This window comes from Platichthys flesus, chromosome 11 (assembly GCF_949316205.1).
Source record: "Platichthys flesus chromosome 11, fPlaFle2.1, whole genome shotgun sequence".
In the NCBI taxonomy this organism is placed as follows: Eukaryota; Metazoa; Chordata; class Actinopteri; order Pleuronectiformes; family Pleuronectidae; genus Platichthys; species Platichthys flesus.
Window position 1 is genome coordinate 2,127,996 of NC_084955.1, and position 433,225 is coordinate 2,561,220.

Below are 433,225 nucleotides of genomic sequence, written 5' to 3' on the forward strand. Positions count from 1 at the left end.
AATAATAATAATAATAATAACAATAATAATAATTATTAGTCATATTATAATTATAATAATTATAATACTTACTTATTTTCATTACTGTTTTTCGACGTATAATTGTCGAAATTACCCTTGTAAAGTTGTGATAATACAGACTTGGTACACAGTGGTACACAATAATGGAAATAGTCATCGTAAAGTATGACAGCGGAAATTATCAGTAAGAGAAACATGATTGTGATTGAATAGTATCTGCGGTGAGAAACCAAAAGAAAACGTCACTTATTTACTTGTGATTTGAAGTTGCAGTTTTCAACAATACATACTGGGTAAGTCTGTCCCCTGTCGGCTCCCGTACCTAAACCAGGAAGTTGCTACCCTTCCATTCATTGTGTTCTACTTTATGCTGGTTTCATTACAGCACGTATTCATTACTTTACTTCAAAATGCGTCGGAAAACGGAAGCTCAAGCGTCAAGCAACGAACCCCCTCATGCAGATAAGAAGGTAAAGCAACGTTGATTTTAGTTAGCTGTTGATAGCTCCATGTAACAGCGCTGCTAGCCAACAATGTGCTAACCTGTTCAAATCAGACACTGTCATCAAAGCATGTGTGATACTGACGTTTCCATTCTCTCATCAGCTGATCTTATAGTAGTCTCACGTTGTGTGGAGCATGCAACTGTGTTACAACGCATCCCTCATGCTGTAAAGCGAGCAAAGGAGCTGAATTAAATTAAGCAACCTCTTGTGTATCAGGGTTTGATTATTTAAAGCCTATTCTGTTTTAATATTGTCAGACTCCATTATTCTCAAGAATCCATTGCATCAGTTCTGTAATTCGTCATTCATCCCGGACAATGCAGTAACAATACCTCACAGCAGTTTGCAAATTAGATGTGAAATGGTCATCTACTACTATGTACAGGGGTTAACCCGGGTGTCCTCAGTTGACTCTTTTGGGTTTTGATGATGCTTGATCATCATTGCAGGGCGCTGTACACCTAAAGTGTAAATGAATACATCTAGTACTGTGCAAATGTTTAAAGAACTTGTATTAAGGTCAATAGTAAGCACTTAGTCATTCACTGCAATGTGCAGTGAATACAAAACACCATACATTAAATAGAAGATTTTTGTGAATAACCTTTAAAACATCAACAACAATTCTCCTAAGTTAACTTCTGTATGACTGTGGCTCTATGTAATTGTCATAATTAATTTGGGAATGATCAGACTCCTTTACAATAGTATTGTTTGAGAATACATACTTTTTTTACATAGCGCGTGGGAAATGTGTGTGTTTGTATGTATGTATGTGTTTGTGTGTGTGTGTGTGTGAGAAGAGGTTAATGTGTGTTCACATCACATTTTCTTTTTTATGTAAACCAGGATCCAGGCCAAAGACCCCAGCGCAAGGCTGAAGCTAAAGGCAAAATGTCTTACCGTTCTGTGCTCATAAATATTGGAAAGTGTTTACTCCTAGTTATCATCATCCCTCCATTTCTCAACTATGCATCGCTGCAGAGAGAAGGACAGATGCTTTTGCCCAAAGGTTCGCTCATCTTAGTACAACACAGTCATTGTTCTTTTTTATTTAATTTGATTTACATTTTGTAGTATTAAGTGTCTCTATTGGGAGCTTGGAGCAAAATAACAAATCCTCTGTTTTATTAATGTATCTATTCTTCTTTTTCCCCTGTTCAGATGGCCAGATTGTTGATGTCAGTTTGGGTCAAAAGATGCATCTTTTGTGTAAAGGAAAAGGACACCCAGTTGGTAATAAACACTTTCTTTGACTCTGCCATTGATCATTTTCCTGTTGCTTGTTTGTATTTTTACTCAGCCTAAACATTTTGTTCTTCTTCAGTTATACTGGACGCACCAACTGGAATGTCTTCAGACATTTGGTTTCATGTCCAAGAAAACGTGGCCACACTAACAAAGGTAGGGAGATTACACAGCTTTTAGTGTTTTGAGACTTTGTATTTACTCTGTTAAACCAAATTAGCTCATTAGAGGTTACATAAATATCTCAGATGAATCACATTCATAACATACACTGGGGGTGAGCTCGCGTCCTGCCATTGGTTGGTCTTTCTGTGGATTCAGCTTCTATTTATGCGACCATGTTATTTGTTGTCATCGCCACGTAAGGCCAGTCCTTGCAATGGCTTTGCCACATTGTCTCTGCTCAACAAGGACTCAGCACAGCAGCAAGCCGGGGCTGACAACCTGTCACTTGTTGTTTGTCTGCAATGTGACCCAAATGAGGTCACAGGCTTGTTGGGGAAGATCTACATGAAGAGCTGCATCACAACATCAGTTACTAAAAAAAACACACCACCAATATGTACCTTATTACCTTTAATTTCAACTATCGTGCATGATATGGACCACTACAGGATGAGAATGGTTGGGGTGCGTAGAAAAAGTCTCATATGTGTATGTGTCATGATGAGGTTATACAAAAACTATTCTAAACCTGAGTTGTCCCTGTTTGTCACACACTCAGGTTTGCACCTATGACAGAATGGGACTGGGCTTCAGCAAGCGGCTGATGCAGAATGAAACCACAGGAACTGAGAAAGTTTGGGGGATTTCAACAACTGGACGGTGAGTGTGTTACTTTAATTGGCAGTTATCCTGATTCCCTCTAACACACAACATGTCCAGTCACTGTGCACAGAGTCTGCATGTATCAGTTATTTCATTATCATGAACTGCACCATGACAGGGTGAGTGGGATGTTTTACAAATGCAGGGCCGTCTGTCTTGTTTATCTGTTGTGGCTGAATTTTTGGAAAAATATGCAGGCCAGATGAAGAGTGCTGTGAGGGCATTCCTCACGTGGAACACGCCTGTGTTAACTGCACCTCTTCAGTTTATATGGTGACCTACTGTGTTAGTTTCGTGACACTGTACCTAAGTGCTGCAAGAGGAAAAATGTTGTAGGTGTGGGTCAGGGTCATGTGTGGGAGGAGAAACAGTCATATCCTGTACCTTCTCATCCACCAAAGAAGAAGAAGCTGCTGATGAAGGTCAAGTATGGTTGCACCTGTGCATGTTCATAATAAAAGGCAAATGGGCACTCACTTTTCTTACCAATGCTCTGTGTTTAGTTCACAAAGATCGAAAATACGGAAAAGCAGCAAATCCTTACTTTTGAGAATCTCTAACCACTGATCAATAATTATCAAGTATTATTTCCAACTGCTGTTCTATCTGAACAAAGATTTAAAATCCAAATGGATTTTAGATTCATAGTAAAATATAACACAGAGTAAATTCTAAAACAAAATCTGTCTGAGAAGCTGAAATCAAAAAATTATAATTTACTGATAATTAAAACAAATTATTGATTACCAACATAATCTGGAAATACGTTTCCTGTTGATTTGCAAATTGGTTAATTGAAAATCAACCTTATTACATATGAGGTCAACTCTCTAAAACTAGTCTGCTTCACAACAGTACAGCCATAACTGGAATAACGGAGTAAATATCCACAGGGATTCAACATTCCCTTGATAAAATGGCCATCAGGGACGTTCTATGAATGTTACATTCGGCAACGACTTGTGACTGCAGGGAAACCTTGTGCAATGCCCTTCTCCATCATGCCCATCCCTGCCTTGTGCTGCTAAGGGACTGGGCTGTAATCGTCCGGCCTCTGACATGGTTACGCGTTTGTTGAGTCTTAAATCTTCCCAGCGGATGACCAGACGTCGTTCAGCAAAAGTTCAGCAGTATAGTTTACCTTGGCATCTGGCTTGGAAAGTAGGAGGCTACCCATTTTGAGATGCAGGCAATTTCCCAGAGATCAATATCTCAAGGAGTTGATGACCACTTGGCCTTAAGTCTCATGAAAACTTTTCATTTCAATGTGCATCCTCGGTTTTGATTTATTCGCTCAGCAAACCCAAGACAACAGATGGCTCTCAGGGCCAAGTCAACAGATGGCTCTCAGGGAGTAGCTGCTCATCATGTATCTCTGATGATATGTTTGCTGTTGATTGTCCTGCAGTGTTTTGCAGCAGAGAGTACCCAGCAGTGCCCTCCTTTATGCTGTCACATGGGACTCAGCAGTCCTGTTTATTTTGCCACCATATGTCTAAAGTGGTTAAATACAGAATGAAAATACTGTAATTTCCACACATAATTTGTAACACTTCTTTGCCCTTCTTTCTTGTTTTCTAGCTCATTTTTAGATCTTACTAATAACCCTCCACTATGTTCGTAATAAACCTGCAAATGAGCAGATCAGAGATGCATGATCAGAGAAGCAGATTAACGATAGCATGTTGCATTCATGTCCTAGTAGCACCTCGCTGAATGAATAAACCTCCTGGCCCAGTTTGCAGACTGCCCTGGTTTTTGTGCAGTGAAAGATAAGTGTTGTTGTCTTCCAGGATGGTGGATGACTTGCACAGGCTCCTGCAGGCTGCTGGGATTGCCAAACCCTTCATCCTTGTTGGCTCCGAGCTCGGTGCTTTGAATGGCAGGTTCTACAGTCACATTCACGATGTGTAAGTATTGTACAACGATGGCAAATCTCCTACCGGGCTTAACTTGGAGTATACAGCCTTATTGTTAGACTGTTGCATTTCAGCTGGTGTCAGCACCATCGTATAGTATTCAACAAACAGCTTTTAAATATTCTGGGTAGTTGCCATTATAGTTTTTAAAAACATCACTGTTTCTACATTTACTCCTGTTGTTCGTAAAACACCAAACAGATAAGTTTGGAAATGCTGCTGGGGCCATTTTAGTTTGGAAACTCTCAGGCTGCGTTGTAGTCTGGATAGGCAGAAACTGTGATTTTACACAATCACCCGCTTTTCTTTCCTGATTGATTGTCTTGAGTTTAAGCTTTAACCAAGAAGGCTGATTGTATAAAACAACAAGGAATGATCAATGGAGTTCAAAAATAAGAGTGGCATATGTATATTTTTGATATCGTCAACAAGTTCATCCATGTGTTAGTCCAATTGTTCTGGATTTCTCTGTCAGTGACTCCTGGCACCATTCTCACTGCTTGTCACTTAAGATAAAAATCTTAATCTTAGTAAACAGTTCCTGATTAAATGTGTGTGTGTTAGTGAATGGAAGGTCTTCAGGGAATTTGTTGACAATCAAAAATATAACGATATCTCCTATAAAAGATCTGTGAAACATTTATAGATGACTTATTTTAAAATGTCTTTAAAGCATAGATAAGAATGATGTGCCTCGCGGTTAACTAAATATATTCCAGCGTCCCTTCAACCCCCATAACTCAGTCATCTCAGAGACAACATGGTGATAAGTGACAAGTAGGATGTACCGGGAACTAAAGATTTATTATTTAATCAGGCACGATGTTGCTGCTGTTAAGAGAGAAAATTAAGTAGTGGTGAGTGGATGACACCTTTCCAAGTGGAAATATCGCTCCTGGATGTGGTATATGTGTGGTCTGTGGGGACGCAGGACAGACAAATGTACAGGATGACACGTGAAGACACCATCCATCTCACACTCATTAAGGCCCAGGCCAGGAGGATAAAGTGGACGGTCAATGAGTCTTTCCTCATCTGAGTGTATTTGTGTGTGTCCTGTCATTGTGTTCAGGCAAGTGTCAGACCTGGTGCTGATCGATCCCATCCCAGAGGACATTTTTGAGGAGGACCAGTGGAAGCAGTACTGGTGAGGACGTGGGGGGATTCAGGGGGGTAGGTAGAGGTGGTCAAATAATTAAGGTAGGAATGAGCAATTCAGTCTCAATTAAATCGTATTTGTATAGAGCCAAATCACAACATTCATTTATCTCAAGGACCTTTAGTATAGCCAAGGATGAAAGGAAAGAGGAGAGAGGATGGCAAGATGTTGAAGGAGCATAAACTAGAAAGGGATGTGAAAAATGCAAACGGAAAAGAAGATTGAGAAAAGAGGAGCCGATAAAAAGCGAAAGTCAGGGAAGAGGAAAAGAAAAGAGGAAATGTATGAAGAAAAAGAGAGGATTAGAATGAGGAGAAGGGAGGCGGAGATGTCGGCATCTTTCACAATTCAAGCTCAAAACTTTTCCTTAATTGCCTTTTATGATGAGGGTAGTTGATTATCTGTGCTGGGTGGGGCTCATTAGCATGATTAATTATAGGCCAGAGAAACTCAGTTGCTGATTGCCTTTTTTTAGCATGAAACAGATGAGCGGAGAGCGAGGGTTGTGGCAGGTTTCAGGACTGACTGACATCAAGTGTTATAACACTGCTTTAATCCTCCAGAGGAGATGTATGTCAAGTGGCATTCATTGTCACAGCATATATCTGATAATGCATTCATTATCATGAGGGGTGGGTGGGCTCTTATTAATGATAAGCCAGAATGCAGAGGAGGAATGTTGTTAGACGTGTCAATTATGAAACACTAATTCTGGAAAATTGATAACTTAATCTAATCTAATATTTCAACTCAACAACAAAGGAAATACATCCCTTCTTTGGGTGTTTCTTCAGAGGCTTTGGCCCCACAATTCAGGGATGTGCGTTTATGGACCAGGTTTGTAGCTAAGCTCACAGGTAGGGTATCACAATTTCTACAGCATGGAAAATGAGATATCTTGTTGACAAGAATGGGACGGTTGAACATATGTACTGATGGACTGATGAAAGCTTTTGGATACTTTTAAGAATTCAGATTTGACCTTCTGCATAGTTTGTACTTTTACATTTATTATATCTGAATCTAAAAGCCTTTGAGTTAAGGTTTTAAACTTGGATTTGTATATCCTTCACTTACAAAGTATGTATCAAGTGAAGGGTTATTACAATGCATTACAATATATATAAAGTTTGATTGTGAAACAATATACAGTATCGAGATAAACTTACTTTGACATAGTCACATGTGGTTTTCGACATTTATTTATAATCACTTTTTTTCATTTCAGTCTTTTAGTTTGATAATGACCACCGATGACTAATATTTGCTCTGATAAGACAAAAAGCTGGATGGTAAAATCAGGTCACATTTTTAGGCCTGCCTCCATGACTTATTGCATCTGAGGTTTGGTGCACCAATGGTAGCTCACAGCTTACATAAGTATGAGTTGAGCCAGATAAGACATGGATCCATGAAAATGGCCTAATTTGTACGTGACTTAAAGTGGAGCAGCACCATTTATCAGGGGTATGTGTCCAATTATCCTCTGATTAATAGGCATTAATTTAACTGAGTACATGACAGTGTAGCCACAATCCAATTACTCTGTGGAGAAGCAACGGAGAAATGAAATGAATCAAGGACTTACATTTACTCCGTAAAAAAACAATTTTATCATCTGCGTTGAATATCCATAGGGGAGTAAAAATAGAAACAGGAATAGGATATGGAAGGATGAAGACGTAAGAGATGCAGCACACCAGGCATCCTGACATTCCAGCATGCCATTGCTATTTGCATCATGGGCTCCAGCATCCTTTTTCTTCCTTGTACCTATTTTTTTTTGTTCAGAAAGTCTACATATTGGTATAATTTCCCTCTCCTAGATACTGGTTTATTAGTGTTCAGGTTTTACAGTGTTGGTACACAAGATAAGTCGTGCAGGAGGGTGCAGGGCTGCACCTGAGCACGATTGTGAGGAAACTGTATCAGCTTTGCTCTGGGACTGGAGGATTTACACATCAAAGACCAGTCGTTTAGAAGCTCACTTCCAGAATTAGTTCAGTTACATCCTACAAAATGATTTGCCATCATCTCCTGAGAATGCTATTACCCCGTGCTTGTGTGTGACTGTGTGCACAGGCATTGACTTGTGCACTTTGCTATAAGGGGTCAAATTTCTTATTTGGGATTTTCCCCTGCAGACATGGTAGCCCGTGTCTCATTTCCTTGCAGGCACATATGATGCTTCCTGAGCATCAGAGATTAGGAGAGGCCCCAGTTTACGTCTGACAAAAATTGCATTCAGAGAGTAAGAGGCTGTTTGGTTTGAGAGTGGTTTGAGTAACTCCACGCAGTCACTCTATGTTTCACCAGCACAATCAAAGGAAGCTCTAGATCTCATCACTTCAGGACAGACCACAATTTTCTCTACATGATGGACCTGGCTTTATGGGCTGGGGCTGTTAAAAGGGAAATGAACTGCATCAAGTTTTAGCCGCATGTTTCCACTGTGTCTTCATGGCTTGAGTCCTGTATGGCTACCTTCTACTTCTTATAGGGATAGTTCACCCTAAAGCCTGAAACATGCTTCTGCGTTTTCACGGGCCCGTAAGCGCAAGAGCCCTTCCGGGTCCCTTACGTGCTTATGTATCCCTCCTTACGTGCTGACGGGTGTCAACCCCCTTTTCTAAAATTTACGGCAAAGCTCCGCAAGCTCACTCAGCCCGCAAGGCTGTGATTGGTCTGCTCTACATCCCTTCTGGGGCTGCATTTCCGGTTTCATGCGCCATAATACCGGCAGAAATCACGGAAGATTTAGAAGAACGAATATGGACCAAATAGAAGAGCACTTGGCAGAAGATATCCGACAGTATGATCACTTGTATAACCTGTCACTGACTGGCGGATTTGTCCGCCAGAAAAAGGCTATGAGGAGCCGCAGTGGCTATGTAAATAAACAATCGACGAAGAAGAAAGAAGGCGTCTCTAAGGTCGTCTCGACAAAAAGCATTACTCCGCCTAGTGTTCTGGTGCGGAATTGCTTTGTAAGACGCGCAACGGTTGGGGAAGCATGAATGAAAACGAGTCTTGCACCACAGCGGCGTGAAAAGACGCAGACGCAGTCGCAGAAGCATGTTTCAGGCTTTAGATAAAAATTCACTCATTATCTACTCACCACTCTGCCGATGGAGGAGTGGGTGAAGTATTTGAGTCCACAAAACACTTTAGTAGTTTCAAGGGTAAACAGTGTTGCAGCCAAATCCAATATAGTCGAAGTAAATGGTGACTCCTTCAATACTGCTCCTGTGGTGTCATCCAAAGATCCGTAAGCCCTGATATTCAAAAGCAATTCGAAAAGGTTTAATTTACAACTTGTTTTAGCCTAAATGTCCTCTGTTATCCTCCTGCCTGGATCCATGTTCCCGACAATATGCACCAACCACATCGAGATGCAAACAAGGGATGATGTCAAAGAAATATTGTAAAGATCATACACTCAAGGTTTCAATACCTGGGTGGCTGATCTTCCATTATTTACTTTCACAGCATCCCTGTAGCCATGGCTTATGGTTATCGGATCCAAACTGCAAGCACCAGATCTTCAGCTTGCCAGGGAGTGTGGTATTGTCAATGGTCTCCAGGCAGCAGGCAGCAACCTTCCTGTACCTCCTCCACAATGTCCTTAGGTTAGGCCCTACCCCAATGAACTAGGCTCTCATACACCTGGTCAAACTAAAGCTGAAATCAGAAACTTTTGTGTGCCTTTCGTTTAAAATTTCGTACGTACGTACGTGCTTGCGTGCGTGTGTGTTTTTCCTGTCTTTCTGCAGCAGGTGTGTGCTTGCAGTATTGAATTAATTTACCCCATGGGAAATGTATTTGCTTAGAGAGCAGAAACGTAGGGGAGTGCTCTCGTCATAGGGATGGTCCTTATAGTTTAATGAATGCTGATTGATTGGCAAACTCTCCGTTTTAATGTACCATTACTGTGTTTAGTGCAACTCAGTTCTCACAGGAACTCCACTTGAAAGTCTTCTCAACCCTTCCCTCTGCATCTCACTTATTTTAAGTGTTAGTCATTAGTAGTTATTTTTTACTTTGGTTATATTTTCATCACTGAGTTTAATGCTGAGACACAAAGCTTGTAGTTGGGTTTCTAGCGAGATTGTTTTACCTTCTATGTGTGTGTATGCATTACACTGTGGGTGCCCTCTCAAAGTGTGTGTAAATGTGAGATTTATCAAATGGATCTCTCGCTGTGGGCCGAACATCTGCAGCTCTACGCCTAGACCAGGGGTAGGCAACCTTTACTATCAAAAGAGCCATTTTGCCCCCTCTTCCCCCAAATTAAATCTGTCTGGAGCCGCAAAAAATATTTGATAAAAAACAGGTTATGAAGTTATATATATAGTTATACAATATATATAAAAACTATAGTTTAATGCATTTATTCAATTACAGAACAACAATAAAAAACTGTTGACATTTAACTGCTATTTTTCATGTTACAAAAAAGGAAAACACCAAACTCTTATGAAGAGGAGAACAAAATACATGTGTAGGCCTACTTGGAAATAAAAGAAACACAGAACTATGCTTTTCACGAACGACACATCACTAACACAAACACACACATTCACCCGCTTCCGGTATTTCATGACGGCCTGATACGATGATGCTGATTTAAAAAATGTACGTGAACGTGAAGTTCACTCATATTCATCATATGAAAACTGATTCGTTAAGTTCACCGTTCCCGAAAAATATGTGCAACATGCACTGTACAGAGAGCCACTGCAGAGGGGCTGAAGAGCCGCAGGTTGCCGACCCCTGGCCTCGACGGAGCCTGATTGAGTTATGAAGTTCAAAATGAAAAGAATGCTTTCTGTCCCATTCATCATCCTACCTGTCATTGATATGCTAATCAAGGCCTACGCAAACACACACACACACACACAGACCTAATACATAAACAATTATACAGGTGCATACTGTACTATGTACACATACATGCTGAAGTTACCTTCACAGCTTGCTGCTGTGTGTAGCAGATAGACATGTTTTGCAGTTCACCTGGAGTCTACTCTGTATGACAGGCAGCGTATGACTGTCACTTTGACTGACGAGCGTTCAGAGTCACACAACTGTTTCACACATTCGATTTGATTTATAAGCCGGACAGGGTTTAATATCGAGGCCCAAGAAGAGTGTTTCTACCCTCCCGACAGCACTTTCATAGAGGATAGATTTACAGACATAACAAAGTCCTCTCCTCCTAACATGCCTCTAAGACACTTAATCATTTCAGTTATATTCTATTAGTAATGAATGGCCTACTTTAAGTGGCATTTTGTAATCTCTGAGCATTTGCACCTTCTCTCTGTCTCCTCTGCCCTGGTAAACAGCAGCAGCCAGCCAGTGATGACATATCCAGTCTCCCCCTCAAAGCCCATTTGCTTTAACTGCGTTCAATAACCCACTGGAGCACAGCTCTGCTCTGAACTCCTGTAGGAATCCACGGCTTAGATTGGCAGCAATCACACGGCCATGGGCCGATGGAGGGAGGGAGATAGAAGAATGGAGAAAAAAAAAGAGAGCGAAACAGAGGAAAAAGTTAAGGCAGATGGAAATAGAACCAGGTTGTATAAAGGATGCAGCCTGTATGATAAATGGTCTATTGATGAACACTACTATCTAACAATGGGAAAGGAAATTGTTGAGGTTGATCTTCCCTTAGTTTTTACACACATGATTTGTATGTTATCTAGAATATTGTGCAATGAAAATCCAGCTTGAGCTAGCATAAAAAATCATGACAATATAAAACACAAACTCCACATTCACTATAATCTGTGTGTTTTGCTGTATCTGACCCTGCAGGCTCCAACACTGTGATTCATTAGACTTCATACTGTGATTCTGTAATGGCTCCCAGTGTGTCGGCCCCGTCCCTCAATCGTCTCCTGACTCAGCTGCCCCCGCCCCTCTCACTTATTCCCACCCCCCTCATCGAGAGACTCCCAGACCAATCGGGAATGCCAATTAATTGTAATTAGAGCCACGGTAAGCGTAACTATTGCTATTATGCTCTGCTAATGAAGAAGGGCTGGCGTGGCCCCTGTGTATTTACCCTAGTGTAATCTATAGTATTGATGCAGAGAGGAAGGCTCTGAGCAGGCAGGGGATGCTAGGCTCAGCCTGATGTTGCTGTGGTACAAGAATGACACCTTGTGGTCATACTGGGTACTGCGCTTAGAAATTGTAATCGGCCTACCTTAATTTTGCATTATCTGGGATTATACAGTTATATTTACACCTGTAATATAACTAGGCTTCCCTCATGAAGCCTGGTTCAAAATCAGTTCACATTATTCATATAATGTGCGCAGCGAAGGAGAATGGCACTTAAGTCTATTTATACAAGTAATAAAACAGATATAAACATGAAATATAATGTAATGTACTTGAAGCACGTTGACTACATGTTTCTCAAAAGCATAAAGGATGAAGCATTATATTGTAATGCGTATAATTTGTAAGATGCTCTAATGTTAGAGACTCTAACAAGGCTCTTATATGAGCAATGTGTGAATTGATTTGTTTCTGTGTCCCAAAGTATGCTAGTGTAAAGCTGCTAGTATGTGAACAGTACTCAACAATACAGAAGCATAATATTTCATGCACTAACTCTTCTATTTTGTATCATGCAGGCCTCAGGGTGCTGTTATTTGTTTGATTGATTCATAGAGGTCAGATTTAGTTAAATCTTTGTTGTAACATTATGCTTTGCTGTCACAGATAACACCTGTATAACAAAACCATTGTAGGCAAGATGATGGAAATGTCAAATCAGATCTCTTTGATCGAATTTGAGAAGTTTTCTTTCCAACTAAAAAATGGTAAAAAAATATATGTCTTTGTCACAGACTATTTTGGCCTCTTCTAATGTTTTTTCAGTATATAAATTCTATATACTAGATGTGAGGGGGCTTCTCTGTCAACAAATTTAAATTTAAAAGACAATCTGTATCTTTCATTATTGTCGGTTGTCTTCGCTGACCACCACATTTTTCAAACCAACCAACCATCCAACAAACAGATAGGCAGGGCTGAAAATATCTTACAGCAGTTCATACTGAGAAAAAGTCTTAAGTTTAGGATAGTGGGTTATATTAGGGCATATAAGAGTGAACATGATATCACACACAAATACAAAATGTCAAGGGGAACACAATAAAAATCAATATTTATTTCCGTTGTATTCCTTAATGTAGAAATTACAAAATACTGGTGAAAATGTATCATACTCTCCCCAAACAACACAGAAAACAGCCATAAAATCCCTCCTCCAGGCAGGTCACTACTCCGCCTGAGGGTGGTGTTAGTTTGTCAGTTGTGTGTTTCAGAAAGGTTAGATTAAAATATTGGTCCTCCATCCATTAGCTACACATCTTATCCCTTGAGGATTGCTGGTGGAGCTGGAGCCATCCCAGCAGACATTGGGTGAGAAGACTATGCTGACAGACTCCCTGTCAGCATGGTACTATTGATGTATTAGACCTTGCCGGCTTACATCTTTAAAGAGTACAACAATATTTGTTTTCATACTGATTATTGGTTTTACTGATGATAATGAAAGCCTGGAGCTGCAATTGTACTAAAGTTACTCATGACTTTATTTTTGATGAATTATAATTTCAACCATTTCGAACCTGGGTGCAATGATAGAAGATTTGATTAAACAGTAAGTTCGTAGGCGAGCCTCTTGTAATAGTCCATGTTTAAATGTTCTCTGTTCATTATAATAGCTGGCAGAAGCTTGTGTAATAGTTCGTGTTTCGTGTGTGAGCAGGCTCTCAGGTAACAGAGGCCCTGCATATGAAATGAGATGGTAATGAGGAGGAGGAGGGGAGCCTTATCACTTCAGGTCCAAATTCCGACAGTGAATTGCGCAGTTGTAACAAAAGTAACAGAGCGTCCATTCAGCCTGCACTAATCCAGATGGGAAAGTCAAACAGCAGAAAGTCCACGGCACAAACTCATTTCATCACTTTATTAATTTAGATATTGCCTCCTCGCTCCTGTGGGGAGGAAAAAAAAGAGCCCCTCTGAAATGACCAACATTGGTGAGGCGTTTTGCTCTACATGGTTCCCCCACCTCGTCTCCTTCCGTTATCTGTTTAATTCATCCCGCCAATCTTGGCTGTCTTTACCCACTAAATTTCCCTTTGACACGCATGCCTTGCTTCGCATAATCCTCACTCCGGGGCAGAATTAAAAATGGAAAAAAAAAGCGGAGGGAGTAGGACAGGTGGCTGGAGAATCCTTGAAATAATGTTCAATGCCAGACCCAGGAATGATTTGACCAGATTCAAACTTGGGGGGCTGATAGAGAGAGAGTTGTTTTCCCCTTTATTTTTGGAATCCAGGGATGAGAAAAAGGGTGACAGGTGGAAAATGTGCAGAGACTGAGAAGTCCCTAAAGAGGCAGGTCAGAGAGTCAATTCTAAATTGTGGTGCCAGAATGACTTCAGGGGGAAATTGTGGCAAGGAAGATGAAAATGTCAAAATGTCATTCTCTGGAGGTCTGATTTGAAATATTTTCTCTGTGCTGAAGACAGAATTAGAATGGTCGACATGTTTCTTTCCCCTCTCTGCCTATATATCCATTATTGACCTGTAGGGACTGTTTGTTGTACCGTGAATATGGCAGATATGTTATCGCGCACAGCGATTTGTTGCAGCTGAAGAACTATTCTCTGCTGTTTCTATCAGCTTTATCTGACCAATCATTGCTGACATGCTTTGGCGGAGCACAGCTTGATATTTCCAACCACATATCTTTGGTTAGTGACACTTCATATCGGCTACGGGTGAAATGGGTTATTTTACACTGGACGACATGGCCAAAAATGAGATCTATATAAAAAGGTTCATATCAGTAGATATTAAAAAATTATCACAAAAAATGTCTATTAGACTAACCTTTTTTAAATTTTTCAAGCACAGTAAAAATGTATTAAAAATTAAAATATTTTACAAAAATACCTTCAAAAGCTCTTGAGGCATTTCACAAAACCCACAAATGTTCCACTCATGGTGGCCCTCGAAGGAAAACCAGGGGATCCCGTTCAGTTTGTTTGATTTATCCTCTGAGGACCATGACAGCCGGAATGAAATTTTGTACCAATGCATTTTTAGTAGAAGTTGAGTTATTTCAGCCTGCACCAAAGTGGTGGTCGTATTAATGGATTGGCATTGATATCCATGGACCCAGACCACAAGCATGGTTAAATAATGTTGAACAAGCCTCTGAAGTGGGGATTTCCCTGATTGAAAATGGGTTCTTTGTCGATTTTGACAAGACAGGCAATTTGAAGACATCGCCTAGGGATCTGAAAATGTCCTATTGGCATTTGTCACACTGACTAATTCTATAATTTTACATACAAAACAATTGATCAGATATTCGGTTAAATCAACCAATTAATCAACAAAACTTTACCTGAATAGGGCTGTAGTTTACAAGCTGACGCAGTAAAGAGGTGATTCATAGTTATTGATGAGGTGCTGAAGTTTCCTGAAGGATTGAACATAGCAGAGAGGAGCTGCTAGGACACAGGAGCACAGTGCTTTTAGTATGGCCTAAACCAGTAGTCATACTAAAACAGAGAGGAGCGTCTCCTGGTCGTGGGGGCTGATCTACAGTGTGTCGGCTGAATGTAGGGGCAGGCTTCGCGGCACGGCGGCAGCAGGCACACGGTACTATTGATTGGGCTCCACAGGCTGAGACCAACCAATTCAGAGCACCAGTGAGCCGAGACCGATTGGGCCTCCTGAGTTACAAAATCCCACTACTCTTCGTCTTACATTTGCCAAAAAAAGGAAAAAAAGAACGATTTCTCATTCCCCAGACAAATGTTTTCAAAAGAGAAAGTTTGAGGTGTTGGGTTGAAAAAGCAAATATCACGTAGGTCTGAACTGGAATATCTATTGTTATCAACCTTGCTGTTTTGATCCAGAGCTTAAATATGTTGATAAGCTACAAAAGCAAAACCCATGATAGAGACTCACTTATATTAGAGGTTAATTAGATTTACCATTAACACGCTGGTACTTTTAGCCCCACAGAAAATTATAATATAACTCTGCTGCCTGCCCTAGGTCCTTGGTCCTTTTAAAAACTTTTACCACACTGTTTAGGATTTACGGTCCACAAACAGTAGCAGGTGAACGTAAAGCTCTGAAGAAGTGACGGTAAGTTGTTGTTCGGTAGACATACTGTGTCAAGAATATAGGGTATTTAGAAGTCAATTAAGATAAATGTTCTCCATTAATGGTTACTCTGTATAGTCTTGATTTTATATCAAAATGTATTTGTTGAATCCTAAGCTGGAACCCCTAACACCATAATGTCAGTGCTGTGATTTGAGCTTGTTCTACTGCCCACACATGATCAAAGTATCAAGGTGATCTTTTCAAACCAGAGTTTCAGATCCTTAAACTTCAGTCTGTCTCCTGCTTCAGTTCTGCGTGTGTATCTGTGTGTTTTTTCAGGTATGGTAAGCTGCTGCCGTCGTTCCAAACCAGACAGTTCTCAGCAGCTACAGGGCTGAGCCGCATCCTGCTTATCCTGGGGGCTATTGAACCGACTGTCGGAGGCAAAAATGTCTCAGAGGAGGTCATCCAGCGCCAGGTCAGGCAAATACACACACACACACACACACACACATAAATACACACAAACACACACACACACACACATACACAAACACACATTGGTTGTGATGTTGGTTTCTAAAAAAGTGTGATGCTGCAGGTTAAGCAGGTAAAGAGTAATTCAGAGGTGATTTATATATAATAAGATTTCAGTGTGGAAAGGTGCTATCATACTATAAATGTTGATATTTATATAATCAGAAGACAAGACTTTGGCTTTGTTCCTCCGCACAGGCCTTCTTTCAAATGATTAAAACTATGCAAGAAAAGTAATATTTTTTAAACAGGCATTTTAAATGCACACCCCTCATGTTCCCTCTACAGCCACAGGGTGGTGCTAGTGCAAGGATAATTGTGCCTCCTCCTCAGCAGAGATAGGAGTGGATTATGATTGCAGGAGCGTTTGTCTTCATATTGTCAGAGGCTATGAATTTGCCATGATATGACACCAGACATCATTTTTAAATAAATGAAAATTGAACCCATTCCCGGGGCTGACATGACGCCGCGAACATACTGTATCTGTGGATGCCTTCTATATTGTAAAACTCAGCCTTTTGACAGGTCATACAGTTTGTGAGGAAACGGCTGTTAATATAAGCTACAAGCTTTTCGCTGTGTATTGCAGATGAGCTTTTTTTTCCTACATGGGATTTGCACGTCTCAGATCTGCGAATCTATTTAAAAGGAACATTCAGTCGTGGCACTTCTGTCTATCTTTAAGGCCTGTAGTCATTTTTTACCTGCAATGGAAACGTTCCAGGCAGAGAAGGAGTAATGGATTCTGCTGATAAACAACAGCCAATATCTTGGGTAACACGGGAAAGTGCTCTCACCTTATTTTAGGGTTGAAGTGAACCCTCAAAACATTCATGTAGGGCCCATTAGGGACAGAGACAAAGAGAGATTATTGCCGGAAAGCTAATTCTGTAACCATTTGTTACATTTAAAGCATACAGTCCTACTTCTGTTTCTTTTATGTCTCCATTCAGAGAAACAACTTACACTTTAGTGGCCCTCTGTGAACGCTCAGCGACATTTCTAAAATCTGTTCAGCGTTAAATGTTTTTCAGCAGCTGTCCTCATGATGCAATGACGCCTGCGTCTGGATGAATATGAACAGTTCGTTAAGATGCCTTGTTCTCTGCTGCAAGCCACCCACGATTTGATGGCAGTAGTGATGAGGGACCTATTTCAGCTTTTCAAGTATTACAGTTGTTGCCAAGGAGATAAGAACATCATTGTGCCTGAATTCTCCAAGGACGGAGAAAGGTTTTGTAGACAGGCTAGTGAAGGTTATAATGTTCACACACGCACACACACACAGACATACAGTCACACACACACACACACACACACACAGACAGACCCACGCACACATACACAGACATACACACAGACAGACACGCACAAGCTCGGCGAACTCAATAGAGCATGCAGTCCATTTCTCAAGGGCATGTTTTGTAACCACTGCTTAATTGAACTGGAGCAGAATTGTTTGCTGCTATGTTAACAGCACCAAAGCTATTTGGTCTCATCACATGTGGGTGATGGATACAGGGAATTCTGCTCAGTTTTAGTATACACATCTATTCTGGCAGTGTGGTGACCTTTCCCCGCCCTGAGCCAAAGAATCAGATAGCTAAGATTTAGATTTCAGATGTGGTAACGGTGTTCTGGAGAATGAACTGGTCACCGACTTCACTGCATTCATATAGTATTGCTAAAGCAATCGCTAATGTTTATTTCCCCAAGAATGTTTTATTTGAGTTTAATTTAGGAGTTTGAAGAATTCTACCTTTTCTTTGCATTATAAGACGTGTTGCAGTTCTGTGTCCCTGCTGTAAGTCTTGTAAAGATTTTTATGAATCACTTACTCCCTTCTGTAAATCTAAATCTAGTGTCAGTGCAAAACAGACCTTTAAGTGCTATGCAGGGTGTTGGGGGTGTGTTAAAATGACCATAAAACTGTCAGTATGTGGTGATATGTACTGGGAGCTGTAAGAAGTTGGGAAAAAGGCTGACCTGCTATGACTGAGGAAAAGTTTAATTAACCTGCCAGTAGAGCTACTTAGCAAATCCTTTATTAGGATTGCGCAAATCAGTTGGCAAGGAGTTATTCTCTGAATTTGGGTTACAGTGTACATTGACAAATATAGTGTCAGTGGCTTTAAGTCTGCTATTTCAAATTCCTAAAATTACAAAAATAACCAGAAGAAATATTTAACCAACCATGGACATAAAATAAGGTTTTATTGGTAAAGTTTATGTTTGATATAATGTGTTATACAGACATATTAAAAACCATCTATTGGCTTGCTTTGTTTGTTATTTGTCTTACCTCTGAAACTAATATAAGTAGTATCTTTTATATATAATACACTTTATTTTGATTTCTATTTAGTGACTGATTTTCTGTTTCTCTGTCCCTTACAGAAATACCTGCTAAGCAACCCTGCCCATCAAAGCAGTGCTGTGGATGAGCATTACTTTATTAATGAAAGTGCAGCTCAAGTTAGGTGTGGAAAAGATTTACCTTCATTATTTTGAACTGTCCTGCTGTTTTCCTGTTGACTTTTCAAACCTATTTGTTGTTGTTTTTAAAGGGACATCACAAAGTTTAAGCCCCTCTCCAGCAGGGTGTCAGTGAGTGTGATCACTGGAGATTCATATGACGAGCAAATACCAGAACACCTCAACCAGGTGAGCGTGTTTACTCGAGCTGCACAGCTCCAGCCTTGCACAGTGACTGAACAATATGGTAATATCTGTTGTGTAAAGCCCATAGTAAATCATCTCTTCCCTGCACCAGATGGTAGCTAAGCTTCAAAAGAAGTTTTTGGAGGAATCCTACCCATCAGCCAATCAGATTCACATAAAAGGAGCAGACCGACGAATGATCTACAAGAAGCCATCTGCCATCAGCCAGCACCTGCGAAGGATCGTCAACCAGCGACAAGCCAAGCAGCAGAGCGAGTGACCCATGGCCAAAATGTGACCGTACCCCAGACCTGGACAGAATAATAGTTGAATATGTTTTAAATATTCAATAAAATATTCAAGTTATCTTTTTGCCTTTCCCTGAAGCAATCTGTAGAGATTGTCTACATGTCTGCTGAGGTTCATCAAGGAGACCATTTTAGAGCTCAGCTCTGCCTTATTGGAAGCCCTTTAATTGAAGATAACTGGAGGGTATTCAGTGAGATGGAGAATTTGCTGTCTGAAATTATTATCTTTTAAATTGTTATTTCAGTCTCTTTACCTGATTGGTCAGTGCCAAAAATTAATACATAACTCCATATCAATGTAAAGGCCACACAGTTCACTGCTCAACCTAATACTTTTTATCTCATCCGCTTCTGTCTCAATATTCTGCCATGTTGTAGCCGCAGGCAAAGGTACATTGAGTTCCTCTGCCTCTGTCGCATCAGCTTCGGTCATCTGTAATGTGCACATAATTGAGTTAAACCACTATCAGACTCTATTTATGGACTTGATTGGATTAATCCTATAAATTGCAACAGATGAATGTGGCTGGCAAACCCAATTTTTTATTTTTCTAAACAGATCTTAATGTACTTTTGTCTATTTTGAACTATAGCAAACATGAACTGTTGAAAGAAAGACCAGACAGTATTGGTTTATCCTGAGGATTTAAGTTTAATTATGACACCACATCAAAATAAAAATTTCCAACAGATCTGGAATTTAATTCCATCCATATACATGCATAGCAACAACGTTTTAAGAAACATTTTCTCCCATAATCAGGACATTGGAATGATCATTTTACATCAGTATCCCCACTGACCTCCCACCCATCTTGTTCTTCGGCAATAAACGTAATTCTTGTACAACTTCTTTTTTTCCCGATGGGGTTACAAATATTATATGCACAGTCCCCATTTCATAATACTGCTTTCAGTAATGTTCCCCCATTTACAAAGTATTGCATTGAGAGCAAATTGCAAAAAAAGGGAGACCAAAGTGTATCATCAAACAGAAATACGAGTACTATACAAGAATGCTGCCATCCTCATGAAAACATCCACATTGGAGTTGAAGAAAAGAGACAGGGACAAACAGCCACATATGTATGCAAAGCCATGTGTATATGCCAAAATGTGAGTTGCCGGGATGGGCCTGGTCATCACACCCAAATGGTGATAATTAACCCTAACAAGTCATTAGTAGCTATCTGCAAGGGACATTTTGGGCATATACAGAAACTGGTACAGCAAATAAGAATACACAAGTGCCTCAGTAGCTATTTTGTGTCTAAAATGCATCTCACTTTTGTATTGTCTATTGTTTCATTGAGCCTACATTACATTGTAAACAATATGTGTGCTACACAAGAATGACTATACAATAACATTACAAACAACTCTGATATAAATTTCATTTTGAATTTAAATTAAGATCACTACTCCTATTAATACTGATTGTAAAATAAATTAATGTGAAAGTGGCACCCATATTCTTCATGATTCATTTTTCTTTCATTTTCTTTTTTAACCAATGGTTTTGCATTTTTAAGTGTTAAAATGATGAAAGAAGAAGCTTCTCTTGATTGTCCACAAGCAGCATTTAGCACTGCGTGATGCACTATTCCAGACACAACAGCGTACCAAAACAAAGGAGAAAAAGAGTTCAAAGTTGGGGGGAAGGAGGAGAAGAACATGTCTTATTCTTCGTACTTATTTGACATGCTCCGCAGCATGTGATGAACAGTAAAACTTCTTATGGGTAATAAAGTTTGACAGGTTGTTGAACTGAATATCACAGAGGCGGCAGTACTTGCCACTTCCAGAGCCGTTCACGCCTTTAGTGGCTGTGGGGGCCGCCTCCTCATTTGGGGACTTGGAGGAAGGTGACATGTTCTCATTGGAGTCGGCCTGGTTCTCAGTGGCCCACGTGGGTGAGGGATTGGGGGGTTGGCCGTCTGACTGTGGCTGGTTCTCCTGCTGCGGGGGAGCTGTGCCTGAACGTTCCTCTGGCTTGTGCCCACCATTGACAATGACCATGCTCCGGTTTTTGGGCAGTAGTGGAAGGGGCTCCTTGCCGGGGTGGGAGCAGCCATTAGCAGCAGGCTGCTGGACCTGCTCTCTGGTTGTTCCTGTCTCACCTCCTCCGCCACCTGCATCTCCTCCCCCATTAATGCTCTGGTCTTGTTCGCTGGCCTCTCCCTGCATCACTGGTCCACCAGTCACATAATCGGTTGGCTTTATCCCAAAATACGGCGATATTTGCTCAGGACCTTTCATCTTCTTTATTGCTCCGGGATAAAGGCAGTGGGTCAGAAACATATTCTTGTTCTCATCTTTTGATGGGATGAGCTGGGGCTCAGCAAAAGGCTTGAGTGCCGGCAAAGGCCCCAGGTGAGGGGGGAACATTCCTCCATTCTGCACCATAACCTTCCCATTGCCATTCTTCTCACATTTGCCTGGGCTCTTATCGTAGACATCATCAGGGTTGTTACTGCCTTCACTTTTCACATCTGGGAACACGGCAGGCTCCAGGCTGCCAGTCTCATTGTGTTGTTGCTGCTGTTGTGGCTGTTGTTGTTGCTGAGCAGCAGCAGCAGCGGCAGTTGCAGGGCAAAAGTTCTGTTTGTGTGCCAGGTAGTTTTCCACTTTGTTAAAACTTATCTTGCACACTGCACATTCGTGATAATCCAACAGTCTTTTAGGAGAGCTACATGTCTTGTCAGAGACTGGCGAACACTTTTTGCTGAGATCAATGGGTGCGTCCAGCTCCTGCTGCTCCACAGCATTGCATTTGGGAGCCAGAACTGGTTTAGTGACGGTCAGAGAGGCCTCCAGGTGTTTGGGTACCATACCTGGGAAGATGTCACAGCGGGGGTGGAAGCGGTCCACTAGGCTCTCTACAGCCTCCTGCGACGTACAAGGGTTCATAGAAGGAACTCCAAGAAAACCTGGCTGACCCATAGGGGGCCTCTGGTGGTCCTGGTCAGGGAGACACATCTCGTACATCTTCCTGCGCTTGCGGGTCCTCATGGTTCTCTGCATGGATGGCACCTTGTTGGTGGACATGCGTTTCATGGGGGGGTCATGACGAGTGGCACAGTAGTACTGCTTGTGGACCATGAAGGTCTCGTGACGACTGAAGGTGATATTGCATGCTTCACAGGTGGTTTTGTTTGGATCATTGTCACTTTCCACCAAGCCTGTACTGGGGCTTTTACCCTCTATCTGCTTTCCATTCATCCTCTCCTCGGCCCCAGTTGGGGTAGAGACCTTCTTCACCTGTCCTGGTAGATCCTTATCAGGCCCTTTTGCCCCATTATTGATCATGTCCAACACATTGGAGTTCAGACAGGCAGACTGCATGAGGTGGCTGTCCGCCTCTGTGGGGTGGCAGCTGGCCAACATGCTAACAGAACTGTGACCACTGTTCGGGCTCACCGCCTCAGGGACCTTATCTGAGAGGGCAGAGAAGTCAGGAGACTTTGCCATGTGTTGCCAGCGACTGTTACAGTAGTGCTTTTTGTGGACCAAATAGTTGTCCAGGTTGCTGAAGGTGATATTGCATTCAAAACAGGTGGCCCCTTTGGGCATAAGAGGGCTGTAGATGACAGGCGGGTAGCTGTTCCCTCCATGGCGCAGCCTCCGGTGAACTAGCTCTGACATTTTAGCCAGAATCTCAGAAGCCTGGGGGACTACTGAAATGTCTTGGGAGAAAGCAAACTGAGACAAGAAGGGGCCCATGGGAAATGTAGGCATGTTATGCTGCACAGGGGAGGAGGCCAGTCGGGGGCTGGAGGGCTCAGACTTGATCCTAGTGTAAGAAAAACTGGCTTTACTGCCTGGGTGCGCCTCTCCCTTCTGAACAGACAGCATAGGCTTCTTCTCAGCCTTGTCAGCCTCTCCGTCTGTGCTGGTCTCCTTGTTGAGGGCCCCTTTGGGACTTCCCAGCAGAGCATCCTTCCTGTTGGCCAGCTCAGCGCGGGCCTGCTGCTGCTGCTGCTGGAGGCTTTCCTCAGGCCCCCTGGGGGAATGCTCACTGCCGTCGCCTTCCCTGTGATGTTTGCTGCCGTGCCCATGTAAGTCCTGATGCTGTAAGAGTTCCCTGTGGCTCTTGAAGCTGATATGGCAGTGATTGCATCTGAAGGCCGCCTGTGACAGGTGAGACATGATGTGATGCTGGAATGTAATAAGAGAATCTGCCGTGTAGTTACAGATTGTGCATTTCAAGCTGGTGCCAGGAGGGAGGCTCTCTTCCATTTTGACACCTGTGAAGGAGATAAAAGGGAGAAATGCTCAGAATCTCGCCTCCCACTTCTCCTTTAGAGTTAACTGTGGAAACCATCAAACGCTAATGCATTATGACAAGCTTATTCCCATCCACAAGGTTGTTTTTTTTGCTCAAGGATGCAAAAAAAACTATGATAGCTGACAGTAGGTTATGTATATTTGAAAAGAAATGACAATCATTCTTCCAAACCTATGTCATTTTTTCCCCAAAACTGTTTTTCTGTAAAACTGATTGAATGTGGCTGTCTAATAGAGCTATAATATTAAAACAATATTAAAATCTGTTGTCTTCGAAGTCTTAAATACATGATATTGTCACTCACCACTGTGTGAGGTGCTCAAGTGCATTTCCAGGGCCCTTGCTCCAGAGAAGCTCTTGGTGCACTGTGGGAAGGGGCAGATACTGGTTGTCTGATGGGGTCCGGTGTCGTTCTCCTCCACTACTGTCTCTGGCTCTCTCTGTCGCCCACTGCAATAGTACATGAGGTGAGCCTGCAGGTTCCGCTCGCTCCGAAACCAGATTCCACATGCCTTACAGGGGAAGATGTCCTCTGGAGAAAGATGGAAAGAAACATGTCAGGATACCAAAAGTCATTTCACATTCATACACAAGTATAAAAAGAGTTTGCCCACATTCATACACACATGCTCCTTTTCTCTACTTCTACAGCCCTGACTCTCAAAGCCTGTGTTAAAAGGCTTTTCCACCAAATCCTCAGCTGCTGCATATCGCTGTTGCTACCACTGGGTTGGTGCCCTTTCTCAAGGGCAAACAAGAACACTGGACCATCTGCTTACAGAAGCCTCCCTGTTGAGCTGAACCCAGATAGCCCTCGCTAAGTAAACAAACACATTATTTGCATGAGGCATCTATTTTGCAATTAACACGTTAGTTTGAGCCTCAGTGTGTTTATGTGAACCCAAAACTTGAAGGTCGATGGCTCTTATCTCCAGTGCGGAGACTCATCTGGGTTAATCTACGCCCGGCGGAGACGACGCTCCTTGTTAAGCAGGTGACTGAGTGCAGGCTGTGGACTAATGTGTGTGTGTGAGAGAGAGGGAGAAAGGACAAGAACATGTGTGTGCTCTTGTGCATGTGTGAACTAAGATATGTCTCCATCCAGCTCCTGTGTGTGTCTGTTTGTGTGTGTGTGGACACTTACTATTGACGATGGCAGTGGGCAGGATGGAGGCCATTGCAGCCTGCTGTGGCAGGAGCTGGATGCTGTCCAGCAGCCTGGCTGGATACATGCCCTCACTCAGAGACATGTGGTTCACTGCTTGCAGACGTGAGTCAAAGTCCACTGCAAACGCCACCAGCTCCTCGCCCTCCATCATGTTCTTGGTAGTGGTGCACCACAGTTGGCCGCCTAGATGAAACAGAGATAATAAAGATATTTAAAAGGTTGCTGAAGAGAGGAGAAAGCTGTTCTGCATGTACCCGTGAGTAGCTGTAGTCCTAATGTTGCAAGTTATTTGTATGCGACCCACACAAATGGTGTGTTGCATTACACTATGCAGTCCTAGGTTAGACATTAAGTTAAAAAAAATATTGTTCCAAAACTGAGCTGCTACATGCTACATACTGCATTGCCACACGGATTTAATAAATAAGACTTACTAGCATCTTTTTACATGTAAAATGGGTGTTATTTTTTCACTAAGTTTATTTCTCCACTCTGATACAATGAAGGTGAATGGAAATGTGTTTGCGCTTCTTTCCATGATCCGTGCCCACATTCCTCTAAATAGTCATTAGATTAATTTGGAAGATTTTTTATGTAGTTCCAAAGAAGGCTCCTCAGTGACATCTGTTGGTTGCACAATGTGTTTCTGTGTTATAGGTGAACCTTTAAAAGGTAATTTCTTTCTTTATGCTGCCAATAGAATGTCTTTTTGGGGCTACTGACGTTCATATCTAAAGGCAAAGCAAACCTCAGCCAGGGTAAACTGTAGCCTACAGTACTGTTGTCGGCACTGAGATAGGTCCTCCATATTATTAGATTGTTGTGTTTTGGGATTAAGCATTCCTGTGAAATCTTCTGAACATATTCATTAAGTCAGAGAAAGGGGGATGGGGAAGGAGGAGTGAAGGGGGGTAGAAGGAGAGAGTGACGGTTTTAGCTTAGATAATATTTATCTCAGCACATGACAGGCTTTCAGCTCATTGAAGAGATTAAAGTTTTTAATATGACTATTTACAGAAATCTGGCTGGGGAGATAACAACAAACTATGATACACTCCCGCTAAATGGCAGAATTAGGACATTGTTTCTGAGGAAAGCTGGACAATTAATTAAAGCACACTGTTAGCTTTCAAAGATGTGCAAACATACTGACGGAGCGTCAGGCTGAGAGGGGACATGTGATTTGAGCCCTGGCTGATGTGGAATAAAGAGAGTCCTCAGGAGAGGTGCGGGGACTCGGGGATGAGGCGAGAAAGTGCCCTGCACATGTGGAACACCGATTACTCATGTTTACACAATACCTATGAATCACCGGGATTAAAATGCGCCCTGCAGACGCAGTGGAGGTGCTCATGTGAAGCTCTGTAAGAAAACAATTCACTTTTCTCTGGATTCATTGGAAATGGAAAACTAAGGTGCAGTGGAAACAGTGTCACAATGCTTTTACGCCACCATGACATGTATTATGTATTAATCATTGTTACATTTCTAATAAGAGTTTACCATTATTTTAATTCAAAATAGAGTGTTTCAGATTTCACATCAAATGTTTGATTTAAACCTTTCTAGCTCTTCCTATCTGCTGGAGACGCACTAAAAATTAGACCGGTTTGAACGTGTCGAAGGAGTGAAATAGTATTAAAATATGCTATCTATCAACTGCACTTGCTTCCTCTCCTTGAATGTGTGTGTGTGTGTGTGTGTGTGTGTGTGTGTGTGCGGGCGCCTGCCTGAGAGTGTGCATGTCAGCGCCACTTTAAAGAGCAGTGCCTATCTGTCGGCCAATCTGCTGTGACGAGACACACACTTCAGGCCGCTCCACTTCATCGTTTTGATTCTGTCATACCACACACTGCCTGGAGAGGCCCTTTGAATTTTTATCTCCTAATTAAAATAACAAAACTCCCCTCCACTGTCTGCCCAAGTTACCATCAAGGTAGATACAAACTGCCACTGACAATGGCAGGGAATATATCGCAGTCATAGCCACAAAAGTTTCTCTCCTCTGTATGGATCTCTTAGTTCAGACACGCTCAGCTTACAAAGAGAATGAGCAAGTGGGCTCTGACGCTGAGATACAAATCAGTGTTTTTTGGATCAATCCAAATCAAAGATACTGTATGCGCTCCGCATCTGAAATGAAGCAGATTATGTGGAGCCTGATGAAAATGTTTTACTGCATTTTGACAGCAGAATATGCACTCAGATTGCAGCCCTTCAGCCAAGAATGCTACAGATCCATCTGTTGTGTGTGAGAATGCTGGAATTGAGTTTTAGGACTGCTTGTCCCAGTTTTACTGAGCCATACAAAACACTGAGGCAGCACTCTATTTGTTGCAGTCACTCGACCAAGACAGGGTAGCATGTGCTCTGGCTGCAGGAACCTGGTTTAAACTACACTTAATTATTGTCGTCGGAATTAAAACTCGCTGCTGTTTCTGATTTGTGACATTTTTTCTTTCACCAGTTCGAAATAGTATATTTATTTCATTTAAAACTCTCCTAAAAAACAATCAATTTGATCACATTTCACATGTCGATCATCTAAAACTGAAATTTAAAAAAAGAAGTGATTTTTGATTCATCACATTTGCACACAGATTAATCGCAACATCTAGACACCTATATTACCCCAACCCTCAGTACATCTGTGTCCGGAGACATGTGTTTAAAATGACGAGCATAAACGTCATTTTCATTCATATGGAACTGCAAGGCAGAGAGAAGTGAGCGCACCGGGGCATCAGGTGGGCAACAGACAAAAACAATAATCCATGAAGGAGCTCCCTGGAAAGATTTGTCATGGCTGTTTTCCCCTGACAGTCTTTTTTTCATGACAGGTGATTTAAGTCACAGAGACACAGATGATCTACCTCTGACAGAGGCATGACCTTCATAAATAAGGAATGGTGTTGCTGGGGGGGGGGGGGGGGGGGGGGGGGGGGGGGGGGTCACGAGTAACAGCTAAAAACCAAAACTGTAAGTCGAGAAAACTGAGGAAAAGGCCGGGGAAAAAGTGGAGCTTGTGATTTGCACTTGTTTGCCTGCTAACTGTCTGCAGTGAGCCGCCTTTGTGCAGTGGCCAATGCAGTTGGAATGAAGGCCATTGTCTAAATCCTCCTGCAGAGCACCTGATAAAAGAATAAAGAACTATGACATATTCTAAAAACAATGGAGGAATTAAGGGGAGACAATAGGCCAGCTGCCTCATTAAAACAATCAAAAACGGCATCCTGTACGTAGTCCAGATAATTAAAAACCACTGCTTCCTCCAGTCTCTCAAAACCATATCCACCCGCTCATTGAGACCCGGAGACTGTGGCTCTGCTGGCGGAATGCCCTCTTCCCTCTCTTCCTTTTGATTAATGCTTTATTTGAACATGCAGTTGAAGATGAACATATGAAGGAATTCATGAAACAAAATTACAATGCAAACATCCCCCCCCCCCTCCTCTGCATAAGTACTTATAAACTAATCAAACCTCTCAGGATGAATCGCTGGGACTCGGGGCGTGTGTCCTCTCCCCTTTTTCCTAAAGCCCCGAGAGATTTCAAAGGCCAGGCATCACAGGGCATTTTTTTTTAATTTTCTCACTTTAAATGACTTTATAAGAAAATGGGTGTGTACAGTATCTGTGTATTTATGGGGGAGGCTGGGAGAATAGAGTATGAGATACTTGAGCAGGAATATGTTTTTTTTGCTCCCTGCAAACCACCACCAGCACCATATCTTAATGAAGCCGCAAACAAATCTCTCATGCCTCGTGCAAAAGCTGAGAGACAACAAAGCAGCAGAAATAACAGAAGGGCCCGGATAATTAAACTGGCCCGAAGACAGGTATTCAAATGTTGGTGTGTAAACAGCACAACTCTTTAATAGTTACGCTGTAAAATGCGTAGTTAAGCACATCAGCACTTGCCTCTCCCATCTGTACAAACACATAACCGTTGCAGAGGCCGTTACAGCATTGAAGTACAGTCCCACTGCACCATAGCCACATATTCTGGGAGGGGTTGAATAGGGGTTGGTGTGGAAACTCACACAGGCCCATTGGCAATATCTCAATGCATCGTGGGGCCGTGTATTATAAAGCATCGTGGTGCACTTTGAGAAATAAGAGGCTGATGCGGAAAATTCCTTTCTTCCTTTGCCATTTAAAGTTGCCGTCCCCGTTGATTGGCTCGGCTCCAACCGCTGGGCTTAATTGTGAAGTGAGGCCAGTGGTGCCTGGAGCCACAGGAGAGGCTTGTTATTAAATAGCTCTCCTCGTCTTGTCTTCAAATCAGCTCCGACTCCTCGTGGTCAAACAGGAGCGAGCTACTCACACCCAGGAATATCATGCAGCTGCATCTTGTTAACCACCGCATATTTATTTCTTTATTTACTTTTAACAAAGCTGTATCACAGGAGGAGTAGCTGACAACAAGGCACACAAAACAACTTCCCGGTCAACCTCCCCTGGATCTTGTGAAAATATTAATCACAAATCGCGGATGAATAATATCCGTATCTGCACCTGACAGCAGACGGTGGCGGCGACAAACACTAAACAAATCCTCCTCATGAATACTGGTAAATATTTGGAAGGTTTCTGGATCATCAGAGTTGAACACATTATTATGACTCATGGCTGTCAAGCCCGCAGTCACAATACCGAGCTGGAGCAAGCGAGCAGCAGAAAGGAAAACGCTGAGTAAGACACAAGTGGGATCATCACTCACAGGGTCAAACAAGCTTACTCTTATTGACGGTACACTAAACTAGAATTAGCTGACTCTACTATTATTTCACCAAGGCTGTGACAAGATTGACTCTCTCCTTCTCTATCCCCTCTCGACTCTCCTCTTTGCACAGCCTCCTCCTTCTCTCCCAGCCACTAGGAGGCACTCTTCTCATGCTCAAGCTGCAGCCAGTGGATGTGTTTTTGCTGTGATGATGCAGAGACGTCTCAGACATGGCCGAGGAGCATAGACGCCAGTCTGCACATACGTCCTCGCAGGTATGTGTTCGAGATCTTACTCTCATGAGAAATGTGTTTGGATCAAAAGGCCCTCGTCTAACGTCCGTTTCCCTCCATCTTTACCTGGAAATCATGTTGTGTACGCCTCAATGTTCGGGACTGAATTTTAAATTTGAATGATTAACAATCTTTTGTCTGCTGATGCTGCTTTCCTGTAATGACAGTAATCAGGAAAGCTGGAATGCTTTTGTAAGTAGTTAACACGTTTCTTTTATTCTATGTCTGATTTTTGTCTGAATTGTTGCAGGGAAAACTGATTAACAGGATATTAAATCTTTTGCTGTAAATATGTGTTTACACAGCCCTGACTCGCCTGACACCCCCAAAGCCCCCCCCCGGTTTCTCTCCTTTAGCACTAGTGTCCAGACTAATTTTACTGCAAGTGTTTTTTCAGATATAGCCAGTTCCGAGAGCTCATGGATGGCCTTGAGCAAATGGCAGGCGGGTCAGAATCCACAAATTAAAAAGTCCTCCCAGGGGAGCCTCACACACACGCCGCTCGCTCTACGATATACATTCACAGGCAACAATGACATTAAAGCAGCACAGCACACGGAACAATGTCATTCACACACACATTTATGAAACGTTTGAAGAAAAAAACAAAAAAAACATGACAATGATGTGATTCAGCAAATGTTATACTGGGTAAAAATTAAACGTGTCACTTTGAAATTAAAAGATGTTTCCGCGCTCAGTCTCTGGAGATTTGTTTTTCAATACAGTGAGAATGACACTGGCAGGGGGATGTTTGCCTGGTAATAGTGTTGTAATGATTTTCAGGGAGGTGAAAAAAAAATTGAAATGTGAATTACCAGCTGTTTCTGCTCTGTTGAAGTGCAGCAATAGAACTTGACTATTTCGATTTCACCTTCAAATGCAATCTATATTCTTATGAAATGTATTCAATTAAAGGTGGTGTAATAAATACTCCAAATATTTTATTTAGAATTTCAAGAAACACAGACATTTGTCTTTTTGACAGTTTCCCTCTGCCCAAACAAATCCAATGTTCTCCCACAAACAGTAACTGACTCTTATTCTCTCATTATGCACTTTCTATATTGCAGGTAACACACAAGTTCTGTGCTGTCAGTCTGAGACAATACCAACTACAAATTCCGACAGTTCTCCCTCATTAGCTGCCACACATAGTCCGCTCCTCCCTGTGCACAGTAAAGTGGAGTAGATTAAAGGAAAGCTTTGACTGGCTCCTCTCCGCTCTGCTCTGCTTTATTCTTTATTTGGACAGGTTTGTCCCATTGAGCTCTCTATTAGCTCTCCTTCTCTGCGGGTTGTGCTGCCTGTGTCCTGGTTGTGGTCAGTCGACATGTGTTTACTGCGGCCCCCGCTGCGGCGGCAGGCTGGTTTGGGGCCCATTCTGACCAAGCCCTGCTAATGGGGCCAGGAAACCCCTCGTGACAGGACACCGCTGTGTTGAGCACCGCAGCAGACCCTACCCCTCCCTCCCCTCCAGCTGCGGCCCCATGGCCCATGTCCCCCTACCCATCATGCCTCGGTGGGAGCAGGTGAACGGCGGAGGGCCAACGGCAGCAAGCTTGGTTTTCCTTGGAGAGCAGTGCGCCATCGCCGCGCGCCTCAGTGGTTCCTCCAACATGGCTCCAGCCCTGCACCACATGGGCTGGCTGGCCAGTCTGCGTGTGTGTTTAAGTGTGTGTGTGCGTGTATGTGGGGGTGTATAGTGGATGCCAGCCCTAATGCAAATGCTTGCCGTTTAAAAAATGGGAGCCTCTCTCCTCCTCTGTCTCTCCTCTTTGGAAAGGTTCATTCTGGCCTTCTGGTGCTGGCAGTTATATTTCTTTCTTTTCCACAAGGACAGAGAGCCAATGAGACGCACCTGTCATCCATTTTGGAATTCAACATTATTGATCTCGTCAGGAGGAATGGAAATTATTAAGTTATGTGTTTCTCTCTATGAATACTTGATTTGTGCCTTAAAAACATTAATTTTTTTAATTAGCAAAGTGTTTCTAAGCCTTATTTATGGTCATGCACGTTTGGTATTCACAGCACAGCAATACAGGGAAATAAAATATACATACACATACTCTCTGACACACACACACACAGACACACATACACACACACACACACAAACACACACATTAACTCACCAGTCACCTGTGCAACATCACAGCATGCCCTCTGTCTCTGCACCCCTGTAATTCTACATATTGCTTTAAGTATGGGCTAATTAAATTTTCTGTCGGTTTGCACGAGAAATAAATAATCTGCAGCTAAAAGGCCTAATTGCGTTTGTCACATTGTGTCTCGGTGGCTGGTGCATCGGGAGCACAGCCGCTGCCCTTGCTCATTGCCATTCTGTCGTCCTGGCAAGCCCCTAGCGCTGCCCCAGGTATCACCACGCGGCCATCTGGAGCCGACATCTGTCTCTCTATTGATCACAAGGGTTTAGCACTTGATCAAACAGACTGCGACAGGAAATTGCTCTTTTCCCCACAGAAAAGGCCAGTCGCCTGCGTGAGGGTAATAGAGTGGAACTGTGCTGCAGCAGCATCGCGGTGGACAGGCGGGCACGGGAACAGCCAGGCAGGCAGGCAGTGGCACTACAGTGTCGGCCGCTGTGGAGGTGGCGGGGATGGCACTTTCCTCGCTGCACTGACTCTAAGATCACTCTTCTAACCTTTGTGATAACACAGCATTCATGCTTTTGCAGTAAAAAAAATATGAATTTGTTGTGTTTTTCCATCCTGAGCACATCTGAAAGAAACCATGTGTTTGTGTGTGTGTGTGTGTGTGTGTGCAGAAGGTGCAAGCATAAACTCTGATTAAAAAAAAATTGTCATTGAAAGAGCAGAATTTATCTTTCAAGTCATTCAAATAACTGTCTAAGCCAACAGCTGTCAGAAAGTGTTAGAAAAGCTGGATGCAAGTGGAACATGCGACATGATAAGTACACCAGATGGTGGAAATTAATGTATTTCTTTAAAAAAAAGAAACTTATGCATTAACACCATGGCTGCATTCTGCCAATTCAGAAGTAGTTTCTGTCAGTTTTCCTTATATTCAAAATATGTGACAGAGGGAGGAGTCAAGAAGTCAGTGTATGTATTTTTTTCACTATGTGTTTTTTAAAACTATAGCTTAGCAGCTGGGTGTGAGGTTCCAAAAATGGAAAATCCCAGACGAGACAGCACTGGTCTGGAGCTCACTTGTAACCCCTGTGGAGTTCATGCATTATTAGATCCTGAGGTTAGCAGCTCCTGAAAGATGTGTGTTACAGTACGTTAGCTGAGGCTGAGGTCCACATCTAAAATACTGGTTTGCTCGGGCGTGCTTTCAAGGCACTCGCTGTAACATCATGTTTAGCAAGTATGGACAATTTGATACTGAAGGTGACATTTATTCTGCATTGTAGAAAAATATTTGATTGTTCCTGCAGAGAGCGAGATATGTGTTCCCCTTGCCTACAGTGCTGGGATTGTCCTTTGGAATACGATGCAAATTTGGGATGAAGCAACTCATTTCATCCTTGCACCCTTGCGCACCCCGTCTGCCCCCTCCCTCAATCCTCCGCCAGCCTTCACCTCCCCAGACACGAGGATTCTGATTAATCGTGTGACCGCCCCTCGTTTTTGCATTTTTACACAATCTCACGGCGCCACGGTGAGATGTGTGAGGTGTTGTGCCACTTTTGGCAAGCTGAAAAGATGTAGCCCAAGGAAGAACAAGTCGAAAGTATGAGGGGAAAAAAATATGACCAGGGGACGTGATAAAAAATGTTCAGCCAGTGTGTTTTCCTGTTTGGTTTTAATCTACATTTAATTAAATTCTTATCTGCTGTGTGCTTATGGCTGCATTTGAATGGCGAGGCTGCATTCATTATGAATGGTAAAATTGAACTCAGTACATTGTGTGTGGCCCAATAAAGAAACAAGACTCTTATTGCTGCGCATGCACAAGCTCCGACAGACATGCGGAAAAAATAAGTCAATTAAGATCGGTCTTTAAATTACTGCTGTATCAAAACAAGGGGCGGGAGCATGCTCCATAATAGAATCCTGACAGGGGAGAGAGCACAGTTGATTGTTGTTAATATACATCCCGTTTGATACAGCCAATTGTATTGGCCTGTTTATGGAATGCACACAGATGATGCAAAGTAGATTTACTGTTCTGTCATGATAGTTCTTAATCAACAGAGCTCGGGAAAAAAAGTTGACTTCTATGAATATAGAGGTCAAATGAAAAATGGCTGCAGCAGTATAATAGGAGTTCCTCATAAAGATTGAATGTTAGAGGTCAACAGCAAAGGTCAACGACAGAAAATACATACAATATGTGGGCTGGAGCAGATACCGAAGAGTTAAATCCAACGGAGCACAGAATGGGAAGAAAAGGAGATTCCGCTCATAAATTGTAATACTATTGACAAAAGACACACAGCTTATAAAGGGGCAGGCGGTACTTCATAAGCTAAGAACAATATCCCATAGGCAGCACCCCGGAAAACGTCGAAAAAGACCCTGAGCCGATACTACAAAGTTGGGCCCCGGCAAAATCCCTAAATCTTACCGTTTGCTTATTCCGAGGAGCATGGAGGGGGAGAGGGAAGCTCCCTGCTGCCTGCTCATGTTTACAGAGCTGTTCTCATCTCTAGGCCTTGCTCATCCACGGCACTGACACACGGTGTCGACATGATTAGGGGTCTGTCTTTGCATAGGGCTGTGTGTGCGCGCGGGGGGCGGAGGATCGGCAGATGAATGACTTTGGCGCATCGGAGAGGGATCACAGCAGATAATCGCTCCCGACTGCTGCGCCGGAGCTCTCAGATCTGGTCTTTAAAATAATGTTCGGAGTCAAGTCTCTCCAAAGCTTTTTTTTTTTCCTCACAGGTTATCTCCTGCATTTTATGTTTGCTGTTTAAATCTTAACAGGACACAAGCAGCAAGGGAGAGCAAATATGTCTGGAGTCGGAGGAAGTGGAGTGGAAATGTTATTGCGAGGGGTTAAGATTAGCTGTGGCAGGGGCTGACGAGATGAAACTCCCCTCTATTCCAATGGCTTTCATTCCTCGACAAGAACTTGGAATGATGAATTTAACCTTGGGAGGCCGGATTCCTGTGAGAAGTATGGTGGGGATAAATTAATCTGACCTCTCGCTAATGCTGACAGTATTCAAAGGCTCAAACACAAGACAAACAGCACATCGACTTAAGGACATTTAAATACAGACCACAAGCAGCACACAGACAGTGTGAATACAGTACAACATAAATTCCACTATCATAAATACTGCTATCACACAAACAGAGGAGCCATAAAGTACGGCTGCTTGTGTCTGGGACTATAAACCTCTGGTGTTACTCATAGGGAATAAACACACGTGCACAATTTACTGCAGTAGATCCCCCCTTTGTTTATCTTTTAAATAAGCACACTTTATCACTCTCCTGCATAAGCAAATTGCATGCAATGTGTGTTGTTTTAACATTTGATATGCTGTCCAGAAGATTCATTTCTCCCTACGAATTCAATTGTCTTTGCAATATCCTGCTGCCATAGGCATCAGGCCCCATCACCTGTTCGTTATCACTGGCCGTCCTGTTTGGGAGCTCTTGAAATGGTGCCATGGCATTGACTCTGCGTTAACAGCAGGTCTCTGAACTTCTCACGGTTGATGGCGGCGGCTTGAAAATTACGCTAACAACTAATTAGCATCATAAAGAGCGCTTAAATGGACTGACGACACCTGCAACCTTCATTTGCACACGCTAACGCGGAATTACCTGTGTTTTTATTTTTGCAGATAACGCATGCTTTTTTTAATACCTTTTAGAATATTCATTTCCACGACTGGCTTTAGAATTGGCACCATTCTCCTTTTTACTGTGCACTGTAAAAAAAATAAAGGAAAGACAAAAAGCAACCGAGCCAAAATAATAATAGTCAAAACAGAGCGCTGGCAGAATTCCTGAAGCTGTTATTTTTGAGTTTGTGTTCACCTTTAAAAAAGTGCAATGCCATATTCTGTGCCTGAAATAACACATTCCATTTCTAATTTCTATTTGAATGTAAAATATTTCGAGGCGACAGACATGGACCTCCAGTTACTGGTCCGAATAACAAAGTGCCGCCTGTCAGTCTGAGACACTTTGCTGGCTGGCTGAACTAAGCTGGTTTAGACTGACAAGTCTTCAACAGTGGCAGCCTCAGCTTCCTCTGGTAGCCCTCTGGACTCCTCTCTCTCTCTCAAATTTTTCACTGGAGATGACCACTATACAGTCAAGTGTCCCTCGCTCTCCCTCTCTCGCTCACTCTGTGTGTGTCTTTCCTTTAAAGGTCTGAAACAGCGGCTAACTTCCAGAGGACGGTAATGCACTCACACCTCATTACAGAGCCACATTATGGACTACAGCAGTAATACGGCTTTAATCTTCTCCAAATCGTTATAAATGTCAAGCTGGGGCCAGGGACTTCCCAGCCTACTGCACCAATGGCTTAGCCTGCTATCCCCTCTTTTCCGTATTAGCTATAGCCAGAGAATTACACTCACTGCCAGATCCCCTGGAACTTTCAACCCCTTTGTTCCAACATTCAATGCACCATTTACATAGCCTTTGAAATTGCCTCTCCCCCCTTTCCCAAAAAAGCCCCAAACAGCTAAATATGAAAACAGTTGATACCCATACCATGCCACATACACTGCCTGTACCTCCCCCTTCTTTTCCTCAGCGTCTCTTAATGAGACGCAACATCCCTGTCTCTCCACTGAAGGATCCAGACTTTCTGTGTGATAGAGAGACTGCGGCTGTTTATTAATAATGAATTTGGATGTTTGCGTGTGGAATGTTATCAGCGCGCACACAATCCCACCAATAGTTTGCCCTGATGGGGTAGCTGGGTTCCTCATTAGCAGAACATATTTAATCCAGAAGTTTCTTATCAAATGTCACACCTGCATCTCTAAATGGCATTTTCACATTCATTCCCCTGTATTTGGGAGATGAGGCTCCAAGGTGCTTTGCAGAGATTAAGAAGGAGAGAGAGTGCAAGCTTATTTTATCATTTAGCGGGTCTGGAAGGAATCCAAGGAGTTTTTGTCTTGTTGTTGTAATTAGAAAGCCTTTTAAGTGATAACGCCTGCATAGGAATATGAATATGTAGCGATCAGACCAGCCCCCCCACCTCTCCCTCTCTCTCTCCATCTCTCTCTTCCCTTCTCTCCCTCTTTCCCTCAGCTTTTTTAAATTGTTGAATGCTGAGTTTTTGTTCGCGTACAGCAAGGATTAACTCCAAAGCCTCAAAAGTTTAATGAAAGACTTGAAAGTGCACACTTTTTCTTGTTTCTGACTGTGACTATTATTTTTTTTCCTGCATGAGAGCAGACATGAGTGCATTTTTATTTTTATACAGAAAGCCTGAAGGATGGACTTTGCTTTTCCTGAGGACACATTCAAACAGTTGCAAAACCCAATGTACAAATGCTATATAAAATGTAAAGATTGTTAAATAAAAAAATACAACTGACCAATTAGTCTGTACTTTTTTCTTACAGCGTTACAATCAGTTGTCATTTCATGGAGGCTACAGTTTTCACTTTTTGTTGAATTTTTGTCCAACAGTTGATTTAACTGTATGATCATTTTGGATGATGTAGTTTGAGATGATGTAGTGTGCTGCCTGGTGCACCTTTTACTCAATCAATGAGGTCAGGCAAAACAACAGACACCTCTTTGTACAATGCACTACAACTGAATAAGCTTCATGAAGGGAGGATTTATTGCAGGGCTGCTGTATTACACTGCATTAGTTCTGGCCGAGTGTTCTTAATAAACAAAAGACACTTAAATGTACAGCGCTGTTCTATTTTTCTATTGATTCATGAGGGAAATAGCACTAAAGAGCTTTCCAGCCCACACTGAGCACAGGAACCTATTAAAAATCAGACAAGAATTGAGCCATTCCTCTTAAAAATATTGAACATTTCCTGTTACAATGCTGCTCTTTTGTAGAAAATGGAGCAGGTATGCAGTCTCCCTCTTAGTAGTGGCATTTAGACTCTGTGTATATCCAGAGAAGCTGCTGCTAACCATCGGGCCAGAGATAAGTGCAAAACTGAGAAGTATTGATCCAGTAATAGTGGTTTGCGCTTTGACTCTGACACCTTAACCCTGCAGACATAATGTCATAGCCTCTTATCCTTTCCTCTTAACACAACCTGCCTATCTGCCACAAGCTGTCACCGCTAGTAATACGCTTCTCAAAACCTCCCGCTAAATCACTGAAATCATTGCACTTTCAGACACTATTTATTTTCCCGCCTCTTAAAATGTGAAGCGTGATTTACAGTTCGGTAAAAGGTTGCCCCACCATCCCACCACATCCCTCCCTCAGCACCTCCATTTCGCAGCAGACGTACTAGCGCATCCTGTCAAGGTAATTCCATTTATACCATTGTAAGAGCTGCTACGTAGCAATTACTATGTTAGGCCTATGTAATTGTGTTGGCTTACAGCGCATGACAAATACAGTCGAGCTAGACCCTGCATAGTGATCCCAGATGTATGCTGGTTTAGACATTTTCATTAATTGAAAGCGTCACTGTGTAACAGTGCAGTACTACACGCTGGCAGGTATGAATGAAGTTTAATACAGCTTAATTAATCTGCAGCTAAATATGCATTGTGGGGAACCCTTATGTGGGGCTTTTTATCTGTAACAAATCAAAAGTATAAACCACTGGAGGGTGGGAGTGATAATTAGTCCGGATTTAAGCATCCAGAATTCTAATGGAAAAAATGCTTGAATGAATGCAAACCTCTCTCTCACATACAAACGACTGTGAATGATCAACCATTTTTGATCGATGTGTTTCAAAAGGCTGCCATGAGAGCGGTTAGGCCATCGCTGAAGGATGCCAGACGTTGACATTATATGCAAATTCTGTTTGTTATCTTGCAGGCAGCACAGATCCTGCCTTGGTTGAGGCTGGTAGCAGCCCACAGCAACTTCTAAGCAAGGTTTATGCACAAGGGTTTCTAATTAGCTCTCTGAGGGCCGCAGTTAGTGCAGCTTTTTTCACAACAGCCGTTGGGAAGTTGAACACTAACTTGGAGCGCTCCATATGTTGCCCAGGAGGCCTGAGAGACAGACTGATCCTGGGTGTTTCACATTAGGAGACACTGTGTTCACTCCTGAGAGCCGCTTTCATTCTTCTGTGGATGGAGAGAGAATCAACTTTGTCCCTGGTTGCAAGCTTTAACAATTTGAACATTTATCTGCACTTGTTCATGCATAGTTCAACAGGTCAAGAGGGAGAGTTAAGGGAGAGATTGAAGATTCTCTTAAATGTTTACAAAGTAAAACCTCTTGTTCTTTAAGAAGTAATGTATACAGATTATTTCCACGAGACATTGCAGGTAGATTTGCAACATTTATTGATTGAAGGCCACTGAATAAAAAGCAATGCTGTTCAAGCACAGGCATCGGAAAATCTCAAACCTTACCTCAGTATTTCTGGCTTTTATGCCACTGGCTCAGTCCGAACAGTAACACTGATTCACTACTGCCTATTTGAATGTGCAGCAACCTGAGCTGAGACATCAGCAATATCCATGTGGAGTCAGTGTCTCCCTCACAGCCCTCAGCTCACCCCCATCTCCAGGTACTCACTAAGCTTCCATTACAAAGTTCTGATGATCTTTACTGAAGGAAGCTTGACTCCACCCTCCCTCTCTGCTCTTTCTTTTCTGAATCGCTATCAGTTTTTCTCCCTTCACGAGCAATCAGTGTGCGTTCTGCTTTTGACCTCAGCAGCGCACAAAAATATATAAATAAATAAATAAAACAATGTGCCTCATTAAATGAGGCATCACACTGGGTTTCTCAACTTATTGTCTCTCACACCTTATCCAGTCCTTCATCTTAAGACTTGGAATAAATTAGAACGATAACGATCCTGTGTGTGCCATTAGTCACAAATGAAGTGGTTAACGCAAAAAGAGGGGGAAGATAAGGCCAAGATCTGATGCCGATTCATAAAAGGGAAAGCAGATTGTTTTAAAATGGCAGATAGACCATGCAAATTGGGTGTCGACATCATGGGGCAATGTTATTATCAAATTAGCTTGCGCTTTATTCCCACCCATCCTGATCACAACCCCGGGAGGAATGGCAGAGAAAGGACACGATTGTGTGGCACTCACTGACAAGTACTTCGAATTACACAGGAGGCTCTGACACTGCGTTTACCTCTAAGATGTATTTGCTTTTAATTCATACATTCGATTGAAACATTTTAAACAATTATTCTATTGAGACTAAAGGAATTATGGGCCAAATGGCAGTCATGACTAAATAGAAAATGGGAGGGGATAGGGCCTAGATAAGAGAATAAAGTGTTTGTCCAAGTTAAATCTGCTGCTACTGTTGGCTAAGGAATGTCTTTTGTTCTCAGGTAAAGCTTGGTCTCTATCTAATATTTAGTCATGGCCTTACGGCTTAATACTGCTAATATTTGGGATATGATTTGTGCAAAAAGAGATTTTCAGAGAAGAATCTTATAGCTTAACTTGGAAAGAAGAATGATGCCAACAGCCCAATGCAGTGCAGAGGACAATTATCATCTAAAAAAGCAAAGCAAGTGACACATCACAGGCCGAGGTAGTATCACTTCTTTCTGAAGAAGACAAACTGGTAGATTGAAGGTCTCTTGAATCCGGGCTGTCGCTGGGGGTAGGGGAGCTCTTGTAATTTGCAGAACTGAATCCATGGAGCGGGCATAAGGGAATAAGTTGGAAAGGGAAGAAGACAGAGAACAAACCTGGCAGGCACATTGAGGCCATGCCAGTCCTGCCTGCGCCACGCGGTGTGGCAGGGGGGCAGTGCCAGGAAATGTGGCAAGAGGAGGAAAGATCAAACAACAAGGGCTGCAGATCTCCACCAATCTGCTCTGTATTAATGTCAGAGCCAAGGAGCAGCTGAACCAGACGTGATCCACAATGTGTGACAGCGATGTGTGTGTGTGTGTCTATATGACCATTCAAACTGGACCAAATTCATAATGGCCTGGTGGTGTGAGAGACAACTCAAATCTGTCAAACAGTGGGAAACACTTTTCCAACTTGACTTCAGAAACTTGCGACATGAGAGTTTAGCTTTACTGTGACACTTTTAAAGTAAACGGCATCCGAGGCGTCGCTCTGAGATATTTCGCGTGTGTCTCCGGATGTCAGAGACACCGTAGCCCATGATGGAGTGGTGGGAACCTGGTTCCTGTATCGACACGCCTCTCAGCTCCAGTGGGCTGCACACCCAGGCCTGCATCCTGCTCCAAAAACTTGTTCTGTATAGCTGCAATAAAGCAAGCAGACGGCAAATGAGCTCCACGCTGCCATCACTCCCTCCCGGACAGATGGCAAAATTAGACAATATGCTTTCCAAAATTACACTGAAATCACATGGCTGGGTGTCTGTCTGCCTGCCTGCCTGTCTGTCCATACTTTCGCCCTGCCTGTCCTGCGTGGTATTCTAGCCATCTTTGCTGGGTGTGGTGCCTGGGCAGGGTGCAGCGCTGCGTTGTTTGGGATGATGAGGACGACAGAGCCAGCCTTGTTGCTGTTGATTGATATCGGTGCGCTGCGATGGGATGTAAGGCCAGCAGGAACATCAGTGGATGCGGGGATGAGAATGGGGGTGTCGGTGGTGGTAGGCTGGAGTAGTAGCCTCTATGACAATGCGTGATGAACAGCCTGCTATTTGGAGTGCATCTGCGGGACCCAGTTTGTAGCGCTGGGTCCTTGGAGAGATGTAGGAGAAGAGCAAATGTTTGAGGAGCAGGACTCAATCTCCCAGAGCTCCATGTTGGGAGCTACACAGAGCGTCTAATAAGACAATAATGACAATATTAGCCTCTATCCCTCCCTGCTTTTTTGAATAGAATCTTTAACTGGGGAATGATAATGGTATCTTCAACTGATAGCGGAGTCTCTGCTGCGAACTGGGAAGGGTGTGCTATTTTCACAGAATCTCTGTTGAAAATCTTGTCTGAGGGAAATTACGTTATTCCTCTGCTGTACGCAGCGCGAGATAGAATTGCAGAAGTTGGCAGCTTGACTATCTTGACATGTAAATGATTCACAAGAGTGGGCTTCCTCCTGTCCTCAAAAACCCAAATAAAAAAATAAAACCCTTTATCATAACTGTATAAACAGATCATTTACAGTATATCCTTGACACCAATGAATCAATCTAACCCCAAAATATGAAATATAATGATTTAAATGAATATCAAAGCTTTAAATACATTTAAAAGCTTTGATATAAGCCCCGTTGAGATGATTAAAGTATCGATTTGAAAGATTTCGAGAAATAAAATCCTCTAATTATCTGAATAAACATAAAAACAGCCATTGCGGATGAAAGCGGAGCTGCCGATGGCAGGACAGTCTGATTCTGGATTGACTCATCAGTATAGTAGCCAGCCAAAGTGAGTTAACGTTAGGAAGTTACACAGAGTTGGGACTTTCTGAAGACTAATGGTATATATTCAGTGGAATGATCACAACCACAGACTGCTCATTGCCGGCTTTGATTGGATTCTCGGTCTGTCGCTTGGGAGAAACCTCAGTCCCTTCGGAGACGGCTCTGTCTCCGTCTTTGTGCCCCGTTCAAGCAATTACGCCCAGCTACATGTTTTCATATGGGAGTGGATGAGGAAGGGGGAGGGTGGCGGTGGAGAGGGAGGGGGGTGTCATGTGAAAAAGTCATTTTGGCGCTGCTCTCTTCAGTTCCGGTCATGCTCTATACCGATGCAAATTAAAACCTCCCCCAGTAGCCTATGTTAATATGCTGCCTACTGCGCTGCGCTTTAATGAGCCATGATATGAAAGACACCTAAAACCAATGGAAAATCACCGGCCACTTAAAGTTGTGGTGCGTCTGACAGGTGACAGGTAGAGCTGGGTTTAAGACAGGGTTGGGCGGTGGGTGTGGGGCTTCTGATGATGATGGGGGCAGACCAGCCCTGGCATTCAGGAATAATCTGGAACTGTGAGCTGCAAGCCAGGGGAGAGTAACCAGCTTTCTAGCCCCAGGCATTTCAAAGAATTCTGGGTGGTGGAGAGGGAGAGGGGGGAGCAAGTGGGGATGGTGCGTGTGTGTGAGTGTGTGTGTGTGTTGTGTGTACCTGGTGTCTGCTCATTCTTAAGGGGGTGGGATGTTGTTCGGTAAAAAGTGAAAGGAGACAGTTACCATGTCTCCCGCCTTGAGACACAGCTCATTGTCACCAACTTAAAAAATGTACATAATTTCCCTCTGCGTGCACGCACACACACACAAACACACACGCACACACACACACACACACACACACACACACACACACACACACACAAACACACACGCACACATACACACATCCCTCAATCCTCTAATAACCTGTCTTCTAAAAACCTTACAAGGATTACCTATCTGTAAATCTGCTTTGTATGCAGAATGTGATGGCGGAATGGAAATGAGCAACTGTTCAAGATGGCGCCTATACCTAAAAAGGGGACCACATCTGCACAAACCGATTAATCCGAAACATTCAGAGGAATCTCAAGTCATTTACAATATCACAGAATCCATAATCAAGATTCACTGCCAGAGACTGGGTCTGCAGGCACAGAGTCAATGCCCAGTTCAATGAGGGCTGATGGGATGTATAATTTCATGACAGATGCACACATTCACAGGGGAGCACTGGGTAATTTCAACATTCACATGCAAAAAAATACAACAACTTACCCTAGAAAAGGAAACGCACACCCAATTATTGACGTTCGAAAGGAGGGAACAGCAAATGAAATATGCAAAATGTTTGTTCACTGATAGCAGAGTATTCATAAAATGCAAATTCATCATTACATACAAATATGTGTGTTGCCCTTAATAGAACATGTCTATGTACTGTGGCTATTTAGGAACACAGCATCCTATGGATATAAGTATGCGTCTCTAATTGGACAAATCCCTGTGTATGCATAACATTAATTAGGACGATCATGTTTATTGTAAAGATTATGGGCTTATTTGTTCTCACAGGTGTCTCACTGTGAAGACACATTAGAAACAAACCACTGCAGTCTTAAACTCATCGTGGGATGAGATCAATTCGGTGCGTGGCAACTTCAACGCAATGCATTTCAAATGGAAAATGGGGCAAACACATATGTAGATTTTGTGGATTATTTTTTTTTATCTGTGGCATGGTTTGCTGGAATGAACCTTGCCAAGCCATGCTAAATCCAGTCTTTAAAGCCATGCAGCAAGCTTTAAAGGTAGAAGCTGGCTGATAGGCTGGTGAGATCCATTGTTGTTTGGCAATCTGACAGCCTAACTTGTGAGGAAGCAGGGAAACAGAGGAGCAAGGCAGTGGGGTGCCTTATGAATTTAGACTAAGTTGAGATTCAACATTTTGCCAAAACACACACTCTCCTGTGAACTGTCAATGAATGCAAACCCAACCACCAGTGTCTCTTTATATTCTTGCCTGTGGTTTTACAGCGGGACCACTTTGGCAACACCTGCCGGAAAGGATTCTCTGGGGTGAATGAAAATAACAATGTGCAAAAAATGTTTAATAATAAAATCGGTTTATCGTTTGTTCATTCATATTCATCCCAAAAGTTATAAACACAAAAAGACATTCTTAAAGCTGCTCTAATTTAGACATTCTTAATCCCAATGGAACACATGAATCAGTGTAATCTGAGGCCGCTCGTTGCGATGAGACCCCAGAGAACAACCATCCCCTTCTGAATCATTCATATGGACATGAAATTGGCCCCTTTGTGAAAAGCGTGGCCCTTGATTTTGTAAAATCCCAGATCCATCACTGTACGAATCATTAATATGAGACACTGAAGCCAAAAGTTTAGAGTAGCTGCGGCTGTATGTGAACATGCTGAATCTATCTGACCAGTTTGCGTTTCTCTCCACCACCCTGATTGCAGAAAGGCTTTACAAGGAGCCATCTCACGCCCGGCAACTTTGTGTGACCTTGTGTGGCAGAATAAGACTGTAAAATTGATTCAGCTCCTGTAATAAAAGAGCACACACATTATCAGCATTCTAATTATAATTAATACAGGCAGCAGAGGCAGACCCATTATTTACGATGGGGGCCCATGGTAAGCAAACACAATAATAATCTGCTCCATATTTTTATTGATATGTTGATGAATGGCTCTCTTTCACAAAAAACACCAATGGAATGTCTCAGTGGCCGATCATACGAGTACTGATTATTTCCATGCCACTTTCCTTCACCCCATCCGCCTCCCGTCTCGCCTTTTCTTCAGCCGCTCCTCGGTCTATCATTAGCCCTTTGTTTGTATCAACTCAAGTTCCTGACTCCAAACCTCATTACTGAGAGCTGGGTCAGGTGATATAGTCAACTAACCTCCACAAGGTGAATTAACTGTCCAATGGCAACATCGCACAAATGTCCACCTATCCCTTCTGAGAGATAGCTAGCACATTGTCCATGCAGAGGCTGAGGTCTGGAAGGAAGCAACCAGAGTCTTTTCAATAAGATGTCCAATGTTACATTCTGCATCTTTTATAGTTTGATCCTAAATTCTGAAATGTAAAAGCCAAACCACAGTCAATTTATGGCTCATTTAAATCGAACAAAGAAATAATCTTAAAAAGGATCCTTTGGCAAGACCCACTGCGTTGTTGTACTTTCTGATTCCAGAAAGAGATTATAAATAATTATATTTATACATTTGATTTCATTGTTTGTTTTTGTTGAGTTTATCTAAGACCCCTGCAATCATCTGGTCCTTACACTGATACAGTAAAAAAAAAAGCTTTCATGCAAGTTAAAATCCCCCCTTTTCTCAATGGATTGTGAACTCATCACAGATATCTGCGAGTAAAAACAGAATACTACTATATTGGACAGTATGTGAATATTCTATCCAATGAATATCTGGTCTAAAGACCCCAGTGCTTCACAGTCAAAGTGTGTAAAATAAAAGACAGCAACCTTCATATCTACGTTATCCTTTATAATTAGGTGTCTATGTAGCTTATGCCATTTCCCCTGTTTGATAATTGTCGCCCATCCCTCCTAATTTTGCAGAGAGTCAGAAAAAAATGCTTATTTGTGCCTATCTTTCTTATTAATTCTCCTCACAAATCCTTGATTATTTTCCAATCCTTTTCTCTGATATCTCTGGCTGTTTGTCTATTTCACTCACTCCTCCACTGAGCAGTCTGCCTTCCTTCTCAATCGCCTGTTTTGTTTCCCGTTTTAATGAACAGTTGGATTCTTTTATTTCTCTACAAGTGCTGGATTTGCCTTATCACCCCCCGTCCCTTTGAGGGTTGTCAATTGGTTTTATCCATGGATGTATCATTTCTTAGGCTTCCTCTTTTTTTCTCCACAAAGAGAAAGAACCACTCCGTCAACAAGCCTCTCCGGAGCCAGAGATTAAAAACCTCAACATCACCTACCTTCCAGCGCTACTCCCAACTGGTTTGTGTAAAACTCAATTAAACTTGTCCCCACTGAATTTCACATTACAGTACATTAAAAGGAAATTCTTCAAGCGTGATGACAAAGCTCAAACCTAGCTTCAGAGCTGCTATTTAGGAGCTTTCCTAAACGTTGTAGACTTCGGGGTTTTAGCCTCATGTTGATGCAAAAGGCACCGAACACAAAGACAAAGAAAAGGTTTTCTTTGACTCTGCGAGGAAAACAAACTTTACGATTTATTTATTTACAGACAAGCTGAAAGTCACAGCATCTGCTCGATACGCCGCATACAAATGACAAGGTCTGAGTCTATCAATTAGCTCACAACAAAAGGTAAATCGCAGCCTTTTGATGATTAAAGGTAAATGCTTTCAAAACTAAGCAGGACATAATGATGGGTGTCAACTGTGTGACATTAGCCGTCTTTGTAAAATACAGATGTTAATCTTTGGGGAGTTTGTCGATTTTTTATCTCAATTTCAGAGCCCCGGTGAGTCAATAACAAATTATTCCACCGCCTTCATACAATCTGTCTGGGTGAAAAGGGAGTGATCAGTCAAGCATAGCACTGAGGCAAAGAAACATTGCAGGTCGATGTGCGTGTTAACTTCATTCACATGTGATAATGCGCTTTCAACTACATGAGAGTGAACCTGCGATTCAAGCCGGGGGGGGGGCCTTAACATGTCGCCCATTAATAAGAAGCGTCTAGTCTTTTGTAGTTTGTGTTTCCCTACTGAGTGGGAGTGAACGAGCACGGAAGATGTGGAGGGTTTTCTACAAAGCAGAACAGGGGGGAGAAAGGGGAGGCTTGGCTTGGCTTCAGCCAGGTCGGCTTTACAAGAAGAGAATCTGGAGATGCACTCCTCTTCCCCTCCCCTTCACTCTCTCTCTTGTTCTTCCCCCTGTGCAGCCATCCCTCTCCACAGCCCAAGAATTTAAGGGCATCTTTGAACCCCCTCAGTGTTGTTTGTTCGACACTGTCAGCGTGCGCACACTCATCTCTGCTGTCAGCCACCCAAAGGTGTTTTCGTGCTGAGATTAGTGGACGAGTTGCAGTCCATGTTTTGGGCCAAACATGCCCATCCTTTGACATGAGGGCGGACTCTGACTCTGACTGGGCTTCTGACCAAGATCACTCCCTCTTGTCTCCTTTGCTCCCCTCGTCCTCAATCCTCACATGACATGTGTCAGTGCCACAGATCTGCACTGGAAGATACGAGCAGTTCAAGGTCAGGGTGAATCCCCGAAGCAAATGGGAGAGCGAAAGAAGCCTCTTGGACTCTCCCACTGACAGACTATTTAAAAAGTAAATTTTAGTTAAAAACTTAGCATATTTCATGGTGCTATAATGTGAGAGCTATAATGTGAAATCTCCAGTAGCCAAAGATGGGTGCTGCAGTGGGTGTCAAGTTTCTTGTTCTGTGAAAAAATGTAATTTTTTTGTAGGGATTTAAAAATCCATGTAGTATTCATATTTTCTATTTCACAGCACAATAGCGAGAGAGGAACTAAAGTGATTATACATAGCCAGAGTCAAATTCCAGGGCTGCTATCTAAATAGTTTAATAGATCAACAGAGGGAGCCAAATATGTTTGATGAGATGAAAATATGGGATAAGAAATATTTAAACTGAGGATTTAAAATGGAATGTGCATATACACAGATTAAATAGGACGTCTGTGGATCTTGTATTTTCACGTGTCTATTTTTTAGGCAGGTCCTGAGCAACAACACTTCAATTAACTTTTAAGTTTCACCAATGACAAAATATGATTCAGGCCAAATCATCTCTGAGACCAGGGGAACTCAGACAGGGGAGAAAAGGGGCCACCGTGTAATTATTTGGCACTTACAATGTCCTACACTTCAGATTTGTGAGGATGGTGAGCAGAAAATCTGTTTACCATGGAGCCGAGTTCCTCACGCTCCTCTGTGCGGATGAAGCCTCTGAATAATTCATAGTGAGAGCCATAGGCATATGCAATGGAAACGTGTTGGAGACTATCACAGCAAAGATGGCATTCTCCATTATGTGCACTGTGCCCGGTGTGCCCACAAACCTCACATAATGTAATTGGATAAAAGTCAGATGCTGAATATTGAGAAGCTACATAAGGCAAAGACATGCCACAGACTCTCTGAAATGTGCTAATTGACTCAAAGGCAGCTACAGGAAACAAATTGCATGGCTTATTGTCTTCATATATTTATCTCCAACACCTCATTACTTTTTTGTGCAGTTACGAAATAAGAGGAATACATTTACTTACTACAACTTGTGTTCAAAAAGCATAACCTTGCCCAAATAAAGCAAGTGGGTGGCAAGTCTTCAATTAGAATGTCATTATTCTGATTTAGTCCAGCAAAGTTGTTTTTGTTGTCACTTTACTTCCGTTGACAACATGTCTCATCAGGATGTTGCTGACTCAAACAATGTGACATGTGTTTTACATATCAAAACTGCCAGGCCTTTCATTTCACGGCTCTTCATCTCGGCTGACAACATTTTTATTGACGGTAAAGCCTCGGAGATTAGACACACTGTCTAATTAGTCTCTTCCTCCACTGTGGTATTTACACACCTGAAGCCCCGCGACAGGAAGGTGATCCAGACAAAGACAACCGCCGGTGACAGAAGTATTCAGATCCTCTGCTCAAGTACACGTAGCACTAGTGTAAAACTACTCATTTGCAAAAAAAAATACTGCACTAATGGCATGAAAGTAGAAGTGCTTAAGTATAATCTCAAAGCTAAAATCATACTCGTTGCAGCCTCTTTACTTAAAAAATGCTTATCTGATGAATTATTTATCAAGAAAGTCCATTGTTAAGCAATTCTTAGCAATCGGTTTAAAAAAATATTCAGTTTAAAAATGCATCAAATTTTAAAAGTTGTTTATATTTAAGCAATTATTAATGTATTTATTATATATTTAAGTAATATTTAAATTTGTAAAGTACATGCTGTCAGATTGATTTGAAGGAAAAAGGATGTAACAATGCAGTTGTAGTAGAAGTACAACTTGTAAATGTACCTCTTGTTACATTCCACCACTGAAGGCAACAAGCTGAAGAGGGGACGATGATGGATGTGGTAGCCGTCTTACTGTGGAAAGCAGGTAGGGGGTAGTCTTGCTAAATTCATGACATGAAATATTACATGCGGCTCTCGACAGAGCAGACCTGCGTGGATGGCGGGAGAGATAGCATCCATCCTTTCAGCATGAGAAACAAACAAACAAACAAAAGCTCCAAGACCCCTGACCCAACAAAAGGAACTACAACTGATAAGTTCCAATTTCCTTCTCCTCTCCTGCTTCTCTCTCTTTTCTTTGAATAGCATTTCTCTGCCTTTGGCCCCAGTTTCACCTTGCTATGCCGGTGCCCTTCTATTAAAGGTGGTAATGGCTGTCAACTTCCCTCAGGCCTTCTTTTTAATATTTGTCACTTATGAAAGAAAGGGGGGAAGGGTGGTAGGAAGATGACAAATCGTACTTTTGCCAGCTAAGGGCTTCTATCTCCCAAACAGAATAAAATCCAGTCCAAAACACTGCTGTGCGCATTAGGAAGCTGTGGGTTTAAGCCTTGTCCACCATGATCAAACCAGGATTTATGAAGCATCATAACTCCCGACAACATCCAGAGGCTTATTAATTTTATATATTTCTGTCCATTCCCTGATATTCCCAGCCTTGACAGTCACTCAACATAAGCCAAAAGCGTTCTGACAGGATGGAGTGTGTATATATTTTTCACTGTTCTGCCGCTCCCCTCCAGTTGAATAGGTTTAGCAGAAACCTTGAGACTGCCATGGTGTGATTTGTCTCTGGCTTTTGTCTTCACTCGCAACTTTCCCATTTGTAAGGGCCCTTAAATCAGCCGTGCTCTCTGCTGAGCCATGAGAACAGGCCAGTAAGAGACTGGGCGGCAGGAAGAGGAGGAATTTCCTGTGAATGTGTGTGTTTGTGTGGTGTGTAAATATGTGTGTGCATGTTATAATGTATGTTTAAGTACAGAGAGACACAGACCGAAGGAGGTGATTGGGTCTACTGGAGTATCACACGTGATTGAATTTTAATCAAAACACTGACTAATCACCATTTACAGGCCATCTATATAAAGGTCTGTTCTATGATATGACAGGGCAACATGCTGATAGGGTTTAATTTAACTAGAGTCTGGGTCGGAGGCTCGATTTAATGTGGCCCACAGGAAAAGTGAGCCATATGAGAAAGGGAGCGTCAGAGGGAGAGAGCGAGAGGGAGAGATGGTGGTACTTTATGCAATAATCACATACGTTCACATCAATAAAGCCCTAACCCATTAACAGAAACACTTTAAAGGATACTTTAATATTTATTCAATAAAACTAAATTCTCTTAAGCAAAACTGACCATAATTTAGTTTGTAATAGTAGGTATTTTGATGTTTTTAAATAAAGTACATAATTTAAATTTTCCCACAAATCAGCTTAACTTCAATATAACATTAACAACAAATGTCAAATCTGAAATTTTGAGAAACTTTTTTGCCCAGAAACCGAGCTATGTGATGTCACTGTCACCCTTTGGCCATACATTTATCTTTCTTGAAGTTTAAGATGAGAATGGTGAAAAACAGTGATCAGGTCTATAATACTCTGATTATATTATTATAAAAAAATTACATTTAAGGACGCATGTAATATCATCTATATATACACCTTTAATGTTTGTCAATGGGAGATGTTTCTTTTTTTCAAGTCCCAATGACTTGTAAAGGTTTTTTTTATATCAGTGAAATGCACTGATGTCCATGAGTTTTAGAGAAAAAGAGTAGCTAACAACAATAGCTAAAAACAATAAGTAAAAATAAATATCACACCAAAATATTATTTTTGCAGTGATCGCTTATTTCTATGGTTTACATTCCAATACAGCATCAGGGTTATCAGGAATCTGCAGCTCAAATAACATCCCCAAATTCTTCATTCTCCCGTCTCTCTGCCTAACACACTGATGCTGCCATGCCATTTAGGAGAGGTGTTGGGCTGTTGCAGTCAGAACGATGGGCTTCTGAAGATTAGCTGCTACATTCAAATAGTAAATGGTAAATGGTTTTGTATTTATATATCGCTTTTCGAGTCTTGATGACCACTCAAAGCTCTTTACAGTACAGTTCTACATTCACCCATTCACACACACATTCATACAGTGCATCTATTCCCAGCACTTGTTATTCTATGGGGGGCCATTCGGGGTTCAGCATCTTGCCCATGGACACTTCGGCGTGCAGATGGGTCAGGCTGGGGATCGAACCGCCGACCTTCAGGTTGGAGGATGACAAATCTACCCCTCAGCCACAGCCACCCAAATAGTCATTCTATTAATTTCCCAATCATTAATTACTCAACTGTCTGATGTTTCTTTTCACTAAAATCAACCCAACTCTCCTGAAGTCTCCGATGCGTCTCCTGAGGCTCTAAGGCTCAGATAGATCCTCTGATTTTCTACACTCCACATCTTCTTCCACCTTCACATCTCTTCCAACCGCCTGCACTCTGGCTACGGCCACGACAGAGCTACGCTAGCCACAGTGGCTATCACACCCAGCAGTGTCTGACTAAGACCCTGGCATGCACTGGCCGGCTCCAGCCCCAGTGACTGAAGCATGCAGCAGTGAGGAGGCAGGCAGGATGTAATCTCCACGAGCTGTTGATACAGGGAAACACACAGGGTTTGGGTCAAAGGGATTAAAATGGTGGAGGTGCTGGTTGTAAGAAGGAGAGGGGCTGTGAAATAGTGGTGGGAGCAGCGGGCGAGCCACCCCACAACAGAGAGGAGTGGGGAGATTACAGGGAAAATGGCGCAAGGGGGATTCCTGTGGAAGAGGGGAAGACGTGACTCTAAATGGCATTGGAACATAGCATTAGCAGACTCTATTCAACAGTATGCAGGCTTAGTGAGCTCAGGGCATCAGGAGAGGTGGTCATGTTTTCTGGGCTGGTCAGGTGATGCTCGGTTTCCATAGGTGACAGGTGTAAGATAGATGGAGAGGAGGGGGAAGAAGGATGGGATCTGAACAGCTCCACTTGAAGACTTCTCTGCTACACCCTCACCTCTTTGTGACTGTCTCAATATTGTCAATGCCAGAAAGAAAAAAACAAATCTAATCTTAGACAAAAGGAGGCCAACTCTGTAGGGTAACATCAAGCTAGGAGGTTCTAACAGAGACCTTCATGCTTATGCAAACCTCACATGGTTGGGATAGAGTTCCATCAACAAAACATGTCACCTCCCTGTGAAAAAAAGGGGCCCAGATACGAGACTGAAACCTATCTCACACGGACCAAAATACTGTACTCACAGCTTCCATTTCACAGTCTGTGGGAGAGCGGGGTTCAAAAATCTTACATCAAATTTTTTTTTTTTCAATCCAGATATCCAAGGCGCTCAGATTCCAGTTACATTTCACATTGAATAGACTTGTGTTTCCAGCAGTCTAGCCCCTCTTCTAGTATGCTGGCTAGTGGAGCGATGACAGATTGGTTTCCACTCACTGCACGGGGGAGCACAATGGAGTGGCTTTGACAGAGTTAAGAGAAACAGTGCATCAGTGCACCCCCCCACCCCACACCCCCCAATCTCTCCTTTTCCTCACACAAACACACACGCACACACTTCTCTCTTTCTCTCTCTCCTTCTTCCCTGGGGCTTAGAGAATGGATGGCCCTGTCTGACCCACGACACTGATGTCTAGTCCTCTACACTACTGTACCTACAGCACGCCTGTCTGCTCGTACAACGCTCTGTTCACTTTCTTTCTCTCTTTCTCTCTCTCTCTCTCTCTCTCTCTCTCTCTCCCCCTCACACACATGCATACACACCATGTGCACACACACAAGAAGAGGGGCACCCATCTCTGTCACTCAGCGCCGACAGGCAGAGGTCAGCAGAGCTCAAGCACTAAAGCAACCTATCGAGCTCACAAGCAGCCAATATCGCTGTCATGAGGACAGACACAAGGCTTAACAACCTTAGCAATGTAAAACTAGTGTGTTGACGTGGTAAAGTATCATTTACTCTATCACTGTCCTAAAGTATCAAATTTCATTCATCAGTAATTTATATAAACAGATTTATTTTAGGGTACTTTCCTGTTTTACTTCACTACATATACCAACAAATATCTGTACTTTCTACTTCTCTACATTTTTAAAATGCATTCAGTGACATGTTCACATTGTTTTTTTTAAACATTTCTAAAAGTAATCTGTAATGACAGGGGAGTTGATTCACTGGTCCAATCAGAGTGGGCAGGAAATATGAAACCCCGCCTCCTGAAGCAGTACCATCCCTGGTGAAGAAGAAACAACCTTAAATGTTGTCCATTGCCAATTTGAGGTGACCCGTTCAGGAAGTAGTTTGTCCTACATGTAGTGAAAACGATGGCGTTGTCTCTACATCAATTCCATTATCTCAGGTCAGGGTAACTGACAGAACAGATTTAGTACCGCACTCTCTTTTTCTTAAGTTTAAAACCTGTACACTTCACTGCCCAGTACAAAATTTTGTGTAAGATAACATGAGGCCGAGACACCTCTGCCTTTACTGAATTAATGAAAGTGAAAGAAGAAACACTGTTTGTAATAATGATATTGACACAACATTTAACTTGGATCAGTTGTGAGCAACAATGTAAGCGACACATCCTTCATACGTACATACTGTAAATGTAGTGCTTCTTAGTAAAGTTAGAGGAAGAATCAATGTCATGGAATCAAACTGATGAGTCTGCACCCAATCTTCCACATCTGCCAATTCCCTCGCAGTTAGTTTCATTCACAAGCTCGTGCTGCGACAGTCTCAATCCATGCTTTTGACTTCTCTCACATCAAAATGGGTCGTACTGAACCTAACTGGACTATCATAACCTTGATTTCAGCTATTCAAGATTATCTCCACATGATTTCAACGCAAGATTATGATACAGGATTATTCAGCTCAGCCCACATCACATTTTCAAATTGCTACAACTTCACCTTTTAAGCTCATTGCTGAACCCACCTTGTTCATCCCCGTGTCCTTACCCATGGCATTGGACTTTAAGAGGGGTAGAATGGCTAAGATCCCTTGACCAGATTGCATGATAAAACAACCAACAGATAAGACACTGGTGCTAGAGGTGGATGTTCCTCCTATGCGTTCCAATGAGAAAAGAGAAAGTGTGATATCACACTGATACGGCGCTCTAAAGACTATAGGGCTGTGGTTTTTTCTTTCCATCCTGGTGGATGTACAATCAATAAAATGGATTAGCTGCAAACGTATGTATAAAGGTTATCGCCGAGCTCTCCTGCATGAACACAGTGGCGACCCCACAAAACAATTTTTTAATGTGTCGAGCTATTTCTTCAGAGAAAATCTGATTATGTTTTCCCCAATCTAAAAATTGATTTGCAGGGGTAAACATTATCAAAGGAAAAAATTGAACCTGCGCCACCAGACCCTATACGACATGAATTGTTCTAACACTATTCTCTAAGCTGGTGGTATCATCGTAACAGTGTTGTGTGGTTTCTCTTACAGGTGCATCAGTGTTTCTCTCCTTCTGTCATGTTCTTTTTCCCCCTCTTCTCTGTGAGCTTTTTTCCCCCAGTCAGTATGATCATTTCCTTTCTCCCTCAGTGCATCACAGTTTCACCTGGACTCACTTTCACTTGTTTAGTTCCACCTTCTGCAGAGTCCTGTGTCAATCCTCAGAGAGACTTTAACCGTGTGGTTTTCCATCACGCTGAGTGACGATCTAAACACCCCTCCACCCCAGTGATTCCTCTATCTCTATCTCTCCATCTCTTTTCACTCACTCTCTCCCTCACACACACACACACACACACACACACACACACACACACACACTGTGCCCCCCCAAGCCTGATAAAAAGACACACCCCTTCCAAAAAAATAACTGTGTGCGGATGTGTAGAAAGGCCCCTCTCTCCAGCTCTCAGCTTTTGTCTCCGATTACCCCCCCCACACACACACTCACACACATACACATACACACCCCCACCCACGCACAACCTCTTATATCCTCTCCGTCCACACACTCATGCACTCACACACATTTCTCCTCAACCTGCTCCTGAATCTTGTGTGTGCTTGCGTGTGTGTATGTGTGTATGAGTGTGTGGCGGGGGTGTTGTAGGGGGGTTCGACTCTGACCAATGGCATCCAACAGCAGAGCTTTATCCCAAAGCACACTGACAATGCTTTTCACACCTACTTACCACAGCAGAGATGGGGGCGGTGGGCTGGATCATACCCAGGCCTAAAAGCAGGCTAAGGGTTTTTAGAAGACACACACAGAATGGACTCTTTAATTACTGACTCAAGATCCTGCAGAAGATTAAAAAACCTCGCGGAGGCTTATTTTCATATCCGCAGAATTTTTCAATGAATATAAAAACGGTCATTGATTATGCCGTTATGGGAGGGAAGCTAAAAAGGGAAATATAAAGTACATATAATCACATTAACTTGCAGTGATTAATGTAATAAAGTGTGATCTTTTTCCCCCATCTGTATTGAACTCATTCAATACTGAGGGGACATGCTCCAAATATTAAGAAGCCACTCCTAAAAATCCACTTAACCGGTACTGTGTGAAAAGATATCTGAGAGAGCGGTGCAGACAACTCATATAACATGCTTATACAGTGTAGATAGAGCGGGTGCATGTGCATGGATGGAAAAGTGAGAAAAATAATCAAAAATAACGACTCAGATGTGCCTCTGCAGCCTGTGCACGTGCAGCATTTCAAGTCCAAGCAACTGTATGGTCCTCGCCTATCGGACACACTTCAAGCTGTCCTGTATGATCAATACCGAAGCATTTCTCATTATTGATTTTACCATTATAGAGAAGTTAAATCTGCAACAGGCTCTCATGTAGAATCCTGTGGAGATGGAGATGGAGAGAAGAAGCTTCCTCTTCACTCGCTGTTTTTTTTCCCCTTTTCTTTTAAAAAAAAAAATGTGGTGCTTAAAGCAAGCTCAGTGCAGTCCAGGTACTTCACTCAGATGATTATAATGCCACGAGGGTGCAATACATCACTCTTATTAGGCACACTGGAGCACAATGGTATCATAATTAATGGTCGCAGCAGGATTGAACGCTGCCCTGACATGGAAAAGTGGGCCTACTTAAGCTCTACAAGGCATTTAAATATGCAGAGTGAATGGCACAACCCAAACCCTCCTGCTCTAAGGACAGCCCACGCTCATTAGCCTGACACCCTCCGTGGCAATGATACAAGGACGACGGGCTATACTTTCACACACACAGACACACATACACACATATAACACAAATCACAAGCTAATACGCAAAAAAAAAAAAATGCATCCAGACCACAGCTTAAAGATGTGACATGAAAAGAAAGGTCTTGTCCCTCATCAGTGCCCATCACTTCTTTTACATTTTCTCTCTGTATTGTTGTTTTTGTCTCAAGGCTTAGTCTACACACAATGCAGATGGACATATGTGTGTCAGCAGCCATTATGCGAATTTTCGGTAATGGCGTGTTGGTCTCTGTGTGTGTGTGTGTGTGTGTGTGTGCTGGCAGTTAATATGGGTGCTGTGGCAAAGTGTGGTATCTGGTGCCTGTGCTATACTGTCTAGCACGGGGAAACTGCTGTGGCTGTGCGTCGGGAGAACAATGCACATAAAAGGCTGTCATAGGAAGCGTCTGGAGCTGATGTCTTTTACGTGGCTCTGAATGGAGCAGCGGCAAAGTGTGTGTGTGTGTGTGTGTTGTGTATGTATGCATGTCGTTTATATATATATAAATATGTCGTGAGACTGAACGGAAAAAAGATAAAACCCCCCCTTGAATATGTTTGTTGAGAGAAACAGAAGAAAATAATGTGTGTGCTCGACTTAGTCATGTGTGCCGAAATGCGTGCGCTTGCATGTGCATGAATGCCGCCTAAACAAACGCGTGGGATTGTTAAGTCCTCTCAGATCGCCGTATGATTTGGATTTTGCTGTCCTTAACCCACCACACACCCCTCCCCCTCCCCCTACTCTCAATAAAGCCAGCTTTACAACTTCTTCTCAATTGCTAATGGGGAAGCTTCAGCTAAAAGACATGCTTTCTCAACAGCTGCCAAATGCCTAAACCAGCCTCTCCTCTCCACCCTGACCATGCTGAGTTATCGCGTGGCCCAGTGCAATCAATTATTGTTGCAGTGGAATCATTAATAATTTCCTAATGAAAATGATTCTGTTGATCTCTGTTGTCTTTTAATTAAACATAATTAGTCGGCTGCTCAGAGCTGTGGCGGGGACTCCTTTAGGGTACAATTTTGTTTTAATACACTGATAATGAAATTTTTACATTGTGTCAGTTGTTTAGTTATTATTCAGTCACACTATTTCGCTATGTTCCCAGATAACAGATAATAACCCTCGCACCTCCTATTCGCCGCAGTCAGTTTAAAAAAACGGAGGGTTGAAATGCATTTTTGAACTGTAAGAGTCCTTTCCTCTCGTCGGTTCATGCTGCCACTGAGCACTGAAGGAAAGACGGCAGTTTTAAGCTTCATTTATGATGAGAAAACAAAACAAAAAACAACCTCATAATGTCTCAGTACAATGAGTCTGTGCAAGTCTGGTTTTATAAAAATAAAAAAGGTCAAATATATACTACATCTGTCTAGACACTAGTTCATCCTATGCCTCAGAGGTCTACAGCTATGGAGCAGTGGAAAGAGCAGATGATGGCAGAAAAAAGGATCTGATTGTGAGGATTTAGAGAATATGAAATAATACAAAGACACAGTGAGTTAGCTAATTCTGCACTGTCTGGGCTTATGTAAAACGGCCTAGTTACATTGGTCAATTTCTCCATTAACAATGGGCTAAGTTGCTCTGGTGACTTATTGGACATGCTGTATCTGAATGTGGTCTGGCCTAAGAGGCTTACAGTTGAAAGTTTAGGTGACCTCTGAATAATGCCACATAATGTGGTCACACTGAGTGTCTATAGTTTCACTGGGCTTCGATATCAGGTAACAATGAAGGACTAACAATGGGGCTCAAATTGAGAATGAATTGAGTCGTATATTTTGCTATAGGTCTAAAAAAATGAATTGAACTACTACATTTTAAAACCAAATTATTGCAACGGGTGACATATTCCTTCATGGCACTGAACATGGGAACTGTACTTTATTTTCTTAGGACCAGGTGCAGCGTTTTACAATGGATTCTTCCACAAAAGGAAAAATATAGACTAACATCTGCCTTAACACAGTTTGACTACATGGTACCTAAACAACCCAAGTATTAGTCCTCACCCTCAGATACACACACAAAGAAACATCTCCTGAAATAGGGAGTCATCATCATCATGGTTACAATAATAGAAATGAGGTCAAAATTAGTGGTAGTGTGTAGCAATGTTTAGGAAAAGATTTGTGTTAACAGAAGTACTAAATTAAGGTTTAAGGGACCTTTGTTGACATGGTTACAGTAATGAATGTGATACGTTTTGGGCTAAAAGAAATAACATTGGCAGTCTCTAACACAAAACAGACGGCAGACATCTTGTGTGGAACTTTTCTTTTTTGTCAAATCCATCCACCCACCATCGTCCTAACAAGTCCTCGCCACACTACGTCACCTGACTTCCTCCTTTGCTCCCATCATAATTGCTACAACCGTTTGACGAGACGTTACAAATAAACCTAACTCTGGATCGTTATAAGCTGCTGGCACAGGCGACCCATCGTTTTTTTTTTTACAAGACCACTGTCTCCGCTACAACAGTTGCTACAATCCTTCCAATCAGGCAAGTTTTCTGTGTCTGAACTTGGTCTCGGCTGGGAACATATTCAACCAGGAGATGTGATATGAAAGAATCAAAATGGGGCTGAGTTTCTCTCGGTGTTGAATCTCTCCTACTCTCCAGCTGTATTGTTTATCAATCTGTTGTTTATCTGTGGAGAAAATTCTCCACTGGTTTCTGTCTCTCTATGTCCCTGTCTGTCATTCTCTCTCTGCCCCTCTCCCCCCCCCCGCTCCCCTGCATTACTGTAACATATAATTACACTGCAGACTTGCTGCCTGTTTCTATAACTTCAGCGCTTCAAAGAAGCTGTCGAAGTGTGGAGGAGAGCATTGTGGGAGTTCCAGGTGGATTTCTCGATAATGAGTTAGCGCAGTGGTAGAGTTGAGAGTTTTAGTAATGGCTGGCTGCTAAGACTCTTCCTGGGAGTTTAATGTAAAACAAACAGGGCCATGCTGACAGCCTGGGAAAAACAGATATTGCACATTTCCTGCTTCCACTTTAGGGCTCTTGCTGCCACTCATTTTAAGAAAAGAAATTCAAAGAAGAATTTGTATTCATGAAATGACTCTGAAATGTGAATCATAATTTGAGACATTTAAGTGCCTCGAACATTACTCGTGCTCTTTGACTTCTAATTTTTGTAACGTTCCTGTCTTTCTGCTCATCGGGATGAAATGATAAAGACAAGAAAATAGAATACAAGTTGTCACGGAAACATTTTTGCTGGCATTATTATTATTAGAATTAAAGGATCCAAACATGAGGCAAAAAAAAGTCTATACTTGACATTACAGTTAGCCTGTCTAGGTGCTGATGTCCAAGGGCACCCCGCGGGGGACCGGACTACACCATCCTGCTGCTTGTTACACATTGCCTCTGCATGTATTATACATAACACACTGCAGGAATACAACTCTCCGGGGAATTATCTTGCTGAATCCTGTCCTCTCTCCCACAGCACACATTTCCCCGACTTCCTGAATGACAAGTTTCGGGGAGAGAGGATGAGCACTTGAGTGAAAAATATGAGGCAGAAATCATAGTACATAACGCCCAACAGCTACGGCCACTCAAACCAATCACCAGTCTTTACTTAAAGATATACTCCCCCATAGATTCACACTGGCAAGCATCCAGAGTAAACTGCTACTATCTTTTCAGGCAGCCATAAAGAAAGCCGAGACCACTGAAACGTGAGCCAAAGCATACTCTGCAAGCATACTGTGCATTGAGATATTCACTGTTTTCCATAAGTAACGCATCTCAGGGAGCAAGGAAGCAGCCAACAGAGGCGAAACAGTACAGTAGTGAAGATATAAACAATCTGGGCCTCAGCTTTCAAGGTGGGAAGAAAGTTCCCTGTTGGAACGAGGAGCCTTTTCCCCGTTAGTCCACGCTGGTGTCGACACGATAAACACACTCTCAGAGCTGCTTCAGAAACCGCAGCGGAAAAAGACCAAACTCAATATTGAATTTGACAAAGATTTGATATTTCCAGCACGCGGACATTCAATTTCAATGTCACCTCCAGAGGGTGCATACACACACACACGCAGATTGGAATATTTAACGGAGGGCGATGAAGAAGAATGTGCTGCCTAAATCGAGTCGAAACGGCTGAATGGCATCAAACACTTCGCCACTTTCAGAACTAAGTCCAAGTCCACCTTAAAAAAAGAAAAAAACGACGATAGGAGCAAAATGTTAAATTATTTTGGTTGGAGAGCTTGGAAAAATGAACACCCAACCAGTTTATCCAAAGCTCTGTATCAAAGTTGCCAAAAAGCTGTTTGAGTCAAGTATGGGCTTACACAGCATGAATATTTCTCTACCTCTTGGAGTCATAGTAGTGTTGAGTTTTCAATATTGTGACATTATTAAAAGAAATCAATAATTCCCAAACTAAACATGGTAAAGCTTTTAGAATAATTAAATGCTGGCTGTCTATTTGATACTGTTGTTTTCAGCTCAGTGATCATATCACAGCTACTATTAGTGACAAGATAATTTACGTCTACTCTAAGATTTAAATTAATTCTTTGTATTCAACGTCCCCCTCTGTTATCATGTTTCATCAGTTGGCAAGTGTGTGCTGCTGCTTGTGGAGGATTTAGAGAAAAGAATTGATGCAGTACAGCACAGAGCAACTCTCACAAGGGAACAGCTAGAGATGTTATTGTGTTTAATTTAATAAGGTCAAAGTAGAAGTGACAAACAAAGCAAATGTCAGTGGTACACAGCTGAGGTGATGCTGCTGCATGTGATGTTACCTCCACACACGCATGAGTGAAATTCTCCAGACGTTACAAAAAAAAAAGAGAAATCCTGTTATTGCCCTTTTTTTTGTCTCATACAGTCAGTTGCCGAGCAAAAAGATTAGAAGATTTTAAAGAAGTGCATAATCTTCTTTAACAGCTTATCAAAACTTTAATGATTTGGTGATAAAGAGCACAAAGTTAAGTAGCCGGTTAAGAGGATAACTCCCCAGTGCAGCCTAGTGATTAGTAGATGAGAATTGGGAAACCGAAAATCCGGGTTGCAAATCCCACTCCTGCCACTTATACACTTTGAGGGAGAGGAAGCTCCATTTCAGCTTTGGGGGTATTGTCACGGGGTAATCATTTTTGAAAAGTGATAAATGGAGCTCCCTTTCCCTCACTCTTTGGAATCCAAAACACATCTTTATTTACGTATTTATTTTTGCTCTGTCTCCCTGGTTAACACCCGTCAAGACCCAATTATAGGCTGTAGAAGTCTGATGCTTTCATCAGAAGTGAAGCTATACTGGCTGCAGTGTCAGGGCTGTACACAGTTTAAGCACCCCCCCCCCCCCGTGCAACAAAGTGAGCTCTACACATCCATGTTGGGCTGCTTTAATGAGGGTCTCCTCTGGACATAATGCAGCAGATTGAGGAATTTATCGAAATGTCTGTGGGTTATTTGTGTTTTTGGTAGTTTTAGGGTCAATTCTGAATAAACAACATGGATTCCGTGACACATATCGCCCCTATATATTTACATAAATCCATTTCTAGTGGGGCTTGTATGAATGTCTGATTTATTAAAGATATACAGCTAAAGCTTTGCCGAATTAGTGAGAGAACAAATGAAGCAAAATGGCAAACCCATCTCCACTCGTGCTTTGCCTGCTATCTACTCAGAGATAGGGATTCACTTAATATAAAAGAGGGAAAAAAATGGGGGCATTAATTACCTGTGAAATCTAAAGACCATTAACTCTGTGTGTCAAGTGATGTTTCTCAGTTCCTAATCAGAGTTATAGCGATATAAATTACTCTTTGGATGAAGAAAAACAGATATGGTGTGAGAGCTGTGTGCACGTATGTCTTTTTGTGCGTCCTTGCAGCTGTGCACTCACAATTATTTTGTGTGTTTGTGACTTTGAGAAGCAAGGAGAGCGGGAAAGAGAAGAGAAAAAGTAGGAGAGAAGGAGAGAGAAAGGGAGGGAGGAGAGAGAGAAAAAGAGAGAGAGAGAGAGAGAGAGACAGGCGCGAGAGGAGGGGATGGAGAATTGTCAGTGTCTTTGCAGCGGTGCCGTGGTGTGTTGCGCTGCGGAGAGATAACAGGATGCCGGCGCTGCTTGCTTACCTTTGCTGTACACCACACAGTTGTTTTTGTTGTCTTCCGCTCCCTGCCAAGTCACATCCAGCAGCCACCTGGGGCCGGCGCTCAGCACCACCGGGACCGTGCTCTTCGTCTTCTGGACAGGAACAGATAACAAATACTAATCATTTGCTTATTTTGCTGATTAAAGAAACATTAATAACCACTGAGCTGTGCTCCACCGCTGCTCTGAATGGCCATAAACAGACAATTTCACAAACTATGAAGCACGTAACTTAAGTCCAGCCAATCCCCCTTTTTTGCATTGCTGAGAAGATTTGGGGCAGGCTGTGTGCGTGTGTGTGTGTGTGTATGTGTGATCTGCAGCCGTAGTTGGAGTGTTGACAAATCGGTGCGAGAGCCTGCGTTGTATACAAAAAGAAGGAATTCTCATGCAGGATTGAACCCAATGATTCAGCCTCAGATCTTTTGGTTTAACACGAACATCTCAGGTGTCCGGGAATTATTTACAAAAAAAAGGAAAAAGGCTGGTGACTCTCCGAGAGGAGGAAGCAAGTGTTCTGCAGTGAACTTTGGGCACATTGTGCTTCGCTATCACCCTGATCTCACTATTTCCTGAAACATGCAGGGAAGAATTTAAAGAATCAGTATCCATTTCAAAGGGCGATTGAAGTTAGAGTTTTTATAATATGCTGGAGAATTATTCTGAATGGGTAAGGTCATTTTTCTTCCTGGTCAGAGGTCAAAAGTGGATTTCTATTTCTCAGAAAGGAAAAAATAAAACAGAGTACACCATCCACCATAATAGATTCACATGCGGCACTGTCACCGGATTCACTAGCTCTATTTATACTCGTATGATTTGTTCTGTTTTATTTCATTTTGTTGCTCTTTTTCTTTTTATGTCTTTCAGAATGTTGTGTTGATGGTGTTGTGTGCGTTTTCTTTATATGACTGGGGGTGGGGGGGTGGGGGGGTGGTATTGGTAGCAACATCTCAGGCAGCTGGGTACAGTAGGCTTTTACTCAAAGGCAAAATGTCAGTATTTCAAGGCCATTACTTCTGAACCCCGGGGCCCTCCTTCATTAGGATGTTACAGAAATAGTTTAGCAAAGAGAAAATGGGTTGGGGTGCAATCTCGACACTTCATTTCTTTTTCCATCTGAGGCAGGCGCAGACAGGACACTGTCCATCTGCCTAACGCAACAGAAAAACACTAGTCCTCTCCCGTGCTTTTCACTTATTTCTCCCCCGCAAAAGGCAACAACCTTCAAGGATAAATGCAAATGTCACTTGAGCATGTTAAAGGTCTGAATTGGCACAGATATGCACAAGAGATGAGCACTGTGCTCCGGCAGTGCGCCTGCATGCCCCCTCCTCCTCCTCCACCTCCACCACTCGCCCATTTCTCTTTCCATGAACTCTATCTAGTCGGAAGCTGGAGGACATACAGCTTTTTAGAGAGAGAATTATTCACCAGCACCAAATACATCTCAAAGAGACGATAAGAATCTGTTTGGATTTTGTCTGCAAAATTAGGAAGACAAATGCACACGCTAAAAAAAGGCAGATTTTTTTTAAATAGTGCTCATATGTATAGCTCTGCACATTGGCAAACTACAGTGCCAAACTGATCAAACACAGACAGTAAATTGTGTCTATTGATATTCTTATTCCTTCTTCTGGCATCTTCTTATCCCGTCCTGGCAGCAGATGAGAGAGGACCTCTGTAATTTAAGCCATCCGCGATTTCACATTTCAAATTAGCCTCACAATAAAGTCTTCTATCTGGCTAACCTGAAAATCTCACACCCCTGTCAAAGGAGCAGAGCAGACCGGCCGATTGTTGCTACGGCGACTATCTGAAATGGGAATCAGATTAACCCTTTCTTAGATCTCCAGACTGGAGCCATCTCTTATTCAGCAGCGAAAGGCCCTCTGAGACTCTGGGAATTCATGATATTCCAGCTGCTCTTAATGTAGCCAACAGGGACAAAATTCCACATTAACCAGACACCTTCCCACTGTTACAAATCTGAAGAAATAATCTCACTAATCACACATCCGAAATTCGGATGATGGCTATTGTCGCCTGACACTATATAGTCTATTATTTTCATTTGACTGTCAATTGTTTCTTTCTGTTTTCTTTTCTTTCCTATTCTTTTTCCGCTGGAAACTGAGCAGCAACAACCCGTGGCAGCCTGGGAGCAAATTTACATAACGCATCTATAGTGACAATGGTGGCCAATGTTATCTGCGAGCATGCTGCATGTAGCAGCCGTCACAAAGACAAAGACATGCAGGGGAGCGACTGCACACACAACATATTAAGGATTAAGACGGAGTGGCATCACTGCGTGGAGGAGGTCTGCAAATGCAAATGAAAACATTTGTACAACCGGCTCAGCTGGTCTGAGTGTCCGAGTCCAGAAGAAATGCAGATTGACAGCCAGAAAATAACAATTTCCCTGCAGTGCGGGAGTATATGATGAAATGCTTTTATGGAAACAAACTCACTTTTCTCCTCAATACCTAACAGCTCTTCCCTGTCCAAAGCTGCAATCTGAGTGGAGTCTGTAAAATATGCTGACCCCCAATGGATACATTAATGTCAGTTACATAAAATCTAAAAATAAACAAAACAAAAATGATGCATTTTTCTGTTTACAAATTTTTAATGAAATATCTATGATGTCAAAAATGCAAAAAAAACCTGTATATAATGTCATTTTTCAGAGTTATATTTATTGTTTAATCATTTTATATATTTGTAATAGATATTAGATAATAGTACACAAGTAAATTGTATACATATATATGTGACATTTTTTTTCATAGAGATACAGTGTTTAATATCAGTTTACAGTCTATTATCACTGTCAGAGCCTGTAAAATCCCCTCTGGCCTGCGTCTCTGTGTAGTGTGTTATGGTTTATCCACCCACTGCCTTCACTCCAGTGGTTTCAATACTCTCTCCGTAATTTTTTTTTCCTGAGCTCTGTTACCGTTCCTCGTGTAAGAGATACAGCGACCAAAACAGTGTAGTCAGCGAGGAAGTGATTACAAACTGATGCTCCAAATTCGCTATAAAATGAAAATCAATATTTCCACAAGTTGCTGCAACATAAAAGATAACCTTCATTGATTTTTCTAGACTTAGGCCTCTGTGATAAAATCTAATATAAATTTTCAGCCACACGGATTTGGATCAGAGCGGAGCAGGGGCTGAACGATAAGTTCGGTGCACATCTCTCAGACTCAAATATTTTCCCCTTCCCCTTCTCCCTCTTCCAAGGCAGGGCTGTACTATTTCTGATTGGCCCTGTGTGAGCAAAAGCTTCTATCAGGAATCTGTTCTAATTTTTATTACTGAGAAGCTAAAGCCTGTTCCAGATAATTTGGAAATTTCAGGGGAATTGTGATAGAGCTGATGGCACAGCCGGACTGGCTCCAGAAAGGAGCTAACCTGTAATAGCCTCTGTGGCTGCACTGATTAAATGTTGCCATAGATGAAAGACCTGCCATCACCGCAATAAATTAACCAATCACACAAATCCCAAGTCGCTGCTAATCCCTCCTTGATACCATGATCCTCTGATCAGCTGAAGGAGGTGAAGAAGAAAGTGGCTTGTGACACTCAGCCTTCTTCTTACTCCCTGCTTCCCTGTGTAAACAACAAGCTAATGATATCACCGCTGACCATTTCACATCCACTGGCCACTCTTAACCCGCTTCATGGTCAGGGCAGGTGAAATCGATACAAACCTTGGTGAGAATGATTATTTTCCTCATCGCAAGACTTTTTTTTCTTCCCCCCCTCCCTCCGCCAAGGTCACTGACTGGCACTGTATCTTGTCTTGATCCCACAGCTGCGGGATTTAGACAACTGAGAGATCAGAACCACTCTGTTTGAATATCTCAAGACATTCACTGGCTTTATTTCCTGCTTTCAACACCCACTCGCTATGGAGTAGTGCCATTTTGAAACAAAAACACCAGTTGAAATATTTCAGTGGATAAACGTATACACACATATTTTGAATATTGTCTTTTTTTCTTCAATAAACAACTACTTTTTTCTCTTGACTTGCATTTTGCCTTTTTTTTTAACCCTACATAACATTTAACCTTGCGTTAACATGCTGCAGCGACATAATCATTTTAAAGTGTCGCATCCTGTTCAGACAACACCAGCAGGAGTATAAATATAACAAAAAAAACAAGCTTATGGTTATGGGTTATGTCAAGTTTATATGTTCTCTGTTTCTAACATGGGAGTGAGGATAAAGGATTTGTACCTGTTTTACCAGTCAGTTTACAGCAGACAGCACACTCACACCTTGATAACGTCCATTGCAATTAGTTGTTCACTGCGATGAAACAAATTGCATGTGGTCAACTGGAAATTTCATTAAGGGAGATTTTCCTCCAGCTCTCGTTATCGCTCTGCGTATTAATATTTTCTTAGCCTCAAGGATGGCTGAGTTGCAAGGGTCTTTTTTTGTTGAATAAAATGGCCAAAGCCAAGCTCACCGTCTGTGTTCTCCCTCTACTATATCCACGCTGAGGGAAACTGTGTATGTGCTTAGTTAGGAGCTGCATATTTTTCATTGTGCCCTGAAATAACACTCTGTGTCAACATCCTACATAAAGTAGGAAATATCTCCATTTCTCAAGTCTGCTTTTGTGTCATTTTCTCCTCTTCTAAATGGCCACGGTTACATCTGCTGAAATGAAAAGATACCTACATACTGCTTTCATTCCTTCTTCACCCCCCCCTATCTCCTTCTCTCTGAGGCTATAGCATCTGCTATTGGGAGACTAAATAACAGAAATATGCAGGAATGGCACACTAATTCCCTTTAGAGATAGATCTTGGCTGGTGCTCTGTCATAAATCAGAGAATTTCGATATGAAATGAGGCAAGCTGCTCTAATCATTTCTGCATTTCAAATTGGATCACTGGCTCAATCGCTTGGCTTTTAAACTGCTTGCCTAAGAGCAAATGTGAGGTGGGAGATAATTCAGCTGAAATCTCTGCCTGCTCTGTGCGGCGGTTAGTTTACTGCTTGAGTGCAAGAGAATGCTTTTTTTTCTTCTTCCCTTAGCCCATCTTTCTCTTTTCAACTTTGTTAAATTGACTTTTCATTTTAAAATCGATTAAAATGAGAGAGAGAGTCACTGCTGTTCCCGGAATCTTTAAAGGGACACCCATCACTGTGCGCATGTCCCTTTATTTGGCTGCTGCTATCATGGCGGCACTATGGGGAATAAATATTTTCTCATTTAAATCACCTTTTATCCTGCTGACTGGACTGTACGCATCAAAGTTCATGTGCTGCATTAGCTATTGCTTATTTCCCTCCATTTAAAAGCTTGCAGTGGCTGTATTCATGTTGACTATGGGTGGTATTGCATGATTACTGTATGTTCAGTGACTTTTCTAAGACATAAAAGATTGGTAATAGGGCAGATTAATCATTGCCTGCTCTGGGTTTTGTAGAATTATCAGTAGAATATTTTGTAATATTTTTAAGCATAATGAAAAACGATAGCATATGCTTCTTTTTTTAAATCAGGGAGAAGAGGAGTGTAGAATATAGATGTATAGGAAGAGGAGACTCAATCCAACCTTCAAGACCTTCAGGCACACTGAGGTGCTCCAACTCTAAAGCCAAACAGTTTAGTGTAAGCTGTTACCTGCCCTGAAGACAAGCAACCCCCTTTCTCCACCCCTGCCTTCCTTCCTTTCCTTTCTTCTTCTTCCTTCCCTTTTATTTTTTCCATTTCCAATTCTGTCCCTTTCCTTTTCTATCCCTTCCTCTCCTGTCCTTTACATCATTTTTTTTTTCCTTTTATTTCCTTTCCTTTTTCATTTCCTAGCCTTATCTCACCACTTCTGTCCTTCCTTTTTCGTTTCCTTTGTTTTACTTCCCCTTTCTCATCTTCTCTCTGCCATCTCTCCTTTCCTTTTATATTTATACATCACCTGCACCATCCTCTACTCATCCAGGAGGAACTTTTATTTGAATCGTCTTTATTTCCAGCCATCTCTAGCCCTTCAGCATCAAATTACAATGTCGCCAACTGTCTTTGTAGTGGAGGGTGTTAAATTCAGTGCCATAACTCTGGAATGTGTACGTCCTGAGATTCATTTAAAATAGTAAACAAGAGAAGGTTGACTTTGTAATGTGTGTGCTCCAGGACTTAATCACGTCTTGGCGGTAGAGTCGTGTACTTCTTGTGTTTGGCTTTGGTCAGAGGACAGAACAGTTCTGTCGCTTCACTGCTCACCATTTGAATTATTCGAAATTTCCCATTTGAATTCAATTGGGGAAGGACTTGTTTGATCTTTTGCATGTAAGTTGGGGCTGACTCCCGGAGCAGCGAGAAGCTCTGCAAGGGAACATAATAGGGAACCAGGAGCCGGTAATGTTCACCTGTATGGATATTACCATGGCCCCTGGGGGTAACGGCGGCAGGTGGCGTATTCTCTGGACAGAACTACTCTTTCTCTGTTGGGAATAAACAATCGGATGGGGGGATTTTTTTCATAGAGGAAGAAAAAGGAAGTCAGGAGTCAATCAGTCAATGGGGTCGGAACAAATTCCTGCTCTCATAGCCACACATGGAAGACTTGGATCAGTCACAGGCAGCGAATAAAGACAACAATAAAATAGAAGGCATGATGCTTGAATAAAGCCCCTGACTTTAGATAAACCTCAGTGCTCCTTAGGTATTGGATTTTAATATTCTTTTGAACTCTCCCCTCTTCTCTGGCGTAGTTATAAATTGTGTGCTATATAATGTATTTGATTTTGAATTTCAGGGGACCCTCTCAGTTAGTGCAGCCAATCGTGGCTCGTAATAATTAAAAGAAAACCCAAGCTCTTTCCAAATCAGTGTTATTATAAACATGATGGAAAGTATAATTAATTAAAAGAAACACTCGAGGCAAAGAACAGGCAGAAATACATGAAACGCATCTCAGACGTAACTTTGTGCTAATGATGAACAAACTGAACAAAGGTATGTGTGTTTTGCATACCACCTGATCGACTACATTATTCTGCAGTGCTCCGTAGTTTGATCTCTGAGTGCACTTCTGAGAAATGGGGTCTCACTAAATCCACCGTCAAATACCAACAATATTTACACCAAGTTAAGTAAATGAGATAAAGATGGTGAACTTGCCCCTCGCTAAATGCATTAGACGTGAACTCTCTTATCTCAGTCACAGCACATGCACTGTTAAAAGATGGGTTTCCCGAGCTGGAAGTGGTCTTTGTTACCCAATTAGTTTGCTGACGACCCCGTGGTATAATATTCCTGCTTCGACAGCTTCATACACATCCATCTAATGAGGCGCTGCTGGACCACCACGGAGTGAATGGACACTGTCCAGACCTTCATCTCCTCCAGCACCTATCAGCTTTCTTATCTTCAATGCTAACCCTTTTTTGGGGGTTTCAGAAGGCTTCTATTTTTCTGCTTGGTTTGTTCATTCTTCCAGAGTCATATAAACAGGGGTTTTGTCTTTTGGAGGCCGAGAGCCAACTAGGCTGAGGGCTAAGGCCAGGGCAGGGGACAGTGAGGACTTATCAAGGTTTACCGGCAGGGGTCTGCCTCCCTGCATTTGTCCTTCTCTCTCTGAGAGAGGTAATTCACTGCCTCTGTGCCTCTCCACTTCCTTCACCAAGATGATTATCATAACACACAGCATGATTTGAATATAGATTTTAAGAAAATTTGGATGATATTAAATAACCTGGAATATAGTTTGATATTAGAAGAATTTGGGATATATTTTGGGTGTTTAATCCTTTCTAGATGAGACGGTATTGATAGGACGAATTGGGAGAGACAGTGAGGATATGCAGGACGCACGCTACCCCACCTAGTATCATTGGCGCCCTGCATAAGGAGGCTTGAGCCCTCTACCATAACCACCATTTTTGTTTGGAATGTGCCAGATTGAGGCTATATGGTCCAAATTTTTTTAAAATGTAAAAATAAACACAAAAAACAATAGTTTTCTGACTAACTGCAGTGTGCACTCTTCACATCAAGCAAGAGTTTGTGGCATTGAAAATAAATCTTATGATTATAATTAAAATCTTAAAACATCAAGAACATCTGATGTAGACACCTGCTTGCTATTTCTACAGTCACAGCAGGGGCACTGGTCAATCTTCTGTTCAACTTCCACCAAACCCTGCTCTGTACTCACTTTGTCCTAGAATACAAAGACAACGAGGGGATTGCAAATGGAAACAATGGAGGATTATCTGCACCACTTTTCAAGAAAGTTGTTTCAACATATCATAAGTTACAGCCATGACAATGACAGATGGCAAAGCAGCTGGCATCACTCAACTTTGTTTCACTTTTCTTTCGTTTTGCATCTTTTTCTTCTTCTGCCTCATGCGCCTCGCCTGCAATAGAGGTCTGCTGTGTATTGAAGTGTTGGATAATCATTCATTTGGGAAGACATATTGCAAACTGTAATACAGGGCAATATGTGTGAAGCCAGAGACTTGTGAGCTTGACTATTGTTGCCTGTCAGACTAACGTTGTGTAAAAACTGAAACCTAGCTTTGCTGAGGTATATCAAAGCTACGGCATCATCTCCACAAATCTGTTTCATGTATAAAACTCTGAGATAAGCGTGTAAGTGATAGCGTGTGACTTGTTAAAGTGTTAAGCTATCCCAAATGGAACAGTTGTTCATGTTAATGCCCATACTAAGCTGTTTGTGTGCTTACAACGTACAGAAACCATAAGCACACAGATACTACATCTCTCCAGTGTGACAGTTTGTTAGTGGGACTGTGTGATGGGCCACTGGTTGACAGTTAACACCCAGAGAGTTGTTAAGGGGTCAGGCACATCCAGCTCACCACTCAGCCCTGTGGACTTCAGAACTTCACTGCTGCTGCTATGATGTTGCTGAATGCTTGTATACATATTACAGTTACAGCAGAGCTTATAGTTATGGGCGGCTGTAGCTGAGGGGTAGAGTGGTCGTCCTCCAACCTGAAGGTCGGCGGTTCGATCCCCAGTCTGAACAATCTGCATGCAGAAGTGCCCTTGGGCAAGATGCTGAACCCTGAATGGCCCCCATAGAATAACAAAGTGCTGGGATAGCACTGTATGAATGTGTGTGTGATTGGGTGAATGTGAAACTGTACTGTAAAGAGCTTTGAGCCATTTACCATTTACCACTTAGTAGCATGGCCACATCTGCAGCATATGTGCGGACTGAACCATGTTTAAGTGTGAACTCTGTAGGATAATCTTAATCTCTTTTAGGTTTACGTAGAAGGACATGACTAGGGGAAGAAGCATTGTTGTGCTTTTAATTGTAGAGGCTGGAAATTAAATTCTAAACGTGGATGTTTTCGAACTTTGTTGCGTTCGGACAGAAATCTGTTGCATATCTGTGCAGCACAAGATAATACTTTGTTGTATTTAAAAATACTAGTGTTAAAAATCCTACTTATTTCAAGTATTAGCTAAATGTAGCCCACATAACGTATCAAAGTAGAGGTACATGTTTTGCTGGCCCTACTTGTCAAATATAATTACATATTATATCATCTTCAGTGATGGAAATTATTAATAACCACTTCAATTACTTATTGTAGGATTGTAATACGGATGTATAGTGATTGATGTAGCATTTACTTTATTTTTGCAGGTGGAGATATTTTAACTACTTCATATAGTATAGTTTAGAGTTAAGGTTGATAACTATATACATATTTTATTTTAAAATGCTATTATTTCAGGGGTTAGAAACTATAATTGTAATAAATGTGGTTGAGTAAGAAGTGTATCATTATAACGGTGTCAGTGTGACCAGAGCTGAAATGATACAAAAGACTGACAGTGGTTGATTTGTTTGATAAAGACAAGATCGTAGATCCATGTGATACAACAACAGGATTTACAAGAAGTTTGGTCTTAATTTCAAGAAAATACTGTTCCTGTCATCAACTGTGGTTTATGTTTCAGAATTATTAACTGTAACAATGGTGTATTCATGAATACAAATGCTATGCAATGTATGTAAATAAAGTTAATATTTGAAATTAAAATAGTCTGATTGTATGCTACAACTACAATGAATTACACTGCAAATGATCTCTGTGTTTGTTTTGATCTCGTCACTTTAACCTGGGCATTTCTGAGGAAACCATGCAGCCATTACAGTGAGCACAAAGCAAATCAGTGAGTCCTGCTCTGCTTATCAGGGGACCTGCCATATCAGTTTGGGTAGTTGTGTTGTGATGTAAGGACAGCAAAATGTCAGGTTCACTTGTAGATCAAGTCAACCATGCATTATCTCTCAAACAGCGGCGCTTGGCTGTGGCTGTAATAGCTCTGACTAGCTGACTGACTGGGTGCGTCACATCTAATACGTGGAGCTGTGGGCAGCAATGAGTTCCAGCCATGCACACAGAAACTTAGAAAGTGCAGGCTAAGGAAAATAGAAATAGCACTAAAACGATGGTTGTGTCTTTGTTTTGCCACAGCGTTACACTCTTTCCCCATCAAAGTCACAAACAAACAACAGTGTCTTGTTGATCTGTGCTAAAAAATATTTAAACATTTAAAGTGCTATATTTAATAAATGAGATTGGCTGCTCCTCCCTTTTAATATATTTTCAATATAAGAACATGAAAGTAATCGATAAAACCATTGATAAATATATATGGATGACATTGAACGAGGGAGAGCAGGCCAGATAATTACCATTTTACCCATCTGAAGAGACCCTGGCCCCGATATTGGTTGAAACCCAAGAAATAATTGATGCATGCAATCACAAATTGGTTCTCCGCCTAAAATTTGGGCCCATTATTTCATTAGATGAAGCCACATTCTTTGTGCCAAAATTATTTGTGTGTCCAACACAGAAATTCAAATCCTGTTAGTCCTGATAATGTGCAGTGTTTTCAAACCATATCCAAGACAGAGTAACTTTCAGATGGAAGGCACAGGCCACCTTTATATGCAAACATAAAACAGAATACTTGTTGATCTAATTGTTTATATTTTTGGTTTAATGGTTCATTTGTTTATGTGCATGTGAATGCATATTTGATTGTCTGCGTGTGTGTGTGTGTGTGTGTGTGTGTGTGTCATTTAGCAACTATGCTACAGAGAGGTCCTATCCTGGGGTGCCTTCTTGCATATGTAATTGGATGTTACTGTAAATAATTGCCTGGGCATGTGCCAGTGTGATGATGGTGTTGATTTGTGTGTTTGTGTTTGTGTGTAAGTCGGCTAATGTGTGACTGTATGTGTGCAGAACATGTGTGCATCATTCTGCATGTGTGTCTGTGTGCGTGTGTGTGTGTGTGTGTGTGTGTGTGCGAGTGCATCTGCCCCATCCGTACTCCACTCTCAAGTCCCACTGATTCTCCTTTCCAGCCATGTTGAATCCTCTTTTCCTTATCAGGCGAGCCCAGGCCTGCATCAGGCTCTCCTTGCTATGACAGAGGCTACAACAATAGGCCTGCGATACCGCTGCTTAGCGCTGCGTTTCGGAGGGGAAACCTGCCACGGGCGCAGATTAACTACAACACACACACACACAAAATAGATTGCAGCCTCCAAAACAAAACATTTTTCAGAATGCCTCCTCTTGATTAATGAAGCAATGACAAGAAGAAAAATATAATTTCTGAAACAGAAAAATCCGCCACCACTTGTTAAAGTTCAGGACTAGCATATTTGAGCGAGAGGGTGGGCAAAAGCAGTTAGATAAATGGCTTGAGTGATGGGCTGAATAATTTCTGGAGCATCTTTTGGTCGCACAGGCCCATATTACTACCCTTGTACTAAATTACACAATAATCACACTCCATCGGTTGACAGCCTCTGTTCTCTCTCTGTCCCAGGTTAAAATTAGGACCGTATCTTGATATTTTCGCTCTTCTGTAGTCTACAAACCAAAGCTCTCTGTTCACAGCCAAAATCGGCACACAGTCTGAACATGCACCCATGGTGCGCTTATGCCCTCCCACACACGTGCACAGACAGACACTATGGTATAACCCAAACCTTACGTGCACGTACACTCAAATTTGGGGAAACACCCAGTTTAGGTACAAATACATTTAGCAGCTTGTTCTCAAGGACAAATCAGCAAAATAAAATGTCCACTTAACATGTTTACAATGACAGAGCTAAAAACAAAAACATTTGTCATATTGATCACAAAATCTTGAAGAGAAGATGCTTTGATATTGTAAAAATATATATGAATATTTATTATATAATAATTATTATGTATTATGTAATGTTTTCAATACTGTGTTAAGAATAAATTGGTTATTATACTTAATTGGCCTATAGCACTTACTGACTTTTATTTTGTCCTTGTAACCTGTTTCCTAGCCTTTGTATCAGGGCCCCTGTGTGGAAAACAGATTACTGCTTTTATCAAAGACCGATGCTCACAGCAAATATACAACAAGTGTATTAAGATGGCAGAAAAGATAAAGAAACTGAAAGACTTATGTATTTCAATTACTATGTAATTTGCACCAAAAGGCCCTCAAAACATATAAAGACCAGAATTCTATTGAATCCAGACTCATTACAGTGCACCTTGACTAAGCCCTAGTAATTAGCATTGGTAAGGCATTGTACAAGAGGCGGCAACACTCTCATCAACACACATACAACAGAGCTCTAAATCTGCTCCTCATTAATAGCTTGCCTCCCAATCAATTATTAACACCTACAATAGGAGCCAGGCTCACGAGGGCCAGGCCTCTTACTCCAGGCAAACCGTGGGCCACCTTCTCCTCCCAGTTCTTTCCAGCATAGGTAATTACCGCTTTTAAAGACACCTGCTACTCAAAAGCTTCGACCCACACTGTTAATTTAGCTCCCCGATTGCAGACATTTATGTCTGAGTGTCACTATTAATTTGTGTTAATTTGGAGAGCGTGAGGAAGCCGGGCAGAGGCGTTGTCGGCAGCCGGCTGAATGTGCTCGTCGCTCACCTGCGCCGGGGCTGCGGCTGTAATTGGAGTCTAATGGTCTGATTGATCAGTGAGAGAAGTGAGGGATGAGACGGCGCTCTGGCAGCTCCATCAGTCAGACAGGGAGAAGAGAGGAGAGGAGGAGGAAGAGGAGCAGAGCAGGGAAAGCGGCTGACAGCAACAGCAAAAGGTTGGGTCCTGGGTGTTTTATTCACCTGTGATTTTCTTTTCTCTCTTGCTTTTTGTCTCTCTGTCTGTTACTTGATTTGAGAGCTCCCTCTTCTGCTTTCCTTAGTCTCTACAAAGGACTCTAATCCGGGCCAATTACTACGTTTTCAGTTTAGACTGTTCCTCTCTTTCAATATGCATAAGAGCATTTTCTTTCCCTAATTGAACTGGTTTTTCTTTACCTAAACAACACCCTGTTATTGTCTTAGCATCTTAAAAAATATTACACGTGAAAACTGCTTCTGTATTGGGATAAACATGTTTAATCTTTTCGATAAAGAGCACAAAAAGAAGGCAGAGTAAGACGAGACATATAAGCTGTCCAATACAGTGCAGTGTGATTGTGCTAACAGGTCTTCCAACAGCAATAACTATAACTCCAGTGCCTCATGCCAAGCTGAGCCCCTGGGGTCTACAGACCTGCCACGGCCGACCCATCAGCTGTGAAATCTGCTATACTCTTTGATAAACGGTCGAGATGTGACCCTATCTCTGTCCTGCAGATGTCCAGATTTCCTGTCATGCTTTTTTCCACTCTGTTTTTCTCCCCCGCTTCCTCTCTCTCCAACACTCTCGCTTTTCATTCTTTCTTTTTCAAGCTTTATACAGTGCCTCTCTTTCCAGGGCTGCCCGGACAACTGCACGAAACGCTCCACTCACCGCTCTTTCTCAGCGTCATCCATCACTCCGCTACCAAGGCCTGTCGTCCACAGGCAGCCGGAGCCACATCGGCTCCCAGGCCACAGCACATGTAGCTAGGCCAGCTCCTATTTGCTGCCTCTGGGGACTGGTAACTACCCTCCCCTTGCCTCCTGTCCTCCCATCTTTCCCTCAACGGAACTACTCTCCAGACGGAAGTCGGACCTAGAATACTTTCATCCTAAATGGCTCTGCATGTGATTAAGTCCTGCTCCTGTCCAGTTAAATGCAAAAGTCTGCACAAATTGACTGTATTTATTGTAAATCATTTTAAAGAGTCATGACACTTAAGTCCCTCTGCGGGCATGATGCCAAGAATTGAGAAACAGACCTATGAACCATACGAAGCTGCTTGCCAAAAATAGCTTGACCTCAAAAAAGCCCTATCTTAAATGACATGTCTATATGTAGGGATGAAACATTTCTTGATTTTAGAGAGGTCGAATCAATATCTCACTAGCGGGCTCTGTGTTTTCAAGTAAGAGAGAGATGTCACTCTTGCAATATACCTGGGTGTCTTGGGGTAATTCATTCACCTATTCACATCTAAGGGTTGAACTAAATCTGAGAGGGTAAAAGGAGATTGAATAGTCTGTGGAGGTCGCACATCATAAGAATAACTGGGAGAGCCTCCTAGCAGAGCTACAGACCCATGAAGAAATGAGCTTTTATTTCTATCTCAAACCCTTTGTGCTGCCTTTTGAACCCAGCACTGCTGCACTGGCCACGCTGACATGCATCAAAACTATCTACGTTTTTTCCCCCCTCCACCCTCCTGTCTTTTTCCTCCCTTTCCACAACTCACATTTGTTATTTCAACTCCCCCCCCCCCCCTTCCATTTCCAGGTGAGGCATTAAAGTTTGTTCCTGTCTTGATGCATCTGTGTTTGAAGATCGGCACAACTCCCTCGCCTCCCACTGAAATAACTGAGATATTAGGGATGTTGTCAACGGCTGCATGTTTAACAAGGCAACAGCTCAATGTCTCGGAAAGAAAAAAAAATAAAGAAGTAAACCTGTTCAACTATAAATGAGATGATTCCCTATGGGTTTGCAAAAAAACAAAAATGTACTGATTCTGGCACACCCAGTATCCAAGAAACAACTAACACTGTGTAAAAACTTGCACTGAACCAAGAAAGGAGGCTCAGTAACAACACATGCCAGTTGGGTTGACCTGGCCCTTAATGAGCGATAGTGAGAAGCTGCTAACAGGCAGTGCCCCATTTGAGAGATGAAACTTGGGAGAGGAGGAGGGCAAGAAGCAAAGCATTGAAAGTGCCCCCATGAGAATAGACACACATGAGATCTTTAAGCAATATGCCAGAGCTTCTCCCTCTGCTTTTAATTGCGAAGGAGGTTCGGCATATTCTATAACCCCTCCACAGCCTATTACAGGTGATGACCAGCACCTGCTCGCTTCAAGAAAAAAGAAAACCTGAGGAAAGTAGCAACGAATTCCTCAGAGGGCACTTAGTTAAGAACTTATCACTCTTGCCAAGAGCAACACCGGTTTATGCATGTTGCTCAATGGGGAGTGGGAACAATTTGTAAAGTTAGAATCTACTGAAAAATAAAAGAACACCAAAGCAACAAGCAATTCAAAAAGATGTTTAAATGGCATCACTTGGTAAGTGTGAGGGTCACTTGAGGGACAGCTGAAGGTTAGTCCTGGATGCCTTTCAGGGAAAATCATGCCAAGATTGCTGGGGAAATACAGTGAATGTGTTACTTTGAAAGGCAACTTGAGGTGTTGCTCTGTCAAATCACTTTTCCGCCCAAGGATAACTGGCTTTACCCTGAGAGAAGCCACATTTCATGGCTATAATGCAGCCTGAGTTATTTAAAGCCACTGATGACTTCAAAACCACGAGGGGAGCTTAGAAAACAGTCAAAAGCGCTCTGAAATGATTTAATAAAGTTTTGTGTTTAAGGAATCTGGGAAAATGGGGGTGAGGGCATCTGAGACCAAAGTCCTCATTGACTTGTCCTTATGTTTCTTAACAGGATGAATGGGTCTCGTCACAAATTTAATAGGAATTTCTTAATTAATCCAAATGCAGAATGGAGTATCAAAACCTTGGAGGAGTTGTCACTCCAACAGAGCAGTAGGTCAACACGAGCCTCTGCTGGGTCCCTTGAAACAAGAGATAGGAAGCGGCTGCGTGCAGATCAAAAATAATGGAGCATGAAGAAAGAACAAGCATTCAGTTGAAGCCTGCGCTGAGCTCAAAATCCACCAATTAAAGTGTTTTGTCATAGAATATGCAGATAAAATGGTTAAAATAGATGCACTTCAAAGGGTTTTATTGGAGGCTAGTGAGATCCCAGAAGAGTCACCTCAAAAGCTTTGAATGTCACAGGAATTACCATTAATACAGGCTTCACACGTAGGACTAGTAATCACGTTGCCATGGCTGCTAAGACAAAGTTTGACCAAAGAAATTCATTTCACTTCAGGTTTTAATGATCCTGACAGTTCGGGAACAGTTTTTAGTACGAAGCAACAAACAATTTTAATGAGGCATACTGCATATAATGGTAAGAAGCTGTAACTTATAATGATGGTTGATAAATAATTTCTTAATTCATTACTACCAGATCATTGATTGGTGTTTAAGAATATGAAATATATAGCATAAAAAAGGTGGATTTAACATTTTATCCCATTTTAAATTTCCAACTCAAGCTCAGTTTTGCTTTTGGACGCAATATTTGACAAATGCTCAGTTTTAAAAACACTGCGACAGTCATTCACATCTTCTTTGGATCAAGTTTTGATTATTACAATGTTCTTTTTACCTGCTGTGACCATCTGACCATCTATGTGTTGGCCACCAGACTTTTAACTGATGGAATCACATGTTGGAACGTCTTCATATTAAAGTATATTATCCTACTGTGTATCACTGCATAGTTGGCCAAAACCGGGACATACCATTGCAGGGCTGTCAGTGTTCATCTCGATCTTTCCCTCGAAGGGTCCCCATGTGGTCCCCACTGGGAGCTGCTGCCGGGTGTGGATCCGACGCTCGCCATCTTTATGGAAGCCATCCAACTCTCCTAGAAACACAAGGGAACCCAAAGCAGTCAGCCATAGTGTTTTGTGTAGCAAGCAAGCTCCACATCAAATCTCAGTGACGTTCACTCATTGTCCTGTCCTCTCAAACCTCCATGTGCGATGACATTACTAACACAAACCCCTGCAATAAACAGTGAAGGTTAAAGCTGAGCAGTTTCAGAGTGGATAAGCGAATCAAGTGAGCATCCATCTGATGTGGTTGCTCAGACACACGGCGCGCTAACCTTACTTGAAAGGTGTCTTGTGTTGAGATAATCTCTGTGAGACAGTGCAGGCCCGCTGCTACTAAGAGGAGAAGCGTATTCCTGCTGTTCCAGGAAGGTGGGGCCCTTGTTAGTGCTGTGCAGAGCTCCATCTAATTAACAGTGAGACCGGATGGTGCAGTTAGTTCTTCTGCTGCTCACCTCCCTGACAACCCCTACTATCATATTGCAGAGATTCACTGCACTTGTTCAGGATGGTGATTAATCAAATAGTTATGATAAACCCCATGGCAGGCTATGACATAGTTTATGGAGAAGGCTGTTTTCTTGTTTATGAGTTTGAGTGTGTGTGTGTGTGTGTGTGTGTGTGAGTGAGTATGTGTGTGTGTCTGTTTATGTTACAGAAGGTAAGTGAGGAAAGGAAGCAGCTCTCACCTATATATTTCCAAGTGGTTGCCTTGATGACACTAAGAGGTCTTGCTGTTGATGATTCAGACATCACTAAGTACAAGGTCTATTTAGAAAAACTTCTGGATGCACAAGGTTCAACCAACTCAGACAAAGAGCATTTTCATAAGATCTGAACAATGTCTAAGACTTTTTTATTAAATGTGACTGTCTCAATCATTCAGTTGAATCATTGAGGTCAGAGATCAGGGTCTGCTACAAAACACGCTCATTGATTTGACACACAACAGCCGGCAATATTTTACAGCACATACCCAGGCTTATAGTTATAATGTATTCTGATTCAAACAAACTCTACAAGAGTTGTTAACATTGCATCTTTTTAACCTATTTGTTGACCGGTGGCTAATAGGTACTCAGGGCATTCGGTTCAAGCTGAAAGGGATGAAGTGATCACTGAACTTTCTGACGCCTATGTGGTATAATGACCTATTCAGCCCCGCTCTACTCTGTAAATATCAGCCGTGTATCTTCAGCATGCTGTTCTGTCCGTCTGTTGTGCTCGTATGGAAATGTGCGCTTATGTGATCCTTCCCATGCATAAACATCGACCCTGTGTTATTTCCTGCGACAAATTATGCCTTGCTGATCATATACTCATCAGTGGTGGTCACTGCGAGAACAATAAAAAGCTAAATGTCACCCATAATAAAATTCACTAGATTGCCTTTTGCTTCAGTTCGATACAAAATCGTAGAAAAAAAACAATGAGACAGATTTTTTGTAATACTGCTGAGAAAATGCATGATTATTTTTGGAATAGACCCACAAACAGGAGAGTTGGGGCGGCTTCTCTTTTCCCCTGCTCTGAGTCCTCTCTCCATGTTCCTGCTGTTGCATGCTGTCTTCCCCGGTGCTGCAGTGGAAGGTGGTTAAGCTCATTACAGAGAAATAATTAAACATTGGTGCACAGCTGGTCGTCATCACTGAGAGCAACAGCCACCACTTGACGCATTCTGTTTGTCCTCAGATAAGACCCACGGCCTTTAACCGCTTGGATGCAAGTTCCTGTTTAGCCCCGCTTGACACACACAGCTACAGTCGTCCCCAGCCAACAATTTTGATTCCTCTCCCCGTTTCTTTCTCTTTTTTGGGGGTGGGATGCTTGGAGTAAAAATGGGGTAACGGCTAGTGTAGGTGCGAGAAATAGGGGGGGAGGGGGTATGATTCAATTTGTGCAGTTTGTGGTCCACCATGTTTAGGTGCCAGTTGTGTGCATCTCACACCAAATGTTGCCTGAGGACCTTGGCTCACAGATGGCTTGTCACATCTGTTGCTGATCGTGGTGGAAGATCTCCACAAAAACACCCGTGGATGAATAATGAGTTCCCCTCGTGGACTGTCTGTATCCTCTCTGTATAAACACTTACAAGTTCGACTAAACATACAGATGCGTTCTGTTTTCAACTGGACTAGCGACCATTATCATGAAGTCATTGTGAAGTCAAATCTTTACAAAGTCCAAAATCCAAATTCATATTATCTGCACTCATCACATGAACGTAGAGTAAAGACAGATTTCATGGAGTTTAACCCCGTCAGACTGCAGACAACAAACACAACTGGGTGGAAAGCTCCTGGTGGGCAATAAGGAGATTTAACAAAGCCAGCACCAGCGTTCTTCTCCTCATCCAGTTCTCAAATGCCACACACTTGGCAAAACATGAGCGCATGATGTGGCGTGAGAGCTCTACCCCCTCCTCTGAATCCCAACTCTCCACCACCTCCACCCTTTACACCCCCCTCCCAATCACCACCCCCACACCCCTCCCTCGATAAGATCATCACCTGTCGCTAGACTCTGGGGTCTGTTCCTGCACTCCACAGATACTTGGCAGACCAAAGAATGTCCCTTTGTGTGGAGAGATCCTCCTCAGATAGCACCCAAGATGCTCCAGGCTGGCATCTGTTTGTTTTTTTCCCTTCTCTTTTTAATGTGCATATGGGTCTCCTGTCTCTCTTTTCTGTTATGGTGCGGAGGATCCTCATCTCTCCATTCAGTGGCATACGACTGAATGGTAATGAGTTTCTTCATGGCACAGTGCCAGCCTGAAATAACTTCAAGAATAGGTTGATCTATGGACTATTGTTCGACAGGGACCCTGAGAGAGGGGACCACTTTCTACTTAAAAAAACGTATATATTGTAAAGTGAAACACTTTTCATCAATCTCCTTAGCAGGCGATTTTGTGTAATATTTCCTATTACGATTTGAAAAAATTATCATATGCCACATTGTCTGACATCACACCAACATATTCTATATAAGCTTCAAGCTTTTCATTTAAACTATTTATACTAGTTGTATCTGGCACATTTCACAACAATTTACAAGTTACAAAATTAAATGATAAAATAAACATACATTACAGAGATATAATGATGTTCACTAAATAGCACTTGATAAAAGTATTTATTTTTTATATAAATACGTTTTTATAATTTAATATAATAATAATATAATATAATATAATAATTGAAACAGACTTTGGTTGTTTTAGGGCTGTCCCACTTGTATTTCTTTCCCTTGATTCTTCAGATTCTTTAATCTTTCACTGAGAATGTTTCTATTAATGCACATGATGAAAATGAAAGGCTTAATGCTCTTAATATAACTTCTTGTCCAGAATAAGATCTCCGCTAATGGTAAGAGATGACAAATTACATCATCAACTCACTGCTGCAGATTAACAATTGTTAAAGCAATGGCTGTGCTCCAGCTATTTTCACCATGAATTAGACAACTTCCAGTAAAATAAATTGCCTGCTACACCAAAACACACGCTGATTATTGGCCCGGCTTATGGTTTACTTCACCTTTTATCACAAGTATATTAACAGTTACGACACGTGATAAAGGAAACAAAGAATGCTGGAATAGAGACAAGTGGGAAAATATGCTGGAGCTTCACACAGCAGACAATCCCTGATGATATCAAGCAGTACCTTTGAATCAAAGCAAATAAATGAGTGTTGTTCAAAGTTCAATAACCTGTGTGTGGCAGTTCACTGATGTCCTCCTGAAACCCAGTCATCTCCACAGATAGGCTGTGTTATAGAGCCAGCAAATGGGCTATAAATTAATATACTATGAGCGAGGCATATGGGGTGAAATGGAATGCACTGTATCAGTTCAACAAAAGGTGCCACATCTTTAAAGCAGATATGTGATATGGAATTTTCCAGCTGAAGGAGAAATATCACAGAGCTTTGATAAGAGAGCAATGAACTTCTCCCCCTCCTCAAACTGCTATTATCAGGTCCCAGTGAGCAAAATGCATCATTTATAACCCACACCCCACAATATCATCTCAGAGAAAGGTGCTTGTTTTAAGACAGCTAAGAACCCGCTGCCACGAGGAACGCCACCTCTCCTCCTCCCCCTCCCCCCCTCCTCACCCACCTCTTGCGCCTCGACCCATCGTGGCACGGCTCGACTGGGTGCTCATCGTCAAAGACAGTGCGGAGAAAGTTGATTGTCCAAGTCTCCAGGCAACCACATGAGTTTGGCCACATGAGGTGGGGGCAGTGTGGGGAGATGGAGGGAGGGGTGATTCGGTGGCAGGATTCACCCCCTTCAGATCAGGCTTGTTTTCAGGCGATGGACAGCTTGGGGGGAAAGAGTTAAACAAGTCTAGGGGATTAGGGCATTTCAGCTGTGACACTCCACACAGGCTGTGCAGGGGGTCGTAGGGTGGTGTGGGGGTTGTTGGGGGGGGGGGGGGCCCTCTGAGGGAAGATTCCAACCTCCTTGTGGTATAGAAACCCAGTAATGCATATAAGTATTACTTTCAAAGATGCATCTAGAAATGCACAGGTTTCAACCCCAGGCGAGATAGTTGATATTAGATGCCTCTAACAAAACAAACTATATGTGAAATATTTAGCTTTAGAGGTGCTGGTGGATGGATTTTGAGGCTAGCTGTTTCCATCTGTTTCCAGTCTTAAACCTAAGCTACCTGGCTGCTGGCTGTAGCCTACTGGGCAGATATGAAAATGGTGATCATCGTTTCATCTATCCCATCTATAATAATAAAATAAAAATGGAAAATCTTAATTCCAGCCCTGTAACAGGACTGTGACCACCTCCACATCCTTGCTTTCTGTCTGCAATGACATTGGAAAAAGGACTGAGGGGCCAAACATAACCCATGATCATGCTCTGACCATAATAAAGAAATGGGAAAGTTTAGAATACAACATTACCCGCACACACTCACACACAACTTGGTGCTGCAGTACATTATCAACAAGCAGACTGTTGTTTGGTGTCACTGAATGAATTGAAATATACCAGCTGTCAAGCACTCCATTCCATCAAGAGCCCGGCAAAGTTAGCAGCACGTCCGCTGACAACTATCTCTGAGACATCCATCTTTAGGGAGGCACTGCTATTTCTATTGATAGCATGTAAAGAGAGACAGCAAAACTTAAAGAATGACTGTCCTCAAGCCGAGATACCGCCGTATCGCAGACAACATCTAGAGGACACACACCACTCCTGCTGGAATCTGATTACTTTAAATGCCTTTCTGTAAAATTTCACAACCATCAAAAGGACATTACTGCACCTGAGTGTGTCAGGATGAATGAGTAGTTGATGGCTTGTTCAGAGGGAATGCATGTATCTGAGACAAAGTGCTCCAAGCTGCAGAAGAAGGGTGCAGTTCTGTCTGTTCAGCTCACCACTAAAACACAGCAATGCCGTGATATATTTATATCAATAAGAAAATCAGGACTTCACTATAAAATATCAACACAAACAAGATTTTTGAAAGAAACACAAGTTAACATTGCTACCTTTGAGTCTTCATATTTTGTTGTTAATTCAGGAGGAGACTATTTTTAAAGTACTCCTGAATCTCCTCCCAAGTCAATTACCAGACTGAAACTTCCCCTGGGTAACGGGGAATTCAGTTTTTTCCTGGGTGACCTAGTTGTCTTTTGTGAGTAGGTTTTAGCCGGAGCAGTTTGACAGTCAACAGATAAGATGGATTAAGCTTTTTTTTTCATCCAGTTTTGATGTGAACAGCGTAAAAGCGGGTTAAATCATTGAGTTTCAGGAGTATTTTTAAATGCCTGGAGATACTGCGATAAAGGAGCTAAACCTAAGACTTGGACTGGGAAGGTCAAGGTCGTGGCTTAGGAGAGCAGCTACCCAGTGACGGGGGCCAGCTCTCTCCTCTCTGGGAGCGAGCAGAGAGCCGCAGCCGAGCCCACCTCTCATCACTCCCAGAAAAGATACACGGAAGGAGTGAAACAAAATCCAGCGAGCTTGACGGGTGGCATCAAAGAGCAGCGCACCCTTGCTATGTGTGGGTGCCTCTGTGTGTGTGAGTGTATGTGTGTGAGTAAGTCAGCATGTGTGTGAGTGTGGAGGGGTGTTGTTTGGTTCCTGCTTGCATTTGCATGCATGCATGAATGAGATGAGTGTGTATGTGCCTGCCTGTTTGTACACACACTGTAAATTCTGGTTCCTCCATGAGCAACCAGCTCCATAATTATGTTTTGATTATTTACGAGAACTAAAATAAAACAGCAATTAATCTGTTGATGTAAGACAGAAAATAGAAGTGCGACGTACATATTAAACAAGCATGTTTACAGAGTGATGCAACATTAAAACAAAATCACATTTTGAGGGTATAATTTGTACAACTCCCCAGCACCGCCTCCCCCTGCCGCCCCCCTGAAACATGATCTGACGCATGCTTTACACACACACAGGAGTTGACAGCCGTACAATCACATGATGCAGCTCAGCCAATCCTCGATTCATTAGAATTCTTAAGCTTCGTGGTGACGATGCCACTTGAGCATATGAAAAGGTGAAGAGGCGACTGAAATAACATACAAGTCAGTGCAATGCGCCGGGGTCAAACGCTGCGTGTAACATGTTTGTTTATCACATGTCGCATCTGGTCAACACACGAGAGGTTTTTGGTTCGAAACATTTCTGAGGGGACATATTTAGACACATTTTCTGCGGACATCTATTCCCCCACTGCTCCTCATGTCGGTGACAGGGGAGAGTAATCCTGTACACAGGCTGCTATTGTGAAATGAGAAACTAGCCTCCTTCACTGCCAGAGACCAGATGCACCTCTCTCCCTCTCCCTCTCTCTCTCTCTCTCTGTCCTAATCTGTAAACGACTTAAAGGAGCCTTATCTCCGGGCTCTTCTGCTTCATTTCATGCTTGATTTACTTTAATTTGTCTGATAGGGCACAAGGATTTGGAAATGGCCCATCTTTCGGTGGAAAATGTTCTGATTTTTCTCTGGCATTGTTATGTGGAGGTTTTTGACTTTTCTCTCCCCCTCTCTCCCTCTGTCACTCCTCCTCCTCCCTTTTCTCCATCTCCATCTCTCACACTCTCCTCTACCTCTCTCGCTGTTCCTCCCTCTCTCTTTCTTTCTCCATCATCTCTCTTTTTTTCTTTAGAGGGGGGGTGGGGGGTTCTTCCTCCAGTGCAACAGTCTGTTTGAGTGCATTTATATTCAAGCTAACACAGCAGAAACAAGTTTTCCATGAGGTGTGATTTTGTGATGGGCGACAGCAACACTGGAGTCGTGTTTGCCTTTCAGATCCACATTGGGCACAGAGCAGCCGAGTGCTTCAAACCACAAAGATCTTATGTTTAAGTTAAGAGGCGACTGGCCCTACAGTTTTGCAAGTGGGTGAGCGGTTTGTGCTGATAAAGTTGCTCCACAATGAAGGACAGGGACGAGCGACATGTCTACGGATGCCTCGAGTTATTTTTCTGCCGGCAGAACTCAAGTGCTTGCATGACTGTCTGGCTGCCCCCATCCCAAAGACATTTCCCCCACTTCTATTTAGTGACTGAATGACAGCCGAGGCAGTGAGCTATGATTAGAGAGAAGCTCATATCTTACCAGATCCTGAATAATCTCCATCCCCTCCCACCAATGAGGAAGGCACGGAGGCGGCACGAAGTAGAATGGGCAGAGGTGTCCTGATGTAAAGAGATGTCATATACTGAGGCTGAGGAGGTTCTATTTTGTCTGATTCATCTGAACACTGGTCTGAATCAATGAGAAGTTTACATTCAAATCTGTGCAAGGAAAAGATGATAAAAAACTGAAAACCTGCCACGTGATTAAGAGATCTACTTATGTTCAACAGTTTAAGTAATTGTCAGCTGCTGGTTACATGATGGCATTTAGAAAAAAATTAAGATTTCAATTTCCCATACCCAGTGACATCAAACGTCAGCGACCCCACCTCCAAACACAATGTGCATAAATAAATGGTTAACTACACACACATACAAGAGCACAGAGGAAGAAACAGGGAGGCGATTGAAATTCATCTCACAGCCTGAATTTACTTAACGGCGGGTCTGTGCACGGTGATAAACGGAGTGATGATCCGGCAACACGTCTTTATCCATGCTTTGCTTTAATTAACAGCGGCTTGTTTGTTGAAAAGATGATTAATATGGCAATGAAAATTGCATAATTGAATACCACAACACTCGCACAATCAGGGAGGTACATGCCATTTTTTATTAACTTTTTATTATCATTATTATAACTATTATTTTGGTATATTTAATTCACTTGACAAGAGGGCCCCACCCTCCCCCCACCACATCTAAACAGGAAAAAAAAATAAGCAGAAGGAGGTAGAATTGGCGTGACCAGCGGGCCAAGCTGGGCCCAGCTGTTCATCTCCAATGGGAGGCCTTCACATGCAGGGGCACTGTTCGGATATCAATACCTATCAGTGTGAAGGCTACACATGAATTGTGTGTGAGAGTGTGTGTGTGTGTGTGTGTGTGTGTGTGACTGTGTGTGTGTGTGTGTGTATGAGAGAGAGAGAGAGAGAGAGAGAGAGAGAGAGAGAGAGAGAGAGAGAGAGAGAGAGAGAGAGAGCGAGAGTGAGAGAGAGAGACAGAAAGGGCTAAGAGAGAGTAGGGTTCGGGTTTTGAGAGAGATGTGGTTTGGATGGGATGGGACTTATGGCTGAATAAGTCAGTAAAGAAAATTGAACGAATGTCATGCATACGAAACTAAGCACTATCTGAAGCTCATGCATCCAGATTTTACACAAAGCTTGGCAAATTCATGCATGAAAAAAAACTACAAACTAAAGTCACTCAATCACAATCTGTAGTGTTTTATAAAAAAAAAGCCAAAAAGAAAAATTTCACATGCAAGTAAGTTTCAGTTGAACAATCCAGAGTTTACCCAGTATTATATCCCCTATAGCACAGCCTGCACGAGCGTCTCCATGTTAATGTTAAATACACACATCAAAAATTCAACCAATTACAATGATACCTCTTAGAAAAACGTGTGCAGCTAGAGCCCCTGGGAGGCGGGATGCAGAACAAACATATTCAGAGAGCTAAAGAAAGACGCAATGGGTGTCAAGTCCCCGGGGGCAGAAGCACCACCAGCAGCCGCGCTTTATATCAGCCTCAGATTTAGCAGCAGCTCTCATTTTCCTCAGAATTCTTTGGACTTCCTTGTGTTAAAATAGTAATCGCAGTAAAAAGATAGTATTCTAAATGGACACAAATTGGGCTGAAATGCAGACAAAGTGGCTGGGAGTGAATTATCTTATTAAGGGAATTCTCAGTGTGCTGTACATCCCATGTATCCACACAAAACAAGTCCTGAATATAGTGACATCTTCCTCGGATGATAAGAACAGTGATTGCATTTTACCCTATTTTAGATTATATAACTAACAACCATGAAGCTCCTTCATAAAGCCTCTTAGTATAGCGGATCAGTGACTAAATTTGCATCAAGGCGATGCAGCAAAGGAGTACAGTGATTTGTCTAATCTCTTGTTGCGTATTTCATCATTATAATCACACATTTGTGAGTTTGTGAGTGTGGCATGTGTGTGATGTTGAGGCATGGGGTTTTCTCTGCACACAGGTGATCCATACAGTAAAAAAAAAGCCGTCATCAACCTATCCTAGGAAATAAAAGTATTTGGAAAAAGACAGACAATGTTTGCACATGGCACTTGGATTGCAATTTAATTTCACATCACTCAAGGCCCAGAACTCACAGAGAGGCTGATGGTGGACTTTCATCATCAGTATCAGCAATCTGAGTGTCATTCATGTTTTGTGAGACTTGTCAGAAAACTTTGAATAAACCACTGGAGCAGTGAGATAAAAACCTTCCTTTTCTGAAAGAAGAATTGCCATGATCCACGTCCAAATTTCTTGATTACAAGACGGAGGGGGAGAAAAAAAAAACATAAAACCTCGAATGAAAGCCTGCGCTGAAGGTTTTCAGTTTGCTGATATAACAGTCAAGTGTGTCTATAAGTCTACTTAAAACGCTTAGGTATCAGTGGAGACAGCTGTGACACCCTCGTCTTATGATTCTGTCGAGACAGTACACTATCAAACCTTTCATACCGTTCCCAAGCTACATTTCCGGTGACAAAAGCTTTGCGAAAGCATCCTGAAGGATTCATCTATATCCTAATATTTCCAATCCAATTTAACTGGAGCAGCCGGAGTGGTCTGAGCACCAGTTTACGAATCTTTGCTTTCCAAGACTCTGTGTGCTGAAGGCTTGAGGGGTTCAATCAATGGTGCTTTGATCTCGGCTGGAACCATAATTATTTAACATTGTTACAAGGATTTCTCTAATCCATCCTACCATTAAATCCCTTTACACCCTCATCTTCTGCAGCCTAATCTGCATCTTGGTGCTCCGTTTGTCTCTCTCCCTCATTTCAGCTCGCCCCTCCTTTCTTGACGACACCCTGACTTTATAATGGACTTGGGCACCGAGTTAGAAAATGCCTTATTTACTGAGAGCAACCTGACTGAACTGTCCTCAAATGGAATGTCGTTGCTCAAGAATTTAAAAGTTTTCCTCTGTGCTTGAGTTTTGGTCAATTCACTCTCAGTTCATTTGGGGCCAAATGTTGAAACTTAGCTGCTGATTGCAATTGGAGGAGCTGTATTAATCAGACCCTGTAACCGTCTTGTACGACCTTCATTTTTAGTATTTTCCCGTTTTCCACTAAATTTAGTTGGATGAACTGAGGGAATTTCAAAGTTCAGGTGACTGATGCCCAAAAGGTTTAATCCCATCTGTTTATTTCGCTGATCACTTTGACTTCCAACAAAAACGTCCCACTGTCCTTTTGCAAATATTTGCGTGTGTCTGTGTTTCACCACGATATAAATAGCAGCATGGGCAACCGCAAACATTTGTTGAGGCACCTGCCACACTATCCTGGCCATCTGGTCCTCCAGTTCTCCTACAATGACATATGTGCATTAAATCCGAGACGGTTCCTTTCTTTTTTTTTTGGGAGACTGGAAGAAGATGGATTGGTCACAGACCCTTTTGGGTTGGCTGGAGTCAAAAATGAAATTCAAGAGTTTTTACATCTGAGTGAAGCTGCGTTTTCAGCTTGTGCCTGTTTGATGTCTTGAAAGGGGAAGGAAGGGGGTTGATAGAAGTTTTTCAGGGTGGTGTGTGTGTTTAGGAGGGGCGGGTTCTTTTTTCTTGTGCTCCGTCTGTGTCTGACCGTCAGGTAGATTCTCAGATGGCCGCTCCTTCAGCTGACCCCTGCCTTGCCCTGGCTGCTGCCCAGCTGGCACCGGGAGCTGAGCAAGCCGGGCCAGGCCAGCCATCAGGGAAAGCCAAGAGAGGAGATTTGTGGACAAGGTGATCATATCGCTTCACTTACCGCTCTGTCACACTCATCTCCTCCTACTGCATCTTCTCCTTAACTGTGTGCAGTATTTTCAGCAAGCTTGCTGCAATATCTCAGATCCTAATGTCATCGTGTACGATGCCAAGGCAGCAATGCACAATTATTTATTATGTGAAGTTACAAAATAGATTTTACCCATCAAGGATGGGGGATTTAGAGTTTTAACACCTCAGCAACCAACGGGCAGATATGGTCACATAAGCCCCTCTGCAAAGAAATGTTTTCTGTTGTGCTTTTACTCTTACAGATAGTATTGGTGGAAAGCAGCCCATGCTTTCTGTGAATGATATTTGTTGACAAAGATAGAGATCGCTTGAATTGAATAACAAATTCAATAATAATAATAGAAATGTTGTCTCTAATGTGCTATGCATTAGCATGTCAGTATAAGTTATTAGAATGCTCGAGCTGATTTCACTGAGTAATACACTGTGTGACAAATAAACTAAAACATTAGGTGGGAAATCAGTGGAAGGCCCTTTTAATAATTTAATAACTGGAATTTCCACTACGTTGGATAATAAAGTTGTATTGCATTGTACTGCTGATAAGACAGAAACTCTGGCTAATGCTGCTACAAATAAATATTACTTGCACAATATATTCATCTGTGCATGCTGAAGATAAATAGGTTGACTGCCCCTTTAATAACGCTTTAATTTTGCAAAGATAATTTCCCGCTGGGGCTGACAGTAAAGTTCTATTGTGTTGTCCTGTGGTGAGAGATAGTTGTAAAGTCTTGATGAGCCTGAAGCCCTGAATAAAACCGCTGTTGATAAATACCTCCCATGCAGATTTGTCGTCATTTGTACATGTCGCATTACAATGAATTCTTTCTGAACTGTGCAGCGTCCATCAGGTATATCTTAAATCTGATCAGTGATGGTAAAATACTTCATGGACAATATCAGCTTGTTATATTGTTTCATTGTCAACTAGCTGAGATGGTAGATAGACTAATGCATGAATAAATACCGCACCAAACTAAATTCTGTTTAACAGAATAGAAGAAATGGCAATGATCGTAATAACAGGGCTCCTAACAAACCCTGGCTTTCCATGACTTTCATGAGGGGGTGTGGTTTACATGAGCAAGCATTGAGATAAGGCTGAGAACAAGTTCATTAGCAGAGTTAGCTAGCTAACGCACGCCATTCCCAATTAGCCTAGAGGAGAGCGAATGTGAGAGAATGAGAGACTCAGATTGGTATCATCGTTGCTCCATGAAAATGAATAGAATAACACAACGCACTATCTCCCAAATCAGCGGCTGATTGCGGAACATCCGTGACGAGAAATGAGCACGAGACAGAAGATCAGTGTGCAGATTTGCTTAAGGACATAGTCGCAGAGACGAGCGGAGAGAAAGGGAAACTCACTGGGTGTTCCACATCAGAGACCCGGCGCTCTGAACAACAGAGAAGAGCCAGCTATCAGATTAATAGTGAGTCATTCAGTGCGGTTCTCTGCTGTTCCACAGAGAAAGACAATCACAGAACAGGGGGCAATCGCGGACAGCACTTGACATGAGCTACTAAAGTGGAGATGAAATGCAGGGACAAAAAAAAGTTCAATTACAGGATGTAGATTGTAAAGGCTTTTGTTGTTACTCAGCAAAAGGGAAACGGTATGGAGGTGCTTCAATAGATTCTCCAAAGCAGGTGGGCATGTTCCGAGTTAACCCACCTCATTAAAAGGCTTCACTCTCTTTTTATGTTAACGGCCATTACACATCCTATTCAGATGCACACACGCGCAGTGATTAAAAATTATCTGTTGGTGATCATAATCACACCTGCTTAAACTTAAGCCAAAGAATAACAAAGAACTTTTGAATGCCGAACTATCAGAACATTTACAAAGAGATTAAAGGGTAGACAGTCTCTAACTAAATAAATTTGCTTTTAATCGCTATGAACAGGAAGTCATGTCATTTCCAGCGTCCCTATCTGATTGTCTGATTCCCCTCTTTATTCAAATTATAACATGCCCATCTGACTTTTGCAGCACAATGGGAAAAATTAAAAAGGGAAATGACCTTTCGTGGCAGCCATGATGGGAGAGTGAAAGGCATTATTATGCACCAAGATTAATTTCTGCCCACTCTATGCTGCCCATTGAGAAAACAGAAGAGAGGCGCGAATGCCTCAGTGTAAGTCACTCACTAATTGGTTGGTATATCATAGCGATGTCGAGAAACGTACATAAGAGGTAACAAGTTGATTAGGAACATGTTCTCCTATGGAAATCCTGACTGCAGAGATCAAGCCTGTGCACATCCACCACACAGTGTATCAAAGCACGTCTCTTAAAGTTAGATGCAGCCATGTGTGTGAGTGCCATTTCTCTGTTTCTGATGCAACAGACTTGAGGACACAGTGCTGAAGTCCTCCGATTGGCTGTCACTTGATAACTTGGAAGGCTGTGGTTTAGTAAAAACATGAAAATGGACATCATGTCTCACACCGCCTCCTCTGCAGTTCAGCCATCCTCACCGTGTGCAAGATACACTTCACTCCCAGGAAATCCAAGTCTCCCTCCTCTCTCTGCCTCCGCTGCCTGTTCAGCAGCGAGTTCCTGAGCCTCTAATTCTCATTCTGATGGCTAAGTAGAAGAGGGACGTATAATTACAGTCAGTAATACATCTACTCATGCTACATCCATCCCTTCTTTTCAAAGGAGTATTTTTAAGCTCAGCATTTTCTTGCCCAAAAGGGGCCTTTTCCCGCATGTGATGCCTTCTTTTTGTCACGGCCCCCATAGTTCTGAGCTGACCCCCTCAGCCCTGTCTCCTGACTGATCACAGTGATGGTTTATTACTGTCGTCCCAGCGCTCTTATCTTTAGCCAGCAATGCTCATTTCCTTCCCCAGATTTAAATGCAAATGTGAAATTTAATGATAAATGCATTATCTGATAGGTGCGATAACACTGATTCACTGTCAGTATAAAATACACACCCCGGGGGGCTTCAAGCTAGCGAGCATAACTTGCCCAAATCCACTTTTTTCTCCTTTTCTCTCTCTCTCTCTCTCTCTCTTCCCTTTTCACATCTCTTCTTTCTCTCCTTTTTTTTCTTTTACAAATGCATATACCTGCAACAAATTCTTGAGGTCATTTTCTGCATTAAAAATGACTCATATTTTGTGTGGTCAGCAGTGCGGGTGCTTGCTGTTGCTGAGCAGTAATTGCTGAGCAACACTTTTGTTCAATGTATTATCCATCACGTTGATGAAGTTGCGTTTAGTAAGAGACCAAAACAAGATAAAAAAAAAAACCTGTTGTAAACTGCAGTGAAAAACACCAGCAGTGTCTGTATTATATTATCGGATTCCTTAAAAAAGGAACCTGCTTCTTTGATCCAGCAGGTATTTGCAATATGGTGCTGTTAATGGAAAAGTGGATATGTATAAATTTAAGTAGCATTCTATATTGAATGTAGACATCTACCTCATTTCTCCCCAAGACTTAGAAATCTCCTGTTGCTCATTTTGTATATGCAAAGCCAAAATCAATATCTTATCTACCCCTATGAAACATGCATTACAGTTAAGTTACATTAACTCTGCCTGGTGGCCCCTGGAGGATGTCTAGGAAAGTGACAAGATTTGTCCTTACTTGGACCATCCCATTCGTCCGGGCCCACTGCAGCATGTCGGGTCTTCTCCCCCTGTGTGTCCATCTCCGACTCGCCTGCTTGTCGGTTGTCATCTTCCTCTCCTGCAAGACAGAAAATAAAATAAAGGTCCGTCAAGCTCAGATGACACAAAGTGAGCCGCACTCAAGCCAAATTAAATGTTTGAGACACCTAATTTAATTAACCACAGCAATGTGCTCTCTGATGGACTTTGGATATTATCCCAGCAAAAATCATATAGTTTTACAGCTCTTTCCTGTAATATTAGAGTGTGCCTTTATCAAATGTTGTGTGGCTATTGTGAATGTGCTATGGTGCTTTGTGTGTATATGTAATTCTATTTGTGTACGTTTGCTGTGAGCTCACCAGGCCTAGCTGCACACTTTAATGTGAGACAAGCTCCTGTGAGTACTTGCAGGAACAGGAGGAAGCCCCATGGAACAGGAAGGAAAGCAATGTGTGGGAGAGAGGTGGCTATTTATTACCTTTTGATCTATTGTGGAGCGAGCTAGAGTGTGTGTTATAGGATGTAGGGCTGATTTACAGTCTCGGGCTCACACAGACCAGGCTAAGGGATATTTGGGTATCTTTCTCCTGGATGTAAGTGTGTAAAGACCTTACTTAACACACTCTCTTAGTGTGCAGCCGTATCACTGACAGCAGAGCCTGTTGAGCATTCGTAGATGCACTTAATGGAAAGAAATTATAATTAAAAATGTTTTAGCAAGTCTACAGTAAGCACAGTATGTACTCAAAGTTTACAAGCACATAAATCAGTGCTTCATAGGTGTCCCTAGCGGGGTGCTCTAAATAAATCTGTTGTGGCCGACACAGTGGTTCAGCGGAGTGTGTCTCCGAGCTGGGACAAACCTGCTTGGGGGGGTGTGGTGGTAGTTTGTGGAGGAAGATTTCTTTCACTTTTGTCACCATATCATTTTCAGCCCTTTGATGTTTTAAACCCAATCATGAACTTTCAAGGACAGGCCTGGATTACCACAACAGATTACTACACTTCATACACTACAAAAGTGCTGGGAATGTGTAGTTATTATATGAAGAGATTTAGGGAAGACAGTATCATTTTAAGATGTGGTTTAGATGGGACTTATTTAAAAAGACATCAGACCTAAGAGACACATACATGCTGTTGCCACACGGCTGTTTACTACATCTGAGAGTGATAGCATTTCAGAATAGTAGGTCATCACATTTCCAGTGACAACTGTCAATAGTACATTCCTGCTTCCTATGTCCTCAGGTTAATCTTTAGATCAAGCAAACACACACACTTGTTTAGCTTTTTTTATTTTTTATTTTTTTGACAGGGCTCACTTCAAAGAAAGCAGAAAAATGTTGCCAACAGGATGTCAGCTTTCTGCCTCGCTCTAAAAGAAGAGGTGTGTACGAAGAAAAAAAGTGATACTGCAATAGAAGTCTGCAGAAATGTCCTACTTACAGTACATGAGGTCATTATGACCCAGTTTTGCTTATGCAAGTGTCTGCTTGGGCTGGCGATTTCTCCCCCAACTCCTCCTCTCTCCCAGTATATTATCAGGGAGCCCACTCAACTAAATTCCTCCACTATTTATTGCTGGGCCTGGAGAACCTCTTTAGCATACTAGGCTCGTATTATGACGAGGATAACAAAGGCGTTTATCAACAGTTCCTTCCAATGGAGCGGAGTTTAAAAAAAGCTGGCGAGATAACATTAAAGGCACTACCTTGATCTCAGGCGAACATGTTAAGCCCTCTAACGAAACGTATTGGAAGTGTTTAATTACAGCCCGGGAAATGAAGCTACAAGATGATTCCTTAATTAAGCAGTGATTAAGGATTTTCTGCCGTAACACAGTTTGCAATGCATTTTAAACACAATCGCCCCAGCAACCTCACAAGGGAACAATGTCACAGGGCTTTGATGAAGTTTCCTGCTCAAATGTCACATGGAAAAACAGAGCAGAGGAAGAAGCGCTGGAGCAGCACTTGTTTGCTTATAGAACAGTTTGATAAAACCCAGAATACAAAGAATATGGAGACCTATTATTACGTTTTCATATGATTTTTCACCTTTCTGATTTAAAAATAAATTGATCTAAGTGCTACATTTCACACACACAGGTCTACTATAGGAAATAGAGACTTTTTTATCATTTGAATTGAAACCCTCTGCAGTCTTATCAAGGGAGACAGATTGTCAGTGATCATCCTCAACATTATCGCCTAGATCATAATTTACATCTGGCTGAGATTCCTTTTCCTCCGCAATCAAACGGAGATACTTAAGGTTGAGCGAAGGAAGGCTGAGGAGAACAGAATGGACGGGGAGGGCTGGGGAGGCGAGATGGCCTGCTGGGTGCAAGGTTGGCGGGCATGCAAGAGGAGCCAGTGAGCTGTTAAAATCAGCCCTATCGCTGCTCTATCAAAGGACAGCTCTCTAGCCAAATCGCAGTCGCACGCAGCGTGCCACACATTCAGGTCAATAAGCTTATAGGCGATTTACACAAACAGTTCCTCGAGCAAGGTAGCAACAATGTCATATTGGCTTTTTCTCTCCCTTTTAGCATTGTATCTGCCAAAGAAGTCCTTGGAAATGTCAATCTCCGGCATGTGACTTTAAGGAGCCCTGAGAGCTCTAATCCTGACCACTGAGTCTAGAGACAGGTCGCACTTTCTGCAAAATAGAGTAGAAGTGGTTTTAAACCTTCGTATGGGATTGCACAGTTCTATGTGTTACTGCGTTCTACACTCAGTGACTTGAACCCACTGCCACTTTTTTACATTACATTTCATTTCATTACTTTTCTGAAACCCATAACAATCTTGCTACTGTTGGAGCTCAGAATGTAATTTGATGTGTGTGTGTGTGTGTGTTTGTGTGTATGTGTGTGTGTGTGTGTGTGTGTGGGGGGGGGGGGGGTCCACCCAGCAGTGGTAGTGTTGATATTGCATATTTGGTTGTTGATGCAGATTATGCTGCAACAGATAAAGTAAATTCCAGGAAGCAACCTTTTTCACCAAAGTCAAGCATAGCTGTGAGACTTCTCTGCTATCTGAAAAATAGGTTTGAATTGCTTGCAATTTGTGGCAGGCAGAGCACTCCAATGGAGGGAGGCTATTAGTGAAATGCTTTGCCACTGTCTCTTTAAATGCCAATAAATTCCCATCATTACAAATCTGGCAGTTTTCCTCCCTGTCTGCAGCCTGGGTCTTTATCTCGCTCTGCCTCAGTCTCTGAGCATGTAGATCTGGCCCAGTTAGATTGTCATACTTAACAAACATTAATGATTAATTTCCTCCACTGAGTCAAATGGGGCTAAAGGGATGACTCGATTCATCTTATCGCACCACAAATTAGCATTTCCCCATATTCTCCAGCATCAACTGTGCATTAAAATTCCACATTTACCATTCTGGGCACTGGCAGCAGTGGCAAAAGAGCCAAGGAGATCTTCCTCCTCTGTTGCTGGAGATTCTGATTACTTCCGTGTTACACAAAGAGTGGCATAATTAATTCCGCACTTCTGTTTGTTACTGTAAGGCTCTGACTGCTGTGGTTCAAATTACCCACTGAGAGGTTATTTGAAGGGTCAAGGTGCGTTTGTTCATGACAATGTTGACTGCGGAGTCCTGAGCTCTCACTTGTCCCTTCTGCTGTGATAAAATGTTTGTCACTACACTGTAGCTCTGTAATTTAACATGAGCGTTGCAGAAGAGTGCACATTTTTATATTTAGCTGCCCTTGATGTATCACCCAATAGACACTCACTATAGCAACAAAATCGAGCAGTTTGAGCTTAAAATGTTCATGTTATCTATCTCAACAAAAAGATGTTTTACATCTAGGATATGACACACATTAAATGACATGCAAATTTACTGTCAGCGCTAACTAAGGAAGTCATTTGTTATCAGACAACACTTGGAACGCAAAGAGGGAACAGCTTGTGGCAACACCCTGTGCTGAACTTCACAGATAGCCAACAATAAAAGAGGGGGTAAAACTGCAAGGTGAAATTTCACAATTTCAGTAAAAAAAAAAAAAGGCCACACATAGTATATAAACCCAGTGTATATTTCCAACAATTATGGAGTCAGGTGTGTATAAATCTTTGCTGTGGAATGTGGGCTCTTCACAAGCAGAGCCCCATAAATGCAAGGGTGACTGAGTAGAAGTTTTTTTAGTTGTTGTTTGAGGTTAGACTCTGTTTTAATCACAAAGGAAAGTCAAGGTTATTTCTTATGATAAGAGTCTTTTTTTCCTCACAATGCTCTTGCTATGTTCGGCAGACCCCCTCTGAGTGTAGGTGTGTTAAATCTGTGTTCCTTCTCTGTTCAACCAAGCTGCTTCATTTCACCTCCATATGGTGTTTCAGATGCATTATGTTGCGTGTCCCTGACAAAGGACTCCTCATACATTGAATGGTAGATTAGTGCCACAATTCTAATTGTAATAGTTTAGGTGTGCACTATTTAGTGGTGGCTATTATGGATAATATTGACCAGTGGTTCTCACACTTCAGAAGCCCTTTAAAGCAAAATCACAAAATAAATCTCAAGGTTGATGTTGGAAGAAATTCAAAAGTAGTAAAACCGGAGCAGGAAAATATTACGATATCATCAAATCGCCAGATGAGTCTTGCTTAGCAATAGTAAAAGCACTAATTGTGCAGAATGGACTGTTTCAGAGTTCCACTGTATTCTTCTACTGATTATATTATTATTATGTGAGATTCTGTGAGTATGCCTAGAGCATCGTTTGCTAATTTTAAGCTACCAGGCTCCTGTATGTGATAGCACTTGACAAACCACATCCATGTAAGAAAACCAAAAACCCACTAGAGCCGTGACACCATTAACTGAACAGGTTATAGAGCCAACCATCACCCAGTATAAAGGTTCCCAAGCCCGAGACCAAGATGGGACATCAAGGTGCTCCATGTACTTATCTGGGGAGTCCCTTTTCTGCAAGGGTAAGGCAAATGACTGAGTCTTTGGTGGCATTCAACTTCTTGACCTTTGCGCCTTTAAGCGGCTTTACTACTTCACCGCACTCTGATCAAAGTTAATAAGTGCTTCATATGTTAATGAAAATTGGTACTCCTCTTTGTGTTTCTACAGCTTTTTAATACCTATTATAGACTGAAACTTTTAATGGAGGTTTTAGGTCCCCCTGACAAGCCCATTTCATAGAGTGACTACACAGATACAAGGCTAAGCTAAGACCAGAGAGTCACTGCTCAGTGGAGGAACCTTACACGGGAGACCGTATTCTCCGGGAAGCAGCCGAAGATAAAGGCCATGGGATGAGTGGCTGCTTTAAAATCCACGTTCAAGTCCGCACAGGGCTAATTACAGCACGCCATCACATTTGAGAGGGTTTAGTTAATCAAGGGGCTCTCTTTTTCCTCCTATAGTCGAGGAATAACACACTTAAACCATTTAATGCCGCCAGGATTGCGTCCTGTTTAATTCATGGCACTTTCACAGAAGTGGGGTAAATTTAAGCCACTCCGACATTAGTTTTAAATAGATCTAATTGAGCAAGGGATCATGGGGAAAATGACTACACCTGATGATTGCGCACAACGTGGCATGAGAAAAAGGGACATTAGGATAGTACATCATTCGGGTCTTAGGAGGCAATAGGAGACTTAGCTACTGTAAGCTTAGATAGCAGAGTCATAATAAAAATCTGACTTGGCTGGTGTATGAAAAAGAACAGATTACTAGTGTCCCATAAAAGTAGTATTTCACATTTGGGATTACAATTTAGTGTTGACTTGATTCATAAACACGGGGAACAGACAGGAGATTTGCAGCCCAGTTCCTCATATGGTTTCATCCAAGACAATGGGAGTTTTTCAAACGTCTCTGACAAGGCTCTTTGAAAATTTCCAGAAGTTGTACTTTTTATTCTCCTTGCTGTAACCACCAATATGTACTGTGCCCCCTATTTCATAGCTTCTGGGTTATTACAAGACCATACATTGTACTTTGAAGTTTGAGTAAGGACACATTATGAAGGAGACAAAGGGTAGAGCAAACGAGGCGTCGCTGGTAATTGCAATTTCCGAACAATTGTGCCGTTCAACTTTCTCCAGAGAACAAAAGGAAAACATTATTGATACGATTACTGGGGCATAGCCCACCTGAAACATGAAAGATTTTTTTTTCCCCTCAATAATGTAATCCCACGAGGCACATCAGTTTAGAAGTGTGAAGAAATAATTCTAAACAAATTTTCCTTTGAAAGGAGAAAGAGGAGGCAGACATTCAAAGCATAGGTTCTTCATTAAAAAGTCAAATTTATGGTATCCGCGAGCCTGTAAGAGTGGGGACACCTTGGGTAGCGAAAGCCACGCAACCGGGGGGTAGGAGGAGAGGGGGACTTAGGGGAAGGGGAGGAGGGACAAGTCTGTCATCTTCACACTGTAACCTGGAGCAGACCACAAATTAGCTCCTGTGATGGCAAGGTGTGACCGAAATGAAACAAACATACAAAGAGGCAATTTAATTGAATTGGAGTTCAAAGAGGACTCAGGCGCATTTGGCTGTGCTTTATAGTGCTGGACCTCCGAGCAAAGTGTCCACAGAACTTCAGCGCTGGCTCAAAGGGAAGTGCTACGCTCTCCAGTGCATTGGTGTACCGTAGCACACCTTCACAGCACTATCACAGAGGGAGAGCCGGTGTTGCCGATGCCATCTCCCACTTTCAGATCAAACCACTGCTCTTGAGTGGATTGCTGGGATCAAATATCAAAATGGATAGTTTCAACTCAAGGCGGTGATGCGGGAGGAATTCGCATTCGGACACAAATTCTGCCAGGTCTGATTTGAGCATGTTGACGGATTTTATTAGACACCATTGGCAGGAGTAAAACTTATTCTTGATGCTTGGCACCAGGGCTGCTCAACATATTGTGTCTTATTAGACATTAAAAAGAAAACCACACACAGTTTGCGTAGAACGGTTTCCGGAATTATGGAGCGTAGATGTACGGGATCGTCACCTTTGTTGCAGAAGTACTCCATATCCTCGCAGCTCATGTTCTCAGTCTCAAACTCGCCGGTGAAGTTCTCCTCCGCCGAGAACTCGTCTTTGGCCAAGAGCTCATTCTCTTCAGAGACGCACTCCTCCTCCTCCTCCTCCAGGCCATCCTCTAGAGGACCTGAGGGAACACACGCACACAAACACACATACATACACAGACACACACACATGCATACACACATAAGGGAGATGTTCAGCAGTTGCATCACATCCTTTAGGCTTTCATTAAAAAAATAACTTCTGCCTCTCTTTGTTTCTTTTGTTGCGATACTGCATAGTTAGTCAAAGTGCAACGCTGCACTGTATTCTATGTTCACACATCCAGTATAGACAAATATAAAGCCATGTCAATAAAGAATATTATTTTACCTTAATATTTCATTCCAATTTTATTTTCATTCCATTACAGCATATTGAAAAAGCCCTTTGAGACTGTGTGCTCTCTGAAAAACAAGCTGACATGCAGCCAAGGTGAGCTGTGATGTTAATCCTGCTTCCTGCAAAACAAAACCTCACACAGATGGAGGGAAGGAGGAAAAAAAAGAAAGTTCCTTTCCAGACTTTCATACAGGCATCAGCATGGGAGGAGGAAAGAAAAATACTTTTATTAATTTGTTAGCCTTATCACAGGGTACAATGTTGATTTTCCATTTACATTCCATGCCTCCGGGTTATACACCAGTGCAATCTTAAAGGAGACACTTTTCCGTGTGATTAATTTTCCCCCTCTCTGTGCAATATTATTTCTTTAAATCTAAATGATTTCGGAGTTTTGCTTGTAGCTGTACATCTCTTTGGGTATTTGCATATTACCATTTTGCTTCAATCAAGGGCGCTGATGGAATTACTGTACTGCTACCTGAATTGTATTAGCTGTGAAAAACATCTCACCCGGCATTTGAATGTTATTAAGATAATGTGCATCTTGCACACCTCTCCTTCCCACAACACATGTCTACAATGTCAGCACATGAATTACCATAGCAAAGAAGCAACGGAACACTTCAAGTTTAAGGTTAGTTTATATTTGAAATAACTCACTCCGAGCAAAAACAAAAAAAAGTGTCGATACAAGTCACAAAGCTTGTCCTCTAAGTTTTATGAGCCGTGTTTAACTGAATAATCATATCAAAAGTGCTGCCACTGCTGCCTGCTAGATGTGGATGCTGTCTCCGTCTCTGCCCGTCACACATGAGCTATATTGCAGCCTCCTGTGCATCATCCTGGAGCTCAAACAGAGTGCACTGATATCCTCTTGACACCTTTCAGCATGTTTGTTCTATTGTAGAGGGAGTGAGCCCCTCAGCTTTAATAAAGCAATAATTTCAGTTCACAAAATGGGGCTAGTGTGCCTCTCCTGTTTCTCTTTCTTCCCACACCGAGCCTCATAAAAGACCCCCCTGATGTCCACAAACTGCCTGCTCTTTTCATTAGTCTTATAAATTACTCCTTTGTAGAAGCCTACATCTGCAGGAGCCCAGGACATGAAAAGAATTAGCACACAGATCTCTAATAGACACTGTGGAGCCAGAGTGCTGCTTTTAAATTAGGATACAGTTTTATGATCTTATCTGATGCCTACTGCTGATTCGCTGAGGAGTGAAGTGAAGCGTGAAGTGACTCGATGAGTCTACCATCGCTTAAGATGATACCGGGAGATAAATATCGCAGTATCAAGGGGAGATTGTATGACTGCCGTTAAAAGCTCCTGCCAAGCCAATTGAAGACAGTGTGAAAGAAAGCGGGGAAATACATTTCTATACGCACGCTCTGTACACATTCCATTACACAGCTGAATAAGAACTGTGTGTACAACTAAACGATTCTTCCTCTGTTGCCGGCAAATACAGCAGCGCCATTGCACCATAGAAAATAGACCTACAGTGTTGTGTGATAATAAGGGTAAAGGGAGATTAAAGATAAACTTCATGGTCAATGAGACACAAAGATTAGGGAGATAAGATGAGATAGAGCTGAGGTTTAATAGACTCAGAATAAGGGCATCTCACTTCCCCACTCCAACAGATAGTAACTAAATGGAGCATTTTCAAACTGATAGAGATCCTGGAGGCCATGCTGAATATGGAAAAATGAAATGCTTCACCCAGTTGGAGACTTTAAAGGGGGTCCGATGGCTACTTCTTGGGGAACCGCATAGATTACCAAAGTTTGTTCGCATTCTCACGTGTTTAGCTTATTATACAGTATTCATTGCATGGAGAGACCTGAAATTATTTCAGAGACAGCAATGATAAGAATAATGACTTTCTAAACGACCAGCACCACACTCCTAACTCATTTTCTGATAGTGGCGTTCCTGCTATATTTAGTTGTGTACTGTTTAAAATCCTGTCACATTCACTATGTGACCCGCGCTTGTTGGTGCATTTCTATAGGGTCTGCTGACGAATTGGGCCAGAGGAATGTCTGCCGCTTCACCCTCTTATCAGGCCTCCTCCGGAGTTTAGATGGCCAATGGCACCGCGGGGAGCGCGTCCGCATTGCACTTCACCACCGAGCAGCCCACTTTTAATAGGCGTGCTCGTCACAACAGACGCACAAATTTGTAAAACCAAAGAATTTTGAATGGGATGTGACAGCACAGCATAAACATTTTGGAAAGCCACAAATCCCCTGGGAATCTGTGTTTTTTTTTTTTTTCTCGTTTTCAACCGACTGCATCTGTTTTGTTCTGTCAGTGTTATCAGAGAAGACTGCTCTGCTCCGAGTGGGCGTCTCAAACTTCCACAGTGTTTACAGAAGAAAAAAAGACGCCACCATCTCCTAATGATTTTTCTGTTTTTTAAATGTTGTTATATTATGATTTGTTTATAACCCCTGTTTAGAACAAAATATTTTGTCTTGTATCGAGGTGAAAATTATGGGCCATGATTTTAATTGACTGATTTCATTTATCAAGCAAACAATGCAGTCAATTGCTCCAGTCTCTCACATATCTTTTATAATTTAAAACTGAACTCCTTTGGGTTTTGAACAGACAAAACATGCAGAGGACCCAGTTATCCTCATGTGTGAATGGACTGTTCACACCCTGGAGGCAGGGTTACAAGATAATTACGGGTGCTCCAATAAAATGAGATATAAACAAAATAATGATAATAAATACATCAAAACAAATAACACACATAATGTTTTGTCTTTGATTTTTGCCGTGTTTCTGGTGAAATCCTGGATACTTTTACATATTCCAGCCTCTAAAAGACCTTGAGCTGAAACTATCCCTCTTCGATTTAATAGCTCATTTTCTTCATTAAAGCATTAACCTGTGATGAGGGTTCAGAAGGACACTTCACTTCACTTCTCTGAGGTCACAAGCTAAAATGGTCTGAACTTGACTAAATAATGAATCAGTTAACCGTGAAAAATAATCATTAGATTATAAGAGAATAGTTGCACCTATAATAACTATCTGTAACCTTGAGCCAAGCAGCTGTTCTGTTCAGTCGTGTGCTAATCCACAAGGTTTACTTTATAGAGGCGCTAGAATCATCCCAGCACAATGACACTATCCACTGAACTTCATAAGGTCGTTTTGTGAAACTGCAACCTGTCTGAACTTCTTCTCAATCTGGGTCAGTGTCCAGATATCCCTACACCCCTGGAGCCCTGTCACCTGCTCCCTCCACTCGGAACTGTCTCATCCACAATCATCACACTCTTCCTCTGCTGAGCAGCGCGAGACATCTCAGCCCTGTTCAAACAGTCATGCACCAGGAGCAGCCGGCAGGAGCAGCCAATGCTAATAGAGACATTGGTAGCTGAATACAGGCTTGATCACAGTGGCTCTTTTGTTCATGGCATGGCCTCTGTCTGATAGGGATCGGCCATGTGGAGTGGATCTCCAGAGAGGGATATGGTAATGCCCCAACTGAGTCTATAAAATGGGGTGATACTCTGAGACCATACGATGGACAGAGGATTAATGAGTCACAGAGGAAGGGGAGCAGGGAAGAGAGGAGTATACGGACAGAGGTGGTGGAGTGAGCATCTTTCAGGAAAACACACAAGTAGTAGTAGTAGACTGTGCCTGAGTCTACAAAAACAGAATGTGGGGGGAAAAAACACAAAGATGTGCCAACCTTGTCTCGGAAACTAAACCAGAGCTATAAACAAACGTGCGTATGAGCAAAACTGTATAACTAATTTCATGGCGTGCCTTGTCAGCCGTCCGCAATGTGGTGAGCTTGTGGTCGGACTGTGATAGCGATACCTCGCATTATCAGCAGGCTCCACAGTGTGATGTGTGGATCACAAACCCAGCCTCCTCTATAGCTCCCTAATTAGAGGTGAGGTAATTGAATCTGACAGAACAAAGCGGCAGATCTCTATAAGCATGGAAATCATTTTTGCTCCCACCTATACAGTTTTTCATCCAAAAGGCTCATTGAAAATGTGTCCAAGCTGGCCTGGGGATAAAACGTTGCACCTGAGACTAAACATGAATGCATAATGCAGCCCTAAACTCCAACAGGGCCACGACGTTCAATCCCTGCCAGCTCTGCTCCGTGTGACTGGCCCTTTGTGCCAACACTGATACGGGGCCTTCCTCACTTCCAGGTGAGCACACACGCCTACTTTGCAGGACTCTTAAAACTTCTGCGTGGGAGGAATTATAGAAATATAGACTTTGAGTCAAGTTGCAAGTGGCTCTACGCTGTGAGCTAGGTAGGCTTATGTTTACCCCACAGCTGGAGAAAAAAATGGATAAACATTTGCTCTCTGACAAAAAATATGAAACAAAAAACCTGTCTCCTTGCAGGATGGGTTGGGAAGTGTGAGACAGAAGAGAAAGCAAGGGAGGAGAAAGTGGAGGGAGGCGAGGAGAGATTGGGGGCCATACTCTCTCCTCAGCTCTAATGACCTTTGGGAAGCAGAGGGCTCCCTCAGCCATAGAGGAGACAGAGTGTATATGTTACAGGGCTCAAGCCTCTAATTTAATCCTTGATCACTGGAATGAAATAGATACCATTTACGCAACTCTTAATAGCTTAATATGCTACAGGAACCCTCAAAGGAATTTCTCATTTCAATCATCTTTTTTTCATACTGCGTCAATGTATCAGAAACAGGGGCCTTTTTCCTCGACCTACACTGTGATCAAACTAAATGTGGAGCTAATGCTGTAACACAAGTCAAAAGTAAATTACCATTTGTATATTTCTTTCTGTGAAGGGCTGTTTGTGTGTAAATGTTTGCGTGTGTGTTTGTGTGATTCTGTGTGTGCTGGGAGGAGCGTGGAGCAGCTTCAGTGGAGACTGATATGTTCTCAGAGCCACAGTCTGTGACCAAGTATAAGCAATGGTATTGTTTAACTTGATTTTCCGGTTGCTAAGCAATGTAATTCTCGTGATTAGAAATGGCTGCCTTCCTAAATTTGGGCACTTACAATCAACAGTCAACAAACTGCTTGAAAACTCAGCACCAATGCTCGTCTGGAAATTGTGGTGGAAAAAAAAAAAGGGGGGAAGGAGGGCGGGTTCATCAGGGGTGGATGGATAAATGTATTCACATCCTTGTAGAACGCACACGCACATGGGAAGCAGACACTCTCCTCTGTGAGGCTGCAGCACGAGAGATGACATCTGATGACATCATGCATTTAGATGACCCACTAACTGTACGTTTCTGCTTGGTGCAGTTAGTAGACACGCCTGACGACTGGGAAACGGTATCACTAGCACTGTCTGCAGAGCTGCTGAAAATGCTACCCAGATGCAGAATAATGTTCTGATTTACTTCTGTTCACATTTTCAAATGCTTTACCATAATTCGGTGGAGTATCTTACTCCAATCAGACACAACGTTGGATCCCAACATGTTTGCAGACTTGCTAAGTTCTGTGTTGTTGCGCCCAGTGTTTCTGTCTGGACTGTTGAAGGGGAATAACACACGCTTACTTCTTTATCCAATGAATTTGAATTGGAATGGCATGAAAACATGCTGGCATTTGACTATGCCATTAAAATGCTGGAGGCACCTCTGAGCGTGCCCGAGGGCTTCAGCAGATGCCAGCCAGTTTCTCTGTGGAGTTAGCTGGGTCCTGCTTCACTCTACTGCCTCTACTTGTCTCACTGGAGATTACAGACACACACACACACACACACACACACACGTGCATCCAAGTGGACACACTTTGGTCCATAAAAGTCACAAAGCTTGTCCTCCAAGTAATATGGGCTTAGTTAATGCCTCTCTTGCAAGGTAACATTTGCTTTGCAGGGGCATCGAACATATTAAAATGCTGTTGAAATTCTTAGTATGCTGCCTTTCCTGTTACAGACTTGCTTCTCCTCTTTTGAGTGATTTATTAGTGTCATTCTGTTACTTCTAAGGAAATAAAATTTAACCATGTGCCTGTACACCGGACGTGACAGCTGAAACAAAGCGGGTAAAATATATGTGGTCTTAATTACTGGTTTATAAGTGAGCTTTTCACTAGAACGTTCACTTTTAATGAAGCCATTGAGTGAGGCTCCTCCAGGGAGCTATCATGGTTAAGTGGGGGCATCCATCTTCAGCCATTGGCTTGTCTGCAGACGAGTGGAGGCTCTGTCTACAGCACGCTCACCTCATATTGGCTCACTTTATCTCCACTAAGTAAAAAGTCTGCTGGAAGGTGCTAACAGTGGCGAGAAAAGACTTTTCTCCAGCAGCTCTGATGAGGCTGAGGGAGTTTTCATCCTGCAGAGGCAGTGAGCATTTCACTGTGTCTAAGTCAGAGCTTAATAAGACGCTGCTGTTTAACCTGAAAAGCGTTGCATTCATCACATTCAGCGGCCTCACTGTGGTGGTTGGAAGAGCAGCGCCGGAAATGCTAGAACTGCTTCTGCAACCAATCGCTTTTAGTCGAGCGTCAGTTCAAAGAATTTAATGGGGAGCCTTCAGTAAAAGAAAAATGATAACTGTATCAAATAATGTAGATAAAACAATATTTTCCCATCAAGGAATTTCTATGAAATGGATATATCTAAGATGTCATTTTCATTCCAGTATTGTGAGGGATGGAGGGTTCCTTTTGCAATAAATTCTTCATTAATTCAATTCTAATTTGCCGCTGGTTCATATTTCTACTATTGATAGTTCCACTTCTTAATACCTCGGATAAGGGGGAGAAAATCATTGCAGTAACTCAGTGGAGACTGTGAGCAGCAGATATGATCTAAATATTACCAATGCCAAAAGAAGTGTGAAGTCTGATGAACATTTCAAAAGAACAATTCTTTATGGATCAGCTAAATCTTTTCCACTTTTTAATTAAAAGTAAAGAAAATAGAAGTTAATTATCCTGTAAAGATTAGCTGGTGGGCATCTTTCTGTAAATTAGTTCTAATTAAAAGGAAATTGTCAAATGACATTCAAAGCACTGTCCTTTAAAACACAGACTGAGATGGGCTTTTTTTCCCTCCCCCCGTGCTCCTCCTTCCCCCTCAGCCTCGCTCCTAATTCTTGATCTGGCCAAGTGAAGCTTCTTGCTGGAAGATTAGGATTCTGCCAGTGCTTCAGACACACGCACGCACACACACTGACACACACACACACACACTCCGTGCTCCCTGGATAGCGGGCCTCTAGCACACAGTGAAATACTGCTGCATCAATGGGGAGCTCGTGGCTGCCGGAGATAAATACTCCTCATTGATAAATGATTGCACTGATTAGTTGCAGTAGTTGGGCTTTAACTTTTGTATCAGACTGATATTGGCTTTTTAATGAAATATCAGATCTTGGTCATTTGCTCCATTTCTGTCTAAAAACTTGGAAAAGCTATTACGGACATCTTGTGTTAAATTACAGGTGTGGTGCTGCTGGAATGCACAGGAATGATGCTCCATTTTTGTCTACAAGTGAGGAAAGACAATAATTGCAGTAAACATAATCCTGTTTAAATTCATGTAAGTGTGTATGTTTTTTAAACACTGGAAGATCCAAGTGTCTGTAATGCAAAAAAGGGCAAATAAATGGAACAAATGGAATGGTCAAATTTGTCAAATTATTTTTAAAAGCATCTGCTGGTAACCTTTGGAGCTGCAAAATGAATGACATGACTTTTCCTGCCGAGCTAACATTAACTAGTGAAGCTGAAAAGAATATCTGTTCTTCCATCACTCACTCTGATGGCATTACAAACTCTGCTTCTTAAGTTTGTGTTGCCTCCACAGCATCTGCTGGAAATGAACGTTAACTTGGCTACGTTTTCATAGCCTCCACTATAAGATGAGCTTGACCTCATGCTGCACTGCTACTTTTCATCGGAATGATGTTTCCACTGCTACCACTTCATTTCTACGACACAGATAAGTAAACAAAATCATTTTCATCTGAAACCACTCGTGTTCATTCACCTGTGTTGTTTAATGCCACATTTTCACAACATCCACAGCATGTGATATTATCTAGTACTGCTCAGCTAGATGTTCTGCTGACTATGGTGTAATATTGTTGTGATATCAACATGATAAAACTATTCACAAAGTCAGTAAAACATTTGATTGTGTCCTCAGTTATAGTCTACAGTATATATTATAATTAATGTATTCAAACTTAACAATTTTATTATCTTCATAGACTATATATATACATAAAAAATGCGAGGGAACATTAAAAACTGGATACACTGGTTTATATTTAATGATATTACACACAAAGTTTTAATTATAATAATAATATCGTATATATTAGGCTGCAGCTAATGATTGGGCACATTTTCAATTGAGTAATGTGCATATTATTTTCAATATATCATCAGAAAATAGTGAAATAGGTAGATCACAATTTTCCAGAGCTCATGACAACACATCTTCTCATTCTCCCTGGCCAACTGACAATTGACTGTGAAGTAAAACATTTGATATTTTTTGCTTGAAAATTAGCTAAAACCATAAATTGACTATTACGATGCCACACTTTGCCTTTAAAGACAATAATAGTGACAACCGTTTGCCTACTGCCTCTTTCCCACTGAAACAAAAGAGCACAAACATACAGTGTGAACACGCACAACTCTTAACCAACATCCACTATCACCACTTCACTAATAAATGATGAATCAGACTGTCTGTATGTGTGTGTGTCTCTGTGTGTGTGCATGTGTGTGTGTGTGTGTGTGTGTGTGTGTTCTGCAGCTTTCATCTGATTACATGTGGATTTCATCACTCATTGTCTGGTCTTGGGCTGTTGCTCCCATCCACCCGCGTTGTATCAAACTAGATTCCAGCAGTATAGTCTGACAGAAGAGAGAGGAAAACATTGCTGAAGCCCCTCCATCTGCTCCGGCTAATGATGATGCTCTCCCTGGCCTGGAGCAGAACTGTGTGAGGGAGATTTACACCCATAATACCCCTGGGGCTCTGGAGCTGCACCGCGCTCCAAAAACACCGTTGCTCCATCACTTTCTATATGATAGCTGGCAGAGCAGGTAACAATGGACCAGCAACAATGTCTTTTTGTACTACTGACAAGTGCCTTATTTGGTTGACACAACCTGCCTCGGTGTCTGAGGAGTGGCACTGAGCACACAGGAAAATGGATGACAGCTACACCATTGAGACATTGTGCTGTTGCAACAATCATACCGGAGTGTGTTTTTGAAAAATACCCAGCAGTGTGTGATATGAGGTAAAGGAGGACAGCAGTGACTGAGGGAAATGTGCCGGGTCTTATTGATACACTAATTAGAATCATGGGGGGGTGGAATCAGGCATCACAGTGAATTAAACTGAACGGAGCTGCTTCTCTCCGTTCAACCTCTTATAAAGGTTTATAAATTGTAATTGTACTTCAATTTGGAGGCTTTAGACCCATTCTAAGGCTGTGTGTGTGGGACGCGCCTTGACATATATCTCCTAAAACAAGTAAGTTAAATGGTGAGAGGCAGAAAGCAAGACTGTTTACGTATGTGTGTGTGTGTGTGAGAGAGAGAGAGAGAGAGAGAGAGAGAGAGAGAGAGAGAGAGAGAGAGAGCGAGAGAGAGAGAGACAGAGCGAGGGGTGGAGGCATATGGGGGGGGGGGGTGTAGAGAAATCCACTCCTCAGGGATTGAGTGTTCAAACACAGTAAATGGAAGTGGCACAGCTCTGACCTTTGAGCTGCAGCATACGAGTAAAGTGAAGGCGCTGTCAAAATATTGCTTCAGAAATGACAATCCACCTCGCCAGTCCCAAGTCTTGACATGGCAGGCAAGTGGAGAGCCGTAACCTGCTGATCCCGACATTACAAATGAGGGGATTATCATGACAACAAACCGCAGCTTGACACGCTGCATACCCTAAAGATATTCTGGCATTGCCCCTTATTATCAGCAAAGTCCCACACAGATAGCCAGCGATGACACTCGGAGCAGGCGCCCAAAGTCGAGAAGGAATGGGGAGTGGCCATGTGTCAGAATCCCAAATGAAATTTTCAAATCAGGTTTGTAAATTTCCTTCTTCCAATCAGCATTAACTTTGGCAGATGAGCAGCTTCCTCGAGTCTTCATTTGCGTACACCCACGTAATGCTCAGGTCCACAGAGAATAACTCAATCGTAAAGAATACCAAAATATCACAGGCAAATTACTAGTGCTCTGAGAGGAAGCTTGGGAGGAACAAAGACAGGCAGCCATAATTATATCTTGGCGTGTATAGCATGTCAATCGGCCACCTACGTTCTGGAGGGCATTCCCCTGGGCCCCTCCGGCATCAAAATGATGTCCAAATTATTTTGTGCTCTATTGCAGCATGAAGCGATTATCATATTTACTAGTGGTGCATTATGACAAACATTGATGTTTACACCTGTCTCTGGGAGAAGGCAAGGTTTACACTCTGTAATTTAGCAAATGTACAGTATGCATATGAGCTTGTTGGCAGGGATTTAAATTAGGTCAGAAATGGAATATATCAATAGCAACCCATATGTGCATCTTTCTTTTCCTTTTCCCCCTTCCCCTCCCCAGCCCTCTTTGCTCAGAAGCTTGGCGATGAAGCAGCTTGAAGACTGCAAAAGTGTGATATGTGCAAATCACATTTGCAGATGAGCTTGAAACTCCTTTTAATATTCAGATATCAGACATCCCGCACTGAGAAGCCCGCTAAGACGCGATTCGGGGGAGAAAAGCAAGATCGGCGTCATTAGGGGAATCGTTAGAGGCTCGGTTTACATTTTACATATTCCACAAAAATGTACAACCAAGTAAAAACATCACCAGTTATCTGTGATAACAATGCAAATTTTTGTCAGAGAGCGCATGAAGATTCTGTCAAAATCCAAAGTCGCTCAGGTCTTTCTTTTCCCTTTTTTTCCCTCCCTGGCTTAACACCCTCAGCTTATTGGAGCTTTGATTTCTTTCATATTTTTTCCCTGAGAAGACACACAGGCTTGTGGAGTCAAAGGCTGTGAAAGGTATGTTTGCCACGAGGCACAGGAACACGTGTCCCCATAGCCTGCCAATAGCTCATCAAACACACAGGCCCGTGGATGGATGCAAGCCCGGCTGGCGTTTAGGACGTCTGCACAGCATCCCCTCTGCCACCATCCCTGACTCCTGTTTACTTGCTTCAGTCAGAGCCACAAAGAACAGCCCCATTTCCCGACCGTTTTCTGCACGTAAATGCAGCACGGCGACAACAACGTCCCCAAAAGGCAGCATTTTTCCCCCTCTTATACCTGCTCCTTTGTGGCATACAGTCGTGCTCTGACAATAATTCTGCTGCTTTACAGTCTCAACTTTTTCATTGGATGACAGAACATAGCCCCTGCAATTTCCCCCTACCTCCTTCATTTCCCCGTGTCTTAGCCCTGCACCAAATTTGTCTCTGTGCCATTTTAATTACAGCCAAGGCAATCTTTATGGTGGTATTCTGCGAGAACACCAATCTGCAAAAAAGGTGATAAGTAGAGCCGCCACCCAGCTTTGGTATCAGTAATAAACAGACACTTAATTGAATAATTTGACCTGAGAGCCTGATCCTGGGAAATAGCATGCTGGAAAAATGTATTTTGAATATTGAAGACAGTTCAGTGTTTTGCATGACGCCTGCAGTAGGAGAACACACAGTGGATTTGGCTGGTTGCCCGCAAACTCGCCAATGTGGGCCATGGTGAGTCTTTACAGAACAGATAAGTGAGCCTTTGGTATCCTGGAAGCACTCAGTAGTGTGTGTGTGTGTGTGTCTGTGTGTCTGTGTGTCTGTGTGACTGTGTGTGTCTGTGAGTGTGTGTGTCCGAGAAGGAGGTAGACATATGTATGCATGAGTCTGTGTGCAGGCGTGTGCATGCATGTGTCCGATATGTAGGAGGGGGGAGGAGTGTGAAGTGTGCCCACTCGAGGTCCATCTCCAGCTAGCAGCCACATGGGCACATCCCCCTACGTCGCTGTACCCCAAGCATACACACGCACACAGAGAAGCTTTCCACAGAGCCTCAGAGACAATGACTCGCGGCCCCTTCCTGTTTAAGGATAGCTGTCAGAGGACGATGGCTCCGATTCAACACTGCAGCAGGTTTGCACAGAGCTTCCTGATAAAACTGAAAAAAGCAAAAGCCTCCACTCGCCCCTCTTTCTCTCACTCGCTCCATCACTCTCGCTCTCCCTCCACAGTTCAACACTGATTTGACTGCTAGCATAATTTTGCAGAGGAGACTATTTGCAGATGCAGCAGAGTTATCAATCCGAACAGACACACAATCCGGGTCCAATGTCACTTCTCCTCATTATGTTAATGGTTAATACATGCAAATGAAAACATTCCGTCAATTTGATTTCTTTGAAGATAGTTTGCATATTGTCTTAGCCATAATGATGGTACACTTTCTCCCCAGCTTCGATTTATGCAAGGCTAGTTAGTTCATTTTTATCAGCTCTGGGTTCATTTCTAGGGCTACTGGAATGTGTTTTCCCCTTCCCCTCACTATTTAACTAATTAGGATTCAGGTACCATAAGCAGATTTTTCACGCTATTGGTGTTTTTCTTAATTAAGAAACAAATGAATTCTCCCCAGCAAAATAGATGGAACAACGGGATAGGGTGCCAGGGGCCAGATGCGGCGCTTCTTAATTAGAAGTCACTCCATTGTCTGAGGTTTTTTAATGAAGCTCCAATCTAAATGGATATCAAAAAAGCTTCTAGTGAAGAAAACACACACACACACACACACACACACACACACCGGCCATTTAAAATAATAAGGAAATAAAGATAATGAAAGAGAAAAGATATGTACTGGCAGCCCCGGCTCACACCTCCAGTTCAGCGCATGCAGTGCTCGCGTCACCTCTGGATGAGCCCTATTTAAGCAGCTCGATCCCTCGCCTGCCCCTGCCTGCCTGCAGCCATGTCTAATGTTCTGCCAAGCCAACAGTGAACCACTCTCTTTTCAACTTCTCATCAAAGGTGGAAGTTTCATTACCCCATGGATGGTTATCAACTAACTATTTCTGAAAGCTGCTGCAGCTGTCAACTTTCTGTTTTGGTTTTGAACAGTGAAGGCTATAGCAGAGGCCATGCTCAACATATCAATGTCATTTGTGATAGGGCGACGTTTTGGTGCAGGGGAAATTTGCAATTAGCTGGAGCAAATTGTTACCTGAACACAATATGGAAGATAGAAATGTTGGTGTGCAATTAGATTTAAACACCTGGTGTGTATATATGTGCTGTAAAAAGAACTGTGCAGGGGGAACAAAGGAAAGTTTTTTTGTTTTGAAGTTAATTTTGTTTTTGTTTTTTTGCTGTGAAGCCCAATCATCTCGGTCAGCCTTGGTGATGCTGCTGTGCTGGTGACTGAAGGCGATAACATCGGGGGTGTTTTTGACTGAAATAAAACCCGTGGCATGCCCATATGTGCTGCCAACCCCATCAGTTCTTCTTCAGACGGCATGGCTTAGGAGCTCCCAGAGGATGGGCCATTGCCCACTGATATGGGCCCAGCAACCGTCTTGTCCAGGCCAAGTATCCCTGTGCCCAGGGGCTGTGCCATCAATGCCATGACTTGAGCCAGACTGGATCCCACCCAGCAATTCATTTCAAAGGCTTTTTTTATGGATCAGGTATGCAGTGTGATTTTCCTTTCCCTTTGTAATGTGCCATGTCAAAGGGGAGCTAGGCTGACTTTAAAGTCATATACTAGTTTTTTCAGCCTTTCATTTGCGAAGAAGACATAATTGATTTCTGACTTTCCAAATGTCAAGTTGGAAGAGATTAGAAAAAAAGACTATTGTACTAAAAATCAATCAGCAATATAGGCATGCTGATTTGGATGTTATTGGGCTAACTTATTAATACAAATTGAGCAAATACTAATATATATATAGTTTGAAGGTTCATCAACTAAAAAAATCTGCTAAATGCTAATATTTGTTGTCTGAAAATGCAAAAAAAGGGAAAACAAAACAAAAAACATTAAAAGATCCTCACTTCATCCGGTTGGATATTTGAGAAAGTACTGATTCATCTCTAAAGGTTCATGAAGTCAAAAAACGATTTTTAAAGAAGTAACTTTCTTAATAAAAAGTCACATTTTTGAATACTCCATTTATCCACAAATTACCATAATCCCCTGGATGTTCACTCATGTGCTCTCTCACTCTCATTTAGAGCATTACTTGTTTATTTATATCTGTGAATGAGATTAGAGGGGAAGATTACTTAGCGCAGACACATGAATAGCGATCAAAGACTGGAGGATAATGTAAGTCTTTCAGTGATTGCTCAGCTCTTTTCAAATCTACCGGTGGTGTATTAGAACAATGCGAGTGGCTGTGCTCCATATAGTGTGACAACATGATACAAAATCCTCAGGGATTGAACCGCATGTAAACACTCTAGATCAACACACAGTGCACTGGCACAAAGTGTCCCTTAATGCAGCAAAAATTGTTGCTGTGATCCTGATGACGTCAATCGGTTCAGTGGAATGACATCAGTTGTGCAAAGGCGTCGAGTGTAGCTTGAGAAAAGTTTGATTCTCTATCTGCACAATGCAAAATGTTTTACAGCCCACACTGGTCACCCGCGGAACACCAGGCACAGGTAAACAAGCAACATTATGTCCTTGTGATTATTCTAAACAAAGAGGGTGACACAAATATGACACTTTCTCATCCAGATGATTTATGAAGAATGTTATGATCGCTGAATTCTCTCTGCGTGTGCCACTCATATTTGGGGGAAGCACTGCTCCGGCCAATTATTGGTGGCAGGACAGAGAAACTACTCGTTTAAACATAATAAATAAAGAGGAGACAGGACAGTAAAACACCACTAAATGAATCCAAAAACCACACACACGTATGGAATCAAAACAACAACAAAAAAGAGCCAACAGCGTCAGCTTGCAGATTTGACAAACAAACTTTCCGAGCAGAATGTATTTGTAGCTGCAAATGAAGGGACGGATCTGAGGACCAGTTGGCTAATTATTTATCCTGCTGGCTTATATGGCTCTCATTAATTTCCCCCTTCTCTCTCTTTACCTTCCTTTGAATGTCTGAAGTCAACCTGCATCTGGTGCTGATAACGGCGGGGTCTCAGCAGCCTCCCAGCCTCCCCTCTAACCCGCCCACACGCACCTCCATGAGAGAAAAGGAGCAGCTTTAATAATAATGCCATGAGAATTAGCATTCCATGTTCCAAATCCACAAAGATGTGCTCACTCTAGAAGGAAAACACACAGTACAGGGTTTTGGAGAAGGGTTAAGTTGCATCTCTTAATTCAGTGGGTTAATGGCAACAATCGAGTACGTCGCAAGAGAGGGAAGGTGCGACAGAGAAGGAGTACGAGATGTGGGGATTGGAAAGGGCAACTGGAATATTTGAAATTAGCTTCCAATTTTGTCAAAAGTTGTCACTAAATTTCTGGTCCAATTCTCGCACCCTGTCTATACTGCGGATATTTTCCCCTCTGTTTAAAAAATTATTTCTCTCCAAAAGAGAAGACAAAAAACAACTGCAAATACTCAAACTAGCACACCATGCCAGTAGGGGGCGATAAAAAAAATCAACAATCTGTCAAATACGAGAGAAGATAATTTGTTCCAAGTAGTACTTGGTGAAGCAGATGCGGGGAATGGTGTGCAGTGATGATACATTTAGCTGCAAACCTGTAATTAGACCTAATACTAACCAGAGAGGTTGGTACATAGTCGCTATTGTTTAATTGTTGACAAAAATACACGAAAACCAGCCTTTTGGAAAATGGACAGGATATTTGTATTGCCTACTTTTCCCTATGTCAGATTTTCAACTTTTAATCAATTATACAATTCTAAAAAGGCTAACTTCTTTAAATCTTGCATTTACAAGTTTTGACTTATTTTGGTAAACAATTATTTTCATAATTAATATACTACTCAAAGTGTATCTGTACAGCATAGAACACTAATCTGACCCTTTAAGAAAAATGTATGATATTAAGAGGTATATACTGAGGGGAGTTGGTGAATTGTCTTGCCAGAAAGTGTCTGGCACTGATTACACCTTCCCCCCGCTTCTTTCTCTCCCCCTCTTCTTTCTGATGGTCTCCCTCTCCTTCACCCTCTGTCACTCTTTTAGACTTGGGCGGGGGTTCACTGAGATGGCCCAGTCTTGATGCTTTGGTGAGATCACACCCGGGCAGGTCTGAGCTCAGGCTATCTGCCTCTCCCTAATGGTCCAATCTGGCTTGGTGCACCCTTCCATCCCTCTCCGTCCAACTTCCCCCTAATCCTTGCCCACTTCCTGCTCCTCCTGCTTTTCCTCCTCCTTGAACTGTCAGTCACGTTCACCACCACGGTGGCGATGAACGGCCGCCCCTCGCATGCAAGGACTTCATTGTTAATCCGCATACAAACCAAACGCCCAATTTGAGCCATTCCATTCCAGGAGTGAACTGATAGAGATTGTACACTGGTCCCTCTTTCAAACGCCACGGCACAGTGGGCAAATTCGCTGGAAAGCTAATATTGCAGACTTCTGCTGACTTAAAAAATCAGTCAGGTGGCAGAGACTACCTAGGCAGCTATAGAAGCTGCATTACACACAACACAAGAGAAAGGGCCTAAAGAACCCTTGGTGATTCCTTTCATGTTTGTCTTTTCAGGGAACCCAGGGCATTTCCCTTCTTGTATGCAAAGGAAAGTAAACATGGCAACCCTCTGCAGGCTCACGAAATTGAACAGTAATGGCCAGTCTTTTCTTTCTTGTGTTTTATAGTTAGATGTGCTAGCTCTACAGCGGCTTTAGGAAATTCTATATTCTTAAAAAAAGTGCCTCAAAGATGAATTTGCATTTAATTCATGTTACGTATTTCACTATTCATGTGCCAGTCCGGTAAACCCTGTTTGAAGTTTCCAGACTGAACTTTTGCTCAAAGAGTTGAGCGGACACATGTGCGGGTCAGTGAATCAATGAACACACACACACATGTGCAAACTGAAGCGCACAAACTTAATGGGAGAGAAAACTTAACCCAGTTAAGTTCGGTTTCAGTCTCCGCAGTGACCCGGTGATGCTCTCTCGCAGGCTTATTGGACTATCAGTGCTCGGGGTCATGGGCCTGGCCAGTCAAGATAAAAGAAACCCTGATGAAATGAACCATCTGGGAGCAGAGAGGGCTGCTCTCTACATTGGAGGAAACCCATTCACTCTGAGAGGTGAGACTGTAACAGTGTCGTATTGACCTGAGTGACCTGGTTGACTGACTCAACTCCACAACACTCTCTTTAGAGAGCAGAGGGCCGACAGTAGGGTTTCTACTGGTGTGTTTAGCAGCCACAACTATCAATCATTTGTGACTGTAGATGTAGTGGATTTCTTCTTTAGATCAATTCTATGAACGCTAAAACAATTACTTTTTGCAAAATAGAAACTATTTAAATCTAATCTAAATGAATATATATATTGATAAAAAAAAGTTAGCCCCTATGGATGTATAAGTAAGCTACATTTACCTCAATGGAGCATTTAGTTACTTTACCTGCTGTTATTCTTATTTATCATTATTATTATTATTATTATTAATAATAATAATAATACAAATTAATAATAAAAAATATTATTATGAATTATAATTATTATTATTATTTCATGAATATTTCCATTCTTTTCTATTTTATACACATGGGAAATATTATGAATTCAAGTAATGTTTCATATGTACATATATATAAGTTATAATATTGTGAAGGAGAAGTTAGCATGCTATTTATATTCAATCCCATGATATCATGTAAGGAAATCTTGAAAGCAAGACGTAATTGAGTAATTGTGTAATTCATATTATTATGTTGCTATTTTAAATCATGATTTGCCAATATTCGTTCTACTCTTAATGAAGACATAAACATGAAATTTGCTGCCAAAGATAAGAGAGTTACACCCACAGTGTGAGTTTGAAAGCTGCTCAGAAGTTTGTATTATAGGTGATCTGACTGAATGATTGATGATCTTACTGACTGGCAAATTCATCCAGCCCTTCATGTATTTAGCATTCAACAGCCACTTCACTCACTCACTTCCCCGTCTCTGCCAGTGACATTTTAAATATTCAGACTGTGACAAAGTTGGAGACTGACAACAATAAAGACATTTTTCAATGTTCCTCGCCATTTGATTGAGCCGATGACACAAATCATTATTTACCACTTTCAGATCGGAGACATGCATGGTATCGCTACATTGAGCTGGTCAATATACATCACTTCGCCCCAAAGGATTACACCTCTTATCTGAAATGATATTCAATAAAGTATGACCGCAGAAATACAGAGTGGAGTGTTCTTGCTTGGATCTGGCTTATGCTGTGAAAAAAAAACACTCTATTGGAATTAAGATCCAAGTCAAGATTACCTGAGGAAACAGCAGTTAGATTTCTGTTCCAGTGCCATGTCCTGCACTTTATTCTCTGCTGTTTGGGGACTAGACCACTGTGTACTGTTCCCCATAAGCAATGGGAGTGTAATAGGATGCCTTTGTGAAATATATAAAGACGCCCCAGCACCTTCCACAGATCATAGCATGGGCTAGGTTTGGTGAGCCTAACTGGAATTTCCGTGTGTTTATGTATGTGTGTGTGTGTGTGTGTGTGTGTGTGTGTGTGTGTGCGTGTGTGTGTCTGTATGTGTGTGTGTGTGTGTGTGTGTGTGTGTGTGTGTGTGTGTGTGTGTGTGTGTGTGTGTGTGATGAAGAGACCGGGAAACTGCTGTTTGTGCCTGACTAATGTGTTCTTGCTGAAATGCCCTCGCAATCCAAAAAGTCAGGGAGGCAACAGCAAAACTTTCCCCTGTTCCCTCTCTGATGCTCCACAACCGTGATATCATCAAGGTGCATGGGATGATATTACCCACCGCTGCTCCATCCATTCGGGGCTTCTACCAACGCAACCCTCATTAACTATAGTTGGGTGAGAGTGAACTCCACTGCTGCTGCCACTGTGTGGTACATCAGATTTCCCCTGTATGCGTTGTTTATGAAGTGGGTTTCAAGGTCAAATTTTAACCCAAAGACAGAAATAACTCCTGTCGTTATATATTCTCTATTCATTTATTTGTTTAATTTTTCCCTGACATCAAATCCCCCCCCCCCACACACACACACATACACACACACACAAACACACACACACACACACGACCCCCACCCATTCACCCTAGCCCCAAGCACTGCACTGTATAGCTTTTCTTTCCTTGTCGGGAATTTGATAAAGCCTTTAGTGAATGTGGTTAGAGCACTTGGGCTGAGGATCTGATGAGAAGTGTGGGGTCTCTCACACACAAATACACACGCTGTAAGTACATTCTAATTAGTTGATGTATGCAGGACCTCATCCATGTTGGAGGGGTATCAAAAAGTAATCAACGCCCCATCCCTGATGAGCTCAGAGAGACACAGAGATTCACATTGTCTACGGAAAGATGATGCGTGGCTGGACCTCGACTCTGCTTTCCAAACCACCATAATGCCATGCAATCACAAGACATTATGCACAGATCTGAACCCAGAAAGACACACGATAGAAAGAGGAAAAAAAAACAGCTCAGGGAATATTGAGTTCATAATTCAAAAGCCTGATTATGATGGTCGCTCTCTTGAAAAGCTGCTGTGGAGAGCCAGAAGTGGGAGAATTGGCCTGCGAGTGCCACAAAATCAGGTTCTAAATGCGGAGGAGAAACATGTTTAAAAAACTGTCATGATCAAGAGCAATGCAGTGCAGATAGGGAAATCAGCAAGAGTTAAGATGACAACTCGTTGCCATGGAAAAGTGAAAAAAATGTCAGCAGCTAGTGTATGAGGAGAATTCATGAAAGTGATTCTTCTCAGTGGAGGGAAATCAAATAGACATACAATATCAACCACGGCAGAACTCTGCGTTATCAGCATGAAATGGTAAAAAAAAAAAAATGGAACGTCCTAAACATATGATCTCGGATTTTGTCAGCCATTCATAATCTAATTTGACCTGTGGCCATACAGCCGATTGGTTTCAGTGAAGACCATAGGTGTTTTCGCTGCAGGCTCCAACAGAGAGAGAGGCATGTGTGTCACACAAAGACCATCGGTTAGCGACGTACCAAAAGGGACTCTGTATCACCATCTTATCTTCAAAGGACTGGGCAGGGGCTCAGGGGAGCTGTGCCACCGCCTCGCCTCCACACAGACACACACAGAGGGGGGATTTGGACCTGCAAGCAGGAACCGGAGATCTCTCGGCCGGCACCCAGGCCCGGACCCTCCTCCAACTCGCCCGCGGAGAACAGGCAGGGTTCCTGCACACGCGGCACGACATCAGTGAGCTGATCCCCCCATCACCAACACCACCGCCGCCACCACCACCACCCTCCTCCTCCTCCTCGCTCTCTCCTCCCCTTCTAAACCCTCTCCGCCGACTGCCTGCCCATTCGCTTCCTGGCCCCAGCTTGACGGAGGGGATGGGATCTGAACTTAACTTAGACACAGAGTTTCCACATTTCACAGATGGCTGGGAGAGGCTTTGCATGGAGGTGAGGAATCAGAGAGAGAGAGAGAAAAGAGAGAGAGAGAGAGAGAGGGAGAGAGACTCATCGCCACCGCCGAAGCGGGGCCGATTTCACACAGCGGCAGAGTGCGCTAAAGCAGGCCGCCGTTAATCCACTCACTGAGGGGAAGGCCTGGAGCTATTCCGCCGCCCGACCACCATCTCCCTCCACAAAGCCATAAATGGTGCATTATACAACTGGGCTTCAGAGACACTGCTGATATGCTGATAGGTGGCAGACAAAGACCAAAGCAACCACAGGAGCGGAGCCACATACAGGACTGAGGGCCTTAGCGCAGCAGCAGCACACATGTATTCAAGCATGATCTCTCAAACGCTGAACCTGCTGAGGTGTGGACTGTTAGAGTGCTATATCTCCACTCTCCATCTGAGTTAGTTCAACCTCTGGATTCGGCCCCGAGACACAGATGGACATGCACTAACACTCCCTCTTCTCCTGCTCTACAGCAAAATAGCTTCCCCCCACCTCTTCTCCCAACTGTGAATTCATATCTATAAAGTTACCAAAAGTCTTGGAGATGAGTCTTTGAACTCGTGAAAGGCAATCATTTTGAATGAAAGGAGACAGGAAATATATAAACATGGGGGAATTTAAATAAATTGCCACAAAGAAAATCACGGGAAGGGCAGTGAATTATATATTGATAAGCCAGCCACCAGCCTAAGCCACAAAATGGGATGTTTTACATGAAACGAACAGCGGTCTAGATTAGAGAGCCATCCTGTTTAGACATGAAGCCAATTGAGTTGATATCACATGTGGAGAAAATTTGAAAGATAAGTGGGGACTATGAGAATTGTTATAATCCAACAGTAACAAAAAGCTGGAGTATATTGGCTTTTCCCCTAAGAGGCACAGCATGATAAACATCTTTGATGAAAGAAGTTCATTACTTGTGCTCTGCGTAATGTAACATGCTGTATTATGAGGCTATGCCAACCTACAGTGAGGAAGACTCTAAATGAAGCCTCGGGCATTTAATGGACATCATTAGGTGAAAACATATAAGAGATAATTATGGTAATTACAAATCCCTTTTATTCGCCCTGAGTCTTTGACAAGAAGGTTGTCATATCAACCACTTCAAACAAACAAAGAGTTGTTGTCTCTTCCCCTAAATGATGTCCGGTTTCATTTGGATGGGAATTGTCTTCGGATTATCCATTTTTTTATTGTTTGGTTCGTGGCTCTGAAAGGAGGCTACATTTCTTTCAATGAAAACTTGATTATAACAAGTGATTCGCAATAGTAGAATTTGACTTGCATTTGCATAGCCACTTCATTACAAGTGAGACCTTGATCTTGAAAGCAGCCCCACACAAAGCTAATGGACATGTCTGTTATGTCTATTAGAGATGGACTCTGAGAGGAGCCAGGGCCTTTTATATCATCACTATGGGCACCCAAGGCCGATCTTATTAAATTGCAGCTACACGACAATAACCAAAGGAACAAAATGGCAAACTCTGGCAATATTACAGCCGGTTCTGACAGTAAAACATCTTTAAAGAGCCTGTTTTGGTTAACCCTCTTCCAAGTGTTGCTGTTTTTTGCCACACAGGGTCAAACCCAGAACAACCCTTGTCACTTAATCTCGGTGATGCACGATCTAAGCAGCAGGGAGGAGATAAAATGTTGCATGGCATATCTTTATGGAGAGACTGAGAGCAAGAGGCAACTCGCGAAAGACTTGGGTGTTTATTTACAATATGCAACCAATCATCCTTTGTCACAGTTCCATGTTCGTCTTTTTCCGAAACCACAGAGAGACACTCGCTGGAGATTCCATTTTTGGCCTCTTTGCTACACAAACTCATAATATGGTGCCGTCTTATCAGATCCTGCTTACAATAACAGATTCACTGCGAGTCAAAGCTGTTGTTTAACTTATTCAATCCCATAGGAAAATTCAGTTCAAACAAGTCAGGAGACATCTGCCAGTCCACAGCAGTTGATGATGTCAACGGTTCCCTGCTCGTACCAGATTCCTCCAGCACTTTCAATCATTCCTTGTGAGATTACTGCAATAGGATATTACTGAACAAACTATGACCATGTGTCCTGCTGCCACAAAGCTTAGCAACATATTACAGTTTGTCAAAGCAAGCTATTGCGAGGGAGAGATAGATACAGAGAGGAGGAGAGAAGCCATTGACCTTTGTGTCCTTCATATTTGCCTAGCTTCCCCTCGACCCCAATCTTAAGAGTGAAATCATCTGATCCCAAACTAACTGTCAACTGGCTTCTGATGGTGGCAAAGCCAGCAGACATCAATCAATCAGATTTTTCTCCTCGTCTATCAGAGGAGGCTTTTTTTCCCTGTTTAGCTTGAGCTTATCATCTGACCCAGTTGTTATCCTGTTTCTGAAGCTTAGAAAACTTGATTATGGTCAAATGTATTTCTCAGGGATTCACAGACACTTCCTGGAGTCAACCAGGAGGAAAGAAAAAAGAAAAAAAAAAAAGTATATATATACGATCAGTATTTCACCATAGAAATGAATGCAGGATGGAATGATTGTAGTTTTGCCAAATGAGCCTCTTAATTCCACACTCACGCTGGAAATAAGGGGTTTGAGGCAGTTATCTTTGGCTTTCAGGAATGCATGATTGCGTGAACCTTAGATAAAAATCCAATCTGATATCATAAGACAAAAAGGCATTTTAGTTGGCTACAGCACTTGCTCAATGTCAACAGTTTTTAGTAATTACTAGATAAGCATTCTCTGAAATACACACAGAGAGAAAATTGGCTGATTCTGAAATAATAGCGGCTGCATTTCTCTTTGGATGTTTATGCTGTCACTTCACAAAGCCTGCTTTCTGATAATAAGAAGCAGGAGTCGCGTTCTTCGCAACACATCAGCCCCTGACGTCACGGCCCGATATTGCAAACACTCCGTCTAATCTGATTTGCATAATTTCCTTAAACATAATCGATCATCGTCAACCTTTTTTCCAATTGGAATATGGCTCCATCACGGCTATTTCTGTAGCCGTGCTCCCTGCTAATCACATGCAGGCAGATATGGCCTCTGATCACATGGTGTGTAAGCTGTGCTGTCAACAGCTTTACCAGCTTTGCAATGGTGCAAATCAAAACACAGCCTCTTTAAAGTATTAACATGTTTTGAAGTTTGTTTTATATTTTCAGCATATTTGACATAAATTGTGTATCTATTTACAAAGCTTTGTCATTAGTGATTTTCCACTGAACCCGTAAGATGCTATGTGTTCTGTGCCTTTCGTCTGGCGGAAAATGCTGATGTACAAATTGAACTGAAAGGCTTGTTACTTAATCCCCTGATGCCACCTATCCTTTAACTATAGAGTCTGGTGCATTTCATCCCAATGAAGAGTTCTGCATCACACTGTAACCCCCCCCCCACCCCCCCCCCCCCCCCCCCACCCCCAGACACAGCCTTAGTAATTCCTGCCAAGCCACAGATTTAGTCTAAACAGCTATTAGGACATCACTTTCTGGTTTGCCAGCTTCTTCCGTCTCTGGAAATGGTGTGCACCACTTTGTTTAATTTTATTAGCATCTTTATGTATTTATTTATTTTAATTACCCTTTCAAATTTTCAGGGGAATTACTGACACAATTGTTGCTCAATATGGTTGAAGTCAAACTTAAGGCTTGGCCAGAAATGTTCCTGTATTTTTAAGACGATGCCTGCTGCAAAATGTGAGTCATATTTCCAAGGAGTCCCTTTCCTTCCTGTCATCCAAGATTCAGTCAAAAGCCTAATAACAATTGTGACATATTCCATGAAAATGTTTTGATTAACTGTGGCTAATTAAATTGAAATAAACAAAAATAATATTAATACACACATAAAAGTTATTTATGTCCCTGCAACGGAAGACTGGCAGATTTCCACCCCTGGACTTCCTTTCTTCAATATGTCAAGCTCCTGTTGCAGGCAACTGTTTCTCTTCTGCGCTATGGAAATGTCAAATCATCATACAAATGTGATGACCCCAATATCCATATCCATGATACATCAAAACCTCGGTGTGGCACAAAAATAACTGCAATACCTCAGGAGCAACCTCAGAAATCTCCTTAATGAGCAATATCTTCATTCCTGATCCATGTGCATCAGCAAGGTGAAAAGGGACTGTGCAAGTTAAATGAAAGAAGAATTCATGATGTGTGGCGGCCTCTCTTACTCACCCTGGCTATTTCCCCTCTTGGCAGGGGCCAAATAGAGAATGTTAAATGAGGCAATTGTGTCCCGGAGGCAAAAAGAGGAAGAAAAAAAAACGCAGGCAGTGCCCCTGCTCTCTGCTCCAACCCTGAGGAGCATTCTGCTGCATGATGAGGTACATCCAAGCAACTAGGCATGCCGCTGCCCAAATATCTCACACCAGACCCAACTTCCCACGAGAGCAGGCTGTATGTGCACAATGCAAATACAGAATGAGTGCTCATGAGTCAAACTCATGAGCACTCGATGGCAGCTGGTGTTTCTTTGCAAACTGCAGAAAAGCAAAGAATTCCAGGTAAAAGAGAATGTGGATAACTAGGAAAAAATATGAATTTCAGGAGCCTCAGAAAAAAAACAGCCCAACCGTGATTCATTTTGTTATTTGCAGTAGAGGAAAATACAACTAACTGCCTGCATTTTCTCAAAAACTGTATTTACCATAGCCTATGGAGAATTTTGATATGTTTTATTTTAGTATTCAAATGTAATGCTACGTAATTTTGGTGAATTGATATTGAACAACTTCAGGGGTAAACAAACTAAATTAAATAAAAATAAAAGCTATTTACTTTACTAGTACAATTTTGAACTCAGGAATTTTACTTAAAATTGAATAATTTATCATTATGGCTCCACTGATTTTTAAGATCTGAATAGTTTGAGTAGGATCTATAATAAGTTTCCTCTACATTTGCCTGGATTTGTCGAAACAAGAGTACAGAACCAAATTATATCCAGTTAAATATCAGAGAGGAAGCTCGAACCATGCATGGAATTTCCAGTAAAAAAGAAAAAAGAAGCGTTAATCGTTTATAACTGAGTTTCCAGCACTGCAGGCCTTTGTAAAATCCCGACATGAAGAACTCCATAAACAGCAAGTTTGAGTGTAGGCTGAGGCTTGTAGAACGACCAGGATGTGAGCTCTGTTAATATTCTATGACGCTGGCTGCAGGAAACTGATCTCCCCTGCAGTCCCACACTGTCAGCTATACAGACATACTCCACGGTGACACCTCTGATAATCAAAGCTTTGTCTGGGTCTTAAAAGGACGTACTTGAACAAAAGCGAGACCAGAGGCCCTCTTTGCTGTAATGGCCTTTGGACATCAATATTTAAATCTTACATCTCTGTTGTGATTAGAATGCTGTCTTTCTCTGTTTTTTCTTCACCCCCTCTCTCCTGAAACAACAAGGTGGGGGTGAAAAAAGGCTTAAATCGATGATCTTTGAGTCTAAACTAGATTCCTAAGCAGTTTGCCACTCTCAGCAGCAAGATAAGATAAACTCTCTTTGACCTAAGAGATGAAGTTGCCATGACGATCAGGGAGTCCACTTTCTCTATTGATATTTTGCTGATGTAACAACAAATGGAACCAGATCCTGCTCTTGATAATGGTGATTAATTAATACCAATATTGATCACTACAAGCAAGAGACAAGGCTATTAACTTAAAGCAGACTGAAAGTCAATTGTTACCCGGGGCTCAGTGGGCATCATTGATAAAAAATCTAAATAAACAGAGAGCCATACGGCCACAGACAGAGATGTAAAATTACAGAGGTAAATGCATGTAAACACAGTTAGTAACTTTCTAAAAATGTGTATTTGATCCGCACATATTTCTAAAATTAACATTTCATTCAGAGTGGTGACAGTTACAGTGCCTGGGTAAAAAAAAAACACAATGGTGACAGCTAGAGCCAGCGGCTGTTGGAATAATAGCAGTGGAATTTAGGAAAGAGGAAGATAAAGAGGAAACTGCATGAGGAAGTGACCTCCACCTTTGCAGCCACCCTGCCCACATTTCACACTGCTGTCCAGGCCCTGTGAGCTTCAGTGACAGAGAGGGCAGGATTAGGCTCCGTCAGTCCATCGGCTGCCAACCCCTGCTCATCCAACACATCACACAGCGCAATTTTCAACAAAGGAAACAGCAGCTGCTATACATTCCTCTCCCTATAGCTGTTGAGCTTGTGACATAAGCAGTAATAGCAGCGCTTTGAGTACAAAGCTTTATACAAAGAACATTTTTACTTGAGACACAACAGAAAAAAACATTACAAGGAGATGACATTCATCTGCATTGTTGTTTTGTGTCAAAAGTGAGGAGGCAATTGGGGATCCTTCAGCTAAGACGAGGCAACGGCGCAAGCTGTTATTGGCCGGGAACAGATGTTTGAGGGAAAGTTGGCATTCAACAACCATTCTTCTTCTGACAGAAATCAACAAGAGACACACTAGAGACACGGCGTGATTGTCACCCAATGAAAAGAGAGACCCTTAAATATACAGAGAAGCTGGCATGCAACATTTTTTGATTTTACACCCCCAAAACATCTGACTGCTGAAGTTGCCAGCGTGTGCGGGCCAAGGGTGAAATCCAGTGAATACGACTCCACCAGCATCAGAACGCCTTCCGTGAAGAAAAGCAGAGCTGAGCTGAGTTGTAGGAAGTATGGGTGAAGAGTCGGTTCACAGAGCAAGAAAGAAATGCATAGAATACAAGCTAACAGCTCTGATCCTCCTGCTGAAAACACATAACCACATGCTCATCGCACGTACTGTAGACCCACCAACGTACACGCAAACAAACATACACACAAATTCAGATAGAGGATTTTGGCAGTCAATTCAGTAAACACTCCCCTTATCCCTTACGACTGTAATCTGCCTCTGATAAATGCCCCTCAAAGATAGAAATGTCACCTGATATGATAAACAGTGTTCTGACGTTACATAAAGTGGCCTTATGCTAAGGAGCTGGAAAGATTAACTGCAGAGCGGAGATGGAAAAAATGGTGGCTTGGATAAAAGGCAGACATTCAGCTCCACCTAAGAATCGTGTTTGGCTGCAGTTCAGTTACAAACTGACGAGTTCAGAAGAGCAGGCACCTTATTATAATAATCCAAGGGTTGTATGCAAAATACATTTGATTTGAGTTACCTTAAAGGTCGGCGCATTCTGTAGCAGTAAACAATTACAACCAGACAGTTGCATAAAGAATGTTTTTCCCCAGGATCATGTTCCGCAAAGGCCAGAATACGACGTGTATCAGTAACACAATGCATCTAAGAAAATGAGATATGAGATGAGAAACGGCAACGTTTACCACGTCACTTGCCCCACAAGGTATCCCGGGTAGACATAAAAGATAGCCAAATAAGAAAAAAAGGCATTACTGTACAATGCATTGGAGCAGCTTTACAGATGTGAGATCACTATCACATGAGTAGATTAGGCATTTTGACAGTGTGACATAGTGGTAAGCTCTGGGGAGTTGTGCACTTGCCGCTTGTGTGCTGCACAAACTTACAGTAAAAGAGCAGCATAATCACAACAGCATGGTGCTTGATTCCGGTTGGACGGTGTCGAGGACAAGAGTCAAAGGAAGCACCATGAATTCTCACACGGTCCATATGGTGAAGACAACAGTAACGGGAAGAGCACTAAGTCAGTTTAATAAGCACATTTGACATTAGATGTCCACGCATGGCCTCAGAGGGCCGCCTCGGTATGTTCCCATAAACACTGGCAGAGGCACGCTCCCTACATCATCCAGATTCCTCTCTACGCCGTGAAACTTTGGGGGGCAATTTTACAGAAAAATTACTCTGAGGGGGCTGGTTTCAATTCAGCCTGTTCATATCTTTCCTTCCTATTAAGCATCAAAATGTTCTCCTCTCAGCACGAACAGAGGTATGGACACCACCAGCAGCCGGGATGAGGCGAAGGGGAGGTTGGGGGGGTTGCAGAGGAGACATGGGAGGGAGGGAGGGAGGGAGGGAGGGAGGGAGGGAGGGAGGGAGGGAGAGGAGAGGATAGAGGGAGCGCTTGGTGGAATTCACACATCATATTACAGCAGCTAATCGCAATCCGCAGAGCATCAGCGATATTTTCATCATTCCTGTCAAATTCTACTGACCCGCCTCTGAACAGCTAACAATCTAGGCAATTTATTGGCATATTGGCACAAGGTGATAAGGCTAAAAACAACAGCAGCTAGCAGCTGGCCCTGGGAGATGAGCTGATAACATTGATATGTGCTCCCACACAAAACACCTCCACTGCTATCTCCTCTATCTATCAAACTCTTATTACAATAAAAGTGTATAGGGGTTTTTCGCTTTCTTAGAAAAGCAAACCGGGGAGGGGGATAGAGGTAGCGGGGCACGGAATATATATTTATATATAAAAAAAAATCAGATGTAACGTTTCAGAGAAAAAAAACAAGGGGGAAAATACATAATTTATCACTGTATTATCGGGATATCCAGGCAGCCTAATCAAGGAGCACTGAGTGACTATTTTTTGCCTTATCATCCAAAGTGGTGGAAACGGAGAAGGAATTATCAGCCAGCTGCAGATTGCTGGGCTGGAATTTTAATGGTAATAATCGGGTTTCTGATGGTATATCTTCCCTGCTTATCTTTCCCATTATCTGGTCTTATCTCCCCAGTCATCGGAGCAAATTAATGGTGCTCTTTCAGCATTGCCTTTTTATCACCACTCAGAGAGCACCCAAGGGGAAAGAATAAGCAAAATATTAAAATACTGCATAAATCACAATTTTAGATAACGGTCCAATGTATGCAGGGGAGTGGGTGGGGGCAGAGGAGGGAGGCTGCGCCCAACAACCTTTTTGTCCTTTAGAATGACTGTCTGTGCTGACTTTCTGTGCACTGCCTCCTCGGCCTTTTTTCCCAGAGTAAGAGAGTAGGAGAGAGGATCTCGGCTCCCTGTGACCTTTCTGTTTCCAACTAGAGCTTGATTATACAGTGCGGCTTCAAACCGGCTCCATATTAACAAGATCTTACACATGACATACTAATTCTCACAAGGCCGGGTTACGGTGACGAAAGCGTAACACAAACGTGCGACTTCCTTTGCTCAACAACAAAATGTGGATGCTACAATGGGATTGGTTCAAAAAGATGAGTGGGCCTGTCACGTCACGCGGTGCCATGTCTCTTTGTGGTTGCGAGTTTTTCGGTGGTTGCCAGCAAACACCCAAATATAAACTCAAAGATAGTTGAAATAATAAGATCACTATACTGTGCCGAGTTCCACTAAACTGTAATAAATGAGTAGAAAAAACATAATTATTCATTTCAAACAACTCAAACTCAGATGTTCTAAATGTAATATTTGAAACTGGGTGGTTTTCAAAATAATTATCACAAATTATTTTCATGAATTTTCACAGAAATAAAATACTAACAAATCACAATTTAATATATATTTTTTAAATAAGCTAAATCCTGATCACAAATGAGATCAACTTAAAAACGTATGAAAAATTACGATCCATGAATCATCTGAAGGTGAACAGGTACATTGTGTAAAATTAAACAAGATGACACAAAGTTGCTCAATCTGTGTAACACAAGCTCCTGTTTACCAACACATCAATCAATCAATCAATCAAATGTTATTTGTATAGCCCATAATCACAAATCCAAATTTGTCTCACAGGGCTTTAACAAGGTGCGACATCCTCTGTGCTTTACCCTCAACGCATGAATAACAATTCATGCGTGTGAGTTCACACACACATGCGCGCGCATACACACACGCACACACACGATGTTGCCCTGGTTCTCATTTGTCAATAAACATTATGACACTGACATCCTATACACAGCTGCACGTAGTGTGATTTTTGATATTTCGACCCAAACTAACCACAGCCTGCTTTCAGCCTCCCCTCAGCAGCAGCACTATAGACAAACTGAACACACGCACTGTACATGGAATTTGAAATGTGGACATGTGTGGGTGTGGGTGTTTATGTGCAAATCCTCACATATTTATTGATGTGCTAAAGGCTCTTTAAAATCATTTGCATACTTAAAAGTTGTGCAAAACATTTGATTTAAAAAATCTATTCATCAATGTGGATATGACACACTTTTGAATGAATGCAGGCCATGAGGTTACACTTCTTTAAAAAAATAATTCTGCATTAAAAACAAATAATGCATTATATATTTCTGGGGAGAGACATCTAAATTTCCATCTATATTTTGAGAAGCAGCTGTGTTGCTGAGAGGAAAGATGAACTCCCCCCACAGAGCAGTTCAATAAGATTTTACATCAAAATTAATATTAAAACACATCTGCTCTTTATTTCCTGCAGTAGCATGAGGCACAAATATAAATCAAAATGTATCATCTGCTTTGTATAGGCTATATGGTAAAGTTTGGAGAAAGTGTGTATGTACACACACCTGCCATCCAGTGTGTGAGTTGGTGTGTGTGGGGGGGGGAACAGGAGTTGCAGGAGTTGGTGTGTGTGTGTGTGTGTGTGTGTGTGAGAGAGAGAGCGAGGGAGAGAGAGAGAACACGTGTGTCTGAATCCCACAAATATTTTTTTTTGTATGTAAATCATAGAATTCAGAAACACACCGGCCTGCTAGTGCAGCTTCGCTCTTTATTACACTGGCCTGTAATTTAGAATCGCGAGTCTTTACACTAAGTGACGCACTGACGCACCGTTTTGCGTTTAAAAACAATAGAGTGCCACCAAATAAACAAATAACGTTGTCATATTTTGAGTTACAACTTGGCAGCAGAGGCGAAACTTCTCAGCCAGCAGCCCCGTGGGATTTGGACTGCATACATCACCTCGTCAACACACACACACACACACACTCTCTCTCTCTCACACACACACAGAGCACAGAAGTGATCTGCGGAGGGAGACTGGAGCGTACGGACCGTGACAGGCAGCACATGAGTGGCGATAGTTGAGCGCGGCTCAATCGGCTCCACCACTGAGGTCCCTATCGTTACAATATTGCGCAAACTCCAATGAGTCTTGAAACGCTGCGTGTTGCAGGGAGACACCACTAAAAGAAAAAGTAACTTACGTTTGATCTGCCTGGGGTTGCTCTGCTTCCTTCGGGACATGCCTGCTGTTCGGCTGCTCACTGAATCCAGGTGTAGCACTGACAGATCGATAGGTTTTGGTTCATCCAAGCAGCCGGTTTTGGGCTTTGTTTTTGTCTCTGATGGAAATTGAGTAAGGAAAGGGAAGAACAGGAGGAAGAAGAAGAAGAGGAAGAAGGGCAAGAAGAGGAAGAAGAAGGGGGCACCAGTACTTTTTACGCACAAGTCTATCGTTCCGCCTGTCTTTCCTTTATCTTTCTCGTCTCTCTGGCTCCGTCTCTCTCTCTCTCTCTCTCTCTTTCTCTCCCTCTCTCTCCCTCTCTCTCTGTCTCTCTATCTCTCTCTACCTCTCACAAATTCACAAATACACACCCTCTCTCTCTCTCTCTCTCTGCCCCCTCTCTCTCTCGCTCTCTCTCGCTCTCTCTCGCTCTCTCTCTCTCTCTCTCTCTCTCTCTCTCTCTCTCTCTCTCTCTCTCTCTCTCTCTCTCTCTCTCGCTCTTTCTCTCTCGGTGCACCGTGTCCCCGCGTGATGAGGCTGCACTTCGACGCACGGATCCGCACGGACTGACTGGGGAGGTGAAAGCGTTTCGCGCTTTTGTTTGAAGATAAGGTTTGTTCCTCCCCGGGTACCGTAGCCGCGGCTTGGTGAACTTCACTTGATCCACAATTACTTTGTCGTCCACTTATTATTAATTAGCGTCGCCCTTAATTAGCACCCACATGTTTGCTTTGTTGTTTTTTGGGTTAATAAGGAAAGAGCTGGACACACTGATCACCAGGATAAAACCAGATGAAAATCATCTATTACCATTTGTCCCTTTTATTTGACAGAAACTGTATTTTTTATAAAATTTTCTGAATGACCCTGCTGCCACTAGAAGCTGCTTTAAAATGATCACGTGGTATTTTCATGATTAATGCAATAAAGAAGAGAGCCCTGGGTAATTTAATATTTCATATGATCATACATGTCACCAAAAGAATTGTTATAAAAAAATTATAATCATCCCATATTGGTCAAATATAGTACACCAGCTGCTTGTTGGCTGCTCATTCTCCCATGATGCACCCTGAGATGTGATATGAATCGAGATGCCATAACTGAAAATCACTTGACCTCCTGTCTAAAAAGCAGAAATAATTATAATGTTTTATTTTAAACATACAATCTATTCAAAGCTATTACACAGTGTATAAGAGCCTGGTGTAAATTCTCTGAGCCTACTTGAAAGTGTGGTCATCCCTTTATTGTAAAATATATTCAAATTGGCAACCACTGTATCTCCAGTAAGAGAAACTGCTCTTTTTTTCCGCTCTGTTTATTTATCAATATTTAATAAACTGTCAATCAGACTGTCAGTGGCTTCTCTTGGCTACAATTAGTTTGCCTATGGACAAGAAAAAATATTCAGAATATTCAAAAGAGAGGTGGGGGAGAGAGCGAGAGCGAGAGAGAGAGAGAGAGAGAGAGAGAGAGAGAGCCTTCAAATCATTCAGATTTTGACTGCCATGTTCTGAATAGTTGCCCAAACTGGAAATCACTGCTCTCAATTAGCCAGTTGGACTGCCAAGGAAGACAAGCAAGTGGCCTGTGAAATTATCTTGTAACCCAATTCCACAACTTTGGAATGGAGTCTGAAACTACAGAATAATTGATGTGACAGACGGGTCAGCGGTGGTTCACCTTGAGGGGAGCATCTGTCTTGCAAGCCTCCTCACTTTTTCTCTTCCCGCGCTTCCTCCCATCCTCTGGTGGCTAAAGTTAGTTTTTTTCTTTCTATTATTATTTTCCTGTCTTCCTCGCACTCAGCTTTGGTCATGATCCAAACATGGTGATGTCATGAGATAGCGATAGTCGTAAACAGTGAATCATTTCATTATCTCAGCCCTGACACACTGAGCACACACACCCTTTTAAGAAATGAGAGCATGATGACCTATTCATAACAAAGAAAAACTCTTACACATATCAGAATGAAATAAATGTTGCATATTTACGCGTGTGTGTGTGTCTGTGCTTTTGTGTGTGTTTGTGTGTCTGTGTGTCTGTGTGTGTCTGTTTCTGTTATACAAGTTCTAAACAAAGCACAAGTAAAATAACATTGAAGCCTTTTAGATGTTTAATAATGAAGCAATCCCACACTTTCTAAAATTACAGAGTTAAACATACATAAATATAAGTTACTGGTCATATTGGGAACCCAGAACCAAAATTAAGAGCAACAACATAATGGGAGAGGAGAGCCAAATTGCCAGCTGAAGATTAATTTAACGCCACTCCTAAATCCTCTGAGACTGGAGCAGGGTTCTTCTCTGCCGTTCCTGAGCCCCAGTGGCTTGTTTGAAGCCAGCTTTGATTGACAGGTACAAATCTGCGCGAGGAAGAGAGAGGTTTTTTTTACAGCTCGGACCAGATGGTTGTGATAATTAACATGATACTGTTCCCATCGCAAGGGAAATCACTGACACAAGGTTGGTCATATTAATAGGTTAAGGTATACTGTATGCTGTGGCGATGCTGCGCAGTGCACAACCATAATCTGATTAAAGGGGGAAAGGTTGATTTAATGTGCTAAATCATTTGATTAGAACTGCCAAGTCACATTTGGGGAGTGCCATTCAGTGTCAGGGCAGTGGAGGTGGGCTGTCCAGTGGCTCCATCAGCTCCTGTCCTCAGGAAAATATGTTTGAGATGAAGAAGTTTCTCTGCAGCTCGTTGGTATGCCCAGTAGTCCTCTTCCTGATGCCATGTCAGCAGGTGGACGACCTGTCTATCTCAGTCAAAATAGGCAGTGATAGTGTCATTAAATGAAATGAAATAACCGTCACAAGCAATGACAGATTTTTTTTATAGTCAAGAGAACGGTGATGTGCTTGATAACCTTTTCTTTACTTTTGAGTTTTATCGTTGTTCATTATTAGTGTCAGACGGAATGTTGTTTTACCCTGAGCTTGGTGGCATGGTGGCATTTTTGCTAACTTTCATAATAACCCTTTTTGAAAACATTATGCATTATTTGTAAAAGGACTGTATAAAATATTTTTGGAAGAAAAGGGGTCTGAACCTCATGGGTCACCTTTAAAAACCTTTGTTTGGACCCGTTCCCAAAACATGTAACAGCCGATGTAAGACATCTCCTTTCAGTGCCAGAAATTCATGCAAATGAATCGGAAATACTTGTCATTGATAATTAAAAAAAGTAATTAAGATGTATCGTAAATTAAACCTTAAATTGTGGATTGTTAAATCTCATAACCAATTTGCAGTTACAAAAATGTATGAAAAATGTAACAAAATATTATTTTGTATTATACATTTTTGCCACTTAATACTGTGTCGCACATTCAACTTTATTAAATCACTGCTTTCTGATGCAGGATAAAGTGAAGGTCAATGAAATCCAACACATTATCTGCACATAAAGTTCAGAAATCGTTCAACCCAGAGCTGCTTAAGGAGCTGCCTATAAATGTGTGTGCGTGTGTGTGTGTGTGTGTGTGTTTGTGTGCGTGTGTATTAGCTACTGGTGGATTTCTATGCAGGGGGAAAAACAGGTGTCCAAATAAGACAAAACACATTTTATGACCGCCTGAGTGTGTAAAATGAATCTCTCTGATGGACATTTTTAATGGTTTAATGAACTATAAAATTCAAATGAATCTCATCAAGGAGGTACAAAATAAAATATAACTTTGGGATAGAAAAAAGATGAGATATCCCTCCCGTAAAATGTTTTACTCTCTCCCTTTCATCCAAAACAAAAAACAAAAACATTATTCTCCAACTTTTCTGACCTCTAATACTCCTACAGTCCCTAAACGCGCATGATTGCATCGTAACAAAGTTACAACACAACAATTATCCATTGCTGATAATCTACTTGTGCAATAGTCTGACCAGGTGTTCATAGTTCTGAAAAATAAAACAGTATTGCGTCCCATTGTTGTGTTAAATTTGCGAATATCCCAACTTGAATTATTGCCACAAAACCAGCTGCAGCCGTCCTCTCGCACTGTGTAAGTGAGCTGCTCTGCTGACTGAGTAATATCACAGGGTGTCTGGCATGACAAATTACTGGGTTGATTTCTTTAAGGGATCACACATGTCCAGTGGCGCTGGGAGAGACAGCCATCGTTTGGACTGGAACGCCATCCGTAAAGAGCAGCCTCAGCAGCTCAACTTGGACATCAGTGTTATGAGTTTTCCTGCTGTGGTGTCACCCTCTGGCTGTTGGGGATTGGTTGTCTCCAGAGGATGTGAAGTGTGTGTGTGTGTGTGTGTGTGTGTGTGTGTGTGTGTGTGTGTTTGTGTGTGTGAGTGTGTGTGGGTGTGTGTGTGTGTGTGTGTGTGTGTGTGTGTGTGTGTGGCTGTGTGTGTGTGTGTGTGTGGGTGAATGTTGCAGGGGTGGCATATACAGTCAAGTCCTTAATATATGGATATATTGTATAAGAAAGAGACAGAAAGACCTCAAGGAGCCAAAATAAAAAGTTGTTCAGTAACAAATATTTTATATTTGTCCTTGGCCATTTTTATTCAAGTGTGTGCCCTTGAATGCCCCACAGCACTGCCGCCCAACAGCTGACATCCATAACCTGAAAAATTTAGCTTTACCCCACAATTGAAATTACCCCTTTAAATGACTTAATTCCATATTAATATGATTCACGTCTTTTAATAGCTATGATGTAGGGTTGTTGTTGTCTGTCCTGGGTAAGATGCAGGTTGTGGCTGAACGCTCCAGCTCTCCAGCACCCCCGTCCCCATCCCCGTCTCTCCTTCCAGCCAGTAGCTCCAGCAGCAGTGAGCAAACAGATGTCTGAGAGAGTGCCCACTCCGCTGGCCGAGCTGCCAAAACCACCCGCGGCCCTGGAGGCCTCAGCGCCAGCTCTTTCCAAGGGAGGCTTCGCGCTCTGCGCCACCATGCAGTACCCCCCCTCCTCATCATCTCCCATCTCCTTCCACCACACGTCCCTTCCGTTTACCGGGGAGATACACAATTTGCAGTGAAATAAAGTAGGAAAAAATGCACATCAACAGAAAAATGATCAGACCTTGAAAAAAGAAAAAAAGTAAATGCCAAACAACCCCAGGACATTACACCAGATTACACCGAAATGTTATAGTCTAGGGGAAGTGATGCGAATAGTAAAAGAGGGCGGTAAAAACAACTATGCTCCTCCCATTGGGAGTGTTTAAAAAAGGCTTTTTGTGAAAGAGGAGGAGGAGAGAACCACGGGGCAGTATATTCTTAGACTTCTAATCTTACTGTCTTTTTATGTGGTCAAAAACTGAGACTAAGGCACCTCAAGAGAATAACCATCAAGTCTTTCAAGGATTAACTGAATAAATATCTTGAAGCATGGGTTCGTTTCTTAAAATAATGGTGTTGCATTAGAAAGGGGTGGGGTGGGATTTATCTGACAGTGGGAGGTGAAGATGCACAGTCTGCAAAATGAACGGATGAATGAATGAGTGTATGCATAAAGGATATTTCTCAAAAATGACCCAGTAATGACCTTTGAATGAATTAAAACAGAAATAGAGCTGTCACTTTCCCTGGTTTTTATATTCGACGCTGTGGAGGTTAACTGATTTGGTCTGGTTGCAGAGTTTACATTTTTTCAGATATAATACTTTAAATCAATTATTGTTCAATTAATCAACCAATCAAATTCTATTTGTGTATCCACTGTTCACAAATAACAATTCGCCTCAAAGAAACAATCTGCACAAAGTCCGACATCTCTGTCCTTAACCTCTGATCAGGGTGAGGAAAACTAAATATTTGTAAATATGTAATTGTACATGTAATTATCCCTATATAATATAATGAATTATTTTAATTTTTAAATGTATCATGCATATATATATATATATATATATATATATATATATATATATAACATTTTATTGTTTTAAAAAATATTTCCCCAAAAAATTAAAAAGAGGGCATCATCATCCACGAAACAATTAACAAACCCCTGATAAATAGTACTTACTATTCTTTACTACATAGTAAATATATGCAAGTAAGGAATATTCCAACTAACATCAAGTTACCAACCCTAAAACAAACATTGAAATCAATCAACTATTTAAAATGGTTGATATCTTAACCTGATACATTTCGGATTTATCAAATAAACGCTGAAATTATTTAAGTCTATTACTTAGTTCACGTTTTTCTCCTTTTTGAATCAAACAGCTTCAGCAGCCAGGAGGAAGAATACTTAGGCTTCTCTTTGGCTTCTAAATTTTCAGCCGGGTATAAACTATATTGCAAAAAAATCATATTGATATTTTTGAGTTATGATATCTTTTCCATCGGTATTGAGAATTTTTGGTGTCTGACTTTAAAGCTCACAGAGTAGTTGACTGTATTGTAAGTGACAGTGTAGCTCACTGTAGTGGTCTTATCCATTATATCACTGTTTGTATGTAAGTCAGAGGTTTGTATGCCAAGTGTCCAAATAACATATTCTCTGCTACATACATGAGCACCTTATGTGTTTTGACATCTTGTGATTTAATATTATTCGTTTTTATGAGGTCAAGTGAATTATATTTGATATGTGTGGCTGATTTTTTCCTCCCCTTTCCTATACGTGCATGAGTAACTGAGGACCTACATCTGAACGCAGCATTATAATGCGGTCTCTTGATGTATTTTATAAGTGTGTCTGCTGGTGTATTACATATGCAGAGGCATCAGTGCACAGCAAAATGGAAAACTGCATCAATATATTCACAGAAAGGCAGGCCGTAGACAGCTCGGAAAATAAATCTACATCTGCCAGGCTCCATGCAAACAGCAGAGCCATTCTTAATGGTGAAACCATCGATGAAAACAGATAAAATATTAAATATTCAGACATTCCTTTCACCCAGTATCAAAAGCGTCCAGATGTGGGAAGCTGAAGTTGTTATCGTGAAGCCAACGACAGGCATTCAAAGAAATTCCTCTGAATTTTCAACCATATAAAAGTATTTTATGGCATGCAAATAAATGGTAATTTCTGACTATGGAGAAAAAAACATGGCAATAAACCCTATCATTTGGGACTAAAAACTCCACAAACAGGAGACACTTTCAATTTGCTCTGGCTGTCTTCCTGCGTTAGATGCTTGCGATTGCCGCGAAATTAATCCATTTAACAATCTGTGGCTTAAATTTGAGGATTTCCATTTTTTTTTTTTTTTTTTAGAATATCAATAAGTTCCAATTGAAGAGAGGATTCTTTTGCAATTCAGGCATGTGCGGGCGATAACGGCAGAGTTGGCATGAAGAGAGGCAAAGATGGATTAATTATGCAGAGAACATGGAAATTCTGCTTATCATCGCTTAGCAAAGGAGCCCGGCTCACATAATCAGAAAACGAGGATGAAAAAAAAATAACAATGCAATGGCACCTTCCAGCCCATCATCTTACAAGTTAGATTTTCCCTGTAATTAAAAAGTAACATACAATTATATTCGTATCTCATATGCAGACTATGAGTGGGTGTATATTAAATAATTGCATTGGGATATAAGGGTTGACTTAAAAAAAAAAAGAAATAAAACAATGGAAAAGAAGTCTTAAAAAAATCTTGTTTCACAGGGGTACAGCTCCCCTGGGTTGGATTGAGCTACTTAGAAACAAAAAACTTAAATTATCTTTGGAAAAGCAACAAAGACAAAGGCTAAAGAGAGAAGACAGGAACTCCTGTATATTTACTTACTTATGTTTTTTTGAAATGTGCTCATGGTGCATTTTGCAAACAAGAATAATAACGTCTAACGGCAGTGCTGCTAAATCCCCTCTGAGGATGTATGATATGGAAAGATATATGCTGCATTTTGTTTCTCATTTCATGTTGTCGTCAGATTTCACCATCACAGCTCTGCATTCCAGGATGTCGAGGAGCTGTGTTCCGGCTGCCAGTTTCTGTGAGCTGCAACTAATATGTGCTGGGCTTATGCTTGCATTTCTCTTATTCCTCAAAGAGGGGCAGATTAAACTGTTATAATGTTGTAGTTGATTACAAACAGGCGAGAGGTTTAAAACTCTCTTTTCCGGGACACCTCTGGTAAGGAAAAGAAAAGGGTCAAAGGTTAATGCCATAGCTGCCACAGCTGCGGACGAATCCATGACACGATATGAGTTGGATTAACAGATTTATCTCCCTAGCGTAAGTCATAAAAATGTAGCATGGAGAGTAGCATGGCGACATGTCCTTACATGCTATTTTTCTAGCATCTGGCTATAGAGTTATGAGCCTTTTGTGTGTGTCTGTTGAATTCATCTTCTCAGTAGACAGTAACTAAAACATGTTACGCCATGGACGTCATAAGAGAATCATACCTAACACATCCAGCAGTGATGTTTCCAATTAGGGAACAGAATGGAAAACTTCTAGGTTTCGCTCTTTCACTTTAATTTCAAGCCGAGCAAAGTAGTATCGCACAGTATGAATCATTCCACGTCCTGCTCTGCTGCTGTTCTATCACACACTTTATGGATCATGGACCTTCTTCAGTATTTTACCCCTTCATGACTTTTTCATCTGACCCCAAGAATCAAATCCCTTGAAACTTCTTGAATCGGTCTTCTCCTTTTATTTTCTTTTTTTTTTTATCCGAGACAGCTTTCCAGTTCACTTGCAGATTGCAGCCGCCTTTCAGATGGCGCACCTGTTGCTTGAGCCTTGATTTCGCTTTTTGATCAGAGGGCGCTCTGACAAAAGACGCAGAGAAGAGGCTGAAGAAGAGGGAGAGGCAAGAGAAAAGATCCTTATCGAATGCTCTCCGCCGGACAATGAATTTTCCCCACCATTCAAATGTATCTGCAGAATGCTTGAGTGATTCATTACAGCAGATTCTGAAGTGTGACAATGGACCACAGAAATGAGTGATGGTATCTTTTTGCTGATTTCATTTCCCTGATCCTCCTTATCCCCCTGGCCTGTGTACCTCTATTAATTAGAAAGTAGGGATTTCCACTCATCAACTGATGGGTTTCATGCTCTGCTCTGTCACAAATCTCCTGTCCACGCTATCTCCTGCTCCTCTCAACCCATGGCTGCCTCGGAATGCGCCGACGCCGCTCCGGCTTCAATCTCCGCTGTGTGTCAGGGTGGCTTTGGCTATTCATAAATATTTATAAACCGATTATAAAACATAATAAAGTTATAAGACAGTGGTTGGTTACCCTTGAACAGTGCTGTGGATGACTTCCAGTGGAGAGTGACCAAATGTGCCAAAATCCAATGCTGCAGGTTTATTTTTTACTTTATTAGACATGCTCTTCCTCACTGTTTTGAACATACGAACAATTAGTTGATTATTTTATCCGTCTCGTGAGCAACCACATAAAACAATTAGTAATGTGAAATCTATACTGACTGGCTGTCACATGGTCAGAAGACTCATGAATTTGCAGCCAAAGAGCTGCAGGGTTGTACAGTAGCAGCAAAATGATGCAAAGCAGAACATTGTAGCTGCTTTGTGTTGTTGACGTGGACCTTACTGTTACCACAAACTTCACTGTATCCGTAAAATACCAATATATTTTCTACCAAATTTCTTTATTTACTTATCAAACCAAATGCAAGCCTATTTGACAGCTTACTCTCGGACTATGTATTCTCAGGTAATGTGCCTTTTCTTGTCTTGTCTGCAGGAGACTGAAACTTGCTGTCAGTTATAAAACAATAATATTTCTTTACAAGCAAGCAATGGATTGATAAGACAAAAAACAAGTGTTTTTTAGGCTGTTAAAGAGCCTGTAGTTTCCGGGAGCCAGAACGTGAGGTATCATTTATCATACACATTATTTTTTATAGAGGCTAATGCCATACTGTTTTTAAGTTAATTTATATGACTGCATGTTGAGTCTCCTGTAACTGATATTAATTGATATGAAGGAAATGACCAGCATTTCATTTGAACCTATATTTTTTAATAGTTAATTGGGATTTTGAGAATGTGACAAATCTCAGGACAGCAGTTGTCTCCTGCCACAGAGCATCTCATAAAATAAATACAGTGTTCATAAGAGAGGAAAAAGTTCTCTGCTGCAAACTGAAAAGGTTATTTTTGCTATCAGAGCGAATGACACATAGCGAAGCTCCCAAAGTACCTCTTGCTTAGGTTTTTAGGGACAGTCTGACTCTTGAAAGTGCCATTAATTATTAATGACACCCAGCTCAGCTGAAATGGCCAATTTCCCTGTTGTCTCTATGACTAGAAGGGGGCTTGAGGGCGAAGACCTGCAATTAGCTGTTATATGTGGGTGGCCATTCTAGACAGCATCAACTCTTGTTAGTAGCATGACTGCAGAGGAAAGGAGACTGAACCCCAAGACTAATTATCCTTTCCGTTTCCCTTAAATATGAAGACATTAAAGTTGATTAGTCTTTCTAATTAGGATATGCTTTTTGATACCACTTATGTTCTTTGCTTCTGGCTTTTATGTATGATAATCTCTTTTTTGCATACTTGGCTTCAAAGTTATTCCATTGTAGTCCTGCACACTGGGAGCACATTTAGGAAAAGTCTGTATTTATACATGCACATATTTCACAAATATCTTGTACGTAGCTGTGCTTATTCACAGAATATTTGGTAGTTTTGCTTCAGCACATGGGGACTTGTGCATTACTTCAAGTTTACGGAGAAAAGAAACCACAAGGGCCACTTAACTCGAGATGTTGCTTTCAAATAACAGCTGAATCTGATATGCCAACCCCTCTCCTCCCTCTGCAGCGGCCCAGAAGGACATGACTGGGCAGAAAAAGGAGAGTCCTCATCTGTAAGATTAGCTTTGGCAACTGCGCTCCTCTGGATGTCAGATCAGCAGAGTAAATTATATTGAGATCCTCTCAGAGATGACAGATGAAATCTGTCTCTTTGGGCTTGACGTGAAGCTGCAGGTGATACATGTTATGTGATAAGGCCGTGATGTCACAGCCGCAGGTGGCTCGCCGCACCCCCCACACCCACCCTCCCCTTGCCCCACTCCTCCTCCGCTTGTGTGGAAAATGGCAGCACTGTGAGCGCCTCACAGAGAACTTTTATCTCTCCCCATCTGTGTGGTCTCAGGCGCGATGATCTTGGACTCAAGCCATCTCAACCTTCATGCCATTTAAGAAAAAAGAAGAGGGGGGAGGGGGCGGCAGGGCGGAGAGAAAGGAGAAGGAGGGAGAAGGAGGGGCTGAAGAAAGCTGTCTGATACGACTTTTAAGTTTTACGGCGAGCGAGCAGCTGTTTGACATGTTATTGTTTGACATATAATTACATACAGTATCTTATTCTAAACCATTTGAAATGTTTTTCACTCATCTTTTTTGCTTGGTGTATTTTTATGTGTACATATTTGTATAACTGTTTACATGCAGTACAGAATGAAAAGGGAATTGTAGCCGAGCATATTTATCTGTTCTGCATTTTAATATTATGATTTTTATTGATGATACAAGCTGTGAAAAAGACAGTAAAGATTTTTTCATAATTCAGATTAAAAACTGGTTCATGGTGCATGATATCAGACACAATGTGTCCCTCTAAAGCCCCATTAGACGACCACCAGGCTTCTTTCAAATATGTGCTTTTGTGAATGAATTACAAACCGGACTCGATTAAATACCATATTATCGTAACTGAGTTTATACAGTTGTACATGTTATTGCTTGGTCATGTTCACATTCGTAGTCCACCATTAGGTGAAAAGTCTGGACATTTTAAAACATTTATGCATAATACCAAGCAAAATATGTTTTAGCTCACTACTTTAGAAAATTATTTGAAGTGCTTTTTCTTTTATCACTTTAGCATAAATACTTAAAACGTGTGTCCATTGCTTTTTATCTGTTCTATTTCAACAGTTCAATATGATTAAGCTCCTAACCCTCAAACCCTTTGTTCACAGCAATTCACTTACCACAGCAATTTATATCTGACTGTTCAGTTTTCATTGTCCTTGGCCTTAGCTATGTGTCAAAGTATGTGTTAATACACCTTGATTCCAATTTCTTGTATGTGTGCACTTTTCCAATAAAGCCTTTTCCGATTCTTTTCTTCCTTACATGCACAAAGTTGTGGAAATATCTTTTCAAATCCAATCTAAAAGCAAATGACTGTTTAAAATTTACAGTTGATAACTTGCATTTGGCCAGACTAGGAATCAGTGTTTTACAGCATCAAACCCAGGAGAAAAATATCTACCTTGAAATCACAGGCCTCAAACATGTGCTGTGTAATGCGATGAAGCACAAAAGGAGCAGTCAGAAATATGAAGTGTAAAATACAGAAAAGAAATATGAAGTTAAGTTGGTTAATGGCTTTGCCCGGCGCTGCTAGAAGAGAAGGGAGGGTATTTTCTTGCCAAGCCTTCCTGAACAAACAGGTATGCCTGTAGTTCTTGATAGGGACATCTTCACACTGCAGACACTGAGTGGAGCTTGAAGGACTTATCATTTTGAAACGAGGAAAAGTAAATATATGTTGCTTGTCAATAATTAGGAATGCCTTGCCTTTTGTTTCAATGCCGCAACTATGTATGTTGTTGTCAATGTGCCATTTCGGACTCAGCTGCGCTTCAGAGATATAGAGGCTGGGCATGTTGTCATCCCTGTACTGCGATATTACAGCTTGGCACAGCTCTTTCATGTTAATGGATAAACACTGGTTAACAGTATATCAACTATCAGGTTGTGTGTGTTTATACGTGGAATGGCTTTTAATATGGGCTATAACATCAAAGATTTTTTAAGGTTATTCCATACAGTAATTCTACAATTCAATTAATTTCTGCGATTGTATAAGCAAATGAAACAGGAGGGCAGTGCTAAGGCACAACATTCAGCTAAATAGCTTTGAACTACAGATAGTTTCCATTAATTAAACTGGATTGGAAGTTGTTTAATCAATTTCAGAGCCCCAAACAGTGACAATCAACCGCCTGCAGTCGGTGTGTGTGTGTGTGTATGTGTGTGTTGCATGTGTGAGAATGTGGTCAAAAAAAAAAGAGACAAAAAACGAAAGCATTTTGTCTGTTTGCAATGCTACCAGTGGTGCTGGCGTACAGGGTCTCGCTAATTAACCTCCACGTTGATAATGTGCTTAATTACTTTATATTGTGATTTAGTTTCTTCCTAGAGGTTATTCTCTCTTTCAGATTGCAGAAATAATCTCACATGCCTCAAAGGTGTTCAGCGGAGAATGCGATGCCCCAGTGAAACGTGGGTACAAGAACAGGCATCTGTGGATAGACTTTGTGATTACCACCGCATTGACATCAATGGGAACCATTTGACACCTGGCCCAGAGGGTGGGGCAGCATCAGGCTGCAGGAACTTTGATTAAATGAAAAAAAAAAAGAAAAAAGACAAGCATAGACGAGGGAGAAAAACTTGATGTAATTTTGTGTGATCACCATACTGGCCCTGTGTCCTATCAGACACAGGACCTCTCATCACCTTTACATTTCTCTGGGCTCATGAAAAGACCAGACACAGGTTTGATAAAAAATGAAAGGGAAAAAAAAATCTATTGCAACCCAAAATTAGTTGGAATGAGACTGAGATCCTTTGCCTTTTGATATCTGTCACTACACAACAATTTGCTTGTGGTACGATTTAAAGTCCTTTGAATTTCAGGAGGTGAGAGAAGGAAGATATTAAGCCATAAATGCAAAAACCTAAAACACTATATCAGTGAGATGTCATGCAGATTTTTTAACATTGTTTTCCATCTAAATTGTGGCTTAAATGTGCAAAACAGAGAGGAATTTCTGAATGACATTATTATGACACTGTATGGCTTCTCGCATTGAATGTAAAGGATCTATTAGCTCATTTCAGTATGTTTATAAAACAATAGATTATAAATTGCCACAGAACTGAAGCTGAGGAAATTCAGCTAAATACACCTTCACTTGGTAATGACATGGGATTGTTCCTAGATAACAATACACACCTGCATCTCCACCTCCCTGCATAGACACACACACACACACACACACACACACACACACACACACACAAACACACACACACACATACAGTACACACTCACCGCCCCCTCTCTCTGTTTGTTTTGTTTTGGGGAGTGAGGATAACACCTGCCTATCCCAGTTAATAGTCTTTCTAATTCATGGCCTAAACCCATTTAAACGCAAACCCTTTCACAATTTGCTTAATTTCTGATGTCATTTCCACCCTATAATTACTGTCTGCTCCCTCATATTTATCAGTCAGTGTACCTGAAATGAAAATATAAGACCTTGACACCACTTTTGCAGAATCAAAATAGTATTTAATTTGATGTCATTGGCCGTCAAACAACATTGTTCGAGGGACGTAATTAGGACAAATGTATCAGTTTTTTTAATTTTGGGGATATTGCCAAGACATGTGGGACCTTTATGATAAGAAGGGGGAAGAAAACGTTTGAACGCGGCTGCCCAGTATCTCATAGTTATTGTGAACGTCTTTCAGGAAAATTAATGGCATGGGGGGGAGACTGCAGCGTGGCTGTGGTAAAACAGGATGCAGATGTGGTCACAGTGCATCCAGGTAAGGAAACAGTTGTTTCCTACAACACAGCACGGACACACACACACACACACACACACACACACACACACACACACTCATTTTTTTTATATGAGGGGCACAATAGGAATTTGGATCATCGTCATTGGGTGTTCCTGTTCTCTCTTTGGTCATCTTTGCCCTTCGACCCACTTCAGTTTTCCTTCAACATGTATTTTTTTTGTGTATTTAAGAACTGGTTTGCATGGTTTCCTTGCATTTTTAACATTAGACAAATTAATTAGAAAATGCCCCTGAACTGGTTTTAAATTATTGTGAATACAGAAAATAATGTTTATCTGAATAAAATGTTTTATTTGTAACAATAGTCAATGACACTCAAAGCATCATTCAGTGAAAATGTATCATACATTTCCTTACTGCCACCACTTTATTAGACTACACTGATCTATATGCACATTAGAAGGAATATGTGCTCGACTACTGCTCCCAGCAGAGTGAAAAATTGCTCTTGGAAGACAAACAGATTTTGGTGAGGTTTCTCTGCTCCTGTGTACCGCCAGATTTTCTGTACACAACCTGCTATATGTTATGTTGTCAAGACTCATTTTTTTTTCTGTGGCAAAGGAAAATTAATTGCGAAGAGGACGGAGAATTTGTTTTCATATTGGCTTGATGGAGCTGAGTGCCAGGATGGAGGAGGACAGCTGTGGGGGAAGGCTGGCCGACCCGCTGCCTTCTGCCTCTCCCATGCCTAGCTGCACAGAGTCTGTGACAAAACAAGCCTCCAGGAATCCTGGGCAAACACTGAGAGCCTCTCACTGGGATCCGCACTACTTCCTGAGCCCACCACAGCCAAGAAGATTCACACTTCCAGTACTGTCTCCACTTCTTTCTCTAAATTGAATTGTTGCGTCTGCATCCCACTGCTAGCAAAGATATGACATAGTCATGATCAGAAAATGCCTGTTCAGTCAGTGGCTTGCAAATATGAGCACAGCATCGCTCGCCTAGGTGCTGAAATAGCAAACAAACACGTTATTTTAACACGCTCTAACAACGCGGAACAAGAAATAAGGTCAAGCATGTTGTAAGTGATTCCACCTCTTCTCAATCTGCGTGTGCTCTCACTGTACGAGGCTGCTGAGGCTCAGCCAGGAGATGAGCAAGATAGTGGGGGCTGAGGTAGGAACCATTTTCACACTGCCACAATTACAGGAACCGTCATTACATTGCTCACTCTTACTCAAATACAGATAGAAGCCCCCAAAAATTATGCGCAGGCTAGGAGGAGAAAGTGGCTCACTTCTGTTTGCTAAATTAATCGCTTCCTAAATGGCTCCAGGCCAGGCAAAGTTAACATTTGCAGTTTCAAAGGTTTTCAGCGCTTGCAATGAGCCATGAAATTACTGCATGCCGTCGAAAATGGCAGCTGATGAAAAGCCCAAGGAGCAGGTCCCACAGGCAGAGAGAGCTTGGAAGTGAAATCTTAAACACAAAGTCTCATTTCTGATTCGGATCGTGGTGAAATTCAGAACCAAAACTCGAGAATGTGGGAGTCCATGTCCGAAAGCAAGACAGGTTGTGACAAGACAGATGATGAGCAGCTGTTTGCTGCCTGTCCGGCTAACCAGGACACCGTGCAGGCGGCGTGGGCACAGAGGTGGGGCTGAAGGAGCATAATGATGATGTTGAGGTGCTCAGCTGCTTCCAGAATGGACTGACCCATATTAGGTTTGATTAAATCACAGGGGTGACGCTGCACTTCTGCAGACATCATTAACATCAAAATGATTATAGCACAGCAATTTGGCTGAGCTGAGCCCAACCAATCCACATCAACAGTCTGGAACACCCCATTTGCATATTGACAATGTTAAGTTGGGAGCATGTGCATATGCATTACTGGCATAAAGCAATTCACTTCACAATCCAGGGCTGCTCTGCTTTATCTTGGTTAGAGTTTGAGGGTTTGTAAACAAAACACTGTCCATTCTCCAAAAAAAAAAGCATTTACACAGCATCATTATCATACAACCGAAAGAACACATTCAATATTAAAGATGTTATTTCCTCAGGACACACCAGTTTTTAATATCAAATTCTGTGTCAAATTATTTGTTACCACAAATTTTAGACCAATTTTACTAAATTCTTTACTACTGATTCCACATTCCTCTGTGGCTGAGGAATAATATACATTAGAAATGAACGTTTACCAAAATAAAATCCAACTGTGCTTGGGATCTCCCAATCCTGCCTTGGCAGGAATGAAACCTCCCCCACATATCAATCTGCAATCATAGAGCCTAGCGGACACTTTGGATTGCAGAAACCTTGACCTATTTCTCAATGCTGGAGTGACCAACCAATCTGAGAGCCAATTTTTTTTTTTTTATTAAGCTTGTGTGACATGAAATTAGATCCTCAGTTAGCTGATATCTGGACGTGTTGATAGATAACCATTTGATGTTGTCTATGTATCTATACTCTACTCTCAAGACAAAAATTACCCATAATATTTCTTATTTCAGAATTAGTGTTTATCTTGCTGCTCATGTATTAATGGTATTTAAATATGTTATGCCTCCATCATAAAGCATTAGATACTCTATTGTTAGGTCAGATTTGGAGTGAGAGAGAAGTGCTGAATGTTTATAAATGAAAGCTTAATTAATTAAAGAATGCATTACATTTTAATAGTGAATCGTTATCTCTCGTTGTAGCCTCATTAATATGTGCCCCATGGGCATTTATCTGCCGTCATTTCACCAGCAACCTGCTGGCTGCAGGTCCTGTGGCTGTTTTATGTAGCCGGGGATTGATAGTTGGCAAAATGAATGAACACATGGAGGACTCACCGTCACCTTAACGTGTGTAGTTTTCACATCATGAGATAATGCAGTGTTTTCCACAAAATTCTAAATAATGATTTATGATTGTAGAAAAAAAAAGAATATATATATATCGCTATTTTACAGGGTCAGTTATCCACATTACCAGTTCTACATGTCATTTTTGAGTCTTGCAGAATGTTTTTAGTAACTTTATATATTCAGGTTTTTATGTGTTTTTTTTCCCAGTAAGGTCATCTGTGGTGCTCATAGCATTAAAATATAAGATTTAGATAACTAACTCATATTTATGTCAAAGAAATGGTTCATATAAAAAATGGTTTATAGATTGTTTGGGCTCATTGAAAAGAAAATCTGAAAGTATAATAATTTGTTTCTTGCTTAGAAAATTTAAAGTGATTCTGTTTGGCATTATAAAATGGTCACTGAATATGAACTCCACAATGGTCTGTCTATAGGCATGAGTGGAGGACATGTTAAAATGGGGACTCTAATGATAAAGTATTAGTTAAGTTACAAGGTCAGTTCACCTGTAATGGCATTGATCAATTTATCTTATTTCAGCATAAAAATCATAATGAATAACTGCAACAACTATAGCAGTGGTCATGATAACTGTTTTACATTTGTGTTATTCTTTCATTTTGTAACATGGGTGAACTTTCCATTTGCACTGTTAAGTCACTATTAAGTCACAAAATGGAAGAATGGTTTCCGTAGCACAAACAGTTTTGTATTATAGCACTGATACTGTGGGGGAAACCTCACAGCATGTGGAAACATGTTAACATAAACAAAACAATGCCATGTTCACTGGCCAAAGGGCATCCAAGTGCCTGTGCCACTTGAATAGTGTTGTTTAAAGCTTCTCCCTGAACCCAGTTGCTCTGAAGCAGCCATTTTCTCTCCTTTCACTCCTAATTACCATAGGCTCTCCAGCAAGTCCGCCGTTGCTCCATCTGTCCCCTCAGCCACTGACAGAGATGCTCTAATCACCTTGCATAGCAGGGCTCACATGGGAAAAGACAACACGGCCACCATACTGTCTCAGATACAGAGCCACTACTGGATGCCAACACTTCACAGGGGGTAAGCTATAAACACTGGCCGCAGCCTTGTATGGGATATGTTCAGTGATGTGCGTTGAAATGGAGCCATTTCATGTTACTGATCTCCAACACAGCCTGACAACGCTAATGCCAAATGGGGCTTTGTATGAAGTATATGTGACATATGCCGAGTGCACCGGCAGTCCATCAGTAGCTCACATCAAAATGACACTCAAGGGATGGAGCTCTGTTTTGGAAGGATATGGCAGGTTTACATTAGGCCACATTAAGGAACACACATGTATGTTCTCATGGAATATCACAGCGGGAAGCCTTGGAAGGAAAAGTAGATTTTAATGTTCAAGAATATCAGAAAAAGATATCTAATTGAGAGAGGGGGGAGAGAAGAGGAGCCTGTAATTAAAAATAACCTTTATTTAAAAAAGCCTGTATCTGTTCTAAAGCTCTACCACCACAAATCCATGCATTATTTAATCTGACTCTGTCTGCCCTGCAGCTTGATATCTCACCCAGCTCGTATTTGATTCCGTTATTCTCACCAAGGTTGACACCTCCTGACTTCTCATTTCTGCTTTACCACTTCTATGTGACTTTAATGTGTTCCTTTGCGGGGCACTGCAAGTTTCCTCCAAAACTTTTCCTGAAGCAGAAGAGAGAAACTTTCCGGTTCTGCCAGAAAGCCTTCTCATCTTGGCGGAGGAGCAGCCGAAGAAACTCTCAAATGATGACAGCCATCGTGAAAGGGCAGATAAGCCCGTGTGGCTTTGCCTCTGATTGTATGTTCATCTCATTCTGATCCGGCCGCGATTCTAAGCCCCTGTCTCGCAGTCCTCACTCTCCCAACAGTTGATCTTCTGCATGTCATTGAAATCGTCTTATAGCTGATCCAAGAGACAGGGGGAAAGTGACTGTTTGTCACCCAACTTCGAAAAGAAAAACCACAGCATAACTCGTTTTCTTTGCGTTTACAATGCGACACAGTGACCAGTTATTTTCTATGGATTGTTCTTTGGTGCACTGGATGATTAAAACACATTGTAAATCATATTTCATGTTGAGAAAAAAAAACGATCCAACAGTAAATACTTTTAAATAATAAAGGACAACTGTGACTTGCAATTATGAACTCATGCTGTTGTTAGATGTGTTTTTTAATTGAACAAACAGAACACATATATGAATATACTGTAGGTTCCTCCATTTGTGTTCACTATAAGCATAATGAAATTAATGCTAGAAAAGGCACAGATACCACTACACCATTATTCCGATGAAATCTGAGCTATTACTTTTTAAAAGTACTCTCTTCAGCAGCCTCTTTTCAAAGTAAAACAATCTAATTACCATTAACACGGAGAGACAGCAGCTACCGACAATCTGATCACCAAGAATCATCATGAACAAATTTCACAAATTCAACAGCAGAACATGTCAACATATAACTGATGTAAAGCGACAGTCATATCAGGAGGGAGGAATGTTAAATGGTCTGCAGCTCTTCTCTAGTCCTGATGACCACTCGCTTTAAGTGCAGTTTTGCCATTCACCCATTAACACACATATTCACGCAGGGCATCTTTGTGCAGCACTTTCTCTATCAGACCTCAAACACTCACTGCTGGCACAGGGGCAATTTGCGGTCCCGGCACAGCGTGCTCTGTCTTATCCGACATACATTTTCTATAAACCTCACTAATGCATTAACAGCTCGTCATTCAAATGTGAACCCTGCTTATATAAACCTTCAAACTCCATACATGGAGCGATGGACTGCACAATCAAATAAATCTTCAGCGACACCAAGAAAGAATAAAACACTGCTGCTCTTTCATACCTTTGTAAGTGTCTTTGTTAACAGCCAGTAGTGAGGTAACAGTGATTATTACCTCCTAATATCTAATATATGACCCGGTGTCATTTATTTTCTTTAATTTAAATGTAATTTCTAACATATTACTTTTTCCATACACCCCGTCGCCATTGTTCTTATAGGTCTTACGAAAGACTACTTATCACTTCATTATTGTTCTGTGCTTCTTCATAATCACCACAGTTAATGCTTTCATAAATAACAAGATACACGCTGCTGGCATTACAATTACCAATAAGGAAACAAATTTGCAAAAATGAGCACAATGCACTTCATATGTATGTATGAATGAAGATTGTAACACAAGAGGTTTCAAAGAAATTTACGGACGTGCTCACTCCCCCAACAATGTGACAGAAAGTGGCTAACACATAAAAATGGCACCAAATTCCTGGTTACTCAGGAAGTGTAAACACTGAGCTTAGGTTGATGAAATCATATGTTGACAAGAGTGTCCAGTGGTTGGACTTATCTTTAAGGCAAGTGGAGCAAACCAGAGTGTGGAAGCAACTAGAGGCTCCTGACTTGGTGTAAAGCACTATAGAGGAAGCTGAAAGGTTCTTTCCACTTCATAAGGCACCGCTCCTCCACCATGGTTATCAAAGCTTAATATTTGATTTTAGTTGACCATTTTCCATTAAAAACATGATATGATAGCCACTGTAAGAGTGATGGACCCCCCCCCATGGGAGGTACGTACCCTGCTTACTAGAGTGTGCAGGCCCAACAGTTCCTTTCACTTAACTTGACATTTCCAGCTGCACTGTCTGCAGCGGGTCCTGTGTGGTGTCACATCTATAGCCCCTGCAGTATGCACTGCTGAATGCTGCGGGTCCTAAATGAGGTCCCAACGGGAAGGCAGAGCTGAGGACAGAGGTGTGTGTGTGTATAAGTGTGTCTATGTGTGTGTGTGAGGGAGGGGGGGGCATTATCTGAGCCACTAATGAACAGTTGTATAATTTCTATCAAAAGCAGTCATGAGGCCTGCTCAGTCTTACGGTATCTCCTCTAAATAGTGTCGTGATAAAGGGACTGTTAAAAGAGGAGAGCTGGTGGAGGAGGTGGGGAGGAGCAGCTTGGAGCTGTCAAGAGGGGCCACTTTGGTCAGAAGGAGCGCTAGAAAGGAAAGTCTCTCCGCCTTTATCTGCCATTTCCTGCTCCCTTCCTGGCTACATTAATAATCTGTAAGAGCAGACAATCACGCACGGCCGTTAGAGATAAAACACGGATGACAAAATATCAACTTCCTGCTACAAAACTCAAAGCCGTTATTAGAATATCAGGCACAGACGGTAATTAATTTCAACTTTAATTACTTCCACTGTTCCTGTAGATTAGATCACAGGTTTGAGATGGGTTATTAAAACAACTGGGGGAAATCTCCAATAAAAAAAAAGAAGGGAAAAAAATGTTAATTTCTTCCAACCCCGTCTCTTAACCTGCTTGTTGAGCGATGCAGTTACATCTGTGGTGCAGAGAAGGGGTTCATACGATGTAGATGTAAAAGACACCCTATCACTTTGGCTGGAAGCTTTCCACGTGAAACACTTATTGATAAGCAACGGCATATCATCCGAGGTTAAGATGACCTTGTGTTTTCCGTCTTTATCAGTGACAGACAATACAAGTGGTGCAATCTGCAAAATCTGAAGTGGGTGTGAAGCAGTGGCAGCGGGATAGCAGCAGTGTTTCGGTAATGCAGCAATGTGTTCATTTGAACTGTATAGAAGGAATTGATCATGGTGTCCTGTTGGTTCTTTCACTGGCCAACAATCGCCCTCTTCACACAACTGTTCATATGCACCATATACTTGCACATTTAGTTATTTGTCCTGTATGTCCGAGAAGCTTCTCTCCCCACAGGTCCTTCGAGTCTGTATAGCTATTCCTCATACTTCCTTCTGTAGTTAAATAATATTTCATCAACTCGTCCTTTGTCTATAGGGGCTCTGTGTTTCTCTACTGTTGCCCCTATTCTGTGTGACCAGAATTCATAGGTTGTTGCTCACGGTGGATGATGATTGTATGAAGAGAAGGACTCTGATAATAGACATTGGTTTAGCCCCTTGGTTGAGGTAAGCGAAATACTGTGGTTGCATTTAACATTTAAATGTTAACAAAATAAAACATACCATATCTTGTAAAGTCCCTTTTGTCCCTCATATCTAATTCAACATGTTTGAACATGACCACTATGGAGGACCATACATGACATAAGTAAAAATAAATACATAAATAAATGTATAAATAAATACATAAATAAATAAATAAATGAATAAATAAAAATGGAAATAAATACAGAAATAAATAAATAAATATGTTAATACCAAAAGAAATGTCAAAAGAAATGTCTTAAATATATTTTAACATTTATTTTTTCCCTGTTACATTTCCTTTGCATTTGCAGTGTCCTTATGCTAATGAGAAAGGCGGGCCTAACCGCAGTCTCATGCAGGATTGGTCACAGGAGTGTAATGATCCAGCCCTACTACTTCTGCCTTTCAATGCTGGTGTCCAGTAGCTGTTTGCAGCGTTGAGCCAGTTCACACTTAAAATGAACTAGTTCAAGTTCAGAGGGTTAGTTAAGGTTATTTTTTATTGGGATGATTTAGCTGTCAGTAGTCCTGACTGTGAGCGTCACGTCTCCTGTTGTACTGAGCACAATGAGCGAGCCGAGAGGAGGAAGGAGAAACTCCAGCTCGGTACAAACCACCTGCCGCCTCTGCTCTGATCATGAAGACGCTGATCTCTGAGCAGATGTGACCAGAGAAACTCTGTGTTTCCACTGTTCCACAGAGTCACTAACTGGCTGCTTCACGGTGAAGTGCTCAGGTCTCAGTCACTGCCCGTGTCTCTGAGCGAGTGTGTGACGGAGCGCAGGGGCTGTGTGTGTGTGTGTAGCTCAGTTGACCAATCCTGCTCGAGACTGAGGTTAGGCCCGCCTTTCTCATTAGCATAAGGACACTGAAATGTGGAAATAAATAAATGTGGAAATAAATAAAAGTTGCAATAAAAGTGGAAATAAATAAATAAATGTGGAAATAAGTTTAAGACATTGATTTATTTAATTCTGCATTTATTTCCATATTTATTTATTTATTTCCACATTTATTCCAACTTTTATTTTTCGATTTCAGTGTCCTTATGCTAATGAGAAAGGCGGGCCTAACCTCAGTCTCGAGCAGGATTGGTCAACTGAGCTACACACACACAGCCCCTGCGCTCCGCCACACAATCGCTCAGAGACACGGGCAGTGACTGAGACTTGATCTCTTCACCGTGAAACAGCCAGTTAGTGACTCTGTGGAACAGTGGAAACAGTGAAAACACAGAGCTTCTCTGGTCACATCTGCTCAGAGATCAGCGGCTTCATGATCAGAGCAGAGGCGGCAGGTGGTTTGTACCGAGCTGGAGTTTCTGTTTCCTCCTCCTCCTCTCGGCTCGCTCATTGTGCTCAGTACAACACGAGACGTGACGCTCACAGTCAGGACTACTGACAGCTACATCATCCCAATAAAAAAGAACCTTAACTAACCCTCTGAACTTGAACTAGTTCATTTTAAGTGTGAACTGGCTCAACGCTGAAAACAGCTACTGGACACCAGCATTGAAAGGCAGAAGTAGTAGGGCTGGATCATTACACTCCTGTGACCAATCCTGCATGAGACTGCGGTTAGGCCCGCCTTTCTCATTAGCATAAGGACACTGCAAATGCAAAGGAAATGTATCAGGGAAAAATAAATGTTAAAATATATTTAAGACATTTCTTTTGACATTTCTTTTGGTATTAACATATTTATTTATGTATTTATTTATTTATTTCCATTTTTATTTATTCATTTATTTCTGTATTTATTTATACATTTATTTATTTTTACTTATGTCATGTATGGTCCTCCATAGACCACGTCCTTCCCAAACTTTAAGTAAGTACTGAGGGTTGGATCATAACCATATAAAGTTGGATAATGCTGTGGTTGATCAGATGTTGCAAGTGCTGAAGAAAACTAATGGGAATGCTGAGAGTGAACATTTTCCTTTCTGATCATTTTCTTATTACATTGACATAAATGTAATTAATAAGTAACGAAAATATCCAGGGGAGAAGTTGAATATATTTAATTTCCAACTCATCCCTAAGTTTGTGGGTGTATTTCTGTTTTGGCCCTTGCAAGTGTCATAGAGGGACAGCACACAAAGAGCAAACAGCTCACAAAGACCAGTGGTTGCCTCACTATCATTAAACCAAAGTGAAAGTAAAATCTGAGATTAACAAATTCCACTTGTTTTTCTGCTTGTATTCAAATTTGAATTGAGTGATAGTTTTATATGTCCCTGTAATAGAGAATTCGGGGTGTTATAAAGGGGCCATTCAGGAGCAATCCTGATATATCAACACATATGACCTATGTGTACAGCAGCAGATATGAGACTGATGAGGTCTTGATTTCTTTACAGTAAATAGGGAGCTGCATTCAGCTGTGCGCCTTAAATCCCAACCAGGCAGCCTGGCCTTATTTTAATATGACGACCTTGTATCAGTTTTTTCAATGCACATTTCTCTTCTTCAATCAAAATAACATCAGACAACCTTTCATAATTTGCAACCTCCTGTATTTGTAAATAATCTGCTGCGACTGGTAATATCATATGGAACACACAACATATTAACTGTGGATTATAGAAAGAAGAAAATGCACTGCATTTCAAATCAAATACACACCCTTTTCCTGATATCTTTCCTTAGATGGCCTAATTAATTTACTTCACTATAAATACATATTTTGTTCCTTTCTCGCGCAGCACACAGACCAGAACTGGTTTGGTGCATCGAGTCTTCATTACACATGAGTGTTAAGGGCTATGTGGGAACAGCTAATCTCAAAATCCCTGCCACACAATAAACAGAGTGACAGAAAGGAAGGATGTATGAGATAAGTCGCCAGTGATGAAACTGGATGCCAAAAGGAGAAGACAGTATGTAATGAAGAGAGAGCAGAGGGGAATGTTTAAAATAAGTTCAAGAACAAAGATAAAGCCCAAGGATGATGTTATCAGCGGGATTGAAGAAAGCATTTCAGCAACATAATGGTCACAATCACTTAATCAGCCCGACTCCACCCAGCACCGTCCCTGTCTTCCATCATATGCTATTTCCCCAGCTCCAAACAGTCAATTTTCAGTGTGTGTGTGTGTGTGTGGGTGTGTGCGTGTGTGTGTGTGTGTGTGGGTGTGTTAGTGTGTGTGTGTGTGTGTGTGGCTGTGGGTATGCCTGAGAGGGGAACATCCGAGCAAAAGGGTTACAGAGAGCATTGGTGGCTCTGTCAGAGTTGGGTGGCCTTGCATTTCCAAAGCTAAAGCACTTCAGACTTGAAATCAGGAACATGAAACAAGGTTCAGTAAATTGAGATTGAAGGTTTTGTAAATGTTTAAATGCATTTACGACGAAACAAAAGTGAGCTAATGAGGTTCTGATCGAAAACCAATCCTAATTCAAGATGAATAATTATTCAGTTATTCTTACAATGAATATTATTCAAGTGCTGCACTGTTGCACCAAATATATTTACCTTTATTGCACTTTACTCAAATATTTCCAGTTAATGTTTCTTTATTTTTCCAGACAATGCTTAACTTTTTTCCGCCATCATATTTCTTCTGCATATATCATCTGTGAGTTACGAGAGTTGCAAAATACAATAAATGGTCCATCAGCAACAGAAAGTGCTGCTCTCTAATTTTTTTTCCACCACAAACATTCATTTCTGATCACGCAAATCTGTCTGATGTGACCTGTTATCTTCTGTTATAGGAAACAGGTTTAGTTTAGGTGAACAGGTTTTGCATGCTGTTCTGTTTTCTTCATAGAGTGTCTGGAAAAACAGGATGAAGGAAAAATGTAGAACTCCTTAAGGGTCATAATACTTTCCAGTAAAAAGCAAAAAAATGCTGAATAGGATTTCCAGAGTTGCCAAAAAGATAACTTGCATGTAAACAATTTCCTTAGAATAAATACATCTGATACCTTTAATATTTTACAGAATACTATTACTGCTGTACTTTTACTCCAATTAAGGATCTGGACAATTACTCCTCCACTGAGAGGTGAAAAGAGAAAACACAAACTAAGCCTTTTGTCAGAATGACCCAGACAACAGACTAAAATCAAAACAAATAAGGTGCAGACCTTATCAAGGTGTCATAACCACAGACGGATGCTGATAAAACTGCTGCAGAGACTCTGGATTCTGAGACTGTCTCTCGCTCTAAACTTTCCATCCATTTACTGTGATCCACCGCTGTAGTGTAGAGGCATCTCCCCAACAAGCTTATTTCTAAAAGCTGCTGCCGAAGCTCGGTTCAAATCCTCCAGATCCCAGTCCCTGCCGGGGCTGGACCGCTGGCCAAACTGAGATCCTCAGACAAAGGCTGGCCCCGAAACTTCTCTTGATTTGGACGGGCACACGTCTGCCGCGCTCTGCAAACACCATAACACCATCTCTGTGCTCATTTGCGAAGCCTTTAGCTCTTCATGAGTTTGCGATTAGCAGCACTTTGGTTTGATGGCAGCTCACCAGTTGTAAAAGTCGGCGCGGACAGTGGCCCCCCCTCCGAGAGCAGCTGGTAACTTGGCGTCTAATTCGCCGACCCCACATGTACCAGGCAGGGCCCAACCATGGCTTCAGGACCACGCAGCAGTAATGCTCCACAACAGGCATTTTGAAAGATAATGACACCAGAGGCTGCACAAATGTTGAAAACCCATGTAAAAACAGTGCCAGCATGGATTGTAAGATGACATCTGCAGTCACCCATCCCTGCTGTCTGCAGCGTTTCATAAAATCAGGATAAATCACTTTCAAATGTCTGTTTTTAAGTCTGTTGTCATGAATGTGACCCTGCAGGGTATGGTTTTGAATTTTATATAGCACTTTTCTAGTCTTGATGACCACTCAAAGCTCTTTACAGTACAGTTCTACATTCATCAATTCACACACACACATTTATACAGTGCATCTATTGGCAGCACTTTGTTATTCTATGGGGGTCCATTCGGGGTTCAGCATCTTGCCCAAGGACACTTCGGCATGCAGATGGGTCAGACTGGGGATCGAACTGCCGACCTTCAGGTTGGAGAACGACCACTCTACCCCTCAGCCACAGCCGCCCAAATCAAGTTTAATTTGTACAGCCCATGTTCACAGATCACAGTTTGCCTCATAGGGCATAACAATCTGGACAAGGTGTGGCATCCTCTGTCCTTAACCCTCAACAAAAAAGGGAGGAAAAACATCTGGGTTACAGGTGCTGGATCCCTCTTGCAGGACGGAAGACAGAAATGCAATAGATGTGGTGCAAAACTTAGCACATCAACAAAATGACAAAGTTTACAACGTTCAAAAGAAAAGACTTGTATCAATATTTAAAGCATTCATTGAAAAACTAAATGTCTGATAGATATGCAGGGGGAGGCGGGCATGGAGGGCAGTGCAGTGCAGCGATGGCAATGGCAATGATAGAGGTGTTGTACTTGTAATACATGTTGGCAGGCACATTGTTACGACCGGCTCGCAGGCCGCAACAAAGGAGGGAGATGCACACAGAATTATATTATATACAAACTGAAATGTATAAAAGAAAATGTCAAGAATTAACAAGGGATGTGGTTATAGTGAGTGTGGGTGTATGGTGTGGTGCATGTTGTAAGTGTGAACAAAAAAGAATCAAACACAAAAGAGAAGCAGCACACAGGCTGGTTGCAGCAACACTGGCCAGGTGCTCCCAGTTAACTTAATGGCAAGTCTGCTTCAACCAATCAAGGATCTGCGAGAGTGCCTAAGCACACACACACATTATTTATATATATATATATGATATAATAAGGACAAAGGCTCGCTTCAATCTAAATCACATACCTGTATCCTGCCACAAAAAGAAAGAATAAAACAACAGCAAATGTGAACATAGATGTAGCACAGGCTTATTACAGGTCAATAATCAATACAACTGTTGTTGCATGTATAATGTCAGAACATGTGAGTACATAAGCAATTTATCAAATGTAAATATTTGTTCAACCGGCTCTCGGACAGGATAATTGACCCAGAATATAAAAGGATATTCATATAAAAATGGGAAATGGCTCATTATGCTTGTACTATAAAACTTTATGTGGTGATGCACACAAACGCTTTAGGGTCATTATAACACTGAGCTCAAATGATTCAACATGCATGTCTGAAGAATAAGGATGCATGGACTACTTACTCTACATTAGAAGTCTTTCCAAAGAGCTTGGACATTTAAAGACTTGCTTTCAAGTTATCTTTTATTGTTTGCTTTTGTAACGAACAGAAATTATAATGTCTGCATACAACATAACATGTTTGTATTGAATTTTAAGCCAGCACTTATACTGCATGTCATTTTAATTTACACAGGTTTATGCATACCTAAATACTTCACATACTTTTCTATACCCTGCACACACATAACTCCGCACATTCACATTTATAGCAACAACACAAACAAAGACGCACAAAGACAAGAGAACACACAAAGACAAACTTCGATCAAAGGAATCATCAAAGAATTTGTCCATCTTATCTAAAGCCAGTCAGCATGTTGCGTGAAACTGACATGCGCTGCCTGATATGTAACACTAGGATGCATCGAATTTAATAGTCAGTAAAGATTGGATATATTTCCATTGAGGTAAATCTTCTGGATGTAAGAGCAGAGAGGTTGCTAATGTTCCAGTGGGATAACTGCAGATGTCTGTTCCTGTTCTTTTAACTCACACTTAAAAAAACAAATGGTTATTGGTATAAATTAGTCCAGATACTAGAACATGTGCTGTTAACACACAATGTTTTCACATTGATCTGGGATCAATATTTTTTATTTGATCTCAACAATTCAAAGCATTCTTCGAGTCATTAGACATTTAAGGCTGCTTTAATCAAAGACAGAGGCTCAGCTTATCAGTTTAGAAATATACCTTAAAGAGGTGTTGGGGAAAAAAACAAGGAGGTAAAATATAACAGAGGCGCAACAGAGACACGATTTCATAGACTGGCTGGACCAACAGTTGATGGCTATGTGTGGTGTGGGCCACAGCCGAGCATCAGACAGTAGATCATGGTGTCGCAGCCTTGTACTGTGTCTTACAGGCCACCATCATACTTCAAGCTGTCTGCCCGAGGCAGTAATGCCACTGTTAGCAATAAAGAGGCTTCATGTAGCCTTTCAGTTTTTTGTTCTTTAACACCTCATATTGTGTCTTTTTCATTAATTTAATGGCAGCACAGTCCTTAATTAAACATATGAAAAAACGAACAAAGAAATTGATTTGCAGGAGAACATTTGCTGACACCTTCACTACGGTAATATTGTACATAGCATGCTATTAGGGACCCAGACTTCTTGTTTTTCTGCTGCTTCGAAAAAAGAGGCTGCTGATTATATGAATGCTGCGTGATAGATCTCCAGAGCTGGGCTTAGTGGAATGTCTCCCCTCCTCTGTTTAAACAAAGCCCAAGATAAGATTTAAGGAGAATCCTTAAGGTGATCCAGCTGCCCTCCTCCAAGCTGCAGCAGGCAGAGAGCCATAATGAAGACTGAGCAAAAAGGCTCAGGGACCCACCTCCAGAAGGCAGGGCCACAGATGAATACATTCCCTCTCGCATTTCCTTACAGCTTATCCTCTCTCCAGAAAAAGAGACAGCAAAAGAGAGATGAGAGGAAGAGGGATGACTCTGTTTTAGTTTTGTCACACTCTTTACTATCGGATTCCTGGTTTGTTTCAGAGTAGCCACTGCTGTTGTCCACCGTTAATCACAGGTCCCTGTCACTTTGCTCGTATTTTCGGTTTGGGATTTACATGAGAATTACTTGGAGAGCAAATCATTTATGTGTCACATCCATTCCTTCAGCACATTTTAATGATTACCCTGTGTTTGAATTTTCTCAATTATACCATGTGTCCCCCCCCCCCCCCCACACACACACACACACACACACTCACCGTGGGCAGGCAAATGCACTTTGCTTTTTAATTATATGCTAAACTAAAACTGAGGAAAAAAAACATGTCAACTGCCCAGTTGCATAAAAAAGCAGAGCATGCATATAAATGCAATTTTGCGTGATTACATTACATCAAAAGAATGTTTAACATTTTGTCACATCAAGCTGTAATTAATGCAAAACAAATTTGAAGGAACAACACGTTTAAATATATATACAGTATATAAATATACATTAGTATATATATATAAAATCATCATTCAGCCTAATGCTCCATGTTGCCCAGGATAAGCCAGAGAGAGAGAGAGAGAGAGAGAGAGAGAGAGAGGGAAGAAATAATTAGCAGAGAGAAGCGATTGCACTAATGAGAGGCGAATTTGACTAGGATACTTTACTTGACCCCCAGTGTTCCTTGGCTGTCCAAGAAAAAAAGGCTGATTTATAATTATACTCTGCAATGCACCATGAAATTGTTATTGTGGAATACCTTTTTGAAAATGTTATCAAACAATTACTTTAATTTTTCCCCCTGGAAACTGTTGCACGTCTTCTAAAATGAGATGGTGGAACTGAGTTTCCTGCCTGTCATCCACTGCTGTTCATGCAGATGAGCTCGCTTTTTTTTATTCTTCTGTTCTTTTCCCTTCCCTTCCCCAGAGTCTCTGTTCCGAGGGATGCTGTGGCAAATAAAATAATACTCAGATAAAACTGAAATATTTTATGACAGAATGATAATCATTGCAAGCATACGTGCCACTGATATGGGGCTGTTGCGGATGGGGGAGGAGAGGAAATAATCCTTTTTGTGGGCTTTAAAAAAATGAATCTCAGTTGAATCACATCAGAGAGAAAAAAACTCAAAGACAGTTCCAAGATGAGCCAACTCCAGGAGAAAATGACCTCCTCATTTTGGTGATAAAGTTCTAGCCAAAATATGATATCAGCCTGCGACGTGACTCATTAGAAATGTGTGTATGGTGTGGAGGCAGCTCTCCCTATCTGCCAGTGCCTGGCTTGCCGACTGATAAGAGGCAAATGCAAATGTCCTGATAAGAACTGAATGCAAATATTTATGATATGATATTCCCTGGGAATTATGTGTGGATAAAACAAAGTGTATTATTTCCCTGTAATTCTTTCAGGTTTGCCAAAATGTCCCCCTTTTTTTTTTGCTTTCGGAATTTGCATTTCTTCAAAATTGATTGGGTCTGCGTATTATGTTAAGCTATTTGTTTGCTGAGGATGGTAATTAGTTACTGTAATTACAGCGATGACAGTTGCTAAATTGTTTTTAAAGCATTACAGTGTGTCTGTGCCAGAAGATTGCAGTACTTATTTTAGGATTTAAGCATTTGCTGGAAACACTCCCACTCTAAGGCCAAAGTGGGAATTTTTTGAACTACAAAGCAGCCATTTTCTAAGTAAAGACATTTTTGAAAATGTCTGTTAATTTGCACTAATTGCTGGTTTGACTGTGTTGTGCAGTTTCTTCTCCGATCAGGGACTTGTTACTGATAGGATGTCTTGGGGGATCAAAATGGGCTTGAAATAGTTTAAATACATGTTTGTTAGCTTTGTACGCTCATTTAAGTCAGACTTTTAATGTTCTCTGTCAACCAAGAAACAAATTGTTGTTGAAGGCACATTTGTAATTACGGTTCCCAGTGTAGCCTATACAGGCTTTCAAGTTTAGTAAACATTAATTAGCGTGGACACAGACAGTCGGGTGTTTTAGAGGGCATTTCATGTGCAGCAGAAACAGCAAATGTCTGAATCACATGTATCAGGACTGCGAGAGCTGCTTCGGTATATTTCTATTGCAGGAACATACAAAACAATCCCAACATACTGTTGGCCAAACTGATATGATATGGACTATAACTGGAGATCGGTTAAGGTAAATCAGAGTCAATAGAAATACAGACGCAACCTGGACTATATTGGAAGCATTTCTGAGTGCCATATCAAACTCTATATTTTCATTATCAACTAAAGTTCTATTCCCAGTTAATAGATTAAAAAAATTTGTGTACAAAATATAAAAAAGAAATGAAAATATGTCCATCATATTTCTCCAGTCCAAGGTTATGTCTTCAAAATGCATGTTTTCATGAGTGAGTTCAAAAGCCAAATATATTAAGTTTGATCAAATAGATTCCATTTCCATTGAAAGGGAGAGAAGATGGAAACTGCATTTTTGAAAACAACCCTCTGACACAAATTCAGTGTCTGTTGATCATCTTATTTGAATGGTCATCGACCTTTAACAGATCATCATTAAAGACATATTCAAATTTTCAACCTATTAGATAATCTTTTCATTGACGCTGATGCAGACTGAGGTAATTGCTGTGTATTCAACGTCTCCTGAACCAAAAAGCAAACAACAACAAAAAAGATTCCACCATTTTCTAAATGAAACACAACTGGTCCCAAGACTGCAGAACCCCATGGGCAATAAGACGTCTCCTTCCCAAGCACTATGCTATAAGTGCATAATTGGATTTACTATTAACATAATCGGACAGCGTGCATGTTGACTTGAATATTCCCCTATGAGCTACATTGCTCCTCTAAACCTTAATACAAGGAGATGGTGAACGTGCATCCAGGTCCCATGTGCTGCTCTTTGTCTTTTTAAATTCGGCCCGACCACTCCTCACGCAGGCTTAAAGAAAAGCAGAAGACATTTTCTACGCAAAGACAACTTTCTCTAACAGGGTCAGAGACATGGTTTTGGTTGTGATCCCTTCTAGAATCAGGGATCCCTGAGTATCCCTGAGACAAACACCCTTCTCTAACCATCTTTAGGATGGATGGATGATTAGCCAAATCATTAAAAAAGCAGAACAGTTAGATGGTTAACCAATGAAATATTAATCGACACAGTATCTGTGTAGGAGAATTGCTTTATAATTATGTGGTATGACATCTTGAAAGAAAATTATCATCACTTTATTGCAAGTATAGGAAACAGACAAAAAATAAATCAACAATGAACCAGAGGGTTCAGGCCGACTGTTTCCTATTTCATAATTATTTCTTATTCACAGCAATAGACGGACAATGCAGACAGAAACACACAAATCAAGCAGCAACATGAGCGAGCAAAGCTCTATCTCGACTGGCACAGAAATATGGGGCCATGCTGTGTGAGGTGAATTCCCATGTTGTGTTTCTGTTGCGTAAATACTCAGTACCCCATAAACCCAGCCTGAATCCACGCCTGCCCTGACACACACACACACGCACACAAACACACACACAAAAACACACACACACACACACACACACACACACACACACACACACACACACACTCACACACACACACACACACACACAACATCCATATTAGATGCACCCGCTAGTTACTTCTTAATTAACACCTACTGCAGCCTTAATAATAGAATCACTTTCCCCCTTTCTGAAATCCCTTTGAAATTACACAGGATTAAGGAAAGTTGGTTGCTAAATTGGTGTGTGCATCTGTAATTTAATTGCATCTAAGGCCATTAATTAATAAGGTGCCTCCTTTAATAGTTAATGTATAATTGCTATTAATTAACAGCCAGTCTTGATAAAGTGTCTGCAAAATCAAACAAAAACAATTAGCTTTTTGAGGTAAGTGTCTTTTAAAAGCCTCATTATTAGTACTGGAGGTAATATACAGTAGTTAGAATGATAAAGAAGCCAGTGAAGATTTAATTTGGATGGGGAGAGAGGGAAAAAACACAGTTGACATCTATAAGGGAATTACCATGCGGTAATTATGGGATAAGCTCATTGTAACATGATAAATAATGCTGTGAATCTGTCCCCTCCAGTTAGGTTGTCGTCTCTTTTTATTAGGGTGGACTTTAATTCGACATCTTGTGTCGCATCAGACAAATTTAGTTGCATTTAGCTTCTAATCAGCCTGCTAAAGATTGAATACAACAATTTAGTGGGTAACGCTGTGGCTTCTAAGGCACATGTGTATCTATTAAGTATTTAGAGATATGTGTCAGCTTCAAATCTCTGCTTCTTTCCCTTCTGGTGAAGAGTAACATCCCTTGATGAAATTCTCGTGTGAAGTCCTTGTTTGGTCTGTCCTGATGGAGATGTCACATGGAGTCAACAAAACAAGCAATCATTTAGACTACAGGTATGAGTATGAGCAGTGTTTTACATCCGGGGTGTGACTGCACTTGTGTCTGAACTAATGTAACCTCAGGCATATTTAAGGAGAAATAACATCAAAGTATTGTGTAAGGTTGATTCTTCTTATCTGGAATAAATCAGTAGGTTGTGCTTTCAGCCGAGATTTACAAGCAGAGTGGTCGTTGGTGCAGAATAATTTGGGTGCCAGGTTGAGAAGCATAAACATACATCTGGAGCATGGAACTTTAAACAAACCCCACTATTATTTGCCGTGCCATATTACCATGAATACAAATGACAGCATGACCTCAATTTTCTGCACTGTGTGAGAGGCTGGAGGAAACCAATGGTTTAAGTGCTATTGCATCCCAAAGTGCTTGTTTGGTCTCAGTTTCACTCCTATCACAGAGTCAACAATCACGCTGTTTCGTATTGAATTGGTAGAAATAATATTCAGGGTGCCTATCCACAGGCAACTATTATAACAAGCCATTTCCCCCTGCTGTATGGTTTGCTGATAGAAATACATCCCCAACATACACACAGCAACTGGAGCCTGTTTCAGCCTCTATTTAATGAGCCATCAGCGACAGAAAGGAACCTGCAGTGTAACAAACAATTAGCCTAAGAAGTCATTTTCACCTTGGTTCACTGTGAGAGAAGCTCCAATCCACTTGCTAAACAATTACAGCATATTAGCTACTTGTCAGTCAGACCTTTTGGAGACGGTACATCTCCATTTATTTCCTCTCCACATTTTCTCCCTGCGCACGCTCGCTCGCTCGGCTCCTCTGCCTCTCCCCAGACAAGTAGGGATGTGCAGGGAGTCCACAGGGAGCTGTGGGATATTTCACTCTGCCAGTGAGGCACCCGGTGGGAATACGGGTGGAAACTGTGCGAGTATGTATCTCATTAGTTCAGTTATGTAATTTGGAGCACTGATAATCCTCCAGGACTGCCAAGTTGCACACCTCAGAAACAAGAGTCTGCGTAGTCAACATGCAGCCAAGTACAGACTAAGCTACTAATTGCTGGGTGTGGTAATTTGACTGCTAATGTCAGCTATAGTCCTCTATGGTATTAACGGTAAGCACCTGGTACTGATGGTGAATGAAATGTTTTCAGATCTGCGTAATTTACAGGTAACAGCTTTGAATGGGACAGCAATGCAATACTAATTATTATGATTACTATAATTTTTGTGAATGATTGTAACCAAATCACTGCACATAATCTATACTTTGGATTCATATTTATTTATTTTATATGTGTATTATAAGTTTTGCAAAGAATACAAAAACCTATGAGAGATAAAATGTGTAATCATATTATAATATATATTATATTATAATGATCAGCTTTCCAGTGTCTTTCAGCTGATTTGTTTGGTTTCATTGGCAGTGACATCATTGTTTTGGGTTTGTTGCACAGTTCTCATCAACATCGTGGCCATCAACAGCAGACAGCTTTTTTTCAGTGAAAAACCTCAGATAAACCCAAATGTTAAATACTTGACCAGCACAAACAGATAGACACACTTGGCACCTAGTTTGGTAACATAGTGGAGGATTTAGTAATAAACTAGTTAGAAGTCAGGAGTTGGTTGAGACCAAAGCAGCGCAAAAAAAATTAGTCATTACAGAACATGAATTCAAAAGGTCTCCTAATCCAATGTTGCTCCCTTTCCGCTGTATGTGTAAAATACTATGGGGAACTGTTTGCTAATGCACAGAATATTGACTCCATAAAATGATAATTTGTGTGTGTGTTTACAGATTGTTGTGCTTCTATAGTCTAAAACAGGAACTAATTCTGCTTTAACCATTGAACAAGAACTACAACATGTTTGTGTTTGTCATGTCTTTACCGTTCATATCAGAGTATGACAGTGTTGTAAATAAGTGCTGTAGATAGTTGTTTCATTTATATATATGGTAGGGACATCTTCAAAAGAAATTTAAGCACACCAAAGCTATCAGGACATATATATAGACCTATATTATTAATTGTAATTGGTGGAAAAAATATAACCCTACAGTTAACCCCCACTTTTTTTTAGCGTACTAGTCCTCCCACTGTAGCTGTATGGGTGGAGACTGGGTTTGAAAACCAGAAGGAGAGAAACGTCCGCACACCAGTTGATCTGGCCACAAACTTTCTACACTAGCTGCTGGGTAGGTAAACATTTCATGTAAAGACCCTTCTTCTCGGTTAGGCACTTTACCTTCATACACACATAGACCTGCACCAAGAGGTCATCTGACAGATCAGGTCCTATCCTATCAGTATTCCCTCTGAACGGACAGTGCTTGACTCACATCAGTCTCCTCGTTTAGCTCAGTTCTACCTCAGGTCGGCCCGAGTTGAACTTTGATATATTTTCTCGGAGCATGAATTTTGGTGACCTCATCAGAGCATGGCACCACCACCTCCACCATCAGCAGCGCTCTAATCAGCCAGAATGAAAAACACCTGTGTGGTTTTGCGGACCCTTTTGACAAATAGTTTAGTCCGTCAACTTAAACCCCGTCCTACTTGATCCTGGTCTGTTGCACCCGGAGCTGCTGGTTCTCGCCTGCTAATCAGTGAGCCATGCACGGCTCAGGCACCAGGCGAATGCAATTAACTAGGTGCTGCGATGCATGTGGAATCAGAGGAAGTCGGCGCACACCAAGGTCCCAGCATTTTACCCAAGCCTTGACCTTAACATCATCACAAGTTTAATTTGGTTCAAATTTGGTTTGTGTTGCTTTTAGTCAATGTGCGAAATACCCAGTACCCAGTGAAATAAAAACTCTGATTGTAGCCACAGTATCCAGGTGGTCAACAAGTGACTCCACTGCTCTTTCTGAATCACTCTGATCTTTATAAAAAAAAACACTGAATTCATTTTTATGTGCCTGGATCAACGCTTCTACTGCAACTATGAAGTTCTAACACTGCGTTTGCGACAGGAAGTCTCTCCTGTCTGCAGGATTGAGTGTGTGTCGTCCGATCTCTGTCGCTCTCCCAACGAACTGACCATCATATTAATTCAGTTATTAATCGATCATGAATCCAGATCCTTCCAGTCACTTTAACCCTGATGTCCTGGCTGTAAACAAAATGTTGGACTTTTTTTCCCAATGTGTTTAAATAAGTGTAATATTCAGTACTGTTCAGGTCTTAAATCATTTCTGATCAGTGTTGGTGTTAATTGTTAACGTGTAAAGTGAGTGCAGGTCAGTGGGGGAGTGAGGAGGGAGGACATGCGGCACAGCACAAGGATACTAATGTGTGTCTGCCCTGATCCTGAACGAAGGACAGGGAGCTGCAAAATAAATGTAGCGGAAACCCTGCCTACCAAATACTGGACATAGTACACTTCTCAAGACATTTGAACGTAAACTAGAACTGACTGTAAATATTTGTCTAGAGACCCACCAGAATTTTGTTGTTGAGTTTTTTTAAGGTGCCTGAAGTGTCAAAGTGTATTTTGCACCCAGCTTTAAGTGTTAAGGGTTTTCATGGCTGTTTTTTTAAACTACCATTGGAGGCATTGGAACAGAAATGTCAAACTGGCCACATATAGTGATTATTGCAAATAAATTCTGTTAATTGGGCTAATTATAACCGTTATCCAGTCCTCAGAGCACTGGAGCTTTAAATACTGTCTACAAATGGGATCATGTTTACAGATTTCCCAAGAAGAGTCCATGAACAGCTCACTTATCAGGAACTTGGGAGTGATCTTCGATCCTGATTTATCCTTTAATAGTCACTTAAAACAAATTTCTAGGACCGCTTTTTTCACTTGCGTAATATTTCAAAAATTAGACATGTCCTTTCACAAAAAGATGCAGAAAAACTAGTCCACGCCTTTGTTACATCGAAACTGGACTATTGTAATTCATTATTATCAGGCTCCAGCAGTAAGTCGTTAAAGACTGTACAGCTTGTCTAAAATCAGCAGCACGTGTCCTGACGAGTACAAAGAGAAGAGAGCACATTTCTCCAATATTAGCATCGCTACACTGGCTTCCAGTTAAATCTAGAATAGAATTTACAATTCTCCTCCTCACCTTCAAGGCCCTTAATAATATAGCGCCTTTTTACCTTAAAGAGCTGTTAATACCTTATAAACCCACTAGAGCACTCCGCTCCTAGAATTCAAGCCTACTTGTCGTCCCTAAATTCTCTAAAAGTAGAGTAGGAGCCAGAGCTTTTAGCCATCAAGCCCCTCGGCTGTGGAATAATCTACCACTTCCAGTTCGGGAGGCAGTCGCCATCTTTTCGTTTAAAAGTAGGCTCATAGTATAAAGCTTATAGTTAGAGCTAATTAGTGCGCCAGAATGTTACTTGTTCTATTTTATGACACATGACACACGGAGCTTCTCTTTCCAGCTTCTCCTTCCTCTTCTCCATCCCTATCCCCCTTCTCCGGAATCCCTTTGCTTTATCACCCGCAGATCCAGGGCCTCTGTGGCCGCACCATGGATTGCGGTTTGTGGATCGCGCACCGGGGGTCACGGTGTTGGATCCAGTGTGGCGGATTCTGAGTCATGTGGGCTGATCGTGGTGCTGGTGGCGGACCCTGTGTCGCGTTGGCATTGGGCACGGGCGGTGGACCAGGACCGCGGTGGTGGCTTGTGATGGGTCCTCCTGGTGGGCGGCGGTGGACGGTGACTGAGGACTGAAGTGGCGTCTGGTCTGGATGGTGGATCGTGGTCTAGATGGTTGCTGAGCATGGACTGTGCTTGCAGCGGGACTGCTTGGCATGTCATGTTGGGGTTGTCCTTCGGGATGTCTACCCTCATCAATGCTGCTAGAGACTTTGATTATTGATGATGTTGTCCTGCATGTGGCATCTATTGCACTTCTGTCCGTCCTGGGAGAGGGATCCCTCACATGTGGCTCTCTCTGAGGTTTCTACATATTTTTACCCTGTAAAAGGGTTTTTAGTAGTTTTTCCTTACTCTTGCTGAGGGTTAAGGACAGAGGATGTCACACCCTGTTAAAGCCCTATGAGATGAATTGTAATTTGTGAATATGGGCTATACAAATAAAATTTGATTGATGATTGATTGATTGACTTATGTGATTTTCAAGATCTTGGAACATGGAGTTTTCAGAAGGCTCAAAGTTCAGGGGTTGTTGTGTGTTTACTGACGACAGATCACAGAAGCTCACTGAAACCCATTAAATGGTAAGTAAGTTCATATATTGTTATTTTAGTTTTTTCAATATTACCACTCATAACACCATTCACATGCAATTTGTGTAACAATACTGGTTTGATCTTTTTCACGTAATATCATGTGCAACCTGTGCATCATGTCATTATATTTTAATATAATGTATAATATTCTTTACTCCTGTATCATAGCCTACCACCACTGTAGTTTCTCTCTATACACCTTTGTTTAAATTGTATTTACAATACACTCATATTTGTATCTTCATTTGTATTTTAGATTGAATTCTTTATTATTTTTTTTTCTACTTTATATTGTTTGCTAGTGTAAACTGGATTAATAAAGTCTTATCATATATATATCATAGTTAATCTTACTGTCAATTCTAAGCCTGAGGAAAAGTAGTTTTTTCCTAGGACGTCATCTTTTAATCACATAACCTGCCTGCTATCTTGCTAAGTTATTAGTATCTGTGGCTTCTAGACTACAACAGTAATGATGATTACAGTGTCCGTTGTCTTATCTTATTATCTTATTGACTAGCTGCTGTATTCCCATGACTTCATTCCTCTAAAATCAAACACTCATTTGTTCATGACTCTCCATGTCATAGTTCTCAATCTCTACAAGTGATTGTATGATATCTTACGGAAAGTCATGTGCACATATTTGTGTATAATCAAGGGCCAGAAATAATTTTGACAGTGAGACATTTCTGTGTAAATCAATGTGTGTCATTGTGAGACAGTTAGAGATCATTTAGAAGCTCATTCAACTGCAGCCGGCACAAACCTGTGTGGTCAGCTGGGACTCCACCACAACACTTGACCCGCTTCTTGAGATCATCCACCTCAACCCAACCTGCAGCAGAGGGAAGAGGAAGGGCAGAAGGTAAGGTGTCAGTATCATGTAGTGTGACATGCCATGTCCAATAACAACGAACAACATAGCATCATTTAACCTTTACAACACATGTATTGATCCACCTGGTTATCGTGGTGCGATCACAGCTCAGGGCCCGGCTCAGCTCAGCTTCAGGGGCTGTTTGAATCCACCCAGCGATATTACTGGGAGACAAAGAGATCGAGGCCTTTTGTTTTTTTAAGCCTTGTCCTTGGATCATCCTTTTCCCTAGACCACTTTGTCTATGAAACAGTGGGAAGATGTGTCACTGGCTGTTTCAGTGCACGGACTAAATATACAAAAGGAGGTATGAGATATGATCTTTCCACAGTGGAGTAGAATGATTAAGAAAAAAAACCCACCCTATCCCCTTGATGATTTTCCAGTGATACAATGAGAGACTCCATACTCATTCAGAATATGTAAAGATGTGTTTTTTATTTCCTGGAAGATAAGAATCAAAATAACTTAATCAAACGCTTCTGTCTCTATTAACATACAGTATTCCCATAATAGGTGCAGCTTCAAAGTGCAAAATAATGAACATTCTCATTGATATTTACATTCTTTACTTCTTTTTTTTTTTGTCAAAATACAGCAACAAACACAGATAACTTTGAAGAACTATATCATCATAATATAAGCCACTGTTGAAAGAAGTTGACTCCCTCCCTCAGGAGACATGCACCCAGATGGATACACACTCACCAAGATGGCCTGAGTAGTCAGTCTGTTCTATTTTAAGCTGTTGCTCAACCGTTCACCTTATTGCAAATATCTTTCACATGCATAATCGGAGGTCCGCAAACATAGATAAACATTTTGTTGCTATTCGTGTACAAAAGCTAATTTTGAATTGTAAGGAAATTGCTAATGGAGAACTCTGACTCTAACTGTAGTGGGACAGACACGGTTTAGGAACCGCACTTATAGGCATCAAAGGTTTGTCAAGCTTTGGATTTCTTTACGTCCTGAGGAAGAGGAAGACATGGAGCTAAAATATAAAACATCCTCCGCTTTCAAGGGTGGTTTGCTGTAAAATGACAAACATTTTAAAGCAGAGTTTTAATAAATATAAGTTAAGTTAAAATCTGTTGAAACTAGAACGGCACTCAGTAGCCTTATCCCCTCAAGAAACCACGTTTAAAGTCAATAGTTTCAGATTTTAATTTGGATCTGCACCAAATTACACACTCTCATTAATATCAGTTCCCTTTAAAAATATCATCGCGATCAACGACTTATTCCCTGAAAACTGTAAACTATAATAATCCTGATCTGCATGGATCCGAATCAAAATTTAATAGGTTCTTCCTGATCCAATCCACATCTTTCCACCTAAGTTTTGTCTTAATCTGTCCAGTAGATTTTGCACAAACTTGTTTACAATCACACAAACTGAAAAATAAGTTTAAGTAATAATGAGTTGGAATGAATTGAAATGTCCTGCACATGTGCTAAATACGATAATAACCATCCTTAAAGGTACAGGGTGTAAGATTTAGGTGAAAGGGATCTATTAGGAGAAAGTGACTATAAAAAAATCCTAGTGATGTTTTCAGTAGTGTTTTTTCCTGACCGTAGAATGGACCCTTTATACTTAAATACTTTATATTTACATCAAGAGTGGGTCCGCATTACGGAGGCGGCCATGTTTTTTAACAGTAGCCCAGACTGGACAAACTAATCATCTTTTGAGTTTTTTTTACTACTGGTTCTCTTTTATATTTGGAAGTGGAAGGTGAAGTGAGGGGTATTCAGATGCAACATGCATTTCACCACTATATGTCACTAAATTCGACACTCTGAACCTTTAATTTAACAGAGCTTGTAACTAAAATACTACTAACTTAATTATTTATTGATTAAAAATAGCCATGTTAATAAAAAGTAAAGAGGACGCGTTTTTAGTTTTTAACCGAATACATTGGTGAGTCCAAATCCTGAAAGCCTTAAATGTAATAAAGGGATCATCATACATCTAGTTGCATACTGGCAAAGTGCCAGTGTGCAACTAGATGTGAGGATCCATTTTCTTCTACCGATGTTTGAAATCAAGGAATCGTTGCTTTAAAACTTACAAGGAATATTGCACAGTACATCTGTCCCTGTTGTTGTAACATAGGGCCAAATGAAAGGTGTGTTATTGTTAAGTAGTTGTGGTCAGAGGGATTCTGGTTGCAGCTGTGACTCAGTTAAATGATGACTTTATTAAGAGGAACAAACACTACAGAAAAGTGTTCACAAGCAAGAAAAATATGTCCAAGCAGCATCTTGTGGACTATAGTCAAACCTCTTTCCAATTAATAAGAGAATGAGACCAATGAGCACAGAAGGAGCACAATGACACAGCCAGAGCCACAGTTATCAAATTTGCCATGAACGCTGATAATAGATATGTATGCTTAGGAAAATGGTGCTTTAATAGAGTTTTTAACTGTAGATCTAGAATAGAAAATTGGACATACATTCTAATTGAATACCTGAATGAAAATGCACCCAGCACACCGTTATAAATCATCTGGAATCAGTTTTCTCGAACTCCTCTCTCCCTCTCACCCACTTTACAAACACAGAGCAAGGCTTTTTCAGCCTCTGATAAGTGTTAATAAATTACCTGAATTTGAAAATTAATGGCTAGCCGCCTGCTTCAGGGAGATATCATTGTGTTTCATGAATATTTTGATTTTGTGATTAGATCAAAATGCAGTGAATTCCTAAACAGCCCCCATGCCCAGGCTCCACTGATCATAAACTCTCCCCTTCAAAAAAATTCATTCCATGCAAATGTGCTGATACGGAATAATTAGAATGAGTTTTGCCAGTATTTTTCTGTTGTAGCATTTGCATGACTTTAGATCTCACCTGACTGATCTGCTCCAAGCAGAGGGAAAATGTATGTTTTTGTGCAGCTCCCACCAAAATTTACCTTGCCAGGCAAGATAATGGCTTATATTGTGATGTTAAAGAGGCTTGTATTTACAGAAAGAAACAAAGGCGAGACGGTTGCCAGTCCTGGAGGACATTGATTAGGCCCTTGCTGTCATTTCCTATTCATGCTCTGTATCAGTGGCATTCCAGCTCATCCTCTTTTGTGTGTGATAGGGATCAAATAGATTTCCTCGCATTGTCACAACACTTGCAGGTGCGGGAATGTGAGGAAGGAAGAGCCTGAATAGCCGTGCTAACTTTGACTTAAAAAACGTTTTCTTGCCGTCTCCTTTCCTACATGTGACATCTCTGACTCTGATTCCCACTCTCATACTTACATCATAAAAGCTCAGGAATATATCAAAACAACTGCCCGCAATTGTATAGCAAGACTAAAGATTAAATAATTTAATGTAATTTAATTATTCAAATTAACGTCTCAGCAAAAACAAAATTAAAAATTCAACAGTTATGAAATGCTTCTTCCACAAGCAAAGCATAAGGTGTATCATGTGCGATTTGTTTGGATACTTTTTTTGTTAAAACATTTATTTTACACTGGTGTTGGCACTTTTACTCTAGTTGGCACACAGGAATGTGTGTGGTGCGAAAAACAACAAAAAACATAGTCTATGTGAAGTTGTGCAACTTCAGATCTTAGTTAGCTGAAGTGTGATTTCAAACACAGAAGGATGCTGGTAGCTGTGTGTGTGTGTGTGTGTGTGTGTGTGTGTGTGTGTGTGTGTGTGTGTGTGTGTGTGTGTGTGTGTGTGTATGTTTGTGTGTTTGTGTGTGTGTGTGTGTGTGTGTGTGCGCGCCGGCAGCTGCACAGGGCCCCAGGGACAGGCCTGTGTAGATTGGGTCTCCTCAACCCACAGCTCATTAGTGGAGAGTGAAAGGAATCCACACAGATGGCTGTCAACGTTCAAAAAAGTCGGCTGCATGAGACATGTCAATTGAGGTTTAAGTTCCTTCTGCTCATTTCTGTGACACTGCAGTATTCAAGCAATATTTGTTTATTTTACCCAAAAAGTACAAAAACACAGAAGCCTGGTGACATCTGAAAATGTGTTTTCTAATGAGCGCTCAGACTACTGAACAGGAGCCTGCACTTGTCATTCATCACCACAAATTACTCGTCCTAACTTGACATGTTTTCAGTGCTGCAGATGACGGGCTTGTCTGTTCTGCAAACACTGAGAATGGCCGACGTTTAAACTGGAAATGTGGCATTGAACAGTCCGGCAAGACGCCATGGAAAATCAATTAGATTGTTTACCTGTCAAAGTTGGAATGGAGGCCACGCCACTGTAACGGTCGCTCATCATTTTCACTCCTACACTGTCACCCGCTCTCCTCCTGTTATTCAATTAATGCAATTGAATACACAGTTGTGATATAGGGTCTTTATTCAGCAGGGGTGTATTTGACCGAGCTCACTCTCATAATATGGAACACTGCACCCATATGGAAACCTGCCCTTGAAACTCATGAAAGTGAAAAGGTTTGAACTGGAAAGATAAAGGCTTGAAAATGTGCGATTCTTTTCTGGGTCAGGAATAAACTGGAAATACGCACACCCTTAAAGGGAACCCTGCATACTTTAATTAAAATATAATAATATATATTATAAAAATACAAATTGTCCCTGTACATGACTGTAATACTGTAGTTCTAACATAACTAGTAATGAAAAACAAAAAGCTTGGACAGACTGTTACCCCTGATGCATGTTGTGCATTAGCATCACCAGTATTGCAGAGATACTGGGGGTTACACAGAGAGAAATATGCAGTGACTGTTGAAAACAATAAGATCAGTAATATAAAACCTGTCTCCTACAGGAAGAGCCGCAGTTACTGTACACATTTATAGCAGCTATTTTTTTACATAAAACTCAAGACAGGCTGGCAAACAAAAACAACTTATAGAACAAACTATTTAGGGAAGATTTTTGCTTTCTGAAAAAAGTTGGTGAGGGAGAAGTCGACTGGCTCATTCACTGGAGGGTGGATTAAAAGTTGCTCTGGACTGGAGATGCTACTTTTCTGTAATTGTACATAACAGCAATCTGAACAGCACTTGAGCTGACCTACTTATAGGGCTCAGGAACTTTTTATCCTGCAGCCAAGTCTAAAAATAACCCTGTGGCCAGTTTTAGATTCATCTCAATGGTAACCCTGACAGTTTTCACAGAGTGCCAGTGACAGAGTCCTGTTAAGCGGCAGCAGGTCAAACGCTGTTCACTGCATCACTGGACCCTGCTCTTTAAAGCTCTCCCCTTTATTTGAAAATTAGGAGCACCATTAAATTGTACTGAACACACATTTTTCACCATTAGGGTCATTTGATTCAATAGTAAATTCAATGAATTGTGACACTACAATGCAACTCAGCCTTGTTTAGCGACAGTTGCTTATTGAGCTTTGTGTGAGAGACCAATGTGAAGGAGCTCCCCTTTAATCATTTACAGTGACTGGCAGTAAAATGATTCTGTGAACAAATTGGTTTCATGTCCAGACGAGAATCACATGGAGTTTTTCTTTTTTTTGTTGTTCTCTTTTCTTTCCCCCCTTTTCTTTTTTTTGTGTGTCATTGTGAAGACATTCTCTCTTGCTGTATGCAGCGCTCCTTTAAGATGATTTGGAATTAGAGGCTTTTCATACAGCACATATTATGTTGCTTGGTGGGACTCCATTAGCCGGAATCAAAGAGGACAGCAGCCTGCGTGGAGCCACAATAATGTGGCAGCCTGTGTTTCAGCAAATAAATAACAAATCCGCCGCTTACTGTACCAGCCAATGCAAACTAACTAATTAAAAGATGAAAGGGGGACGTCTTTCTCGCAGTTTGCTGATGATTCTTTCACAGAGTGGTAACGCCTGAGTCTCCAATACTTGGCCAAAGCGAGTGTGACTCCAATAAGGATCTGCCGAGAGTCCTGTTTTGGATGTAAAAGGGAGTGGCCGTCCTTAATCTGCTGCAGTTGGAGAGAGCAATTAGGGGCAAAATGTTGTCCCTGAACTGACACTGGCCTGTGGGAAGACAAAACTGTCTCTTTTTTTTTTTTTCACTGAATCTGTGGTCCTGTTCCCTCCCCCTCACCACCTCCTCTCCTCCAGTATTCCTTCCCTCGTCTCCGAGCATCTTGGGAGCGTTGAGCTCAGACAGCGGGATTAGTCAAGGATCCATCTTGAGACGCAGATAATGTTTTTGTGCGCAGACTCCCCTGCTCTCCGCTGGCTTCTGCTTCACTGATTAGAACTCGAAACTCCACCAGAAATGGCTATTTGTTCTTAAGCTGTTTTTCCCTCCCTTTGTTGAGCTGTTTTTGTCAGCCATCCCTCTAATTCAGCACGAGAACGAGTCACAAGTAGGTCAAGACAATGCTGCAGCCGGCAGAGTCCCAGACTGACAGCGACATGGAAGAGCCACAGGGCTGTTTAAATATGCCCTCTGGTCTTTCCCTCTCACACTGTCTAAATGGCTGAAAGTGGGTGGTGCTGCTATAAGTTTTTCCAGCCTTTACCTAATATGAACAACTTTCTTTCTTTTCCCCAACACTCCGAGAAGCAGAAGTTCAGTGCTCAGTTCCCTTCTGGCGTTTGAGTAACACACACCTTAACAGTTTTAGTTGAAGTGAGGGAGTGTGTGCGCTCTCGGTGTCTCAACTGCCTGTCAATGTGAGTGACAGGCAAAGTGTGTATATTTGTGTGCGTGTGTGTGTGTGTGTGGGGGGGGTTCAGCAGCTGGCATCACACCTGCAAAACCGCACACGCACTTCCATTAGGGACCAGCGCGCTTCCCTTCTTCTTTGTTAGCATGCAGCAACACTTTACAAATAATTTATCTGTTCGTTCTCCTGTTGCCGTGTCCTTCTGGCAATTTGTTGTTGAAATAATTTACATTCCGAAAAACGGCACAGATAGAAATTTAGTGAAAAAGACAAGTATCATATGGCAAGTGACTCGTCTCTGCACCTCATTATGTGAATGCAGCAAAGAGAGAGCCTACTACATACATTTAAACAGGCAGGCATTTGGCCGACACTGACTTCCCTGTTTTGTCTCCACTTAAACCTTCACAATTATTGAAATCAAGCAAGTTGACATTTAAATATTAATAGTTTCCACTTGTGCACATGAAACAATTACACATTTTGTGTGATTGTCAAGAGGGGTGAAAAAGAGCCTCAGTTCCTACTGTTACACACACACACACACACACACACACACACACACACACACACACACACACAAACATACACAGTGCTGAGGCAGGGCCCGAGCAAATTTAATTTAGAGACATTCTCTCCTTCCCTCCACATCCTGGGCTTTTAAGACACTGAAGTGACTGTTCTTCGCCCGTGTAAGAGAACCCCATTATCAAAGCATTAAGATATGATTAAACTGACATTTTCTTAAGAAAACGAAAAGAGTTGGGAATAAAAGGAAGGAGAGAACTACATACTCCAGATCTTATCAGGAGGGAGGTGGGAGGGGGGGTGTACATACTGATCTTTGAAGGAGCTTATTACAGAGCAAGCCAAGAAGACAAGCACTGTGGTGTACTGATCAGAGGTATGCAAGCCAAATGCACCTGCTAGATTTCCCTATCATTCACAGAGTGTCAGTCAGTGTTGAGGCCCCTGACTGACGCTGGTGCAACCTGAACGCCTCCCAGGGCACACTGCAAAAAATATCCAGATTAGCCCAGCAGTAGGTCTACTAATAATAAAAGATTATGACAGTCTACAATTGGGATGAATTATTTGAACCGTGATAAATGTAGTTTAACTTGTTTTTACAATCTTTCAACTACGTGATCAATTTCTGAAATATTGTATTTATGTGTGTAGCCATTGTAAACCACCATGTGTTTTTAAAAGTTTTTAAATCCTAAGAACCAAACAATACATACTACGCATATCCAAGTTGAAAACTCACAGTTTAAATAACTCAATGGATGTCTCTCTTCTTCAACTTTATTTATCAACTACAACCAAACTTGTACTGGTCAAAATGAATATACAGTGTGAATGATATGATTTGATCAGAGTTGTTTTTGACAGCTGTGCTCTGTTTTTTTAGAAAACAATTGGCAATTAACATTAGCAACACTACATTGTCCAGATGTTTGACTGGTTCCATATGCTTTATCTTTCTTTTTGCATAAAATGGTGAAAGTAAGTGTTGCAAAGCTACAGTTACTCCACTAAGCTTCCTCTACGAGAACCAGGACTGACTTTACACCGACAGATCCTGACTAACAGTCAACATATTTGTAAAATAAAACTGACTCACTTGTTCAATGATTCGTTGTTGCACACACTGTGGTTCTTTAACCTAAAAAAACACAACTATTACCTTGGAGTGAGAGAATGAGGTCTGTGTCATTACTGCTGAATTACACAAAGTAGAAACCTGGACAAACACAAAGTGTGTGAACAACAAAGAGCATCAGATTCAATCCTGAGGGGTTTTCTTTTTTTTAAATCAACACTAAATGAAGAGGATATTTTTTGCAGCACTGACCAGGGAGTGGAAGCAGTGACCCCCCTCCCCTTTTTGTCTTTCATCGTCCCCACAGTCAAAATACAGCCCACAGTAGATGCGGGGGCTCAGGGTTGGTGTGCATGAATGTCAGGATTTTCTTCTGAGGCTCCCAACTGCAGCCGAGGTATGCTCAGCATGTGATGTGAAATCTGTGTAATTTTTTGAAAGGCATCACATAATCAGGAGGAGTCAAAAGCTTTCTGGCAGTAATTGCCTTCTGGCCACAGACAGAATGTACAACACTTTGCAATCTTACCCTGCAGAGATTTCTAACAAACAAAACCCAAGAATAAACTGTTTGGTGCTGCTGTAAATTTGCATCTGTCTCTCTGTGTTCGAGTATTAACTGAATCGGTGGGTTGTGGATTTCAAGTCATAATGTATCTACCCTGCATCGTCCTCCTAAAACCTGTTTTACACTCCAGAATGAATGAAGCCATCTGCAACAACAAGAGCCTTTGTAAAGTTTTTTGTTTTTTTGGGGGTGGGCAAAGTCATTTTGATGCACTAGATAACATTGGTGTTTTTAGATTTCCCAATCTAAGAGGAGATTGAAAATGTTATTTGTATTTACTGTACATCAATCCTCTTGATGTGGAGCCAGCTGTCATGTTGAACGAGGAACAAGCTATATACTGTCCAAAGATCTGAACCGAGATATGACAGAAACATTTTGATTTATAGTCTGATCGTGTGAGATGCAAGATACCGCCTCTCTCACTCGTCTTTAATTATCACATCTTTTGCCTCTTTTTTCAGAGCATACTTTCATTTTTTAAAAACTTTTTCAGACAACCTTATTTTCTCTAGCTTTCTCCCGCCTTTCATGTTCACCACAGCGCCTCCCTGACCCATTGGACTAGATTTGATGCGTTGAGTGGCACAATGTGAAGCGTTGCTGATTTCCACAGCTTCACTCGACACACTCCTGCTGAGTTAATAAATCCGACCTCTGCTTAATTAAAATAACAGACCATCCTCCACTGAGAGAGAAGAAAAAAAGAGGCAGTTTGAGAATTATTCGAACTAATCGCTAATTAAGATTTAGTGAAAACAAAAAGAAACCTGTCAGGGAAGCTGTGTCTGTTTTCACACTATATTATGAGGACGGAGCTGCTGCATGTGGACACTCGTAAGCAAAGAGAAGTTATTAATCCTCTTGAGGGAGCAATGTTAATGTTGCTCTTGTAAACTACCAGAAATCTAGTCAAACTCGTGCACAAATGTTAACATATACACTATACCTCAATTAACATATCTGAAGTGCAGAAGCAAATCCACTAAAATGAATAACCCAACATGAAAATAATCACATTTACAAGGGCTTATTTAGAATCTGAGGGTAAAGCACCCGTTTCTGAGGAAGGAGTCAGCGTTGCCCCATTAATTGCTAATTTTGCAGTGCTGCTCTTTTGACCAAGTGAGGTGAACGGGGCCAGAAAAACAGTCACAACGTAATGATTGTGCTGTAATAACTGCATCTTCTCTCTGGTCTTGAATCTTGGCCCCTGCAGCCGCGAGGGCTGTAATTCTCCAGCAAGGAGTGTTAAGAGGATATCATTATCATGTGTTTTCCGGGTAAGCTGCAGATTTGGTTAAATATAGTAGAATTTTTTTTTTGTTTCCTCTCCTTTTCAGTTTTGCATTAAAGCTGGGTCAAGCCGACCCCTCCCATGGCAATTCTTTTCAAACGCTGCTGCCAAAGCGCCTCCTCTGCCACAAATGTAGCCAATATCGATGCCATGCTCAAAAACTGATTGAAAAGAGACTTACATGTTTCAAAGCATGCTGGGAGCTGGGGGCCCGGCAAAATCCCAATGTATTAAAGCTGAGATACTCACCAGAATATGCTATAAAAAGACAACATATGCCCACAGGTCAAGCAGTGCACCGATCACTGCATGTAGGCTGTGATTCTGAAGATTTTTATTTAAATTATTTTTTACTAATTTTCTTTTGGTAGCTTTGTTTTATTTTGGAGAAAAAAAACATATTTCATTTTTGAGTAGGAAAAAAAAGAGCAACACATTTTTAGATGAATAATTTAGGGTCAGTTGCAATGAAATTTACAATGAACCCTTCCCATTAAAATAATAATCTAATTTAAGAGTCATTACCTCTTAGGTAATGCTATACCAGCACTGATAACATTTGTTTTGCAATCACACCATCTTTACATCAAATAAAACTAATTTTGAAGGACACAGTCGCATGGCTGAAGACTAAAAGACATGACACTGCTGACTAAGTTAATTGATGAAAGTGTGATTTATGAATCCCATTTTATTCTGACATTTTCAAAGATCTCTTCAGAAAGTATCAACAGCAGATTTGTGAAAAGACATTTTTAATTAGTCTAAGCAAATGAGTAAGTGTCTCGATTCTTTCTGCTGATATCCAGAGTTTATCGGAAGATGATAAAGAAGAAAACCCCCATTCATCCGAATCCCCGAAGAGTGCCATTGTTATCTCAATATACTGTTCGTCTCTAAATCTGAGAGCATAATAGAAATTCTATGGTGAAGTGTGGCACTGCGCACAACGTTTGCATATTTATTCAGCTGTCATATCTATCTGAGCAGATCATCAGAGGAGATAAACTAAAGAGATGTGGGAATAATGGCTCTTACTGAGAGGCTGCTGAATGATACAGGCATATTCCTGAAAAACTGGGTAAACAAAAACGTACTCTACAAAGCCCTGCAATTCAAAATGAGCTGTGGTTAATGATACTGAGAACAATGATAATGAAGAAGCCATGAATACAATTTGAGTGATGGGAAGTTTTTAAGAGGTAACAATACAAACAAAGCAGTGTTGCTAACTTTTCATCTGTAACTGGAATAGATGCTTCAATAAAAACACACTTTGACATTTGTTTTTTGCAGAATTCCTGAGCAAGCCGTTAAGAGTAATCATTATTTACCTAATTATTATAGCACAGCAGTAATCCTGATAATCCTGGCCTATCTGCATGAAGAAAGCATTGTCAAGCATTTATCCTCACACAGATTCAATGAGACTGAGGGAATGACGCTCTTAACAGTGGGAAAAAGCTTTGTGGAAAATGTTCCTGAAAAGAACACGGCCCCTGACATTTAGAGAAAGAAGCCTCTAAGGTCATGCTGTTGATGCCTCTTGTGAAAAAGCAAATTAAACATTATCAGGGGAGCGAGGAGACACACAGACTAAACGCTGCCTTGGATTCGCACTAGATACATGGAGATATCACATTTTAAACAGAATGTACTATATGTGTTGCACTTGTTGGAAACACTGACCTTTCATTTCACAGATGCAACGCTAAATGGATGTTCATCTGCAAGTGAGGGTATCACAGGGACCCCTGTGTCATCTACCCCTCAATGCATATGCACATTCACTCAATGAAGACAGTTTATTGAACAATATCCAGGAAGTGACAAGAGGGCGAGGAGGAGAAGCCCTGCTCAATGGTGCCATCTAGTGCCTCCTCGGGTGAAGCCGGGACGAGCTCGGCTCTCCCGTGTCGCTGCCGAGGAAGTTTGAATAACAATTATATGTTGTATTTGCATTAATGTGATTGCTTTGTCTGCAGACTCATCTGACTGCAATTATAAAGAGTAGCATTAAAACACTAATTAATTAACTCAATTGTGGGTAGATTGATTAATTCTAAACAAACATGAGATCGCAGCAAGCAAATGAGCTCTGGAGTGCCGATGCATCTGGGAGTGCTGCAGCAGAAGACATTTTGATTATCTGCAGACACATGTAGTTGCAAATCTTTTAATTAACACAAAAATATAGTGGGAGTGAGTCGGTTGTGCAACTATCCTGCTTGTTACTTGTAATCATAATTTGGTCAGTTTTTAAAAGAATGTGGACTGCGGGTTTGAGACAGTGATCGAGAGGCAGCTCAATTATTCCAAATCTCTGTAGTGCGCGAGTGTGGGTGTGTACATGTACAGTGTGTGTGTGTGTGTGTGTGTGTGTGTGTGTGTGTGTGTGTGTGTGTGTGTGTGTGTGTGTGTGTGTGTGTGTGTGTGTGTGTGTGTGTGTGTGCATGTGTGTGTGTGTGTGTGTCTAACAAAATGGGTCTTGACATCAAAAGTCGTCACAGAAAAAGAGATAATCTCTTTCTGCAAACTCTTTCTGTTATTGTTACATTCCAATACACAATATCACTGTGTGGACACATTTAGCGGCACTTCAATTTAGACTAAATAAATTACAAAACTAAAGCTGAGTGCTAAGAAAACAGCATTAAAGAAGTGGTTATGGAGTGAAAATGTTACCTTTCAGAAGCAACAAAACAGGTTCTCTCTTTAATTTGTTTTACTCATGTGAGTGTTTGTGTGTTTTAGTCCAACACAAATTTCCTTCCTCAAACATTTCTCCTGGATTGAAGATTTTGATGAAAACAACATTTCACAAATGGGTGTGTGCACCTTCCGTATCCACAGAAAATCCTGAACTCCTGAACTAGATTTAAAAGGGAGCAGTCAGACAGAGCGCCTTTTCTCAGTGTGCTGTCAGCATCTGTACATGCTCAAAAGCCTAATCAGAGAGATACCAGTAAAGTACATGTAATACTTTAGAGATTTAATGCAGTTTTTAATTGGATAGAGGCCCATTATTTTTCAATACAGAAGGGGCACTGAGGCACATAAAGCTCTTGAATATTTTTGCAAATCGTGTTCAACAGCATAATGATTAACCATGGCACTAAATTTGCCTCACAAAATGAAAAGCAAACTTCATGCAAGGCGTAATTTAATTGTTTCCCTTCACATTTTCTGCCTCCCATTGTTGGAAGCTTAACATTTTTAGAGTCTGCTTAACAGCTGCCTTCTGATGCTTGAGCTGCAACAATGTGACTGACAAATGTTTTGAAGACTTCCCAGTGTCTTTATGGGCAAAGTGTCAGGGAATCACTTAATGTCACAGTTGAAGCCTTATTACATGGTTATATTTATATGTCTATTATTTAGATTGAAGGTTGCATATTCCAGCAAATCATTCAGTTGGTTCCAAGCAACGTGTTTAATAATGCATCACATGTTTGTGGTTGACATAACTCTGAATCTCTTCCAGTTGCTCTATGAAACAATTTATAACATTACATAAGAATCCGATGTTGTAAAATGACAAATATATTCCAAAAGGCCCTAACCCTGAATTTGAATGTTGTGCCAGATATAAACCACATCAGATCATAAAAAAGTATTTCTTTACAAAGATTTTATTTATCGTACACATCACATCATTGTGTTAGCATTTTCATGTGTGTACTATAATCCATTTCAGCAGTCACAACTCCAAATCCCTTTTCCTTTCCAACCTGAGGAGAACAGTGCCATCTGGCTGTGATTCATGGTAATGCAAACCTGAACCATTTGTTCATATTCACAATCAGAATCTGGAACAGAATAATGTTATTGGTAATGTCTGCTCACACATAATACATATGCAATGGTACAACACACACACACACACACACACACACACACACACACACACACACACACACAAATGGATTAATTTTTAGAAACTATTAAATAGATAAAGAAATAGGTAATTGTTTAAAAAATAGGCACAAAGGAATACAATACAAAACCTTACTAACCAATCAATCAAATTGTATTTGTATAGCCTACAAACAACTTTTCTGTGCACAAAAATAAAATGCGGAGGTGGGTGTATGTACGAGGCAAAGCACAATGAAAGGGTATTTTATGTGACAGTTATAATGTGTATGAGTATATACATGTCTGTCACTGTCAGAAAGACACATTTGCAAAATTATTCTATAGAGATTATGGTGACACATCTACACAAACGAGTGAATTTCTCATCAGTGCACTGTACTGTGGAATAACTGCTCTTATGAGTGCTGGTGCACAGCGCTCTGTAGGTGCCAGACAAACGGGAGAGAAGATCAAATAAGATTTGGTGTGAATGTGCACATTTTTCTGGATCTATGCAGAAAAATTCACAGATATTTGTTTAAAGAGCATGTTTTGGAGACTGATATTCATGCATGTTTGTAATATGGTGCAAAACAAAAATCCAGATCTAGTGAATTTAAATGTGGTTTCATAGGGGGACCTTTGGGCCTTGATGTCATGTTCTGAGCCAGATTCTAAGATGCACAGACCAGGTGATGGCAAACCAGGGTTTAGATTTGTCATCATATTAGACGAGTATAATGATCAATTTGCCAAGTGTTCGATATAAGAAGAGGAGCAGTGGAAAACACTGAAGGTTTTCCCTCCTGCTGATGATCATTTTACGGATGGAGGCAAGGAGGACTAGCTGGGCAGAGCTTAGCATGGATCTTTGAGTTGTGAGTGGTTGTGTAGTGCGTGGGAGCAGATGAAAAGTGTCCATATTGGCTAATAAATCCTACAGTGATGCAGTCATGCAGGTAATTCATTTTTCCAAGTACCTCCACTTAGGCACTTTGATTTCCTTTAAACAGCTTGCTTGTGAAGCTATGTTGTGTTTTGTAAGAGAGGCTAAGTTTATAAATGTTTAATGTTTAGTCCAGCAAGGTAAAAGGAAAATACGGAGTAAAAATAGATTGCATTTCAGTTTTACATAAATGTAGGAAATGTGACAGGAGTAGAAAATAAATGAATTAGAATGACATAAAAGAGGGCAGGAAATTGCAAATATGGGGCACCACTTCTCAGAAGAAACTCTTTTGGTTCTACAGGAAAATAATTAAAATAGTCACAGAGATGACAAAGTGGCAAATGCATGATATTTTTTTTTTTTTTTTTACATCTGTAGTGCAGTAGGTGCAGGAGGATGTGTGAAGTCTGAGCTCAAACACACTAAACAGGAATCTTCCTGCATGACCAGAGTGAGCACTGATAATATGTCTGAACCCGATCTTACGTCACTTTTCCTGCCTGCTCTGCTCCTCTAATGCCGGAGGTTTACCATGTCAACTCACTGAGTTCCGGTTGGGTTGAAAAGAAAGTGACATCAGTATTGGTTTGTAGCGCTGAGGAAATAAAGTGATAACAGCCTTCCTCTAAATCCAGCGGAATTGCAACTTTTCCTCATTCAGCAACACAGAGACTTTTGAGGAGATGCCATTGCTGCCTCATTGGTTTTTTCCCTCCCTCTGATTACTCCTCTCATCTTATGTAAATCCTCTTAAGTCACATGTTATTGTTTATTGCAACTGTGAAGGTTAGGTGTTCCTAAGCCCTGTGCGTGTGCTTATCTCACCAGCGCATGCATCTTTGTCTCTCCAATGTGTCATGTTTTCGTAATACACTAATGGATGAGAAAAGTTGTCTGAACTGATGCGGTGCAGACAACCAATCCACTGCAGTAAAAATGCTAATCTCTCCCAGTGGCTAACAACTCTTCATGAAAGAATGGCAGTGGCATGCTCCAGGGATATCACAGCATTATCAGTGGCCTGCTGCATTTGAGAGGATTTTTATAATAATAGATATAAACAATTCTAGTCCACTTTTTTGACCACTCAGTTTCAGTTAGGTGGAGTAAATTCATGTAGTAAGGTTGTCATTGGACTAGCAGTGGTGGTCATGAGTTATCTGAGTCATGATCATTTCTCCGGTGACGGAGCATTAGAGCAGACAATATGTGAAAATGTTTCCAGTGGACTCTTCGACTTGTCAGTATGACATTACTAATGTGGTTATGACACATGCTTTTCTTGTTATCCATCTAACCATTATCTATGCCACTTTTCTTTTTTGAGAGGCATTGGGGGAACTGGAACCAATCCCTGTTGTTGTGCAATAGTAGTAGTAGAATTGACGTTGGCTAATTAGTAATAATCATGAAATATGATTATTAAAATAACAATTATTTATTAAAGATAATCAAAAATGATAACGCTATTAATTAAGAACAGTAACACATTTAATTAGAAATGATACGGTTATCCATTAATAATAGTTAAAATAATTAATGAAAACAATAAAATTGTCAATTAAGAATAATACAAATCTTTAATCATTGCTTATTGTCGCGGGGCACTACCCTGGTTACAGGGACCAACGAGTCAATCTATAAAATATCAGTCTCAATGATTTAAGTTATATTAATAATCTCAACATTTAGTATTAATGATTATATAATAAACAAGGAAGGGTTTTAAGTTCGAGCACAGGCAATCATAATCCAGCTGCAATCACATACATATGCACAAATAATCACAGACTACAGATACTTTAATTACAAAAGCATTTATTAAAAAGGAGAAATAAAGTTATGTTATTCAATGATTCATCATTTTAACAAGCTCCGATATTTCAAAGATAAACACAGCAGCAGCACTTATCACAATTCAGAAAATACATGTAAAACCGGTGGTCTACCTATGTATGTCTGTCTCGGTATGTGTGTGTGTCTGTGTCAAAGTGTCTCTCTGTGTGTGTGTGTCTATGTGTGTGCATGTGAAATACAGTTAGTGTTATTTAATGATTCATCATTTTAACAAACTCCTATATTTCAAAGATAACAACAGCAGCCGCTTATCACAATTTAGAAAACACATGTATTCATCTATGTGTATCTGTGTGTGTGTGTATCTGTTTGTCTATCAATGTGTCTCTATGTCTGTGTGGGTGGTGTGTGAGTGTGTGTGAGTGTGTGTAAGAGAGAGAGAGAGAAAAGAAGGGGGGGCGTGGCGATGACGCAGTCACGTCACAACCAAGATGGCGGCCGATCATGATTCGTGGAATCAAGGCATAAAAACTCTCAAAATGGCGGATTGACTACAAAACAAGATGGCGGAGCCGTTATGAATTTAGAGCCAGAATGGGAGGAGAGTGAGAGAGGAGGCGTGTCAATAATAGACTCAAAATGGTGGTTTAACTTGCGTTATTCAAAATGGAGTCTATGTTAATGACACCATGTGGCCGGAGCTCACACTGGTGGTCGTCACATGAATTACACCAAGGGATTTTCAGACAAAGAATTCTTTGTCTCTGCTTTGGCGTTCGGCCGCATGGCTTCCAGATGTGTCCAGCCTCTCAGAATATAGATTTAATTATGTTACATGAACTGTATTCTAAATACAGATCGGATGTGTGTATAGGTCGGTTTAGAAGGAGAGAGAGAGAGAATACAAGGAGAGAGCAAAACTCTCTAAAAAGCACCGTCAGAGACAAGTTATATTTACTTTACCACTCAGCACCCAAGTGGCGTTGTGTGCTGAGGTTTGACCGGTAAAGTATCTTTAACGTTGTTCAAACGGTCACAATGATCTGGAGACGCTGCTCACGGCGCTTAAAAACTATGGCACAAGGCCGTAACCGGAAACCGGAAGTGGCGAATCGCCGCTAAAACACTGGAGACTCGGCGGTCTCATACAAAACAAATACATTCAAGTATTAAAACAATACGCTACGTATTAGATTAACATCTGCCCAGACAATAAAGCCTCTTACTGTACCACCCTCGCGGTGTGCGTGCGCGTCGGGCCAGTGAATCACGTGGTCTCTCAAGCGGTGAGCCGCCGCTGGACCGGACAAGCAGCGGATTTTCTCGTGCTGCCTCGACGGGATGAACATCGTCCTTCTTCTTCAGGGATGTGGAGGTCGTGCTCCTCAGCGGAATGAATCTCGCGCTTCTGCAGGGGACGGCTGTGGAAGCCGTTTGTAGATCGTTGGGAAAAGGAAGTAATGTCAGGAACTTGGGAAACAGTCAGGAACTTGGGAGTGATCTTCGATCCTGATTTATCCTTTAATAGTCACTTAAAACAAATTTCTAGGACCGCTTTTTTCCACTTGCGTAATATTTCAAAAATTAGACATGTCCTTTCACAAAAAGATGCAGAAAAACTAGTCCACGCCTTTGTTACATCGAGACTGGACTATTGTAATTCATTATTATCAGGCTCCAGCAGGAAGTCGTTAAAGACTCTACAGCTTGTCCAAAATGCTGCAGCACGTGTCCTGACGAGAACAAAGAGAAGAGAGCACATTTCTCCAATATTAGCATCGCTACACTGGCTTCCAGTTAAATCTAGAATAGAATTTAAAATTCTCCTCCTCACCTTCAAGGCCCTTAATAATATAGCGCCTTTATACCTTAAAGAGCTGTTAATACCTTATAAACCCACTAGAGCACTCCGCTCCCAGAATTCAAGCCTACTTGTCGTCCCTAAATTCTCTAAAAGTAGAGTAGGAGCCAGAGCTTTTAGCCATCAAGCCCCTCGGCTGTGGAATAATCTACCACTTTCAGTTCGGGAGGCAGTCACCATCTGTTCGTTTAAAAGTAGGCTCAAAACCTTTCTTTTTGATAAAGCTTATAGTTAGAGCTAATTAGTGCGCCAGAACGTTACTTGTTCTATTTTGTGACACATGACACACGGAGCTTCTCTTTCCAGCTTCTCCTTCCTCTTCTCCATCCCTATCCCCCTTCCCCGGAATCCCTTTGCTTTATCACCCGCAGATCCAGGGCCTCTGTGGCCGCACCATGGATTACGGTTTGTGGATCGCGCACCGGGGGTCGCGGTGTTGGATCCAGTGTGGCGGATTCTGAGTCATGTGGGCTGATCGTGGTGCTGGTGGCGGACCCTGTGTCGCGTTGGCATTGGGCACGGGCGGTGGACCAGGACCGCAGTGGTGGCTTGTGATGGGTCCTCCTGGTGGGCGGCGGTGGACGGTGACTGAGGACTGAAGTGGCGTCTGGTCTGGATGGTGGATCGTGGTCTAGATGGTTGCTGAGCATGGACTGTGCTTCATCAATGCTGCTAGAGACTTTGATTATTGATGATGTTCTCCTGCACGTGGCATCTATTGCACTTCTGTCCGTCCTGGGAGAGGGATCCCTCACATGTGGCTCTCTCTGAGGTTTCTACATATTTTTACCCTGTTAAAAGGGTTTTTTGTAGTTTTTCCTTACTCTTGCTGAGGGTTAAGGACAGAGGATGTCACACCCTGTTAAAGCCCTATGAGATGAATTGTAATTTGTGAATATGGGCTATACAAATAAAATTTGATTGATTGATTGATTGATAATGTCCGTGGGGAAAGTGAAACAGTCTGAGATTGTTCCGCGTGCAATTTCCTGTTTGGTCTTTTCAAGTTAAAACAGCAAAAGTCCTTTTGGAAATAAAAACGTCGACTGAGACAAGGGACAATGAAAGGAATGAAAGAAAATAACTAAGGTTTCCCCCTTTAGCAACTAAATCAGCTGGGAGGCCCCGAAGGGGCCTGGTGATGTCTTTAGAGCAGGGTAAAATGGCAGCGATTATTGATGTCTCAGTGGTTTTATTCTACCTGAGAGGTTCTTGCTTCCTCCGGAAGTGGTCACAGGGTTCAGTTGGCTTTCAGCCAATGAGAATGTCAGGATTCCGACCTTAGTGGGTGGGGCTTGGAACTCAGCGGGGGTCCTGAAGGCTCTTCAGGACATTTTCCAACCACCAGGGGGAGATTCTCAGGTCTGCTGGAGAATGTTTTCCCTCCAAAAGTTTTACAATCCTTTGTCCTCACCGTCGGCTCCAGGCTGTTTGAGGAAGCTGTGAATTAAGACTGAAAACTGGCCAAACTGGTTTAAGCTTGGCCTAGCAGGGCCCAAGTATTTACAACCCACTGGGGAGTCTACCCCAACACTGTTGACATTGGGCGAGGGGCGTCGAACACTGTGGACTGGTTGCCAGCCAACATACAGACATACAACCATTCACTATCACATTCACGCGTTCATTCAATTTACTGTCTCCAATAAAATGTTGCCCCAATCTGCATGTTTTTGGACTGTGGGAGGAAGCTGGAGCATAGTGTAACCCTTTGTTTTTGGCAATTGACAGTTCAGCAGTGATTCAGTCGTGGAGATACATGTGGTTTTCAAATCAAGTAACTGAAGCCAATTGAAGTTCCGTAGTGATACAGTATTGTTATGTTAGGGTGAGATTCTGATTTAGAGGCAATTAGTTGTGATCTCACAGATGGTAGCTGTGCACCATTGGCTCCTCAGTGAAAACCTGAGGTTCCTCTTGCACAGCAGGATTTCTTTTGCAGCAACAAATCAGCGGGTAAAAGTAAACATGACAGTGTAAATGCAGGTCACTTTCTGGCTGTGGCTGACGGGGTAGAGTGGTCGTTCTCTTACCAGAAGGTCGGTGGTCCAATCCCAGCCTTCCCCATCTGCATGGCAAAGTTTCTTGTGCAATTAAACTCCTGAATTGCCCCTCATACGACCCCTTGTGCCTTTGTATGTGAACAAGTACCTGCCCTGGTCACAACGTAGTTTTAGCACACTGAAAACAGTCTACTAGTCAACAGTCATGCCGGTAGCAGGGGTTGCCTGTCCCTTCTAGCAGTGAGAGAGTGCAGAGCAAGTACTAAGTTCTTGACCCCGGGAGGTGGGGATGTCCGGGCAGGTGTGTGTGTTGGAGGTAGGGTTGGGCACTGTAAAGCTTGTGGTAGGAATTGAAAGCCACCTTTACCCTGAGCCTTTTCAAGCTGACCTAGGGCTGGTTGAAACCAGGTTGAAATACACATACTACTAGAACAATTATTCCACATTAAGAGAGCTGCTCTAAGTTGGCTAATCACAGAGACAGACAGGTTTCTGTCCTTTACACAACTTTATTTATCTTAGACATGCTTTCATAAGGAAATCTTACAAGAGTAAAGTTCTATTACTTGGCCCTGCATGTGGCTATGGCTCAGGGGTTAGAGTGGTCATCCTCTAACCAGAAGGTTGACAGTTGCCAATAATGGTTGTATATCTAAGTAGGTGTATTGTATATCTATATAGTAGTTGTAATCATGATAGTGGATAAATTTATGCTTGGCATTAAAAAAAGAAGTAGTTTATTTTTGTTTAATTTGCTTAAGTTGCTCTCAGCTTTACTGTATTTGCCTCTGTTTGCTCATTAGAGCCAGAGTTTATGCTGTCTTCTTCTCCTTTAGGCGATAGGAGCCACAAACCTGCTGAAGTTTGTAGAAATAAAGAGGGAGGCTGAACAGCAGCGGCTTCAGACTCTCTTAGGCATCTGGAGAGGTAAACTGGTCAACTCCATAACACAACTATAACAGAGCTGGTCTGTGCTAGATAGGTCATGTTTTTCTGTCCATTCAAGTCAAGGGATTGGTCCTAAAACCCATTATTAAACAGGCTAGGTGATAAATTATTATAGGACATATTATTGATAAGCTCTAACATTATCAGTTATGCTCTCGGTACTGGAGAAAATATAAAAAATACATTTTGTATAAAAGTTTTCCTCCACATTTTATCCCCCAAAGTTTGTTGTATAGTTACAGATAGATACAGATGTAGAAGTCATGTCAGCAACCTGGAACCCACATACTGAGTTAACTACAGAGAGAGGTCCGTGGTATCTCAGTGAACTTTGGAGCTGACACACACACTAACACACTTACAAGCACACACACACACACAAACACACACACACTAACACATACCGGAGTAGCATACATTGGCCGAAAAAGGAGAGCTGCACGAAAAGCTCTCCGAGGAGCCGCGGAGAGGCACGGAGAGGGCGTTCCACGTTGGAGAAGGCGGTCCTATCTGTCCGTGTCCGTCAAAACGGAGAAGCATACATTGGCCTCACAGACACAGACCACATCTCTCCACACTGTCAGACCTAAGACTGTCATTATTAAGTTTCAGCGGCGCACGGCAGCAATGGAGCCCAGCGGGATCCTGATCAGAGGGGGCAACGTGGTGAACGAGGAGGCCTCCGCCATCTGCGACGTCTACATAGAAAACGGGAAAATAGTAGAAGTTGGACTGAACCTCCAGATCCCAGCGGGGGTGCGAGTCATCGATGCCACCGATAAACTGGTGATCCCGGGCGGCATCGACACGCACACGCACATGGAGCTGGCGTTCATGGGCACTAAGGCAGTGGATGACTTCTATATTGGGACCAAGGTTTGTTTTAAGCTGGTTTGTGTAATATATCTGCTCCCTGGTGCGTTCAAGATAATCAAGTTAGACAGATATAAATAGAAAAACAGCTGGTGGAACCTCAATACCTTCACTAACTTCAAGACTTCTGGAGCCCCTCTGCTGTCCAAACCCGTTACCCCAGTGTGAAAACAAAGCAACAGATCGCAATTGTCACTGATAATTAAATCCCTGTAAACACTTGCAAACAATATTAGACAATAACACATCCACCACACATTTCTTTGATCTTAATCTATAAAGGATTCCATTCTATACGTAAACCTGCAGCTATGTTTTTTTATCATGTTTGTGTATAATTGACAGAAGGTGAATGAGGATGGATTGTGTCAATTTAACTGCAGCAGTTAGTCTTTAACTTCTCGGCTAATATTTGTGTTCCACCAGGCTGCTCTTGCAGGAGGGACCACAATGATCGTGGACTTTGTCATCCCCCACAAGGGCAGGTCTCTGCTGGAGGCCTATGACTGCTGGCGGCAGACAGCTGACCTCAAAGTGTGCTGCGACTATTCACTGCATGTCGCTGTCACATGGTGGAGTGAAAAGGTGCAAATAGTTGTTGACAAAAACAAATTTCTATTGGCAATGCATTATGTCTGAAATCTGTATCATAAACGGCACCATGCAGACGTGATCCTTTTTCTCAAAGGGAGAAATGAGAATCACGTTTAATCAGAGAAATTCTGCCTTGTATTTCTCCGAACTTGTCTCACCCTCAGGTCAAGAAAGAAATGGAGACTCTGGCCAAAGAGAAAGGAGTGAACTCCTTCAAGATGTTTATGGCCTATAAAGACGTTTTCATGCTGGATGACTCCGAGCTTTATGCGGCCTTCTCTCAGTGTAAGGAGATTGGAGCTATAGCTCAGGTTCATGCTGAGAATGGAGATCTGATCGCAGAGGTCAGTATGAGCACATGTGATGTTGTGTTTAGGAAGTGTGAAAGAATAACATTGTTAACAGCACATTTTAAAAACGACATCAGGGATTATTAGTTTAATGAGAAATATGATAGAAACAGTGTTTATTTTTCTCATCGTGGACAGTTACACCAAACTGCTTAAAATGTAATCTTAGAACCCCCCCACACCAAATTGAATACATTACACACACACACACATGCACACACACACACACACACACACAGTCGTCTCTTCATAGCATGATATTGACTTACATTTTCTGGAGAATTACTCTTACCTGAACAATAGTTACTACTTCCCTGAACCTAACCTTAAAAAGTGCCTCAAAATGTAATGATTTTAAAATATGGGGACAAGTACCCATAATGTGACTGTATGAACAGATTTAGGTCCCAATAAAATCATTGCGAATCCTGACAGTTCGCAATGAATTGGACGAATTTTTTTAACACAGATTTTTTCTCCTCTATCATTTGCAAAAGCACATGGAAATTGTGTACCTCTGATTAAGTGCCCCATCCTAAATTGTGGGCCTTTCTTGCAACAGTATGAGAGTCAAAATGTCTGCCCTGAAAAAGCCTTGTATCGCTTATTGTGTTTTTGTTTTTTTATTTAAATGTCATGGCAACAAATCACCACTAGGGAGTAGCAAATGCCAGGAAAGCAACTTGTGGTTCTTATAGTGGGGAACACATGATACTCCCTGGGAAGTGTGTTTAACCCTAGAACGCTAACGTACAATTAGTTACAGCAGCAATTTCCCCCGATACAACATCTCATAAAACCAAAAAATTGTATCATGGGGGAACCCTATGAAAGGCTCTAAAATTAGGGTGTCGTTAATTCCTGAAAAAAAATAACAATAGAGCTGGAAACTTGTTATATAAACTTATATTATAATCAACAATTTTTTTACCCTTTAACACTTCGGCGGGTAAAATCCCCCAAACAAACAGGGATGGGAACAGGGAAACAGGGTTAAGGTTTATTAAGTATGTGTGTGGGCTGTTAATCTTTGTAGAAACTTTTTAAATAGGCTTTTCACCATAAACACAGTATATCTGTGGATATAATGTTTTTTAACCACAGCCATTACAAACTCTGTACCTGTCTGTTTCCCCTCTGCTTGGACACAACCTGTTATGTGCTTTGCTTTCATAACATTTAACCTTTATCCTCCCTTGTCGTCTCCTCTGGGGCCCGACAGGGGGCTAAGAAGATGCTGGCCCTGGGCATTACGGGGCCCGAGGGCCATGAGCTGTGTCGGCCAGAGGAGGTGGAGGCTGAGGCCACCCAGAGAGCCATCACCATAGCTCACGCTGTCAACTGCCCGCTCTATGTGGTCCATGTCATGAGCAAATCTGCTGCCAAGGTGGTGTCTAATGCACGCAGAGATGGTGAGTGGGAGTTTGCTTCCACCTGCTGTTTCACTAAGGGACAACTAGTGTAAGAGACGATAGGATGGTCACATGTATTTCACAGTTGTTCCTGATTATCTCCGCCAAGGCAGTTAGGTTGACGTCTGCGTTTGTTTATTTGTTTGTCTGTTAGTTAACTGGATAACGCAGAAGCTATAAAACAGATTACCATGACACTTGGTGGAAAGAACCCTTTACAGTTCGGTGTGGATTTGGATTAAGAGGCAGACACAGGAATTTGTTTTAAATCAGTTTCTATAATATTGTGAGACTGTTCAACATTATGTTTGATTTCTCAGAGAATTATTCATGGATCTTGATGAAAGAATCATGCATGTTTATATATTTATGAGTGTGTGCAATTTTGTGCAGATCCAAATAAGACATATGCAGTAAGTTTAAATGTTGTTTCATATTTCATATGTTGGACCCGCAGTGTGCCAATAAAATTTTTAATGTAATTGCTTTTTTATGGTTACAATGTAGATGTTGTTCCCTCCCACTTTGAATCCTTGTCTATAGTGGAACAACTTTAAAACACTACTAGAAAAATTACAACTTGCCCCGGTGTTGTTTTTTATATTTTTATTTTTCTATATCTCTCTTGAGGTCGTGTGGTGTTCGGGGAGCCCATTGCAGCAGGGCTGGGTACAGATGGCACCAACTACTGGCACAAGGAGTGGTCCCATGCTGCTGGCTTCGTCATGGGTCCTCCACTTAGACCTGACCCCAGCACTCCTGGGTACCTCATGGACCTGCTGGCCAAGTAAGTGCAACTGAAAGAGCAGCAGGACGCACATTTGTAGAAAACCATATCAGCAATTTTTACGTAAGAGAGTTACATTATGAAATACTGAAAATGTGAAAATCAAACTCGAATTAGTACAGTTTTTATGTGTATTTTGTATATTTGTATATATAATCTGAGATTCAAGAATAACTCTGTTATGCAATTGCCATTTGTTTTTCACACGTTTATATCTCATCATTCTAGTGATGATCTCAGTGTGACGGGAACAGACAACTGCACCTTCTCTGTGTGCCAAAAGGCCCTGGGAAAAGACGACTTCACCAAGATCCCTAACGGCGTAAACGGCGTGGAGGACAGGATGTCCGTCATCTGGGAGAAAGGAGTGGTACGTCCCAATCATAATCTCTATCTGGTCTTTATCAGACACTGCTCTTTACTGGGATATAAGTCTGAGTAAAATACATCTTAGCTGTAGTTGCCGTTTTGTAGAGCCATTATGAAGCTTCCTGTATTACAGAGTTTGCAATAATATAATAATAATTATGTTTTACAATTTGTTTTACAAAGCCCTGTTTTTATGTCTTACATTAGCTTGATAATTCACACTGTGACTCACATAAATGGCTGCTTACTCATCATGTATGGGACAACAGTGAGCAGAGGCCATTTTACATTTCTGTGTCATGAATATAAAAATCACAGAGTGTCTGACTGAGAATGTATTTACCCTTTTAAAAAACGTTTTTTTGTCAGCTGAAATAAATTAAAAGTTTTTCTACAATACAAAAAGAAAAAGCCGGAAAACTCTTGCAGGCTGCAGCTGTCGATATAGCGTTTTCTTACCATTGTTGTGAGGACAGTGTTTTAGCCCGGCCACCCCAAGGCCATGGGAAAAGATTTACCACTTGCAACAGAGCTTGCAAATCACACATTTTGGGCAGAAATGAGTTGCTCGCTGCTCTGTTAAGCGTTTACCCCTCGTCTGCTAATTCTTCACTGTGCTCCCCCCCCCCACCCCCCACCCCATACTCAAACTGGGTGCTTTGTGTATTTCTTTTCCTCAGCACAGTGGCAAAATGGACGAGAATCGATTTGTTGCCGTCACCAGCACCAACGCAGCAAAAATCTTCAACTTCTACCCGCAGAAAGGCCGAATCGCCAAGAACTCAGATGCTGATGTGGTTATATGGGACCCTAAGCTGACAAGGTGAGGACCCTGACTCCAGCCATTCAGCCTACTGGGAGTAAGCCTTTAAAATACAGCTGGGGAAAAAAAAGCCACTAGACTGTGTGTGTGTGTGTGTGTGTGTGTGTGTGTGTGTGTGTGTGTGTGTGTGTGTGTGTGTGTGTGTGTGTGTGTGTGTGTGTGTGTGTGTGTGTGTGTGTGTGTGTGTGTGTGTGTGTGTGTGTGTGTGTGTGTGTGTGTGTGTGTGTACACTTTAATATGTATATGACTGCGATGCACATCGTGAATGCTAATCCATTCACATTAAGTCTGATGTGTCTACCAGTGCTGTAGATGCAGATACTGCTGCTGCTCTACTGGGGATACTTTAAAGCATGTCAAGAATTCATTTAAATAAGAAGAGGCTTTTGAGCTCAGCAGTAAATCATGCAGTCTATACTGGCAGCTAGAAAGAGAAGAAATGCATCTTTCACTTTGCACCACTTCATTACACATACAAACACACACACACACCCATCTGCGTGTAAGGTGACGTCTGTGATGTGTCATCTAAAGCTGCAAATTAAAGTCTGATACAGTTTACACGTTCATACGTCAGCTAAATAAAGACCGGTTATTGTCCATGTTTGATTACGTTGTTTTGAGGGGGAAGGATTTTAAATACACTTACATAAGCTAGGTGCACACAGCATCAGTGGGACAATGTCCAATGCTCATGGTGAGGATCTTAAAGATGACGAATATTTCACTAATTTTCATACTACTGAACACAGAGTATTAAAGCTATTTCAGTAACAGTTCCAGGATATCATATCTGCTCACGTCATTGTTTCTTTGCATTTTCTTATTTTCTTCCTAAAGTCCCAGAGTGGTGGACAGTATGCTGCACTGTGGAGCACATGGGCAGATGCAGGTACAGGGGACAGTTTGTATTCCAGTAGCTTGCATACTGTAGCACACTCAGACTTATATAACGCAGAATGCTCTGCTCTGAGTGCTGGAGAATCTGGGCTGAGCCCCTCAGGAAGTCGATAACCGCCGATGTGAATTAGAGAAGAACACAGTACATCATGGTGTAATTTGCTGTAAATGAATTCACTGGTATCACAGGAGAAGCTTGTGTGAGGCCTGAGACTTTGACAGTTCAGGATGTAGATGAGTTTACAGCTTAAAGCTCCTCAAGCTCCTCCCTGGACATCACCTCTGTGTGCGATTGTTTATGTTTGTTCCGCTATTACCACGTGTGCGTGGGTGCAGATGTTACAATGCCGTTCAAGCATGAGAGCGTCTCGTGTTTGATTACTGCAGCCGTGAATTCATCTGTGAAACTGTGCAATTAATTGCCCTCAGTGCAAGTGTCGCCTCATAACATCCGGGACCAGGGGCCACAAACAGTTGCATAACCAGAAATGCAGAGGAAGCTCAGTCAGTTGCCTTGTGTCTCTGTCTTGTGTTATTGAGTATACTTGAATAATGAGGACAGATCTCAGTGCACAGTGTCTGGCTTCACAAATCAACAGCAGGAAATGTGTGTACTTGAATGGAGGAGAAGAAGGCAAAAAAAAGCTATTCAGGGTTTCATCTGGTTGAGTCAAATTTATTTCTCTGTTCCCCACTCAAGAATGATTTCTATTTGACATTTCATCAAGTACTGTGTAAAGCTTTCGATCCTTTTACGATCAAACATTGTGATAGAATTTTTCTTATATATAGATTCCTATATTTCCCACAAGTTGTGGTCAAACTGCTTTAACAGTGGTTCGCAGTTGTACATGCTTTTATTTGAGACATAAGCACTGAGGCAATGGCAGAGAGGGCATTCTCATTATTACCCACCACCCCTCCTCCACACCAAGCAGACATGTTGCTGATCTAGCTGCTTGTTAGCTACCACAGGCTAACCACAACAAACAACATTGAAGAAACACTGCAGCGAGGAGGGATGTAGACGTTATTCCGTTCTTTAACTCCAGTAGTGGTCCTACATTGGCCGACTGTCCTTCTAAAATTGAACAAACATGAGGACGGCGTTACTTACCATTCAGAAACAGCCTTTTGTAACCGACTGTGAATATATGACTGGTCTTCTATGGCTGCTAACATAACAATAGGACATTCAACTATGTTTACCACAGAGTGTCAATGCGCCAGGAAAACCAGTGATAGTCCTGGTCACGTGTCACTCTAAATGCAGTCAGCCAATCAGAGGAGGGGCTCATAAATAATTAATGAGGCAGGCGAAAACAGCCTGTTCTGTCTGGAACACCAGAGAGAGGCAGAAGAGAGGACTTGGAAATACACATTCCAGCTGTTTTTTGACTTTAAACCACTGATATATCATCTAAGTGTTCCCAATACCTCAAACTAAATCCCAGAAAGGTGTAAAATATGGGCCCTTTAAGGCTATTAGTTTAAAGTGATGTTCTCACCTTGCTCTTTCAACCTAGAAATATGCTTGTCCTCGAAGGCAGCAAATGACTTGACAATATTTACAACTATATTTATATTGTAGCTGGTTGTCTGGAAGCAGATCTGATCCACCTCTTGCCCATCCATGGTTTCACACATTGCCCTCAACTGTGCCTCTCTGCTCTTCAGCCAGGCAGTCGATGTGAGCTTTGGTGTGTCAGTTTTCTGATGAACTCTTCTCGTTTGAGCTCCTCCTTGAGCTGACTCTGCTGTTTCAAGCAGGTTGACTTTCTCCTTTAAAGCTCCATGGCATAGCTTTCTTGTGCGTGTGTTGTCCATTGCCCCCTTGACCGATCAGTTCCAAAAGATAATCATCTGGAGATACCCTCCTAAGTAATGTTCTCACCAAGTTTGGTAAAAATCGGTCCATGCCCTGTTGAGTCTGGGCAAGTATCATCGTGAGGAGACTACATTCAATCATTGTGGACAGCCAAACTAAACCCTCATCCCTAACCTTAACCAAACTAGAATTCCCGTCTGTCTACCCAACTTAACCAGGAGCTCAGTAATGACGTTCACTGCATTAAGGAAGAGTTTGTGTCAGTAAGTGTCGCAGAAAATTTTGGGCGAGTTTTTTGGTTAACGGCTGTTCACAGAAATCTGCAGGCAGCACAGAAAACTGACAGGAATTGATGCAGGGTTTCAGTTTCTGGCAGTTTACCAAGCCTGGGAATGTTGGGAGGTGACCCCCCTGCTCCTAAGCCTAGGGGAGGCTTTCAAATGCAACTGACAATGCTCTGAGCTTTACGAATGCAAATCAGGATTGTTTCCCTCAGGTAACACCTTTTTCTAAAAGGTATCAACTTAACTATCTGGCGTAAGCACACCAGACTTAAAATAAATATAAAAACCTGAAATTGTAAATTATTCCCCTTAAGTAATAAGTGTGTTATAATGATTTGCATTGTATACCATGAGCAAAGGTCAATGCTATGAAAAAAGTTAGAAACAGTGCACTTTATTTCAACATTTTATTATAATCCAAACAATGAGGTTCAGTAAGTCTGTTTCTCTTGATAGGAGTGAAAACCCACCTCTTCAGTCTGAATAGCCCATGAACACTATCCTAAAAATCAAACACTGTGCAATGACACAGGGTGACCAATAGTAGCAGATCTACCAGCCAATCACGAGTGACTTTTCGTTTCAAGGGTCTGTGGTTTACTCCAATGGTGTATCGGGAGAAGCTCTCACCAGCGGCTTCATTACATTACATTACATGTCATTTAGCTGACGCTTTTATCCAAAGCGACTTACATTTTTTAGAACACTCATCATTTTATGAGGGGCCATCTAGGGGTTCAGTATCTTGCCAAGGACACTTAGGCATGCAGATGGGATAGAGTGGGATTCGAACCGGCAACCTTCTTGTTGCAGAGCACCCGCTCTATCCCCTAGGCCACGCTCTCCCCTTCACTTCACTCCGATTCATATGCTAATTAGATCTCACATTCGCTCCGCGACCCCTCGGTGGCTCTCCCCCTTTATTCCTCCTTTTTTTAAATCTCTACACATTGACACAAATATACACACACTGAGGCAGAGGGGTAAAAACAATGCCCTGCTGCTGACTGTGCCAGCACACAGGATAATCAGCAGCACTGAAAATGTAGAGGTGTCACTTTCATTGACTAAAAGAAGCTTAGTAAGCTTCTTAGAGAAGAGAGCATTACATGAGCAAAAGTTAAATAAATAATACACTACTGCGCCTGTTGCTGCACAGTAAGTGAGCCGCAATAACTTGATGTATAGGTTCTTCTTGGTCTGATTCAGTCTGTTTCAGATTGGAACACAATGCAGTTGTGACTTCGTTGTGGGCTTGTGTTTTGTGGTATAAATCATGTTGAGATTACCTCACATATATATCACACTGGCATCATGTGAACAGGAACATAAGTGTTTGCAAACATGTGGTTGTGCCCTTGTAGGATAATCTCAGCCAAGACCCACCACCAGGCCGTGGACTACAACATCTTCGAGGGCATGGAGTGTCACGGTGTCCCCGTCGTCACCATCTCTCGAGGAAAAGTGGTCTATGAGGAGGGGCAGCTGAAGGTGTCACCAGGACACGGCAGATTCATCCACAGGAAACCCTTCTCCGAGTTTGTTTACAAAAGAATCAAGCAAAGAGAGCAGGTTAGTTCCACACAACACATTTCAGTCCTCAGAATTAACACCCCACTTGTTAAAATGTGACCTAGTCTCCTTTCCCATGTGCTCCACTCTACCTGGTGCACAGAGTACGCTTTCAGATGTTGTATTAAGGGTGTGACTTTAGAAAACAATATTTAGTATAAAGAGCATGCAATATCTATCCATGTATGTATTTAGTAAATCAGCTAGAATCCATATTATTTTCTTAAAGAGACACACACTGAAGAACATAGAAACAGATTTCACAAAAGTTTCATGATCTAAATCAAAGTAAGGAGACAAATGAGAGTGTTTCCCAGTATTTTATAGACACTAAACGATTTGTAATATGTTGAAGGGGGGGGGGGCGTTCCCTTTAAACCAGAATGATTAAAAAAACTGCCAGTTCTGTCATCCCCTCTCAGTCCTCCCCTTGAGAGTGCTGCATGTGCATATTTTTTAATTTAAAACCAAATGGCATAAAAAAACCCTCTTGCTCGGGGTCCCAGTCTATCACTCTCTTCCACACAAACACACTGACCATCTGTCAGTCAGCTTGACCATCAGAGGCCTGGGAGAAATCTTACCTGCATCAATGTGCCTGTGGTAGGTGGCCATCCATAAAGTATACAGCTCTGAAACCGAATCTATATTTACTGGGTACTTTAATACTGTACATGGTTATAGTAGAGTAAATGGTCTGTAATCATAAAGCACTTTTCTAGTTTTCTACTACTCAAAGCTCTTTACAGAACAGGTTTTTCTTTCTCCCACACTTCTGTTATCCATGTGGAGCACTTTTCCTGTCACACATCACTCACACACTGCCCGCAGAGCTGTTAGGGGCTATTTGGGATTAGTATCTGGCGCAAGGACTAAGCCTGAAACATGCTTCTGCGACTGCGTCTGCGTCTTTTCACGCCGCTGTGGCGCAAGACTCGTTTTCATTCATGCTTCCCCAACCGTTGCGCGTCTTACAAAGCAATTCCGCGCCAGAACACTAGGCGGAGTAATGCTTTTTGTCGAAGACGACCTTAGAGACGCCTTCTTTCTTCTTCGTCGATTGTTTATTTACATAGCCACTGCGGCTCCTTGTAGCCTTTTTCTGGCAGACAAATTCGCCAGTCAGTGACAGGTTATACAAGTGATCATACTATCGGATATCTTCTGCCAAGTGCTCTTCTATTTGGTCCATATTCGTTCTTCTAAATCTTCCGTGATTTCTGCCGGTATTATGGGGCATGAAACCGGGAATGCAGCTCCAGAAGGGATGTAGCGCAGACCAATCACAGCCTTGCGGGCTGAGTGAGCTTGCGGAGCTTTGCCGTAAATTTTAGAAAAGGGGGTCGACACCCGTCAGCACGTAAGGAGGGATACATAAGCACGTAAGGGACCCGGAACTGCTCTTACGCTTACGGGCCCGTGAAAACGCAGAAGCATGTTTCAGGCTTAAGGCATGCAGAGTGAGGGTGATGGGGATCGAACTGCCGACCTTCTGGTTAGTAGGACAGAAGGAAGATAAGAGGATAAAAATTAAATGCAGGAAAATAAAAATCTTTGGGAGGTGCACATTTAACGTTTACTTAAGTCGGAATCAGCCTGGACCTGATGAAGAACTCCTCACAAAGCTCACTTAACCTTTCTTTTGTATCTGACCTGCAGGTGGGGAAACCTGCAGCTGTGATCAGGAAACCCTACGAAGGCAAAGTCATTTCTCTATGAACAGCTTAACTAGAGAATGAAAGCTGCTGAGCTCCAGCTGTGTGTCTCCAGTACAACCCAGAAGCTGTCAAATCCAAAACGACTGACACTGTCTGTGACAAACTTGTGTGAGTGGTTTTACCATGTGACATGTTTTCATATAATTCTGCAATTCTACCCAGTCATTTCAATCAGTGTGTGCTGCTAAGCTTTGGGGTCTTTTCACACTACTCAGGTCGATGTACTGTTGGCAGATAATACCTTTGTTATATTTACTCAACCCTGTGAGGCTTCCAGGTCATCTCTGCTCAATGCACAGGTTAGCAGAGGCGATTATAAGAGGATTGTTGTCACTTTTATATTATGCAAATTATTTTATTAATATAATTGTGTAATAAAAAAAAGTTTAATTTCCAATTTTTCAGGTTTTTCTAAAATGTTTTTTGGTGCCATGGCGAAAAGGACTGATGTTTCTCACCCAAAAGATGCTCGGATGAAATATTCATTTCCAATGCACTGACATACGTGGAAGTAGTGAGGTTTGCTTTGTTGACCCAGATTGACTCTTTATTTTCATATTCAGCCGCATCACACATTATCACATGCACTCCGTCCTTGTCCATGTATGGGCTGCACTCGTTCCCTTCCTGGTGAAAAAAGGTCTGCGACTGTCGCCGAGCGTCATGAGGCAGCTTCCTATTGGCCTGGCGTGCTGGCGTGGTATTATGCCACAGGGCCAGCTGAGACATAATGTGAGCTTATCAGGTTGTAACACGGGTCAGTGGCGGCGTGTGAGTCACAGAAGGCCTACTCATCCTTGAGCTGTACCACTTCCTCTCGTCCCTGTCAGTGGAAGTGATGATGTGGGGCTGGCGGTATTGGAATTTACGGTCAAGAATTTTGCCCCACTGGATTTAAACCAGTCAATTATAGGTAATGCATTCGAAGCCGTCAACTTCAAGTTTTCTTGTACGTGGATTCTCATGTAAATAATATCACTCATATTCTAAACTCATACAGTGTAATTGTGGAAACAAAAATAACACCAGTCCAAGCATACAACGTCTATGTTCAAATATTCCATATGCAATGATAAATAATTTTATAATTTTCTTATTTATAAATTCTTCACAATAATCAACCATGGACGAAGACGAACACCAGACAAAAGGATCAAAATCAAGCGAGCAAGACTTTTTTTTGCATAATAGTGCATAATTCAAACCAATGGCAATAACCACTGATGGAAAATGAACAGTGGAAAAGGAAGTAAGAGGAAGTGGAAGCAAGAGGAAGAGGAAGCAATAACTAAAATAAGTGGCAATGAACGAAAAACTTGATGAGTGGACATGCTCACAAAAAACTAACAACTGAAAAGGTCTCAGAGGTAAAAAAAAACAAATAGCATAAATAGAGTTACCTAACGCTATTATTATTGATATATAGTTGATTTATAAACTATTAATACCATTTATAAATTATTTACCAACCCATAATGAAGCTGTTTTTAAAGAAAGAAAAAATAAACCGTTCAACTTAAAAAACACCCATCACTTCTCTTGCCTGTGCTGTGTGAAAACAATAGCACTTAGCAGCAGGTAATTGGAAAAAGGACATTGTGGTTCACTGCACACAGGGGGACGTCTGTCTGTGGTTATGTAAGCAAATATTGCTCCTCTACTCTCTGAAGGGGGGAAAAGACAAAATCCTCACTCTGTATTTTAGATTATTAGAAGCTGTCTTAAATTAATGGACTAGTTGACAAATTATAAGATCCACTGAATCCATATTTAATTTTAAATTCTAAAAATGTGAGATATTTACAATATTTTACATCTTTTTATTTTGTTTGCTGTAATAATGTGACATCTAATGTCAAGGTGTAATATACAAACTGTTGAGGATTATAATCACAGTTTGGGGTAGGTCATAGAGTATTGTCTGTTATATAATGGACATACTGTAATATGTATGAAATGTCTCATGTCATGACATTTCTACGTGGCTCTTCATGGTTCCTTTTAGTGTCAGTTGTCAGGTTTACCTGTTGTGTAATATAGTAAAGAATAATGAAGTTGAAGTGCTGTACACTCAATTACAATATGACTATAACAGTGAATATATTATTTCATATACCTCCCTCTGTTAAGTTCATGACATGCAAATACAAGTTAATAATATGAGGCAACAAATCAACATTGCACAGTGGATAAGAGAAAACACTGACCTCCTGCTGTTGGTCTACAAAAGGCCAGATTCATTTTTGGACACCATGAATGGAGCCTGTGCCACTTTTCATGTCCATCCACCCAACTTGTAGAGTTATTTATATCGAAAAACGAAACGTCATCCTCATGGTGGTACAGGGAGGAAAAGGCAGACTATCACAAAGTCATTAGAATTGTTTCAGAATAAAATGTGTCCATCCAGTGGCCTTCGGTCCACCTGTCCAAAACAATAACATTTCCATCCCCAGAGCCATGAGCAGGGCTGTAGTATCCTGATGTCCTCACACGACACTTTGTGGATTCTGTTTGGGTCGAAAGAGCAGCGGGCACCAGAAACGAGGCTGATCACAGAAGAAAAGAAAAATCCAGGATTAAAAAACATATTTTCATCCCTTCGGTTTTTTATAGTTAGCAATGCAAACCTTAATAATTAGTGATCTGAGGCTAGAGTTGTTTTTATCCTTCCTCCTTTTCAATCTCTTCCGCAGGATCTCTGCGTGAAGGTACGCCACTCTCTCCTCCGCAGCGGTGGAGAAGAATCGCTCACAGACCATCAGCCTGAGCTGGGTCACTTTGGCAGCCACCAGGGCCATAATGAGCAGGACAAGCAGAATGACAGCCAGTGGAAATATGGAGTTATAGAGCAGCAGCTTGGGTTTAGGAAGGCACTTCTTCTCGAACAAGGTCACAGAGAAGGAGAAGTCTTTTTGATGACTCTCCTCACTAAGGGGTAAACCAATTAATGTCGCAATCCCCTGAAACAATGAAGAATCAGTAAACCATGGCTACGTGACTGAAATGATTGTAGTTCGTAAAACAATTTCCCAGACATACTTACTTTGATGCTCATCAACAGGGGGACATTGAAGGGTTCCAGCTCAGATAACTTTGTTGTTATAATATCCACAAAGAAGTACAATAAAGCATCCACAGTTATAAATATGACCCAAGTCACAAAATGGAAAACAATTGAAGCACCAAACTTGAGAACAGCTTTCCTCTCCCTGGCGGTGGGCCGGGCGGAGAGGATAGCTGTGTACAGCTTCCCCTCCTCTGGTGTGAGGGGGAGGAGGTGGGGCTTTCCTTCGGCCTTCTGCTTCTCGTCAAAACTGACAAATCTGCCGCCGATATACCTGTTTTGATATTTCATGTCAATACGGTATTTTCTTATGTGCAAGGCTATGAACATCATGAGCACGAGGAAGCTGACGGCAGGAAATATCCTGTCGGCCACAGAGGACACTGTTTTCACCAGGGACTGTGCAAATTTCACGGTCTCATTCAGCTGATGCTCCGCTTCACTTAGTTTCTCACGGAATTTTTCTGATTCCAGTCTTGGTGAAACCTTCAGCTTGGAGTCAAAGTTCACAACTCCCAGGTCTGTAATCCCTTTCAGCATGTTTCCTATCCACTTCAACATATTGACATAGTTACTGAAAGGGGCTGTGATGGCAGACTTCTTTGCCTTGAGGTTGCAAATCATGCTCCTGAGGAGGCCTGTGAGGTTTTCCAAGGTGCTGCGGATGTTTTGGAGAACTACCAAACTGGTCCCAGCAGTAAGCAGCAAGCTCCGACTCTTCTTCATGAAAATAGAGATCACAAAGAGAGTCCCTAAGCATCTTATTCTCTTTGATAAGAAGAGAGCGCCGGTAAGCAATGCTCCAAAGCAGCCTGCAATCCCTCCAGCCACTGCTTTGTCATAGTCCAGGGTGTAGAGAAGGTAGAGGAAAAGCAGGGTGTTGAGCAGCAGGCTGGAGGAGCTGCAGGTCAGGAGGAGGATGAGAGTTCTTTGAAAGCTCTCCCTTTTACCAGCTGTGAAAACATCCACAACCAGAAAACCAAAATCTGCAAGACTCTGTTTTATTGTTACCCATAAGAGAAGCATCTTGGATATTTAAGGAGACACTGTGTGATGACCAAACCCTGGACCCTGAAAAACAAAGAAGGGTAGGTTTAAAGAAAGAAAGGGTTCAATGACACAGCGTGTAAAACAACAACATTTCAGTTAAATACAAGTACGAACCTGTTGTACATCAGGGTATGTAGTCTTGTGAATGTGGTCTGCAAATGCCTTATATACGTCCAAAAGAGGAAAACAAACCACAGTCATTAGTCATTTCGCAGTCATCCCTATTTTCAACCAAATGGAGAAGTACAAAGAGGTAAGTATGAGGCTGTGTGAGACACTGTGTGATTGTTAGGCTGCTACAGGCCGACCGAGCATAAAGAAATACGGGGATGTGCAAAAGAGGTGGAATATTTGTAATCCATAATTTGAATAATAAGTAATTGAGCTGAGTCACTCTTGTCAAGGTTTACTTGGAAAGACAGCTGCTTTTAAATAAAAGAATGTATTACTTTGAAAAGGGGAAATCCTTTTAGAGATTGATGACATAGTCTTGACGTCAGCAGCTTTACCATGAAAAGCTACTTTTGAAGTGAGTTGTATTTTCAACTTAGAAATGATTATTCAGTTTGATCTTTGACTTTGGTCCATATCCCAAGAACTTTTGGATAACTTGCCATTACATAAGGTCACTGTAATGATGATGATATAATCACTTTGGTTTATCCTGAGTTTTCATCTGTAGCACTGTGCCATTAGAACCATGATCACATCAAAGTTTCATTTAATCCAACCTTTTAGCTCTTGAGAGTGCATAGATTGTGTTCTTACCTGAGAACAACTCCCACATAAAAAATTGTATCTTTATAAAAACTGCGTAAGTTGGTTTTAAGATTTACAATTGTTGGTGAATGAATGAATTGGAGCTGCTATCATTAATAACATCATAACATCTATTAATATCCTTTTCATTATAACAACCAGTCATAATAAAGTGACTGGTTGTGTCACTTTATTATGACACAACCAGTCACATAAAGTCTCTGTTCTCCTCCCACCTTTCCTCTCTTTCCCATTTTCTCTTTTCACCCAAACCAATCGTGGCAGATGACCATCATCCATGATGAGTCTGGTCTTGTTCGAGGTTTCTTCCAGTTAACGATTGCCATCATTTTTAAGGTCTGGACTTATATGTAAGATAATCTTGCGATAACGTATGTTATGATGTGGGACCACTTCAATAACACTGAATTAACATGAGCGTTTTACCATTGTCACAAGTAACATCTTCTTCATCATCGCCCCACAATAATTGTGATCATCATTAGCATTTAGCTTGAAGCACTTTTGTGCCATATGACATGAGATACTACCATAACTGTAGATTTACTGTTAATGTTTAAACCATGTTTAAACCATATATATACACCAATGTTTAAATATATATATATATATATAAATATATATGTTCACCCTACGATACGCTGGTGTCCTGTCCAAAGTGTGCCTCAGCTAACGCCCATAGTCAGCTGCATGGGTCCTGTCCCCCTCTACCTGCTAATTAGCAACAGGCTAGTGTTGTTTGAACCATAGGTTGTAGTCAAGGTCTAGACTTAGATGTAATAGACTTTCAGCATGACCACGGTTTAACTAGGATGCACCCATGTTTTTTTAAGAAAAGATAATGACTTGGTAACTGGTAATGTGGTAACCAGCATTTTTGTAGCTTAACACATTTTACGGACTAAAGTAAAGTCTTCTGGTTCATTGAGTTTTTCTAGTTCTAAATATGTCTTCTGATAACCTCCTAACTTGCTTGTTTACCTATTTATTTTCCCTGAGAGCATATTGTTTTGTGTGTGTTCATCTTATCACCCAACGCTGTGCATCAGTGTAATATCATTTTTTTATTTTTAATTTGAAAAATAACTTACATAAATCTCTGTACTCAACCATACTTAACCAAGACATAGCCTTGGCATTAACACATTGCACCAAAAAAGAAAAAATGAAAAGGCATTCAAAAGGATAAATAACATATGTCTTTGTCATCACATGAGGCATTCTTCCTGTTCCAAAAGAGTAATCTATTCATGATAGCTTGTTTATTCACAGTCTGACATCTAAAGGTATGTACAATGGAAATTGAAATGAAAATATATACTGTAGCCTGTTAGAGCAACAAGGTTTTGTTGGACATTAAAACACATCATCGTCATGTGGAAAAGGAATAATGCCTCAATTCAATTTCATTCAGACATACTGCAACTATAAGATTTGTATACTTCCCAAACATGAGAAGTATTTTAATTACTAAAAATAGTAAATAAAAAATAAACTGGTCTTGGCTTTTAAATAAAACTAACAAAAATATAGTAAATCAATTTCATTTTCATTAAAACAAGAAAAACAAAATATTTTCTGTGGCAATATCCCTTGTTATTTGAACTTGTGTTTAGCTCTTCTTCACATACAGTGCCTGTAAAATTAAACCACAGCAACACACATCTCTTGCATGTTTTCTGCCTCTTGATTAGGTATTGACCTCCTGCTGTACCAATAGAGAATATTTTTGCATGTTCGTCAACAATACTGAAATAAAATACACTTGCAATCACAACTGTTTCATCAACCTCCATTAAATATAAAATATTTTCCTTGTCACTTTTTTTCTCAAAAACCTGAAAGAAAATATGACCTTGGGGGTGGAATGTTTTTGTTAAAACTTCAATAATTGGCCGTGGAAGACCAATAACTAATTTGCTGTAGAATTCAATTTAAGGTGAGGGAGAAAAGTAATGAAGTTGACATGCACTGTACAAGAAACTGCAAAAATTCCAAATATCATCTTTATCAAAACATGCTGAGTTACTGTAAGGTGTGCCCAAGCCATGTTGCAGAAAATCCTTTTCAACATGCTTGTTAAACAAATCAAATCCAAAATAAAATACATACTGAAACAATACAGAACTGTAAAATAACCAACAGTCCTAAAATCTGGACAATATCAGGGGACTGAACAATGGTAGCAATGAATAGTACAATGAGAGGTACCCTGGGACAAGGAAGAAAAAGAGAAACATGTACAATTTGCACATTATGTTTATCTTTATAAGGCCTGAGCCTTTTTACAATGAAATAAATAATTTACATTTATTTTCATTATCACTTTTTGTCACATAAACATTTTCTGTTAAATAACTCCAAAAGTTTCCTTTAAGTTTCCCTTATCTGTATGTCTGTAAAACACAGACTAACGAATGGTCTAAAGAATGATAAACAATGTCATTTTTTTGTCACGATGTTGCATTCACTCCCCTTGAAAACCATGCACTAGTGAAATTTATCTTTAAAAATAATATAAATTGTTGAAAATGGCTGATCTGTTTTATTTATTTTTCATCTTTTTTGCAAGTTGCAGCCTCAAGAAAATAATTTTTCTTTTTTTTATTCAGCTAAATTTGTGTCCATGCAAATGAACTAAAAAGGGAAAAAATATTTTTTCTCATTTAATTTTCATACAATATATCAACAGAGAAAGTATGATGGTAGATTGTACATCTTTTCATGGGGTTTGGGTTGTTACTGTATATTCTGGAGTGTTGATGGTAGCCACTTTAATATTGCCTCTGATTTACTGTCTTTCTGGTGATTTACAAGTACAGTTTGATTCAGTACATAAACCTTGAGTATGTCAAGCATTTCTTTCGAGTTTGGGAGTGTGGATTTAAGCTGGGACACACCTCACCCAAAGTGGTCTCCACAACTCCATCTACACAGCTAGGTCTGTTGGCGTGGCGTGACCAAGCATCTGATTAGAAATACTATCACCCCTTCAGATACAATTACATAGACATTTAAAGAAAAAAAAAAAAAAAAAGGAAAGAAATAAAATTAAAAGCACAACTTTTATTTTTCATTCGAAAAGGGCTTCTGTAGAACTCATTTAGAGGTTCCCAGTACTGACCCCCATGGCTTCGAATTGGATGAAAACCTGGAACTGACAGATTCCTCGTGCTAAGGAGTTCATTCCAGCTTCCTCCAAACATTAACAACAACACCTGGCAATCCCGGCCACCAGGCGTTTGCAACACGCTTCGCCAAGTGCACAATGTGCGCAACGCTTTTGCTCAAAACACAGGATCACGTTTGCACCCCTAGAAACAGGCTCAGAAGACACAACATCAAGCATGCAGTGTAACTAGGGGGGTGTGACCTGCCATCGCAACACCGGCTGCTACAACAACGCTATCAGTCCACACGCTGCTATGATCGAGAGAAACTGTCCAGTGAGGATTGGGAAGCTCTTCTTGTCAGTGGGGCCAGAGTAGGGTCCACCAGTGAGGAAGGAGGAAAGAGCTTGAACCAGCCAATCACCATGTTGGACAGGTCCAGCTCATCTAACAGTATCTGAACTGCTCCCATGAATGATTTATGGTCCATACGTCCATAGTCCCCCCATACGATGACCTGCACGAACAACACAGCAAAAAAAACTCAGTTTTACGCAAAGTTCAGACATCTTGAAAATAGTTTGTTATTTTTAATTGACTCTGAGTTTCCGATTTAATTTCTGTAAGACCTCAATTTATGAAGAAATAGTTCTCTTACCTGTAAAACCTTCCCTCCTGGACTCTCCTCAAACGGCAGTGGCTGCTGGTAAAGAGGATCCAAGGTTTTTCTTGCTACTTTTGTTTTCTTTTTGGCTATGCAGACTCCGTTTTCCAAAAGGTAGACCTTTACATACGGTGCTGAGAGGAGAGGAAGTGTCACCACTTGTATTGGCCATTATTCTTGATGATTAATATTGCCTGGACTCATCATATTGTCAGAGCTTAAATTACCTGGCAGTGACTTGGAACCTGGTTTTCCCACAAGGCCACGGGCTCTGATGACCTCCACCTCCAGTGCTCCTTTCTTATCCACCATACCGATCTGGATGTCACCTGGACAACAAGTACAATGAATAAACAATATACAGTACATAAGGGAACACAACACCCCACTAGCATTTACAGATTGAAGTTCAAAGAGATGCCAAGGATTGACAAGCTATCAAGTAAAATCAGTGAAATAAAGATATTTGTGTTCTCACCCATAGGTGGAGTGGCCAATGTTTGACGTCCAACCAGCTGGGCGGGACCCAGGCCATCAAGGAAGTCACTGAACTGGGCTTCTGAGGAAAGCCGCACACCAGGGAAGATGAGACTGAAACGGAGGAACACACACATGATTACCACAGAGATAGAGTCTTTGCATGTATATTAAAGACAATGCTTTAGGGCTAGCAGGTGGCTGCAGCTTATTACATGTCAGGAGGATCAGACAAAGCAAAGACATATTGTGTATGTGCTCCCAGTGAGTAGCTGCATTTATATTGTCCTCAGAGTGCCAAGCTCCTTACTTTCCCTCGGAGCTGTAGCTGTTCATGCTGCCGTCAGTGGACTCCCGGCTGGCCTGCCGAGTCATTCTGCTCCTCATCTCCACCGCCAGGCCCGTCTCTGTACTCCTCTGTATAGTGCTGCGCAACTTCTTACCTCCTGCTTCTTCGAACAGATTGACACATGCAAACAAAGAGGGAGGGAGGGGGAGAAAAAGGGATATAGACTGTCAATGCATGACATTGAATCCCCTTGTGACTCATGCATCGAGCTGCGGTCACCGAATTTTTTTGGGCCAAGCCGCCTCAATCATTTGACAGGGAAGACAAAACACCAGGGACAATCTGAATTCCAATTCATCCTGCACTAAGAAGCGATGATTGTTTATTCTGGGAAGGATCATTTCAACGCGACAGTCAAACAAGGTCACTAACTCAACAAGCTCTAAAGACTGTGGGTCTTTGTGCATCTGTACAGACCTCCTCGGGTCAGTACTACCGACTGTCTACCTGGGTCCTGTAGGAACCATGGTGAGTCCACATTCATTACAGCTGACTTCCCCCTGTAGCCCTGTGGCTGCTCCCCTCCACCCAGCCTCATGGACAATGTGGCTATGAGCCTTTGGCAGAAAATACCACAAAGAAGTATAATATGAATGCCTCACTAGTCCACACACATCTGTGATAAGCATACACACAACACAACAGGCAGCATCACTTTTTTATATTCCAATGAAGAAGGAGTTAAAAAATGCAGTCTTCACTCTGAGGATCGAGCAAGTTCTCACAAAGATGCAAATGCAGGTTTGCTCAAAAACTCCAGACTGGTTCAGTGTGTTCTAGATAGTTCATTTCAAATTAGTCCATTAAGCTCCACTGAATAGGTGTTTTAGTAGCTGAGACGATTACAAGTTTAAAAACATAAAATGATGTGCATGACCACAGAGCAAGCAAAGGAGTAATTATCCAATCATTACTACTACTATTGCATCTATTACAGCTAAGACATTTTGTATTTGACATCTGTAATCAAATTAATGCAAAATGAGGGCATCAGGTTATTTCCCAGATGTCAGGTAATTATTGAAAAGCCAGAATAAATTAATAACACTGAGTTGCCCCAAGGTCATCCTTCAGTTCAAGCTTCATGTAAAAAGTAAAGATGAACAATCAGCTGATTCTCAGATCTCATAATATATAACCTTTAATTCCCTGTTTGAGTGAATGAATCATGTTAGGACTACATCAATAATACTCCAGGATCATCAAGGGCCCTCTCTTATCGCCTGCTGTCTTCACTCTCCCTGCTCGTCTTGTCAGGGGAGGTGCTGAGAAGATGAGAGGTGATCCTGTGTCCTATCTCACACGGGCATAAACAGACATGAAGCCTTTTCAGCCATGAAATCTCAGCTATTCAGCTATCCTCCGCCTCCTCTTCCGGCTGTTCACACATAACAATAGGAGAAGCAGCCACAGAGGTTGTCTCTTGCGTCTGCAGCAGAACCCAGCTCATCAGTGGCGAGTCAGACGTTATCAATGAACACTGAAAACCCACAGTTTTCAAGGTAATACACTACTTTTCCGGCTTTGTGGCTGAATTCATGACAAGTATGCTCATAACTTGACACAAGCTGACGATTTAAGTCACTTATATGCAGCCCTGTTATTATAATATCAATGAATCTCATGAAAATAACAGCTTATGATCAAAGACACTGTAATAGACCATGAACAGACCATGATATTGTTTTTGAATTAAAAGCCGGAAATCTGAAAAAAATCTGCCCACATATATCACACACATATGTACTTTATCGACAAAGACCCTGAATCTAAAGTACTGGGAGATGAGGTATGTGTCAGAGACTAAGAGACCAAGAGCCATCATCACCACTGGGAGCCTAAAGCAGCAGTCGACTATAAGTTGGCCAAACTGGCTGAATGCCAGAAAAGGGTCATGCCCCCAATCAGCTCTGCCAGACAGGACAAGACAATGACAAGAGTCTGGTGGAGTTGCTCGGCTGCCAACACAAGAAGTGTGAGTACAAGAGAGCTTGAGGTTGTTTCTAATTTAAAGGTGGTGTGCTTGGGGGAAAATATGCAGATAGATAAAGATATAAAATCTTCTACTCTGCAAATCCGTGAACTCTTTTTTTGTAAAGGCACCCTTATACAATAAGAAGTGATTCATCTTCGCCACTGGCCAAGTGACAACAATGTTGTGTTCGTAAGATAAATTAACACTACATTAAAGTACAAAACAATAATACATTGCAGTTTCAAAATGATTGTTCTTGCCATGTAAAGTGTCATATTTTAAACCCATCAAGGGCATTTAACAGATTGGTTAGACAAACACAAGTAGCATGTAACAGAACAATATCACTCGCAACAATAACAAAAACAGAAGCACTACTGCTCTTTCACAACAAATCAGCTTCAGTCTCAGTGTCACACAGCTCAAGCTTCACATGATCCACACTGAACTGTGCTGCCATCCTTATTAAACTAACATATTTCAAGTCCCTGCACAATCAACAGCTCTGCATCTCCCCCCTCACTGCCATCCCTCAGTTAAACCAGCACTGCTGCCTCCAGCCATGGGCCGAGGCTGGGACATTTCACCAGTCCTCATCTTACCTCCGTCCTCCTCATCGAAGGAGTTCATGCAGGGGAAATAGACGGCCAGCGCTTCAAACGATGCTGAAAGGCTCATCTTGCTCTGGGAGCGTTGGATGCGCATCCCTGGAGCCGGAGCAGCGGTATCATGCCCCTGCCTGCCCATGATGACCCGCAGCCGATTTTCTCAATGCGGTGAATTGAATCCACTAGACGTCAGCTTGTAGATGAAGATCTAAAAGCCAAATTTGACTTAAAATTCTAAACTGATTGAATTTTATAGATTCCTAGCAGAGGATGCTGCTACGCTGCAGGAGATCAGGTCTGTGTTCAGATCTAGTTCGTCCCTAGTTGCTCTGGAGACTGCATCTTACAGCGAGCTTCGGAGAAATGTGGCTTCAGCTGCTGAGTCTTATGCTGTCTGGTGCTGACGTTTCTGCTGCACCTCTTTTTCAGGGAGGGGGGAGGGGAGAGAGCTGCATTGCGCTCCACCAATCACAGAGTCAGGCTGCTCAGGCGCACCTCGGCTAGCTCTGCGGGTGAACAAGCTCTACCCAGAGATACTGAGCCCCCCCCTCCCAGTCTGTTCCTCACCATTCAGTTTATCTTTTTTTCCACACACTACTTGCTTTCATTTGTGCTCTTTATCTGTTTTTTTCCCCCCTCAACTCTCCATCCTCTGTCCCATCACTGCTCTGTCTACTCATCTCATCCACAGGTTACAGTGGAAACAAGTTGTTATTAGGTCTGCCAGGCGCCCTGTTTCTCTCTGACAGGGCTTTAGCTACAAGGTGGCCAGTCAAAATTCACCTGGCATGCTCACACTCAAAAGAGCTACTTTAGTTTTCTTCCTTCCATCACGTCAGTATCATAGCTGTGTTGTGTCGGGGTGAATTCACATTAGCTGAGAGTTAGAGAATCAAGAGGAGGATCGTTGTCACACATTCTGGTACGCAGCTGTGTCTTTCACAAAACACACTATCAATCAATCCGGACAGCTCTTTGTTTAAGTCACTGTCAAACCTAAATGATTACATTTTTCACTCAATTTTGACCATTATGGACGCCTGAAGCTGTAAATAGTCCAGAGCCAAAACAAAGCAGCAGTCCTCAGAGAAAAGATTTCTTCACTGGTGGTCCCTGAAATACTTCTGAACCCTCTACTGGCGAGTGACGGGTTAATACATACAGCAAATGTATAGCTTCACTTCAAAGTAAACTTCTGGTGAGTGTCACCACCGCAGCTTGGTAAAAAATGTAGTGAATCTATGCTGCTGGGAAATGTAGCTAAAGAGCCTTTGTTCTGGATATGTATGTGGCAGAATAGGCACAGCACAAGACAATAATGTGATAAATATAGCAAGCTCCCTGTGGTGTTAGCACTGAGACAAAAGTTCACATCTAAGAAAGACTGCAACCTACTTCCAGGAAGGAGCCACTCTAATGCATTGCCATGTCCCGTTACAAATCCAACCAATTGGGTCAGTTTTAATGGATGTTCTCAGAGTTTCCTCAGAGCTTTCAAAAGAATTTAAATTTGTGTTAATTCTAACAATGACATGAATGAATCAAACACATAGCTCAGTTTAAGAGGTTCTGTCTTTGAAAGCATTGTGTACTGTTATGTACCTACAAGCTGCATGGTAGAATACAAGGGGTGTTAAAGCCATTCTGTCATTCTAATGGTCCATTACTTTGGTCCACACTGAAATATTTTAATGGCTGTTCGGTGGATTGTACTGTGGTGAGCTCTAACCTTTTTAATCAAGCAACAGTATGGCTCTAGCCTAAAAACATTCCCCAACCAAAGCCTCACAAGGCTGTGAGCATGACTGAGCACATTGATTTGTACATGGAAGGTGCAGCAAAATGTTTGAGCGCAAAAATGAATACTTAAAAGTCCATCCACTATGTATACTTTGTACCACACAAATCATGCATGCAATGTGAACTTAGCAACAGGGAATTATCTTTGATACTGAGGCCTCTTAACCTTCAGTCAGCTACAGTGAAAGCTGAAAACTGACAATTATCCTCACAGCAGCAGGGGGTCAGAAAAATAAAAGATATTATAATTACAGATGCAACAAGAATGACATCTATTGGACGTTTTGTAACGACAATCTTTATATTGTTTCACAAAACACATTGACTTAACTCGTCAACTGATCTTAACCCTAATGTATTGATAATAAATCAGTTAACAACAATGTACATTCTTAACTCTTAATCATCACCTTATATCAATAACGTGTTGATATATTTGTAATTTGTAATTATGTCGCAGATAAATAAGAAAGTCCATTATTTGTGTAGTCTTTCACTGGACTCCTCAGATAACGAGACTTCTCTTTGTTAAATGACGGTAGGATTAGAATTGAATTGGTCGGTGATCTGAGGGAGCACAATGCCAGGCTACAATTATCATAGTAATTAAAAATGATTATCAAAGAAAGTTATGATTTTTTCCACTCTCTTCTCTATCTTAGTCAAAGCTAATGCGTCATTACACTGGCGCAGTACATGGCAGCCACTCTGACAACACATTCTGCATTTGTGGCTTGTTTCAACTTTCAAACCTATGGCTTGTTCTTAACCATCCACCCACTGCACAACGACAGCGAGAAAGAGCGGCATCTCAATTCTTTTTCACTGTCAGACACAGACTACACCTGGCACATCCAGTGAAAAACAAGACACTTAATTACAGTCGTATGTTTATGAACTCATAAAACAGAGTTGGCACCTCACATGAACTCGATGATAAATCTTTCATTCGCCTCATATAATAACAAACTTTATCAGCAACATTAAAATCTACTCTTTAAAGATCAGAGTTTATTATACAAGTTCAAAATGGTGCCCAAAGAAAATAAAGAATCAAGGTCTCCTCATAAGCACATGCATCTCTTTATAGAAAGCGTGTCACTTCAGGAACACAAATCAGATTGTTTACGTCAGGGAGTTACTAGTGAGATGAAAAATGTGATGTCATGTGAGTTACGAGTCGTTATCTTTTCCTTCAATCTTTGAACTCATTTCATCTCTCGTCTTCAGTTTCTTGTTGTAGAGAAGCTCCATTTTAGGTGATGAAGTTACTCTGATTTCACAACAGCATTGCTAGTACAGATTAACATTACTAACGCTGTGCATAATACCTGGTCTCCCTCCAAACTACGACAAACCTACATGACAATGACAACCCAACTGGAAATCCCAGGCACCTCAGAAGGCAGGAATGTGAAGAATCTCACCAATTCTACTACAACAACAAAGAGTGTCATGTCCCAGAAGTCCTATGGAAGACGTGCCTGGCAGTCGGCAGGATCACAGACTCAGGCCCTCGGAAGTCTTTCTAATTGATGAGAGCAGGCCGGACCAAGTGTCAGACGGTGAGTCTGGTCCAACACACAGTAAACACAGCTTAATGGAGGGCTCTAACCCTGGCAGTCACACGCACGGATGTAGGCAAACACACACTTACAAGCACTTTAATACCTGGAAACCTGGACACACACCAGTACAGCACAAACGCAGGCAAACACTTTCTCATCCATCAGTTTACATTCCCTGCAGCCTATACCTTGATGAAGACCAGTCCTGTCATCTGGAAGTGTTATTTTCTATCTTGTGCATCAAATATGACAAGAGGAATTAGGTGAAATAGCTTTAAATTGAAATAAGGTGTAAAACAAAAACAAGGGTTCAATCTCCATCAATTCATTATTTATACAGCTTATCCTTCAAGCCTAAGGGGTTGCTGGGGGAGCTGGACCAGCTGACAGTGGATCAGAGGCGGAGTACATCCAGGTCATCAGTGTACAGGGCCACAAAATAAACAATCATTCACTCTCACACCTATGGTCCATTTAGAGTCTCCAATTAAATTGACCCCAATCTGCATGATTATGGGAGGAAGCTGGAGTACACACAGGGAGAACATGCAGGCTCTACACAAAAACAACACCTGCCTGAACTTTTTATCTACTAAACAATTAACACAGTCCAGTCATAAAACTGCATTATAAAGTAGTTTACGGCTAATGTGTTAGCATAGTTATCTTCTTCCAAACATTTGAAATCCTGCTTTTGTTCATGTCCCGTCCTCTGTCTAGCTCTGCTAACTACATAGAATAATATCACAACAGACCATTAACATTACTATTCTGTTTGGTGCTATAAGGGAGCATAAAGTCCAATAATCAGACTTTTTACTTAAAAACACACTGTTATAGCACTGCAGACATCTTCTGCAAGACACATCTTTGTAGTGAATTTTCAAATTCTGCATGTTCTGTTTGTAAATGAAATCCAACTGAAAGCACAGAAGTAAGAATCAATCTTGATGATGTGACAGCTCCTGTTTCATATACACAATAAAAGACTTAACACCAAAACATGTAGACACACTATGTCCTGCCATTCACTTCACACCTCCACAGAAAGGGTTCACACCTTCAGTGGAAGGTGTGAGGTAGGAGAGGCATATTTGAAACATGAAATGTGGGCGGTGAAGCAGTTGGAACGGTCCGTCCCCCCTGGCTGCCTCCATTGACTCAGTAGTGCAAACACTGAGGCTACAACAGATGGAGAGCTAACGAGAGAGAGGGAGAGAAAGGGGATCTAAACAGTGATGCGTACGAAAAATACAAACTGCTGACATCAATCCAGCCCCAACAAACGTGTGATACATAAATATTTTCCTTGAGTGTAGAAATTGCAACACAAAAATGTCACCAAAGTATGAATACATCGCCTACTTCAAAGAGGAAATGAGCATGTTTACACCAACCTCATGAAGAACAGACACATCATTCTCTCACTCCATGACTAAACTGACCACAGTGTTTTTCAAGCGCACGTCTCATCAGGCTTCCTCTTTGACGGACAGTTATGGCGGAGTGCTTGAACACAAAATTTGAAGAGGAAGTCTAATTCAGTAACTCTAGTAGCAGTTAAAAACCTAAAAATACAGGGTGGAAGTTAATTTTTAGTTCAATTTAGATGGGAAGCATGAAGTGTATCCTTAACTGTGTCCAAGCCTCAGGCAGAGGAGACATATGGCTGAGGAAGACGAGCCCCTCTGCAGGCAGAAACACAGCGAGCAGCTGGTGGAGCATGGCAGGGTTGAGACGAGGAATCAACAGCTTTTTAGATGAGTTCATTGAGATGCTGACTGAATATTAAATCTTAAAATATGTATTTTCATAAAGAAACTCTTAAAGAAGGTTTCAGATGAAGCTATTAATATGTGAGCATGTTTCATCTCTCATGGAGCATGGTGGCTGTGACCTGCTCTTCTTATGCATTTGAATATGTTAGATAGAAAATATGAGTGTAACAATCAGTATAATCATAATTTAAAAACAGATTTTATTCAGAGAATGTGGTGTGCTCCTATCTGTGTCAAGCACATTTCTCTTGCAATAGCACCACTATAAAAATATTGTTTGTGTCAAGTGGCAATGAGAGCAACAGCATCAGACCAAAGGTTTTACCTCCTTGTGATGTCCGCAGCCGGCTGTCATACTGTTCATGTTTAACGAGGCTCAACATTCACAGATCTGTACACTTGGGTTTTATGACAGCTAATTATTATGTTCCAGCATAATTTCATCAAAATAGAAAAATCGAATTCAAAACAAGAACATTGGTTAATTTCTTGGATTACACAAAGTACACTGCCTGCTAGGAGACACACTATGTGCTGCGCTCGGTGTGAAAACAATTTATTTAGACCACCAAATCTGACAGTCAGATCCCAGCTTGTGAATAAGGGTTAGGGCTAAGTCAACAGTGATTAAAGTGGCACTTACTAAAGTTAAAGACAGAGCAGTCTCGGAGACACTTGGGATTCGACTACCAGGGAAATCTCTACAATAATGTGCAGAGTGAGGTATCTAAAGAGGATACTTGTCTCCACACAAGTACTCTGACTGAGACATTGTTTTCACTCCATATAATTATACAGTTCTGATTCGGCTCCAGGTGCACAGAGCCTGAGAGAAGATGTATAGTGACCATGGAAACAGTTACCGTACCCTGCTAAAACTAAGCCCTCTTTTGTATTAACATGCTACACTGTGTCGAGTGAACCAGTGCATGCACTAGCTCCCTACAACAGCATTCAGGTGTAAGGAAATAGACTTAGGCCTTATTGCAAACGCTAGCAATTAGAAGTTTATGTTTTTTAAAGGAGTTCTCTGTGACAGTCAAACTGTGATATCTGGATACAACAACCAGTCAGCCTCAGTGAGCAAGGACAACAACAGCAACAGTAAAGCTGTGAAAGGGAAGTATCTATGAGTATGAGTATGAGTATGAGTATCAGAAGGATTCTCTATACTTATAAGTGTCAGTGTGTAGTTTACCCGTGCTCATGCTGACCAGCTTCATCATTGGTATATTACAATGGATCCAATAATAGAATTATAAACTTTTAAAAGCAGCACATCTCATATACTATAGCCACACATAATGAGGTCACTGAAGAGATGCTCATCAGAGAGCTCAGGCTGATTAACAGCCACGAGTCCCTCTGTGGATTGTTGTAATAGAGTTGGAGCAAAAGAACAGGAGGGGAAGGAGTAGCGGCGGGGAAGACAGATGGGAAATCATTCTTTAAATCCTGTGGGAGAAGTGAAGGTGAGATGAGAAGGTGAGATGAGAATGTGAAGAAGAACAAATGAGCGATGTGAAGATAGATGAATACAAGACAAATATCAGTTAGGTAGAGAGAAGGATGAGAAGAAAGCAGGGCAGGGCTCTTGTGTCCCTCATCCTCACTTTACCTGGGCCGCTGTGTTCTTTTCCTGCATCATCCTGGGGGCAGCATGTCTGCTCTGGCCCCCTAGGAGATTAATTAGCAGCCTCAGCAATTGGAAGAGCTGCTGAGATAGGCACCCAAGTCAACACAAAGACAAATTACCTCGGCTGAAAGATCAAAGTTCAGCTATTTTATAACAAAGAAAACAGTCCGTGTGAAGACTGGAGGTCCAAAAACAACATCAGTATCTGGTGTAGGTGAGAGAGCAGAGAGAAATGAGCCAATGATTTGTGCTCTCTCCTGTATACATCTGGATCTTGTGGGCCTAATAAGAAAGGTAGTATGCTCTCTCTTTCACCAGGGGACATTAAGCTTTCGGAGCAGAGGAAGCCTGTCAGTAAAGGCTGAATGCTTGAATTCTACATGTATGAAATAGCTGAACAGTGTAGTGTGTGTACGGTAGGAACGGTTAGCTAACAGCGCGGTTGTTGGCAACAGCCATTGATCAAACCTTTTCTTGTCTCATGAAAAAAAGTAGGCCACTGATCTGACAGGGTTCTTACAGGTTACAGAGGCCAGCATCCATTTATCAATCTCTCACAAAGTTCAAGCTCTGAAAGTCAATTTTGATCCAAGTGGCAAATTTCTTTCGGATAAGGAAACAAAAAGTGGAACGTAATAGGAATCATGGAATAGTCAAGGTTGTATCCAGGGTAACAGGAAGCCAGGTTTTTCAAATACAACGTACTATACCACATACTCTGAATCCTCCCCACTGATTACATCTTTTCCTCATTTCTATATCACTGCAGGCAGCTCTGCCTATTTAGGCCTATTAAGGCCAAATCTCCTGCGTCTCCTGCACTGTTCACCTCCTCAGCCTTAATAGTCAGCGGCTGCTGCTGAGCTGTAAATCTTGCTGTCGATAATTTTCTGGGACACCATCAGGACTGGTAAACAGAGGCTATTATGGGGTAGAGCTACAGAAAGGTTTCTGGATATATAATGATTCTGTTGTGAACAAGAGAGAGCCCTCATATTCCTCATAGTTGCAAAAAGAGTATTCTTATTGTACACAGTGGGAGGAGACTTATTATATTGTTCCTACCAAGGAGCACAAATAATCCTCAATAAATCACATAAATACATGGAGCAGAGTGCTCAGCACAGTGCAGCGCACACAGAAAACCTCTCTGAAAACACAACTACACAAATCTGCTAGAGGTCAAACAATGCTACTGTCCTGAACAATACTGTGGTGTTTTCACCATTAGTGATACTGGAGAATAATGTTTTCGGAAACCGGCATGTTTTTGTAACTCATGCTCTACTTACCAACACATTTTTAGATTGGCAATCAGGTCTGTCTTTAGATGCCAGTCACAGAGACGTGTCTGATAAGCATATGTAAATTGACTTTTCAATGAGCTTACAACGTTTTTTCAGACTGTGTTGCAGCACTAAAATCAGCTCTCCTGAGTTTAAAGAGAATGTACCAGGGACTGGAGCTTGGCTAAATGGTGGATGAGACAATAAACGTATTCAATCAATTCAATCAAGACTCTTCAGCTTGCTCACGACGACCACTTTAGTGCCTCTAAATGATCATGTGTGAATATTATTCCTCACCATTTTTTCATTATATTGTGAACATTGTTTTTAATTGTTCAAGTCAAAATGTTAAATGTCAGATAAATTAGGCACTGACAGTAAAACTCCTCTGTTCCCTTGCAACCACATTGCAAATTACAGAATTTCCCTATAGGAAAATGTATTAGCCTGATAATTTCTTGAATCTTGCTTTGTTTTTTTGGTCACAGAAGTGTTACTGTACTTTGCCTCCAGCTTGAACTCTTTCATGTTCTTTTTTGTGAATGATTAATTGAAATCACATGAACTCAATCATGAATCAGTTTAAGCAACAAGCTCCAGTCTTGGTTTATATTTAGTGTCTTATTACAGTTCAGCGCTATCTGTCAACAGAAAGGCTAGATGCTTTGCAGAATGCATACATACATATGAGGTCAGTCTGTTGTAACGTTGTGTCAATTTTGCTTTGTTCTGCCCCCATGCATTCGGTGTCAAGTCCTGTTGTGGACTTATGCTCAAAGTACGGTTGACTTATCGCAGTTCAACAATGTGATACATTTGTATTTCCCAAGAAGTCAAGTGCCTCCAGCTGTTCAAGCCAAGAACTGCAAACTGTGTATACAAAGTGCTGAACAGCCTCTTAAAGTTGGCCATCCTTTGAATGCACCCTTATAGACGGCGATGCGCCTCCCAGGACGGTGCACAACGAAGCAGGGCAGAATGCATCTTGGCAGTGTTAATGCTCATGCAGAACCAAATACAGATCTCCAGGCAGATGTATGCACACTCTCACAAACTCCACTTGAGGCACTCAGAGGCATTCAGTGAAATATTGATAGCTCTATGGGATTCAAGCTGCCTTGTGTGTGCATGTGTGTGTAACTTTGTTCCTGTTGTTTGAAGCTGTTCAAATGTGTATCTAGAGATAAAAATAGTACAAATAATAACACATTTATAACCAAATCATCCTATTTTCCAACATCCATATCATAAATTAATCATATTTGAAGGCAACATGTACTGGTTGATACAGTGACATGATTAATAATTAGTAGAAATCTTTCACTAAAAGAGATGAGGAAGCAGCACATGTGCCAGTCAAATCACGGGCCCAGGGGGTGGTGGTGGTGGTGGGAGGGGGGTTGTTGATTCAGATCTGGACAGATAGTGAGTGCTGATGGGTCGGAGTGATTATTGAGCACTTTAAGGTTGAATAGATCAAGATGAAAAGGCACGTCATATGAAAAGACCAAAGCCCTATCTGTTGGCCAGAAACATCACTGCACGCCACCTGCTAGGCTTCTTCTTTTCTTCACACTGTCTGGCAGCAAGTGAAGCAGCCAACCCCTCTAAAAGGGTTACTGAGCACTTTTGAGAAGAAAGTAGGATAGCAAAAGTAACAGCCCCCTTTCTACATAAAAATACACCACGCATCCCTTCTTGTGTATCTCTTGCATGTAGACGCATTCTCACATACTCTCAAAAATACACCCTTCATGTGAGGTAGCATTTTGCATAACAATCACAGAAAGGATCACGGCACGAGAAAGGTGACAACACTTTACCAGCTACAAGCAGCTGAGGACATCGATGGCACCAATAAAGCAGTTACAGCAGAAACAAGTTTTCCAAAAATGAAATGAGAAAACACAACTGCAGTGGTGAAATAGGAAAGGTGAGAGAGAAATGGAGGCAGGGTAGAGAAAGAGGAATTTCCAGGAGAGTTTCTTCCTATAAAAAAGAGAGAAAAGGTCCTTCTGCTGTCTTGACCTCCAGAGAGGGGTCCCTGCTAGATTAGAAAAAAGATAGGGAGGAGGAAGGAACTGGAGAAGAGAGAGCTGAGGCCTTAGAACGCAACATTCAGGACAGAAAACGACAGCGACAGATGCTCATCACATACGAACACTCTTCCAGTTCAACGGCTGTCCTACCTGTTTGGCTGAGCTGAGAGGTGCTCCGGCTCTTGCGCGACATGCCAACCATGGCCTGCATTTTGGCACCAATGCTGGAGCGCCTCTTCTTGTCGTCAGTGCCTACCGTGCCAACCGCCGTGTCCGACTGGCTGCCGTCCGTCTTCTCCAGGTTGCACATGTCGCCACTGATGCTTGTGCTCTTGGTGATGTTCATCCCGCCTGTCGAGCCCATTTGCCTGTTTTTCATTTTGGATGCAAAGTCACTGTCAGCCACCGCCATTGATAGGGGGGGCAGGCAAGGACAGAGGAGAGAAGACAGGGCACAGGAGAGAGGACAGGACAGAGGAGAGTGAAGGCCAGAGGATGTGGAGGAAGAGATGATTGAGAAGGAAAGAAAGGAAGACAGGAGATGGCAGGTTGTGGGGTGAAGAGGAGAAAAGGACAGAGTTCAGGTACAGGATGTCATGACAGTATATTACAGTATAGTTTAGGCTTTAAAGTGGAGATACAGTTTATCAGATAAACCATTAGATATTCAACTGTATTTAGCTCCTTAAAAGGATGAGAACTACTACTTTCTATGACTTTTTGACTGTAAGATTTTACTTCTATTATATTCTTACAAATACAAAACGTAAGGGAACACTGCATGCTGTGCTTCTTAAACATGTTGGAGACCTTTTCTGAGAGTTTTAAAAGATAACAAATTTCAGCGCTGACTGAAGGACCTGGTAGGTCTCCATCTTTATTGTTTTGACCCATAACTTTCTTGTAAACATGTCCAAATGGAACACAGGTCAACCAACTGTCTTGTGTGCTTTTCAGTATAAAACTTTTCTTGAATGTTGGAATCATTAATTTTTACATCAACCTCTATATCGTCTGCTTTAATCCCTTTGCTGGTGCGATTATGCATAATATTACCTTTTGAGCCAACATGGTCAACATTTGAATATTTAGGAAGAACTCCAGAAGAGCTAATCATCCACTTGATGGAACGATGCCATCTTCTGTTTGAACTTTCAATTTCTCGACGCCTAAAGCTCAACATGTTTAAGATTACTATTTCTGACATCTAAAAACACGTTTTTTTCTTTGGTTTCAATAAATTCTACATTATGTACCACAATTGTTTTAATGCTATTAATATCTTTATGCTAAAGTTATATAACTATATAATAAGAAAAGCTGTTTTATTCTACCATTGCTCTATACATGAAGATATAAAATAATGTGCAACTTCTCTGAACCTGGGTCATCACCACACTGCCGGATTATTATTCTACAGTTTCTTCTATTTTAAAGGAATTAGCCATATTAAGGCCTTAATTCAGCTCTGCCAGTAAAATTATCTTCAGGAGACAAATTACATTCTGTTTCTTAGGTCCTGTATTCTTAATGGGATGAGTTACATGAAATGCCCTCAGGCTACTATTCAGTAATTCAAGTGTCCGACCTCCACTGTTAAAGTGTCATATAAAGAGAGCTTATGGCGAGACGCCCTAACTGAAATTGTAGAAGAATAAATGCATTGTAACATTTGATTCCGTCAATTTCTTCAATTAGGCTCCCTCAAACTCTACTTTTTCATACATGAGACATTAGTCTTCATCCCCATTGTATTAGAAATGCGAGCATAACAGCTAGGAGATTCCTTCTGACATTCCAAGTGTCTGCAAAAAGTTTGCACTACCTAGATGGGAAAGGTGAGTGATGCCTTCGATCTAAGTGTTACTACTTCCTTGCTACAGCTTCAGCAGTCTGTCCTTGTGCCTGGCATTTATTGCCTGGTCCGTGTTCTCCAGTTAATAACACGTTTTGTTTTGCAGCCAGTGGTGAAGTATGTCAGATGTGCTGGGACAGGAAGCAAACACCCTGTATCTTAGCCTGTCTTTGAAAACTTGTGTTTATGCCAGTTCTACTGCCAGCAGTGTCTGTTATGGATCAGCCTGAACTTAATTCACAATCCATAAATATTGAATGTTTATTGGGGATTAGTGGCTTCCAACAGTTAATGCAGCCTAGAAGCTTTGAAGCCAACTTCAAGGGTCTTGATTCCAAACACCATAAGGACTGATCTGCTTCAGGTGACATATTGAAATATGCCTTTTCACAATTGTCAGGGGGGCTGTATTTCAACAGCTCGGAAGAGGGAGATGATGCCGCCTCTTTCCTTGCATCATCTGGAGGTAGGTAGGGACACATTGTCTCAACAACATTATTTCCCACTAAGGTTAAAATGGATCAGCACAAAGCTTGCTCACACCTTGTCAAATAAATATTTTGTGATATTTTTGAATCTAAAATTAGATGCCATTGATTCATCCAAAGGGACAGATGAAATTCTAGTAAAAGTTTAAATGTTAATTTGTCTTATATGTAAACAAACATCATGTTTTTTTCAAATCTGAACTGGCAATCTATTTTCTTGCTGGGTACGTTTTTCAGTGCATGACGACTGTTCTGCGTGGACATGTTACAGATCTAAATGTCAGCTAGTTCAATATGGAACGCTATAGTGACTTAACTTTGACCTGACTGACAGCAGGTGTATGGAATGAATTTACACCAGCCTCTCTCCACACCTTCTCTCATTACAGCATCTCTCCCCTCTGTCCACGTCTTGGCACTCGGTTTCAGTGTGTTTATAAATGTGCCTGCTTGGAAAAACACAGACCCTCCTGGAAATTCTAACATCCAAACCCAGCCTGAAGAACACAGTGTTGCATTTTCATTCAGGCCAAGCTGTTCCCAAAACAAAACCTGGAAATGTCCTGTATTGTGAAAGTTTGCTTTGTTGATTATATCAAGTAAATTGGTCTTTGAAGCTTCATATCAGCCAAATATACTGTATATATACACATGAGAGCTACAATGTATGAAACTGTCAGACAAGGTGCCTTCTGTCCTCTTATCCGCTACTCTTGGTCGCCTTTCACACACAGGACCACTGCGTCTTTATCAGGTGAGGCAGAACAAAATGGGTTTCCATGGCAACTATGCCCCCAGCCTCAGCATTAGCATGCGCACACGCCTTTCAACAGAGCTACAAAGTTTTTTGTAGCTCTGTCTTTCATTAAAGTCAGAGTCTCATATTGATATGTTATCACAGGTTGAAGAGGTAGCGCATATTCAGGTCTCTCCTTCCATTCACTGCACCAGCTGATGAGTGCAGTGGGTGGAGCGGAGGCTAGAGTAAACATTCCTTCCTTCCTTTTAGTAAGGTTCAGCCCCTGTCCTTCAAAACACCGGTCGTTACCCTCCCTCACATGAATGAGCTGTTACCTGGGCAACACTATTGGACAGAGGGGAGAGACATGGAGGAGGGGAGGTGATGTGGCAGCAGAATCCAACCCCTCCATTGCTCTTATAGATAGCCAGAGTATGATTGAACCTCCTATCATTTGGGGCAGGCAGCATCTTATCCACTACACAGCTGTTTGCTCACTTTAAAAAACAGTCTCCTACAGAGGCTGTATTTTAACTGTTCAGGTCACTTGTACAGGCGAATGCGTGTGTCGTAACAGGCAGAGCTTACATAACAGTACGTGAAGAAGTGAGGTCCCTCATCTTATCACAGTGCATACACTACATATCACACTGCCTGGTCAATGACACAAAAGACAAAAGACATAAAAGTCTTCTTGTCTTTCCATTCCATAGAAATAATATAAAGGCTCCAAAGTAACTTTTCCATGCGCCTTTTGGCAACGCAATAATACACCTATTATACTTATGTGTTTGACAGTTCCCATATGCTTTGATAATTTCTTAAATCCGGCTAGGCGAACGATTTCGATTCAATATTAATATTATTTAAGGGTACTTCATTATACAATACCATTTTGGGATATGAAAGAAATTCTCATAGAACTAAAGCTGTAAACAGAAGTAGGAAACCTCTAACTCGTATTATTGAAGATATTGAGGCAGGCCTCAATAGCAAATTTTGTTGGATGATACTTTGTCCCAGTAATTATTGCGATAAATTATATTATTTTCTCTCATTGTGAAACCATTTTTAAACCACTGATATGAGGATGATATCACAGCATAATGTCGTAAAGGTATGAACTTTTAATTCTAAAGAATATTCAGTCTGACATTTGAATTAGAATTTAAATTGTTGCACTCTGGCGTTCTGATTATCTTGTTTTATAGAGCTGAGATTTGTGGCTTTGATACACACGACCATGCATGTAGGACTTATTTGAAAGTCTGAGCATGTCACTGAGCAGCAGCATGAAGGTCAGGGAAATATTCTGAAATGACGCTTTGCACAGTTTCGAGCGAGGGCAGAACAAATGGGCGCTTGGCTCTGCAACTAAAGGAGTGAAAACGAGCTAATGTTGATGTCTGATGTGCAAATACCGTAAACCTCACCAAAAATTATAGTTTCCACTTAAAAATAAAATATTTTTAAACATTTAAATGTTGAGGTTGAAACAGGTCGGTGCACTGTTCTTCAAACTTGATTTTCTTTATTTATCATTTAAGCCTGGTGAGTAGTGTAACTTACTAAATTACTTCTTGGCAATGGAAATCATTTCTTTCTTTACCTCCTGTGTGGTGACTGTACACTGAATTGTTTCGTTCCTGTGTGGCCTAAACATTATATGCTGACAAGTCCAACAAAATCAAAAATTAGAACTTGGTATCAGATATTTTATGAAATACTGTTGATTAAAATTGTGTTACTGTTGGACATTTGGTTTATTTGAAGGTGGGCCATTTGCTCTCGGGTTCTCTGAGTTTGTGACTACACTGTGAATAGGATGCATCATGATTTTATTAAAAAACATTTTTTTTTAGTAAAATATTTGAACTACTTTTGGAAAATTGCCTCATTATTTACTGTGTACTGTGAGCAGCTCACATCCTCACTATCTGAGTGAGAAATTAAATTCAGAATGTTTTAGACTCAGTTCCAACTGACTATGTTTCTGTTGTTGTCCCAGAGAAGCAGAATGACTCACATGAGAAAGTAAATAATTCTTGTTTTATACTGTAGCTGTCATGAGGGAGTTGGGGTTAACACACAGATAGGAGCTGTCATTGTGTTAGAAATGGAAAATAATCCAGTTCACTTTCAGTCAAGGTGGATACACTGACATGTGAATACTACAGCTGCATTTAAATATATCTTCAGCAAATATCTTTTCAAGCAGTCTTTATTGTCAATCACAATGATCAGAGTTTCCATTGACTGAAGGTGAATAAACGGCAGGTTGACAGTGATCGTATGAGGACTATGGTGTTACGGAGAGAGAGAGTGAGGAAGCTGGAGGAGTGTGGGAGGTTTGGGTGTCATGTTGCAGAGCTCAGACAGCGTGTGACGGACACAGACTGACAGACAACACACTGATGCAACACTCCAGCAGGGAGCCACACAGACACACGGTAAAGCAACACAGACTGCAGCCACAGAGCAAACCAATGGACACCTTTGCGCTGCTGTATCAAGTCGAAACTGTGAAGGCTCACATTTCTACAGTGTGCATTGGGATGCAATTTGTTAATCAGACTGTACACACTGGTGGAGCTTTAATCGCACATAAGAGGGTACAGCTTTTATCTCCATGTGTTTTCTCCTAAGTCCAAGGAGATGATGATCAGCGCTAAAGATGGTAAGAAGCACCAACTTGGATCCTGCTGTGAGTGTGATTTGATAGTGAAGTCATCTTATTAGCGGTAGAAGCTAAGCTTTTATCCTGTTGTGGGATTCCAAATCACTTTGTTCTTGAATTTGCTCGACATACTTTTGATTTCTGCTGGTCCAGCGGCGCTCAGAAATGAAACCATATAGTCTCTTGTGGCAGCGATGAAATTGTGTCATTTTAAATATAGCCTGAAGGTCTTAGCACAAAAATGTTCAGCATACATCAACTTAAACAGTAAAGGTTTTCACCTATACATTCAGCCATATGATTTCTCAAACTGAAATACAACAGTTCAATACAGGGTGAAATATGAATACAAAATCTGATCCCTAAGCTACACTAGACAAACTCTTCAAGAATGACACAAAGTCCACTGTTCTGTTGTGTGGCTTCATGTGCCAAAGAGAAATGCATTAGCTCCCTGTTATCTATCAGCAAGTAGTGTTTGACTTGAGTTTTGTGATGCGAACTACTCTCTGAGTGTGTGTTACATTACTCTACTGAAGGAACTGTCTGCTTACACACAGTTATATTTGCCATGTAGATTTCTAGGTTTGGTTTTAGTACATTTTTTAAAGCAGAATGTCTTTCCAGAGTCAGTGTCCAGGCTGGTCAGAATAATCAACAGACCTGAATGTCAACACATTTCTCTGTTTTCACTGTTCACAAAGACGTCTCTGGATGAGTGACTTTAACATTTTTAAATTGACTTTTTTCATGCACCATAGACACAATTTCTTTCTCCTCCTCTGTGATTTAGAGAGAATAACTACTTGTCAAATCTAATGCACCCACCATGGCATGAATAAAAAAAGCTATTTCCTAGTCCTTTCTATTTTATACATCTACTTCTTTATCCTCACAAAATGTTTTTTTTGTGTCTTTGATTTGGGTGAAATGATCCTGAGGAGTAACTTAAAACCCGACTGAAAAGCTGTTTTTTTTTTCATCCTCTGTGGTCAGAGATTCAGGATATGAGAATGTTTCACCCCTGACCACAGCCAGCACCGTTCATGGCTGTAGTCTGGTGTGGTCAGACGTGTGCTCTGCTGCACCTGTAGATCTTGCCTAGAAGTGGTATCATCACACGTGTACCTGGAGTACATGTGCACATCACTGCAGAGAGGTCAGCTCAAGCATTTGACATTTTTTCACAGGGTGTAAAGTTACTCTTCAAATGGTTGTTGTGTTGTTTTATCACTATGTGTGAACAGGCTGCATGGGTTAACAAAGTGTTGTCGGCTCATGCTGCTCTACTTTAGTATTGGAAAGGGTTAATAGGATTGAAGTTGTGTTAACATCAAGGTAAAGGGTGGAGGAGAGTCACCACACTCTGCTTTGCTACAGATTGTTAGTCGGAGTCTACAGTAAGAGGCTGCCACACACATGTTACCTGAGGTCAATCTCTGAGATACTCCTCTGATGCAAGTCCTCTTCCGTCTCCACCAAATCCTCCCGATGCTCCTTGTCTGTGTCTACATTCCCCCCTGCTCCTGACCTCCCTTCCTCTAATCTCCTTTCTTTACTGGCCCTTCTCCCTCCCTCTCCTCCTTGTCCTCCTCCTCCTCCTCCTCTCGCCTTCTCCTCCTCTTGCACCTCTCCTAACTGCTCATCCCCCTCCCGAGACTGGCTCCTTGAAACAGAAGCAAAGAGAGCAGCACATGCGAAGCAGAAAGAAAGCCAAACAAAGAATGAATAATGTACACAAGAAGAGAAAATGAGACAAACACAGAGACACAGTGCAGCCAAATTTAAAAGCAGACTGAGTGAAAATAACCCAAAACAGAAAAGTAGACTTACAGCAAGGCGCCATGCAAATGGGTCCCCCGCCCCCCCGCTTTGATATGAGACAACACCCAGAAATATGGAATGTGTTTTCTGTTTCTCTGTTGCCAGATATGGACCAACTTCCCCCACAGCCTGAAGGAGTAGAGTTCAACCGTTTGGTTCCAGATGTTTCTAGAACAGAGCCAAACCTGAACTCACCACAGTGAGAAAATGAGAAACAGCGCTACAAGTGTGCCCTCTCCTCTCTTAACCAAGTGCAGACAATTGCAAAGCTGAAATTGTCTGGACGTGGCAACAACATGAAAGCAGAGTTCATGGCTGAGGGGATGTGTCCATTCCTGACAACTCGATGAAGTCTAATGAGTAAGACAGAGTTAACTGTCCCCTGGTGTGGATGTCAGCCTACCGGATCTTGCGATTTCCTTGCGGCCTTTCGGACTGGACAGACATGTAGCTCGTGCTGCTGAACCGAGAGGCGCTACTAGTTCTCGACACAGCGGACACGTCGCTTACATCACTGTCCGATGACTTGGCCGACAGGTTGTCGGAGCCCCGTGGATCTCTGCCTGAACGCTGCAGAGTGTACAAAACATGGACAAAACACATTAAAGGTTAAAATTCTAATGATGACTCGACACAAAAAACAAAAAAAAAAACTGGCTGGTGCTCAAACAACTACGTTTAGACCTTTCAAAAGGCACCTAATATCACTAAACGTAGTTGTTTGAGTTGTACAAAAATAATGGGCTCAGAGTTGAACTTATACACACTGGGAACACAATGTGTTGAGATTGAAATTTCAGTTTCCCTTTTCAGTTATAAAAGCCACATGAACACATTTACACACCCTGCTGAAAGAAGAACAGCATAAACTAAAATGAAATCTTCAAATTAGATAGCAAAGTAGGTCTCTACAAAACCGTTTCACAAAGTAGGTGAATCATGTCTTGTAATAGATACATTTATACAGTATACAGTAAATACTACTTATATTTATTCAAAAAAGGAGATTGTGCTTTGTCTTGATTGAGAAATTGCTGGTACCAAGCATCGTGGAGGTCTGGTTAGATCTGTTTAAAAGACCTTTTAAATCACGTTCCTTACCATAATAAGATCATTAGGTTATTTAATGTTTGATTTTTAATTGTGTTTTTCTCAGGTACATTCTGGTGCAGATTATATGACGACTTCATATTTTAAATTTCTATTTAGTTTGATTATTTATAGTTTTAAAAGCTGGACAGACCTGAATAGGATTGTTTGGCCTTGAGTGCCAAACCAGTTATCTATGTTTTACAAATTTAAATGCAGGAATTGGACTCCTGCAATGGAAGCCAGATGCTGTGACATAGATTTGTCTAAATATAGCTTTACTTTGAGGATTTCTTGAAAGAACAACTTGGATAACACACTTGGCATGAATCAGGTTCAAGACAATTTGTGATAGTCGCTGACTATAAAACATCCTTTGTGTGTGTGTGTGTGTAAGTGGAATGTTTACCGTAAAAGAACCTGAACTGAGTGTTACAGTAACTGTTCTGCATTACACTGCAGTTTAAGAGCCTGCACTCCAAAGTCTTGTTTAATAATAGTGAGAGCATTGATTTGTCAATGGCATCTTCAAGCAGGATAATGTTCACCAGACAAGGACAACTCACAGTTTAATCTGCTTTTTATAGACTCTGAGCAGACACATCGGGAGCTTCTAATGCAATAGAGTTCATAACACTGACTTAAAAGGAGAGCTGGACAGAGAGCCTTTGTCTTGGCCCAGACTGCAATGAAACGCCAGACAGAGGCCAAGCTTTCTAAACATGCTCAGCCCCGCTCCAGCAAAGAGTAGTAAACACTTGACTCTGCACATGCTCACTGTTACATTCCTTGAAATTAAAACAAGAGGCTTAAAGGCTCAGTGCGCCCAAAAGGCATTTGCTGCAATTGCAGTAGCTGTGCATGTGAAATCACCAAGATTGTGAGATTCAAGAGCATTGAGTCTTTCCAAAAAACGGTCCCAGGTAACCAGGCAATCCACAGACTGTCATGTGAGCATGAATTATTATTATCGTGTCTTCATCTTCAGTAAATCATTTTTAAAAATATTATAATTGAGGCCTGTTCACACATACGCGAAAGCAAAGCGAATTTCACAGGTCAGAGTTCATCAAAATAGAAATCCATGCAAAGCCACAATGCTATTGGCTTTTTAACAGGAACCAGGAAATGTATTATTCACCTCCTTGCTCACACAGAATGGAAGTGATACGTTTGCTTATGTGTGACCAGGCCCTAACAGGTACGTAGTTCCTGTAAAGGTGTTTTGCCAATACATTTTATAATGTATTTTTTAACTGAAATACGTTTGCTTATGTGTGACCAGGCCCTAACGGGTACGTAGTTCCTGTAAAGGTGTTTTGCCACTACATTTTATAATGTATTTTTTAACTGAAATATCAGCAAAATCCTCTATCAGCAGGAATCAACATGAATATAGGAGTAAGTAGAGACACATACTTAATAGACTTTCTGCAGTTCAAGTGAAGTGACCTTAGCAAATTACAGCCTGAATTAAGTGAATTGAGTGTTTATCACATTTTTGGGTTTGTGCAACTATGTTTGCGTGTGTGTGTACATTGTGCAACCATCAATGCACATGCGCAGTGGGGTGTTGATATGTGAATGTGTACATGCCTGACTGCTTTCAAAGTGTGGCATATGGCTTCTGCACAGTGCAACCATGCAAACAGTAGAGCGTAGGTACATGTTGTATGAGTATTGAAGCATAAATCAGGCACATCCAGAAATGCTTTTACCTTGTGGTAGTCCTGCTCCAGTCTGGAGTCAGAGCCAGCTCCCTGCTTGTACTTGTTCATCTTCAGCTTCATCTGCCTGGTTCTCTCTTCCATGTCCATACCTGAGCACAGAGACAGGAGACGATCAGATGGCGGCTAACACAGTGAGGGAGGTCTGATGGGAGGACATACTGCCATGATGAGAGACAAGTTTCTGCTGAGCTATGAGTCATGAGCTATGACGAGGACAGATCTAATGGGGAAAAGCTGAATCGCCGGCTGTAATAACAAAAACACAAACAAAACAAGCTGACAGGTAAAGGCAAGCTTCATTTGTAACCACGTCCCGACACCAGGCTGAATTAACTGTATAAAGGGTGTAATAAGGCCACAGCATTAAAATCGACACACATTGGATGTAACCAAAAAGAAAATAAAAGACCAAGAATACGTCTCACGACAAATACTGTTCTCTGAAAAATATTTTTTATCAAACAATAATCAGCTGCAACCAAGTGACTCCCTGCTGTAGCTCCATTCTCTCCACTTGCTCTCTGTCTCTACTTTTGTGTCATATGATGTCAATGACAAAGTGCCATGCGCACATTCATAATGCTTATTGCTCTGCATACACTCACCAGAAATGCAATAGAAGCTGGGAGTTAATGAATGAATGCACAGGTGAGGCATTCATTCATTAACTCCCAGAAATCTTCTCTTGGTAAAGTGTTAAGATTTCAGCACCTCCACATTTCCACACCATCAGTTTTCTCTTAATTACACATAAAGGTGCATGTTAAGTGCTTTGTCAGCTGTTTACCATTTCATCCGGTTGATCATCTCATGTGGTTATGCTGCTTTTCTAAGTTACAGTGCACTCAGAAGAGTATTAGGAAACCCCCATGTGCCTGACTTTGAAATGAGACGATGGGTATTTGAGGTTTCAGCTGCAACATTTCTCAGATTCACAGCTGCATTAGATGCACAGTGCATTTTTTTGTATGTAGCCCCTGAAACTTTCAGAACATAAAGTGCCTGAAACATATGTTATCATATTACTGTAACATATTAAATATCTTTTTTATTACACTGATTATCACCTGGTAACCTCAATGACAATACTTGGAGAAGTTTCCTAAAAATGACCACAAAGTCAGCTTTAAGTCATTTTTCCAGACCCCAAAACAGTCTGAGCAAATGTTGCAAATCTTTGTCCAATAAGAATAAATCATACACTAACAGCAAGTTCATATTTTCTAGGTAGAAAATAACTCTGTGTCTCATGAAAAGACCTTGTGCGAAGAAACAACACCAGCATGACCATGACCATGATTATATGAACTGTAAGCCCACACCATCCATCTGCAGCAAAATAAAAAGTGTGAAATGACAAAAAAGCCAGAAGAGTCATTTCCAGAACAATTCGGAGATGGCAAAAGTGATTAGATGTAAGCGAAGCAGAAGTAGAAAAGACGACTGAGATGAGGGGAGGTGGGTGGATGAGGAAAAGCCAGGAAGATATATATTGATTAAAAGTAGAAAAAGAGGCAGAGTCAGAAAAGGATAGAGGGGTAGAAGAAGAAGAAAAGAAGAAAAAGAAGAGGAAGAAGAAGAAGAGGGGACAGACCTGAGTTCGTCCAACTTGGTGATTCCGTGTCTTCTGGGATCACATTACAGAATGGACAGACACAGACAGAGGAGAGGAAGATGGATGTGAGAGGATGCACAAAGGGTAAGAGGGGAGACAGAGGAGGAGAGGAGGGACGGAGGGGGGCCGACGCCTTCACAGAGGTCACTGAGAATGCAGGTTTTGGCGGAGTCAGGTTGAAGGGGAAGTGGATGGAGGGTCGGGAGGACGAGGGGACACAACACAACAACAATACGACACGACAATGACAAAACAACAAGCACAGAACAAGACAAACAAAATCATAGAGTACACCGAGAACACACGAACTCCACCATGTGCACAGTGAGAAGTCAAAATAGAGCAAGAGGGTGCAAGGCCGGGAGAGGCTGAGGTAGAAGCTACAGGTTAAGTGATTAGAAATTAGAAAGCCTGGCGGTGAGGTTCTGTGCTCTAAAGGAAAATAAAGAGCTGAAACGGTAAAGAGATGTTAATGTTCTGAACCATATAAACTTGAGACCATTGAAGACAGGAGGGGAGAGGAGGAGAGGAAAGGAAAGGAGGGTAGGAAAAGAGGATGTCATTAGAGTCTGCATGGGGCAACTGTGAGAAGACAGCCTGGAAAACTAACATAAAATAAAGGAAAAAGAAAAAGAAAATCTGAAAGCACAGAGCAGCGAGCACACAAAAGAGAGAGCCGACTACCTTATATAGAGGACCAGCAAAGTACGTGAACATCGAAAAAAAACGAGTAGAGTGCACATTCAGCTGCATACAAACAAACACACACACACACACAGAAACACTCACACACGTACAGTATGACTCTGAAAAAAATATGTAACAACGTAGATTGCCTGCATTCTCTGTTGCTTCCGATTACATTTTTTTTTTTCCCTTCATTTCATTCATCCTTCCTTCCTTCCTGAGCCCGCTGAGACCATGTGACATTCTGAGGAGGGGTTTGTTTCCTTAGTACAATTAGTCAGTCTCATCTCCATCCTGGGGTCTTAATGTTAAGTCCAAAACCAACAGTGACAGTGGGTATACGACAAAAGAAGCCACCCATCAGACCTAATTTTCATACCCCTTACACATCATTTGCATTTAGCTCAATTAGTTGTCCATTAGGGTGAATAACGAAATGTCAGATGAATGAAACGACAGTGTGAGACATCTGTCTCAGCAGCTTGCCTCTCTGCATGGCAGCTAACATCACCTCATTAGGGAGTCAAATGAAAATAAAGAGAGCAGGTGATATTTCTCCCCTCAACTTCAGCTGCATCATGTAGTCACCAGGTAAAGTGGGTCGGTGGTGTAGAGTGAAACTCTAGGGAAAGTTAGTGTGAAAAATACTAGCTTCTTTGGTCAAATCCATACAACATGATTTTCAAAACAAGATCATCACAAATGTGTGCATTTTGCTTTGGATCATATCAAATCGGCACGCTATTATTAACTATCAGTGGATTCAAAGATTCATTAGTTTCATTATTAAAAAAGTATGAAATGAGCTGAGTCAGGGTCACAGCCACATTTCACTTCTGAATATGTGTAGTTTGTGTAGGTTCAGAGATAAACAGCATCAATGAATGACTCGGGGAAATAGTGAACAACAGGTGGTAGTGAGGCATGTGATTAACCCCCACACCCCCTCTTCATGCACAATCAATGTTCATCAATGCCATTAACTGACACTTATTCATCTCTCAGGCTGAAAGTGACATGACTGGTCAAGCAGGAGAAGGTGAACACCACACAACGAGAGTGGTGAGGTGAGAGCCAGGGCGTTTAGAGAGAGAGAGAGAGAGTGAACTGAAACTGAAAAACAAAGAGGGCAAGGGAGAGATGAAGGAAGCCACAAAGACTGATGACCAGGCCTGGGCCGGCTGAGGGGTCATTACAGCTGCAATCTGGCTTCAGCTCTAGACTACACATTACAAGCACTTCTGAAGCAGTAAATCAGTAAAAAACATGTAATAAGGTTACGGTCTAAAACACTCCTCCACTGTAGATCAGATCCTGTCTAAATGACAGATCCCCTCGTGGCTTAATAAGTAAATATAAATGAGGCTTAATTTAAAGGGAGGTGAAAATGTGTTTCCATGGGAGCACATTAAGCCAGTGCAGAAAACACAGCACCTCAAGACACAAGTACCATTACCTTGGCAACACAACCTGTCTGCCAAGCATTCGTGGATGGGAACACAACAGCATCTCATCAGACATAACTTCATTAAGATGGTTGAAAGCAGGACACTGTGCTGGGTTTTAAACATTTCACAACCTGTCCAATATTAGTTTTCGATCAATCATCAGCTCCAAGCTGCACTGCAAAACCACATCAAAGAGAAAGAGACAGAAGGGCGCCACCCAGAGGCTGACCTGGGCAATCATAAATATTGAGTAATTCTGCCTGCTCATACAACATAAATAAATCAAGCTCTGTTTGTACTTTCATTTATTTTTGTCTAATATTCAGCTTCTACTGCACACTGTCCAGGTCTCTCTTTGGTGAGGTTGTAATCCAGCTGTTTAGAGTCCACACAAAGTATGGATTTAGATTTTGAACATGCTTGAACGCTGCATGAACAACCAACAACCCACTATGTGCTGGGGCTCTGAAGAACAACAGGAGGAATTTTCAGGTTCAACATTTGAACATTTTTTATTTAGATATGTCTACACTCAACCTTTAACTGTTGGTTGATGAACGTATGTGAACTCTTGGTGCATATTCATTTTAATAAGTGACATATTCAGTTAACGATATGCAAAAGACTGATTGAATTTGAGATGTTATGGTTATGGTCTGAAAACTAAATCATAACTTAATAAATGTACCCTATTACAAGGCTAAAGGTGTGATGACCTTGATGGACACTCACATGGTAGCAGACCCTTTCCAAATTGATGGGTTGTTTATTGTTCATGCTTTGAGAGAGGCAGAACTCCAACCCAGACACCAACTGACCTGGGTCTGTGAGGGAGGGGTGTGGCTGTGACCCTTCATCAGACAGAGAGCCATTCAGCCCTCGCTGCTGGTCCTCCCATGTCACCTCTGACGTAAGAAATGCACGTGCACGCACACACACACACACACATATATATTTATATATACACACACACAAACACACAGACACACAGACACACAGACAAACACTCCCTGGTTTAGACACGATATTATTGTTGAGGGCCTTGGGAGGTCAAGGAAGCATCTTGTAAATTACAGCAATGAACAAACTGCAAAAAGCTTTTTCTCTAAAAGAAAATAACTCTTGACCCTTTAAAACAAAATTTAAATATTAAAACTACATTGTATATACAGTGTATTGTACTGATGAAAGTGTAAATTGCTGCTTCAGCACTGAAATCACAGATATTATGAACTTTGCTCCATCTGCTGGCCAACTGAGGTAACACTATCTAATGCGCGACAAAAAAGACTGCAGGACTTCAACAACAATATTACCTGCACAAATTCCAGACAAAAAACTACGTTATTTTTTGGTTTACATAATGTACCTTTTTATCAAAATTTAGATTATTCATGTAAATAATGATAACTAATTTGAAGTTTCTGACAAAAGAGTTTCATGGACATGACCTCCATATGACTGAGATTACGAGTCTTACTGTACAGGACTTGTGTGTCCATGTGTTCAATAATCCATGTCGAATTGAAATAATTGGCAATTTCACAATGGAAATTGAGAGCTGTGTGTGTTTGTGTGTGTGTGAGGTGGAGCTGAGCAGAATTCTATCAAAGAGAAGGACAGAGCAAAGATCACAGAAGTAGCAGTCTGTACATATTAACATCATCTCAAACTTCATTCAGTACAACGCTCTAATTTATCAAATCCAAATTAACTCAAAAAGAATGAACCAAACTGAGGGAAGTTGGAAGAAAATGTCTATTTGAATGTGCCACGGTATATAAGAGGGCAGAATCCTGGCTAAGTATTGAGATTTACAGCTACTAGTGACTGTCACACCTAAAAAATCTTCTGTTGAGCGAGATCACCCACACAGCAAAGTCACACCATCACACTGGACTTGCCTTTCCTCCCATTTACCGGTTGGCCTTGGGGTTTTTCCTCAGAGTCTGCTGCTAGTAGAGAGACAGATGGATTCTCATGAAACGATGGAGCTGTGAAACCCACAGTACTGTGAATTATTATTATTCACACTCAGAGAGTGCATGTGTGTCTGCACAACAACACTTTCCAGCAGCTAACACCAAGTCCTATCTAAGAATGTTGTGCACGTTTGTATTATACTGTACAATTAGTGATGTAAATGAACACTATGTATTGGCTTTGTATTTAGACAACAAAAAAAAGAGAATGTGGCTTTTTAGGGACCTCACATGAGTCCCCACTGAGTCAGTCAGCACAACAGCTATAACAGTGTTGAGTTATATCACCACACAGTCAAAGGACAGAAGCAGGCCACAGAAACAGATGGGAAACTAGGAAGTGAAAACTGTTGGAAGCTTCAGTTACTGCCAAGAGTCTGGCTGCTCATTCAGGCCTGTGGATGAATGGAGGCTACATCAAAGTGAAGTGTACATCACTCTCATCCATGACACAAGACAACACCCTAACACCTAAACAGGGCTTTGACTTAAACTTCAAAACATCTTCTGCCTCGACTTGAAAATGTACATTCTTCCAAAGAAAAGAATCAAGTAGCATCACAAATATCTGAGGAAAATTGAGAAAAGACATGATTCAGGACATGTCTGAATAATGAACACACCTGGGCGACTATTTTGGGGTTCAGATGCCCCAAGTTCTTCCCTCGCTCCCTCTAAGGATTAACCACACGGAAACAGATAACAGACAAGAAAATTAGCTCTGTACAAGTGGTGAGACAAAAAGACAAAAAATGTGGCAAGGGTTATCATCAGTGCAGCTAGTCAGCAAGGGGCAATAATATCGATCCAGTGCATAAAAAGCTGCATACACGCAAAACACACACAATCACTTACTCACGCACACACAGACACACACTTGCATTACATAAGCTGAGAGAGCTTCAGCACAAGACTAGATCAATACATCCCCCCACTGCCTACACATTGCAACAGTCCTGAAAGTTATAGTACAAAAAGAGAATGAAAGGCAAAAAAATACAGAGAAAGTGAAGGGAGAAGGGGTAGTGGGAAAGGATAAAAGACCTGATAAACGGCAACAGAGAGAACGAGACAAAACGGGTGGTACTGAGAAGAGGCAGAAAAGTCTAGCTTCAGAGTGATAAAAAAAAGAGATGGCACACGATACTGAAGAAGAAAGTTGGGATAGAGCGTAGGAATTTTAAGAAGATAGGTAGAGACGGACAGAAAGAGCGAGAGAGAGAGAGAGAGAGAGAGAGAGAGAGAGAGAGAGAGAGGGGCTGGTTGGTGGCTGAACGGACGACAGAGAAATCCCTTGTGAACTCTGACAATGATGAAAGAGTTCTGCGAGTGCTGTGGCCAACAAGTGCCTGAGCTTTTTCCTGCCTCTCTATCTTCGGCCCCGTCACCTGCTCTAGTCAATGTAAAGTAACAGTCTTGGTTTTTCCACAGCATCTGGTTTAAAAGAAAAAATAATCCCAGGGCATCTTACAGTACACAGCACGATATGTATATTTGATGAAGGAGTAGTGAGGAACAGAACTGACTGCAAACGTCACTTTGTACTTGTGAGGATGTGGAGAACTGTTGTGCCTTAATCATAGCTCAAAGCCTGGAGTATCCCCTGTTTAGCAGACTCTGAAGCATTGCATTGGCTTAGGTGAAGTGTCTCAGCAGTCCTAGAAGTTTAACTAGAGCAATGCAACTCCCACACAAATAATGAAAACAGACGAGGAGGCAACATTTGAGCACAACATTGGCACTGTCGATAGCAGGATCCAGACAGATCTACAGGTAAGTACAACACAAAGGCACAGGACATCTCAAGAGCCGCAACAGAGGGAGGGTTCAAGGAGCACAGGACGAGCTGAGCCTCCAGTGAACCCAGCCACCTGCTGTTGCAGACAGGGTTTTGACCTTCAGAGTAAAGTGGGGCTCAAAAGCCCACCCCCCAGTCTGAATTACTAAACCCGTACATTCAGGTACAGACCTTCACAAGGCTCTGTTCCTTCGTCTCCATCTTCTGAGAGAGATATGGAAAAGGAACCAAGTAGAGATGTTACTGATGGAAGGTCAAAGCAAACATCAATGGAACACAAAACCAGAAGATTCTTGCACATGATATGATCTGTAGCTTATACTGAGAGATTTCGTCAGCAAATAATAATTCTTCCTTTGCAGAAATCAGAAGTGAAGTCGAGTCCAAAACCAGAGCTCTCCCTCAGACCCAAACAGCTGGGCCACCAAATAACAACTTTATCATTATAAGATGATGACCAAAAGTACACTATTGCACTAATAAAAAGATTTCCTCACTCAATGAATCCGATAGTATCCAAGTCTCTCCATCAAAAGTAACAATGTAATGCAAATAGAACACAGCCATGGGACTTACTTCTGTCCTTCCCTGTGTGTGGAAGCTGTGGTAGTTGTCGTCCTCGTCTGCTGGACATCGGGGTACTGTTGGGACTCGTCTGGACCGATCCACTACGAGGATGCGCCCTACACGACAAAAAGCAGTGGACGCTGTTGTGAGACACAAATGAGGAAAGGAGCTAATGGTGGATGGGCCAGGCTAGGCCAGGCCAGGCCATGTCGCACTCATATCACAGTGTGAGAAAAGTAAAAAAAGAGATATGTGTTATGTGAAAGTATAAATGTGTGTAACAAAAAACTAAAGCTATTTGCTACAGTGGCACAGTGACATGATTTAAGGTATTTATCTAGGATCACTTACCAATTTAATTCACACACACTGTATATTTGTTTTTACATAAGTGAGTCCAAGGCTCATCTTGGTATTCTGTGACTGTAACTGTACTATATCAATGCATGGGCTAACTAGCAGTGGAAGACTACTTGAAACATATCAACATGTCTTGAAGCTCCAAATATAAAACCAATGCACACAGCAATGATGTTTGGCACATGGCATGGGAGTGGAGGGAAACATCAACTGTTGGGAACTGAGCTGCAATAAAAGATGCCAGGTGGGAATCGCATGTACAGTCGACTCATCAAGCTGCAAAGAGAGAAGAGTTCAATGCAGAAACCAGCAGACCAGTGCGACCATGCGTTCATACTGTCCCCAAAAGACGTCGAATCAACAGAAAACAAACAAATAGAAAGGAAAAGGAAAGTAGAATGCCATCACAGGATAAACAGAATCAGTTGATGTTAGTAATGAAATCAAAGTAAAATGTCGGTCCAACACTGCTATACTCACGCAAGCGTATGAGCAGTGTGTTCCAAATAAAAAACAAGTTTGAACGCTATCTACGGTGTCGGGATTATTGTGCCTGGGACACGTGTAAAGAAAATATAGCACCACTGCTTTTGGGGACAAAACAGAAAGTGGCTGGTGGGTGGTGGGGTAGCTGTGAGGGGGAAGTGAGGTGAGATGGGGTGAGGCAGGGGAGCAGGGTATTGGGACAGGGGGAGAGGGAGGTGGTAGTGATGGAGTCTCTCTGGTTCTTTCTGTGAGTTAGTCAGGCTCAGGGTGGGTGGGAGCTCATAGGACGGGGTCTGTACTGGTTTAGCTCTGAAGGTTGTAGTTGTACAAATTGTAGACAAAGGCAGTGCTGCTCCAGAGGCAGACATGATCTTCCTGGTGGATTTAAACCTCAGAGTGGGAATGAAAGAACCAGAGACTTGCACTGAGTATTTATCCACCAGCCAGTAGTTGCTTAACAATAGATTAGTGATGAGGATTACTTTGTAAATATTTGTTAATTGAATAATCGTGGCAGGAGCAAGCTACCTGGTTTATCCAAAGAGCCTCATATGAATCTGTTTGGATAAAGCCAGTTTGGAAGCTATAAACTAAATAACTAACCCAGATAGTACAAATTGCTGGACACTAACCCAATTAAAAAAGCTCTGGTTCTTTGGTCTACTTATTGATGTTTTAGCCTGATGATCAAACTATTTCTCCCTCCAGAGCAGCTTGGCTTAGGGGAATTGATTGTACAACTACAAACTCCAGTCTGCGTCTGGGATAAACTGGTTAACGTCTCTAATCTGGGTCACACCTCGTCAAGGCAGGTGAGGGGGGGGCGGACCTCCCAGATGGCAGAGACGGCATGGACCTCATGAGCGAAGAGTCGTGGGGGCGTTCAGTGGAGCGTGAGCGGGATGTGGGGCGCTCTATAGTGGGCCGCTGGTCTGCAGAGCGGGACCTGCTGTGATACTCGTGTCTATCCATGGATCCGTGGTTCCTACAGAGGTTAGTGAGAGTTAGGCAGGCACTCAGTGGGACCCCAGCAGGACAGGGACAGTACGCCGACAGGGTCAACAGTATGGAGGGCACAAATAGCTGGGCTCTCTCAAAACCCCTGTGATGTGCATGTGTTTAAGGGCTGCACCTGTGTTGTTGCATGTTTTAACCCAAATATTGGCACATAACATTCACTACTTACATGGTTGCTGACAGTTTTATGGTAATATCTATGTTCTTCAGATTACAGTAGATCTATAAGTCTGAGAGACATGACATGGTATTTACTATCATGACCTAAACGTATCCATAAGCAGATGTTTGCCTTGATATCAATGATTCAAGTATCAAAACACATCAGAACATGTAAAACCCCTCTGCTTTGTAAACTGCTCTATACAGTGTGATTTCCTGTAAATGGACTAAAACATGCAAAAATACAGGAATGTTTGATCATTCAGCAACTCGTAGAGAATAGTACGACAACAATTTGAATGCTTGTTGAAACCCTCTTTAAGGAGGAGGCTTTCAATTCTATGACATTTAAATGTTGTAGTGCTACTTAATCTGACCTTTCTGGTTTCTTGAACTGGTCATATTGTCAATTTCCAAGCAATTCTTTGACAATTTGAGTTTCAACATTAAAGCGTTGTCTGCAATTCTTAACGAGTAGATAAGCTACTTGATCTTCAGGGTGAGTGTGCAGACGGCTGGGCGGCTCATGTAGGGTTTATGGTCCCTGTAGTGAATTGACAGGAAAGTCAGTGCACAACAGCCAGGCAGCATATGCTGTCTCTCAACATGTGATGGGTGTGTGTTCATTTGCAATGTCTTTGAGGTATTGAGAGACATGTGAGGGAACAATGCATTGTATCTGTACATCGCATTCTGCTTGATAAATGTGTATTGTCCAGAGAAATGCCCAGCCGTTAATACAAATATTTTTGGCACAGTGAGAATGAAGTTCAGATCTTGTCAGATTGAAGAGCTGTAGGGGGGGAAAAGCTGGTGAGAATCTCAACTGGGAAAATCACTGACAGTGTACGGAATAAGATAATGTTTAACTTTGTGAAGAGAAATAAATAAATCAAAAAACATCATCAAACCAGTGAAAGGAAACCTTTGACTTTAGAGCATGCACACTGCTGGGAAACTGTATATCTAACATCTTAGTATACTGTAAACATCTTGGCCCTCATAAGTCTCACACTTTTTATCTTATAAAGTCCTTTCATTAATTTCATCCTTAGACACAGAAGAAATGCTGGTGTCTGTGTAACACAAATGCAACTTTTAAAAAGGCGAACAGACACCAAAAGACTAACTTTAATAAATTCAAACCATGATTTTGCTTGAAAATAATTGTGGAAGAAGGCTTTTGCTTTTAAGTAATTTCTATAAATTTGAAATAGTGCATTCATCTTATCACAGTCTTGTATTGTCTGTGGCCTTTTGCAGTATGAAACATTGTCCAGTAGAGGAAGACTCTTTTTTGTCAAACACTAATCTTTCACTAACATAAAGAAGCCTTCAGTTTTCTCCAAGTCTAAAGTTATTTACAGTGATGATCAAGATAATCATAAGTGGGTTCCAATCAAGAGGCTGTTAGGCCTGAGGATTTATCAGTTACAAGTCAAATATCTCAAGGTGCATCTGTCTATAGGTGTAATTTGATGAGCAATTATATACAGTATACATATTGCACATTGGAATAACAGTGCTCCTTCTATTCTGACTGGTTTCAAGCAGAGTCCAAACATGTGTCTTCTGGAAAAGCTGCTGTTTTAATGCCTATACACTAGACGATTTGTCAAACTCAAGGTGCACTCAGGTGCGACTCACAACAACAGAATCTTGAAAAACATTTTCTCATGTTCTTGGGAACTGACCTAAATGGAGACAATTGCCAAAAGGCTCAAATTCCACTATTGCTCTTGGTGGCTTATTTTTTCCTTTCAGGTTTCAGTATTGCTATTAGTCTGCCTGGTGCAGAGAGAGAGATACTGTGTAAGAAACTAGGGAGTAGAGGGGAGATCTACTCTAAACTGGGATGATATCTGCTTTCCTTTTCCTCTCAGTTTAGAAAAAGAGAGAAGAAAACGGAGAGCCCTTGTTAATGGCTATCTAGGCTATAGCCTGAGCCTGAAGTCGAGCCAAGTCGGGCCTTAGGGAAACTTTGTGACACTTTAATAAAGTCAGTCAGGCCCCTTGGGCTGATTTCTTAAGACTCATCATCTTTTCCTCCTGGAGAGGAAAGAAATGGCACAAAATTCATGTTATTCCTGACTGAAAGTCAGGTGGCAGCAGGTAGAAGATTGAAGACTGAGAGAAGTGAAGTCATGTACAGCATTTCTCTGGAGGGGGCAATGTGAGCAATGTGCGGGTCCTCCAAGGGACAGTTGGATGTCAGCAGGCCTTTCTTTAGTTGCGTGGAGTGATCGGGCAGCCCATTCTGGCCAGGGCCAAGAAGCCAAAGGGCAAAACAAAACTAAAATTGACAAAGCTACTGTGCAGCCCAGAGCAGTGCATCAGCGATGCCTCTGTATGTTTGAGCAAAATCTGCTGCCAGTAGCATGTAAAAACAGGACAACACTTGCGATCACACACACCACTGACCAACGTATTACTGTTGGTATAACGTACATGGGTACATTAACAAAGACAACAATGGAGAAACAGTGAGGTGCTGGCCAGCACTTCACTCGACAACCAGGTAACAAACAGCCAACATCAGCAACACAAATAGCTCCGGGCCTCAACAAACTGAGGCAGTTGTGTACCACTACTGTACGTCTACACAACTTTAGAGCTGTGATGACTCCTTCACAAAAAGCGATATCAGACAGGATATCATTTTCAGTCATCACAAGTACGATCACAGATTAATTAGGGATGGACAAGGGACACCTTGAGGGGACCACAGGATGGTGGATGCACGATTTCAGCGGATGTGCATATCAATACCTCTCAAAGTCATAGTCGGAGGAGTAGGCACCCTCAGAATAGGCGCGGGCCATCCTAGTAGAACGCAGTAACCTGACTGCTTCCTCTCTGCAGATGGGGTATATACGATGGTTGCGGCTGGTGGAAAAATATATATATATATATATATATATATATATATATATATATATATCAAAAGTGGTCAGCATTTAGTTTTTCCCACCAAAGGGGAAGGTTACAAGCTTTTTAAAAAAGGAACCTGGAAAGGAAGTTGGAATAGATTTTTGAATTCCCATTACAGACACTGTCTGTAATCTGTCTGAGATTTATTAAATCCACAGTGACCTAAACTGAGGGGTAATATATAACTCTACTAAACAGGTGTATCGGCTTGTTTGTAGGAGGAACCACCTCTGCTGGACAAAACTTCACAACCATAGAACACTTATCCATTTCTAGTATAGCCATTGTCACTCTCAGAGGAACAAAGACGTTATTTGGTCATATAGGAATCACACTCTCACATGGTCCACATTTGGAGTGAGAAGAGAAGAATGCTAACATGATAATGAGGTGGTGAAAAGATAGTGTAAGCAATGCTGATACTGGATGGATGAAGTGTATGGTCAAAGAATCATCAAGAATCATGTATTTTACTGCTGAAAAGCAACACACGTTATGTATATATTCAATCTTCTGCAGAAGAAATATATACTTAAGCACCAGAACATGAGAAAAAACTCATGGCATTGACGATGCCGAAAATCAAAGTGACTTCTAAGTGGTATGATAGTTTAGACTTAGTGAACTTCATGCAATGTCAGAACCTCATGGTGATCACTTGACATTGGCTACAGTGACAACAACCCTGTGTCAGTGCCATGTGTTCAACACCCAAATGAAAGACTTCCTCGAGAAAACAAAGGATTATGGGCTGGAGTTTTGATGGTAGGGGGTAGCTGGAGTTGCAGAAATAGGGCTTCATGCAAGCTCAGGTAAAAGTCTACCTGGGGTCCCTTTGAGGATCATCAATAGGCTGTGTATGTCTGGTTCGAGGTAGAGTGAGGAAATGGCTGCAACCACATGGAGGGAGGAGAGAAGACAGAGATGGATCTGAGATGGCGCCGAGGAAGAAGCAGAGGAGGAGGAGGAGAGGAGAGAGAGAGAGAGAGAGCATTGGAGATAGACAGAATCGTAGGCAGACAGATGTAGGGTGAGGAAACTGAGGGAGAGAATGAGAGATTTCTCGTACATAGAGTGAGAATGCTCATAGGAAAGGTTGATGTAACAGTTACAAAGAGGAGATACAGGCATGGAAGATAAGATAGGCTGAGAAATCGAATGGTGAGGAGATGTATTCCTCAGCTTTACAACACAGACAGTTGAAAGTGGTACACAGAGTACACCACCAGAACTCACAGTGGAAACAATGAATGGCTTAACCTGCGCTCAGTGTCACTTCTACTGAATGTAGAGGACAACGACTTAAAACCATGCACATAACACAGATTTGTTCTTTTACACAGAGATTTCTAAGAGCATTTCAAAGAGTAGGAAAACAATCACAATTCAGTTTAAAACAAGATACTTTTTTTAGATTGAAGGAGTTTTGAGAAAATTCCAAAGTCCCCATTACTCAATTCCTGTCATTTTCAACTGTTTTCAATAAATAACTGGATGCTGTTCATTAAAGCGGCTGAAGTATACTCAAGCAAGCACTGTCCCAGACAATTTAGATAAGTGCATTTGCTGCGTCTGACACTGATTTAGGCCGAGCCTCTGAAATGTCAAATAAAGTTAATTGGACAGGGGGAAGTAGCTGTGGCCGGGCAGTGCCAAGCCTATGATTGGACTCTTGGAGCCCCATTTCCCAGCCCTCACAGAAAATAAATGCTGATGGAGGATAACTGACCGCATTGCTTCGACCACCTCTTTCATAAAGATAGGGAGATACATGCAAATACTACATACTGTATGCAGCATTTACAGTATTGGCTCCAAATGTTTCCTGCATAATCTAAAACTTATGGTGTCCATGCAGGATTTTAACTGTCACATAACTTTTCTGATAAATTTGTGAGAGGGACACATTTATTTGTATCTCTACATAACGCTACCCTCTCAGGAGTTCGGAGTGTTACAATGTGTATATATTATGGATGGAAGGCATAGGAAGCAAAAATCAAGATATGAGAAACTCACACCACTGTATCAGGTTTAAAATGATTTAAAACAAATATTGGCAAGGCACAGAGAAAGTTGCCCCTTAAAGCAGAAACACCAGAGAGGTGAGATCTCACACACACAGTCAGTTTGCTGAGAGTTTAAGGCAAACGGCGTCTTGAATTAAGTGTATGTGTGTATAACTGCTCCGTGCATGTCTATCACTGATGCTTATCAACATCTGTACATGCAAGCCCCGCGTGTGCATGCAGCTGCTGTGCACAAGCGTCAACTGGAGAGTGTGTACCTTTCAGGTGAGAAGTTAGCTTCGGACACACTGTGGTCATCCACTCTAGAGGTGGACCTGTACTGAGAGGGCCTATGGTCAAAGGCTGGGTCCAGACTTCTGCTGTGTGATAGAAGTGGACCAGATCACCCCTCTCATAGTGTACACACCACACACGTCCCCCTACTGGCCAGGTGTGGGGGCACATGGCCTTGCAGTTAACTAAGACATTCAGACGGCATTGGCCTGGAAATCAGGCCAAGCTCAGCAACACGTGGTGATTAAAGGAGTCACCAATTCATTTGATTAATGGGTGATTCCTTTCAAATTTCAAATTTTTCAAGAGTAACTTGAAACACATTATCTTTTAGTTCAGCTGCCTAAGCCACCATTTCCCTACATCTATCAAAATGTTCTTAGAAGTTAAGGCATCCTCCTCCAGATGTTCATAAAAGACAAAGAAATGGTTTAAAATACATCATCATCACATGAAAACTATCAGAGCAAACACAAAGAATATACATGCATATACTGTCACAGGTCACTTCAGTGGCAGACTGAGCATTAGTTACCTGGAGGGCGGGGGAACGCTGGGGGAGCGTGACCGGGCCCTGTTTATATCAGCTGACCGAGAGCAGTGGTTAGATGACATCACCTGCTCAGGGACTGACAATGTGGAGCTCTGGAAGTCTCTGCCATTCGACCGGTAGTCTGACATCCGGGACAAGCGGGAATAAGACAGATTTTTAGATAGTTTTTCATTCACTTACAAAAACATATAGATATACATCCAGTTGAACCACACCCATAACCTGAGAAGAAACAGAAAGCCATGCTTAATGCCATTCTGCTGAGTCTCCATATTCTAAAATGGAAAACTAGATTCTGGTAAAGGTGCAGTTGATTTGCTGTGTTAACATTGTGCATTTAACATGAAAATAGCCTTTCAAAAATCAGAAATATTATAATGAATTTTCCCTGCAAGACTGATTAGTCCATTTAACTTGAAAGAGCTCATTAACTGATAATCAGACATGTCTAGAGGCCGTGGTTATGGTCAGTGCTTGGCTCTATAAACGTTGATTGATATTCAACAGAGTGTATAGCACATTCAAATTAGTTAAACAAAACTGTCAGGTTGGAAAAGAAGCATAGGTAAGAAAAATGGGAGGTTATACGATAAAGGAATGTTGGCCTTCACTCAAGGAAGTTTGATTTACCATACAATATTCTTTTCGCTGCAGCATAGAGAATCAGAGCAGCTAATTTAAATCTTCAAAATTTCTGCAAACAATACAGATCCATCCTGATTACAAGTGGATGTAAGTCAAATTATGAAATGCCAAAATGTGTAATTTTACACACCAGCCATACCAGACATAAAACCAAGAATAAATGAGTCCTTTGCCACACATTTGCTTCATTATGATGAATATTAGGTTCAACAGAGAAAACATAGCAGCTCTAACACAGAGCCTCCTGCAGCTGAGCAATTAACTCCCATGTACAGTCAAATGAAGTTTATTCTTCCTTCTGACATGTGGCTTCATGCATGAGTACAACCTGCCTGTTAAGCCCATATAAAGTAGAGAACCTTTACCGACAATTAAGGATTTAATGAGAAGAATTGGCTGCGTCAGTGCAGATGGAGCGAACAGAACTGAGGGTCAAAGCAAGATCAAATATGCTATGCAGAACTTCTGCACTTTAAAAATTCTTCTGGATCAAATAGGACTTCAAAGCAGCAATTGTACTATGAAAGACAAGAACACACAAGCATAGCCTGTGCAGTTATGATTAGTGTCCACTCCTGCTGTACTGTTTGTACCAGACAATTAGACACCTGGCAGTGGCTGAACTGTTAAATAAAATGCACTGAAAATTATTATATTTTCTACATTTGGAAATGGTAGCATCAGCAGTTCATTGCAAAAGCTGCATGATAAATGAGATGTGGTGGAGGGTGTGACCGGAGCTGAGTGAGGGGCATTCCCTTCACTGGAATGGCATGGTGATGCAGCAAGAGGCTGATGAGAATGTTTAAGTGTCTGAAGGAGGATTCCCCTCAACTACGGTGCCAGGCTCTTCCCTTTTCCAACTGTCAGTAACTGACTCTATTCATTTCTTCGTTCACTCTATTTTTTTGTGTTTTGTCACTCTTCTTCTCTGTGGCCTGAATGTGCTAACTGTGATGTGAAACATTACCACACACCGGATGAAAAACAAAGGCAGTTATGCCTTTATCCTAGATACTGTTCTTGTCTTAAACAAAACCCCAGCTACCCCAATTTTTAGCTTGAAAGACTAATGTAATCTTATATTGTTCTATGTTCTATTTCAGCATACATTTATTCAGGGTTGATATTTTAGAAACAATTCAAGTGCTACTCAGTTTTAACACTCTTTTGCCTTTTTCCTGGACCTGCAACTGCCTCTCCTTTTGTGAGTATTGGTGAGTACAGCAAAACAGCAACTAGCAGTGCAGAGGCAGACCAAAGCTCACTGTTCGCTCCCCGTGTGCTGCTGATGGGCTGCAGCATTTTACAATGCGGATACTAATGGTATTTGTAAGTTGTTCAGTTGTGGTAAATTTTTGACAGATGCTGACATGTATGAAGATAACCGATTTCACCATAAGAGGAAATCACCATGAAATGTATGATACCTATGGTAACAACAAATCTGTGAGGATGACACATTTATGGTATCTAAGTTTAAGTTAAGTTTGTTACTTTTTGATGTGGATTCAGTTCAATGGACAGATCCAGGAATTTATTTTCTATAGGGCGCTTTTCAACATTTTAAGATTTCACATTTCAGTTTATAATGTTATCTTAAAGAAAACAAAAATAGGCATGTTTAGGAGACTGATATTTATGTGCAGATTAAATGTGGTTTCATCACTGTTGTTTACTCTCATAGTGTGGTTTTTGTTTTAATGATAATATTGACTTGTGCTGCAGATGAATTATTTCCCATGTATCTATAGTCTTGGATGTTAATATGACCACAGTATATTACCTGTTATTACCCCAACACCATCTTCACAATCGTAGTCGGAGATCTCACTGTCACTTATTCTCTGGGATCCTTTCAAATAAAAGAGAAAGAGAGACCCATTGGAACGTGAAAGGGAGGAAAAAGAGGTACACGATAGAGTCACGAGAGAAAGAGATGGATGGAGAGAGGGGTAGACAGGGGAAAGTAATTCGCATTCCCTGGTTCATTCATTCAGTGCCACAGTACTGCATGTTTGTATCATGCCTCCCTGGTCTGACTCTAATCTTAATTGTTAACCCTCCTTACCCTCCTGCAAGAGAATGTTGTGCTTACATGTGCTTAAGATATGTGACAGCTTTAACAAATAATGATGCAATTCACTGCTCGACCTCACCACAAAATGCAGATCGCTTTTCATCTGTACCATGACACCTTTAAATGCCACAACGTGTCACACAATATACATGTGAAGGCAAAGGTGGGAGACATTATACGGCTTTATAGCTCTTTCTTCGGCCTCTCAAGCTGCTTTATCACCTCTCTCTTGTCCCCTCTCTCTCAAGTATGATCCCCTCACTGCAGCCCTGCCCATTGCCTTCACCGCTAAGTCGACTTAAATCAACTGGACACCTGTGCTTTTCTCTAGAAATGACAAGTGCTGCACTCTGGCAACCTCTCATCTCAGTTGGCTGGAAACTTTTTACAGCTGTCAGCTCTTTCACCTCACACTAACGCAAACGTCCAGAAAATCTTCCTGGTGGGTAAGCAAGTAAGCCTGAAGGGTCTAGTGAGGCAGTACAATGAAGTACAGTTACCTAAAGACCATTCACCACTGACTGGCCACAGAATCTGAAAGTGGTGAGAGGAGATAGCAATGAGCTAAAGTATTTTGGCAATTGCATAGAGGAAATATAAAAATAATATATAATGCACAAAGATGGTCAAAGCTTTCTGTTTGGTTTCTCTTAGTTAAATATGCTACCACTGTTTCAGATGATTAAAATGAAGTATGAATACAAAAATAGAAAGTATCACACCAGCAGTAGAGCAATTTACCACATCCCATCACAATTACATGAACATATTCACATTCAAAACACACAACCACAAGAAAGTCAGAATGGGCTGCAGACATTCACCAACAACATTTTATCCAATTTCCAAAGGGAAAATATTAATCAGGGGCAGAATAATAAATTATACAGAACATAACACAGGAAAAGCAAGTGGACACAGTCATGTTATACTGTGTCTGGCAGGTTGGGCACTGGGTTTTCAAAACACCACTTTAGGATGAGGATCGAGTGCATTTTCTGTTGAGGGTTGCAAGGTGCGATTACGGCATTTTCAAAGGGTGAATACACAGAGAGGCAGAGACCACTGTGTCCTAAATCTCTCTTTCCTTAGAGCGTGCACATATTTGCTACCTTGAGTGGATTACAAACAAGTGGTGTACAATGTACACCAGCTCACCACATTGAAATCCATGTAAGGCAGCAGGGGCGTGCACCCTCCATGGGAAAAGGTGGGGGGAGAATCAGGGCATGAGGAGGCGTCTTTCAAACAGAAAAGGAGAACACTCAGATGCCCCATGGAGCAGCACTACTTGCGTGTGCAGGGGTCCTTTACCTGAGTTGTATGAATATGAGCCTTTGTCTGTAAAAGCAGAAGCAGTAAGGTTGATGTAGCATGGATGACAAAGACAAAACATGCATCAACTACACATAAAGCTTTAATAAAACTGAAGAAATGAAAGGAAACATTATTAGGAGTATTATTATTATTAGAGATATAATTTTTTTATAGATCTATATATTTCGTGTACTTTTGGGGGTATGACAGTGATGGTTTTACTTCAGGTAAAAGAGCGAACCCCAAGGCTGAGTCAGAGTTATTAGGAGCCTGAAAAATACTCATCACATTGCTCCATATCTTTGTCAGCTCTTTATTGCTAACAGTTTATTGCAAATCTGTTGAAAAAGCTATTGCTGTTACTGACTATGTACCTTATAGTTTCACATTTTTTTGTCATCTGTAAGAACAATTTGCTGCTGTCTTCAGCACAACATTTAGAGTTGTGTGACATGTCAGGAAAGAAGGTGGGACATACTCTGCAGCCGCCTCGTTGGACTCTCTCCATGGAGCTGTCTGCGCTGCGTGTTCGGGGAGGCACGTGGGAGGGGGATGGAGGATACGTCGTGTGTTTGGAGCTTGTACCAGTGTGGCTCGTCGTCCAGGAGAGCCGTCTCCAGCTCAATCAGAATCTATCAGAGAAAACCAGCCATGAGCTACAGAGATAGTCAATCCCAAAATTAAGTCATTGTAACAGTTCTACACAGAAAAAGTCCCTGTTCATGTTGGACAAACAGAAGATGGTCAAAAACCTTGAAATGGCCAAGAGCTTTCTTAAGGCTTTGATCGTATAGGATATGTTGAGCTGAGATACTGTCAGTGAGTGTCCCTGATGGGTGGGGTTTGGTTTTCTTACCTCCCCCAGGAATTCGCTCTCCTCCTCCCTCAACCTGGCTTGGTCCCACAGTGTGATCTCCAGCATGCGCTCCCGAAACTCCCGCCGGTGCACCGGCGAGTACATAAAGGTCTGGTTCCATTTGGGCTCTAAGGATTTCTTTACCGTTTTTGTTCTCCTCTTGCTTTTGTCGCTGGAGGAACAATAATTCAAACTGTTTTTATTTACAACCATGGTAGAGAAGAATCACGAGTACAACAGATCAATAGCAGGACACAGGACAGAGCACATCAATGGGGCATGCTGATGGGAACGATCTGGTTAGACCACTGTGCCAATTTTTCTGACCAGGTCCACTTCCTGTATTCTTTATCAGAGCATACGAGAGACCTCTTTCAAAGATACAGAACTACACCAAACGACCAACAAAGTAACTAGACACAACCAATTCAATGCCTTTCTGAATGCAGTGAAATGGGATGTTATTACATCAGTTAGCTTGCTAACAGGCAGATCAGAAAATGGTAACTCTTCCTATTCTTACCTTCTATCAGGGAGGAAATAGATTTTGACGTAAGGGTTCCTGGGCCGGCCGTCTTCCCTTGGGGGCAGATCTTTGGCTCCCAGGATGGTGACGATTAGTTGATGGCCCACTTTGTCATACCACAGTTTGACCTGCAGGGGCAAAGCAGAGACATCCTGCTGAGGGACAGATCGGGGTCAATGGGAGTGAAAGAGGGAATAATGCAGGAGAAGACAACTGCATTTAGAAATTGAGTAATTATATATATATTTGTGTTGTTTATTAATGCCTAAAGCGACAGTTCTTGTCTACAGCTTAGGTCTTCTCCTGTATTTACCCTTTGGAGGAAAGGAAGAAGAAGTCTACCTGCCAAGATGATGTTATGTCACATGCTTGGTTTGAAAATGTATCAAAGCTTAATAGTTGATTGAAACGTTGGACTACCTGTCATTGTTACTTTGGTATGCTAATGATGTCAAAATAAGATCATATGTTTTGAGTGATGTTTTAGTCTCTACGGTTAGGGATCCTACTTTAGAGACAAGACATGTGTTTTTTAATTGTGTGTATGGTGTATGTGGTCATGTTATCTTGATGGATACAGTTTATTGAATGGAACTGAATAAAGCTGGCCTGAATGTCCTTTTGACGCAAGGCAACATGCTCTAAAAGTGGCAGCATGTGCTCCGTTGAAACAACATTGTCTACCAGTGGTGTTGATGATGCACCTAATAATATATAATCAATGGGCATTGATGCAGAGAAATCAATCATGCTGTTGCAAGAGGAATCAAAGACAGTTCACACTAAAAGGGAAGTATGGACTCCAAAGAGGACACTTAGAAGAAAAAAACGTCCAACAGAGGCCTTAAAGAAAGGAGATGAAATGAGATAAATAAAACTTCTAAGATCTTGTCCATACTTCTTTAAAAACGTGATTATGGAAAGGGTCTGCGTTGTTTAAAACTACCAGCTACACATGCAGCAACGCAAAAGAGGGCATCCAAGACGAGTCAACAGATCTGCCGTTTGCAAAAACAGACAGCAGGAAAGCAAATTGTACCAAATAAAATCTAAAAGTGTAATCCACGAAAAAATACCACATACTGCAAAAATATTAATAAATTGTCTGTGTGTGCAGTTGCAAATATATATTTCTGAACCACAGTCATCATGAAAGCTGAATGATTGGATTATGTGTGGTAACATCGTCCTCGTACTCTTAGATACAAAAGTGAAAGAAAAATGTCAGCGGGATATAAATATCCATGGCTCCGAGGAGTAAATGTTACCTTAAGACTGACTGACTCAAAGAAACAGTTACACAAAGTGATTGTTAAACACATATAATCAAATAAATAAATATCCAATGCTCAGAGGAGAAAAAATAACCATAAGCCTGACTTACTCAAGAACACACTAGTAATTGTGAAACACAAACCATAGAAACAGTCTGCTATTGTATTTTTACCAAATATATTTTATATATACAAGGAAAGAGAAAAGAGACTGTGCTAATTGGGGAAATCTTTGTAGGTTTGCTTGATTTAAAGTTTCTTAATTGGGAGGCAACATTTGATTGTTCTTCAACTCTCAAATGTAAAGTAAAATGCTTGGCTTTCAATTAGGACGGACAACTTGGTGTCTTCATGAAACTACAGAACCATCAACAACACTTCCAACTCTCAGATGGAGGAGACCTTCTGTCAATGTGTGCAGGGTTAGACTCATTCAGGCCTGAGCTCATGGCACACTGAAGCAGAGAACAACCCATTTAAATGTAAAAGTGCCAACTTCCTGCATTGCCATCGGGGAGATCCCAAATCAAAATTACAACACAAGATGCGGTCAGTCACTGGACTCAGTAGAAGATGTCAGGCAATAGAAGAGTGTCTGTTCAAATGTTTTCAGATTAGTTGAGCATGCATCACCTAAGAATAATGATGTGAATGGGTTAAAATGAGTAATAATAACTATCATCGAACAGTGATACCAAGAAATCAAGTAGAAGAAAAATGAAGAAAAGGGAAACTTGAAGCTGCCATTTCCCGGGAATGCATTTTCCAAAATATGGAAACAGAAAAGAGGCCAGTCAACAGTCAATGAGCAAAGACCAAATAGAGATTGTGCCCTGCAGACAGGGCCCATTACCTGGACCCTAGGGGTAAAAGGCGTTGTTCTTCTACTAAGGCTTTGGCTCTGGATAAGCAAAATTGAACGGCAAAAAAGGAAAGAACAGAAAAGAAAATACAATAAAACCAAAACCCCACAATACAACAACAAACCTCACAATACACTATAAACACAACAACAGATCTTTGTAGTCTAAGACGGGAGCTTTAGGTCAGTAAGTGGGTTTTTCTTCACCTTATATCTTTGGTTCCCTTCCTCTTTCTACTTTATCAAAGATTACTTCTCTGCTCTGTTCTTCATAGACCCTTTGAGCAAATGAACGATGGCTCACATTATATCTCTCTTTCCTCTCTGGAGCTTTTCTCCTCTGCTTCAGAGCTTGCATCACAGTCACGTTTAAGACACTTCTTTACTGTGTGGAATTACTCATCAGGCACTGCAGCTCTTTCATTCAGTGAACTCAACTGTTTCTGTGATATAACTACAGGTAAGAAGGCAAGAAAGGTTTCACAAGATGCAAGGCTTATTCTGATTGACTCACAGGATGCAGTATATGTTGATGTGGTCCTAATGACTCAATGGGACAGACTGAATGTTTACATTCAATCCCAGTGGCAGACAAACCCAACATTTTCTCATAAATATCGATGTTGTGAGAGACGTGTTACCCAGATGCTAAAGGTATTTCCCCTGTGGATCCTAACTTTGAGTGTTGATTTATCTCTTGCTTTAATGCAGCCTTTTACCCATTCACCCCAAGAGGGATTTTATACTAGACAATGGACAACACACACACAGTAACCTGATCTATAACCCTGTGCTGGGTTGGTAAAGGGCCAGCTGAACAGGTAGAGAGAGAGGAGCTGTGCCTGGTTGCCCTAACAATTATTTAACACAGGATTTTAGTAATTTTCAACTTCATACTCTCTAACCAATTCATATGACTCGAGCACTAGCAATCAAACAATAGAGTGGCTCCAGAGGATCTCACGTGTTGTCTTGCTGAGCCCACTTACTGAAAGCTGTCCTGACAGGTACTGTGGGGCGTCCCTCAGCATACTGGGACTCATGGGGGATGTGACGGAGATGGATGGACGATCCATCTTCTGAGACTCAAAAGAACTCGAACCTGAGAGAATGCAGGGGAAAGTGATTAGATTATTAAATAGTGATGTTGTAGTTTAAATAACATGACGAGATAAAACAAGAGGGGGGGGGGTAGAAAGACACAGACAAGAAGAGAGGGGAGGGCAAGAGATCAGAGAGACAGCAGCAACTCTGAGACATTTCGTTTACTTGATATTTTGGGGCTGATGTGATAAAATGGGATAATGAGAAAATGACTCACTTGATTCCAGTTGTGCATGTGTGCTGTCTGGTATCCTTGGAATATCTCTGCAAGAAAACAGAAAACAGAAAGCGTGTGAGACAGAAAGTCTGTATTCTATAGAGCTTTTTCTAGTGTTGATGACTACTCAAAACACGGGGGGGCAAACAACTAACACAGTGGAAAACATAGCGTCCTTGGCCGAGGTAAGTATTTGTGTCATTATTTGTGAGCTCTTACCCTATAGGCCGTGAGACCACCAACTCCACCTGCGGCTCAGGCTTGGATTCTAGTATGATATTGTAAACTTCTTTAAATGTGGCTCCTTGTAAAAGCTTCCCGTTCCACTCCAGAACCTGGTCACCTGCAAAAAAAACATCAGCGATACTGAATGTATGAAATGTTTCAAAATGTATGTGCATCTGTGTTGTCAAACTTTGGAACATATCATTATGTGAGCACGTTGAATACTAACAAATACTCTGATTTCACTTCCATAAATGTAATATTGGGTCTGTTTTTAATACCTGGTCTGAGGTGTCCCACAGTGTCTGCTAGACTTCCTCTCCTCACTTTAGTGATGAAAGCACAAAGTCTACCAGATTCTGTCATCTTGCCTCCCACCACCTGTAGAAGCAGAGGGTACAGGAATTAGAATTGAAGCACAAGTGTAAACTTCACTTGGCTCTGAGGGTTACTGTAACCAAAGTGTTAATGTGCCATGTTAACTCGTAATTGTAAACACAAAGACATATTTTTCCTGCAAGGTATGAGTCCCCAATAAAAGCATGACAAGTAAAGGGTCAATGGCAAAGTGCGTACAGTTTATCTTTTGTAAGTATCCATGGTTATGTTTCATTCCCACTAGACCCACTCGGATGCTGCTCCATGATGTGCAGGGCCCTGGGCGAGAGCTGTACTGTACAGTTTGAAGCTGTCGTACTCCACTCTCCTCAGCTTACATGGGCATCATACAAATAAAAATCCCTCTTAATGGCAGCTGAATGCCAACATACAAAGGAGCTTAGGGAAGTCTGCTAAATGAAATTGCTTTATGTAACAGGCGGGAGCGAGAGAGGGAGAGAGAGAGGGAGACGGGCAGAGAGGGCAGGGCTGGCAGCCGAACTGATGGACTGACAGGCTGGAGAGCCGAGTTGGTTGGCTGCTGCTGAGCTGACAGAAACGCGCAGAGGCCCTGAGCAGACACAAACATGCCATTTCAGGAGGCTCATTCAATCAGTAATGATTTTCCCCCATCTTGCTGCTCACTGTTCTCCCTCCTCGTGGCCCACTGTGCTCCTCTGGACTTTAAGTTACATAGCTTTTTATCTACCAGTGTGCACCGCCCACAGATTTATGCAACAGCTAGACAGCAAGAGAAGAGAAACCAATATCTACAACAATACGTAGTATTTAAATGCTTTTGCAAGGCAGTGACTGCCATGAAATTAAACACTGAAGGTTTAAATCAATACAAAATATGTAATCATACAACATAGGTAAATATGTAGGAATTGTGTTGGGACGATCCAAGACATACACACTGCCCCGTCCGGGAGGCTGAGTGCAGTTCACTAATTTAGCTCAATGTGAGTGCAGAGAAAATTATAGATCTGAAAATCAACTACTGCCTTTTAAAATTCATCATGAATATAATCAAGTCACTAATGAAAATTAATATATTAACCCATGATGTAATCAATAACTAGAAGCCGGGGCGAAATCGAGTGAGACACAGACAAACTCATTTCGGCCACAAACAGAAATCACAGCTACGAAAGAATTGATGTTAACATGACAGTATCATTAAAGATTCACATGAAGCCATCAGATTTCCACAGAACTCTCAGCTATGACAGACATATGATAAACTCACCTTTAGACCAAGCAGAGCTCCTGAGTCTCGAGGCACACTTCCATCTTTCATTCGCTTGTTGAGCAAAATCCGCCCTATTAGGCGATCCCCATCTTTGGACGGCTGCCACGTCACCGGGTGCTACAAGGTCAGAGCAACAACACACCTTTCGTTTAACAACTCATCCACTTGAATTTGATCACTTAAGACCAAAGTAGACAACTGTTCATAGTGAAAAGAGGGCATGGGGGTAGTATTTATTCACTCAGGGAAGAAGGTTCACACAAACTCTGTTCACTCGTCAAAAGTTTGGATTTTTATGTTTTAGTCAACAACATGCTCAATTAAATTTAAATTAAGGAATGTTATGTTCCTCAGGGTAATCCTGGGCAAAACAAATCTCATAAATACAACTCGACAGTAGTATTAGATGTTTTATCCAGAGCTTGGGTGAACCTGCCGGTGTGAAGGTGGAGTGAGCTTCATGCAGCGCCCCATGCAGAGTAAAGCAAGCAGCCACAACACTCCTCCTCAAACCAGCTCTTCCAACTGGAGCAGGAGGACCGGAGACTTGCTCCGGTTCTTCACTACACACATACAACCACCATCAAGTGGAGTAGTGAGGGGATAGCAGAAAATGAAGAAAAAGGGGGAAAATATAATCTATGATACAAGAACCAATGAGGTAGACTGTGAGGCGTAAGTTTAAAGAAGGATGAAGAACAAAAATCACAGTAAAAAGCCATGAGACACAGATGGGGTGAAGTCACAGATGCAGCAGTGTAAGGGAAAAAAGAAAACCAAATGTTTGGTGCAAAACAAGTCCAATCTTCCCTGTTTTGTGCTTTTACAATAAATTCAGTTTTGCTATAGAAGGGATGGAAAGTTTGGCAGGGGGCAGGTTCTGTCTGGACTGGGTGCTGTGGGGTAGGGCAGTAGAGTGAGAGGGACGGGCCTGAGTAAAGGTGTTCCTACTGCACTAAACAGGACCGCTGCAGAGCAAGAACACAACATACGGAGGAGAACGAGCATGCAACTAGGAGAGACCCACATTCCTGTGTGCCATGACAAACAGAGAGGTTGTGCGTCAATGTGTTTCTTTAACAACTACTGTAAGATGTGTAGTTTCGTTTTAGGGAGCAAACACAGCAAGTACAAGTAGCAAGCAAAGAGGGTGCCCCTAAAAGACTTTTTCGACAACACCAAGCAAGGTGGGGCCAAAAGTAACCGAAAAATAAAAAGTAACAAAATCGCAGGAGAAATCAATTTATACAACGTGAAATAAAATAAAAAATAACAAACATCTCACCTATTTACACTTAGTGACAGAGAGCAAACAAAGACTGGATGGGTAGGTCATAAATAATAATAATAACAAAATGCAGGCTAGATTGTCTCAGTACCTTCTCACTATGGCTATGCTCCTCGTTTAGGGTAGTGCTACTGCACGTATCAACTCCCGAGTCTTTAACCTGCGGTTCACACCATGCCAAGTCCTCTTCAAATGAGTGTCCCCCAAAGCGCACCATTTTCTTTTGCCCCTCAGATAAGGTGTGTGTCGGCTCGGACATAAATGCCTGCTCAATAGTTTTTCTTTTTCCCCTTTGACTGTCCCCTACAGGTGTGGGATAAAAACAGAAAGAAAAACAGAAAAACAACATGCAAAGGTGTAAATAAAACGAAGGAAACATGAAATGACAAAAGACTCTAGGAGAAGGGGGTTGGGGTCGGGGGAGACAGACAGAGAGAGAGAGATTGGGGTTAAAAGGCAGGAGGGAGGGGGGAAGGGGGTCAAGGCAGGACTCCACATGTCTCACCAAAGACATTGGGGAGGCCTCGCTGCTATGCCAAGACGCATGGTCCCACCAATGGCCATCCAAATCTCCTGTAAGGTGGTGAGGGGTGGGGGTGAGGGTGCACATACACAAGAGAGGACAGCGAGAGGGACCGGTGAGGACACCACAAACCACGACATACATACATTAACACACGCACATATTACACTTTCAGGACTAAACAAGACGTCCAAACACTCACACACATTCAAACACAGCTCAAACTCAAAAGGTGATCATCATGTGCAACTCTACGGTCCCTGTGTGGAGAAAGAAAGATGCAACATTTAAGTATCAGTTATCAATACTGATTTGACCACCTCAATACTGTACAGTGAGGAAAAGACACAAGCCCACAATCATTCTCTCACACAGAAGCCTCAGGACATAGTTTAGTCAGGACAAACAAGCTGTGAAGTCTATCAAGGCAGCTGAAGTCATCGTGCCTCACGTGTTCCGCCATCACATCACAGGTTAACTCTAAAGGTCCAGTGTGTAAGATTTAGGTAAAGGGATCTATTGGCAGAAACTAAACACTTTGGGAGTTTTTATGACACCTGAAGGCTACCACAGGTTCTCTTTCATGATTGGAGGAGGGGGCTGAGTGAGGGGTATTCAGCTGCAACATGCAACGTCACCACTAGATGAACTTCATTCTACACACTGAACCTTTAAAGGTACTTCTTGTAAATTTAACACAGACAGGAGCACAAACAATTTAGTTTAGATTATAAGCACATTGAGACTTAAAAACATGTTTTGAGAATATCTCAACAGCTGATATTTCTTCACTTGCTCATTCCTTTCTCAGCTGAAACCCATAACCTCTTTCATTCTCATTTCTTACTTTCCAGACTGTTTCAAAAAACTCTTTGCTGGGTCCTTCAGTCCAAATCAGCAGACAACAATGCAACAAAGTTAGCCTGCTGCTATCTTATCCCACAGTATAGCTGCATTTGCAGTAGGGAGCAGGGCAGCTCTCTAATGTGTTTAACTGGGGATTCAGATTGCTGGGCCACACAGCCTTAACTGACCTCAATCTAAAGTGCACCAGGGAGAGCTTTCAAAGATAGGGCTCTGATTACAACTTCTGAGTTAGCATCCACGGACACAGCCTTGATCATTTCAGACTGGGCATGACAGGAGGATACTGGGACGAATCTGTAAAACTGCTTCATTTTCTCATCATCCAGCTGAATAGTAAGAGCAGAACTGATGGTGGTAAAATAAGAGGAGGAATCAAGACCTGCAACCCTATTATCTGCTGCACCACATGAAACAGTCTGAATATGCAATATAAACTCACTGTGAGAATCTGACCTGAAAGAAAAGCAGGACTGCAGAGCTAACTTTGTCATTGTACAGGATTTGCCCTGTTTTCCCATTTGGATGCACAGAGTAGAGAGATGGAGAGCACTTTCAATTTGATTAAGAGGCTTAACAATCCAAGCTAATTAAAAAGAGGGAAAAGATATTGGATCCAAAGGTAGAACTAATTTCCCAATGGAGAGTAGTATAGAGTCAAAGAGGGCTGATGGTTGAGGCCATCCAAATGGGGAAAGGATTTCAGTTGACTAAGAGGGGCTTGAGTATGACTGCAGAGAAAGTGAGGATTTCTTAGTCCCGAGACCTTGGTGTGAAGCATATCTCTGCATTTAGCATCCAATTATGTGGAGGCTATGGGCATTTAAATGTTTTCCAGTTACACTGGCAAGTCCTTTTACAATTCAGTAATCAAGTGAATTTAGGCTCCAAGCAGCATTAAAGGGCCCTCGCACCTTGGATGGATCAGCACATGAAAGTTGTGGACATGGATTCTACTTACTGAAATAGGAATGCAGTCTAACATTTCACTTTATATATATGTTTAAATATAAAGGGCCCATTTAAGGGGAAATAAAAAAACAATTTGTATAATTTTGATGAAACTCACTAGTGAAAACATTACTCGGATGGTTTATATTGAATATCTTCCAATAGATCCCTTTCACCTAAATCCTTCTCGCTGAACCGTTAAGTGCTAAAATGGTATTTTAAACACATATAGCTTTACACATGGCCCTTGAAAGCTACTTCCTGTTTTATGGCAAAGAGTGAATTTCCTTGGAGAAGTTAAAGTAAAGTAAAGGTGTGGCAATGGCATAAAAAAAATTATCAAATTAATTCACAATGGCTGATTTCTTGTTGGGTTTAGGTTATGGGTTCTTGATGATTTTTAACAGTCTCTAATAGAAGGGCTTCCTGAACAAGAAGATATGCTGCTGTAACAAATACACAAAACTGTACTTATAATTCTTGATATTTTCAAAGTTTCACTGAATACTTGGAATAAACGCTGCATTTTGATGAGTTCTAAGTCTTTTACTACAGTTCAGCATTACTCTTAAACTTGCTGGGCCTGATTGTGGCAATTTAGGTTAATACTATCAGTCAGTTACATGCCTTTCACAGGAAACCTGCTCACCAAAGTTACATAGAGTCGCAAATATTTAGGGTGAGGAGTTGGAATGAAAGCTTCACCATTCTTCCCTCTCAACCTATTTGGTGCTGACATGAAGTATGCAGCTCTACTGAACCATGGAGCCGTGGGCATAGGTAAGGTTGTCTGAAAACAGCAGCCCTTGAGCAATATATATCACATTCCCCACACTTCACTAACCCTGCGAAGAGCTGTAAAACCTAATGGATCTATACAAGGCAACCCTCCTTCAGGCATTATCTGGCCAAGGATTCAATCTCAGGCAAATCAGGGAAGTCTGATGGAAAGGCATAAAAATAGACTGCATATGCTTCTAAGTGTACAGGATGAGGAGATGGGGTACTGACGCACACAGGGGTCAAGAGGAGGGGACAGCTTCCAGTTCTCTAAAAAAGCACAAAAGTGATGAAGGAATGCAGGTTCTAACTTACTGACGATGAAGATTCTGTTTTCATAATAACTAAGAAGAGTAAAAGCTTCTTACAACTTGAGTCTTACTGTCGTAGATTTGATTTGTACATGTTCTTATTTACAAACTGACAACAACTAACCATATTATCTATGATAACTTAATTTGTCGGCACAAATATTGCCTCAATACACTGACCTATCCATCTGGAACAACATGAGGTTCAGTATATAAGTGGACAGGGCAAACATGATCTTTATTGAGTCACACACAGGCAGCTAACTGAGCCACACAGAGTCCAGGTCTGAGAGCTCATAACGTTGTCTTTTTAACAATGTCATTTTTCATCCTATGTCTCATCATATAAGTAGATGAGTGCAAAGTGTATTTAGTGGTACTTTTTTGGATTTGGTTTGTTTTAGCAGCATCACAGGGCTAAACATTTGTTGCACTATTGTTGAGGTGATGTTGAAGTGGTTCATCATTAGCATTTCTGCACCTTGTTATTTTAACTGTGTCAAAAAAAACCTATTCATTAATATTCATATCCCTCCTCCTGTCTGCTCTTACTGTCCATCCATCAGTGTAGCGTGTGCTAAAATGACTTACTGTACTCACTTAGGCTGTGTGATAAAACATTAGGGCTGTCCGCAGATAGGCTTTGCCCCCTGTGCACCTCGAACAAACAGCTGACAACAGTGATTACCCTCTTTGCCTCTCAGTTGCTATTGTGTTAGCAGCATTAATGCCAGACCACAGTTCATAGTGGTAGACATTCTCCAATGAAGAAGTCACTCGTCTAATGATAGTTTACTTAAGGCCTGCATTTATGAGCGGGGAGGGGAAGAGATATGTGACGTAGTAACCCTATGTGGAGACATGGGTGGACATTTGATTACCTGTTCGTTATATTAACTCATTTCTGCTTTGACTGTATTTGTAATCTTTAGTCTTGCAAAGTATTATGAATCATTGTTGTTATGTCTGAAATTAGATTAAAAATGGATTGCACAAGGTTATATTAGTTACAGTTTCACCTCCACCTGTACCTGTTCCTCCTCTCATCGCAGCCCCCTCCCCTGCCCAGTGTCTATCAAAGAAGGTTTGAGTGGGCGCCAGCATGGAGGCACATACAGCCTCTCCCCTTTATTTCCCCGAAGCTTTATTAACAGTGGCATACCACAATTGGGCACTGATCCCCAGCGAGGCATTGTGTGGTTTTTCAGGGAGCAGGAAACTCATCACAGCCATAAATTGTGAGCATCAGCAGTCTGCCGCTTCGCCCCGGCTCCGAGGGCCCACAAAGTGCTGATTCAGGGCAAAGGCAGAGCGCAGGCAGTGGTGGAGTTCACTACCAGCAGGCGCTCCATCACTTTGACAGCTCAATAAAAACCAGTGTAAACTATTAATTGGATCATTAATTATTGATGCTGTTTTTACTACAATTCAAGAGGCAAGAGCAGATAGAGGCAAGGGTGAAACAGTGTGTTTAAACAGTCACCAAGCTACAAAGGTAAACCCATGACATGTCAAACCTCTGCTGGAGGCAGATCTTAAAACATCGACTGAAAATCTAAAATAAACGCACACCTAACTTCTATCAGTAAAAATGCTCATACCACAAAAGCAGTGCAACTTGTTCTGAAAAAGGTTAAATTATCAATATTTTTCAAAGAACAACTTTGATAGTGATGGGAGAGCGTGGCCTAGGGGATAGAGCGGGTGCTCTGCAACAAGAAGGTTGCCGGTTCGAATCCCACTCTATCCCATCTGCATGCCTAAGTGTCCTTGGCAAAATACTGAACCCCTAAATGGCCCCTCATGAATGCTGAGTGTTCTAAAAATGTAAGTTGCTTTGGATAAAAGCGTCAGCTAAATGACATGTAATGTAATAGTGTAATTCAATATTTAATTACATTTCACAGCAAACAATTATCAATTCTGGTTCATACAATTCTACCTAGCTAGAGCACCCATGTCACTTTGTCTGACTGGGGGCAATGGCCTAGAACAATGTAATCACATTTGATTTATACTAAATAAGCCCCTCCTTTCAGAGAGGTAGAATGTTTATCCAATCAGCTCTCTGTGTGTTGTCTTCAGACTTACATTCAGTGAACCCCCAATCTGAATGAGAACCCCTTCGAAAGTTACAATAACATCAGGCATCTGCTTAGACTCAGTGAACCCCCGTCTCTGCTGGACGACCCATAAAAGACCCTAGGTGTGAATACCTTTTGTCTCAACAGAGGCACAGAGGTATCTCCAACGAATACACATCTGAGTCTGCCAAGCTGACCCTCACATGTTTTCAGTCTTAAACACACAGGAACACATCAGAATAATATTTCAATCTTATAACTGCATGAAACTTAACTAAATATAAAATCTCCCATCACAATAGTACAGACTGAAACTCCACCTGACTAACTGAGGTGCAAAAACAGATCTCAAAAGCTATTGATGACGATGTGACACAGGCTGTCACGACACAGCGTCCACCTCTTTGCTGTAATTAGCCAGCCAGCCTCTCCTTTTCTGTCTGTTCGGCACTATTATGAGACTGCATGTCAGGGGGATCGATACAGAGGAAAACACAGGGAGAGGCCATCGCGATAAATCAGTCTCTAGCGCTCGCAGGCACGAGCCAGGCCAGATACAGCAGGCACACCCTCTCTCCTCCAGACTCCTCCTCCCTTTGGTTCCCCCTCATTCCGATCCCATCGAGCCCTCCTCCAGCCTCAGTGGTGTGATGGCAGATTTTATATTTAGATATGTTTAATGAAAGAAATGACAAGTATATAATTATGATAGATTTTCTGTGTTGAAGACTGCGAACATGTGGGGGTCAGCTTAGGAGACTCAGATGTGTATTTGCTTGGAGACCTCTGTGCCCTCTGTTGAAACAAAAGGCTTTCACAGCAGGGGTCAATCCAGCAGAAGACAGGGGTCTGAGAAACGGGGTCCTCATTCAGATTGAAGGTGACCAAATGTAAGCCTGATTACAACGAAGCAGAGAGCTGATTGGGTAAACCTTCTGCTTCTGTGTGGGGAGTGGTCTAACTTGTATAAATGCAATGTGATTTCTTTGTTCAGGGCGCTTGCTCGAATCTTTCAGTGGTACAAGCAAGTTGCCCTCAGCCGCATCTGAGTAAGAATTAAACAACCAGAATTGAAAATTTTTCTGCTGTGAAATGTATTAAATATTCCATTACAGTGGCCTCCGCAGGGTAGCAGAGGTATTGAGAGCATGACATGCACCTTGCTTGGTCTACCGTTGCACACCCATCTCCTGATCTACCCCTGTCAAGCTGAGTACACAAACCGCAAGATGCTGACGGGTCACTTAAAAGGTGCTTCCTGTCCTCTTTCTCATCCCTCTTCTCTCAAACTATGGCCTCACATGCAATTACAATTGGCAGCTGACAATTTCTTTGCTGAGTTGCCCTGTTTTTTGTGCCTTCTCATTCATTCTGATTTGCTCTGAGGAGGCTAATCCGAATCGTGCTGGTTTGCATGTTACAGTGTAAGACTCCTCCATGGTGTCAGCTTCTTCGACTGAAAAGTGGATGTTCAAACTGATGCACAACCTGATTCTGCCGAAATACATCGATGCCATTTCTACAGTCATTCTATTTTGTTCCATTTAATAATTCTATGTACCACAAATACAGATTTTGGATCTGGTCATATTATAGAAGGATTTTTATTTATTATATTAATACTTTCCAAAATATTACATCCAAATCTGTTTGGACCTCGTCTCTGTTGTGACTGTTTATTACATAATCATGTCTACTAAGAGAGTGCAAACAAGGACACTGGTTTAAAATAAATAATTCAGTGACATTTTCTGAACCACTTATCAGACTCCCTACGTCCACCATATCTCAGCAGCCTTAATCGTGTCATAAATTAATAAAGCTGTACATCAAACCTAAATAAATAAATTCTTTCAAGTAATCAACCAAGGAGGTTCCACATGAAAGCCTCATCTATTCAGGTCGATAGTGAAACAACGTGCTTTGCTTTCCCTTTCTCTGAGCTGTGTAGGAGGCAGACAGACAGAGACAGAAAAGAACAGACCCTCAGAACAACCTGCTTCTCTCCCTATTTTTGTTTCATGGCTACCTGGAAACCTGGAAACTCCCACATCAATAATGTAGCGCAGATGCTGCTTCCCTTAGTGAGGAGAACAGTTACATCACAGAACAGACCCACTGTATTCCTCCGCTCGCCTCTAGATTAAACATTTCGAGCATGTGGCAGGTGCTTTGGTCATGTGCTACTTCCAAAAGCAAACAGTGCTACTCGCTTCCTGTTCATCTTTTATTCCTCTAGTTGTCAACCGCTCCTCCTTCTTTTTTTCCCGGTTGTTGCTTTTAACATTCCTTCGGTAAAGGCCTCTATAATTACAGGTTTGACAATATAATCAATTTGCAATTACGACAGCTGTCAGGTGGAGCAGTCAAGAAGCCAACCGCCTGAACAATTGCTTTTGAGGTTGATTCTATGCAAACTGGCATTTAATTCAGTCAGGCTGACTGTTGACTCGCCAGTTTGTGTTTAAACAAAAGTGCACTCATGTCTAGAAGCAGGTAGGAAATTTGCAATGAGTGATCTGATTTAATTCTCATCTCCACAAGAACCAATACTTCTTTGTAAACAGAAAACACTCCTTATAGAAATAATGTAAAGTGTTAATTTAATGTTTAAATAGTCTTTATACAGCTGTTATATGGATGTCAAGCAAAAAGAGTGGAAGTCAAGAGGTCAAGGCTAACTGCAGGAAGACATCGTCCCCTGCACTTTTATCACCATCCATACATTTATGCAGTAGTCATGACAGAAACCAACTCAGTAAAATATACTAAATTATAGTTTCTTTACACAGCTCACCATGTTTTACTAGACACCCACACCAGAGACCTCTCCCTGCTCCCCTGTCTGTCTGTTATGCAACACTGTGCATTAAAGCAGACTGATCAAGTGAAGCAGATGAGGCAGGTCACAGAGAAGTGTGCCAGCAGGAGCAACAGGATAAGGCCTTGAGAGCAGCAGCGTTACATTTGTTTAAACACACACAACACCCATCCACACTGAAATACATCAGGATCATGAGGTTACGAGCCTCCTCCTCACAGGCACTGGAGCTGTCAGAGTAAATTCACGGAAAACATACATAAAACCCCAAAGTGCTCATTATTTTATGGTTTCTTGGACATTTACAGTGAAGGCTGAGATTTAATAGGTAGAAGCAAATCAGTTTGAATCAAAGTCAAGACACAGGTCAGAGAATTAACTGTTTCATGATCAGAAAATAGAAACTGAGGGAAATTAGAGCATGAGCTTTTGATAATGCACGATAGAGTCCTCCTAAGTAACAAATATATGTATTTTGGTTTCATTACAGATGTATGTTTTAATAAATGTTTGCCCAGATTGTTTTATTACTCATGCTTTTCACAGCGTTTTGTTGTTAATGAATAAATGCCGATGATTTCTAAATATTTCTTTAACCAAAAATAATGAGCACTACACATAAAAATACATATATAAACGTACAAACATACACATCACATATATTACTGTAGACGGGGGAACTGAAGGTTATATCTGAGTCAAAAGCTGCAAAAATCACATCAGAATCAATATCAATAAGAGACAGCAAGTAAAATGCAATGTTAATTCAATGAAATCGGACGTTCCAAGAAATAATTTGTCATTTGTATTAGAAAAGAATGTCTTTACAACAGTATTAGCATTAAATCAAGCTATGCACAGACAGAGCAGACAGAGGGACACTGCTGGTGTGTGTGGCTCCTACCTTTCTCACTGACTGACTCACTCTCTATCTCCACATCCTCACAGCTGGTGTACTCCGGTGTAGTGGCCAGCTCCTCCTCTGAGCTGCTCAGTGACACCTGCCGCATCTTCCCTCCCTTTTTGGTTTTATGGGGCTTGGGGGGTGGCGGGCGCACTGACTCCGACTGGTCCGAGCTGAGAGAGTCGTTCCTCAACATGCTCTCCATCTTCTCCCTCTTGGTTTTGCGGACAGCTGAACTGGGGTCCAAATGGTGTTGCTGCCTCCTCATTGGATCCCCACCCCCACCCAGGTCTCCTCTCCGCAGGTCCCCGGATCGGTCACCCAGCACAGGGCTTCGGTGTGGCGTGGGGGGGCTGTGGTTGGAGGTTCTGTGACCCCCAAGGCTAGGACCCATGGGCCCTGGGGAAGACCGGTCAACAGAGTAGGAGCGCTGTCCCACCATAGGCGGCCGGCGCTCGGTGAGATGCTGTCGGGACAGCCGAATGGGCCCAGGGTCGTCCTGCTCCGTGTAAGCCAGGGAGACATCACTGTGGCGGCGCTCGTGTCTCATTCGGCCCACCTCAGCATGCATCCTCATCTGCTCCTCATAGGGCTGTGGCTTAACAGGATAGCGTGCCAGGTTGGGGTCACTGCGGTAGCGTGTCTGGAACTCCTCTTGGCGCTGCCGCTGGAGGTCATACTCACTGGGCGGTCCATCTAGCTCCTGGTCCAGTGGGTATTCCTGGGAGTGCCAGCGTCCAGGGCCCCGCCGGTCCCGGTAGCTCGTCCGTGCCGCATCCGCATCTGGGTACATGTTAGGGCCCCGCGGAGCCCGCCGAGGGTCCCCATCCCCATAGTCGGACGGTGATCTGGGCATGCCGCCGTCCGTCGGGGCATACTGTGAGTGGTCACCCCCCTCCCTTTGGTCGTATTTTTGGTTTGGATCCCTGGATGCAGATGGGCTTTGTTTCCTGTAGATCAAAGAGGGGGAACAAAACATGTCATTTAGTGATCGGACCACTTTGACCTGGACATTATGATCCTTTCAAAATACAGTATTGTTATATACAGCAGGTAGAAATGTGATGTTTCAGTCAGAGAAGTGTTCCACAGAGCTTCATCACACTCACTGACTACAGCTACTCTGCTGAGGCTGAAGCATTAAGTCTGCAGTCTATATATTCTCTCTACCTATCCTGCACTGCTTGGGCTTCAGTTCCTGTCAAAACCGAATGAAAGCCCGCTCAGTCTCTGTCACACATACATGCACGCAAAGAGAGAGAGAAATGAGAGTAAGCAGCAGGAATGCGGCACCACACCCTCCTCTCACTGCAATAGACTCTATAACCTCTTTAGGTTATTGAGTCTACTACTGCTCCTTTTTTAGCATATTTTGCATCAGGCTTGAACTCCATTAAACAGAAAATAATTTAAAGAGATAAATGTCTTGCTCTTTTTAAACAATATGGCATGTAATACCAAAAGCTCTACCTCCTGCTTCCTCTGATATATTTAAAAACGTTTTTATATTGGAAATACATATTCATGCAGTCAAAGGCCTGATTATCTAAATTGATTTTTAAGGTTGCACAGTCTTAACACAGACTATTTTGTTTTACTCTTTTAGATCCATAGGCAGTCTTTCATTTTCATTTTGATAGTGTCTGATTAACTTTGTTGACATTGGTGCTTAAATCATCATCATTTATAATGCATTATAAACAACAGGACGACACAAGACGAGGCAACAATGTGACCGATGGTGTGTCTGAATTTATGATCCCCTGTGAAGGTAAATATAAATTTCAAAACATTATTATAGCGATGTCTTTTTTATTTCAAACATTATCTATAATCATGTGTCATGGCCTTGATAAACAGGAGAAAATTCAGATTTCACAGTTAGTTTGGGAATAATGTGATGAATACTTTCAAGTATTTTACAATCAGGAGCCATTTTTTCTAAAATCATCATTCACTCATCATTTTATTGTCTGACTCTCAGAATTTAAACCAGCCAGGAAGTGGATGAAACGCCCGGAGGAGGATAACTGTGTGTTAATGCATTTATTCTTTTGTTCAGAATCAGTTATTCATGAGACACTTTTCTCCTACATTTCTCCCACTTTTCCGCCCCAAAGAATAATTTGTCAGGAAAAAGCTCTATGAAGCATTCCCTTAATTTTGTACTTGACAACTTTTCATAAATGGCTTCATAAATCACTGCTGCCAGACTTGCTCAGTGGCCAAGGTGAGGGCTACTCAAGTGAGATTGGCTGATTCGCTGAACCACAGAGGAGGTTCAGTTCCTGCCTACTGGATCAGACCCCAAGATATCAGCTCTGGGAAAAGCACATATGGCTCTCTCTTGATACAAAAAAAAAATGATTTATATTTTTAATAAATCATATTAAATTTTGAGGCCAAATTTCTAGGGTTTGGAATTTACCATAAATGAAGAGGGAACAAATATTTAATATATTGAAGGAAAACTTTCAAGGGCAATATCAATACATTAAATCACAATACTGTGCATATATAATGCCTTGTTCATTAATACTTCCTCTGGGGGTCAACTTTAAAAACAACTTCTATTATATTACTCCAGAACATTATATTACCAGATTTGAAAATAATGCAATCAATCTTAAGAGTTTAATCAAATGTATATAAGCATCTTGCTTCTGCCTGTGACTTTTCATTCATTTTATAAATAGACTTTATGTTTTAATGGCTGAAAATATGATACAATACAAATCAAGATAAAAGATCATGTGATGTGATTCATTATGAATGTGCAGCAGTCGTAGCACAAAGGATGTAGTAGAAACACATCAAATCTCTAATGCATTTCATATGCACACTAATGAAAACATCCCTGTTTGTTACAAAAATAAAAGTCTCTGTGATGCAGCCAGCTCACCCTAATGACCTCTCCTTTCACATCACAACAAATCCCTCTTGTCACCTAGTGATTCAGACCCAGCTGGAGAAACACATGAGGGCTGTTATTCACAACATGCTCCTGGTCACTATCTGAGTGCCACTTCATTCACAAATCCATAGTGAAGTGGCAGCAGAGATGATATGGTGGAGTAGGGCAAACACAAAGTGGATGGGAGAGAATGTGGAGCAGGGGGCGAGTGAGCAAAATCTTTTTGCAGTGAAGTGATGATGATAGCGAGGTGTGTTATGTATATTTGTATTTGTGTGCATTCAATTGTGCATGTCTGCATGTTTGTGTGTGCGTGTTTTTACGTGTGCTGTGCTGGCTGCCTTTGCAATGCTTTACTTTGGCTCTCAGTATGTCCTCATAGGGCTTTAGGTTAATGTGCCCTCAGAGCGTTGTGTTGAAATGCAACACCTGAAACACACACATGCACGTGGAACATGCACATAGCAACTCCCACAAACATTAACAAACTACCCTTTGATGAGATCTAACTCATTCTGACACAAGTATTATATCCTGTTTAGGCTTGTGTGTCCCTTCTATCCAAACAGAGAAATGTCTACGGCAGCCAGCGAGCATAGTGCACTCCATCAGCATCTGCCTTACGATGCTAACGTTGTCAGCGTTAAAACCAGCCCTCAGTAAGTACAACAGAGCGGTGGCGCAGCACTAAATTTCAAACTGTGCATTATTCCCCCATTGCTCCAGCTGCCACAGTTACTGTAATAGCCTCTCTGCAGATACCTCTGAGCCCCCCACAGCTCTGCCATGATACACTCTGCTGATCTTAGATTTGCATTCCGTCCTCAGTGACAAAGACAGTGAGAAAAAGAAAGAAGAAAAACTAAATGTGAAGAGGGAGGAGAGGGGATATCATCGACAACATGTGTGGATGAGAGGAAGTGTGACACAAATGAGGCAGAAAAGATCAGGTAACTGCATCCTATATTTAAACATTTGGCTGGTATGTGCATCCTGCCGCATTTGTCAGGCTCAAGGATGGAATGAGAAGATGGGATCATGCTGCCTGTGACGCTGCACAGAAGCCGGGCTGCTGCGACGACTGAGTCACGAGCCACACAGTGACGGTCTTCCTTCCATCACACCTCCTTATATAGTAAGATGCGTGGGTGATGCAAGCGCAGATGTGGCACTGAGCCGCAGCACAGGTAGCGTGGTGATTCCTCTGAACGGGCCGACAATAGATAGACAAGTTCAATGACTGCATGGTGGACTCTGGGAAAACAAGCCACCATTCTGTACATTCCTGCTGTGGGAATACAAACAGACCCTCATCACTGCCCTTGTCCTGTTCTGAGCTAACTATAGAAATCCTCTGCTGTTACAGTATATGAAACACAAGACCTCATTCAGCTGCAGACAATGACGGTGATGACAGAGAGATTCAAATCAGGGAGGTTGACAGTGCTCTTCTGTAATGACAGACAGCAGGAACTTTACAATCAAGACGGGAGAAAAGATTCTTGCACCATTGCAAGGATGTTCTTTTGGACCTAAAGGCTGAAAGAAATTCTGTTTCAGCATACACAGCAAAGGAGTGTACAAGGTTTATCTGTTATGCAAAGAGGAACTTCCATGTCACTATATATCATAAAAGAAAATGCTGTTGTGGCAAAAAAATATATGGCATCTGTTTTTGCTGCCAGCACAGTCTCATATACACCTCCTGTTCTAGAAGTAATTCCAATATTATAATCATCTTTTTAAAGTAAAGTACACTGTCCTCATCAAAAGAAGAATAATGTATCAAATCCGTGGCTCACAAAAATCCAGGGATTACACTATGGCCCCGAAGGATTAAAAAGTGCATCCCTAAAAGATTAGTAGTGACCCAACACACTAGCCATGATAAAACCTTTATTTGCGGTTATTTTCTGCAATATGACACACAGCCCAGTGGGTGAAATTCCCCAATATACTGTGGTGTGATGGGAAGTGGCTCCGGATGGGGTGAGGTCGTCCTCAGATGTGTCGCTGCTTTGACCTACTGATGGGATCTGATCAGGAACATCCGTAGAGATTGACTGTGTGTGTGTGTGTTTGTGTGTGTGAGAGAGAAAGACACCCCTTATACACTGTTTATGTTGAAAGGCTTGAGATCAAGCAAGAGGCCCCTGTGGTCACAAATCTTTACCATTTCATGTGGCTTTATGATAAGAAACAAGACAGAGGGATATCACACGTCCGTTCACACAGAGTCTGCAACACATAGGCTGATGGTCAGTTTACTGCTTAGTGGTAGTAGTACAGTCCATATTCCCTGTGTCATTCTGGTCATGTACAGTCTTGGTTTAAAATGATGATCATATCAAATTTACCTTCCCTCTCTCTGCAATGAACAGCATGAGATGAGATATATTTATTAAAAAAAATTGTGTTCCTATAGATTTGCACAAGTAGTGATTTCGACAAATTGCACTTAGGTCTGAACACCCACTGCCACCCAGGAGGTTACTCTGATATTCCATTTAAAACCCAAGACTCACCACAAGCACAAAGATCGATAAGTGAAAGTCAATGAGGAAGCATTTTGTAAGTGATGAACCCTTCGCAGATGTTGCTGGCTTCATGTACTCAGATGCACTGTGCAGACACCTTGATGCATGTACACACTGACACACACTAACTCTGGCCACAAAACCCTCGTCCAGCATTTCATAGATATTAGCCTGAGCTTGAACTTCTTAGTGATGCTGTGAAAACTAAATACCAAGATGAAGCTGCTGCTTTCTAATGATGCTGTGATAATTACCCCTGAGGCAAAGAAAACTGCTGCTCTGTTGTTTTGATATTTGCTGTGAGTTGCTGTAGGAAGTTAAACAACAGTGCTGCACATATGCACTTTACTGTACATGCAGGCTGCCTTTCATTATGTTTGCGTAACTGGCAAGCGTCTACAGAAAATACAATACGCACTATACACTAAATATACAATAAAGATGTTCTCATGTCCATATTAACTTTAGCTTTACAATAATTCAACAGTTTGAATTTCAACACACTGCATTGTCCTCCCATCTATATCCAAAGTGCTGCAGTCGTGATATATAACTCGCCTTATTGAAAGTATCCGCGTGATCCTGGCAAGTAGCTTTGTTCAAACTTCTGCCTGGCTGCACCACGCAAACACATGGCCTCCTTCACACAAACGGCGTCCAGTCCTATCCAAATGAGGTACCGGAGCAGGCTCACAGTATACAACCAGGTCCTGTGTTTCAAATCCTCTCTCCTCTAGTGCCAAAAGTGTCCTTGTTTTGTTTCTAGAGATCTAACGATATCTACACACAGCGGCAGCAGATCTAGTTCTGCAGCAGTGTTCTTCGGACGGAGTGGCTGACACTAGCTCTCTCTGCTCTGCCTCTGCCGCTGCTGGAGACACATGTTAAATAAGACAGCCAAAGGCAATCAAGGTTAAAATGCAACGCTGCCCCCTTGGGGATTGTGCCACCTCCACTTTGTGGATAATGGAGAAAAGTCAAATAAGAACAAATGAGTGGTGCGGTGTTGCAGAGCTCTTCTCTTCCAGGGATTCTGGTCCGCTAATGACCAAAATACATCCTGGAGTGGTCTCTATTGAATGAAGATAACTTTAAAGAAAGCACAAGCAGAAGGAAAACTATCTGAATTTGCATGTCTACCGAGAGCAATCAGAGAAGAAGAGATGATAAGAGGAAAAAATACGCCTCCAAAGGTATATTTGCAGATGCAGTGTTACTCTTCCTGACTCAGCCACGAGTATCCTTGCAGTAAAAAATATATGCATCCACTTCGATTGCCAAGTACAATCAAATGAGGTTAAATTCCAGTTCAGCTGCATCTCCTAATAGTCAAATGATATTGTTGCATGATCTGCTTTGTTTTTGACGGTCTGCTGTGTCCACAGCTCTGCTACACTGCTCGATTTAGATGAATTGCACAGTTGATGACCTTGCTGCAAAGGCTTCTGGGAGCCTGAAATCAAGCCGACTTTCAGATTTAACATCATCATCATGTGATCGTTAAAACTGGCTGGATGTCGGGCAAGCGACCCCATCTAACCTCCATGGCCTTTCAGCCCTCTGCCTAGGAAGGGATTACATTCCTTGGTTGATTACTAGGACACATCTATTACCAATCACAAACAGAGCAGGAAGTTTCACCTAATCCCATTCAGCCTGAGGTCTTTTGATCTTCAAACTGAAAAAATGATAAATTATCATAAATTATGTGCATTACAAAATGGATGAGACTTTTTTTCCTGGCTCTGCACCATTATGACATGGTTGGTTTTCAGTGACCTGGTTTGGGACTTACTGGGTGTTGTTAAAGTCTTCCCTACTCCCTCTATCTTCTCATTCTTCTGCCTCAACACTTTTCACATCTGTCACCATGATTCATCAGTCACTTTCCAACCTTCTTTCCTCTCCCCTCACCTCAGCCCTCCCATGAGACGGACCCTGCGTTGGACTGCAGATATGCTACTATGTGCTGTTAGTGACAGTGATGGTCAAAGCTGAGTGACGGCAGCGTGGAATCAGGGAGGGCAGGTGGAGATGGGCTGTTGACACAGCATTTCCCAGGACAGAGGTTGAAGGTAGAGGAAATGGTAAAGGAGCAGTGGGTTTTTTTTATCAGCACAGTCAGGGATGGGGCTATAGGCTGCAGGGCTCTAAGTAGCTGACTGCCACTCCTGGAGACGAGAAGATGATTTCAGACCATCAGTGATGACACAGCAGGCCTGAGAAAGACTCTGGATGACATTGGTAAACTTGAAATATTTTTTCAAGTTTGAATATTGCTACTGCATTTGCTGTAAATATATTTTAAAAACTAAAATACATTTTTGGGCTGGCACGATTTGTGGCACACATAGGGTTGTATGTAAAATAAAGTGTAGTGAGGAGTGTAAATAGGGCCACCATCGCTACTGTGTATCACACATTAAAGATGGAAAAGTCAAATCAAACCTTGACACTTTTATATTTGATTAATCCAGCTCATGTTGTATGATATGTTAACTTACAGTAGCCATTTCAATTGTTATAACAGTCTAACCTATGACTTTGCAGTCACATAACAACAAACTAGACTAATTTGTTCAAGTGTGTCACCTAAGACTATGTAGCTAAAGAAAACAAGATTAAATCAATACGTTATTATTTATATAGGCTATATTCATAAATCACAATTTGTCTCATAGGGCTGAACAAGGTGTGACATCCTCTGCCTTTAACCCTCAACAAGAGTAAGGAAAAACAACCCAAAAAATTAAAAGAGAGCTGCATGTGAGGGATCCCTCTCCCAGGATGGACAGAAGTGCAATAGATGCCTTGTTTCAAGATTCTTTATCGTCATATGCTCAGTAAGAACAGGCGTTGCACCATGATACAATAAAAACCTTTCTTTGCTAGTCCTCCAATGTCAACAGGATTAAACATAAAAATATAGGTGAACGGAAAACTAGCTACTAATATATGTATTTATATTCACACATACTTGTGTGTATATGTATATATTTGTGCAAACAGCAGCAGCACCAGCACAATAGCAAAGTGAACATTATTGTGTATAGTAGCATTATACATTATTGGTGTGTGTGTTATTTTTTTATAAAGTTCTACTGTCATACAGGTGGTAAGGAGCAGAGTGTATTCATGAGCCTGATGGCCTGTGGTAAACTGTTGTGTTGTCCTGGACTTCACAGTGCTGGGGTGTTTGCCTGGTGGCGAGAGTGTGAAGAGGCTGTGTGGTCTATCCCTGATCATGATGTGGGCCCTTCATGACCCTGGTGTGGTAATTGTCTTGTCATTTGGCAGGTAACTCCTGAGATGAGCACTGCAGGTGGGATTACACGCTGGAGGGCTTTCCTGTCCTGGGCGGCGAGGGTTCTGAGAACTGTGAGTGGCATACAAACTTTCTTCAGCCTTCTTAAAAAGTGTGAGATGCTCGCTGATGTGAGTTTAAAGGTCATTTGAAGGTTTTCACCCGCTCAACCTCTATCTCGCTATTGTGGTGTGATTCGTGAAGCTCTCCCCTTCTCCTTGAGCCAATAATAAGTTATTTGGTTTTGTCTGTATACAGGAAAAGATTAGTCATGGCACCAGGCCACCTGGTTTGCCATCTCCATATTTTTCAGCCTGATCACATTAGCATCATCAGAAATCTTAAGGATGTTGGTGTTGTTCTGGGTGGCCACAATCACAGGTGAAGAGTGTGTAGAGTAGGGGGCTCAGCACACAGCCTTGTGAGTACCCAGTGCTCAGAGTTCTTGTGCTGGATGTTCGGCCTCCGACTCTGAATTACTGAGGTTTGTCTGATAAGAAATTCCCAGTAACAGAGGGGGTTACCAGTCTGAGAGTGAGGAGCTTTGTAGAGAGTTTGCGTGGAAGAAGTTGTACAGCTCTACATCTATCAGCTCAGATGACAGTGTCTGCAGATCTGTGAGTTCTCCACGAAACACAGGCTCCATCCTCCTGTCTGTGGAGACCAACCAGTGCCTAGTCTGCTCTTTCTATGTTTATACTCTGCACGGTTAATATATCTTCCGCACTGCACAGCCTGTTAGGTCTCCTTTTTAAGAAAAGGCACCGCTAGCGCACTATGTAGGCCAAGCCCCCACAGAATATGCCATTAAGATTAGCTGCCGGTGAGGACTGCTGCATTCCTGCTGGCTTCTACCCTCCCTACAAAGAAAGGTTGGAGCAGAGAATGTGTTTACTTTTTTTCTTATTGTGAAGACCACTGAAGCCGGAACTGCCAGACATCCAAGCTGTAAAACTTTTAATTAGTAGATAATGTCTAATTGCTGTTTAAACTAACATCTGCGCCTTACCCACTATTTTAAGGAAATATTGCTAAAAATATATAACAGGAAGTTACTTAGGATACGTGTTTAGGCTCTCACAGCATTTGAGACCTGATTTAATACATGGAGAGTTCACATTGACCTCAGAAAAAGTTTTTATGAAATTTAAAATCAACATCATTCCCATGCTAAACCTCAGAGCTTTTGTTGCCTAAACTGAACAACAGACAGGAGTGGTGTCATAGCGGTGCAGTTTGTACAGCTGCCTTCCACCCCAACCACGTTCTGGTATGATGCAGGTTATTCTGTAAATGTAGGGTTAAATGCCACCACAACATAAGGCTTCATGGTAAACAAACATAATTTGTTGCAGACAGATTTGTCCCAGCTGTTTATCATACTATGTATTGGCTGAAGAACAGTGATTTGCTGCAGTATCTTGCTGCCCTCTCAGCTGTCCCATCTAGTCGATCTACCTCTGATCACCTCTGGTGCTGTCAGATAAGTGCTTTGTGTGGCTACACCCAACAGTAATGTCACAGCGCACTGACACACCCTGCAGTGAATGATTAAATGACGGCTTGAATCAATTCACAGTTCTGACCCGACACACAAACCCAAATTACAAAGACCTTCCAGTATAACATGAAGAAATATGGAGACTCCTCCTAGCTGCTGCTGTTACTGTATACAGCACGTTGATTGTTCAGTGCTTGTCAGTCATTGTTCATTTTACAAAGCACTCTGTATCGAGAACACATCGAGATCTGTTGATCTTTTCATAACGCGGACTCTATTGCAATCACACAATGGTTGAATTTCTGTACTGGAAAAGAATGTCTCAAGAACCATGGTCCCCTCATCTTATCCCCTATCTGTCACACAAGTGATTGCACGTGCACATAGTCTCTCTCTCTCTCTCTCTCTCTCTCTCCCCCTCTCTCTCTCTCTCTCCCTCTCTCTCACTCTCCCCCCCCCTCTCTCTCTCGCTCTCTCTCTCTCCCCCTATCTCTGCCTCTCTCTCTCCCCCTCTCTCACTCCACACATGCATTTCCTCTCGGTTCTGCTAAGTATGCATTTTTCATTCCAGTGAGCAAGCCGCATTTGAAATCAAAGGCAGTGATGCTGCGCAGCTGTCTGGCTACACAAAAAGTGAGGAGGTAATGTAAAAAGCTGAGGGGTGAGTCAGAGGATGCTTTAATAATCCTTGCTGCCCAAAATAACATCTCTGGGGCTGGACGGACCAACGACCCTCATGGGAAACCAGCAGCGGTTCAATCTGGTCTGGAGTCCTTACATTGGTACAACCCCACCCCAACATACACTTTCCCCATCCCTCTCTGAGTCCATTATAGTCAACAGATAAGACTGCAGCAGCACAGCACAGCACAGCGCGGCAGACAGCCAAGCCCTTCCTGAAAAGACTAAGGAGGGCAAAGGGGTGCATGCACATGGGGGGGAAATACAAGCTGCAGGAGCTGTGATCTAGACAGTGGGAGGGAGGGGCATGAGGTCTGACCGGTGAGCAATGTTATTGTCCAATCATTGCTGACAAATGGTGATGGAGTCCAGGATAAGTAGCTCTTCATGTTAGGTTCAAGGTTGGGCCTCAATTGTCCCATAAAACACCTTTACACACTTGTCCCTGTATGGTTCTGCCCTCTGTGGACAATTGAGCTGAGGAAATGAACCTGTCGTCTAATAGGCCTACAACAGATACCAATCTAATGTTCCTGCACAAAACCTCCAGTCTCACTTGACATTCTTCAATTTCACCTCATCCTCAGAGCATTTCTCCTTTTAGATGTGATGCTCATTAAGAAAATGTAATGATTGTCACATTCAAACACACACAACTACTCAGCAGCCTGCCTTTAACATAGGAAGGTGGTGTTTAAAAAAAAGATCATAATACTATATAGATCAAAAACCTTATCTGAAGGTAGAAACAATAACAATAATTTCTAGAAAAATGACAGGCTGTATAGTTTACAGCCCATTCATGCTTGAGACCAATCAAGAGAGTTAAAATATGAATATCCTATCACCATTTTAAGTGTGAATTGTATGTACTACACCTGAGCCAACATTTTTAAATGCCAGATTCTTTATAGTGCATGTAAAAAGTATAGCAACTGTGACACGCTTTGGGATTTATACCTATGTTGTGAAAACTAGTACCAGTACTACAATTACACAATGTAAAGAGAATCTACTTAAATGCAGTATCTCCATTTAACTGTCTTTTTTTAACAGTACGCACTGTATGTACCACAGGTCACGTTTACCATCACAGCAGCTATTTTTAGCATAACGGCATTATTAAATTAACATGTATGCTACTTACAGTGCTGCTCACTGATTGCCCACTTTAACAAACTCTGACCTACACTGAAATAAAAAAGGTAAATGACTTAGTGTCAGATTCAAAATTTGCACTTTGTAGCTGAGAAACAAAAGACTGAATTCAAGCCAGCACGCACGAAAGGTACAAAGATTTTGTGTGCCAGATTACCAATGCAACATTTGTCAGAGTGCAGGAGAGGGTGCAAAGTTCCACAAGAACAACTGCACTGGATGAGCAGATTTTATTAAAAAAACTAAACCAACACCCTTCTGCCTACATCTTCTCCATTCCAGCTTTGTTGCCTTTTCCCCAATTCTCTCATTAGTTGAACTCAAACAGATCTGCTGATAGAAGGCTCGCCTGGAGGCGGACAGGAAGCTGTACGTAATGGGAACACAGTGCCTCCCAAGCTCTCTTCTGAAATGACTTCTCTTGTCTGAGAGATGTCACTACACACACAGGCACACAAACACATTGTTATATATCATTGCTAAGCTAAATGAAAGGCTTGAAGAGTTTGGAAAAGCCATAAGGAAGAAGATGGAAAATCCTCATCTGTAAAACTAAAGACTTAACACATGTTATGGCACATAACGAGATACCAGGTAATATATTTTCTATTATTAAAAGCTTAATACATTATAATGTAGGATAGATGCAGATACTGCAGCACTACCTGATGGATTGGGAAAATGCTAGCTCTGTGACAAAGTTTTGCCTTTCCTCTGTGTCTGATGAAAAAGCCACTTGCTGTGTCCCTGTGTGCTCAGCAGAAACCCCCTTTCTCCTGCACTCAATGACATTAGCAAGCCAACGTCTCAATCGATGAACCCATGGTCAGACCTTTGCAGGGCGAGCCCCAGACCTAAGGGCTGTGTGGGTTAATTGTAATTGCATAGGACAGCGTCTGTAACACATGGTTTCGGCCAGTCAGCTGAACCGGCAAAAGTGGCCTTGGTCTGAGAAAACATTTAGTCTACTGCCAGTTTACTTCACAGAGATGAACCTGAGCATATTTTCTCATATTTTTAATCAGCTGATCTGCGCTTGGCCACCGCTGACCATCATAACTGCTCCCCGAGTTTAAATTTGGTTTTATATTGCACCTAAATCCCTAAATACTTCATACCTTATTGCATTTTTACAAATGAAAGCTGTGGTGAAGCAAACAAGGGGAGGAGTATGCCATACAATTAAGAAAGGAAGGAGAGGACTGCAAATAGTCCTCCAACAGGATCAAGAAAGACATGAATAAATGGAATGAAGCCCGTCTGGTGAAAAGGGAAAAATCTTCAAAGTCAGCTTCTTCCCTCTTTCTAGCCACCCCTGGAGATCAGATCAGCTACTATCCTAAAACCTAATGAACTAGTAAACACTGGGAATTAAATGAATATTACATGGGGTTTCATTAATGCCAGCCAGTACACTCCAAAAATAATGAATTCGAGAAGCGGAAGCAGGGGGTACTGGAGCTTCTTCTTCTCTGTTTACTCAGCATCTGCCTGCCAGAGTAGGAGGCTTTTGAGCACTCCTCTGGTTTCTCCTCTTTGCTGTGTGGCAGGAGAAGCCCAGAGAGGCTGCCGAGCAACACCAGGGCCGGCTAATTTGCAACACAAATGCAAAATATGGAAATAATTAATCTCATTGAGCTAGCGAAATAGCATCAGTGTTGCAAAAGAGGATTTGAGCACGGGCTGGGGATGAGCGGGATCGTGATACCAATGGGCTTGAAAGATGCAGATGTTTAGATTAGGCTTCTTCATTATTGCTTTATCACAAAGCTTCTTCAAGTGTATTTTGGTAATTGAATAAATTGGAGCATGTCACAGATTTGGATTTAGAGCACAGCAACAGGATTATGTTGGAAACAGTCATTTTCCCATTCATGAAACAATGCATGTAGATATTATGATATCCTGGCAATCGTGCATTAGGCTTGTATGGTAGAAGTAGCAATAGTAGAATAACTAAATTATTAAAAGATTCCACCAACACAGTGAGTACTGTAAATGACAGTAGAGTTTGAAATGTTTGTTTGGAAGTGTCACATTGCACTGGATAAAGGGTATTTTACCTCAGAGAGCCCACCTCTTGACCTTCCAAAGGTATAACGTTGTAATCCTCTTTAATCAATAAATCTAATGTAAAACAAGAATGATGATGCTGTGAAGTACTTTTAGGAGTAGATAGCCTTGCTCTCAATTAACAACTAAACTGAGCATCAAGGCAAAAGAGGATTTGTGGAACAACGTATGTGCACTTTACACTCCAACTATGATCCTGCACTGACTGCAAGATACAATAGCAAAAGCAGTCATATTTAACCCCTTCACAAATTGGTAAATGGTCACTGACATGAAAAATTAGCATCACACATCAAGGCATGCAGATCATGATCCATGCACCGTATGCAGTTCCTCTTCTCTCCGGGCTATTTAAAAACAAAATGACATCAGACATCTGTTTGTGAGCAGGGAAAAGATGCTTTTTGAGAGGAGAAAAAAAAGACCTCCCAGGGACTGCGCTTGAAACACATGAACTTACAAGTGCAACCGCATGCACACTCACAAATACATGCAAGGACACCGAGCAGCGAGCTGAGTCTAACATTTCAACCACTCAGCTTCCATCTTGTTTGCTCATCAGTGAGTTGAAGGAGAAGGAGTTGAGGGCCTGGGGCAGAGTTGGAAATGGCAGACATGAAATATAGTTTTACTTGGAGGACACCCGGCCTACTGTAGGTCAACCATTAATGCTAAGTTAAGGTTGAAGGTCACACAGACAGAAATGCATGCGCACACACGCCTATTCAGCCTTTGAGGGAATCAGTTTCGCTCAGTTTCGCTCTTCTTTTTCTTCTTCTCCTTCCTCTTCTTCCTCTACCGCGGTCTCTCTCGCACTATTCATCCCCTTTTCCTCTGCCCTGCTATAATTCCACCTCTCGCCATGTTATCTCTCTCTTTCCATCAACTTCTTTTCTTTCTCTCTCCAGCGTGCAATCATGATAACCCCTCTCTTAGATGCCCAGGCAATAAACCAGGGTCTCCCTTCTTCCTACACATACGTCTCCCTTGGTGAGGACAAAACCAATAAAGGCCCGGCTTAATTACAGCTGCAGACTGACGGCAACCCCCGGGTCCAACACCACGGGCCTGAGGATGGGCTAAGTGTGGGCGAGGTGTGACGGGATGTTTAGGAAGTTGAAAAAAATAAACTACTGATGATACATTGAAGCCTCCGTTTGACTCCTACAACCAAACCCTCAAGATGCTACTTTATGGTTCTCCCAGAGCAGAAAAGAGGAGGTAGTGGTAGCCTTGAGGCTGGCTGGGAAAGATGTGGGTAGGGACAAAGAAAGTGTAATGTTCCTCCCTCTCTCCACTGTAGTGCTGACAACTTCTTCAGCAAGGCATTTCGCTCTGAGTAGCTCCAATGGAGCAGCTAAGTGAGCTTGATTTTGTTTCTGCAAGATAATAATGTGTAAATGTGGGGGTGTTTTGAGAAAAAACTATATACTATATGAAGAATGGTAAAAACAGGGCACAGGTAAACTACAATGTGGCCAATGATATATCGAGGTGGAAAGTGCGGAGGACTGTGAAGAGCGGAGGGACAGACTGCTGTGAATCTATGTCCTTGTCTCTTGTTTCTAGGTCTGCAGTCTGTCTCCTTCTCTTCTCCTCCCTTAATCCTGCCCGTTTTCCTCCTCTTCTTTCTCCCAGCTCTGTCACATCAACATGAATGTGGGGCTCCGGGGTCCCACAAGCTGCAGCCCCAATGTCTGCCTCATCTGCAGCTCTGTCGCCATGGTGACTGATGCCCCGGTGTTCCTGCCTTCCTCTCGGTACTTCCTGTCTTCTTCTCTGTTTTCTTTACTTGCTTTGTCCGTCGCCTGAGCTGCTCTCCACTTCATCAATACAGGCTGACAAGAGGTTGCGAGAATAGAATTCCAAAAAGGAAAGTGTGAATCTTGTATCCTACATGTGTGGCATGATGTGAGCAATATATTCATTCCAAAGGAAACCCACTGCACAACTCACTTTACAGATCCACATCTACTATACGTAGATAAATCTAGTTCTGTTCTGGTCAAGAATGATACAGAAAAATGAGATGTAAAAGATACAATGCTTAAAAGTAACTCAAAGTTGGTTCTAGATTAAAGGGTCTCATGCGTCCTTGAAGAAATTCAATTAGTTAGTGTTACAACTGGAAGGTTTTGTGCTCTCTCGGAAGACTACAGGCCGGGAAGTGGTTGCGTTTGTGACATAAAATGTAAAAACAGTGAGATGATTAGGATGATAGTTCAACTGCATGAGAGATTTTCAATAAAGTCGGGCATATGTTAGATCATTCAAATAATGGATGCTTTTAATTATCAGAAACTCTAAATACATAAACTGTAAACTCTATATAAATCACCAAATTCAACAAGCCTGTAGGGCTGAAGTTTAACATTTCAAGGCAGAGAAATTACATAGTGAGAAAAACAACCTTGAGTAGTGTTTGAGATTCAAATCTACAATATGGAATTTTAGAAGTTACTTGCCCCACCCTGTCTGTTAATCTCAATAAATGCCATGTTGTTAAGAATAACATCCCCTGTTCTGTGCCTTCCTGTCTCTTTAATCGGGGCTGGCTTACATCAGGATTAACTTGAATGCTAGATCAACATTTCTATTGATAACACATTACACCTCATCACTATGGCAACCGCATCGTTTGAGGGGCCAAGCAAAGACATTGGGATTGCTGAAAGAGGAGAGAACCTGGGGGGGGGTTCCACTTCATAGGAAGCGTCAGTACAGAAGTGACGGTGGGGGAAACCAGTTGGTTGTCCTCCTATCCTTACTGCACATAAAATGAGGTAGTGCATAGCTGCAGATATGCTGTCACTGCATGAGGACAATATGTGAGACAGTGGGATGTAAACAGCTGTGAGTGTGAAGATGACTCACTAAACCAAAGATTGTGCAGCCCATATGGAATCATTAAATGGCAGCAATATAAGTTGTATTCAATATGCTGGGTTCGGAAAATGATGCTGCTTCTAATACATTGAATAAATGCCGAAAATTAAATGCAGTTTTTCATATTTCACATATACATGTGCTGTACAAAATGGTTAAGTGGGAAAAGACTATAGGATGTATACTACAGACTCATTAAGGTCCCTTTGATTGCTCAATACAGTCATCTGACAACAGACACACTTTGGACTCATGACAGGGAACCAAACTCAAAGGTCTACTTCAAGGGGAATGTAATAGGTGGTGTGTGTCTGTGTGTGTGTGTGTGTTTGTGTGTGTGTGTGTGTGTGTGTGTGCTTGTGTGTCAGTATGTGTGTTTGTGTGTGTGCTTGGGGAAGGCGGGGTGAGTATGGATGTGGTTTAAATGTAGTGACCACTCAATTCAAAACCATTCAGGCCTTCTAAGAACAGATCTCCACACCCCATTAGGACCTCTGCTGACGCACACATGCATAATACATGGAGGATGGATCTAAAAGCATACAGAACATTAGCCGACCTGGCCAGAAAGAGAAAGGGAAACAAACTAACACACAAACAACCCTGATCGAGCGGAGGGCCAAGCTGGCTAACCACTGATAACACTGCACACACTGCTGGTTTGCAGAGTTGTGTTATTGTTGTGTACCTGTGAGCTACATGATTTTAACAGACCCAGAAATAAGTTGAAAAAGAGGCTGATACTAAAACATTACTAAAACTGAAGAGACTTACATGGCGACTTTCTACCATTTATTTGTACCAATAAGCCATCAGCAAGTGTGATAGTTAGAATGATAATGACAAAACTAGCCTTGTCGTCAGCTACCATTCAGGGACGGTTGCTTATACCCAAGGAAGAGGAAAAGAAGGGTTGTGATGGAAAATAAGTTCAATTTAATCAGTCAGATGTGATGATTGTTGGATCACAGTTTCCAGGCGCAGAGCCCCCTATTCAGCTCTTCCAATGGCTGAGTGTTCTGGCCATGTAATGTAAGGTGGCAGAGAGCCCAGCAATGCTGTAAATTTGTTCTGATGGTAGGGTGGGGGACAAGAGGGAAAGACTTGCGGTCTCCGGAGACACAGTGCATAGTGTGGAGATACAGAGCCAGCATTTAGACCAACCCGGTCTCTGAGCCCTGCAGCTGCAGGAAGATAAGTCTGTTTGCAAGTTTGAAGCCCCTCTGCAGTGTGCATAATGTGACTAACAGTCATGCCTCACCAGATGACCAGGGGCCTCTCCATGGGGGAACAGAGCATTTAGCAGAGTAATCATAATATGCTCCAATGCATCTAGGTGAGATCCAACTTCTCTCTAAACACACCACTTCTTTACCAGAAGATACAGTATGAGCCTGTATGTTGCAGTAACATGGTAGCTAAATGCTTTTTCAACTAATGAAAATTATTCTTTCTCTATGGATCTAAATGTAAATATGTCTTAATTCAGTGGCAGTGTGTATGTTAAAATGTTCATGGGGGGGGGGGGGGGGACTCCATTTTATCAGGTCACTCATACTTGCTCTGATATGTAGACCTTTACTTTCTCTTGCTCTGTGTTTGAGTGTGTGGGCCGCCTGGATGTGCGTGGGTGTGATGCAGGTGGGTCTTTTCCACTCACAGCCAGCCCACGGACCCTTTATAAAACGTGCATTTACCCTCCTCACCTTCTCCTGATCGCCTCTCAGCCAAAACAGCAGCAGTGGCCGAGGCAGTACAGCACACATGCTGCAGCATACTGGCTAGGGCGTACGCGCACGCGCATCTGTGCATACACGACTGCACGCACAGCACAGTCACACCTCGGAATGGTCACAGTCTACCGAACCTGTTCATTTTTGGCTACCCCCCCCCCCAGAGACGTTCTAACCCAGCACGCAGCAGCATCACTGACACGGCCCCACCATCATCCAGCCAGGAAATATCTGCAGCAGCAGCAGGCTCTACTGTGGGTTGTTATTACGCAGGCTGGCTGCCGATCGATGAACGCAACACCTCCCCTCCACACACATCCCCCAATACTCGTTTGACATACCAAACGGGGAAGCCCTTCCTCATAAATCAGGGTTTCTTTACGAAGGAATCACTCACCCGATGTTGCTCAACGCCTGCTCGAACAGCTCCGTCTGCAGGATGTTCTGAGGCGCAGAGAAAGCCCCGTTGAAATGTGATAAAACCGAGCTACAGAACTGACGCAATGTCTCAAACTGCATTTTCTCCGTCCGTTCTCTTTTATCCTCAGTAAATGATCACCCCTACTCCTTTCACCAACAACACATCCCTGCGCTCTCCCCGGACGCCCCCCTCCACACATAGGCTACACCTCCTCAGTATTTGGTTGTGATTATCTCCCGGGGCGCATTAGACGCAGAAAAGGCGCCGATCAAGTTCCGTGTTTCTCCTGCCGCTCCTGGTAAAAAGTGTCCTCACATGAGACGCATTCCGGGCAGGATCCTTCGGTCATTTTGCTCCGGAGCTGAAGCAACAGAAAGGGGAGGTAGTGCCGTGCTTTCTCTTCCACGCACTGTAGCAACAATCTGGTCCCGATGTGCGGGAAGAGGAAGAGGAGCAGCCGGAGGAGAGAGGAGGCGGCGGAGCATCCTACACAGCGGCCAACAGCAGCAGCACCATCGCTTACCGGCGCATCAGCTGCTGCCTCACATTCAACTCATATTTCCAGTCGCATATGAGGAGGACACACTCGCGCTACCACACACACACATGCACACACACTATGGGGCTGATATGCATTCGTGCGCACTCTTTGCCATATCTCTCCATCTTCTATCATGCACTATGTGGAAGGAGCAAAGCAGCAGATAGAGCACAATACAATAAAACGGGGTGAGAGAGAGAGAGTGAGAGAGAGAGTGAGAGTGAGAGAGAGAGAGAGAGAGAGAGAGAGAGAGAGAGAGAGAGAGAGAGAGAGAGAGAGGGGCGATGCTGTCGTCAGGCTTTTCTTTCCTTATATCCCATATCTGTGTTTAGAGCTTCCGCTCCTCATCAGTAATAAAGGCGGAAGGAGGACAGTCCTGATCCTGTACCTCTGACAAAATATGTCTGTCAGGAGAGGGAACACATAAAAAGGGCAGGGGATCTCCCGAGGGATTACTTGTTTATTTAATTAAATGATTTTTTCCCATCGTATTAAGTTAGAGCTTCTGCATGTAACTGCAATCAGCTGGAGACCACACAGAGAGGAACCAAACGATTCCTGAAGCTGAAACTAAGCTATTGATGTTATTTAACATTTTACAGGATAATTAGAGTCAATGTGCGAGCATGTGATCATTATGAACCTTTCTGAGGGCTTTCTAAGGCAGAGCATGAGGCTTGAGCAAGATGACCTGTGAGTCTTTTAAAGCTATATCGTTTCACTTTTTGTTTAGAATGAGGACTCTACAAACAAGAATATTATTCATATTTTGTATAGTTTTTTTACCAATTCTTGCAGCTTAAAGGGATAGTTCATTCACTATAAACTCACCACTAATGTCGATGGAGGGCTGGGGGAAGTCTCACTTTTGAAGTTTCAGGGGTAAACAGTGCTTCAGCCAAATCTAGTACAATTGAAGTAAATGGTGAGCACTTCTTCAAAATTAAAAAAAAACTGGGATAAAAAATCCCTCCATACTGCTCCTGCAGTGTCATGTCTGAAAGCCCCGACATTCAACTCCAAATGGCGTCATTTACACCATGTTTTGAGCCTTAACATCCGTTGTTATCCTCCACATTACTGCAGAACCAGCTATTGGGGGTTCTCGCAAGAAATGCAGAATTTTCAAGTTTGGGTGGACTATCCCTTTAAAGCATTGCTGTTATGTGCCTGATACATTGCTATAACACAGGAATTTCCAAGTTTCTGGGATGACCCCCATCCATTCATCCATCCATCCATCCATCCATCCATCCATCCATCCATCCATCTATCTATCAATCTATCTTTCATCCATCCATCCAGCCATCTTTTTAGCATTTAGTACAATAATGCAGTCTTGTAATAGGCTTGATGTAAGACCACTACATAGGTTGTATATAGAGCAATGATTGATTTGTGATGACGTTAACATTGTGATGCTAAATTGCTATCATGACATGATAGCTAGTACTTGCAGGTTAAATCAGTAAATTTAACATCAGCAACTACAACCAAACTTATGAAGTTATTCATGTAAGTTGGAATTGTTTGTAGGTTGTGTCACCTGATTAGCTACAATACGTTACACAGCAGGAAAAGGCCCTCTTATTCAAATGACTTGTCACAGTACAACAAGCCTTTTAACATTATCGATGTCCCAGTGAGGCAGCACACACAAGACCCGGAACCTGAACCTGTAGCAGCTGAATGGAACTCTGCCATCATTCATTCTATTATTAACACTTGATGCTAAAAGGTCTTGTTGAAAACAAACTATTTCTGAGACCCGAGGAGTTCATACACTAAAACACTAATTTAAGATAATTCAGCCACATGGTATTAAACTCAAAGCATCCAATAGATCTTGCACTGTTGTTATACATGCAGTTTTATATAGCAAGCGAGATTTCAGGTATATTAAATTGAGTTAAATTGAAGATTCTTGAAAAAACACTGACAAATCAGATTACTTGATGATGGACTGTGCCGTTGTTAAACTCCTTCCTGTATGTGCTCTGCTTCCTCTTTCATTTGTCTTAATATTTTTCTTGCGTGGCTGAATGTGTTAAAAGATGCAGAATCTGAAGAAATTCCACCAGTGAATATGTTCCAGTCCCACTGTAAGTGTTGTTTTATCAGCCTCACCCAACACTGCAGCTGTCCCAGCGTGTCTGTGTGTTCATTCAAATGACACCTCTGAGACCAAGATAAATTAGAAACCTTCCTAAGTTATTTCTCCTTATAAATACACTGTCAGCTTTTTTTGCCTCCTTTCTTGGGCAGAACACATCCAGGAGTTAATTTAAACATTCTTTAAGATGAATGAAAGTGGGTTTTGGTGCTTATGCAGTGGGAGTGCTATTTATGGACTTGCAGCGATCCATCATCAGCATTATCCCATGAATTCTCAGACAGCCAGTTTCCTGTTGTGTCTCTGCAATGTGGGCAATACCAAAGCAATAATCCCTCATACCATATCCAGTTCTCTAGCCATGCCATCAATAAAAATACAGAAAGAGCGTGGACGAATGGACCGACTCACTGTCTGCCTGACTGACTGAATGATTGCATGGTGCAGTCTATAACCTGTAGTCAGTCCGATCATCAATTTGAAAAAGCACCTTAAAAACCAAACCTTTTAAAGAGAAGATGGTTACTGTATTGTTGTTGCATTGAGACAAAATGTCCCTATATACTGCAGCTTTTATTACACTATGAAGTTATAGATGATGCTTTGCTCTTTGCTGTGCTACTTCAGGGTTTGTATTCAGAATATAAAGACATTTGATGGAAGATTTAGCCAGGAATACACATTAACTCAGTCAGGGGGGAAATGTGTCTATTTTGTTGTTATAGCAATGCTCCTGAGTGTGTGTGTGTGTGTGTGTGTGTGTGTCACCGTTGCACATAGCTTACAATGTGAAAGTACTGTGAATATATGTACACTTACATCAAACACTCTGTGCTGGTTAATGGAAGGCAGTGATGCTGGATCCATCAAAACATTGATTTGTTGCAAAATATCAGGCAATTGATGACAACATTGGTTTTCTACAAGAGCGCTCCCATTTATAAAGGTGCAAGAGCATTTAAAAATATTACAAAGTAATTGGAAGGTTGCAATGGCAGACACAGGATACACACAACTAATATGTTTCATCAAACACACTGTGGGAACAGCACCCCTGCGCTAGACTATGGGGTATGTATATATATATAGTTATGAGTATATGTCCACATTCTAAGGTTAAAAATACGTAAGAGCAAACAAGGACATGAGAGAAGGATTTTTTTTTTTCATCTGCCTGCTACCTATCTCTCTGCTATGAAGATACATTATAGTGTATAGATTCTGACGATAAGCTACTCTTCTTTCCTTCGAGAGAAAAAAAAGAGGAAGGCGCCCCCATGGTCATGGACATGAAAGCAACCACCTTACTTGATATGAGTACCGAGAAATAAGCAACCAGATATCGGACAGCATGTCCCCTGTTTGTCAGCATCAGAGCAGGTATTTAGCGCATATGATAAAGGGGACACAATGTACCAAATCATAATTAGACCTGCTCTACGTTTTCTATTCCTATAACATCTTCATTTTAAGCATTGTCTGAACTGGTGATGTCTGAACTGGTGTACAAACATTTATCATGACAAAACAGTTTCCCTCAAAGAAAGCCATGGTATAAATTCGTACAAGCACCCTTCACCTGCCAGCTAAGTCTGTCTTGAAACCATCTGTGTTCCGATGTGCCAGTGTGCTGTATGTGTGTGAAGAGGAGAGAGACGGTGAGTGGGTGGATGACTGTTGTAGAATTGCTGAGTTAGTGCCAGATACGGTATCTGTGTCTCTGTCTCATTTATAGGCCTCATGGGCTCCATGTACAAGCAGTTTTATATGGGACCTTGACTGGCTTATAGGAGACACTGCTTTTATGCCTGGCTTGATTCACTGTCCTGCACTGGCTAAGTACAACCGTCACATACAGTTCTGAGACAAAAAGATCTCTACGAACCTATGGTTAAGAGGCATCATACGCAAGTTCTTTACTTCTGCACTGCTTTATTCCCTGATCAAATAGAATCTGTCTTAAAAATGTCTTAACAGAATAACAAAAACAACCTATATGGAGGATGTGTTTTTTCAACTTACCTTTCTATGGGTTCGTCGCCTGGTCCCGAGTACCTCAGCCCTGCACCGTTGTCAAGGGACCCCTGTCTGGGCAGGAGCCCACCACGTGCTCTGCTTCTGTCTGACGCTGGTTTCAAGTCCCCTGGGGCTCCCTGGTAGGGGTACAGGGACGGGTCCTGCAGTTTGGCCTTCTTCCCCTGTGGCCCGCCCTCAAACACACCCCGCACCTGACCGGCTTCCGAGCTGTAGAACCACGCCCCCGACTTGGTGAGGATTTCTTGTTGTTTTCGGCACAAGTTGCATACCCACATAACCTGCGGTTAAAAGAATGGGGGACATTAATGATTTGCAATGGTGATAAAGGTCGTCCTATAGAGCCTATTATGAGCTGTAATGGAATGACTTGGGTGTTTTGTGTTATGTAAATCATAAATCATAAAACATAACCCTGAGGTGTATTGCTGTTGCTGGGTGAAACTCTTTCTAAATCCAAGATCCAATATTCAAGTGTTAAACTGGTTTTCAAAAGCTTTTATATCGAGTAAAGAAGTTTCACCCCACAGTTACAATATTCATAAACAATATTGACAATTCATGTTGATGAGTTGAATGATGAAAAAATTTACACATGCAGCAGCCTTTTATATCATTGAAGGTAAAGTTATATGGGCTCAGTTCATCAGCTTTATTATTGCTGTTATATGTTTTGAGTTTGTGGGTCCTCTGTAGATCTATAAGTTCAGATTGAACATGCAAAGGTTTCCATCTTGCACATGAGAAGCTAATTTTATCTTATTTATGAGGCAGAAAATCACTATTAAACTATTATTTCTGGTTGGCAAACTGCAACAATACAGAGCCCATGTGACTGATTGCAGAGGTTAGTCCTATCGCCTGTGGTACATTATGTAGAGGTCATGCAATTCCAGTAGGTGCTCTTTGGTTTGATGAATGGATAAGCAACATTTCCCCCCTGTTGTTTTTGGCAGTAAGGACTGGAGGGATGGAGACTTTTACTGCTCTGTGCTGTCGTGCTTTTATCTCCTCCACACTGCAGGTCCAGCAGCTAGCTCACCACATTGGTCTGATTAATCCAGGGGCAGACAGCAGCCCTGATCACCGTACACACACACACACACACACACACACACACACACACACACACACACACACACACACACACACACACACACACACACACACATACACAAACACACACACACACACACACACACACATACACACACACACAAACAGACACATGCAGCGTGGTGATGCTCAGCCTTCTGTCAAACCCGAAGACCTTTGTGACCCTCGTGTGTGCTCCAGGTGACCACACCTGCCTCACAAGCAACTGAAACTGATGTCTAAGTGTTTCTGAGAACTCTTAGAACTTGCCAAATGATTGACAGGCCAGACAGCCAGTAAGGCTGCCAAGAGCTGCTGCAACCCCACCCCCCACTACATTCCCCTTTATAGTCCCAGTGCTGAGTCAGTGCATTACCGTTATTAGTGTGAGCGGGCCCTCAATGCTGCCTCACCCACCCTTAGTGGGTGTGTAGCTCACCATTTTTATCAGCCTTAAATCAAATAAAAATTGACTGATTTGTTATGTCTAGATCTAGATCAGGTGTGTCCAAACTACGGCCCTCGTGCCATCTTCGGCCCGCCATCCATTTTAAATTGGCCCGCCTCAAAAAAAATAAAAATAATTGTTAGTTACATTTTTTTTTAAACTAACAATTTAGTAGCACTTAAACGGCACTTATTTATAGCACATGTAGTTTTACTCTATTTTTGAAGAAATTGTACTTTCTTGATTCTTGTTCTGGGTTTGAACCCTTGGTTACCCTTGAATGCAATGATTGTAAATCGCTTTGGATAAAAGCGTCAGCTAAGTGAATTGTAATGTAATGGACTATGGCCCACTGTATTGTACTTCTCAGTTTAGACACTAGGTGGCGGCCACCTCACCCCTGTCCTGCCAGCTGTCACTCAGAACTGAGAGGGATTTCATAAACCTGTGTTCAATTACACCCTCGTCATGATGCTCCAAGCAGACAGCTGCATACATCTACACATTCTAGCAGTGTGAGAGAGCAGCAACAAGTACAGCGTGGCTGTTAGTCAGGTGTTAACATCCAGCAGTATAATACCTCTCTCCTTGTGTCTATGTGAGGGACTGGGAAAATAAAACTGGCATTTGAAATCAGCAATTCATTTGCAGAAAGTCACAATGGAAGCACAAAGATACCATTCACAACTTCTAACCATCATTTGAAATCATGGGAAATAAATGTAAACCAGCATTGGATGTTCCCAAGAAACTGCCATTTACCATCTTCTCTGCTTAGTGCTGCAGGAATCTCGAGGTATTACCTCTCCAGGATGCAGCATTACTGAGCAAGCAGAAACTGTATAAAATCACCTGGGTACAAGAAGAAGCTGCTATACAGCAATAAGGAACTTTCTAATATTTCAAATGTAGAGCAAACAAGCTTCAGGCTCATCACAGGCATCATGTACTGGACGGTGTGATATTGACATAGGAGGCATTTATGACCAGCTATCAATATTACGGATGGGCTGTAAGTGTGCCGACACACAGTAGAAGCAAGGAGGCTGCAAATTGTGCTTTATGCATCCCAGAGGAGCGAAGCGAGTGAGGCCATGACTGCCTCTTTATCTGGGGTCAAGCTCAGAGCTCTGTAGTGAACCATGACTCATCAGCTAAGACCCCGGAGCCACCAAGGCCAGTTGTCCAGCTAATAATCACACATCACTTCCTGCACCTGGATGTTACACACATCTAGATATTCATATGTGTGTTGGTGGCTGGGAACATACATGCAACTTGAAACTTGAAAATAACTGAGAGTTTTGTTGTCTGCAAAACATAGAGTCAGTTGCTGTGTACCTCTATTGTCTGCCAATAATAATCAACCACCCTCTCAGTCCTCATCTTTTTCTCATCGTTGAATATCTAATAGCATATTAGTATTCCCAAAAATAACAGGCCAAGAAAAATGTGCATTGGGTCCAGGAAATGTTAGGCAAGCTGAGCCTCAGATATCAATACTTGGATTTGGATTTGCACTTTGGAATCAAGAATGAAAATAGTTGTATATTAGGCAGGAAGAGCAATAGTAAGGAAAATGTCACTGCTGGGCTGAATCCTCATACACTATGTCCAAAACATTACATGAAAGCACTCTGCTTTTAAACTGATGACAGTGCACTCTTGAGATGATTCAAAGATTTTAAAGGAAAGGAACAAAAAAGCAATATGTGGAAAATAAGCTCTATAAGGTTCTTTGTTGAAAATGTAGCTCATGATAAGTGCAGAAAATTGAATCGAACCAGATTTAGGTTGAAATCTGATTTAGCTTCATATGATGCTATTTTGAATTAGCCTTTTTCAATCTCTTAGATCTTGGTAATTTAAGATCTTGCTTTATCCCAGAACAAAATATGGGACAATAACAGAAATTCATACATTCAACAAATTTCTTGCACTTTTTTCTATATTTAGTCCCACTGCAGAGACATCACACAGCATGAGGCTGCTAACCTTCCAGTCCATAGGGGAGCAGTCCAGTGACAGTGTTACAGTGCCTTGCATAAGTATTCACCCTCCTTGGACTTTTCCCCATTACGTGCTGTTACTAACTGGAATTCAAATAGACTTAAATAAAGTTTTTCCCATTTGATCAACACAACATGCATAGTACTTTGTAGGTGCAAAATATATTTTATTGTGACACAAACAATAATGAGAACAAAAAGTTGTCGTCTGTTAGGTGCATAAGTATTCACCCCCCTGACTCAATACTTGGTAGAACCCCCTTTCGCTGCAATTACAGCTGCAAGTCTTTTGGTGTATGTCTCTACCAGCTTTGCACATCTAGAGATGGAAATGTTTTTTTGGCAAAAAAGCTGAAGCTCAGTCAGATTGGATGGCGACTGTCTGTGAACCTACATTTTCAAGTCTTGCCATAGATTCTCAATTGGATTTAGGTCTGTGCCTTGGCTGGACCATTTTAAGACATGAACAAGCTTTGATCCAAACCATTCCTTTGTAGCTCTGGCTGTATGTTTAGGGTCATTGTCCTGCTGGAAGAGGAACCTCCGTCCCAGTCTCAAATCTTTTGCAGACTGCATCAGATTTTCTTCAAGGATTTCCCTGTATTTAGCTCCATCCATCTTACCCTCAGTTCTGACCAGTTTGCCTGTAGCTGTTGAAGAGAAGCATCCCCACAGCATAATGCTACCACCACCATGTTTCACTGTTTGGATGGTGTGCTCAGGGCGATGGGCAGTGTTGGGATTCTGCCACACATAGCGTTTTGCATTGAGGCCAAAAAGTTCAATTTTGGTCTCATCTGACCAGAGCACCTTCTTCCACAAGCTGGCTGTGACTCCCACGTGGCAAACTCCAAATGGGATTTATTATGGTTCCCTTTCAACAACGGCTTTCTTCTTGCCACCCTCCTTCCATAAAGGCCAGATTTGTGGAGTAGACTACTAATAGTTGTCCTGTGGACAGATTCTCCCACCTCAGCTGTGGATCTCTGATGCTCCTCCAAAGTAACAATGAGCCTCTTGGTTGCTCCTCTGATAAATGTTCTCCTTGTCCGGCTTTTCAGGTTGGGTGGACGGCCTTGTCTTGGTAGGTTTGCGGTTGTGCCATATTCTTTCCATTTTCTGATGATGGATTTTATGGTGCTCCGTGAGATGTTCAAAGCTCTGGATATTTTTTTATAACCTAACCCTGCTTCATACTTCTCCACAACTTTATCCCTGACCTGTTTGGTGAGCTCCTTGATCTTCATGATGCTGTTTGTTCAGAAATGATCTCTAACAAACTCTGAGTCCTTCACAGAACAGGTGTATTTATACTGAGTGAATTGCCTTCACATTGACATGTGGACCCTATTTACTAAGTATGTGACTTGCAAATGTGACTTGTGAAGGCAATTGGTCACACCAGATTGTTTTTAGGGGTTTCACAGTAAAGGGGGTGAATACATATGCACTCAACACTTTTCAGATTTTTATTTGTAAATAATTTTGAAATACATTTAATATTTTCCCCCACTTCCAAATGATGGACTATTTTGTTTTGGTCCATTACATAAAATCACAATGGAATAAATGTTAATCTGTGGTTATACCATGACAAAATGTAGAAAAGTACAAGGGGGGTGAATGCTTATGCAAGGCACTGTAGCTCAACCCACACTGACAGTAATCCTGAATGCCCCTATTCGCTCAAAGATATCATCTCTACAACAGACACATGTATGCAACGTGACAAACACACAGGTCAGGTAGCTGTATCTGCCAGAGGTTTGTTCACTTTCACTGCGGCCACTCTGCCTAGGGCTCTCCGAATATACCCACACAAACACACTCGCCCATCCCTTTGGCTAAATTCTTCACAGCTGAGTGCAGGAAGGGGATGGGGGTTGAGGGTTGAGGGCTGCGGCCTCGGGCAGGGCCACTTCTCCCTGTGTTTGCACATATTATAGTCATTGAACCAGCAGCTAAAAATAGAAAGCTAAAAACCTCTCTCTATCACACTCTGCAAACACCAGGAAGATATATACTCCATTAAATGTGATATATGTTGTTTACTGAGGCACTGAATAAAAGAAACAAACACCCAGTACAATGAGATCAATAAATAATTCCATTTTAAATACTTTCTCTTCAGACTGAGGTTGTTTTTATTGATATCGGAAAATCTTCCAAAAAGGTGTGTGTGCTTATGAGAGTGAAAATTAATAAAAGTAATTCACTGGCCAAGGATGTTCCAGAGGGACTGGTAAACATGTATCTATGCAAAATTATATGGGCCAAATAGCCTCTCACATAAATATTTTGAAAAACACATTTTAGTGGTGAACAGTATATATAGAATATACTACTGATAATATATATATATATATATATATATATATATATATATCTACAGTATGCTGTCTTCAGCAATGCACTTTACGTGTCTCTTTTTGTCTGCTACATTCAAATTTTGTAGCAGATACAGTACACTCCTGGAGGAGTCTTACACATCCATAAACAAACGGGCTGGATTTTCAGGGAGTGAGAAAGAACACTGAGCTCTCTCTTGTGGCCATTAAACTACACTGCAACATTACTTGACAGAGCCTCCACAGTGAATCAGCAGTATGTCCTTCCAGGCCAGCTCAAATGTTATTTTTATATTCATAACAGTACATTTCATATAATTGCTAAATTACCTGTCTTCATTTCACAGGAAGCTCTTTAAAATGTTATTAATTGTCATTGTTGCCGCTTTAATTTCATTTAAGCACATCCTGGTTGACCATCGCACTAAGTTGCAACCTATGTAACCATGACCTTCATGCTTTGCTTCTGTCAGGGAAACACATTTCATCAAATTTTTTCTCTCTCCCTGCCTTCTATCAGCTCTCTAATAAAGGCAAAAGGGCTGAAGTAAAACCAAGAGATGGCTCATGCTGCAATATTGGTGTGGTGGTAAATGAACTGTCATAGGTATCATATTGCCTTGGTTTTTCTCTCCTTCACCTGCATGAAGTGAACTGGACCACTCATTAATGACTCATTGTTCGAGGTAGTGGAGTGTTCCTCGGAACATCCTGGACCGAGTCCAGATTAACCTCTCAGGTATCAATAAAGACACTTTCTAATAAACTCCAGCGCTGTTTTTTGTCACAGTTTAAGAGCAACACAGTGTGGCAGGTGGTTTTCAATAATGCACATTACAATGCACATGCAGGTCATTGAATTAAGTATAGTATATTTAGACGAGGTGAAACTCTGGATATTGAATTACCAGACAAGCTGCATGTCCTTGCATAGGTTTTTTAAACCAGGTTTTCTACATCATAGTTGCATAATTATAACAAAATGAATAATAATCTGGATAGATTCAACGGCAGCTGTCTATAGGATGAGGACTTGAGGCAGTTACCCAGGATAAAAAGTTTACAGGGCATTTTTGGTGAGACTCATTAAGTGGCCAATGAGAATGAAAGGGGAGGCCTACATTCACATGCTCCAACACTGGCTGCACGTGGTGAATTACATTTTAATGAGCTTCTAATTTTAGAGTGCGCGCCAGAAATAATAATAGACTTGATGAATATTGATGTTCCTTGTTTGAAGTCCAGGGACAAAGGAAGAGGAGGGAAATACTGTGGAGATCCAAAATGTGGTAAGGCACGAAGACGTCTGACGTCTGTCAGAACCACATCTCCGGCTCAACCTCACTCAGAACTCAATTTTTAGCGCACACACGAGTCTCGCTCACTGGTATCATTTTGGAAAGGAAAAAAATAATTGTCACTAGAATACCGCATTGGAAACATTGCAACGATGGAAATATTCCTCTAAGGGACATATTCTCTGAGAGAATAACAGCAGAAGCAATAGCAACCCTCCTGCTGAAATGGTCCCATTTCTGACAAACACAGTGACCAATGGGGGAAAACGCGATGCAGTCACAGCCTCGTGTTCACTCGGCTTACCCATGGTGCCTCTGAGGGAAAACCGTGTGTGTGCGCGGAGAGATCAGCCTCAATAAGTCCTGTTAAATGTGGAGAAGAGTTCCCGCAGCTCCACAATACCAAGGGTCCGCTCCGACCTTCAGCACCGCGGACAGCTCCGAGTCCCGACAACGGGTGGGCAGCTGTAAAACACCGTGAAGGTTACACCGGGCACTCCACTGACCACATCCGATCCACAACCAGCAAAAACGTCTGTCTTCTGTCGTCACCGCGATTATAATATCCAGACCTCAATGCTTTCAAAAAGGCTGATTCCAAAATTAGACAGATTCCAGTCTTAAATCGTCACAACGGAGCCATCGAACCGTGCAAGCAATCCCAGGCTCAATGTCAGCAGGGCTACGGAGAGACAACATGTGAGCCGAGCGATAACGCGTCAAATCACCGCTCCATTAGTTCGTCTGTAACACGGAGTCAGATCTGTGGCGGAGTTGATGGGAGCTCATTACAGATGCGGCGCGTCCCAGCTCTGCTCCGCCGTCCAATGGTTAGAGGGAGGGGGAAAAGACACTGAAAGGCACAGCTTCTCCTGCATACGCGTCAACAAGCGCACTTTGTCATTCCGACTAACTCTGAGCTGTATAAATACACAGGACACAGGTGCTGCCATCGTCGCCATCATCGTGGAAGTAAGACATTTCTCTTCATGATGTCAGACAGGATCACGAGATCGTGGGGCCAAGCAGCATTCACAACTCGTGGACGAGACTGTGCAAGAAACTATAGCTGCTTTTACGTGTTGTGGGAATCGTGTCCGGAGATATGACCACTTGAGTTCTTTACATGTTATGAGGTGCGTGCAATGCAGTCACGACAATAGAGAGTCAAACAATCAACATATCAATTGAATTTATTTGAGATGAGAATGTTTTGTTTTTTTCCAAAGGAACCAAGCTCCAGAATTATCTGTTACCATCATAACTAAGTAAGAGCAGTAACAAAAAATATGTAATTTGTTACAGTTTATTCCTTTGCCCAGTTGATGCCTATTGAAATAAGTTTACCAATCACTGGACAAAATGTATTAGTTACTGACCTGTGAGTTACATTTATTTATCTGCATCAATTCTTTGTATTAGTGCACATTGTATACACATTATTTGAGTTTTGCTGAGCCTGCGACACAGTCTGGGACAAGTTGTTCCCATTATAACTACTGTATGAGGAAGTCAGTGGCACTGTGAAACACAGGTGACATACTTTGATAGGCCAATATATTAAACTATAGACAGTCTTCAAATTAAACACTAAGTCAGTAATATTGGCAGTGAAGTAACATGCCTACTTAAATTCACTAAGCGTAATTACATTACTTAAATTGAACAAGGAAAAATCCCATTATAGATAGTACTAAATGCAAAGGCATTACAGCACCACCAAAACTAATGATAAGTAACCCATCTTCTAATACTGTAAGACAGGCTTGCAGGAAAATAATAATGTAGAACTATATCTTTAAAACGTCCTTGAAAAGCCAATCTGAAAAAGTCAAATACTGCTGAGGAAAATGTAGGCAAAGCCAGATGTTTTCAAGCTCAGCAACGCAGATATAAAATGCTGACTGCCACTGCTTCCAGCACTCTCAGGAGCCAGAAATTAATTCGGTCCACAATTTGTCTGCACTTCCAACACATTATAACACATTTAATCATATTATAGGCATCTGGATTTAATAGTGTCTTCAGTACATGACTACAAATATATCTATAAATATATATATAATTTTCAACACACTGTCCAACAGTATCTTCCAATGATGCTAAGAATTTCTGTGGTGCTGTTAAGGGAGCACAAATATACAGCAACAACACACTACCACACTGTTGAAAATTGAAAGCAGTCCTGACAAAACAAGGCAGTCCTTCACATTCTGGTTTATAGCGGACATGTTGGGGGGCCAAGAACGTGGAACGTCTTCAGGAATTGCTTTAATCACAAATGGCTTACCCCCTGGAGACAGTCGATTACTCAGACCCTTTTGAAGCCACATCAGAGGAAATGGTGGGCAGCTCCACCGCTACAAGTGGGGATTCCAAATACTTCACATCAATGAACGTTGTTGAATCTAAATCATCAGCATTTGATATTCTCACACCCCAAAACTCAATCTGTGCTTCAAGTGTCTACAGTAGAGGTTAAGTTGGTACAATTAATCTGTAGTGATTGTTATCAATGCAGATAGTTCATCAGTGATCTATTATTCAGTTGGTTCTGAAAAGACACAATGATTAATGTGACTAGGTCATAGGTTCAGCAGCCGCTAAACAGGGGTTTTGAGCAGAGCCCTTCATCCTTCAGAGCTGATGCTCCTTTACCAGCTGTTTAACTCTTAGTCTTATAGTCACATTACAGTGTACCATTGATGAGATCCGTCCGTGACATGCAGACGTGTTAATATTCAATGGCAGAACAAGATCTCTCTCACCAGTGGTGTCACCATCTGTGAGAGAGGGAAAGAGTAGACGGATGGAAAAAGAACAGATTTCACCACCGCTACCTCTTTCACTGACACACAGGCTTTTAGACAAGCTGGTCCGACACAGTGTGGTCTGTTGTTGGTGGCAGAGGAATCAAAGCTTCTGTCCATTTGTAAATACAAGAAAGGCATAAGCAACCAGCAATCAATATCACAATACTCCTGGTGTGCTACTAAGAATAATTGCAAACTGAACTTACAACTGATGCCCTTTGCAGTCTATTGACTAAGACGCTGCAGTTTGCATAAGCGTTCACAGACAAAGAATCAACCTACATAATTCCGAAGATCTGAATAAATTCTTCACATTTGTCAGAATGCCCAGATAAACATTTAAATTATGCATTAATCTAAAACGCAGACGCCAAGATAATATTTTCAAACTATATCCCAATTCAAATTAGAACAACCAAAGTCACCTGTGGAAATCAGTTCAACAGAGAATTACTCACAGATGTAGAAGTGGATGACCTGTACTCAAGATCCTCACAGAAATAAGCGTCAAATATTTGTTGTGATCTCAACTCAGCAAAAACTAAATGCCTTCCTACACTGGTCCCTGCTAACCCCTGGTGGCTCCTTACAGCGCCTGTCAGCCCTGAGACACTTGACTCTATTACAAACACAGAACACACTGTGTCTATGACTGTGCACTCTCATGTAGCTGACTGGTCTATGAGTAGAAAATTATCCGACCTCCTTTTACACCCTTCATAACTCCTGCCTTCTCTTCTGCTCATGAACATGCTGTCGCTCTGTTCCTCTGACTGAATGTATCTATATATTAGTGTGTATATATATAAATATATACACACAAATATATAGATGTATATATATATATGATGACATAAACACTTACTCTGTTCTCCTGCTGAAGACAACTGTATAAGCAAGTTCTTGTATTTTCAACCAAAGATCAATTTCAAATATGGCAGAATTACTAGGTGTAGATATAGTGGAGTGACTTATTTCTGTCAAATGCTTCTTTGGATTGGAATCAAATGTTCACCCCCTCCTACATATCCCTCAGAGGGTTACAGCTGCATCTCACTATACACAACTCAAATGTATGTACATTTAAAAAACTATGTGTTGAATTCCTTATTTAACAACTCCATATGAACAACAGCATCCATGGTCTGCATGGACAAATTACATTGAGTGCCAGGAGGCCAAGCCAGCGCCAGGTAAATAGTTGGCATTGCCTCAGGGGCTCATCCCCCGGCCCCATCAACATCCATCACCAGCCTGCTGCCAATGGTATTACTCAACACCATCTGTAGAACACAGTAACCGATCTCCTGGCTAATAGGATACAATGGTAGCCTGTACAACTGGAGGGAGCAAAAGAACACAGGTCTATCCCAGAGCTGCTGCTCTGTTGTTTCAATGGAAACTGCAAGCATCAACCTCCATTCAAGTGGGCTATAGATGAATTAATTATTGCTTGATGTGAGCAGTATACACCTGAGACAAGTTTTTGGAAAATCTATGTAATATATGGCATACAGCTGAGGTCTAAATTGAAAACAATTATTAAGCTTAAAGGCGTACTCCACTCAATGGAGTTGGCATCTCTCACTACATTCTTGGGGGTTATAGCAAAAGATGCAGTACAATACAGGTTTCCTCCAGGTTTTATCACTTGTAATTCTAACCCTGGTTGTTATTGACACTTTGAATGTTTGAAAAGCACAATATCAAAACGTATTTTAACCCTTTGGAAAGCAGATTTGTTTTTATTGTTTTATCTATATATTTATTTTTGAATAATGTTTATTGTGTTTATTCAGTTTTTATTTCAGCACAGCATGATAGACTCACAGGCAACTTGGGCAGGACTTTTCCCTAATTTTTTCATTGTCATTGTTGGCTGCTGTATGCGTATATATACATATCATTGCATTCCATGAACAATGCTTGTGTTCAAACAGTCCCAACAAACGCAGAAAAGAATTTGCTAACCACTTTGTCCTCCTGTTGCAATTCCATGAGAGCAGGAATGCAGCAGAAAGAGAAGAGGGAGGCAGAGGGGGAGGGAAAGACAGGAACAGAGAGATTGTGAGTGGCATTAGTTGGTCCCGGTAGCATTTTCACATACTCCAACAGCAAAGGATTGGACGGCATCACATAAAAACACTCAAAGCTCATGACTCAAATTTAAGTGCTCTTATGCTAAAAGCCCTGGCTTAGTCTGAGGGGAGGATTTGACAGAGGTTAGTTAGGCACTGGAGTGCCACATTATACAAAAGCAGACACCAGGTTCCTTTGTGGGAAAAGAAAAGGAGGAACAGTTCCCTCCAGTGGTGAAATGGAACAACTGTAAATTACAGTAAACATGAAAATCTACAGTTATGAATCAAGTTATCTGAGTTAACAGAATTAGAGCGAGACATGCAGAGAGTCTCTTTATAAGCTGAAAAAAATTCATTAGTTGCCATTAAATACATTGTTGGCTTGATGCCCAGATCAAGATTTCACGGCAAGGTTTTATAACATTGGTTTGCAAATAGTAGTGTAGGGAGAAATGTGCCTGCGGGTGGGACATCTGTGTGTGTATGTGTGTTCTTATAAACGGAAAGTACCCAGCATGTGAGCCACCGTTACCTTATTTGACCGCAGAGACACCCGTCCTCCGCACCGAGCACAGAATTTCGTTTGGCAATATGAACAGAGGTGGCCACAGCCATCGGCAAACTTGGTTTTGTGGCATATCCCACAGGTTGGGGCTTCGCTCTTCTGATCCAGAGCCGGCTTAGTCTCATCTCCCATCTTCTTAACCTGGTCCTTATACGATTCAAACTGCTGGTGCAACTTCCTGTAAGAGGAAAGGAAAGATGTTAGGGAAGGGAGGCATCTATGAAAATACAATTTGTGTTGGATTTATTAATCTGTTGTCTATTTGTACAAGCTCACTTCCCTTGATTGTCATTTTAAACACACATTTATCAGAACAAAACTGGCCTAGGGACTCAGAACATGGAATTATTTCATTCTAAAAGTATTGTATTTCACTCTAAATGTTTAAGAGGAAAAACAAATGTGAATTCTCAACGTAGAGGATATGTTCTTCGTAAAACTGTCCGACAAGTGCACATTTGTGACATAAAATCTTGCATCAGGTAATCCTTCTTGCCACCAGCCAGAATCATGTTCTTAGTCCCATAAAACTCCTTCAATCAGCTGAATAACTGATTTAAACTCAGACTTCCACGTGTAACGTGTGAGATTTTGAAAGGAAAGGCAGATACCATGACCTCAGAAGCTTCAAAGCTGAGCTCCTCCTTTGATACCTCACCTCTCCCACAACAGTGGGGGTTGGGGGTATCAAATTTGCTTTGCAAGTTTAGGAACACCACTTAATTCGACTTTCTCAGGTTCCTCCGCGTTTAATGAATCATTTGCACGTGTGTTTCTATATCAGGACAGTTGTAAGGTGAGATAGCGAACACCCTTGGACCATACGGTTAGATAATGATATTACCGGCACCCACAGTTAGTATTTCTCTAATGTATTACTAATAAGAAGTCATTGGTGATCAGCACACACTGTAGAGCCCATCACCCTGCTTGCCTTTGCCAGTGCAGCATATATTGTGTTACTGTTTGTGTCCTATAGATGGCCCCCTACTGAAGCATTACACTTGATCTTATACAGAAGATCCTTAACTCCTAACCAGCCCTGAGAGGCTCCTGAAAAAACCTGCATGGACTCCTAACATGCATTTTGTATGACACATGTCAATTGAGCGTCTCCTTGGAAACTAAACACTGGGCTGACTTCATAATATGGCGATTAGAATTGGTTTCGCCCCACATATCCCCTGCAACATTCATTAGCACTTGTGAATTATTGAGCAGCGCTATCCTTTTACCACATACAGCTCTGCATTTGAGATAAACGTGCTTCCTTTACTCACAACCAGGCCATCAGAGCCCAAATGTGAAAAGAGCCACACCACCTGAAGACAGCCCGCGTGTGTCCATCACATGAGCAAGTCTCTGTGCGATGTAAAACATTAGGTAGAGTGCCAGTAGCATGCCCCTTGTTGTACCCACTAAGGGATTCAAGAGCTAATTGTGTCAAACTCATTGTGTGTTTACTAAGCGGAGATTAGTTAGTATTCTTGTTTAAATCATCCGACCCAAATCTAGTTTACTGACAGAGGGCCTGATAACACCGTGATGAAGACTACTACAAGAGGTGAAGAGGTCAGTGAAAAGAGCTGTAAAAGATAACCAATGATAACCTCTCCCTTCTACTGTATCAGGTCACTTCTTGAAACGCTAAACTTGTGTGATGGGGATTGGATTCAGCTTAAAAAAACAAATGCACCACTTTAACTGTAGTCTGTATTGACAGTGTTGATTCTAAGACAGATATTAGGCAGCAAGAATGAGCAGATTTTGGGGAATAGGAGAGAAAATACATGTACAGTAAAGGAGTGCGATCACACATGATGAGAAAGGTGTGCACAAGCTTTAAAAACAGAGCCAATGTGGTAAACGGGTAAAACGTGAAGAGGTAAACAAAGACTATGTGGAGTGAAAGTAGACTCGAGTGGCAGCGGGCAGCTGGTACACAGAGTCCATTCCAAAGGGTCTACTTATTCGGTCAAACACGGTCAAATGTGGGTGACACTGCTGACGAGTAATCATACGCTGCTCATTGTCCCGTCCCATGCTAGCGTATCGGAGCTCTCTTACCTCTGGGCCACACCAGAGCAGCCACAAACAGCCGGTAACATGAGCCTCTGTCTTGGACATGTGACAGCAAGGCTGAACTACTAGACTTTGTTTTCTGCCACAAACTGAGCTGAATATTTACTCCTCCATCATCCTTGGTATATCACGCTGCCACAGAAACTCTCAGATATTAGAGAGGAGCAACTGCCTTGTGTGTGTGCGTTACAAATATATATATATATATATAGTACAGACACAAGGCAGTCATATCACATATTTTTAAGGCAGACATATCACCTTAAAAAGGTGGTATGGCTAACACATTTATAGACTGTTTCCCATTTACCTTTACAATAAACAGAAAAATGTGTTGAGTTCCTAGCTAACAGCCCGTCAGTTTTTATACTTTCTTACTTTAGCTTGGTAGCTGCTCTTCTCTTTGCTCAAGCTAGCTGCCAGTGCTGAGCATGGAGCATATACTGGGTTAGTCGGATTAGTCTTTGCTGAAAACATTCTCCTGCTGCAGGAAATATAGTTGTGATACAGAACCAAAAAAACGAAATTAGACGACCTTTTTACATTACACATAGTCATATGAAAAAATGAATAACTACAGAATGTTTCTATGTAAAGTGGTCAAATTGAATTTACCTTACACTTGAATTCAATGTCCTTTCAGAGCATTGAACGCCGAGAGGCGACTGTGGCCGCCGCCCTTTAACTAACTGTGCAGACCTTCTTCACAACTTGCAGATGTAGCTAATGGTCTTAACATTTAGCTAGCATGCACCGTATGGAAGCAGACATTTAGACTATTATGTTATTGAATAAGATGGTTTAAACATGGCTCTCTGACACTTAATGAAACAGACTCGTTACTAGTTATTAACGACACCTGCTTTCATGGCTGTGATGAATCACAAGTCAGAAATCCCTCACTCATTACTACATAGTCCACTATAGTGAGTTCGCCATTTTGTATGCCGAATGTTTGGTGAAGTTTTTTCTACCCTATATAGTGCTCTCATAGTTAACCCTAACCCACAATGCATCGCGAAAAGTAATGCACAACCAAATATCCCTAACTGACCAATATATTCCACCGTGCATTGTACTCAAACCTCAGAGACCAGAGGAGCGAGGGCAGTCTATCTCTACAAATTATCGTACGGTATCTTTGCACATCCAGTTTCAAGTCCAATGCACCCACCTCTCTATCACACCTGAGCATTGTTTACTTACACATAGGGTTGCAGGTGTAAACCAAATACTGATTACAAATAATTTAAAAAATTAGAACAAATCAGTTTTCAACTTCCTGTCTCTAACTTCAACATGGAGTTATGCAAAAGGTCTGTTGGAGATATCAGCTGTTGGACTACTGGAGGAGACATGCTGTTGTGGCACCATTTTACTCTTTTTCCACATTTACATTCATAGGCATTGAACTTTTAGCATAAATATATTGATTTACAAAGCAATATGTAAATAATATGCCAATAAATGCAGGTGTTTGAGGGGAATTCCTTCTAGTTGGTCCTGATAACAGCTTTGGAATACATAAACATAATGTATATAACATCATTTGTTGTCCTCTGTTGAATTGAAAATTCTACCACCCCACACAGCATTATGTCATTTGTAAAAGCAAAATCCATCACTCTTACACCATCAGTCTCTCACATGCTTAAACACAAATGCTGAGAAATGTTCTAATATCCACTAGAGTCAAACATACCGGCGTCCAGCTGCTGGGGCCACCACTGTATGTTTGTGCCTGCTAGGTGGAGATCAAACAGGGTCTTTGCTATTACTTACGCGTCTGGCTCTGGCTCCTTGTCATTTTGGGACTTTTGCTGGGGCTGAAGAACGTTATTTACCAGCTCAGTGATCCCACTAAAGGGAAACCACCTGTTCAAATAAGGAAAGTGTGACTGAAACATCGCAATGAGTCATCATGGGAGAAAACAATCTATCCTGAAAAGGGTTTTTGAGGAAGCAGGGCAGTTTCTCAGAAGTGAACAATAGCAGGGACATTCACTACAACCAGCGAAGAGAGAGAGGAAAAAGCCGGGCAGAGCGGCAGTCGGTGGAACATATACAACTAGTTGGAAATACAGTGAGAAAGACAGAAGAAGAGAGAAAGATGATACGCACAGCTTTAGTAGACGGTAGGAGAGAGAAAGCAGGAAAGCTCTGCAGCCAATGGAAATGAGAGCTGCATCAAATGCTGAGCTGAGGGGAACAGGAGTGCTATTTACTAAAGCTTGGTGGTGGAGTGGGGGTCAGGTTGTTGGACTGGTTAGGCCTGTAGGTAAATTTAGTGAAAATGCAGCTACACTTCAGTAGAGGGGGAAAGATGCATCTAGCCCACAGTTGTTGTCAAATTACAAGGCTGCAAGAGCCAATCAGTTGTCCCCCTGGATGGGAGTGGGCAGCCAGTTAGAGACGATGGACAAGGGGAGAGGGTTTGGATAGGGCCTGGCTATAAAAAAAGCTGTATGAAAGGAAAAGCCTTTGCCACTGATGTCATGGAAGCCGACCATTTAGCGACCAACACAAAATCCAACAATCTGGTCATTGCTATTTATTGGAAGCTAATACACAGCGCGGACGTCATGCTTCCACAGCAGTTTCCCATGACATTAGTGACATGTCTTTCATTTTCCTCCCAGACAAAGAGGAGAAAGCCACATGAAGCACAAAGCACCCACTGACAGGAAGAAGTGTCAAAGCCTGGAGCACTCTGGGTAAGGGAGTTTACTTACTGTGCTGGCTGAGGCTTTGGTTCTTCTTTGATCCTAAAACATGAACAACAAAAAAAAAAATGTGCACAGCTCAGTGCATACAGAACACAAAGAGATGAGGAAAACATACTAAAAGACTCAAAATACTGACACAACTGATGACACTTAAGATGTGTATGGCCATAAATCATGCTTAAACTAAAATATGAATAATAATGCAGATATTATAGATGATATTTGATGATGATCACAATTCAATGATGAAAATGGTTATGAGGTAAACAACATGAAAAAAAATTGCAGAGTGAATAAAATTTGGTCTGGACCAACGTAAACTTTGAAATGGCTGCTTCATGTGAGTAACACCCTCTTTCACACTAGCATGGACAAGCAAGCGAGCCCACTACTCTACTTCCCAGAAGTCATAGAGAAGCGTCTCCACAGGTTCAGCGTAACCAGCAAGCAGAGCGGTTGGGCTAAGTGACTTTTGCTGCCTCTGTAACTTCTACTATGCCGAGTCAGCAAAACATGCTTGATTAGATTGATGTCCATTAACACATCAAATACATTCGCCAGTTATAAAAAAGCAATGTAAATGTCAAAAATAAGCAGGACTTGGAAAAGGCTATGGTATAGATCATATCTTGATTTGATGGACTTGATGGATGGACCTAACCTCCATCCATCCATCATCTATACTTATCCTAAGAGGGTTATGGGGGGCTGGAGCCTGTCCCAGCTGACAATGGGCGAGAGACGGGTACACTCTGGACAGGTCACACGTGTATAGCAGGGCCACCATACAAACAACAATTCACACTCACATCCACACCTATGGTTAATTTAGAGTCTCCAGTCAACCTGATCTGCAGGTCCTTGGACTGGGGGAGGAAGCCCGAGTACCCAGAGAAAACCAGCACAGGGGAAAATGCAAACAGAACACAGAAAGACGCCAGCCAAACCAGAATTCAAACCAAGAACCCTCTAAGAGGCAACAGTGCTTACCACCACAGACCTGACGTAATATAAATATAAAGAAATACAATATATAAATTCATAAAATATACATCTGAAGACAAACCGATGCATGTTTGGTGTATCGGGCCTCGTACGTCCCAATAATTATAAATGTTTGCCTTTATTCTAAGTAGAAACTGTGATCCTAGAATAACCAAGGAAGCACAGCCAGTATTCACACACACACACACACACACACACACACACACACACACATCACCACCATATGACTGTCTAGCGTCTGTCTACCATCGTTCACTTCAGCCACTCTCTCCCAGTTTAGAGAGCAGATGCGACTAAAAGCAAAACAGAGACAAGTTGCAGCTGACGATCACACATCAGAACTTCACGCACCTCATCACCACGTTTGTACTCAACTTTAAATAGCTGTGCTAAATGAAATGCGTTAATTAGTTTGTCTGATTCTGCCTGAGTGACGCTTTTAGTGATGCAACTGAAGGTTTTCTTCATTATAAGTTAGTTTATTAATTCCTCATAATTAATTGCTAAAATGACTATCTATCCAAATAGGTTCAAATTATAATGAGGCACTTTTCAGAAGTTATAAGCAGCATCGTAAACTAATAAGTAATTTACTCTAGAACTCAGAAGCCTTTGAAACCAATTTCAGGCCAGATGATTCATCAAATTCTCCACTCAGAAAGTTACTTTAAGTAGTTAAACATACTGCTCCTACACACCAGCTGAGAGCAGGGGCCTGAGCGGGACTAAATATTGTTCAAACTATACTAAGAACAATATTCCATCAAGTAAAACTCCAATACTTATCCCACTGTGTACATTACGAGGATCCCATTCAACCCATTCAACAGACAAGCATAGAGGCAAGGAAACAGTTCTCATCCAGAGCATCAAAATACAACAACGCAGCCTCCCAGCAGGAGCAGGAGCACAACAGAGCACGGAATCTGTCTGATCTGTGTCAGACGGGTGAGAGAACACACAAGCAAAGATATAGTCCTGTGTACCCATCAGTCTCACTGCTCTGTTTTCGGATGAGCCAGTCCATATTTATCCTCTCACTGTGTTCTCCCGATGACCTGCAGCGCCGTTCTTTATTGATCCCATCAGTCCCGTCTCTGTGGTTGCATTACAAGCCTCATATTTATCTGATGGAGCCTGCCTGCCTGCCTGGACGGCTGCCGGACAAAGTGTGTGTGTGTGTGTGTGTGTGTGTGTGTGTGTGTGTGTGGGTGTGTGTGTGTTTGAGTGAGTAACTGGCTATGCTTTCACGTGTGCGTGTGTACCCATATCCATGTGTGTAGTGTACTCATACATGTGCATATGTGAGTGAGTGGGTGTGCGCACAGTGTATTAATTGACATGGGGCAGTAAAATGAGTGAGTGTAAAATGTCACAAGTGACGTCTTCAGTGTCCTGGCTGCTGCTGAGGCCTGCAGGGCAGAAACAGTCTCTGTTTTCCATCTCTAACACCTGCACTCTGCCTCCCCTGAGCCCCTCACACAAACACTGAGTAAAAAAACTAAACACACACTCGTACAGCATCAAAGATAGGGTGTGTTTAGAGCATCTGAATGTGTGATTCTCTGCTGTTCTAACAGGCAGCTTTCAGTCTTAATAAGATACATGTTGCTGTTATTTGTTAGTCTTTAGTTTTATTTAGTTGAGTATTTAGGTTAATGAAACTCACTGGCTTTGCATGGAGAAGCAGTCAGCTCTGCCAAACATTGGTGACACACTGCTCTCTAGTGGACAGATCTGCTGCATTAACTTCAAGAACTGATTTCTGAAGTTTGATGAAAGAATGTATAACAAGGTATTTACTGCCATTATGCTTTAAGTCTATATGATGTGATGTACATATGAACAGTGTCATTTAGACAGGAGAGGAGAGGTTATTCTATACCTCCCTCTAATCTGTGCAATCTCTTTTAAACAAAGTCACAGTTGTAAGAAGTTGTTAAAAATAAATGCAATAAGGTGATAATGATAACAATCATCACATCCTCCCACAACCAGAACAAGGTTGGTAACATGTCAAATGCACTAGCCAGAACAATTGGGCACAGACTTGTCAAATTAATCCCCTACATCAGTACAAAACACAGGGACATGCTCATGATGCACATGTGCAGTTTTATGTGCCAGCCCTTCTCATATACTAACCACTAAGCACAAAGAGGAACATCTGAAAGGAGTGAGACAACTCCTGAAATCTGATTAAGAAGTTACTGCTCAAATGTCCCTTACAACTGACTGACAGGAACAGCCAAGAAACTGTCCATAAGCTATACAATCCAAACAAACATTATCCGTGGATAAGTGTCACATCAGACACACATACTCTAATAAAATGGAGAGGGGATCCTTTCTTCATCCTGAGAGTTGTTACTCAATGCTGCAGTTCTTCTTGGCTCTATGCAGCTTTGAAGCTCTGTTTGATTGAACTCATTGCTTCAGTTTAATGATCAAAAACTTAACTGTAATGTTGCTGAGATCCACAGATGAACCACATGTGAACTCTGCCTCAGTGTGTCAATGTATACTGGTGCGTCTGTGGGACTATTGGTTTAGCAGCAGATAACATTTGAATATTTACAGCACTGTGTGGCTTTAACTCACAGTTGTTTAAGGTGCTCAGATTAATTATAATCAAGGAACAATAATTAGTCACAGTCAATGCAAAAATGTGTCTCACTGATGTGATTGGAGTTGTTCTGGGATGGATGGAACTACTGTATGTGACATCATATAATGTCAAAAATGCCATGACATCAAAAATACCCACTGTAGATTATAGACGATGTACTGCTTACATTTCAAGAACATGTACTTCTGTTAATTTTAAGCACTTGCAGTGCACCCCTCTCTGTCATGCTCCACTGCACTTCCACACATGCCACCCAGGGCATCGCTTTTTTCCAATTACACCAGCTCCCTGCCAAATGTGTATCAGTTGTACCCAGTCACTCTAGCAAGAATCTCTTGTCTTTCAGTAAACTGCAGCTTCCGAATGTTTTATTTCTGTTTAAAACATGTCTGGAAGATGTTGACGTGACAGCCAAGAACAGGAGAGATATGGTGACGGGACGGTGTGGTCTAGTGGTTAGAGTGGTGGCTCTCCAACAAGAAGGTTGCTCGTTCAAACCCCACTCTCACCCATCTGCATGCCGAAGTGTCCTTGGCAAGATACTGAACCCCTAAATGGCCCCTCATAAATGTTGAGTGTTCCAATTGTAAGTCGCTTTGGACAAAAGCGTCAGATAAATGACATGTAATGTCATGTGACATGTGCTTCTCTGGAAAGCTTTGGTAAGGGTGCTATGCTGTGAAGCAGTCTCCACTATATTTCTGGTGGAGATTTTTTATTTCAAGGCCTTCTAGAAATCAATGAATTTATGTCTTTCTACATTCTGTCCATGCAACTTCTTTGTAAAAGTCCTCCTATGATTTTAGAGTATAGGGTCCAAGGCGTCCCACAGTGCTCTGCAGATTTTTAACAGATCGAGTGGTGCAGCCTTGACTGGGCATCATCACTGAAATAGAAATTCTGTCATAGTGGATCTCATGGCTAGGCAGTGACCCTGCAGGCCCTCTGAGTCGACTACAGACGGGTGATAATTGGATCATAAGGGAGTAATCTGGCTCAGTGGGTAAATACCAACTACATACATCATTAACACCATCCCAGGCAGTCAGTACTGCCAGGAGATGAGGTTAATGTCTGAGTCTAATCACTCACAGGCAAGAGACCCACAGGGAAATCTCTGACCAGAGGCTGTGGCACTACTGAGTTCTGCTCTCGTGTTGACTGTAATATTATCATACAAATATTATCCACAAGTCATAGGATATAAGATGGTGCTGTACATAGGAAATCATTTAATAGTGACACCTGCAACGGAATCATGGTAAAAAGCTTCATGGTTGTAGTACTAGTTCCATCTCGGACTCCAAACATCTTCTAAAGATCTCAGACTATCTGTCTGTCTGACTCTCTCTCTCTCTCTCTCTCTCTCTCTCTCTCTCTCTCTCTCTCTCTCTCTCTCTCTCTCTCTCTCTCTCTCTCTCACTCTCTCTCTCTGTCTGTTTGTGTGTGTGTAGTTTAGGGGGCAATGATGGTACAGTTACATAAGCACAGCTGACCCCAAACTCCTCCCAGTTGAAGGTAATGACTGAAGCATTAACTTAAAGATTTGAATTGCAGTACATTGTATTATTAAAATGTATCTATGTTGTTCTTGTATTGGATCATATAACATGCATCTGTATGTGTTTGAGCACATCAGAGACCCGCTGTGGAATAACATAAACTAATTCAGTCACATCTATTCCACCTAAATCATTTGTGTGTGTGGAAGCCGACATGAGGGTCAGCAGACCAGTGGTTATTTGAGAAGTATGTAACTTCTATTTCCACAAACATAAGTCTGCCTGTAAGTGCAACGCATATCTCAAGAGAAATGTATCTAATAGACTTCACACTTGGCATGTGGCATGTGTATTCTTAGTAATCATGGGAAGTGGAGTTCCAAGTTTGGTGTGATTAGGACAGGAGATATGTTCGATATAAATATAGAAATTGAATAATCATAGACCAAGATAACTACACTATCTACAATTTGTACAGTGAGTAATAATCAAACCAAAGAAACCAATGAAGTGTATACAATGTGTAATAATAAAGAATTTCTACAGAATAATCCAAATGTGAAAACACGGATAAGGAGATGTTGGAAGAAGAAAAATGTCATACTGTTAAATCCTACAACAATTGCAACCACATTACATTAAATCAGATTTAAAAAAAGATCCACAGAGTGTGTTACTGTAGTTCGGACAGCCAAATATGGAAATCAACAAACAGCGTATGACCGTGTCAGCACTATCCCTATATATGAAACAAAAATCCTCCCATTAAACCACTTCTACCATACATTACCTACAAATCTCTAAGACAACCAGAGAATGCTCTAAAAATAGCATCTTATTTAAAGACGATAAGGTCTCGGGACACCTGTTCATTCTACCTCTTTAATAAATGCCAGCAGAAGTGCTACGAGACACTTTTCTCTCCACCTAAGAGAGGATTAGGAGTAGAGGATGGAGCGCTGATATCTTCCTCTGGCACTTTGCGCTAGCACGATATGCAGGGCAGGAGGGACGGGGACAGGGCAAGCGCCTTGGTGTGGAAGGGTTGGCCAGCGACCCACAGCTGGGCCTTAGAAAGCACAGATAGGATTCAATCCGCGAGGCACACTCATCAGAATAGGCAATCTAACAGGGCACAAGCCAGACCTCATGACCAAGGACTAATATTCGGATTGTCAAACAGGGGTTGGCAACAGCAGATTTCTCTCAGCGACGGGGAAGTGGCTAATCTGCTGCCAAATATAACTAAAATCCATCTGTTTCCTTAGATTACCTGCCAGGATTCAATTGAGCTGCTCCATATCTCCCCTCCTGAGAGATTTCCAAGTGGCAAAGAGTCAGCTAATCTCCCCGCAGCCCACACATTCACAAGTGTATATTTCCATACATGCTTACAGGAAACATACGAACAAGGTTCATTTTAATGGAGCTGATTTATTATATAGAACAACATTTAAACTATGAGCAACATGTATTCAGCTGTAGTGATACACACTGTTTCTGTTGTTGCTGGGGTAATGGTGCACACATCTTTCTTTGTATGTGAATGCTGGTTGCTTCTCCTCTCAGCGCACTTTATTCATCCTGACATAGATACATTTTATTCTGGCTGTCCTCAGCATTTTCTTGGCAGCTGACATTGTCCCATGCTCGTGTCACGACTCCTCCCATGCACGGATGAACAGCTCTACTGGGGATACTCTAGAAACTCAGCCTTAGCCCCGCCGCAGTTAGGTCACCGCCCTCTGCATTAGCCCAGTCTCTAGCTCCAATAGCCAGACAGTGTCGGCTGAATACAGCCCCCTGTGCTATACGGGCTGAGCCATCATAACCACTCCTCGAGCACCAATTCTGCCCAGTCTCACTATTGCCATATTAATTCCAGTCTCGTAGTCAGCAGAAGCCTAGACCCGGTTCCTTTTCTCCTGGTATCCCTGGTGAGGGACTATCCCATAACTGGAACATCTCAGGTTTAATCTCCAAAATTAAGACTTGCTAAGAACATCAGTTAAAAAATAAACTGTCACAGCAGTTGTGACAATTATGATCATATTCCACCCAACTGCCGCTCTCGAAACTCCCATCAGTACCATCCTCAAACGCATAAAAAAAGCCATGATGATGTCGCTGATCCCAGCTGGGAGCCGTAGGTGGGCTGTATTGAAACTGCAGTCAGCTGTCTGTGGCTCACTCAGGGCTATAATAATAGCCTGAACATGGCTAACAATAGACAGGTAATAGATACCCTGCCTATTGTTGGCCCTGCCTTTTCAACTCCTTCCTGTCCCAATTCAGCCCTACAGCACGTCACCATTAGCTCGCTTAACTAAACTGCATACAGTGTACACAGGCGAGCGAGCACAGGGGCAATCTGATATCACCTCTCTGCCTACAGGCTACACCCATCACTTTGCATAAATATTGCTGTAGATGCCATATGAAGTTACACCCCTGGAATTGTATCCGCCACCTCATGAAGTTGTCATTCAATGCCAAAGAGGCCAGAGCAGACATACCATGAGAGCTTTAAGGAATAGCACAATCAGTCAGATTAACAGATGTGACCACTGTATGACTGGAATTAAGTTGAACTTGATGGCTCTTAACATCTGTCGGCTGGCGGAAAGATAAGTTTGACTTTGGCTGCTGTAAAACACCAAATCAAAGGATTCCCTTGCATTAGCAGCTTCTTTACACATAAGCCATCCACACATCCAAACAATTTAAGCGGCCGCCCACTGGAGGATAAAGGCGTCCAGCTTCTAGTTGTAATCTGCAGCGATCGCAACCAACTCCCCCTCCTCCGCGAGGCCGGACGCTAGGTGACTGTAACTGCCTGCATTTCCTTCCTCGAGATACCACTTCAAATGTTCAAACTTATATTTATAAAAGAGGATTTCTATCTGCAGCGACTCTCCTCCACTGACCCCTCCTCCCAGCCCCCTCCGATTTCCACTAGTACACATCCAGGTCAGCTCGGTATCACCATGGCGATGGCAGCAGTATCTCAGTGGGACGAGTGATATTAAGGGATTAGTGGGAGATACTCCATCAGACTTCGGTCGAGGAGCACGATCCCGGGATCATACCATTGACTTTCTCTGTCTCCCTCCCCATCAGATGACGGGGATGAAAAACTGGCCTCTTCACTGTTTTTTCATGGTAGCCAATAAAGTACACGCTACACTACACAAACCGAGCAACCCTGAACACACACATGCACACAAACAGACACTGACTCTCTAGAAAAATGCATTTAAAGCTCACACAAAGCCACCTTCGGCCCTAGGCAGTTTGAGCAGTGGTCTGTATGCTGTACAGTATGTCCTAGTGTAGGTTACATGACAGTGCCTGTGTATGAGTGTGTTCAAACAGTTGACTTATATAAGGGCCATGGCTACATTAATGACGTCATGAAAATGGCTTCTCTTTATCCTCCCCTATTCATGTCAGTCGGCTGCTTCTGTAATCTACCTACAGCAGTATCCACTGTACATGTGCATGAGTATAATGCTGCTTAACATCAAACCCTGGATCCCTGCTACAGCTCTGAGAACAAATGACTAGCTGTGAAAGGGATGGTCATGATGGCAAAAGACTGAATTAAAAGTTGAAATAGAAATTATGTGCAGAGCAACAGAAAATCAAATGTAGAAAAATGAAGCATTAAAAGCAAGTAGTTTAAATACAAATCTAAAGTGTATGCAATATAAGAAACACAATTATGAACTAAACAGGGATTGCATAAAACTATCTAAATCTTCTCAATAAAATTACTTCACCTGTCCATATGCTAGATTATGAGGCCCGAGTGTGTGCGCGTGCATGTGTATCTCGTTACCCTGACTGTACCACATCAGTGTGGCAGACGGACACAGGGTGGCTGCATTTGTTTATAGGAAGCACTGGATGGTTGTGTGTTTTTTTTTGGCCACACAAGGCGTGTCAGAGGGACCGGCTAAGCAGCGTGCACGTGTTTGAGTCACCAGCTTGCACCTGCTCCGACCAGATGAGTCTTGAATGAGCAGAGCGTGGCCGGACACACAAACTGAGTGCTGTGTAAACTTACGCTAGTAAATACACCAGGTCACACACTGAGTAACACATCTGGGGTTAGGGATATAAAAAGTCATTTTGTTGCATTTCGTTAAGAGTGCAATTTGCGTCTGTACTAATCTGCAACATGAAGATTTGCTTATTTTGTGTCTGCCTTTACCAAAAATAGAACTGCTTGAGGTGGCTTATATGAAAACTATGAGTTTGCATTTTGGAGTGAGTCTGACTTGACTCAAATTGTTTCCTAAAATAACTTAAAGAACTTCTACCATAAGCAGCAAACCTCACCTGTGCTTATGTGTGTGTGTGTCTGGTTAGCTAGCTGCTAACATGTTTAGCTGTTAGCAGCTAGCTTGCTGCGAGGCCTTCTAGGTGTGGACTTTGCTTAAAGCTAAAACACAGTCACTAACTAGGCTGAGGGAGATGGAAACATGGTGTAAGTAAAATACAGATTTGTGCTAACACAAATCTCCCAAAAAAATGAACAATATTAGAAGAACCTGCATTAACTGCAGGATGAAGGAGAAAGGTATGTGGGGCGTGAATGGCTCACCTAGACCCTCTGTGATTCAAGACCAGACAAGCCCAGGGAGGAAAACAGATACATGGCCGTATTGATTGTTTGCAGAATCTTTGGAAATACACTCAGTTTCTTTCTTGTCAAGCTATACACAACACACACTACATATGTAGTTAGCAAGTACCTGAAGGCAACCGCAGCAATTTTAAATGGGAGTTTCTAATCCTCAGTAAGTCTGACAATAAGCACCAATATGGCTGTAACTCCGATTTTGCTACAGCTAACTTAGAGAATTCACAATTGGGATAACACAACAGAATATTTACCTCCTCGTTTAGCGGAGTCATATTTGAGTTAATGATACATAAGGCTTCACTAACAAGGTAAAATGCTAACAGGCTAGCATCAGCAGCATGTTGGATACTACTGGCACACAATTGAAACGGATCTGGAGCAAAAGTTCATGTGCTATTTCCTCACCCACGCCCCATCCTTCTACAACAATCAGCTTAGTACTTTTTCATCATTATGCTGGCTGAAAAACAAACAACTGATCAACAAACAAACACAGGTGAAAAAATAACCTCTTTTGTTATGGCAATTGGCATAAAGATGCTACAACTAGAAACCTCAATGATACAATCTATGATGACGAGTGGCAAATAAGACATCTAATTAAGCCTGTTTTAGTAAATCAATGATTGAAATCAAGTTATTCCTTTACCAACAGTCCAACACACATACAGTTGTAGGAGTTATCACTTCCAGTTCAGTTGATTAAGGTGAGCCTGAATATACTCTATTATTATGTAGGGATGTTTTGTCTTCTTGCTGGTTAGTGCCCTGGTTTTCCTGGGCACCTAAATGACCCCAGGCTTTGCTGCCTGTTTAGGTTCCTTGCTGCTTGCTGCCCACTGCAGAAAGACGAATGTCTCCACTATTATTAGTTCAACACTCTTGTGACTGACTCTCACTTTATCTATCCAGGTATCTATAACTCCTGCAAAAAAATTGTCTTGCAACAGATATACAGACACTCTGACCAATACATATAAAAGTACTTACCTGTTTTCCAGCTGGGTTACTAGATTTAGCTGATTCAGAAAATCCTCCACAGTAAGAACTAACCTGCTGGTGCATTTTATGAAAAAAAACTGAATTAAAGTTACTTTCCAGGACACGTGGCTTGAGACCTCTCCTGCACAGAGCGGGGCGTTGTCCTTTGTCTGACCTTTCATAAAGCAAACCCTGAGGGAATGTCACAGGGCAGAGAAGAGGCACCAGACCTCGCTGGCTGTAGCTATCTACACTTACACAGCACCCAGCTGTCCCACAGGTGCTGTGTCAGTGTACCCTAAGACCAACTTCCCATATGGGAAAGGGACTTTTGGGCTCCACTGTATTTCCAGTGTTTGCTTTCTTAAATAGTGAGCATAGTGCGGAGCCCAGGAGTGTGATGTGCTGAATTGGTCAACGGAGTGTATCCTCACTCTACCCCTTGGTTTTCAGAGATAGACTTGACGCTTACAATACAGATGACAGCTATTCTATAGCAGTGTTCCTCAGAAACACTAGGCTTCCCTTACAGGGTCAGATGCTGTCTATCTCCCTCTACATTGACTCAACACTCTACTATGGGGAAGGGGGGGGGGGGGGTCAATAAAATGCTCCCTTCTTGGTGCCATTTCCCTCTCTAATGTCTTCTCTCATTGGCAGGGGCCACGTTTTACTTTTTTTTACCCCTTTGTAATATGTATTATTCAGCTATGACTGTTTTTCTATTGCATTTTGTTCTCAATCAGGTTACTCTTGCACAGCAGGCTAGGAGTCTTATAGGATCACTAGCTGCTAATACTGCTTATTTTGCACTCTTGAGTACCTCACAACATCATCATCAGTTCATATCAGGGAGGAGATACGTCACACCAAATTCTTGAGCATTTTCACATGCTAGCTGAGGTAAACCCAATGCTTTCTGATCATGGGATTTAAACCTGCAACCTTATTAAATTTGGTAATAACCTAGGGCCTAATTTACAAGGAGTTTAGGGGGTTGTATCCCCTCCAATAAACAAAGCCAGTCTGTAAAAATACCCCCCTCCCCCAATAATCATACAGTTACGCTAAATACAAAATATTGACAAACAAGGGGAATGTTGGTTTCCTTGATTCAATTTATTTACCCAAGTTTGTTTTGCCTACTTTGGCTACTAGCTAGTTAATATTAGCTGGGAAGTATTACTTCTGAGGTATATCAGATGAAATCAAATATGGCCTAGAAATCCATAGTAATTGACCATGCCATTTGACCTCACAGTGTTCAACCCAAAGTTAGGGTCTTGGTATTAGCTTAAGATTTAACATTAAGATCTCCAACTGCTTCAGGCTCTGTTGACCAAGTTTAAAAATGAAAGCCTATCTTCCTGTGCTGCTGCGTAACACTGTATTACATATTTCTATAAATACATAAAACATGCCATGTTCCAAGTTACAACAATCTCGTTCTGAAACAGTTTCCTACTGTCAGGTTTCACCAAGGGCATTTCAAACTGCGCAGCCAGGGACAGGAAAATCCCTTCAAACTTTGCTTGAGGGATAAGGGCCCAGAGGAGAATAAAACCGATGCTGACGAATGCAGATGTTATTTAGAACAAAGCCCTGAAAGACAATAGAGGCTGATGCTGTGCTGTGCCACACAGGAGAACAGCAGGCTATAGGAGATGGCAGGCTGATTGCTCTGTCAATTGGGACTAAGGCGGTCATATCAGCAACGAGACCTGATAGCATCTCAGACGTCACTGTCTCTCCTCTCATTTTCTCTCTGATGTTCTCTTCTCCTTTCCTGCCCTCTCCTCTCGCCCCCCTCGCCCCTTCTCATTTCCTCTCCCCTCTCCCATGCTAACCGGTCCCAAACTTTCCTCTCAGCCTGCCCTCCATGTCCCTTATCCTGTAGTATCCTCTCCTTTCTTTTTTCAGTCCCTCAGACCATTAAACAAGTTAATATTCTAAAGCTTTCTTAAATATTACAACTGTGGAAAGGACAAAATCAACAACGAACTGATCCTTTGGAAGTATTGTCTGTGTAGTTGTATTTATTTGTGTCATACCTTGTTCTATAATATTGTCCAAACAAATTGAGCCACACTTTTGCACTGGGTGATGTTTTGCCATAGGACGTGAACGATTTCCCTCTGTTTCAGAGGCATTTGCTTAAAAATACAGTGCCCAGTCGCCTTACTCATGAAGATTTATGTCTTGATAGTAAGTCAAATGTGAAACAAAGTTGCTCCTGATGATGAATTCACAGAGAATTATCATCCAAACCAACAGTTTATCTCTGCTCTACAGAGCTCTTCAGTGTCTTTCAGTGTATTTTTTTGGTTTAATGGCCCACAACATAGCAGCCAGGGCAATCAACTTTTCTCAGAAAAATAATACATCATCATAATACATGAATAATACGATAAATACATCTCTGAAAATACTGATTGAACGCTGGCACAGCTTTTGGAAGCTGGGTGGTGGAAACAGTGGAGCATTTGAACAAGAGTATATTTCTCAGGAGGAGTAAACCAAAACAGAGCTCAAAGGAGAAGGATCATTTTACTTAAATTCATGAAACCATGAAGACATTGTGTTGCTTTAGGTCTTTTCATGCTATTTGTCTACAACAACAAAAACTAGAATAAAGTGCATGCCTTCACCAAGGCCCAACAGTCACACAACACCTTACATTAAATCAGGCCACATTAAATTAAACACATCTGTCCTTATCTTTATAATATCTATATTTATATCTTGACATATTTACAAAAATGTTTAAATAAACACCCTATCAAGCAATGTTACAGAAAGGGCTTGAAAAAAATGTATGGATCCGCCACTTTAAATTAATTGACTCCCAAAGTTAATTCGTTAGCCCACACCATACCATTCCACCAAATCAAAATGAAATCTGTTCAGTATTTGTTGTGTATTTCTGCGAAAAGACAGACAAGCAACAACGACAACATATAGCCTCCTTGGCATAGGTAAACATTGAAAGACACCAGCCTTATCTATTAGAGGGAATGTTCATTATATAGCAGTGTAAGGAGAGATATGGAGAAAAGGAGCTTGTGCAAGTACAGAGCAAGGGTTAATTTACAGATACAGTAGGTTAATGGCAGAAATGTAAAACAAATATGTGCGATAGGAGAGCACCAATAACCGCAACACCAATCAAGCTTCACCTCCACGGATTATGAGGAACTTGTGAATATATTATTTTATTTTTAATTCTAATGATGACAATTGTGCTCTAACTGGATTTCCTGTCCGGCTAAGCCAAAATACTTGACAGCATGCCAGCCTTCCGTAACCAAAACACATTGTTACTTTAATTAGCATGATGATGTATTCATCTGGCGTGCATTCTGCTTTATAGAGTCAAGACAGCATCCTCTCTAGCCTCTCTCTCTCTCTCTCTCTCTCTCTCTCTCTCTCTCTCTCTCTCTCTCTCTCTCTCTCTCTCTCTCGCACACGTGCGTTTTCCCTTGGGGACAGTGATGGGGGATGGGCGGCTGTAGAACGCTCATGACAGAATCTGCTCTTTGCATGGGAAGGCGAGTGAGCATGCGAGTGAACTGAGAGAACAAGAAAAAGGCAGGGGAGAGAGAGAGAGGGTGTGTGTGTGTACTGTACATTGTCCATTGGGAAGAGCATTACCTTGCCTCATTTAAAACCATAGGTCTCTCTCTCTCTCTCTCTCTCTCTCTCTCTCTCTCTCTCTCTCTCTCTCTCTCTCTCTCTCTCTCTCTCTAGGTTGGAGGGAGTAACAGAAAAAGGAAATGGGATGTGATCAATCAAAGCTAATTCTAGGTCAATGCTCTTCATGTTAAACACACACCACACACGCACACAAACACACACACACAAACAAACAAACACACACAAACACGCTTTTCACCATGGCCATGTCATATGGAACCAGGAACGTAATGCTTTTTCTCACAGACAATGAAAACAAATAAATATATTTCAGAACAAAGCAGTTAATTCCAAGTTATGATTCCAGATCCTGAACCCTGATTTGCAGTGTAAACTATTAAGGTGTCACTGAAGTTACACTTATCATGAAATTTCCAAGTCAAATGATTATTAAATTATTATTAAGTTAATTTATTTCTCTCCTCACTACTATCTCGTCCTAATGCACAGTGGAGTGGCATAGTACAATAAGACAGTTGCAGTGTCTGATCTGGTTCAGGAGGAGCTTTTACTGGTATGGCTACATCCACTCTACTACATTTTAGTTTCAAAACGCATCACTGCTGTTGTCCACACTACTCCAGAGTTTTTGAGCACCTAAAACATAATTTAATGGAAACACTATTGGCCCCAGTTTGAAAAGCCCATTGGTGCATTGTACTCAGAGTACAAGTTTACAGGCAGAAGTTTTGAAATTATGACGCAGTCACCTGCACTGCCTCCTGCCACCAGCATATGTTCCACCACATCGTTGGCCTAAGAAAATTAATCCCTTGTCTTACTTTTCACTATTGTTGTTACCCATTCTTCATTTTTTCTAAAACTGTGCAACCAACTGAGGAGAAGACAAATCTGCTCCCTGAAGGTATGTACATGCACAGTGTAAATGAAAGGTCTTGCAATATACATTTTCATGAGTGGTAGTGTGGACTGGAGTTATTACAGATACAGAGCTAAGATGCTCGTGTGGACTGTTTTCGTTATAAAACACTGTTTTAAGATGATATATATAGATGTAGCCTCGGAGACTACAAGTGTTAAAAGGAAATTGATATTAATAACAAATTACGATTGTGGAGTTAACAAAGTCGTGAGCTTTTTCCCTTCGTAGTGGGGTCTAACCGAGGGGTTGCTATCCAGTTGCATTGTGGGAATTGTAGGATATGCTAAATGCTAAATTGCTTGTTTAATTTACTCACAACATACAGCTAACTCCTAACAATCGTCTATTTACAATATCTTCACCACATTGCCATGATACAATAACATTCCATTACCAGCAGACACAGCAGACCCAGAGCCCTGGAATACCAGCATCTCAGTGGGAGTCCCTCACACAAGTCAGTCATTATAATTAGCTCAGTCAAAGGAGGTCCCTGAGCGAATGACACAGTCCCCTGATCCACGAGTTTACACTGTTACAGGCACGTGGAGGAACAGTTACTGGGCTGTTATAGTGTGGTAGGAAGTGGAAAGACAACATGTGTCTGTCTGCTAATATTGGAATCATACCCCAGTACAACCACCTTTAGATGCATCTCTATGTGTGTTTATGTTCCATAAGCTTGTACCTTTGTAACAGGCACTGATTATTAAGAGCGAGAGAAATTGAAAGAACGACAGAGTAATAGAGGATGGAAATGTGAAAGAGAAAGTCGGTCAGTCCCACACTCTGCCACTCCTAGCCACCAAGCAGAACCGGCAAGTGGCCCTGGAGGATCGGAGGAGCAGGGAGAAAGGAGAAGTGGAGCCCCAGGCATTGTGTGGGTCACCCCATCACAGGCAGCTGATGCCAGCCTGTGGGATACACAGTGTCTATGTGGGAGGGGATGGGAGTCCCATAACCATCACTGTTGTACAGGAACTCTCTGATGCATTGAAAGCTGGGTTTGTGTGCAAAAATGTTATGATTCTGAGCTAAACACTTAAATGGCTGCGTCTTTGAGGGGCTTTCTAGGAGGGGAATCTAAGAATGAGCGCCGCCTCACGGACTCCAAGAAATCGACTTCTCCTTGGGGCAGCACATTTTCTACATGCGGACACACACATACACCGGCATGCTAAGAACGAGCGGCCTTTAAGAGAGAGAAGCTCATTACATGCGAGTCAGCAGCACTGGGTTTCCATCCTCGCTCTCTGTAGCACCTCTAGTGAGATGACAGTAAGTTGGCAAGCCCTTCAGCTGGAGGTTCCTCTCCCTCTCTCTCTTTCATCCCTCCATCTTCCCAGGATTCCCTTTGTTAGATTACACACAATGTTCAAACTGCCACTTTCAGCCATCCAAGCCGCAGTGGGATTGGACTGTGACAGCGTAGATGCACAGGCTATAGGGTTGGATTTTACTGTGTGGGTGTTTGTTTCCGACAGTGGCGGAAATGCTACGAACCATTCAATAACAAGTTAGTCTGCTGCTGCTGTACCTACCCTGCAGCGGAGTGAATTAATGCTGCTTCAGGATATGTTATGCTTCTTTGATAGGTAAAGAAAATGGGGATTTACTGTTTTGATGACTCATGATGAGTCACCTTGTACGTACAGACGGAGCACATTAAAACCAAACCAATATTAGCTTTGCTGTGAGAAACATTGAAAGAAAACTTTACTACTTGACCCCAACAGAGCAAGCAATCCACGCTGAGGCCCCCTCGACCTCATGGCTCACGGACGCTTTCAGTTCATGTGGCCCACAATCAAAATTACGTAACATTATGGTGAGACAGTCAGTCAGTCATGTCCCCCAAAGAACAGCCTCTTCTGCCCATGCTCAGTCATGACAAGGCTTGACATCACATTGAGACTAAGAGTGACTGAAACTGACAATCACCTTTTACCTCAGAGAAAGAGAAATAAGAGGAAACAAACGTCAGCTATTGGGGATAAGGTGATGGAGAGTGGAACATTGAAAGGGGAATTGGAGGCGGGGGAAAGGCCTGGATGAATCACGCAGCATGAACCGCAGCGGCTGAGGTAGCCGTGTCTCGGAGTATGTGAGTCATGTTTATCATGCAGCAGCACTAGGAAGGGATTGCACAACTCGCTCTCCATTAGGAATGCTGCCTTAGTGCAAACATTTACCTGATGATGGAAAACAACAGCTCTAATGCCTCTAAAAAGCTCCCAGTGAGCATGGCACACCACACACACACTGAGCTCACACTGAAGTCACACTGGCACATGCTCGGAGGCTGCAGCACCAGAAAACCAGCCAGAGATGTCATTATTAGTATTACTACTACTACTAATATTAACCATTGCTGCTTTCCTCACATGTATGTATCACTGCTATTGTGGTCATTATAACAACCAGTCTGACAGAGCTTAAATATGACGTTTACATAGCTGTTCCTGGTCCCCTCTCTCTCTTCTCTTCCACCCACCTCTCCTCTCTCCCCCATTTTTCTCTGCTCACCCCTTCCGTTCGAGGCAGATGGCCACCCACATTGAGTCATTAGGTCTCTCTGCCATCCATGGGTTTGCTCGAAGTGTGAACTTCTGTGTTTCTCCATTACACTGTATGGTCTCAATCTTACAATGTGAAATACCTTGAGATAACAAACTTTGCAATTTGGCTCCATAGGATGGCTTTGGCTTAGGAGGTAGTGAGGGCTGTCCACTAAACACAAGGACAGTGGTTCGATCTCTGGCTACTCCAGTCTGTATTCCAAAGTGTCCTTAGGCAAGACAGTGCAGTGGGTGAATAGGTTGATAGAGAAAGTGCTGCGTATAGAAACAATGTTTGAATGTGTGTGTGAACGGGTATCGGGGCTGGTAGTGTAAAGCACTTTGAGTGGTCGATTAGTGAAAGAAAGTGCTCTATAAAAATATATTTACGACTTATATGTCTATACTGAGAGTCAAGTAAAAATTGTCTAAACACAACATACTCCCGAGCAAAAAGGAGACATGGGCCTCCTTTTTCACTAAAGTTTGAAAACTACAAAAAAAATCCACAGGATGGAAACATTAAAGGCAACCACCTTGGCAGGCATGAGCCAAGCATGTTGAAAGAAACTGGAACCCAAATCTTTTTGTTTAACTAACACTACATCAGCTGAGCGTTTTTTTATTTATATATATATATATATATATGTGTGACCGGGGCGAGTCGACAGGGTGGAGTATTCCATCCATAAAGCAGAGTTATGGCGAAATGGTTATAAAGAGACGTCGGCAGAAAACACTCCCGGTCCACCTTAAAAAACAGAGCCTGCTGTGTGGACAGCTCCGTGGTGCTGAAACAGCTCCAAGCGACATCTGTACACAGGAGGAGTGGGGGCGGTGTGTATGCATTTTTTGGGGGTGGGATACACGATTTACAGAGACTTTAAGGTAGAAATCACACCCACCCCGCGTGCGCCATCGTCCCGAAAGGACACCTTAAATGATCCTTCCCAGTGTCATGTTGTGTAATCTCTGTGACGCGCGTGGGGAAAGGTTAAGCAATTTGGCGTGCTTTTTTTAACGTAAAAATGGCGCCCGCTGCTGCTGCTGCCGCTACAACCCAGCCATTATAGTAGAGATACAGCTGTGAGATACATGAGAGTACTGAGGGTGTGTGTCGCTTTATAAAGTAAATGATACTCAGACATGAACATGTAGTGTTTCCTGGAGTAGGAGGAGGAGGAGGAGGGTCAAGGAGCGACCACCAGGCGAGGGGAAGGTTCGCCTCACCTTGGCCGTCTAACAGTGGACTGATTTAGCTCCAGCATATCAGATATACACGCTGCACAAACAGACCGCACAGAAACACCCGGGGCTGAGCTCGGCACGCGCCGACACACAGCTCCTGCACCATCTCTGCTTCTTTCCTTACTTCAACATCGACTGTTCCTTCGCTTCCTCCTTCTTCTGTCGGTCCATGACACCGAGGATGATCTTCCTCTCATCCTCGGTGAGATGGCTGAGGTCCGGCATCTCCGGCATGGCGCCGGCCGCTGAGGCAGCAGCAGAAGCAGCAGCAGGGCCAGGGCCGCCCCGGGGCCCGTGTGGAGCAGACATCTTTTACACACAGTGGCTACAGAGAAGGAATGATAAAAGCACCATCAACCAGCAGCATCATGGTGGGACATCTAGCTACAAATGTGTTAAATTTCATGCGGTGAAACAGTGAAATTGACGGTGGGGTTTCGCTGGAGGCACCGTGGTTTACGCACGGCACTAGTGCACCATGCACATCTTATTATTACACCGTGCTGCAGAAATAAGCGTCAAAAACATCCATCACAGGCTTCAGCCTCATGCTGTTAAATGCTCATGATGGGTTCTGATTAATACTCACGCTGCAGCCGACTGAGCGCTGCCTGCAAACAGGCTACATTCAAGCGGCTGCAGGTCGAAAACGCACAAATTCACACATGAAATGTTGTGAAAGAGAAATCACTCGGGATCAGAAATGCTCCTGTTGGAGGCACGGGGTTGACATGCTGCAGGCTACAACCTTCAGCTATTCCAAACACAACCCATCCATCCATCCATCCAGGGAGAAGACAAATAGAAAGGGTTTGAAAATAAAAAATGAACAACTCTTGCCTTCTATTTCGCTGTCATGTTAAATCCTGTCTAACCCATCGCTGCCATTCTTTAGAGAGGTTCCACTCGCATGTTGGAATAATCAAAGGTGGCCCGGTCCGTCCGTGTTTGTTTTCGTTGCGAGCCCTTAACCCTCCTCTGTCACTCTTAGCTCGCTTTCCTCCAGGTTGGTAATTCTTGTTGATTTCTTAAATGCACAAAAATGGATGCAACGAGAGGGAGAGAGAGTGAGTGAGAGACAAGGGGGTGAGAGAGATAGAGAGGGAGAGAGAGAGGGGAGGAGGAGGAAAAAAATCCAGATAGGAAGAAGAGGGCGGAGCGATGGAAACACGTAGAGGAATAAAGGCAGAGAGGACGAGCTGGATGTTTCATTGACAGCAGGCAGACAGCAGCAGGTAAAACCCGGACTGGACCACTGTGTGTGCAGCCGGAGCCGCTCTGTGAGTCGCTCTGTGACCTGCTCTGTGAGCAAGGAGCGAGAGCATCATGCATCTTTCATAACCAGATCATGAGCACTGAGAACAGGGGCCAAATGGGAAGTGGGGAGATAAATACAGAATATGACTATGGCTGCACCTGCAGGTGTGGCTGCTGTCTCCTCTCAGAGAGCACACTTGTACTGTACACACAGACACTGGGCTTTGTTGCCAGATGTGACAAAGGTTGTTATGACGTGCACACAAAAGCACTATGAGAGTGGGAGAAGATTAGCTGCAGTGAGAGCGCAGGACATCTGTCTGAGCAACAAAACTTAAGAAAATAAACACATGAATTCACTGTCCCAAACTTCTACAATGACGATATAAAAAAATAAATCTTGAAGTAAAATAAAAAATAAATAGTTTGACCCGACAAATTTTATTAAAAAAGTGATGAGAACTTACATACACCATAAGGTTTTAATAAGATATTGATATTAATAGTTGCAGCCCTATTTCAAAAGGGAATTGTAGATGGAATTGGTCATCATACAGAACTGGGCTCAAAGGCTCATTGCAAATGCCACAACTCAATTATTACTAAAAACAAAACTGACACCAGCTCCACACATCCGTCAGTCTTAGATTACACAACAGTGTTTCTGTCAACCCTGCTGCACACCAACCATAGTCACATCTTGTATTTCTCAGCCCTGGCCCCAGCTGAAGTCCCTCCACTTGATCCCCAGGACTTTCCCACAGACAGCCGGTGTGCTGCCTGTGTCTCAGGCTGCAGTGTTGATAGGATTTGAAGGACAACATTAAGAGGATAGTCTCTACCTGATTAGGCTTGTAAGTAAATTAGCACCAGTGCGGGATCTGCTTTAACAAGTCAAACACCAAGTTGAAATTCTGAGAGATTAAGATCATTACACTTCCAAACAACATGTTTTCACCTTTTTTATTATAAATACACATCATTGAACAGTTTGGCCATCCAATACATATAGATGTTTTTTAAAAACATTACCTAGTCCATAGGGAATTAGGTTTATCAACAATGTTTTCTGATGTCTAATACAATAAAAAATAAACCAGCCAGTGTGATAGAGAGGAGGTAATGTGTCTATTCAAAACAGATAAATCCAGTTTTATCTTTAGACGCAATGGGAAATGCATAATATGACCTAAATCCTTAAAGACACAAGGCACATACTTTGCTACAATTAATAGATTCCAACTGAAGGGACATTAAGTTGGGGAATCTTGGCTCCTGTTATGGAAAATGTAAACTTGCAAAGTAAATAATGTGATTAGTCCGGATGTTAGACCAAAATCCGGACTAAAAGGAATCCTAATAAACTGAAATTAATGAAAAAAGCAAAGCTGCTCTCTAACATAATAGCAGATGGTGAACCCAACATAATAATTATTCTTCTTGTATGAGATCATCTGTGTCATTGAGTGATGCTTAGCTCCCAGCTTCCCACAGTGAACTAGTTTTAATGTTTTAGAATCTCAACTCAGATCAGTCTGAACAAGTCCCATGTGAGGATGCGATCTTGAGCTCATCCCCTGCCGACAGTCCCGGGGTTCTCCATTCTCTTCTGTGGCTCGGTTTATTTCAGCACAGTGACAACATGCTTCTCCTTCTCAGACACCACAGGAACACTTCCTGGTTTGCTGTGCTTGCGGACGTTCCTCTCCCTAAAAAGCAAAGAAGGGTTTGAGAATAAAGTAAAAAATCAGGAAAGAATTGGAGAGGGGGTGTGAGCAAACACAAATGAGGAGGGAGGAAGAGATTGAATATGAGACTATTGACCCAACACCTACGTCAGTGACCGCACTAATGTACCCTTAAAATAATGCATAACACACACATGGTAAATCATTCACAAGTCCAAACACACGTCTGACATATCACTGTCCTGCCTGTAATTACAAAACAGAGCTGTGGACTGAGCTATGAATCACTGACCACAGGGCAAACTGGAACAATCAATCCACCAAACAAGCTGTAAATGTGCATGGGAGGTCTGTTGAGACAGTGTCATGTTGGTGCTGTCTGATCTGTGTGATTTTCCATTAGGCTGGTGTGACTGCATAGATCAGTCCCCATTACCTCTACATGGACGTAGAGGGATCATCATTCCTGCAGCTAAGTTCAAGGTTCAGGTCCTACAGCAACATTAACACAATGGAAACTTACTTCCTACGGCGAGCCTCTTTCATGGTCCGCAGCTCTTTGGTCTCGTGGTAGATGTTCTTGGGTAGATGTCGGTGGTGAGCGATGCGTCGGATCTGCGGGTGGTGCTGGAACTTCTCCTTCAGCTTCTGACTGTAGTTGACAGCCGCCCTCTCTCTGGGGGCCAGCTAAATGAAACCACAGGGGAAGAAATGACGACAGAGAGTCAAGCAACAAGCGAAAACTATGGACAAATCCAGTGGGAAAAGAGAAATGTGGCATAACAAGAAGTGTGGAGAAGAAATAAATGCTGTGGTGTTCTCCAAACTAAATAGCCACCCAGGCTCTCTGCAGTTAGAAAGATGACAGTGATTTCTCAGAATTCCTGGATTTTGATGACAAGAAAATAATGTTAAGGGGACTAATATTTATGAGTAGGGTTGGGTACCGAGAACCGTTTCCATTATTCCTTAGACAGCCCCAGCTGCGGAGACACAAGGGCCTCCGAGTGATGGAAAGGCGACCCTCAGCCTTGAATTGGCACGAAAGTCGGAGTCACGAGTCAGAGGGTGTGCGTTTTGTATTTATTTATATAAGTATAGTGTAAACTTTCGGTCTAACCCTAACCCTAGCCCATGGTCCTGTATCCACACTCAAGGTCTCCACATGGTATCTTCATCGTCATGTACATACATTAATAAGGACATATTCACTGACTCCAGATACTACTTCTGATCAAAAAATTGTCCGGCGGACAAACCCCATATGGCTGCAAATGAGTTGTTTTCACACTTGGGTTTTGTTCAGATTAAAAAAGCTATAACACACTTTGGAACAATATTTTCCGCAGACAAATGTAAATCTTGGGTGGTTTGCTGCTTAATCTGATACTACTAATCTTTATACCTTTACAGTGTGGTGTTTTACATCATAAGATGTTGGTGGATACAGTAAGCAGCAACTCCAGCTTGACAACATCCTCATTCAAATCTGAGTTAAAGTCTGTTAAAAAGTGAAGACACCAGCTCGACAACATCGCTCCCTCTCCATCTCTCATAAAAATTAGCAGTTAGTCGGACTGGCCTTGGCTCAGTCCGCCCTCATCAAAAGCTCTTATTCTAATTAAAAGCAATGATTTCTCTCTAATTCAGTTTGTTGGAGAAGACCTGTTAGATGCTGATCCCGTTGGACTACACTATCTCCCCTCAAATACACACAAGGTTAGCATGCTAAACAGGGTTTGTATAATCTCAACAGGGTGGATATGAGAGAGCAGATGATCGCACCGTTACTTTCCAGTAAACAGCACTATGCACCATGGTGAGAGAAAAAACTTCTGGAGAAGAATGAAAGCAGCATAAAGACAGAAATTTGAAAATAGCTGCTTAGAGAGACTGTGTGAAAATCACGTAATGTTTATTATCGAAAGTGAAAAGGGTAAATCTTCTTCCAACTGTACTCTACCAGAAAAAAAGAACATCCTGTCTACAGCTCTGGATGAAAGAAAAAAAAAGGAGCAGGGCTTTAACTGCAGGTGAAGCAGTCTTGTAAAACGGGTGAAATGAAGCAACAAACATAATGGCTTGAATTGAAGAGGTATCATTGTCATTTGAAAAATTATTCCTGCTCTGTGTAATTGAACTTATGCCTTGATACAAAGTCAGTGCCAAACGTCACGGTTCTATTCTTTTAACGGTACTGTAGGTTCACAATCCAAGGTTCTTGGGACCCGTGCAGTGCTTAGAGTTTGCTTTGAGTTTGTTGGTTCGCTCTGGAGTAAGGGCTGGACAATAAAATGATAAAGATAATTATCGCGATATATAACTTGTCCTCGATAGAAATATAAGACATTCCCGATACATCAGCAAACTTATTCCATCCATGTTTTGACAGAAAACACGAGCAGCAATTTATAATGAGAATAGCGCCGCACAGAACCAATCAGGTGGCTGGAATAGTTACAGCCACGTCAGGTTAGGTTGACACACAGAGCAATGTGTTTGGGCCAGCACAGAGGTGTGGGAGAGGGAGAGGCGGTGGTCTAGTGGCAGAAACTTGGACTATGGGCAGAGAAGGTCTCTGGTTCGACTCTGGTTCGATTCCACGGAGAGACAACAAAAGACGAACCTGGATTGATCTGTCCAAAAAGAGAGTCTCCCTACCCTGTCTAGTGCCCCTGAGCAAGGCACCTTACTCCCCCAACATCTGCTCCCCGAGCGCTGTACATGGTCGCTCACTGCTCTGTGTGTCCTGCACACAGATGGGTTAAATGCAGAACCTGCATGAGTGTGTTGTGCATGTGTTTGTTATAAATAAACATATCTTAATCTTAACATTTCCGATTCTTGGATGCAGGGCGATGCGGATGTATGACGCATTGATAATACATAAAATATAATCTACTCATGTTTTCCGCTACGTTCATTGTTTAAGCGGGGTCCACCGCTGAATAATTATAACTAGCGCTGCTTCAGGATCAGCACAGACGCTCATCAAAGGTCGGGTCCTACTGTGCTGTCCGAGTCTGACTCCTCCTCTCTCACCCTCTGACCTGCGCTCACTTTACCAATAAATGCCATCACTGATCAGAAGTTATTAGGACACGTAGACTACTGTTTACTTTGTGTTTGTTTGACTCGCTCTAGAGACTTGCGTTTAAACACACCTGCTGTGACGCGCAAGACATCAGGGTTAAAGTGACCGGAACGATCTGGATTCATGATCCAATATCATCAATTAATAACTAAATAAATACGGTTATCAGTCTGAGTGTGAAGAGGGACAGAGACGAGCGCGTGCACACACACACTCCTGCAGACAATACGCAGATTACGATGTAACTCAGTGTTTAAACTTCATCGTTTATTCAGGAACATAAATATGAATTTTTTTATAAAGATCTGTTCTTAGTGTGAGTGATTAGACAATTTTTTAATAGCAGAGTCCCAGGTTGACCAGCGCAGAGTAATGCGCCGGTGTACAGTGGCGCTCATTTTATTTATATTGCGATATATATTGCTATCGATTTATATGGAAAAGATTATCGTGATAAGAGGTTTTCCCAAATAAACTGGAGTCGAGCAGACACATCCGCACTCCTGTGGACGACAGAGAGATTCTTCCCGCAGCTAGTGACGCAACTTGGGCCGATGACACATTTATCCAGGAACATAAGCGTTCATTTAGTGGATTATCATGGAGATTCTTTCTCCGTGTGGGTGATTAGAGAGGAGCTGAATCACTTGTGGACCGGCAAGGGGGGGTGGGCATCAGTATAGACTACCACATTGTTGGTATCGCGACATCCCAACAAGGAACACTAACAAACTAAAAAAACTGTTTTGTTAGATCACTTAATAGGAGGACAAATCAAACGTGACCAAGCCTGAAATGTCAGCAATAATCCCTTATTGCACAAACTGTGGAAACACAGTTGTTATCATTGCAAGTGAATTATAGGAGCCGATTGATACAAAATCCTGGTCTAAAATACAAAGTACCTAATTAACACTGGACTCAAAGGCTGCTGTGTATAAAGTTTTTAAAGAAAAACAAAAAAATGAGTGTTGTGTTTGCAGCAGCTGAAAGAGAAGTCCCAATCAGTTCGGACACTCGTGAAGCCTTGAATCAGCATTTCAGCATTTCATGATAATTAAAGTACAACTTGATTGTTAATGCTTTATTATGGCCGGGAGTATCCCGCTTTAAGTGATTGGCCGATTTAAACTGCTGATAGGAGCAGCCCTTGTCTGATCTCTATAAGTGCAAAGCTTGCGAATAAATCTTCTCCCACAGTGACAGTAAAACAAGTGCCAAAAGCGGGCCAATTTTCCTCTCCGGAGATGCATTAAGAGAATAAGCAAGAGAGAATCTGATTAGGGATGAAAGATGACTGCTGGAGATGGCACGCGAGAAGTCAAGGGTCTTTATTACAGAGTCATGACTCGTATTTGGACCACTGACACACTCCCCGACATTTTACTGGAGCTTTATTTGGTAGTTAGTCGAGAATAACACAAGAATGGGGTCATTGGTTCAGCTAACCCAGTGATCTTATAAAATAGATGGGGTAGTCACTAACAAAACAAAGATATACTAAAAGTCAGAGAGGATGTGTCAAACAACTGCACGTGTCTTTGAGTTTTTTTGGGGGGGACTTCCACCTGACACAAGAGCTCCTGTGCCAATAAGTACATTGTACTTATTGAGAGTGATTCTCCCCTAAGTCAGCATTCATCAGGGCATTTGGCAACAGCAGTGCGGTAACTCCTGTCATCGTCACCCACACTAACGAAGCTGAGATGGGCGCAGGGCCATGGCAGTGTCGAAAAAAATGCCGCTAACTCATACAACACATTCAGATTATACAGGAAGGAGATACAGTATACAGTATGTCCGGCAAAAGAGGGAAATATCAAACAGCTATTGATTGGTCGCAGACATTGTGATGAGGGAATTATCAGAAGGCAGCCAATCAGAAACAAGTTGTCTTGAGTATGAAACCATGAAAGCTGGAATGTGATGTAGAAAAGACGAGAGGGGACTCACCATTCCTAGTTTCTCAGCTGCGTTGGCTTTCCACAGTCGGATGTTCATTTCGTCAGAGCCACTCAGGACGTACTTGCTGTCTGACGACCACTTGACGCAGATGACATGTTGCATGCGTTTGGTGTGGTACACTTCCCTAAATGTAAAAAAAGTTATAAATAAGGAAGTGCAAGGTCTCTGCTAGCAGTTAGGAAAATAACAAAAACTAAAGTTTGACTCAATTCAAGCACTTTTCCTCTTAAAATGACGACACAATTTATATGTCCAGGTCTTGTTGAAGGACACACACAAATGGGACAGGACAACATTGATATTATGTACTTTCTAAATAAAACGATACAGAACGCTTTTGCGATAAATGGTAAAGATAAAAATAATGGATCAGTTAGGGTAATATCCCAGTTTCAGTAAAAATTACTACTTCATTGAGGTTGGGAAAAATTTCAGGAAACTGGACAAATATAACCATGACTACTTTGTTAGTGTTGTAGAACCTCCGCCATCATTATAAGAATAGTTAGGACATATTTACGGTTATGAACAATTGCAGTCATGATGAAAAGGATTGACTCTTGATAGAAATCATTAAAATCATACTGTCGATGTTGTGGATTTATGGTTCACTTAGAAAGATTCACTTCCGGTTAGTTCTTGTTGATTATGTAGTAATCTTGTTTTTCCACACTTCCGTGGTGCACTAAACAGCTGTGTTCAATTCAGGTGAGTCAGTGGCTGGTTTTACCCACACTTCATAATTACCATATATATTATATATATTTATATATGAAAGTTTGAGGTGATTTCAACTGTTCTTACACTACAGACTATGGTTTGGACTCTGAGATGCTGTCTGGCAAAATGCACCAGTAACTGTAACACAACATGTGTGTGTGCTATTTGTTCTGGAGCCTGACAAGTGTATTAACAGTACTCTATGTACCATTTTGCACATAGCAACCAAACAATGGCAGTGTTTGGGCTAAGACAGTCAGTCAAAACAAGCACCCCCACAACAGCTTCAGGCAACTATCTACTATTATCAGCTATGTAAACCATGGACAGTAGTCATAATAGAAAAAGCACAGCACTTATTTATAACATTACCAACGGCTCTGTTCTTTTCAAGAGAACCATGCCGATGTGACAATGAGCCAAAAAAAGCATTCAAACATCATTACTTTCAGTATTGACTCCTGAGCTTTTACTAGAGGGACATGTGACGTTGGCTTTTATGGAAAAGGCCAACTACAAACAATGATAGGCTGAGGTCTAAAGCCGGATCATTTAAAGCAGACCTATATCAGTGAAAACTAAAAACACTTTCAGTGCAACAGTGTTAATATAGACTTTTAACCTTCATGTATTGATGTTTAACAGTATGGTAAAGATAATCGTGTAAAATCTTTTTTTTAGCGCCAATGCTAATAAACCCTGAAGGTCACTTTTTATTTGAAATGCAATAATTCTTGATCGTTTTTGACCTTTTCCCATGTGTTGCTGTATGTACATATGCATATTTATTTCATTCTTATTTATTTATCTATTTTCTTAATGTATTAACTGTTCATTGTACACTCTGCACCATTGTAAATGAGGGTCTTATTCCTCAATGTGTTTTACGAGGGTTAAATAAATAATCAATTCAATCGAACTTGGGAGCGAAGTTCATGTTTACTGTAATGACCTGTTTGATTTCAAAATATTCAATCTAGCAGCACATCAGAGCGTCTGAAGTCATTTGTCTCCTGATCCAGCAGAGGGCGATCACTGTCACCTTGACCTATTACCTGCTCTCTTGAGGCATCTGTAAAGTGACTCAGTATTGTTACGTTGTTTTGCTACGACAATGGTGGACGCTAGCAAGCAAAGCCGTCCTGAGCAAATAATCACGACATCACAGCATCTGAGAATCGGCTTGTGGAAGTGTTTTGGGTTCTACACCATAGTTTGCTAAGTAAGAATCAATGGTGAGGCTGTTTGTCAACTATTTACCATGCAATCTGAGAGCTCCACTGTTAACTGTCCAGCCAAGTGAGGCAGCCCAGGAGGTGCCACAGACAAGCAGAGTAATGTCAAGTTTCATTCTCATCTGACTTTTGCAGATAGAGTGTCATGTCAAATTGGTTCAAACTTAATTTATAAAAAGGGACAGCCCCATGACAAGTACATGATCCTCATACATTCCAGAAACAAAACTACCAATAAATATTAGACACAATATTAATGCACTGAACCCAGATGCAACATATACATATATATTGGATGAGATCTCCGCCTGCTTTATATGGGGTTGTCCGTGACCGATGATGTGCATTGTCATCAGAAATGCCAAAGTGCAGATGGGAGAAGTATTGACATGTTGACAAATGTTATTATTTACAGTCATATCCAGGTTCCAAGGCATAAGCAATGAGATAATAATAAAAGCTAAAGGGATAAATTTCCACATGTTTGACATTTAATGTTTCTATCTGCTGAAAAATAAAGGTTGTAGGGCAATCTTTTCAGAAAAGGGCTTTTTTGAAGGGCATCCCAGGTCTTAATTGGATAAAAGGAAAACGTGTTTCTCTGACTCCACTGTGGCACCAGAGCTGACATGCTTCATGACTACAGACCAGTGATAACATCACAGGGAAAATATAAAGCAGAGACTAGGACTATCATTTTCCCTGACGTTACTGACTTGCTGTGGCCGGCGTCCTTGGGGAAGATGCGGATCGTCTTGTCAAAACTGGCAGATACAAAATCTTTGCCGGTGGGAGAGTAGTCCACGTCCAGCACTGCTGAGACATGGTCCATGTGCACTGTGACTGGCTGCCTCAGGTACCTCATGTCGTATGTGTAGAGGCTGGTGAGACACAAATCAGCTCCATTAGTGACACGGTTTACAAAAAACTGTCAGAATATAAATGTCTCATTGACAGTTTACACATTGATGTGCTTCGTTTAACTCACTTGTAGTCCTCATTTGCACAAGTGAAATAATATGCTTCCATAGGATTCCAGCATAGAGTGTTGCTCCTCATTGTCATGATAACCTTAAAATGAAAACATGCAGAAGTTATATTTCTTATCGTTGCCTTGTACAGAAGAGCGCAGAGAAAACGGCTCATTCCTGAAACAACCTAATGACACATGCCCACCTTTTTGAGAGGTGCAGATTCTCTCATGTCATACAGAACGATACTTCGGTCAGAGGCACAACTTGCAAGAAGTTCAGTCTGTGGAGAAACACAACCTATTAAAGTATCTGTTGGGTGGCAAATTTAGATAAATCTGACAATAACTATGAACATTGACAACTGTTAGTGTGTTATCTGAGTGTCTCACCTCCACCGGGTTGAAGCGGACAGAGCTGAAACTGTCTACACCCCAGGTGAAAGAACGGATTGGGCTACTCCTCTGCTCGTCCCAGATGTCCACCTGCTGGCCACATGTTGCAAGCACATTGTCCTTCTGATGATGGTCCAGTCCTGTGAACACAGTCTACGAGAGACAAGAATTGTTATTATAATTTGACCCTTCACTGATGTACGATGATGCAACTACAATGGTCCTTGATTATTATAAAGTAACTTATAAACAGTCAAAGTATATTACTATAAATACAGAAAACATTAAAAGCAAAGAGAATAAAAATAAGAGAAATTACAAATATTATTTAACTCAAATTTGATTGAGTTCTTCCTGCATCATGCCCCTGCCCTCCACTGCATTTCATGGAGATCGGTTCAGTAGTCTTTGAATAATCCTGCTAACAATTATATCAGATTGTCACAGATCATACCTTGCCCAGAATAGTGTTAAGCGGCTCCTCTTCCTCTCCGTAACCTGGTGCCTCCATTTTCCACTGTTTGATTGTCTTGTCGTCACCAGCCTGTTTTACATACAGCATAACAATGAGTCAAACCAAAGCTAGGAGGTCAGTTAAAAACTTTTTATATTGTTGTAAAAAGAAACAGTCACCGTAAAGAAGGAAGTTCCACAAAAGCGCACGACCATTCCCCGGACAAAACCTTCATGGGCTTGGAGTGTGCGGACACATTCCCGTTTGGTCAGATCCCACACTCTCACCTGAGGATCAAATTACACATCCTGTCAGTGTTGTGTGTACAATGTCACACTTCATATCAAAGATGATCCAATTCCAACTTCAGAAGTAACTCTGATACTGCCAAAAATGCCGGGGCCGGCATCAGAGAGCAAGTGAGGCTAACGAGCAACCAGCACAAAAGTGAAATGATCTAAAAGAAAACAAAGACACCAACAAATGTGTCACAAGAGTTTGTGGTGATAAGAGCTGACACTGGTGTGTGTGTTGTCAAGAGAAGCACGTGACCTCTGCAGCAGAGTTCAAACATCTCATCCTCTCTATGTCTGTTGCACCTGGATGCTCCACCTCTCGCCCAAATAATGCAGAGAATTTGTTGCTGATGTGAACCCACAGGTAACTTGTTGTGCATGTGTGAAAGGCAAACTCTGTGTAAACTCTGTAACCAATTCTTCGGACTTTACCAGCAGGTCATGTCTGAAAAAGGTATTAGTTTTATATTATATTAAACAAAACTGTAATTCTCTTCTTAATCTGACTTCATCTTTGAAGAAACAGCAGTACTGCAACTGGCAAAAACTGATTTTGGGTGGTACTACTCAAATGGTATTTTGAGTAGTAAGGACACATTACAATATATAATTAACAAACAAATGAATAATTACAGTAAAACCAGGCGTTACAATTCGGATTAGCAGATGCAAAGACTAATCAGTACAACATATTCACACAGGAATATGTGAAAAGCCGAACCAAGGTCAAAATCAAGTTAAGGAGGCAAAGACACTTAACAGTGTATTTATGAATACAAGAGTGACTAAAAGCAAAGGATAAAATCTGATTAGTGAGGGATATATAAGATTTTATATATGGAATATGAATCTAAATAATTGTAAATTATATTCCTGTTTATACCACAATGATAACAATCATCACGTCCATACAAGGACAATAGCATAGAGCTGATAAAATACGTTAATGTAAGTTGCTATTCTTTAACATGTACTGGTATCTGATCGGTTCTCTGGATCAGCCGATATAGAAAGTCCAGGTATTGGAATCGATATCAGGAAGTGAAATTGGTATCAGAACATCTCCAGATCAAATTGCTTAAATCGAATTATCTGTAGCAACACATGTATATCCTGGTGGTTGGTTACCTCTCCATCACAGGCACCAGACAGCAGGGTGGAGAGGCTCTTTGTGTGCTTGGCCATGCAGTTCACACCATCCCTGTGCCCGTCCAGAGACGCCAGGAAGGGCTTGGCAAACACCCTCTCCAGCTTGGTGGCATTCAGAGCCCGGCAATACTCTCTGTTCACCTCAAATGGATGCAGGGTTGGGTCATAGTTTCTAGGGACTAAAGACGGAAGAGTCACTTGTTAATGAGCTGATTACAACAATACGGTTGCATGAGGATGTTGTAAATCTGTGTTACAAAAAAAGGATGCAAACTTTACTTTGAAGTGGGTTAAATTGATAATTATGGGGATATATTGCAGTCCCTTGTATTTATAACTGTTTACTGGGGATTCACCTAATACGATATGTAGGGTCCTGCACACAAACTTTAAGGTTATTCAACTTAACGCATGTTGTGTGCTGAAGTTGTCACTACTAAAGGATGTGAAATCAGAATCGGGTTTTATTGCTGTTGTGTGTATGTGCTATTATAAATATAGAACATACAATAATAAAACAAGAAAGTTAAATATAAAATAAAAATAATAGGCAGGAGGTAAATGTGTCATATTTAAGTTTAAAGACAACAGAAAACGATATCGTGACAACGTAAATTTGCGTGTCTGTGTTTTAGGAGCTGTTTGACAAGTTAGCATCCTGCTAGCATTCTGTTAGCTAAACTGTGTCTAGCCTGTATGAGTTTAAAGTGTATCTCTTACCACGTTGAATATCCAGCTTGGTTTCCCGGACGTAGTCATCCGGGTTCCTCGAGAGAACTTTGACTTTCATTTGGCAGCAGAGTCGAACAGGAGTCACGCTTTGAGAAACGCAGTTGTGTTAATTTAAACAACAATTTATTTCAGCAAGCATTGGTTTTTCCAGCCATGTGTGTGGAAGAAGAAGAGAGTACAGTTGTCGCCGCGTTGCATTGTGGGATCGCCAGTCCTCCTGGTTGTGTCACATAAAAGTAAAACAACCTCACATGTGGCATAGGGCAGACCGGAAATGACACCAACAGTTCATAAAACGCCTAATGTATTTCAGGCATAGACTGTTTTAGGCCAGTGTGTTTGCGTGTGTGTGTGTGTGTTAAAAATGAATTGCTTTTCTGTACCTAAATAATAGTTTAGACCGACTTTTACTACATGAGTTCATGTATTTACTTCTCTTTCAACCAGTATAAAAAAGCACAGTAACTCTTACAACCTACACTTACATTAGTAACAACCAACACAGGTAGCATAATGAAATATAGCAAGGATTGGTGTAATATTGTCACTTCACAAGACACAGAAAATAAATGTTATGCTTTTACACAATTTACACCGAGGGGAGCAGTTAATAGAAAGGGACCCAAAATGGATCCCTGGGGAACTCCACAAATAGAGGGGCACAAGAGGAGGAGGCACCCACCCGCACAACTCGAATTACCTGCTTGACACTAAAAGAGATTCCACCCCGACATACCAGAAACTAGTTTTATTTTGGAGGTTTGGGACGGAACTGATCCTAATAAATGTGTTAGCTTCATGCCAAATCACTTCCAGTAGCAAGGTCGAGCAGAGACACCTCAACGTGACATGTTGCACATTATCAGATTCCCACATGTCGGTAGCGTGCTTCACTTTCTAACGTGAAACCAACATGAGGAGGTTTCAAGGAGCGTGTACCAGCTGTCCGCCATGTTTGGAATCGGCAGCAGTGGCAGTGAGTTATCTCCAGAGTGTTGTGTAGCAACATTTTATTTTTAGCTCTAAACACCGCTAGCTGACAGGAGCTATCCGACTGGAGCTATTTGACAGGAAACAGCTTCGGTAAAACCACAGGTAGACATGAGCTCTTCTCCGAACCCCGGCTCCGTTAACGTGACAGAGACGGGGCTGTCCAGCAACCCCGTGTCTCTTCTGGGACATGTCCAACACGTCTTCAGCCATGTGAGGATGGAGAACCTGGTGGCAGGACTGAGTGGCGGAGTGGTGTCCACACTGGTGCTTCACCCCCTGGACCTGGTCAAAATCCGCTTTGCAGGTACAGTTTGAAATCAAGTAGAATGTAAATGTGATTGTCTATAGACATCTGCATCACCACTGCGTCCCACCAGGGATTACAGCTGCATATCCTGAAATTAAATTGAAATAAATGTGTGCATTATAGATCTGATATACAGGAGGTTTCAGTGCACTGTGTGTGCTTGTAGAATGTAACATTAATTCACCAAATACAAATCTTTAGTGCTGATCTTGGATGTGTTTGTATTGCAGTGAGTGACGGTCTACAATTACGACCTCAGTACAGCAGCATAATGCACTGTATGAGAAGTGTGTGGCAGCAGGAGGGCCTGAGAGGACTGTATCAAGGAGTGACACCCAATGTCTGGGGTGCCGGAGCATCGTGGGGTCTCTATTTCCTCCTGTACGTAGGTGATAAGCACCCATGCAAAAACTGAAGATGCATGTGTGTCCATCATGACATTGTCCTTGTGCCATTTGTAAAATGATCTGTTAACCCAAACTGTCCTCGCTCACAGCTACAATGCAATCAAGTCGTACATAAAGGAGGGTCGTCAAAGTGAACTGACCGCCACAGAACACCTGGTGTCTGCAGCCGAAGCAGGTTAGGACCACATTTATCTGAATTCTGTGGAAACACACACTCACACACACACACACACGCACGCACATTCAGCTCTGAGTCAACAACAGAAGCTAGATTACACTGCTCCTGGCTGGCCTCAAGGAGATTAGTCTGTGACCCCTTTGTCCATTGCAGTCATGTGGGGTCACAATAATCCATTTCCTGTTTGGCAAATTAAGTTAGGAGCTGAAAATAAGGCTTTTTACAGCAGGAAAGCAAAAAATAAAATGATGCTTTAACACTCATATATGGAGATGTGTTAGTTGTGAATGGAACCTAAAGGAATCCACATCCATTTATATTGAAATATGACTTAAATTATGATCATGTGACAGCTATGGCAAGTTGTATACAGCATTATTTTACAATCCAATTCACTTAAACCAGCTCTCTTCTCTAATTGACTCACGAGAACTCAACCACCTGATCCTGTCTGCAGGACTAAGATTCTGAGTTTGAAGTACCTTGTTGTACTTGTTAACAGTCATGTGAGTCTATTCAAGTGGCTACTGCATGTGCTTCAACAAGTATGTTTTAACATGTTTACAAGCCTCGCCGTGACAATTTCTTTATCTTCAGACTTATTTGTCTTCACTCAGGCATCTTGACGCTGACCCTAACCAACCCAATCTGGGTCACCAAGACCCGGCTGGTGCTGCAGTACAATGCTGACCCAAACAGTAAACACTACAAAGGAATGGTGGACGCTCTGGTCAAGATCTACCGCTATGAAGGAGTGCAGGGACTATACAAGGTTAAAGAATAGTGTCTTTTTGGACTTGTGTGTAATCCAGAAATACAAGAAAAGCTCATTTGTCAGTGGCAGATAAAAAAATCTTTATAGATATATTTTTTTGTGGAATGTCACCTGAGGACAAGTTGTAATAATTTGTTTTGTAGAACTGAATTTGCCACCGAGACTGCCCTAATATCCTGTCCCAATTCCTCTCCTTTGGCCCTTACCCTAGATATGTATGCCCTTTGCTGGTAGTGGAGCCACAAGGCAGAGGGCTAGAAAATGTTCCCCTAGTAATTTGACACCACTAGTTATTACATTGATAAAGAATTTCAACTAACATCATTACATTCACAACCATTATCAACCAACATTAAACAGTGACACATCTGATTCGTAAGGTTCTTACATTTATGATTATTTAACCCCCAGCGGTTGCCATCTTGATTCGCATCGTCCGTTCGTAAAGCATTCAATAATTTCTGTCTACCCCTTCGTATTTAAGGGGGGTCCTGAAAACACTACTGAAAAAAACAGAAATTTTAGAAACATTAGTTTATTATTTAGTAATTAGTTCACCACTAGAGGGCGTTGCCTCCCTCTGTTGGTTACTCTATTAGTAGAACACTAATGCCGGATTCACACTGGACCACAGCGCCAAGCCAGAAAAGCCAGCTGGCTCCCATCCACTCCCATGTTAAACCTTTGTGCTGGTCACACCGGACGCTGAAGCGCTGCGCCAAGGCTGCCTAGCGCCGTGCAGCGATCGGTTCGGTTCGGTGTCGAGTCTATTTTTTCAGCTAGACGCGAGCGTATCGCACCAGGAAACACACTGAAAAATGATTTTAAACAATATTGATGACATATTTTATATGATATAAATGATCAAATATGCATCCCGTATTCCCCTTCTGTTGTCCTGGAGTTTACATTTTACCAATTTTACCAATCACATTATTAAATGTCCCCCTCTGCCCATCCACTACAGCCACACAAGCAGTATAGATAAAAAGAGAGAGGGGGGGGGGGGAGCTACATATTCACCACATAGGCTTGACTGGAGAATACGTAATTTACCCTCAACTCCCGACATTGAACGGAGCAAACAGCGGAGAAGTTCTTGAGGGTGGATGACATTAAATTAATAATTGAAGAGGAGAAGTACAGTGAGTTGTACTTCTGCTCCTTCATTAATATTGATATTTATTATCGTGTCAAAATAATTGTTACCGATTGTCCAACTGACAGACAGAAAGTTATGGACCTGGTGTTGTAGGATTGGCTGTTGATAGTAATTCCTCCTGAATCACTTCAGGCTGATTAACAGTGTGTATACTTTTCAAAGGGTTATGTTCCTGGCCTGTTTGGCACATCGCATGGAGCTCTGCAGTTCATGGCGTATGAGGAGCTCAAGAGAGACTACAACAAATACAAGAAAGTACCTTCAGATGCAAAGTTGGTGAGTCATTAACCCCCGAGCCACAGGCAGACTGGAAACATGTCATTGTCAGTGTTAAGCTGAAGCACGAGGTTTGTAACTTTTCAGTTTAATGAAGACTGAGACCACAGTTGATAACTAGCAGTTGGAGAAGAAATTACTCACCAGTTTTCCTGCTCTGCTCATTTCTTAACCCCTCTCTCTTTCTCTCCGTTTGTCTTTCTGTGTAAACAGAATGCGATGGAGTACATCTCAATGGCAGCATTATCAAAAATATTTGCTGTGGCCACAACGTACCCGTATCAGGTGGTGCGAGCTCGTCTGCAAGACCAGCACAATAGATACAATGGAGTTATTGATGTCATAAAACGCACATGGAGGTATGATAGTGATCTTCTCGATGTTTGAACTTGTCATCCTCTCATCAGTTTCTAAATCTGGTCCAGGCTGATTCAAGGTCATTATTTCCCTTTTCTCTGCAGGAACGAAGGCGCCATTGGATTCTACAAAGGCATCATCCCCAACGTGTTACGAGTCACTCCCGCCTGCTGCATCACTTTTGTAGTTTATGAGAATGTGTCACACTTCCTGCTGGGGAGGAAATAAATGTGGCTTTAAAGAAGGACATTGGACAGTAGCAAAGACTCTTGGTGCCACAGAAAGAAACGGAGCGAAAGACATCAGACTGAACTCTCACAGAACATGTAAATGAGCCTATGTGAGAAGCATTCATTTTGACTGAAACTGAATAGAAAAAGCCACCACACAGAATAACAGTGGATTTTCTTTCTTTCACTGCAAGTTCTGGATTTCAGTAACAACATGATGGGTTTCTAATTCATCCTGAACTTTGACCATTGTGGAGAGTTGCCTTAATGGATTTAATGCTGTTGTGATGGATGATCACCTCTTTTTTTTTATGGCTTTTAAAAAATAACTACTCTCAATGAAATATTTCATCATAGATAGTTATGTTTACATCTTATGTTAGCGGGTAGCAGAAAGGGACATAGTCTGAAATGTTAAAAGCTGACCATCAACATCATATAGAGATCTCAGGTTTCTAATTGCATGCACACACAAAATTAGTTTGTATTTTAAATTATTTCTTTATGTGAAGAGCAAGTAAAAGATGTTATTGCATGTAAACTCTCCAACATGTAATTATTTGTTGACATCTTTGTTCTTTTTGCAGCTAATGTAATGTTTTGATATAAAACCCAAACAGCTTTATCTCCATTGTCTCTTGTGTAATGTTGACCCCTTGTGTCTAAATTTAATTATATTTCAAATCGTATCAAACATTTCAGTGAATAGAAGTAGTCACATCAATGAGTTAAATTCTTTACAAAAAGGATTGTTTTATTAACATTAACAATTTGAACAGGTCAAATGAGTACATAGTTTAAATATTGTCAATGTCTTGTCACAAAGTCTGTTAATCGGTTACTGGAATGCAACAGCACCCACAAGAAGAGAAGCTACAGTACAATGTTTATTTCTGGTGGACAGAATGACACAGTATTCCTGTTTGTAGGCTTGTCATCTAGTGTTATACTCCAGCGAGATAAAAGAGAGGAAAAAACATTCAAGTTACAATCAGTGATGCTGTGAAGCCCCAGCAAAACCACACCAGATCATTTTGGAGGGCCAGCAATAGTGATGTGTCCTCCCGTGTCGAGGCTTCGAAGCGTGTGTCGAGTAATCGAGGATGATTTTTACGAAGCGCGTATCGAGGCTTGTGTTGATGACGTATGTGATGACGTTCGAAGCCTCGCGAGCCGGCCGAGCACGTCACTGATTCAGGAAAGGGTTCGCGGGTTTGGTGTGCGATTCAAAATAAAAGGGGCCGCGAAACGCAATCGATTCCCCCCCACACTACTTGTCTTGGGACTTTATTGTGCGTTTGCTTGCAATATATGCTGAGTATTGGAGGGAGAAAAGGAATTTATTTCCTAACTTCTACAATCTTGCGGTATCTTTTCTTTGTACCCCAGCATCATCTGTGCGCTGTGAAATGATCGTTTCTAAAGCAGGCGAAATTATTTCTAAAAAATGAAACCGCCTGAAACCCAGCACTGTTGAGAAGCTGTGGTTTTTAAATAAAAATGAATTAACTGTTATCAATTTTGTACGTGTACGTGTATTGGCATCACAAACATCATTTATTCGTTTATTCAATTCAAAGCTTCACACACCAAAGCCATGGTTTCATTATAATTACATTACATTTAATGTCCACTTGATAGCGGAGTAGAGCAAATGAAGCGCCATGAAGCTTCGGCCCATGAGCGAACCAATTGGATGGAAAGCTTCAAAGATTCATGAAGCTTCATCTCGCCATCACTAGCCAGCAAACATACTACACTGCCACGACTGTTTCCTTTTATTTATTTAGGCAGTTCCTCAATGATGACCCTGGATACTGAGTTCCAGCCTGTAGATGCGTCACCTCTTGGGTAGTCAGCGCAGGTCCCCACCCACACAGCCACATCTACCAGCCCGGCTTTAACTCCCTCGCACAGGCCTTCAACTGCAGGGGGACAGAAAGAGAGAGAGGATCATGTGACACAATGAATTTCAGTGAACATGTAAACCGTCTTGTTTTGGTTTTATTGACACAGTGGTGAACTTAAAAAAAACTTAAAGAGAAGTGCTTTAAAGTTGGAAAATTGCTGACAAGGCTTCGCAAAATCCCCCAAGCAATTAAATAACCACATGAAAGGATGAGTTTTTCACGTCTTGTAAAGCAGCTACACTCGTCTAACTGTTAGCTTAGCTCTGTCCACATGTAGCTAAAGTAGCAACTGGAGAAGCTAACGTGTCTGTCGTCAGGTATGAAGATAAATAAAACTGGGAATGTTAACTCACTGTAAGAAACCTGCGACCTCCCGATAAATACGTTACTAGACACGAAACGGTGATAAACTAAATGGAGTTTTCACACTTTGTTTTTCATTTGGAGTCAACAAACATGGTGAAATGTATTCAGTGAGTTTTGAAGGTGTTGGTATGTAGAGCTAGCCGTTTGCCCCATAGACTGTAGGCCTATATAAAGAAGGACGACTTGACATCTCCCCAAAAGTGAGGCCAACGTGTCTTGATTTACCCCTGGTGGCTCGTAACAGTATTGGTCCTAAATCCTGCCTCTTCCATTTTAGTTGATGGGACACAAACCTAACTAAAAAGTCAAAGTATAGATGAAATACATTTGCTTTGTCTTTTCGGGTAGTTCGTATCCCTCAGATTTGTAAGTGCTCATGTTTCTGGTAAGTGTGGTTTTATTAGCTATTTGATGCTATGATGATGCTACTCAGGATTAGTCACACACATGTGTAAGGAAATGGCTGTTTGTATGTTAGCACAGTCCAGGGCCACCAGAGGGCTCCAGCAGGCCTACTATAGCCTATGAGTGGTGGAGGTTATGTAGCAAACCATCAAAGGCAGAGAATTTCAGTGGTGGTGTTGCATATTGTAGCATGTGGGTTCCTGCAGTAAGGACAGATTAACAGATCCTCTCTGCATCTGATCATTTACATCTGAAGATAGCACAGCCTCTATCAATGGGATCGCTACTACACGCAGTCAAATGCGCAAGATAACAGCCTCCGTATCCACAATACCATAATTTAGCTGCAATTCTGGATAGTGGGATAAAGTGGAGACACGTCGTTTTCCATTTGTTTCTAGACATTATGCCAACCAGCTATAGCAACAATGATAGGGGTCTTTGTGCAGCCATTTCTCTATCTTTATGAAAAGGAACTATCTCAACTATAAACAAGTGCTACACTACTACACATGCTGCTTGTAAATGTTTACCCTTATCCTTGTATCATAGTTCCATATTTGGACAGCTCCACAGACCTATTTAGTCCACAGACATTAGTGGGATTAATGTTCTTATCTAACTCTTATTAAGGAGGCAAAAATACTATATCTGCAAAGGTTGACCCATAACTATTTCATTTCTTAACAATAAGCACAGGTAAGTTAACATACTGGAAAAGTAGATGTTCCCTTTGTTTATTGCACAATAGATCGTATGACTCCAGTCGTACCTGAGGACGTTCTGTGAATGTTGATGGTTGAGTTCAGCTCTGGGCTTCCCTGGTCTAAGTAGATGATTGACTCTATGGGCAGGGGTCCAGTACACTCGGCTCCGTTGAAGGTGAAGTACCACCTCTGGCAGCACGCGTTCTTACACTTGAGTCTGAGGGAGCCACTGAAGAGGACTCTGAGGGCACTGTCTGAACGCATCTTGGTGAACGTACAGTCCTGCAACACAAGATTTAAAGTAATCGTGCCACTGATATGCATTGGGTTGGCTGTGAAACATTTATGTAAAATGCTCCAAGTGAACGCTCATTTATTCTGTGTCAAAATACTCACTGCCACTTTACCCAGGTCAATTCCATAATTCAGAGAGTTCCAGGCACACTGCTTGTAGTTGGGCTTCCAGGATTCCTCGAAGATCTCGCTGATGCACTCCCCTTTCTCACCTTTAGACCCGTCGCGGCCAGGGATGCCCGGCGTCCCCGGAATGCCGTTGGCCCCAGGGTTGCCTTCTCTGCCAGTGGGGCCTCCTGGCCCCTGCATGCAGCTGCCGAACTGAAAAAACAAGGAAGAGAATAGAAGTGGAATAGATAATGAGTGGAAGTCTGCTGTTATCCAACATCCTGTTTTAGATTTTAATGTTTTTTTTCAGTTTAATCTTTGTTTGGACTGCATGCACCACAGACAACTCAAAGCTGCCATCCATCCAGCCATCACACGCAGGAAGCAAGAATATTGCTCATTTACGAGTCACATAAACAAATACACTTCCGTCGGGTTGAACTAAGTGTAGCAACAGATGTGATCCAAACCAAGGCAAAGCAACAGAACCAGCAACCGTGACACCATGAAGCAAGTGAACAACAGACTGAATGATAATGAGGAACGGAAATCTTGGTGATGGCCTACATCAGCAGTTGTCTGGCCCCACATATCTCGGTGTGATTCATTCTCCTGCGAAATCTGCTGCTATGTTTAAACAGATGCTGCTTCTCACTCAAGCTGACTCAAATACACCGAGACATGGAGACAGGGGAGCCAGCCAGAACCTACCACATACAGAGGCAGATACAATGTAGATCCCAAAAGCTTCATGTAATGTTTTCTTCAAAGACACCGTTTGACCAACAGATTGCAGAGTGTAGATCAGATCGTCAAGTTTTTCGTCTTTTTTTACTCACAGTTGAGATTTTAATTTCGGTGTAGTTGTTTGTGATGGTCATGTACTCATTCATTTAGTCAGGACAGACATAAACTGACACGTGGAAGGGCGTCCTCTCCCTTGGCTCAGGTCTGTCTGTTGGATCATTGCTTCCCCTTTGTGCTCAGAATGCAGCTGTGGAGCAGTTATAGGGGGCACATGGCCAAAAGACACTAAGACAAAAAATACTCCCAAGGAGGGAAAGAACAAAGAGCCTTTCCTCCTCTTTAAGCATCTTGTCCAGACTTCAGTCTCTGGGGTAAAGCAGAAAAATGAAAATCAAACCATTGTGATCTGAAGGAAAAGCTTAACGTGGAGAGAATTACAATATTTTAACATCAGTTGCAGAGTAGCAGATAGTTGAGAGTGTGTTTTAGCCATTAAGGGGCTTTGCTGGTGCAACCTGGAGACAAAAGGGTCTGACATCATCTGTCCTGGAAGCCAGACAGTGTGTGATGACTGCAGTCAATTGCAGGTTGGTATGCAAGTGTAACACACTTGGGAATTTATCCTAAAAGAAAAGAGGGATAACGCCTCTGAGCGTCTTGGCTAATAGGCGGGAAGACGTGAAGGTGACAAACGCTCTAATAGTCTGTTGGTTGATATTTGCCAAGGAAACCAGTTTGTTTTAATAAGGGTTGGATTTTTGGAGACCTTTCAAAGCGTGGAACTGAATGGAACCTCTGTCCACAAAGCCACACAGCTGACTTTTATATTAGCTTCCAGTCTGCTGTTTCTATAGTGGTGCTGCCTGCCTGCATGAATTACACTCCAGCCCCTGCTGCATATTAGTAGCACACAGTCTGTTACTGTAACCAAGGCGTAAAGGCTGTATTTGCCCCCAAATTGCTGAGGAATCAGGAGTATTTCATGCATTAGTCCAAGCTGAGGCGAGGGCTGAGGCTCTCCTCGAGTATGCAGAGCGTGATATAAGGCCGGGCTTTGAGAGTTCTTCAGATTCAGAGTGACTCCAGGAATCAGAGCAGGATTTTATGATTACCGTGTCGCTCAAATGAGCAGATCTCCTCTCTCCAGAGTGACTAGTGCAGTTGGGCTTTTCTGCATCATTTCCACCAGTGCACTAGATACAGATGGTAAAACAAGATGCTATTCATTATGTCCTGCTCCTGTGGTCTCAGCTGTGGAACAAGACTGTAGGATAACAAAAAGCTGAGCTTAGAGGTTGTCACTGTGTGGCATGCAGACTCTGAGTCCCTCTGAGGGCAGGGGACCCGCAGAGTCTCCCCCAACAAAATAAACATTAGTTTCACTTTCATTCGACTTCCAAGAGCATAAATAGTGAATGTGTGTCCACTCTGTTCCTTCACCCAACTACAACCAGGACGGTTATGTAATTCTGCTCAGAAAGGATAAGGGTTGGTGAAAACTAGTACATTCAAGGGTTGGTGGACCTCAATTACAAAACTGAACCTTGCCTTAGTTCTTTTTTTCTTTTTTGAGAAAATTACTAGTAATTTGATAATTTAATACATTATCACAATGTAACACATTTAGCACAACTTTCACCCCAAATCAGATAAACATTACAAATACACACAGGCAGATAGATAACAAAGAAAAAGCAGACAATCAGTGAGCCATACCCCAACTTTGGGAATTCTTTTTTTTTTCTTCTGTTCTTTCAGGCTTGTGGAGAGCAACCATACACTTAGAATAGTATATAGAAACAACTGACCAAACAAAAAGCTCCTTGTCTTATCTGCTGCCAGGTAGTTTTGGTGACCATTGTGACCACACCGACTGAAGTGTAAGCCCACATGTCGATTATGTGAGTGAATCAGCAACTTTTCTTTCTTCTACTTTTTAGAGGGGAAGTCAGTCTTTTAAGTGTAAACCAATTGTCAGTTTGAAGCAAAGTGCACCTTAATGATAATATATACTTTAAAAGGGAAAAGTGACAAGTAGAACAATATCTTGATGTAAACCCTTTTTTAAGTTTTTCATTATGGGAAGCCATAAAGACAAACCACAAATCACTGTCTCCTAGAAAGTTACTGAACTTTTAGAAGTGATCATAGTGACTGTGTGCTTCATCTTATCTGCTCTCTCTTACCTTGTCTGCGTCGGGATCCTTTCGGTATCCTCTATTTCTCACCTTTTCCACGCCATACAGAGGCAGAGCCAAGCAGGCGAGCAGCAGCAGCAGGCGGCCAACAACCAGCACAGACATCATCATACAGCAGAGAGCAGAGACTGAGTGAGTGTGTGGCGACAGTTTGACTCCAGCTGCAGGCGGTTTCAGTCCAGAGGAGGAGGAGGAGGGCAGAACGAGAGGGGAGCAGCTTGTGAAGCTGCAGGAACCAAGTCTAAAGAAAACAAAAGAAAGACACTGTCAACATCTCCATGCGATTCATATACCAGCAGAGAGGTTACCCCCCAAAGGAAAATTTAACTGTTCACAACTTTTCTTTAACTCATGAGAAATAATTCATAGTCTCATGTAAGGATGACTAAACTCTGACATGTTTCTCCAAAACAACACTCCTCCTGAGGAGAAATATGGAGCCAGAGACAAGACAAATTTGATTCCTTTTTATTTATATAGCATCAAATCACAACTTATTAAAGGCACTTTATAGCAAGGTCTAGAGAAGACCATACAAAATAATAGAAAATCTCAACAGTTCCCACAATGACTAAACAAAGGGAATTGTGGATAAAATAAACTTCCTCTTTCACTGGAAGAAACTTAGCAGAACCAGACTCAATGTGGAAGGCCAAGAACCAGACTCACTGTGGGCTGCCGCGACCGGTTGGGGAGAGCAGGGGGAAAAAAGGGGAGCGAGTAGAGGTGGGTAGCAAAGGAGAGAGAGAGGAAAGCACAAACAACAAATGATCCTGACCAGACCTGCTCAAGAGGTTTCTCAGGACTTGAATTTAATCACTGAGACAATAATCAAGGTTAGTTTTTGTCAATCCATGGCCTTGAACCAGTGACCTTCGAGTCTGATGTCAGTGTTTTCTACCACTGCCTTATATATATATATATATATATATATATATATATATATATACATATATATATGTGTGTATATATTTTGATATTGTGAACACTCATGTGGAGGCCAATCAACTGTTTTAAGTTAAGATCTTTAATAAGGATGAGGCTGAGGCAAAAGGAAAGCTATTTCTCAGGGGCTTAATTTAAGTATGAGGAATACGGCTAAATAAACAAAATATAGAACTTACTAATATATTATAATTCAGACAATTATTGACACAAACATAAATTCAATCTTTTATTATTCAATATTTTATCAAAATGAAATTACAAATACAAAATTGAATTGAAAGACAGGCTACATAAAAACAGTGCACAGAACTGTATTTACACAGGTTTTCAAAGTGGGAGAGTGGCTCAGGGAATATAAGTGGGAATTTATGGATTTTGTAGTCACAGATAAAAGGTAATGGGGCAAAACTACATAAACTTAGTTGGGGCGAGGAGGCCCCTCTTTCCCAGCTTTGACTGGGGTCCCCATTCTCACACTTTGAAAACCCCCTGTTGTACAGTATTTAATATACACAACTATCATAAGCATATAGACCCCAGTCCACATGCCAGAGTAAGTATATACAGTAGAAATAGGCTGACGAGGATTCCCTTTTCAAAAGTGTTCCTGGAACTATCATGTGACTCCCAAATATAAAAGGTAAAGAAAGCTGAGGAAAGAATCGGAAGAATCGGTCGCTTACACGGCAAAATACTACAGCACAACACATGTTCTAATAAAACACACTTCTCGAAGGAGTGCATATGATCTGTGACCCATATGTTATAAAAATAAAACCAGAACCTTTCAAATATGACTGCTTACGTCTATTCATACTTTAAAAGTAGTGGTTTCTGCTTCTAACAAAGAATATTGCAAGCCTGTTTGATTTGTCTCTTAAATTTTCTTGAAGATCATAAGACTTAACATCTACAACGAGAAACACAGGTAGACATCACACATGCAAAACATCTGTAGGTTCTTTGAGGAAGAGGAAGGCACATTCTTTCAGGAAACTATAAAGCTCAAATCCAGATTCACATCTTGGAAATGCTTACAAGGGTCAAATTGGCAGAATCTGTGTTTACACAACACAAATATCTAGGAAAATGGAGTCAAACATAAAATGAAAGATCTTCTTAGAAAACTTAAAACAAATGTTTAAGAGTATGCTTCTTTTTGAAGAAGAAAAAAAAAAGTTGCACACTGTGTATTACAAGATGAGGTTTCACCTTTAACACAAGGAACAATAAGACATTCAATAAGAGTTAACCACAGGAAGTCTCTCCTTGTGCTCAATGTTTGGCATCATCATAATTCTAACAAAACCCTCAGTGTAACGACTAGTCCAGTCAAAGACAGAGAGAAAAAATATGCAGATTAATATTTCTTGTGCTAACTAGTATGCATTATATGCTTCTGAGCTACCAATGTACAAAGCAGTAGAGCTGATGCACTCTTTAAAATCAAACTAGTGGTTTTAAAATTGGGATAGAGCTGCGCTGCCGTGTGTGTCAGGCTAAAAGCTCAGTAAAGCTGAAAGACATTATTGTGACCCATACTAATTTCATCTAACACCTTTAGATTCTCTGCTAAAACTCACTGAACCACATATGAAATACTCAAGGTAAGATACATTTAGCTGGTGCTGAAGATTCACTGTCTATAATGAAACAAATAAATTTATAATATGATGTATAATACTACACAAAGAGGTAACATCAACCAGCAACATGTGTGACTGTTTTCTCAGTGGTATCATGGATGGATGGGTGGATAAGTGGATCGGTGGATGGAAGGATCAGATCTCTCAGCAGCTGCTATCCTTTGTGTCCTTGCTCTCCTCAGGCACCAGGTGCACCAGCTGGTGGGTGGAGTCCTGGATGATGCTACTGTGTGATTTTTTCATCACTGGATGTTGCTGTCCAATGGGAACCTGTCTGGCCTCTGACAGCTCGCTCCTTGGACTCATTCTAAACCAATCAGGAAACATTCAAGGTTAATGGTGGTTACTGCTTGTGTAGGTGTAGTTCCATATACAAAAAAGCCATGTTTTACGGCAGGTAGTAGTCGTGTTACATCTAAACTTTAGAAAAACAAGAAGGTACAGACAAGATAGAACAGTTGTATCTAAAGCGTAGTTCCACTTCAGTATTTTCAGACCGATTTGCCAGTCACTGCTGAATTTTGCAAGTTGCTGACAAAAGCTTCTGATTGGTGCTCGATCGGCAGTAGCGAATCACCATGTGTGCACTCTTCATTACAGAAGCTTGCAGACACGTCGCAGACACTTCTCAGATCAGCTGAGGCAGCTCCTCTCTACTCCAACCAATCAGGGTGCAGGACAGGGTGAAGATGATGAAGGTAAATGTAATGGAGAGAGGCTCCCCGATTTTTTTACATTGCAGTCTGTAAATCGGAGAAATCGAGTGATAACCATGTGTGTCAGGGACAAAGTAACACAAACTCTGTGCAGCTTTTAGTAACTGCTTTGGGCTCAGACAAAAACATAAACACAAAATGCCTGTTGTGTTCTGGTTGGGTTCATTTAGCTTTCCCTCAGGAACACGTGTTTCTGTTCAAACGCGATCCGAGCCGCTCTCAATTCTCAACAACCTAAAGTCCACTGAAGCGTTTCCCTTTCTCCAGCTTGATGTGTCAGACGAGCAGGAACTCACGACTTCTAGACAATGATCACAAGACAGCTAGTCATGTCATGTGAACTGCGAAGTGATCTGCTGACTTTGAAATTATGAAAGTATAGTGTGAACTCTGCTTATGGTTTCTCAGATCTGTCTCACTAACCTCCCATCCGGATGCAGGTTCTGTGAGTGGCTGCTGAACTTGCTGGAACCTTCACCTTTGCTGCGTCTCTCTCCCCGCTCCCTCTCTCTGTCCCTCTCCCCTCTTCTGGAGCTTCGGCTCAAGGTGCCCCTGTCCAGGTGCTCCCTGGCTGAGGTCTCAGACAGAGAACCTTGCATGTGGGGATCATGGTTGCCCAGTGCAGAGGTTCCTTTACTGGGGGTGCTGGCGACAGTGGATGCGTTGGTGGCAGCGGCGCCCGTGCTCGTGCCCATGGACTTGGAGATGACTTTGAGCCTGTGGGAGCTGGGCTTGTAGTGTTTCTTCTTGTGCTGGACGCGGCTGTTGTGCTTGAGGAAGAACTCGCAGGACTCCTGGAGCACCCGGCGGCTCTCGCTGATAGGACTGTGGGTCAGAGATCATGAAAATGTTAGGCATTTATAAATCTACTTCTGGAGTAACTGAATTTGAATTGTAACAAATCAGGAAAAGGAGCGCTCACTCTCTCTTGCGGGTCCTGTTGAAGAAGTAGGCCCACTGAGAGCATGTCTTCTTGCTGCTGACCCAGAACACTGCAGATATTCCAACCACCAGCGTCATCAAGTATTTTACCAAAAACAGAGAGAGGTCGGGACGGTCGTTCTCTGTTGTCTGAAACAAAGAAGCAAAATCTCATTTCACAAAAAATCCTTGTGATTTGGAAGAAGTGTATGAATCATCATATATATTTTTGATCCCGAGATTCATTTTCAACTTCAGCTTCAAGCGCAGACAATGGCATTTCCCACTGTAGTGAACACTGTTCACTGTGTTTGTATTTCATATTTCAAAATAAATATACTGTTGTATTTGGGGATTTCTTCTGTTGATTCAAATTTGAAAATATCTTGTCCAAAGGGACACTGGCCCTCAGGCCTTCTCTTTATAAGCTCTCCCTGTTTCATTTTGTGTTTGTCTGTTCAACTTGTGGTAATTAGGAATTTACCTCATGTATCAGCTCAGAGTTTTAATTTATTGGACTTACTAAGTTCTATTTGCCAGCAACTTTTTGTATTAAAAACTTTTCCTGCATTGCATATTTGTTAGCATTTGAGTCCAGTTCAGCATAAACATGATAGTAAATTGCAGTGTGAAGGAGCCACTGCTACCTTGTAGGAACATGGGATGCTGTACTCCTGACAGCGGTCGTTGATCCAGGTTTCCTCCCAGGCTCTGCGATGACTCTGCTCGTAGGTGTAGCAGGCTAACAGAGTGACCAGCGGGACCAGATAGAGGCAGCTGAACACACCGATGCGGATCATGAACTTCTTCAGCTTCTCCTGGTTACGCTCGTCGTGCTGAATGACCTGTCTTACGTGGTTGAGAGAGACGATGCCTGCCAGGATGAGGAAGAGGCCGACTACGACACCAACTGACAGCGGAGCCAGTACAAAGTAGCGTAGGGCGTCCAAGTCATAAAGTCCCACAAAACAAACCCCGCTGATGTTGTCCCCCTCAACCTTGTTCATGGCAAGAAGCATGACAGTTAGCGCCCCGGGGATCCCCCAGGCAGCAGTGTGAAACCACACCTACAGACAAACGACAAAGATTAATGGTTTTAATTTATCATTTTATATTTTCTTGACCTCTTTTCTATATTGTCTTGCTATTTTCAAAGAACACCTGAGCATAAATTCCCCAAATCCTTACCGCTTTCTTCTCTATGGCTTCGCAGCTCCACTTGGGTCCAGCTGCCAGGAACCAGGTGATGGTGAGGATGACCCACCAGACAACACCAGCGATGGAGAAGAAGTAGAGGAGCATGAAAAGCAAAGTGCACCCTTTGCTCTGAGAGCCGAGCACCACTGTATCCACGCCTGCAGGCTGCACTGCCTCGGTACAGGCTGCTTTGTTCCCCAGCAAGAACCCGATGAAGTATATGAGCGAGACAAAGCTGTAGCAGACGGCATAAAAGATTATGGGCCGCTCAGGGTAGCGGAAACGTTTGACATCAATTAGGAAAGTGAGGAATGTGAAGAGAGTCGCTCCGAGACAGATGATGGAGCACACGCCGATGAAGCTCTTCGCAAACTCAATGTCGTGAGGTTTGAAGTACATGTTGGAGCAGGGCGGGGCACAGTCCTGAGTGCCCAGGAACGATGCTCCATGGCCTGGCTTGGTCTTTAACTGCAGAGGGCACCAGAAGCCCAGGTCCCTCATAGCTGATGAGGAGATCACTGGCGTGGTTGCAGCAGGAGTAGAACCATCATCGGAACTACATGAATCTAATCTAAAGGAAAAAAATAAATAACGGGTTAATCAATTGATAAGGAAGAATTTGTATTGCTCTTGTGGACCGCTGTAAGTGAAGCTTTCTTACTTGTCACACTGTAGCTCAGGAGGCCATGTGATGCCAAAGATCCGGATATTCTCCTTGCAGTCTGACAGAACTGCCTCACAGTGCTCTCGACAAGGACGGATCACTTTATTCTCCTCAGTGCATGCTGGGATAAAGGCTTGACATAGGAAGTGGTGGACGTCTGGAGAGCAGTGTAGAGTTGCCAGGGGCATGAAAGGCTGAAGATGAAAAGAAAGGTTATGTAGTGTTGTAAATTAATTTTTCAAAATAAGAAGGTATGATACACATTTGAACGTAAACAAAAAATTCATGAAGTGGTTTGGTATTTATATACATTTTGAAAGGTAAGGGCAGATTAACACATTGTGCATTTTCTGAAAATTAATTCTCATTTAAAACGTCATCATTAATAGTGTTTTATACATTTCCCAATTATGATTTTTGCTTTAAGATAAAACAGGAAAAAAATGAACTTTTATTGATCAGTCATGTCAAAATATCAAGAGTTTCACGCCACTCTTTTGGGAAAACAATTTTTGATAGCTATTTCTTAGTGCAATTGTGAGCTGAGTATGGTATTAATTTCATCTTGTTGAGCTTCAGTGCTCTATAGCGCCACACAAAGGGGCCCATTGACTGGCAAGCAAACCATATTCTTCCTTTCAACACACTGGTCAGGGACTTGTGAGAGGGGAAGAAGGAGAAGGGGGTGCAGTCTAGGTGGCAGGAAATGAGTGTGCGGACATTTGGAAACACACAACCGGCCAAGAGGGCTGGAATGCACAGAGCTGTTGATAGGTTAGGCTGCTAAGGAGCCGCACAGTATTAGTGTGTCCACAGGGTGTGTAGATATGTATCAGTGGGATACACGGCTCACACTGAAGACAATCTCATGCCAGTTAAATAAGTCAACATCATGTATATGCTTTTGTTTCTGTATCCTTGGGTTTTAGGTTTAGACTTTGTAAACAGGGAGAGGTTTCTTTAAAATCGCCTCTAAACCAAGTTGCATCAACCAGAACTTATTATTATAACCATGTGGACATTTTAAAGCCGTCGGGGACTCAACTGCTGGTTTGAACCTCATCAGACCTTTATATGCAGAAAGACTGACGTCAATCCATACTGCCAAAATTTGTACACAAAACATATGCATACGCTCTAGCACAGTCTACTATTCAACGTTTTTCATTTTTCCTCCTGAAATCCAGTCTGGCAGTAGTCCCAGTTCTTGGCCTTGGGCTTGCCCTCCCTGACAGTAAGCGTCCTTGTTTCCCTAACTGTGGAGGTCCTGGACTCCTTTTCAGTGACTTCCAACTTGCTCAACAATCTGACCTTTATTTGCTTTAGAGCAGAGTTACTGTAAAAACTGCCCTCATTTCGGGAACAGGCAGGATCAGTGCTACAGGTCGAGTTAATTTGGACTTTAAGACAAAATCCTCTGCAGAGAATTTCATGGCAAAGTACATCAAGGATTAAATGATTCAAGAAAAACGGCTGGACACTCACTTTTCAAACTTTACTTCAGACTTCTAAGACCTTTGGGTGATCCCTGTCTGTACAGTACATCCACTTTGTTTTAGTTTTCTAACACATCAAACTTGTCTTTTTTTGAAAAAGCTTGCAAACAGAGGTGGAATCTAGGACCAAGGGCAGAGAAAGTTTAGCCCTCCTGTGGAAAAACCTACTGATAGACTGGTGTGAGTCCAGTACGCAGCCAAAGTCTGCTTGATTACAGCATTGGGACTTTATGGTAACTCATGGCACCATTTCAGAGAGCTATGTACAGTATGTATTGTTGAATGTAGACCACACTGTAGCATGTCACCTGGGCGACGGCACTGTGGAGGTACGAGTGTGTACAGGGGGGAGAGATGAGTGAGTGATTAACAGAGAGAATACTAGTTGTGGTATGCAGGGTCGGCTTTGTATGGGACTGGGTGTGTCCCTCCCCTTCCTGCACAAATCAAAGGCTCCTCACAACAAAGTCGATAGAGTTGCCGATGGCCAAGGTTGCTGTGAAATGAGAAGCCTTTACCTTTGCCAGATGCCAGACAAAAGACTCCTTCAACAGATCACTGTTCACACTCCCACACCAAACATGTGTAACCCAAACCCAGGCCCTCAGGCAGGCTTCGATAACAGCAACAGACTCACTGATGAGTCCCAGCACCAAAATTGTTTGTAACTGAGGGCATTAGTAGTCAGATATCACAGTGAGTATGTTTTAAGAATTCACATATTAGCAACATAAGGCACTTGACTTGGTGTGGGTGAAGTTCCACTTGGCAAGATTGTATCACGGAGAATTGATTATTAGCATGAAAATGTAACTTTAAATTTAACAAAAGTTTGTAACTGCAGCTATAGTCTATATTTTCCCACTTAAAAAAAACAAAAAGATACAACTTGTGTGAGTGTGTATCAGCCATTGGCTTTAACTCTTGCTTTTTACAATAGGTTCCTATCATAAATAAGAACTAGTGTAGTGCCTGTTCTAAAACTGCCTATAAATGGGATAGTCAAAATGTTTTATTCACTCATTCTCGCCACTCTGATGAAGGGGAATGTGAAGTGTTTTTCGAGTCCACAAAACACTTTTCAGAATTTCAGGGGTAAACAGCATTGCGGCCAAGTCCAATCTAATGTCCGCTACCGGACATGACGATGCTACTTGCATACCCTTGTGTGAGAGCTTGTGTGCAGTGTGTGTACGAACGTGAATGTGGCTCCAGAGGAAATCAGAGGACATTCAGGCTTAAAACACGGTGTAAATTCCATGCTTGGGCCCTTAACAGAACACATGCTAAGTGTGAAGGTGATAAGATGAACAATTCTTAGGATATGCTTTCCAAATACAGACAGACAGAGATTTGGAATATTTTTCATCTTCCTGAATACACTTTTCTTGTTACTAAACATCAAGAAATTCCTTCATTCACACCTTGAATCTTCACTGAATTTCAATATGAAAATGTAATTATTAAAATTATGTATTATTTATGACAGCTGAGAGTTTACACATTCATGGTTTTCTTGTTCACAACATAACTGTTCATTCACTCCATGGTGCTCTATAACAATCATGCATAATTTGTGGACAAACTGTGGCTGGTAATTTGTGTCTAGCTGTTAATGACCATTACACAATGGTTATTATGGTTCAATCAATATGCTCCTGAGGAGTGATGGACACCTACGTCAACATGTTCCAGTTCATCATACCAAATACACATTCTGTCCAAATTCAATCTGATGTATTTAAAATGTTCTTGGAAACTGTGAGATCTCCACTTAATTTAAAAATAAACTTTTGTGTGTTTGACCATTGTTTTTAGTGTTTAGCCAAATACTGTTCACATCCACAGCATTAGTCTGTATTGACTAAAAAGCAGAAATAAATCTGTAATATATCAGGTCTTTTAAATAAGGAATTACCTAAGAAAAGTTGTAACTATATTCATAAATATTTATTGAACAACAAATATCACTGCATATAAAGCATGCTGTTAATCTGTTTTCAGGCAAAAAAGTAATTTTAGAGGCAGTTGACAATATTGATTGGCTGATGTTCAACCAGTCAAATATTAGCATAAATAATGTAATGAAAACTCACCTCCATATTGCTGGCTGCAATATCCTGATCATAGTGCTCCATCATGTTGGGAAAGAAGGTCATGTTGTAAGGCACCCCCAAGCACCGATGCACTCTGATCGGCTCACATGTAAACAGGCTGTGGGGAGCACACATTCTCACCCATATCAGTGCCAGGCACACCCACAGTGGTCCTGGCATCAGCATTGTGGCGGCTGATCGGGAGGGAGGGTGTGTGTGTGTGTGTATTTTTTGTGTAAAGTAGAACAGACTTCTTTTTGGCTCTGTGCAAGGTAGTCTTGGCTCAAACGTGGAATTCCCCTGGCTCACACAGTTATCCACATTTCACTCCACCTGGGGACATCTCAGAGGAACGGGTGGGTGTTGCAAGAGGTAAGACTTTCCCATCAGCCCCCCCGTCAGCATGGCCTCTGGGTCACAGATAGGAAACCCACGTCCCTGAAATCAAAGTATTTATACTGAATTAGATTTATACTTTCAGCTATAAAAGGAAAGAGACTTTGGTTTGCGACCACAACCTTCATTTCATGAACACTTGTCCTCAGGAGTTGAGAGTTCTGTAGCTGATTATTACTGCATTACGCAGTTGCAGAGCAGACACAGACTGAAGCGCTTTCATCAAAACAGCCTTTAATTGCACTACCACATAAAGAAAGAGGTTTAACTAGGACTTATTTATTTCTTTGCACTCTTCCAGGCTCCTCAAGGCCCTCGGGCTGCAGTGTGATGCATCAGTGTTGAGAGAGGCATCAGGAAGATGGAATTAATAGACCAAAATCCAGTCAATCCCTGTGCAGCCTTTAACTACGTACATTTACACGGGGCGGGGAATGCTTCAAGATCCAGGCTGATTCAAAAGAATGGGTCTCAGCTTGTTGCCGCATATTAAACTTCCCAGTCAAGCGCCAGTGTTTTCACATGAACACAAGTAACAAAGAATCTTGAAAGCCTGACAGAACATAATATTGTAATACAAAAGCATCAGGATCAGTATCAGTGGTTTAGGTTTTTGTAGGTGCCCAAACAGGTCTAGATCAGGATATTATTCCTGGTTATATCCTGTATAATGACACGTATACATATATGTTGTAATCAACCTACATCCAGATATTATCTAATAAGAATAAGGAAATAAGATGATGAAATGTTTGCTTGAATTCCTGATGATGGTGCTGATGGCACCGATGGGCAGAGTTTACTTATTTTTTCCATATCTCTGTTTACATGGTGCCATGTCACAAGTCCCCACAGTGCACACCGCAGGTTTCGAACTTTCACTCAAAAAAAGCTGCAGAGTAAGTACAGTTTAGTTAGCGACTAGCATAAAGTTCTCTGTTAGCATATTAGCAATGACTGAAAATACAATAAAGACACGAACCACCAACAAGCAGCCACGCGCACGTCAGTAAAAACAACAAACAACACTTCACCTCTTCAGAACTTAAATTGAACCTAAAGCCAACTACTGTAGAGAATATATCAGTTCACCTCCGGCAGAAGAAGCCGTTTCCCCCCGTACATTAGACTCCAGCTGTGGGGAGAGAGTACAGTGAACATCCCTGCATCGGTTCGCTGCCATGGTACAACCGGGGCCCGGAACAACTTTGTGCAACAGGAAAAACTATGTGGGGGGGCTGAAAATAACGAAACGTAAACACTTACCCTGAACTGTGCAGGAGTTGGAGAAGCAGCTGACTACATGGAGGCAGCCGGTGTGGATCTGTGGGGGATTCGTCGGAGTGTTTCCTGAGACAGACTCCGGCTCGGAGCCTCCAGCTTCAGTCCCTGCGTGTCCGACTGCTCCCAACCGTGAGCGGCATTCAACTGCAGTGGGAAATAGGACCACTTCACTGCACACGCGTGTCAGTGTCGATGTGAACAGACGGCCACGTTCAAACTGGTGCACAACAAAGAGAACAACATGATTGTGCTGATATCATATTTGTTTTAAATGCTTTTTGCTCCTGTGTGTTTGGGGTTGGGGGTTAGATTTTAGGACAGTGAGATTGTGGGTATGACTGGGAGCACTTGAACGCCGCATGTGTTCAGATCACTCAGTGTGTGGATATATGTATCTAAAGCACATGGTGACGTCACACTGTTTTCCTGACTCAGTGTTTTTTCTTTTCAGTGTAGTTCCTGCATCCATATCAACAGAGGGTGGTTTTGATTTTTCGTGGACAGATGAAGAGATAAAAGTTTATCTTTACATTATTTTTTAACAATGATTATTCACATTTATTTACATTTAAGGCACTGATATCAGTTTAAAACACCGGTGTTGACACAGTTTAATGGACAACATAACACAACAAACCTGGGGCATACATAAATAAATATGAATAAATAAATAGTCTCGTTCAAGCAATGTAACCAAGTCCATCCAGTAAGGGGCATGTTTGTCCCTCGTGCATTGAAGAGATTTTGGAAATATTTTGGCTTGATTCTTCCATGGGCTTGACTTTTAAATATGAAAAAGTGCTTTCTTAACAGAATCAGAGTATTTATCAGAAAGCCCACATTTGTATTCTTTTAAAGTAATCCAGCTATAATTTTAAAATAAAGAGATAAAGGGAAGGATGCATGTGTAGTTTTCCTTTATTCAGCTGGATGGTGTGATCCCGAAGTATTTCATAAATGTGTCTAGGACCGACTTTTAAAGAACTAAAACCCAGCAGTGCCTCTCAGAGAATACTTAAAAAATATCAAAACAATAATATACAAATAATGGAAAAGCATTTTAGACTTAACCGACTGTTTCTCACACAGGATGTATCCAGATCATATAATAATAATCATCATCATCATCATCATCATCATCATCATCATCATCATCATCATAATGGCAATGTATTTTTATTTTTCACACAAATTTCCTACACAGAGGAAGATTTAAGGTGCTGTACAGGGACATTAATTAACTTATAAACAATTAAGGAAGCACACATATATATATTTTTTATCTTGCCATTGAAATAGGCCATCACTTCTCAAAATAAAATGACTTTAATTCTGCATCTAGACCCACGTACATAAATCGATTTTGTCCTGTATTGTTAAATGCTAGAATAACAAATTTAATCAAAAGGCTGTTATGTGGGGTGGAATTTCTAGCTCCAGGTCCAACCCTCCTCCTCTGATGTGCGCCGCAGGATGACTTGCGCCACAGGACGTTGTGTCAGCAAGACTATGTGCCCTGCACGATGATGTGCGCTGCACGATGATGTGCGCTGCAGGACGGTTTGTGCCGCAAGAGGATGTGCGACGATGAGCACCGATGTGCGCCCCAGTATGATGTGCACTGCAGGATGATGTGGCTGCAGGATGATGTGCTACGCACGATGATGTGCGCCGCACAATGATGTGCGCCGCAGGACTATGTGCGCTACAGGATGATGTGCACTGATGAGGTGCGCCGCAGGATGATGTGCCCAGCAGGATGATGTGCGCTGCACGATGATGTGCGCTGCAGGACGATTTGTGCCGCAAGAGGATGTGCGGCGATGAGCACCGATGTGCGCCCCAGGACGATGTGCACTGCAGGATGATGTGGCTGCAGGATGATGTGCGCCGCACGATGATGTGCGCCGCACAATGATGTGCGCAGCACGACGCCTGCGGTGATGATGTGCGCCACACGATGATGTGCGCTGCACAATGATGTGCGCAGCAGGAAGATGTGCGGTGATGATGTGCGCCGCACGATGATGTGCGCCGCAGGATGATGTGCGCTGCAGGATGATGTGCGGTGATGATGTGCGCTGCAGGATGATGTGCCCAGCAGGATGATGTGCGCTGCACGATGATGTGCACTGCAAGATGATGTGAGCAGCACGATGATGTGCTGTGATGATGATATGCGCTGCATGATGATGTGCGCAGCATCCTGGGGCGCATGTCTTGCCAAACATCATCATGCGGCAGACATCATCCTGCGGCGCACATCATCACCGAACATCATCGTGCAGATGATGTGCCGCACAACATCATGCTGAGCACATCATCCTGCCGCGCATATCATCATCACCGCACATCATCCTAGGGCGCACATCATCCTGGGGTGCACATCATCCTGCATTGCACATCATCCTGTAGCGCACATTGGCGCACATCGTCCTAAAGCGCACATCGTCCTGTGGCGCACTTCATCCTGCGGAGCAAATCATCGTGTAGCGCACTTCATCCTGCTGTGCACATCATCATGCAGCGCACATCATAGAGTCATCCTGCAGCGCATATTATTATCACCGCAGCGCACAACATCCTGCTGCGCACATCATCCTAGGGCGCACATCATCCTGGGACGCACATCTGCGCACATCGTCCTACAGCGCACATCATCCTGCCTCGCACATCATCCTGCAGCACAAATCATCCTGCGGTGCACATAATGGCAATGATACGTGCTTAACGTCAGTCTCCAAAACACCAAAAAGTCTCCAATATCACCAGAAAAAGTCGCTAGATTTGTCGCTAGTAGCTTTTGACAAAAAAAGTCGCCATGAGTTTTTGGAAAGTCGCCAGATTTAGCGACAAAGTCGCTAAGTTGGCAACACTGTGTGTGTGTCTCTGCAGAGGGGCGGCTCTTCAGAGCTGCGGGTTGCAGATCCCTGTCTACGGCGAAAGAGGATTTGTTTACTGCTCCGCCGTTAAAGAGATGCGGACGTTAAAACATTGGGCGCGCCACACAGTTTGATAATCACTGCTCTATACAGTGGATCCCCCCCTTGTCCGTTACATTTGGGAGACCCAGAAGTGAACTGTCCCCCGCGCCCCTCCCCTTCCCCTTTCTCACACAGCATCAAGCAGTGGCGCTGCAATTGCAGAGGGCGCCAATTTGCCAATTCCACACACACAGTGATATGATGGATAATAGAAAACCGCTTCGCTGGCCAGATTACTTTTTTTTCTAGTGCTCGTGCCGCCCCCACGTGACATTAGAAGGTGCCGACCCGGGCGGCTGCCCGGTTCGCCAGTGCCCAAAACCGCCACTGCCCCAGAGGTACAATGAATATCCCCTGTGGATTATGGTTACCCTACACAAGTGCACTTGCAGTATTGCAATGACCCACCAGTGGACGCTGTATCCTGTCTGTGTTCACATTCATGTGACCGCCGTAGTCACAGAGAGAGCGAGCGAGAGAGAGAGAGGCGGGGTTATAGTGTAACAATTTAGGGGCTAGGGTAAACCAATAAAGTGTCCGCGGTGGCTGAGCGCATGTGTCCGCGCTGCGTCCTGTCGCTCCGCTATCTCTCTCTCCTGTCGCCGCGGACGCAACGAGCCCAGCATCGGACATCAAATGACATTTGTAACGGAGGCGCCGCCAAAGGGGACGGGACTGATTCACGATACATTCAAACGAGGTGCGTATTATAAGCGGTTGTACAGTCAGATGATAAGAGGCAGCCGAGCACTGTGGATTCCTGCAAAGCCAGAAGGCGCTCAGAAGAGAATTCTGCCCGGGATAGTGTTGAGTGATGGATGCAACAGGATTATTGTGCTCGAACAAGCGGAGGTTCACTCTGTCTCTGTAGCTTGTGGACCGAGGCGCCGGCCTGTTGCTAGGAGACCTTTTGATAGCTGGGGATCTTTTTTGGAACGTGCCGGATAATGCACTAAGTGTCTGCTCCTCTGGCAACACAAACCGTCCTCCCCCAGATCATCCCCCCCGTGCGTTGGTCGTGCGTAATTGTCTGGTGTGCGTAAAAGACAACATTTAACCGCTGTGGTTGTTTTCACTTAGGAGATTACGATGTTTTTCCGGGAACAATGGCCTACTTGTGATTATCAGACCCTAAATATATCCACCTTCCGGATATGTTTAATCTTTTCTGAGACAAAAGTGATGAAAAGTCTTTCCATCTATCTATCTATCTATCTATCTATCTATCTATCTATCTATCTATCTATCTATCTATCTATCTATATATCTATCTATCTATCAGGTACTGGACTAAAAGCTGAATTATATATATTTTATATCCCAAGTTGTATTCCCTGATGTGGTTGGCAAACATGATTTCATTCCATTTCCACATCATTAAACTGTTTATGAAATGTCTTCCGCATGTCTTTTCCTTCAGTGGGGTTGGACTCCAGAATAGGCTGTCCATCATAAAATCAGTAGCATTTGGCTGTGACCAATCTGAAGGTCACTCCTGAGCGGATCAATAACTACATCTTGCAGGGGTGGACTCCACTCATGAGCAGCCTGTAGTACCCTCAGCCCTGCCTACACTTTGAGTAAACCACATTCATACATAGGCTTCCTCATGCAAAGTATCAATCGGATATAGACCTGGGATGACTTATTGTACGGTGAGTGAGAAGTGAATAGTGTTTCGATCGGAATATCCAGAGGAACTCGCTGACCTCTGTTAGCCTCCACTGCTGCTGCATGAGTATTATGTCCCTGGAGACTGTGGGATATCCGGTTCTGGTGTGTTGCACATTATGTCAAGGTTGTAGATACACTATAAGGACTTGGTGTAACTTAGACTCCCAGCTTGTTTTTGGACAAGTGCTGAGCTTGTTTTTCTCCTGTCTGAAGTCCTACTGCCTGTGGCTGTCACTGCTCCTGTGCTTTACATGAAACAGCCTTGAAAGAGCAGCAAGAAAGAATTGTCAAAGTCAACACCAGTGTGGCGGGGAGAAGGGAGAAGTCAGCATTAGGCCTGACATGTGGTTGCATCCCCTTCACACATTGCACAGGCGGCTGTCACAGTGCGACTGGGTCGAGTGGATGGACTGAGTAAAGCTGACGTGCTGTTCTGTCCTATCAGACTGATGTATGTGAGGAGACTGCAGTCCTCAGGAGCCACATACAGTAGCACCTCCTCCTCCATCTCCCCTTCCTTTGTCTAGGGGGCATGTCTTCTGAACCCAAGCTCGATGGGTGATGTGGTCCATCTGTCCTCACATACTCGATGCACTAAACATCTGCTGGCAAGGAGCCACCTACGTGGCACTGAGAGCTCTTTTCTTTATTTTAACCAGAGGATGAAAACCCAATGTTCAGTTAAGGTGTTCCCAGTGTGCAGAATCTATAGCTCTCCCTAAAAATATACCTTTTAGTTGGACGAGGTGAGACCAGGGAAAGCCCCCCCCCGCCTTCCCCGTAAGAAGAAGGTTGTATTTTCTATATGTCTGCAAAAATATGTTATTCCATGTCTCAAAAACTGTCTGTAGAGCTTGTCTGGCTCTAATTCTTGAGCAAAGTCATTCCAAAAATAAAATAAAAATTAAAACAAAATTATAATAATTATATGATTTCGTAAAAGCAAACTTTGCTCAAACAATAGTAAATTGTGTATTAGATGGGGACTGTTTTCAGCTTTGGATATGGTGTGTTGTGATCTTTTACAGCAGGATGTTAATGTGGTTGACTCCTGATAAGCTACAGTATCCTATTTCACAGCAAATGGAGGAACATATTTCTCCCTTTTGTTGCTCATTTATGAGAATTTATTGTCATGGGATTTGTTGACAATAAGATAAATGTAGAAGATTGCCAGACAATAAATTGGACTCCACCGTTTATCTTTATAAAGCACCATGTGCAGGATTATAGAGAGCCACCCCCAGTGGTATTACTAAGGACACTTTGCACAACTGGAGACATAGGCAAGGAATATGCTATCCATTGGATTATGGGAAATGTAGTGTCTTTTATATTTGGGTTGAATTAACATGCTAGTCGTATAAAATCTGATGTTTCTGCCTCTGCTGCTTCAAACTGACTTAGCCTTTTAATTATGCACACGGCATCATAGTCTAAACCTTTTATCTCTATTTTTATATGTAATTATACATATTCCTCATCATCATTCATTCCCCCCTTAAAGCCTTCCATTTTGTCATTCTCTTCCTCTGGATCTCCCTCTTTATGACAGTGTGGAACAAACAACAGACAGCCTGACTCATCATTCATCCTACTGCTAGCCCATATCCCACACATGTACCACCACACACCCATTATTTCCTCTGTGTTACACCCCATCACCATGACGGTGACCGAGTAGGCCTTCCTGTAGACAGCAGCATTTAGGGACGGATGGGACTGTAAGTGGACAGAGATGGACTTAGTTAGATAGGGTGGCATGCTGCTGATGGATGAGTACAAGCAGAGAGGGACTGAGGGTTTGGTTTGGAAAAAAGGTGGGTATATTTCTTGCAACATGGGTCCACAGCTTTGTCAGTCAGTCACTCAGTAAGTCAGCCAAATGGGTCCCATAGTCAGTGAGTTGGTCTCATCCAGCATAAGGAATCTGATTTGAGAACTGGGAGACACGTACTAATGGGCAGAAAGTGCTAGGACAGGTGGGAAATGGCATTCATGGCAAAAAAGGTAAATATTGAAAAGTAGAGAGAAAACCCAATGCATTTATTAGGTCAACATCATAGAAAATTAAAGAAAATTAAATGTTACCACTCACTTCTCTCTGCATGTGATGCTAGCAGGTTTCATGAACTGCTACAACAATAACATATATATATGTATTGAATGACTCTTATTGTTAATCAGACTCTTGCCTTGTTGCTCACTGTGGTAATTTCTAAAAATGTTCTTTGTCTTAAAATATAAAAAAACAAAGTGTCAGCGAGATTAAGACGGTTTGCAGCTCTCTGTGGCTGTACTTAAGCACTGTGGAGTTATGAGCTAACTGCTGGCATGATAAAATGATCACTGCATAGACTGGGTATGAAGATGGATGCCATGACACCTGCCCAAAAGCATCGTGCCACCTAGTGGCTGGCTGCTGTATACAACATAAATCTCACCTCTTACATGTTAATGGTTGAGACATGGGCCAAAGTAAAAAAGATCAGAGTACTTCAAATATATTTTTTCCAAAGATGGTCTCTGTCATTGTATGTACTTGTCATCATATTGATGTTTGTTCAAGTGCTCATATTTGTGGTAAGCTTGATGTTAATTAGTTATTTGATGCTATAAAAAAAAAGAGCCACAATTGGTCCAGCATGTGATTAGTCAGGGTGGCTCCATTCCTAGAACACTACTGCGCAGGCTCCAGCTCTAATGCGCAAAATGACGGCATTTATATATATCGGCTTAATCTCTAGATATTAGGAGGAAGTGGAGACGCATCGTCCATCTTTATATACACGCCGATCCATATAATGAATTAAACCATTCAAAACCAGAAATATCGATGGTGCTTGACGGAAAGTCAAGTGAGGACCAAAGCCATGACAATTGATCAATTGAAACCACAATTGATCATTTTAAATGCTCTGGGACAAAATGTGATGAGTGAACTCTGACCTGCTGGTGACCCCACGGGAACCATCGATCTTTTCGTTGGGCCGACCAACTAACACTGCCGTCAGTACAGCCACGCCGTACATGGTCGCTCACTGCTCTGTGTGTCCTGCAACAGATGGGTCAAAAGCAGAGATTAAATTTCCCTACCTGCATGAGTGTGCCTTTGCATGTCTGTGCATGTGTTTGGGACTAATAAATGCATCTCAATCTTAATCTTAGACATATACCCACTGTACTGTCGAAGCATTGGGAGGAGCGTAATTAGGAAATGTATCTATTCTGTGTTAAAGGGTTAATTTTCTGTCTTAGTCATAGTAGCAGGAGTGGTTTAGTAACAATGAAACAAGCTTTGGTAGGAGTACTATAAGTATTAGATGTTACTATTGTTATGTAACATCATAAAATAGCTTATCCGCAAATCCAATTACAGTCAACTATCTATTCACTGTGTGTGTGTGTGTGTGTGTGTGTGTGTGTGTGTGTGTGTGTGTGTGTGTGTGTGTGTGTGTGTGTGTGTGTGTGTGTGTGTGTGTGTGTGTGTGTGTGTGTGTGTGTGTGTGTGTGTGTGTGTGTGTGTGTGTGTGTGTGTGTGTGTGTGTGTGTGTGTGTGTGTGTGTGTGTGTGTGTGTGTGTGTGTGTGTGTGTGTGTGTGTGTGTGTGTGTGTGTGTGTGTGTGTGTGTGTGTGTGTGTGTGTGTGTGTGTGTGTGTGTGTGTGTGTGGCAGTAGGGAGATGCTGACAGGACAGAGGCTCTGCCAGTCAAAGTCCCACCAGGACTTGGTCCTCTCTGCCCTTAACCAGCAGAGGAAGGACGGCCTGCTGTGTGATGTCACCCTAGTGGCCAGCGAGCAGAAGTTCCACGCCCACAAAGCGGTCCTGGCAGCCTGCAGCGATTACTTCAGGGTGAGTCCTCCACCATATTGCATGAAAATGTATTTTGATAGCTGAACAAATAGTCCAGGCAAGGTAGCGTTTTACGACCGACTAATTGTAAACCCCGCCAGTATAGTCTTCAGGGTCACGGAGGCACACAAGCCTGAGATACAGGCAATTCTGTGATTAAGTAACTCAGAACTCTTCTCCAGTAGAACCTCAAACTCTCCCTCCAACGTCAACAGCTGCAAAGTTCCATAGTCTTCGGGTCTTTACAAATTGATGGAGTGGAAAGGGGGAAGTGAATGTATGGACCCAAAAGACTGCCTCTTGGGGGGAGCCGTGGAGTCCAAAATACATTTCTTAAAAAGAAACACCACAAATAAAAGTGATTAGTTGAATATGGAGCATAGGCAGTGTGAGTCTAAATGACAGTCTTACAGCAGATCATATTTCACAGGCCCACCTTGACTGAGCCCCAGTGTTTGCTTTTTCGAGCTCCCTCGTCAAGGCTCCTGTCTGATCCCAGTTAAGCCTCAGAGGTGGTCATAGGTAGACTTGTGCTGACAGACATCCAGACAGGAGACTTTCGTTGATGGGCCGCACAGTGGGAAAAGTGCCCCGATGAGATTTGATACAGGGACATTGAGCAGATTAGGAAATAGCAATTAATCCCTCTTGAAAATGAGAGGCAGATAAAATATAAATTGCAAAGGGATTAGTCCTCCTGTGTGAATGTATTTGTTCTAGCTTATTCTTCACTTCTGTCAATAGGGAGTAAAGAGATGGGCGACTCGCACTTCTCTCCTCTTTTGTTCGTACTCATCACTTATCCATTTCTTTTGGTTCTGTGGCCTCCATTTACATAAACAAAAGGGTCTCTTTCAAGTCCCAGCTGAGCCGAGCAACACTGTCGTTCCAGCAATCTAATTATTAGATCAGCTCTTTGCAGAAAGCAAGAAAAAATAACTCCACTTTCTCTGTTCCTATAGGGGCTTAACAACATTATCTGCGGTTTGTTATCTAACTGCACTGCTGGGGTTCAGTTCGCACATTTGAGGAGATGAAGGTGCCTTGTGTGCGACTGTGTTTTCTCTCTCCCTCCGCGCCTCTGTCTTTCACACCCCGTACGCACACGTAGCAGTGATTATAACACATTATCTTGCCCAGTGGACATGAGTGATTGTAATGAAATACCTGACCAAGCGTGAGCTGTTTACTTGTCCTGAAGGTGTCACCTGCCTCTTCCACTGCTGTCGCATTACCAAGACGTCTGGACAGCTCAGGGAGATACGGCCAAGTCTGTCACACCAGCATCACACACCACCCTCCGCAGAAAAGTACACACACACACACACACACACACACACACACACACACACACACACACCAACAGACACACACACACACACACGCAAACTTTGTCGCACAGAGAGCCCTGTGGTCAGGACAGAACTCATCTCAAAAGCTATTAATGTCTCAAAGAACCATTTCACCCAACCAGCACCACACTAAACTCTGTTTTTACTTCTTTATGTCGACAGTGAATTTATTACATTGTTTGCAAGGTATTGTTTGCAAGGTATTAAGGCAGTGTTAGGATGAAACATTTTTAGAACACTCAGCATTTATGAGGGGCCATTTTAGGGGTTCAGTATCTTGCCGAGGACACTTAGGCATGCAGATGGGAAAGAGTGGGATTCAAACCGGCAACCTTCTTGTTGCAGAACACCCGCCACGCTCTTCCCCATATATTACACTTACATACATTACATATTTCAGATATTTGCACTTTACTTCAGTAGTTTTATTTTCAGGTACTTTTCACTTTTACTCCACTTCATATTTCAGAAAATATCTATACTTTCTACACCACTACATTTGAAAAATGAATTGAATTACATTTTCACAGAGTTTATTATATTTTTAAAAGTACTGAAATAAGCAACAATGGTCCATTCACCCAATCTGAGCAGGCAATAACATTAGACCTTCCTCAACAAAAGCACAGAGCACGTTCTGCAGCATCACTGGTGAAGATGAAACACTTAAAATGGTTTGAGAAGAGGCCACAACCAAAACTCAGCTAATGATGTAGTAGAACGTTGCATTAGGAAATAGGATAGACTTGGCAAGTACTCTTACTTTTGATGCTTTAAATATTTTTTAAAGCAAGTACTTTATTCCAATAGAAAATATGAATGTGATACTTCTTTTATTTGAGTACATTTGTCTATTTATTTGTACTTTTACGGAAGTAAAAAGTTCGAGTACTTCCTCCACAGCTGTATATAGGTTGCAGCTAGTTACTGCTCTGCCTTCTACAGGGTTGGCTGATCATTTCATCAACTTTACATCGATCACTTAAGTGGCCAGAGAGGATGATGGTCATTAGTGCTGTATTGCACTCCTCTGCTGCAGTGTATAAAAAAAACACTCAGTTACTCCAAGTGCAACAAATCATAATTTATGGATTTTTCCTTCCAGATTGTAGCTACAAAAACAGTTCTGGCTCCTTTTTCATGCCAACTTGGGTTTTTTATTGGCAGAATATCAGAAACACTAGGGTGGACAACTACAATGGGTTTGTGTATTGTAAATCCTCAGGTACAGGACATACTATAATGCAGAATTAGTGAAGAATACATTGGTTGCCTATAGAAAGACCTGTGTCCTGTTCTCCAGACATGGATAACTGATCTAGCTTTATTTGAGTCTTGGTGAACTTATCTGGAACCTCTTACTAGTGTTCAGGTACATAGAGAAGAGACATGGACTTCAGGCCCCCAATCATGGTGAAAACATTGTGGTGCAAGCAAAACCTGATTAACAGTCAATCTAGTAGCAATTAAACTGCACCAAACTACGCACACTCATACTAATCAGTCCTGTATATGCGCCAGATTTTTTCATCAAGATCCGTGAATTATTCTCTGAGAAATAAAGGAAAATGATGAAATACGTCAAAATGTTAAAGAAAGTGATAGAAAAAAAAATCCCAGATCCACCCCTGAGCACCAAAATCTAATGGATTCTTCCCTGACACATACCACATCCTACCATCACGTTTCATGGTTATCAGTCCAGTAGTCAATCTGAATAAACCATAACCTCCTTTGCAGAGGGAAGTCTACTTTTTTTTGCCTGTAAAATAAAATTAGTTAGTTAAGGATAACTTTATTTGAGATTAACAAATTAATTCGCTGTTAATTATCTGGATGACAATGAACAAGATCAACCAGAACTGTTCGATGAACAGGGAGGCTGAACTAACAAATGCAATTAGGATATCATCAATAGCACTAGTTGTGTCTTAATGTATTTCATGGTCTTGATGTGGTTTCACAGATTGTTTTGTATTTCTATTGAATCCTGGTAAATGTTAAAACCTATTTAATGAGATGATAAGGGGCAAATGTGAAGAAGAAAACTTTTAGCAGAGGATTCCAACAGTTGGCAGCTTTAATATAAACCCACTGGTATCTGTGCTTGTTTAGTAACCTTTAGGAAATTCTCATGCAAGATATTCTGTGAAATATCTCCCTGTAAATATATAGATGATCCTCGGGCCTGCAGAAAAATTTGAATTTTTCACTCAGCTATAAAAACGGCCTCGCTGAATACTGTACTATTCCTCTGTGTGTGTGAGGGAGTCATGAGTCCTGTCTGGTATGATCACCCCAAGCAGACGCACATAAATCTTGCCACCAGCTCAGGCGAACTGCAGCACTGCAGCATCATGTGAAAGCACTGCAGTGAGCTACCCAGTGTGTCTCTGCACCGGATCTATATCCCAAGTCTGAGGGGCCATCCGTCACCACCAGCACTCCCTCAGCTCCTCCACCAAGGTCAGGATCACTGATGCTGGAGGGGAGCAGCTCTGTGGACACTCAGTGTGTGCTCCTTCAACCTCCCTTGTCACACACGCAAACACAGAGGAGAACATGTAAGGTGTGGAGGCATTTCCTCCTTCACATACACTCGGCTTTTTATCTTTCTACCTATATCTCCATCTAACAGTCTGCACTCTTGCTCATGCTGACCCCAGCTCAGCCAACATCACACCCTAGGTTTAGCCACAGGCCCTCCTGTGCTCAGTGGACCAGTGGATTTTTAATAGCCCAGTGATGAATCAACAAAGCTGAGCTCTGAGGAGAGAAGCCCAGGCCTTAGTTAAAACTCAGCATGGCCTTGAGTCGACCCTGTCTCATACATCACAACTGCCATCGGAGGGGGTCGGTGCCTGGTTGAAGTTCGTGTGTCCTACGAATCAGGGATGGGATGAGGGTTTGCGAGGAGTGAGCGTTGTTTTCGTGACAGAAAGAGATGCTATGCTAACTGGCCGGCCCGGGGGTCTTTGTAGCTAACAATGCAGTTATACAGAAGACATATTGTAGAGTGGCTGTGCTACAAACTGTGATCACAAAGATATGTGAAATTGGAATTTAGCTGGATCTCTATCTCTGATGCAAGGAATCTGAGGGGTAAAGAAATTGCCTATACCAGCAAGAGTTAGTTTTCAAAAGCTGTTTGAAGTGTCTGTTTGGCCCATTACAATACAGATAAACACCAACTCACCAACTAGATCTTCATAACTAAGAAGACATGCAGTTGAGGTTTGCTTCATCTCTTTCCAATCGCCCTGCTGCTCTCACTCTTCCTCTCCACACTGCTGTGTGTGTGTGTGTGTGTGTGTGTGTGTGTGTGTGTGTGTGTGTGTGTGTGTGTGTGTGTGTGTGTGTGTGTGTGTGTGTGTGTGTGTGTGTGTGTGTGTGTGTGTGTGTGTGTGTGTGTGTGTGTGTGTGTGTGTGTGTGTGTGTGTGTGTGTGTGTGTGTGTGTGTGTGTGTGTGTGTGTGTGTGTGTGTGTGTGTGTGTGTGTGTGTGTGTGTGCGCAAAAGGGACAGCGAAACCTGAGAGACAGAAGGAAAGTAAGACAGAGACGCTGTTTAACAGAAAGTACTGATTGTGCTATTTATTATTGCTGACCTCCGGTGCATAGGCTGGTAAATGAAAACAGAGGGGTTTCTGGGATGTTAGCTTGGGAGGGTTTGATAAACTATGATGCTCAGAATCAATCAAAACCTAGCAGAATCAACACTGAGGGACTGGAGAAACAAAGCAGGATTGACTTTACCATCAATACCCATGATTATTGGGAGTTGTAGTCCCAGTTTGTGTATTTTTTTTAAGCCAAGTTTGAAAATACACGATCAAATAATGTGTGATGTGGTGCTGCCTTCACTGACCTCCACATATTGGATCTATGTGTCATCAGGCCATGTTCAGCTTGTGCATGGTGGAGAGTGAGGCGGACGAAGTGACCCTGCAAGGAGTGACCAACGTTGGACTGAAGCACGCTTTAGACTTCGCCTACACTGGACAGGTGAGCATGAGCGACACAACTGAACAGGCACAGAAAAGAGCATTAAAAGATAATGTGAAGAACTATCATAGTAATCTTCATATCAGGAGGCGATGAGGAAAAAATCGCACACAGTAAGAGCACTGATGAAAGATTCAGACCCTTTACTTTAGCTTAAGTTGCAATACTGCAAAAATAAAAAAATACTCTCTAGACAAAAATGGTTTTGCATTAGAAATAGTTTTTGGTAAATGAAGTATCATCAGCAAAGTTATGTTTCATATTATGTTTCACAAAGGGAAATGTGTTAAAATGTAAAATGATGAGCAAATGGCCTCTTCTTTCAGTCACACACATTTAGCAGAGTCACAGACAGCCCTCACTAAACAAGCTCCTCAGACACCTCACTTCATATAAAGATAAATGCTAAATGGTCTGTTATTATATAGTGTTCATCTAGACTTGACAACCACTCAAGGCAGTTAACAGTTTAGTACAGTTTGCCATTCACCCATTCACAGGCACACATTCATACAGTGCATCTATTGCATCCTCAATGAGGAGTAGTTAAGGGTTCAGCCTCTTGCCAAAGGACAGTCTCATTCTTCATTCAGATGGGGAAGACTGGGATCGAACCGTCGACCTTCTGGCTGGAGAACTACCGATATACCCCTGAGCCACAACCGCCCCGGATGCAATACTAGTCTCCACTTCGTCCCACTGTCTGAAACCCATACTGCAGCCTCTCACCAGATGTGATTGAGAGGCTTTGACTTCGCTTTTGGGGAGCAGTCATGTCTCACACGCAAAGGATACAATACCATCACCTGTCACACTGTTAGCTAACAATATGCAAGCCAACAACAACATGCTATTTAAGAGCTAAACTAACTCACCAGCACTAGCGGATTCTAAACATGAATTGAAATGTTTTTTTGTTGTTTGTTTGGGTGTAGCCTATTTAAACTATTTTATTATTATCTGATGTTTCATCTGCAAACAACCTGCACATTCCACAAGTTAAATAAATGCTTTGCATATAAAAGCTCTGATTTCATGCTACAAAGCTGCTGCTAGTATTGTATCACTTTCCCTATTAAATAGCTTCACTATGCTACTCATACAACATTTTAAGTTGACAGACTACTACTCAAAGTTGATTACATAAAATATATACAAATATGTTAACTAATTTATAAGTGATGATGTCAGCAACTCACACACATTAACATTTTCTCAGAATTTCTGAGTTGTCGTCCACGTGAGTTTTCCCAGTCAGGAACTTATTTTCCAATTATTCCAAAACCACATGGATGTACCATAAGTACTTAGATCCAGTAGTTGCTTCACCACTGCCAAATGTGTCACCAAAATAAATCAGAACATGGATTTGACATTTGGATTTTGGATTGCCACTTTTAATCTCAGCAGCATTAGCCTCTGCTGCTGCATGCCTTTGGATCCTGTGTTGTACAGTGTACTGGTGCTCTATATTTTACTACTCTGGTCCCTCCACATGTGTGCTGTGGTCCCGCTGCTGACCTGAGACCTCAATAAGAAACAGCATTTAATTCAATTTTAAGAAAGAGGAGTAAGGGCCACAGTGTTTTTATTTCCATACTAAAGCAGCCGCTCATATGAGTGAGGTCACAGCCTCTGCAGAGAGTGCAATCGTTTCCAATAACCTCCCTGGGTCTTTTTTAGTGCCAGCAATGCTTGGTCCAATAAGCAGCCTAGCGGATTATGCAGTGTATGGAGAGGCCAGGAACTTGTAATTGCTCCTAATTTTGTTTCCACAGTGGAAATGAGCGAAGAGTGAATCAGTTAGGCAATGTAAGTAGGTCAACAGCAGGCTTGAAAGCCGCCCTGCTTTGGTTGGCTCAGCTCCTGTCTGCCCAGAGGAGATGATAGCAGATGAGATGAGGGCAATATGCTTATCCCCACGCTGTAAATAATGACCTGCTAAAAATCGTTCAGCCACATGTCACAGGCCAGTGACTGAGGAAACATGCAGTCAGAAGTCAAGTCTGTATTGAAAGACCACAGCAGAGATCTGAATCAATTTAACACCAGGAACATGTCACACTGTTTCACTTTTATTACCAACAAGACCTGGAATTTCTCAGACTTTAAATCCAATTTTTTTTCTAAGAGTGAAGTAGAGTGAGTCATGGGTCAGATCCTGGGTGGAAGGCATCTATATGTTCTGCTATAAAAGCATCTACTTTCCTCGTGTCTAAATAGCAGATGCAATAAATGGAGGTTTAGACAAGAGCCTGCAATACTCCCACACTGGACCACACTGACTTGTGCTGTGTGAGGCTGGAGTGCTCGAGCTGTGGGCCTGTGGAGTGGAGAGCATTCACTTACAATTATTAGTTCTCCTTTTGGGGTTTGCCTCTGTTGCTGCTGCTCCCTGGCAGGATTAAAAAAACAGTTAATCATGGTTCCCTTTGCTTATGTTCATCTAATAAAAGCAGCCGTGGTTTTTCAAATTCGGGCATAAATTGGAGGTTTTTCCCTTTAACTTAAGATAATTTGATATGATTGGTGATCAAAGATTGGAGTATTTCGATTCCCACTTAAGTCTAATGCATCCTGAGGCAAAGGGCCACTCACATCTACTTTCCATCTCAATATATAAAGCTTAGGAGAGCCTATAGATTGCGATGTGGTTAACTGGACGTCTGCCCGTGCCTGACAGGAAACCACACTGTGATAAATGGGTGTGTGGGTATGTGTAGATCCAGCTAATTGCAGAGAAGGAGAGAAAAAAGTATATTTGTCAGCAAAGCTTGCTGGGAATTGCTCTAAGAGGCTGTCGCTCCTCGGGAAATACTTTACCATTCGAAAGAAATTGCTTGATGAATTCTAATGTATGGTTTTACTAAATGCTTAAGTGGTGAAATAACAGGTTTATTTACATGCAGCAAAGCATGTAATCACAACAAAAGCTGACTAAAACGTTTTTCCCTTCAACACGTGAACAAACATGCACCAGAGGAGAGTGGTACATACGTATTGAAACTTTTGAAAAACAAAAGCTGCTTTTTCCCATTTTAAGAATCAGAAATAATGAGTAGGCATTTCAGGCAAGGCCATTTTTCTTACTTTCACTCCTGACTCAGTAACAGCTCTGTGGTTATATAGGGCAGGGGAGGCTTGTTCCTGCATTTTAACACCAAACTCAATTTCATTTGGATCAGGTGAGTCAACTGTGTGAAAGGGTTACAAGTGGCATGCCTGGTCTGATTGGTTTATTACCCCACTGACTAATGGAATATTTTACTCTATGTAGTCCTGATCCTGACAGATTAACCTCCATACAACTAACTGGTATTACCTGGCTCTGCTCCCGAGAGCCTGGCAGTATTACTTGGCTGTGACACAGAGCTTTGTGATGCATGGGGCTGTGGGAATATGGAGGAAACAGGAGGAAGCTTTCAGCAGATATCATTTCTGCTCATCCAGCTCAACAGGAAGCATTTTGGCAGAATCAATGCTGTAATAATTGTGTGGCTGTGTCGCTTTGCAGAGAAGATGAAAATGGTGAATCAAGCACATCGACAGTGCAATTTTTTGGTTTGCTGTGCAGTCTGTCAAACTCACTCTCCATGTCATCTCTGGAGCAACATCAGTTTTAAAATAACCTGACATTTTTCAAATCAACACAAAATTTACCGTAAGCCTAAAAACTGTAAGTCTAAAATCAAACTGTCAAAAAATTGAAATATATAAATAGTATTTGTTTCCAAGATTGGAATCTTTTTTCAGAATATGCAATTGATAATGAAACGCCCCCGCCCCAGCCCACCGCATTTTATTATTATTTTTACAATTTTCAATAAATAACAGACATGTACACACAGCCAGCAATATGCTTCATGCTTACGCGTAGTGTATTGTGTTGTGTTATACTTGCACCTACCACTAAGAAATTGGTCTGCTCCAAAATCCGAAATTTACTCTTCCTGTCTGATGATCAGTGCAATATTTGTTTTGTTCACAGTTTTTACCGTGAAACTTGTTTCCTTTGATTCAGCATTGTTGTATTTAGTATACTGTTTTCCACGGGAAGTGTCCGGTTCATCACTTTTGTAGAAAAATAAAATATGGATCCACTGAGAAAATCAGCAAACATTTAAACTTCTTATGTCTGTGTTGATTAACTGGATGTGTAACACAACAGTGCCTGGGGACAGACTTGTTATTGCCTGCTGTTGCATTGGATAGCTGCAATAAGCAAAACACATATGACATTGGACCTGATTAATGTTTCAGAGAAAATTGCTGGAAAACAAATGATTATGGACAATTATCTGAGCAGATTTGATGTAGACCTAATGTGGTAAAGTCCTGATTCCTAGGGACCAACAGGATACATGTGGTTAATAGGACTTATAGTAACTGAATATACATATTTATAAATATATATATAACTATTAAAAATAAAAATACATTATTTTCAGAAAGCTATTGTTCAAATGTTTTGCAAATTGATGTCTCTGAAAACTCCCTGTACTTCAATTTCTGTGTCAGTGAATCTAAGTGAAATGAAAATGAAACCTGGTGACCTGGTTTGTGTCCTATTGTCAGATTGTGCTGGAGCCGGCGGTGATCCAGGACGTCCTGTCTGCAGGAAGCCACCTTCAGTTACTGGAGCTCCTCAGCCTCTGCTCCCACTACCTCATCCAGGTACATACACATATGCAGGCGTCCTGTGTGGGCTTAGGACAACATATGAGGAGGCAGAACGATCCCATCACACCACTGGGTTGCCCTCACATCGGTGGAAATCCTTCAGTTTCATTGGGTTTTCAGAGGTGTGTTCCACTCAGGCACAGGCAGTAGAATTGATCCTGTCTGCAGGGACGAACAAGGAAATTCATACGCAGGGAAGCTTGAAGAGGGTTAGCTTTTACTTTACTTTACTTATTGAACACTTTTATTAAGTTGCCCTTTCTGCAAACAATAGAGCTGTATTCATAAGGACTTTCCCTAGCCTCTTTCGACATTAACGCTTGTTAAAGAACATTCCATTGTACATCCCGTGTTGATTTTGTAAAGTGAGTCAAATGCAGTGTACATGTATGCTTGTAAAAAATCAAGAGATTGATATGGTTTTGTATTTATATAGCGCTTTTCTAGTCTTTGATTACCACTCAAAGTACAGTTTTACATTCACTCATTCACATACACATTCATACAGTGCATCTATTCGCAGCACTTTGTTGTTCTATGGGGGGCCATTCAGCAGCATTTTGCCCAAGGACACTTCGACATGCAGATGGGTCAGACTGGGGACCAAACTGCCGACCTTCAGGTTCGAGGACGACCACTCTACCCCTCAGCACCAGCCGCCCCATCTGGTTCATATGTTTCCTGGTCAAAAATGCAGAACTGGAAAATCCAAAACCCAGATTACAACTGAGTTAGTAGCATGATAACAAAACTTTGCATATGACCCTCCTTTTCTAATTTCTGTAAGAGAAACTGAGAAGAAACAAATGATACTTCAATAGAGGAGCAGCTCCATACTTTTGGACACACACTTATTAAGCTTCTCTTGCTTGATTTTGAAGACTGGGTTCATTACTATTAAGTCTGTTTGCTAAATAGTTTGGCTTTTTTTAGGCTAATGTACTAACATGATTCTTGCTGCTCTGGGTTTGTACACTCATCGGTAATTGCACTTATTGGAAGTAGCTTTTGATAAAAGCATCAGCTAAATGATATGCAATGTAATCTAATGTAAATATAAAACTATAGATAGTTAGATTAGCTTAGCACAACAACTTGATGCCAGGTAGCATGGCGCCTGTAAAGCCTTATATTTGGCTGCTGATATGTGCATTTGATTTATCCTTTGACAGAGCCAGGCAAGATGCTGTCCCCATTTCCAGACTTTCTCAGAGCTAATGTTGCTTCAAAGTTAGATAACAAAACTAAATTTTTTAAAATAATTGATCTCCAATCTGCAGAAATATGTCATTTGGTGGTGTGTCCTCCCCGTCTGCGTTAGTTAGAGATCAGATTCAGTGTATTGCTCAAGGACACTTCAGCAGGTTGGGTCACTGTTAGCTTAGGTGTCTGATCTCCTTGAGATCGAGGACACACCATTGACTTGTGGATCTGCTGGAACACAAACAAAGTTTGCCTAGTGGCCTGTGCACAGGTAAATATGGCAAATGGCTGCTGGAGATAAAAACAAATCAGGCTAAGGTTGCAGAATAACTCAAGTCATTCAAACGCAGTTTGATATGTGTCAGTGGAGCCCATACATTTGAAGTGGTTTTAGAATCACTTTAATTAGACTCTGTATTAATAATTGTAGCTTTTGCATGGTTATAGTGTCCTTTACAGTTTAGAGTATTAGGGTTTATTGCCCAGTACGTTTACACATACAATTAAATCTTGCTGTGGTGTTTTTAGCATAAAATAACTAAATAAATAAATATATAAAAAAGGAAACAATATAAAATATACTCATATTCTAAACACCAAAAAAGGGATCGTGCACATGTTAGTTCACACAGGGTCAACGGTACAATGCAAAGTGTTGGACGAGAAGGACAGTTCACCTCAGCAATGCAATGGTTTAGGAGCAATGTTATAGGGATTTCAATAAAGCAAATTTAAAATAAGTTAAAGAACTCAATATAAACAATCTAATAGAATACTATATACAGTAGAGGATATAATTGTAAAACAGAGTGACAGTTACGTCACAATGGTAAACCTTGCTCTAATGTGCCATCTGGTGGTCACAAAAAACTCATCTCTGTTGGTTTGTGTTGAACAGCAAATTATATACAACAACACACTTTTGAATAAGTCAAGAGTTTTCTGCCTGGTCATCTCTTAATCAGAAAAACACTGCTCCTGCCTTGGCTAGTCACAAGTCAGGTCAGCTGACTGCTGGCGTCTGCTTCTTAGTTTGAGTTGATAATAGAAAGTCAGACCCCGGCTAATAACATTGATTTCCAAATACACACTGATTGAGAAGGAGCTAGTCAGGATCACCCACCTCCATCCACCAATACGACAGATGCTGATGTGCAGAGTTCTTCTCGTGGATACTGAAGAACGGATCAATACCACACATGATCTGTGTATCACAAGAAGTCCTTTAGCTGACAGGACTCTAATGCAACATTTACACTGCTTAGGTATGGTCACAGTTGATTTTGCTATTTGTACAGTCAGCATTTTAACATTTATTAACCACCCTCAATGTCTTTTCAAAATAAAGTACACTGCATACTTTTTCAGTAGCACAGCAGTTGTAGTAACATTTAGAAGTAGTGATTTTTAGTGGAAGACAACCTCTTTAAATGGTGAGTGGTTTCAGGAAAAATGAAAATCCACTCATTATCTACTTGCCACTATGGCGAATAGATGGAGGGGTGGGTGAAGTGTTTGAGTCCACAACACACTGCTGGAGTGTCAAGGGTAAACAGTGTTGCAACCAAATCCAATACAATTTAAGTAACTGGGGAATCCTTCTTCAGACATAATAAAGCAGCAGACATAAAACATAAAATGCCTCCATACTGCTCCTGTGGTGTCATCCAAGTGGCCGAAAGCCCCGACATTCAAATTTGACTAGAAACAGCGTCATTTACGTTTTCTTTTCTTTTTTACGCTTTAAGAAGGAGACACTATTGACTTAAATTTGATTTATTTTACTGCAACAATGTTTATCCCTGTAATTCCAGAAGTGTTTTATGGAGTCAAACACTTTACCCCCCACCACCTCCTCCATTAGCATAGTGTTGAGTAGATAATTATATTTTTTGGTGAACCGTCCCTTTGAGGTGAATGGTAGCAAAGAGAATGTCCTCACTAATGCATGTTTGCAATGTATGTGCAGAAGGACTGCCAGAAGGTGGCAGTGTTAATCCACTAGTCAGACCTCAGACCCCAGCTCCCTGTGTCTGTCTCCTCCTTTCGGTGATGCTGTCAATCAACCACAGCAATGAAATCCTTTCACATACAGTATACATATGATATTGTAAATGTTGCATAGATGTGACATATTCGTATAGAATCAAGTCTACAGGATATCAACGATTAAAATCACTAGGTGTGGAATATTGCTTAAGGGTTATAGTTTGCCTAAAGGAGCCTCCCAGCAAATTTGATATATTTATGGTATCGTTTTTTGCTGTTTTTAAATACTGAAAAGGAATTTAACCTGAAACAAAAAACACTTTAGATAAGACAATGAGGAGTTTTTCCACACGCAATTGAAACGGGTTAGGTGATTCAGATTTTAGAGGGTGAAACAGAGTGGTATAGTTTCACAGATTTTCTGAATGGGGGGTTCAGGTGTGTTTGCCAGGCAACTACCTTTATAGGGAACCTTATTTTCATTAACTGCCTCAGTGTATTTTGACATCATGTGGTCTGACAGCTGCCTCCGTATCCTTTCAACTTATGCAAATGGTGAAGACGTGCAGTCCACATGTATGTTTATTCATATGTGTCCCTCCCGCAGGAACTGAGCAGTGTGAACTACCTGGAGCTGTACCGCGTGGCTGACCTGTTTCACCTCCCGGCCCTGGAGGACGCCGTTGTGGGCTTCCTGGTGGAACATCTGTCTGAGCTGAGCCAGAACCGGCAGGACGAGGCCTTGCAGCTGCCTTACCGCCTCCTCAGGGAGGTGCTGAAGAGTGACCGCCTCACCTCCCTGAGTGAGGAGGAGATATGGAAGGTACTGGGAGTGTGTGTGTTTGTGCGTGTGTGTGTGTGGTCCAGGTATTACTCATGTTGTGGGGACCCAAATCGGTTAACATGGTCACATTATTATAATACTTGTCAAGTCCCCATAACATTACTTATGTATTAACGGTAGGTTTATGATAGTGTTAGGCAAGCAGTAGCTATGGTTAAGGTCAGAGTAAATCTTCAGTAAAATGAATATAAGTCAATGTAATGTCATCTGAAGTCATGAAGATACGACTCTCTCTCTCTGTGTGTGTGTGTGACACACACACACAAACAAACACATATGCATGGTCACAACATATAGCTAACTCAGACTGATAAACAATCACATACTGTTTGTTTACATGAGTGAGGGAAAGCAACATGAAGGCCTGCTTCTTACTGTGTGCCAACATGTGTGATAGACTGTTATCCATGCATTGATGTGTGTGTGTGCGTTTAGGTGTGTGAGTGCATGTATGATGAACTGGCTGGGAGTGAAGCGGCGGTGCAAGTTGGGAACTTGCCGCTTTGACTGTTCATTTGCACCAATCAGCCTCCCATCCTCCCACCGCCCCACTCACCCCCTCAGATCTCCCTCCCTCTCTCTCTCTCTGTCTTTTCTCCCCTTCTCTTCTCTGATTAGGCCCACCGCGGCTCCATCAGGGCCCCAATCCCCCAGCTGTCACTCGGCCGCCCGTCTGATTGAAAACAATCAGGCCTCTGATGGCACAATTACCCTGACCCTTTAGCCAGCCGCCGCCGCCATAATCAGCCTCTGATTAGGCTGCTTTGGGCCTCCTTCACTACGCCCAGAAGGTTAATTTGGGCATCAGACGGAAGCGAACAACGAAGAGGGGGCTGCCGTTCCAAAGAGTTAGGGGGGTGCGTGGCATGGTTGGGGGGTATGCAAACCGATACAGGATAGATATAGCTTGGACGTCAATCATTGTCACTCAGAGTTTTCTTAGGGTCGCTCACGCCCTGGAAATCACATTTCTCTGGCTTTGTTTTTTGGAGGATGTTTTTTTTCTACTCTCCCTTCTTTCTTGCCATCCTTTGCTCTGTCTCTCTGTAGCTTCCCCCCTCCCTTTACGTTTTCTCCCTCACTATCTCTTTCCCTCATACTTTCTGACGCTCTCACACACACACACACACACACACACACACACACACTCCCAGTCTCTCTCAGCACGGAGGGGAAGGAGTTGATTTATTCTGTGCCCTGAGGAAGTTGTGTGATGCAGCGTGACCTTCACAGTCAGCTGCCGTAGTGCACCCGCACACACATTTGCACACGCACGCATGCACACACACGCACACACACACAAACAGACACACTCACACGAATGCACACACTGTCACTTCAGAGCTATGACGAGAGTGAGGCGGGACGAGCGATAGAGAAACAGAGGTAGAGGCAGGAGAGTGGTACAGATTCCACAAAAAGACAATCCTGACTTGCATGTTTGTTGCATATGCACAATGTGGGAGTGGATTGAAGGGGGAATAAAGGTAGTGCAGTTTGGTTTAGATAGGTGAGACAACACCACACGCAGAGTATTTGTTCATACATCATCCACCAAACTCTGTTTCTGTTGTAATACTGTGTGAGCTGTATCCAAATGTTTGCCTCGTCCATGGTCATCCTTGTTGTTGGTCTCCACTGAATCCATAACTCGCCTTTGTTCCACAGTTCGAAGTTCTCAGTCTCTGCACTGATTATGTGAAAAACCACTTTGTTTTTCCTGATAATGGCATCAGTGAGCCCCAGTCATCTCGCCCACATTCACACCGCGTTGCAGCTAAGTAACCTTGCACAGCTCTCAAGTTCAATTAAATCCCCTCTCTGGAAGCCAGTTTGTCTGCATTAAACAGAGGATGCCTGTGGATATTTACAGTTTGTATATTGAATGCAACTGATTAATAAATGCGTGTGTGTGTGTGTGTGTGTGTGTGTGTGATGCAGTGGTAGCTTGCCTCAGCCTTGCCATAGTGACCTATAGGTGTCTAGAAAGACAATTATGATTATCAGTCCTTCACCTCTTTTGTTTTCCACCTTCTCGCTCATTACTCTAATCTTTCGTTCCTTTAATTAGTGCCTCCAAGCTGTCTCTTTTTTCCCTTTTCCTTTCCCTTCCCCTCAAGCCCTTTATTCCTTCCTCCTTCTCTCTGTTCCTAACTTCCTTTCCATTTTTCTCTCCGTTTAAGGGACTGTGTGGAAATTATTGGGAGAAGGAACCAGCTGATAGAGCTGATATTTTTCTATATTTAAAAACAAGATAATCCACAGAGTTATGAATCTATTTAGCACCTAGCTCCTGATTTAAAAAAGTACAGCACGCTCCACCCTCCTAGCAACTCATAATAACACAACAACCGTATTGAATGCATTCAATTAATCTACCATTATAAATAAAGGAGGTAAAGCACAAGGGGTTTAAGTTTGATGGAATTCTAAGTTTGACTTCCACAAATTCTCTAATTTAATTTTTGACCCCTCACTATTTTGTGACTGACTTTTGGAACAGTCAATAATTGTTCCTCTTTTCCTCTCTGCCTGCAGTTGGTCGTTCTGTGGTTGGAACATGACTGCCGATACCAGTACACTGAGGATCTACTACAACACGTCCGCTATGGCCTGATGGATGTCCCCACCCTGCACCACCTTGCTCATAGCCACCCTCTGGTTCAATCCAGCCCTACTGCTGCCGCCCTGGTGGACGAGGCCCTGGACTATCACCACACCACTTTTGCCCAGCCTCTCCACCAGTCAGCCCGCACCAGGCCCCGCTTCCAGTCGCTCACCCTCTACATAGCTGGCGGGCGGAAGCGGGAGGTGAGCAGAGTCAGGGAGCTGCGGTACTTCAACCCAGCTGCGCAAGAGCATGTACGTGTGGCAGGCGGGTCAAATTGGAGCGAGCTGGCGCCAATGCCCACTGGCTGCAGCCACCACTGCTTGGCTGTAATGGGGAATTTCTTATTTGTTGTGGGCGGTGAGGTGGAGCATGCCACCGGGAGGACGTGTGCAGTGAGGACTGCCTGTAGGTACGACCCCAGGGGAAACCGGTGGACTGAGATAGCCCCCATGAAGGCCTGCAGAGAGCACTTTGTCCTTGGAGCTCTGGGTCAGTACCTGTACGCAGTCGGGGGCAGGAACGAGCTGCGGCAGGTGCTGCCTTCTGTGGAGCGCTACTGTCCCAAGAAGAACAAATGGATGTTTGTCCAACCCTTTGACCGTTCACTGTCCTGTCACGCTGGCTGTGTGGCTGACAACCTGCTCTGGGTCTCAGGTACATAATGAAGGGAAGAAGGACTCCACTTATACATAATTCTACACACACCTGTACATACACATGTAAGAGGTCACTCAGTAGTGCTCATACCTCCACCCAACAGGCAGTTATGAAACCAAAGTAACCAGATCCAGATGTATATCTACACCAAATTACACACGTGCATAAATGTCTGTCCCCTAAACATGTCTGATTTTTTTCATCAACATCTATGAATTATTGTCAGAGAAAAAAAAATCCTGGATCTGCCCCCTGATACGGATCCACATCGAAATCTTACGAGTTCTTACTCTGCTAATCCCCCCCCCCTCCCCACACACACACACATTTGTTTGTGTCACTCTGCTAACAAACAAACAATCCCAGATGAAAACATTACCCCCTTGTCAGGTGTAGAACACTGCTTAGTTCACATTTGTATTACGCTGTGATTAAAGCCCAGACTGCCACTGCTCTGTGTTTCAGGTGGGGTGACAAACACAGCTCAGTACCAGAATCGACTAATGGTGTACGAACCAGAGCAGGTAACAACCAAGTTTACACCAAAGTTCAAGTCCACAAACAGTCTACTAGAGTGGCTTACTGCTTACCATATTTGAAAGCATTCTGTGCAGGGAATCAGAGGCTGTTATTACCAACTTTTTATATTAACAATGGATCAATTTAGTTTGTAATGTGGCAGAGATGTTTAATGGTCCCAAAAGAGAAAAACATTGAAACTCCACATTCCACTGAGTTCTCTGTGAAAACAGAGTTTTGTCTGTACGGTTCTACAGGCTTTGTTCACTCTGTTTCCAGCAGCTACAGTCCCTAGCTAGGGATTCATAGGGTCGTCCTTGTCAGGACTCCAAGCGAACACTAATATTTGCTTTTGGCACATCAATTGTGACAAAGAAACACTTTTCTACTTTTAATCAAGAAAATAGAATATGTATCAAAGGTTTTAATGTTTTTTCTCACAGACAGTCAGTGCGTTCCTTTTATTTCTGAACATAAAGGGTCAGAACTTTAGCAGCACTAAATCTATTAAGAACAACCTCTCAGTGTCAAAACATGTGCAGCTGTTCCTCCATTCATTATTTCTGCTGCTGCTGCTTTGTCTACCTACAGTGCATAGTGAACAGTATCATGTCTGTGGGTCCTAGAAGAGCTTCCCCTCCTCTTTGACTTGCTAGTATTTGCCAGTGTAAAACATTTTATGGGGGAGTCGGTTTTTCAGACTGTATTGTCCTCTGAGACACATTTGCAATATTGGCCTATGTTTATAGATATTATTGAGTTTACAGTCAGAGTACCATTACTGTTGTGAGGTTTAATTCGACACTCTAGCTTCATCAGTGTAACAACAAGGTCTTTTTTCAGAACATGAATGCAGACCTTGTGTTTACTGTGATGGATTACACAACAGGCCGGGGTCTGCTAATTGATTTTCACACCATATGGGAAATAATTGAAACCAAAGGCACCCAGGAAAATAAGGAAACTACATTCACGTTTTTTAAAACTATGCATCCTATACGTTAGAATATAATCAGTGAGCTGTGGGTAATTATTCCTGCTTACTGGTGCTGCTGCTCCTTGAATGTAAATGCTTCCATGAGTTATGACCTTTGATCCGTAATAAAAAGTGAACCATGATATAGACATACCATTAATTTGTCTTTCGGTTTATACCATTTATGTAATACCTACACACAGCTCACCACAGTGGAATGTGTTAAGCTGCAGATTATGTTTGTGTGTATGTTATGAGCCAGATGTTGAAGAGGCCTGGATCTAGGTGAGGCCGTATATAGTATTGAGTAATGCAGAGTATATATAAGTGTAAGGTGCAGATCCATATGGGTCTGTGTTTGTACGTGTCGGCGTTGGAAGCAGTGAGTGAAAAAGAGAGGGTCTCATTTGTATTCACCATGAATCTACATTCACCTGCCAGAGCAACAGCAACCCCCCACCCACTCTACCCTCAACAGATGGCCACCCGTCAGCTCCCAGCACACACACAAACACACACACACAAACACACTTTTATTCTCTGCCTCAATCAAGCGCACACACACACAGACACACTCACTGACACAAAATAAGCTTCAGCACACTTAGTGAAATGAGCAGGGATCCTCGGTGTAAAATGGAGTGGCTGAAACATATGATTAGAAATAGGGAGGGAAGTCATTAGTACAAACCAGCGCTCTAGTGTCACGTTATTTATCTAGCACTGAGCATACATCAATTACCCATGCATGGATATGCTTAAATATTAATCTTCTTCTTCATCCTCCTTCTCTTCCCACCCTCTCCCTCCCTCCCTCTTCGCACCATGTCTCACCTCCGTCTCTTCTGCATCGCATCGTTTTCTCCCATCTTTTCTTTTCTTCACGTCCATCTGCTTTAACCAACTCGTCCACCCTCCGCCTCCTCCTCCCCAGGACCAGTGGCTGGCCCGCAGTCCCATGCTGCAGAGGCGAGTTTACCACGTCATGGCGGCCGTGAGGAGGCAGCTCTACGTGCTCGGCGGTAATGACCTGGATTACAACAACGACCGCATCCTCGTCCGCCACATCGACTCTTACAACATGGACCTGGACCAGTGGACGCGCTGCTCCTTCAGCCTCCTCACGGGTGGGCGAAGTAAAGGAACCCCACATGTGAACATGCACCTGAAATTCTAACACAGATGATTTCATTGTGCACATTCTTGCTGAAAGTGTGATGAAAAGACTCACACTCTAATGTCTGAACACTTAATATGAAGCCACGGTCTGGAGGCCATTAGCTTAACTTAGCATAAACACTGGGCACAGAGGGAAACGGCTAAACTGTCTCTGTCCACATTTAAGGAAATCTGTCCATACTGGTTGTTGGGCAACTTCCCCAAGAAACAGTCCCACACATTATTTTATAATAGCAAACATGAAAATGGTATCGTTTTTTTTTTACATTAAACCCTTTTACTTGCATGTGAGATTAGGGCCAAAAAAAAAAAGACACCCAGAAGAGGTGGAACGCTGGCACGTACAGGTTCTCCTTACTTCTCATTTCTTTGAATATGGTATTTCCTTTATTCTCATGCAATATTACTAGTTTGATTGTAATTTACACTTTATTCTCGTAAATTATAGATTTTTTTCTCATAACATTGACTTTATTGTCATAATGCAACTGATGGTTATTTAGCAGCTATAGAGTCCTATATTTCCTTCAGAATTGGGAATGATTTATTTTCATATAGATTATTTATAAAGCACTATCTCTTCAATGTTGAAAAAAGTGGAAAAACTAAATTCCTGGATTCGTCCCTTTGTCCTTATACACATTAAATGTTAGTGGGATCTCCCTTGGCCCACAGCCCACCCTTTACCAAGTCACCATAAACATTGGCTCAGTAATCTTTGAATAATCCTGTTTACAGAACAAACAGCAATAAAAACCTAATCCCCTTGATGGAGGTAATGAAAACACAGTCAGTACAGTTCCACTGTGTGGATGGAGCACAGGCACTGTAGACAATCGTTCATGCCATACTGTAGGATGTGGTCATAATAACTATATGTCATATTACACTGCTATGATGTTTAACAAAGACTTCCAGGGTGTAAAGTTCAGGTGACCTTACATTTCCTACCTCCTGTGGTATTGGTATAAGTTTGAGACAAAGTCAAAGGAAAGTGAGCAGCGGCTCAATCTTAGCTCTCCGTACACTCCCGCCCTCACCCCATCTTTCTCCATTTATCTCCCTCTCTGCTCCCTGGGGGATGTGGAAGCCATATTGTCAGAATGCCCTCTGCTTGGCACGGTGAAGCATTGTGTCTCCTCTGTCCTCCGCAGGTCAGAATGAGTCGGGTATCGCCGTCCATGATGACAGGATCTATGTGGTTGGAGGGTACTCCATTTGGACCAACGAGCCTCTGGCGTGCATTCAGGTAAGAGATGAGGCTTTTAGATTTACCTTCACGACTGTTGCAATACTTCAGGATGATCAGACACTGTGTGATATGAATAAGTAAATATGAATTCAGTTATTTTAATGCTGCTCAACAGCAGTAGATGAATTATAAAGAGCCCCTGGCACATAGATTGTGTGTTGTTATCATAGAGGTTGTTCTACAATCAATCAAGGCCCAGACAGAGGAAAGAGGTCTTTTTTTTTTCCTAATGCCAACAGAGCAGCAGTAAACATATAATAAGTGTCAGACAATGTTGAAATCTTTTGTTGTAATGTAAAGAAATGTGGCTTTGAATTACACGGTAAACATCTATCTTGTTTGAGACAAGGTGGCTGTGGCATGCCGAAGTGTCCTTGGGAGAAAGTGCTTCTCACAGATACACTGTGTGAATGGCAAACTGTACTGTAAAGCGCTTGTGGTCATCAAGATATTTATTTGAATAATAGTCTGATCAAATGTAAAAGAAATGTAATTAAATTGTAAAAGTAATTTGTACTGTAGAGAAATTGATTTGGAGACTCTGTATTCACATGCTCCCTCTTCCAGAGTTAAGTTGTTGAATGTGGAAAGAAACATGGACACTGTAAACACAATGTGTCATATTTATATGTTTAGAGGGTTTCAACTAGACCTTGCCACCTCTGTCCAATATTTTCTTATTAACTTAGAGCAAAGAAAAATAATCATGTGTGACGGACATATAAATATTCAATGTATGCACGTGATTCCTAAAAAAGTCTCCATTGGATAAAAAGTGTGGTGGTAGGTGCTTGGGAGAGATGGGTACACAGTTTGCAAGAGACCAAAGTTATCTTTTATTCCTCGGAGCTGCTGTGTAAAGCTGATTATATCTAGATTAGAATTCAAGGATCAAAATATCCCGAGGATGTCATGACGTGTACCAGACTTCATGGCAATCCTTCCATTCATTAGTATCTCGCGCTAAAATACAAGTGGATGGACACCACGCTATAGTCAGTCAGTCACCAGCGTCATTGGGAAACATCTATGGGGGGTGACCACATTAGTGCAAAGCGTCATGGTAATCCAGCTCGTAGTTTAGGGGGTAGTGGTGAACTGAATGACCATCAGAACAACCTTTCCACAGCACCACAACAGGGCCAAAAACTACTGTTGTTACACAAACCACTGCCATATGTATAACGACTGTGCATTTCCAGGTGCTGGATCTGAGCACTGAGGGGAAGGAGGAGGTTTTCTACGGACCAACGCTGCCATTCGCCTCCAACGGTATAGCAGCTTGTTTCCTGCCTGCTCCTTACTTCACCTGTCCAAACCTGCAGACTCTACAAGTCCCCCATCACAGAATAGGTGCCGTTTAGACCCCCTGATGGACAATAGTGTCTCTGAACACGAAGACAGTAATTTGGGGACGGAGGAGCCTCAGCTCAACTCTGGACAGTCAGTATTTGCAAATGGAACGAAAATGCACCTGATCGTAGTATTCACGGAACCTGCCACCTCTGTCATCTGAGTGCATATGGGATTTCTTGGGGATCCAAAAACATGACTTTCCTGATCCACAAGAGCCATGTTATTTCGCAGGCTCCTAGAAAATCAGACACAAGCAGATGTCACAATAATATAGCATTACTGCTGTATTTCCCCAAGGACAGACGCCATTCGTGATGTCCAGCGAAGACACAATGAGCAAGTTAACGAAAAATAACTCCAGAGGGATTTGAATTCCCCATGAAGACAGGAACAAAATGCCTATCCTTTTACCAATGAAGTGACTTGAGGTGAACGGCAGATTTTTTTAAATAGAGATGTAGGAGCTTTTCTAGCTCAAATAGCATCTCCATCAAACCACTATAATCACCTTGAGGGCTTGAAAAACATGTACTGCATTATTTTTCAAGATACAGAGGAGGAGGCCTCTTTTCTCCTCAACTCACATGTACTTTTACAGACGGGGTTAACAAGTATCGAGCACCAGATGCTGATCAGTGCATAAATGACCATGTAATGTTTTAGTTCACATAAAGTTCAAAATGAATTAGTTATTTCTGCAACAGCAGCGACAAACTACTGTGAATGTGTGTGTGTGTGTGTGTGTGTGTGAGATTTTTATTATGCTCAGGACTGTTTATGTTCAAAAGAATGTCTGTTCATTGTCCTTTTTCAGAGAACAGTCTCCAGGCAACACTGCATTATGCCGATTTTCAAAAAGATGCTTTGGCCAAGAGAGAAAACATGATCCCTGCACTTCCCTCGTCTGTCCAAAACAATATGTCTGGAAAGGCTTCAGAATAAAGATTGCTACATGATTTAATCGTGCTGGGGTTTTATTTGATGAAAACTGTTGTGACGAAGAAGGAAAGTGAAAGTCTTCTGTGAGAATGATTTAGTAGCAGTAGATAATTGAGCACTAATTTCAAGCCTCTGCTGCCTACATCCCTCTGTCTGAATTCTACAAGCCCCTCTGATAACTGTCGGAAGGAAGGAACGCGTTGCAGCGGAAAAGTTGCTCAGATGAAGGGGTACGTTGCAGTTTGATGAGGCTGGAAAAATTCTAGCAATGACATAAAATGGGACTTGGTGATTGAGGCAGATAAAAGTGAGACTTCATGTGATTAGGTGTAAGCTAAAGTCGGATTGCAAGAGATTGCTGTGACTTGGAAAGGCAAGAGAGAAGTGGAACAAACAGTACTCTCCTGTGCTCGCTCAGTTTGTTTTTTTCCTTCCTCGTTTTTTTCTCTTGAACTCTGGGCCCGCCCATGACTGTCATCAAATCTGTAATTCACAGTGCCAAGCGAGCAGAAACAGATCCAGCCCTTTATGGCACAAGCATATATAGCCTGGTCTCGCTTCAATGCTCACGTTGCTAACTCCTCTAACTACCCAACGGGATGAAAAGGTATATCAACATTTTATTTAGTTAATCACACATCTGTCCAAATACAGGGCTGCATGTTCTTTACAATACGTACATATATACAACCAGTGATATTAGATACAGGAGCTGTCAAAGTCCACTTGGTCCACAACTCATGAAACATTGTAAATGTATCACATGTGCTGTTTTACTTCATCAGTAGTTTGACTTGTAATTATCACGGTGATGAGACGCTCTCACATGTTGTAAGATGCTCTGCTCAGTAACCTTCCTGGAGCTGGTGCCAGGTCCTGCACTTTTTTCAGGCAACTTCCAAACTGCTTATTTCAACCTGCCCACTCTCCCCAAGGAGCGACAGCAACTTCCTATATGCAGTCCTGTTACACAGAGAGGGGGGAGACATGTTAGTGGATACATTCAATACAGCTCTATAACGATTCTAATTCAGTACAGCGCGGCGGCTCACTGTCTAGACAAGTTATAAATAGTTTTAGGCGATGAATCCTGTCCACATGGCCTCCAGGATATATGATTCATGCAGTGGCTCACCTCAAGGCGATGTTCTTGCCCAGGCCTCTCTTGTGCTCGGTGTTTCTCAGACTGAGAGACAGGTTGGGAATGAGAGCTTGGACCACAGAGGGATCTAAAACAGCCACTGTCTCCAAGGTGCTGTACACCTGCCGGTCATAGACTCCCTCATTCTCCTCCACAAATGACCTGGCAGTATCGGGATAACACAGACAGTCAAGCCGTGGAGGACAGAACAGGTTGGAATTTAAGATGGACAGTTTATATCATTCTTTGTATGGCGTTTACTTAGTTCAAAATTCATGCAAGTTCAAAACCCTACTCGCAAGGGAGCATTTCTGCCCTGCAAGCACACAGAACAGTGTCCACGAGTGAAAGGCTAACTCATGAGTGAGCGTTTCTGCTCCATGCACAAGTGCAGTCCCGCAAACGAGGCTGATATGAGCAGGAAGTCGCTCTTCCTTATAGTCCACACTGCCTGACGACTCTGAGAGGTGGGGAAAGTGGCTGATGTTCCCCTGCTTTGATCGCTCACTTTAAACACCGCCGTCCCCAGCCTCTCTCTTATCTTCTAACCCCTTCTTGGTGGCAGAATCATTCAAAATATGTCGGGGGAAATTTCGGAGTTGGAGAAAAAAGAGGAACATTAAGCCAGCCACTTTTATAATGCCCTTAAGACAAGAAAATCGTCTGTAACATACACCTTTTGTGTCGACAGCAGTGGTTTACATGCCTCCCAATTTAACAATTGCTAGAGAAAAATGAAGGGTGATGGGGTTAGATGATCAGAGATGAGCGAGCGATTGTCTAGCGGTGTTGAGCTGTTGCAAGTGCAAAAGGGCGAGTTTGCACTCCTCTCAGGAACCACAGTTGTGCAGACTTAGACACTAAATAAACACCTTATTGTTGCTTCCTGTGAGCAACACATACAAGTATAGATATTTATTGCGGTCCACTATGTTCTGCATTATTGTCATTTACCGTAAGACAGTGATGATCTGGTCACATGGTCCCTTGGTAGCTGCTGCAGCACATCGCTCCACCACAAGCTGTAAAGCATCTGTGCTTATCTTCCTCACTGCACAGAAACAACGCACACTGATGTCATTAAAAGCCGTTCGGTGATCACTATTCACACTGAATGCTTTTTACGGTGTCATTTATGCCTTAAATTAGCACTTGTAAAAATGTTCAGTGTTTTCAACATTTCACTGGTAAAAACAATCACATGTAAGTGAAGTAAATTGACAAGTAAAAACTTTAAAAAATATTTGATCTTGGAAACTTCACCACATCACAGAAAACCTCAGGTTATTCCCTCCACAGAGGAGGTTATGTGTTAATCGGCATTTGCTAATTAGCATAATTACTCAAAAACTACTGAATGGATTACCACTAAACCTGGTGGAAGGATGTGGTATTGGGGAGGGAAGAACCCAGAATCCTGCGCAATGTTTTTCAACATTTTGTTTGATTCTCAGAGAATAATGTGTGAATGTTGCTGAAAGATTCAGGAGCATTTAGGGGGCTGGTATCGATGAGTGTGTACATTTTGGTGTCGATCCAAATGAGAGGACTGTGTGGCCTTGACGGAGGTATGAGCTCTACTGAGTGACACTAGCGTTTTCATTGCTGTCTGTTTGTTTAACTGTTGGCAGGGTGGTGTAAGAGCCAAGGAAGAACTCTTTTGGAGCCTATTCAATAAAGGGGATGGAACATGTGAGAAAGGGTGTTTTTCAACATTTTTGTGACTTTCTCAAGAAATAATGGATTTATTTTCATGAAAAATCAGGCATATGAAGAGTTTAATGTCTATGAACATGTGATATTGTAAGCACTTTTCAGACCATTATGTATTTATGTATCTGATCTCATCATATGTATATGTATTTATGCAACATGGGGCCAGAAAGGATGGGGGGGGGCTTCTCTAAATGCCAGATGCCTACTCAGTGGTCACTGGTGGCGTGCGTAGTATCCCTTTCATTTGTTTCTGCCAATGGGAAACAAGTACAGTTATTCTATGTTTTCAGATCGTTTGTGTCTGTACACATCTCTTACCCTGTGGTTCGTTGACCAGCATCACACAGCGCAGCAGACAGGGGAGGGGCAATGTGAGCAGACCAGGGTCTGAGTCTCTATTTCGTCTCAGAAGCTCTAACAGAAACATCAGGGCAGATGCCAGACGTGCAGGAGGAGTGTAACCTTTGAACTGCAGGAAGCTCTCACTGTAGAACCAGAGACACTTTTCAGACAAGTTGTGATGATGAACATAGTTTAAAAATATAGTTATATAAAAACATTGTGAAGGGCACGAAACCACATCAACAAGAATGTTAATGTAGGTGATGATAAGCAGTGTTTCTAAGTTACTTTGAAAAAAAAAAACTTAGTTACTTTACAAGTTACTTGCTTTTAAAAGTAAATAAGTTAGATTACAAGTTACTTTATTAGTTAAATTCAGCAGCTGCCGACAACACCCCCGCCGCCTCAAAATAAAAATGACAACCGGTTTAGCCAACACTCACTTTACAAGAAACCGCCGGAGCCCCCCCCCGCCGTGCGAACAGAGGGTTCCCCCAACGGGCGCTGTAGCTGAGGTGATCTGCGAGACGGGACCGACACGCGTCCAGAGTCGCTGCCGCCGACCGCTGTACCCGGTCCCCTCCAACCGGTCCCCGCCTTCGCAGCGCCGACAGACACCGCTCCGCGGCCCACTAGAGGGAAAGCCCCCTCACCGTGCACGAGCACCGCTCCCCCAAAAAAAACGTCGAGGCGTGCCGCACACCAGCCTCCGGCTGCCTGGTGAGGAGGGCGATGGGGCGACTGCTCCCCCAGCCGCAGGACGTGCCCAGCGGTTTAACCACAAATTCCGAAATAGTAACGCAAGGTGACTTGGACAAGTAACTTTAATCTGATTAACGATTTTGAAATAGTAACGCGTTACTTAGTAACACTGAAAAAAGTGGTCAGATTATCTGATGCCGGTAACGCGTTACTAAGTAACGCGTTACCGGCATCACTGATAACGCATCACTGATGATAAGATAATCTTCTATGTCCATCACTCTTATACATACATTGATTTGCTGGACAGGAGACGTATGCAACATGGAAATTACAGGGAATTCACATTCCAGTTCTAGAGACCTACCAGAGCACCTCCAGGATGATCTTCCTCAGCACTGGCCCCCGGGAGATTGAATTGGCCTCACAGGAGCTCAGAAGCACCGGGTGGTTGACAATGATTCCTATGGAAGGTGAGGTAGGAAGGAAATGATCCAGATATCTGCGGGTAACAGAGCGGAGCTGCTGCTTCAGGTAGGCACCCTGCGACTGAGACACACTGGAGGCCACAGACAAACCCTGCAGGGGAATAAATTAAAAATGTCAGAATGGAAACCTCTGAGCATATTACAGACGGATGAGAGATGAAAGGGTTGGGATAAGGGTATCCGTTGTCTTTCATGACACCGGATACCTTAGGCGTGCTGTGTGTTTGTGTTTTGGTGTAAAAAATAGTTTTCCCTGACCTGTAGATACATAGGTAGGCTGTCCCTGAGAGCTTTATCCTGCTGTGTGAGGTTGTGGGGAAGCAGCAGCCCATCCACGATACGGAACAGCAGCTGCTGGGCTTTTGATGTGGCCAGCAGGGGGCTCCAATGCTTCACTATGCAGCCTGAATCACAAGATCAGAGACAATCATGGTGAGATATTCACAACTCTAATAAGTCCCCCTGCCTGAGACGTGGATTACACTGTAAAATCCAAGACATAAAGAACCTCCAGAAAATGTGTGTAGGTGAGGTGTGTGAGTTGTACACTTACCAACAGCCCAGTAGGTCAGCTGTAGTCCCTCTTGGTTCTTGCTGACCAGAGAAGGTTTAATGTGTTTCAGGATGTCTCCGATAAAGTCCAAGGCTCTGGTCACCATGGCTGAACGCTCAGGCAGAGTCTGCAGTCTGCTGTACACACAGCCCACAGCCTGCCATCACGACAAAGCAGATAAGAAAAGACATTCACAGAAACATTTGCATATGTATTGTGGCTACCAAAGACGAGACCAGATGAGACAATGATATGCAAACACATACAAAACATACAGTGCACATTTATTTTTACGTAGATATGATTAGGACAGTGTGTCTTATACAAAATAAGGAAAGGGACATAAAAGCATTGCCTGTCAGTTATGGTGCAGCTGACAATGTCTGCCACAGCAAAACTATTTCTTGTCACTAATAAATAGTTACACAAAGACAAAAGGATGACTTGAGCTGATATCACAAAAATACCACTGTGTCAGCTGTGAGCAAGAGTTACCTTGATAAACATCTCCAGGGCTGGATTGGACTCCAGTCTGGTAGCTGTGGGCTGGATGCCGGCTTTCTGCAGAAGACTGTCCACTTCAGGAAGCCTCAGCACGAGCCGGGTCAGTTCACACAACTGCTCCTCCATAGCGCGGCCTGGGAAAACGTGGGCACAAACACTTACAATGCAATGACAATGTATTTCATATGTCTTTTGAAATATTATCATTTGGGATAAATTGGAGAATATGTTTGTGAGTTTTTCAGGATTTCCTGAGGTTCAGGATAATGCTTGATTAATTAATATCACCTACACTCCTGTTTATAGGGTGAGGGTTAGCAAACTCATAAATGGAGAAGGGCCTAATTAAGCTTTGTCCCCTCTGCCAGAGCAGCACAAACTAAACGGTCTCAGAGAATGTGACATGTATGTTAGGAGGGTTTATAGTTTATGTTTCAGGTGTTGTACTGCCCTACTTGTGGGTTGCCTGGGTTGAAATGTTTCTGCTTGTGATAATCTGTGCTTAACTGGGTGTGAAAACTAATTTCCCCTGGGAGACAATAAAGTGTAAAATAAAGAAAGTCTGAAAGTCTAAAGTCAATTAACCATAATCAAAAAACTTGGGTAAACATATTTTACTAACAAAAAGTGTAAAATAAAACTCATGATATTATGATAATCAATGAATGGTGCTATGTGTGTACACAGGGTAGTTATTTATCACATTGGAGGATGAAGATTTATCATACATTTATTACCTGTTCTGCTGTCAGACCCATCCGGGTTCTTGTGAAGGTGCTGCTGTAGAACACATCTGAACCAGGCCCTCACCGACAGGCTTTGTGCCGAACCTGACACACCGGCACCAGAGTCACCGCTTAGTGAAGACACCAGCTCACTGGAAAAGACAGAGACGGAAATAGTTGAGCATAAGTGGTGTAATCAAATGATTAACATATAAAGAAATATCTAGCTTTCAGTAGGTGAGAGGAAAGTTCCGGATGAACAAGGGAAAACAAAGTGGACGCAGGTGAAGGACGTGGGATAATGCCTCAACATGCTGAGGTCATTTTCTGAGTTTTAGCAGAATTTCACATTGTTTTATGAAAAACACTTAATTCCACCTGTCTGTGAAACACATTAAATCCTCTTTCCATCAAATTTATTCTGTCTTACACTTTTTAATGATGAGTCTAGAAGGAAACAAGGTGGTGTAAATTTCTATCTCAGGTGTGGTACCACTCAATTAAATTTTCACATAAATTTAATAAATTGGTAACAGCTCAAACTGTAGGGAAGGACAAGATGTGCAAACAGCTTCCGTGTTCTGCCTTTCTATTCAGACGCAGCACCTTAATATCACGTGGCCCTGTCTGAGGAGGACCTCTGAGGTTGAGATCGTCACAGTGCTTGGTACCCTTGAGTGAAATTTTGAAGATCCATTCCCTATTGTTAATCAGTTTGGAGGCATAGGTGCAATTTTTTCATTAAAATCTATTTTTACAACACCAAGGATGCTCACTGACTTATTTATTAATTGTATTCTTCCCAGAAGCTCTTTGCATTATGATGAAGCGTGATAGCTGACAGATACACGGTAGCACATCATATAATTTGAAGCGGTTTTCAGACACGAGTTCTGGAAAATATCTGGAAAATTGTGTCTGGGCCAAGTTTGCCTTTAACATATGGAATATTTACGTTAGGGGGTGGCACCTGGGTAGAACATGTAAGAGGCAAGACAGGATTTATAACTTCTACTGCATGAAGCACAGTATTTTAGCTCTAAAATCTCTCTTAGTCAGCATCTTCAATGTGTTTGGCACCTTTTTTTCATCCCGAGATATTTGTATTCTTCCAGTTTTAAGTATGTTTCGTATTAGCCATGTCATCAACAATCCCATTTGTTCACTGTGAATATGTAGGATTTTTTCTGCTCAATAATCACGATGACATGAGTTGGAAATTTCCCCGACATTTTAAGGGGGCAGGCAGGAAAAGTTCTAGAAAATCTCACACACAGCTACTCTGGAATGTATCAGGAAAACTTGAGGGCAATTCTGAAAGCAGCTGGACTTACCTTAGGTTTTTCCACAGTGATGAGGTAAAGGTTCTTTGTGATTGAGGTAAGGTCAAATGCTGCAAATACGAGAGGGTAACTGTACCTGTTTTGGAGCAGATGGGGAAGGTAGCGAGTCACCAGAAGGGGGTGAACCATGTCGTCCCAGCCAAAGCATTGCATGATGGACTGGACTGGGTTGGGCTGAAGATCTTGGGGGGCAGAGCTGGGCAAATCAAATGCAAGCAGGGTGAATCCTGTGGGAGATTCATTTTGTGTGAATTAATAGAAAGTCGATAGGTTCATGATGAAGGTGCAGTGTGCAAAGCATGTGTCCTGACTTTTTTTCCTAGAAACCTTTAATTTTTCTGAATTTTTACATTCCAAAAATATTCTTATCCTCCTAACTACTAACGACCTTCTCTCTGACTAACTGCTTTTCAAATTCTATGTGCTCATGTCAAATGGTTGGAAGTATCAGCCATTAAATTCTTGTCCAAAACACTTTCTCCTCTCCTCCACCTGGTTCTCTCAGCCTTCTCTTCCCTCTTGTCAGTGTCTCTTTTACTCCCAGTGGGCGTCACTGACCTGCAGCAGCATCTGCCAGCTGTGCTGGAGGGGTCTGTGAGAGGCGTAGGCTGCGCAGGAAGGGGAAGAAGTGCAACCAGAGAGCTGATGCTACAGCTAGGTGGCGCTCTTTCACCACACTGGTGGTAGGGGGAGCCCAGGCGAAGGTGGGTGCTGGCTGGACACTGCGCTGGTGGACCCGTCTGGAAGGAGACACGGAGAGACGCACACACACGCACACAAAGAAAGCAGATAAACAAATCTAACCCATGCAAAATCCAAACACAGTGCTCCCTCTTGTGTACAAGCCTCATGCCCCCCCAACTCCACCCTCTATTCTCTCAAATCCTTTGCTCTCCCGTTTCTCTCTTTCACCACTTCTTCATGTGTTTTCCCTCTCTTCTCTCCTGGGGGATTACTGGTGCGGCGGTGCACTGCAGTGTGGAGCAAAGCTGGATGGAAGTAGAGGTGGGGAAGGAGAGGAGGATATTATAGCCATAGAGTGGAGCCTAATGCTGATCCCTTGTACACAGACTATACTTTGGCTCTTCTGGCTCATCCCTGGCCCTGGCCCCAGCCGCTACAGCAGCCCCACAGTGGCTGGCATTAGCCCAGATAAGCAGCTGAAGGAGCTGTAATCTCATTTAGACTGGAGATGATCCTCCTGTCCTCCTCAGTCGCCCAGACCGGGTTGTGGGGATGCAGGGTTTTGCGGTGTGCTGGGAAAGGAGGAAAGGACAGAGGAACTAGCAAAACCCCCCCCTTTCAATCCCATCCTCAGCCACGCACTCTCTTCTCCTGCTGTGGAACATACTCACACACCTTCACACGGTGCCTTCCCTTCCAGCAAGGTTGCATCTTATCCAGAGAGAGCTGAGACAATCGATTAGAGTCTGAATTCATTAGCCTCGTTACTACTGTGGAATGGGCCTTTCACACCCATCAACCCTTATTGTACAAGACATCGTCAGAGACCCCACTTAATCCTCCTCACTGCGGCTTCTTACAGCGTGTACACACAAACACAGACACACAACACCAACAGGGCTCCCGTTTAATCCTTCACCCAACTGCATAGAACACGCAGACACACAGTGTCCTAATAATGACAGACAGACAGGGACGCCCCAACACACACACACACGCGCACGCGCACACGCACACACGCACACGCACACGCACACGCACACACGCACACGCACACGCACACACGCACACGCACATGCACACGTTAAAATGATCCACGGGTCAGTATGACAATGAGTAGGTGTAATTGTTGCTGAATTGTTCATAACAGACCAAACAGTAGGTACTCTAGTCTTTGACAATAAAGGCTCCACATCTGGCAAAATGTCTTAATGCTCACCAAAGGAAAACACTAGACAGGGAGGCTTGTTTTTATCCAATCAAAGACATGGGGATTAATTGTTTTTTGTGAAAACCGATCCAACAGGGTGTGCCCATGTCAGAGCCCCTCAGAAACCAGCACCACCCACACCCTCCCACAGCATATGGTCATGGGGAGGAATCAAACTGAGGAATTATGCCTGGCACTGGTCTCTCACCTCAGCTCCATGGCAATGGCTTTCAAGAATGATTGTTTGGACCCTCTACTGTCTCGGCCATAGCTAGAATAATTTTCTTAATGTGTGCAGATTCCACACAGCTCTTAATAGACATAATGATGCTCAGGTTAAATTTGCCAGGCTACATAATTACCCATTAATTGTGTCACAGAAAAGGAATTAAATACGAAGACATACCGAGAATCACCAGGCCAAAGAATTATATTTAATTTGGTGGAACGGATTGGAAAGGGAAAGCACGGTATTTTTCTTTATTTGGTTAAATGGGTCAGTGCGGTCCAGGCCATAACACAGATCGCCTGTGGGAGTTCTCTTCTTCTCTCCCTCTCCTTGGCCATTAATGTGCAAATGTGTGCCCTCCAACCCCAAGATCTGAGATGGGAAGTTTGGGAATTAGCAGAGCTATCCAGATACAGTGTTAATACCGCTTCTGTTAATGGAGAATAAGAGAGGTGTATACTTTGGTTAGTGTTTCACTTTTGGTTTGTGGGCAGGTCTGTGGGTTTGTATGTGCAGGGAAGAGAGGGTGGAATGTATATGCTAAAGAATTAAAGCAATTGCTTTAGTCTAGTGTGTTAGCACCATTTGTAAATAGTGCAAGATTTAAGCAGTGGCGGAAGTAATACACTCATTGCTTACTAACACTCCACATATATATACATATATATATATATATGTATATATATATATAAATATACACACTGTATATGTAGGGGCATAAAAACAATGTAAGAAGTCATGTGCAGAAAAGCCAGGAATATTTACTGATTAGGCTGGGTTTTAAAAAATGTGTTAACAATGGCTGTACAATGTGAAATTTGTTGCTCTTAGTGATGTGACCCTCGCAGCTCTCTCCAGAATTATGGAGCATTTTACTGATATCTGCTGATTATTTTCATGTACCTTTCCTGTTTTAGTTAACTGTCTCTGCTCTCATCAGTGTTGCACCCAGCAGCAGCACCAGGAACTTTGTCATGCTGCCTATCCAATTCAAGCCCATGATTCACCCTGGTGTCCCGGAGCACAACTGGTGTAGCAGTTCCCTTTTGTTTAAGTGCTTTAGTGTGTTTCCTTATTGTAATGTTTTTGTGTTACATTAACGGATTTAGAGAATGTTTCCCTTAATGTGCATGCTTTTGTCCTTAGTTTACACTGCACCACTTGCTATGATTATAGTTCATTGGAGAGCAAAGGCTTATTGCTAAATCCAAGGCAAGCAGGCAAGGTGACACTCAGCTCTTTAATATTAGACTCAGATGACAAAGATCACACACCATTTCTCTCTTCATAAAATTACATTCTCACCTGACTTTTTTCTACTGTCACCTCTTTTCCCATCTCTATCTCCACACATACACAGACACGGTTTCAGCTGCAGCTAACTGACCCTCTGCTGGGGTCGTTTCTGTAACCAACACCTGTGTCCTACAGCTGAACCCATCCTGACGCCCTACTGACCATAGTTTCTCAATAGGCCCGCAGAATTATACTGCCATCCTGAGGACCACAGGAGGGTCCATGCAGGGTCTCTTGGGCCTGTAACTCTACTCAGGGCTCCAGCCACATCTGGTGAGGGTGACCTGGAGGCCAGTAGGCCTCCTGAGACAAGCAGAGGCCTCAACTCAACATAAGGTCTTTACGGACACTCATTTTAGCTGACAGCACAATCTACCTTTTGTCAGAATGAGAAGCCAGTCTGTACTGGGTTGAGTTGAGTAGAAGAAATCATTCTCGTCTGCTGTGGCCACTTATCAGATTCTTATGGAAGCTTAGCTCGGCCTCGGCCAGAAAACATTTGTCGGAATGTGTCTACCATCTGTGAGGAGATGGCGTTTAGTGAGAGGAAAAATAATTGAGAAAATGAGGAAAGGTATGGGATACCTGGTAGCTGATGCATATTTATGCCAGCTGTCTTACCTGAGCTGGGCGAGGACAATCTGCAGAAAGCCCAAGGCAGAATTCAGCTCTGTCTGGCGGCAAGCAGGCAGCAACCAATCAAACCCTTCGTTAAGCAGCTTCTCCTCTGATAGGCTGAGACTGGTGCTCGTCTCAAACACCTCGGACACGCCATCCAGATAGGACCCAAGTGGCCCCCAGAGGGCAAGTCGGCGAGAGACCTCTGTGGTCTTATTGTAGAACTCTTTGGCTGTCTCATTAAAGGAGGAAGCTAGCCAACTAGCCTGGGCACCAACATCCAGACCCCTCTCCTTGAAAACAGATCATATAATGTAGATTAAAAAACCTTCAAACATTGCAGTTCAACAACTAAAATATATTTTCTGGTTAGCAAACCTACCTGGAACAACAAGAGCAGTGATAGCTGTCCTCTCCAGACAAGGGTACGATGTCCAGGGGGGCAGCTGGCTGGAAGGAAGCCGAGCAACTCACAGGCTCTGCTGGCCACGTCCTCCAGCTCTATCTGTCGGGCAACCACCAGAAACAACAAGAGGAAGTTCATGAGGCCGGCCTCTGACAACTCCTGCATTTTCTTTGAGGAGAACTTGGAGTAAATCCTGGAAATACAGAGAAGAATGGAGGGGAGAACAAACAAAGGTGTTAAACAGGGTCAGCTAATTCTATTCCCCTGATCATCTAGTCAGAGGTGATTTGTTGTAATGAAACCCCTGACTGTAAATACTGACTCACAGAACTTTCTACCCCCACCATGCATTACCTGCCTCCATCTCCCTCCCAGCTCCAGGGGAGAGGCTGGGCTGGCCAGCCAATGTGTGTGTGTGTGTGTGTGTTAGTGTGTGTGTGTGTGTGTGTGTGTGTGTGTGTGTGTGTGTGTATTGGTGTGTGTGTGTATTGGTGTGTTTGGGAGAGAAAGGAAAAGCAAGAGATGGAGGAACAATAGAGAACCACCCAGCACGCTGTTAGATCCTGCGGGCACTGTGGAGAAATGCCTTTAAAGATCATGTTAAATGTCAGAGACACTCAGACACACAGCAGTAGGCGCTTGGTCCCTCTCTCTACAGCCAAACCAATTTACTGCAACACCAGAGAGAGATCAATAAAACCACACACACATTGAGCTTCCTTGCTGGCAGGAAAACACACAAGGCTGTAGCCACCCCTTTTCCATCCCACCTCCCAAACACAGAAACAGCCCACACAGGTGAGTACAGCTGCTGCTTGGGTCAAAACACAAACAGTGAGCATCCAAATACAAGCTCGGGGTAAGAAGTATGAATGATATAAAAGCTTGGAGCAAAACCAGGGAGGAATTGAGAAAGACCAGGTTAACACCTAAATCAGATATGATACAGCCACAGAGGACTACAAAATGAGAAGATGGCCAAGCATGCAGTCAGAGTGTGAGGGGAGGGAGATTTAAATAGATGAATGGGTAATATGTAACGCATATAAGCAGCATACTGGGAGGCAGCAGAGGGGGGTTCTGTGTTCCCCCAACCTGCATGTCTGTTTGTTTATTCCGGACAGCTTTCTTTTCCGGAGGCGAGCAGATGCTCCTAACTCCCTGCGTTGGAGATCAACATGTTCAAAGTCGATCCCAATAATGCGGTTGTCGCGGGTGTCCCACAGAGCCAGGCCAGGAGTGGGAACGGTGCCTGAAACGTTGCAGTGAAACAGTCAGCAAACCTCACGCCTTCAGGGGGGAGGCGGCGGCAGCGGTTTTTGGTGAATAGTGGAAGGGGGCTTTTTGGATCTGTCCCAGCCCATTCTGGCTTATGCCAGCCTCCTTTCCCCCCCAACCAAGCTCCCCTCTCTATCCGTGTTGGAAACCAACACAGCTTCGTTAAGGCGAATTAACCGCCACGCTCGTTAGCTAATTAGCCTTCGTGTTTGCAGTGCTACTGAGCACATTCCAGACAGAGGGAAGTCATTAGGCGGATTTATCTATGGCTGCTGCTCTTTGGCGCCCAGCCGGCCTGGGATATAGGATGATCCAGCACTCGATTCTGATGTACATATCAACCTGTGATCTTTCCTCGCTCTTTTCCTTACTTTACACTCACTCTTTCTCCATCCAACACACTCTGAAACCATGTCACTACTCTAGGGAGCAGGTGCACAGTGTGTGTGTGCATCAGTAGGAGGCTCCTTGGCTCCGGTCTGTTATGAAGAGCAGGTGGTTGACTCCTGAGACACCTGCTCCACTGGGGGGCCTGAGTAAATATCAAAGACGTACTGGGAGACTGTGGTGCACCTGGCACCCACACAAACAAGACTGAGAAGCATGATTGTGGGCAAACACATGCTTGCGCGTGCGCGTACACACACACATGCACGCACACACGCACAAAGATTATTTTCCTGGAGACTCACTTCAACCTTAACCATAGTTAACGCTTGCTTACCCTTACCCTAACCTAAAACTTAATATTAATAATTTATATTATGAGGAATTTCTTTTGTCCTCATAATGTGCCTGTATAAACAGATTTAGGTCCCCACAACATGAAGCACAACACACACACTAAGAGATAAAGGGTACAATTTATCCTAAGAAATCTAGCATTGATTAGTAACCCTTTCTCACAGCATCCACTGCAGGTTGTCTCTTCAAAACCCTGTATGTGTATGGTGTTGAGTTGTCTGGCTGGTTATTTTTCATGGTGGAAGCGAGTGCTGACAAACACGAACTACAAAGACTCCCAGACTTCTCTCCATCCTTACCTCCCTTTGATCTGTCTCTGTGGGACTCCGCCAGCCTTGTCCTGTGCAAGGCACAGGGCCAACATTCGAAGGAAGATGTGGAAGGAGTTGGCTGAGCGGTAGAGCTGGGTGTGTCCCGGAGAATGGAGGGGAGAGGGGGAGGAGCAGCTGCGGGCCTGCTCCAGCAGAGCAAGGGGCGTCTTGCACAGAGTGCCCAGGCCAGACATCCCCAGCCAGGGCACAGTGAATGAAGCGCTCTGAAGTGGAGGAAATAATGTAATATACAGGCCATGGTATTAACTTAAAGGAAAATCTCCTGCTCAATTGCATGAGCATACTTTATTGTGACATGAAAAATAATTATTTAGTGTGTGAATGAAATAATGAATAAAAAATCCACAAACATGATGCAACTCATAATACAAATGTGAAAGATCAGAGTTGAGCAAGAACCTGTGATTTCCTCATATATATAGTAAAACTATAACAACACAAAGCAGGACATTGAAAACAAAGACAGTAAAGGATATATCATCATTACAAAATGTGGAGCCCATGTTCTATGTAGCTGATATGCCTAATATATCAAATTTGTACAACTTTATTCCCACTATTATTCCATCACATGCTCACAACATTTATGCTTATTATTGTTTATTTGTATCATCTGTACTATTTCAACTATTGCCTTTTTACAGTTACCCATATTTTTATAAATATAAATACACTATTATGTTAACTACATATGTATTTATTTTTATAAAATGACAATTGAACCATCTGTATGTTGTACATTCATTTTATATTCAATACTTACTCACAGTAGCCATATGGAGACTACATTGATGACAACAGTTTATTTTCTATCTGCTGTTTTAAAACTGGTTTGTATTTATTATTTACTCTGCTAATCATTGCTTATTTTCACTATGTTTACATAAGGGTGAGCAGCAGCATCTCCATCACCAAGCTTCATATGCAACACCCACTTCTGTAGTCTTGATCGGTTACTATGTTGTGTGTCATGTTAATATGTTTCATTGAACTATTTTTGAACTTTGGCCCATGATAAACAACATTTTGTTCAGCTGTATATGAGGATAAAAAGCAGTAAAAGTGGACTTGAACTTAATTCCTCATAACCTTACCAGATTCTTGCTGTAATAGTCCCAAAGTGTGGAGACGGCACTGGTGCTTGGATCCCACAGCAGACAGACACTGAGACAACAGTGGACATGCATCCTAACCTGCTCCTCTGCAAGACCTCCCTGTTGGTACAAGCACAGACACACACATGATGATTAATATAAAAAAAAACTTACAAAAAAGGACAACAAATCTGAAAAGGTAGTTTAACTGAGAGCAGTGCTAACCTTGGGATTACAAGTTAACTTGAGCAGTTCTTCCACAAAAGCCCAGTTATCACCCAGATGATTCTGTGGGAGACAATCAAATTGGATATTTAAAAATATTAAACTTCAATCAATAATTGTTTCTCTAAATCTCCAAATAAATAAGAAAGGTGAGCTATTGTTTCTAGTTTTGGTACCTTTTGTTATTTATTATTAACGTGTCCCTGACTGATTTTACACCTGAAGAAGCGTCTCTGTCGAGTTGTAAAATGGCTTGAAAAAATACAACTCTGAACCAGAGGAGAATTTATTCAATTTTGTCTCAGACAACCTGGAGCAACTAGATGAACTATACATGTATAATTAGATTATGGTTCAAACTGAATTTTAAGGGGGAAATCATTCAATACTCTTCAGTGGTAACCTTGTGATACACTCTTATATTAACCCCTAGGGTTTATGTAGAGTAAAATCTGCAGTTAAAATTATAGTTTTACATGTCTTACCTCATGCTGGATGGTCCCGTTCCGACTGTACTGGCCTAACATAGCTAAATGAGTGACCAGCCACCATGTGAATCCCAGAGGGTCTTTGCAGTGAGTGGGGAGGCCCCTGAACTGTTCTGTTGCAGGCTTCCCTGACACCAGAGGCCTCAGCAACAAGTTCATGTAGCTCCAAAAAGACTGGAAGGATAACAGTAAATACACGTTGGTTCATTTAGAATGGACAATTCAATACAATTCAAATTCATATTGTGACTTTGAACATGCATGTATTTCCATTACCTGTGTGTGCAACACTCTCTTCCTGTATTCCAGAAGATGCATGAGTAGTACCCACAGTTCTTTGGTGCAGGAGCAAAGGTAGTGATGGCTGCACAGCGCCTCTGTAGGCCTTACCTAGAAATCAGCAGGACCCTTTTAAATGTATGTAGCTTTGGCCGCTAGAGGCCTCTCGATCAAAACAAACAAAAAACCTAGTGTGATGACATTGTGAAGCAGTGTGGGATCATGGGAGTTGTCATATTGAATACAATTTGGGATTTCTCTGGGTTTGAATATTGTTAGTCAATCAAATAATTCAATAAAATATATAACACAGGCTGTATTTATTTTCGAGACTAAATTCTATTTTATGTTGCCACAGTTTCTTATTGAGCCGAAATTGTGTGACACAACAACAATGTGAGAGAACTAATTTACTATTTGCTGTGTGCTCGCTCGTAATATTGCGAAATCAAGTACTAGCCCTACTACGGTCCATAACGTTTTTACTGTCCACGACGACAATCAGACCTCATAGTTTCAGGTGCAGTTGTGGCATGCAATGCAGTTCTTTCTCTCAAACAAGAGCTTATCTTTCCCTCTTTATTCTGTGGACCTGTCACTGGGAATCTGTTGCCCATGAGTGAGTTTGTACGTGTGCAAATGCACCTCTGTTACGGCACAGATTTAATAATTATTTTGGAAACGCTGACATTGTTCTAGTTGTTTTTAGACATTTCAATGAAGAATTGTTACCTATTATATCTTTAACACAGTAGGTTGCCAACAGCAGTATTTATGGTATATTATGTTTTCTTTATGCAGTTTCCATCACTGATTAGTGACTATATACTGTAATGACATCAGTATCAGTTATACTTAAAGCTACAAATAAGCCAGAAATACCACAGATAAATCTCAACAATAGCCGCCCACCTTGTTGTATTTGCCTATGGCCAGACCAGTGAGGTCACACAGCAGACTGCATAGGTGTTCTTCAAACAGACTGGAATCAGTCAGGTTCTCGCCTGTCAGGTTCACAAACTGGTGGGCATACACCACCTGGCCTGAGGAAACAAACAGTTAAAACTGCAAAAAAGCTTACATGACGATGACTAGTTATTCTACCCCCTAAACTACATAATTTAGAGATTGCTGTCCACGTATTCTGGTGCAGGATGCAGGGACCAGACATATACCTTGCATCTTGTAACTAAGCATGTGAAGGATTTCCAGGATGGACCAGTGGATGTCGAGATGAAGGTGTAGAGAATGCCACGAGGGAGGAAAAATCTGAGGAGGAATGCAGAAAATTAAGTTCAATGTAAATGGAAAAATAATCAGGGATGTGGTAACTAAAAACAAACTCAGGTCATATGAGCCATTCCTCAAAATCAGTCACTACATTAATTTGCTTGCTCAGTAAAGCCTTTGCCATTTGCACTTTTGTTGTACCGGCACTTATATGTCCTTTATAGTATAACCTGATGTAACAAATGCTTTACATATACTTGCCTAATTAAATGCTTGGTAAGTGCAGGCACTAGAGTAAGGTCTATGCAGGGTAATCTACTTTAGGTTTAACTTAGTTATACCTTTCCAGGGTTCTGTATAGTGAAGGCACTCTGAACATTGGCAGGCAGGTCTTTGAGTCGTCCTATGATGAGAGTGATGCCAAACAGCTCCTCCAGAAGAGCAGAGGGAAACTGGGCTTCCAGTTCCTCGTAGGGATGGGGTTGACATGCATCCATGGAGCTGATAGGTTCCACATATCTGAGCAACCGAGATGCACGTAAAAATATAAAAGCAGCTGAACACAGGATATTATAACAGGTATTTAGTTAAACATTTCCAACAGCTCTGACATTAAATAAAGAGAGTTACCTGTGCACAAAGACTTTGACAAACTGGAGAAATGAAACACACTGTTGTCTGAGGTTTCCTGCTTCATAGTGGAGGTTGCCTGCTTGACCTAAAGCACATGACAATGATGCGGGCTTTAGTCATAATTCGTATGTGAAACTAAATCAATGAAGTTAGCTAGCTCCAGATAAGAACAGTCTTAGTCAGTCAGTATGCCAAATAAACATACAATGCATACAAGGTGGAAAACACACACTTTAAAATACTGAATATTATTCGGTGATACAATTTCCTTTCACACTTAATTTGAACCTGCTCTGATGGAATTTTGACCCTGAACTGCCAGTCCCCGAGTGGTGGGCCTAACACAAGGTACGCCCCTTGGCTAGTCAGACTTCTTCTCTAAAAAACTGTTGCACAGATCAACTGCCAATCAACTTAAAGTGGTTAAACCCACATTTCAGTCAACATGATATCTGATGGTAAGATTCACTTTCAGCACCTGATACTTTAAACCTGTGTGTAATACTACAGACATTACCTGTGCTAATACACATGGATTCCCTAACATTACCAATGTCTCCTAACAGACAAAGAATGTAAGTTAATGTGGCTCAACAATGAATTACTATGAATAGAATGTTCACATTATAACTTATGGCCTGATTATAGACAGAGGCTGATATCACGCTATATGCAAGCTTACCAAAGTCATGTGAGCTAGACTGCACCAAGGTCTCCAACCTGTAAACCTTTTGCCTGAAAGGGAGCAAATAGCAAACAGGACGACTGAAATATGCATGAATAAACCATAGTTAACACATTTAAACACAAATTAGATAACTCAGCCATGAATTCACTTTCCAACATTGTGATTTTAAAGACAAACTGGACTCTATTTGTTACATCTTGGCTTACCTGAACAGACCAAAGAGAACCTTTGTAGATTCTACCAGTGCTGTCTCCGTTACCCATGGGAAGCCAAAAATCTCCAACGTGTCTGTCTCATACTCTGCAGGGGCAGGGTCGAGATGCAACAGCAGCCTATAGAGAAGAGGCAGTCACATCAATTAACACTTCATTTACAGTATTTCCTTCTTTGCTGCCACCAAATAAAAAAAGCTGCACAGCAGATTTTAATTTTAATCATTGAAAACTGATGTGTGAATAGAAATAACTGAAACAAAACAAGAAACAGCAGTCTGTTTCCAGCAAAACCATTCAGCTACTGAGGGTCCTGAGTCTTTCAGTTACTCAGATAAATGGTTAACTAACAGATTTTGCGTTTGTGATTTTGATGAATTGACAGTGACTGTACCGCTTCAGTGAACCTCTAGCAGCAAATCCCTCTGTGGAGAGAGCTCCAGTGGGGTCATCCTTTGTTTCAGAGCAGCAGAAGCAAGGTGGCTGAGAGGGAGTCAGCTCACACAGGCTGTCTGCTGCAAAGGGGGACACTGGTGGAGTGAGGGATTGACTGAAGTCGTCCGCCATCTGGTCAGAGCACATTCAACATCACCTATAATGACAATGAACAAAGTGGTGAGATATTACAAGATTGTTCCACAAAAAAGAAGTGACTGTTGCTGACCATGTGCATCTCTTAATGGCCACAGTTTACCATCTTCAGATGATGCACAATGTCACAAGACATCAAACTGGTTACATCTGCATAGCATTGAGTTCAGTTAACAGAACACAAGTGGAATGTACTCCAACAGGAGATTGACAGCATGAAAGTACATTAAAAAAAAAACTGCAGAGACTAGGTCACGCAGTTTTTTCAAGCATTACATTACATTTAGCTGATGCTTTTATCCAAAGCGACTTAGAATAAGTGCATTCAACAAAATCTCAACATTTTGTAGAATCACTGCCAACTGAGGATGATTTGAGAGCAAAGGGAGAAACTACCCACCCTTGGTGTACTGTGTTTCTGGTGAGTTTATATTGAAAGAAAATAATTGCCCATTGAATACCCCAGTGCATATCACATAATACAAAATATATAAAAACATAAAACACAAAATCAAAAGTCAATCTAATATCACCACATTATTCAGCTAACAGGTGTATGGGTCACTATATGTTTTCACTTCTTGTGAGGTACGTCTCTTTGCTCAAAACCTGCATATCAGTTAATAGGGATGATTATCTGGTTAAACGTCACATTATTATTTCATATAAGTTTAAAGATTGATCTAAGCTACTGAATGAGAGTTGTGGTTATAAACGTATCTTCATGAGCAGGGAATGACAAACACTGGATAAACAGCAATATTTTTACAGATCTGAGCTAGATATTATATGTGTAATACCGTCACACTGTTGGATTTTGTTTACATTGCACATATTTGTAGAGCTCCTTGTATATGTTTACTTACATATTTCACAATTCTCTTTTTGCTGCTGTAAATTTCCCCACAGTGAGACACATAACAGACTATTGTATCATAGATCAGTTATGTGCATTACCTCCTCACTGCACCTGTACGATACATAAACAATACATCGATATACGTTGACAGTCATTTTTACGACAATTGTGGTTGTATATGATATTGTTTGATAGCGCAGCCACACTCAAAACCAGTCTGCTACGCCGGCGAGCTTAAACAACCTATCTTAGATAATATAACTGAACTGGCGAGAATTAAGTGTAGTTTACCCACAGCTTGCAGGACTTGGCCGTAGCTACACCGTATATCTTCACCTGTGGTGTTTGAGTATGTACAGGATGGCTCTGTTATTAGAACTCTTCACAAATATCTGCTCGTCTGAAATGTACTCCGCGTTAGTAGAGTCAAACTGTGTTATTTAAACTCAACTACGCATCAAGTGCAGAAACATAAACGTTACTACTACATAGACGAACCTTGTCTTGGTCTCTTGTGAGATGCGGCGTTATGTTCCCTAACTGTGTACATAAGAAGGAAGAAAGCACACAGCTGTCATGGCGCCATTGTTTGGGTTTTGCTCTCTCCCGCGCGTTGACGTCGCGCATGCGCAAACTTGCAGCGCGTCCTGTGAGTGGTGGAAAGTTTCGGAGTGGGCGTGGCCACGCTGTGCTGACCCACTCAGAACAAGATGAGTCACTTCTGCGAACTTCCTCCGTCGCGTTGGGAGTCGCTGTGGTTTTGGTGTTACATTTTGTTGTTCATTTCCTCTTAATCTCTCCAGAGGTTAGTATGAAAGTGTCTTATACTTAATTCGCTCCACACTGTTATCCTCCTCATGTTAACTAAATTATTGGATCCCAATAATATTGTAAATCATTATAATGACAAGTCTAACTCAAAATAATGACCTAATATCTCTCAATAACGACATAGTATCACAATTTACCAATTAAGTATGTCAAAATACCAATTTAATATTTCAAACAACTAATAAGTATCCAAGTACATCTCGTTATTTCACTTTGCCATCTCATATTTTCCACTACCTCACTGTTATGAACTACTAGTTCATGAACATGACATTATCTCATAATCATAATTTACAATCTCATATTTCGATTTGCTATCTCATATTTAATATTTTTTAATATCATAATTTCGATTTGCTGTTCAATAGTTTTTCTTCCACAGGTTAAAACGAATTTTATAGACCAAAAACAACCCATATTTTGTTGTATATAATGTTTTAAAAAGTTTATTTTCATGTGTGAATTCCGATTATTAAAACAAATATTATCACACACCTCTCAGGCTATAGCACATCCACACGGAGCACCTGTCCCATGTCCTCGGTTCCAGTCACTTGTCCCCTCGGTGTCTCTGTAGGGTGTTTCCGCACAAACACAAAGTGAAGCAGCGGTTTAAGCAGAGTTGAATCTACGTTAACCCTGATTTCCATATGCAGATCTGTCTCTCCCAACAGTCCCTTTCGCCATCACACAATTTCTTGCATTCTAATGCATTATCTCATCTTTACCAATTCCCCCTCTTCCGCCGCACACCGTGGATGTGCTCGTTCTTTAGACCTACACGTCGTTATTTCTGCACGTCTAGTGTGGAGATGCACCGATAGAAGCGGAGGGCTTCTGTTTTTTTAGCAAGCCCTCATTTGCACGTTTTATCACCGGGAGTCGTCGGAGATGATAAAAATGGACGCATCGGGAGGTTTTCAGTCTTTACCATATACCGACTTCCTGCTCTGCTCTCAACAGGAGGCTACTCGTCTGTGAGGAAGCTCTGTCGTCTGGATGGGAGAGGTAAGTGCCCTTTTTTTTTCCTGTTCCTACGCTGCAACACACCCAGCTGATCCTGTCCAGGCACTGTATGCAGGGAGTGGGATTTGAACCTGCTTCACCCCCCTCCCCTCTCCCTCACATGTAGTCTCGTTTTAAAGTCTTGATGCTCTGGACCAGGTTGGATTTCCATGTCTGTGGGAGAAGGATAAGACCCAGGAATGAGACTTTGATGACTGTAAACTGGATTTGGACCATCTCCTTTTTATCCACATAAAGCATGTTAGAAGATGTCATGCTTATGATGGGACTTAATCATGTTAATAACCAACTTGTGCATATTTCAGGCTCCCTGATAAACTTGGACTATTTGTAAAGGAGAACATGTTGAAACCATCACTTACAGACATGTACAGAAAACACACACACACACACACACACACATGCACACACACACACACACATTCACACACACACACACACTCACAGACAGGTGTCTCCAATGCCTCCCATGTGTGCCTGACTAGCCCTTACGCAGGTTGTTATTTGGTGAGCTATGCAGATTTTTTTTTCTCATTAAAGATTCAAATGAATGCCAGTCAACCAGCATGCACAAAACCAGGGCCTGGTGTTACCACTGCTAATAGTATTATGATTATGTTATGTCTGTGTTTCCTGTGGAGCCATCAAACAGACAAACGTTTAACACACGAGTGAAAAATATAAACAATATTTCAAAAAATAACACTGTCTGATAGAGAATTAAATAGTTTAAAAATAGATATATAGTTATACACTTTTACCCAACAGTTTTGTGTGTTCTTGTTTTTGTTAACTATTATAAACACAGACCTTGTAAACCTAATGGAAACCAAAGCCCGGTCCTAATGAGGCTAAACTCAATTTCTAGGGTCCTGGTTAAGTTTATGGGTCAGATGTGAACTGTGGTTAAGTTAAGGTCGGGGTTAGGCATGCAGTGGTCATAGTAAAGGTGAGGGATAAAGTTTTGGTTTGGCTGAACACAATGAATGGAAGTCAATGGAGTGTCATAACAAGGATAGCTGTGCAAAATAAGTGTGTACGGGTCTTTACACCATCTGCGAAGACATCAGAGGAGCTTGTGTCCATAACTTACCTGAAAACCCTGTAACTCAACACACTGGGCACCAATCTTTCAGCTAGAGACCTACAGCTGAGCGGTCTTGGTTAAAGAAGCTACCCCATCTTGGCAGGTACAGGTTTCTTTACCTCCAGAGTGCCCAAAGAAACACAATTGGATCTGTGATGGCTGACAGTCCCTGCCCTTGTATGTGTGAAAAAACAAATAGGTCCGAAAAAACTGAAAACATCTGTGTCCTTGTGTCAAGACGTACAGAGACTTTAACTGGCTATTGTGGTACTGTGGCAATTTCTTTAGCCTCTAACCCTGGACCCAGAACAAGGCTGGTGGTAAATATCTGCAGAACAACCGCTCATATTGGATTCTTGTCTTGCTCAAGGACACTTAAGCACAGTATATGTCATGTAGAGATATTGGCTAGTAGAACAGATTCTAAAAAATCTTGTTTAAGAGCAAAAATCTTTGGATGGTCTATAATAGAAGAAAATTTCATGGGAATGATGTGACATTTTGTTGCTAATTTAGCGGAGCATAAAGGCTGGAAACACAGGCGAACAGTGAGTCTAGCTCTGTCTAAAGGTTTTAAAGTCTGTGCACCAGCACGTCTTTGCTCTGTTTATAACAGCTTTCTGAGAAACTGGTCCCAAACATTAATATACAGCAGTTCTGAGACATTTCAAGTAATTGGGCCAACCTTTGTTCACACTATTTGGTATTGTGTTATGGATGGATTTATTTAATTTTTTATAATATTGGGACATGATTATCGTTTTTACAGTGTCTATTGCTTTGCCCAAAACCAATTTCATACTCTGGTGAGACTACATATTTCTCTTCTGTTTATTGTTAAAGGTACACTTACCCATATATTAGACCCTCAAGCCCTTCCAAAATGCTCATTGAGCAATGATACAATTATATTTTTATTTTGTTACGACACATACAATGGTCACAGTGTTTAAGCTTGACCTGTAAGTTTGCCTGCGGTAATAATGTGGACATTCTCCTACAACTGGTAGTTTGACCTCTGGAAATCCTGTACGATACAATTTCACCATTGGCTCCCCTGCTTTAAGGAGTGTAGTCAGAGGCCTATAATGAATTTGCATAATGAGTTACATTCTCTTTTTTCATTGGGTCTGCTTTCTAAAAGATCTCAGTATTGTACAGGGGAAAGTGGTAGTCCCTTTTATCTCTTGAAAAAAAGAAAACCTTGTGGCTACAGTTTGATCAATTAAACTCTTGAAAGGGCCCCCCCTTCTTTTCATTCCTCTGCCTGAGAGGAATATAAAGTTATCAGTCTTCCCAAGTGATACGAGGACAGAAATAAGTAGTTTGTCTATAAAAATGTCCAGGTACTTTATCAGCATCCCAGAAGGCCCTGAGGCCCTGACACTGTTCAATGTAGCTCTCCTATACTCTGGTCTCATGTGCTCCCTCCTTCTCCCTCCCTCTCTCCCATGTCTACCTTGTCTCTGCCTGAGGCCCGCTTTCTCTCTGGCTGCATGTGGTGTACGCCGCCAGCCCTGCACCTTAGCGGGATCGACAAGGGCTCGAGCCCCAAGTGAGGTTATTGATTTCAATCAGTGGCTTGGGAGATTGAAGCTGAATGATGCTTTAGACTTTAAACAGTGGTCAGCTGCACTGTTTGTTGTTTGGGGGGGGGCTGTCAACGCAGGAGATGGCACTTTGCTTTTGACGAGATGTCAGATAAACAAACAAACAGCATTATATATTTAGAGAGAGAGATCTTAATCTTCTAGTTTCTTAGTGGGGTTGTTTCGGGATTAAAATGGCCAAAGTGGATCCAAAAAGCACAAAGACTGCAGACAACAGATGTTGCATATACTGTTAGTGATCAGACTCTAATAATTATTTTCTTGATTGATTAATCTGTTATTTCTAGAACAAATGAAGTAATCATTCATAAACTTATAAGAAAGTAAATTAAAAGAGTAAAATGGAAAGTTAAGTCAAAGTCGGACCATTAGAACCAAGAAAACCAGCAACAATTCATATTTGTGAAGCTGAAACCAGACGATTTTGATAATTTTCGCTTAAAAAAATTATTTCAATTGCATCGAACAACAGAATATTTGTAATAATTTCCAGTTTGACTTATCACTATTAGGCTGAGAGTAACAGCTCTTACCATTTCGTTTATAGACACTAAACACATGGGGAAACAGGTTGTTCTACACCTTATGTAACTGCTCCATTACATTAAGTATACACCAGTGTATATCAAAAAACAAGCTGACTGACACATACACAACAATAAAGGTTGGTTGCATAATGTGGGGAAAGGAGTGGGAGTTTAAGCAATTAATATGCTTTAATGTTTCATTCCTCCTGTAGCGCTCAGAGTGTTTTTTCTTGTTTAGTAAATACTGAGAAGAGTGAGGTGACAACTTCTTGTTCCATCATCGTTCACAGGAAAGTGCCGGCATATAGACAGACTGATAAAGTTCCTGTTTTGCTTAAAGAGGGAAGTTAGTTCACACAATGAGAGCGCTGCTGTTCTCATGCTCTCAGAAGCATTTGCATCAAGGCCAGGAGATTAAACGTGTGGGTTGGGAACCGGAGAGATTGCGCTGTCTCGCTCAAGGCCCCCGGTGCCAGAGTTCTAGCTTTCATCACACTGGGTGAAAGATTTCTCCTGGACGCTTCACTCTCTGTGGCTACAGGTGGGTGGCTCACATGCTGTAGGTGGCAGCCACTGTGGATTTCGTTCAAGAGTAGAGAGGAGGTGGCTGGAGAGAATTTTTTTCCTAATATTTATATTTATATAGACTTCATTATAGAGAACCAATAGAGAGGGAGGATATCCAGTAGGATACTAATGCTTACGTGTTACTGTAATTTACAAAAAAGAAATTATGACCAACATGTAGAAAGTATTTGATGATTATTTCATTTAAAATCAATCATGAGGTTCTCCAGCTTCTCAAATATGATATTATATTTTGTCATAATTGACATATGTTGCTCTTTTTCTACCTTTTTATGAACAATACTGTGAATTACAAGA

General features: G+C 41.9%; 12 protein-coding genes and 1 long non-coding RNA gene across 17 annotated transcripts; 4 read left to right on the plus strand and 9 right to left on the minus strand.

Moving 5' to 3' along the window:
• Nucleotides 1-348: 348 nt before the first annotated feature.
• Nucleotides 349-19,409, plus strand: si:dkey-122a22.2 (uncharacterized). Its single transcript, XM_062399613.1, has 11 exons — nt 349-491; nt 1,377-1,539; nt 1,692-1,763; nt 1,855-1,931; nt 2,500-2,600; nt 4,397-4,513; nt 5,595-5,669; nt 16,182-16,320; nt 18,780-18,862; nt 18,950-19,046; nt 19,156-19,409. Exons 1-11 carry the CDS (start codon nt 432-434, stop codon nt 19,321-19,323), a joined length of 1,152 nt encoding a protein of 383 aa, XP_062255597.1. The 5' UTR covers nt 349-431; the 3' UTR covers nt 19,324-19,409.
• A 770-nt stretch (nt 19,410-20,179) lies between these two features.
• Nucleotides 20,180-134,308, minus strand: zfpm2a (zinc finger protein, FOG family member 2a). The gene is made up of 8 exons (XM_062399612.1): nt 133,959-134,308; nt 101,823-101,981; nt 94,794-94,895; nt 79,636-79,760; nt 62,790-62,901; nt 24,784-24,990; nt 23,944-24,171; nt 20,180-23,598 (listed from the first exon to the last, which is right to left on the minus strand). Exons 1-8 carry the CDS (start codon nt 133,996-133,998, stop codon nt 21,044-21,046), a joined length of 3,528 nt encoding a protein of 1,175 aa, XP_062255596.1. The 5' UTR covers nt 133,999-134,308; the 3' UTR covers nt 20,180-21,043.
• Nucleotides 134,309-196,520: 62,212 nt separating this feature from the next.
• Nucleotides 196,521-207,961, plus strand: dpys (dihydropyrimidinase). Its single transcript, XM_062399173.1, has 9 exons — nt 196,521-196,930; nt 197,354-197,512; nt 197,686-197,865; nt 199,094-199,283; nt 199,914-200,070; nt 200,299-200,440; nt 201,120-201,262; nt 205,639-205,846; nt 207,506-207,961. The coding sequence occupies exons 1-9, from the start codon at nt 196,682-196,684 to the stop codon at nt 207,563-207,565; spliced, it is 1,488 nt and encodes a 495-aa protein (XP_062255157.1). The 5' UTR covers nt 196,521-196,681; the 3' UTR covers nt 207,566-207,961.
• A 1,658-nt stretch (nt 207,962-209,619) lies between these two features.
• On the minus strand, nt 209,620-211,660 carry LOC133964872 (dendritic cell-specific transmembrane protein). Its single transcript, XM_062399174.1, has 3 exons — nt 210,611-211,660; nt 210,195-210,527; nt 209,620-210,113 (listed from the first exon to the last, which is right to left on the minus strand). The coding sequence occupies exons 1-3, from the start codon at nt 211,655-211,657 to the stop codon at nt 210,054-210,056; spliced, it is 1,440 nt and encodes a 479-aa protein (XP_062255158.1). The 5' UTR covers nt 211,658-211,660; the 3' UTR covers nt 209,620-210,053.
• A 1,855-nt stretch (nt 211,661-213,515) lies between these two features.
• Nucleotides 213,516-301,338, minus strand: rims2a (regulating synaptic membrane exocytosis 2a). The gene is made up of 24 exons (XM_062398913.1): nt 301,215-301,338; nt 277,331-278,280; nt 268,598-268,665; nt 266,802-266,921; nt 265,453-265,552; nt 265,166-265,289; nt 264,947-264,993; nt 264,615-264,727; nt 261,487-261,617; nt 260,964-261,135; nt 260,586-260,739; nt 258,497-258,565; nt 256,048-256,186; nt 249,899-250,084; nt 248,263-248,369; nt 247,858-247,890; nt 240,145-240,245; nt 237,741-237,907; nt 229,905-230,149; nt 217,023-217,164; nt 216,714-216,826; nt 216,463-216,564; nt 216,230-216,369; nt 213,516-216,088 (listed from the first exon to the last, which is right to left on the minus strand). Exons 2-24 carry the CDS (start codon nt 278,184-278,186, stop codon nt 215,885-215,887), a joined length of 3,633 nt encoding a protein of 1,210 aa, XP_062254897.1. The 5' UTR covers nt 278,187-278,280; nt 301,215-301,338; the 3' UTR covers nt 213,516-215,884.
• On the minus strand, nt 280,286-338,162 carry LOC133964691 (regulating synaptic membrane exocytosis protein 2-like). Its single transcript, XM_062398916.1, has 4 exons — nt 337,966-338,162; nt 313,851-314,061; nt 301,215-301,507; nt 280,286-280,295 (listed from the first exon to the last, which is right to left on the minus strand). Exons 1-4 carry the CDS (start codon nt 338,148-338,150, stop codon nt 280,286-280,288), a joined length of 699 nt encoding a protein of 232 aa, XP_062254900.1. The 5' UTR covers nt 338,151-338,162.
• A 1,885-nt stretch (nt 338,163-340,047) lies between these two features.
• On the minus strand, nt 340,048-351,989 carry dcaf13 (ddb1 and cul4 associated factor 13). Its single transcript, XM_062399509.1, has 11 exons — nt 351,786-351,989; nt 351,045-351,244; nt 349,800-349,907; nt 349,621-349,710; nt 349,164-349,319; nt 348,977-349,054; nt 348,789-348,871; nt 348,517-348,681; nt 345,834-345,969; nt 341,310-341,473; nt 340,048-340,807 (listed from the first exon to the last, which is right to left on the minus strand). Exons 1-11 carry the CDS (start codon nt 351,853-351,855, stop codon nt 340,720-340,722), a joined length of 1,338 nt encoding a protein of 445 aa, XP_062255493.1. The 5' UTR covers nt 351,856-351,989; the 3' UTR covers nt 340,048-340,719.
• Nucleotides 351,990-352,594: 605 nt separating this feature from the next.
• On the plus strand, nt 352,595-357,107 carry LOC133965180 (solute carrier family 25 member 32-like). The gene is made up of 7 exons (XM_062399603.1): nt 352,595-353,094; nt 353,328-353,478; nt 353,594-353,679; nt 354,300-354,454; nt 355,782-355,895; nt 356,109-356,254; nt 356,357-357,107. The coding sequence occupies exons 1-7, from the start codon at nt 352,899-352,901 to the stop codon at nt 356,478-356,480; spliced, it is 972 nt and encodes a 323-aa protein (XP_062255587.1). The 5' UTR covers nt 352,595-352,898; the 3' UTR covers nt 356,481-357,107.
• A 103-nt stretch (nt 357,108-357,210) lies between these two features.
• Nucleotides 357,211-363,354, minus strand: LOC133965181 (collagen triple helix repeat-containing protein 1-like). Of its 2 annotated transcripts, none has more exons than XM_062399606.1 (4): nt 363,248-363,354; nt 360,267-360,485; nt 359,936-360,152; nt 357,211-358,407 (listed from the first exon to the last, which is right to left on the minus strand). In XM_062399606.1, the coding sequence occupies exons 1-4, from the start codon at nt 363,326-363,328 to the stop codon at nt 358,265-358,267; spliced, it is 660 nt and encodes a 219-aa protein (XP_062255590.1). In that variant the 5' UTR covers nt 363,329-363,354; the 3' UTR covers nt 357,211-358,264. The 2 variants fall into 2 exon arrangements, with proteins under 2 accessions (XP_062255590.1, XP_062255588.1); XM_062399604.1 differs by having other exon boundaries at nt 363,206-363,349.
• A 1,024-nt stretch (nt 363,355-364,378) lies between these two features.
• fzd6 (frizzled class receptor 6) lies at nt 364,379-374,766 on the minus strand. Of its 2 annotated transcripts, XM_062398760.1 has the most exons (9): nt 374,564-374,766; nt 374,390-374,432; nt 372,902-373,339; nt 369,307-369,503; nt 368,637-369,216; nt 368,096-368,515; nt 367,450-367,598; nt 366,951-367,352; nt 364,379-366,118 (listed from the first exon to the last, which is right to left on the minus strand). In XM_062398760.1, exons 3-9 carry the CDS (start codon nt 373,085-373,087, stop codon nt 365,956-365,958), a joined length of 2,097 nt encoding a protein of 698 aa, XP_062254744.1. In that variant the 5' UTR covers nt 373,088-373,339; nt 374,390-374,432; nt 374,564-374,766; the 3' UTR covers nt 364,379-365,955. The 2 variants fall into 2 exon arrangements, with proteins under 2 accessions (XP_062254744.1, XP_062254741.1); XM_062398757.1 differs by lacking the exon at nt 374,390-374,432.
• A 3,311-nt stretch (nt 374,767-378,077) lies between these two features.
• On the plus strand, nt 378,078-406,678 carry klhl32 (kelch-like family member 32). Of its 2 annotated transcripts, none has more exons than XM_062398763.1 (10): nt 378,078-378,265; nt 382,913-383,090; nt 388,337-388,444; nt 393,020-393,118; nt 396,924-397,139; nt 399,699-400,425; nt 400,894-400,952; nt 402,858-403,059; nt 404,257-404,351; nt 405,557-406,678. In XM_062398763.1, exons 1-10 carry the CDS (start codon nt 378,120-378,122, stop codon nt 405,716-405,718), a joined length of 1,992 nt encoding a protein of 663 aa, XP_062254747.1. In that variant the 5' UTR covers nt 378,078-378,119; the 3' UTR covers nt 405,719-406,678. The 2 variants fall into 2 exon arrangements, with proteins under 2 accessions (XP_062254747.1, XP_062254748.1); XM_062398764.1 differs by having other exon boundaries at nt 402,858-403,050; nt 405,557-406,677.
• LOC133964592 (uncharacterized) lies at nt 393,049-395,581 on the minus strand. Its single transcript, XR_009923803.1, has 3 exons — nt 395,451-395,581; nt 393,741-393,823; nt 393,049-393,286 (listed from the first exon to the last, which is right to left on the minus strand). It is a non-coding gene; the product is annotated as an uncharacterized LOC133964592 (long non-coding RNA).
• Nucleotides 406,679-406,687: 9 nt separating the features above from the next.
• Nucleotides 406,688-427,837, minus strand: mms22l (MMS22-like, DNA repair protein). Of its 2 annotated transcripts, none has more exons than XM_062398762.1 (26): nt 427,758-427,837; nt 426,204-426,401; nt 425,804-425,929; nt 425,592-425,644; nt 424,907-424,994; nt 424,618-424,795; nt 424,222-424,315; nt 423,959-424,089; nt 423,044-423,157; nt 422,765-422,941; nt 422,280-422,342; nt 422,055-422,174; nt 420,928-421,163; nt 418,583-418,799; nt 418,204-418,493; nt 414,722-414,903; nt 414,240-414,390; nt 412,833-412,972; nt 412,087-412,229; nt 411,592-411,748; nt 411,297-411,442; nt 410,918-411,129; nt 409,825-409,991; nt 408,745-408,841; nt 407,785-407,952; nt 406,688-407,612 (listed from the first exon to the last, which is right to left on the minus strand). In XM_062398762.1, the coding sequence occupies exons 2-26, from the start codon at nt 426,389-426,391 to the stop codon at nt 407,537-407,539; spliced, it is 3,714 nt and encodes a 1,237-aa protein (XP_062254746.1). In that variant the 5' UTR covers nt 426,392-426,401; nt 427,758-427,837; the 3' UTR covers nt 406,688-407,536. The 2 variants fall into 2 exon arrangements, with proteins under 2 accessions (XP_062254746.1, XP_062254745.1); XM_062398761.1 differs by having other exon boundaries at nt 412,824-412,972.
• Nucleotides 427,838-433,225: the final 5,388 nt, after the last annotated feature.

Bases quoted from the DNA above. Each gene is read 5' to 3' on its own strand.
- si:dkey-122a22.2 (XM_062399613.1), top strand. From the start codon at position 432: ATGCGTCGGAAAACGGAAGCTCAAGCGTCAAGCAACGAACCCCCTCAT. The intron at 4,514-5,594 runs GTAAGTATTGTA...CATTGTGTTCAG, and splicing joins TACAGTCACATTCACGATGT to GCAAGTGTCAGACCTGGTGC. The intron at 18,863-18,949 runs GTGTGGAAAAGA...TTGTTTTTAAAG, and splicing joins GAAAGTGCAGCTCAAGTTAG to GGACATCACAAAGTTTAAGC.
- zfpm2a (XM_062399612.1), bottom strand. From the start codon at position 133,998: ATGTCCCGAAGGAAGCAGAGCAACCCCAGGCAGATCAAAC. The intron at 62,902-79,635 runs GTATGTCCCGGT...GTTCCTGTCCAG, and splicing joins ACACTGACAGCCCTGCAATG to AAGACGAAGAGCACGGTCCC. The intron at 24,172-24,783 runs GTAAGTGTCCAC...ATCTTTCTCCAG, and splicing joins GCCCACTGCCATCGTCAATA to AGGACATCTTCCCCTGTAAG.
- dpys (XM_062399173.1), top strand. From the start codon at position 196,682: ATGGAGCCCAGCGGGATCCTGATCAGAGGGGGCAACGTGGTGAACGAG. The intron at 200,071-200,298 runs GTAAGTGCAACT...TCATCATTCTAG, and splicing joins CTCATGGACCTGCTGGCCAA to TGATGATCTCAGTGTGACGG. The intron at 205,847-207,505 runs GTTAGTTCCACA...TCTGACCTGCAG, and splicing joins GAATCAAGCAAAGAGAGCAG to GTGGGGAAACCTGCAGCTGT.
- LOC133964872 (XM_062399174.1), bottom strand. From the start codon at position 211,657: ATGCTTCTCTTATGGGTAACAATAAAACAGAGTCTTGCAGATTTTGGT. The intron at 210,528-210,610 runs GTAAGTATGTCT...TCATTGTTTCAG, and splicing joins CCCTGTTGATGAGCATCAAA to GGGATTGCGACATTAATTGG. The intron at 210,114-210,194 runs GTTTGCATTGCT...TTCTGTGATCAG, and splicing joins TCAGATCACTAATTATTAAG to CCTCGTTTCTGGTGCCCGCT.
- rims2a (XM_062398913.1), bottom strand. From the start codon at position 278,186: ATGCCCAGATCACCGTCCGACTATGGGGATGGGGACCCTCGGCGGGCT. The intron at 261,136-261,486 runs GTAAGAATAGGA...TTGTTCCTCCAG, and splicing joins TATTTCCTCCCTGATAGAAG to CGACAAAAGCAAGAGGAGAA. The intron at 216,089-216,229 runs GTAAGAGAACTA...TTGTTCGTGCAG, and splicing joins CAGGAGGGAAGGTTTTACAG to GTCATCGTATGGGGGGACTA.
- LOC133964691 (XM_062398916.1), bottom strand. From the start codon at position 338,150: ATGTCTGCTCCACACGGGCCCCGGGGCGGCCCTGGCCCTGCTGCTGCT. The intron at 314,062-337,965 runs GTAAGGAAAGAA...TTCCTCTTACAG, and splicing joins AAGGAACAGTCGATGTTGAA to GAAGTTGCACCAGCAGTTTG. The intron at 301,508-313,850 runs GTAACGGTGGCT...TTTTAACCGCAG, and splicing joins TGTCTCTGCGGTCAAATAAG to GTTATGTGGGTATGCAACTT.
- dcaf13 (XM_062399509.1), bottom strand. From the start codon at position 351,855: ATGAAAGTCAAAGTTCTCTCGAGGAACCCGGATGACTACGTCCGGGAA. The intron at 349,908-351,044 runs GTAACCAACCAC...TTTGATCCTCAG, and splicing joins CTGGTGCCTGTGATGGAGAG to GTGAGAGTGTGGGATCTGAC. The intron at 348,682-348,788 runs GTGAGTTAAACG...GTGTCTCACCAG, and splicing joins TGTGCAAATGAGGACTACAA to CCTCTACACATACGACATGA.
- LOC133965180 (XM_062399603.1), top strand. From the start codon at position 352,899: ATGAGCTCTTCTCCGAACCCCGGCTCCGTTAACGTGACAGAGACGGGG. The intron at 355,896-356,108 runs GTGAGTCATTAA...CTGTGTAAACAG, and splicing joins TACCTTCAGATGCAAAGTTG to AATGCGATGGAGTACATCTC. The intron at 356,255-356,356 runs GTATGATAGTGA...TTTTCTCTGCAG, and splicing joins GTCATAAAACGCACATGGAG to GAACGAAGGCGCCATTGGAT.
- LOC133965181 (XM_062399604.1), bottom strand. From the start codon at position 363,328: ATGATGATGTCTGTGCTGGTTGTTGGCCGCCTGCTGCTGCTGCTCGCC. The intron at 360,486-363,205 runs GTAAGAGAGAGC...TTGTTTTTTCAG, and splicing joins AGGATCCCGACGCAGACAAG to TTCGGCAGCTGCATGCAGGG. The intron at 358,408-359,935 runs GTACGACTGGAG...GTCCCCCTGCAG, and splicing joins CATTCACAGAACGTCCTCAG to TTGAAGGCCTGTGCGAGGGA.
- fzd6 (XM_062398757.1), bottom strand. From the start codon at position 373,087: ATGCTGATGCCAGGACCACTGTGGGTGTGCCTGGCACTGATATGGGTG. The intron at 368,516-368,636 runs GTAAGGATTTGG...GTTTGTCTGTAG, and splicing joins AAGCCATAGAGAAGAAAGCG to GTGTGGTTTCACACTGCTGC. The intron at 366,119-366,950 runs GTTAGTGAGACA...TGATTGGTTTAG, and splicing joins AACCTGCATCCGGATGGGAG to AATGAGTCCAAGGAGCGAGC.
- klhl32 (XM_062398763.1), top strand. From the start codon at position 378,120: ATGTGTCCGCGCTGCGTCCTGTCGCTCCGCTATCTCTCTCTCCTGTCG. The intron at 378,266-382,912 runs GTGCGTATTATA...TGTGTGTGGCAG, and splicing joins TCACGATACATTCAAACGAG to TAGGGAGATGCTGACAGGAC. The intron at 393,119-396,923 runs GTACATACACAT...TCCCTCCCGCAG, and splicing joins GCTCCCACTACCTCATCCAG to GAACTGAGCAGTGTGAACTA.
- mms22l (XM_062398761.1), bottom strand. From the start codon at position 426,391: ATGTGCTCTGACCAGATGGCGGACGACTTCAGTCAATCCCTCACTCCA. The intron at 424,316-424,617 runs GTATAACTAAGT...ATTCCTCCTCAG, and splicing joins CTATACAGAACCCTGGAAAG to ATTTTTCCTCCCTCGTGGCA. The intron at 407,613-407,784 runs GTGAGCCACTGC...TCTGTGTAACAG, and splicing joins GGCAAGAACATCGCCTTGAG to GACTGCATATAGGAAGTTGC.